This window comes from Drosophila ananassae, chromosome 3L (genome assembly GCF_017639315.1).
Source record: "Drosophila ananassae strain 14024-0371.13 chromosome 3L, ASM1763931v2, whole genome shotgun sequence".
Classification (NCBI taxonomy): Eukaryota; Metazoa; Arthropoda; class Insecta; order Diptera; family Drosophilidae; genus Drosophila; species Drosophila ananassae.
The window spans coordinates 15361568-15894544 of NC_057929.1; the positions used below are offsets into that span (position 1 = coordinate 15361568).

The window sequence follows — 532977 nt, forward strand, 5'->3', positions numbered from 1 at the left end:
ATGGCGGGAAACGGGGAACATGTGTCAATGAAATCGATTCCAGGACATCGTAGTTTGTACGATTGATGGCCTTTCAAATCGCACGCCTATTGATAGGCCTTCCAATCTGAGAGTCCTTGCTGGAAGAAGCTCTGGCAATAAATCTTTTAGTTTTTCAAACAGTTCTCTTCCCATTTCATAATTAGAATGATCCGAGGAGTCCTTTGAACGGATACTAGAATTTTTGGAGCACACGGCATACAGAAGCAACCCGGAGTCAGCTTGTGCCTGACGGTTTTAATGCTTAATGCCATTGCCGTACACTTTTGGGCCACATTCTGCTCCTTCTGATTCGACTAATGAGCTTTGGGTACCTTTTGGCTTTTGTCATGGCCCTTTGACATGTGCCCTGGTCCCCGGCGTGTCCTTTGTAAGCTGAATTTGCATTTGGCCTGAGACTCAGCCTCAGTTGGAATTTGCAATGAGAATGACTTTTGGTGGGCCAGTGGCACTAGCAATGGGGCAGGGGCAGTGGTAGGGGCAAGGCTTTAGCATATCTGGAAGGGGGTTTGGTGGGGAATTGGAACAACCTTAACTGCTTGGCATGTGAACATTGTAGCCCTACAACTACTGCTGCTGCAATTTATGAAGTTCAACTGTAATGCGCTTTTAACCTGCAGCAGGAGAGCATCCTGTGGCATTGTGGAGACGCCACTGCAGCGGCCACGGCTCGGATGCCGCTTATTATTATGCGGGGCACGTGGCCGAAAACTAAACACACGACCGCCACGAATCACCAGACGGTGTGCACTTCAAGAAAATCCTTTTATTTCATATACTATTTCATGGTAGATGATATGGGAAAGTATGGCTTAAAAGACTCTGGTTTGTGGCCAAGTTTTTCTCAAAAATGAGTATGTTTTCACCCCTTTATTTGTCCAGTGTAGTCAGTAGCATAAATAGCGTTAGTTGCATAGCTCACAGACACACTCACAACCACACACACTCCAACACATTCAACTCACACAAATAAGTCTGGGCAAACATAAAATGTAACATGCGAGCGCCGCATGTGCCATGCACAATAAATACGCGGAACGGTGGCCCAGAGGGGTGTCTGGGGTCTTAGGGGCGGATGGGGCTTAGGGGCGTGGCATGAGGTGGTTACTGTCAAATGGCATGGTCAAGTAGTATGGCTAAAAACTACAAACTGCTACTGGGGCGGACGGCCCCAATGCCAGATCATGTTTCTTGGCACGCACACCGATGCACATTAATAACAAACATGGCTTATGGCAGTGAAACGGGTGGGGGCAAGGGGAGTTGGCCAGGAGGGGGTCGCGGCGGGTGAGGTCAAAGTTTGACAGAGCTCAGAGCCACTGGAGTTGGAGCTTTGGAGATACTCTCATTGGCACAATTAAAACTAAACAACAAAAAATTGGCAACCCAACTGAGGCGTGAAAGTGTTTCCACTCTTAGCCTCGTTTTTTGGATTTTCCCCTCATTTTGCACAGCTTTTCCGGGCCCCCGAAAGTATGCACAAATATTTTGACAAAGCAAATATTTATCAGCTTTTGTGCCCTCTTGGCCTTTGGCTCTTCTGCATCCGAAAGCAAAGTGATATGACCTGACGGGCGGGGCTATGGCTATCCTACATAATGTATACGAGTACCACCTCCATGGTGTGAGGGTTATTTGCCAGTTCTGAGCAAGAAATTCAAAGTCAAAGTTGTTTGCCCAGCCATACTAGTGCGATATGTAGGAGAGCATATGGGAGCGGACAGGGCAGAGCAAAGGGGCTTGCAGGACGGGCCTCTGGCCCTGAGCCTGGCAAAGGTGAACTTTGAACTATAGTGTGTGTGGGTCTAGTTGGAAACTCTTAAAAGCTCAAACAAAATATAAATTTCAATGCCTTTTCACTTTTCTTCTACATTATTTTTTTCGAAAAAGTGATTGCAATTAAAAGGAGAGTTAGGTTCATGCAACTATGTTGCTTCTAGGGTGGAAGTTGATATTAAATTTTAAATGAATAATTTAATTTATAGTTTTTATTAAGTGCTTAAATATAATATATCTGAGTTTGGTTTCCTAGGGGACTTTGAGTTTATATTTGTTGCAAGAATAAATAAAACTTTTGTAAAAGAAACTTTAATAAATGTGTCTAAAAATAATATTAAATTATTCTTTAGGTACTAATAAAAGTGTAGTAATTTTCTGATATTTTTTCTATCATTGCTTATATTTATTTTCCCAACAATTGCAACTAGAAATCTCAGCCCTGCTGTCCCAAGTTGCAACCTTAAAGTCAGAGCGCCAATGGGGGCAAGCAGGGCTTACAGAAAGGCAAGAGGCAAGGACTAAAGAAGGAAGGTGGCGAGGCATGGGGGTGTACTTGCCACTCGTGGACACTCGACGTACAAAAACCCAATAACCCAAAGCTCAAGGTGACAATGATGCAGCAGATGAGGGCAAAGTCACCAATGACAGCATTTATGTCTCCTCTCCGACTCCCGTTGCTTGTGTTGCAGGTCGGTTTGTTTGTTTGTCCTTGTTGCTGTTTGCCACTGCTTTGCTGATGCTTTGCTGCCTTCGTCCTGTTGTTGTTGACTTATTATATTTTAAGGTAGAACAAAAGGCGAGTGCTGCCTGCTGCTCTTCTGTTTGTTGCAGTTACTGTGCTTTCATTGCTCAACAATGCAGGATGGGAGACTCTATAGGGGCTTGGGGCTGGGGAGGTCAAAGGTGATAGGAGCCGGGCTGAAAGGCAGTGAGCTACTCATTCCTCTATTTGCTGTCCTTGATGTGCCCGTTGTTGATACTCTTTTAGAGTCCAAGACTGCGTAAGTCCAAAGACAGTTACAGTGTCTTCTGTTTTTTAAGGACATGACAGTAATTTGACTATGAAGTGGCACACTTTTTTCAAAAGGGTAATATAGGTTTTAAGAGAATATTAACCATAAATGGATGATACTTTTTGATTCCTAATCATGCCTAAGTAAGGCTCTAGGAAGTCTATAACTTGATTTCCAGAGTATCGCCCAATCGAGTTAAGCTTCTCACATAATCCCCTATACTGTTTCGAGGTCACACATGCCACAGGGGGCAGACTTCTGGTTGCAGGTTGCAGCTGGCAGTTGAATAAATTTGTACAATGTCACGGCAATTATGTAAAACAGCGCCATTAGTGCAAAGATTTTCACCTCGAGCGGACTTGGCTCACTGGCTGAATGACGGAATGTCGGAGTGACAGACTGACTAACTGACTACTGGATGAGTGAGCGAGTGTGTGGATGTGACAGACGTTTGCTGGAATTTATGAGGCATGCTGTTGGCTGTTGCAAGGACAATGCAGCCTGCAACCAGCAACCTGTATGCGGAGGAGCGTGTGTATTTGTGCATGCTGATGATGTTGCCACAGGATGCAACGGTGAATTATTTATGCCAGCTTGACATTTACTTGGCCGGCAGTCTTCTCGAGCTGTGAGCCTTGTCCTTTGCCTTGCCCATTACTGATTTACTTTTTTTTTACTGCCTGTAAGGCAGGTGGAGGAAGGGCACACTCTCCTGCGAATTTTGTATTAATTGCTCGTGTTTTAGAAATTTCAAGCAGCTGCTTGCCGACAACTATGGAAAGTCGACTTTATGTCCCCGACTATATTGGATTTTCATGACGAGATGATGAGATGTTGCCCGCACACTGCTTAAACACATTTTAAATATTCATAATTCAATTTTGACTTGGCTTTCCGCTCAACTTTTTGTGGCCAGTAGTTGCTGTGTTGCTGTTGCTGTTTCCTGCCTCCTGCAACTTGTTTGCTATGGCTCGGCTGCCGAGTATCTTATTTTCTTTTTGGTACGTTATTAATGAGCAAAAGTAGAAATGCAGGCCACAGAAATATAGATAGTCGAGAAAGGGGGGGGGGGGGGGGGGGGGGGGAGCAGCAGGTTAGCAGGTAAATTATATCTTTCAAAGCTAGATTCAAAGAGGTTAAGCCCTCAGAGTCTGCAGGGCATTATGAACATTTTTTCATACCAGGGGCAGTCGACTGGTCGACTGGCAACAACAAAACAAAGCAAAGTAATAATTTCCAAAGTTTCTGACGCCGACCCATCCTCCCTGCCCGGCCAGGATGCACTTAAATATGTATATAGAATATTTTTAATATGGCCGCGTGGCCATTACTTTATAAATATATAAAAAATATAGAGTGAGAGAGCATTCAAATGAAAGGCGGAAAAGTAGAGGGTAAAAAATTAAATAATACCTTAGAAAAAATAAAGAGGAGTTAGCTATGGGTGGGGGGAGCGGAAGGATACAGGAGTGGTTAGCTCAGCAGGAGCAAAGCAGGAGTAAATTCAAAACTCATGATTTTGTCGTTTGACTTGGCACGGGGTGGGGCCATATCATATTTATCTGCTGGCTGAGCAAAAGCTATGGCATAAGCCTTTCAAAAAGCCACCCTCTCCCCCCCACCCTCGGCAGTCAGTCAGCAATAATAAGGATAATGCATGGCTCAGATTCCTCTACAGTAGCTCAAAGCTGCTCTCCCAGAAGATGCGATGCTCAAGATGTGAAGGTGGAAGTGGCCGCCCAAGCCCAAGCCCAAGTATCTAAATAAATAGCTCAGCAAACTAAAGTTTGTCTCGAGTTGTGAGTAGCATCTCGGTATATGGAGCGGTTAGGCTAGGGCTTCCCTAGGAAAGCCTCACCCGGAATACCTGAGCTGGCTTCTACAGGATTCTCCCGGGGATTTATGTTGTGAAAAGTGAAACATAAGCACGCCAGATTGCAGCGACTTTGGCAAGTCAGACAGACACATGGAATAAAAAGCGCCCGCACAAAAATAAATATAGTACATGGAACGACACGTGCCACATCATGAGGCAGTGGCATAAGCGTCGACCAGCACCAGAAACCCCTAGACTTTTACCTATCTCCACCCTATAGCTTTACCTGTCAATGGGTGTACTGGAAGAAATTAAAAGCTATAAAGAGTTGGGTGTCTATGTGTTTTTTTGAAAGGAATCTGAAATATCATATTAATATTATTATAAGCCCTATAGTTACTAGAGTCTAGTATAATCTAAATGAGACCTAATAGTACTAACCAATATTAGAGAAAGTCTTGTTGTTTCTTTTATAAAATATAAAATATTTTATATCTTCCATTTAGTTATTAAATATTTTTTTTCGAAGTGCAAATGAAATGAGTTCAGCGAGAAATGTTTATATCCGCTGCAATTGCCGGCTGGGAACGCACACTCTCGGATCATAAATCGCTAAAAACTCGACGGCTGCTGGTGATTCTGGTGCCCATTCTCTATGTATTCCTCTGGCAAATATTGCGGAAAAGTGTTTGGGGAAAGTGTGCGAAAAAGATACCGTTAGCTGGCAGTGGAAATCGACAATAAGCACAGGAAATAAGGCGAGCAAGTACAGCTGTATAATACATCAAAAATACAAGTGATAAAGTCAAAAAGAGGGTTGTGTTCCATGCAAGGATAGATGGCAGTAGCATGTATTTCAATTTAAACATTTCTGTGTGATTATAGATACAGGTAGAGCATTAGATAGATTTTTTTGTAAAATATATCTCTGATAAGCAGTGCGGAAATTATAATATCCAAAACCCCTTTTCAAAATACATCTCTTTGATCATGGCTACAAATTGAATTATCCTTTGGTTACATCTGCGAAACCATTGCCCTCAATTAGGTTTTGAAGATTTTTCCAGGACCTCGGGCTTACTGTGAAAAATGTAAAAACATTTCTAATTGACTTCAAAATTAGTTTTTGCCTTGTTTCACGGCAACAAATAAGCAACAGCAATGCAACACAAACAGATAGACGAGAATTAGGGAAAATCAGAGGGGATCCCCCCCTATCAGAGAGGTCCTTTGTAAAGGACGGGGCCAGGACCAGGGCGGGAATTCTGCACACTCAACTGAACAGCAAATAGCCGGACCAAGCTTAGCAAACAAATAAACAACTAAATAAACATTTAAACTTTTTCGCCATTTGCGAAATATCCAAGGGGCGAGATGAGTGCGTCCAAGTGGAAAAAGCAGCTCTTCGTCCTGGTCCAGGTCCAGGACATGCCTGATCCTGGGGTAACTTTTGTTTGTTCTGTAAGCGAATATCAAATGCACATAATTATGAACTAGAGGTGTGAAATGCTGGCCCCCCCTTTCGGTCCCTTTGAGTTTCATTTCGGATTTAATTGGAATTGTTTTCGGGCCAGAGTTCTGATGAAGATTTGATTTGGAGATAGGATTTGGACTGGCCGCGGCTTGCCAATTAAAGTGAGCCAACTGCCAACTGTGAGCATCAGCCACTAAGTCTATTTATTAACTTTCTTAGACGAATCCTTCAAGCGCCTTTCGCCTCAAATGGCCTTTTCGGCTGCCTTTATCGGAATCACGTATCGCTCACCTTAAAAATCAATTTCTCATTTATGAGGAACATTTTCATTAGTACGCTGGGGGCGATAAAAGCCATTCCCTTTCTCCACCGCCCTCCTGGCCGAATCCTTATCCCATTTTCGTTAATTTTTGCCAGCACATTTTTTAATTTCAGAGCATTTTTGGTAAGAGGAAGGCCACCTCTCCCGCCCTCTTCCTTCCTTCAAGTTGGCTTCCCCGCCAAACCCGCAGGATCTTTTCCCTTGGCCGTCGTATCCATTACCGATTTGGTGCCGGATAACTCTAAACACGGCAACGGTCCGAGGAATAGAACAGAAAAGAGTCAGACCCAGAGCCGGAGCAGTAGTAGGAACAGGAGCCGGAGTCGTGGCAACAAGAAATGCGGTTACAGTGTCCAAAGGCCGTCCTGGAATGCCATAAATTACGTTGTCGGCAGAGCGGCAAGCAGAGCGAGAGGAGGGGGGCGTGGTCGGGTCTGGGACCCATTTCGGAATCCTTTGGGTCCAGTGGAGAACTGCATCGGGGGATGCAATGGGGCGGCGGGGCGGCAGGACTGCGTTACGTTTTTGGCTCTAAATTAAATTTTTGCCAACGCCGAAAGAAGCTGCAAATTTTTGTGCTGCGCACTGCACTGATGCGGCATCGGAAGCGGAGAGCCATTAGTCCTGGCGAGTCCTGGGGAGATCTGGAGCCACCGTTAACCACTGCCACAGCCCCTGTTCTTGTTCCCATTCCTTGCCCCAAAACGTTGGCTCTGCTTTGTGGCCACTGCCTCATTATATGTACAAATGCGTGTGTCTGGGTGTGTGTATCTGTGTGTGTTGCAATTAGCAGGACTTGTTAGTGTTGGTGGCAGAATGGCAAAATGGCCGAGAGCCAAAACTGATATGAGCTATCATCGAAATTTACTTAATTCCCATCCATCTTGGCCACTTTTCATTTCCCTCCCTCCACCGTGAAATCCCTTTTCAAAGGACATTCTTTCAGTGCATTGTTTTTTTGCGAATTTCAGGGACAACCTGACACTCTCATCAACTGTTTGGACATGACAAGTTGGTGTGATATTTGCGACAACCTGTAGTCTCCCGACCCTCGCAGTATCCTGCGTCGTGCTGTCAGGCATCCAGCCTTTGGTCATTTGCTGTCCTGACAAAAAGCCGCACGTTATCCTTGCTAAGTGCAAAAGTGGATTGCAGTTTGGATGCGCTCCTCCACGCGCCAGTTGAGGCTCCATAAAAAAATCCACCAACTAATCCAGCAACTAAAGGACTCGGAGTGTACTCTGTAGCAAGTCATTTCAATAAAATTTAATAGAGTTCTCATACAAACTTGTCCCTAATTTATTTGTTAATATATAATATCAGTTATCAAATAAATTATTAATTTATAATGTCTTCAAGCCTCTGAGAACAGGGCATACCCCTCGAAGCCAAAGCAAACCATCCAGACACTTGCAAATGAACTTTGGCCTCGCCACGGGAAGCACAGTCGGGAAGTGGGCGTCCTTTTGTCCTTTTGTGAAAAGAGCGGGAATACCCCAGAAGGGTCACAGAGGTGTGCATAACGCCGTGCCCGACATTATTAAATAGTTCAACAGCAACAAACAAGTCTCGCCTGACAAGGCCATAAAAATGCCGAGAAGAATGTCTACAAATAGTGGCAAAGAAGCTGGCAAAGTGCAGCTTAGATGGAGAGCCCGGCTGGCTGAGTTATGATGGCCATAATTCGGCCCCATGGCGAGAGTGTCAGCATGGCTATAAAGAGCCCCCTTGCTCCGTGTAGTTGGGCCAAATCACCATTTCTCAATAGAAAGCCAGGCAACCTTTGACCGGCCCTAATTAAGCCAATACCATGATGATTCCCAGCCGTCGATTCGGCCAAGCAGGCTCAGCAGGCTCACGTAACTTGGCAACGGTGGGTGCATTACACTCCATCCTTGAGCCCATTCCTATTCCCTTCCCCCGTCCAAAATTTTCTAGCACAATGAAATTGAATTTAGTCTAAGGTACCCGTCACGTACTTTCTCCTGGATATGGTCGCCAAAAAACTTTCTTTTTTTCACAAATTATTTTCTGTTTTTCCTTTTTGAAGAAAACTTTGCGCCGCTGCCGAGAAAGTTTACTGCATAATAAAGAATAGAATAAAAGGAGGTATAAGTGGGGCCATGGGGATGGGTTTCCCAAGCAGAACAAACAGAAGCGGAAAACCCCAAACAAAACACAAAAGCCAACAAAATGATGGCCCCAACTTCAAATCAAAATTCCGAGTATGATACAATCGGGCGTGGGGTATAAGAGGATATATGGAGTGGCCTGGGCATGAATCCCGAAAACTTTAAGGCATCCTGCGACATCTAATTGGCTGCAATTGGTACCTCATTGCGTATGCGTAATGTGCGACAAATCAAGCATACGCCATGAAAGCCAAGAGCCCATTGATTTTCTCTGCATTTTCCGCTTTCATTTCAAAGGGGGTGGTGGGCCTTTGGACTTCGGATATGGGAAAAATAAAACTGAAAAAATGAAAAGCCACAGCATCCGCGGAACGAAACAAAAAGAATTGCATAAATTTTTCACTTATTTGGGCATTGGCATTGAATTTTCATTTTCGTTTTCATTTCAACTCGACTCGCACACTCACATATTTATCTTGAATTTGTGTATATTATTACTCATATAACAAACAATTCTCTTATGGATTCTGGAATTTTTTCCACGCCCCACACTCCACATCTTCCCTTTGCCTACCCTTCTGCCCCTCGCAAATGAATGAGTTTTAATTTAAGCATAATTGCTTTCTGTGGGTTTTTCTCTGTATTTTCGCGACTTCATAGCGCGCCCAGGTTCCATAAATTTTTGGGCATGAGCCGGAAAAAATTTGGCAAATTTTTTCAAGAATTTCTTTTTCCGCTGACCATGTAAACAAATGCTGGGAACAATAATAAATACATTAAAGGGGTTAAGAGCCATAAACGACTATCTGAGGCTTAAATGGTTAACGAGTCTTTAAAACGCTTAGTTGCAAAATCAATATACATAATAATTACCAGAGTTGAAGGGCCTTAACCCTTGAAGATGGCCGCAAATTGAAATAAATCCCGAGTCCTGGCCAGACGGAAGACATTTGTCAAGAAGCGCAACCGCAGACAGCACAATTCCCGCAGCTCCCCACGGACTAAGCCGGGTGTGAAGCTGAACTGGAAACTGGTAGTGGAGCTGGCGACCGAGGGCTTTTGGCCATAACCGAAACAATCATCATTTGGACACTTTTAATACTTTGCCAGCTATCCTCGCCGAGGGAACGGGGCCAAGTCCTGGGCAACTTCAGCTCTGTCACAGCTTAATTTCGAGTTGTGTTCTGCTGCCAAGTTTGCAGCTGCTGCGAGGCAGGAGGCGGGTGGCGAGTATCTCGCGGGATTGAAATTTATGCTCTCAAGAAGTTTTCAAATAAAAAAAGGCCAACTCGAACTCAAAACCCAAAACTGGAGACTCGACAGTGCGTGCTGATTAGTTTTCGGAGGCTGATCCATAAAGTTGTGTGAACATGAGAGCTCCTAATGAGACAAAACGGCACACAGGTCTTATAAATCAATTATCAAGGACCTTCTATATGATACCCGGTACTTCTTGATTCTGTTTTCTATAAACCCGAGTTTAAACTTCAATTTATTGTCCTAACTAAAGTCGAGCAATTACCAATTTGTGGCTCATTTGTCAGCAAACCAAGCAGGCATTGGGCCACCGCCACCACATGTTGCTTCTTGCCCGAGTCCTGGCTGCAACATGTTGCTGGCAAACTGCCAGCATCAGCAATATTTTGAGTGCGGCGGCGGCAACAGATGCGGCAAACGTCCGACCGCAATTTGTAAATGTTGTGACAGTTAATTTTGACAAATTTGTCTGGAGTTTATCACTTATTGATGACAACAGCGATAGTAACAGCCATGGTGCCAGTTTATGGATGGCCAATCGAATTTTTGGGTTGCATAACCAATTATGAGGTCGCCGGCCAAATTAGTTTTCAGTTTTTATCCTCCTCTCTCATGACACACTCCCTCTAAAATAACCTGTTAATCGCAAATGACTGAAATGGCCGCAAAAATTTAATTTGTAGTTTTTTTTTCTGGTACTATGTTGTTATTGTTTCTCCGCAACTCCTGCTGTTGCAGCTGTTTCTGCCCAAAATGCAACTGCACTCGGTTTTTGGTTTATTCCGCTGCTCTATTTGAGGTTTTATTTGCTACCAGAGTTACCATAAAGCCTGATTTTATTGGGTGCCGCATAGCATGTGTGAGTTTTCTATTCGAACGTACATATATACATATATATATTTTGGCTGGCTTCCCTCTGGCTTCCTTTGGTCAAAAGCGCAGATTAAAAACTTTTCCCATTACGTAAAAATTAACAACTTTTTGTTGTAGCTATTGCTCTATGCATTGGTATTAGTGCTGGTGTGTGTTGGCCACTTCTTGACCGTATCGTAGCCAAAGCGAAAACAATGCAGGAATTGTTGCACTCGTTGTAGTGGCTGCCACTAAATTGTCTAAAATAAAGCACTTTCCCACTGCTGGCTGCCCTTGGCTTTGTTTCTGGGGCCAGGGAGTATGTTGCAGTTGCAACTTCGTTCGGCACCATTTAACCATCAGGCTTTGTTGGCTGCTCGTTCTTCGCCTTTAAGGAGGCCACTTTAAGGCCAATGAATTCTTGAGACCTGCAAGGTATGTGGCAAGACCGGCGAGTGGTGTAGCAGGGTTGTTACTCAATTGGCCAAGAGGATCAAGTGAAATTTAGAAAGCTTATAAGCAGTAATTTGAATACAGGTCATCCAAATTCCCCTTTGTAGTTGACCCTTTAAATTTGGCCTCAACTGAGTGTATAGTTCGGGCCAAGGGTGAATAATGCCCGGAAATGCCAATTATTGAGCGCCAACCCGATGCATTTGAAAGTTCATATTAGTTGTGCAACAGCAACATCGTTGCCCTGAGTCCTCTGGAATTTCCGACATTCAAAGCTTCCGAGTCCTGGCTTCTGATATCCTGGCAATATCATGTTGCATACGATTTGCTCAGGCCCTGGATAGTGCTCGTGCTCGGGCGTCAGTCAATTTCACTTATGGCATGCCAACACCCCTGCAGCACTCCAATCGAGCAACTGCCACAGAATTTGCGCTCTAAGCCAAATCCCGAAATGGTAAACAATGTGGAAATGCCTTTGCATCTGGCCTGTGAGTAAAATTAAAACAATAAACGATTCAAATGCAGGTGGAAGGCGAACGGGCTGGGCTGACCACTTGGACCACTTCTCCGTCTGGGCCGTAAAAGTTTTGAATACCATATACCTCAATTTTGAAAAGTGTGTGTACTATAAAGGTTGGTGGTTGAAAAGAGGGGTGGCTACGCGGTGGCTGGTCAACTAACATTTTACCTTTTAGGCAGCTCTCATGCATGAAATTGAAAGAGTAGCAATTGATTGAAAATTTGCCGAGACTGGGTGGCAAAAAAAGACTGGCTGGCATATACAGAGCCCAGGACACACAGACAAAATAAGGATAATGGCTGTGGAAAGCAAAATTGCGGTTCACTTGATATTTTTGACGTAATTTGAATTTTTCGCATCAAATAAACAAAGTCGAAAATACCCCAAATTGAACGAGAAAAAATGGAAATTTCATTGAAACAACAGAAGCCAGAAAAGGAATATATCGTATTTCGGGGGGATAAATTGATAACGCAGCATTATTACGCATATGCTAAGTATACTTAGTATCCTGCTGATATCCGAAGGAGGAGGGGCGTGGCACATAGTAGGTGGAAGGGAGATAGAGAAGAGTCGGAAATAAGCGCTGCAGAGGTTCAACCCACTCGGAGTCGACTAATCCTCCGAAATGGCAGAGCAGCGCATTTTTGGCGCATTTCACTTTTCAGGATTATTTAGAATTTATGCATAAACAAGCAAAAGGACGTTACCCAAAGTCATTTGTTTAAGTCATGTGAGCGAGTGGGAAAGACTAAATGGGAGGATGGGATGGGCCATTTAGAGCCAACTCGTCTGCTGTCTCCCGGCTGTCACGGCTGCCTTTGTTCTGCCTTCATTTTTATTGCCACTAGCAAACAATTTCACATTTGCCACTTACATGGAGGCAGCTTCAGAGCCGTAGCCGGGGAAAGAGTCAACTTGCAAATTGCCGAAACGCCCAGCCAAATTCAAATCCCTGCCTCCCTCCTCTGGGCTCTGGGCCAGGGCCCACCGAACGTTGCACGTCCTCGTGCATAAAGGAAAGGGCCAAGCAACGCCTCGAAACTCGAGACTGTCCAAAGTCAAGAGTGGCAGCCACTTTGGTAGCAGCGTCCTTGTCGGCCGGTCGGTCCTTTTGGGCGAAACTGGTCATTAGCATTGGTAGAAAGTGGCGCTTGCAGTCCGACCAGGTGGCCCCTACAAGGTCACAGTTCAGAGCCACGTGGGAATCTTTATTAAATAATTTATTTACCAATTTGTGCTGAAATCATCAAGGTTGTCTCTGGGATTTGTTGCTGAGAACAAGGTGATAGTTGGGATTCCCTGGGTAATCTTTGAATGTGTATTTCCAGGATGCCGAATTCACCTTTTAGAAGTATCTACTTAGGCCACGCCCTTCTGACAAGCTGCACTAATTGATGAGAATCGCGCCGTATCAGGACATGGGAGCTGGCTTTTCTTTGTTACACATGGCGGATACGTCATATGGAAATTTTGTACCTCGACCGAGAACTATGAGTGCAATTGAAGTTACTTCTCGAGGATTGCAGCACTTGAATTGTCCTCTGGATGTTGACAAGCCAGATCGACGGGAGGAGTGAAAGGGGCCGAAAGGGAAGAGGTCACGAGAGCTCTCACTGACAGAAAGTTGTTGCAATTTTCGACTTGACTTGGCGGGGAGTCAGCAGGAACTCAAGTCATCCCGAGTCCGCTGTCCGCTATCCGCTATCCGCTATCCGCTCGCCGACAAGTTATTTTATTGATAAACTTTTTGCCGAACACTGGGAGTCCTGACTGGAGGAGACTTGCCTGGGAGTAGTTGTCCTGGCTGGCTGGAAGTTGGCTGGGGATGGCTGGGATGGAATCGCTGATTCGCCTGTTTCGCCGACTCTTTTGACGTTTTTGCTTTCCAACTGGCACTGCTACTTCTGTTACTTGGACGGCTTCTGCTGTCTTCACATTGTTTGGCTTAAATGGCATTAAATCCTTTTAATGCTGGGCTGCCAGAGGGGCCCGGAAGCGGGCACTTTGGGGAAATCAATTGTGCTGATTGTCCTGCAATTGAGCTGCCACCTCCCACCTACCAGCTCAGTCTCCCATCTTTACTTTTGTTTCGCCTTCTTGGCTCTGCCTGATTTTTTTCCACTTTTGGATTTTTCTCTCGTATTTATTTTTTTTGCGCCTGACACTTGGGGACATTATCCTTTCAGGCCAGCTGGAAGGCAAATTGAAAGATTTCTATGGCAAAACTGTTGCACGCACACACAGAGTGGCACGCCGAGTCGCTGAGTCACAGAGTCCTGGCAAATGCCAGGACATCTTCATTGCCATTTGATGGTTGCTGCCGCAATGTAGCTGGCCCCTGGAGCCTCCTGGCTCCTCTCCACCTGCTGCAATGTGTGTGCGTGATGGCATTCTCTGGCCGTCTTTATTGCCACTTTCGAGTTGCATGAAATTAAACTCTTTTTACGATCAGGAATGCCAGCATTCTCTCTCTGCCCTCTGCAATCTTAAATCTTTAAGACGCCGCAGCTACCAGTCTTTTAATTATGGAAATGTGCGGCTGAACTGAAAGAGCATCGAGTGTTATTAATTGCAAACAAAGCGCCTGGCTCTGGCTATGGCTCTGGCCGGGCTAGCTCTAGCCTTGTCAAGGACTTGCTGGCAAAACCAAACGAAACCTCCTGGCCGCACAGTTGCCCATTAGGCACCGCAGCCGAGGAGCATTTTTATGCGGGGAATGGCCAAAAGGCAAAGGCGACTTTGCAACAAAAGGCCGCAGCCGCTGCCGCTGCCACTGCCACTGCCACTGCCACTGCCACTGCCGCAGCCGAAATGCAGCAAATCTTTTAGTGGAAAATCTGGAAAAGCGTGCGGTCACGTGGCCGGAGCCGCTTCATTTCTCTCGACTCTTTCTGATAAGAAAACGCTTAGAAAAGCGTGACCACAGCAGGGGCTGCCACCTGAGCTACACTGGAAGAAAAGTGACTAAAGGTCAGAGGTCAACAGAAAGTATTCAAAAACTAGAGTTAGATGCTTTGCATTTTTAACATCAAACGAGCTTATCACTATCAGAGTTTGTTAAGTTTTTCTAGGAATCTCTTATAGATTTCTCTCAGTGCTGTGCTCCATTCAGGTGGATGCAGTGCGACCGTAGCCGCAAGATAAACTCCACAAAAGGCTGAAGGAAAAGGAGCAGGCGAAAAGCCAAACGGAAAAGCGCCACTCCCGAGCCCGTGCCAAGGAAAACGCAACTTTGGCGAATTTTGTGCTCTGGCCGTTTTTTGTTTGTGTTTCAATTTTTTTGTTTTTAAGATTTTCTTTTTTTCTTGCTCCTTTTACCGTTCGCGCTGAATAAATCATTTTCGTTTTTTTCTCTGTTTTTTGGGTTACCCAGTCCTTTTGTCTGACTTTGTTTTTCTTGCTACTGGTAGTCATAAAACAATTGACGTTAAATGTTGCTAAATGAAAACTCAGGCAGAAGGACGAGTCGAAGGATGACTGGGTTGCGGGATGGCTTACTTTGTCCATAAGCGATTTTCCAGCCGATTGAAAAGATTCTCAAACAGACTGCCAGTTGCTTCTAAGCAGATTATCTGCGAGTATCAGTGAGCGGGAGCAAGTGGAGTGAATTGTTTAAGCCTTTTGTGTTTATAGAGTGGCAGCAGGTAGTCTTTTATTGGAGTAACTTCCCAAGGATGGGGCAGTCATAAACACATGATTAACCAGGATTTTGAATTTAATTCCGTAAATAAGCTTTAAGGGATAAAATGTACTTCCTCTTGACTGTTTAGTCCTTAAATACTTTTCAATTTTCCGTCTATGCTTCCGTCTCTCAAGGCTTTGATGTTTCTGGCTTACAGAGAATATTCTACGACTAATTAAGAGCTCGACTGGCAAGCTTTTCCGGCCACTCGACCCGCTTTCATCCGCTCGGCCCGAATGCAAGATGCGCAAAAGAGTTGCCTACTTCTGGGATATCGCTGCACTTTAGTGCTCCTCCGCCTTGAACTTAAGCACACACCCCTCGAGCTCAGCTCGTTTTGATTTATGACAAAAAAAAAAAAAAAATTAGGTACATATATGTGGGTCATCATTGGCTCACCCGCCCACCGCCCACACTCGCACACTCACGTACGTGAATACAGACATCTTCAGCCTTTTAATTGACTTTAATTTCCAACACCCGAGACGAAACGGATCCAGGAGCACGTCGTCCTTCAATGGCTTCGCTCGGCCATTGTTTTGCCGCTTAAGGCCTTTTTGGGGAGCGAAGCTGTCAGGTCGGAGAGCGCTAAAATAAACATACGGTTGCCAAGTTAAACACACACCAAGTCCTGCACACACACACAGTCGGTGCTTACATGTATAGGAGCCGGGTCCTGGAGCACTCACACACGGACACTTAAGTTGCCAACAAGTCATCGCAGAAGCTGCACTGAGAGACGGGATTGGATGGGAAAGGAAGTCTTAGAAGAAAAGGACACTTCCTTGTTGCCTAATAATCTCACCAACTATCTCCAAAGATTCTTCGAGTGCATTCCGGCTCCTTGGGTTTCCCTACGTCTTTTTATCCTTTTCCGGAGAAGCGTTAAAGCTACCGTTGCTGTGCCGCTGCTCAAATATTTACATTCCATTTAGGCGCCGGCCTGTCTGGGATGTCCTTCTGGCGCTCCTCCTGTCTCCTTGCTCCGCTGGCGCTCTGCTTGGCTGCCTCTGTTGCTGTTGACTAAAGCACTTCATCTTCATTTCACAGTTATTTTCAACTTCATTTGCGTGGTAAATAGGTGAACAAATACGCTCACTCAGCCAAGGCCTCCCTTGGTCCTTCGCTCCACCCTGCCACGGCTCTGTCCTGCCAGGATTTCACCGACCTGCTCCTGACATCTCTGTTTGGCGGGCAGCACGCCGCCTTGGCATTAATATTGGTATGTGCCGTGTCCCCGTAACTGTGTCACGGTGTCGTTTAACTTATTAGCCTCCGTTGGAGCCACAGACGCGGTCTTAACCAGGTTCTGTGGCCTATTTGCGTTAGGGTAAGCATTTTTTTTTGGTCCATAACCTGGCAAAGGTAGTTCAGACTTTGTGGTTAAGGATTGGATACAGGTGATTGGATGATTAGGTTTGGATAATTTTTAAAAAAAAGTTGGTTATGAAGGTGATTTATGAATTGAAATTAGCGTATTATCCAGCATTTTTGTGTTGTATAGAAACTAGTAACTAAAAACCTTTTCCAAGTTAAGGGTATCTTAACTTCGCTCTCATAATTAACTTTTTACAAGTTTTTTTTAGAACTTGGCTATTTTTTTTTATTTGTTCACTGATGGGGTTGACAAGTCGTGCGCAAAAAATGTCGGTTAGCCACCGTCGGGCTACGTTTTGGCCAAGTGGCAGACGACGAGACGAGACGCGGCCAAAAGGAGGTGCCTAGGACGACGGGGGCAGACCGGGAGGTGCCACAGGGCAGCGGAGATGCAGGAGCGCAGATTAAATAATTCATTAAGGAAACTCGACTGTCGCCGCCTGCCTCGTCTTGGAGATGTTTTGATAAGCAAAGGGTAATTAAGCCCAGAGCTGCTAGCGCTGAGTGTTGGCCGTAAAATTTGTTGGCGGAAAGTTTGCTCGCGCATAGATGACATGAATTTAAATAGAAATTAAATTAAAATGAGAGTGGGCCGGCTAGCGGGACGGAGCCGAGCAATCACGGCTTAAATTGTGCAGCAAATTTGTTGATGAAGGGATCGGGTCAGGGGATCGGGTCAGGAATATATTTAATAGCAGCGCGAAATTGGCGCAGCTTGTAAACAGGAGGGCCGAAGCGGGTGGGGCAGTTGCAACTGTAACAGCAATTAAAAGCCGGCCAGACAACGCCCCACCGAGTGTGTGTGTGTGTGTGCATTTATGTTGTGCACACACTGGGCCAGATACAGGCATGCACTTCATATGCATGACAATGTCATGGCAACTTGTAAGGCAATACCACTTACCCCGGCTTCTCGCCCCGCCTTGCTGTTTGCAGATTTATTGCATCAGGAAAGAGGCTGCTTCGTTTTTCTTCCCTTTTTGTTTGCCCAACAGATTCGTCCTTTTTTCCCTGTGCACTCCAATATATTTCGGAGATGGCCCATTGTTGGCCTTGGACCCACAATCCGACCCGGTCGATGGCGGCCAAACCGCTGTAAGTAACTAAGTTGCAGTTGCAGTTGTAGTTGCATTGTTCCCTCGAATGTACAGGCACTTGCCACAGGAATATTTTATATGTTGCTGCAGCAGGCCCTGGGCTCATATTTGATTTTATTTAAATTTTATGCAAAAGGATTTGAGGTGAGACATATATGAGCCATTCAAGCCAAGAACGGGATTTATTGGAAATACAAGTGAGTATGCTTTAATGCCTTTTCATTTGAAAAATGCAGATTTTGCAAATCACTCCCCACAAAGTTTACAAAATGAAACCCATAGAACGGAAGCTAATTGAGAGCAGTACGACCGCACTTCCATGGTTTCTATTTGACATGGTTTTGTGACACCACCGCGACCGGGCAAATGCATTAAATTGCCCAACCTTAAAGAGTGTGTCCTGGCCTGGGAACAGGATGCATTGATTTATTGCCACACCGCCAGGGCTCCCCTGCCCACTTGGCCCTTGCGAACGGCCGGGACTCGTCCTCGCTCATCTGCCGGAGCGACGTTTTGCTCGCCGGTGCATGAATGTCACTGCCGAGCCAAATGGACAAACGAACAATCCAGCGAAATGCCAACCGAAAGGGTTAAATGGCATCGAACATTGGCTAAAAGGCAGCAAGGAGGAGGCAGCAACAAATAACACAGGGACACCAGGACTTCAGGACTTCGGGACTTCAGGACACCAGGATAGAAGGCAGGATGCCCAAACACCCGCACAAGCCCTAGAAACAGGAAGTAAAAAGTGTAGCAAAGAAATCAGCGCACGTTAGCAATTAATAATGGGGAAGCCCCAAGAATCCAGAGACCCTGGGGTCTCAGTCTAGAATTCGGCCAACATTTGGCGGCCTGCGTACAGGGACTTGCAACAAATTCAAAAAAACAGTGAAAAGGAGACAGTCACAGGAGTAAGGATACAACTGTGATGTGGGATGTGCCCGAAAAATAAAGGCAAGTTCGCAATACACAGATGTTTTCCATTTAAGTATTGTTAGCAGGACACAAATACCGGAAAATTTATGGTAAAAACAAGGTAGTTTTAGGGAATGTTTTATATCTTTAATTTATTTAACAAAAACTTTAACTTTTCACCCAAAATTTAACTTAATGCTGTTGTGATAGAACCATTTTTAATTGCCATTAAAGCCTCTAGTCGTGCTGTCGTCTGTTGCATAATACAAAAAATTAAAAGCCACGTACAACCAGCCACGCCCACTCCGCCCCACTCCCACCCACACACACTGTCGGCTGTCATATGTAATTATTAATTTCTAAAAAGCCATTCAAAAATAATATAATTTGAAAATGCCCGCGACGACGTGCCCGGCTGTAAATGTCTCTGATTGTCCGGATCCGGATCCGGGACTCCCGGGGCAGGGGACTAGCCCCGGGCCAATGACCAAACGGCTACTCGGTTACAAATGTTGTTAGGATATTAATTTATGTGTGTGAGTGTGTGTCTGTGGGGAGGTCCTCCCCCTTGGAATCAATATCCCCGCCGCGTCGCGACACCAAAAAAAAGACGGAATTTCGCCGAATGGCCGAAAAACGCTGCCCTCTTGCATATGTTTTGATTTAAATGTCCACGCACATACGGAACTAATCCTAATTTAAATGTTTTTCAACGAATCCTGCCCCATCCTTCCTCTCGGCCCCTGAAACTAAAGTGAGAAATTTAATTGTTTTGTTGTGTTGGGGCGTCAAATGGAAAAAAAAGGATATGCGGGCAAGAAAAGAGAACCACTTTGCATAACAAATTCAATTAAATGTCCTAGTGCATGAATTAAAAACATATTATACCTAATTGGAAAATGAAAATTTGGTTAAAATAATATATACAAAAGAGCAGTGAATGCAAAAAACTTGCTAAATATTTAATCGCCTGAATGTGGTCGCAGCCGAACAATAAATATGCGTTTTCTATGGACTCGAAAGGTCCTGTCAAATAACTCCATTATGTTAAAGTATTTTCAATCGTTTAATGATTCAACCGAGTTAATTGAACCCAACTTTCAGACCGACTTGACGCCATAAATTGCATCTTGTTGGCCATAATAATAATTCTACATTCTGCCACAAATCTCCGCAATTCCCAAAATAGTTTTCAAAGCGCGTCAACAAATTTATTTGTGCGCTCGGAAAAGTAAAAAGGCCAACAGAACTATTTTGTGCAAACAAGTTAAATCAAATATATTGCTTCGATTTTCCCTCTGGTCGCTCTGGTTGTTGTAATGGCTTTTTGTTTGCCTGCATTCTGTTGGAACGGGAACGGGAACGAGACCCGGCCAATTGCCAAACACCAAGTTCAACAGCAATTAAAATGGCCAAAAGGAGGAATACAGGGCGGGAATGCGCCGGAGAATCGAGAAGAATACGGGAAATAAATGCATTTGACCAGCGGCAAGAGAAACATTTCGGCTGCTTATCTTCTAGTTTCTGCTAGTTAACAAACAAGCCAGAAAACACCAGCAACTAAACAATTACAACAAGTCACAGCTCACAGCCAGCCATGGAAACTTTGGCCAAAAAAAAAAAGAACATTCGCCTTCCGAGCCATCCAAGAAGCCATAAAAATGTTGCTCACGCGGCGGGGTGTTGCTAACTGGACGGAGCCGGAAGTGGGGTACAGTGGAGATCTTCTATCAGGGATGAGTAGTGTCCTCCTCAATCAGATTCTACACTTTCCCCTGTAGGGAGTGACCACTGTCTGTCAGCGTCTGTGTGCACACGTAAATCGTTGTAATAGAAACATTGCATTTTATTGCAGTTGTCTTCGTTCTCCTGGCAGTCCTTCCCAGCTCCCTTTCTCCCTTTCTTTTTTGTCTTTTCGGCCAATAACATTCTGATAAATGGTCAGAACGGCTTTCGTGTCGATGTCCTTGAGGCTGCATCGGCATCAGCAGGAGCACGAGCAGGAGCTGGATCTGGAGCTGCAGCTGCCCCCTAGAAGCGGGCGAGACAACTTTTCAATTTGCACTAAAAGTATTTTCCTTTTCTGGCCAAGTAAGCCCCATGTCCCGGATCTTGATTTTGTCAGCCCGAATGTGGTGGTTGCCCTTGCCACAAATGGATGCAGCTCCAGGAGCTCCTGCTTCTGGCATCTTATAAATGGTGTCATGAGGGGACTCTTCATCACGGCTCGGTGGCATGGCTCTCTGCTTACCTGCCATTTGTCATTGGCTTTTTGTGGGCCGACCAAAAAATAAACTTTAATTAACTTAAGTACATGGCTGCAGGCCACATGATTGGCTTTATTTTCCACTAGACCAACTGGCATTAACATTGTTTAATTATACTTTGGGATGATGTGTCTTAAAAGTTTTTTCTTTTTATTTCAAACTGTTAAAAATAAAAGTAACTAGTGAGTTTTACATATTTTTTTCAGGGTATTTCAGCTTCGAGATTCAAAAAAGATTCTTTATTCCATTCTTTTTTCTGTTTGACTTGACCAGAATGAATAATGCAACTGTCCTACGGCTATTGTAGGAGACATTTGCATGTCCTGCCCAGGACACACTGAGTGCAGCCCCAGGATTGTGGTTTCTGCGAGGAAAACCAAACACACGACGTCGTTACAAGCTTAGGCTGACCATCAAAGTGGGTGTGATACACCTTCTCTTTGTTTTCATTAGGGGCTGTCCACCTTGTTACATTTTAATAACTCAATTAGGCTATGTTTCGAGTTTTAAGTGAAAGATTAAGTCAACTTTTTCTTAAAAGTATACTCTATCTATTTGGTTAAGGATAGTATTTATCTTGAGGTTAGGAGTTAGGAAATTTATAGATAAATATTTGGAAAGGAATCAGTATTCCCCGAAAATCAAAATAAATGTTACGTCTTTAATTGGAATCGACAGGTGGAGGTGGTTGAGGTTTCAATGTTGTAGAAGTTGTAGAACTAGGAGTTGTAGAATCTGTAGAAGTAGGAGTTGTAGAATCTGTAGAAGTAGGAGTTGTAGAATCTGTAGAAGTAGGATTTGTAGTAGGGGGAGTTGTAGGAGGAGTTGTAGGAGGAGGAGTTTTAGTAGGAGGAGTTTTAGTAGGAGGAGTTTTAGTAGGAGGAGTTTTTGTAGGAGGAGTTTTTGTTGGAGGAGTTTTTGTAGGAGGAGTTTTTGTTGGAGGAGTTTTTGTAGGAGGAGTTTTTGTTGGAGGAGTTTTAGTCGGAGGAGTTGCAGTTGGGGGAGTACTACTAGATATAGTGCTACTACTACTAGTGCTGCTAGTAGTACCTATACTCGTCGAAGAAGACCTGGTGCTGGCAGAAGACACGGTTGTGGGTTTCGGGGTTGTAGTATCGTCCTTGGTGTTGTCAGCGATCCAGCTCTTGAATCCCGCTACGTTGGCATAAACATCCGGGTAGGTGGTGCATCCACCCTCGGAGAGAATGCCCACCAGCTTGTCATCCTTCACCAGCGGCGCCCCGGTGTCGTAGGAGCAGGCTCCGACGCCGGAGTCCCAGGTGCAGAGAGTCCGTTCCGAGATGCCGTTGTCCCAGAGCCCGAACCAGACCTCCCGATCCGAGGCGCACGACTCCCGATCGTAGACAACGGTCGTGACGATCTGCAACTGACTCGGCCGGCTGCCGAAGCATCTGTCCCACCAGCTGCCCCACCAACAGGTGGATCCCCAGCCACTGACCTGCACCTGTTTATCGTTGTCCGGCACTTTGTCGGCAATCTTAATTGCCTTGATGGAGTCGGACAGCTTCAGAGGTTTGCAGAGCTTCAGGATCGCCAGATTGTTGTCGAATCGCCAGTAAGTGTAGGACGGGTGGCTGATCACGATGCAGACCTTGGCGGAGGCTCTCCCAGAGTCGGCGGAACTGGTCCCGACTCGCACTTTAATGGAGCCCTTCGAATATCCCGACACGCAGCTCGCCGCTGTCAGGACGTAGCTCTCCTTGAGAATCGCGCCACTGCAGGAATTGCTTCCATCCAAGATGATGGCTGCCTGGTAGGGCACCTTGCTGATCTTCACAGCGGAGCCTCCAATGATTCGGCTAAGATTGGCCAATGTCAGAGGACCTCCCCCCACCACAGTCCCCCAAGGCAGTGCCACTAGCAAGAAGGGTAGCCACATTTTGTGTCAACTGTTTAGGCTTTGAAGGGAAAAGCTCTTAAATAGGCCAACTGGTGTGAACTGGCACGCCTTATCGGCAAAGGTATTTGAGCCAATTACAAAGGTATTTTAGCTTACATTATCTAATAGGGAAGCTACTCATTGGTTTACCTTTAAAATATTCATTTTAATCATTTTATTAATATTTTAAAACGTGATCAGCTATTTTTTACTATTGTCCTCCAGCCACTTGATGTGGGTGGGCAACCTGGAGTAGATATCGGGGCGTTCGGAGCAGCTACACCGACTGAGGATGCCCACGAGCTGGTTCGAGAAGACGAGGGGGGCTCCCATGTCGAAGGAGCAGGCTCCCTTCCCGGCCTTCCCGGTGCACATGACTAGATCCTTGAAGCGATTGTTGTCGACCTTGTACCACCGCTTCCAGACCTCCGTACACTTATTGGTGTTGTAGACTCGCACCTCGGATTTATGCAGCTCGAGGGCGAGTTCCGGCAGACATGCTTCGCCTAGGAGCTTCATCCACCGTACGGATGCCCAACCGGAGGCGGTCACCACGGCCTGATCGGCGGGTACGTGCTTGGCCACCGGGATCTCCTTGATCTTGTCTGAGGTCTGGAGGGGATTGCAGAGCTTCAGCAGCGCCAGGTTGTTCTCGATGTGTTTTGGATGGAAGTCGGTGTGAATTATGACGTCACAGACGGAGACAACGGTTCCATTGGCGTTGCGACTGGTGGTGCCTACTTGGACCTTTATGGCCTCCACCTTGTACCCGTTGACGCACTTGGCTGCCGTAAGGATGTAGTTCATCGAGTAGATGGCACCAACGCACTTGTCCCGATCGCGCACAGTGATGGCAGCCTGCCAGGGCACGGCGGTGATGTCCGTCGGGGCGCCGCCAATGGTAGCATTGTCGCACTCCATCTTGACGTCCTGCGAGGGCTCTTTATTCTTCTCCTTTCCCTTTTTACGTTCTTGCGCCAAAATGGAGGGCAGGAGCAGGAGCTGCAGCACCAAGATCAGCAGACGAGGAGACATGGTGAGTAACTGGATTGGACACGAGCTGGTCTTGAGTTCTTATGAATGTTTAAGCGCGTCTGGGAATCCAATTAGATAACCGTGACAATCAATTTGTATGTGGTTTATGGAAAAAAAGGGCATTCTCTGTTTTAAAATCACCTTTTGCTTTTCACTTTCTGAAATCACTCGATTTTGACTTGATGGTCCTTATATTTTCTATGTTTTCTTTTAATGATTAGTATTTTATTTAAATGTTAAACTTTTAAATTAGATAAATTAGATTGGTGAGCATTAGTCCTTTGTGTTAAGATCCAGCCAACTCCTGTAATTCTCCAAATTGGTGTAGACCTCCGGCTTGTCGGAGCAATCGCTCTTGGAAAGGATGCCCACCAACCCGAAGCTGACCAAAGGTGATCCCATGTCGAAGGAGCAGAGCTTCTTCCTCTTGGTGGTGCAGATGTTGAGGTCCGTGATTTTCTTAGCAAACCATCCCTCCCGTTCGGCCGCGCATGCCTCCAGGTTGGGGATCGGCAAGATGGCCTTGCGAAGATCCACAGATTCCCTACAGCCACTCTTGAAGCTGCTCCAACCGCTGACTAAGACCTTTTTTGTTTTCGGCTGTTTGTCGAACACGGCGATCTCTATGATATTGTCGGAGATCGGAGCTGGTTCGCAGAGCTGCAGTCGGGCCAGGTTGTTGTCCAGGGCATCGGAGCTAAACTGCCCCTGAATGATGACATTGCAGACCTCGGACATGGTTCCTTCAGTGTTACGAACTGACGTGCCCAGGCGCACTTTGATCTGGTTCGTCTCGACGTTGTTAACACAGCTCGCCGCGGTGACAATGTATTTGGGCTTCAATAAGGCGCCACCGCACTTGGCTTTGCCGGAGACCTCCACCTAAGCGAGATAGTTTATAACCATGGTCTTGGTGGAAGATCCCATAATGTTACAGTCCTCAGACGACTTTCCTCAGAGGCAAAATTGCCAAAACAAATATCCAGGCTAAGGGCAGCATTTTCAATATTGGAGTTGAAACCCCATCATCGACCTCTATTTATGGCAACTCCGAGGGGTTTCTATTTTTTACTTTTAAAGGTGTTACAAATTTTCAATCGATTTGCAATTTTTAGGCATTGCAATTATGCCACTGGGGAATACCTTTATTATTAGTCTTGTTTTGCATTTAATTTAATAGCACTTTATTTTAATCCCATATAGATAGGTAATCTAAACCTGATAATAATAAATACATTAAGAGCTTAAAATGGTTTTCCGATTGATTTTATTTTTGTTTTGTTATTATATTTTAAGGTTTTGTATTCTGGATAGGAAGAAGCATTAGTTTCCAGATTGTGTTCCCTCTTCAATAGATGAGTAACTGGACCGGTACGTAACGAAGCGTCTGGTGTTACCGACTGGAATATCCAACATTCAGTTGGCCATTTAAAAAACATGACCCCTGGGCCTTGTTGATAACCAATTTCTAAAAACTCAAGGAAATCTGGATCATTTTGTAAGTGAATGCTTAGCGGTCAGTGCAAATTTGTGGATATATCTTAATACACAACTTAAAACAGGCATCTATTCTATTAGCAGAGGTTGATCCAGGAATAACTGGCATTGTGTCGAAAATCCCCTGACAGTAATATTAATGCAGTGGGTTATGTTCCTAGTTTATTTAACAGAGTAGTTTATTTATCTAGAATTTAAAAATGAATGTGTAGGATACCAAAAGCGAGGTGTAGAAATTATTTCAAAATTTTAAGCTTTGTGAATACTTCAAAAATCTGACAACTGAAACACTCTAATCTGTATTGGTCTCCAGCCAACTCTTGTACTCAACCAGATTCGTGTAGATATCTGGCTTTGAGGAGCAGCTTGGATAGGTGAGTATTCCAGCCAGGTGTCCTCCGGCAATCAAGGGCGCTCCTATGTCGATAACGCAGGCTCCTTGGCCCTTGGCTCGAGCACAAATCGTCTCAGTAGCAATGGCAGCTATCCAAGCATTATTATCAGAGGACTTGACTTCCTTTGAGCACTTTTGCTTGCTGATGACAGTCTCTTCAATGATTGAAGTATGATAAAGTACAAGAAATGAGTCCCAAATAGCCACCGTGGCCAGTGAATTATCCTTCGGCACAGCGTCGGCTAGCGGCAATTCCTGAATACTTTTGGATAATTCCAGAGGCTTGTCAAGCTTCAGCAGGGCCAGGTTGTCCGTATACTTTCCGGGAATATATTTCTCGTGGATGATCACTTTGGCGGTACTGATCAGAGTTGTCCAACAACGGTAATTGGATCCTGCTCGTACTTTGATTTTCGAAATGTGGTTCCCACTGACGCAGCTGGCAGCAGTCAGGATGTACAGAGGCGACAAGACGGCTCCAGAGCACTTGGGATTATCATCGATTCTAATGGAAACCTGCCAGGGAGCTTTCACATCCAAAAAGGCGCGGTTGGAGGGATTACCAACAACTACCAAAGGCAACAAAGCCAAGTGAATTATAAACAGATACTGGATCATATTTGCTGACTGAATGGTAGGGTAGAAGGTATTACCCTTTATATAGTCATTTTCCCTGCAAGCCTTATCACTGAATTCATGAGTTATTCATTTTCGAATTTTTCTGTGGGGCTAAAGGAATTTTAGGTTAATTTAAAAAGGCATATCTTTCACATTTGTTTGGTTCTGAAATTGTTAATCTATACTGCCAAATTAAACTGCATAATTCAAGCAACCACATACTATATAGGAGATACCTTCCGATTAGAGCCGTTTTCACCCTTCGCTGGAGAGCGTCATCGAAATGTTCACCAGCCATTACCCTAAGCCGCTTAAATCATTTGAATAATTCTCACGCAGCGAAAAAATGTGTGTGACTGAAATATAGTCGGACAGTTCCGTCATCCGATATTTGTATGCTGGTATTTATGAGATTTTACATGAATGGGAATTTAAATCTGGGCAATGTTTAGCAAAATGTTGAAATAAATACATGTATAGCTGGATGGCGGAGGACAAGCGAAATATTGGTAACAATTTTGAGGCTTGAATGCGATCGGGTCCAGCGGGGTTAGAGGGAAAACAAATAAACATTTCGACGGAGAAGGGCAGAGGCCATACTGGCGGATTAAAATAGATTACAACTGAATTATTTGATAATGCCCCAGCAGATGTAACACATCGCACTGGTTTGTCTCGTTCTGCGTTTAATTTCCATCAATGCGAAAATCATTTTTGGTTGTCTGGAATTTATTTTTAGCTGTAGCGTCCTGTGCCCGGGATCCTGTTTTCAATTTGCCACTGAAACTAGGTTTTTTACGCCAGACTGTGGTAAAAAAATCAACGCTAGGAAGCTTTTTGTAAATATTATTCTGGATTGATTTCTTTAGGCAATGCGCTTTAATTGATTTTATTTGCTGGAAATCAGGCAGCAGATTAACGTTAGATGGCATTTCGATGGTTTTCATGTAATGATTTCCGTTTTTGTTTTGGGAGCTGTCTGACAGGATTGTTGATGCCATAGACGGTCCATCGGATGGCCATTTGGAGCTCCCGCCAGCTGCTCCTTCATCTCAATCAGCCTTTGGCTCATACATAACCCAGCAAATCCTTTTCCAGCTCGTGCCACTCGCTGGCATCGTTGCCAGTTTTCACACCAACAACAATTACTCAAACCGTTTACTGTCCTTGTCCCTGCACCCTGACCTGCATTTTCACCATCACCGCTCCGCCCTCCCTCTGACCGTCACATATTGGGCCAAACAATCGTTGACAAAAATATTTGCATGCACTTTGGGTGCACTTGTCTGAATCTGAATCCGAATCTGAATCGCTGCTGGTGCCACTGGGTGTTGCCACTCTGCATTGTTGCCGCATTAAATATGCAACACCTATGACAGCAAGCCGCTTGACATTTGCCCATTTTGAGCATTTTAGCCATTTGGAAAAACGAATTCCCAAACTGGTGCTGCTCCTCTCCGCCAATTTGCTGCTAAATTTGTCAAAAAACCTTGCCCGAAACTTGGCCGGCACAAAAAAATTATGACTTCCGCAATTGTTCAAACAAAAGGCGACTAATGTAATGCAAAAGTGTGACCCCGGACAGTTCAAAAGGCAACTGTTGCTCTTGAACCCAACGAGAATCCGTCCTCACCCCGAAAGTTCCTCACACACGGCAAAGTTTTCAAATAGAAAATGTTTAATTTCCCCAAAGACAACGTCGATGCTCCGCTTCTGATGCTCCTGCTGCTCCTGCTACTGCTGCTCCAGCTTTTGGAAAACGCAGCGTTTTCCCAGCCAAGCCAAGGAAACTTTCTTACATATTTTACAATAGAAAGTGTGTGTTGGGTGTGTGGCAGTGTGTGCTGGCCATGTCTGTGTGGGTGCAACAGTGCAGCCGAAAAAGTTTCTCCTTTTCGGGACGAAAAGTTAGCTAAGACAAATTCCCACCCTCGTGGGTGTGTGGGTGGATGGATGTTTTGAAGCCCCAACCTTCTTGGCTTCCGAGTCGAACTTGTTAGTTTGCTATATAGCGTTGAAAATTATATTATTTTAAACTTTTCAAATGTCACCAGAGAGTCAGAAATTTCGCCGAACGTCAGTGACAAATTCTTGTTGTTGCCGTTCTTGTTTCCGCCGCCCTGGCCTAACTTCATTGTGTTCGTTATTTAAACATGCTGCCCCAATGAAACGCACAATAAATCGAACTCAGTGCCAGAAACGCTCGTTCTTGACTGAAAGACCAAATTGAAAATTAACTGCATTATCTGATCGAATACGATAATTAAATGTGGCAATCATCACATGAGCAGGTCAATCAAGCGCCATCCTCCCACATTATACAAAGGCACATAAACTTCTCTCATAATAATAATGGAATTTTATGTAATACATTAGTTGATAAAGGTCTAAAATAGAACAGATAAAAAAAATAAAATCTACATTCCCAGTTTTGTGAAATTTAATACTTGCTGCTACTTTAAATCAAACTCTTTTATGGGCTTCCCCTTTGCAATCTCAAGGATTTTAATCTATCATCTCCTCCGAAAGTTCCAAAGTTTTTCTTATAGGATTCAAGCAACCCCTGGTGACATTCAGGAATTCCCTATGTGGCCCTCTGCAATGCCTTTTTTTTCACTTTTCATCAAATTTTCCAGGGGATCCCCTTCGAGCTTTAAAAATGCAAGGGGAGCCTTGTATGGCCCACTGCCTTGGCTATATCTTTGTCAATACTTGTCCGATTCTTGAGCGGAATACCTTAAACGATTTGTAGATCGATTCTAGATCAATCTGCATCAAAATCTAGGAACGATTTTTTTTTAAACATTTTTCATCAAATTTTCCAGGGGATCCTCTTCGAATTTGGAAAAATGCTAGGGGAGCCACATATGGCCCATTGCGATGGCTATATCTTTGCCGAAACCCATCAGATTCTTGAGCGGAATACTTTAAACGAATACTTCTATCAATATGTTGCAAAACCAGGCGGCAAATTTTTGGGTCAATATTTTCCCCTATTTATCACTTCTTATCCATAGTTATCCATAGAATTTTCTTCAGGTTTTGAGTTATGTTATTCTACTGCCAACTTGCTGACAATCTGATCCAATTGAAAGCCGTTTTATTCCCGTTCCCTGGGAGCCCATTACAATCTAAAACTGTCGCAAAATGTTACAATGCGATCAAAGCAAAACTACAGCAAACGCCGGCAAAGAAGCGACACAATGGGGCGACATGGAAGCTGCCTCACAGTTATGGGGCACAATCAAAGCAGTTGCAACAGTAGCAACATCAGCAATTGCTGCTACTACTGCTGCTGGCGGTGTCGGCAATGCTTTTTGCCTTTTAGAGAGTTTTGATGGCGCCCCGCCCATTCGGTAGCCAGTCGCCAACTAGCTGGAAGGCAGGCAGCCATCCGGGCAGCCAACAAGTGTTTAGCGTTTTGTTTTCAGTGCAATTAAAAAGGCGCCTACACGCCTGACACGCCCCTCAAGTGTTTGGCTGCCGCTGCTGTTGACAAACAGCTAAAGGACACACAGGGTGCGATGGTGTCGTTGGAGGGGCAGGGGCGAGAGGGATGGCGTGGCATGGTGGCATGTGGTTTGCCGTCAACACTCGAGCTTTGTTTTTTAGCTGCCGCCAGAGCGCGAGAAAATTTGTGTCTCGTCTTTCTGTTTCATTTTTTTTTAGCTTCTGTCGCCTGGGGATATGCAGCACAAATGGCTGGCACCGTCAAGCACTGCGTATACGTAATCTACAGGGTAGGAGAACCACATTGCGTATACGTACCGTGGCCGGGTACCGAGAAGGGGGAACAAACTCAACGACAGTTGCACTGAATTATGCTAATTCAACTGGTTTAATGCACAATAATTGCAGTTTGCAACATTGTGCTGCATTTCATCACAGAATCAGCACTCTCAAATGCCGAAGACAAAAAAAGGAAAAATCGACCTGAAATGGTAGACTTTGGAAATAATTTAATAACTTTTAAGGCCAACAAAAGACGTCAGTTCAAAAGGAAGGCCTAAAATACGCTTGAATTATTCAAAGCATGTAACTGATGAAGCAGAAACGAGACGAGAACCAAAAACTAGAACTCCAATTTCAATGTTTGAGTATTTTTGAGTGCTACGTGTTATAGATATATGCATCCCAGGCAGGCTGGCAACATTCACCACAAGTGCGTTTGGAAGGACAGTAAGAAAAATTTTGCAAATAAATAATAATAATAATAATGTGGAAATCACAGTTAGAAATACTTAGTTTCTAGTATCTTGTAATATGTAATTTGTAAGTTAATTTTGTATTCAAATATTTATTATTTTATATTAATTTCTTTTCTTTTAGTGCATTTCTGTGTGTGCTGGCTAGTGCATTGCCTATTATGCTACCAAATGAAAGTGGTAATAAATTGGACAAGATGTTGCCATAAACCACACCACGACAAGCCACAGCAGGCTTAGCTAGACAGGCCCATCGACCATCGAGTATCCGGCATCCAACATCCAGCATCCAGCGTATAGCCATATTGCCATCCCATACAGCCAGGAATTGCAAATGCAACGCATGCAGTCGCCTCAACTGTAGTTGCAACCTGCAGCAACAACTTGCAGCAGGAGTAGCCATAGCAACCAACATGATTATCATGTACGGAATGCATTTGAAACCCCAGCCAGCTGGCCAACAGCTGACATAGCCACCCCACCGCCCTTTTAGCTGCTTTTTGGTAACCACCTATCAACCACAAGCGCATTTATGGCCATCAGCCCGGGCGGTCAGGGGCCGCACTGACCTGGCCAGAGAGGACCAGGTCGTGTACCCATTTAATCTCTCCAAGTGACTTGCAATTGAAATATAAGCGAAAATATCTCAAAGTGAATATGATGTGGGGTCTGCGCACTGGGGTCTGCAGCAGCAGCAACGACACGTAAATGCTTCTAAATGCTAAATGCATCGAAGCTCAAGCTCAAAGAGTGGATGCCTTCCAGTTATTAAATATGCTTAGTAGCTTACCAAGATGGCCAGAGCAGCAGCCAGCATCAAGGCTAATTGCGTGGCAGTGCTCAGACTTTCAGCCATGTTAATAGCTTTAATATGACCAGAACAATACAATGATTACTCGGATTTCAATGTTTAGTTTAATTATGCCTCATTAATATGCAGATTAGTAACGGATATTGTTTGACTTTGTTTGATATTGATGTGAATTCATATCGTGGTCCGTCGGGATGGCCTGGTTTATTGATAAGATACTGCACTGCATATTCGCAGTGTGGGCACTTGGATTTAAAACAGCATTTGTCCCGATAGCTGGATGGTGTGTCTGTTGTTGTTTAATGTTTGTGCTACGCGACAATCTCAGCCGGCAAAACAATCAAGCTTGGACAAAGTTGTTGAAAACTTTTCTCACTCACTTTGATGCTGGGTTTTGTTTGTGTTTTTCTACCGGATAGCATGGGATAGGATGCGATAGGATTTTTATGTAAAACATAATTGCAGATTAGTCGCTGCGGAAATGTGCAAATAAAAGCAAAAGCGAACGGCCACCGAAAGGATGCTGCTGGGATGCAGCTTCCAAACGGCAAAAAAAAAATATCAAAATGTAATCGTTCTGTTGCCGCTTAAAGAGGATTAAACATGGCAGGATTCTGACGGGGAGGAAGGACATGTGGGAAGCAAATGAATGAATGTCGGGACGCGGGACAAGAGGATGTAGAAGGGAAACGCTCTGAATGGCACTCGACACTTCCCCGACTAGATGCGGACTGTCAATTTGCATGCCGCACTCACGTCCCCACAAAAGATATTTTCAATTAATTAAGAACCAAAAAAGGGGTAGCCCTTGCATAGAAAAACTATTCCGAATCGTTTGCTCAAGATACAAAATATGACTTTGAATTATGTGACTTGCCCCTCGGGTTTCGGCCGGGGATGGCAGGGAGCAGTGCATTTCGCCTATTTGCACAACAAATGAAGTTGAAAATGACTCCGGGGAGAGATGCGAGCTGCCACTTCCTCTACTGCCCCCCACTCTAAATGGAAACGTAAATATTTGAACTGCAATCGAGATACCTGTGTCCCAATTGGAGGCCACCTCCCCTCCTGGCTCTGTTATTGATTTGTTAAGCACTTGCTTCCGAGCTCAAAAATGCCTCGCATCGTCTCTCCCATGAAATGCAATTCCAAAATGTGATTGCAAAGGATACTGAAAATGTCCAGCCAATATGTAGTTTTATTTTTCAATGACCAACAAAAAAAAACATATCTATCCCTGAGGAACATTTCAAAGGGAAATAAATCTTTGCGAAATTAAATTTTTAGAACTTTATGGTAGATTAGAACGAAAGCTCTTCGGGATTGTGATGAAAAATTAAAATGTCATCAAAGGCAACTCACGTAGCTTGGGCTTCTGTCTTGGGCTTGACAGAAAATAGTAATCCCGAAATGCCTCTTAGCAGGGAATGTAAATTAACTTATCCCGCTGACTGTGTGGTCATTATGGCATGAAGGAAATCAATTTCCGACCACCATTTCCAGAGCCAAATGCAAATCCAAAGCCCGCCGCTGGCTACCTATGATAACTGTAATTATTACACCCAACAGGCTGCGATTCCAGCTTCCGCTCACATGTCCTTGAGCCTGGCATCGACCTTATAAATTAGCTGCCAGGCGAGAAGTCAACTGTTGGCGAGGTCGTCGTCGTCCTCGTCCTCGTCCTCGTCCGCGTTTTCGTCCTCGTCGTCGCTGGTCTAATGAACGCACCACATAAACATAAATTATGGCCAGCCTCGGTGTGGCAGGACCTCTCCCCTCGCCTCCTTCCTCTCTTCCGCATCTGTCTTGGCCTCTTGCTGGATTCGGTGCTAACCCCTTCTGGTAGCCAGCACTGGCATATTTGCGCAGCATACTTTTGGGCGCCGGGTGGGGCGCGTTGCATGGCGCGTTTTTGGCTGCGCTCCGCTTTCCAGATCCTGCAGTAAAAAGCATTTTTTGGCACGGCACTCATTCGCTTTTTATACTCTTCAAATGGGTCTAAATTAATTTAAGAGACTGCCTTAAAAAAATGATTTTATCGGCATTTTTTATAAAGCAAAAATAAAACACGGAGTGCATTGTCCGCCAATAAATTCGTGGAATCTTAAAAGCCCTCCCCTCCAACTATTATTTATTTTCCACCAAATTTATGTAAAAATTGAAGGGTATCCTTTAGTTTGATATTTTTAAATTTCAACAACCCCTCTTGGCCATTTTCCCTTTTATTTCCCCGCCTTTCTTACGCTCCCCTTTTTGTTAATTTATTTTCTCGTTTTTTATTATTTTTTCTTTGCATATGCATTTGTGTGTTTTACTTAAAATAAATGTTACTCTTTAATCATAATATATATTCACAGTTTTTTGTAAGTTGGTGTGTGTGTGGGTGTGGGGGTGTGGGTGTAGGTGTGTGGCTGTGGGTGTGTATTTAAGTTAAACTAATATTTATTTATAAGTATACTTCCAAACGCTTCGCCGCGGCATTATCAATTTGAATATATATGTTGTATATATTATGTATTTTTAAAAGTATTTACAGAGTGTGAAATAAATATACGCTATCCACTAAATAATTTATAAAATTCCCGTTCATAGAAATGCACTTTCTTTTAAATGTAAAGTTATTGCCGATATGTGAGCCAATCCGCTGGGGATACTTCTTGTATTTCTATATCTTTTTGTGCGCATAGAAGTGGGGCTAAAAGGGGTGAGAGTTGGTGGGAGGGGGGCTGCACTTAACAATGATTTGCGGAACTTAGGGTATTACATCTAAAGGGGTTTACGCCTACACTTAAAGCCTGGACAACTTGCAACAAACTCAACGCAACGAAACTCTAGTATTGCACGAAAGAAGGGCCAACAACACGTATGTAACTCTGCCTGCCGCACACACTGATTCAACACTGATTCTAACTATCTAGCCTATATCCTCTATATAGTAACACACACATATCCGCACATATACTCCCAAGATCATCCGATCCGATCTCCTCTCCATACATGTGTCTATATGCATACTGGTATACATACTCGTAACATACTTAACATTTACTTTACCGTATAGCTTAAGTTTCTTGACTGCCTCGCCCCGACATCCTGGGGCATTAGCTGTTTCTGTATGGATTACTGGATTACTGGATTTATGGATTGTTGGATTATTGGTGTGGCCTAAACTGACTGCCAAAAGTATGCAACCGCAACAGCAACTGCGTGTGGAATTCCATCGGTGTGACGTGTGGGGGAAACCGTAACTATTATTCCATTATTTCTCCATTTTTCTCATCTATAGCATCGTTAATTTCCGTTTGGTAAGACTGGTTTGCGCCATGTTCCACTCAATTGATGGGTCGCCGTCTATCTGTTGCCTCTGCTGGCCAGCAGCGAGAGTATTGTGCCGGCCATCAAAAGGCCTAAACTGCTCTGCATCGAGCGATTAGAGCCGTTTCCCTCGCCGTCCCGACAGATGCCCGGGTTGCGGGTGAAGTCCTCGCAGTAGATCTATGTAGTCGGGGGGAGAGACTATAGATCCGGCATTCAGGAGGGGGCGCCCCTATGTACTCACCTTGGTCAGGCTGTTGGCGTATTTGTCGACCAGTTCCCGGGTGAATTTAGCGGCCTCATTGCCGCAGATTTTACGGGCCGCGTTTTCAGAGCAATCCACGAGTTCATTAATGGAGCTGCGGAACAAAACCAGGCAATGAAACAATATTAGAAATGCAAAATCTAATTAAAAGGCTTCTGTGGCTCTTTGTTGGATTATATTTCGAATTATTTATCACTCACCAACAAATGGTTTTGATATTCTCGTTGAGAGTGCCGTTCTCCTGATTCTCCTGGTTCTTGTTGGGCTTCAGGAAGACCATGGTCTCCTTGTAGCGATTGGCGCAGACCTCGAACTCCTTCTTGGCCATCTCGGAGCAGGGTATGTGCTTGAGGTACTCGTCCTGGAACTCGCCCTTATTGCACAGGTCCCGGATGAACTGGTTGGTGCCGTGGTAGAGCTTGTTGAACTGATTCCGCTGCTGCAGGTCCATGCACCGCCTGGTGTAGCTCTGGATGCAGCGCACCCCCTTCCGCAGTTCACTAAGCGGAGAAAAAAGATCTATGTGAAGTCCTTGCAAATAGTTGGCGACTGCTTGGGAGGATTGGGATTCGAGGAACGCCGACCAGATCGACTTTTGGGGGCCACTTACTGACAAAGTTTGTCCAGGTCCTCCTTCTTGGCAGGACCAATCGAAAACTCCGACGTTAAATGCAGCATATCAAGTGGTTCGGCGCACTTGCTGAACTCCTCCTGGCCGCATTCCTCCGAGCTGGCCACCGCCAGGAGCAGGGCTGCAACGGAAATTCGAGATAGGAGCTGAATACAGTGGGCGAGAGGAGACAAATAAACAAACAAACAAAAAGCAGAAACACTGAAATAGTGTGTGCTCTAGCTGAAAGCTAAAAGGCAATCTGAGACTCTTGGCCGTCCAGTGGCAGCAGCAGTAGCATCGAGTAGGAGTTGCAACAAAGTTGCAAATGTGCGTCAGGGGTAATAAAGTTAAACGTAAGTGAAATTGGCATTTCATAAATTTTTCGCCCAACTTTCTGCCAGTCTGTGTCTCTATCCGGTGTAATCTATAGCGGAATTGTCTTGCCAAGAGTTGACTGACGGATCGGGTCAGGTTTTCAAGGGCCAGATAACCCGCAACGCTCGGAAGTTGCAACGAAAATCAGGCCATATTTCTGATTTCATTTTTTGCTAATCTAGACCTCTGATAATCTAGGCTGTATTAGATATTTTTCGCAGTGCATCCACTCACCCGAAACAGCCAGCAGCGTCCAGCTCCAGTTCCAATGGCTCCAATGATGCATTTTAGCTTTTTCCGCTCCTCTCTCCCTCTCTGTGCCGCAGCTCACAGTGCAATTGTTTTCGCAAGTGCAGTTAAGTGCACTTACTCTCCGTCCGTGACGTCACAGTAACTGCTTTGGTTAGAACAATAAATCGATGCGAATAATTAATAACCAATAACGAGCAATGGTGTGCGCAAATATTTATAGAAAATTATAGGCTTCGGCGAGTTGCAGCGAGTGCAGAGGTCTGTTTATTTATTTATTGCACGATTGAGGCGCAGTAACAGATTCTTCTCTTCTCAGAATAAAATAAAATTTAAATTAAAAACAAAAAAATCACAAACCAAAACACAAACAACAAAAAAGGCCAAAGAAAAATTGATCTAAAAATACTCGAATGGTTCTGCCACAAAAAAATAAAACAACAACGGGAGGAAAGCGAAAGCAAAGCGTCAGAGGTTGTCGTGTTTTCTTCTTATTTTTTGTATAAATGGTTTAATTTGGACTTGGGACTCCTTCTAATATTTTCATGGTGGGTGCCCGTATGTTTGCTCTTCTTGCTGCCAATTATTGCTGCAAATGTGGCGTGGACAGGTCAAAGTATAATTCCGAACAGGTTGTGTGGGCTGCCCAAGTGGCTGCTTTTCGGGGCTGGGCATGTGATACAATCAGGTGTAATTACCTGGGACTAGTTTGCATTTTAAGCTACCAAAGCTCTTTGTTAGAGTGGAAAATATGGCAAAAAATCTATCAATCAAATGCACTTTTAATTAATGCACACCCTGCTTTTGTGACTCCAATTTCATGACTGCCTCCCCGTCTTTTTTGCTCTCAGTGCACCATTATGAAAGGTAAAAAACTATTGGCAGATTTCATTTATTTGATGAGGTAAACTTTTGTTGGCTTTGATTATGTTTTGTGGCCATTTTTGTTATTATTTGCAGTATGTAAATACAAATACCGACCCGACAGATGCATTTAAGGCCTATAAATAAACGATACACAAACAGCAGCCGAGCAAACACTTTTCAAACGCCTCGCAACAATTTCTCGGCTATTTGTTGACGTTCAAATAAATTGAAGCAAAACATGAGACGCAAACTGATTGGCACAGGTCAGGGTTTCGAGCCAGATGCGGCTGGCTGGCCAATAAAAAAAAAAGTAACCAGAAGGGAACTGTTTTCAGAGGTTCTCGTAGACCAGAAGACCAGCTATGTATATAAATACGGAAATTGCACCAAAGTCGGGGCTGGGTGACTTCGCATTCCAGCTGTGCAATGTGCATTGTTTTGCACTTTTAATTAGCGACACTATCGTGTCACCTGTTATGATAATTTCTTTTATCTTTGGCGGTGCATCGCGATGACTTCTCTGTGCATGGAAAGAAGCTCAGCTGTTAAAAGCCGCCTAATTGAGTAACGAAAACAAATCACTTAACCGTAATAAGTGCTCAGCACCGGGAAGAAAGACTCGACACTGCGAGAAATTGTACATACTGTAGCTTGGTTTATGTGCATTTAGTTCATTGAACTTCAGTATTTGTTTTGCTAAAGATTTGCTTCAACAAAGAGTGAGATTTTGTTTGGGAGACACTTTGTTTTAATTCTAAAATATTCAATGATCTAGAAAACGTTTTCCAAATATTATTTTTAGTTTTTCAAAAGTTTTTCTTTGACATATACAGGTCACTAAGTTTTTATGAATATAAATTAGCCAAGATCCAGTTTTTATAAGCAAATTGGGTCTGGGAAGAATCGAAAGAGGCCTGGCTGGATGGAGCCGGCTACCCGTGATGCAAGAATGCAGTCGGACGCGCCTCTCAGAGCCCGATCTTCGGCGGGATCGTCGCCCTGTGCGCAAAATCCCACAACCTGTGAAGCCGAGAGCCGGTTTTTTTGCTTTCTGTCCCGCCTATGTTTATTTTTATACATTTTCAAAGTGCTTTTGGGTATTGGCTTTAATTCGATTTGATTTGACTTGATTACTTGAGCAGCTGGAGCGAGACACTTTCGAATGACACTGCAGCCGGAGCAGATCGGTGTCGGATCTGATCGGATCGGATCGGTTTGGATCTCGACGCTGGGAAGGAGCAAGCGCGCCGTGCGTGTTGGGCGACCGGATGGCAAAATTTAACTGAACGGCGGACTTTCAGTGGCTTCCATTCGACCAGCAAATGGCAGCCAGCGCCGATTGAGTGCCGAGTGAGTGCCGAGGGCCCAAGCCGAACCCGACACGCGAGCAACATGTTGTCGGCGGCCAGCAACATGCAATGAATGTTGCTGGCAGGTAACTGCCAACTGCAACAACAGGTATTTTTCGGACCTTTCAAGTGTCTGTGATAAGCAGAGGCCATCAATTCGATAAATGATTATACTCTATTTGCCTTTTAAATTAATTTAATAAAGAGGAAACTGCTGCGATGGGCGATAAGATTATCCGCCTATTTTGGCTCTCGTGGGCTGGAGGAGCCTAGTTGGCCAATCATTTTTGTCGTTCGATCAAGTATTTGGCTGTTTGTATTTGCCCAATTCCTGTACACAAAAAAAGGAAACAATCAATTCACACAACTCCAGGTTCAAGAGTACTCGCTTTACACGTGTGTCCTTGTCTTTGTCTTCCTGCCACCGTGGGTGGCAACGTGCTTTGTTGCTTCGATTTGTGTTTGCTCTATGCCAATTTAGCGGTGTGTTTGCATATTTATTGTAAACACTGTCTAAATTAGGCGGAGATTTCCTTTCACCATCATTGTCATTGGATTATTTGCCCCGGGGGGGACTGCAGAATGGAGTTTCCCGCACAACAGGCAGACAGAAGCATAAATAGTTGATTTTCACTTGAATACAATAACTATCATTCTGCCGGAATTTGATTATTGAAATTCATAGGATATATGGCGCAAATCGAGTTAATTGTTTGAGGTTCTATTTTCTTTATGTTTCTAATATATTGCTCACGTTGTAGACTTGATTTAGAGCACTTGCTGATTAGATCAGATAGAGTCGTAATTCATTCGATTGCCACTCCAGATCTGAAGACACCTATCGCCTTGTAGATTAGACAATCAGAGTGTCAGTTATAACACCTGGGTGGGGGACTGCAACCGGAAGAGCTTATATATTATAACTCGACCGTATTATAACTCTAATTGGCCCGCCACATAATACTCATAATTACTCCTCAATCAATTTCATTCTCATCGTAAACAGCATACTGCGGTTTTCGGGCTCCATTTCAAACGATCTGTTCAGCCAATTAAATTTCAACTGCAAATAAGTGCTGTAAAAAAGGTAAACAACTTTAAGTGCGGCATGCCACACATTTACATCTATGTGTTTGTGTGTGGATTGTTTTGCACCATGAGTTTCATTTTTTGTGCTCCACTTTTGCATTCATAATTATCGGAACTTAACCCTCGGGCCAGTGCAACAAGCGTTTGTGTGTAATGCTGCCGTGTGGCTGTGTGGGTTGCTGTGGTGATAGGTCATTACCACTTGCAACATGCGTGGCAAGGATGCATGAGGGGCTAGGAACAGGAGCAGCACAGGACTTTAAGCCATTGCTTATACGACAAACGAAAACAAAACTCAAGCTTATTTTATTTTAGCTGCTTGTGTTAGGACCGGACCTACAGGAGGTTTCTCTATGCTAGTCCTAGTCCTAGTCCAGCCAGCAACACCTACAACTTATGGCATATACATATGTATACATATGTAGGATTACACTGAGAAAATATTAATTTAATATCCTGAGATATATTCATAAATAATAATAAAATAAGACTTTGATAGCCATTTGAAGAATATACAGTAGAAATGATTGGGTATAGATCTATAAGTATTATTAATATTTTATTCTCAGTGTACACACACACACTTTTGGCCATCGCGCATTAAGCACACTAACAGCAACAATAACCAGGGCCAGAATGGCAACAAAAACAACAGTGAAAGTGCCTGGCCAAAAGGAGAGTTTTGGGGCGAAAGAAAGTGGGGCTAAGGGAGTGTTGTGCTTGGGTGGTGGGCAGTGGGTGTGGCTTTTGTTCCAGCTTTGGCTGCTGCATTAGTTTGTGTTTGAACTTTGCAAGTTTTACCCATTGTTGTTGTTGTTGTTGTGTTGCTGGTGTTGTTGTTGCTCTTGCTGTTGCTGTTGCCCACGGAGCAGCACAACTGTTGATGTTTACATTTAGCGCTTGGATTTATGAACTCCGCATGCGGGGCACGTAGCTTTGGACAATTTAAAGTTTAGCACACACACTCACGCATAGAATAGGCCAGAATGGGGCCAGCCCGCCCGCCAGAAAGGTCAATAGTTCCCCGCCAGCGAAGCTAAGGACAAAGGCCAAACTCTTCTCCTCGCATTTATGCTCTTCCTAAGTATTTACGCTTAGTTTATTTTTATTTGTTTAACGGCAATGAGCTCACAAAAGGCTGCCCCGCCGGTAATGGGGGGCATTAATGGACAGTTTTGGGAGAAATGTAAAGAAACTGTTAGAAAGAGCTACTAATAGGCCTAGGATTTGATTTTAAAAAGTGCCTATGGGTTAAGTTCAGCTTGATCAACCTTTTGAAGAAGGATATTGACTTTTTTGGAGTAATAAGTAAAGAATAATCCTTAAAGCCAGAATCCTTAAAAAATGGTTCTTGGTTTTATTTTTATTCTAATTTTTTACTGTCAGCTATTGTCGCCCAACTGTTACATGACGTAGCATTTTACATGTAGACACATCTCAGAGTTCCAAATCCGGACGCAAAGCTTGCCAGCGGCGCCAATGGGGGAGCTTTATGAACAGGTGTATTATTTTTACCTCCAGATCACCAGAGTCCGGACCAACTTGGAGTCTAGTCCCATAGATGAGTTCTCGTTACTGTTGCTGCTTGTGTTGCTGTTCTGTTGCTGCTGCTGTTGCATCGAGGGATTTGAGTCGTTTTCCTCGCCGTCCTGGCAGATGCCCGGGTTGTGGGTGAAGTCCTCGCAGTAGATCTATGTAGTCGGGGGGAGAGACTATAGATCCGGCATTCAGGAGGAGGCGACCCTATGTACTCACCTTGGTCAGGCTGTTGGCGTATTTGTCGACCAGTTCATGGGTGAATTTGGCCGCCTCATTAGCGCAGATTCTACGGGCCGCGTTTCCAGAGCAATCCACGAGCTCATTAATGGAGCTGGAGAACAAAACCAGGCAGAGGAACAATATTAGAAATGCAAAATCTAATTAAAAGGCTTCTGTGGCTCTTTGTTGGATTATATTTCGAATTATTTATCACTCACCAACAAATGGTTTTGATATTCTCGTTGAGAGTGCCGTTCTCCTTCAGTAAGACCATGGTCTCCTTGTAGCGATTGGCGCAGACCTCAAACTCACTCCTGACCATCTCGAGGCAGGGTATGTGCCTGAGGAAGTCGTCCTGGAACTCGCCCTTATTGCACAGGTCTCGGATGAACTGGGTGGTGCCGTGGTAGAGCTTATTTAACTGTTTCCGCTGCTGCAGGTCCATGCACCGCCTGGTAAAGCTCTGGATGCAGCGCACCCCCTTCCGCAGTTTTCTAGGCGAAAAAAAGAGATCTTTGTGAAGTCCTTGCAAATACTTGGCGATTTGAAGGAAGATTGCCTTTTTAAGGGACACTTACTGACAATGTTTCATCAGGTCCTCCTTTTTGGCAGAGCCAACCGAAAGCTCAGACGTTAAATGCTGCATATCAAGTGGTTCGGTGCACTTGCTGAACTCCTCCAAGTCGCATTCCTCCGAGCTGGCCACCGCCAGGAGCAGGGCTGGAACAGAAATTCGAGAAAGGAGCTGAATGCAGTCGACGAGAGGATTTTCCATTTTTTTTAAGTTTGAAGTGTATCCACTCACCCGAAACAACCAGCAGCGCCCAGGTGCAGTTCCAATGGCTCCACTGCATTTTAGCTTTTTCCGCTTCTCTGTCCCTCTTCACTTTTCAGAATAAAATAAAGTTTAAATTAAAACATGAAAGGAAAGTTAACTTCGGGCGGAGTCGAAAATCAAACTCAAATCCACAGAAAGACCCAACCCTCTAACTTAAAAAGCACAAAAGTTATGGCATTTCCGATCAATCACTGATTGACAATCAGTTCTATACTGCGGGCCAGAGATAAAATTATGTGTGCAAATTTTGAAGTCGATAGATTTAAAACTGAGAGATTAGTTTGCGTAGAAAAAGACATCGACTCATCGATGCTGATCAAGAATATGTATACTTCATTGGGTATAAGATCCAGAAAATATACAAAACCAAAACACAAACAACAAGGGAACATTTGATCTAAAAATACTCGAATGGATCTGCGACAAAAAAAGCAAAGAGAGGTTGTCGTATAATTGGAACTCCGTATAATATTTTCATGATCCTTCCAATATTTTCAGCACTGCACTTTCTAGATCTAATTCCCTAAGACTCACCCAATCAGTGCTGGTGTATTAATTTAAAGAGAATTTTACATCAAAGTGATCCAAATAAACCGTGTTGTATAAGAATATAATATAGAATATAATATTTTGAATCAGTTCTTATATCGATATTCGGTATTATCGGTATGAATTATATTTTAATATACCTCCTCACGTTTCAGGATTATTTCCCTCTTCATTTTGTATTTATAAGAATCCTTTTTAACATGTAACACATACGTAAATGTTACACTGTGAAAAATATTTTATGGATTTTAGAAAATTTCAATTTTTTACTGGCGTCATTTATTTTACAAACTTTTTCAAGCTTCTACATAACGAAGCTTATTTTACATGTTGAGGGCGCTCAGAGTTTTGAATGCGGACGCAAAGCTTGCCGGCGGCGCCAATATTAGAGCTTTCCGAACAGGTGTATGATTTTTACCTGAGAAATTTCTTTCCTTTTTTAAGAAAATAATAATACAAAGTACAATATTCCCATACAATATTGTTTTGCTTTATTTCAAGTTTATATAAACACTTAATGTAAAGAGCTTTGAAGTATTTGCTGACTTAAAGCTTAACATTTATTGAAAACCGAAAACCACTCTTAAAACTGTTTTTTAATATTGACAAAAACTGTCGAAAAATACTGAAAATAATTAATGCTTCTGCATTATCTGCGAAATGCATTTTTCCATTAGGATTAATTAGTGCACAACTTGAAATCAATTTCGAGAGTTTCCTCAGCATCGTCGGACATATCAGCGGGTTGACACTTTCAATTGACTTGTTGGCTGTTTTGGGGCTGATTATCGGGCCGCTTAGCGGGCCAGCTAAGCGGTCCTTGCACCCACCCCCTCTGATCCTAACAAATTGGGGCGATTAGAACGTTAATTGCGGGGCGTAAATCTGGCAAAGTGCCGCCCCGGCCGCATCACAACATCCATCAGTTGGGGCAGCAAGGCGAACGCAACTAACCAGTCGGCCGGCAGGTTCGGGCCAGGATTTACGAGCCACATTAGACCAGGCAGGCACACACAGCAGAGACTTTTTGAGCCAGAGCCCGACTGGTTGTCGGAGCCGGACTGTTTTGGCCTGCTCATAAGCAAATTTGAGGCAACAAGTAGCCACCAAGAGTTCCAGTTTTGGCCAGAGACTCGGAGACTCTGAGACCCGTAGGCTCCTCGGGCCCCCCGCTTACTTAACTACTGACAATGTTTACGGCAGCGTTGACAGTTTAAATCGCTCTGTGCTCGTATATTTTGACGTTTTACAGCTCGTGTTTTTCGTTTGGCCGGCACTTGTTAGCCTGGGATCGGAATTGCTTTTTGGCCATTGCCTAGGCCCAGGCGCTAGCGCTAAACGTGAGAAAGAAGCTTTTCGGCCGGGCCATTTCGGCTGACGATTTCTGGATCATTATGCGATCCGTCTATGGGCTAACAATGAGCTGAAGAGCATTCGGCACTTGACTTGCCCACACAAAAGATACCCCAGAGGGGGTGAAGTGGTAAGGAGGTATACACAGAAAGAAAATGTGGATTTCTCTCAAGTGAAAGGGGAGTTTTTTAGGATTTGTTACTGGCTGTATCACTTTGGAGTTACTTGAGTACAAATTTATATTTATTTAATCAATATTAATTTCTTTATGTAATTTATTTTCACTGCATCCATCTTCGATGGCCTTCTTCGGGGCTGGACCGTGATTTAATCGCCACTGCCCAGCAAATACCCAAAAAACAAAAGGCAAAAAATCGAAAAATATGTAGAAGAGACAGGCCGCCGGGCCGAGAAACACTTTTCGTGAGCGGTAAAGTAGCATTTGGATCCAAAATACATATCTGTAGCAGTTCACAAACGGTGGTTGTCCGGCACTTGAGCTATTGGCCGGAAAGAGACAGGGCCAAGATGGTGGGAAAGAGAGAGTGAAGTGCGTAGCAAGCACTCGATCAACAAAAGGCATCACTTAAATGTCGCCTCGAGTGGTTGTGGAGCTGTGGGGCTGGAGCTCTAGCCGGAGAAGTGTTGAAATGAACCACAAATACCACAACAATTGGGTGTAAATATTTGCATTCTCTCTCACTCTGGCCGGGCCTCTTGCTGTCCCCCTCTAAATGGTAAATCAAATCAAATATCTGTCAGATTAGAGTGTGCTCGCCTCCAGGTGATGGCTATGGCGATGGCGGACTCTGTGGGTCAGTGTCAGAACAGAAGGGAATGTAAACTTTTTGGTTACAAAAAAAAATGTGGCAAGTTCAGAAGGCCGAAAAAAAAAGATAGTGAGAGTCATAAGAGGATCTTGAAAAGGGGCTCTTTCCAAAAAAAATGAGGAAAAGAAAGTAGTAGCCAAAAGAAACAAACAACATATGAATAATAGATCATATTTGGAAGAGATGGAAGAGCCGGACAGCATTTTTAGGAAAACCATTAACGATTATCTACACGCTAACCATTTCCATTTAATTAATTTAACAAGATTCACTACAAATTGTTTTCGTAAATAAATTCATTATACTTTTCATCATCTGCCCTGATTCATTAACAATTCAGTTATTAGTGCAGTGTATCCGCAGCAGCAGCAGCAGCAGCAACAAGAGCAACAGCAGCAGCAGCAACATGTTCGTGTTCAAGTTTTCACTGAATAATTAATTTATTTTAATTTGTTCTCGCGCCAAGTTATGGCATCTACAGTGTGTTTCCAATTATTGAATTGGTAGCTGAATATTCTCATATTTCCCTTCGGCCTCAGTAACCCGTAACCTTTTTGTATCCAAAGACCCATTACCAAAGAGCAACGTTGACAAGCGGCTGACAGCAGTTGCTGAACCCCAAACGCCCAAATGGTCATCGATACTCCGGACTTCGGACCAACTTGGAGTCTAGTCCCATTAATGAGTTCTTGTTGCTGCTGTGCTTGATGTTGCTGCTGCTGTTGCTGTTGCTGCTTGTGTTGCTGCTGCTGCTGCTGCTGCTGCTGGCTTCTACACAAAGTTCAAGCCAGCGACAACAACAAGTTCATTATTGCCAACTCATCACGTTTGTGTGTGTGATACTTGGTCACTACCCATGGTTTTTTTGTTGTTTTTAGTGCACTGTAAAAAATGTAGTAACTGATACATATTAAGAATAAAGCATATGTTAGTTTATCCCATAAAAAGATACTAAAAAGCAAGATATTAAGATGCAAACTAGCAGATACTAGTAGCTCCTTTACTAACCAATAATTTCTCTCCCTGTTGGTGTTAGCATGGCTATATGTTCTTGTTCCCAAGCCCAGAACCTACAACTAACCAAACGTCGACGGCAACGACGGCGGCTTTAACTGACAAGAAGCCGGATTATTAATCGACGTTTAATTAATTTATAACCAATTAAGCAGCAACATAATGCGGCAAGCGGCAAGCGACAACAACGAGAACAGAACAGAAGGAGAAAAAAACTGCGGCGGTGGTGGTGGTGGTGGCGGTGGCTACTGCAGCAGCCAGTGGCTGGGGGAAGGGTGGTGCTGCAAGTGGGGTGGGGAGGAGGGTGGTGGTGCTGCAGATCCCAGAGTGAGTGAGTCGTAAATGCCAAAACTCGTTCTAAGCTTTTTTGCCCCTGCTGCGGCCTGGACTACAAAAAAGAATTAGCCAGGCTTAAGTTTTTGCTCTTTGGCGGTCGTGTGTGTGGTTGTGTGTGTGTGTGCGAGGAGGGGGAGAGAGAGTTCGAGGGGAGGGGGAGACGGGAAGGCAAAAACCAATGTCACAATTTATGGCATTGTTGGGGCAACATGCACCTGCAGCAACAATGAAGCCGCTGCAGCAAACAGTTGCTACCTGGCGGCATGTTCACTGATCAGTTGTGATTTCTTTTTGCTGCTCGCGGGAAATCCTTATAAGCAAAATATGTTAACGAAGCATGAAAAGCACAAAAATTAAATTAAATCCAATACTCGCCGCAATAACAAACTGCCAGCAAAAAATTAGCCTACACCGGAGGCCTTTCTAAAAAGCAAAAACAATTGAGCAATCCCCCCCAGAGTCCCCTGGAGCAGTCGCTCTGGCCGGACGATTCCTATTAACACATTAGAAGACCACAAAGCCGGGCACCACAGGAGAGCACCACCGGGCCACTGCACCGCTGCTGCCACCACCACGCACCACCGCCACCAGCCAGCCACGTCAAGGTTTGCAGCTGTCACTACCAACTCCCGCCGTTTGATCAAGTGAACCAAATTATATTTTATATCCTTCAGAGAGACGGGGCAACTCACATCCAAGATCTGTCTGAAATTGTTTGATAGAGTAAGGAAATTCTTGGCGGAGATATGTTTCTATTACACTCTTGATAAGATTATAGAATTGTTTTTTAAATATGTCTTCTAGAAAGTAGAACTTAAATATCAAAGAACTAGTAGAATACAGATTTCCGGCTGGAATTCCGGATTAAGAACTTGCTTCTATCACTCCCTATAGAGTGTCAATGCCATTCTTAAATTCTAATAAACAATAAATCGATGAAAACCCTTTTTGTTAGAAACAAAACACCTTTTATATTAACCCATAAAAGTTAATCATCCCTTGGGCAGTTGCAGATGTAGAATGTGGCTTTGTTTTGACTTTCAGCCATAAACCAGAACCTTTACTTCCTGAAGATTGGGTTAATTATGTGTGCGTCTCAGTTATTAGGGTATATCAGCTTTTGGCCAATTGATCATGGGTTCTCCTCCTGCAACTTATGGCAGTTGCCGCGCGGTGGAAGTTGCTCCGTTTTACGGACGCTGCTGCTGCTGGCGCTGCAGTCGCCTCTGCCGTCTCAGTTAGCGCCAAGATTTATGTGATCCTTAAGATTTATTGGTATACGGCATTGTTGTTGCAATAAAAAACAACAACATTCATAAATTATCATTAAACGTTTAAATGTGACGCAGCAGCAGCAGCTCTGGGGGCACGCCGCATGTTGCACATTGCTAGTTGCTAGTTGCTAGCTGCTAGTTGCAAGCTCAGTTCTGGTCAGGGAGAAAGAGACTTTTGCTATCTTTATAATGAGCCAAATGACATATTTATATGTTGTTGTTGCTGTCAGCAGCGGAGGCAGCAGCAGCAGGAGCGGTAGAAGTTGCTGCCGCAATCAGCGCCCAAGCGGCAATCGCTCAGGTTGCATGCAATTTCTTTTGGCCCGGAGTCGCGTTTAGTCTGGCGTCTAGACTCTAGACACATGGCGCACCAAAGGTGACAGTTGATTGTCATTGTTGGCATATTAAAACAGGCTCACAGTCTGCACGCGCCGCCAACGATGGGCTGGGTTTTTGTGCCCAGGTTTCTTCGGCACTACTGCAATTCCGTACTTGTACTTGGCAGGCGCAGAAGGCCTCGACCCAGCCAAGACGGCTAAACGGCGACAGCCACTGACAATTGACACTCTTGGCCGAGTCCCGCGCCTAACCCAAGACTCCCTTCCTCGTCCCGACTTCTGGTTTTTACGCCACTCGCCACTTGCCAGTTGAACTCCAGCCACCAATTTCGTATGCAATGCGTGTGTTTTAATGGGCAGGGACATGTCGTAGGCCCTGATGGGTTAAGGAGGATCTACTAGAGAAACTAGACCTCAAATAGGAGACCTACAAGCACTGCTAAATTATCAAAACAAACACAATAAATGGAAGGGAGTCAGAGGCAGTCGCATCTCTTTCGAGGGGGGTTCCGAAAAGAACTTACTTTAGGGGGAATAGAAATCGAATTAATATTACTCATTGTTGGCTAATAAAATCTAATAAAAAGTATTCTGAAAATCTGCAATTCCTTTAAAATTCTAGCCTTTTTTGCTAAAACCAAAACACACCATAAATGTGTTTAATAATAACCACCATAAGAACATCATATGTATGTACGTGCCGCCTAATAAAAGTAGTTTGTGCCACCTCTATGCCACCCCCTCGCCACTGCCTCTGCCAGCAATCATCTTGTCCAGCCACGGATCTCAGCCAGGCCATGGCCAAAGTCGAAAGCCGAAAGCCCAATGGCTGCGGACAAAAGTGCGTTAATAGCCAAGACACACATGGCAAATGTGGCCCCCTCCCACTCCCACTCGGTGAGAGGAGTTGGGAGGCTGGAGTCCGGAGTCGGCCAGCTAACGCGCCTTTTACAAATTTTTATTGAAAAATATTAAATTCTCATTAAGGCAGAAGAGGCTGGAGCAGGTTCTCCGCCAGGCAACATCCACCATCCAGCATCCAGCATGGAGCATGTAGCATCATTTTCCACACACACACACACACACACTGTGTCTGGGAGTGTGGAGGTCTCTGTTGTTTTTCCTGAACCTGAACCAAAACCCAAACCCAAGCCAAAAGCAAAACCCAAACCCGAACGGAGTCGAACCGAAGTTGGCGCGCGCTCATGCGCCGATAGACTCGCTTAGATAAAAGATGATTTATGGGTTTTATGGTGTGATGGGAATTTTAATTTCCAGCATTTTTGCTTAACAAAATTAAACATGGGACTACGACAGAGACGACGGTCAGATAGTAGGATGGTAGCAGTTACAAGAGGGGAGTTGGAGTCGGAGTCGGAGTCGGGAAGAAAGCCAGGCGAAGACAGGCTCAAACGGTTATTTGCCTGTATTTGGGATCCGGGCAATTGTCAAATGAGGCGACCTCCACCAGACGATTCCATTTTTAATTGAGCCAAGGCGCACAGCATGTATGTATCAGCCAGCCAGGCAGTCAGCCAGTTAGCCAGTCAGCGAGGCAACTTGCAACCTGGCAACCTGGCAACCTGGCAACCTGGCAAGCTGCAACTTGCAACTCGGCGACGGGCAACTGTCCATTATGCTCACTCACCTGTAAAATAAATGGCAAAACTGCCAAACACTTTGGCCGACTGACAACTGCGGCAACCCCGGCATCATCGTTCCAATTTAATGCCGCAAACGGTGGCAGGGAGGCAGGAGGGCTTTCAGGGATTCATCGGTGAGGGGAGGCACCCACTGCTGAGATCCGAGGTCTCGCGGCCCGTCCGTTTACCGTTAGGTGTCAAAGATTTCATGCCCCATGTCGCAAACTAACGACACACAATCGATCACAAATCAAACGGACAGAAGCGGCAGTTGCCCGCAGTTGCCTGGCCAGCCTCATGTTGCCCCAAGTTGCCACAAGTTGCCGCCGTTGCGACAGTCATCCAAATGTGTCTCAAAAATCAGGCCGCGGCCAATGCAAAGCCGTTTCATAAATTGCACATGACCTGGCGACCAGCAGCTTCAAGCTGCAAGCTGCTAGCTCCCAAATGCAACTGCAACTGTAACTGCAACTGCAACAGCCACCAAAAGGCAGCAGAAAGGCATAACAATAAATTAAAAATGGATGTCTATGGTTAGCTGCAGAGAGAGAAACTATTCTATTGATTATTTATTAGTTTAATTGAAAAATCAACTAAACAAAGCCTCGCTTTGAAGCTAATAGCCACGAAAAGGTTGACTTTGACTTTGCAATATTAAATTATTCTCATAACTCGTAGCTAATCTTAACTATATTTCAACAACTTTTTTTCTCAGTGCATTTGGTGGATCTGGATGCGAAGCCTGAGACTCGAAAATATGCTTGAGATCCCGGCTTTGTGGCTTAGCGACTCCTTCAAGTCGATTTGGTTATTGGAGCGCTTTTTTGTCTGATGGACAGCTGCCGACAGTCACACACAGTTTCCGCTCTCCAGATCAGTTTTCGACCCAATCTCCTCCAGCCTTCAGCCTTCAGCCTCCAGCCTCCAGCTCCCACGAAGATCCATTGATGGACAGCACTGGCTGGTGGCATCGCCAGGCAACTTTATTGGTTTTTAATGAGCTGCTCTGTGATTTCAATGCTTATCTAAATGTATTCAGTGGATATTTGTCGACTGGGTGGCGTGGGGTATATGCGGTGTCTGAACGGGTCACATAAAGTATTCAGACGACTAATATATTTCAGAAGAATATATACCCTCCCTCAAAGTTACTTAGGTAAGTTACCCCAAAGAGTTCAAGCCCTTCTTTTTATGTCTTTATTCTTAAAAAAAAGAGATGTACATGTTATATATTGGATTTTATTAACTATTGTACATATATAATATGTATATATTTACTTGTAACTTATATATTTATACATTAATTATAAATTATACATATTTTAAATAACTAAACTTGTAAATCTTTATCGTCAGGACAAAGATTGTCCTTCTGATCTGCCTTGTCTTCAAGCTTTAGTAGAGGTGCTCCTGCGAAGCTCTTCCAGTCGTTCTTGTCGGGCTCCACAGCTGGTTCAATCATTGCTGAGGGAAATCCTTTTCCGTGACTTAGAAGTCCAGATCCTCGACGAAGAAGTGCCAGGGGTCTTCGATATCGGCCGATGGATGAACCAGGATGCAGGACTCCAGTAAATAGGCTGCATAAGTTCGTCCTTTCCAGGATAATGATCAACAGCATGTATTCGACCTAGGAATCAGTGGAAGGGCATCTGTGCACTCTCTCTATCCTAGGCAGCCCACTTTCCTACATCTTTGGGTCTAAGTTAGTAATATGTTTTTTATTAATTAGTTTCAGTCATCATTTTAGCCAAAAATGGGCTCAAAATTTTATTGTTTCATTTATCCCAACTTTTGATGCAGATCGATGGGGATTAGAGTCCTGATTCATAAATGGTATTTCGCTTTAGGATAGGTTTCGAAATTGCTAAAATATTTACTAAAAAGTGTATCAAAACCTTCGATTTTGGCCAACAAAAAAATATGACATTCGGTGATCCAATTTTTCACTTTTCGTAATGGAAAAACATGCATAACTTGGCTAATACTAGGCAGATCCAAAAATGTTATACCTTCCCGATCTTGTATCTTCGAGTATCATCGTTTTCAACCAAAACATGGCTATACAATTTTTGACCGATTTTTCGTAAATTTTCAAAGGGATAACATCATGAATTTGGCCAAAAATGGACCCAAAATTTGATTGTTTGATTTGCTTCATCTTTGGATGCAGATTGAAGGAGAAAAGAACCCTGATTCAAAAATGGTATCGGTTGCGAATTAGTTAAAATATTTGCAAAAAACTGTATCAAAAGTTTGGATTTTGGCCAAAAAAGGAATATCAGAAATATAGTTCCTATTATTAATTTTTATAAAAGAAATATGCATAACTCGGCTAATACTAGCCAGATCCAAAAATGTTATACCTTCCCGATCTTGGATCTTGGAGTAGTATCGTTCTCAATCAAAACCAGACAACACAAATTTTTACTCATTTTTCGAAATTTTTCAACTTCACGATTTTGGCCAAAAATGGGTCCAAAATTGAAGTGATCGATTTTAATAAAATCTTAATGCAGACCGACGAAGATTGAAGCTCTTAATTATAAATGGTATTCCGTTTTCGAATCGGCAGGAAAATGGGAAAGCTGTTCAATAAAAGGTGTTTCAAAACTCGCCGTATTGACTAATTGCAATTTTAAAGAATTTTAACGTATTAAGCTATCTATTTATGGCCATTTATGAAAAAATGAAAAGAAAATGTCCTCTGGTAATGCAGTCTCTGCTTCATTACCCTTATGGGTGTGTGGAAATTTCTTTTCTTTTTTGGCTTGGAATAATTAAAAATGATTAATTCGCCAAGTGTTTCATGTAATTCTTCCCATGGGTAAACCCCAGATTGGGGCTAAGACACAGTCTTTACAAAAATTACCCCACAGTAGCTGCAGGGCATTCGAAGCGTCGATCAGCGATAATTAAGGCAACTTCTCACTTTATTTACTTTTACTCATTTGCATATGCGTTTGGGTCATTAAACCTGACCTCCCCGTCTGCCCATCATCCATCGTCATCCTCCGGCGTCTTCTCCAGTCTCCAGTCTCCAGTCTACGGCCTCTGTTCTCCGATCTCCAGTTGCCACTTGCCTCGACGCAATATTGACCTGACCCAAGGCATATTAATTAACCCAAAAAACCGGTCGGTTATATTTGTCTAACCTTTATGCTAAACGCGGTGACGGCAGCCGGCGCAGCTTGGGAGCAACAGTAGCAGTTGGTTGCTGCGGCTGCGGTTGGGGTTGCGGTAGTAGCCGCCTGTATTCGGTTATTAATTTACCAATAAATTTCCATGGCGTATGCGTAATATTTCACAATTGTGCCTTAATGACCGAGAGCGTTATTCATGCACTGATTTCCGCTGCAGGTGTCATCCAATTCGTGCCCCTACTCTCGGGTGTAGCTCAGCCGGTAGCCAACCAGTTATGCGTATTAGCCCAGGTCTCAGGTCTCGGGTCCCTGGTAGTTGCCTTAAAGATCCAACTAGCTGCTAGCTAGCAAGCAAATGACGAGAAATTTGTCATCTTTATTATTGCAAACAACGCGCAATTGTATGTTGCCAAGTTGCTGAGAAAACGGCAACGCGACCGGCCAACAGCCAACAGGCAACGACAAACGATGGCCAAGTCGACGACGACGACGACAATGCTCCCCTGGACAATTGGACAATTTGGTGGGGAGTGCGTGCCTCTTGCCACAAAAGCGCCCGGCCGCCACTCGCTGACAACTTGCCACATTGCTGGTGCGGCGGGGGAGCTGGACTGCGACCAGGACCGGGAGCCGTTGTGGGTTAACCGCAGCCCCATTGTGCGCCAATTGATTTTTCATTCAAATGAAAATGCCCGACGGATTTGGCCAGGCCCCCTCCGTAATGAACACGGCCAAGGCTTCGTCGTTATGCTCGTATGGTACAAAAAAGTATCAGTTTCTTTTTATTTTTCCAAAAATAATACAATTTTTTTTTGTAGTTTTTCGTGTCTTTATGGGAGTGTGCTAAAATCTATGATGACAGTTGGTTTCGAGGCGATTTTTTGAAGGAAAAAAACTATGAAATTCAGTGCGTATTTTAAGAAACAGACTTGAATAGATCCAAGAAGAGAAATATGTGATCCAAGGGCTCTCGACCAACTGCCATTTGATATGCGTATAGTACAAAATGTTTATAGTATAGCCTACAAGATGAGTGAACTCCTAGTCGTATAAATATTGCTCCGCCTGGCTTCTGGTTATTGCCTCTTTTGTGTGCTTGATTTCGTATAAAATTTTCTACTTAACAACCAATAAAATTTTCATCTAAAATTAGTCAATTTCTCCTTACCGCACTAGGTTGTAAATGATTATCTAGGTATCTAGTCTATGTACACACAAGTTGCTAGCACCAATCAAAAACTATCCGTAAATATGTGTATCTCTTACTAATGCTAGAGTGTGGTAGGTAAAGATCCACATTGTTAACTTGGCTTCTGAAGGCAATTGTCTCTGGGCTTAAAATGCGAAAAATTTTACAAATCTTTCCAGCCTGGAACTACGGTTAAGCACTACGTCTAGAGTGGGCTTTGAGCCCGCCTATCATTAAATTGAGCTACTTAGGCGATATGGAATACGTCCGTTCTGGTCCTCAGCAAAACGATGGAATGAATTCAAGTGCAGATATAAATAATCAAGATCCCTGCCACCAGATGTGCGGCATCTCGCAGATGAGTATTCTCCGATATGTATGTGTGTGATGGGTGTGGTTATGGCCGGTGCGGCAGTCCCGATCCTCAGTGGCGGCGCATGTGCAGCGACAGGTGGTCCGAGCGGCTGAAGCTTCGGGTGCACAGCTGGCAGCGGAACGGCTTCACACCAGTATGCTTCCGGTAGTGGCGGGTCAGCTCGTCGGAGCGGGCGAAGCGCCAGATGCAGCCCTCCCACGTGCACACGTACGGCTTCTCGCCTGGGGATGAGAAACGAATGATTTGGTTCAAGGACTCTGACTTTAACTATTTTAGAATATTTAAACTCTTTAACTTTAAAGCTAAAAGATTAATAAATACCTGTATGCGTTCGCTTGTGCGCCTTCAGGTGCGAGCTCTTGGTGTAGACCTTGTCGCAGCCTTCGGTATCGCACTTGTGGACCTTGCGGTTCTTGGAGAGATCATTGTAGCCGCCGTTGGCCGTCGAGTCGGAGGAGGAGGAGGAGCGCCCGAAGGCGGAGGCACTGCCACCGAAGTTGATGCCGCTGAAGCTGCTGCTGTCCTTGCGTGTTGCCCCCAGAGCCATGCCCCCGAAGGCGGGGTTGAGGGCGGCGTGCGGCGACCCCGAGCCTGCGTAGCTCTTCCAACTGGGCGACGAGGAGCAGCCCGTGGTCAGGGACTTGCTGGAGCCGCCGGTGGGAGAGGTCTTCCTGGACGCCTGGGCGTCGCCGAACTTGTAGGGATTCTTGAAGAGGCTCAGCAGCGAGAACTTCCGGTCGTAGTCCTGCATGCTGTTGCCACCTGCCCCAGAGCCCGACCCCGATCCCGAGCTGCTGCTGGTCCCGTTGTTGTAGCTGCAGCTGTTGTTGTTGTCCTCCTGCTTGCCGCTGATCCGTCGATAGGTGAAGAAGAATGGCGAGGCCGCGAAGAACGGCGAGAATGGCAACTTGGACACGCCGGAGGCATAAAGTTGTTGTTGCGTAGGTTGCTGTTGCTGATGATGATGTTGCTGTTGCTGCTGCTGCTGCTGGTGATGGTGCTGTCGGGCGAAGGCCCCCAACGATGCGGCACCGGTCGAGGCCGCTCCAAAGCCCGAGGACGAGGATGAGCCAGATGATCCACTCTGCTTGCCATTGCTGTAGCCGATAGCCTTGTTACCAATCGCCAGAGAGGACTTGCAGCTGCCACTGCTGCTGCCATGCGAGGTGCTCGCTGCAAGAGAAGAGGCCGGAGGAGGGGTTGAAAAACCAATTGAGATTCGGTTAACAAAATGGCCAAAATGGCGGGGCACACTTTATGGCCGGCAATGCCTAATGAGACTCGTAAATGAACCGCAAGCCCGGCCAACTGAACTGAAAGCCAACGAGGAGGCTGAACGAGGAATACCTCGTAATTATGATGTTGCTTGAGTTTTATGAAAATTAAAAACATTTATGAATGGCTGTAAAGTGTAGCATTGTTAAGTTAAAGAGTTTTCAACAATAGTTCAGATCGTGTAGCCTCATCCCACTCCAGAAATAGACAACCCATCGCTTGTTGATTCTTTTGAGAGGTTCATAAATTCAATTCCTAAAATCCTTTATATCAAAGGATTAATTAAGCTGCCCGGGGGCAGGGAAACAGACGGCCTGCACCACTCTGTGGCTTGTCGGCCGAGAGTCTTTACACAATTTCCTAATTTCGTTGGCCGCCTCATTGCATCAAAAACGTTTGCATGTCGCGTATTTTATGGCCGGCAGACACCGCGCCGAGCGGACTGCGACTGGGACGGGACGGGAGTTTTATTTGGACTTGGAGTACGACTCGGATACAGATTCAGATTCAGACGGACAGCGAATCCGTGCAGTCGTGATCCATTTAACCTGTACTCTGCGCTCCAGACGACTGCGACGACGACGACTGCCACTTTCGGCTGCCAGTTGCAGTTGCAACTTGGGACAAGTGTGTCGATTTTGGCGCCCGCGACATCAACATCAATTGCCAGGCAAGCTGCAGCTGCCGTTGCAGTTGCTGCTGCAGCTTGTCCATCCCCCCCTCGGCTCCCAGCAGCCGCCCATGGAAGACAGAAGGGTGCTCCGCTGTGCAAACCGAATTGCCAAGCAGTTTGCTCACGTTAACCACTCTACCGGGCCACTTGACTTGGGCCGAGAATCTTGAGGCTGGATTATCGTTTATTTTGGGTGCTTGATTGTGTTTTTTGAATGGCTCGCCGGCGCCTAACTAGATGCTCCAAAAAAACTAAGCCAGAAATCCATCTGGGAACGGTATTAAACCCTTTTGCTTGTTTCTTTTCTTCTTGGCTGGTTAGCACATTCAATTTTCACTCTTCCTGGCTTTTTTGGCCCCCAACTCGTTTGTCAGTGGCCAGAAAGACAAAGGCCAGGAGGCAAGCGAAAGGGGGAGAGACGCGAGTCGTACAAGTGACCCGGGCTTAAGTGCTTTGTCAAGCCTGCAACTCCACATGACCGAGGGCCACAAGCCACCACCACTACCACCGCCATCGCCACAACAGCAACAAAAATAAAAACAAAGTCCAAACTGACCGACCAACCGACCAGGCGGAGAATGGGGTCCACTGGTCCGCTGGTTTCTTAGCCTCAAGTGCCTCAAGTGCGTTTGCGACTCCGACTGTCTACACATGTGTGCCCTGGCTTGATGCATTTGTAATTTCCATGCCAGAGTTGCGAGCGTTTTGTTTCCCCAGCACCAGGTTATAGTGCCCAAGGTAGCAGATAGAGGTTCCAGACGACCTACAGGTGTCAGTCCCTAACAAGAACGACCCTTAGTTTGGGGGAAACTCTTTCGAAAGTATCTTAAGAGCTAGTCCTAAAGCTCTGTTATGAAGTTCCCTTCATGGTGAGAGTCCTACCCTTTGGAGGCTCCACTGTACCTTCAGAGGGAGTCGGGTAAAGGCAGCCTCGGGTTGAGGTCCGTTAGCCCAGGCCGGCGCGTTATTAAAATTGATGGCATTTAATTGAACTGGCCATCAACGTCAGCCCACAGTGCTGTTTTCTGTTTTGTCCGTTTCTGTTGCCATTTTCTGTTAGCCTTTTCTGTTTCTGTTTCTGTTACTATTCCGCTTTTGAACCATTTGCAATTGCTGGGAAGGGAAGTGCCTAGCCGAGACCGGGAATGGATGCTACAGTGGCATATGCTAATGCGCATTATGTGCCAACTCGCCGGCTGTCATATATTTCTCGTCTCCCAAATGGCCATTCTCCTGCTAGCTCTGCTAGCTGTCCAGGCTCCTCTGTGTGTAGCTCTGTGTGTGTAATCACCGCTTTTACCAAAATGCACACGCTGACTTCATATTTCTGCCAATTTAGCTTTGGCAACAGGCTACAGAAGGCTACAGGCTACAGGCTGCAACCACCAAACAGCAAACACCAACCACCAACCACCGGGCGACCCAGAGATTTGAAATCACACTTGTGCCTATTGCCAAAGTGGTGCAATAAAAAAAGTGAATGTTGCCCCCAAGTGGCACCCGGCGATCCGATGCGATGCGATGCGATGCTATATGCCATAGACAGGCTCCTCCATCTCGGGCTCCTTTGGCGCGTCTTCAAATGGTCGTCGCTGTGGCCATAAACTGCTCATTTGACTTTGCTAGATTTACGTTGAAAACACACACACACTGGCCTATATATAAAGTGCATAGATGTGAGTGTGCGTAGTTGAACGTGCCGCCCCAGTCGCAGTCAGTGATAATTATGATGAGGCCAGATCGTCCCCAGACCAGGCCAAGAGAAGCAGTCAGCTACGGAACAGTGGTGGGAAGTGGCAGTCGCCGGCTTTCAAATTAGAATCTCGAGGCCCAAATTATCCCGCGGCTTTTTATGGCAAAGTAATGAAAAAATTCCACTTTATAATGTTTAAATTGGATCCATAAAATATAAATTATTTAAGCAATAAATAAATAAATCAAGAAAATCATTTACTGTGCTTTAAATTTTAATTTATCCCAATGGCTGAGACTGCCTTTGAATTGAATAGTTTTATGAAAATTGAGTACTAAACTTTTTGAAGAAAATGGATTTAGATTTAGTCACTAAATCAATAAAAGAAGTCAAGGGGTTGTAAGGAAGAGATGTCTTATGAACCCCATAGCTCCCAACTCGTATTCCTAATGGATAGTTCCCTTTTGTCAACACCTCTAACCCACTATGCACTGTACTGTCCCAGCGTGTGCACTGTGCAATGCGGATCTCGCACCAAATGCGACTGCAAAGCTTGCAACTTAAGAAATAAGAAGCGGCGGAGTGGGGTCTAGGCACCTGAGGAGCTGGGAGCTGGAGCTGAGAGCTGGGGAGACGAAGCCCAGGCGAACAATAAATTACAAAAACAGTTGATAGGGTTTAATGTGCACTTGGTGTGCGATTGGTTATAATTGACAGTTCGCTTGGCTGGCTTGGGCAGCACACATTTCAGAGCTCCGGCCCAAGTCCGATTCCGATTCCGAGCCAGACTGGGAGCCAAGTTAGCGACGTGCTTGGCCGAGCAGCGCAAAAACCGCCAGAAAGCCACACAGATACCGCCACCACCATCGCCACCGCACCACTGGCAGTCATCGTGTGTTACGTTTCTAGCCACTTAATTGCCAGGCAGGCACTCGCTTACGTTGATTTAGTAGTTGATTTTTATACGAAACTGTCGTATTTAAGTTATAATTATGAAACAACATGGCATATGAGCAATGCGAGCTGCGTATCCGTGTCCGTCTCCGTCTCCGACTCCGACTCCGTCAGTGACTCTGGGATTCTGCAATTTTCACACATGAACCGTTCGGGCTTTCTGGGCCACATCATTTGGCCAACTTTGACTCCGATGCGATACGTTTTGGGCCACCGACGAGTCAGATTGGGATTTATGGCATTGCGCATACGCCGTGGGGGCAACTCCACACCGCCAGTGGATATCGCCACTATATAACCCTCTATCTACCCTCCGTTTGGCCATATTTTCTTCGTTTTTGGTCGCTGTTTGGCTGTTTTGTTTTTAGCCATTTTTCACACTCTGCGGGCGTCTTTTGAACCTTGAAATAAAAGTTTTCCCACACTGCACACTGCAAACATTTCGATTTTCCTTTTGGCGTTTGCCAAGCCGCCTTTCTGCCTGCCAGGTTGCCAGGTTGCTAGCCTCCTAGCCTGCTAGCCTGCCGGCCTGGCTAATCCGGCGACCGATTCCCAGCCAGCCCAAAATGGTAACAGACGTAGACTCTGTGGCAGCAGGGAAAAAAACTAATGAGCAACAACACTACGACTGCGACTTCGACTGCGAATGCAAACTGCACCTGCCAAAGAGAGGCAGAGCCAAAGAGCCAAAAACGAAAAGCCCAGAAATAGTTAGCCAGGCTCTGGGATGGCGAACTGGAAATGCCCTTTTTCTAAGGATTATTAAAAGGATTAAAAAAGGCTCTTCATTGAAACACTATAGACTAGTTCCACAGCCTGTTTAGTTACCTTAACACTCTTAACTTTGAACACTTTTTGGCCAAAAATATCACTATTCTATACTAGTTTTAGCCACCAAAGTGTATTCTAAGCGAGGGCTGCCCACAGCCCACAAGAAATCAGCCAAGACGTTGGCGGCGCTTCGTTAGCGCTGCCGTTCGTTCCTCGCTCCACGTCCGTCCTCCTGGCCAAGATTATCCGGCAAACACCCCTCGCCCGTGTCCTCCCACTGGTTTCTGCTGATTTGTTTTTTATGAGCAAATTGTGCAAATATCTCTGAGCAGAAAAGAGGCAGAAAAAACTAAACGTTGACAACTAGATAAATTTAAATGAATTTCTGAGACTCATAAGCTGACAGCGAAATGGTCGATCAGAGTCGTGTGTTTAGGGGCATGCCTCGATCTGGGCATCTCTCGGCAGTTCTGATCAAAAGGCGGTAGCTCGGACAAAAAAGCAGACATTTAATTGTTTTTGCTACCAATTATGTATTTGTCAAGTTAATTGGTATGTCAACGCAACTAGTTTTTAGACCAAGACTGTCTAACTGAAAGCCTGGCTAACTGGAGCCTCGCCGGCCATCAAAGCCGACCACCGCCGGCGGAGCAACGCAAACGCCTGACGCATTGTCAATAAGCTGACGACGACACACGGACCTCGGACATCGGACACTGGACAGTGGACGTGGGACATCAGACAACGGACATCGACGAAGATACAAAAGCAATGCCAATCATGCAGGCATTTTACACCAAGCCCCCGGTTCGAGCCAAAAAGTCTAAGAGCCACAAGAGCTTAGAGCAGGGGTGCACCTGGAGAAAATAAGGGATGTCTTCTCAAAGATCTGACCTGGACAAGAGATACTAAGACTATGTTTCAAAGTAATCCATAACTTTCATTATAGTATTGCCTTGAATTACCAACAATTTCTCTCAGTGCTGGCCACTGCGAAGGTGTGAAATAGCTTGCCTGCCTCTGCAACCCAAAACCGGACCCGTTTCAGGCAGCTTCGCTTGTCGCCATTGATTGTCAGCGCGTGTTCTCTCTCCTGGCGTTGATGGATGGATGGATGGATGGGTGGATGGTTGGATGGCTGGCCTGGATGGATGGTCAAGTTGGGAGCCAGAGTCGGAGTAACAGCCATCGCTATAGCCATAGCAGAGCCCCCTGGCCTAGCCTTCTCCTTTGACTTATCGCCCGATCTCGGAGCGCTTAACAAATGCTTTACGCTAATGACAATTTTGTTATACATTTTATGCATGCACAGAGACAGCCACAGTAACAGACTCAGACACAGCCACAGACAGAAGCAGAGCGCTGGCTCACACGGCGTATACGCAATGTCCGTGTCGATGTCCATGTCCATGGCTCTGATGGCGATGGCGATCACGATCGCGATGATGAGGATTTGGCCAAGCTCGATAATGACGACGATGGCGTGGATGCGTGCGCGATAAGGCGACGGCAGCCGCGATGTCGATGGACAAGCCGATAAATAAATTTATGCACCGACCAGACGAGGCGTAAAATGCACAATTTGATTTAATGCCTATATACGCTATACTTGTGCGAGTGTGTGCTCTGGTCTCTGTGTGTGCAATGATAATCGATTTATGGTGTGTGAAGTTTGTTTCCTCTGCGTTTGCATTTTTTTTTTCATTCCTGCCGCCGTTGCTGCGATTCTGCTTCTGCTCCTGCCCCCAGCCCCACTCGCCTTTTTTCGTTTTTTGTGTCATTGCTAATTGTGTACAAATATGGACAAAAGCGTGGACACGGCTACGGCTCTGGCACTGGCTTTCTAAATGGCCAGTAAGTAGGCAGAGCCGCCGAGGCAGAGAAGCCGGCCAACGGGCATCGCCAGTCGGATGCTGGCAATCGAATCGACTCGCCTAACAGGCGCTTTAAAATGCCTGCGAGAAATAATTTATGCATTTCTTTGTCTGCCGGCTGAGATAAACAGCGGCAAGCAGTTTAAGTGGTTTCTGTTTCTATTTTTTTTCTGTTTTTGTATTTTTTTTGTCTAGTTTCTAGCCATGGTCCGAACCACTATATAATAAAAAACACTATGGCCGGAGAATTCTGATTGGGTTGGGTGCTGGTGTGGGGCATTAAATGATCGTTTTATGCAACAAATCTTTGATTTATTGATGCGCATGTGTAATCGATGGGTTGGCCAAGGAGGACCTAGTGCTATCATATCCAAAAACATCTTTATAAAATAGGTAAGATGTAAATTTTCAAAATATCCTGGCCTCTGATTGATCTCTGCCGGCTGGTAGCTGGCTAATCAGTTTTACGGCGAATAAACCGACTTTACGATATTAATTAATGTTATTTATCTAAAAATTAGCACCCCGCAATCACTGCCGCCATTATCGATCGTCCCATCGATTGTGGCCCGGCTAAGCACCGACTTTAACGGCCTCCTAAATTACCAAATGGCTCTAAGCCTCTAAGCCTGTAAGCCTTCGGCAGGCTCGGAGTAGCCGCTGGGATAATTGGATCGTCTGAGCTGCAGAGCCTGAGAGCCAAAAAGCCAAAAACTTTTTGGGCAGTTTCGGCAGGTTTTTCCTTCATTTTTTGGTGGCTGGTGGCTGTTGGCTGTTGGCTGGTGAGCGGTAATTGCCGCGTGTTAATTCAAACAAATGTCGGGGATTGCACATTTAATGTGAAAATGAAGAAACATTGCGCACACACTGCGGCCAAAGTCCCAGAAAAGTGCATGTCTTGGCCCCAAACGAGCGGCCACTAAACTTGGTCAGGAGTACACTGAGGAAAGTCATTTCAACTAAGAGACTCGCAAGCTTAAAAGGCTAAAAAACACAAGAAAGATTTCCTTTCTGTGCAACCTTCTGGTTAGGTGGAGCGAGTGAAATAAATGATCCCAGCTTCATGTTTAATTTATTTGAAAGTTAACACACATATAACAACAAAAACAACAAGCAATAGACTCTAAAGGGTATAGAAGAAGACGAGGCCAGGCCGGTGACTGTAAAACAGTAAAAAGCAACAACATCCACACACACAACACAACACAACACACAAAATACACGGTGGAGATGCCTGGACGTTTGTTGGCTGGAGAGCACGGCATTAATGCGTCGTAATCACACTAAGCAGACATTAAATGCGTTTTCGCTGTTTGAACACCACCACAGAGCCAGCACCACCATAGAGCCAGCACCACCAAAGCTCCCAAGACTAGCCAGCCAGGCGGAGAGGAGCCACAGCTCCAGCTACAACATCTTCCAGCGCCTAAATGATTGATAAAATAATTGCTTGCACGTGATGCTAGAAAGAGAGGCTATTAAAGCCAAAGAAAGAGAAAGAGAGAGGGTATTGGAAAGAGACAGGTATGGAGAAAAGAGAAAGGCCTAGCCGCACGCAGAATCCAAGGTTCCAAGTGTCACCTGAACCTGACCAGAAGACCAGGCCACTGCAGAAGAACCTTCGGAATAGATTGTCTAAAAAGCCAATCTTGACGTCCATAACCTCTATATTTTAAAGGCAAATTATAGAACCCTTCAATCACCGGAGGAACTGCCTCCCAACCGAAACCGAGGCAATCCAAATATAGCGAAAAAAAGCATCGCAAATCCAACGAATTATAACGTGGGAAACTAACTGCGGAGACACCCCAGGTGAGTGAGTAGGAAACAGAGGGACAGAGACGCCACAAATTGCCGCAGTTAACGGTTCCTGTTTCATCGCAAATTTGGCGGCCGAGCAGCCAGAAAAACAGAAATAGAAAAACGGAAAACCCCAAAAACCCCCCAGATACCCAACCACCTAGGCCCCACATCGATCCGAAAGAAAAACTACAGAAACAGAAACAGAAACCGAAAGACAAGCGCCTGAATGAGAAGCTTCCAAAAGGCAATGGGGCGACACTCACAGTGGGCCACAGTGGTTCAAGGACATGGGAAATCTGACCAAAAAGTGTCTAAAGGGAGTCCATATATTATATCTATAAAGTTAATTACTAAGAAACTATATAAAATACAAAGATATCTCAAGTTTCAGAGAGCTTCTCTTGGAAAGGATCTTCCGTACTATTCCCTGGAGCTATAACCCAAATTGATCTCAATCGGGGCTAGAGGACCACTGCACTTGGAGGCATTGGCAGCACCAAACGACTGCTCCACGACAAGTGGCCCCCCGCACGGCTCTGGCCGCCCACTCGTGCGCCACATTATTTCATGCAAAATCATGCCATGGGAACCACGACCAGGCGATGCTCCGCGAGCAGTCATCCTCCCAATCTCCCTACCCCATCCAACCCCATCCAACCGAGTGCTGTGAATAAGGCAGCAAGCAGTCTAGAACTATTACCCCAGTCCCTGGCCATGGGACAGCATCCGAGTGCAACTAATGCACAATCATCGCAGATTATTTCATTTAATGTCAATACAGAACCAGCAAGAAGCCATCGCAGCCAGAGCCCTCTTTCTGCTTTATTTTCCCCCAGATTTCTACACTGCTGCAAAAGAATTGAAGTGTATGGATGTATATTATTTAAATAATAAAGATTAGACTCTGAACTTCTCCTAGTGCTACTCCAAATCCATTTCTGCTGCACTCTCCCAGTATGGCCTGCCCCGGGACCGGGGTCCTGGCGTGCATCGAAAGCTGAAAGTTTGACACTCCAATTCTCAATGCCGCTGGGCAAACAAATTGGGTGTAGAAGCGCGGCGGGGGGCTGGGCGGTTGGGCGACTGGGCCGTTAGTGTTTTGCAAACGAGTTTAAACTGCTGTTGACTTTTGAAAAGTTTAAGGGCCCAGACCCGGGCCAGCTAGGAGCTGGGAGCTGCAAGCTGGGACCTGGGAGCTTCATGCCCAGACAATCCCATAGATCCAACATTTGACCTTGCAAAATCGATGTTCAATGTTCGAAATTCGGTTTCGTCGATTTTAGCCGGCTTTATAGCCGGGTTTATTTATGGCCCGGCCCGGCGATATTTATTTGTGGCTGTCTCCATGCCCGATCCGATCGCATCCGTCATGCGCCTTTTCAATGATACTTGAAGTGTGCAATCAATTTTGGTTTTGTGGTTCCAAACCGCATGCTTTGCATATTGCGATTGAGATTTATGGAACGCCACAAGATGGGGGAGCTTCGAATTGTTACTTGTTTGTTGTTTGTTGCTTGTTGCTTGTGGTATCAGTGAGTAAGACATCAATTGTTTCGGGCCTCTTAATAAAGTTATTATAAGCTATAAGCAACTCCCATCGCTTCCCACAGTTGCCCATAAAGTATCTATAAGATATCGCCCAGCTTCCACTTCCTAGCTCCCTGTTGCAACTATCTTCTCTGGGTTATCAATTAAGCCAACAACCACCCACCGCTCACAGAGCGACTAACAAGCCAAGTAAAATATAAACCGAGCCGATATCGGGCAATCTTTTAAATTAATTTGTTGTCACCAGTTTGTTGAAATAATCTGGCGAGCAAAACAAATGTTGGCTCCAATCGCAGCCAGGTGGGTGGGCACTTGCAGCAGCAGCAGCAGCAACAACAGCAGCAACTGTAGCAGCAACAACAGCGACACATGCCGGGGCTGCTGCAGCTTGCAGCTCGGACCCAAAACTGCCCAACCCCAAAATTGTTCACCTGTCAAATCAGCGAGCTGCGATCTTTTATTGGTGGCAAGAGGCGAGCGCCAATTGTTGCTGGCCACAGTTTAGTGTGCAACAGCAACAGCAACACTAACAACAGCAGCCACAGCAGCCAGAGCAGATTTATTTATTTAAGCGAGCCGAGGCTGAGGCTGAAGCTGTATCTGAGGTGCACCCAATTTCAAATAGTGCCTGGCTATTCCAGATGTGCACTTGGAGAAATGAAATGCAAGAGATTAATTAAAAGATCTATAAAGTATATATAGGAAGTACTTGCGATCTATAGAGTGTCTATAGTGTTCATACCCCTCACCCATTATTAAAAAAACAAAAAGCACTCTATACTTTTCTTTCAGTGCCCTGAGCCACTGCTGCCGCTGCCCGACTGGCTGGCCTCGCGAAGACTTAATTAAAGCACTGTGCCCAGTCTCGATCCCCGTCCAAGTCCAACTCCCAGCCCCGAATCGAATCCGCTCTTTGGCTCTGCCTCGGATTTGCTTTTGTTGGCCAAGTGGCCGTTGGCCGGGCGATAAATTCATGCCGCTAATTTGGCAGCGTTAACTCAATTTGTGACCACAAAATGCACAATTTGTCGCTGATTTTGATTGCCCATTGGCTTGGATTCGTATCGAATCGAGTGTGTCTGAGTGCGGTGTGGTGTGGTGTGGTGGCCACGCCCCGAAAGCTCACCCAATGCCTTTTGTCTGGGGTTTTGTTTATTGTCTAATTATAGAGTGTCGGTCCGGCCAGTTCGAGGGGACTCGAGCACCGCAAGCAGTCTGCGCCGCGGGGAAAACAACTCTCTCACCGACCCAGCTCCCATCTAGCAGCTCCACCTCCATTTCCATCCGGAGCTGCAGAGCAGAGGAGCTCACGAGTGCATCCAAGCTGCATTCGGCTTATCGCGCCTCGCGAATCTCCCGACTCCTCACACAATTGACTGTCGGCTCCTTTCTACCCGACTAACCCACCATCCGACCGGGGTCCACGGAGGTTGGTCTATAAAAAGATTTTCCCATCGCTTGCCGCTTCATATTTTAGGCAGATAACAGTGCAAAGTGGCTGGAAAATGTGGTTCAGCTTTATGCATATAAGCCAGTGGCGGAGCGCAGCAGCAGTAGCCTTATATGGGCTCTCAACTCTAAACTCCTAACGGACTGGGCACGCACTCCGACTCGGACTCCAGTTCCAAGCTGCAGATGGCAGCTCCAACTTGCAACGAAATGCTGCTCCCCTCGGTCTCTTCCACCGCGATTCGATCCACCACTAACTGGCTCATAAATCTCGGCAATTAATTTTTTTTAAGTGCAGCCCAGCTTCTGCTGGAGAGGATCGGAGGAGCAGGAGCCGGGGCAGACTCCGTGACAACTGTCACCAGCTACACACGTTAAGTAAATAAAAATTTGCACACATTTGTTGTTTTGTTGCGTAATTTGTGGAGGAATTCGTAGCCGAGCAGCTTCCTGCAGATTTGCGGGATGATTTAGGGCAGCAACTGGTTGTGCAACCGGAGGGGGCACCTGGCTGGAAGTGTGCCTAATGAGAGGAAACATAATCGAGGGGGGAAGTGGCAGCTTGAATTTTTATTCGATGGTCGAAAGGGGCATTAAGATTAGAGGCGTTATGGATGGGCTTTAAGTGGCGTTAAGCAGAATAAGGTAGGAGGCCCTGGGGATCACCTAAGTCCCATTTATTTGCGATTTTTTTTATAGGAATGGCTTCATTAGGGTTACTCCATAGCCTTAATTTCCTTGTAGAGCGCACACATTCAAATCGTTAGGCCACAATTTTATTTTAGCAATAATTTGCGAAAAAATATTTTCACGAACGTGGGAAAACCGCCAGCCTCTGCTGTCGGCTGTCTACTGCCTGCCGTCCTCCGTCCGCCGTCTTCTGTCTTCTGTCCGTGTTGTAATGGTCTTCTGCCCCCCAACCTCCTCCTCGGAGCTACTCCTCCTCCCCCTCGACAGCCCCCTCGATCGGGACCAGCCGATCAACAGCGGCAATCCATGTCAAGCTGAAAATTCAACAGAATTCGAGCGAACTCAGTCGCGAGCAACAGTCAACCAATTATTTTTATCGATTTGGTTGCTGCCACAGAGCACCGACGCAGCAAATGTTGCAGCAGTTGCAGCAGCAGCCGACGCAGGCTTTTCATAATCAAATGTGTGTGTTGCTCTCCTGTGGCATCTGAGCCACAACCGAGTCTGTGGCAGGCACATGTGGCAGGCGCAAATGTGCGACTTGTTGTACAATTTCAAATTGAATTAAATGATTGAATGCATGAATGACTGACGCTGGCAACTGCCAGCCAGTCGACAGAAGATTGAGAGGAAGGAGCCACTGTTAGGAGAGTCTTGCGCCCATTTCTTCCCCCAAACTCCGGGCTAAGCTGGAAGCCCAACTAGCAACCGATTTCTCTCAGTGGCGAAGTGGCCAAGTCGAGTGTTGAAAATCCTTTCAATAAATAGCTAAAGACAAGTAGCCGTTAAAACGCATTCAGTTGATTCTGGTTGTCGCTGCTAGTGGTTGTTGTTGCTGACGATGTTGCAGATGTTGTTGCCTCGATTGTTGTTGCTGGTGGCATGGCTTTTGGCTTTGATTCATGATGCTGCTGGTCCGTCTGCTGCTCAGGCTCCGTGTGGCATGTTTCGTTTGTTGCGTTTTTGATCGCAATTTGACAATGCGAACAAACACAACAACAGCAACAGCATCAGCATCAGCAACTGCAAGAGCAACACTAGCAACTGCAACAACTACAGACGGACAACGCTAAAATGAACATGCGCCCGCTTGTCATTTAACATTTTTATGATTTGCAACATGCAACAGGCAATAACATTGTGGCAACTGCAGCCCCGTGGGGCAGAAGAACTCTATTGGGCAGAGAGGGGGATTTGCCGAAGCAAAACAGCTCTTCGGCTCAGATTTGGCTTTTATGGCTTAATTGAAATGGCCAACTAATGAATGGGAATGGCCAAAAGGAAGGCATTTGCAATGCCAAATGGAAATGGCCAGCATTTACATACTTCTCCTCTGCGGCATGTTGGCCTGCAACTCGGACTGGTTGATGGCTGACAGGAAATTGATTTAGGCATTCTTTGTGCCCCTCCTTGTGGCAGCCAGTGATGGCCTATTAACATTAGCAGAACATCAATTTAATTGGATTATAATTGGTTTCTGGATGTGTGGCAAGAAGCGAACAGTGATATGTGGCAGACAACTACATTAGATAATCCCCAAGCGGGTCAGAATGATTGGGGTAGAGGCTCTACGCAATTGCGAAATAGTTTCCAAAAACAGTTTCTCAGAAACGAACTTCCGATGACAATCGTTAGGGGCTCCCTTGACAAGATCGATGCATGAAGTACCATTTTCTTGCTTTATATTCCATTGTCGGTCGTGAAAAAGTTCCCCCGAAATATCGAAGAGATCAAAATTGCTCTCGCCTCAGAGGGGCTGGGGGAAGATCGCCCGATCGAATTATAAAGTGAAGCATCGGGCCATGGGCTGTCTATTCTGTGGAGGCCCTGCACTGAGCCAATCTCTCAGTGCCAAGTCAGAAGAAAGACGATAAACCAAAACAAAAACCCCGCATCTCAGCGGCAAACAAAAAAATAGAACGTGAGAAATAATATTCGATGAAGCGCCAAAGTAAACGCTTCCAAAAGTTGTTAGTTTATTCCTCTGGTTATTGTTGTTGTTGTTACTGCCTTTATTGTAGCCCCTGTTATTGTTGTTTTTATTGTAGTTGTTACTGTCTGCAACCCATTTTGCGCCTGGTACACGCTACTCGTCGTTGTCGAAAAACCTTTCTGAAGGTTGATTGTGAAAGTCACGATTAAAGCAGAGTCACACTCCCCGAATCGAATGACGAGCCTCGTCTGGATTTTCCTTTCAGACTTTTTGGCTTTTTTTCTCCTACTTCTATACTATATAGTATCTCTAAGCACATTTATCCAGAATTTCGCAATGCTCTTTGGTGACAAATTGGCAAATTGGGCGGCCGGAGCGGATTGCGCGTGTCATTAAAAAAACTGACGTTTGAAATGCACCGACTGCAGTGAATGAATTGCAAACTGAGGGGCTCTCAGAGGGGCCTAGAGCTATACAAGGGGTTTTAGGGGGCAGAACACACCTTTTGACTGCAGAATTGCAAAATTGTCGCCGCTCGGAGACAGAGACACAGACACACCCCGCCAAATGGCAGGGAGAAGAGCCAAACCCGGAGCTGCTCTAAGCATTCATAATAATCCCATACCCTTCACTTGAAAAGTGAGCTTGCTAATCGGTATAGGGTTTAAAAATACATCAGTTTAGTAACTACTTAAGGGCATTGCTTAGTAGTACACTAATCTCAAAATATACAGAGATAGTTACGGTATAGTGTCATATCTTAGAGTATCTTCTGTATTGAGAGTATTGAAGACTATTGGTTTTTCCCATTTATTATTTCTTTCTAAATCACTTGAAGCTTCCCATTGCAGACTTGGAGTCTCTTTCTTGCCACATTCTACACCTACACCTCGGAAGGCTCGGAAAGCCAAACTGGATGCTCCCACATGCCTCCGACTGATGTTGCTCTTGTCGCATATCAGTTACAAAACGCAGTCGGGGCATCCACACCCAGAAAGCAACAGCAACCCAGATCCAGCAACAAAACTTCCGTAAGCAGTCGACAGTTTAATGACTTTGATGACGCAGCGTGTGCTTTCAATTTACAAATACAACGCGACTGCCAAGGCTCTTATTGTTGCAGTTGCTGTTGCTGCTGTTGCTGGGTGTGAGGGTGTTGCCGCCTGGCACTGAGGACTGAAGACTGAAGACTGGGAACTGAAGACTGTGTCCCCGTGGGCGTCTCTTAAATCTTTTTTATTATTTTTATTTCCAACCCATTTTGCCACTGAGCAGTATCGGCGTTTTGGCAGACGACTTGAGAGAAAGATTTGTGGCAAGAAGGCAGCCCAGCCTTGAAAGTGCCATTAAATGAAAACGCAATTTGGGTCATGCCTCCCTTAGTGCCTTAGTTTCTTTTGAAACCTCGGGCCAGAAACAATTGAACAATTATTTTCATGAAATACCAGTGAAAAAAACGCTCCAACCTTGCCATAGTTTTCCAATAGCCATTTTCTTATAAGGATCGCTCGAGACACGGACATCAGATGCCATTAAAAGCCATTCTTCTGGCTGACAGTCCGAGTCCGAAGACTGTCAGCCGAAAACCTACGGACATAACTCATACGCCACATGGGACTCGCGGGCAAATAGTTGATGTTTGTTGAAATTTATTTACATGTTTAATTGATGGCTGAGATGCGATTGCCGCGGAGCTCTACATTTTTTCAATAACTTTTAATTTACTTGCAATAAATTTTTGGCCCGGACTTCTGTTTTTTGTTTCTTGGCCAACTCGAACATGTGCCGCGAAAATGAGCCAATTAAAGAAAAGCCAGACAACAGCCCCGAGAACCGTAACAAAGTTGCGACCATAAAGCCGGGGCCGAAAATTGGCACACACACATAGCGAAGAAAGAGACGGCAGCAGAGAGATGGAAAGAGACAGAGATTTAGCGCGGAAGGAGAGGGCCTTCCTGTGGCAGTGGCTCTTGGCCAAAACCAAAGCGAAACCAATCAAGTGGCGCACAGTGTCACTATTACCACCTGACATTTACACAAATCTTGCTTTATGCCTCAAATGAAATGAAACAACAACACCAGAAGGCACTGCAGTGAGAGAAATTGTGTGTTCTTAGCTGGAAAGAGCAGTTCCTTATTCATCTCCTTAGCCTAAGTTTTAAGCCTTAAAAGTCGTGGGAAATTACCCATAAATTCCTCTCAGTGCAGGCAACAAACAAACAAACCAACGAACGACAACGACGACTTCCTAACAACCGCCGCCTGGTCCGTTCGGAGCTGGTCCGCTGCTCCGGCCTATCGCTTGGCAGCGATCAGAGTGCTCGGACCCGGGCTCAGGCCGGGCTAAGACCCAGGCCAGGCCATGGCAGGCTCAGGTTGAGGCTGCCGGAGAGCGTACAGCAGCCACCAGGCGGCTTATCTTAAGAGCCGACTAGCAGCCACAATAACAACGAAACAACCCAACAACCAAACAGCCAAACAGCCAGCGAGGAAAAACTCTTTTGTATGCTGAGCACATGCGATGGAGCCCCAGCCTCTGCCCCTGCCACAGCTCCTACTCCTGCCTCCCCCTGCTTGGCATTGCCTGCCTTAAACTGATCGCTAACAATCAATTTATTGATTGAGGTCTCAGGTGTAATCGATAAGAATGTTTTTTCCTCGTGTGCCAGTGCTGCTTTTTGTCTTTTGTCAGTTTTTTTCAGGCTTTTTGCTTGACTTAGTGCTCCAGTTTAGTGTTTTTTTTTTTGTCCGTTTTCCCGCTGCCTAACATATGACATGGCTACATGACATTATCCGATTTCGATCCGCATTTGTTTATCTTAATGCATCGATGCGGCCCGGGTCGCAGTCGCAGTCGCAGGCCGAGGCAGTTTGCTGATCGCTATGGATGACTTGGCGATGGACACTTGACACGGAATCTATGCCAGAACGTATTAAATTGAACCATACAGATCGTATCTGGAGAACAGAACCCCATCGATCTATAAGTTTATTTAAATGAGCAGATCTCAGGGGAGATATTCTTAGCAGAGTGGTTTCTGCATCAATCTCAATATTAAAAATATTTGTAAAGTTTCGGGTAATTAAGATTCAAGTGTGGTGAGTTTGGAACGATGGAAGTGGAATTTCGAATGAAATTTGAATATTCTAATGATCCTCCTCTGATTAGATCTGTCTTGGCCAATAATTTTGGAAAAACAATTTCTCTTAAGCACGTCAAGTATTTTAATCCCCTGCTTCCAGTAACCTTTCCCCCAAACTATTCGACGATAAAAGTCAAAGTTCCTTCGGCCGAAATGCAGATCCGTATCGCGGATCCATTACCATCTCTAATCTGAATCTGAGACTTAATTAGCCGCTGGGGTTCATTGAGGAATTAGCCGGATGCACATGGCCATGGACCAGGTCGGGTGGCTGGCTTGGCTTGGCTTGGATCGACTCGGCTTGGTGGGCGTGTGTAGGCCATGTGTGTGAGCCAAGTTGGCCAGCGTCGATGTTTATTGCCGCGGCCGGTACAGATTTGGTTAACAGTTAACAAGCTTATCGCTCGATACGGTAAACAAAGGTGACGCGGCGGTTGCGCAGCTGTTCCTCCTTATAACTTCTTATAAGCCACTCTGGACTGAACTGGACTGGATATATGTATGTGCATCCTGCACTTGGTCTATATGCAGATATTCGTATTTATTTTTTGCTTCTCCCTCAGCCCAGGCAGATAATTAAGGCAAGACGCTCGCCAGCTGCACTGGGGCCACCATAGCCGGACCAATTTGGGCCAAAAAGGAATCACAGTGTGGCTGGCAGTCGGCTTTTAGAGGCTTTTGTTGTTTGGTGCCCCTGCCGGCGGTGCTCGGGCCTTGTTAACCGCCGAAAATAGATAATGATCTGAGTTGGGGGCGGTCAATTTAATGGTTAACTATTAATAACGTGATACGAAATTGGCGTTAATTTGTAGAAACATTCCCCGCCGCATGCACGGACTAATTCGACCAGATCCGAGCCAAAAGTGTAGCGGGCCAGCGGCCAGGACCGGGCCAAAAAAGGATGTGAATGGTGCCTACATAGGTGGGTGGGTGGTTGGCTTCACTTTTCGGCTTTCGGCTTTTCGGCGGTTTTTGCAGTGCAACCGAGTCATGAGTCAAATTTTTTTGTCTTCGAACACGAAGAGCGAGCTGCTGCTGTGGCTGTTGCACGATTTGTAGACGCTACTAAAGAATTCTTTTTCACAGCTAAAAACAAGAGGGGCAAGGAGGCAGGTAAGTGAAAAACATACATGCGACACGGAGAGAAAAATAAAATAAATATCAGACATCCCAAAAACACAGGTTTCTCATACCAACTAAGGGTTACATCTTCCGGATAGGGAGTTGCTTAAAAAAAAATACTACAAAGTTTATAGAAAAAAATACAAATCTAACCCTTAGTGAGCACACTTTTCTCTCAGTGCAGCCATTGGAAAGGTAAACCAGTGCCAATGTTTTTATGTTTTTTTTTTTTTTCGGCAAACCAAGTGTGCTCTAGTAGACAATGCAAATTGCTAATATGCGATTGCTATGCAAGCCGAGTCGGAGACAAATTTTCAAATATTTTTTGGCCGTTGTGTTTCGGCAGTTTGTTTGTTTTGTTGCCGCACTTATGACCAATAAATATGCAGCCAGCTTGCCTCCGTTTTGACTTCTTTCCTGCTGCAACTAAGACTCACTTGAGGCAAGTCTCTGGGGCATTGTCTCTGGCTTGCGAAATTAGTTTGCCAGGCTAATGAGCTACACGAAAAAATCTTGGGAAACTCTGAGCCAGAGCTGGAGCTGGCCAAGATCCTTAGCCAGATGCAGATCCCCAGATCGGATTGCCGCTTATCGATCGGCTCGAAAACGACACAGTTTTGAGTTTGAGGAGCAGCCTCATTATGATTCGTGTAGGTTGACTTGGCTGTGATGACTAACACGAATCGATCGTCGCCGAGATCTCGGGGGTTTCTTCTCTGTTTTTTATTTTAGTTTCTTACTTTTTTATGATTCTTTTTTTTTTGTCGTGGTTGTTGGCAGCTTTCGAATTGTTTGCTCACGAAAGCGTGGATCTATTTTGGTGTGGTGTGTGTTGTTGTGTCTGAAACTGCAACTGCAACTGCGATTGCGACTGGGACTGGGACTGCGACTGCGCGACTGCGTGGTTTCAGCCTCCTTGTTTTGTTTCATTCTTTTTCGGATTCGGATCGGCCGGATCTCTTCGCATGATCCTCTTGCTGGGGAGCCCAGGAAGATGCGCACACGAGGGAACACTGTGCAACAGGTTTGGTGTCTCCACCGCCTCCACCTCCGCCTGGGCCAGCGCGGCAGTGATTTATGCGCGCTCAGATGCAGGGCACCAAGGGGTTAAAGAGAGACTTCTTGAGTGGCTTTTGATTAGCCCGAGGGTACTGGCCAGTCTTTCGTGGGGCACTTTCCAGGTGAAGCAGGTGCTCTCGCAAAGCCTGTGAATTTTTACCTGAAAGTACTTTCATTGCAAGAATTATAGTTTCTTTCTTCGTTCTTACGGGGGATTTCGTTTAGCTCCCTATAGTATCGTTAGCTCCTACAGCTCCTTTTGCATAAACTTTCAATTACCAACTTCCAAATCATCTTCTCGAGGCACTCCCCTCCCCTGACAGCGAATTCCTTTCAGCCGCACCCCATTAGCTGCCCTGTTGTCCAGTGTAATCTTTCCACAAAAGACAAAAATATAAAAAAACAAACTTCGTGTGGCATATGCTGTCTAGCATTTTGTTGCCAGCAGTGGTGGTGGTGGTGGTGGTGGTGCTGGGCTGGTGTGTCAGTTGCACGATTGCCAGAGACAACGTGTCTCCAGTGTCATCAGCATCTCCATTTTTCTCTGCTTGTTTCAATGTTTTTTCGGGTGAGTGCTGCCACCGAACATCCGAGAGCACCCCAAACTTAGTACCAAGAGAAATTACTTCCTTTCTTAATAATATTCACAAAAATTGAATAATTATCCTTTTGAAACAGGTCTTTAAATGATCAAAGAAATTACTGCCTGCCAAGGGTGCCATTTCAAGGAAGAGTATCCTAAGACCAGGGGACAACCCCCATCCTTTTCTCTCAGTGCTGGCAGAGGCGACGCTGCCCGTTGTTATAGTGCAGAAAAATTACTATGACAACGCTGGAAACAAGTAAACCACAGTTTACATTCACTCAATTCGGTTCCGGCGCGGGCGGCGGGAGATGTCAGCGGCACGGCCAGGTATCTCCGCCAGATGGGGCAGCGATGGGGATACGGAGTCCGACTCCGCGACAGGGGAAGGACTGGGACAGGGGCACAGAGACAGAGCCAGAGCCAGAGTCAGAGTCGGAGTCAGAGGGAATGGCAGAATCGTGGCGTGGTGGTGGCACGCTCATCTTCAATTTTTCTACGATGCGACGTCGCTTGGGTCGGCGGGTATTCCTTCCTCCGCTCGCCCCACTCCCCAGACTGCAGTCTTCTTTTCCATTTTTTTTCGGCAGCGGCGGCGGCGGCTCACACTCGTGTTCCTTGCACTCTACTCCCAGGTCTCAGTCTCAGTCTCAGTTGTAGTCTCAGTTTCGGGCTCAGTCGCTCAGCCACGGTCTGGGCCTGGTCTCTGGGCCCGATCTGCGCAGCGAGATGAGTGGTTGGCAAAAATGTTTGAATGCGATCACGAACTTGACCTTTCACATAACCTCAAAAGCCAGTCACAGTCACTCAGTCAAGTCAAGTCAAGTCAACTCGATGCGCTACATACGCGCCATGTTAACCAGGCCCAAAGACACGGCCACAACGGCGGGTCCTCTCGGCCCTCTTCGTCCATGATCGCCCCATGGAGGGGCTTGGATCTTCAATGGTCATCCCGCCCGGGTGTCAGCCTGAGCATAATTAAAAAACAATCACCCCAAAACAACACGCCCCCTCGCCAGTTGCATGTGCGTCTCTCCCATTTTTTTCAACAATTTTATGGGGCTTGGAATTGGGGGATCTGCTGGCATCTGGGATTGGGGAATCTCTGGAGGATCTTTCGATCTGGGCGAGGCCAGCCGGTGGAGCTGCGACTCTTAAAGCCGCCAGCGGTTATGATGCAGATGCAGATGCCAAATCAGCAGCTCAGCCAACAACCCGAATCGATGAAGTGCAGCAACGGTAACACGGCTTTGGAGAACTTCCCAGCCAAGACGAGAGGTTACCCTGTACTTCATTACACATAATCAGGTGTACTATAGATGGAGTAGAATCATGGGCTTAATAACAGACCTCCCTTTTCGAAAGTCTTCCTGTTAGGAGAATACCTCGGACATACCCACCAGAACCCCTTTTTAAGTATTTCCCGAAACCTTCATCTACCTGTTAGCACCTGCTCGTCACATTCTCACCTTCCCGCCAATATACCCGGGCCCTGGCTTGGTACTCGAACACTTCACTAAATGTTGCATATCATTCGATAGATGCTGTGGATGCTCCGACATCGTCGCCTCTCCGCCGGTCCCCTGCTCCGGGCTGGGATCTCCGTCTTAAGGTCGTTCGCTCGCGGATCGACCCGCGTGTCGCCGCATCTACTTAACCTGGAAAGCCTATGCCCCTGAGTGGCGAGAGGCGATCGTTCGGTTCGGTGGTTCGTTGGTTTGCTGAGCCTCTTCTCAGTGGTGTGGGATTGTACGATGTTGTGCAGTTTTTTCTCTAGGTTTTTGTTTTTTGGGTAAGGCACTGTGGATGTCTCAGGCTCTCCTTCGAGCTCCACCCTTCTGCCAGACTCTGCTCCCTTCGCCTCGATCGCCCCGATCCTCGTCTGGTGGCTAGTTCAACAGCTTTATTTATGGGCTGTTTGGGTAGCTTAAATAAATCAAGTTGTAGTTGCCGTTGCAGCTTCCCAGCTAGCGACTCTCACCTCTGGAGGATGGTGGGTGACGGGACGAGACCAGACCCCAGTACTGCAATTAGAGTTGGTGGGAATTTGGCACTGTCTCTTGCGTTCTGGAGCTGGGGCCCCTGGCTTTGCCCTCTATTCATTGGCAATTTGGGGCTATCTATCGCTCCGCCGGCTAATTGTATAATTATTTAAAGCCCATAATTTATGTGTGCCGAAAAAACTGGTCGTTTTCGGAGTTTTAGGAGCTCTCGGGTGGCATGGATTTGGGGCTTGGGATGACCGTTAAGGCTGGAAATTAAGCCGGACCATTATGTGCCGTTTGTTTTACAAATTTTAACGCTATTTAACACATTCGCCACGGATCTGGTGGTAGCACGCCATAAACCATTAGCATGAGAGATTGCTGTTACCGTCGCAGTCGCTGTCGCTGTCGCCTTCGCCTTCGAAGTAGACGTCGCCGTCGTCGCCGCCTCTCTATGCGCTTCTCAAATAGCTTTTGTGGTCGGTGAGCGCATTGACAAAATTAATGATGCCCTCACTAATATCATGCCTAATTGATTAATATGCGCGGCGAGACAACAATTTTTAAACTTTGGCTTTTGCTTTGGCTTCATCTAATGCTATAGCTATAGCTATGGCTATAGGTATAGCTCTGGAAATCTTTAATGAACGGAGCGCTCAGGTTTTAGCTGTTAATCTTACTGTATAGCCATTTAAGGTAAGCTCTCTGGCTTCTTAATTAAATTAGGTGTACCGCTGGGCACCCTACGGCTGCGAGTGGAGGAGCTGCGAGTGGATGGTCGTATAACTAACCATCTATTTATCTAGTCAAATTTTTGTGGCTTTTTTCGGTTTTTCGGGGCGTTGCTGTTAACTTCACACACACACACAGTCCTACTTGGGGCAAAGAGAAAGGCTGGCAAAGGTCAAATGGTCGAACAGTTGGTGGTTCGTCCATAGCCTCGTCGGTCAAGTGGGCAAAGCAAACACACTCCAATTCCAACTCCAACTCCAGCACTTGCTGAGGTCAGGTTCCTGGGCGTCGGATATAGAGCGGTGCTCGCCGCGGAATCAGCATGAACTTAATGGGCCGAACAACCGATCTGCTGATGATCACACGGTGAGCATTCACGTATGAATGGCTCCGCCTGATGAGCATTAGGCAATGACTAACGTTTTGTCTCCCCCCTTTGTCTGATCTTGTCGGCGAGATTGTCGGATAATCCCGGGCGGGGAGCTCCCGCTCTCAGGAATGCGCTGTGGGGGGAGTGTGATCATGGTCTGATATAAATGCTGATAAATAACATATCTTTACTATCGATCTGGGCATTGTTTTGAAGAGATATCTCTCCGAAATAGTTTGTCCCTCATTTGTTCCCCCAGACGTTTTCTGATACGAGATATCGAGCTCGGCTCCTGATCTTCTGAATTTATGCAAAACAAAAGAAATACTTTCTGTCCACCCACCAACTGTCTGTCTTCATTATTGGAGAAATGCAAATTGGTTGTGTACCCATTCCATTCTTTCCAGTCCAATCCATACTCTCCTCCTCGCTGTGACCTGCTTTTCTCAAGTGATCAACTTGTGGCGGCCACTCAGGTGATTAATTGTCTTCGGCCCAAAAACACTGACCGGCCTAGGTGGACCCGACTTAGATATAGTGTATAATTAGCAACTTACCGCGCGGCGAACGTAAGCTCAGATCAACTGGTTCGACCTGAACCGGAGGGCCCTCTGCCTGTGGAGAGAAGCAGAAATTAAAGTTTATCAGCGTCGTCATCAATATTGTTATCGGAGGAGTAGCTTATTAAGTATGCAGCCAAACAATAGAGTCATAAGCGATACCATGGCTAATCAAGTTTGACAAAATGTCCGAGTCGGAGTCTGGAAATGGGGGAAAGTGTTGGGATGCCTAAGCCCAGAAAAGAATACCATCCATGGGGGGTTCCAAGTGTTAGGAGGTGGAGAAACGTGTGCGTGTTTAAGAGCTGTTTGCTGATTGAATTCCCCGTACCTGGAACAACCGCAAATGACTTCCGTCGATATCTTTCTTATAAAAGCGCCTCTGCTCCACATGGGCCGTATGGACTGTATGGGCCACATATGAGATCGAGCCAGATAAGTGGGAAGAAACCGAAAAACCACAATTGTTGCGCATTTTATGCGCTTACGAAATCTTTAGCCAATAAACTAAAGGCAATAAAACCCAAAAAACTAAAAAACTAGAAAATATGAAAAAAAAAAAAAAATCATTGGCGCAAAAATAACAAAGAAACAGTTATGAGCTGCCCGCAGCGCCATAAAATGGATAAATTTTAATTTGGCACTGCATATGCATTTCGGCAGGGGGTGGTGTGGGGATAACTATTCGAGGCACAAGTTTAAGCGGGGCCTAATAATTAAACTGAAGGGTGTTTCGAACGGAGAGATACCTATAGGCTGTCTAAGCTTCGACTTGGAAGAGAGGCTTGCGTGTCTTTTGTTATTAAATGTCATTAAAGTAAGTAAGCGTTTAGAGAAGCCTCTAATCTTAATTCAATAAGCTTTAGCTAATACTAGACTAGTCTTAAAAGAGAGTCATATTGAAATAAATACTATATAAAGACCTCCTTAGCTTGACCTGCCAAGTCGGTTAACCCGACTGATACCATTTGCAGGGTAACCACTGGGCCTGCTGCCAACAACACGGCCGCGAACAACCTCAGCAACACCAACTACCAACTAGCAACAACTGACAGAAAAACAACCAAAACATCGAACACATCCATGGATGCTGAGTGTGTGCCCAGTGGGCAACAACGACAATTGTCAGGCTTGTAGCGCAAATTATGAAAAAATGTCAGTGGCGAGTGGGCGACTGCCAGACTGCCAGTCTGCCAGGGGGGGGAGACTGACATGCCACGGGGAGGAGGACTGGCAGAACCCAGAACTCAAGCCACGCGATCTGAGCCGAGGTTGTTTATTCAAACAAATGCTCATTGCCGGCATTAGATTAGATAGTTTGTCTTCGATTGTGTCGAACGGCAGCCGCGGGCTCTTCGACTGCGACGTCTCTGCGGCCTTTTGCCCAGTTTATGGCCCACAATGTTAGCAACAACTTCATTGGCCAGCGGCAGCAGATGAAAATCAAACATAATCTGAATCGGAATCAGGATCTAGATCTAGTTCCAGATCGATGCTGGAGACTTCAATTGATATGCGAGTGATGTTGGCCCCCGTTCTGAGGTATTTATATTTATATTTTTCCGCTCTTATTAGTAGTTTCTTCCAAGCTTACTTTTCCCTCTAATTGCCCGAGATCGCTGATTTATTGGCGAGATGCCCAGATCCCCAACCCACCGGCAGCCATGTCACAATACTTTATGATATTGTTATGGGGCGCTGCAGCCTCCACGCCGCTAATTTGTGTTGGGACGTGCTGAAATTTCTCATAGGCGCCGCAATTGATAGAATGATGGTTGGGACATTAGTTGGCTCTGATTCTCCTCCAGCCTCTCCTCTTGTTTATGGATTGTCTTATGCTTGGTATGTGGCTGCTGGCTGTTGACGGCTTCTGGGGCCTTTGAGGCGAATGGGCTTTACGAGGCAGCCAAACGAATTGGCCCAATGGGAATTCCTCCGCAATTGTCATTTCGAATGGCCCGAAGTGTATCGCTAACATGGAACTATTTCGCTCTGCTCGCGCTTAATTGATAAAGGTTTTTTAGGCCATAATCATGGCAAAAAGGTTGTAATTGAATTTAACAGATATGGAGGACAAATTGCGGCCAATAACAATTACTTAATGAGGGAGTGCAAAGAGGTGCTGCAATGGCTTCAATTCTAAGGAAAGGATACAACTTTTAGAAGAGGAAAATAAATTACTCATACGACCGATAGCCCCAGTTAAAGTCTTAAGGACTAAAGTCTTTATTTTACATTTATTTCTACTCTTAACCTCGAGCTTACCTCCTTTGCTGACAGAGGGTCGGATCCAAGTCCATTCTGCAAACAAACAAAAAGGAAACAAGGAATTAAACGCTGCCCCGGCAATTACAACAGGTTGGTGTTAACCCTGGCTCCCCTCTCGGTCTTAACCCATGACCCCGAGACCCCAAGAGTCACCAAAACAAACTTTCGGCTGAAGAGGAAGTCCAGGCTGCCGGACCGAAAAGGGGAGCACATGGCATATGGCGTTGGCGGCGTTGTACTTACCATGAAAACCATTAAATTGTAAAACGTCTTACAAAATAATAATTGCCCGGCAACGTTCTGGCCACGTTACAAAAGACAGGCAGCAGTTGAAGTTGAAAGGAGGGGGAAAGTGCAGCGAGGCAGGCGGTGGCAGGTGAGGCGGGGGCGAAGGCGGAGGTGGAGGTGGATGCTTGAAATAATCGGTGCAACTAGCGCTTGGTTTTGGCTCTGGGCCTGGCTTTGGCCAGTTGCCTCTTGCTGTTGCTTTTGCTTTTGCTTTTGCTTTTGCTTTTGCCTGTGCTGGGTGCTTTCGGCCCGGCTATTGTCGCAGCAGCTGTTGCGTCTTTTTGTTGCAACTGCAACTGCTGCATGCTATTTCGCATCCGCGGAATCAATGACAAAACGCGGCCAAAACGAGTGCAACGCACCTTGAGTTTTTATTTTTTACTTTTTTTTTCTTTTCTCGATTCGCGTGTCTCCCCTTTTGTTTTTTGTTCTTTCGCGACCTGTTGCCTGTTTTTTTTTTTAGCTTGCCTCTTGTTTGTGCTTTTTAGCTTTTGTTTGGGCTGCGGGGGGACTCCCTTTTGTTTTTATCAGCGGGGGAGGGGGGCCACCGAAGACGCAGCAACAGCCGCATGTTGCACAGGTGAGAGTAATAGAGCGGGAGGGAGCTGCGCTGGTCGCAGTGCGTGACGATGTTAGTTAGTTGCTTGGCTTAGTCAGTTACTTAGGCAAATATTTTATGAGTCGCCTGAGCATGACAGCAGCGGCACAAAAACAAAAATATGCACCAAAAACACAAACACAGTCCAGTGGAGCCCTCACAGATTTTTCCAATTGAACGAAACGACAGACACAGAACCGTAGAGACCTAAAATTGGCAATTACTAGTGCCCTGCATCCGGTCTTGTCTCTGGCTCACTTATTAGCACTTATTGCCGCCGCTTCCTGGGCGGGGGTGTTGCTACTACTACTACTACTATACACTTGTTGCTTGCATTTCCGGTCGGTGGGGCAGTCGGCGGCCGGCCAGTCAATTGCAGTTCCCGATTCCGATCCCGGTCCCGCGGGCGCTACAAACTCGCACTTAATTCGATCAACTAAGGCACATGCTACCACAAATACAACGCCCCATCGCCGAACCACCGTGTGTGTGTTGTTATTATTTATATATCTCTTGATTCTTGGACTTCTTGTTTGCCTATACTCTTTGTTGTTGTTGTTGTTGTTGTTGTAGCGTGAGTGTGCAAATTACAGCACATCCGTCATTTTAATTTCACTTAAAACGCCATTTAAAGCGTCGCACCAAGCACACGCACGCACACACAATGCACCCCGCACGCAATGCAACACAACGCAATGCAACGACGCGAGGCACGCATCCGCGCATGCGCTGAAAGACCGGCAAAAAGGCAGCGGAACGAAACGAAATGAAACGAAAAGGAAGCAACCAGCTTTGCGCTCGGCAGCGAAACACGTTTGAACGGACCGCGCGGCGACGAACGTTTGAGCTCCAAAGTGTCTGGCCCGCCAAGTTTGGCTCCCCCAGCCGTGGTGAGCTTTCCGCCGTCGCCCAACTCACCACAGCCCCCACACCACACGCAGGCCAGGTGTGTGTGTCTGTGTGTGTGTGTATGTAGACCACTTTGTTTGTTTGTTTAGTTAAGGTGGAGCTAGGCTAAAATGACAAGTTGGCGCTTATGTTATTGGGTGGCCACCGGGCCATAAGTGTGTGTGTGTGCCCCGGCCCCTGTGTCGGTGTGAGTGGCACGGTATTTCACCTGGCCTGGTCTGGTGTATGGGTGTGCTGTTAATTAACATGCCGCACACACGAGCGCTGACAAGCGCGAGGTGTAGGTGTTTGGCGCCAGCGATTTCATTGGCTGACGGCTGCCAGGTGGGCCGCCAGATGGGTGGTGGGGGAAAGTGGTGGGGCGCGATCATATGCTGAGGGCCAGTGGGCTGGGTGGCGGGATGGTGGAGCTGTGGCGATGTGGGGCTGTGGAGTGGGGGCAATTAACACAACCACAACAAATCTGTGGGGCACTCGCTGACAGCAGTTGTCGGTTTCATCAAGCGACTTTCGGCCTAATCTCGGAGGTTGCATCGCACACGATTTGGATTTTTGGTAACTACAGTGGATATTCTATATATATGGAATATATATAAGTGGGATTAAAAGAAAGTATTTATTGCTAAAAATAATACAACTTAAGTAACACTTATTTAAAAGTTATATCTTAGACTTGCAGTTCGAAATTCAAGTCTTTTGTCCTTAACACCACTTCCAGAAACTGGAGTTTATGGAAAATAATCAGATATAGCTTTTTTTTTAGATAGTTTATATTTAGTTCTTATAACACTAACTAGAAATTAAACAATTTCCTACCCAGAGATAGATATATCATCCTAGAATATCAACCATGTACATGCCACCAATCCAAGTCCCCCTGTGGATACAAAAGCTGTGGGAGTTTGTCGGCAAAAGCCCCCAACCACCCCCTGGCACTCGGCTGGCACTCTGAAAACCGTTAGACGTCGCCAGACTACCTGATCCACTTTTCCACGCGCTTTGACGACCATTTTTGGTAACAATAAATCGTGATACATCATCAAAAGTCAATTCGAATATGTAGACAACGTTGGCGCTCTCGGCAGGCAAAAAATATTTTAATTTTAATTGATTGTCGAGCGAGATTTACGTGCACCAAAAGTTTCTTCTCACGCTCCAGCACACATACTAGACAAGGAGAAACATAGCACTACTAGCACACATGGGCTTTTTGGCTTTTTGCGATGGCAGGATTAGAGCATTGTCAAAATGGAAAGTTGGCAGGCTTGCCTGAAATTCGTTTGGCGATCGCACCACGCAAAAACAGCACCGACCGACGACCCCCGGGATGAAAAACAGAAGCAGCATCGCTAAACAAAAAATTTAATACGCAAAATACCTTTTCCAGCTTCTCTCGCGATTGTTTTTTCGTTTGATTTGGGTTCGTAAGCGGACTTGAAATCAATAAACTACGTGACTGCAGTGTGTCCAATTGGAGCACTCAGATCGCCGTTGAATTATTTTATCTACATCTTTGAAAGGTTTTAGCAGCAACGCCATCTATCTATAAAAGAGGGAATAGCATCTTAAATAATAAATAAATAATAAGAGTTTCATTAAAATACTTAAGTTTTATTAAATATAAAGATAATTCCTATGCTTCCGCTTTTTATTAGGATCAGGAAATTCCTATTCTACACATGCACTTTTCAAGTAAAGTATAGCATACCTAATGGGGCAGCCGATCGATTTCCACCACAGCTCTTTATTTCTCACTTGAGCCAAAAAGTTTGCTTTCTTTTGGTTTTAGTTAAAGACATTTCACTGTATTTATTTATAAAAAAAACATTCTTCTTAAATAGATTATTATATTTAAATTGTATTTTGAATAACAATTGAAATTTCCTATACTTCTACTACCAGGTAGGTAAGAGACCGGGGCAAAACCCTGTTGGTGGTTTTTCTAAGGACCAATCGTCCTGGGATATTTGGCTATTACCTAATCCGGTAATATCGGAGATCGCGGTTTTTTCCAGCGGAAGTTCGCGCTCCGCATTAATCGGGTATTTTTGTTAGGCCGCGGCAGGCAGGCAGATAATTATATCCGGAAATTTGACTTTTCGCTCGTATTTTTGTGGATTTTGGATTTTTGGTGCGGAGATTTTCCCACTGCATGCGTGTATTTGTGCGTCAGCGTGTGTGCGTGTGCGGGAATTCACTAATTAGGCATAATGGAACCTTTCCGCGGAGTTCCCCTTGGTTAGGGTTGAGGATTTAGCGCTTTACGATGGTTGGAAACTGATGATTATATAATAGCGGAATGATTTTGATGGGCATAAACGAACAAACATTAAACTGGGTATCCTGGGGAATTCCACTACCAATTACTAAGCTGTCTTGGAAACTGGCCAGTTTTCCCAACCAGGAAAATCAAATTAGTCAAATTACTATTAAAACTCAGACTAATTCAAATGGAAGAATGTTTTATTTTAGAATTTAATTAACAGTATCTCCAACCAAAAATCTATACTTTCTTTATCTGAACTTCCCCTTCTTCCACACTGAAGTCTAGTGTAGTCTTTGCTTTCCTTTACGGAATCAACAAGTAAAAATATTTCAAGAATTGCCGGCAATTCTTCTCGCCTCGCCCTGCATCCATCGGATATTTTCCCAAATCGAGAGAAAACCCAAAGAATAACCCAAGAGAGGGCTGTCCAAAGTCAAGGCTCTCTTTCCCTTCCAGTGGAGAAAACGCAGAAATTTCGCAGCCGCATCCGAGCTCAAGAAAATCCAAAGATCCCGCGTTGCCTGACGTCACAGTACCTGCTGGTGTTGTTGTTGCTTTTCCAGTGGCTCGGCATCCAGCATCTCATTTCCGCCATTGGAAGCGAGCGCGCCATCCCTTTCGCGCGCAGCAGGTGCGAGCGGGACGGCAGCAGTGACGTCGGGGCGAGTGAGCAGCGAATGGCCGACGAGCAGCCGCAAAATGTCAATTTGAGAAATGGCCGGAAGGATCGTGCGTCAGTTGCGTTCCGTCATTGCGTGCCAGCAGATCGATCGATTGTACGCGGGCGTGAAGTAAATATCACAACTCCAGAACCTACAAGAAATATCTTAATATATCATAGTTTAAATATAAATAAGAAAACTTCTTACGAAAAGTGTGTTAAGGTTGAAAATATTCAAACAAAAAAGTATCTAAATGATGAGCGCTCGCTCTGTGTCGCCAAAAGTGCTGCTGGATATTAGCTACAAGCCCACGCTTCCCAACATCATGGAGTTGCAGCACAACGTCATCAAGCTGATCCAGGTGGAGCAGCAGGCCTACATGCAGTCGGGCTACCCGCAACACGCCATCATGCAACAGCATCAGCAGCAGCAGCAGCAACAGCAGCAGCCCCAGTACGCCCCACTGCCCTCGGAGTATGCGGCCTACGGGATCACCGAGCTGGAGGACACCGACTACAACATACCCAGCAACGAGGTCCTGAGCACCAGCAGCAATCAGAGTGCCCAAAGCGCCAGCCTGGAGCTGAACAACAACAACACGAGCAGCAACACCAGCTCCAACAACAACTTTGATCCCCAGAACGGAAATGGCAATGGTTCCGCCTGGAACGAGCACGGCAAGCGGACTAGGAGCAGCGGAGACTACGACTGCCAAACCGGAGGATCCCTGGTGATGCAGCCGGAGCACAAAAAGCTCATCCATCAGCAGCATCAGCAGCAACAGCAACACCAGCAGCAGCAACAACACATTTACGTGGATTATCTGCCCACCACCGTGGATGAAGTGGCATCGGCCCAAGCGTGTCCTGGAGTCCAGAGCACCTGCACCTCGCCCCACTCCCACTTCGACTTTCCCGACGAAGAACTGCCCGAGCACAAGACCCAAGTATTCCTGCCACTCTACACCAACCAGCAGCAGCAACAGCAGCAGCAGCAACCCCAGCACCAGCTTCACCAGCAATCTCAGGCTCAAATGCACTTCCAGGCGGCCTACCGACAGAGCTTCGAGGGCTACGAGCCCGCCAACTCCCTGAACGGCAGCGCCTACTCCAGCTCGGATCGCGACGAGATGGAGTACGCCCGCCACACGGCTCTCAGTTCCGTCAACGATCTGAACGGCGGCATGTCCCCGGCCTGCCTGGGGGACGACGGCAGTGCTGGGAGCCTGCTGGACGGCTCGGATGCCGGCGGAAAGGCCTTCCGTAAGCCAAGGCGGCGGCTGAAGCGGAAGCCCAGCAAGACGGAGGACACCGACGAGTTCAGCAACCAGCGGGTGATGGCCAATGTGAGGGAGCGCCAGCGAACCCAGAGCCTGAACGATGCATTCAAGGCGCTCCAGCAGATCATACCGACGCTGCCCAGCGACAAGCTCAGCAAGATCCAGACCCTCAAGCTGGCCACAAGGTAAGATACTCCATCTATTTTAATAGATATCAGATCCCAAAGCATCCCCTATATTTACTGACCACCAAACTAATCCGAATCTTTCTCGCCTTGCAGATACATCGACTTCCTGTGCCGCATGCTCAGCTCGAGCGATATCTCCCTGCTAAAGGCCTTGGAAGCCCAGGGATCGCCCTCGTCCTACGGCTCGGCCAGTTCCCTGCTGAGTGCCGCCGCCAACGGAGCCGAGGCCGATCTCAAGTGCCTGCGCAAGGCCAACGGCGCCCCTATCATCCCGCCCGAAAAGCTGAGCTACCTTTTCGGAGTGTGGCGCATGGAAGGCGACGCCCAGCACCAGAAGGCATAGCTACCCACCGGACCACCATAGCTATGGCCGATCCGGGACCCGGGGCTTCCAGCTGCAACTATCTTGTGAATTCCAGAGCACCAGTCGCTCTCACTCTTCAGTTCTCTGTCACTCTTTCCATTATGCGTGTCGACTAGTTGTCTAAGCCAACCTTATGATTAAAGCCTATTTAATTTTATATAATTTTATAGTTATGTTAAACTAAATTAATTGTAAAAACAAAACAAGCCAAGAAACAATGAACAAAAAAAAAAGCAAATCCAACAGAACCGCCATTTTGTGTTTAATTATCTTTCTCTCCCTTCTCGGGAATGGCTTTGGATCTTCGGATTTGTGAATCCCCTCGGATCCTCCCCTCCAGCAAATTGGGCGCGAAAATGTCTTCGTTGGGGGGGTCGGCCGAGCTCCCCCTGGCTTCTGGTCTTTTGTCTCACAGTCACCGTATATATGCTATATATTTTATATGCCGGAGACAATCGAGGCGGAGGAGACGTCGACATACTTAGAGCGTAACGTCATTCCGGCGAGCGACAGATGGACGGACTGGTGTATGCTGTATGTATCTGCGAGATACACATTGCATCTTATATATACACTTGCTCATGTTCATGGGAAGACAGCTCCCCGATGGAGCAACACATCCACATCCGGTTGATTTATGTTCAAAAACATAAAAACTGTTTACAAAGTATACCAGAAAACCAAATACTGAACAAAGTATTTATGTCGCCAAAATGCGTATTTAAAATGCTCATAATTAGCCCAGTCAGATAATTTAGTCGCTGCCTCGTCGCCTCGCCTTGGAGAACCTGGAACTGGCAACTGGACCGGTTCCTCATCAAAGGCATAAGCATTATATATCGCTCCGATCGCTCTCGTTCATAGTTGTTGACTTAATTGCTTTTTAAATGACAGCTCTCGGTGCGCGGACTCCTTTGCGAAAGTGCTCCTCTCCGCTCTATATACATTGTATACGTACGGAGCCTATTTTGGATCTTCTAAAGATCCGCACACCCATTTGGCTTAGACACAGATATAGCTACGCCTCTAAATGTGTATTTAGATGTGTTTAAATTGGCGTATCGCATGCATGTTGACAGGTTGTCGTTTGTGGAATTAAAGAATGTTTGTCTTTTGGGTGTTTAAAGTTTAAACACATTCAATGCATAGAATATAAATTAATTTAATTGGGAAAAATGCGAATGGCCACTTGGGAAATTGTGGGAGAGAATATAATATTCTTTAATCTCTTCACACCTCCGTGGTTGGTCTTAGGATTCATTGGATAGATATGTATGTATCTTTAACAGTGAACATTAATAATTGCATCTAGAAATCGTTTAAGGTATTCCACTCAAAAATCGAATGAAAATTGGCCAAGATATAGCCTCGCAGGGGGCCATATCGCCCTCCCCATGCACTTCCCCATTTTGAAGAGGTAGCCTAGAAAATTTAACAAAAATTTAAAAAAATATCTTGTTTTGATGCAGTTTTATGGGGAATCGATCTAGAAATAGTTTAAGGTACTTCGCTCAAGAATCGGATAGAAATTGGCAAAGATATGGCTGTCGCTGGGGGCCATATCGTCCTTCCCATGCACTTTCAGCATTTTGAAGGGGATAGCCCAGAAAATTTAACAAAAAATTTAACAAATATTTTGTTTTTAGATTTTGATGCAGAATCATGGAGAATCGATCATACATAAGTCGTTTAAAACAATCCGCTCAAGAATCGGATAGAAATTGACAAAGATATGGCTGTTACTGGGGCCATATAGTCCTTCCTATGGACATTTCAAAATTTCGAAAGAGACCACCCAGAAAATTTAACAAATTAAAAAATATTTTGATTTTAGATTTTGATGCAGATTGAAGTTGAATCAATGTAGAAATCGTTTAAGGTATTCCTCTCACGAATCGGATGAAAATTGTGCAAGATATAGACATCCCAAGAGGTGATATATGGAAATCCCGGATTTGGCAGGGGATGCCCCACAAATTGAAAAAAAATGGGTCCAAAAATTTGTATCCAGTTTTTGATGCAGATTGTTGGGCAGTCGATTTAGAAATCGTTTAAGGTATTCCGCTTAAGAATCGGATGAAAATTGGGGAAGATGTAGCAGTTTGACTTCTTCAATGAATGTGGCAGACAGCTACTAGCTCAATAAAATAATTTTTTTTCAATATTATACATAAAATGAGAAAATGGATGATTCTCAGTAAATAGCCCATTCCAATGGACAAGAATCACCATTTTGTGGTGTCTATTAAAAAAATTCTAAAGAATTTCGACATCTAATTAAGCAACCAAGGCGGCAAACTAAGCAGAAATGGCACCAGAAAGAAAAAAAATTTGGGAACAATTGATTTATAGAAGTATTGGTTGCAGGAACGCCCCTTTCGGAGGCCTGATGAATGAATCGGCTTAGGCCAAGATCACACATCCCAATGGTACTGGCGGCGCCTATTCCTTTGGACTCGCAAATGGGATAGGAAAACGCGGCAAGGACTCCGGCACATCCTGGCATTGTTTTCATTTCATTTATGAGTCGCCTAGCATCGCTCGCCCACACATATGTTGGGAAAAATGAAAAGGAATCGGTTTGTCCCCTGGCATGAGGTCCTTTTTGGCTCGCAGCAAGATTTGCAGAGTCCTTAGGCGCATAGCACATGCCATTGACTGCCATGTGTGGGAATTGGCCTTGCGAAAAAATTAGTTATTTAAAATCACACATAAAGAATCACAGAGGCCAGGACTCCTTCTCCGCGTCGTCCTGCGGCGAGCCCTCGGAAGGCATTCTAAATTTAGCAGCAGGATTTATGGCCGCTTGTCATTTGAGACGATCTTCCATTTCCAGAGTGCCCCTAGGATAATATTGGGAAGAAAAAACTGAAAGGAGGCAGACAGAAAATTATGGGAGAGGGGCGTTGACAGTTCTGAGCCTTCCATTTTTAGGTAGTCGTGATCGGTACTCTCCGAAAGGCCCCTCTTGGATCCTCTAGGTGGTTTCCCTGTCACATTCCTGTCCCTTTTTTCCACTGGGGGGCTGAACGAAAACAGTGTTCTGTGGAAACTCTATGCGGTAATTGCAGCCACTGAAACTAATATAGTTAGAACGCCGACTCTGGCATCCAATGTCATTGGAGAAAGCATTTTGTGCAGGTTCAAGTGCATTAGGAGCATAAATATTGACAGAGGATTGGGTTCAGCAAATGACTTATTAAGAAAATAAATCATTTATTTATAAATCTTCCTCATCGTGTACATGTTTTTCATTAAAAAACCTGAAAGAACTTCTGGGAAATGCCCATGTAACAATTATTTCCGAGATGAATAAATAAATTTCTCCCAAAATCCAACTGAGAAAAATTAAGTGTTCCCGCGAAATGTTGGCGAATATTGCGGGAATCTGAAATATGATCGAACCGCTAAGGAGCCCAGAATCCCCCTTCACAGACAGACTTCGTCTCAGCCATTCCCAGACTAGCAGATGACCGTATCCGTGTCCATGTTAAAGTCAAAACTGTGTGTCCAGAAATTATACGAAGCGTTTCCGATTTCAAAGTGAAGAGATTTGGACAGACGGAGGGGGTTTTGAGAACGAAACGGAAGCGTTTTTGAGATCCTGGTACTGCCGCATTGTTGTGACCCATTCGCAGACTCATTTGGACCCCGCTGATTGATGGCCAGTATAGGAAGCAAGCTGCTTCAATTGGGAGATCATGGACGTAGATCAGAAGGGATTGGCCATAGCACTGCATAGTAATAAATAGCACCTTCTATGTATTAAATATTTAGGTGTTTTATGGGTTTCCTCCAAAGTCTACCTCGCACTACGCCCATGGAGGTCCTCGTTCCCCCTCCCCCCCATCTCTGGTGGCAACAACATCTGGTTCACGCAACGCTGCCTCCGACAACCGAATATGCAAACTGCTCAACGGCTCAAGTAATTAAATCGCCGATATGTATGAAGGTGCTGCCTGCATTTTCGAGTGCATTTGGCCAATCAATCAGCGATCAAAGTTCATAGATGTTCTTGAGGAGATCTCATTCCGGGGGGTTGAGCAGGGCAGTGTGGGGGCCAGTGCTGACTAATGGCCACCGATGATGAAGTCGGCCGATCTGTCCATCAGCAACAATAACAAAAAGCCCGGCTAATGTACTGTGCATCTACGAGATACAAGCGAACATGTATCTGTTTGTTTATGATCTAGGGAGCAGTGTGTGTGAAAGTTCATAAAAAGACAAGTGAATAATGGTGTTTTTCTTAATTCGGATTAGACTAGGATGTACTCTATAAGAAGTATGCATTTTAGACGGATATTTAAGACTAGTATTAGACTAAAAAGAGATAAATCTCTTGTAGGAATATCTCTAAAATCCTCTGAATTCATGGTAGTCCTGTAACTGAAACTCCCCTACTTCTACCTCATTATTCCCAGGGTATCTGACTTGAAGTAATTGCTCGGAGGCGCGAAAAAAAGGGGCAGCAGCGATCGCTTCTGCTTCTGTTTCACTCCCACACCTCCATCGCTGCCGCCTCTCGCTCACTCATACGCCCCGTTGCCACACCACCCCTGTACGGATCCGATTCCGGGCGGAATACGGACGGCCCGGGCCTCACATCGGTCGCATAAATATTTTGCTTTTATATTTTTTCAGCCGAAGATGCGAGGCACATAAAAAGCAACTCGCTCGCACACAGAGCCAGCCGCTTGGGTGTAGTTGTCTATAAACAAAAAACAATCCATAAAAAAAGCCCAGCAGCGACGGCGGTCGGTCGGTCGACATCCAAAAAGGAACATCCCGGGCAAACAGCAAGAACAACAACAATGCCATCCCAGGAGGAGTAGGAGGTGGATGAGGAGGAGGCTGGAGGAAAACCAAACCAAACTTTTGTTTATTTACACAAAAACATTTTAGTGACTTGGTCCGCAGGCAAAAAATGTTGACTTCTCCCCCAGCCCGCCACCTGAGCTCCTTTTTCCAGGCCCCTTTTAGAAGCCAGGAAGTAAAACTAAAATGCCTTTTAAAATGGGCGAGATCGCCGATCAGATCGGGTAATTGTTTTCTATTTAAAGTCTATACATTTCCCAGGGAAGGGAATTTTCATTTAAAACTTGCAAATTAATTTTCTAAATGGTACATGATGATGAAAAATTACATGTTCTGGGAACCAAAAAAAATCTCTGTTGTAAACGCTTGACACTTTGCGCTCGGATCTCCTCGCCTCTGTCTCCGCCATGCGGCATGCCCCCGGGTTCCCCAGGCTTTTCCGTTGGCCAACCGCAGCCGGCAGCGGGCAACATCTGGCGAAAGGGAAAAGATTAATTTCTGACAGCGCGGGAGCGTCCCCAAAGGCCTCCATCCGTCCAACTACAAAGCGGATTGGATGGCGGCGAAATGGGTTTAACATCAAGAAGTCGAAGAGAGATATACCCTATACTATAGGTTAGTAAGGTTTCTACCCTATAGGCTAAGATAACAGAGGTTCCATAGATATATGTAGAAAGGATAGATATTTAACCATTCCTTGATTTTAAGGTCTTTATTTTTCTGTTAAAGATCCCAAGATCCAAAGATCCTATAGATCCTACATGAGATCTATATATTAGATCCTATAGTCATCTCCTTCTTTGAAACCTTCGTATATACCCCACAAGATGTGAAACATAGGCGAATAATTATTTATTCCACTGTTGATGGATACAAACATCACTGTCGATCTAGGAGCAAGAGTTTTCCACGCCGCGCTTTTCACGGTCGCATCCATCAATCCGCCGTAGCCGTAGGGCGTAACACAATATGCCATATAAAGTCGGATGGGAACAGAGCAGATACTGTGTCTGTGTGGCTCTCCCTGGATTTGGCTTAGTGCAGGCGACAATACGTCTCTAGAACTAATCATGAGACCCATAAAATATCGCCTTGAAATTGAATTCCTTCATTTCGGGACATAGTACCACTTTCGGGGCATTGCTGCTTGGGTTACTCTTTAGTACTTCATTATGGACGCACTAACGATGTTGTTTTAATGATCTCAGAACTCGACAAAGATCCACTTGACAAAATCCACAAGAAGCAGGCAATACTTGCCCTTTTGCCTCAAGTGCCGAGTGCCAAAAGGAGGGGAGCAGAGGGCAGCTCCGAAGGGTAACACATATTCCATATACAGCAGGGTCCTATATATTTATATACTGGCAGGCTATATATACACGGCATCCTCGATGTGTGCGCCTGCACTTTTTGCACAGACACTTTATGTCTGGGGCGGGATATGTGTGAAAAAGACCATTCGGGTGTCGGGCATATCTTTGGAGCCTTGTTATTCTCGGGATCCGAAGGGAAAGAGTCGAGCTGTTGATGGCCAGGGCCTATAAAAATTGTTAGAGCAGAAATTCAAGTAGCCATGAAATGCCATTGAGAGTTCCTGCTGACAGATATGAATTATGTCCAACAGGTAACTAAACATTCAAGTTATGGCTCTGCTGAAGGGGAAAATTTTGTTGTTTTTGAATCGAAACTAATGAAAACTTTCGACCCCTAGTTAACCCCTCTATAAGTGCACCTGATTATATAGTTGATAGTTCATAGAGATATCTCAGAGATAGAACGCCAAGTGAATACTTATCATGATTCACATATAAGTGGTTTCGGATTAAAGCTTAGCTAATAACCAAGTTTATAAAAGCTCATGGAATAAGTACTTCTACCCCCTTTAGAACCCGGTTAAGTTAGTTTTTTTTTTGTCAAAAAATAAAAGCTTAGACCTTTTAAAGTATCGGTTTTTTGTTCTTGGTTTTGAGTTTATAAGAAAGTGATATATTATTTGTATCTCAGAGAGCCCAAACCCAGATACTTTCAGACCTCGTTTAAAGGCAAAGCCCCACCGAGTTGCAACACCCAATTGACCCACTTCCGATGACTGAAACCCCCTGATTGAAAGCCCTGGGCTAACTTTTTAGCTATAGCTCTTTGTAGAGTCGTATATCCCCTGCTCAGACCCTCGGATTGTTTATAACAATTTAGCGGAGTCATGGCAAGTGATCTGAGCCAAAGAAATCAGCATGCAAAATGATATATAATAAACGGTTTGCGTTGCACTTGTTGTGGCGGAGTTATAAAAGGGGCGGGGGGAGCAGGGAAAGGGGGTTGGGGTAACGCATCAATGGCTTATGCAGGAGTGTGTGTGAGTGTACTGAAAGTAATACTCATTAACTAACTAAGTAAATAACATAAACATTAACTAATTCATGTTTAAAGTTTCAAAGTGAAAGGAACTTCTTCAACCCACTCTCCCACTTGATTTATTTTGTTAAATTAATCATCTCCTCAAATTGTTCTCAGTGCATTGGAAGAAAAGAATCCGCAGACAGTAGCCGAGGGCAACAGCCACAAAGAGAGTCCGAAAGTAAGACACGTGTTTTGAATTAAACGCCAGCTTGCCTCCTCGCCCTCTTGCGGCGATCCTCCCTGCAACACCACCTACCACCCAGCCCCCGGAGAGGAGAACCACCCCCTCCCCAAGATCTGAGCCACATTCTTGACACTGCGTGGTTGTTGACATGTTAATGGCCACAGAGGAAGCTCGTTTGGCGAGAAAGAGCCGAGCAACAACAATGCACATGTTGCATGTTGCATGTGCGGCATAATCACGTGCAAACACAGAAATCAGAATTGCAACCGACAATCTCGGCCCGACAACAATGCAAATACCTACACACTTAACTGGGCTCAGGTGCTGGATGTGCCCTGGCTGGTGGTGGTGGTGGTGGTGGTGGTGAGTATCTGTGTGAGCTGGCGACCTGTTGCTGCCGGCGCTGACGCTGACAGAGCTTGAGCGGCGGCAGCGGCCGAGGCAGAGGCAGTTAGCTTTTTGGGCGCAGTTGATGAACGAAGCTGTTGGCCGAAAGACGCGACCGGCTTAAACTCCGAACCCAGCTCATCCGCAACTCCTACTCAAGAAAGTCAAAAAGTGAGCACCTACCATTAGTATCTGAAAGATAAGATTTGTGTGGAATGTCTAATTGGAAAAATAATGGCTAAAGTTAACAGTCCAAATTAAGTTATAAGTGATTTATATTCTGGACAGTGCGTGCAACAGCCCATCAAGTTAATCAAGTGCGCTGCAATTTCAGCCACGATTTAAGCTCATCATTATCGCGGTTTCTTTATCCGAAATCTTAATCCCATGACAGATTCCGGCTTGGGATGTGTCGGAGACCCACAAAAGGCAAAGAAATTAAACAAAAGAAAGGAGGAGAAGATTTCAGTGAAAGTGATGAAGCGTCCCAAGCATCCGCATCTCTCGGCTCGGATGCGGCTCTTAATGATGTCTGCCGATCACATGTGCATATGTATATGTGTGCCACACAACAAAAAACAATAGCAATAACAATAACAATAACAAGAAACACAAGGCAGAAACAATAACAATAATAGTCATTTTAAATGCTTGCATGGGCAAAATGTTGTAAAAAATAATTTACAACCCGAGGACTGGAATTTAAGTTTTGAGTCAGCCTGGGGGCTGTTTGTGATGTTTATGCGTTGGCCAACTTAGCGAACAAGACGAACGGTTTTCCCCACTTTAAACCCAAAGAGCCGACAACAAGATTTCATTAAAATTCAATTTCAAAAACGCTTTTTTCTATCTAAACATTTCCTATTTAAATGCAGGAACCGTCCTTAATCTCCACCCAACTTCCTCATTAATAAACCTGGCTTAATTGTCTTTGGCATTAAATGAGTTTACCATACATTAGCGGGTTTATGGCCAGCAGTGACTACACTTAACTTTTGCCATTCGTCGCACATTAACGTTAACAAAACGAACCGCAGCAGACCCAAAAACTCACCTTGGGGCCTTACACGAAAACACCGACGATCTCGGCCAGCAGGTGAACTCAAAAGCAAAAGCGTTGCGGCGCAGCATCCATTCGAGTCAAGTCAAAAAAGGCAATTTTTCTTGTTCGTCTTGTGTCACCTGGGCTCTTCTGCGCCACAATTGCAAGTTCCCCATATCGTTAACTCTTGTTTTTCTCCAGCATTTCGCCTTTTCTCTGCTGGCAGTCGCCTAATTACCTATAATTTCGCTTCGAAAGTGCACACCGAAAAAAATATGCTTGAAAATATGCGAGTGACTTTTTGTTAAGGTTGATTGGAAAGTAATTGTTAATTCATGGCTCACATGAGATGAGAAACACTTAATTTCAAGATCTCTTATCGTATTTCATTAACTATCTTTTTAGCTGTGCCACCAACTGCGAGCCACGAACCACAGTAACAACCACCCGAAGCTACAACCGACTTAATTGCAGACCAAACCGAGCTAAGCTGCTAATCAAACTCCGCTTAGCAGGCACTGTAGATGCCCTATTAAATCAAAAATAAACAGTATGTGCACCGCCGGTGCTGCTACTTCGACGGATGGCGGGGCGGATGGTGGTGGTGCTGCCGCCCCAAGTTCGACGGCCTTGAACTCTGCACAGGTAAATACCACACTGACAGAGATGACTCGCTGGAAACATACATATTTTTGGTACGCGCTCGATTGGCTTTGTCAGTTGTTGTTGTCGTTGCTGGAGGGGATCTACTCCGCCCCAAGCTGCCCCCTTCATGGAGTTAAACCTTATCTGACAACAAATAATACTCACGTCGCCACACAAACAAAACATACAACTACAAGCCGCGAAAAATGCCCAAACCAGTTTACTTTTGGCCACTTGATTTTAACCGGGACTAGGTCTGGGTCTCGAGTATTATGCGATCGGTCATCTGGCCAGATCTCGCTTTTAATCGGTCTTAAAATGAAAGATTTATGCTCTTATCTTGTGCATTTTCGATGTAAAACATTTAAAGTAGCTTGAAAGTCAAGATCAGGGTGAAGTTATAAATGAAGTATAGAATGCCACCAAGATCAAGGCTGAAACTTTTGGCTAATGGGGTAATTATAATTTAAAATCTTCTAGAGGAATTATGGAGCAGAGTTACTCACTCAGTCTGAATTTTTTAGCTGACTAATGGAGTGCAAACAAAGTTGATATATATAGTTTCAAAAAATATCAGTTTAAGTCCTACTAAGTCTACCAAATTTTTGTTACAATACTTCCCCGAGCCAACTGTCAGTTAAATACGAAAAAAACATCAAACAAACAGAACCAACCAAGCGCAAAGGGTCAAAAGAGCTGAGCAAAGATTTGCGTAACATGATGACAGGCACCGACAGTGATCCGTTGGTGGAGGATGGCGGCCTGTTGCCCACCCAGCACCGACTGGCCCTCTGGCACAAGGTAGGCGGAAGGGACTTCCCCCTAATCCACATAATACATGTATACCCCCGATATCACCACGGCTAGATCGTGTTCTTTATGCTGGGACTGATCTCGGCTCTGATCATCTGCGTTCTGGTCCACTTGTCCAACCGGTTGTCAGCGGATGCCGAGCAGAAGGCGCTCCAGCACTTCCACGAGATCTCCTCCGGACGCACTGGCCGTCGCTTCGGTTACTAGTCCACATCTACCCCACATACTATATATATTTTTTTTGTGATGTTTGTTTTCTCTATTTTGGTTTGTGTTTGCAAATTGATTAAATAAAGTGCCAATTGATCAAATGCGGAATAGGTTATGCGGTTGTTGGCGGCGGAGTGAAAATTAAACAACAAGCAATTAGCGATTCACTTAGATCAGGAAAAGCTTTGAATCAACTTCACTGGGAGGGTTCAGGGAAAAAGGTTCATCTCGCTGTCAGTTGAATTGGCCGGGCACACGCGGCGTATGAGTGATGCAAGCGACTCTTGCTTTTCCTCAAATATTTGCTCTGCCAAGCCTCGCTTGGCTACTTTGCTACTTTATCTTAATACTTTTTAAACTCAAATATTTCCCTCTTAGGTAACGATCGCCATAGACTCATCGGAGGACCTGAAACCCCCGAAGCAGACCAATTGGCGACGAGTTCTTCAATGGATCCTGGCACCCGCCCTCACAGCAGCCACCGCCTTGGTGTTCTACTACCAGAGCCCTTGGTACGGGTTGGCCTCCATCTATGTCAGCCTGCTGGCCACTCTTCTGGTGCGGCCAGGATGGCGGTGGTTCTACATTGCGGCCGTAACCACTCCGCGGGATACAATGTAAGAGAAACTAGTCAACAGAAAGATATCGTTCTAAAAACTACTCCTTTCAGGGCCCTTATTTCCTATATTCGAGTCCTGGTGTTCGTGAAGCGGCAGGAGAGGAAGAACGTGAACATCGGAGACATCTTCGAGGCCAATGTGGCCCGGCAGCCGGACAAGCTGGCCATCGTCAGTGAGTCCCAGCAGTGGACCTTCCGGCAGGTGAATGAGCACGCCAACCGAGTCGCGAATGTGTTCCACAGCCACGGCTACAAGAAGGGGGATGTGGTGGGTCTGCTGATGGAGAACCGCGCCGAATTCGTGGCCACCTGGCTGGGTCTCTCCAAGATCGGCGTGATCACTCCGCTGATAAACACAAATCTCCGCGGGGCATCGCTGCAGCACAGCATCACGGTGGGTCAGTGCACAGCTCTGATTTATGGAGCCAACTTCAGGTCAGCGGTGATGGACATTGCCAAGGACCTGCCGGCCCACGTCGGCTTGTATCAATTCAACGACGAGGCCACCCAGGACATGGTGGCTTCCGAGGGCCTCAGCCAGGGACTGGCCCAGCAGCTGAATGGTCTCCTGGACACGGCTGCCAAGGACAAGGTGGCAGCTGGAGCTTCTCGAGCGGATCACCAGGACAAGCTGGTGTACATCTACACCTCGGGAACCACGGGATTGCCCAAGGCAGCCGTCATTACCCACGCACGGTAGGTGTCCCACTTTATATTACTTTTAAAATTTTAATGGAATTTCGTTCCTAGTTTCTTCTTCATTGCTGCTGGAATCCACTACGCTCTGCGATTTAAGGATGAGGATGTCTTCTATACTCCCTTGCCTCTGTACCACACTGCTGGCGGAGTGATGAGCATGGGTCAGGCCTTACTCTTTGGCTCCACGGTGGTGATCCGCAAAAAGTTCAGTGCCTCCGGATACTTTGCAGACTGCGCTCGCTTCCAGTGCACGGTAGGATAGTTTCTTATGTCTTTTATGAATCATCTATATTAGTTTCGAATTCCTCCCCAGATTTCCCAGTACATTGGCGAGATGGCCCGCTATATCCTGGCCACTCCGGCTGCTCCCCACGATAGGAAGCATCAGGTGCGAATGGTATTCGGGAATGGACTGCGTCCCCAGATATGGCCACAGTTCGTGGAACGCTTCGGCATCGCTAAGGTGGGCGAGTTCTACGGCGCCACCGAGGGCAACGCCAACATCATGAACAATGATAGCACCGTGGGTGCCATCGGCTTCATATCTCGGATCCTGCCGCAGATTTATCCCATATCAATCATCAAGGCAGATCCCCACACTGGCGAACCGCTGAGAAATAAAAAGGGACTCTGCGAGCGGTGCGGCGTCAACGAGCCCGGAGTCTTCATCGGGAAAATTGTGAAGGGCAACCCCTGCCGAGAGTTCCTGGGCTATGTCGACCAGAAGGCGTCCACCAAAAAGGTGGTGCGCGATGTCTTCTCGAAAGGCGACATGGCCTTTATCTCGGGTGATCTGCTGATAGCTGACGAGAGGGGCTACCTCTTCTTCCGGGATCGTACCGGAGACACCTTCCGATGGAAGGGCGAGAACGTGTCCACCAGTGAAGTGGAGGCGCAGCTCAGTAACTTGGCGGGCTACAAAGACGTTATCGTTTATGGCGTCAGCATTCCACACACCGAGGGAAGAGCCGGCATGGCGGCCATCTACGACCCCACTCGAGAGGTGGAAGTCAGCCATCTGGCCGAGGAGCTGGCCAAGGCCCTGCCCAGCTATGCGAGGCCACAGTTCCTGAGATTCCTACGGAAGATCGACCTTACCGGCACCTTCAAGCTCCGCAAGGTGGAACTTCAACAGCAGGGCTTCAACCCGGAGGTCATCGAGGATGAGCTCTTCTACGCTCAGCCGGATGGAACGTATCTACCGCTGACGTCCTCCATTTACGAAAGAATTCAGAGGAACGAGCTGCGATTTTAGGCAGGAGGAGAATGTGCCCACATTAGGAAATGGATTTCGGTTTCATCCAATCCGAATTTCAAGTAGATTTACATTCTGTAATATTGTTGCTAGAACAATTAATTGATAATTGTATAAAATAAAGACTAAGGATAATTTCTACGAATATTTTTTGAGTGTTTAATGTGCTAGTTTTAAATAATGTTTAATATTGGAACCTTACAATTGAAAGAGCAGCTTTTGGCCACTCTTTTTGATAGCAAATTGGTTAAAAAACTAATATTCCTATTGCCACATGACCAATGTGCAGTGAATGCTGGCAACAGGTCCGTAAAAATACTTTCAGCAGTCTGTTAGGCAGGAGAGGCTGCCTCTCAATCCTTGGCAGGCACATCCTTGTTGAGCTCGGCCTTCTTTTTTTGTTCCATACGCTGCTCCACCTGGTCCAGCCTTTCGCTCATGGACTCCAGGGAACTAAGCAATCCCGCTTGTATCTCGCCATACCGCTTCATGGCCAGCACCAGGCTCTCCTCGATGAGCTCGCTCTGCTGGGCGTACTCGCCATTGTTCTGAGTGATCTGCTTGAGCTGGTCCAAGCACTCGCTGGGAATGCTGCGGAAGTACTCGGCTCCCAGGGCAGGCTCCAGTTGCTTTATCCTGTCCAGCTGCTCGGCTTGCGTGTGGAGTTCGGGTGCCACGGCGTGCAGGTAGACCTCCTTGGAACGCACCTGCTGCTGTTCCTCCAGGAAGTTAGGATCCAGGTATTTCTCCAGTTCAGGAGCTCGCTTGACGCAATTTTGGAGTGGAACACTTCCTGTGGTGGCTTCGCCTAAAAGTGCGTGAGCCGAGCAAAGGGCGTCCACCACGCCCTCGCCAGCGTCGGAATCTGGGACGGGACCCAGGACCCTCGTGAGGGCATCAATACGCTTTTCCAGGATGTCTAGGGCCTCCATATTTTGTTTATTTTCCTAGTTTCTCTTTATTTTGATTTATGCAAGGGAATGATGTCAGTCTGGTAATGGTCCAAAAAATCCCAAAACGCGTTTTCCAACATTGTTTTCTAAAGAGTGGCCACATAATGGGAATTTTTAACCCTTGAGCGAAAGTGTATATATTTACGATCTACATTTTGAATTCCAGGATATAGATAAGAAAATCACAATAATTTAAAAAAAAATTTGGATAATAGTTTAGTGGCATAAAAGATTTAAAATGTGGTGGAATATTCCTTGAAAGTAAAACATTACCGCTAAAATTCGATATGATTTTCTATTTAAATAAATTTTAGTTTTATATTGAGTGCTAACTAAAAATTACAGCTTAAAGTTCTCCAGAGATAGTTGCTCTGCCTCTTTGTTGATCTGGGCCATACTGTCCTCGGAGATGATGCGCACATCGGCTTCAGGATCATCTCCCGTAGAGTCATCCAGGACACATAGAAGCCCATCGTTCTCGATGTAAGGGAAAAAGAACTCCGGCTTGTCCCAGCAAGCTCGGTCACCAATCCCACAGTGCAACTCCTGGGTCATGTGCTCCGTCAGTAAATCCAGTTCATCAAACTGGAGGTCACAGGACGCGCATCGGAGCATGCACAGTTGCCGGCGCAAGTAATTCACCACCTTGACGCGCTGATAAAAGTTTAGAGAGCTGGTCGCCTGGTCGAAATCCAAGCGATGTGCGTCGATCATGTGCTCTTTGAGGACGGAAAAAGTCTCTCCGAGATGCGGGCAAAACAAGCACTTGATGGAGCTGGGTTCGCCATCCGCCGCCCAATCAGACCAGTCCGAGTCCTGCTCGCCATCCGAGTCCGGCCTGGCAAAGTGTTTGTCGAAGTCCACGCTGCCAGTTTCCAAGTCTACAGAAGAGGATGGATGTCTTTGTTGTTGGCGGGGCTTCTGCTTTCGCAACGTTGGAGCTGCGGAACTGCGGTTGTAGTTGACCAGAAAGTACTTGTCGTACTCTCTTCGGTTTGGATTTATCCTTTTGTGTCCCTTTTTCCTCATGTGCTCCTTGAGCGTGGGCCGATCCTTGAAGATCTTTTCACAGTACAGGCACACCAAATTGTTCAGGTTCTCCTCTAAGTGGTCCAAGAGTTCGTCCACGTACACCAGCTTCTCCGGCTTTCCCACCAGCAGGAAGTGTTTGTCGAAAAGGTGGTCCAGGTAGTCTGCTCTCAGTCCTTTGATAACAGTTCTGCAGAACAGGCACTCCTTGGAAAAGGTCCTGTCTGTCAGCTCGAATTGGTGTCGCTCCAGAGCTTCACTCAAGCGTTTCTCCCTTAGGCGTCGTCGCAGCTCATAGTCCTGGGGCAGGATATCGCACAGTAAGTAGTATTTCTCGTTCTTGGAATACTTTCCATCTGGCAACTGGTCCAGGAACATTGTGGTGCAATATTGCTCGAATTCATGGTCTGTAAAAAGTGACTGCCGAGTTTAAGAAAATATTCTGTAACTGTTCCCACAAGGCCTACCTTGAAACTCTTTTCTCCAGTACTGCAGGTAATCCTCTACAAGGGCAATGTCCTCCACATCAGCTATCACCAGGCGGTGCTCCATATAAAGGTGGGCCAGGCAGTCGTCTTTGTCGGCCGGGAATATGTACACCTTGTCGCATTTCAAGCACTTGATGGCCGTGTTGGCCGAGGGTTTGAGCTTGGGACTGGCTTTGACTTCCACCGCGGGGAAATCCTCTCCAGCAACAGCCACCTCGTGCTCCATTTGTTGTTATTTATTTATTTACGATATTTATTCTTACAGCTGTGCTACAACCCTGGCACCCATATGTACATGCACGGCTATCGATAAGTTTATCGTCATCTTTGGTCACAGTTGTGGTTGGGGGCGGAATTGAATTTATTTTTCCAAACAAAGTAAACACGGGAGCACGTCGCCAGCGTAAGTTGCCCGCGATCGATTGTGTTCGTGTCCAGCCCCAAGCCCTATCATCAATATCCGCACCATATACCTCCTCCCGACACCCAAGCAACCCCGCACACACGCACTCTGCAAAGAAACGAATCTGAGCAGTCCGGAGGCACAAAATTTATCAATTTAACTCAAATTGAGACTCGTCTGCATCGCAGCGGGTGCAAAGTTCGATCCGTGTGCAGTGGCCAGTATTCGTACTGCGTATGTGTGCAATATACCCAGCCCACTGTGCGTGTGTGTGGGGCTGCAGAATTGGGAGCCCAAATGAATGTGAATGTGAATTTTTCAGTCTCTCTGTCCAACCGCTTTTGTGCCAGTTGCACTTCTGTTAAAAGTCGAGTCAAATATCGAATCGCATCAACCTACGATGGCTGCCCACTTCTTTCGCACGGCATTTTACGCAACGGCGGGGAGAAAATCGATGAGCCTGCCCTTCGCCGCCGGCCGGACAGCCGCAACTCTGGCCGTGGGCCTGTCCTTTGGTGGTAATTGTGCCTCTCTCATATGCAGTCTGCTTTCGTTTATTTATAATTGTCTCCGCTTACCGCATCCTCCAACCCTCAATCCCCAACTCTTGTAGCACAAAATAGCCGGGGCACCGTTCCGTACGAGAATGTCTACGCCGATAGCTTCTTCGGTGGCTGCCAGACCCAGGGACTGCTGCAACGCCCGCTGGCCGAGTATCGGGAGATCCAGCGTCCGCTGATCCGGAACTTTGCGAGCCTCCAAGCCGGCAACAATCAGCAGGAGCAGCCGGGTCAACATGTAAGCATAACAACTGACTCTCCTTAGTGATTTGAAGGGGGGAGCTTATCGCACAGCATCAGAAGTAAGCCGAAAAACCTTTGCACCAGTGCACCCAGTGCAAGGGCCTGAAAGTATCCCATTGAACACGTAAACTCACTTAAAAAGATGAAAGTAATAGTCGTATATTTCGACTAAATGATTGTAGAACTTGTTTCTTAATTGTTTTTGAATATGTCCCAACTTAATGGATTTTATCTGAACAAAGTCCAACCGACCCAATCTATTTACTCATACCCTTAGACTCATTTAAATAGCATGTCTCTTGACCTGTGATTGAACTTCCTAAAAGGTTTCTTGCTAGGCAGGTTTCATTTTGGCCTTCCTATTTATTTTGTGCACTTTTTGACTTTTTGCATGACTGAATAAATTGTATTGTCTGTACTTTGAACCCGGCAAATGTTTTCGGCTCCCTATCTCTTCTCCCTACCACCTCTCCCATCCCTCCAATAACTTGCCCAGATTAGCCTCCCTACTGTATACTTAATATAAGTATTTGAAAACATATTTACTTTTTTTTAATGACCTGCAATTAGTAGCGACCCATTAACCGCTTGAACTAACCAGAAAAATTTACGGCTGTTTGGTTTCTGATATCACTGATACCATATGTTATGGGAGTGCAGCTGGAGAGCTGAATATTTTCGAAACCACCCTCGCTCCGAGCTCGCTCAATTGAGCCTGCTATATTGCTTTCGCATGTTGAAATCATAATGGCTCCCAATGTCAAACTTTCGTCCGAGCCCCCAAAGCGCTCGGTTCTCTCTGGCTTCCAGACGTCAAGTGGATTGTGCCTGAACTAAAATTTTGGAAGGGTATATCAAGGTATCAGATTCTTGGTTATGTTTTTAAAATAATTTTCAAAACGTTTTAGAAGTCTGTGAAGTCTAGACAACCAAATAAGTTTATTTTAAAGACTAGAATGGAATATTTACCTGTGTGATTTAAATTTTTATCATAATCCATCTCATAATCAAGAGACTCTGTTGTCTTTACCCAGAAGGGGTATGAGGCTTCCAGTGCCGCAATGTAATTTAAACCATTGCCGCAAAATATGAATATGAACACACATCCCACTGCCCACCAGGCACACAAACACCACCACCAGCTGAAATAACTATTTCTCCGAGGGAATCTAAGCTCAGCCCAATTCCGCTCAACTATCCACGATCGTTCCACTGGATCCGTGGATATATAGTCCATACTGTGGATAAGTCAGTCTATCAGAGTAGTGCCACCTGGCTCTTTCATTTGTTCCAATATGGACTTCCTTATTGAGATTACGCTGCTGGTCGTATTGGCGGTTATATTGCTGAAAATTTATCATCGGGCGAAGCGTGTGAGTGGCCTTGAACCCCCCGCTCAAGTTCAAAGTGTCACGTCCCAGTGAAAGTATCTCTATTGTCTCTCTCTCGGGATCTAAATTAATTTATCTTTTTCTAAGCTGAGCTATTTTTGTTGAAGCAGTTAGGCAGAATGTGATTTGGCTTGTCTTCAGTAATCTAAATTGCAACTGCTTATCGTTCGATTTTGCGGGGCTATCTTCCGATCCCGGGTGCTATCAGGTGGCTTAGCCTCCCGACAATGTAGAAAAAAGAACCTAAAACCTTTGCACCACCTTCATTTAGTGCTGGGCCTTCTGACGAACCTGTCGCCGACCCGAAACAATTGTTGATTATTCGCCCGAGAGACCGATACAAATAAGCCGAACGGTATTTAGTCTAATTAAACACATTTATGACACATTATGATAAGTATTTGAGGCTCTTATAAGTGTAAAGTGATCGTGCAACCCAATATATGGTTCAGAAACCCATATGGTTTCCTTAAAATTACAAATCACACGCATACCTGCAGTAATCTTATCAGGAACTGCCGTTTATCAACACGTTTTCAGTGGCTCTCTCTCAAGGTCACCAGCTGTTCGGTGGATAAATCAGAGCCTTATCAAGTGTGCCCCACAATGTGCATGGATTTGCTTTTTTAACCCACCAATTGTGCCTGTCGCCAGACTCTAACCTATCAGGCGATACCAAGCACCCCCATATCTAATCACTGAGCGATTGATTTCGCGACTGGACCTATCCAAACCACACGAATTACTTTATAAAACTAAAGGTCTAGACGGTAGCCATTAAAAATGACTCTAACCTAAGTAATTTTAACTAGTGTACTTGCTTGTCGTTCGTTTTTTATTTCCTCTAACCCCACTGATCATGTCATCTCAAAAGCTTTCCGAGAACCCACGATAATGTTGTCATTTCAAACACAGAGCGCCATGGCCCCGTTGAAGAACCGCCGGCAAATATCCTCCCAGGATATCACCAAGAACATGACGTTGTACACCAACAACAAGACTCCTGTGGAAGTGGATCCCAAGACTCTGGCCTTCAAGAAGCCAACGGGCAACCCACTGGTTCTGATGATGGCCTGGCTGATGGCCAAGCAGAAGCACCTGAAGAAGTACGCCCAGATCTACACGGAGATGGGATTCGATGTGATGGTGGTGCACATCACTCCCTGGCAGCTGTTGTGGCCTGTTAAGGGTACTCAGGTTAGGTTTCCTTAATTAGTTACCAGCCACACTATAACTAACAGTTTCTCTTAAATCCCATCCAGGTGGTCGCCGCTGAGACGCTGCGCTTTCTGGAAAACAACAAGGCCTACGAGCCGATCGTAATGCATGGCTTTTCTGTGGGAGCCTACCAGCTGGGCGAGATCATGTTGCAGATGTCACGCGACATGGATAGATATGGTCCCATCTTGGACCGCTTCGTCTGCCAGGTGTGGGATAGTGCCGCCGACATCACCGAGATTCCGGTGGGCGTGCCCAAGTCCATTTTCCCCAAGAACGAGCGCATGCAGAGTGCCCTAAGGAACTATACGCTGTACCATCTGAAGACATTCCACAACCAGGCCACTATCCATTACATGCGCTCCAGTCAGATGTTCCACTCGACCCTGGTGAAGGCTCCGGCGCTGTTCTTTGTCTCGGACAACGATCCGATCGGTCCCCCATCCTCCAACCGGGCTGTCAGCGACAACTGGGAGCATGCCAACATCAAGGTGACGTTCAAGCAATGGGAGCGCTCCCAGCACGCTGCCCACTATATGCGGCACCGGGAAGAGTATCTGCAGATGCTATTCCAGCATTTGGAGAACTGCGGCGTCCTGGAGGCCATCGGCGTGCCCAAGCGCGCCAAGTTGTAGACTCCCCTTGGCGAGGAGCCGCTGAATTTGGTGATATAAATTTATTCAAGAATCAATGCGATTATGATTTTATCCTAGCTGCTAAGACCTAAAAGTTTAACGAAAAAATGTCCTCTATGTACGAATAAATGATTATGATCTGTGTGTCTTTTGCGAGGCAGAATCTTCAAGCGCCCGCTCTGGAAAATTCGTAGGCTAAGCTTGATGTCGAATTGTATCGAAACAGAGAAAAATGCTCTATGCTCTATATTGTTATATTATGAGATCGCTACAGAACGGCTAAATAAAGTAAATTAACAAGTCAACAAATAAAAAGTTGTGCAAAAAAATCCCTTTCGCTGCGGACAGGATTCGAACCTGTGCGGGTAGAACCCAATGGATTTCAAGTCCATCTCCTTAACCGCTCGGACACCGCAGCTTGAGAGAATTGTGTGTCAAATGATTATGTAATTCTAAGGGAGAGAACATTACAGTGGATGTGGCAAACTAAGAAAAGAATCATTTGCTTAATTAATTTTTAAATATATAATAGTTTTTATTTATTTATGTGTTAATATGTTCACATTTGCACTGTAGAAATGATCTACAAGACAAACAATGGTTTGTAAGAATTGTTCTATAAGTAATTTCATATTTCAGGGGAAAAATTCATGTATTTAAAAGTATGGAAAATTAGTTAAATATATTAGTATTACTTGTTTATTTAGCAAACCAGATAAATAGAACATTCAAGCCAGGTAACTAATGTTCTAGGGGTTGTGAGCATGGATAAAACTTTTACAAATGCTATTTAGCAGAGACACAACCCCTGAGTATTTCCGATTTTGAAGAAAAATGTCTATAACTCGTACAATTACTCTATTTAGCCCCTAGAAAATCATTTTAGGGGTTGATCTTCGACCCTTACTATCAGAATGTGATCAAAAGGGTTCAAAAGGTAGTTTCAACCCCTGACTTCTGTTAAGTAAGGCATTTGACAAGCTCGGTAATCAGCTGCGGTGTCCGAGCGGTTAAGGAGATGGACTTGAAATCCATTGGGTTCTACCCGCACAGGTTCGAATCCTGTCCGCAGCGAGAGTCTTTTTTTAATTTCTTTATTTTTACTTTTTTATTTTACTTTATTTTTATTTGAATTTTTCATCATATGCAGTTCATATATCCTTTAAACCCAAAGGCTTACAATTATATGTTTGGCTTGTGAAGGCTGTACACCACAGAAGTCTACTCTTTTCTTTCCGCTCTTGTGTATTTTTTACTTTTGCTACAAAAATAGTTTGCATTTTGATTTGTCTTTAAAACTATGGTTTTATATTTAAAAAGAAAACTTAATACAACACGACTGTATTGGTACAATAGCTTAAAACTAAACCAGGCATAGGACTGCGCTCCTACTGCTTGGGTGGTGGTCGGTAGACACCCACGACAACAGCGTGGTCTCGCTCGTACGGCTCCAGGGTGAGCTGTTCCTGCGGCTTCAGCTTGTCGGCTTGCATCTTCTTCACCTCAGCGGCGAACACAGCTTCGGGCTGCGCCGTCGAGTCAATGCAGGAGGCCTTGATCGAAATGACGAAGTGACCGCCGTTTTTCAGGAAGTGCTGGGCGTTTAGCGCCACAATGCGGCCCTGATCCGGCTGGGCGACATCGGCAAAGATTGTGTCTACCATGCCCACCAGCATCCGGTACTTGTGGGGATGACGAGCATCCTCAATGATGGGGATGATGTTGGTGCGTTTCTTGGCAACATTGATCAGATCACGACCCGATCGGTGTGAGAACTCCACGGCGTAGACGAGACCCTCGGGTCCCACCACATCCGAAACGTGGGATACTGTGGTGCCAGAGGCGCCACCTAAGTAGAGGACCTTGGAGCCGGGTGGCATGTGAATCTGTTCCACTCCGCCCAGAATGGCAGCTGCCAGCTTAGAGCGGAAGGGATTCCAAACTCGGTACTCAATCTTCTCGCCATTGGTCTGGAAAGAAATGAAAAAATGTTAAAAACTACTCTGCAAAGAAGAAAACGAGGTGCTTCGGGTTAGGAGCTCAGTTGTGCATTAGTCTAAGCACGCCCTGGAGCACCCGCAGCTGCTTCACGTGCACCTGAAGTGCACACAGCCACAGGTGGCCGCCAAGAGTGCTCATGGCCACATGATGCCATGTTCTGTACCCCTGCACAACCTCATCATCGACAGTCAAGAAATCGTTAATAAAGTGTAAGGGAAACAAACCTCAACAGAGATGCGTTTCTCGCCGTAGACTTCCGATCCGGGGACGAAGTTCCTGGTCACCAGCGCGTCTTCCTTTCCGCGTGCGATAAACACTCCCTCGTGACGATGAGGCTCAATGATGACGGTTTTTCCGCCCTTGAAGCCTCCGGCTCCACCGCCGCGTCCGCCTCCACGACCACCACCTCCGCGTCCGCCTCCACGTCCACCACCTCCGCGTCCTCCGAATCCGCCTCCACCACCTCGCCTATCGCCACCGCCACCGCGTCCTCCACCACCACCACGACCGCCTCCAAAACCTCCTCGTCCTCCACGATCTCCGCCGCCTCCACGACGATCTCCACGGAAGCCGCCACCACCACCTCCTCCACCGCCGCCGCCGCGACCACGGAAGCCTCCGCCTCCTCCTCCACCGCCGCCGCCGCCACCGCGTGGACTAAAACCTATAAAGAAATCACATTTTATCAGTATTCCATAGATCAAGAGGTTAGTTTCTAAGATCTATCGTCTTTCGATCGCCTGATTTGATCATTTTCGATCGATTATGGATTTGCGCACCTGGTTTGCCCATTTTCTGTTGCTGTAATTGAACTTTTTAATACAACTTTAAGGAAAATCCGAACTGTCCTCTAATAACACGCGGCAATCAAAACGCTGTACCGATGAAAAGAAAAACACGTGTGTGCGGGAGCCAGGGATAGAGGTGGTTAAGCATCGATAGCATCGATATTTTAAAAACATCGGAAATATCGATGTTTGACGGGCCGAATCGATGTTTTACCATCTCTACTGCGGTTTGGAGGAATTTTTAAAAATCATGTCAAGAAAATAACTATTATAAATACAATTTTTTAAAATTGTAATGTAAAATTTCAGCAATTTGTATTAAAATGTTATAAAATGGATCTATTAAGCATTTCGAAAAGCAATTTTATCAAACATATGAAGACATCAGAAGTTCTACCAAACTATTTAATTTTTTTGTTTTTAAGTATTATTGTTTCCAACTTCAACCCAACTTCAACCAATCTCAGTTTAACGAATATATGTATAATTTATACGAATTTCTGCAAAGCTTATCAAACAAACCAGTGCCAGTCGCCCCTGACAATGACCCAAACGCCTTGGAGATCTAGTGGTCTTTGACCAAACAAACATGGAAATCGATGCTCCGGAATGGGGGAAACACCCTCAGTCCAAGTTGAGAGTTTCAGTTGGGAGGACAAATTCAGTAAAGTTCTTAAAAGAAAATAAGTTTTTCGTAGTTTATAGTTTTGCACATCAACCACATAACAAATATCTGCTTCCACGATGGCATTCCGTTCGGTGACCACCATGGAGAAGCCCTTGCAGCACATCTCGCTGACGGACTGGTATGCCCGGCTGAATCAGATGCGAAATATAGCAGATGCCCGGAGATCAGATGCCTTCGCCATTCGCCACGCATCCAGATCCTTGAGGAACGAAACCAGAATTGAGAGCGTTTGGGCCAATTATGAAACCAACGAGGCACTGACGGATCGGTAAGTCCCCAAAGATTGTCCTCATGGTTGCAAGTTCACAGGTTGGGCCTTACTCTGCAGGATATCCGAGTTGAATCGTTGGAAGGATATCATTTCCAAGACCTTTGAGAGGATCGAGCGAGAGATTGATATGCTGCAGGAGGAGAAGAATGCCACAGAGCGGGAGTTAGAGACGTTGGCGGGTCCCATTTCGGTGATAGCTGAATGCCTGACCATGAGGGATGGACGACTTGGCTCCGAGATCACCTATGATGAAGCTGACACCGAAATCAAGAACGAACTGGCTATCTTGGAGAACAATCAGCGACTCCTCGCAGATCGTTGCCAGAAGGCCTGGGAAAAGCTGACGCGGCTGGAGGAGGTGCGATTCAAGATCGGCATGGAGATCGAGAACAAGGTGGAGGCAGTGGAGCTGGATAAGTCTCAGTTGGCCTTGGACCGCAACGCGGCCAATATCTCTTACAAACCGGATCCCACCAGGAATCCTAAAAAGTGAGTAGGTGCTTGAAACCTCACATCCATTTAACTTTTTTTGTTCAGCTCCTGCTCTTACGAGACCTGGCTGGAGCATGTGAAGAACGTGAAGCTCCTGGCGGAGAATGAGCTGGCGGACACCTATGCCATTCGGGAAGCTCTCTTCGTGTGCCGCGAGAAGGCGCGCAACATGCTGCAGTCTCAGATGGAACGGGCGGAGCATACGATCCGGAAGCGCATCTTCGAGACCCAGAGAGCCAGGAACGAGTTGGAGTGGCAGCAGACAAAGATGAAGGAGGAGATGGAGAGAGCGGTGTGCGAGATCCGCAACTCGGAGCAAGCCCTCCGTGACAAGGTTGACGCCCTCAAGTTGGCCGAGACGCGTCTAGAAAATCGCGCCCAGCGATCCGGCATGGAGCTGTGCATGGACCAGGCCCACGATATGCTCTGTCTCGAGGTTGAGAAACTGCGCGAGATCCGCCGCCGATTGATGGCCAAGATTGACGAGAGCAAGACCAACTTCAACTTGTTGGAGGAGCATGCCAAGCGTATCGATGTGGATCTGGAGAATAAGCAGCACGCCCTTATGACAGATATTCGGGCCCTGGATCTGCGTATGCGGCTCCGTGGCGGCGAGTTCGGCATCAAGGTGGCCAGTCCATCTGCGCAGACTGACCGCAACATTGTGCTTACCCGTATGGAGAAGGAGATACCCAAGGAATAGACTTCATTTTATCACTCGTTTTATATATTTCCCTGACGTTCATTGTGCGTTGCTGCGATTTTTCCAAATTTATGTGAATAAAAGTATGTAATCCCCCTCGGATTTCTACGGCTTCTTCTGACCGAAAGTGAAGGACAGCTGTCCCAGCAAGGGCTTAAAATCGGTGCTCCAGGCTAGCGAGCTAATGGTTTGGTTGGTCTTCTGAGGAAAGTGCACTCCCTGGCGGACGAACATGTCCCACTTTACAAACTCTCCTGGAGTGACTGCTTCACTTGGTCCCGTGCTTACAATGGACCTGGGACTACTGTCGTTGATTAGCTGCCAGTCCACCCACAGCGCAACGCCATTGCACGTTCCAGGGCTGTAAGAATGAGGTTTTAATTAATTTATTCAGCCATTCCTAGAATATATCTTACTGCTTTAGGTCTATAGTTCCTTTGAGGTGATGCTCTTCACTAAATTTATTGAAATCCACGTTGAGAATTTCTTGTGGTTCGGAAAGTGCTCGACAGGGATATTCCCACAAGGGCTGGGCTTCCACCAAAGTAACAGCCTGCTCAGCAGACCTCTGAAACAGGACAATATAAAGTAGGAACAGGAGGATTAAGTAATTCTGGTTTTCCCTACCTCCACCATTTCATCAAATAGCCTCAGATCGAATCCCTCGCAGCTTACTACAGGCGCCCGAATCTTGTGCAGGTCCAAAAACTCCACAGGAAGAGCGTAGATTCTGGCGGAGCAAGGCGATATCTTAACATCTTCAGGCAGCTTGTCCTTAATTTTGGCCAGCAGGGTGCCGAAGTAAAAGTTGTCCCATGGAAGGATTGCATTGAGGAAGTACGGCTCCGCAAAGACATGCGTAAGTCCAGCTAGCTGGGAATCCTCCACTTCCTCTACTTTATCCACAAACTCGACATTCTTTAGCTGGTTATGTTGCACAATGGACTCCAGCAACCTTCGCGAGAATCGGTGAGGTTCGTGGAGCTGAACTGATGTGGCTCCTAGAGCTGAACTCGCCAAACCCAAGAGGCAACCGTTGCCAAGTACCAAAACTTTAGACTTTTCCGCCTCAATGTTCTCCTCCAGGTAGCGCAGGTAGCGTTTGTTTCGCGTAGATTGGTTCATCTGGCCAATCCGGCTGCGCGAGTAAGTCATGTGCAGGTCACAGGTACAAGTATGTCGGCTCACACTTTTCGCAGGCGCTTCCTCGCGAGCATCAAACCATAGGGAATACTCATCATGATGACAGCTTAAGTGGAACGATTTTCCTGCCTCAAGCAGTTGAAGGGGCTTGGGTATGTAGTAGATGGCCTGCATCCAGTGATCCCGCCAGGGGACCACATTGGGCAACGGCAAATCCTTGCCCTTTTTGCCGGACAGCTCGTGGATTTCTGGATGTGCCCAGTAGGGAGCGCAACTGAGGAGAATTTCACCACCATCGTCCAGCTGGATATCCCACCAATAGAAGACGAGTTCAGCAGAGCCTGGCTGATTGGATTGCACTTTCAGGAGTTGATCCCGCTTCTTCTCCCTCTGCTTCTTGCGCTGGAAGTCAAACTGGAAGATTTCCACGGGATCGGTGAGTGGGCGAAAGGTGTGACTTGGCAGCTGTGACAGCTGGACATCATGCAGGCCCGCTTCGCCTTTACAACCTTTCAGTTGCGCGGGCGGTTGCAGCAGAGGTTCGCCATCGAGGTTGGCCAGCGACTTCAAGCTGTTCCACTGCGCCGCGAGTGGGGATTGGGCTACCTGGGCGTAGCACCTGGCACGTGCTGGTATGCACAGAGCATCCTCTGTGAGCAGCTCATCGTGGGCATGGTTATAGATGCCTATGGCGCCTTCGCCTATTAATTCTGTGTCCAGCAGCTCAGCTACCAGGAGATTGGCCTTTCGTGGCATATCCTCGCCTATTTGAATGTCCGTAGAACGTTTCCTAATGAGTCGCACCTTATCAGCAGCTCCATTTGCGGCCAAGATCTTCTCCGCGCAGTTCGCCATGGGCAGGAATGCCTCGCAGGCGGTCACAGAATCAGCACCGGCTTCCAGAGCCATCATCGAGAGGATTCCAGTGCCCGTGCCGATATCCAGGACGTGCACTTCCTTTCCCGCAGTACGCATCTCGGCTATAGTTTTCCTCAGGGCAGCAAAGTACTTCTGATTCCGCTCCCAGTCATGCAGCATGTCGCCGAATCCAGCATTGGCCACCTCCTGGTGGTAGTCGTAGTCATCCTCCCGCTCCTGCCACGAGTTCTCGCCTGTTATGGGGTTCAGTACTTGTGAAAAGCAGGACATTGTGCGGGGAAGGAGAAAATGTGGCTTAAATAAATTCCTCAACATTCAAAAAGGTTATCAAAAATATACCAAAATTAGGGTTTTGATAATATATCAAAACATTAATATATCGATATACTTTGTGTAAAAGCAGTATTTTCTTATCGTTTGAAATCACCCTGTGTGTTGTTGAAGATTATCGATTTTTTTTTTTAGAAATCTTTTTGAAAAAGCTTATAACTCCATTCTACGATATCCAATTTTATAGCCGAATACCATTCCAAAATCAGAGAATCGTTCTCTACTGATCTGAATCACCATCTTGCCGACGAATTTTCGATAGGTTTTGGTACATTTGCTAGATACGCGCGCTTTTTAAATTAAATTCCCACAAAATTTGAGTATTTATGTTAGTTTTATTTATTTTTCTTTGTTCAATAATTTGTTACTCATTCAATTTACATCACCACTTAAAAATTATATCTAACCTACAGTTGGTTGGGCAGGGCACATCTTTTGGTCTCAAGAACTTAACTAAACTAGTAGAATATACTCCGAAATAGAAATGTTATCATTCCGCAAAGAAACAGCGGTAGAGCATATAGAGGATGCCGAATATCCAGATTCCCTTGTAGACCTTGTCCACCACCCACATACTGCAAAGAGAACGATTGTATTAGAGATTTTGAACAGTTTTGAAGACACATCTAACTTACACTTTCATGTGCCTCCTGGCAGCCGGAATAGACTCATCCGACTCCTTCAGGATAAGCCGACGGGCGCAAAGCACACAATTGGTAAAGTAATCAACTAGGTCCAGCTCTATTTTCTCTATGACGTATGTCCGCCGCTCCTTGTTGTTCATACACTTTCGAAGCTTCACCGCCTCCGAGTTGTCAAAACTCCAAACATTATTGGCATAGTACTCGAACACCTCGAATCCCTTGTAAATTCTATTCTGGACCCGGCACAACACCGGAGGATACCGAAGGATCCACAGCAGAGCGTCTACAAAAAGTGCCGGCATCCACTGGAACAGAACCATGCAGATAAAGTGCACCCAGTAGTTGGATTTCATCGAACCACCGGGATACCAGGCCACACCGTTCAGGGGAACCTTGTTCTCAATCACCCAGCGACCCAGCTCAATAATCTCTGCCCAAGAAACCTTGATTTCGCTGGAGGAGGTCATGTGGGCCACCCGGTTGGTGGCGTCAGTTCCGGCGCTAATATTCCTCCAGCTAGCCACCAGAATACCATTCACGGCAACGTCCACCGGCAAGAAGTCACCATAACCGGAGGAGTTGCAGTACATCGTACGGATGACGCCCTTTCCGGCTCCGATCAGGAGTCCTGTGGGTCCGTTGATGTTATCCGTCCAACCGGGAATAGGCTCCTTCCAGATGGGAATCACAATCGAGGGCCGAAGGATTACAGCGGGCAGTTGGTCGAACTTCTCCACCACCAAGGCCTCGGCCAGGGATTTGGTGTAGGCGTATGTGTTGGGGATATCCCCCAGAACCTTTTTCTCGATAATGGACACCTCCTCATCCGTCAGCCACTCGCAGGCCTGCATCACCTTGTGTGGGTTTGCTGGCGGGTCGTAGGGCTTCTCGTAGAGGGTTTTCACATGGAGGTGGCAGTATGCCGTGGAACAGTAGGCGAAGAAGTCCAGATGCTTCAAGGTGAGGGCCAGGTCGAGCATGTATTTGGTGCCACGGGTGTTCATGAAGACGGCGTTGCGAAGAGGTTCGTCAAAGCTGTGTGTGAGATTAGAGAACAAATTTGGGGTTGGAAATCTGGGAAAAGAATATTTAGAAGTATTGTCTTACCGCACAGTGGCCGCACAATGATATACAATGGAGACTTCATTCCGCAGGGTTTCCAAGTCTTCCTCAGAGATGCCCAGGCCAGGGGACAGTACATCGCCGGCTATGGCCCTCACCTGCTGTTGGATTTTCTCCTCGCCACGCATCTGCTTCACCTGGTCGAAGAGCTAGGAGCGCGCACATGCCGCAAATTAATTTTGATTAACCAGGCATTTATTTGCAACACATTACCACATTCTGGAATATATCCTTGATACGCTCCTGCGGATCCTTGCCCTTCTTCGGACGAATGAGCAGATAAATGCGTTTTAGCCCACCGCAGGACCTGTAGGAAGTCATAATGATGCATATTAGCGAAAGCAACTTGGATTAATGGGGTCTACGTGCAGCGCAGATTACTTTCCCACACACCACCCATTTGTTATTAGTCGCCACACACTGACCTCAGCAGTTTCTCCACCAGGACTTTTCCAAGGAATCCTGTGCCTCCTGTGATAAACAGACTGCGTCCTTCGAAGCACTGAGCGATGCGGTCCACCTCGGAGTCGTCAACTTCTCCTATGGTGCCTAGGTCGTCCTTCTCGTACACGAACTTCGGTTTAGCTGTCATGACTGATGGCTTCTAAGAATGACACAGAGAAGTGGAAACTTCTTGTTAAGTTGCAGCTCTTAATTTTTTATCGAATGATATAGTTATAACAAAGTACAGAGGTATTTATATTTAGATGTGACTAATTTTTAAAAAGCATCTAATAAAAAACTGATTAAAAGCATTAAGAAGCTGTAGTTGACCCATTGATCTTTTCCAACTGATTTTTTATGGCTATTATAAGTGTGGACTTGGATCCCCTGGATGGCTAGACACCTATAATCTTTCAGTTGGCCCGCCCAGAGCGACAACTGAAACAGAAACTGAAACTGAAACCAGACTCCAGGGGCTGGCCATAAAAATGGCGCTAATTTGAGCTCCAGTTTTTTATGACATTGCTGTTATTCTTGGCCTAAAATTAAGAGCTCAAATAGCTTTAGCATTGGCCAAGACCAAAACAATTAGTTGTAGTTCATGGCGGTGGAAACGGCCTAGACAGACACCGAAGACTCCAGCAGCGAACGTGGTTTCTTCTAGAAAGTGAAATGTGTGTCGAAAAGGGCAGACTTGAAAGTGTTAACTTGGCGATAAGATTGCAACATGGGCTTGTAGACTGTTTAGCTTTAGGCCTTTAGGCCGTTAAACTTCGTTTAACGATTTTGTTCGATTTTTTTTAAGTTATCTCCATCACACATCTTCGTTAAACTGTCCCGCTGGTGATAGACAAGAAAAATGCATAGTACCCGATGGATGAGGGGATTGCATGCACGATGACAGCCCACCAATTTCCGCCAAAAGAAAATCAAGTGCCACCTGGACAATAGCCACTTAAACGGTAGTCAGTTTCTCTATTGGGAAATGGCCGAAAAATGGCTTGCATAATTTGGCTTTTCGGTTAGAAGCAACTAGTTTGGGGAGTCGAGAGATGTCAACAACGCGATTAGAAAATAAGGGAGCGGGTTTCACAAAATACACAGAAATATCCAAACTACCAACTAGTGAACTATTCAATTCACTTATAAAAATCACTTGAAATCCTTGCTTAGGCTTGCAGCTTCGGATGAAGATAGCTGCGGATGCTTGGCTCACCTGTGCTCACCAAATGCTAAACACAAACTGATCGGACCTGGCTGCGGAATTAACAAAAACAGTCTCGCATATGAAAACAAACCTAATAGAAAATAAAACGAAAACGACTTTAGGTTAAGACTATGGTATCGTATTGGCTAGTTTAGCACACTCACACATACTCGTTACAACAGATACTTTTGGATCTCGGAAACCAGCTAGGAGGCACCACAGATATCGGTCCCACACCGGAGAGCAGTGACACAGACCGGAGAGTATGCTCCCTCCCTGCCCCCCCGGCAAGCGCGCAGGGGTTAAACTTCTGTGCCATGCTTATTCACTTGGCTGGCTGACCTGTTTTACCAGCTCACTCGTGCCCCTGCTGGTGCCTAGCGGCTCGGCTATTCAATTGCAAATGAATCGAGCTGTAACATAGAATGTTATGCAACTGCAAGGTTACTGAATCTTGACGCGCTCCTCTTTCAATTTGCCACATTGCGCATACGCAGCGTACGCACACGTGAGTCTGGACCGTCTTCATTGTGGCACACATAAATCTCGGTAGCGCTGGTCATTAATTAAGGGGCTTCTCGTTTGTTACAGTTGCTGATCAAGAGCGTAGACCGGTGGTTACCAAGTCGCCAAAACCGAAAATTAATCGGCAGTGGCATTGACACCGAAGCATCGCTAAAACTTGGGGTATTTTTTAATTTAAAGTTAAGGTCGAGAGCGATCATAGAAGTGACAAAATCCGATTAAAGAAGAGGGCATAGCCGAATGGACTATTATCCCTGGTATCCCTCTGACACCATTTCAAGGATTTGTGGAGGAATCTCTAGTCGTACATGAAATGTATCTGGGGGAGTGGTACAAAAGCTGGTCAACAACCTTGAACTTGGTCTCCTTTTGTTTGACTTTGATTTCGTTTTCGTTATTCATAAACATTTATGCAAATGGAGCCATCGGTCTGGTGGTTATAAAATTTGTATATTGATTTCCGAAGATCGTAAAGAGCGCAGCTGAACAATAATCTTGACGGACACGAGACGACTTGGTCTTCTGAACTTCTGCCCAGTCATGTGTGCCATTGACGGGGAAACAACTGGAGCTTGTCTTCGACTGGTCTTTGTAACTTTGTTGGCCTTTAAGTTGGCCCCTAATTACAGGCTTCCGCATTTTGAACAGTTTTGCGGCCCCACCCAAGGGGCGAGGCTTAAAAACTGGGCGATTGGGCACTGAACATAGGGCTGGACTGGGTCTGGAGTGGGGTGGTGGGGGTGACTTGCCACAGGCGCCACAATGTATCCCGTTACAGAGCTGCGACAACGGCAAGGCAAGGGCAAATTATAACGCATACGGACACGTAGACGTCACTTGCCGGTGGCTAATTGGACGTGCCTGGCGGGGATTGCTTGGCTCGTCCAGCTCCTGCTACTCCTGAAGCTGGCAATCGCCTTAAAAATGGGCGTACCATAACAATTGTGGGCGATTTGCATACAATTTGGCTCTCAAGTGGCCAGAACACTGGCGACGAAATGTTGCCTCATGATTAATACGTCAACATCAGCGCGTATTCGGGACTAGGCTATTGTCCTTTTGAAAGCTCTGACAGCCAACAAACATATCAGTCGGCCAAACCCAGCACATTCCACTCGGACATTGTCAGGTTTTTGCATGTACATGTTTCTGCTAATCTGCCACCCTCGCATTCTTTTCAAGGGCAGCAAAAACTGCATTTCTTTCTAAAAAAAAAACCCAAATAGTAATAATCTTCCTTTTTTCGGCCTGCTAACCATGTTGCAGCAAAACTTGTTGCTCGCCACACACGGCGTTGCCGGAATTTTAGAACAATTGTTCCGGCGGGCAACATGTTGCAGCAACACTTGTTGCTCGCCCACACACAGCATCAGGAAGTTTGGCCTATGGTCCTGTTTGCCACAAAGGACAACATATAAAACAGGATGTTTCGCCAAACATTTGCACAGAACTGCTGAACATTCCACCGGGCAACAAGTGTTTGTGAGTGCCAGTGCCAGTGTCACATCTTTGCTGAATCCCAGTCCGCAGTTGAGGGAAAACCTTTCCAAAGGTGAGTTGCAAAGTAGATTTCTAAATCAGAAAATCAAAAGTTTGGACTATTTTTAGAATAGTTTTATACAGTTGTTATAGAGTAAAGTTGTTAATTCATTTCTTTGACTATTTTTTAGTTCGAAGTTTTTAAAAATTCAAAGCAACAGAGTTGAAACTTCTTTTAAAACATTACATAAAGTTTTAAAAGCATTTATTTTAACGTGAATGATTTTTTGAAAATAAATATTCCGAAGGGAATATAGGATGAAGATCTTATTACCAAATGTTGCATAATATTTAGATTAGAAAATGACCAAAATATTTTGTGGTAACGTGAAAATGATCTCTTGTATCCTATGTGGTTTCGTGTTTAAGAACGTCAAAGGGTCGATCGTGGAGCTTACTACAGAGGTTGGGAAACCTGAAAGCCTGAAGCCGAAGGAACTCTCCCACCAACTTTAATGGTTAATTAGAGCCCCTCCGTTTTGGGTACCATTTGGTTCCACTTTACCCCGCTCTGCAACTGCATATTGTCTAAAAACAAACAAATCTCAGATTCAGTTAAACCGTTCAATCCTCCATGAAAGCATTAGTTAGATCCTGGTAGTTGTGGTAATTTTAAATTGGCTCGGTTTTCCAGTCCAGTTGCTAACTTTTTGACACCTCATCCCACTCGGTCCAAAAATCAGTTAAATCTAAAAAGCAAAACGCAGGGAAAAGTTTTCTTCCAACCAAGAGAGACAAACAAAAAAACCAGGAAATAGTAAGCTTTCCGAACCACCGTGTCGGCTAATAAAGGAAAATTGAAATATTTATGAATACTTTGGGTGGGCTGGGAAATGGTTGCTGCACGGTGCTGACCCAAGCCGTGGCTAAATTTGTATTTGCATTATATGGAAATAAATGGAAAACACGGGGACACCCATGCATTCGTGTTGACAGGGAGGGGCTTAAGAACTTTTGAGTTGAGAGGGCACCGGTGTGTGCACAATTTTTGATTTATTGCTGACATGGGAGGTCCGACTAAAATGCCTCGCGACATCATTTGTCTCTGGAATTGTCTCCGGTCCCGTCCTCGGCTGACCCAACCTGGCACTTGATATTTAAATGCTACTCCTTCTACGGTGTAAGTGCTCCATCCAACACCTGTATCTCCTGTAATTCTTGTTGCCAGGGAGCTAACTTCAAACGTATTAAAAGAAATCGCATATACCATGCAAATAAGGTTACTCCCGGACCATGAGCATCGATATGGGGGTTCTTCGATGGCGAATTAACGAGTGTGTTATTGATACATCCAACCCTCCTTCCAGGAGCTGACGTACAGCCCCAAAAATACACAAGTCTCATTTATGAATATTAAATTCTGGCAAATGTTGCTGGCACTACCCACTTCAACTTCAACTCTGTTGACTTCTTGCCGCTGAGTACATGTCTGTCACTCCCCTCAATATTGCTACACCCCGTAGCAATGCCCCGAGCTCATAAATTAAACGTGGCCGACTAGTTTCCCCGTTTATGGGGGCCTTGAGATACCGCAACCTGTGTGCGTAGTGTTGCAACCATCATGTTGCACTTGCAGTGCCTACGCCGAGTTGCCGTCTTAGGCCGTTTATGCCGTTGCTTAAGCCGAGGTGTGAATAAACACGTTCCCTGCGATTTATTCAAATTAAGTGACTGCTCTCGCACTTTATGAATAAAGCTGTGATTGCCCATTGCCATTAAATTGGACGAGTACCTACTCCACTCCACCGAATGTATGTTAATGCTCGCGCGTTGCGAAGTCTCCTCATCATTAGTCGCTGCCGAATCCGAGTTTGGAGGTCAAGTTTTTATCGTGAATATGTAGTATGGGGTTTCTTTTATAATTTCTTGTCTGGCAGACTGAGAAACTCAAAGCAGCAGCAGACAGATGTTGATTTGCATTTGCACAAAAATGTTTAAACAGTTTACAATTTAGGTTGTAAGGCATAAGAAGTTTTTTTTTGAAATAGTGGCGTCTGCAAGCCCAGTATCACTTCATCCAAAAGCCATATCCATTCGCATCTGCGATGGTGCTGCTGTGCCGTCGTCCGGACATCATACATCAACTTCCCCTGTCATCAACCCACCCAAAGAATGGGACACCCACTCCTCCATGGGCAACTGTTAATGCCCCCATGAGTAAAGTGGGTCGTTGGTTGGGTTATGAGCCCATCCTGCCGTGTGCCAGTGGGTGGAGTGGGTCGTCGTGGCTGTGGTCGTCGGTCCTGTTTCCGTGCCCTTAATGTGGCTGGTTAACTTTTTACGCGACGCCCAAGTAGATCTGACCATAAATATCCTGATGGTTAATTAGCATGAATCTTTGTCCTCCGCGGAGGAACTAGGGGTGGGTCTCAGTTACTTATTGGTCTAAGTAAAACGAACGTCAGCCGGCGTTAATGTGATTAAAAGTTGCAATATTAGTTGCGGGCCATAATAATGACTCAAATTCATGCATTCTCCTGTGTCCTTCCTTGCAGATGGGAATCGCCTTAATGTTCCTGCTGGCCCTCTACCAGATGCAGTCGGCCATCCACAGCGAGATAATTGAGACTCCTTTTGCAGCCGGCGGGAACTCCCTGTTGGAGTCTCCGGATGTAACGTCTGAGATTTTGGAGCAGGTCCCTCCACAGGATAACGAACTATTGGAACCAGAGAAGGCCCAACTGGAGTTTAATCATCCCATTTCGGTGATTGGCGTGGACTACGGCAAAAATGCTGTTATCCTCAGATTCCAAAAACACGGTCGCAAGCCGCGCTACAAGTACGACCCGGAACTGGAGGCCAAACGGAGGACCCTGCAGGACAATTTCATGCACTTTGGCAAGCGGCAGGTTGAGGAACTTCCGCTTGAAGAACCGGAACCAGAATTGGATGCAGTAAAGCGTTCGGCCATCCCAGAGCAGGACCTCATGCGATATGGTCGAGACCCGAAGCAGGACTTTATGCGATTTGGTCGAGATCCCAAGCAGGATTTTATGAGGTTTGGAAGGACGCCCTCGGATTTTATGAGGTTTGGAAGAGCCCCGTCTGATTTCATGCGATTCGGAAGAACACCTCTTGAGAATTTCATGAGATTGGGTCGCTCCGACAACTTCATGAGGTTTGGACGCAGTCCTCACGAGGAGTTCCGCAGCCCTAAACAGGACTTTATGCGTTTTGGCCGTCCGGATAACTTCATGCGGTTTGGACGCTCTGCTCCACCGGAATTCGCCCGCAACGGAAAGATGGACTCGAACTTTATGCGTTTTGGCAAGAGCCTGATGCCCACTACTTTGGAACACAACCAAACGAAGCCGGCCAAACTTACCGAGAGTATTCTCAAAAAGAAGCAGCAGGATCAGACCAAGAGCAACGTGGACATAAACTCGGCGGACGACGAGCAAGAGCCATTCTTTTCGCAGTAAGGATGGGTCTCCTGCCACAGATTCCATCTTGTAAATATGTATTGAGAAAAACACTTATCGAATTGTCCTCCTCCGCACTCAAACACTCTTTATTAACGCCTAGATCATGGATTTTTAATGGGGCTGGATTAAAAATTCACCAAGCATTGACCTAAATATACTTATAATATACGCAAATTTTAACTAAGTGTAATCTTAAAGCATATTTTTGCCAACAAAATTCCAAAAATAAAGATTGCTCAATGGCAGGTGCTGTTTTATTTTCAAAATTGCCGCCAATCTGGCAGCCCAGCAAGGTAGCCATTCCTCTTATCAGTTAATACAGCGGTCTGGCAGCACGGACCGGTGGTAGCACCGGATCTCAGCTGGGGAAACCATTGCAGACGTATCTTTAACCGCTTTTAAAATAAGTTTTATCAACTTATTGTTGATTATTAGTTGCCCGTCTCGAGTAGAAGACGCTCAGCAGGCAACAGAAAACAAAACGCACGGACTTTGGCTGGCCATTACGTTGCTAATCGTTTAAGTCTAAAGTCCAACTTGTTGCACCGATCTTCACTGTTGTTGTTTGTTGTTGCTATCAACTGTTTGACAACACATCCAGCTTTCCAGTGCATCGCTAGCACTTTCCGGTTACTAGACCGTTCTTTGGAAGACTACAGGGATCAATATGTCGGCTTTATTGAAAATGCACAAAGGTAAGTCCATTAAAAACTGTAGATCTCACAACTGAAGAACACTTGCCGATTACATAACGCTCGGAAGACAATCATTAAAAAGAACTCTCGAAAGAAATTAAGATTAAGAGATATTTTCCAGTCCAACGGCTCTTTACCCCCGCTTTGGTGCGCAGTGTCTCGGAGGCGGCCAAGTATCCAAAGATTACCACCCACTACACGGTGCATCCTCGCGAAAAGGATGAGCGGTGGAAGGAGGTGGACATGGAGCGGTGCATCGAGGAGGTGGACCTCGTTATCGTGGGCGGTGGACCAGCAGGGATGTCGGCGGCCATTCGAGCCAAGCAGCTGGCAGCGGAGAAGGATCAGGTGAGTTAACGGATGACCTGTATATAATTTCCTGTGATTATCATTGTTACCATTAGGAAATCCGGGTCTGCGTTGTCGAAAAAGCCGCCGAGGTGGGCGGACACATACTCTCTGGAGCCGTTTTGGATCCCGTTTCCATAAACGAGTTAATCCCTGACTGGCAGGAACAGGGTGCTCCCCTTAACACACCCGTGACCAAGGATACCTTATCGTTTCTCACAGGCTCGGGACGTATTTCCATACCAATTTTCAAAGGCTGGCCGATGGACAACCATGGAAACTACGTGGTTCGCTTAGGCCATGTGGTTAAGTGGCTTGGCGATCAGGCGGAGGCTTTGGGAGTGGAGATCTATCCGGGTTGTGCTGCCTCCGAGGTGCTCTTCCATGAAGACGGTAGCGTCAAGGGCATCGCTACCAACGATGTGGGCATTGCCAAGAGTGGAGCTCCCAAGGAAACCTTCGCCCGAGGCATGGAGCTGCACGCCAAAACTACTATCTTTGCCGAAGGTTGTCGAGGACACCTCACAAAGCAAATAATGCAGAAGTTTGGACTGAATGAGGGCAGTGAGCCTCAGACCTATGGTATCGGCTTAAAAGAAGTCTGGGAGATTGACCCAGAGAAGCATCAGTAAGAACCTCTTCGTAAGCTTACAAAATATATTCCTGACTTGAGTATTTCACAGACCTGGCTTGGTGGAGCACACCATTGGATGGCCTTTAGATAATGCCACCTACGGAGGCTCTTTTTTGTATCATCTAAACGAGCCCACTCCTACAATTGCCGTTGGCTTTGTGGTAGGATTGAACTACAAGAATCCATGGCTAAGTCCCTTCCAGGAGTTCCAGCGCTATAAGACGCACCCAAAGGTGCGACATGTCTTTGAAGGCGCCACCCGCATCGCCTACGGAGCTCGAGCCATAAACGAGGGCGGCTTTCAGAGCCTGCCCAAGAAGCTGTCCTTCCCTGGAGGTTGCCTGGTAGGATGCAGTGCCGGATTCTTGAACGTGCCACGGATCAAGGGCTCCCACTATGCCATGAAAAGTGGCATGCTGGCGGCAGAGAGCGCCTTGGACGCCATTAATTCTGGAGCGCAGTCGACGGCAGGCGTGGAGCCGGTGGACTATGCCGAGAGGTAAGTGGAATAAACTACCAAGGGACCAGAACTTTAGTAACATCACTTTCTTTCTAGGATTAAGAACTCCTTTGTCTGGAAGGACCTATGGAAGGTAAGGAACGTTCATCCTTCCTTCCATAATCCGTTGGGTCTGTTTGGTGGACTTGCGCTCAGTGGCTTCTCCATTTTCATGGGCGGTCGTGAGCCATGGACCCTTAAGCATGGACCTCAGGACCACGAATCGCTGCAGCCTGCCAGTTCCTGCAAGCCGATCGTGTACCCGAAGCCAGATGGAAAGATTTCTTTCGACTTATTGTCATCGGTGGCCCTCACTGGCACCAACCACGAGGGTGACCAGCCTGCTCATCTGACGCTGAAGGACGACCGCGTTCCTGTGGAACACAACCTGGCCCTTTACGAAGGTCCGGAGCAACGATTCTGCCCCGCAGGAGTCTACGAATACGTCCCAAATGAAGAAGGTGGTAATCTGAAGCTACAGATTAATGCTCAGAACTGCATCCACTGCAAGACCTGTGATATCAAGGATCCGAAACAAAATATCAACTGGGTGGTGCCCGAGGGCGGTGGCGGCCCAGCCTATAATGGAATGTAAAAGGACATCTTCCTTTATATTTGTGTACCACAATTGCATTTTATTAGTCTGTAAAATTGTAAATTTGATTTGATAAACAATTTTGAAAAAATTTTGAAAATTCGTTTTGTAGAAAATAGATTAAAAATTTTAAACTTCAAAGTGTACCGAAAATATACGATTTTGTTGTGGGAAAAAACTTTAAGAAAGGCCGAAAACACAGTTGTATTTAAAATAATAAAGTATATATTTAAATAATAAGGTTTCGATCTGAGTACTAAGCTTGCGACAAAACTTTCAGGAACACTGCTAAACCGGGTCTGTTAGGAATGCAACTTTTTATACATTCAATAATGAATATCTCGGCTATTTTCTAACCGATTCAAGAACGGAATACCATTTATAAATCAGGTCCCCTTCGAATCCCAATCCCCTTCGAACTGCATCCAAAGATGGGGAAAATCAAACAATAAAATTTCGGGCCAATTTTTGGCCAAAATCATGATGGTACCCTTTCAAAAATTACGAAAAATGGGTCAAAAATTTTGTAGCCTGGTTTTGATTAAAATCGATGCTACTCGAAGATACAAGATCTAGAAGATATAACATTTGTTGATCTGCCTAGTATTAGCCAAGTTATGCATGTTTTTCCATTACGAAATGTGAAAAATTGGATCGCCGAATTTCATGTTTTTTTGTTGGCCAAAATCGAAGGTTTTGATACACTTTTTAGTTAATATTTTAGCTATTTTGAAACCTATCGTAAAACGGAATACCATATATAAATCAGGGATCCAATCCCCTTCGATCTGCATCAAAAGTTGGGATAAATGAAACAATAAAATTTCGGCCCAATTTTTGGCCAAAATCACGATGTTACCCCTTAGAAAAATTTAAAAAATGGGTCAAAAATTTTGTTCCCAGGTTTAGATTGAAAATGGTGGTGCTCTTGCAAAAATACAAGATCGGGAAGGTATAACATTTCTGGATCTGTCGAGTATTAGCTGAGTTATACATATTTTTCCGTTTTAAAAAGTGAAAAAATTAGAACATGATTTGGTTTTTTTTTGTTAAAAATCCGAACTTTTGTCACAGTTTATAGGGAATATTTTAACTAATTCGTATCCGATTTAAAAACGGAATACCATTTATGAATCAGGGTTCTAATGCCCATCGATCTGCATCCAAAGATGTGGAAAATCAAACAATAAAATGTCGCCCAATTTTTGGCCAAAATTATGATGGTACCCTTTGGAAAATTCCGAAAAATGGGTCAGATTTTTGCTGGCAGGTTTTATTGCAGAATGATAGTACTCGAAAATACAAGACCGGGAAGGGATAACATTCATAAATCTGATCAAAATTGGCCGAGCTATAGCTACGAGAAGCGGTCATAATAGACGGAATTTGGATTTCCAGGTCCTTCCCAAATGAAACACGCAAAACATACTCCAAATGAAACACTCCTTCGTCGATTATCTGCTACTCCGGAGGCTTGTAGCAGGATGTGGAGACCGACCGGAACGACTGGAATATCTTCCTAATAGGCAACAAACAAGGACACCCAATAGACAGGAACTACAGGAACATTTGGATTGAATAAAAAGATTGAGAAAGGAATAAAACTGCTGTTTTCAAATGGATTTTAAGGGGAAGACTAAGCCAACCCAACTGCTTTTGGCGCCAACTGAAAAGAGAAAGGAAGTTGTAATCAAATATTTTAAATTTATAAGAAAAAACTCAAAGCGTTCAGTTGCCAAAAGGGTTTTATTTAAAATTCTCTACCATCGTTTGTTCGTTCAGTTTTTGTTCTTGATTTTTTTTTAACACCAACTTAATAGGTAAACGTTGAATTCATATTCAAATTTGTGTCAATTTCCAAAAACCCCATATTCATATTCAGTGCACAGATAAAACTTATTCTCTTTATATATAGTTTCACATATATGTATGAATGTATAATGTTCCATCTTGTTTTTTACCAAAACGGTTGCCATTTCCATAGAGCTTACATCTACGATTTGCTTGTGTTGCAAGTTGAACAAACACATGGATAGATACACATATTAAAGTTAACCTTTCTGCCACCCACTCCCCATTTGGGGCTTAACAATTTTCGCTAAATTAATATTCCACAACACTGATGCTGCTTTAACATTTTTATCTAGATATTTTCGGGGGTAGAGGTAAACCAATTATAAACTCACACTGCCTGAACAACTGCCTCCTTCCAGAATACTGTGTTGCATGCGAGTGGTCCCTGTGACCGTAGGACGTCTTGTAGACTATACAGTGCGATCCCTATTAACATTTTTTATGCTCAGTAACTTCTAGTAAGCTTTCCTATACCCTCTATACCTTCTCAATATGGATTTGTGTTCAGCTTCAGCTTTAGCTCAACGCCTTTGTACATTATGTGCCGCTTAGTTGGAATATCATTTTGTAGGACTCGTTTAAGGGAGCGTTTAATATCAGTTATTAGATTTATCTACACTTATCCGAATAGCACAAATAACACCTGTATTTAAATTTTTCACCATCAAGTTTCCACTTATCATTATCATGTCCAATTTAGTGTTTTTATACAACAACTGGTTATGTTTCAATTTCATTAGTTTTCATTAAAAAGAGGCACTGTTTTTAAGGCAACACTACACAGTGAAGTTATATGCCAGGGTCATCGATATCAACGGAAAACTGATTGAAATCATAGTGAAAGATTGAAAAGGAAATGCTAGAATGTTTTTCGGCAAATAATACATAAACTTAACTAACAATTTACGAAGTATATATGTACACAAAACTTTGCAATAATCTCTTTCGTACAACATTCAGTTGGTGCAACAAATATAATATCTATCCCACATATACGTATACCCTAGAAGATGCTATTTATATATTAAAATACCTATGTGTCAGTTATAATTGTTTCTGTAAAGCTTCATTAACGGGGAAACCTGTAGAGTGTAAGTTACATCTTATTGTTTATTTAAACCGCCTAGCCATCTGCATCTGCATCTGCAAATGCAACTGCAGTGCAACTGCTGGGTCGCATCGCCAAATATATGCGCAGCTGAGGCGGCCACCTCGTATCAGATACAAACATGTATATGCATATAAATATTATTCTGCTCCTGCTGTTGTATAAAGTGCAACAGGTCATATAATGCCCAGTGCAAATATTTGCGGAGCTCGTTTACCTCTCTTAGTCAAATATCGTAAAATTCAGAAATTCGAAAATGGGGAAAATTGACATAGACACGCCCACATGCGCTGTGGCCCATCTGCCTGCCTGTTTAAATAAGTGGCCTTTTAAAAAAAAAATAAATAAAATAATAAGAACCAATAATATCTTGAATAATTTTATTTAAATTTTATTTTGTTGAGTTCTTGTTGCGATTGCGATTTCTATTGCGTTTGCAATAATTGTAGTTTTACAAACTCGGCTCATACAATTCACAAATTGTAAAAATACAAAAAACTTAGGCAACAAAATTAACAGAAATCCTCATTAAACGTAAATTACAAATTATGACTTCGTTTCGCTTAAAAAATGAAAGACAAAGTTGGCTTGTACTAAATTAGCTTAAATCGAAATTAAAACATAAGAATAAAGTTAGTCCGAGTCTAAACAAATAAAGGTTGGCCAAAATAAACCGTAAAATTGCACGAAATTTATAAAATTATAAACACTGCGACCATCTAGCAGCCAGCTAGCTAGTGTTTCAAATTTCTCGATTCCTCCAAAAGTTATTTTAAATGATTTGCTTGGTTTACGTATCTCTCGTAATTACAAACTAATTTTTAGTGCCTATAGAGCTAAAATCAGAATATTTACACAAACAGCTCAGCCGCGGGGCTGTTATTTTTTTCTTTTCCTTTTCTGAATCATCGTTTGTCCTTAGATTAGAATAAACATTAACTTTAACCATAGTATTTAACTCTGTAATTGTAGTTTGTAATGTGTAACTAAACTAACTCAGCTCAACGTTCTAAACAACTTAACTTGGCTCTCCGCGCACTAATCCTCCTCCTCCTGCTCGACGGCTCGAGGATCTGCATCCTTGCGTGTATAATTTAAAAATATAACTATTACCATACATGTGTAATTATTTTTATATAAATTACAATAACTATAGATATGACACTGTCACTGTTTTTTTTGCAATTTTGTTTTTTCTCTTTTCTGTTTTCTGTTTTCAGCTTCAACGAAAAGTGATTCGTTCTCCGCTTTTGAAACTTTTGCACTGGTCCGGTTACGGTTGTTATTGTTGGAACTCCTTCATCATCCGATCATCTAATTACGGATTATTCTGCGGCCCATAGCCCACAGCCAGCTGCTGGCCAAAACAGTCGTATCCCGCCAGGCTGTAGGACGAGCCACGGACCAGGATCTCCTTGCGCGGCGGTGGCGGCATCATCACTAGATCATCATCCTCCGACTTCGTGTTGCTGTTGTTGATGTTGCTCCTGCTGACGCTGTTGTAGATGCCAACACCACCGCCACCCCCTGGGTTGTTGTGATGTTGCTTGAAGTGGTTGCTGCCGGAGATACGAGCGGGCTATGTACCCCACCCGCCCGATATTCTGGGCCGTTTGTGATTGGGGGCATCGTAGTCGCCCAGTTGCTGTTGCTGCTGCTGCTGCTGCTGCTGCTGGTGTTGCTGCTGCTGGACGGCGGCGGCCGCCATTCGCACGTCCTGGTCGCTGCTGGGCGCCCCTGTGTTCAAAATAATGAAGTCTGTTAAAACATTAGTCAAGATTGCTCAATGGTCGAATGTGTATGACAAAGGCAGGCAGGCGGGCAGTTAACTGGGAGCGGCCAGAACCAGGGCATTCAGGTTCTGGCCAGTTAGTGATCGAGTGTCTGGGTAATGGAGTGTTGTGTGTGTGTTGCAGCTGCAATTTTAGCAATTTTGTACAATTTATTTATGGAACAATGTTAAAATAAGTATTCTACTCTTTAGTTATTTTTAATTGCAAACTTTAAATAGCATGAAGTAGTCTGAGTTAGTGGAAATAAATAAAAGAATTTCATAGCCCCAGGATAGGATACTCCCCAAAACTAAAACTGTAGCCAAATCGGTTCTCATTTTCGCGCTTTTTGGATAATTTTGAAATTGAAACTGAGTATAGAATGTATGCGTATTTATAGGTGTTTCTATGTATGTGATTCTGCGAGTGTTCATATGTGGGTGTGTGTGTGTATTTTTCATTTTGATTTGATTGATTTTTTCTGGCCAATTTACCGGCAAAATTCCATCTAGGATTATGTCCCATTAGCGCGCGGTACGGATATCCATCATACTTATCATGCCCTAAAAATTGTTGTTTGTCGGTTTGCCGGTTGTGGTTAATGCAAAAAAAGACAATTGTATTATATAGTAAAAATATAAGACTTGGAACAGATTTCATCACATTTAGTCAGACAAGTTAAAAAAGAGGACTGTTTCAACGGGGCCCATACTTAACTCTACAAATTAAGTATACGCCCGTTTGGTCTTTCGTCTTAAATAAATTAATTTCTGAACGAAGAAGCGTTAGAGAACAAGAAACATGCTGCTGCTGGAGACACTCTTCAGAGTTTCAAAAACAATTCGAAAACGTTCGCAAATTAGTATGTAAACGGCAGCAATTTCAAGCAGGAATCCTTCGGAAAACAATTCGAGAAATACAACAACATAAAGGAGGAAAGAAACGAGGGAGGCGAAGAGCGCAGGACATGACCCACCTGTTGTGGGCGTGATGTGGCCCGTCGACGAGGGTCGGGAGCTGGGCATGCCCAGGTGCTGCTGCTGCGAGTGGCTCAGCACACTCAGATTGGTGGCCTGCTCCACGCTGCCGTTGCTGGCGCCTCCTCCTCCACCGCTGCCGGATCCACCGCCGGAGGGACCGCCCCCGGCCAGGACACTGACGTTGTTCAAGTGCGTGATGACGTTGGCTGTGCTGGCGGCCGCCAGGCCACCGCCTCCTCCGCCCCCGTTCCCGGAGGTGTTGCTGCTGGTGGTGCTGCTGGAGCCGCCGCTACCCGTGGAGCCGTTGCTGTTCTGCTGATGGCCGCTCGCGGAGAGGTCGCGGGGCGGCGACTGGGGCTCGGCCTTGACTTTGATGGAAACGGGTGAGGTGGCAGGTGGCGGCGTGCTATTCGAGACAGCCAGGTGTGAGAGACTGAAAAAAAAGCAGATTTCTATTTAGAATATAATCGGACTTAGATCTGGAGTCCTGGTCCTACCTAGAGTGCGGCACCAGGCTCTGGTGCCAAGTATTTAGGCTCATGATGTCCGCACTGCCCATGACGCCGGAGGAAGAGAAGTCCTGCGCTCCAAAGGAGTAGCTCGTGAGGGCAGGGATCGGTGTCTGTAGCGTAACCACGGGCGTGTTCAGCGACGTCTGACTCTGTCGTTGCTAAAGAATATAAATTTAATTAATTATTTAAATATAAATGGTAAAAAAAACACGTACATCTCCGTAGCCAACGTCGTCGGGGGCGGACATGTTGGGCGGTAAGGGTGCTATGGTGGGCGGTATGACGACCCTTAGATTGGAAGCTCGTCCGTTCTGGCTGCCCGGCGACTGCTGCTTAATGGACAAGTGGTGAGCTGCAAGGGAGAGGCGATTAGTTTTGGGGGAATCCTCAGGGATCCGACTAGCAGTAGATGGTGTATTAGATGATATAGGAGTGGGGGGTTAGTCGTAGAGTAGAGTATGTTCTAATGCCCACCTATGCCTGGACTGGGACCTGGACTCGGTGATCCCACAAGCGGCGAGTGTGAATGCGGATAGCCGTTCGACATCTCCAGCATGGAACCCGATGGATATACTGATGGACCGAGAGAGAGAGAAATGCAAACATAAGACATAAGATCACCATGTACTCGATTGGCTCACAAAGACGCTCGGGTCAAAGGACACCGGCTTGTAAAAAGAACAAATGGCATTCGGTTAGATGTAGGTGAATGAGTTTTAAATAAAAGTCAGTAAAGGTAGCAGAGCAGGGGTTAGTGGTTTTAACAAAATTAAATTTCATCCAAACTTAGGTTTTAGAATAGAAACAAAATATATTAACAGAGAAAAGGAAGAAACAGGATCAAATACCAAACGATAATAGATAGAAATGAGTGTGCACCACCGCGAGAGCCACTTGTACTAACTTATCAAGGACATCCCACCTGAATCCGTCTCCGAACTCGATGGACGTGGGCTGATATTGGTGTGGGACATCTGGGGACTGGCCTGGAGCAGGTTCTCCCCGTACGACCCCGGCACCGGCACCGACACCGGCAGGGTGTAGCTGCTGTTGGGCAGCTGCCTGGGCGCTCCTGCCCCGCCGCCGATGGCCATCTGGTTGCGCTGCATCATGTTCTGGAACTCCTCGTCGATCTTGTTGTACTTGGCCTCCGTTCGCGGCGTCAGTGTGTAGTCTGTCTCCGCCTCGGGCGAGTCCGGCGACATAACACCGTTCTTGTTCTCCTTCTGTTTGGGGGGAAATAGGCGGAAACACAAACAGGCGTGAAAAGAGGGGAAAGCGACAGTGAGGTGGTAATTGCCGGGGGATTCTATTCTCCGCTTTGTTTTGCTAAATTATGTAAATCCGAAATCGTGGCGTACGTCGCAACATTTACATTACAAAACCACTTCGATGTGGCGGCAACCTCAACTACAGTGAAAAAAATACAGTAGGGCTTAGAAATGCTAAGCACTTTGTTGATATTTTATTTAACTTTTAATCCTCTTCACTTTATTGAGAAATATAAGTTTAAAAAATCTCTAAAAAAAAAAGTCTAATCCTTATAGTACCACCCCGTGCTACTCACCTCGATTATGTTCTTGTTGGTGAGGGACTCGTGGGGCTCGTTGTACTCCGTGTACTTGAGGAGGACGCGGTCCATGTCGGTGCTGGCATACTGGTACAGTTTGTTGCTCGACGAAAAGATGATCAGGGCGATCTCGCAGTCGCAGAGCACGGACAGCTCGTAGGCCTTCTTCATGACCCCGAACTTTCGCTTATTGAAGGTCACCTGTTAGAGAGGGGGAGGAGGTGGAGGAGACGGAAACGGAAGTAGAAACATTGCTCAATTACTGTCCGCACTGCTAAAATATTAATGCGGTTCGAAAATGTAATTAGACGCACAAGTGGCCTGCCTCCGAGTCGAGTCTGACCCGAGTGCGACCCCTCCAGTTGGTAATGAATCGATTATGACCGAGTCAAGGCCGCAGGAACCTGGCTAAGGCAATAAACAAGCTGTTACTGCTGCTCCTTCTATGGGGGGGGGGCTCAGTCTTTGTTGTTTTCGCGTTTTGGTTTCGGCTTCAGTGTGATGACGCGTTTACGGACCAAGGACTGGGACTAGGAACTTGCGTACCTTATGGTGAAAATAATACTAAGCCACAGTCAGTTAAATAATTCTCTTCTCGGTTTTAATGAGGAAATGCTATTCCCACAAGTGTTGGGTTTCAACTTAATAGCCGAAAATCGATTTAACATTGCGAATACCGACTACCAATTACCGATTCCCTAATTAACGGAGTCTTCACCCTCCATCGCCATGGAGATGCCATGGCCGAGCGGTCGAGCGGTCGAGAGGCAGGCCAGGTAACAGTCTAATTGTATTATTTCTGGACTCACCTGCCGATTGCGCTCATCGGTGATGCGTGATATTTGGATTTTTTTGCGACCCATCTCGGCTAGATTTCGTCTCTGGTTGTTATTGGTTTAAGTGACTTTTTTTGTTTCTGGGCTGGATTTTCCGGCTCAACTGGATCCGGACAACTCGGTTAGTGGCTCCTCGGTTTCCTCTTGGGTTGGCTGTAGCTTCGGGGCATAGTTATGCTATTTGGTATATAAATTTATTATCCTTTTTGTTGTAGAAGTTCTTTGTAAACGGACGGCTTCTCAAAACGACATACTATTTCACATATGTATATAAAGTGTCTTCAGGTAACTGGAAGTAGAGAGCAGGACACAAAGGATATGAGTGATGGACTGGCTGAAAGATACTTAATCGGAGTACAAATTAACCCAAAGCTTAACCCACTTAGCCACTGCTGGCGACTTCAAACGGTTTTCCACCTGGACGGTGGGGCAGGACTCGGCCAGTCGCTCCACTGGCGCTGAAAGTTCAATGCACCAGTGGGGCACGATTATCCCGCCACTCGCTACCCGGCAGGATGACCTATTTCATCGACTGGACCAAGTTAATTAATGTGGTTGCTTGCCCCGAGACCCTCACAAGAGGCACTCACAGATTCGCACTTTCCGAATGGCTTTGATGTCCTGGAAGAGCGCACAGAATCAATAAGGAAATCGCTCTTCAAACAGGTTCCTCTACAACTGTTTTTAAAGCGGAAACGGAAGTGCTGCTCGGGAGCAGCATCTAGCATCCAAAAGTGCCGGAAAAGCGGAAGTTGAGGCATCACTCTGCCCCGGATTCTGCCCCCACACTCTGCCACTTGAGTTTCCTCACATTTCTCGCTGCGGCGGCGGCACGTGGCTGGAAAACGCGAGTCAGGAAAGTATCTCAGATATTCAGACACTTTAAAAAATACTCAGATCTTACTGACTACAGAGTTCGTCATAAGAATTAATCTTTCCAAATATATTTTATTTCATTATGAGAGCTGAGATGCAGTCTCTATTTCAATAATGCTAATAAGATTTTATTTCAAGACTCATCTGGAATTTCTTTGCGTGTTCCGGAGATGGAAATCGAGGCGGATGAAACTCACTCGCCTGCTCGGCTCTGGGCGCTGTTGCTGTTTGTCCTCCGGCAGGACTCGTCCCAGACAACACCGAACGCTGCCTTGACAACGCCGGGAAAAGCTGGCTCGCTTTCCGTATCCCTGCAGCCCCACATTCTTCATCGACTTTTCATTTCGGCTCACGCAGCGACCTACGCAATATGCCTCAGTTTCTGGCGGGGGCAGGAGGCATGTGGGGGGGGCACGTGGGGGGTGGCTGAAATGGGTTGTGACAGGACATGGAAAAGGGCCCTTAGCCTTGACGAGAATGTGTGGCGGCCAGCGCGCACATACATATAAAAATCAGGGGGTAGCACACTCCACCAATTCGATACACTTTTTGTGGCTTTTCCTCCGATTCCCGTGCCCCATGCCCCAAGCCCCTTCTTGATTATGCGTGAGTTTTGTTGCTCAGTGTCTTTGGCATGCATTATTAATATGGAAAGGAACGGAACAGGACTAAGAAAGGAATCAATAATGATGACGCTACCATTTTAAGGGCAAAAAACAAGCCAGAACCAAAATAATAATTGAGTATACCATTTCAGATGCCAGTTAGATTGAGAAACACTTGCAGATTCAAGTCGGAAAATAATAGTTTCAAGGAAAATAATTCAGAACAATAGCTTGTAGCTTATAGACTTATAATCTCTTTTAGTTACTGCCCAAGGTCCAGCTTTGAGATGAATAATTAAGATGGAGAATCTGCCAGGCCATGACCATCAATTAGCCTCCAACCACATCCATCTGCATATCATTGGCCAGAAAATGGCCAAGTGACAAGGCCAGAGTGGACAATTAGCCATTTAGTTTTTGAAGAGAAAGAATTACTATTTTCTATAGCATACTTATCAGCTGGTGGACTTGAAACCGCAGACCTGGCTTATTGGTTGATGGAACTCTGAAGGCAGACCCACTAGCCGGAAATTCCCTTACCTTAGTTGGTTAGTTTTTAGACAGAAAGTGTTACCTGTTTCCCCACAAAAGCCCACAATTTGTAATAGCTGACTAATTGCAATGCTGAAAGAGGCAAGAAACAATCAGTTGGCTATCCGCCGAAAAGCCAACAAAAGAAACGGCCGGAGGCTGAAAGAACTTAACACGGTTTCCATCGCAACAATTAACCGTTTGTGGCTGCAGCTGCGTGGGATTGCCTATCTTGGCAGCATTGGACTGGGTCAAGACCCAGTGGAATTCAAGTGGCCACAAGGATATGTACGAAGAAAGGAAGGAAGGAAGCTAGCAAGATGTGAAGGAAGGATGTGTGTCAAGACATTTCTCTTCATGTGGCTGGAGCAATTAAAACGCAGCCGACTGCCGCCACACGTTCTTCCGTTTAATTGGCCCAAAGTCTGAGTCTGTGAGGCGACATCATTAGTCAAATGACCAAAAAGCTAACAATGCGTGGGTGTTTTTGGCTCTCTCTATAGAGTCCTGCCAACTCTGCCTGCTTCTAATTGTTCGTCTGAGCGACAAAGCCGATTATCGATCTGATTCAAATGATTCACATTCTGCGGTCGCCGAGAACTTGTTGCTGTTGCCCCTTGATTGCCAGCAATTAGCATTTGCCGCGGCTAAATTTATGCAAATTTGTTACTTTTCCGTATTTTGGATGAATGAACTGTGCGCTGATCTCGGAAACCAGTTCTGAGATGATCCCCAGATGAGGATGCGAGTGCAATCTCTCACAGCAGCTCCAATTAGGGGCGAGTAGAGAGGAATTCATAAATTCTGTCTTAATGGCAGAGCAGCTTGGAGTCTTGCCAAATAAAAACTTAAAAATTATTAACAGCCTATAACATTTAATCAGAAAACTATATCACATTTAAGTATATATTATAATATTTCATTACTCCTCTCTGGACAGAATACTTTCACTTTTGACTTGCAACAAATCTGTCAATGTCCCCCCCATCTGGTATCTGGTTTGGGTTGTTAATGTGCCGCATTTAACGCATTCTCAGATCTCTGGTTACAAGCTGGCTGATTTAATTAAAGCCACACGCGCACTCCCAGCCAGAAACGCGTCATTTGGAAATGCCGCTGAGCCGGAACCTTCGCATCGCTCCATTATCTTGAAGCTAGTGCACATATATCTCCAAACTCGAGTTTCTAATTTCGTGAATTTCTCCTGCAGCCCCCGCCCTTATCAGCCACTATGATTGCAAAAAAAAATAGAAAAAAAAAAATAGAACAAGAAAAAGCGAAATCCAAGGTTCTTTCTTCCAGAAACACGCGTCTCATGTTAAGGTAGTCGAAACAAGGTCTGGTTTTCGGGTGGCGGGGTGGGACTCCTACTATCTTATCGCCCCCAAAACTCCCACAGCCACAAACCACAAACACTACGAGCCAGCGGCCGGGGGAGAGAGTGCCAAACAAAACAACCACAAGAATGTTTAATAATAATAATAGAATAAATAATAATAATAATTATCTCAGGCGCGCAGGCAGGAAAAAGGCATAGGTATTTGCTTATTAATAACAATACACCTATACTCCACCCCGAAAGCCCACTTGAATTGGTTGTTTTCGGCACCTACACAACCGCACGTGTGATAAGAGGGACACTCTCGCTCTCGTTGGCAGATAGTGGAATGAAAGCAGCATTAGATTGCGAATATTTCTTATCACTGTCGAGCGGTTCAGCAAATTTTTGGTGACAAAATATTGCCAACAAGTTATTCCAACTGATAGAGTGAGTTTTTCCCAAAAGGGACATCTATTATTTACATTCTATATGCACTATTTTTTAATTATTTATTATCAAGATGACAAGCTAGAAAGTATTAAGGAAAGAACTTCAGTTGCAGAGCATTGAGGAGGTCCGAATTATCGCCAAGCTATCTCAAGCTATTTTTCGATAATCGCAGTGGCCAAGTCCAAAGCAAATCTATCCCGATTACGGCGATCTGAATTGCTTTGTTTGTTAGCTCCTGTGTAGGTGTCAAAGTGCATTGCACGCACTGGCTACAGGCTAGTCCAGCTGGCTAGTACGCCCGCTGCCACGGGGGACTGGGCACGGGCTCGGGCCCGGGGGCGATAACAGGCAGGCGATTTATAATTCCAACTGCCTTTTCTCAATTCACTTCTGAAACAAAGTGCAGACAATTATCAGCAGAATTCGCCAATCGGGCTGGCAGTCAGTCAAACAGTCACTCAGTCAGTTAGTCAGTCCGTTCGTCACTGGCAGTGCTAGTCCGGTCATAAAACTACATGCAAAAGAACTTGCTATCAAGGAGGGAAAATGGATTTGAACTTCGCTGGAAGCGTTCGTTCGCACTCCTTCTCTGTCGCACCCGGTGCCACTGATAGGAAAGGTTCTTATCACTCGACGGCCAGTCCACCACACATACTAGTACATATGTACATCACAATATACATATTCGTACGTGAGAGGTATGTGCGTACTGGAATTTATTATTCGCGAAAAGCTTTCCAGAAAAGAAGTTCGAAACATCGATTGGGAAAGGGTATCCATAAAGTGAGCCACGGGGCCAAAGAGGAGGGATATCTCTTCTCCGGAACCCTATCGGAGCGGTTCGGCCATCGATGACGTCAGTTCTCCACTATCTTGCCAGTTAACCCTTTGCCAGTTAGAGGGGGTAATGGTGGGCCATTCTTAATCGAAAACATTAAAAAGTTCTCGGGAAAATCGGATCTGTCAAAAGCCACAAACTAATTCAACAAATTAATGAGTAATTTCAGTAGTTCCAGTGATTCCTAACTAATCATTTGATTTTATTAGGTTTATACATCTTTTTTAGAAAAGATACGATAGGAGATCTGCTCTCCATAGGAACTATCTGCCTTCTTTTTGATAAAAAGTACGATAGGATCTCTACTCTCCCTAGGAACTATCTAGTAGAAGAGCCTCTTTTTTAAGAAATGTTTTAAAAAACACGATAGGATCTTCACTCTCCCTAGGAAGTAACTAGTTCTAGAGCCTCCTTTTGTAGAAATTTTATTAAAAAAAACGAAAGGATCTCTGCCTTTGATACAATCTTCCAACGATCTCTAATTTGCACAAAATATTCTAGCATACTTACGAGTTCTGGCGATTGCGGCTTTTGCTTACTTTTGTTTAATTTTTATTAAAATTTTCAAGAGTTTGTGTAACAAACATCACCGTGAAATGCAGTCAGTCATATTCAGTTGGCTCTTGTGTTTTGGTTAATCCAGATAAAATTGATATTTGTAAATAAATACAAAACACAGAGCGGTGGTGAGACGCGGGGGAGACAGGAGACAGGAGGCAGGCGGCACACGACTTGCAGCAAATAAAAGTTAAAAATAACAATTTATAATTGTCCGTCGGCTATGCTTATTTTTGCCTTTGTTAATTTATTTTTGGAAATAGATGGTTGATTTTGTTTATATTTGTTTGGAGTAAAAATAAATTATTGCGCGAAGAGGGGCGACAGCGGTGAGCTAACATAATTTCTCGTAGCGTTTCTTTGGCTCTCGAAGAGCAGATCGAAGATCGAGTATTACCCAGAAATCGGCCGGAATCTAATATATATATGTATATATATATATATGATGTATAAAATCAAACGCTAAACGCTAAAACGGTAAAACGGTAAAACGCTAAACGCGCACGGCAAACTGCAAGTTTCCCAAACCGAAAAACTGAAGAAGCGGCGCTGCGGACGCGTACAAACGTACTGACGGATACGTCGGCGTTGACGTCGTAACGCGAGGCACGAATCGCACGGATACCAATACACTCGCTCTTCGACTCACACACATTCGATACAGATACAGATACAGGCTCAGATACTCTGGCACAGGCACACACAGATACACGTTCGATGGCCTTTGTTTTTGCCTTTTTTTGTAACAAAATATCACACACACACATACAGACAAGGAGCGAGCGAGTGAAAGTGCGCAGGCGCCGACTTGAGTTCTGACTCGCAACGAAAGCAAGAGTACCAGCCTCATTTGGGTGGGAGCGAGAGTGCTGGCCAGAACTGAGAGAAATGAGAGCTGTTAGTGGGGGAGAGGTGAGTGAGTGCCTGGCGGCGTGTGGGGGTCAAACAAAAACATATGCTGCTCCCCACACGCACACACGCACACCAGATCAATCAGCCGTTCGGAGAGCCAACAGCAACAGTTACATTTCCCGGGCTCCTTCGATTTTTTCACCACGAGCTTCTTGTCCCGTTCTAGCGCCCACTCATAAATGTTAATTATTTCCCCACCTCGCCGCCCCATGCATCGGCCCCCCGTCCCCCTATGGCTGTGAATCGGTATCTGCTATCACCCTCCCTCCCATCGCCTCTTTGTGTGTGTATTTTATTTGTTTGCCTCTCGTGCCACAACACATTGTCCTTGCTCCTGCTCCTGGCTCTTAGTCCTGGCTCCTTGTACTCCCACCGCCCACTATTAGTTTGCTGCCCGACGCAGCTTAATAAAAACTTTGTTGACCTGCGTTTGCCAGCAGCAGCGCCAGAAAAAAGGAACAAAACAGTGGAATTATAAACCCGAACGAAACTGAAACGGAAGCGGAAGGAAGAGAGACAGAGGCGGAGGAAGAGTGGGGAGTGGGTGGCCTGGAGAAAAGGGCCTGGAAGAGTGGTCCTTGGATACTAGGCTCTGTGGTAACCATTCATTGTTTCTGCTCGACTGATGATTGCCTATTCAGAGCGAGGTAGTTACATGCCAGAAAGTTGAATTCAATTTGTGAGTGCCACTATCGGAGGAGGGAGGGGGTTCTGACTCGATGGGAATCCCAGGAGCTCCAAGCCTCGACGATTGTCCCGTTAAGTAGGATATTATTTGTGTTAAACACGCTTTATTGGGCCGGAATAAGCGACAAACTAAATGGTGGAACCACAAATCCCCAACCTACATAGCCTCAAAGGTCACAGGGGGGAAAGGTTGAGAGAATTCGGGTCAAAGTAGTACCGAATAACAGTTATTTAGGTTCTTCTATAACATCTCACTCTACTACTTAGATCTTTAAGGTCCCTGGGTGCGAATACCAGATGCCACAGATCCCATCTTGCCACCAGGAATTCTGTTAAAGTCACGCAGTACCCATGCCCGCGATCGCATTACCCGTTTAATGGCCTACTGCCTCTCGACTGCCTCTCAGGGGCGCCACAATGTTGCAAGCCCGCTGCCTGCATATGTATGTAGTTGCAGTCGCAGTTAGGATGTCCTTGTGACTTTTAACGTTCTGGATTGCTGGATAGCTGGATGCCTCGGGTGCGACAACTGCCAACTGCAAACAGTCGTCGACAGTCTTAATTCAATAAACGCCGCCCGGCGATTTGCGCATGCCCCTGGGATGCACGTTGCATATGGTACATGCAACACATGTGCAACATACGGCATCTGCAGTGGCTGGTCTGGCCCCGGCCCGGTCTGGCCTGTCGTTGCAGGGGTTTCGTCGCGGGATCTTCTTCCACCGACGACGAAGAAGAAGTCTGCTTGAGGCACCCCAAGCCAAGTTGCTACCACGTGGAACAGCACCCCCATTCTGCTCCCTTTCTCCCTTTTTTTTTTTGATTTTGAAACTCGGTGTAGGTAATTTCATAAATCTCTCATTCAAATTGCCTTTCCTGCGTTCTGCTCTTGGTCTTGGAAGCCTCAAGTAGGCACTCCCGGACTCTGGAGACTCCGGAGAGTTGTAAGCACTGGGTATTACACGGGAGAAGCACATCTTTTAATTGCTTGCCGAGATTTTGAAATTGAAAAATGCCCACGCCGAGATCAATTATGCAAATGCCCTTCCTCGATGAGACGAGCTCCCGAAAACAGAGCTCAAGTAATTAGGACTCTGCGGCGAAGGGTGGTAGAGTGTCGCCATTAGCATCGCCTAATTACATTGCGATTGCTAGACTTAGGCGGGCTTATGCTCGCATGTCCTTTGGCTTCAGAGCGGCAACTGAACAATTTAAATGTAATTAAACGCCAGCTCAAGGATTCCCCGAAAAAGGACAAGTAGCCGCACGTAATCAAATCAATTTCTGCGATTCCTCGATGGGGAAAAACGCCCACGCAGCCTGCCACGTCTCTGGCTTGCTTGTCAGTTTGAATAATTCCACCTTAACACGTGTGCCGGGGGAGAGAGGGTAGGGTAGTATTGGGAGGGGAGCAGGTGTAAGTGAAAGCATTTCTCTGTTTGCATGACTGATAAGTTCGCATTGATGCGTCAGCCTCAGCTTAACCCTCCAAAGGTTGTTTTTCTTTCTAACAATGTTGGTTAAAGCGACTTATCTGCAGGGTTTCTATAAAGGTATGATGAGATATACTATATCCATACTATACTTCATAAATAATACTATATTTTTGTTACTATATAAATAGGATATAGCGATATTCATAGATATCCATCATAATATATCTATATCTATTTTAGAACTTCCTTATAAAGGGAAATAATTATTAGGGTTTTTATAAAGGTATGATGGTCTATTGACTCTCTACTATACTTTATATATGAATAGTACTATATCATACTTTATTTTTCTTAGTGTACAAATGGGATAACAGGATATAAAGGTAATCATAGATATCCAACTTAATACAATATATCTATTGGATAGAACATCCTTATAAAGTTTTAAACTGCAAATAATCATTGGAGTTTCTATAAAAGTATGATTATCTATAGACTCTCTGCTATAATAATTATTATATTCTTACTGTATAAGTTCTATTATAGATATCTTCTGTTGGATCTATATATCTATATACACTATTTAATATATAGATATATATAGATATTAAACAGAATATAATAGATCCATTATAGAACTTCCTTGTTAAGGGTTAACTCGTTAAAAAGTCTCTCTAATTGGCTTTGACAGTCGGCTATAGTTACAATTAGCTTAAGCTTAAGCATCAAATAACTTTGCTGGCCAAATTTTGTCACTTTCAGGACTCAGGACGCAGGACTCAGGACCTGAGCTGCAATCCACAATACCTGTCACACTCAGCATTTTCCCTTGTTGCTGGAACAGTTTTCCTGCCGGATGGGCAGGAGTGGTTGGGGCCTTAAAACAGCACATATTTTATGCGAAAACTTTTTTGGGGCAAGGACACGCTCTAAAAGGGTTTATAATTGAAACGGACGGCAAATAGCTGGGAGGACACAGCAGCCAGTTCGAATTAGGCCTCAGCAGTTCATTCATAATATAGAAGGAGCCACTTCATTGATAGATAGGCTGCGAAAAAAAAGCATTTGGCATTCTAATGCTAAAATAACACATCCCCATTGGCGGCAGCGACATTGAGAAAGGTAATCACTTTGGAATCATGACGAATGCTGGATGTTGAATGTTGAATGCCACTCGCTGCGGTGCGTGGGTGTGGGCGTGGAGTGGGTGGGCTTATCAATCACCTTTATTTATGTATCCACCAGCAGAGGAAAAATACTACGAAATCATGTTTTTTGGGAGGGAAGAGTGGGATGGACGAGAGCCTCAATGAATTTTATTCTACTTGTTGGCTTCAAGTAGTTTGAATCCCACTAATTTGTAGTTTAAACAAAAGGATCTTCATATAACCATAAACACGATAGTTTTAAAGCTGAATCTGAGATAAATTTTAGGTTAAAGGACTGCTAAAAAGAGTAGTGAGGGAGGAACAGGACTCGAGACAAGGACGTCAAGCGGACACACGAAAACTGACAACTCGCAGAGCAATAAAGAAAAGTGTCCTGTATACACACGCTCCTGTATCCTCGCTGAAAAGAACCCCGGGAGGGCGCTTGGCTATGGGCTATGGGGGATGGGGGATGGGCGATGGGCGATGTTCGGTGGGCGTTGGGCGGTTGATAAGTTTAATACAATTTCCACCCACAGAACTTGAGTTAGGACCACACAACACAATATTTCCCTAATGTCTTTATTATGTTCCATCAAGTGTAAATATTTTCCTTCCACACAATCACAATCACACGCACACGCTCTCAACTAATACGAGGCACGTGCTTCGCGCTGAAAACAAAACAGGAGCCAGGACTCGGCCCGTAGGATGCTAAGTAGGACTCGCTTTGGGGACTCTGCTGCCACCCATCTCTTGGCAGAAATCGTATAAAGTGGAAAATGGCAATTAGAAATGGGGAGTATCTGAATATTATTTTTTTTTTTGGAAATCGATGGCTGTCTCCGGCGATGTATGGAGCTCAGTTCAGTGCACACGCGTTTAACTTTAACCTTTCGAGTGGTGGTGGAGTAGTGGAGCGGCCCCCCCAGACACCGAAGAAGGCGATGGCTTCGCACATGTGCGGCATACCCCCTGCAGAAGCGAAAAAACAACAAAACTGATGCTGCAAGAGAGGGTTTAGGTTGAAAGGATACCATAAATCTTGTAAGCTGATGCAAAGCGACACTTTCGGGCGGCAGGGCCCAGCCGGGAGGAGCAGATGGGGCTCAACAAGTGACATTCCAGCAAGCTCTGGGCCTGGGAGCTCAGAGGGAAGACGAGCTTCCAAGCGGAAGGCGATGATGTGTTGGATATATTCGACTCTCATATGGTCTTTTTTCCGAGGCACATGAAGGTCTTCTCCGCTCCACTATTTACATTTTATGAAGCACCCTGTCCGCCCGGATCTCCTCAGCACAGCTGTTCCGCATTCTCTCAACTAAGAAAGGGATTTGGTTTCGGGTCTCAATTGGCAGAGTCCTTCGGCTGCTGAGATACAGCTTCCGGGTTGGGCGGATAGCATTCCCCTTCAAAGCAGATCCTACGGTCGGAAATGTCTGGGACTGAAGCCACTTGAGGCCTCTACGGGGGAACCTTTATATCTCCATGGGTATGTGTGTATCTGAGAGGTGTTGTTCTGCTGCTCCTCGCTGGCCTGCAACCAAATTTTATTGTCTTTCCCACCTAAAGCGAGGCGAGGCAGCGGTGGCAGCCATAAGGCATGAGGCACATCCATGTGGATGCAGCACTTGGGTGCCGCAGACACGTGAAAAAACAATCTAGATGTTTGGGAATATCTCTCAGTGGTAGACCCTTTAGTATAGTCTCTAAGGAAGCTAGATTTTCTCTCAGTGCTCATGCACACATCCCTGTGTTTGGGCAAGTACTCGCACTGTTTCCTTTGATTTGTTTCTTATTGGGCCTCCGAAACTACAACAACACATCCCGCCCAGAGGCGTAACCCCAGGACGGGAAACTTCGGTCTCGGGTTTTTCGGGAAAGTACGGATGACTCCCTCTACGGGAGAGTCTACGCCACTGAACCAGCACTGACGCACACAGCCAGAGGCAGAGGCTCACCGACACGCATCTCTGCCGCACGTAAATGTTATTGACGTGGAAAGGCATCGCACTGGCGGACTGGCAGACAGGCGGACGAACCGTCAGACCGTCGCCCAGGAACACAGGGGGCGGGGGCATGGTGATGCCACTGATGTTACCGTTAAAAGAAATGCAATTAAAATGAGTCTCTAGACCTCTGAAAACTTCGGGCAGCCGTAGCCGTGGTCGTAGCCGTAGCCCCGCAGCATCGGCAAACGGAAGCAATTAGTAAACTGAACTGGCACAAGATATATCCGCGGAGAACTCAGCTCGAGGGTAATCCAAGGCAAATCTCTGGCAGCTCCATACGTGCCCTACGTGGTATTTATTTTCTTTTTCTCGGTTCTTCAGGGAGCTCGGCTGTCAGAAGGTATGGAAGTGATTCCGCCGTATACCTAGAGCCACCAACGGGAGGGACTGAGGCGACAGGCCGCCTGGGGGAAGGAGGCGAACTGACAATCCTTTAGTCGCGATCACAGCCCCTTCCTAGGGCCCTTCTATTTATATCTCCATTGTTGTTAGTGCCGTGCCTTTGGGGACATTATGGATTCATAATTTTTCAATAATTCTGTTCATCAGGGAGCAGGGGGAATGAATAGATGAATAATTGGTTGGAAAGTGGGGGATATTTAGTCGAATATCGTAGAGAAGATGGTCTAAGGTTCAGTTTCTTCTTAGTTCATAGGTGTTATTTAGATATGGTAGAGTACTTCAACCTATCTATCCAAGAAGATATGAATTTGGGATAGTATTTCGTCACTGTTCTTTCAAAATAGAAGCTGTTAAATTTTAAATCTGATGGTCTAGAGTTCAGTTTCTTCTTAGTTCTTAGATGTTATTTGAAATATTAACAAACTTAAAAGGTATGGTATAGTACTTTATCCTATCTATCCTAGAAGATATGAATTTGGGATAGTATTTCGTCACTGTCCTTTCAAAATAGAACTTTGAAATCTGCATTGTAGAAAAGAGTTCAGGTTCTTCTTAGTTTTTATTTTAATCTTAAAACATATGATATAGTACTTCATATTGGAAAGTAATTTGGAATAGTTTTTCATACCTTTTCCTATTAGATTAGTGTTTTAGAATAGTATTTTAATCTTAAAACATATGATATAGTACTTCATATTGGAAAGTAATTTGGAATAGTTTTTCATACCTTTTCCTATTAGATTAGTGTTTTAGAATAGTATTTCGTCACTGTCCTTTCAAAATAGAAGCTGTTAACTTTGAAATCTGCATTGTAGACAAAAAGGGTCTAGAGTTCAAATTTTTCTTAGTTCTTATTTTAATCTTTAAACATATGATATAGTACTTCATATTGGAAAGTAATTTTGAATAGTTTTTTAAACTTTTTCCTATTAGTCTGTTATTATGGGAAAGTATTTCGTCACTGTCCTTTCAAAATAGAAGCTGTTAGCTTTAAAATCTGCATCTCTGGACCACCCAGTCTAGCATTTTTGAATGCAAAACATCTGGGGGATAATCGAAGATATGGCAGTCGGGTGGGAGAAGCAAACAAACCAGAAACCATAAGAAAAAACACGGGAACCACCAGGCTGGCTGGCTGGCTGGCTGCCGGACGGATGGACTGGCTGTACGATCGTGATGATGCAAACGCCACAAAACTATATCTATATCATATATATCCCTGCCACCACAGTCATATATAAACAGACATGGATGTTCGGGGGGCTCTGGTGCGATTTTTGGCGCGGCACGTGCCCGCTCACAAGATCTGATGCGGTTTGTAAAAATAAAACCCGGGACGGGCCGGGCAAGATCGGGCCAATAACATTGTTAGCCCGAATCGATTGTTTACTTAGCACGCTCGCAGAAAATTGATAATAATTTTGGCCGTGGGGGTTGCCGCTACCTGTTGTCGGTCGGCCTGGCCGGGCCTGGCCTGGCCGGTTCATTCACGAGATAAATTTAACGCAGAAACCAAAACAAAATCTTAAATTTAGAAAAATCAAATCTATAAGAGCCGATTTCGAGATTTTAGACAAGATGCCGTTAGGTCGTTTCTGTTTCTCACTCGCTTTCCCCACTCTTCCATCCAAGATGGCGGTCGCGGTTGGATTCCTCGCATGCGCAGAATTCAGAAAACTCACCTCACCGCGGCGAGGAAACTATTCGTGCGCCTGTGTGCGTGTGTCTGCCTACGGACGCCATTTGCATTTTCGTCTAAATATAGACAATGCGCTCGCCTCGATCGGATCGCCTCGATCTCGAACACCTCTCTCTCTCTTTGTTGGGGAATGTTCCTGTACGTCGGTATGGGTGCTCACATAGCGCGGCGCTGCTTTGGTCCCTCTCCCGCCGCCGGTGTATCCCGCGGATACACACAGATACTCGTTCGTCGGATACGTTCGAGAGGGTATGCGAGTGTGCTGATTAAATTTCAATTCTCAGCCTCCCCAGCCGTGCTCTTTTGAAATGTTTCAATTTTTCTACACAAGATTTTGCAATGCCTGGGGAGTAGAGTGGGGAGGGGCGAGCAGGGGGGGGACAGACAGGTGCTGCCAAAATGCGTTACGAAAGCATCTCGTATCTGTAATTGCAAAAAGGAATACCAGAACATGTAGGAATGGCTGGCTGGCTGGCTGGCTGGCAGAATCCTGCCCCCCGCCTGGCTCACCAGTTGCTGTTCATGTCAGCTAACAGCGTCCGATGTCTGTCGTCGCCAATTGCGCAGCTGCAGATACAGATACATTTACAGAGACCGATTCAGATACAGATACACGCATGGATACTACACGAGATACATATACGGGAGCACACACCAAAGACCCCACAAAGGGAGAATGGCGAGCGAGCCGGAGGCCGGAGGCTGGCTGGCAATGCTTCCTATACGGACGGACATTCCGAATAAACAAATATCTGGTTGTTTATCGCCCCTGCGATCGGCCGATATCGTGGTATTGGCTGGCTGGATAATCCCCGGCATCGAAAATCACATGGAAATCGTTACACACATGCCTGGTGTGTGTGTGTGCTTCCCTGATTGATATATGATCCGGAGCTATACGATATTCCGGAATGGGTGGAACGAGAACAAATAATGGCACCCTACCGATGTACGAAATATGCACATTTTTTCAAAAGTGTGAAGGTCTAGCTTCTATATTCTTTTTAACTATTATGTTTTTTTATTCCTATACCCATATGTAAAAAATATAATTTTTAATCTCAAAATCTTACAAAATGATCATATATATCATGTTTTTGGACTATAACATACCCGATACTTCTCTTTCCTAACTACAAAAATTGTATAGCATACTTTTGGACACCAGTTTTCGGTAGTAGTCACAAAAATGGCTGTAACTTCTCTGAAAACCCTCCGATTTCGATAAACTTTATTTTAAAACAAGAAATATTTTATAGGGTATCAGTAACCTCTAGTCCCCAAATCCCTTGAATTTGCCCAGAACTCTCTCAAATTCTATATACCCCAGAACTCTCCAAGTACCGGGTATAGAAACTAGAAGTTGGCAAAAACTAGAATGTCTCTCGGGTCTTCTGCGGTTGCTGTACCTCATGGATGGATCTGATATTTTCACGCTTAATCACTAATCGTCCCGTATGCTCTGCGCTCTGCGCTCTGCCATCGCCGCCCGTCCGTCCCCGCTTCCGTGTTCGCCCCCAGATCCGATCCGGCCGTCTGAGTGTGCTGGTTGGCGACAAGACATGAAAAACAATTTGGAAGCGGGCCAAAATACTTAAAGCTGCAAATGAAATGACAGAGAACGGGACGACAACGACGACGTCAAGCCGAAACGGTAGGAGCGTCAAAGGGGCACCTCTTGTGGCGACAACAAGGGGGGCAGGCAGGCTGCCCTAAAAGGGAAACTCTAGTCTTATTTTATGGTGGCGTCGAGTGTAGCTCTCTTCAAAAAAAGAAAATTTAAATAATAATTTCATCTTCAGGTGAAATTTTCCCCAAACTGAATCTGTCAGATGTGCAGATACATATATCTATAGATACAATTTTGATATATGCTTTCTGAGACGACGCGTGCTTAAATGCCCGACACTCCCGTGAATACATCATGATGAGCGATGATGACGTTCGATGTTTATGAGAAGGAGGATTTTTGAACATAAGAATACGGCCTGAAAGCCACTGAGACTGGAATTTAAAACCATCAATATTTGCAGCAACTATGTAACGAGTGCCTCTGGAATTTCCCCATCGGTAGCCAAGGAAACATTCCTCTTGAATCGAAAGTTCGGCCGACAACAACGCCATTTGATGAATGTACGAGTGGGTCTGTGAGTAGCAGCAGGCAGCTGTTGTTGTCGGCCTTGTTAGGTTCGGTATTTGATTATTCATTAGACTTTTAACCAACTTATATGTGAAGAGATCGTGGCATCTCCTACTAGCCTCGTACTAGACCTACCTGATTTTGTAGCAAGCTGTTCCTTGGCTGCCTATCTCCAGGATAGCCTCCAGGAACCTTCAACCGCAATGCAACCGATGAGATACCCATGCATCAGTAGTCAGCTTACGCCGATTCCCGCCTTGTATCTGTGAAAGAAAAAACAGAGAGTAATGTTTGAATAAATTGTGTATTTCAGGACTGAGTGCAAGCCTACACAAAAGTGCAACAAGTCGGTGGGTTTTTGCAAGAGACTGTTGGGGGTTTTTGGGGTGGTTGTGGCTTAATATCCACTTGCAGGAGTCGCTGGCGCGCGTTTTGTGCTCAACAGAACGCCCACACCGCGATGGAGTATCTCATCCATGTGTATACATGTATCTGTAACCGAATGAGGCTGTATGGGTATGGTCTGTGAGTGTCAGAATGCGTGGGAGGCTAATGAAATGCTTCAGCGACAACGGCAACAGCAACAGCCACATTCAACCAAACAAAGGTGCTCCACCTACGTTGCCATAGAATTGATCAGCTTTCTGTATCTCTTGGGTTTCCTAGCATCTCAATATGTATCTGTGTGCCTGTATCTGTATCTGTATCTGTATCCGCTGTTGTTTGAGTATCTGTGCAACCGTGTTCTTGTGGGCTGCCGTGCCGTGCCGTGCCGTGGCTGCCTTTGTTGCTGCGTTGCCATGGCATTGCGAAGTGAATTGAAATGGCTACCGATGCGATGTGTGCTCGAGACTATGATTTGAGGCAGTTGAGGCAATCACCTCCTGTAGCTAACAAAGTACATACATAATCGTTCTAACCCTACAACAAATGAAAAGAATGCCACTGATTTGTAAAGGCGATTAAAAAGGGATTACTAAGATTGTATAATATTTTTAATAGCAGCTACCAAGTTATATGATTTCTTATAGGTTCCAAGTATTCCATAACCTTTAAAGACCTCAAAGGAAAAGTAAACATCAAGAGAAGGCAGCTGCCCTTTTCCTTCAGACATATTCCGCCTCAGCTCTGCCGATGACATATATTTCTATATAGATATATAGTATCTCATAGATTTCCCGCCGCCCACTCTCGCTGGGCTTATAAGGCTGAAATGCCAGCAAAAATGACATATTTATGTTCAAAATATTTCTAGTTTTGATTTTGGATTATTGGGAAATAAATTATTGATTTATTTTTGTGAGAAGAAACTTCTAATAAGTTTCAAAAACAAGAAAATCTTAAGCACATTTTCCTATTCTCTTTTTTAGCCGGAAAATCGGCTCTCGTTCGTGTTTTTCTTCGAGATTTTCCAATTGGGAATATATTCAATTCTTGGCCGCCGTCCAAAGTGTACAAAAATTTGCGTAAATAAACAACTTTTTGCTGCAGTTTTGAGTCAGTTTAGAAAATAAAGAAACAAAACTTGGAAATAAATAAGAAAGATACTCTAGCTGCTCTTTTTAAGTTATTTTTTGTTTTAAAAATACAAACTGCAGACTCTTCTCGTATTAGGATTCCCTTTCTATGTATGTGGCAGTCGGGAAAGGGGGGTTTTGGAAAGGGAAAAGTTGAGTTTGGGGTTTGGAGTGTGGAGTGTAGAGTGGGATGCTGAATATTAAATTTCGAAGCGGAAAAGCCTCACTTCCGAGTGATTGACAGCTTCAGCCTCTGGTGGCTTTCTAACCTCATCCCAAGTACTTTCAATGTTTTCATTATTCCGGGGATTAGCCTAAGGGCCTAAAGATGGTAAAGTTTTCAAGCCAAGTAGCTAAGATTGAAAAAACTTGAAGAAAAGATCAAAATTTCCTTACTTCTCGTGAAAGCACTGGCGCCATCTGTGGTAGGGTGGCTGAAGCAGCCGGCGATCGCGAGACTGGCGCCATCTGGTGGCTGCCTTTGTGGGCAGCGTCCTCTGCCGCCTAAAAGCCACAACACTCGTTGGCAACATGTTGCCGGGATTTCTCACTTCTTTTTGTATTTAAATATTTATTTTTTAGTATTTAACTGTAATATTTTAACATTTAACCATTATTTTCACTTAATTTGAAGTTTTCTTTGAAAGAAAATCTTATAATATCAGAATAAAACATTTGTTTATTTCGAAAACTGGCACTTTTATTCCGATTCCGATCGTTTCGATTAGCGACATCGCGAAGGAATAAAATCGAAAATTGGAAATGAAAACATTACGGATATACGGAAGAATATATATGTATTTTAGCAGGAGGTGTAGCTATAGACTTATGTATAATTCCTACACTTCACTTTACTGGCGCAGAAATCGCATATACACCGAGAATGTATAATTATAAATAAATGTTCTATAAAAATAACACTTTTCTTCTTCGGCGCTGGCCTGCTGTCTTGTTTCGCATCTCTCGGATACATATGTATCGGATCAGTGCGGTTCATCTGGCTCTGTTTATTTTAAAATTAAAGATGTAACCCGAAATAAGACAATAACAGTGTCGTGGCAAGGAAATAATCTTTTCCTTAGCTACTTTGGACGCCACAGCCTCCACGGCAGCCGCCACCAGCCGCCTCAGGGGATTCCCCGACCGCCAGGAATATCTTTTTGATGAGCTTTCGAGTTAAGCGTCGCCAAAGCGCTCTTCAAGTGTTTTAATGGCGTTTTCATGGATGAGATTCATGGGAGATGCTCTGGGAGTGTGTGTACAAAGGATTTCTTTTGGCTGTGGTAGCTTTTGGGGTAACCCACATGCCCTCCGCCTGCCAGCCTGCCTGGCAGCCACTTTGTTTGCCTTTCTCTTTGTTTGGAGAAGAAAAAGCTAATCTGATTACGGCCCAATCGCATTAGGCGGCAAATTATGCATTCAACAAGCGGGAAAGGCTATATCCTCTCTGCTTCCTATTCAAAATATTTATATCCTAGCCCATTGCCGCTAAAACGAAACGATATTCAGTCGATTTATTATTAAAGCTCTTTACTTCTTGACTTCCCGACCCGACCCGACCCGACCCGACCGATCACACACTGAGAACATTTGCTTTTCGAATAAAAGATATTTCGGTTTGTCGGTTCGGCTCGATCGGCGCTGTGTTGCTTGCCGTGATGATCTCCTTCAACTAAAAGAAAGGAAATTTCTGAGCATCTGTTTCTAGGTTGCTGCCGGTGGCGATCGCGATCACGATGGCGATGGCGATGGCGATGGCATGGCGGCTGCATTGGATTTGGAAGTGCCATGATTTTTAAATAAATATTCACTTATTTTTAAAACCCCGAGTCGAGAGAAGCCCCACAGCACCACCGCCCCCACCACTCCTGCACTCATTGGCGAAAATAAGCCCACTTGAATAGAGTATATAGGGCTGTAGCCCACTGATCCATAATCGATGGCGATTGGCTTTTGGTTGCTAATTTTTCAAAAGAGTGTATCCAGTTAAAAATAGACCGCTGAAAACATCAATATTTTTACATTTCCCCCGAATGTGCACGCCTTTTTCCCTGGAACCACAAGGAGTTATTTTTAAAACAGCAAACGGTGGAGGCCGGCCCAGTCACTTGGCTAGTGAGTTGGCGATTTCCAAACAAACCGAGTGCGGAATGTATTCAACTGATTTTACCATTAATAAAAATCCTTTGGCCATTTAGCTAAAAGCCAGATATAATATAAAAAGCTCTTAGTGACTTGCATTGAGATTCTCCAATGCTACTTCTGTTGTGGGTGTTTTGTGACATTTTTTGCGCTCTGCAGAAAGTTCAAAGTTAATTGCAAAGTAGCTCAGGTCGGTGGATATCGGAAAATTCAATGAATCCCTGGCGCAATAGCTGCGAGGGAGTATCTCTGGGCGGGTGTTACTGTGTCCACTGAAGCGACTCCTGGCCGCACTTTCGCACACACACACACACACGCCCACACCCAACACACTCCCTCCTCAATCACCTGCGTTAAGCGCCACGGAAAAATTTATATAAGCGTAAAATTTGATTGAAAGCGATGAATTAATGAGGCGTTAAATGATTAAATACGAAGAGAATATTCTCCTTGCGCCCTATTGAACTGGAAGCATTAACCCTATCGCAGGACTCAAAGGGCTGCCCACCTCCCGTCTCCAAAAAACCAGCCTGGCTGGCCCCAACTCCTTTCCCGGGGTGAGTACTTCAGGACACAACAGTTTCCGACTCGATTGATGAGGAGAGCTATGGGGATAATTCGTTCTGGGGACCCATTTGAATAAACTCACAATGGGCTTTTGTTTTCATCAAAGTTTCTGTTGACCTTACAACGCATTTCAACTCGAATATCGATTTTAGAATAAGTTCCAAACGGCCTGTCCAACTTTCGTTGGGGAACCTCTTTTGTGAAAACCAGAGTAGTCGCATATGGCACCTTGCGATGTCTATATCTCAGTCGATACTTATCTGATCCTGATCCGGAATACCTTAAAAGATTTCTGGAACAATTCCCCATCATTTTGCATCAAAATCTTAGAACAAAAATTTTGATCCATATTTTTCACATTTTTCTAATGGAATCCCTTCTGAAATCCAAGATTTCCATTTTGGCCCCAAACCAAGCCCATATCTTGACCAATTCCCATCCGATCCTTGAGCGGAATACCTTAAAAGATTTCTAAGAAGATTCCCCATAATTCTGTATCAAAACCCTGGATCGAAATTTTCGATCGATATTTTTCAAATTTTTTTGATTGGACAGGATTTCCATACATGTCCCTGTAAGATCTCTATAACTTTTCCATTTTTCATCAGATTCTTGAGCGGAATACCTTAAAAGATTTGCGAATCGATTCTTTATCTTTATGCATCATAATCTGAATACAACATTTTCGATCCATATTTTTCCATTTTTTTCTAGGGGACACCCTTTAAAAATCCAGGATTCCTATATATGGCTCTTTTCGATGTCTATATCTCAGCCATTACTTATCTGATCCCTAAGCGGAAAACCTTAAAAGATTTCTGGGACGATTCTCCATAATTCTGCTTCAAAACACTGGATCGAAATTTTTCATCGATATTTTTGAATTTTTTCTAAATCCTAAAACCCTTTTAAAATCCAGGATGTCCATATATGACACCTTCCGAAGATCATATCTCAGCTAATAGCCTTCCGATCCTTAAGCGCAATACCTTAAACGATTTCTGGATCAATTCGCCATAATTTTACAACAAATTCTACGCACAACATTTACAAACCATATGCTTATTTTGTTGTCAAAAAAAACACTTTGCAAAACTCATACCACATCCTTCAATCAGTCAGATTTTTGTAACATTTGGTAATGTGGCGCAGTTTAAAGCGAATCAAAGGGAAATAAAAGAATATTAAATGTGTTTTCCCGCGAGTACACAACTTCGCAGAGCACACACGGGGAGGAGTTGCTCCGCACGAGGGCCGCATTAAAAACCAATAACGTACCGGAGCTGTCAAGCCGCACCAGCCAGAAGCAGCAAGGCGGCGGATATTAGCATATATGTACACACATCGAGGCATGGAGATATATCCGATAACCCGGTTCTATGCTAGAGTACCAGAGGGTACCATGCACTCCTCTTCCAACTCCCCGCTTATGAAGATGGAGGCGCGAAAATTGAAACGTGAAAATCGCAAGTTTGGCCAGAAAATAACAAAAAAAATAATATCAGAATCGGTGTAATTGCAATTTGTTTTTATGGCTAAAACAAGAAAAGCATTTGTGTGCTTTATGGTTAGATAAACTTATTTATTTGACCGTTTCCAGGGCATCAGATATTCAAACTGCGTGCGGCGTCAATCAATTTAGAGGGCGGATAGGTGGAGTGTCGGAGGAGCAGAGCGGAGCGGTTGCATGTAAGTATTTCCGATGCGACAGTCAGTCCTCGGGTTGCAGGAACAAAAAAAAAATAAGAAGAATGGTTATGCAAATGCAGCTGGTTGCCAAACGGCGCTGACAAGGCTCCTTGTAGAGTCATAGGCCATGGCGAAAAGGTCGTGACAAGCCTTGGTTAGTATTCACACGTTGAGAGTTACGAGGGTCCTAGGCACTTAGGGAGTCCTTGACCATAAGCTAGGGACAGTTTTTAGCCTTAAATGGCAAGAAGGAGTTGTAGACAGAGACACAGACAGCTTGACAGATATTCCTATTACTATAAAGATACTCTTAATGGGATAGTGTTGATAGGAAATATCCTCACGATGAGAGTTAGGAGGGCCAGGCCACTTAGGGAGTCCTTGACCATAGACTAGCTCCTTCTAGAAACAGTTTTTAGACTTAAAGTCCAAGAAAGAGCAGTCACAAGCTTGACATCTATTCCCAATACCCTAAAGATACTCTTAATAGCATAGTCTTGATAGGAAATAACGAATAAGCCCCTCTCGTTGAGAGTTACGAGGGACCTTGACCATAAGTTAGCTCCTTCTAGGAACACTTTCTAGCCTTAAATGGCAAGAAAGAGCAGTCACAATACCCTAAAGATACTCTCAAGAGCACAGTCTTAATAGAAAATATCGAATAATCCCTTTATACCCCCCACAGTATGCAACGATTTGTTGCACAAACCTGCTCTTGAAAATTACCAAAATCCAAAAACAGCACCAGTTCTCCCCCGGAGCTCCGTTAAAAGGCCAAAAATAGCTCACGTCGAAAGTTGAAAGTTGAAACGCCCGCTGTGACGTCAGTGGCGCGGCTCAAAAAGTGCAATATTTGAATATTCAATTAATTTATGCATTACTTGAGCGGAAACAGACTCGGGGGGAGGCTCAGCTATGGTTGGAAAATTCCACTGCATACGCTAGCGGGTTGCGGGTCCTGGCCGACATGTTTTCCCTGAAAGTTCATAGCAGCCAAGTTCAATGCAATCTGCAATGTCCCCTCGATGGCCTTGCCACTGCGATACGAAGAAATAACAAAGAAAAAGACTGCACTGGAAATAAAAATGTTAAAAAAGGGTAGTTGGGCGTCAAAGTGAGTGACTAAGACCGGGCATTACGTCTTGGAAAGTATCAGAAAATGAAGGAAAAGCTGACTAGTTCGGTGACACAATAAACGGCGTTCTATTATCGCATTTCTGCCCCAACCGATTGTGCAACATCGGAAAGCCCTTTCAGGTTCAGGTTGCACTTGAATAGAATTTCTATACGAAATATTTCAGAAATCCCTGTAAACAGAAAGGAGATGAGATTATCTGAGAGATTGTACCACACGTCGTATGCGTAACTTGAAGAGCCTCCACAAACAAAGGGGCGGAGAACTCGGAGAAGCTCATTCCAGAGCAGCCAAATGGCGAATGCGGACAGTGTCACTCAACTATGGGTCACGTGTTGAGACTCAAACGCTGTAAATTAGCATCTACTTCCCGTGAGGCAAGCAAAATAGGCGGATAAAGTGATCCGGGCTACAGAGAAGCTTCTGATAGAACAGCCTAAATGGTTCTACCTATTAGAAGAGCATCTGTAGAGGCTCTACTGTACTTGTGTATCCGAGTGTAGGCGCAATAACAATAATTATTATTCCTAGTGTTAACCAGATACAATCCAATTAGAATAAAGGCAGAGCGCCAGAGAGCTTCAGAGATAAGAGAGAGCTCTGCATTCCTTCTAAGATAGTCTCTGGGGATATGATAACAGAACTGTTTCACTTAGATATGGTTTAATAATACAACCTATACCCACTTCTAACATTTTGTTCCAGTGCATAGAGCTGCGGCTGTACAATGACATCACATCCACGGAGGCAGAGGCAGAAGCAGAAAAGCTTCCGAGAGATAAAGCTGGACGGCAGCACCAGCGGCATATGACATCAGCGTGTGCACGATTTGTTAACAGTTACGAGCGGTGCGATCTCGTAGGGCGGTGATCTTACGGAGTGGGTCTTACGGCGGAGAAATGACAAGATGACGGGGGTACATGAGGCTGGGCTTCAGATTCCCCCCTAATTTCCTCCCCCCAATTATTGGGCTCAGATTTCAGATGGTCGCCTAATACAATAATTGACGTTTAACGACTCACGCGTGAAATCGCTTGAGAACCGGTTGTTCCTATTATCTGTTCTTTGCTTGGTTCTTGGTTTTATTTTATACCCTACCTGGAAGTATCTTTATTTTGGCAGAAATTAAAAGTATCTTGTAGCTGCTATAGGAGAGTATTCGGCTTCTCCCCAAAGATAGTTTGCTTTGTTGTGTTTCGGAACGCAGATAGCGCGAGTCACAAATCATAAAAAACGAAAACACTTTATAAACCTGTCGACTCTTATATTTCTATTATTGATTTATTTGCTTGGCTGTTTTATCGCGCCCTGCCCCTCTCCATTTGGCATATTTTCGGGACCTTTCGATTAAGATTTTCTTTCTGCCGAAGTCTGGTGTTTAGAAACACATTTCCTATGTGATTTGGTTGTCAGCTTAGCAGTGTTATCCGAACTTGTCTCTTTTTTTGTTTTTTTTGAGCCATTGACACCTTAATCTTGTGAAGAATCTGAGGATAGACTCTAGAAAACACCTGTAGTGACGTCAAAATCACGGTATTTATCCGCCAAATACGGCCATAAAGATCTGAGATGCAAAAAATATCTCTAGGAAGTCTAAAAATAGTCCCCTGTTATCTGGCAGACAGCGGCCCGTTAGCATAGCCCCGAGAAAGAGATCTCTCCTCCGCCAATTATAGTTATAGCCCAATGGAAACAATTAAGTCTCGTTTTCGCCACAGATTTCAGCCATGACGTGGCGGCAGTACAAGGCCCTCCTCCTCTGTCTTTCTTCTTTCTAAGCGAGCTGGCAGAGGCAGAGTCAGAGTCAGAGTCAGAGCCAATGGCACCTCGTCGAATCGCTAATGATCTCAAGGTAATAACACTTCAGCTTCAGCTGCTTCATTGTTATTTATTTTATTATTATTTTTTATCTAATATTTATTTCATTATAAATTCACAAAAACAACCATTCGATTGGTGCTGTCGATGAAAAAGAACATTTTGGCAAGACACAAATATTTGTTTATATAATTTTTGGCTAGCCAAGCTAGTCAAGTGTTCGGCGCGCACTAAAAATCATTATTAACAAAAGTGCCAAGTACGTGGATGAGTTGGGTTTTGTTCGTGATTTGATTGAGTGGCCACTGGACTCCTTAAAAGGCCCCAAGGAATGTGATGGAGATGAAAATGACGTAGTTTCTGAGCCACCAAAGAAAGAAATCAGAGTTATTAGATATCGAAGAAGCTCTACAGTAACTACAACTACTTAAAAGAAAGGTCAACTACCATGAGTCCTGACAAGTCCCATCTGGCAGGCTCTCAAGCCACCTATTTTCGGGCCACCTGTAATTTGGATAACTCATTAGCCGGCACGCCAGCCATCCTACTTTCTTGGCCCAGTTCATATGGATAACTATAGTTTCTGGTCGATTCGGGCCATGAACATGTTTGGAAGTTGACCATTCGGCCATTGTGGCTCTAATTGTTCCGCTATATTTATTCGGGCTATATTTAGATACGAAATGTCTATTTGAAGGCTGACAACTTGATGGTCAAAAGCGGACTTTCGGCTGGCTGGGAGGGAATCTGCTGCTTAATTTCTGGCTATTAACTAAACTGGGGCTCCTCGTTAGGGCCTGGAGATCAGTCGGATGGCCGTTTCTTAAATTCTGATGCTCTGTCTGGCCGAGCAAAATTGGCCAAAAACTGTACACCTCTGTCTATTTTTGGCGGGGTTTGTGAAGAAAACAACTCCATGGCAGCTGGTAGAGCGCATTTAAGCGGCTTAATGAACCATTTGAAAACTTTCACAGTCATCAAACATTATGATTTTGGTGATTTTTGGCACTCAGCGCTACAAGTGGAACAAATGAAGTATTTTTTTCAAGTTTGTGGTTGCGGCTTTTGGGTCTTTTTCTTTATTTTTTGTTGAGAGGGAGATTGCAGAGAAGCCTAGACGAATAGATGCCCTTACTCGTTAGTCATAAAATTAATATTATTTTACTTATTACTGGTAATTTAAATAATATAATTTATCAACTAATAATAAAGTACTAGATCCTTAAAATCTTTAAACCATGATACCCTTGCCAACCATGATACCCTTTCCCTTATAAACCCGTTCAGTCAACCATCAATGCCAACTACAGTCAACTACCAGAGCTGGCCGAAAACAGTTTCCTCCTTCTGCCAACTGCCCACCACTCTGGCCATAACGATCTCGGCCAGCAGGCCCAAGATCGGAGTCAGAGCACCTGGCCTAAAAATAGCAAGCGCTTATTAGAAGTGGCTAAAAATAGCCACGCATACCTCTCAGCCACTGAAGTGTCTTTGGATGGGGGCCCAACTCCAAATATAACGTATACGCAGTGTGGTGCAGTCTAGCTCAAGAGCGAAACGGGTTGCAAATTGCAATCCCAGCCAACTGGGAATAAGGAGAAACAGGTATTGGGCTAAGGAGCAGATTGAGGAATTCCAGAGAAACCCTACTGGAATATTGATCTTTGGAGGCTTATAGTTTGCTAATTTGATGCCAGAATCAATGGGTGATAATAATCCGTTTAAAACTTTTGTTTGTCGGGATAATTTTAAACATTTTAGTTAAGTTTCATGGGAATTTCAAGCTTTTTTATACAAATAGGGGGAGAGGGAGAGGGGATAAGGGCAGCAGGCGGAGCAGGGGGTGCTGAGAAATCCCAGGATAAAGGACACGCGCAAAGTAAACGTCAGGACAAGGTAAACGAAGTAAATTAAACAACAGAGCCGACAAATAAAAAGCCCAAAGTGGGCGTTTGAAGAGAGCGGGGATATTTGGAGGGGGAAAGGAAAAGTAAAGTGACCCATTAGGAGGTCATATACTAGAGAGAAAGTATGTCCTTATAAAATATAATGATATATTAGAAGATATATTTAAAAAATATGATATTATAGATGTGGAAAATGTCAAAAATAGTTTGATTTTTAACTTCAAAGGAAGTAGGATTATCTAAAGAGCTATTGAGATAGAGTTCCTAGATCTATAATATTAAAAAATATTATAATTAATTCCTTTTTTCTTCAAGTGCACTTCATGGACAAGCACAATAACTAATAACAAGGCAGAAGCATGCGAACAGCGAACGGCAAAAGGCAGCAGAAACCCAATAACATAAAAGCAAAAGAATTTTTTGCCAAAGGATGTTGGTTGGATGGTTGGTCGGTAAGCCTGCAGAGAACGTGTCCAGCCGGGGGGCGGGAGGAGGTGGTGGAGGACAAGTAGAAAAACCCGCTTGTAGCAGGAAAGCGAAAAAAGCGAAAAAAAAGAGGCGACGCCAAGCCAACCAACGACCTTGATAAGTTTTACAAAGCACCTAAGGAAGGGGGCGGCCAGCAGGCACTATAAGCAACAGAGAGCGAGAGAGGTCCCAGAACGGGAGCTCGCTCTTCCCCCATTAAGGGCTGAGAGAGACTTGTTGTTTGTTGTTTTCCTCTTTCCTGCCCACGACAATCGATTCCCCAAAAGCGTGGTGAGTTTCTGGCGCCGCTCCGAAGCTCTCATCAACAAGTGGGGCCCAGCTGAGCGAGTGGGCTGGACGCGGGGGGTGGTGGAGCACCGAATGGGTGGCAACAAAGAGTTGACCAGTTCCTAACTCAATTCGCTTCGGTGTGTCTGTGTGTCAGAAACACGCGCCAGCTCTCTCTCTCTCGCCCCGACCAGGCACGACCTCTCTTTGATAAAAGCCCGTGGTGAGTTGGGGCTTTCCTCTTTTTTAGCATGATTATCATATTTTGCGTTTTATTATTGAATTTCTTAAAAATCGTGTACTCTCTCTGTGAGTGTGTGGGTGTGACGCATGTGTAAACTGCGGCGCAGAAATTGATAGAACAAGTATGTATTTGCCCACCATCCCCCCATAACCCCCACAACCACCCCCACCGGTGGGGATAAATAAAATCCGCCAGTGAGTCTGTCAAATATGTTTGTTTGCTCACTCCGTGCGCCTCTCTCCGTCTCCCTCTCCCTCTTCCGCCCGCTCTCGGTCCGTCAGCCGACGAATCAGCTGTCTGATTTAAAGCAAATTCGCTTAATATTATTTAACAATTAAGCAAACAACCGATTGGGACGAGAAAGAGCGCCCAGGTGAGGCACGAAAACAGATGTATGGAAAATTTTGATCCCCACTTTGGCGCAAAAAGAAAAGGAGTAGAAACAAGTACAATGCAACCGCATAGCTGCCACCATTGTTGCTACCTGCAACGTGCTTGCAATTTTAAAAATGCAATATTCAATCCAAGGCGGAACCAGAAAGGATAGTCGAAGCTAGATCGACCTATCAGTACACTGCCACTGAAATTAAGTATCTGTGAGATACATATAGAGTAACCACCATGTCGTATGCGTAATACCCCATTATAGGGAAGGAAAAAAAAGCGCAGCGCTGCACTTGCAACTGCCAAACGGCCCCAAACCGGACTCGACTGGACGACACACACCAATAACGAGGCACACTCCCAAGCACACACACACACACATAGTAGACAACAACCGACCGAGTCTAGCTGAGCATTTTAAACGACAACGGAGCGACAAGCCATAATTAATCAGGCTTGGCCGGTAATATTTCACTAAAACGAAAATTCCTCAGCCGTAGAAGTGGGTTTTCAATCTGCAGGACTCATGCCGGCATCCGCAATCAGCGCGTCGCCATTTTACCAATTTGCTGTTATCGGAGGGAGTTCGAAAACAGTCTGCATTGTTTTCCAAACTCAAGTGCATTTCTTCTTTGCGAATAGCTGCGTTCCAACTGACTGAGTCAGTTCCTACCTCACAAGTCCGCAAATCCAAACAAAAAATCAATCAAATAGCTTAAAAACTTGTTTTCTTTTTCCACCGCAACATTAATTCACATATTTTTACAAATTATATTAAAGCTTACGGACATACACACACACAACAATTTCTAAATCTTTCGTTTTCTTCTAAAAACTTGTTTGTTTTCCATTTGTCTGTCTTTTGTTTGTTCTGCCGTGGCTTGTAAGCTTGTTAAACAATTCTATTACGGCATAGAACGTGACTACTTTCCTGGGGATGGTGGGGTGGCTGGGAGGATCACTTTTCAAAGGACACAGGGGGAACCCCAGATGATGCATGAACTTGATTTGTCATATTTAGTTAGAGTTACTTGAGTAATAATTAGTATGATTACATGCAAACAAACAATTACAATAAATTAAAATAAAAGTGAAGACTATTCGACGGGGTTTTTCTGGGGGGTTAACCCCTAAGTGGCATAGCTTACTTAACCAATAAGCGGTTCAATAAGCGGTTTTCCCTTGCAACAATCTAACCAAGAGTTGCATCAATCGATGTTGCAGCGAAGAGCTGGGGAAAGGAAAACAGAAAGGCTGAATCCAACTTACCGCGCACAAGTTCAAGGCCAAGTCTCCGAGAGCCTCTCTTGCTCGCTCTTGGCTGTGTGGCGCTCTGCGCACTTGTTGTTGTTGTTACTTTTAGGAAAGAACTTTCGTTTTCTGGCTCCAGAGTGCAAGCGGTGGGCGGTCGGTCGGATAGTGGGCGCCCCAAACTGGCCCATATGCAGTGCAGAATTTGGCGGTTATTTTCCCTCGAATATTTGCTCGAATTTTTTCGAATTCGAGTTGTTATTGTTCGCTAAACAGGAGCGACTTTTGTTAATTAATTAACAACACTCTCGCACACGCGGCACACACACTTTCATGACGCGAACGCGAACGCGCCCCGAGATAAGCAAAGGCAATTTATTTGCACTAAACTTTACTTTTGCGCGGGGAGCTCGTTGGGGGCTGGGGGGCCAGTGGGAGAAGAGAACTCACCACACACAATCACGCAACGACGTAAGCGCACGTTTTCGCCACATGTGGAAATCTTCAGCGATCTGCAGATTTTCCAATAATTCCCGATTCAGTCAGAGTCTGTGTTTCGAAATAAGTTATGTCTGATTGGAAGTCTGTTTGATGGGGGGACAACGAGACAAACGAACGGACACGGTCCAGTGTTGTCAACGTACTGATCATATCGATACATCGATAACTTCCCTGTTTATTGCCTGGATTTTACCACGTCTCACTTTTCTGGTCACACTGCCCGCCAAGAAAAACAATTGTTTAAAAACTATAATGCTTCATATTATTTAAACATTCTACAGAAGTGGAAGATTGGCTTTAAGAGCGTCGAACTCCTTTTGCTCAAGTGGCTTCAGGTGCGTGCCTGAGAAGGGTGCCTTGAACTCCAGGTCGCGGTGTTTGTTGACCAGGATTTTTTGGTCCGAGTAGATCATACTGATTTGCTGCTCAACCTGCTGTTGATCTGGAATAGAAGAAAGTTAGCTAACATCACTACAAAATAATCGTGCCTACCTTTTTTAAGGAGCTCTACTGCCTTTTCTTTTGGCATCTTGACCAACAAGGATCCAATTGTGATCCAGACCTTTTGTTGCTCTGACTTTTCCATTAGACGCAGGGCCTCCCTCGCCTCCTGGCGCCTTTTGTCCATGACCGTCAACTCATGCTTATTGGCCAATATCTTGTCAGCCAACTCCTCTGTTTTAATAATTACTTCGATGCTTTTATCAATATCTGTCTGCGACATGCTTTTAATTTGCGGACATGGGAAGTAAACAAAAATGTTTCGGCCAGACTCAAAAATGTACTAACGCCTGACGCTCAGCTGTGCAGCCAGAGGCGTAGACAAGGTCACAAAATATATCAAAACTCTAGAAATTAGTCTAGATTCTAAAACAAACCATAGAAATTATTTAAAAGACCCGTCCCTAAAAAGCACTTTTAAAAATAAATCAAACTGAAAGTTGTCTAACCCCCCAGAAAAATCGAACATCTATGACCCTGCGCACATATCATTCAACAGCCAGTCGTCGCGTCATAAATCGGAGCTCTTGGCCAGGCCGATATGTTTGTTTATTCAATTGCAGCCGAACAAGCATTCCATAGAGCTCGTACAACAATGTTTTCCACCAGGTCCAAGAGCATGGATCGCGCTTCCCTGGGAATCGCTTGGTGCTTGCTCCTTTTCGTCGTCCTCCTCCTGGAGGCCCAGCCAGCGGCGTCGCAGGTAAGACACCATCGTTGGCATCCATCTGGATACCTGAGAGATGTACTACGTGGAAGCTATTTGCATTAATAAACATATGTTTCCTGATATTCGAGGCGGAATGCAACATTTTATATTGATTTTGCAGTGAAGTGCTTTGTGCCTCTTGTGTGTGTGTTCGGTGCTCCGTGGCATTTTTTCCTGTATGCCTGGCTAATAAACTCTTGTTAATCTCTCTTCCAGACTCAAAGTTCGGTGCGTTATCTGCAGAATGGCAACGATAACGTAAATAGCAACAGCATGCAGCAGATGCTGAAGGGAGCGGGCGCCACCCCGGTCAATTGGCCCCAGCCGCCCAAGCAGGTCATTCCCGACGTTAAGACTGAACTAGCCAAACTAAATACAAGTGAGTAACTACTATAGGTCAAATGGGATCTAATATTAATCTATGCATTCCCAGCTTATGTGTACCAGAACGCCTGGCCGGCTAACAACGTGAAATTGGGAGCTGTGACGGCCGTGAGCTTCGACAAGGCAGGAAACGTGGTCATCTTCCACCGAGTGGACCGTGTCTGGGGACAAAACACGTTCGACAACAGAAACCAGTACACGGAGAAGTTCCGCGGTCCCATCAGGGAAAGCACCATCCTTGCTCTGGAGCCACAGACAGGAAAGGTTCAATACGATTGGGGCAAGAATTTGTAAGCTTTGTTTACTTGAGAATTTCAAAGTCCACAATAAGCAAATAAGGCGCAGTTGTGTTTATTTGTTTAGCGACATTTGACACGACTACTCTATTGGCTAATATTTATTCATAAGAAGGTTGCAATGTTTATTTTTGTGGTCTTTAAACTCCTAGTTTCTTTGCATTTACAATTTTTCTTTAAGAGCTATCGTGTATTCTCATTTTCTTTATGCCTTTCAGCTTCTACATGCCACACGGCCTGACGGTGGATCCTGAGGATAACGTTTGGGTGACGGACGTGGCTATGCATCAGGTGTTCAAGTTTGCTCCCCGCGGTGCAGGTGGTAAACCGCTGCTCACTCTTGGCGTAACTTTCCAGCCCGGCATTGGCAAAAAGTTCTGCAAGCCCACTTCCGTGGCGGTGCTGAACAATGGAGACTTCTTTGTAGCAGACGGATACTGCAATGCGCGCATCCTCAAGTACTCACAGGCAGGTGAGCTGATCCTCACCTGGGGCCAGAACTCGTTTGCTGGGGTTTCCTACGATGTTGCGCCGCAGAACTACTTCGCCATTCCACATGCCTTAACCCTGGTGCCGGATCAGCAGCTGCTGTGCGCCGCTGACCGAGAGAATGGTCGAGTACAGTGTTTCCACTCCAGCAACGGAACTTTCTACTCGCAGTATCACAACCAGTTAATTGGGGACCGCCTCTTTAGCATGGCATACACTCCAGCAGAGGGTAAGAACCCCCATTTGGCCTGACTATTCTTTAGTATTTGATTGGATACCCTTCTTCTTATAGGAGGCCAACTCGTCATCGTAAATGGACCCACCGCCGAACTAGGAATCCATCCTGAGCATTACAATGAGGTTCACGGATTCGTGCTTAGCATGGGCAGCAAACAGGTGCTGTCCAAGTTTGGACCAAACAACATGCAGTTTCATAATCCGCACGACGTCGCCGTCACTACCGATGGAAAAGAAATCTATGTGGCCGAGCTTAATCCCGCTCGCATTCATAAGTTCGTGCACAAGTCCCTGGCGAAGCCCATGTCTTTGTCGGCAACCAAGGACTCTAGCATAACAAGTGATCTCAGCGAATCTAGCGCCTTGGATGCATCAACCCAGCAGACGGTGCACCATCCCAGCGGCAAGGCCATTCTGGTGTCTTCGCTTATGCTGATTTTCGCCGGCTCCACCTTCGCACTGGCATTGTTCTTTGCCCAGCGGCGAAAACGAGGTAATCAGGCGCTCATCTCTGCGCCGCCCACCGATCTGGTCTACCGGCAGCTGACTGCATCCAACCAGAGCCTGTGCTAATCCTGAGATAACCATTCCTGATCACTCATTTCCTGTGTTGTGTTGCGTTCACATATTCATGTATTTTTTGCAGTAGCTTCTGTACGCATAATTATATTTTGTATGGTTTACTTTTAAGTTGACTTTGGAATCTCTTCCGTCCACATTCCATCTTTTTGTAAGTTGCATTCCGTGTACATACTTTATGATTTATATCCAAATTAAAACGTGATCTGTACTCAATTAAAATATGGTATCTTTAGATCATTTTCCGTTTGTCTTAAAATACTTTTAAAATATTCTGATTTTGTTTCCTGTTTTGTTCCAGATGCATGAACACTCTAAAGGACTTTTAAATGTCGTTGTGAATGTGTCTTTAAAACTAGAATCTCATAAAACATTTTCTAATCATAGCTTCATGTTGTACTCCTAGGTTGCATGCCCTTTGGCGGCAGGAGTCGACGCCACGCATGGGAAAAAAGTGATGGCTTTAAGCTTGGCGGGCTACTCGACCGGGATCGCAATGGATTCGAAAAGCTTGACACCCAGGCAAGCGACGAGGAACAGGAGACGACAACGTTGGCGAGCGCCCAGTTTGCCTAGAATGGGATTTGGACCAAGACTTGCGCAAGCTAATGAAGCATTCCTAGCTCAAACTACCCGTACCTCACTGAACTACTGACTAAGTTTAGTCCTGGTCTAGTCAGGATATTACTTTTATACTTTTACAATGTTTTGTAATGTGTACTCTCTCGACGATTGGGCAGAACAGTTGACTCCAACCTGTCCCTTCTTAATTGTGTGATGATTCTTGTGTATTATTTTAATTTAATACTACTTAACTTACTATTATGCCAAATATTTCTTGTCGAATGCGGGGATTGGGCCTTCAGATTGAAAACGGAATATAATCTTATGCATTTTTCACATCGATTGATTTTTTATTCAATGTCAGCTGGTTAAATCTAACTAAAATTCTTTATAATTAGGTGTATAGTCTGATATTGCAAGTGTTATTGACTAATAAGGCCCCGTTTTGGCGAATACATCTGACCCCTTCTTGCTTTCGATTATCAACATCGTTTCAAGATCTTTGAGATTCTGATTGGCTTTGAGAGTGTCACACTACCTCGGTGAGGAATCCTTCGTTTTCTTCCGTCACGATGGCATCGATGTTGTAAAAGATCGCGTGCATAAAGATGACAAAGCAGGAGGCTCCCAACGTCCAGAACAGCACCGAACCGGCACCCACCAGAAATAGAATTGGCGCCGTAGCCAGGTTAAGGGCTATGATCTGCTGGCTGGGCGTCAGCTGGTGGCCCATAATGGTGTAGTTGCTGTTGCGAACGCGCAGTTTATGGCAACCAAACGCGGCGGCGATAATAACCAGTAGAATAAGCGGCGCTGTGATGCTAAAATCGATTCAAAAGAAGGATTAGATGGCGACTGGGAAGGATTTAAGATGCTTACAGGCAGTAGATCATCAGCACAAAGAATATGAAGACGTAGTTTGACTGGAAGTAGGACAAATTTCGCAGGACCCGGTTATTCAGCCGTTGCATGCTGACGGCCGTCTTAAAGTTGTTAATGTTGAAGAAGACGCTCCAGGGCCGCAGCGAGTTGCGCACCATTTGGATCACTTCTAGGGGAGAAGGCAAGTTTGACAGGCTGGGCAAGCTGCAGGGAAATACGAATGGATTATACAGAGAAACTGTGGAATAAGTGTGCCACTTACTTTTGCAGATCCACAGAGAACCGGCCACCCGAAGAAGGAGGTTGTCCCTGCATGTTTCCGGCCATATTCAAGCCGTGTTGGGCCATTGTGCTCCGCTTCTTTTAGTCTCCAATCAACGACACGTATCCCCAACTCTTTGGATGAGCGTTCTGTTAGGTTTCGAATACTGTTTAGAAGCAGCAACGGCTTGTGCGAACGACGCGGGGTGGCCGATATGGTGCTGGGGCACACAACGATGTCGATGTGGCTTACAACAGTTCACTCTTAATTTCTATGACATTGTATACACATATTTTGTTTGAAATGAATTTGATGTGGCAAGTGGAGCAGAGTGTGCCTGCCGCCTTTTTCTCCTATGCCCAGTTTTTGTCAGCCTGGTCACACCGGCGAGACTTCCAGGGCTGGAAGTCATTGTAAAACCTCCATCCCTAGTCTAATGGAAATCTGCTCGTGTAGATTTTGATTTGGAAAATCACCAAATTGCGAGGAATAGCACAAATTGCTGGTCAAACTACAAAGCACAACACTAACAGATACAGATACCAACAAACTTGCAGCTATGGCCGATGATTGGGGTGAGTGTGGAGGACGATCCGATGCGTCATCAGTGGCGGACAATAAACGTGGTCGCCATGCCACCAACCTTGGTGGTATTTTTAGCCATTTCTAACCGTATCCGAAACCTTTATTTCATGACCATCTCGTGATGTGGCAGAATCCGCAGCGGACAGCGAAGTAGTTATAAGGCCGAATGCCACCAATAACATAAACAAGTGGGAGGGAGAGGACGATGACGAGGACGTCAAGGTGCGCCACCAACTCGTAACGATAACACGGATTCCAGCCACCCAAGAAACTTGTTTTCTGCTGGCTGCTTTCCCCTTTGTTTATACAATGTACACGTGTTCACTTTTACTTTTACTCTAATGGTGTTCTGTTTGGAATCTGCAGGAGAGCTGGGAGGACGAAGAGGAGAAGAAGGACGAGGAAAAGCCCACAAAAGCAGATGTGCCAGTCAAAACAAAGCCAAACAAGGCCCTGAAAGCCAAGTTAGAGGAACAAGCGGTAAGATGACAAGTCCTGCCCACAAGATTAGATAATTATTTCCATCCTTATGTAGAGACTTGAAGAGGAGGAAGAGGCGAATCGATTGGCCAACCTCACGCCCGAGGAGAAGCTGGCCGAGAAGCTGCGCCTCCAGAAAATACAGGAGGAGTCTGACCTAAAACACGCCCTGGACGCATTCGGCGTGACGAGTACAGGAGGTGGCGGCCTCGATGCCTTCAACCCGGAGAGCAAAGAGGAGTTCAAGGAGTTCGGAGCCTCCCTCAGTTGGAAGATCGCTCAGTACAAAGAGTCGCCACACTTCCCCCAGTTTGTCGAGGATCTGGTGCGAGGCCTCTGCGTGAATTGTGAGTGTTTAATCGCATCTGCATAACCGTTTCAAGCTAATCTGATTCGTGAATCTTCCTATCAAGTGAGTGCTACTGACATCAAGAAGGTCAAGATTAACGTGGAGACTCTTCACTCTGAAAAGCTCAAAATGGAAAAGGCGAATGCCAAGAAGCCCGCTGGCAAGGGCAAGGGCAAGGCGACACTGCGTACAGAAAACGATGTGAGTATTGAGAGCAGCTCTGTACTGAAAGCAATAAAATAATGACTTATAATCTTTGTTGCAGGACATTGATGGTTATAAAAAGTACGGCAATGATTTCACCGACGACTACGACGACTTTATGTGAATAAGATCCACGTTTTAGCCCCCGCATGTATCTAATTATTGAACACATAGTTGCTTGTTGAAGAGTTCTTGTTAGAGATGATGCTGAGCAGGAATTTGAGTCCTTTGTTGAATATAGTAGAAGAACTTATATTAATATGTATATTTAACTATATATGTATACATACCCCTTACTGAACACATCCAGAGTCAAGTCAGGCAATCAGGAAACCTCAACGAACAATTTCGAACACGCAAATCCAACCGGCAATGGAATATTTAGGTACATAACTATGAAAAAATTTAAATTATGGCTAACAATCTGGGTATTTGTATTCAGATTGGCTTCTTGTGAAATTCACTTTTTGTATAAAGGAATAAAACTACAATGCGATATTAAACAGTATATTTTGTGTGTATTTATTTTTAAAAATATTTTTTATATATATTTATATGGAAGGGTAATTGGTTCTCCCAAAAAACAGTTTTAAGATATTTTGGCTATAAAAATAGCCGCAAAACAGCTATCGTAAAAAATGCTAAAGTGCCATCTCTACCACACGTGCATCCACGGAGGGCCTAGGAATTGTGTATTCATTCATCTCTTCATTCGCAATGACTGATAGTTTCAACAAATACTGCGAAGGTGAGTAGAAAATATTGGAGAAGAATATAAACTGATCCTCGATTACTCCAGAGGCTGCGTCCACGAATCTACCCAGCTCGGAGGATGAGGAAGACATCGGGGACGACGACACCTGTAGCGCTCAACAGTTGGCCAAAGAATTTCGGAATTTCAGGCCCAAAGATGAATCGGGAGTCTCCCTGCAACGGGACTACGTCCTTTGCCTGGATGCAGACAGGGGGTTCAGCAGGATAGCGGCAGGCTTGTCCAGCTCCGCCGTGCACATATTCAACTTGGATGCGAACGGTGGCGGTAGGCTCGAAAAGTTTTGCTTCCTGCCGCCCTCGGACACGAAGACATCGAGCATATGCGGCGTGAGATTCCTCGACGAGGGACCGGACAACGTGCTTGTGGGCAGTACGAATGGTTATGTACTTCTCTACGACCTGCGGGTGAAAGGAGAGCAGGCCCGATTCCGCCACACGGAAAAAGACAAAGGCCAGTTGCCGGTTTCAAAGTCGATAACCTGCTTCGACCGGAATGCCAATGGACGGATTATTTGCAGCGGTACGGAGCAGTACATGAGTAACGTCCACCTACTTTTCTTCGATGTTCGCGAACGCAGTTTTATGGGCGTCTACAATGAGAGCCACGAGGACGACATTACCTCTGTACGGTTTCACGACCGCAACCCGGATCTTTTGGTCACCGGAAGCAGTGACGGATTGGTAAACCTATTCGACGTAAAGGAGTCCGAGGAAGACGAGGCTCTCCTGAACACCATCAACACGGAGAGCAGTGTGGGGCGACTCCAGTGGCACAGGAACGTCTACGAGAAGGACATGGTCTCCTGCATCACGCACCAGCATGAGTTCAAGATTTACGAGTGCCAGGAGGGCGATGAAGTGTCCTCGTTGGAGAGATCGGACATCACGGCAGCCATAAGAAGAAAGAATCCCGCCAATTGTACTCCGATCAATGCCCACAACCAGGAGGACGGAGGTCTATTCCTCTTGGCGGGTACAAATTTCAATCGCGGAGAGGTCCTGCGATCGTTCAATGTCGCCTCCAAAACCAAATTGGAGCCTCTGGCCAACTATCTGGGAAACAAGCAGATCGTAAGGGACAGTGTGTTTGATGCCAAGAGAGGACTGCTGGTGACAGGCGGCGAGAGTGGCATTGTCACCGTTTGGGCGGAACAGGATTCGTCAGAAGCCAGCGGAAGTGAAAAATTAAAGATTAAGTCAGGAAAGAAGAATCGTAAAAAGACGCCGTATTGAATAAGTTTTTATGTATTTTAAAATATAGAAAATAAATAAAAAAAATTGAACTACTGAAACATATTTATTTATTTTAGGTTTTTGGGCGTAGTCGTTAATCCTCTGCAGGTCCGATAAGTTTCGAAAAACCACTATTATCGGTTAAAACCCCACCAAACCGATTGGAAACCCTTATTACCGGTTCATATTGAGACGCCCTCTGTGGGAATAAATGTAAAACACTATAAAATGTAGATGGCGCCACGAATGGGAGGAATAATGGGAATCTTGAGAACATAGAAATAAAGATTGATTTTGAAAAATTGATGTTTCAATATTTATACCGAATATTTCCATATATTTTCTATAACGGTTTCTTAGTGGCTATGAGTAATCTATATTTTTTTCTTCATGCTTCATCTGTGTTCTGTCAGCTATTCTCCCTCTAGAAGTTTCGATGCTTAGAACATACTTAGATACAGAATTCCCGCAGGATATGAAAGTATCCAATACTTCTTATCCAGCAGGTGACCACTTAGGTCCTTATATTGTCAGAGTTCAACCTAACCCGTACCAGGCTCTTATTATTTTGTCCGCACTTTTATTGCCGTTGGTGATAATATAGCCGTCTCTATAAAGACCCCTCATCCTGGTCAATGGCCTGCACCTGGGGCAGAGAAGCAGGGGGAGGTGTAGAGAAATCTCTGATAAAAAACAGGAGCAGTGCTTCCATTCTCGATGGGATGTCCGTGTTCCATTCGAGCCGGAGGAGAGCAACCAATCAGCTCGCAGCTGGATGGAGTCTGCGCGGAGAAAGTGTGGGAGAGAGAACCAGTTTGCTGCCAAGAGAGAGTGGGCATGAAGCGGGGCACGGGGGCCGATGATAAAGATGGCCGCCGCTCGTTCGTCCGGAAAGGCAGCCGCCTCACAATTATGGAGCACTCATTTATTGCGGTGTTTGATGCAAACAGTTCGCTTACGGCCCACCTACCTCCTGCCACGCCTCAGCTTCTCAGATTCTCAGAGACCCTGTCCTCTGCCCTCTCATGTCTCTCATCTGAAAAAATGATTTTTTCCTAAAAAGCATTTAAATAAGTAGAGTTTAAAGTGTTATACATTCTTATTCCAGGTTTATATGAAATATAGATGAAATCTAGATATCCTTCAACACCACAGTGCTAAACACTCACTGAAAGGACGAAGGAAGAACAACCTATTTGACGAGTTAACAGCAATTAGACGGCGAGGCTTTATTGAAGGTTTATTGAGCGGAATCCGGGGCATCCCTCGTCCCAGCCCCTTACTGGTTGTAATTGTTTTTCGGGGTGACTGCTGGAGGTGGAGTTGGAGTTGGAGGTGGAGGGACGGAGCAAGGATACAGGCGAGTGAGTGTGAGGGTGTCAGCCTTCACCCGCTGACATTAATTGGTTTGTGTACGAGCCAATTTGGCGTAAAAGGCGCTAAATTGATTGCCCTGCGGTTTTAATCGATGCGCATTCATTCCAAATCACGCACATTTATCACTCGGCTTGAAGACTCCCCTCCTCCCAACCCCATCCGAGGCATCAGCACCCACCCACGCAACCCCAAAACTCCCTCGAATTGAGATACTGAGAGATAGAGAGATTCCAGGGGACCGGAACCATCTGCGCTGTTTTTATAATTGCCGGCAATGGCTTCTGCTTCTGCCTGGGCAATTAACTCGAGTTGGAAAAATCAAAATAGAAGAAATATCCTTACACGTTTTCCATTTTCCGGCTGCCGGCTCTCCGGGTTATATAAACCCGTTATATAACCATACCCCGATAGCCAGAAACTTGCAATCCTACCTGGATCTCTTGTTTTTTTTGCGCGGCAGTTACGCGGAAGTCCTTGCAGAAGTCGTTTTTTAGCCAACGGATAGAGGCAAGAGGTAAAAACGATAAGCGTAAGGATGCGCTTTCCAGCGAACTGCCATTGCCCAGCCGAGTAGGGTTATGAAATTTTACGCAAGATCCTGGCAACGCAACGCAATGGGCATAAAAAACCATCCAAGGCCTTCGGACACAAAGGGGTTCTTCTGTCTGGTTCTGATGCTGAAAGGATTTAGCGGGAAGGCTTTGGCATCCTTGCAGGATGTCGCATAATTGCACGCAACCAAGCCATAATCCTCGCATAATCTTTGCGATTTCCCAAAGAAAACCTACAAACAATGAATAAAGTTGTTTGGCAAAAAAAAAAAATAAAAAAAAAGGAGAAAACTGCTGGCGAAGCTGCTGTTGACCTTTCGAGTCCTGGAGGAATATCGGGGTATTCTGTATGAGGTGGACAGGTATGGCGAAAGGACATGGCTAAAGGATTTGTTGCGCCCCCGCCCCGTGTGTCATATCGGGGCAACTTAATTGCCAGAAATTCTCAAAACAAACGAAAACAAACAAACGTAAACAGAAGGGGCGTGGGGCAAGGATGGTGGGAGTTAGGAGTCAGTTGGCTTTAGGAGGACAATTAAGCCCAAAACCAGATTGACTTTCGGCGGATCATCTGGTGTAATCGCCTATTTGGAGTTAAGCCTATTTGTAGCTGTATCCCTTGACCCCTTTCGTCCTCCGAAGGGCAGGCAGCAAAAGGATTAGAGGCGGGTCCAGTCCAGAAGTCAGATTGCCAGCACGAAAGGATTAGACGGGCAGGGTCGGAGTAGGGTGTGCAGGTCAGATCCAAATACAGAGGCAAGTGGCCGCTGGCTCTGTGCCCTCGGGCGGCGGTTTCTGCTGCGGGTTACACCCAGCTAGCACGCCCTAATCCGTTTACGCCTCGAAATTAATGCAAACATTTTAAAGAATTACCGCCCTAAAGGGGTTGACTGCGACAGAGGTCCTGTAGGTTCCTCCTGAACCTGAACTAGAGGCCTCCGGGCAGAAGAGTTGGCCTGGCCATAAAAGCATGATAGGATTGCTAATTCGCGCGCTACTTGTTGCCCATTCTCTGGTATTGTTTGGCCCGAAGGATTTGCCAAATCTCGGCTGCCACTTGGCTGCGGTTCCCGTACCCGTTCCCGTACCCGTTCCCATCCCTTTCCCACCTCGCCTCTGGGAACCAGGATCGCATCTAGATCCTTGGCACAATTATGCGATTCAGGGAAGTGATTAGCCGAAGATTAGACTCAAAGAGTTGAAAATATTTGTGGATTAGCTTGGAACTTTCGCGGGGATCACTCCTTCGCAGGATCAGGCAGGTAGTGGGCAGGTCTTTCTGCTCCCGGGCATCCTGCATGTCCGTTACTTAATTGTGAAATCTGCTTCAGATCCTGATTGAGATTAGAAGGCCCTCTCAAGGACCAGGAAGTGGCAGGACTTCCGCAACTCGAGTGTGGATGCCCGAAAGGACTCGTCGCAATCTCAATTAGCAGGCGCCAGTAGCCCTCGAAGGGCCACCGGCGGTTTGCCGCAGTGACATAAAAAAGATACTCAAGATCGATGAGATGCATCTGAGAGATTCTCATGTGTATCTGCTGGCCGCTAAGTGCCTGAGAACTGTGAAGTGAAGCAGCAATTATGTTGTCGTCGCTTTGATCTGTCCCCCCCGCTCTTGTGGAAGCCACTTGGTGTGGCCTGTATCTGTATCTGTGTCTCTGGCGGCTTCTGCGGCCAGACCATATAGGAAACTATTTAAGCAGTTTTTAATTGTATGCTAATTGATGGCATCCATTGGATATTTTTGGAGCGCAGCAGTTCCGGCTGCTGTTGCTGCCACTTTCCCAGCTGCCAATGGGGATGAATGGAAATGGAAGTCGCCCCCCCCCACCCACTCTAGTCCTCGCCATCTTTCCGACTCTATTAAAAAAACTTACCAATACTCACGCAACAGCGCAGATGCAGAGATACAGATACATTTTGGAATGCAGTGCATTAGTCGAAGCGCTTAGTGTTTTATGGAGGATTGAGGGCGTGGGCCATAAACTGGCCTAATCCACTTCGATTCCGGCTAAGATCGCTAAGATTTTTTGCTATGCTAAAAAGGACAACGGGCAGGACGACGGACAGCAGCAGTGCGGCAATAGCCTGTGAAAAAAGATGGAAAAAATTGAGTAGTGAAGGTCACTCGCCCTCGGAATGGCAGTAGGCCGATTGTGGTGGTGCTGCCGTTGGCGGATGGGGGTGGGGAAGGTGCCAGAGCATCCTGCCACAAGGTCAGACCTTGCCGCAAATTAGGGCAGTTAATTTGCATGTCACCCGGCGGTCGGCTTCAAAGGAGGATCTCCCACGGGCGTGCGTGTTTTGGAGAAAATCCAATTTGGGCGGCAGGAGCTTTGAACTGCCACGGAGATGGAGTCCTGCGGATTTCGCCGTATCTCTATCAGAACTCTGCCGCATCCTTTAACGTCAGTCAGGGATCAATTTCCAGGATAACCTTGTGACTTTGTGACTTAGTTTTTTGGTCCTTTGGACCATAAAGATATCATTTGTCGTTTTGCTTTTTTACGATCAGATCAGTTCGCCGAGTCAGTTCTAAAAAATACATTCCGCGCACCGCAGCGAGTCAATTTTTTTACGGCCCTCCGGCCAGAGGGCAAGGTCATGCCTTTTTTATTTCGGTCAGGACAGGATCGGGATCTGTTCCGCTTCCGAATTCCGCGAAATGCGAAATTTTCGCCGGGCTGGAAACCTAAAAATCTGAAACTAGAACTAGAATTCCAATGCAGTTTTTTTATGCTGCCTAATTTTTATGGCCTAAAAAACGGAACGACCAAGTATCATCTTGGCCATAAACCACCGGCCTAGGTAACACTCTCGACGGCAAAAAAGGACTATTGCAAAAAAGGACAAGGGACGCTCGGCTAACAAAGAGTCCTGCTCGCAGGCGCGCCCAGAAATTCGAGAAAAAAATTATTCCATTTTTTAGAATCAGTGCGCGGATTGTGAACAGGACTCTCCGACCCTCTCCGTCGCACCAGCGGAGGCTTAAAGACACCAGAGCAGGATGCCGAGAAGGTACTGTGGACTGTCCTGACGATGGCCATTAAATGGCCCCGTAAAAAAATAACGCGAAAAAAAACAAGAATTATAAATCATGGGCGAAAAATGGGAATCGGAATGGTCGCAGGACTCAGGGGACTGCCCAGGGGATTCAGGACACAGCTTCGGGCTACAGAGCTGGAAAGTCAAACCGCAATAAAGTTGACACATCGTGCGCAGGATCTGAAAGACTGCGAAACCGAAACACCAGTTTCAGGAAGGCAAATGCGAGTGTCTCCACAAAAACACATAATGTACAGGCCCTGCTATGTATCCTGTAGGTATCTATAGCTAGGTGCTCCGCTTTAGGACATGTATCCAGGACATGCGCAGTCCCAGCCACACCAGTGATTGCCGCAATCATTCTAGTTTCATTATCTGGCCAGCAGATTTATGGCCCTGACCCCTCGTAGCTCCTCCGCCCATCTCCCTCGGACAGCCGCAGCATCCATCAGGGGCAATTGATTCGATTTTATTGTCCATTTACAGTGAAGCCTGAAGCCTGACCAATTGCCATTGATTCACCCACCCCCTTGTGGTATGGTTCTTGGCTGGTATGGCTGGTATGGAAATGTTGGCACAACATCGCCCTCATTTGATTGTCGCGATTATCAGTTTGTTAATATCCATGAAAATTATGAGGAATCGGTCTGTCCGCCGGCCGATCCGATCCGATAAATGGCGCATGGCCCGTTAATGGACAGCGTGCAAATTGGCCAATGTATCCCATGGATACATCGGCTACACATGTAGATACATTGCGAAAATAGCTAGCATGGCATATATATTTCGGGGAGCTGTGTGTGCGAGAAATGTGTGAAATTATTTCAGTGCTGGCATCATCATTTTACAAAGATGTTTATTCATCGAAGCTGCAAAGCCTCTCATTCCAGCAAAAAGTCAATCTCAGATCTTGCCGTAACTCTGGCTCTTAGCAGTAAACACTCCGGGAGTGGGCTCTGGCAAGTCCAACCTCCTCTCTGATGATCACTTTATATTCATTGACAGTTAGTGTGAAATTCGTAGCTCATAAATCGACGGAGAAGACGAAGGAGGCCAAATCTTGGCCACAAAAGCTGCCTTTTGTCGGCTCGCCAGATGGATCGGAGGAGCTGGGAAAGCAAAGAGCAAGAGGTTGGTGGCCATAAACGGCTCTGGTGGAAGACAGAGCCGAGGTGCTAATTCACTATTAAAGAAATCTGAGACCTAAACCGATCTGAGACTCTCAAACAGAAATCGCACCCATTCTCCACTCATCACGCCCCAATAAAACTTAATTTTGTTTGCACATCGGCGGAGTAGAGGCGTAGAGCCTTGGGCTGTGGTTGTTCAATAATCCATTGTATCTTGTTTTTTGTTTCGGGGAACGTGGGAGAACTTCCCATGAAGTGGTAGCCATTCATTGCTCTCCGTATCTATTGGATGGACCAGTGATTGCCTCCATAACCGCCATAAACAGAGCCTCTGAGAGTCAGAGACAATACCGAATTAGAAACGCACACCTAATTGATAATAATATCGAACTTATTCCGAAATCATCCCAATCCCAGCTGCCGCTGAATCATATTTTTGGGGGAGTTGTGCTCCCAGCTGCCGGCTGGAAGGATTTAATCCTCTTGTTGCCCATTTCGGCAGCTCGTCGCATAATTTTCCAATAAACAACTTGATGATGGCCGCATTTCAAACACGGCTAATCCCTAATCCCCACATGATTAATTATCAACCTGCCCCCGAGTCAGAGTCAGAGTCGGCCGCCCGACAAACCAATTGGCGCGTCCTGGCAGAGATTTTCCTGGTTTGCTACTTTTTAATTTACTATATCCTCCGTTCCGGGGCGTTCCCCTGGGTATCTGCGTATCTTTATTATCAAATCATAAAATGCTGCCACTTGTGTGCATCGCACATCCCCCGAAGGGAGCGAAGAAAGGGGTGTCCTGGTACTTCAAGGACCATTTTTTATGCCTCGCCTGGCAAGTGTCAAAACATGTTTTGATACCAGCTCTCGCTCAATTAGATATAGATACAGATACAGACGGAATTAGGGGTGGTTCGGTATCTATTTATCTCACAAGCACTGGGAGATAAAACACAAGGACTTTAAGGACTTTAAAGAAAGGATTCTAAAACTAAAACATACAACTTACACACATTTCATTATTTAGATTTTAAATTTATTTCACTCTTTTATTTTTATTTCTTTAATCCCTTAAATAAAGTTTAATGTAGCCTGTTTCTCTCAGTGTAGCTTCACAGGCGTATCCTTTTTGCTGAATCTCGTTTTTTATGTGCGGGATTATGAACAATTGACAGCCTTTTTAGCTGCCAGGAAGCCAGGAAGGCAGGCAATCGAAACACATGTTTTCTCTGGTAATTAAATAGGAATTTGACTTGTCGCTCCTGCGCTCCTGCACATATTATCCTTGCTGATTTCTCAATTATGACAATCGTTTTGAGCGAACATACGGCCAGGGACATGCTCGCAGGACCCGTTCCAACGCAACGGGTGAGGTGACAATTAATTGGTCGAGACCAATCCGAGGACACTGCAATTGAATTCGCCCAGGACGCGTGGCAGGGAGTGGGCCAAGGTCCTGCCTACCAGCAGGACACTCATCCTTCTATCACGGCAGTGCATTTCGATTTGCCCCGAATCGCATTAATAAGCCATTGGCTTGTGCCACACCCCGTGGATCCTGCTTTCCTGCCCCCGCTGGTGCATGCTGTGACCCTGGTTGTGGGTGGCCCGACTCCGAAGGACATTCTCCGAGTGTCCCTCTACAGGACTGAAAGACTATATAAAATGTCATGGCAGCACAGCTGTCGTTGTAGGTTTCTCCAGCGCTAATCCAAGCAGCCAGGTCTATAAAAGGCAGGTAGCTCCCTCCCCGCCCAGGACCCTACCAGGTAGTTGCAAGAATTGTAATTATTTTTTAAATTTTGTTTTTATTTTCGTAGTTTAGCTTAATTAACACTAAATGGTGCTACTTTACAATATTTTACAATTCGTAGGAATAAATAAGAGGAGGTTTCGACTAAGCCTAGTTTGTACAATCTTTGGGGAGTCGCGGGATCGGTAACAAGAATAGGATTTGGAGCAGGTCCTTACGCCTCAGTCTTGTAGGGCTTGAAGAGCTTCGGCTTGGGCTCCGCAATCACCGTGGTGGTCGGCGACGGGGGTGACATGTCGGAGGCGGGGCGCTTGGAGCTCGGCATCAGTAGACCGGGAGCGGGCAGCGGGCTGGTGGTGGTCAGGAGAGCGGGAGCAGGAACGGAAGAAGCGGCAGCTGGAGCGGGGCTGCGTTCAAACATCTTGGCGTGATCCGAGCCGACGGGCGACAGGGACAGCGTCGAGGAGTGTGGGGAGGAGGACGACTGCAGATCCAGGGGAGGTGTCTGGGTCTTAGGCACACTCAGTCCGGAGTAGATGGAGGCCGACGGCAGACCGGCTCCCAACAAGCCGCCGGAGTAGGACGAGGAACTGGCGACGGCTGCGGCGGCGGCGGCACTGGTACCCATCATGTGCGGATGCATATGAGGGCCAGCGGCGGGATGAGCGGGCACTGGGCGCTGGGCAGTCGGAATGTGGTACGGGGCATAGCGGTACTGGCCGTAGGGCGAGGGCGCATGGCCGGCGGCATGGTGTCCGGGCATCGGGGGCATCGCTGGCATGGCGGGCATGGCCGGCATCGACATGGGCAGCATCGGGTTGGTGGCAGCAGCAGCGGCGGCGGCGGCGGCAGCAGCAGCGGCTGGAGCATAGGGGGGGTAGGGCATTCCCACGCTATTGGCGGCCGCTTGCAGGATGGAAGCGGCGAAAGCGGGATCCGAGTAGACGGCGGCGTAGGGCCAGGCTACGGCGATTCTCTGGCGCTTGTCCTTCATGCGGCGGTTCTGGAACCAGACCTTGATGGTGCTCTCGGGGAGATTCAGCTGGGCGGCCAGTTCGCAGCGGCGGGGCCGGGAGACATAGTTCTCCTTGTAGAACTCCTTCTCGAGACGGGCCAACTGGTCGCGGGTGAAGGCGGTGCGGTAGCGGCGGACGGAGGGATCGGCTGGGATCTCCGAGCCGCGGCTGCCATTGAGGGAGTTGTCCGGACTGGAGAGGCATTCTGAATGAAGAGAAGAAGAGTTCAGTAAGTAAGCCATTCAATTAAAAATTTTTAATTTTTAAAACCTACCATTTGGGGAAGGCGGAGGAGTCTGGGGCTTTCCGTACTGGGTGGCCAGAAGGTCCACAACCAGGGGCTTCTGGTCGACGGGGCTGCTGTCGTGGTGTGCATGGTGGCTCTCCATGTTGTAGGTTCGGTATCCGTGCATCTTTAGGCGGTGGCGGCGGAAATTCAGAGATCGGTTCGGTTCGGTTCGGAAGAGTTCGAGTTGCTTTTGGAAAAGGCGGATGTGTTGACTGTGCGGCGGTCACAGTTCGAGTGTGCCTCTCCCAGCCACCCCCGCCCGCTTTTATACCTGCGAGAGGTCTGCAGGCCGACCTTAGCAATGGCTGCCGTGTCGGCAGGCAGCCAATCGACGGCCGGCAAGAGCGAGATGGCAGGCAGAGAGAGACGCTGGGATGCTGAGATGCTGTGGTGCTGAGAGGCAATTACGAGACTGGAACAAAGACGTCTGCGAGGAGCTGAGGCGAAGGCGCTCAGCATGGAGCTCTCCCTGACCCACACAGGAAAAGGAAGAGCCTCTGCTCAGCAGCAATTACGAGGCTGGAACAACGGTGGCCGGGGTGGGGGTGGGGTGGAGAGGCCAGCCTGGAGAAAGGAGCCAGGAGCTGGCGAAAAGAGAGAGTATTTTGGTATTCATAGCGGATGAGCGAATCTTTTGTCTCGCCTGTCCGCAGGCGGTGGACCCTCCACGAGTGAGCGGGACGGGCGGGCCCCCTTAATAATGGGATTTTATCGGCTTCATCAAGAATGATATGGCATAATGCTGCCGTACGGGCGGTGGCTGCTGGATGCTGGCTTCTGGCTGCTGCTCTACGGGAGCATCCTCAGTACATATCCGAGGCGGAGTACATATATTTATCGATCCGGAGTCGGCCAGCAAATTATTTGCGCTTTTATGAAGTCTTAATATTATGCCGCACGTTTAACAGTCCCACACTGGGAGCTGCAAAGTTTATTCATCCCGGGACCACCCTCGGGATGGACCTCGCCCCAAAACCATTTTGTTTTGTGGGATAATGGCAGCGCTGTTTCGGGGGAGAAATGAATGCTCTGGAACTAAATTTGAAAAGTTTTGGGTTTCGGTTTCGGCGAAGCATTTATTATGATGATATAATCACGACGAGCGGACCGGAGGAGCAACTGTACCAAAAAGATGCCATTTCTGGGGGCGAGTGGGGCGGCCAGTGGAGGAGTGGGTGGTTGATGGTAGCTACCTGCCGACGGAGCGGCTCAAAAAGGGCTGAGCTGGCAGATTAGGGTTAAGTCCGCGCAAAAAAATAACCCGGTCCGCCGTAGTCCGTTAATTGGCCTGCCTGGCCCGTAATCCTTCGACGTCATTATTATGTGTTTTTATAACTTTCTAATGAAATCAGCGAAGGCTTGGGACTCTGGATTGGAACCTGGGCCAGGACCAAGTCAAGCCTTAAGGCTAATCCGAGCAAACAAACAAACAAGCTAGCGGAAAGCCCTGACTCTGACTCTGCAACCCCGTTTCTGGTTTTCTGGTTTGTCTGGCCAAGGAATTCCATTTAATTCGGTTCAATTGAAAGTCAGAGAGAAGGGCACCCAGCGTGTTACCAAATACCAAACTTCGAGTCGATTGTTCAAGATGCTGCAATAAAATCTAACTCGAAACTGGTAACCTGGTAACATGGTAACCGGTAACTGGAACCAGGACACTGCAAAAGTGAAATCCGAAAGGGCAGGCTCAAACTGAAACTGAAAATGAAAATGAAACTGGGTCGCGCATATTGAAAATTGACTAATAATCTGGATGATGGAAAAGGGATTAACATGGCCTGGAACCCAGCAAGCAACCTTTCACCATTGTCCGGTTACGGCTAACTTGCATCCTTGCATATCCTTGCGAGTTGACATAGTTAAAATTATTGGGTTATATTGCGCCGCAATTTGCATTGGCATTAACTCGCTGAGGCAGAGTCCTGCCACTCACTACCTCACCTACCTACCACTGGGGCATATACAGTGACCTGGAAAAGGCCCAGCTACAAGCCTTCTTGACCAAGCCAGGCCCGAACCCAGAACCCTGAACCCTACCCTGGCCGCAACCAACAACCTTGCCTATTGTGCAGCACCTCCGGAGCCATTGTCTTTGACTCTCTCCGCGATGGGCTGCTGGGTTAAGCGACAGTAAATACCCTTTATGGGCGAAAGTGACGGGTATGGGTACGGGTACGGGTACCTGACCACCCTAGGTGTCTCTGGACCGATGCGATCCGCGAACACTTTCGCATTTTTCCCTTCGTCTTGGCCGAATACCCGGAATACTCGGTTTATTGCACATACTGCCTTTACAAAGCGCCGATCTCGCTGATTATCGTCCGTCATCGTCATCATGGGAAGTAAATGGCGATCGCACACTAATGGAATGGAATTGTCCGCGCAATAGAAGTGCCAAACGAAGCATAGGTCCTTCCGAAGGACTTGCTTGCCAAAAAGGGCCAAAGAGGCAGAGGCAGTGCAAAAATTGGCAATAAAAACGGAAAACGGCAAACGGAATTATGATTGATGATTGAGTAATTTGTGTAATAAAACGATTACGCCAAAAATGGCAACAATTTATGATGATTGTGAGGCATTAGAAGGGGTCTCTGTCATCCATGAGCCTCACAAATTGTTTAAATCAGTTAATTAATTTAAGTATTTTGGCCAAAAAACACAAATTGGTAGTAAAATCATTCCTAAAATAGGCCAACACTTAAAAATACATAAAAGTTTTATGATAAAATTTGTAAAAAAAGCATAAACTTCTATATGATTTCCTGGTAATAAAAACTAAATAAAATATATAGTTTTTATATTTATATAGTATAAATTTAGGTATAGTCTCTATCTAATAAATAAACAAAAATATATATATGTTGTTATCCAAAAGTTTCAGATTTTTATGACTCGAGTAAAATAATATTTTTCCTCGAGGAAGAGTACTATAATATTTTAAATATTTCGTTCAATAGTTCCATATAATACGAATGCCATTGAAGGTGATGCTAGATCCCTAAGATCCCTAAAGGTAGAACTCCCATAATTAACAGGTAAGTAGAACGCTAACCTTGTAAGATATATTTTTTTCAGGAGCACTCTACGAAAAGCCGTGAAGAATTAAAAAATTAGAGCAGTTCCCGGGGTTCTGGGAAAAAAACTAGCGCAGCGAAAAAATCAAACAATGAAAACAAAAAACTTGATCTACTTTCCTAATACCCAAAAATAGAGGACCACTCGCGGCAGGACATTGGTCGTTCCGCGAACTAGATCACCGTCCCGGGACATAAAAATCTGCATATAGACCATAATTTTGTACAACAATGGAACTGGGAAATGGAAAAGCGAGGACCATAAACCATAAAGCGAAGCAGAGCACAAAAATCGAGCAAATAGAACAAAAAACTGATCTAGTTTTCTAAAAGCAGCGCACTACATTTTCCAGCCACGACACGACGACCTTATAGATCCTTGTCCCCTGTGTGTGTGTGTTGTCCTGCGGTTCCGTCGAAGGTGCACCAATAAAAAGGCGCGTCCGGATCTTCCGGGCCTAGGAATTTTTTTTTTTTTGCCTCGGTCCAATTTTTAGTGGAAATGCGAGCGCGCAATAAACCCTCGCCCCTGTCCGTACGCATGTCCTGTGTGACCCGGGGCAAGGACCGGGGCAATTGCTGTAATTAGGAGGTTTGTAGCGTAGGCACTGCCCGGGATCGAGGGTCGTTCAAAAAATGACAATGGAAAAAACTCATAAAAAGAGCAACAAAGTGGCCCAGAAAGAAAAAAATTGGCTCGCTTTTTTTCAAAAACAAAAAGAGGCCACAAAAAGTCTACACGAGCCGTGAGTCCTGGGCAGCGACAATCAGGACGAATAATTAGGTGAGCGATTGTCCTGCCATTGTGAGGCTCAATGATTAGCGGTTTCTTTTTTACAAAAAAAAAAATGGTTTGTCGGGCGGCGAAGGATATTGGAGTGGGAACTAAGAAGAGCAAGGACTATTAATAAATTTGTTTTTCAAATAGTTTTATTATTAGCCTTAATTATGATAATTTAATTATTAAAACATATATAAATTATAATACACAAACACTAGCTAGAGGTTTCCCTTTGTATCTTATATATGCATCTCATAGATTCAATGTATCTCTTAGATGCTTGTGAGAGGTGGGGCAAGAGGTCCTGAGAGTGCCATTCGAGTAAAAGAAAATCAATCGGACACATTTACTATAAATACAGCGCATTGCGGTCTCCGAGGCAATTCAATCCAATCTATGACGAATCGGGGTTCATGTGAAGGAGCAGCAGGACCCTGGGACAGATTCGCCAACAAACGCTGCTGGAAAGCCGCAAACTGCACCGTCAAAGGACTTGGTAGGGGGCAGCTGTGTACAGCAGGATACGCTAGATACGGCAGGGGCAACAAGGAGAGGTCGTCGGTAGCCAGATTCCACCGCACTGACGAATCACATCAAAGTGGAACACAGAGGCCTAAGATCTCAGGACTCAGGGTCAGCGGGCATCCTGCTAACAGACATGTCAAATCACAGAAACCATCGACGACAGGACACTGAGAGCCGGGCCAAGAGTAGGAAAAAAGGACAAGAAAACAGCATCGACTCACCGCAGCAAATTCGCGCTGACGGTGCACGAACAGCGGGGCACACCATAATATTTTGGTTGCCCGGAATGTATCTGAAACGGAGAGACCGATCCAGGATGCGTAGGAAGCGTCTTGTTTCGAAAGAATTCCTTCTTCTCTCTTTATTGACCGGCAATTAGCTACGGTGAGTGGCGGTTTCGAGTGAGCTGCAGGACACTGGCTACTTCGACCCAGGACCTACATATCGGGATCCTCTGCTCCGCGTTGGACTCGCTCGGCAGGACCAGAACCCACAGCTTCAGTGGCGGCGGCGTTTTCGGTTCTTGTTCCTATTTCTGTTTCCATTTCCATTTCCATTCCCTTTTTTTGTAAATTTGTGAAAATTAAGTCGTTCCGCTTGGTTCTCGTTTTTAGGTGGTACTTCTGTAGCAATTTTATTTGTATCGTAGGTGTTGTATTTGTCAACATTTAGGCAGGATTCTCCGGCTGCCAGGCAGGCAGTGGCAGCGGATTAGACGATTTGTGGGCACGGATTCGAAATGCCTACTGCAGCACTAATTGGTCGACGGGACCGCCAGGGGGGGCAGGAAAGGAGGTGGTTCTAAGGATGCGTTTATCTGCATTGAGGACGTGCTAATTTTTGTTCCGGAATGAGCATATAGAAATTCATTTTTTTAATATTACAAATAAGTACTACTAATATAGTAAAATGAGGAATACAGTAATATATAAAATTAAATCCTAAAAACTTAATTAAAACAGGATATTAAAATAAGGAATGTAAGGCTTCTAAATTTGTTTGACGGCTTTTTGCTAAAAGTATTTTTTACAGCAGATTTTCCTTTTCCTGCGTTGGATATGTATATTTTTACTAAATTCGGAATAAATATAGAATCTTGAGTTTTTGAAAATAATTTATTTTTGTTTCAAAATCTTCCATCATTCCACCCACCGTGGCGCCACTTAAACAGAATTTAAAATTTTCACTCATACGCGGGACATGGTTTCAAACTTGTTCCCACAGAGGGCGCGTAAATTCAAACCGGTAATAGTGGGATTTCAACCGGTAATGGCGGAACTATCGATAACAGGAAAATACCAATCGCCAGATAAGCTAATCGATATAATACTGAAGTAGTAGTATTTTTCTCCAAGCGAAATCGATTTATCGATAGGCTGATATATTTTCGACATCCCTAGACCCGACATAAACACTAAAACAGTAAAAACGCGGAATAGAAGCAAAATAAACACAAATTAAATTCCGAAAACGGTCGAAATCCCATTAAAACTAAGCGCTACTCCGTGCCCGTGACATGTGCAGCCTGTGAAGCTCGTGCAGTTGTATTTCCGAAACTTCTGGTTTGTTTATTCCGTCTGAGGCTCCCCAACACACCCAAACGGGCGAAAAAGAGCATGCACACAGACTGCGCCCTACCGAAAAGACCTCAAAATTAAACAGACCTCCAATCAGACACGGTAGCATAATTTAACGCGCGATACAACAAATCGTATTGCACAAATTTAAGGCGGAAAAAAGTAGAAAATAACAATTATTTTTTTTAGCTTGCTAAAATTTTATAACTAAAAAAAATTTCCTCCTTTTTTCCCCTCATTCGGGTTGCCAGATCTTGAAGCCTCTGGAGAGGGCGCTTTTTGGCGTTGCCACATTTCGAGGGCTCTGCAGAAAAGAGAGAATTTTTTTTGAGAGAAAAAAATTTGAGAGATGAAAATTTTTGTTTTTTTTTTTATTCAGCTTGAAATTTTATTTGGCTCTTAGAAAAAAGAGAATTTTTTAAGAGAGATGAAAATTTTTGTTTTTTAAAAATCAAGTGCCGCCAAAAAAATCAAGCGCGCCTTCTCCATGCCACGCAATCCCTTCCGCTGGTCGCGCAAGTTCAAGACCTCGTCCGGGGCTGCCGCCTCCCTGTCCGGATCCGGATCTGGCCATGATAACGAGGAGCGACGTGGCAGCCATACGGCCATTTCGTCCTGCCGAGGCGGCCGAGGACCCCCCGCCCAGGACAGCAACAACAACAAGAGGGCACGAGTCCTGCGGCGCTCCTCGTTTAGGAAGTTTCTCAATCGAATCACTCAGCATCTGACAACGGTAAGGCTTCTAAGAGTGTGTTTTTTTTAAGAAAATAAATAAATAATAAAAATATTAGTTTTTAAGAAAGTTCCTTCAATAAATGAGTCTCAAAAGTGATTAATTATTCATTTTTCGTTTAGTAGTCATCCGAAGCAGAGTCCCCTATTTCTAAACTCTGGTCTACTACGTTATCGGTGCTCCACAAAAGCCCTCTTATCAGGAGTGGGGTGTCGCCCCACGATGACTATTTGTGGAAGGAATCGTGAGCGGTGCATCTGGCTCCGCTCTTTGTCCCTCCAATGCCGCACATATGGCACCGTTTCGCTGCTTTTGTTCGAAAGTTGTGGGACCTTAGACCCTCCCCGCCCTCCATAGGGCCACGTTGGGTTCGGGAGTTGTTGTTTTGCTTCCCTTTTGTTTTCCCGCCCGTGCTGAGTCACTTTCGCGGGTCCGAGTGATAAGAGGAGTGGACTCCAGTGGGAGTCCAGGGAGTTGGGAATGCTAATCCACGGGCATGATATGTGCGGATGTGCTGCCTGGCGGGCAGGCCTTCTTTGTTCGGAATATCTGCGCACAGTCGCATTCCTTGGATAAAAAGGCCTTTGTTTACCGAACTATAAATACACTGGCCTACACTTTCCCGAAGAGTAGCTGAAGCTGAAGCACTGGGCTCATGGAAATTAATTTTATTTTCAACAATTGCCGTCTCATTATCATCATAATTTTTGTTGTTTCGATTCGGCGTCGACCTGTAACTGGGGGGTGTAGGTGTGCGCCTTTTGTTTCGCAGACAGCAATTGTTCAAACAGTGTGTTCGCGCTACAATAAACAAACAAATACAAACAAAAACTAGAAGCAGCGGCGGTTTCGGTGGAGTGTTTTTCGGGTCGTGCGCTGCTGGAGCGAGACAGCGTCCGAGGACCTAGCCAGAGGGGCAGAGTTGGGCCTCCAACAAGGAGGCTGAAAAGTGTGCCATCCATTGCATTCTTCTATTAGCGATATGGTATTTGATTAATTGTAGAGATCGCAACCTTACAGCCAGTGCAGTTGACCTTTTGGCGCTTCGCATTCCAGAACGATAGCAGAAACTTAATTTCATTCAGACTCGGACTCGGACCCGGATTGGGGGAAGAACGGGGAAAGCTCAATGAAAACTAGCTATTGAGATATGGCCAGTAGTACTAATAGTATTTCTGGTATGAGATTGTGTGGTAATTGGAGGCTATTACTTCATTGTAAACAAGTGATTTTTTGGTTTGATTTGAAGACCAAATACCAGGTACTCCCTCTTCTATAGAGATCTATAAGTTCTAGAAGCCAGAAAGATGCCTATTCGCTGGTTGTTGCACTTGTTGATGGCCAGATTAGTACGTAAGCGGCCCTCTCCTTCCGCCTTTTCGCTTTTATTTGCTGATTTTCTATGATATTCAAGAGGGCCTAAGGCCTAGGTTCCTACTCTTTGCTTTTGTACGCCCGTGTTTCCGGCCCACACGGCCCATTCGGCTCACACGTAACTTTTCCCCTCGCTGTTGTACAACTGTGCGAATTATTGTCTAATGTGCCTTTTTTTCACAATTGTTTTCGCCGCTCGACCAGCCTCGCACGTTTCTCGCTTTCTTCCGCCCCCAGCCCCGGGCTGAATACGCTTTCAAGGTAAAATCAATTGAGATCAAACTAATTGAAAGAATGTTTTCTGAATTTTTAGCCAGCGTTTATTTCTGTGCTTCCATGCCGTGGCCCGCCCGCCTGCCTGGCACGTTCAAATACAATCTTTCTTTCCACTCGGCAAAGGGTGTTACTATTTTAGGGTATTACTATAGCTTTGGATACTTTTTGTTTCAGTTTTCTTGGGGGAACACCTTGTACAGTCCAGGACTTTCATATATGGCCTCTTCCCAAGTCTATAACTTGGCCAATATCCATCCGATCCTTAAAAGGAATACCTTATACAATTTTTGGATCAATTCTCCACAGATCTCTATCAAAACCTGAGAACAATATTTTTTAACAATTTTTTTCACATATTTTTAAAGGTACCCCTTGTTAAATGCATGATTTCTAGATATTGCCCCTTATGATGACTATATCTTAGCCATTCTACATCTGATTCTTGAAAGGAATAGCTTGAACGATTTGTGAATCAATTCCCCATCATTTTCCATTAAAATCCTGGAACAACATTTTCGCACCATATTTTTTTGAATTTTTTTTGGCAAAATCCAGAATGTCCATATGTGGCCCAGTAGAATGTCTATATCTTTGTCAGTTTTCAACCGATTCTTGAGAGGAATAGCTTAAAGTATTTGTGGATCCCCTACAGATCTCTGTCAAACCCAGAGAACATAATTTTTTAACAAATTTTTAAACAATTTTCCCAAAAAGCATTTTTTTTTTAGCACCTAGTCTGCCTAATTGGGCGTTACTCGCTGGCTCTGTTGTAGATCCGGTGTGGAGTGATACACATAAGTGTAGTGTAGAATGATGTAATGCTCATGATGTTAATAGAATGTCGCTGAATGAGGCTGAAAATATGAGCCGAATGTAAATTTATTCGCCGCTCTGCTGGAAAGTGCAAATTTTTCAACGGACTTCGGAAGTCAAGCGGTTCGACCCTGTCGGGAGGGAGCTACGTGTTCGTTCGATCCAAATGGTGGATATTAGATAAGGTTGACAGGAGTCATAGGGTATAGAGCTGACAGTGCGGGTCATGGGGATAACTATCACACTTTCAATTAGCAGACAAAGCCATGTGTCGCCCTACAGGCGAGTCGCGCACTGTACCTGTACGAGGGGCCTCCACGAGCACCTCCACCTCCATCCCTTACCTGATAAGCAATGTGTGCGCAGCGAGGTGGTCTGATTAGAGCGTAGGTTGTGGGTGCAACCTTGACAGAGGCTCTCTCCACAGTTCTTTCCACTTGATCGAGCCCCTCGGAGTGGCAACTGCCCGCTGTTATATAACCAGATCCCGGACCAGAATGATATCTAATTACGGGGATTCGGCCAGATAGCGTTACGTGTCTGGGAGGGGGGTATAAAGGCATAAACATGGTCCAATGTTTGCCAGTCTCGCAGCCGGTTCATAAATCTCCGACATCATGCCATGAACCTCATTGTTTATGGCTACGTCCGCGTCATGCTTTTCCAATCCCAGAGGTGTCACGTGTTGCGAGTGCTTGGAACTGAAGGTGATTTGGCGAAATAGTCTATAGCGATAGTGTTCTAAAAATAGTCTTTGGCTGGTCGAGATTCCATTAATAAATACGCTCCACTAGACAGGTCTTAGAGCCCAAGACCTCTCTAGATCTTAGAGAGATCTCTGAGGCCCATTCATGCCCCAGCCAAGATCTGAGATCATTAGCAATGCCATGACAGCGCCGCAATTATCTTCAATTATTTACAATTATTTAATAAAACGTAAACGTAACAGAAGTAGCCAGATACCATCCACCAGCTATCTCATGCACCTACTGCGATCTTACGTAAAAAGTTGAACAAATACTCGAGTGCGCTGCAATATTAATAAGTTATCTGGCGCGGGAGAATACCTCTTGGCTCTCTAGTCCCTCCCCCCACTGGCTTATCTCCAAAGAGCTCTGGCCGCATAAAAACACGGAGTGGAATTTTTGCTGGCCGGGATGGGACGGGACGGGACAAGAATTCGAGACGAGGGCACGATAAATTCGATCCATCGAGTTAAACAGAATAATGCGAGAAAGTAAACAAAGCGCCGGGCAGTAGGCAGGAGGCATTAGAGGGGGACCTTATGGGAGGAAGAAATGCGAGGCGCTGGCCACTGGAGACTGGACACTTGATATGAAAAGAAATAGCATTTGAAGCCACTGGGCCTGGCGACGAAAGGCCCACTAAATCCAGAGAAATGTTCTTAAATTTATAAATAATAATGACGACGACGCCGACGATGATGATGATGATGATGATGATTGTCGTCGCAAATTGAGACAAGTGGCTAGTGGCCAGTGGCCAGTGACCAGTTTCGTTCTATGCCGCGCCATTTCTGGCTCAATTAGCCAGCCCAGAAGCAATTCCAGGCAGGGGAAATGGAGGCTGTTGTGTCTCCAGCTCTGTGAGGGATTAGGTCAGCACTGAATAGCTCCCAACTCTAAAATCTTTCAACATCTATCTCTCTCTCTCTTGCCCCTAAATGCTGCATCTTCCAGTCGGCGGATAACTCGTACTCGGATCGCATCGCCTTCATAGAAATCGTGCCTTTCTATACCGGATGCTGGCGCAGAAAAGAGGTATCTACTCCACCTAATCAGGGGTCCTATACAACACTCACTCCACAATGTCATGATCACCACCCAAGCCCTAGTCCCAATCCCAGCTAATCCCACACAAAGATTTATTTCCTTTGGCCAATTCGGTCGGTATTGGTCTACCAGTTCGTGGGTTGCGTGGGTTTTCGCTTTCAAAAAACCGGCTTTAGTTCGCGCTTCTTTTTTTTATTTCCCCCACTTATTTGTCTCTATTGAACTCATTATACTCCGGCTCGTTGTTTCATATTTTTTGTCCGACACTGATTGCCGAACGATGACGTTACCCATTCGGATTACTCATCCGCTGTGGCTGTAGCTGTGACTGAATTTTGCATTTCCTCAACCCTCGAAGGGGTCAGCCTTCCCCTCGGAAATAGGCCCACTAGCTAGTGGCTACTGGTGGCTGCCCATTTCATCATCCACAAACCCACATTTTATGGACCAACTCAGTGCAACCAAAGCCATTAAAGGCACTTGCCGGAGCTGCACCATTACTGCTTTTATGTAATTTAATTTGGAAGTCTCTTCATGAGATCTCTCGGAAGAGCAGCCAGACACACCTCCAGAGTGCCCATTATGCCCTCCACTATTGTACCAACTCATTATCGACCTTAAACTCGCAAATTTTCCAGACGATTGGACCCCAATTAACACAATTCCTATCAATATTTGATTTAAAACCAACATGATGGTTGATATTATAGAACAAGATTGCCCATCTCTCCTCTCATTTTTGGCTTGCAATTCATACCTCTCTTCTATTTCCCCCAAAAGGCCAACAAGCCCTCATCCTCAAACACTGGAGGAGGCGGCAGCCTGGAGCGCGTGCCTCCCATCGGAGGCTACCAATGGCCGGCGGACCAGACGCCGGGAGTGATGGGCCTGAAGAACCATGGAAACACTTGCTTTATGAACGCGGTCCTGCAATGCCTCAGCCACACGGACATCCTTGCAGAGTACTTTGTCCTGGACCAATACAAGGTGAGGATACTTTACCCTATTCTCAGAAAACCCATCTAATATATTCTGATTACCAGGTCGACCTGAAGCGACGAAACAAAATCAATTCCCGAAAGTTTGGCACCAAGGGGGAACTCACCGAACAACTGGCCAATGTCCTGAAGGCACTGTGGACCTGCAAGAACGAGAGCGACCACAGCACCAGCTTCAAGGCCGTGGTGGACAGATATGGAACGCAGTTCCGCAGCTCCACGCAGCACGACGCCCAGGAGTTTCTGTTCTGGCTGCTGGACAAGGTGCATGAGGACCTGAACACGGCCAGCAAGAGGCGCTACAAGAGCTTGAAGAATTCCTACGGCCGCTCCGACGAGGTCATCGCCGCGGAGACCCTGGCCAACCACATACGGTGCAACAACAGCTTCGTCCAGGCCGTGTTCCAAGCCCAGTTCCGCTCCTCGTTGACCTGCCCGCGCTGCGACAAGCAATCGAACACCTTCGACCCCTTTCACTGCATCTCCGTGCAGCTCCCACAGCTCACCCAGCTGACCATCTTCGTCACGGTCGTCTACATAAAGAAGGTGCCGCGCCAGGTGAAGATGGGCCTGCGCGTCCCGGCCGGATCACCTATCGTGGCTCTGCGAGAGCAGCTGCAGACGGACACCGGCATCGAGGGGTCGTGCATGGTGCTGGTCGACCTGAACGCCGAGGGATTCACGCGCGTCTTCTTCGACTCCCAGCCCGTGGAGACTGTCGCCAGCAACGAGAACATCTACTGCATCGAAGTCCCCGAGGCGACCCCCGTGCCAAAGGCGGCTGGAAGCGGCGATAGTGCAGCGGCGGCTGCCCCTGCCCCAGCCCCAGCTTCAGTCCCAGCGCAGGCAGACCTGCTCCTCCTAGTGGCCAATGTGTACAGAGCGAAGGACGGCAAGGACGTGGCTCGTTTCGGAGCCCCCTTCAGTATGAAGGCGCCGCGCGACTGCTCCTACCAGGAGCTGCAGAAAAGAATGCTGCGCGAAATGACGCTCCTGTTGAAGCCAGAGGTGTTCTCCTACGCCACGCCGCCGTCCGAGATGTTCCGCATCCGGCTGCAGGACCCCTCCGCCGACCCGGACACCTACCTGGAGCAGGTGGAGCATCCGCTGCTCACGGAGATGATCGACTTGGCGCTGTCCGTGCTGTCCGCCGAGGCGGGGCCGCAGCACATCAAGCTTCTTCTGGAGTGGAGCTCGCCTGAGGAGTACTTCCTCGCCAGCAAGGAGCCGGACGATGTGGTGGAGCACGAAAGCGTGGCGCGGCTGAGTGCCAGCAAGTCAGGGGTTACGGCAGCGCTGACCCTGGAACAGTGCCTGGAGCACTACACCAAGGCGGAGACCCTGAGCGCCGAGGACGCCTGGCGGTGCCCCCACTGCCAGCAGTACTTGCCCGTGGTGAAGACGCTGGGTCTGTGGTCGCTGCCGGACATTCTGGTGGTGCACTTCAAGCGCTTCCGTCAGCACCAGTCAAAGGGACCGCAGGCCGCGAAGCTGACCACGATGGTCAAGTTTCCTCTCACCGCCTTCGACATGTCCCCTCACTTGGCGCGCGGCGTGCACGAAAGTGCCAGCAGCTCCAATGGGTTGGGACTCAGTCTGGGCTCGGCCAATCCGTGGAAGCGTGCCAAGACCGGGGAATCGCGCTCCTCCACCCTGAACTCTCGCAGCGAGTCAAAGGACACGCGCTATGACTTGTATGCCGTGTGCTACCACCAGGGGGACACTTTGGAGACCGGACACTACACGGCCGCGTGCAAGAACCCCTACGACCGGCAGTGGTACAAGTTTGATGACCAGCGCGTCAGCAAGGTGCCGGAGGACGCCATCGAGGAGGACATCATCAACAACGAGGCGTACATGCTCTTCTACCAGCGACGCAGCGTGGACGCCGGCGAGTGCTCCGGCTCTAGCTCCAACTCGGGAGATCACTGGGTGTCCCGCTTAGCACCCGCCAGTTCATCCTCGTCCGCGTCCTCGACGACGGGACGGGAGAAGGAGGCGGTCAAGCTGGAGGAAGCCAGCAAGGTGGCAGAGAAGGCGGTGGCACAGTCCAAACCAGTGGACATACCCAACATTTGCAACGAGAAGATGGAAGGTAAGTGGATTATCTTTTAGGTTGTGAAGTGTTACTAACTCTATTCTCTTTTGTAGTTACTGACGCACCAGAAGAGGTGGTTACGATAGAGAAGTCGCCCCCTCACGAGCTGCTTGGCGCGGAGGAACTAGCTTATGCCGACGCCGATGTGGATGGCAGTGGTCTCAGTGAGGAAAGCAATGGGTCTCTGCCGGTACCAGCCTCCACTACAACTGCCGATGATGAAGGCCTGACACTTGGCGAGGAGGCGACTCTCATTTTTGCCATGGACGAGAACTGCACGGAGCTAGCGGAAGAGGAACAGGAGGGCAAGTCTCCTTGCCCCCCGCAGGCAGAAGCCACAGACATGACCGTAGTCCCAGATGAGGGAATGCCCGCTGCTGAGACGGTTAAAACCAACGGGCACACCACCTCATCCTCCTCATCGTTGGAGAGCTCAGGTTCTTCGCGATCATCGCCAAGATCGCTGAGTACGTCGGTCACTGCGGCGTCCACGCTGCACAGGAAGTTCAACGGTCATATGACCGCCACCGCTTCGCTATTCAACGGAACTCCTCCGCTATCGGGCTCACAGATTTCGCGGCATGTTCAGCTGCACAACCACAACTGGAACGGGTCCAGGAGCAGTGTGTCGGCCGAGGAGAGTGCCACCCACCAACAGCAGCAGCATGCGGCGGCGGCTGCAAGCTTGAGTCTGCGCCACTCCTTCTCCACGAGCTCAAACTACACGGAGACATTGTCCTCCCTGCTCCGGAACTCGGCCAACACTTGCAGCAAGGACACTCTGCTGTTCATTGACCAACAGAATCACCACGCGTCGGACCTAATGGAGGACGACGATGACTCGTACATGGGCAGATCGCTCTGGGTAAGCTGGAGAGTGTTTATATTGTATTTCATGTTTATTAATAATCATATTTCTTTTACAGATATCGCCCTTAACGCCCCACAAACTCATCACCGTTTCTCCGAAGAATTAAATGAAGGAAAATTGAGATGCAGACGAAAACAGAAATCGGAAAACCCGAAACCAGAAACCAGAAGACACACAAACGCACTATAGCCATAAGCCTAAAGTTTACTTTATATGATATTTGTAAGCCGCGATTAAGATGTTATACAAATCTGTTTACTTTAAGATGTATACTCATATGTATGATATTTGCAATATGGCATTAAGTTTGACACTTGAGGCGGAAACTTGAGTAGAAGGAATAAGCCCAACTTTATTTATTTGATGATCGATGAAGCAAGTTAACTTTATTTTATTATTTGACACCATTCACCTGCGGAGTTACCAGCCGGTAAAGATTATTATTTATTTTTGTTTAACTTCTTGTATAGTCCTCAAAGCCAATTTCGACGAAACAATGAAGTGCTTGGCATGCCTATGTTTAGAATTTTTGTACACGAAACCAAGTTTCAAACTGCAATCTATTATGCTCTTTAACGACGGATTACTATAACGATTTGATTTCAACATTAACTTACTATTTTCCAATACATCTCTGCTATACGATTCTGGAAGCTTCAAGTTGATGAACTAACGAGTTTAAATAGAATGAAGAACTTTATTTAGGTGTGTGATGTTCATGAAATTCATAAATATACGTGAAGTTGTTGGATTCAAAACCGGGTTTTGTTTTTACAGGCGTACTTTTTACCGGGCTCTGCCTGAAAGTATGCCTTCTTTTGGGAATTGTCTTCATGTTCGACTCGCTCTTTCGGACAAGTTTACATGGCTTTCTTTTCTTCTACTTTCTTGGCACTATTCTTTGTCGCTCTTCTCCGCTGGCGGGGCTATAAAGCAGATCCAGCACTGGCCCCAGCGGAGGTTCAATGTCTGCAACGATCCACCGCCAGTCTCAGTTCAGTGTGTGCACCTGAAGAGTCTGGTTCAACTGCGGATCGCCAACGAGGAGGAACACCCCAAAACCCGATACCAAGAACCCAAGCCACGCCAAGCCAAGATAAGGAAGAGCAGAGGAGCGGAAATGGAAATGGATTATCGGCTTCTACTGGTATGTCATAATTACAGGTGTGCTAACTGCGAGTCAAGTTCGTTGCCCAAGTCTTTTGTTTTGCAATAATGCCTTAGAGTTTGCGTTTGCGTTTGCGGCGATTACTGTTACTGCGCTCCGATTCTGGAGCATGCTAATGAATTAAACTAACAGTGGAGCACCGTTTCGCTTGTGGACTCTGGGATCTGGGATTCTGGCCGGGTGCCGAGCAACTTTCCCGTTAGTTGCGTGTGGCACATTTATTTCCGAGCGATGAGGCACCACACCAAGTCTAAGCTGGAATCTGGTTCTAAGCCATACTTGGCACTGGGCAGGTTCTTTCGCTTTTGTTGCTAATCCGCAATTGGGCTATCAATATTTACCTATGCAAATTGGGCCCAGTTACCTCCTTCTTGGAGGTGTTTCTTCTTCCAAATACTCTCTCGCAGGGCAAACTGGTTTTTAGCCCATTAGAAGGGGAGAAAAAAAGAACAAAAGACCTCAGGCCGCTACCGTCACTGACCCAATTTCCCTTGCCGTCAACCGTCGCCATCGCCATCGCCATCACCGTATTCAAATTGCGCTGTGAACCATGTCGCCACCATCTCCGTCACCGTCTCCGGGGCAAGAGAAATTCCACAGCATCTGCCACTGCATCCGCCCACAAAAACAATGCCCACCAGCTTGACCTGAATTCCTCGCCACTGCGTACTTTTGATTTCGTTGGTCAGCTGCCCAGAATTTCAGGGAAAGTTCCCTCAAACAATTAATGGTCAAGTGAATACGGAGAAAGATGCAAAAGTTGTTGCGTTTGTTTATCTTCCAGTCCGCCAGTCGTCACGGCTTTCGCGCTTTCGCCAAACACAAAAAATACGTCTGTACGAAAAGTATCTTATTTCTTGGGACAAAGCCGGGCCATTCATGCCGCCTCTGGTCGGGGCAATTAATTTTACGGATATGCCCTGACAGATCTTGCTTTTTGTGTCTACATCTTAGAAAATTCTTAGCTTTCTGCTGCTGGCCCACTTGGGTTTCTCCCAGCCACAGCAGCAGTCTCACTCCGCATCGGAGTACGGAGAGGAGCAGCCGCCCGAAGGCTACTACGCCTTCGTCGAGTCCCCCAATGCCGTACCCCCCAAGGTGAGACCTCCGCCGTACACCTACGTGAATGCGGACTGCAAGGAGGTGGCTGCCGGCAAGAAGTCCGCCGTTTCCGTCCACAACATCTGCGGTGACCTGAACAAGGGTCAGATACCCAAGAACCCGCTGGGTCAGAACGTTCTCGGAGAGCCCTATCCCTTGTAAGTATTTTTTGATTTCTAGGTATCCTGGATTAAAGTCTGTGTTTCCCCAACAGCGAGCTCATTCGCAACCAAACCCTGAAGTTTCTCTCAAAGACCCTCCCGGTTCTGAAGGCCGATGACACTCTGCCGAAGGTCACCCAGATCATACGAGATGATCCCGTCGAGCAGTTGGACAGCAACAACATCGATCGCCCTTATCCTTCGGGAGGGTCCACGCGAGTCCGACGCAGTCTCCCCGATGGAGTGGAGTCCAATGAGTACAGCTACTTCGATCCTGCCCTGGATGAGGAGGACCAGTCTCACCACAAGCAGAGGGAACAACGTAGAGCTGCAGAGGAACGGAAGCCACGGAAGTTCTGTGATGGCGGAGGAGTGTAAGTTTAGGATTGGAAACAACCCCTTCTAAGACCATAACATGGCTTATTCCTCCGCAGATTCTGCACCCTGTACAGGGCCATCCAGGGAGACTCGTCGTCTGCGGCCGCTCCCACAGCTGAACGGCGAGAGGAGGTGGGACCCATCCGGTACGAGGGTCCGCCGACGCCCTGTCCCGCCAAGGTGGAGTACGCCACTCCAGTGTTCGCCAAGAACTACCAAGGAGCCTGGCGCTACGTGGTGCAGATTCCCTACGAAGGATACTTCACGCAGACCGTGGAGGTCACCCGCTGCATCCAAGCCCGATGCCATTACCTGGATGGTGGCTGTCTGTCCTCGCCGCGCTGGGTCAGTCTGCTAGTGGCGGAGATCTTCTACCCCAATGCAGAGGACACAGTGCCCTCCACCTCCACCACCACGCAGGCCCCCTCGGTACAGGACTTCCAGGCCTACCAGCAGTACCTTCAGAAGCGCGCCGGTGTGGCAACTGCCTCCGACGGCACCTCCTCCGGCGCATCTGCGCCACCCACGGATGCTCACTGCGACGGGCACGACGAGCTGGGCTGCTTCCAGGTGCGCCTGTACTACGACTGGTTCCTAATTCCCGGCTCCTGCAAGTGCTGGCGTCCGGACTACTTTGCCAAGTACGTGCGCCGCAAGTCGGTGGCCGATTTGTAAGCGGAGTATCTGCTCCAGAATCTGCCGGACATTAGCCTAAGTTTATTCTATAGTTTTATGAGGAAGCGCTCATTCTAGTGATCCTGGGATGGCCCGTGGATTGCGCAGAGTTTGTGGTTCAAATGCCGATACACAATACCAAATACTTTTAACGGATACATTATATAATCTAGGCAACAAGCCCCTTTTCTCGACTGACTAAGCCCAGCGCATTTTCTGCTAATTATATATTTTTATAGAAAATAAGCTCCCTCTCCAGGGTCTTTTTAATTTACTGGTGGATTTGTATGAAGCTGAAAGAGATTCTCCAAAAGCCACAGAAACCTGTCGTGCAAGTCGGGTTTGGGAGGTGATTTTAAGGCCCAAGAGACCAGTTCTACCGTTTTCGAACCGGGAACAGAATATAGCCTAGCTGTAACCGGCCTTAGTTCCAGATCGGTTGAGTAGGGAGTTAAAGGTCCCAGGAGAAGTCCTTTCAAAAGTAAGGTCTACAAGGACATTCACCAAAAAGGATAGTTAAAAATAACCCAAGGTCCTAACCAGGGCTATAAATATGTCAAAAATAAAAGGACCTTCAAGAAAAAGGAGATAAGACACATCTGATGTTTGAGTGTCGACGGGACGTCCTTATCGACCCAAAGTGCAAAGACCCGCAGTCTTTTTTTTAATCTCCAGTACCTGCACTCGGAATATGATTGCTGAAAAAACAGCCGTTTATTTTCCGTTTATTTTTCGTTTTCCAAAATCGGGGTTTTCAATCCCACCCCAGCACTTTAGCACTTAAGTTTGTTAAAATTTGTTTGTATCCAGAAATGTTCCGCTTATGGTTCTTATTTCACACGAAATCCAAACTGCTGAGTCCGTAAAAATGGTCTCAAGTAATTCCTCCACATTTTTATGGCCTTCTCGTTCTTCAGTCTTGGAAGAGTATTGAATTTCCTTAATATATTTTTAAATAACCGTAAAATTAATGTCCAGCTCGGCCGCCTTGCGTCTTGCTGCTTACACAACCCAGTGATTTTCCGTCGGAATATTGAATAGTCTTCTAGAGCGTACTTGGGACTCCCGCTCCTCCTCTAAGAGCACAGCTAAAGATCTAGCCAGAGATCGCTAAATGGAATATAGAAAAGTGAGAATAATGTAAGGCTGATAAGCGAGGCTTAACCTACGGATTGAAAAACGGCGATCGCATCGGGTAGATTCGCTTCGGCTGCGTCGCAGAAGTATCTCCGGAATCGGTTCTGGCTGGGTGCTGACGTGGCGCACTCAAGTACTTTGCCGCCGGCTCGCTGGCAGGCTGGTACTGTGCCGCCGCCACCGCGTTGTACAGTCTGGTGCTCCAGATCTCCTTGCGGCCAGGCTCGTGGGCTGGGGGCGAGGCGCTCTTTTCCGCGGCGGGTGGTGCTTCACAATCCACTGTGGAACTTTCCGGCTCCGCAGCCTCTTTGGGCGGGGTGATGATCCCGTGGCTGTACTTCAGGTGCAGCTTGAGGAAGGACTGCCGCTTGTAGCGCCGCTTGCAGACGGTGCATTTGTACAGCTTCTGCACGTTCCTGCCAATCCGGTCCGAGGGCAGGTCCTCTATCTGGTGGAACACTCTCGAATGGTACTTCAGAGCCTGGCGGGAGCTCAGTTTCTTCCCGCACAGCTCGCACCCGAACTGTTGCTTTGTGGCGCCAGGATCGGGAGCTGCCGGTTGATCAGAGCTCTTCTTCAGTAGGTCCTTTAGTATTTGGACGACTGGGGGCTTGGGTTTCTCCACAGCATCCGACAGCGCTTCCACATCGACGGAAATCTCCTCTTCCTGAAGCTCAACAGCTTGGGGTGTCAGGATTGGCGGGTGCTCTGGTGAATGACTTGGCTCTGCGTGCATGGGCGTTGGAATCGTGTACTCCATTGGAGGTGGCACTGGAGGGAAATAGGGCTGATTGGGGAGTGGTTGCCGCAGCCACGGCGGAGGGCAGGGATGGAGGTGGTGATGGTGTGGAATGGTTGGAGCTACTCTCTCAACCATCATGTCCATGGCTCGAAGGGGGACCTGGGTAAGTACCGGCATCGGGTGTTGCATCTGTTCCTGCTGAGACGGCATCGCACAGGGAGGCAAGGTCATCGGGCCCATTGGTGGTGAGGGAGTTGGTGGAAAGGCAACTGGCAAGTGATACGGGTGTGGGTTCCGCGGGACTGACTCGTAAGGTGGCATGTAAGGCTGCGTTTTTTGGACACTCCCCGTATTCCACGCGTGGATCTCCGCCGCATGCTGGGTGAGGTGGGCCTTGAAGCTCTCTATGTCGTTAAAGGGCTGCTTGCACAAGTAGCACGGAATGCAGAGCACGAAGCCCGGCGGTGCGTTCAAGTCCTGGGCATTGCGGGCCAGGAGGTCGGTGAGCAGCGGCATCGAGGCTTCATCGCCGGGTGTCAGCGGGGGGGAAGGTATGAGCAGGTCTTGTCTTATTCGCAACATCCTCGTCTCCCGCTAGGTACTCTCCCAAAATAATCTCAATATTCCGTATCTCAAGGAAACTCTGCCTGCGGAGTCAGAAAAGAATTATTGACGATCCATATGTATCTTTAGGGGGCCTTAACTCACCAGGAAGTCAAAAATTGTGAAATAAAATCCGAGTAGGTCGCACGAACCGCTTACGCCGACGACTTCCAGCGCAATGAAACTGAAAAGTATAAGTATTTTTCTTATATACTCCGGACGCTCGACGATCCTCAGTGACCCACCCCGGCGAGGGTGAAGTAGAGACACGTTCGTTTCAGTCTCTGCTCCCGATAAGGGATGGTTGTTTATTTCTCAAATACTACGTCGGAAATTCCCGAAGTACTGAATAGATCCTGCTGCCATTAATGGCACTCGGTTTGCTTGAATTTTATAGTTTCATTCGCTGGAAAATGAATCCCCGACTGCTTTTGAGAGAAGCTTAAATGTTTTTTTAATAGGGTTCAGATCCCAGCATTTATTTTATATAATATATGAATGAAAATATATTTAAATTAGAAGTACCTTATCAGCACACTTCTTATCATTAAATAAGTCCGAGTTCGCACTGTCAACTGCTAAGCAACGTCTTTAATTGCTGAATGATTAGAACATTTTAATTCATACATTTTCATTTATTTTCATCGCCCAATAATGATCAATTTGGCACAGATTCTTAACGACTAAATATAATTTAATTAATTTTAATTAATTTAATTAAATTTAAATTTAAATATAATTTAATAATTTAATGTTGCCTGGTTTTTATTGATAATTATTGTTTGCGAAAACATTAGATCTGCCATGAAAAATTTAAAATCGGTTACGAATTTCCTAAATTATTCGCTTAAAGGATGAAAAGATTAAGATTTTGGACAAATAAGGAATTTTGAATAACGCCTTTCCATTTTTTCAAGAGGATTGAATACTGGATTTATATATTAATGTGGGTTTTGGGGGTAGTATATTCCAAAATGGCACTTTTGAGTGCAAAAGGGTAGTGTGATTGACCTATTTATCATAAAAACCCATTAATTGTTGACAAAACAGGGGTGGAGGTGACCCAATTATGAAAAGAATGATGAAACAATCATTATCCTCACGTAATATAGCTGATAATCTCCCCCCAAAAATGGTACTCAGTGTTAGTCATGTGTAGGAATTAGAGTTAGAACATAGAGTTAGTGATTGTTTCTGGGAAAAGTTGAACCACCTTATGGAGAGTGGATGTAAGGGTTGTTTTTTATGCGTAGGAATTAGTAGAATGGTGTTGAGAAATGTTTTTTATTAGGGATTAGGGAGAAAGTTGATTCAATTAGGATTTCAGGTGACAAGGCACCTCCAATCAGGTAGAAGCTTGAAGGTGTGAATGTGACTGTGACTGTATTGACCTGCTAACCAGATAATCCGACCTGTCAAAGTGTCAGAGACCCACCATTAATGTGGGAATGTTGGTTAGCACCCTAAGTTATGCTACTCAAAAATGTTCCCACATAGTACCCACGAACGAGGGGAGGATCTCGATTTCACACATATTTAACACCCCAAATGTCTCAAAATAAAACACGTTTAAAATCGGCTTCGAAATAGTTCAAATATTGTATGAAAAGTACAAACAAATGTATGAAAAGTTGAGATTTTGGCCAAAAAAACGAATTTCAAAAACGTGGTTCCCATTTTTCAATTTTGAAGTGGAAAAATATGTATTACTTCGCTAATATCGGCAGATCCACAAAGGTTATACCTTCCCGATCTTGTATCTGTGAGTAGCATCGTTTACAATCAAAACCTGGCCACAACAATTTTGACCCATTTTTCGTAATTTTTCAAAGGGGTGAAAAAAAGGGGTTTCATCGTGTATTTGGTCAAAAATTGGGCCGAAATTTTATTGTTTCATTTATCCCGACTTTTGATGCATGTTGAAGGGGATTAAAGTCCTGATTCATAAATGGTATTTCGTTTTAGGATAGGTTTCGAAATAGCTAAAATATTAACTAAAAAGTGTATCAAAACCTTCGATTTTGTCCAACAAAAAATATGAAATTCGCTGATCCAATTTGTCACTTTTCGTAATGGAAAAACATGCATAACTTGGCTAATAATAGGCAGATCCACAATTGTTATACCTTCCCGATCTTGTATCTTCGAGTGGGATCATTTTTAATCAAAACCTGGCAAAAGAATTTTTTACCCATTTTTCGAAATTTTTCAAAGGGGTAACATCATGATTTTAGCCAAAAAATGGCCCAAAATTGGTTTGTTTGATTTTCCCAACTTTTGATGCAAATCAAAGGGAATTGATGCTCTGATTCAATGATGGTACTCCGTTTTAAAATCGGTTGCTTAATAAATGAATTATTCAAAAAAAAAGTCCCAGATATTCAAAATTTCCCAGATTAAACTCTAAAAAGTTTATAAAAACACAGATGAACAATTAATTTGTTTAGTTTCTTGTTTTATTGTATAATTAATCTTTAATATTCAGTAATTGTTGAGGGTGCGGGCATTTCTCCAATTTGTTACAGGTCTAACTAAGTAAAGCTACGATTAAAATATATAAAATTAGGGGAAACTACCGATACAAACTATGCACTTATCCAATGGCCCGGTGTTTTCTTAAATATATTTACAAGTCGTGTCATAATATACATAAAAGCAGTGAACAATATTAGCATAGTAGGCACTTCTAACACTCGGCATTCGAATGCCCATGATGATAAGATACATTATCAATTTCAAATGCACTGAAAGCGGCTGCTCCCTCCATAATTTTGATTTAGCCTAGAATACCAAAACTATTTTTAAATGTACGACTAATTCGGCATTACTTTCGGAATAATGCTATGACTCGGGTGCATGTGAGAGAGTGTCTTTGCATCTATCTACAAACGGAGAAGTAGTTCGTGCTTGGGTCTGCCACGACGACCATCCGTCCGTCCGTCCAATCCCATCGATATATCCCTCCTAATAGGAACATCACAAGGAGAATCCTAGAATCCAAATGCGATTCCCCGCCTTTATCTGAGATGGCATGGTGTACTGAGGTGTACTGCATGGTGAGCATGAGTTTAAATTAAAGATGGTTTTCAGTCAGAAAAAGTTCAGCCTGCAGCGCCTCGTTGGAGCTCCAAGTGCGCAGCATAACCTCAAGGATCGGCTGGTATTAGGCAACATTCTGCTCCCGTCGCGGCGGCTGCTCCTGCTGCTGGGACGCGTCTGAAAGATAAGAGTAGAACCTATTAACTCATGTTTAGATTGGAGTTCAAAACAGAAAAAGCAATAAAAGAAACAGGGAACGACACTTTGGACGTTAAACGTTAAAGCCAATCTGATATTTTTTAGTAGAACGCACGCATAACGAGAACAAAATTTGGAGCATTCCACCTACCGGAAACTGGGGCCAAAATATATTCATGTGATACATATGTGCCACACCTGACTACGCGCTGTTATCACGTGCGTTCGCGGAGAGCAATGTCAGTGCACAGGACCAAGTAGTCGGAGTTGAAGGACTCTACGTCCTTCGGACCACTGGCCATGGCGTGTGACGATCGCCTCGCCTCCGACGATCCACTTCCGCCTGCCAAGAGCGAACAATTTAGTTTATTTATGGATGCTATTCAGGATCAGGAGGCGATGAAGTTCCCAAATCTGTGTAATGCGGACGGATGGGGGATTGCCTTACCTTGAGTAGCCCTTAGCCTGTCCTTGATAATGAAACAGGCTGTGATCAGGAAGAATATGCCGCCCAGGACTTCCACGAAGCTGGTGGAGAAGAGGGCGTACTGCAATCCTTCGAACTGGACAACATCCGAGAACTGAAATGAATAAAAACCAATTAATTCGAGGAACTATACACCTCAAGGAGGAACACATACTTCTCCTGGTTTCTTTTCCGCGATCATGGCCATGGTATCTGCCATTTTAGCGACTGCACCTTCGACCAGGCCACTTACAGCCTCGGTGGTCTCTTCTACCACCTGCGACATGCTCTCCATTTCCGTAGACAAGCCAGAATCGCCGGGATTTTTCTGCAAGTGCTTCATGATGGCCTCCGACATCTGCGAAGAAAAAGGACATTTTTACTGACTGAGTCTCTAAGGCTCCAAGGTCTACTTACCGCTCCCACCAGGTACGGGCTGCCGGCATCCCCCAGGGCATGCGAGATGAGGATCTGGAAGGCCTCAGCCGTGGAGCGACGGGTGGGAACCACCACATACTACAGAAGAGAGTTCAAAGGTTAGCTAGGAGGTCAAGGAGGGGTTCAGAGTTCAAAAGCAAAGCCAAGCTGAAGTTAGCAGCAAAACCACAAACCAATAAGTGCCAAAATCTAAATACAAATAAATTAGTGTTTTAGTGTTAAATAATTAATACTAAGCCAATAAATATTAAGCTGTTAGTGTGCGAGAGTGCTCTATAAAAATTAAAATAATACTAATTTGAAAATTGCCAAAAGCTCGCCAAAGATGGAGCCACTCAAGAATGGGGGGAACAAAGAAAACGGTACCGCGGCCTAGTAACATTCTTGGGTTCGTGTCCCCAGCGGTGGGAACAGATTCGGTGGAGGTCTGGTGGCGGGCCTGGCTGGGAACAGTTTTAGCGCTACCTTTTCAGTTTTTTATTTTTTTTTTGAGTTACAAGGCGGTCCTATCTTTAATTCTAAATTGTGGCAATTCGTTGAGGTCTAAACTGTTGGAGGCATTAATTTTTTACTGTTATAAACAAAATACCATGTGAATCAGTGGGTGGTGAGGGGCAAAGCGGTGTGATGGTGGCGGCAAGGTGGGACTTCTATTAGATAATCGGTTTTGGCCCGATTGGCCTTCTTCTGTCTCGGAGTGGCGGCTAAAAAGCGACTACAAGTGCGTCGACAAGAGTTGACAAATACGGAAAATAGTGCATGTTGCGGTGTATACATATATATATCTAATGGCCCGCCGATCTGCCAAATATAGAACGCACCACACCGAGCAACCTGTATCTGTGCGTGAGAGTATTGCGTCTGTAGGTGGGACATGGCCTTGCAGCCATTATCTGACCCGTCACGGTGTTATCTTCCATTGCATCATCATCACCAGCACCTGACGGGCTATCTGGTATACTTTTTATGGCCCAAGTGGCACGCTTTAATCCGAATCCGAATCCGAGTTAAGAAACTCCATAGGCTACTAGTCACAATAATATCTATCACCGGATGAAGGACAACACTTATGGGGTTAGAGGATGTGAGTGGATGGCAGGCATTATGTGAGGATTTTGATTATAACAGTAAAAAGTTAATTAATCTCAGTGTGTAATTACAAACGATACAAACGATTGTTGTGGTGCAAATAGTTTACAAAGCATAGAGCGGGAAATAGAGATCTACCTGGAGGTAGGTGTCTCTTGGCTTACCAGCAGGATATCCGCAACGACTGCCCAATTTAAATTTAAAGCTAACTGCCCGAAAAAGATAAGGGCGTAGGTGCCCGCGGAATTGCTGTTCACCAGCAGGCAGGCCCCGGTCAGCAGGGGAGCGCTCAGGAGCAGGCCGAAGGCGCAGATGATCGGATCGGCGGTGGGATAGCGCTTTTTCAGGAACTGCGAGAGGAACGAGCCCAACGGCACACCGATCAGGCCCGCCACCATTGTGATGACTCCGAAGTTGAACGCAACGCTGGGTGATAGAGTTTTAGGGGGAAGTTCACTTTCGGTTAGTTTTTGCCAAAAAGGTTAGAGGTCAGAGGGCAGTAGAATAGATAGAACAGGGAGTAGGAGGATAACAGCTTCCAAACGGGGTTCTCATTAGTGCGAAGTTCGAGGCTTTCGAGCGGATTGGCTTTCGTTATGGCTTGGCTTGCTGATTACTTAACGCTTCAAGGCACCATCGGGATGCTTACCAGCAGGATGTCGGCAACTATCGACCAGCACAGGTTGAGGGCCACCTGAGCTACAAACACGAAGAAGTAGCACCAGGTCTCGCTCCTCTGGGGCATCACCAGAGCGGCGAACACCATCGGCGCCGATATGATCAGTCCCGCCGCACAGATGTACGGATCGCACTTTGGATACGGGGCCCGCAGTCGTTGGGCCAGTATGGAGCCCAGCGGCACTCCAATCAAGCCGGCCAGCATCGCCACAATCCCGAACATATACGAGATGCTTTAGGAACGAATGGAAATCCAGATTTGATTCAACGGCGCTCGCTTAGTCGTTTGGGAGTGTCAGGGGGTCGATAAGGTTCAGGGTTCAGTCCCCCACCTTCACGACAGACTTGATTCTCATTTGGGAATAGGCATCTGTTGCCGTGAAAATGGGGAATCTGTTTCGGGGACTCAAACACTTACTTGTCCTGGACGAGATCCTCGTTGCCGGGCTGCATCTTCATGCCTAGGTAGATGAAGGAAGGACCCCACCATGCCAGGGCGCCTGCCACAAAGGCCACGCAGGTGAAGCCCGCCGTGGAGAGCATGAACGAGCGATTCTTCAACAGCTCGCAGATGTCCTTCTTGTAGGTGGTGGCCTCCAGGTTCTGGGATCCCTCGCTGTGTCCCCGGGGCGGGTCCTTGATGAGCAGAATCAGCACCACGGCAATGACACCCAGGATGGGGGTGACCCGCAACGCCCAGCGCCAGTTGTTGGCCAGGTGGGCTGTCTTGGAGCCGACGATGTAACTGCGGGAAAAACAGGAGTAAGGCCATCAGTAATTGGTATTAGTTGACCCGTTGCATTGGACGCCAATTGGGCGGTGCGCAAGTGGCAATCAACCCCCCAGTTGACCCGGCACTCAAATTCAATTAGAGCCACCAATTGCCACCAGCGGCATTCCAAACGAAATCCAATATCAATTGCCAGCCGGAGTCTCGTGATGCTTCTCACGCTTCTGGTACTGATTTCGCGAAGAGTCTAGCCTTTGGCCCCATTAGCATCTGCCGCCTGATAAGCGGCCAGACCGGCGATAAGACCCCATCTGCCGGACTGATCTTTGGACACTCACCCCAGGCCGGATCCCACCGGAATGGCGAAGTAGAACAGCGCCAGCATCTTGGAGCGCATGTCCGAGACGAACAGGTCGGATATGATGGTTGGGGCTATGGTGCTGTAGGAGGCCTCTCCAATGCCCACCAGCGCCCGGAAGGTGATGAACCAGCCAAAGTCCTGCATGTAGGACCCCAGTAGGGTGGTTGTGCTCCACAGGCCCACGCCCACCGCCATGATCCAGGGGCGGGAGTAGCGGTCGCCGAGGTAGCCGAAGATCGGGGCGCAGACCATGTACGAGGTGACGAAGACGGTCTGGAGCAGTCCCGCCTTGTCGTTTCCGATGTTGAAGTCATCCCGGACGTCCGTGAGCACTCCTGCGAAAAGAAGATGGTTGGAGTATTTAGTTTTTAGTTGTTTATCATTGAGGTATCAGGTTGTTAATTGCAAAAATAAACAGATCGTTGAGGGGTTTACGTAAGTCTAGTCGGAAGATGAGTGCCTGGGGGCAGGGGAGTAGCTATTATTGGCACTCTAGTGGCGAATGAATTGCGGAATCTTATCAGATATATGGCTCATCCTAGCCATCCCCCCAAGTCCATTAATTAAACCATCAATATCTATTAGAGCGGAGCCCTGACAGGAGATAGGGATGATAGCGTCCTCGATGGCCCGTTATCGGCTTCTTGTGTTACAGTTACAAAAGCTCCACAAAGCTCTCTCTCTCTCCAAAAGAGATGGAGAGAAGCCTTGCAGTCACCTTCCTACTAAATATGATCACCTTAGCACCAAATCCTCACTACTTCCTAAACATTTAATAAGCCATTAACTGACGGATATGCAAGCCACCGATTAATGGCCAAAACGACCTCCGGCGGTAACTGTTTCTCTTCCGACAAACACACCGATTCTGTCTGCAGCTCAGACCAAGCTTCGAGCTATTCTTCGTGCATTGGCCCCTGGCGAGTGTTCCCAAAAAATAAAATAAAATTAAGAAACTTGACTATTTGGGTGCTCGAGCACCAGAAAGTAAACAGAAGCCCAGAATGGGGGCCTGGCATGGGGGCATGGGGGGTAGTGGAGCACGCGGAGAGAGTGATCGGAATGCTACGCCGGCAGCGGCAGCGGCGTGGTGAGGCAACAAAAGCTCAACAGTTGGCCATAAAAAACGGGGAAAAAAAGCAAAAGAGAAACAGAGCCCAAAGAGAGAGTCTCCACAGCCCCAACCCGCCTCACTCCCCGCCACAGTCCATACCAGACGAGGCTGGAGCTGCAGTGAATCAGCGTTTGCTTTTTAATTATTCCATTTTCTGGGTCTTTTTGCTCATTTCGCTTTGAGAAATTTATCGTACGATGTTTTCGACCAATCAGCGCGTTTGTTTGACTTGCCAAGTGACGTAACGGTTGGAGGACGCCACGCGATAATGGTGTGTGTATGCAGGGTGCAGTGGAGAGCGCTAAACGCCAGAGAGCGAGAGTGCCAGAGAGTGGGAGCGAGGCGTGGGGCACACCCCAATGGGGTGGTTGTGGTGGTGGTGTGTAATCTGGTTGTTCCCCGCAAGACATTCCGATTGTTTATGGCATTCTTGGCCACAAACAGAAACAGTGGCGAAAAGCGCATATCAGTGCTTAGTACGTAGGCATCCTCTACCCCCAAGGCCCCAAGGGGAGTTCCGGCAACGTAGGCAACACATACACACACACATATACACATACACGAGAACACGCCGGTAGTTGGAGACTCAGAACCAGTTTGGCTCTCTCTCGAGAGAGAGCGGGAAATTCTACTGAAGAGTTTTTGGCACTTTCTGGGGGACTTTAGTAAACTATAACTCATTTCTACGCTTAATTACCTTTTAATCAGCCAGCCTGGAGTCCCCCAGGCTCAACAACAGTTTTGTTTATCAACAGAACTGGGGACTAGTGGTAGACTACTGCCGCCAAAACCCGCCGTCGCCATGAATGAAAAAGTGACTTTCTGTTCTCAGTTAGCCCCCCCTGCCCTGTTCTGGCCCCATCCTCTGGTCGACGGCATCTGGTGACGTTAACCTTGAAAAGTCGCGCGATCTGCAGCGTAAGCTTTTTAAAATCGGACGATGATTAAACTGAATATCTGGCAGATACTTTTCGGCCCGAAAAAAAAGCGAGGCTGCGTGTGACTTTCGCTTGGAATGCATTTGAATGCTGAGCCCAAAGAGAAACTTTCTTTTCCGAGCAGGTGGAAATCAATTGTGAAAGCAGAGCCGACAGTGAAAGAGATTCCAGATTCAGTTCCTACCCCAATGTTTTCAACAAAAACCCTTCTTCTAGCCCGGCACTGCACTTGTGCGGAGGGCGTTGACACAAAAATGCAAAATAGAACCAGTGACGTCCACCGGATTCCACAAGCCCCCGTCGAAATATTTGATAAAGATATGCAAGGCGGCGGGCTAATCACTTGCATTATACAAAGTATATGTATTAGGAGCGGCTCAGTCACTTCCGAATGAATTAAATGGTATACTAGATAGCTTATATCACTTCTGGGGAAGGTGGATCCCCTAATAGAGCCAAATATTGAAAGTAAAAAGATGTTTTGAAACAATCGGCAGAGGAAATTGTTCAGATTCTGTTTCTTGCCTGGGTGGGAGCCAAGAAAATTACGTCGGAGGCAGTGTCTCTGATACATACATATATGCATTTAGCCCACATGAGTATATTTAGACTGGCAGATCTCTGTTCCGACCAAAGTTCGCCACCAGATTGTCAACAACTGAGGCAGAAGGAGCACTGTGATTGAACCGATCCAGAGACCCAACCAAGCAAAGGGTATTGCTAAAAAAAATAGCGAGCAATCGTATGCAACAGCCGACAACCGAATTCAGCAGAGTTTGGAGGTCGCCGCTGAGGCCAGACGCGCTTTAAATTATAATTATGTGTATAAGGCGGTCAGATGTCAAACCGAGTAGCAGTAAACGTGGGATTGTGTCGAAACTACTGGTTGGGCAAGTCGACAAGGTAATCTAATCACTGCACTTTGCCAAAGGCCCTGCCAGCTCGAGAGACACGTGTTCGCATCAGCACTGCAGCGGGTGCAGTTGGTTACATGGTGGGCGGCTGCTTGTAATTGTTATCAGAACTCATTCCAGTGACTAACCTGCCACTTCCTGCTCGGGTGATCGCATATTTTGCATTCCTCCTATCAGAGGCTTATAAAATCGATTTCTAATTGAAATCTTCCAATCCCTGCCAAGGCAATCAACTGATAAGTGGCTCAAGTTCTTGGTCACACGATTGCGAAATGTTTGGGGGTGGGCTAGCCCTTATGGAGGCTCACTGCAATGATTATGGAGATTATCCCAAGCAACCCAAGGGTGGGGTGACCGTTTTTAGTGATAACTTGTTGCTCCCTGTAATCGCGCAAGTAAACAAGTTTCCATTTAATCGGTTGGGTCTGGGGGCGTTGATGAAGTGGAATGTGATACGCGAGTCACGCCGACACTCCACTTGCAGACCAAATAGTAGACGCTATCCGGCCCTAACTACTCGCTAGCTATTCAATTGAAGGCGCCCGCATACGAGATGCCCAAGAAGCTAGACTCCAATTTCCCCCATAAACTAAATAAACAAGCGAGAAGTGGCAACTTGAGCTGTAGTTTATTTTTAAGACCGAAACATACGATAAGTCGCTAATTGTCACGCGGGTGGGTCCTCTGATCGGCTAATGATCAGCTATTACCCAGCCAAGATCACCCCACGTCAGGCGCCCTGATCTTTACTTTTTTTTTTAGTTTTTTTATCACACTCTGGTGCTAGGAACTGCCTGATTGATTGCCAGCCAGAGAGTGGAAATGTCCCGGGGAAGCAGTTCCCTTTATCAGTAAATTAGCAAGCGATAAACGGTCTCTGTCTGTGCGGGTTGAATATATTTTGATCGCGTGATTCAATTTGTAATGGTTAGTCATGCCCCCCTCCGTCAGAGGAGGCGTAAACTCGCGTACGCAATCTCCACGCTTAGTTTCGAAAACAACATCTGATGCGAACGGGAAACTCTCATTGGCAGATGACTAAGCCTACAGCAATCTACTCCTCAAATGTCAACAAACATAAAGCGCTAACCGATCCTCCCAGCTGCTGTCCGACAAAGGAGCATTCAACAGGATAGCCTCAAAGCCCATTCCAGTTGGAGCACTTACCGGCGATCGTGAAACGGTCCATGTAGTTGATGAGGTTGACGAAGCAGAGTACCGACACCGCGAACCACTCAGACGCCCGAACGGCGCCCAGGTGAAGGGGCACGGCCGGATGTATAGGTAAAATAGGATCCCCCGATGGGTTTGGACGTAGGTGATGCCGCTCTTCCATGCTGTCTGAGTCTGAATGCATCAGTTGCTGCGATGAGTGTGTGGCAGGCAGTCCCATGGGGGCCAGGTTGGCGATATCCTCGCGGCTGCCGCCCCTACTGCTGCCGCCGCTACTACTGCTCTGGCTCATCGCCGGATTATCCATGGCGGCCGCGGTGGGTAGCGGCTGGTAGGATTGCTTTTGATGTTTCTGAGACATTCACCCGTTCTCTCCTCGTCTCCGCCGGTTTTTAATTCAGATTCGCGGATCTGGATCTAATAAAATCGCGTTTCGCAAAAACAAAAGTTGCAACGCGGCACACGCACACTTTGCGAAAGAAGCTTCGTTGGCAGCGTTAGTTGAGTAGCTCGGAGCACCAACTTATCTTAACAACAAATAAACACCGCCAGCCGATGAGAGATGAAAGTCAACGGCACTAATTTCTACCGCAGCGGTGCTGTTGCTCTTCTGCTACTCGATTTTCCAATTGTTTTGGCAAAAGTAGTTTTTATGGAGCTTCGTCGGCGTTGAGTGTGACCACTTGTCCTTTCGATACCGATAACATTGGGATTGTTGATTAAATACCAAAGTACAAAAATACCAAAATATTTATATCGATAACGATAACAGATACTGGACACCGAGAAAGGGACAATTTTCAAAACATTTATATTTGGATAAATATTTTAATAATTAAAGACCTAAGTTTTAGGAATGCATAATTAATAAATGATTTATGAAAATTTCAAAGAAACCACATATCGATATTTTCCCACAAAAAGCTTTTTAGCGGGCTAATTTGAATTCCTTTATTGGGGCCAATTTTAAGTTTTGAGTAAAAATCATTAATCAATATCAATTTCATCCAAGCGACCTCTTACACGATTCTTGCGTTTATGTTTTTTAGTGGGCGGCGGCAGGAAGCTCTCAAGAAACTCGATCGTATTCATGATAGTCTCAGTGCTTACGTTTCCAATGTAGTTTTTGTCAAAGTATACCACAGGCACTGGGGCCTCCGTGGAGAGCAGTTTGTCGCAGTCACATCGCTGATTCTGGATCTTAGCATCCAGGGTCTCTACATCCGCCTCGGAGCTAGTGGTGTTGGATTTGTCTAAAGATCCCCAAGATATTATTGTTAATAACGGTCTATATATTGCAATACCCACCGAAAATGGGGCGAAAACACTCCTTCACCTGGATCCACTTTGTACAAAACTGTTTGATGAAGCTGTCGTTCTGGTGAAAGAAACTGCGAGCTGCATTATCCACTCGGTACTTCATGAATCCTGGGACATACGGCCACTTTCCCTTGGCAGCGTAAAAGCAGATGATATCTGCGAATTTTGAATTTGAAAATTTTTGGAAATAATAACTGATCAAAAGTCACTCACAGGGCACATGAAAGAGGTGCAAAAAGGTGCGCTGGTGCTCGATACTGGATATGAGGTGGATGCCGCTGGCTCGGCTACTGCTCCTGGCTACCTGTTGTCCCGCGAATGGAATCTCCTCCACGCGAACATTCTTCAGATACCCATCGCCCATGGAGAGCAAAAATCCCACCAGGACAACGGGAAAAATAGCCACTTTTGTACGCAATTCCATTAATGAACTTTTCTCTCAGCCTTGCAAATTTGAACTGACCGTGGCGTCCTGCAGGACCTCCAACAATGGCGCTTTCCCTGCGATTATTGATTTAAATTGCATGCGGCGTTGACATAAATATGTCCAGTTGACAAAGGACACTTGCATGCTTCAACCTAATTTACCAGCAAATAGTCACAACAAACCATCAGATGGTAGAGTTCATTGCACTTCCACATACCTTAAAATGGGCACAGGTGTCCTAGTCCGAGGAGTTCGTGAATGCATGGGTTTTTTGCCAAAAACCATCCGACCCTCTAGCGGAATTTTTTTAAAGGTACAATATAGGTTCTCGTGAAGGCTATATCTTGGCCAATTTCCATGCGATTCTTGAGCGGAATACCTTTAACGATTTGTGGATCAATTCTCCATCATTCTGCATCGAAATCGAAAAACAAAATATTTTTTAAATTTTTTTTTTAATTTTCTGTGTTATCCCCTTCAAAACGTAGAAAGTGCATGGGGAGGACGATATGGTCCCCAGCGATAGCTATATCTTGGCCAATTTCCACCCGATTCTTGAGCGGAGTACCTTAAACGATTTGTGGATCGATTCTCCATCATTCTGCATCAAAATCTAAAAACAAAATATTTTCTACATTTTTTGTGTCATTTTCTGGGCTATCCCCTTCAAAATGTGGAAAGTGCATGGGGAGAACGATATGGTCCCCAGCGATGGCTATATCTTGGCCAATTTCCATCCGATTCTTGAGTGATACACCTTAAACGATTTGTGGCTCGATTCTCCACCATTCTGCGTCAAAACCTGAGAAAAAAATATTTTTTTAAATTTTTTTTTGAATTTTTTGGGCTATTCCTTTCAAAATGTGGAAAGTTCATGGGGAGGACGATATAAATATAAATGAATATAAAAATTTACTGTATTATTAAAAAGTTATGTTTTTGTTTCCTTACATTACATAAATATAAAACATAAGAGACAGAACTTAATATAATAATATGTATACTGTTGATGATGACTAGGAACCACTGCTGTCCTCATTGAGTATACTGGCCCAGAGCTTAACCCTGCCGATCTGAAATTCTTTGGCCACCTGGATTTCAAAACCCTTGGGGGAGTTTACGAACTCTTGGTAATCGCAAATGCCAGTTGGACGGGATTGTAGCTGTTCCCGAGTGCACTGGGTCAGGGCCTCCGAATTCCTAGGTTTTCTGTTTAAAAAAGCCGGGATTAGTTGATTTATTAACTTCATTAGAGCTACGCTCACCCGAACTTTGCAAAGTAAACAAAGTAATCCACAAAAGACTTAATCACTTTGGCTTCTGTGGAGTCTCGTTCAAAATCAGGGAAGAGTAAAGGGCTCCGGAAGAGGTAGAGCAGATCATCGCAGTGAACCACTCCGTATTTTCCAGACACATCGGCGAGAGTATAGGCCGAGGCATAGCTGAGGGGACCGCGGTAGTTGAAGCTGTACAGGAAGACAGGATTCGAGCCACGGTGGACTTCCTGACGAATGGTATTGTAGAGGGGTTGCTTAAAGCCCCGATCCGTGATTAACTGGCGGGACATGGATAACAAATTACTAGATAAGGTTATCACTAGACTCCCAGGACATCCTTACATCCATGAATCCTTGGACAGTCTCATCGTTGACCTTGTGCTGGCCCTGGAAATACTCGCCCACCAGAAGCTTCATGCCCTGCTTGAGTCTCTCCTGGTCAAGGCCAGGAGGAAACTCCATTAGCTCTTGGAGCAGTTCGTCGAAGCGGGAATTGAAGCTTTCGCGAAGTGTCTGGTTCTCATTGATGTTCACCACCCGAACAGCTCCTTCCCCCGGCACCGTGCCAAGGAGCAGGGGCAGGGCCGGGAGCCTACCATTTTTCAGCATATCCTTCGGATGATCACCCAAGAAGATCTCTCCCTCGGAAATCCCTCTCTCCACTACTGGACGGAAGTTGGTCATGTGATCGACATCCCAGTACTTGAGGCCATCGCCCGCATTCAGCAAGTCTACGGCATTTAATCGACGGAGTGCCCGGGTGAGCTTTACAGTGCTCAGATTCCTGGCATCCTTCACCCGAGCCAGCTCGGCTAGGCGACGGGCCTGCCTAAGGGGCTCATCCGTAATGGCAAAAGGCACATTGGCAGTGCCGCTCATGCTGATTACGCGGTGGAAGAGTCCTCTGGAACGAGGACTCAATAGATGCATGTGGGCCGCCACGCCTCCGGCACTCTGTCCGAAGATAGTCACACTCGAGGGGTCACCACCGAAGTAGCGAATGTTTCGCTGCACCCAGCGCAGGGCCATGTTCTGGTCCTTCAGACCAAAGTTTCCGGGCATGGCAGCATCATGGGTGGACAGGAAACCTGGTGGAGCAGTATCTTTAGCAGTTTCCCTGTCGATGACATGACAAACTTACCAAACGGGCCCAGTCTATAGGCCACTGTTACCAGTATGACCTCTCCGGAGTCCATGAAATACTCGGGTCCTGAGACACCTGGTCCGGCAGAGCCGCCGAAGAAGCCACCGCCATGAATGTAGACCATCACAGGAAGGCTAGATGGTCGGAGTCTGATCGGCCGATAGACATTCAGATACAGACAGTCTTCTTCGCCGTAAACTATGGGGGTGGGTAGCAGGTAGTTCTTCTGGATGCAGTCCGTCCTGGCCTGACTGGCATTGTAAACTCCTCGCAGCTTCGGCATCGCCTTCGGGTTCTGAAAGCCCAAAAGCTGCTGTTAGCAATCGAGGATGTCTGGTTACCGAACCCACACTGAATCGCAGCTCTCCGACAGGCGGCAGGGCGTAGGGAATGCCCATGAAGGCCTCGAACCGTTCCACCTGGTAGCCGGCGCGGATTGTGCCCTTGAGACAGCCCACACTAGGCGGGCAGACGGTGAGGGCATCCAGTGACTGGGCCTCCGAGGCCGTGGTGACAGCCGTGGTGGTGGGTCCATCGCAGTAGCAGAGCAGCAGCATCACTACCGAAATCCATGGTTGACTCATGTTGGCGGTGACTGAAATGGAGCCAATTAATTACCGGGCTAATTAATTATCGGCCTATCAAGCTGTTATTTATGCTCGTATTTTGGGGACTTCCACAGATTTATTTTGACGGGCTGATGCGGATGATGTAAACTCTATTCGGAGTTGGGCCATCTGCAGTCAGAAATATCCGAGCACTTACGCTTGGATCTGGCAAGGGAAGAACGTCTCGAAGAACCTGCCTCTTCGAAGGTCCGAATCGATCTAGCCGCGTTCGAGGGTCAGCCATTCAATTTAATCGTAAACTCCGGCCGAGGAAAAACTTCCGCCGGCTTCTCTCTCTCGCGAACACTGAGAAAAAAATATATAAAATATTAACTGGCAACCACTCGGATGACCTTAACAAATGCCAAATATTCGCACAGAATTTTATAAACTAACCAACCTTTCCGCTAAATAGAGTTATTTTATAACGAATTCGTCAGGTAGGTGTTGAATCTACACTGTAGGCCCCCAACTCTCTTCTTACGACCAGAGATCTGAGAAACGAACTGATCTCGTTAGTGGAAAATTTATTCAGAGCAGGCACGAGCGGGGTCCACACGGCGTATGCTTGATCGCAGCGGATATCAATTGATCTGGAACTGCAACTAGCCTTTTCCGATCTTGATCTCTATCTCGATTTGGATGTTAGTGAGAATCTAAATCTGGTTCCGTGTAATTTGAAACACGCGCCTGAGCGCCAGAGCAAGTAGAAAGTGTTGCCCCTGGAGCAGGGCTTGGGGGCTGACTGGGCTTGGGTGGCGTAAGTCGCCGAAGGCCTATCTTATCTGTACTCTGTTATTCGCACTTAATCTCATTCTGCTCCCATTCTGCATATTTAAATTGACCTTCGAATGCCAGACAATTGCAAAAAGGGGAGCAGTCTTTAACAAAAAGGGAACAAAAGCCATCACAATGGCCCAGCTCCCCCAGGTTGGATTACAAGTTCCGTTCTACTTTATTTAACTGCTGAGAATTATTTTAATATGTATGCCTATAAGTAGGGTAGCTCCTCTTGTAGAGACCCTTTATTGCTTCGACATATACAGTTTTTTCCATAAGGCAAATCTTGTTAGATCTAGGCTATTCTGGACAGATTCCTGGAAGGTTCCTGTACTGGTATGACCATAAAAAAACAAGTAATTGCACATCTTTTGGTCCTTAAGATCCGAGGCCTGGCAGGTGGCATCCTCACGGAAAATTCTAGTGATAGAGTCATTAAAATACATCCTTAAATAGTATACACTTTACCTACCCCGTTTTCCCGAATTGGGTCACCAGTTCACTCATTCTTTGGGTCACTTTGGCATCCAGTGAGTCCTTCGGGTAGTCCTCTACAAAACCCTTTATGCGAATCGTATGAAGGCCGTCTTCCATATGTCCAGCTCCCACTCCGTAATTCAAATCATTTCCACTGACAAACACTGTAGCAGGACGTGATCCTTCGTAGTCAAAGATGTAAACAGATAAGGGATTCTTTTCGAGATCCGCATATCCTGCATATGAGACTATTGTCTGATACATCGGGTAGAAGAAATTAAAGTCCCCGCTGATCTCCGCCAGGTCCAGAAGGGTGTCGTTGTTCAGGCCTTTCCCATGAAACTGATACGCATCGAATATATCCTGCACCACCTCTGGATCAGTGCCCTCCGGCAGACTGAGGGCCAAGGCCATGTGTTCCAGGAAGTTCTCGTTGAACTCCTCTTGTCGCTTGGCATCAACAAAAGCATGTAAGAGGGTTAGTGTTCCCTCCCCAGTCCGCGAATTGTAGCTGATTACCCAAGGCACCTGGTGCATGTTTCCAGACAAGTGTGTGGTCAGTGGATCCTCGACCAGGAAGGCATCAGGACAGCCTACCGGCTCTATAACAGGCCGGGAGTGGAGCTGAGGCAGGGTGTCAAACACCTTAAGGCTGTCGATACTCTTTAAAAGCTTCGTGGCATCCACATCGCTTAGTTTCTGAGCAAGATCCTTGCTACTAAGGCTCTCGGCCTCCGCTATGCCGGCCAATTTGGCCAAGTATCGAGTTTGCGAAAGTGGATCCTTTAGAATAGTTATGGTCGGAGAGAACCACATGCCTGTCAAGGACATGGCGCGATGAAACAGACCTTGGAAAACAAAACATATTTAAGATTTCATTTTATAAAACTCCCCAGGAGCCGTAAAAATAACAACCTACCTTTCGAACCTGGACTCAGCATATGGAGGTGCGTGGAAACTCCTCCGGCGCTGTGCCCGAAAAGAGTAACCATGTCTGGGTCGCCACCAAAACTTCTTATATAACGCTGCACCCACTGCAGTGCTAGACGCTGATCCTTGAGTCCAAAATTACCTGGCATGTGCTCATCACCCGTGCTTAAAAAACCTGAAAGATTAGGGTTCAGAAAAGGGTGATATTAGGAGCTTTGCAAAGGCACTCGCCAAAAGGACCAACGCGATAGCTTATGGTCACCACAATAACGCCTCCTGCATCCATTAGGTACTCGGGGCCACTGCCTATGGGATGAGCGGAGCCGCTGAAGAAACCACCAGAGTGGACGTAGACCATAACGGGTAGGAGGGTGGAGGTTTCTTCCTTCGGCCTGTAGACGTTCAAATAAAGGCAGTCCTCCGATCCCAAAATCGGCCAGCCATCGATAAAATAGTTCCTTTGCAGGCAACTGTCCATGGCCGTGCCTGCGTCCCGAACGCCGTTCCAGGCAGTAGCTGGTTTAGGATTCTAAAGGGAAGCCATGAAATAATCCGTGTGGGCAGAAGTTATCTGGATGACAGCACCTTGAAGCGAAGCTCTCCCACTGGCGGCTGAGCAAAGGGTATGCCGAGAAAGGACTCGAAGCTGCCGGTCTGAAATCCTGGCATTTCTGTGCCCTTCAAACATCCCAGATCCTGCAGGCACACGTCCAGGGAATCACCACTGACAGCCGCCAACAAGAACAGTGCTCCTAGAGCTCTAACAAGCATTTTAAAAACTTAAATTGAACGAAAATGGTTCCACTCTTTATATTAACTCCGAGTGCACACCGTATCGGGTAACTCTATTAGCCACGTCCCAACCCATCAATTTAGTGGACAGATAATACCAGCACTTGTCAAAACGTAAAGGTTGTTAATTGTGTATTTAGAGTACAGAAGCGCCCACCAAAGCTTAACGTAATAGAGTGTCTTAGCCTACACACGCATTCATTTCAAGCTTATCCATTAAGAGGTATGGTTGCAATAATATACATATAAACACGAATCTAATATAATAATGGTGATCCAATGAACGATATAGATGGGGGGCGGGAAATTGCTCTAAATAATAGGCTTAGGAACCGGATACATCAAATTGCCGGCAGATTGCGGCGCTGATGAGAGCTCAGCTCCGGATGCCACATGTCCAAGATTAACACCAAACGGGGCAACGAGCCATTGTGCCAGACTTCGTGCTCGAAGCTATCGTCGAAGATGAAGAGCTCGCCCTCGCGCCAAGTCCTGCAGGAGGTGAAAGTGATTTTTAGAATATTGAAAGACTCTGCGGAAAGTTACGCTTACCTTTCCTGCTCTGCCACACGAAGCAAGGTTTTTTTCGGCTCTGGAGCAACAAGCGTGAGGTGAGCCCTAAGTCGGCAGTTGGTGGGTCCGCAATGTGGCCACACATGCGTGTTGGCCTTCATCACACTGAACTTCACCTGACCCCGCCGACATCCACTCGACTCGGGGAACTGCTGCACTAAGGCACAAGTTTTGGGAGTTTTCTGGCAATTGTCTCCCATGCGGCGGCCCTGGGAGAACAGTTCGAACTGCTGCCAGACGCCTTTGTGCCGCAGCTGTTCCGCTTCATCCTCGAAAAACCCAGTTTTGCCCAAGAGTTCCAATGCCTCATCCCTGATGGTGCGCCAATGGAACTGCAACTTCTCCAGGTGCCTCTGATAGCCCGTCTCGTGGGGCTCCCAGAAGGGTTGGGCCTTTAGGCCAGGCACGTTGTACAGGGATCTCTGATACTGGCTGGTATAGAACCCTTTGGCCACTCCTTTGGAGAAGACTTGCATTGCCTCCGGCTGTCGGGACAAGCGCTGCAAGGTCTCCCCGAGCGCCAAGTAAAAGAAGGGCTCCTGGGTGCCCTCCTCCTCGGATTCCACGGCGTACTTGAGAAATGGCAGTGCCTGGAGGTAGTCTCCATACAGTTGCTTGAGAACCAGACCATAGTGAAGCTGGGCCACTGCATCATCTGGCGCGAGTTTCAGGGTGTTGAAGGAGACCTGTTCCACCTGGCGGAGGCTGTGTAGAAAGAGTCGGTTGTATTTGCGATTCAGGAAGAATAAGGTCACCTGCCTCACCTACTTGTTGGCCATGAGATGGGTGAGCGACAGTTGGTTGCGCAGGTGGGGATTGCCGGGCGAGCGCTCTATAAGGAGCTCGTGGATGTTTACGGCCTGGTGGTGGTTACCTGGAGGAGTGTAAGTCAATGAATCATTTGCAAGTTCACCCTCTTATTCATAAGATAATGTCCTAATATACAGTCAACTACAACATAGAAACTATGACTTTCACCAGGACAGGACTAAGGGAAATACTCACCCAGAAATCTCAAGTGCTTTATGCAGCTCTCGCCAGCGGCTATGAACTCCGCGTCACTGGTAATCAGTTCCTCAAAGGCCAGGTACCGCTTGTAGGCATCGATGGCTTCCCACAGACGCTGGTTGCTTTGCTGGCGCTCGGCCAGGTGCGCCAGGACCTTGGCTCTGCCCAGGTGGGCCAGCGGCTCGTCGGTGTAGCGGAGGGTGAGCATGTTAAAGGAACGCAGGGCTTGGGCGTAGTTCTTGGGTGTGGTGCATATTAGTGAGCGGTTCATTAGCCAAAAACGAAAAAGGGTTACAGAATGACAGGTAACATGCAATTAGTATAAAAATTCCATTTTTGCAATCGAACCGAAGCCCAGTTGTAGGGGGATTGGGAGGCCCATCGACTCCCCCCAGTTTTGGGTGTGTCTTTGTTGGGGGAAATCGCTGGGAGCCAACTCCCGGACAAGTGGGTCTTCGCAAGTCTTATCACTAGAGTTACATCTTAGAGTCTACTAAAATCTTCCCGAAATCTTACGATGCTAAGCCATTGACATAACTTGAAAAAACAAGCAAACATAAACTAAAGCTATGAAATGAGTTGTGTTTTTGTGATTTCTTTAGTGATTGTTGAGCTGGAGATATATAGTGGCACATTAATCCCGATTTCGAACGCTCGGAAGACTAGAACTCACCTCTCGGACCATCTCCTGGTTGGCCTTGCGCAGTTCCTGCTCGAATAGTTCATTGTTCTCGGCAGGAGCGTCCTTGGGCTTGATCTCTGTTCGGGATTAAGTTTCAATTAGAATCTTTACGACTAACTCTGGAGAAATGGCGACGTGAAATTTTGAACGGCTAAACGGCCTAGAAGAACTCCATTTTACGGCTACTTGCTACGTCAACACTTACTGTATGGGGTCAGGTATTACGATCTGAGTGTACGTGTCTTAAAGTAGCTCTAACATAAGTGATCGAGAGTGTGTGTCGGATGAGGATGGAGGCGATGGCTGAGTTTAGAAATTACGTGTCCAGCTGGGATCGTCCGAGTCGGGATCGCTCTCGTACTCCTTTGAGGGCAGGCGCCCGTACTTGGCATCCAGCCGGTTCATCAGATCGCTGTCATCCACGTCGGAAATCTCGTCCTCCTCGTCAGTGATCTCGGCATCGTCGTCGTCGCTGTCGTCGTGTTCATAATTCTCTATTTCCCCATCCTCATACTCCACATATATGTCGCTCGACCCGGCTTGCTGAGGCTCTGCCACCGGCTTCACAGGCTCATCCTTGGGAGGCTCCTGCTTCCCCTTGTACATGGCGCTCAGTTGCTCGAAGGTCTCGGGCATGTAGCTGGCCATGGATGCCACATTATCGTCGCTTTCGTTCGCCGCCTCCTCGTTCTCCTCAATGTCGCTGATCTCCACCTCGATCTCCTCCTCGATTACGATTTCCTCCTCGGAATATTCTTCGGAAATACGACTTAAATTAAAATACTGAGCCCTTGGCCGAGACTCAAAGCTAAGGGGGCCAGTAGATCACTCGGAATCGCAAGTAATCTAAGGGCAACTTCGGCGGACCGAAGTTCGCTATGAGCTGTTACATTATGTCCAACCATCATCCAAGAGGGGCAGCTCCTCCACATCATCCGGTATGTGATCCTCAGCCGTGGCGATCGTCAGTCTCCGCCGCATTACGGCCTCCGGGGCGGGTGGGTCCTCGGCTAGCGTTCAGATCGAATATTATTCAGGGATATAGGAAATCACAAGTCGAGCAAGAACATTAAGCTCTTAGAACTAATTCCGTACACACATACATACATACATGGGTAAAAATATTTAAATAAAGCCGTGACTAAAATCAAGAATATACAAAAAATAAACAATCAAAATAAGCTAACTGAAGAAAGTGCAAAATAAAATGCCTGTTTTTGGTTTAGTTCTGTTAATACGAGACATTCAGATAGATCTCTTTTCAGATAGATCGGAGTTAGCTAGGAAAGCGGCGTTTAGTCGGAAGCCTGATTCATCCAAGTGCCCCGGATTTGACCCGGGTTTTAATCGTTAGCATTACAATGTGACGTGCTTTTGCTTGGAGATTGGAGATTGAAGAGCAGAGAGCGAAGAGTACAGAGCGTGGGGCGGAGAATTCTTTTAGCATTGAAGACTCACTTGTATTAGGACTCTTCCGTATCAATACAAGGCGTGAGACTAAGGCAAGTGCTACGCCAACGCCAAACTTGACGGCAACTGTAAATGAGTCAGTATTAAGTTTAATCAGAAAACAAACATATTTCGCTTGCACTTTCTTGTACAATTTTTCTCGAATAGTGTATTTTTTTCAGTGTAAATTGGATTTTGGTAAGATGGAGCCCTTCTGTCTGTCCGTTCTTAAATGTTATACTTCTATGATATCCGTTAACCGTTCAAATCTTATCGATCTCCGCCACCAACTTACGTGAAGCCAACCAGGAAGATCCCTCTTCTTGGGGATCCTTCTCCCCGTTGTTATCCTGATCGTCCTGATCATCTTGATCTGGTTTCTGGCTGCTTAGTTTCACGGGTTCGTCTTCAACGTCCTGATCCAGAGACTCAAAATCGTCATCATCGTCGTCCTTGTCTTCGTTCTATTGTAATATAATATTAAGTAAATTGATTTAAAGGACTATCTGAATCTTCTCACATTCTCAGCATCGTCGGCTGCTGCAGTGGGTTCTTGGGACTGCTCTACCTCCTCTTCTTCCTCAGGCTGGTCATCATCTTCTTCCTGAAAAATTCCATAATACTTAGCAATAGTTCCTATCTTATGACATCAACTTAAGCGAATTAAAATTACTTCAGGAGCTTCAGATGGAGGTGTTTCTTCAGATGGAGGAACTTCATCTTCATCATCAGCATCGCCTTCGTCCACGTTGTCTTCGTCCTCTTCATACTCGGCGGTGGCTTCAGTGGTGGCCTCCACAGTGGGTTCCACCTCCTCCTCCTCTTCGTCCTCCTCATCAGCTTCTTCATCCTCCACGTCATCTTCGGCTGTTATATTCTCGCCGGCATTATTTTCCTCCTCTCCCTCCTCTTCATCCTCCTCCTCTTCCGGCTCCTCGTCTTCCTGATCAGCCTCCTCCTCGTCTTCCTCAGGCGTGGCTTCACCCTCGTCTAACTCGGCAGAAAGAGGTTCTTCTAAATAAGAAATTAAAATTAAATAAGAAACAAAGATAGTAGAAAGACCTACCCTCTTCTTCATGGTCATCTTCTTCTTCTTCTTCGTGATCCTCAAGCTCATCGTGGTCGTCATGATCGTCTAGAGCTTCTCCGGAAGGCTCCTGAACATCGTGGCCTTCGTGTTCTACCCTGTGCTCGTCCACCCAGCCATCGAAATAATTGGAGAATCGCGATTCCGACAAGGGGGTATCCACTTTATAGAGATGGATAGTAGTTAGTACACATCGAGTATGGATATAGTTATACTTACGATCTTCTAGCCCTCGGTTCTCCATGATGATCAAGGCCACTACTCCCAAGAGCGCGGCCATCAATGAGAAGAATATGATTTTGGCACACCAGTGGCCGCCAGTGCCGTGATCGTGGTGCACGTGCAGATGCACATCGTCGTTCCCCATCTTTGTAATGTGAACGCCGTGGGACGATTCGTCGTCATCTGAGGTCGGATGGCCGGAGCGGAGTGAGCGATTGCATGAGAACGAAATAATAATGACATGTGAATGCGATGCCTTCTAATTGAATGCACCTTCAGGCAGTGATTTTAGTAACTGAGCGGGTATTTAAATTGAAATACAGTAGCAGGGGGGGTAGGCTCGGTAGACTGGATAGACTGGCAGGGGAGGAGGCTAATACATTTAAATTAGGCTACCTTGGAAACTGGACTGGCGCAGATCAGTCAGGTCGCCCTCGGACTTGCGATCATCTAAACAAAAAGTTAGTAACATAATGCATACAGTTTTATTCCGATCTTAGCATATCTTCCTTCATATTCTAGAACCTACTTATCTCTATTTTAACAAATACTCATTTAAAAATAGGGGTACATAAAACCCCATGAGTATAATGCCCTGGTGTACCGGCATTACAGACTGATAAGGAAGCGAGAAGATTTGTTTATGCCCAAATATGCGAGATTATAAACAAAGAACCCGACAGTCATGCTCTTGGGCAGCTGGCCAACTGAAAATAAATGGCCTCAGTTGTAGCCGCGACTGGTGGGTGTAATGGCCAGGAAGAGTCTTGGCCAGATGCAGTGGAATTATTATAGACAGATATAGATATAGATTCTAGAAGCATGGTGACTTTGTGGAGGTGAATTCCATCCGGCTCGCCCCCTGGGAGGTGGCAATATAACAGACCTTCAGCGCTCTGCTCAGTTTGCTCACACAGATGAGAAATCAGAGCTACTCTCCGATTTTAAGGATCATTCAACCCCCGAATTCCATGGCCCTTCTTATGCCTCAGACAGGCTCTTCTCTTCGACATCCGCACACACGTCATATATATATTTTCCCCATCTATAGATCGGCACACGCATAGCGACAGACCACGGCGAGATGTATAATTTTATATAATAGGGCAAAGTTATTTTTAAATGCACTCGCCAATAATATGCTAATAAAAGAAAACAAATGCTTGCTCGATTCTGGCGGCGGCCAAGAATAGCGGTAAGTCACACGGTCACTTAACCGATAACGGTTACTTTCACATTCGAAGGAAATTAGATAGGGGACTTACCACGTTTTCGGCGCTTATCCTTTCGCTTTCGCGGCTGCACATCCCCCGACATTTTGGCTCCTTGGCTCTAAATATATGGCTAACGAATGGACAGGAGGATGTTTGCCGCAGTTTTGGACCACGGACCGCGATCTTCGTTATTTTGTACTGTTCAGCACTCGCCCCCTAGGCCCGGGTGGCAATATCGGATCCCCAGCATTGCCAGATGAGTAGCGAAAAATGACTGAGGCCGGCAACGCTGACTTCAATACTATCGATACTATCGATCACAGTCGCAATGCAGCCGTGTCCAACCACCCCCAAAAGAAAAAGAAAATACACAAAAAACAAGAAATACACAAGAAACAAGAAGACGGTGGCGCAGCGGATTACAGAGTGGTCCCTGTCGCAGTGAACGGCAATTGAACGGCTTCGGCACTCTCCGCCGCACCTGGCGAGCACCTGCCTGGGTAGAAGGAGCACCTGGCAATGGCCGGAGACATGTCCATCGGATGCGCGGCTCTGAAGCGGTCCAGCAAGCATGTGCCCAGCGGAGAACTGGCGAAGGACAAGGAGAACGGTGACGGTGGCCTGACTAAGGTTCCTCCGGTGGCTCCACAAAATATGCGTGGTGGCCTAAGAGTCTACAAGATCGTCATCTTGGGTGACGGTGGTGTGGGCAAGTCAGGTGAGTCTGGGTCTGGGTCCGACTTTTTTTAATCAGAAATCAGTATATGAAGTCGGTCGGTCTATCACTGCGCACTTTGTATGTGTGGCTGCGAAAAATCAATAAATTATCTCAATTTCTTTTACGCTTTGTTTTGGCGGCCACCCCTCGACCCAAAACCATCTTCCACCCCGAAAATCCGAACGTTGCTCGTTTTTGCCGAACAGCTGTCACTTTGCAGTTCGTGAGCCACAGTTTCCTCGACTACCACGACCCCACGATTGGTGAGTTGCTCCCCTGGAAAAAAAACCACCCCCACCACCCCCCTCAATGACATGGCCTTAATTTTTTCCGGCAGAGGACTCGTACCAGCAACAGGCGGTCATTGACAATGAAGCGGCATTGCTGGATATACTCGACACCGCCGGCCAGGTTGAGTTCACGGCCATGCGGGACCAATACATGCGCTGCGGTGAAGGTTTCATTATTTGTTACTCGGTCACTGACCGCCACAGTTTCCAGGTAGGATTCGGAAAGAAAATCTCGAAAAAGAATACCATTATCCGCTTAATCTTTTCACAGGAAGCTTCCGAATACAGGAAACTAATAACCCGGGTGCGCCTCTCCGAGGACATCCCACTGGTGTTGATCGCCAATAAGGTGGACCTGGAATCCCAGCGCCGCGTCACCACCGAGGAGGGCAAAAACCTGGCCAACCAGTTTGGCTGTCCCTTTTTCGAGACCTCGGCAGCATTGCGGCACTACATCGACGAAGCGTTCTACACACTTGTCCGCGAAATCCGTCGCAAGGAGCTTCAAAAAGCCCTGGGCACAGACTCCAGCTCGGAGAAGATCCATACACGCCATCGCAGTCGCTGGTGGCGCATTCGCTCTATTTTTGCTTTGGTATTTAGGCGTAGGCGGAACCTCAACTAGGCTCGACCAACCTTGAGTGCAATATTAGCCACACAAACACACAAAAGAGTAACTTTTTTGCTGTATCTAAGATAGTTGTTATTGATCGTCAATCAGATATTTATTTATTATTTGTTATTACAAAACTATTTAACTTACTTGTTGGCCAGTAAAATGGGAATGTGTAGAGCAGATACGTTTAAGCACTGATCCAAAAGATACGTATTAACCATGCACGTACATATGTTTATGTAGTAAATATAAATAATAACGTTGATTCCTATTGAAAGGGCGATTGGCAGGCAGGAAGAGCGACAGCCGGACGACCAATAATGCGGGCAATTGCTGCAGAAATATTAGCCAAGTGGGGAGAATTTTAAACTTATGTATGAACGTATTACTAAAGATACACTTACAAAAAACATGACACACATTTAACTAATCGAATAAATGTTGAATTTAATGTAAACTAATATTATAAAGCGATCGATCGACCGATCGATGGAACACTAGTACCAATAACAATACCAGAGAGCTTTGTTCAAACCCCCAACCCAAATGAATTAATTAATGTAACGCGAAGTGTATGCGTAATTTAAGCCCAAAGCAGCCGATTGCATTTGTTGTTTAAGTTTGAGACATGTTTATTGTTTTAATTTTAAGGAACCATGTTTACACCTAAGTTTATTTATTATAGTTTAAAAATCTGTTAATTACTTTTACACGACACGTTCTATGACAAATACTTACCATGAGTTCCTTTCATCAATGTTAACTGCTGTATCAGAACTCATACCACCCGACATTTGCTGGATGACCCCGAGTCCTTGGGGACAGTTGGTCGGGCCTACCGCTATTATCACTCTCCTCTCCAAAAAAACAATATTCCGACCAACAGAATCCAAAACAGAATGTAAAGATGCTTATAAAGTGACATGGGAGATGATGTCGAAGGAACTATATTTTCAGGTCGTTTTGAAAACGGCAGACTGGTTCAGACAGCGATGCCAATAATGATTGTATCACATAATCGAAAGAAATTCAGTGTAACATTTTGATTCATAATGTTATGTACATTTTAAATGTAAAAAAAAAAATGGAATACTAAAGCACAAAATAAAAATAAAAAAAAAACATGAGTTATGATTTATTTTTGAATTTAAATCCCCCTCCCCCACATCCATAATAAAGTAATCTTTTAAACCAAGAGTAGATCAAATTTACTGTTTATTTATAAGTATATGTATAGTTTGGTTGTATCTGTTGCATCTTAGAGTTTTTCAACTTCTGCGTGAGAATTACACGATTGACGGTACAAAATACAAAAAAGAAATGTAGTATCTATCTTTTTTTTTCATGTTTTCCACTCGTTTTAATGCAAAGTACAAATATTAAAAATCCGCTTAATGCGCTCGAAATAGTTGGTTTCACTTTAATCAAAATCATCATCATCATCTTCATTCATTTGTTTTGTTTTTTTATTTTTTCATCCCACGCGAAAACTGAATGCATCTCATTTGTGGCTTACGTTTAGTTTTAAATAAACATTTATCGTTTTGTTTTTGTGTTTTTAGTTCGGTTCGTGTAATGTAGTTTCACTTGCTTGCTTAGCGCTGTCTCAGATAGATTTAAAGGGAACATTACTTTCGCATCTCATAGCTTTCTCGCCGCCTGCCACCTGCCGCCCTGCACAAGTCTAACTAGATCCACTGATAATAATACACCTGCCCACAGTTTACAATTTACTCATCCTGCTGGACTGGACCACTTAATCACAATGACACACCAAATGGAGCTGGACATAAACGGATACAACTTCTGAATATGTTTACATATATCGATATATATTTGCTTGCAGTGGCTGACTGATCGATCTGCTCTCTGCCCTAGGTTACAAATAATAATGCCATAGTTATTACTGTTTACTTTTTTTTCGGTTTATAACTACACTAGACTGTATATAAAATCAAATCCGCATTTGACATTCTGCCCGGGGTCCTCTTTCTCTACTGAATCCGCTTGACCTTGCCTTCCCTCCTTGCCTCCGATGATCATCATCCTCCTTTCTCAATGTTACTCGCTGTTGTTGTTCTTGATTTTTTCCAGCTTGATGTATCCAATGTTGTTTTGTTGGTTGCTTGTTGTTTGTTTGTTGTTGAGTGGTGGTTCAGCTCGTTATTGTTGTAAAAAGGTGTGTGTGTGTGTATTGTGTTGTGTTGTGTTGCTTGTATGTGTGAGTTTGTGTATGCTGTTGTTGTTGCTGTGTGGTAAAGATTTTCATGTTTGTTGATTTGCTCTTTTAGAGCAAAAGGCATCTGGTCTTCTTCCTCTTTTTGACTTGCAGCGCGGCCCGGGTTGCCGTCTCAAACACATCCCTCACACCCTCCTTAGACTTGGCCGAGCACTCCAAATAGGCAAAGGCATTAATCTTCTCGGCCATGGCGCGACCCTCTTGCGGTTTCACCGGCTCCTGTTTCATCTTTGCGAGGTCCTGCAAATGCCAATTCGTAATGTTAATATGAAAGGAGCAAAAGGACATGCTTAGTTATATGAATACACACCCGAATTGTGTTGGGATCATTTCGCAAATCTTTCTTATTTCCTACCAAAATGATTGGAACATTTGGACAAAAGTGCTTGACCTGCAAGGAATTATTTGTCAACTTTGTGAAAACTATTGAAACCTTTGTTCTACTCACCTCTGGGGTCCACTTTTCAGGAATATTTTCTAATGAATCAGGGGAATCCACTGAGAAACACATCAGTATAACATCAGTGTCTGGGTAGCTCAGCGGTCGTAGTCTGTCGTAGTCCTCCTGGCCGGCTGTATCCCACAGGGCCAGCTCCACCTGGAAAATATAAATAAATAGGGTTTCTTATCAAAAGTCTTTGAGGCATGGGGTATGGGGTATAAGGTGTGGGGCATGGGGCATGGATGGGAAGCTTGGGGAAGGCTAAACGCGAAACAAGTTAGAGTTGCAGATAGCAGTGCGAGAGTAGAGTGAGCAAGGAACTCGCCGGCGGAAATACCAAGCGAATTAATCACTTCGGGAACGGGTGAAGTAGAATGACGTGAACACCACCAGACATACACACCGCATTGTACATACATACATATGTGTGTAAGCGCTATCCAAACAGAAATATACAGAAACCAAACAGAAACCCCCATATTGCGCAGCAGAGGCAAACAATATTCGAGTTTCGCTGTTTATTTCAAAAATATTGAGAATCAAATCGACAGGCTATATAGTCATATAGTCAGTCGGGAAAAGGCAAAGGCAAATCATGACTTAATGCCCTCAGAAATCGCAAAAAGAAGAAGAAGAAAATAACACAAAATGCTCATTACACTTAAGAGAGAGAGGACGGGCGAGAGAGAGAGAGAGAGTGGGATCTTGGAAGAGAGATTGCGGCCTCAGGGAGAGTACAGGTAGGGAGAGTGCTGGAGGAGGAAGGAGGGAGGGAGGGAGGAGATGGGGCCAGGGCAACGCACAAAACTGTATCTGCGCAACGGACTCGCCCAGGGGCGTGCAGGATTTAATCTTTGAAGTTCAAAGGATTTAAAAAATCAAACTTGAAAAAGAAAAGATATACTATCTTAAAAATCATCTTATATCTTGAAGTCACTTGACTCTGATAACAGCTGACCCCCTTGACTGCGCCCCTGGATCTTGTATAAGACAAATTCATAATAAAAGAAACCGAGCGGAAGGAAGGGAGCCGAGCCGCTTTCAAAGGTATTGGCGCTGCTGCTAACTCTTAAGAACACGATTGGGGTCTACGAGTGTACAGATGTGTGTGTGTGTGTATGTGTGTTTGTGGAAATGTGGCGAAGTGTGACTTAATCACTGCTATCAAAAGTTGGGATTCCGTAGCCGCTCTAGGTTAAAACAACCGAAATGTAGGCACCCAGCGTGATCACTGCTGGGGGAAAATGATTGGGGGATTTTTCTCCAGCTTTCCCCTGTCTGCCATTCGATATTGTGAGTCAATTTTTTACAAGGGAAGTGGAAGTGGAAGTGGGAGTGGAATGGGAGATGGGCCGGGTTGAGGGTGGCACCAACAAGAGAACAATAAACAAAACATAAATAGGAAATGTGAAGAATAGGATATACGCAAACTGGAAACCAACAGAATAAGAATGAAAAAAAAAGGTCGGATGATTATCGGTAGCCGGCAAGGGTGGGGCTGGCTCCATGAAGGAAGGAGTGTGTAGTGTAGGGCTTGGGATTGGGATTGGGGAACTCACCTGTTTACCATCCACCTCGATGTCGGCCACATAGTTTTCGAAGACAGTGGGCACATAGACCTCGGGGAACTGATCTTTGCTGAAGACAATCAGAAGGCAAGTTTTACCGCAGGCACCGTCGCCGACAATTACCAATTTCTTGCGAATCGTCGTCATTGGAAATTCTGCAAAATTTGAGAAGATGCAGTAGTTGCAATTGCAGCCTTTATTCCCGCAACCCGCAGTTCGCTGTTCACAGTTCTCGCCCCACCGTTTGTTCAGTGCTGATTAATTTATTCGCGAAAACTGCGCGAGCTGTTCAAAATTATCAAAATTAAAAAGCCACACAAACACACATTCACGCATACAGTCGCACGCCCGCTCTCTTTCTCCCGCCCCACTGCCTTGGCCCCCTCCCGCTCCAACACACACACGCAAACTTAGTCATACTCGAGAGTCGCGACTGCGACTGCGACTGGACGGCGATCTAATAGTTAAAAGTGTGGGGGTTCTTTCTTTCTGGCCATTGTCCGTCGTTTGCTTTTCGCTTTCTGGGCTTTTCGCGTTTTCCTTGGACTCCAGGTCGCGTCATAGGCCGCTTCCCTCTCCAGAGAAAAACTCCTCGTCCCGCTTTATTCCAAAAACATCTCATCATCCACTCGCGCTCCGCTGCCTCTGTGTGTTTATATGTATGACATGTACGTATACAAAACGGCGGTGTGTGTGTCGATGGCTGGGCGTGCGTGTGTGCGTGCTGTGTGGAATTTTTTCACAGCTCTTTCAGTCTTCAGCACTTACAATAATGATGATTTCACAACACTCAGCACGAACTGGACACTTATTTGCTTACAAAATGGCACAGATTTGTTGATTCTTACGCGTCTATCGTTTAGCTATCTCGTTATAGTTAATGCAATTACAAAAATTCGAATTCAACTCGACGATTTTTTCCCATGCAAAATGACGATGAACCAACGCCTTCAGGGCTGCGTTTGCGGTCATCGAACAGTGTGCCCAGCTCTAGCGATAACAAAGTATCGTTATTGTTTTTAATACTTTTTTGTAACTTTTAAAGTTTGAAAAACGTTTTAAATGTGCTGCATCTAACATAGCATTGGAAGAAATAAATAAGAACTAAATTTCATTTATCATTAGGAAATCTTTTGAAACCACTTTCTATCTAAATGGTATATAGCGTTTGAATCTAATATGTAGTTTAGATATTTGAAAACCCCCCGTTAGTTGTGAAAAATGGTCATACTTTTTCTTCTTCTTCCCCGCCGTCGCATGGCCGGGAAACTCAGGGGCCATGTCCAAAAACAATTTAAAATATCACATGCTGAAAGAAATGGAGCACAGTTTCCACCTTACGGAGGCCCGCGAACTGGCCTCCGGTCGTAAAAAGCCGGGAAAATTTGGTCGTCCACTTCCGGCGGCTTCAAAGCCTCGTCCAGGCATGGTTCCGATTCCAAAGAGGAACACAGATCTTCAGGTGATCGTTCCGAAGGATGGTGCCAAGCAGCAGAACCAGCCTGTTAATAAAAAGAGGAAAAAACCAAAAAAGTCCCAGGGGGCTCCGGCCCAAGTAGCTGTTGAAATCAACAAGTCCAAGACGAAGGCGCAATCGCCCGGGATACTCCCCAAGGGTCCCACAAAACAGGAGAAGGAATCAAATCCCTCCAAAAAAAGGCCACTGGACACATCTAAAAATGACTCTGGTGGGCCAAAGAAAAAACAGAAAAAGAATGCGGATTCAAAGCCAAAACTTCCAATTGTTGGGCCGACGAAAGGTAACATCATCTTGTTTTTATTTAAACACACACCAACCGATCTTTCTCTTTTAGGTGCTGGTCCATTAAAGAAAAAAAATGCTGAAAAAAGGATCAATGGAAAAGGCGCAGTCCCTGACCCGGTTCGAGGAAATCCTGCGAAGGTTGTGTCTATATCTTTGGCAGACAAAGGATTCTATGAATCTGATGCAGACAGTCAGGACCAAGAGGCTGTGAAGGGGAACTGGCGCCTAGAAGGTGAGCGATGCTTTAATTTGTATTTTTTATCAATTAAAATTGTTCATTTTATGCAGACTCAATCCACGATGACTTTGGTGATGGAGTGAGTGATTTATTTAGAGCCCCGAGAATTTTTAAAGCACCCAAGAGTAATAAGGGGTTAGATATTAGCTTGCCGGCACCCTTCAACGATTTTGAAGTGGCCAACGCCCACCAACTGGAACCTAATTCTAAAGGAGTTGTGAGAAAGATTACTGTTTTCGAGGGGACTCCACATGCCAACAGTTGTAGTGAAGAATCGGATGGAGAAAATTGTTCGGAAGAGGAAAAGAAGATTTCTCTTTTCGAGGGGACCCCATTTGCTAATGGTTGTGGAGAAGAATCGGAGGACGAAGATTGGTCACCGGAAGATGGAAGCAGTTGTAGCGATGAGATTGACAGTGAAGACTTTGACACTGAAGAGTCTTATAGCGAAGAGTCTTTCGACAGCGAAACCTTTGACTTTTCTTTGTATAACAGCGATCTTGACTCTACGTTCGAGCCAGACTCTTCGAACGAAGGCTCTGACAGTGACGACAGCTACAGCATGGAGTTCCTTGACGGCGAAAACTCTGACGACTCCACTGACTCTTTACCACCCCATCTTAAACCAGAGCCTCTGATTATAGAGGAAATTTTTGATGATGAAGTGTCTGAAAAAAACACAAAAAGTAAAGAGCTTCAGAACAGTTCTCATTCATCTATGAAAGTTGTCGAGGATTCACTTCAAATGGCACTGGTTTTAAAGCAACATGATGACAAGTCAAAAAGCAAAAGAGAGGAGCCGAAAGATTCTGTAGAGGACCCGCCAAAAAGCAATGGAAAAGAGTCGGAAGATCCAGTAGAATCAGAAGATGATCATGATGAACCTGAAGCTGATAACCATTCTCAGTTTGCCTCTCAGGATGTTCCGTTTTATAGAAACCCTGAAGCCAGCCTTTCTGAGCTCAGCGTATTTGAAAATAGCCTGAAGAGCAACCACGTTTTGGCGGTGATTAAGGAAAGCTTGGAGTTCTATGGCACAGTGATACTCACCCTGTTAAGTGGCCAAGTCACGATCAATGGATACAGACCGCGTTACCAGGAGTCCCTGACCATTTACTCTCCAAAGGGCGTCAACTGGGTGTGCGTGTCACCGAAAAAATCAAAAAGACCGGGCAAGGACAAAGTCGACTGGGATGGGCTCAATAAGAACTTTACTCGCGCCCAGTTGGAAAGAATCCAGGCCAACTTTGAAAGTCAAACAGATGCTATTGTTCTCCTGCAAAGGAATACCGCCTCCCAAAGACTAGTTGAAGGCTTCGAAAAGCACATGGCCCAAAATGTGTTTCCACAAGTCAACACATCCAATCGCCCGCTCCACATCACCGAGTCCTTGCTGCACTGCCTCGTCCAGACCTCGGATGGTCAGCGCACCGTGCAGGTTCCTCAAGTGTGGAATAAATTGAGACTGCAAGCTGATAGTCGCATGATGTTCGTGGGAGGAAAGGGTGTTGGAAAGTCCAGCCTGCTGCGATACCTGGTCAACAGGAGTCTGGATCAGTTCCCGAAGCTACTGCTTATCGATTTAGATATAGGCCAACCAGAACTGTTTGTGTCACAAACAGTATCTTGTACCCTTCTTGAGGAGCCACTTCTTGGACCAGGATTTTTCCTAAACAAGCAGCCAGAGCGCGCCTATGTCGTCGGCCACGTTAACATCGTCATGTGTGCGGAACAGTACGCGAGAGCAGTTACTCAATTGGCCCTGCACGTCCAGAGAGAGCCCAAGTATAACAACCTGCCCTGGCTGATCAACACAATGGGTTACAACAAGGGATTCGGCACAGAGCTGGTGGCCCTTTTGGTGGACCGTTTTCGTCCCACTGATCTGGTGCAGATTGAAAGTTCGATGGCCATCAACAACTTTGATTCCCCTCTGGAGTGGAGCACGCTGAAGCAGAGCACACCCATCGTCTACACATCGGATGAGTTCGTAGTCAAGGAGATCCCAAAGTATACCCTGCACAAGTTGGCGAGTGCAGTTCCCCCCAAGGATAGAGGGGCATGGGGCATGAGCGCCAAGGACCTTCGATATTCCAATCTGTTGGCCCGCCTCAGCTCGTGCTTGAGGGGAAATGCCAAAACCCTAACAGATTCGACACCAGTTGCTGTTTCTCTGGAGCTTCTTAAAATTCAACACCTGACCAGTGAGGACTACACACGGGAGGAGCTGATCCAGGGAATGGACGCCAATGTGGTTTACCTTTGCCGCCAAGACGAAGGCCCTCCAGAGTGCCTGGGAATAGGTGAGTGTTTTTTGAACCTTTTAGCGAAAATAATTGACTCATTATGTGAATTCTTCCAGGAGTGGTCCGTGCCATTGATTATGAACATGGAAAGTTGTATCTAGTGCCCGCGATGCCTCTGGTGCGGCTGACCCTCGTGAATTGCTTGATCCTCGGCGGTGAATTGACCTTGCCTCAGGGATATTTTAAGAACCAGGGCACTGACGTGTCCAGCAGTGTCCCCTTTGTCTTCAACCTAGAAGACTCCAAGTCTTCCAAGAGTATACAGCAGATCTACCATCGCACACCTGCGTTTCTGGGGGTGCCCGGAAACCAGAAAAGGCGCAACTAAAAAGACAGACACCTCGTGCTAATAGTAACTTGTTAAGTTTAAATAAAAACAAATTTATTATCGAACAACTAGTGCGTTAGATCGTGGCGACCCTTGAGTATGCGGCGCATTATCACCCTGCGGCCCTCAGGCGTGGACATCCTCGCGTCCCATCCATGGACTTTTATCCTTTTAACTTCCTTCGGTTTTGGGAAGTGGCACCGCACCTTGGGCTTCAGCACAGCGCGGTCAAAAGCGTGTTTTTGGCGCACGAGCAGCGTCTCCGCGGTGGTCGCTACCAGCAGGCAGGTCCTATTCAAAGATAAACATTAGTGGTCCATTCAAGAATCCTTGTTTTTTATTAAATATAGCACCTTTGAATCAATCCTTGGAACATGTTAAGTAATTTGGGGATCAGTGTGGCTGCCTCTCCAAAAACACCGGTCTGGACATCTGGTATCGTCGCACCACCTGGTAACACTGCAACAGCTGAGTTGGTGGCTTCACCCCGTTCCACCGCTGGTCACACTGCAACAACACTTCGAGCGGCCCGACTGCGTTTTTTGTGCGAACGTAAACCGAACCGAAAATCCATCACAAAAGTGAAAAGCCACGCGACCAGGGGAAAATGAATCCTGGAGAACGGTAGTTGCCGCGAAAGGTGCCTAATAATTGGAACTGAGGTCCCAAGGTGCAGAGCTCCGCGCGGGCAGGTGCTGCAAGTGAGGAAGACTGCAAGTGAAGTGCAAGTTACAGTGAAAGGGCAGCGGGGAGTCGGAAAGTGCACCGAGGAGACGACTCTTCTTCGCTGATTGGTGCGTCCGGAATAGCATAGCGAAGAGGTGAGTGCCACTTCTGCCAGCTGCATGCCACGGAGTCCACCAGGACACCGAGCAACTCCCCCGAGAAGAGTCTGAAGTAGAAGAGGAACAGAAGAAAATCGATTTTCCTGAACTTACAAATTTCTCCGCCTCACTGGGCGCCACGAACGAACGGCTCCAGCGGCAGAGCGGCGGCGACAGGCCAGCTCGGGGAGCCGGCTGCGCTGGCTGCGGCATCATAAAGTATACATAAATTGAATTTCGAAACACGGAAGCGAGTGGGGCGCTGTGGGGCGGGGGTGGCCTGGTCTGGCCCGTCCTGGCCTGTCCGATGGGGAGGCTGCAATCTCCTGCTGTTGGATATTGTTTTGTTTGGCTGGTGTTGATGATAATGTCCGGTTGTTATGGTCACCGCACTTAACAAATGATTTTAGAGGCGACTTCTTCCGCAGGACGAGACGTACCTGAGATTTCAGGCTGTGGCAGCTGTCAGACTTCTATTTCCTCATCTGTCTGCCAATTTCTCCCCCATTAGCAGGACAGTAGACCTTCACTTTCTCTTGCAAACAATACTCTTTAGCCAACTGTCCTTTTTTGCCAGAGCCCACTGTACTAAATCCCCCGACTCGCCACTCTTTTTTTGGCACTCCTTTGCGGATGCTGCGTGCGCCAGAAGGGAGCAATACGGGCGGCTGTTTTTGGCTCGCAGAGCTCTAGAGTTTCCCTTTTCCATTTCACTTCCGCCTGCTGGCGGCACCCCTAATTCACAAGTGTGTGTAGGTATGTGTGTGTGCTCACGGGAAGTCCTGCGTGTGAGTGCGTCGGGCGAAAGAAATGAATTTTATTGGCGTTTAGTGCTGGTTGGCGCTTCCCCCTTTTGTGGGCCATGGCTTTTATGGACACCCATGCATGGCTTTCCACAGATTTTGGCAGATTTAATTGCGAGTACTTTTTCCGGTTGATGTCATGGCCAGAAAGAGTGTCAAGTTGGGCCAACTGGCCCGCTATCAGGTTGCCCAGTGCCTGTTATTAATATTTTGTGACCGATATCTACAAGAATGTCCCTCCAGAAGACCCACACTTCTTGCCATGGCCCGTTCAAGTACGAAAATACTCGGGCCTGGCCGGATACACGTACATACATACATCATGACGGCAGCTGTCCAGACCAGCCGCCAGCTCTCTGGATCGTTCTTTATTTTTGTTTCTGTTTGCAGTTGTCTTCATCATCGCTCCCTGCCTTCCAGCGAGCGAGAGTGAGAAGAAGGTTTTGTTTTCGACTTTACGACATTGCATTTTATTTTCTTTCGGAATTGGCTTGGGCTTGGGCTCGGGCGCCCAGCCAGGCAACAGACAGCATCATTATGCATGCAAGAGATCTGCTTGGAGTTCATTTGATCGCCAACCCGCCCGTGCAATGCTCTCTGCTGGCTGCTACCTTAACTCCAACGCCGCACACTTTTGGCCAACATGGCGGCAGTCCTGCCCTCCTCCTGCCCTTCCCTTCCCAGTATCCCTTCCCCAAGCATTAGTGCCTGACGTGGGCCCCACGCAAATACTTCTGCTTGCCTGCGGAGTCTTAGGCACAGTGCTCCGAAAGCACTTGATATTGGTTGGAAATCTTTTGCGCCTACACCGATTGTGCGTATCTCCGAGCGGCTCATCAGCATCGTCATCGATGAGGTCATACCCGGCCCCGTCATACCCCAATTACTCCCAATTGTCGCCGCCACAGCTGCAACTGCCATAGAAAAGAAGTCGGAGGCACTCCCTGGACTACATCTGGGCTACACCTCTTTGCCTCATTATGTAGCCCACTGAGCTTATCTTTGGACATATGACTGCGTTATCTAATATTATGTCTATGATTCTGGAAGTCATAGATAATACGGACGAAAGCCAACCTAATGCCAGTCATATGCTTCCAAAGCATGCTTTTTTCAGAAAGAAAATCAGCAAACCAGACTGCCTATAGCTTTCCAGCCTTTAGTCTCTCTACTCCATCACAAAGAGCCTCCAATGCACTTATTCCCTCGTCATTGCAACTCATTGGAGCCAATGGGCTGGCTGGCCCCCAAAAACTCTGTGATGATTGAGGAGAGCCGAGAGACTTTGGGGCTATTTTTGGTAATTACATGGCCTGCTTTTGGCAGCGAAGTCGAGAGACTCCCTCTCCGGGCATTCAGTTGCGGTTCCCGTTCATCGACTATGCCTGCAACAAAGAATATTTTCAATTTCAACCATTTCCCACCGACCGGCGACCAGCAACCAGCGACACAGCCCGATTATGGGTCAACCGTATGCCAACATAGCCATGTAGACACACTCCGTAGTTGTGGGGCGCTTGTGCGTGTGTGTCTGTGTCTGTTTCTGTTTCTGTGCCCAGTATGTATAACAATTTTTCGATGGGGCAGAGCAGTGCTGTGCTGTAAACAAAATCCCGCAGCAACAGTCAGTCCACTGCCAGCTGTAGTATCTCGGCATGGTGGGCCAATGCGGCGAATCAAATTAATTAAAGCCGGCCGAAGGGGTTCCCTCGCAGTTGGTGGATGAACTGCTGGAACTGCTCGAGTCGGCATGGAACAATTGTAGTTAGTTATTCCCAAAGAAAAGTGCCGGGCACTCGATTGAAAGCTAATTGATGAGGAAAGTTGTGGAAAGTTTGGACAGGGAGTGCCTGTTATATCATTTCACTCACTGTGGTGCCAACATCTTGGTCAGCAAGATCATGCAACATGCCAAGTCGTACTTCAGGTCCAAATACTAGGTCACCGAAGGTGAGAAAGACCTCTAAGAGCGGCTGAGTGTTGGGAGTTGAACTCCCAGCTTCCATTCTGTGGCGAAAGAATGCTTCGCAATTGCCGGCGTTGCAGAATCAACATCTTTTATGTCACGTAGTGGTGGCACCGACAATAAACAATATCATGCCACTCCTCTGCGGCTCTGGGGCTGTGCTAACCAAGGCTAATTGAGCTGGACCGAGTGGAGGCCACGCTATTTCATAATTAATTGCCCAGCAGAAGAGGAGAAAGAGTGTAGCAGGGGTTTGGAGATAGGAAACAAGACATTGAACCTCTAAGAACTCTTGAAAGAGGCTAACATGCGTGGGTGCATCAAGAATAGGTATCATCCTACCAATATTCATATACTGGTGCTTCTATTAGCTTGGCTTTGTCTCGACCCTACCGCCTCTACAGGCCATAAACTGGTAGGTCCGCACCCCCATGTCTCTGAGCCGGGGCGGGAGGCATTATAATAACGAGAGAAAAACTTGTTTTGGGCTGTGTCTCCTGAGTTATGTTCTCCGAGGAGCCTACTATGCCTCAGTTTTCTGCACTTTGCATCTCTAAGTTATGAGTCAGATGGTATTAGAACCCTTCTTCGATACAGAAATGGACACTATTTTAATAATATTTATTGTTGTTTGTTTCAGTGCAAGTAGACTCGGTGCAAGCCTCATTCCTATTCATGCCAAAGAGCCAGAAAGATGACGGGGGCGAGGTGCTCATCGGGTATAACGCATAACGACTGATGGCCCCTGCATGCTTGGCTGCATTTTAAGTTCACATACGCTGTGGCAGAGACGCAGTGCGAGGAGTGTGTGGTGTGGAGTGGAGGAGCAGTCTGTATCGGTGGCATATTGCCGCCCCGACACCGCTTGGCCACCGCCTTCTCCCCTGTCTCATTTGCTATTCCAGTCTGGGTCCCCGCGGGCGAGAAGCCGGGAGGAGCTGGTCTTCAATTAAATTTAACTGGAAAGCGGTGGTGGCGGCATCGGCACAAGAACTGGCGATAGAAAAACAAATGATGGTTTCGCCATCCCATGCATAGACAATCGTATTATATATTATTTATGGCATTCAATAACTCTCCTGGCATCTGCCTCTGTTCTTCCGCCTTAGAAAGGAATTCTTTGATATGGACTACAGACGACGGACTCTCATTCCCAGGCATAACACATGCCTTGACTGGGAGTCGCAGCCGTTAACCCCTTTTCCCCAATAGTCCCCAATAGTCACTGCAACTCTGCTCCAATTTCTGGCCAACACATGGTCGCCTCATTTAACTCGAAGAAAGGGGCCGTCGAATGGTCGCCCTCGTTGAATGGCTATTGAGTAGAATTTTGGGGAGTGGTTCGGAGCTATAAATAGAGGCCCATGGTGATAAGCGGGCAATCGCCGACTGGGGATGTGCGTGTTCAATGAGGGATTAACCAATTAATACAAATTATTTCGCTAAGCGGGTCGATAGATGAAAGGCAGGCATTGATTTAAAATTAAGGCAACTGCAGTACAAGCTCTGAAAAGTGGGGGCCATGAGGTTAAGTTCCAATTAATCTGCAATTGTGCCTCCAGTCCCCTGGCCAGCTCTCTCCCCTCCTTATCGCCGCTGCTTAATTAAATGCCCCTTTCGAGGCAAACTTTCCATTTTCACTCGGGTGTCTCTCCAATTACCGAAAAGATCATGTGCATCACGTTAATCAAGCGTTAATTTTTCCCCAAATACTGGAAAAACAACACCAGCGGTTGTTTATGTTAATTACCAATACCAAGCGAAGGAAAAGCTGCAGCTTTGGGTCAACAAACCCACAGCACACGAAACATGGCCAAACCAACCATATTTCCTAAAGACCTTGTCCCATAACTACATGCAAGTCTATAAGAAATCCCCCTCCACTCTTGCAGATGGTGAAGACGACGACGGAGGCGAGGAGACCCAACTAACGAATCAGATGATGTAAACGACCTGCGACCGCCCTCCTCTCTATTCTTTCTCTTCAATCGAAAGTGAAATCGAACCTCGAAGAAGTCGAGCACCAAGCCACAAGCCGAACCAGAAAGCCAAAACTGCCTCCGTAGCACTGCAAGCGAAATTACATTCTTTGGTTTCATTTTTAAACTCAAAAGCACATCGGAGGGATCGCCATGGACATGTCACGGAGCTTATCTGCCGGTGGAAACCTAATGCTCCTCCCGTTATGCCTTCTGCTGGCCACCTTCCATGGCGCCAGTGTGCTGGCGGAGCGCGATTTCAATGTAAACGACTCTCAGGTGATTGGATTTCCACCGATAACATTCCTTAGCTGATTAGATAAGAGCTTTAAATTACTAAGAGTGTCCCCTCGACAGGTGCCTGTCATTGAGCCCAAGGATGTGCCCGCCTACAAGCAGGATCCGTATGTCAAGGAGCTGATGGGCTGCTCCAACAGCCAGAGCGAGGTAGTCCTCTCCCTGGTCCTGAAGAAGCACGACTGGAGCGATCTGACTGCCACCAAGCGCGCCCATGTTCAGGCTAAGCTGGCCAAGTTCTTTGCCATACCCAAGGAATTCATCTCCCTGGACTCAGTGTCCAAGTTGGAGCTTAAGTCCATGCACAAGTTGGCCAACAAGAGGGGCGGAAAGGGCAATAAGAACGTAGAAACCCTGAATCGCCGCCTCGGACGCGCCAGTTTCATGGTTCGTAATGACTTTCTTGTCCCAATCTTATAAAAATATCCATTTCCTTCACCAGATCGGCTGCGATTCGCGGTATTTCGCAATGGGAGAGCCGATAGCCATGCAGATTGCTCATCAAGTGAAGGATGGCACCATTGGAGCCTTGACGGAGGAGAACTTTGGTCTTTGGTTCATCTGGCGAAAGGAGCTGAAAGCCAGGTAGGAATCGGAAGAAACCTCATGAGAAGCCTCCAGATGGAATAAACTAAGTTATCCTTCCAGATCGCATCGCAAAAAGCGCCAATCGGAGGGCTCTGGAAACGACGACGACGACTACGAGTACGAAGACGACCCCGAAGACACTTCGTAAGTCTTGAGAATAATTGGATGAGTCATGTGGCTAATCGGGGTACTGGCTTTCGCCAAAATTCGCTTTCAGGGAACCCAGCACGGAAGTGCCAGCTGTGACAACACACGCCCATCGACACCATCACGGAGCGGTGAGTGCCGAGTCCCAGTTGGTGGCATTTGTTTCAGTTGCTCTGGGTGTTTTCTTTATCTCTGACACACATGTATTTAAAGTTTAAGCGCGAAATGTGGTTCATACGATCGGTCCATGCGACTCACAGTACTCGCTGTCTGTATGGATCGCGTTGGATTATCGTTCATAGATTCCACATTGGTATCCGGAAGCTTTTGTTTCTATTTGTTTCTAATTATTGCACTCTGTTAATAACCAGACCATACACCATACACCATACACATGCATTGAAATGGAAAACACAGAAAGACACCCACATATCAACACACACTGCAAAAAAAAACATTAATCAAGAAAACGGTGTTTCGTTTTTTCTCTTCTCTTTTTGCTATCTTCCCTTCTCATTCCCACTCTCATTCTACACTCTACACTCTACACTCTACATTTGACATTCGACATTCTACCTCTGTGTGTATATCGATTGTTCAATCTCGTTGTGAAATGTTATCGAAAAAATCGAACAATTATCCTGCCATTCCTGCACCATTGACTAACCCAAGTCGGAGGTTCCCGATTCCGTTTCGGTCACATCGGTCGCATCGGAGGAGGAGATCCAGGAGAGTGTCTCCATGCTGGAGTCCGTCATCAGCAAGACCATTGAGAACACGAAGAACATCAAGGAGTTGCCCATTCTCGGGGCGGATGCTGAAGATGAGGAGGACGAGGAGTTCCTGCTCCCCAGGGGGACTGCCCCAAGCAGCAGTACGATGGCTACTTTGGTGACGGAGGCCGTTAAGCCTGTCCTGTTCCTGGAGGAGAACCAAGTGGATCAGGGAGCTGTCGATGTAGAGATCGAGACTTCCACGCCCACGCCCTCGCCGCCAGCCGCGCACAAGCCATACTCTCCCTACGATGCCACCTCCTCTGTGGGAGTTACCTCGCCCACACCCGTCCAGCCAGAGAATTCGGAACCTCCTCCGTCTGAGACCTCGCCATCGTCTGCGACTACTCCGACTCCCACTCCCACGCCCATGCTCACCGAGCTCGAAAGCAATGCCCCCACCACCTCCACCTCCATCTCCATAGCATCCCAGTCCCCGGCAAATCCCGCATTTCTGTCTCCATCTTCACAGGCCACTCAAGCATCCTTAAAAACAACAACTACAACAACATTAACAAGCACAACAGCAACAATCTCAACAACAACAGCAACAACAACATTGTCAGAATCGCCAAAGGTAATGATGTCGCTTCTGTGTTGGTATGTGCAAGCGCCCACGTCTCTTGCCACTTGTCTCTTGTATCCTGTCTCCTGTTCACTGTTTACTGTCTCCTGTCCACTGTCTCCTGTCCCCTTTTTATTTCTGTGTGTGTCTCTTGTCTCTCGTTGTCACATATTAAACATTCTCTTCAATCTTTCCACCCACCTCGCCACCTGCCACCTGACCACCTCGCCGCCTTGTGGCGTTTAGTGTCAGCAGTATCTTCCACTTTATGCCTCCTTCCCCGCCACTCTTAGTAGTAACTGGTGAAATAAAAACTCCTCCGACCAGGAAAACATTTATGATCCTGCCATAAAATAAGTTAGTCCTAGATAGCAACTAACCATAAGTGTATAAAGTACTTGGTTTTTTTCTTTAACAAATATTATGTATGATTTTTGGTGTAGAGCTTTGGGGCAAACGGGTTTTGGTTTTTGACGGTTAGAAGTACTAACATCTCAGCAAACAGAGTCCTTCTTTATTAGTTAGTTAGTCGGCAGAGGAGTTCTGACCCCAACCCCTTTCGAAAAACAGCAAAGAACAGCACTTAACTCTATCTATCAAAAATAAAAAATCGCAATGCAGCCAAACACTCTGCACACTGAATTCGAGCTGAGCACCCTGCTGCCCTTTGACGAAAGTGAAGCAACAGCACCTACTCCCAGCGCAGCCGGAACAGCAGCAGCGGAAACACCAACGCCAAGTGCAACGGCAGCCACTTCTGGCGAAAGCGAGAACGATTTTCATGTAGAATCCACCACACACCGTATTGTTAGCTCTAAGGTGAAAGTCTCGCAATCGCAATAGCAATCGCAACCCCGCAACTTAGATAATAAGCTATAGACTTGCACCACCCCCCATTCCAAACCTACTCTGTACTTTCTCTCGTTGTATCACCAACACCACCACCACCGATTATCCCGAATCCAATTAGGGAAAATTGCTTCCAGCCAAATGCACTCAGCATGTCATGGAAGGCAATTAGCGAATCCGTATCCGAATCCGAGCTCCTGCATGAGGTCCTTGGTAATTGCATGTCCACTTGTATCCGTACTCGTTCTCCAGTATCTGTTGAAACGAACACTAACACTCTAACCCTCACTCTGCCTGCCTACTTAGCCGATGACTTTTGCAGCATGACTCTTAGCCATATATCTGCTGGTGATTAGCCAGTTCTCTGCTAACGTTTTCCTTGTAATCCTCAGCAGGGAGAACCTGGTGACGGCCTCAACACCACTAGCAGTAACACTTTAACCCACAATGAGGTGACGGTAGTCTCATTTCATTGGTAGCTTCATAACTGATGCGATTTTCTTCCTCCGACAGCAGTCCACTCCAACAGTAGCCTCCGGCACCACTACAACCACCGCCTTGCCAGAGTCCAGCAGCTCGTTCGCCTCCACGGACTATGTGGAACCGCCGGCAGAGGAGAACAGTCCGCCGGTCATTGAGACGCGTCTACCGAAGTTCGCGGTGACATCGGGAAAGGCTTTCACGTTCGTTGTGCCGCGGGAGACTTTTGCGGATGCCGAGGACCAGGGTAACCTGAGGCTGGACTTTACGGACAAAGATGGCCACGAGCTGAAGTCAACCTCCTGGTTGCAGTTCAACGTCGATAAAAGGGAACTCTATGGACTGTAAGTCTCTGAGAAGCCTATGCCTTCAGTTAGTAATATCCTATCCCTTCTGTAGCCCGTTGGACGACACCGTGTCGCGATGGCAGTACCGCCTCACAGCAACAGACTCTGGCAATGCCAGTGTCACGGAAACCGTAGAGATTTCCGTCCAGCAGCACCGGGCGGTTAGGACCATCAACCACGAGATTAGTATTTCCGTGCGGATCAACGAAATACATGGCCATAACATCAACTGGCAGTTGAAGCTGATCAATGCCGTGGCTAGGACGTTGGACGATGCCACCAGCTCAGCTTTGGTGGTGCGGGAGATCAGGCAAACGGTCCAGGATCCCTACTCAGCTACTTTGGTCTATTTCAACGAGACTTTGCCAACAAACGAGTGTCCGGAAAAGGAACTCAACGACCTTGTAGCACGACTGGATGCCCAGCGGCTGAGTGACTTAGTTCAGCCGCTGCTGGCCATCAAGTCCATTACTGGACAGCTGATTGGCTCCTGCCAGAAGGAGCTGACGCGGGTGAAGCCCACCCAGCACATGGCCAAAAATGTCCCGCCGATGCCGCGCAACCAGGTCGATCGGGTGAATGCCAGTGTGGGACAGTTGCTAGTATACAAAGTGCCGACCGACACTTTCTACGATGCCAATGACCAGCAGTTGACTCTCACTCTCAAGACCAAGGACCACAAGGAGCTGAGCACCCGGCACTGGCTGCAGTTTGACTCCAAAAACGAAGAATTCTATGGTGTTCCCAAGAGTGGGGATATAGGCTCCGAGGAGTACCTGTTGGTGGCCGAGGACAGCGGCGGCTTAGTCGCCCATGATGCCCTGGTCGTGGTGGTCAGCCATGCGCCCAAGCGGGAGTTTGGAGCATTTTTCAAGGCATATCTGGCCATAAGGCATGAGAACTTCAACGCCGATCTGCAGCGGAAGTTTGTAGAGCGCGTAGCGAGACTGCACGGAGACCCCACCACCACCCAGATCCAGATCCGGTCCGTAACCACGCACCACGATTCGGACGGCACCATTGTCAACTTCTACAACACAACCCTGTACAAAATGAACAATCGCTGTCCCGAAAAGGAGCTGGCCGCCACCAGGAGTATCTACCTGAACAGCGATCTTAGCCTCAAGGATTCGGTGAAGCGAGCTCTGGGCCCGGAATTGAATCTCACCAACTTTTCGGTGGTCCCCTTCGGCAGTTGCCATCGTAAGGACTAATTGGTGCCTCAATGGATAAGGATAGTAACTCCCTTCTCTCTTGCAGATGCCGAAATCCCGGACATTCAACCCGACTACAACCCAAGGCCCGACGAGCCCAGCCTGAAGTCCACTTTCAGTGACGAGTACTTGGCGAACATCGTGCTGCCCGCCGTCATTATCGTGGTCATGATAATTTTGGCATCCCTCGTGGCCTGCTGCCTGCACAGGCGTCGTCACAAGAGCGGAAAAATGGAGCTTGGTAGGCCACCTTTGATCACAGAGACCACAAGAGATCACATCCTTAATCTATCATTTTTCAGGCGACGACGAGGAGCGCAAGTCCTTCCGAGCCAAGGGTATTCCCGTCATCTTCCAGGATGAGTACGAGGAGAAACCAGAGATTGGCAACAAGAGCCCTGTTATTCTTAAAGACGAGAAGCCTCCGCTACTGCCCCCGTCCTACAATACCTCGAATATGAATGGTGGGTTTTAGGCTCCTCTATCCTCTTTAGAAAGTAACCATTTCGATAATCCCATTCAGGTGACAACGACGTGGATGAGTATGTGCCACCGCCGGCCGTTGTTGTGGGCGGACGGGAGGTGCGAGGGAAGTCACCTGCCACACCCTCCTACCGCAAGCCTCCGCCATATGTGTCGCCATAAGTCAGCGACAGTTGGGAGCAGCGGAAAAAGTAACAATAATACCAATCGCATCGTATTAACCACACAATCTATACATATATACAAGCATACATACTTATGTGTATTTAACCGATTTCGGCACAAGTTATATGCAACTAAGCCAAACCTTTTGTATATATTCGAGTGCAAATTGGTTTCTTTCGAGTGGGTCAGCCAGTCCAACCGAAAAGTGTTGCCAGCCAAGTTGAGGGGATTTTTTGATGAAATTTTTTGTACGAGAAACAATCAATTAACTGGAGCCAGAAACTCACTTTTAAGCTTATATAGAGATCGACTAACATAGCATGATTTATACGAATACCATGGACACAAACACACACTTGGGACGCGAACACAAAATTAGTATTTGACTAGGCCAGGCTCGAAGGCTTGAAAATCAGAGCGAGGACACACACAAGCCCATTTAAACATAGCATTTAAACAACAAATATTCTTACTATCTAAGCTAAAATAATTAAGGCATGTCCTTGCGCCCTTTTTTTATTATCTGTACGAGACTCTCCGCTTGATTTACTTAAGCGGTGGTGTTTTGAGTATTTTTGTTCGGGCAAGGGGCGTGCCAGGAGCTTCTATTATGTTTAGTTCATAAGAAGGATTCAGAAACTGCAATAGAGCTGCCAATAGGTACGACATGGAGGTCGTATGCGAAAAATTTCCTAGTTGCCCACAAGTGCTTCCCACTCACCGACCACCACAGACCAGAGACGACTACCAACATACCATATCCGCCACACAAACAAATAATTATACGAAATTGATTACTTAAAGTAGGACTTAGTTTTTAATGAATCATTTTTATTTGCACTTGCTCCTCTGTATTAGTTTTAATGGCAGCTAGTTGGGTTATCCCAGAGTACTTACGACATCCCTCCCATCCCATCCATTTCAAATCGAACTAAAATACCTAGCCAGCTAAGATTAACAATGATTTTATAAACATGGATTATTTAGAGTAGTGAGTTCGGCAGTGATGCATGAAGAGAAATTGAAATTGAAAATGAAATACTTTGCACAGGTTTTGTGCCGCGTAAATTAAACTATTAAACTAAGTACGATTAACTAATTTATGTATTTTGCTGATTTAATTAAACTTTGTAAGCAGGACAGGAGACTGCAACAGCAACAGCAATAACAAGAAACAACCAACAATAACGGTATCAGTTTATTTTGAATAAAAAATGCCAAAGATACGGATTTTTGTTTTATTTTCAGTTTGTTTTTGAGATACAGATACGCAGGTAAACAATCCAATTAGTAATTGCACTAGCTCGGTATAAAAATATGCGAAAATTAAATAAATACACTAAATCAAACGCAATAACTGTGCAGACGAGATCCAATTGTTGTAAATTGCACATTTAATTAATGTATTCAGCAAATAAGACAGCAACCTAATGTATATTGAAATACAAGCATCCCTATATGTATGATGCGCCTATCGAGTACTGTAAAAATGCAATCTATCCGCCATTTGTTTGGCTTTAATTGGGCGAGTATAGAGTTCAACCCTCCAACAACACAACACACACACCACCACACACCATCTACACCTACAATAATTATAATAATTATTGGAAATAACTAAACATTAATTGATTAAAGCATATATGAATTGGATATATTCATGTACGGATCTAATAAACATTTATATATATTTTGATACAAAATACAAAACGAGGTGAAATGTTTCATTTTTAATTGGTCCTTCGAGTCAGCCAGAATCGGTGGCAGGGTGGCCTCCAGTTGGGATATAATTTGAGTAAAAATTCAATTTATGGAAATTCCTTAACAAATTATGGAATCAAAGCGAGCGGGAAATGCGGGGAGAGTGCGGGGTGGTCGACAAAAAAAGTCGAATCAAAAGCATTGCCTTAATGAAGTAATACAAATTTGTTTTTCTTGTTGCTCCTGCCGCCTAATAAAGACATCCTCCAACGTTTCCTGCCCCCGCCCCTATTCCAGGGCTATTGATTCCTGTTACTTTGGCAACGAATACACGCCGGATGCTGGCACACACATACACATTCCCACAAACACACAAACATTCAAAGGACATATTTGCTTGGCTTCTTTGACGCCGCGGCAGATTGTCTGTCATGTGTGTGATTGTGTGCGTACAGAGCAAGAAAGTATGCTACGAATTATGAAAGGACATGTGTTTAATCATTTAATACATTTAACACTTTTCTATTATTTATATTAATTAGTTATAATTAACATTAAGAAGTATATATATTATTATTAGTATATAATACTTCCATTTTTTTACTCCAAATTTTTAAGTGTAAGAACACATGGCGGAATACGGGAATGGCGACAGCCATTGTTGCTGCTGCTACGGTTATTGTTATTATTATGTAATGCAGTCATTTAATTGGTAACAAATTGTATTGTTTGGATTGGCTTTCTAGCCTGGCTGGGAACGACATTTCTTGCTTGTTTCGTTCGCTCTTTCGATGCTACGCTTTTATGACTTTCCTAGGAAACGTAAATAGCAACATCCGCCCCGTTGCCCAGCCCTCGACCCACCTCCTCTCCACGTGCGTCAGCTCCCAGGGTGTGATACCTATATGGTCTTAATGCCACCCCCAGGACACTCCCCCATCGCAAAAGCCCGCTGGAAAAATAGAAACTTTTGCCGTATGCCGTTTGCGACTGTTTTGGTTTTAAAACTTTGTCCGCCTGGTGCCTGGACTCTGGTTTCGGAAATGCAAATCATAATACGCTTATATGAGCTGTAATTAAAAAGTCAAACCGCCGAAACAACAATAGTTGCGCTTAAAAATAATGCCCGCTGCATAACTGGATTAGTTGTATTTTCCAAACATAAAAACGGATATGTTTTTGGTGCTGATGGGCGAAGGACTGAGGTCCTTCTTAATTACTTAAAAATATTTAAACAGCAATGGCTGCATGTTAAATGGCTGGTCTATTCGAATTTTCATTACATAACTGGGGAGTCGGGGTATTTATCTTTTCCAGAGCAGCTGCTTTCGTTTGGGCTCTTTTTCCATTTCTCTGGCTGTTGCCATAACGCTCATTATCGCCTCCGAGTGGGCCAATTGGGCCAAGTCACAGCGACCATAATCATTCGGTGGCCCCTTCGACGTCTCAGGTTACCGCCTCACAGACAAAAATCAACACAAAGCGTGTAATTAACTTATAATCTTACATAGATGCTTGTTGCGAAAAATAAGCCCGAGTAGTCAGCTGCAAAAGGCACAAAGGATAGAGTCCTTTTTACTGGAAGGACAGACACGCCAGGACAGACTACGTGTGACATTGCCATAGTTTTGTGGTCGGAGATGCTTTTGTCATGGGTAGTCCATAGGAGTTGTTGGTCAGGACCACGCCCTATTGTTTTACTTGCAATACATCCTGTAAGAGGTGTCCTAGATGTTAGTCAAGTTTTGAGTTGTTTGGAGCCAACCAGAGAGAGAGTCCTAAGTCCAATCCGGGCACTGAGACGTGGCATTCAGCAAATTCAGATTAATCACTGAACAAACCCGGGCCAAAAGCTCAAAAGGTGACAAATGCCGGAACACATACCATGCCGAACGTAACGAATCGACCGAAATGCCTCCGATGTTCAAGCAAACCAGATGATTTGTAAGTGTCAACATACGTGTGTACATTTCAATGGATATATTTAAGTTTTCCTGCATCTGAACAACTGCGGGGCGACTGCTGGGTACGTTCAGGACACAAATCAATTATGTTGGACACAGGACGCAGGACGCAGGACACAGGACACGGGACCCGGGCAGGACAAAGGCGAAAGCATCAAAAAAATAATGGCAATATAAAGTCGAGAGGAGAACAGAGCAGAAGGGAACACAATAGCCGGCATTGGCAACCTGCTGCGCTAATGCCGGTTTCAGACAAACAAGTCCCTCGCCCTTCCTTATCACTTGCTGGCAAACATACACTGCGAGGAACTACTACCGTCTTTGGTGATTAATCTTCCACCTAAGAGGAGCGGTTTCTTTCAGTGCAGTCGTTGAGGCACACGTATGGTGGACACGCAGGAGGCCAGCTCAAAAGAGCCGTGCAATTGAAGAGAGGTCCTGGGCCGCAAGAATGGGAATCGTATTCCGGATATTCTCCGGACACTCTATTGGGGGCTTTAGGTAAATTGCTTTTATTGCTCCCAGTTCGTGTCGCCGTTCGAATTGCACTTAATTTCAATCAGGCGCCCGCTGCTAAGCCACTTCGGCTAATTGTTTGGTTTTCTGCCGCTCTAGCATTCTCATGAGGCGCTCCTCCTCCTCCTCCTCCAAGCCTCCATTCTGAGGGTCATGCCAATCTGAAGCCTGGCATCTCCAGTCGCGGGTCTTGAGTGTGGCAGCGAGAGTGTGGAATCCAAGTTAATTTGCAAATGCTGTGCAAGCTGCTAGGTAACAACGTCCTCGAACAGGACTCTTTCCCGTTGCCCCCCATTCCTCTTCCCCTGCAGCCTGCTCAGCGCGACTTAAGCTGGCTTAAAAATCAACTAGAGTCTAGGACGAAGGATGCTGGGAGGGAGGATAGCGTGCCATCTTGCAATGCTACCCGAAATTAATTGTAGTGGCTTTGCTGCGCACTTTATAATTTTACTTTAGAGGAGGGAGCCGGAGCCGGAGCCGGAGCTGGAGCTGGAGCGGGCAGGGTAGCTGGAGTATATCATTAGCCAGCCAGGGAGCATAGCCTCTAATCCCGGGTTTCTACAAAGTCAATCTGTTGCGGCTAATGGAAGATTCTTGTTGCGCGAGTCCTTACGGCGGGCTGGAGTCCTCCCTCATAGTTGCGTGGCCTGGTAACGCATCAATAATGCGTATCCGTCCCGTATTCAGATTACGTTCTGGCTGAAATCCAAAACGCTTCAAAAAGTGTTGCCTACTCCAAGGCGCTGCTTCACGACTCCTGCCATTGCCATTGATCCCCCTCTGCCCCCTTCCCGCTTTCTGGCCTTCAAAGGCTGTTTCAGAAAAACAGGAAAACAATTCCCATATGGCAGTCGCCTGTGACCTCATTTTCAAATCGAAAACCCAGCCAGCGCAAAGCCCCAAAGGAAGCTCGATCAACTTGGATTTAATAAAGTTGGAGCCAACCCAATGGTGGTCCACCATACCACGGCATATGGAAGAGGGAGCTCCGAGTCCGGTCTGGCCAGAGTCCAGGACTTGAGGGTTTCACGTTCCTGGTCTCAGGTTTGGCCATTGAAACAGCAACAATAAGTAAATTAAAACTGGAGCTACACAGGGCTGGCTGCATGCCGCACGCGCTTTGAATACGTTTGGGGCAAGCAAATTAAAATGAAGCATGGCGAAATGATTTTTACACTTGCCACCCCCTTCGCCGGGCATGTCCTCGATGTGTCCTGGATGTCCTGGAGACTTGTCGTTCACGCATCCGCACGCACAGCTGGCAAGCGAGCAGACTGGCGCCAAAAATTGTGGCTGACTTCACAGATTTCTACCGATAAGTGACGGCTGTGGCTTTAGTTGTGCACTGCGAGAAATAGTTGGGTACTAGTACGTATAGATAGTCCTTAGAGGAACTAAAAAATCAAGGTAAATATGAATTTAATTCAATCTCTGTTACAAGACCTTTAAACAAAGTTAAAGGGTTTTCGGCTTGAAGGAGATTTTTTGAGTAAAAGGGCCTGGTCCCAGTCCTGGCTTACTGGACGTTTGGGGTCGTTAATGCTGGCTGAACGCCGCAGGCCAGTGGCATTCGTAGCATGCCGCTCAGCGTGGCAGCTCCAGCTCCAGCTCCAGCTCTGGCTCAAAAGCCGATTCCTACTCCCCGAGTCCTGCTCGCCCTGTTCCTGCTCACCTCCAAGTGACCCACTGTGCGGCATGAGGCGGATTGGCGTCTGCTCGTGTGGGTGACATGTTCCTGTCCCGAGCCGTAGCCGTCGCCGTCGCCGTCGTCCTCATCGTCGTCGTTGTCGTCCTCGTCGGCGCCAGCTCATCAACTAGTCCCCCGCCCCGTGCCACTTTGCCGGGGTCCTGCCATGACGACGCTGCTGATCCTTGGGGAGTCTCCTTGGGGAGAGGGTGGCTCCGTCCCAGCAAGAGTCATTTGGGGTGGCTTGGCAGTTTTGTTTTTATTTGTAGCCGCATTAAAAAATAGACAGAATCCAGCGGCAGCGGCAGTGGCGGCGAAGGAAACAGAACTCACCATATGGATGCTTGTCCTGGAGTGCCAGGACCCTTGTCAGGTCAGAAGGGTGTTCTGAGTTAGCCTCCAATTTTGATTTAGTTCGAACTTCGAGTAGAATACATAGAAAGCCCAGCAGGATATGTTATCCACTCCTTCTTATAATCGGGCGTTAATTGTACAACAATTTCACAATTTGGCTTATGAATATGAATTAAGGACGGGGGAGGACTCTCCCTCACTCCTTACAGTGGCAGGGTTGAACGAATGACTGAATGGGTGAATAAATGGGGGTAAGAATGGTACAAAGGACGAGGAGCTATGGAGATCATTATACAATATTGTGGACAATTGAGATTATTGCTTTGACAGCAGGCGGTCTATATCCTCACTTCATAAAGGACTCCCAGTGAAAGGAGGGATGAGCCAAATGACTTCATGTATCATACTAACAGGATGTGAAAAATGGGGAAAATACAAAAAGTTCAATTTAAATGTGTAGCGTATTTTTGGCGTTTGCTTCTTATAAAGTGATTAGCCCCAAGTCCTTGTTCTAAGCTTAATGGTTAATCCTGTTAGTCCTGACATTCAAATGCCCAGTGAGGCACACTCCCCGAATGTAATTGCATTCCGCCAACTGGTCCGATCTACCGGAGAAAGTCTGTAATGCAATTGTTGCACTGCCCAATTGCAGGACACCGTTCTCGGACTCGGCCAGCTCCTGTTTGGCCAAAAAGAAAATGGCGTGGAAATGGAAAAGTGCGGCAAGCCGATAGGGATTTGCATACGTAACTCGATTTGCGGTGTGAGCTCTTTCGGAGAGATGTCCTCCCCTCCGGCGTGCCAAATGGAGCCATCGGGTGGGTAGAGGTGGAGAAGGCCCTCCCTCCCACGCAGGACTCAGACAGATGTTGCCACAAAAAAAAAAAGGGAGGGTAGATGGTAGGGGTCGGCTATGGAATAAATCAAGAAAGCCAATTTATATTTGGTATATGGCCCATTAAATGAAATCTTATGAAGTTCGGATGACAATTACATGAATAATTACATGAAAGGGTAGCCGAGCCCACACATCATACCAGGATGTGTGTGCTTGTGTGTGAGGGGGAGGTCCTTAGATGTCGCAACACTAGCACAGACACTGGCTGGGACACAAGGACCAGGACTTAGACCTGGCCCTGGCGCTGGCTCTCGCCCTTGTATTATTTATGTCGCGCACACGCATACCGCAAAAGCCGAGTGCCAAGGATATACAATTGCACTTAAAGCCTGCTCCATATGTGGCAGCCCACAAGCGCCTTTGGTCCGGACACAAGCTGTAACCCAATCTGGGCGGGGGCAGCTCCAGCTCCAGCTCTGGCTTCAGTTCCAGCTACAACTCTGCTCTCTCCACCCTGCCACCCCATCCTGCCTTCGTCCTTGCCTTTGCCTAGTCCTGCAGCATTTCAAGTGCGTTTCATTTACAATTTCCTTCCTCGTGTTATGCGTCCGTTGTGGCGGCGACGACATCACAATGGGGCACACAAAGTGCAGCTTCGTCGTCCTGCTAGCACCGGGAAGCACTGGGATCCGTGCTCACTTTGGCTTTCATGTCATTGTTATATGCTTATTGTGCCCTTCGATGCCATTTTGCCTTTTTGTTGCCGCTTTTTTTCCCAGCCATTTTCCTTGTTATTTTTTGCAATCCAGTCTGGTTTCCCATTGCCGTTAAAACGGTTTGGTTGCTGCAATCGGAATCGAATCACGGCGGCCGTAAAAATATGCAAATGGTGGCTAACGAAACGGAATGCATCCAGCTAGACAGGAGTCACCGGACTCCAGTTTCGGATTTCGCTCCATCTGCATATCAGACGGTTCCCCTGACACGCCCCTCACTACACCTTGGGAAAATTCGTCACCTACTACATGACTAAGTGGACATCATTACTATTCCTTGCTGTCTATGTAGGTGACGAACGGAATACTAATACGATTTCATTAATTAAGGGTTAGGTGGAACATAATGCCATTATAGAATCTGATTTTTTCGAGTGCCAGCATATCAAAGCAACAGCTTAGGAGAGCACCAGAAAGAAGCAGCTGTTTCCAGATGGGCGTGTAAATGTGTTTAATGCCAGACAGGGGCTGCCAGGGGAATCCCCTCTGCCCTGACGCCCGAATCGCGTCATAAACAAGCTGCTGGCTGGCTCTGGGGGTGCTCTGGCTGTATTGGCTGTGAGGGAGTGGGCTCTCCTGGCGTCACACAAAAAGTAGGCCAAACACACAGACCCCACACACATGTATATGCCGCAGTCCGATTGTTGTTCTCCCTTGCTGGCTTTGTCTGAGCTTCCTCCAGCGCTTCCTCCAGCCACTGAACAAGTTTATTTAATTCTTCCAGAGGCTCTGACCGAGGATTTGATTTATGATTGTGCCGGAGATTATGATTGTGCCAAAAATCGCCTAGACCGAATCTCGTCAAGGGCCTTAGTATTAGTGTTGTGTTTAAATGAGAAGGTGATGGTCGTGATCAGAAGGATTCCATTTCTCGACCTGACCGACCCATCTCGACCCATTTCTTCTTTAATATAGCATACTTAGTAGATAAAGGTCTAGAGCTTCCGTGATTATGAGTCCTTTCAGCCTTTGAAGCATATGATAGAGTAGATCCCTGTATGATTATATTTTTATTTTATGATATTTTATAGTTCTATAGTTTTCATAAAAATAAGCTATCCTTTAGAACATCTTGTGCTTCTCAGCTATCCTTTAAAGTTGGAAATCATAGCTCCCGGTTCAAGGATGCCTAAGACGATCCTGCCTTTGGAAAAAACTATGATTTTTGGCTGAAACACTTCAATTTGGGAGTGTTGAGAGGAGGCATAGTTGTTTCGACGAGTTCTTCCTGTGAGGCGCATTGTTGTCGAACTTCAACGAACTTACCCAATGGACGGAAGAATGTTTAAATTAAAAATCTGTTAGCTTTCATTAAGCTTCATAAATTAGTTAATAAGGAGATGGATAGGCCAAGCTGGCAAGTCTAAGGGCCAAAAGCAGTACAGTTAGTAGCCAAATTGGTTTCAAATTGAGTACTTGAGTAATTTTCAGAGCCTTTATAGTTTCCATAAGTCTGTGAGTCCCTTATTGCATGAAATATGGATAACTACCTATAAGAACAACTCTCCAATAAGCCCCATAGATATAAAAAAAAGTTAAAGAACTCTTTCCATTCTCCTTTTCCAATCGAATCGCCGTGTAAAGTTGCAAATTGTTCAGCTTCAGCTCATAACGCTGGTAAAGGGATCGCCAAAGGTTAATCGATCAATGGTAATTAGCTTTTCGCAACTTTTCACATTTTTGCCACAGCGGCCGGACAGCCTCCTGGCTCCTAGCTGCTGCTAATTGCCTCAGCCACAATTTCTTCTTCACAGATCTGCTTGCAACACGACTTGCAGCCACAAGTTGTGGCAAATTAAAGTCGCTTCGCAAACTTCGATAACTTTGGCAGCAACAAGTTTCGAAAGGACTCCACTCCACGCCGCAAACTAAACTCATTGCTGGAGGTCGGAGGTTGTCGGGAAAGGGAGAGGGCGGATGGTGGAATGTATATGTGTGTTCGTGTATGTGAAGTCCTTCGAAAAGTTATGCAGACTCGCCTCCAGAGCAGGCACAAACAATTGACTTTTGAGCATCGACTCTGTCGCCGTCTGTCTCCATCTTCCGCACATCCCTGCCGAGGTCCTTGTAGTTGTCAGCATTGTTGCCTTTGGACCGTCTAAGTAAAAGGCGGAGAGCCGAACATATGAGACATACTTGTTACTTGCTTCACCTGAAAGTCCTGCCCCATACCATAAGGGGGCGGCACTGGGAAGGAGCTGGTAGTCGGAGCAGCCCCCTCTGTTTGAACTTTTTTGTTTTCTGTAGCTTTTTCAAAATAAAGAAATGCGGAAAAAATGAATAGCAACTTAAGGATTCCCAGTAATGCCTTAAAATCCTGACAGATCAATATGGATGGGATAAGTATCTCTTAGGGGGATGATTGTTTCCAAAGTGTGCCCTCTGATCATGGCTTAGCCCTTGCGGAAGCTAATGGAACATAGATTCCTCGATTTCAATGTCATATATTCCCCTTTATTTCCTTCAGGACCAAACTACCTTGGGCCAGGGTATAATTAAGCATAATAATAAGCTCCTAGGTGCTACACCGCTCCATGGCCAGGATCCACCAGCTCCGGCTCCAGCTCTGGCTCCAGCTCCGACTCCAGCACCGACTCTACAAGAAAAAGAACCTAGAAAGCAGAAAAACTGGCTACAAAAAAATAATAAAAATGCCGCCAGCTGCCCGTACGCCCGTACTCAGTATTCCGTATTATTATTACCAGGCTGAGGCTGTCTCTTTCGCCCCGGCAGCTCCCTCTCTTTCTGGCTGCCAGGTGCCGACTGTGCGCTTTTCTGTTCCTTTTCCTTCTGGCTTTGCTGCTTGTTGCTTCACTTGTTGGCAGCGCAGGATAGCGCCTGCGCCTTGGGGCCGCCATGGCGGCAATAACAGCCCCAAATAGAATCCACACCGGGACGGCAGGACATCCGACCACCATCCGACCCCACCAGACCAGAGTGTGGCAAGTGTGTTACAGGTGGGTGGCATGCAACAAATGCAGGCGCCTGGTTCCGCTCTGCCTTTGCGCCCTGCAGTAGGAGGTCAAGTGCCGCCCTGGCAACTGGTTGCTTTTGTGGATCCCATCCCCGACGGCGGCAGCGACAGCGGCAGCAGCAGCAGCAGAGAGGCCGCACCAGAGCAGTGACTGAGGCAGCGACAGCGGCAGCAGCAGAGGCAGAGGCAGCAGCCTCAACAGGCTGAATCAATTTTCATCCCTTTTAGCCAACCGTCACCGCGCCCAAGTTGCTATAGATACCACCGCTCCCCCCCCGGTCTGCCCCAGTGGCACCCACAACCACAACCACCCTCACCCCCCGAACCACCTTAGACGGGGGCTAGAAGCCGCCGCAGCAGCAGCGCCAGCAGCAGAATCGCCACCAGCGGCAGCGGCGGCCCCAACGCTACCTAGACTTGCTGCCCGATAAATTATCAAACTTCATAACAGTCACAGTCTGACTGGCAACGGTTCTGGTTCCGCTCCTGCGAAGTCCCAAAGAGTTTCGAAACAAAGACAGTGGTGGTGCAAGCACAAAGAACAACCTAGTGTGGTGGAGATCGAGTCTGCAGTCTAGGATCTCCAGGATCTCCAATCTACAGTTGGATCCCGCTGCTAGTTTGTCTGTCAGCGAGCTGTTCCAGCCGGAAACAGTGGATGGGAGCCAGGAGGGCCGAGATGGAGGCCACCATATGGCTGGGTAAGTAGATAGCGCACTCTCGTTATTAGCTCCCCTTTATCGCTTAAATATTTGATGTCAGCGGTGTGCTTATCGCACCTCCTCGCGAGTGCTGTCGGAGGGGGTGAGCCATGTAGAAGGCTAGCCATATGGTAGCCCAATTTATGGCCAAGATAGCGACTAAGCCGAACTAGAGTGGACCAAAGAGCCAAACAAATCAAGTTGCAATTGCAGGCTCATCTCGGGGCCAGTTACGGGGAAGGACATGCCGAAACCAGGCAGGTCCTGCTGCCAGGCCAGGTCCCTCGTGCATGTCTGTGTGCTTGTGTGATTGATCATTGTGATATATCGCCGGCTGGCAGTGCTAACACCTAAACGTCAACTTTAATTAATGTCCTTTGGGGCCGAGCCAAGTCGCCGAGTCGCTCGCTCGTTTGTCCCTGACATGGGTTATGGTCGAATTTAATTTCGGTTTAAATTAAAAACAGAGCCGGAGGACACTGAGCTAGAGTGGGTGGGGTGTGTCGGTTTGTCAGTTTGAGGTCTGAGGTCCGTGGTTGTGGGTGTGTGGAGCTGCTGACAGATAAGCCATAAACAAGGAATTGAAACCCAACACCTGTTGATAACCCGTGCGAGCCCAGAGCCCAGAGCCTCGTCGGCCTCATTAATTGCGCTAAACAAGCAGCGCAGCCGCCGGGCGAATAAGAAAGCCCGGAAAGGCAATAAATGTGCGAGAGGACAGGACTGGGTGCAGCCTGCCAGCCAGCCACCGGAATTTATTGCCAGCTCATATGCAGTCTAGCTGGAGCTGGAGCAGGAGCTCGTCGAGCTCAAGAAGGAAAACTGCACACCAGTTATTGACTTTTTATGCTGACTGCAGGGCAATAAAAAGGGGGAAATTATTTACCTCTCGGCTTATGATACAGAAAGGCAGACACACAGGACCCGAAAGGGAGCAGGAGCCTTGGATCCTAGATTGCAGGCAGTCAGGAGTCGGATCTAATCCCCAAATTGAGATTATCTTTAATGGTCTCAAATTTAAATATTTGTTTCTCAAGAAAGTCTAGGGCTGATAGACATCCTCATCCTTGACAGAGGGTAGCAGAGTACTTACCAGACTGTTGGCCTGACTAAGTTTAGTAGGAATGATTAAGAGAGTACTTGTATTAACTACTATGCTTCAATTTCTATATAACCAACATGCCACAACTAACCTTATTTCTCCATTCTTTCACAACTCATCTCCCAAAAGAGCCCTGCAGGAGCGACCGCTGACAACACTGCGTATGCTTAATATGCTCTAATCCCTCCCGAAAGCGAAGTAAGTAATCTGAGCTGGCAGCCGCGGGCGCGGACGCCGTTGCGGGTAAGTATCCAGTAAAGATGATGGCTTATAAATACAAATACATCCATAGCCGAGTACCAATATCTATAAAGTCATCGATAGTTACTTTTTTCAACTTTCAATGACATGTGAAAACATCAAAATTGTTTCAAAAAAGCCAGAGCCAAGCGAAGAAAATACATTGGCTTTCAGCCAGTCGAACATTAAATGCCTTTAAGTGCCAATTAATGTTTGTCCAACTCGAAGTGGGGTGGGCGGGGGCTAGGTGGGGCTATGCTGGCCGTAACATGAGCACTCGGGGTAGGTCCTTAGTCCTTACGCGCTTGGGTAATGTTCCAGCTGCCGGACTTATGACAAAAGTATGTGGCCCATCGCCTGCGGCTCTATATTGTTGGCACATACTTATCGTAACTTTGAGACTTTTTTAAAACATCAATTATATTTACGTACTGGAGCGTATGACTGTGGGGTGGGGTGTGGAGAGTCCTCTAAGGACATTCAGAGCCCGTGCTTGGGCCAGCCTCTCCAGCCAACGACTAACAAACTGAATCCTTTTTAAACACATTCACAGTCCCACAGTCTGCTTATGGTTGCAACTAATTAAACAAAGACGAGCTCCTTGCTCCGACTGGCAGGAGCTGGTTCATTTGCTGCACTTGTTTCCGGCCACTGCCGAGAAAGGATAAAAAATGAGTGGGTCCAAGCTGAAAAAACTCTTGATTGAGTGGGTGCAAAGTGTCAACAAATTATTCATTTACTCCCCACTGCTGTTGCTATTTATTCTGCCTTGTAGCCAAAAAAAAGGTCAGAACAAGATAGTAAGAAAAGCATTTCTGCCCTTCTGGTGGAAATGTATATCATATAACCGAAAGCTTACCTCAGCAAGGGTATCGGGAGCAGGAGGTCCTGGGAGCTGCCGTGAATGGAGTTTTAATTAACAACACCCCCAGACAGTGGCAGACAAAGCTTTAAACTTAATCCCCTTTAGTGTCTGTGGCTGTGATTGCAATTTGCCATTAAAATGTCGATTCCCGTTTCCATTCTCATTGCCCATATCCTTTATGTCCTGCCAGCTCCCAGCGACAACTCCTTTATTGGCAATCAAGGGGCGCAACTATCGACGCGAGTAAATATTTTAAGAAATGCTCAGAAATTCACTCCGACTCCTGGAGAACCTTGGCATGCCTCCTGTCCTGGACAGTACGGTCCTATACGGTCCGACCCGGATCCCAACCAAACAAATCAGAGTTCCTTTCTTTCCCTTTTTTGCATACTTTGTTTACTTTTGCAACATTTCCTATTGGCTCGCCTATTGGCCCGGGATGCCTTTTTGTGTTTTTCTGTTTTTGTTATGGGAGAGTTGGCGGCGCTGTTATTGTTGCGGCAGCATTTTTGTTTGCATAAATAAATTTTGAATGAAATCATGTGTCACATTAGCTGCGGGATATATGCGCTGCCAGATTCCAGCCCCCCCTCGGCTGCCAGGGAGGGAGGTCCTTGGATCGAACCTGATTACCCGGCCCGTGGACTCTGCATAGCTGATGGTGGTGGCGGGTCATCGGGGCTGTGGCATTCTAATGACATGCCCGGTTCATAATTTGATTTCAAATCAAATATGTTCGCTGCCCGGTGTCCTTCCGTTCGCCTTCCAAGTGTTGCTAATTGAGTTCTCCGAATGATTTTTCAATTAAAACAGCCAACCGGCCACGCAATAAAAATATTTTTATTTGCTCAGCCAGGGCAGCAGTCTCCGGGATACAGGATGCTGAATACTGGATACTGGATACAGGATACCGGAGGAGCCCGCTGCAGTGGTTGTGGGGCCAAGAGCGAGGCGGAAGTGGATGCTCCGCTGTCAATGTTGGCACAAATTGTTTGTCACGCAGAGCAAATACTTCGTGCTGTTGCTCTGCTATGCGGTATTATGCGCGATTTATTTTCCGTCTGTTGCTGTGGCTGTGTCTGAGTCCGTCTGTGAGTGGGCAGGAGTAGGAGCAGTAGCAGGAGCAGCAACAGGACAACAAGGAGCAACACGAAGACAGCAGCAGCAACACCACAGAACCAATTGCCCCGCGGCTGGGGCAGAAGAACAAATTTGATATTTGTTGATTTTTCTCGTTTTCCCGGAGCTCTTGCCGGAGCTCTCTCTTATTTTTTCAACTCGCAATTAATGCCGGAAAAAATGTGTAATATTAGACCTGAATACCATAGGCGAATACCACCTTTATTAGCTTTACTTTCCCAGCCACCTGCCAAAGTTTAGGGCCTTTATTTTATCAACATTTTGCATTTTTCGCTCTGAAGTTTCCAAAGTAGTTGATTGGCTTTGCTTTCCCCGCAAAACTGCAAAATAATTGCCCGAGGAAAGGGTGCTCGGTTGCCGACAAGAATGATTGCGAAACAAACTAATTTTATGGAAAGTGATGCCTTTTTGTGGCCTGGCGGAGCATGGAAAGAGGGCGCGGGACCAGAGGTTGCAACAGCCAACAGCCAACCACCTGCCACCCACCAACCAGCAACCACCGATGACAGCAAGTTTGTGTGTAATGTAATTAATTAATTACGGGGGAACAACGGTAGTTACATGTACAATTATGAAGGGGTATGGGTGGGCCCTACAGGACACTCTGGAGCGGGGAGCAGCAGACTCTGTCCTGGACGGCGGGCGAGCACCTTCGGTTTTATTAACCGGAGCCGGAGCCGGAGCCGGAGCCGGAACCCTTTCCTCGCCAACATTCCAGCGCGCGCATAGTTTCGTGTTAGCCCCGGTAACTTAATTACGAATTATAGTGCAATTAATTCTGCGGCTCGGCATTATTAGGCGCATCAAACGCGTAACACAAAACACCGAAGAGGACGGTGGAAGGACGACGGAAGGATGGGTGAGTAGATGAAAATTAAATGGAATCCGCACCGCAAAGTGACCAAGTGCGGCGACCGTAACGTCCTGGTATCCGATTACCTCCTCGCTTCGAAGGTGCGAGAACTTGGTTATGTGGCAAGTGGATTAAAGTGGCAACCTGGAATCTCCAATGGCCACGTGTATGCTCGTAGCTATAACGTGAAATGCGAAATGTTATTGCTTGAGAATACACGTAGTTCAGAGAGATTTGTTCAGCAATCGAAGTGGCTTTTACTTAAATATTATACTTTTTGGTAATTAAACAGAAACACAAATCTGCGCTTTCAGCTTTGATTTGTCAATTATAGGCAGTGGGGAAGAACTTAAATTACATATCCTTCTGGCCTTCCCCCAGGACGAAAATGTATATCCTGAGCATGTGTAGTTTCTGGATTAAGATGTTGCTTTTCCGGCGGCAATGTTTGGCGAGGGCACACATAAAGAGCCAATTAAAATGTTGTGCTTGTAATCACAGCCCAGCCAGCCGAGCCATCCCAGCCGCCCCAGAAAAGTAGGCAACACTTTGTTTGACTTTTGATTAACAGCATCCCCGCGGTGGGTGTCCGGAGATTCCGCCGCAGGGGCTGTTCCTTTTAAGTGAGGTGGTGTGGTGGTGCTATGGGGAGGGTTTTGTTCTTGACAAGCCTTTTAAAACACTCCCACACACACACACACACACTGACTGCGCGATCCAGGATCCCAGAATCCAGAACAGGACCCATCGCGTATATGGATGTGCGTGTGATTTGCATTAATGAGATGCAAATGATTTGTTTATTTTTTTGCTGTCAGTTGCCAGCTTCTTTGTGGGGCGGTCCTTCATTGAAAAGTTCTATCCTGCTGAAATGAAGAAATGAGCAAATAATAAGAAAATATTGATAAAGATGTTAATCAAAGGAAGCTCACGTTGCTCATATAGGCAGTCATGGCAGAGAACTTGCGACACAATAAATATGTATTCTCCACCTACACCCCTACTCCAGCCATTGGCATTGGCATGTTACTTGATGGCATGGATCCCAGGACTCCCTCTCCTGCTAAGCATCTCCAACTCCTGCAACTGCCTGACGCTATCCTTGTCGCGAATACTTCGACTGCTCTGGATCCGCCTGTTTATTATTGTTAGATACTTGGCTTGGTCACATCAACGAACTGGAAGCAATGCACAGTGACAGCACAAGTTGCCACGCCAGCTACATGGGGGAGGAGGAACATTGGAGCAAGTAACTCCAACTACTAAGTGAGGCCTTCGACGAAAATAAAACCTTATTGTCGAAAAGTGGAACGGAAGTGTTAATTGTAAAATCATCCCTGATCCGTCCCTTGTCTAATCAATTGATAAATGCCCCTGGAAGGACTCTCCCCATGACGGGATGGTCCTGGCCGGGTGGGTTCACTCGACTAGCAGGAATATGCAAATCAAGTGAACTCAACTTTTGATGGAGCATAATTTGTTTGCGTTTCATTTAAATAATATTGCCAGAGACGGCGGTCCGAAGCATTTATGCAAATGATAATCATTTTCAGATTCATTAAACCCGAAGCCCCACACAATTACAAGACAATGAGATACAATACAATGATATATGTTTAAGTTGCATTTATTTTTTACACATTTAGAAATAACATTTTAGCAGTAGTAGATAGTTCGTAGCCACTATGGTTTAGATTAGTGTGTAGTTTCGTAAAATACAAACCGTTCTCAGATGCATTGCTTATTGAAATAGACCTAGAAGTACAAAGTCACTCAATAGAATATGGTACACGGGTAGGGCAGGGAGGAGGGGCCTTAGATTAACAAAAAAGTAAAAAACAATTAACGCTAGCCGATGCCTTTCAGATATTTAATCATGCGTTGTGGCACTCTGTGCTCTGTGCTGTCAGTATCAGTATCAGTATCAGTGTCCGACAAACAAATATATTACAATTGAAAATCCTGTGGCATTTCATAAAGTTTTAAAATGTAAATAGTGGGGCGGCGGCATCCGGTAAAGCTCCGCTCCGGGCTGTTTAACTGTCCGGCTAACCGGTTAAGGGCTTCGTGGCCACTCGAAAGTTAATTAAAAATTTCCGACGCATTTTCCTCAATAGAAGGGGGGAGCTGCGGCAACCGAAAACAAAAAAAAAAAACAAACAACAAAAAATTCAAAGGGAGTACATTTTAAAAAGCGACTAGCTGTGGCTAGTATGTGTAGCGGCTTCTCACGTATTTGGCTAATTAAAAGGGCTAGGGAAACGCTATTAATATTTTTTTGCAGCCGGCCCCCAACTGCAGCCAAGAACACGTCCTCCGGAGCAGGACGCCGGCTAAGCCGCAGCGGAAAGGGGACTGATTTCCGGACATAAGTACACCAGGAAAATTATCTAAAAATTTACTAGCTGAGTTTATGTATAACATCTTGTTATGTGGTTATTTCTGCTCGGGATTTCTACTCGGGTGAGGTGTGTCGGGATGGGGCAGTGCCACTAATGCTCAGCTTATTCCGCCGCTGCTGTTGTCACTTGGCTTGATGTATGTTGTGAAGTTTTCATTAGCTCCTGTTGATGTTGCTCCTGTGGATGTTGATGTTGCTGCTCCTGCTGGTGTTGCTGTTGGTGTTCGTGTTCGTTCTGCGCCTTGTGGTTTGTGCCCGCATTGAGTTGGCAATTTGTTGCTGACGTTGGGCTGTCGCCTTCTATAAAATCAACTGCTGGCCTGTCATCCATCATTGGCCTGGTAGCTGCCTCGCCTCTAGCTCCACCTCCACCTCCTCCAGTTACAGAGGCTTGTTTTGACGTGGCAGATGCTGATGTTGTTGCTGCCGTCGTGGCTGTCGCGGCCTCGCCCGCCTTGTTTTTCTCTCGCCGCTCCTCCGGCTGGTCATTCATAATGCTGGGAGCTTGTAGTGAGCAGCTTTGCTTTTCACCTGGTGCTGCCAGAGCCTTCTCCGGCAAATTATTTTCTAATTGCTCTGCCTTTGGCCGGGACTCGTCCGGGCCCAGAACGTCAAAGTGGGCGTGGATTAGGGCCTCCGACTGCGATGCTGGCGTAGCAATAGTGCTACTTTTATCCGACATGCTTGTAATATTCGCCGCAACGGAATTTAGATTTTCCAGCGTCTCGGACATGGCAGGCTGCCGCCCCTCCTCCGGGTTCTCTGCGAGATTGTCTTGAGCTGCTTCCGCTCCGGCTTCTCCTCCAGCTGCTGCATCATTTATGCCCGTTGTTGCGCTCTGATTTGTTTCGACATCTGAAATATGCAGAGAATTCGAGATGGCAAAGTGAAAATAAAACAGGAAATGACAAGCGAAACATTTACGGAGAATACTTTTGAGCGAATTGAGAAATAATTTCATGCATATTGCGATTATAGTGCCCAGACAAGCCCGGGCGGGAGCAGACAGACGGCAGGACTTCGGGCTCCGGGCTCCGTGCTCCAAGCCTTGTTGCCCGGCCACTGAATATTATCAGAATCGGAATCAAAAATCGAGGGAGTGCCAGCCTTTCCACCTTTCCTCCTCAAGCAGCTCTCGTTGGCATTTATTACCCCTGAACCCGAATCTGATTCTGACTCTGAATCTATTATTTGTTTATTTGTGTTTCTTGTTTGGCTCGAGAGGAGGTGCTCAGGGAAGGGATTTCCCGTTTGTCGAGTGGAATTCAAATTTGAATTTATCTTCCGAGCGATTTCACGCACAGCCGAAAAGGACTCTTCCTAGCAACGCAGTCGGTTGCTCGAAAAAAAGTATGAGAGCGACGTGTGGATGCACTGAAGGTGGAAGGTGAAGGATCAAGCTCTATCCGGCTCTATTATGGAAGGTATACTAGCTAAGAATTTAAGCCCTCAATGATGTATGCCGCCTGTCCACTCAATTAAGGCCACGGGATGTCATCAAAGCTTACCTGCTGCAGGGGAGGGAGAAGCTGATGGCGCAACTCCACTGCCGAGTTCATCAGCCCGGCTACCCGACGCTGCTCCTCCGCCGGCAGCCCCCCTTTGGGCGGCTCCCACCGCGGCCATGGCAGCTGCCACCTGGTTGCGCAACTCAGGTATATCGGCCACATTAATCCGCTGCAAGCGGACCTGCATCAGGCGTCCGTTACCGCCCTCCCCCTGGCCGAGGAACACCCGACGCACGGTGAAGAACTGCTCGCGACCCTGCAGCCACTGCCCCACCACGGGCAGCCGCCTCAGATTGGCCAAGGCCATGCCCACAGCCGTTGTGGGTCCTGGACTAGGTCCTGTTTCGGGCTGTCTTTGGGGCGCCTGCTGCTGTTGCTGCTGCTGCTGCTGCCGCTGCGCAGCCAATTGACGGAAGAGTCGCGTCACGATGAGGCGGGCACGTTGCATAGACGCCTGCTGTCCCGGTGCTTCACCTCCTGCCGCTGCTCCAACTGCAGCTGGATCCCCTTCCGCTTGTGCTGCTCCTGCTCCGGCCCCAGCTCCAGCTCCTTCACCTCCAGCACCCGCTGCTGCTGCGGCGGCTGCAGCTCCTTCCCCCGCCCCCTGGTTGCGCGTGATGATGAAGACCTGGTGCTGGGCCATGATGGCTGGCAATTCGTAGCGATGGAAGAAGAACACCATCGAGTGCTGGAATGAAAAAGAGACAAATAGAGATACATGAAGCAGATGGGTGAGGTTATGCCACGGTCGCCAGGCACGTGAGCTGGTCGGGCTGCACGTGAGCCGCCGTCCAGAACGCTCAGGATGCCATGATGCCAGGCAGCCAGTATGCGAGGACACAGGAACGAAATGGAAAACAATGCCACGGGCTGAGCCAGGCAATTTGTCATGCACTTGACAGGCGTAAACATGGCCGGAGTTGTATTCGCACTCGCAGTAGCAGTAGCAGTCGCTTCCATCATTGTGGCAGCTCCGCAGTCGGGTTGCATAACGCATTTATTACTCGCCATGGTTACTCACCTGGGTGAAGAGGTAGGAGGAGAGCAGCGCCAGGGTCCTGTACTGGCCACTGAAGCGGTAGTGATACGCATAGAAGGCAAAGTGGTACATATAGAAGAACCTGCAAGCGGAAAACAAACGAATTTATTGGTGCTAGGTCGGGCCAGGAGGAGCAGGGGTCCGAGTGCGTGTCAGAATCACTTCAAAGTCAATTGTTGGGTTTCGGCCACGAGTCTCCATGACCGAAGCTTCCTATTGTTTTATCCTCCAACCGACGACTGAGATTTACTGATTTTGAGGTGTTTAGATGGACACCTCCTCAAACGATGGTCTCTTAGGATATCTATATCTTGGCCAACTATCATCCGATCCTAAAGAACCAAATCTCCATCAATCTTCTTCAGAATCAACCACCAAATTTTGTAGAATGTCAATTAGGTTTAAGTTTATTTAAGGAGCAGGACAACAAGGACGACTGTAATTCGGACAAAAGTGTATGAAGCTGCCAGAAATAAAAAGTGAAAACATATTGGTTTTAGTTTCAGTTTTCTGTTTTTTATCCAAACCCCACTCAGAGCTATTTTTCGGCGGAGCGACAATAAGCTACGGAGAAATGGGTCAGACGTGTGGTAGATGGCGGGCCTTTGGAGCGGGATGACATAAGGGTAACAAGTATCAATGGCCAGGGCGGACCACTGAGGGGCGGACAAATATCAAAAACTGGCAGGGCAACGGCGGATACGGAACGGAAACAACAATAGCCCAGGCGGATAGCGGAAGGCGGAAGGACGAAAGGAAGAAAAACACTCAAGAGGATTTAATAATATAAATAATTGCTGGCTCTGTTAGTTGAATTGTTGTTCGCCAAAGACAACAAATATAAAAACACAATAGATGGCCGCAGCCAGGACAGAAGCAACAATAATGACACCGAAGGCGACTCATTGATAAGCAATGGACAGGGGACAAGGAGCCGGACAGACATCTTGACAACCGGACTGAAGGACACCCGTTGGCCTGGCCAGCGGAATTCAACTTTAATTCATTTTTACAGCGACTAGGATGAGGGGCAGTGGCGGTGGCAGAGGCAGTGGCAGTGGCAGTGGGTATGGCCATGATTGAGTTATGTTATTGAATTTAATTCCAGTTGATTGTGTGCACACACACACACACAAAACACACATACACTCCAGCCCACAAGCAGAGCCGCACACAAAAGTATCGGACCATCAATATTAACAGCGACAAATGAAGACACACGACTCTTATTTAGCAAGCCTTTCCATTCCAGGGCATTGCGCAAGGCGGTAGCATTGAGTGCAGAGCATTACGGACACATCCTTGGCAAACGCTTGCCGGCAATTTCCTCAATTTCCCCCAGCACACACACACCCACCCACAGGAGCACACTCTAAGGACTAGCAGAGCGAACAGCAGACACGTAGACAACACTTATCGCCTGTTCGTTTCCGTTTCATTCGCTTTCTTAATGTAGCGTAGCGTTGACAAGCAGACAACGCCCTGCCCCTAATCCTCCCCCCCCCCCCCCCCCCCCCCCCGGCACATCCTTATTCCCCTCCTCACCCTTTACCCGTTCACCCGTACCCTTTACAGTGCATCCTCTCCGTGTATGACTAATTCGCATGGAATACACAAAATAGATTCAAAAAATGTCTAATTTTTGCTGATGGGAGAATCCTTTTCAGTGAAAGGACTCCCGAATTTTCGCATCCACTTGGTGGGCAACCAGTGTGCCGAGAAAGCGGATGTATGCCAGGCAAATACTGTTGGCTTTCATGTCCTTTGGCGCGAGAGGAAGTGGGTGGGCGGCAGGGCGGATGACAGTGTGGCAAATAAGACAACTGTTGCATGTGTCTGGGACGGAAGGAAAGGGAAATGGTGGCCCAGGCTATGTGGGAGTTGGGCTAAGGCAGTCTGGGAGGTGCGAAAGGCTTCTGTTTTGGTTCTCAGGCACCAATAAAGATCCGATCTGCGTCATAAGCGTTTATTTGTTGCAGGTAAACAAGTGTGTGGAGTGGTGAGTGGGGAGCGATGGATCCTAATAGTTGAAGAGCTCAATGAGCTTGTGAGCACTTTTGTTGTGAGCTCGCTTTTAATGGCATTTGCATATTGGACTGCATATCTTCTACAACCATAAATAGAAGTGCCATGGAAACTCTCCCCGAGCACATCGCTTCGGGATTAAAGGCTGTAATGTATCGTTTAGGAGGAAGACTTGTGCTAGCTGGCGCTTTCTGGGAATGCAATTGGAAACTTAATTGAAATATCAGACAACAAAAAAACGTAAAGTATTTGTCCTGCAAACATACAGTGTGCTGGAGCTGCCGTTGAATGCGTGAAAACGACCCATTTCCATGCATAAATTGGAACAGAGTTCTCGAATATGTAAACACGGGGCAATAGCACGTTGCGCATACGCCATGTTAACAAACAAAACACGCTGAAGCTGAAACTGAAACAAACAAACACCCAGGCGGCACCCGCTGCCAGCTCACACACATACATACATATAGCACAACAATGAAGCGATTTTGCCTCGTTATGAACACTCATCAACTGCACCTTTGAACCAACCTCCCCAGGACACGCTCCCCAGGTCCTACCCCCAAAACGGCCCGGCACTCGGTTGGACAAAAGTTATGGCAGAAAAACAAACTTGACGCAATTATACTTTGCGTAACATGATCTCAATCAACACGAAAACAGCCAAAGGAGTGCAAAGGAAAAGGAAAAGGCTGCCCTAACCCATCACTGCCCCCCAGTGGGCCACCAGAATGGAAACCATGGTTGCCAATGCCGTTGACGTTGAGGCTAACCCGTCGACACCGCGGCCACCTTTGATACAGAGCAGCGGCAACAATGCCACTACATAATATATATATATATATATATATATATATATATATTACACTCTGGCAGCGTAACAAGCGTGTAAACAACAGGAAGAAAGCGGAGACTCGGGGCAGGCTACTTGAGGCGCCTCGCCTCGCCTCCTGTTAACCCCTTTTCCACGCAGACACCCACTTTTCCACACTCGGAAAAGGCTTACTTACTTATCTAAGTAGCAGCTGGCAGACAGCATTGTGTATTTGGAGTTTCTTCTTTCAGTGTAGGAGTCTTTCCCCTTTTACTTTCCCGTAGAACTTTTGCTCTTTGATGCCAACCGAGGGCGTCTTGTCTTGCTCCTGCTCCCAGCACCCAGCTCCCAGCTCCGAGCTACAGCTTCCCCGACAGCTTTTTAGCGCGACAAAAAATCTGCGCAGGACTCGAGTTGGATACGTAGTCCGTAGGCGGGAGCTGGATGGGGCGTGGGGCGTGGGGGCCTGAGGAGTGGCAAGTGTTTCTTTCAGCTTTTGGCTCCCGTGCGTTTGCAGCTCATTTAATACGTGTCGTCTGCCCCGTGCCTGGCAACCAGATTTAAGCACAAAAGAAGCATTACGCGCCGCAAGAAGCCACAGGCCAGGAAAATAAGAGCCGGGAGAGAAAGGGCTGAGGCAGCTGGTCCTGGGACGGGGTGAGCCGGGTGTGAGCTGACAACAGGGGCTTATTATGCCCCTGCTCCTGCCCCAGCCCCGGCCTTTGGCACTCCCTGCTCGTTAAACGGCGATTAAGCGGAGCCGGGAAGAGTTCGAGACTGCCTTTGCTCCTTTGATAACTTTAATGTCTCTTAAAAGTCAATTATAATGAACGAGAGGCAATTGGCAGGAAGTTCGAAAGGTTAGGAGGCTTTGTTGCCCCGATCGACGTTCCGGGGAAGTGTTACCTGGCCACTTGACGGGATTAAGGTGCCATTCCCATTTCCAGGGCACATTAATTGCAACTTTAAGCCATAGTTTAGGATATAAATTAGTCCTTGCAATGGAATTAATATCGGTAGGGAGTAATGGGAAGTACTGTGTTGGTAAAAAGCGAAAAACGCCGACAGCGCTTGTTTATCTTGTATGCTAACTTTAATGCCAGCCAGCCTTCTACGGACCAAGTTAACCGCAAAAACAGGCGAGCAAATACGGAAGCAGAAGGGTCTGGAGCTGGAGCGGGAGCAGGAGCTGGAACACCACAGGCAGGAAGGAAGCAAGAGAACAAGCAATCCCGGCACTCTAACCCATAACCGCAGGACCTACAACAGCAGCGCTACTAACTTGTTTCTTGCAATTTATGAGTTGCGAAAGACGATGTCCTTAATACTCTTACCTGAGCTCCTAATTCGCCTTGGAAGTTGTTACATAATTTAAGAAAAAGTTTCCACCAGATTAAAGCGAAACTTTTAAAAGATTCTTGTTAATCAAATGGGATTGCCCAGTAAAGATAGCCTCTGGAAGAGTATGTCCTGGCACTGGACCCCTTCACCACTTGAGGCAGTCAATAACAGCAAAATTAAACCGAAGGAAAGCACACACGCATCCCCCGAAGAAAAAAGTCTCGCTGCCTAGCCTCCTTCCATCCTTCCGAGCACACACATGCAGTTATGGCCCAGGCGGAATATCCTGTGCAGGACCCTTTTGCTGAATTAATTTTACTGGCAGCCAGGACCAAACAGCTCCTTGCAGACTCACGCCACGTGACCCCAGCCAAGCCCATCTAGGCAAGAACATATTGGACATTGTTTGCTATTCAATTGCATAGAAAAGGATTCGCCCGGAACATTGCAATTGGATATACATATTTTGTATTGAAAACTTTTTCCGACGAGGAGCAGAAAGTTTGGCAATTCGACTGGCAAATTATGAGTTATGCGAAAGGACACAGCAGAAGATGTTGTATCTTGCTGTCCCCATGATGACTATAATGCCACCTCTTGGGCTTGCTCCCACAGCTTTTGGGAAAAAGATTTAAACCATTCGCGGCAATGAATATTTAATAAATACAAATACCGCAAGTGGTCGGGGCTTTTGTGGCCCAGTTCTCTAGACTTCCCCGCCCCACAGTCGGCCTCCGACAACTGATAGCCATTTAATTCGGCGTAAATTACGCAAAATCAACACCGCGAGCCCGCTACCGAGGCCAGTGATTGAGGACGGATGCATGCACATGAATATATAATAAGAAGCCCGGACCTTGCCCGAGCTCCGAGCGCTCTAAAAGGGAATTTTCGAGTGTCTTTTTGAATTATTGATGGTTTCTGTTTCCCGCCTGTCTGTCTACAACTGGCCCAAAAAAAAATTAAAAATAATTTCTTGCGGCAGTCGCCGTTCAATTATGCAAAGTGCGCGTAATAAACCGCAAAGTAGCTCCTTCCTCCAGCTCCCTGAGATGGGGTTGTCCGGTCTGCTCCCTCTGCCTGTGCCAGTGACGTGCGTGGTCATTAATGTTGATCGAACGGGAAGGAAATGAGGGCTCTAAATTTCCGCTGTTTTCCGTTCGCTTTTTTTCCTGCTGGACTTTCTGCCTCTTTTGTTAAGAAAAAGCGGCGAGTTTATTTAAATGTTTGCTAATGGCGCGGCTCAGTTGGTCGAGGAAGGGTGCTGCCACAGCTACATACAGCTACATGGTGCTTGGGTTACGCTTGTTGACTTAAGTGATGAAATTCTCTGTTTGCCGGTGTCTGTGTGTTACCAGTTTGGGTGTTCGGGCGTTTGGGTGGTAAGTGGCAAGTGGCATGAGGAGCACACTGCACACTGGTCGATTTGTTTCTGCCCCGGGGGAGGCTTGCGCAAGCCGAGTTAATTTTCAAATAACAACCGTACGGGGGTTCGGACGTCGAGCAAGGAGTGTAAAGTACTGGGGTAGTCGGTGCTCCGAAAGAGAAAGGAAAATATGCGAACCGATTCGAACGAAATGAACTGTTAAGTGCTGATGAGAGGTTTGAGAGGACGGCGATGGTCAAGGAGATGACTCGTAGCTATTATCAGTCCTCGCAAGGCAAGATGCTGGAAAGGATTCTCGACTTAATGTAATTGAATTTATCATTTGTTGGGACGACGGACGATTGCACGAAAAATAAAAGAAATACTCGGCCAAATGAAACTGCGTCAGGGAGCTGGAATGGTTTGCAAATCGCAGGTACGCACCTGAGCCAATGGCGCTTGGTGATGCTGGTGTGGCAACAGATGGCGTCGTATTGATCCGCAATCCACACAATTAGAATGATGTAGAAGGCCGTGGTGGTGTCGTTGAAGAACTCTGACATGATGGCTTCCATGCCTGTGCACAAAGAGACGAAATAGATTAATGGAAATGCAAATCTTTCCGGGATTGGGTGACTAGTTCCACACCTACGAGCGCCAGAATAACTGTCAGCAAAGGAGCGATTGGGAAACGGGCTGAGACATTGTACTCCAGCATTTGCAGCAGGTCAACTAGAATAAAGTATACAGATCTTTCACAGAAAGAGAATCGATGGAATTTTTGGGAAATAACTACCTATAAAGACAAAGATCTGGTGATGGGAATACCGCAGAAGCATGGACACCGAAAATGTCTGAAATATAGACCTTCATTAAGATGGCTTTGCGAAGAATATACACCTTGCAACTTACAAACAAAAGCATCACACAAAAGGCTGCCGGATAACTGCTCCAGGCTGCCCACCACATGGACACGAACCTGTAGTGCTCCCCGGTAATCACGTTGCGCAAGTAGCCCTTGTTCTCTTCCTGCTCTGCAATGGTTCTCACCGAGGCCATCAAGAGGTCGTCATAGCTGTGGGGAAAGGCGGTAGATTAACACAAAGGTGTTCCACTGATCTGGATAACCTACCCCAAGAGACGTTTCAGCAGGTAGCGTGTTAGCTTGTCTCCAAAACACTTGTTCGTATTCGGGTCCAGCTGTACAGTGAGCACGGGTATCTTCAGGCGCTTACGCGTCGCAGCCGAAAGCCGCAAATGGCCGTACTCCAATGAATACTCGACGATATACTGCTCGTCTAAGGAAGTGAGATGTGCATGAGCAATTAGAAGTAAACGCGCCACAGTAACCTACCATCGTCTTCTTCGTCCTTCAGCTGTATGGCATTAGGATGCTCATAGGTATCAAGGATGTTGATCGCATCAAAGTAGTAGTACAGGGATTCGTTGCTGTAAGCAAAGGTTGCGCGAACTGGCAAGCCAAGCCTGCCCAATATAGACTCGTAGCGTTTCAGTCTGTCGTGATTTTCCAGGGTCTGGGGTCCGATTCCATAGTAACTAAGCAATGTAGAGTTTTCCATAAATATTAGCCCATCTGGCGCAACTTTGGTGTCAAAAACTCACTAGGAATCCTTCAGAGATCGCACTATGTGCTTATCCCGCTTGATGCTTTGCCATATGGCCCGCTTCTCAGTCAGATGGGGGATTATCTCCACCCTGCAAAAGTTGGTATACGTTAGAGGCGTAAGGCTTGTGACCTCCTGGGCAAAACATACCTAATGACGCCCTCGCGGGGCCAGTTCTGGACTTCTTGCAGGCAAGTGCAAGGGTTCTTTATGAAAGCATTGTGCACATAGATCAGCGTGAAGAAGAAAATGATTGCCTTGGCCAGCAAAAGGTACTCGATGGTCAACTGCACCTTCCTGCGATTAAAGAGAGTAGAGATTGAGGAGCACCGACAGGTGAGACATTATCCGCAAGACTAACCGTGGCACAAGCTCCGCATAGGCGGCCGCCGCCCGAAAGTAAATGGCGTGGAAAAGCCGATCCCGCATGTTCATCATGTTGTTCTGCAATGTCAGACATCAGCAAAGATAAGGGTCTCAGGGTAATGCATGATATGGTTGAGTAAACCTACCTGGCCACCACCCCCCAGTCCTAAGACGCGGTTGCGCCCGTTCCCATTCCCGTTACCATTATTGATGTTATTGATTGCGTTGGCCACCGCGATCTCGGCCGCATTCTCGGGCACAGCGGCCATGGGTGCCGATTGGCTGCTGGAGGTTTACTTAGCCTTGTTACTTCCGCGTCCGCTCTTCCGCGGAAATATTTATTCCAATTTCCAGTCGCCAAATTTATTCGCGATGTTGTTGTTGGGGATTTTTGTTGTTTTTTTGGTTGTCGGAGGAGATGGAACTGACTAGGGTTGCCGATAACACGACAAAATGTCAATATATCGACACCCTTTGTATGAAAATTATAAATAAATATATCGATTTATGGTTTGTGTCTTCGCTTAAGGGTTATATTTATAGATTTCCAACACTGGCTGGCCAAAAAACTTGAATTTCAATAACGTGATAAAATTTACCATATATGATATTCTTTATGTGGCCAAAATCCAAGCTTTTGGTAGACATTTTTCCAAATATTTTAATTATTTTACAACCGATTCCGAAACGGAATACCATCTATGAATCAGGGATCTAATCCCCTTCAATCTGCATTAAAAGTTGGGGTCAATGAAACAACAAAATTTTGGGTCATATTTTGGCTAAAATCATGATGTTACCCCTTTGAAAAATTTCGAAAAATGGGTCAACAATTTTGTAGCCAGGTTTTGATTGAAAACGATGCTACTTGAAGAAACAAGATCGGGAAGGTATAACATTTGTAAATGTGCCAATTATTAGCCAAGTTATGTATATTTTTCCATAACTAAAAGTGAAAAATTGGATCACCGAATTTCATGTTTTTTTGTTGGCCAAAATCTAAGGTTTTGATACACTTTTTAGTTAATATTTTAGCTATTTCGAAACCTATCCTAAAACGGAGTACCATTTATGAATCAGGACTCTAATCCCCTTCGACCTGCATCAAAAGTCTGGATAAATGAAACAATAAAATTTTGAGCCCATTTTTGGCTAAAATCATGATGTTACCCCTTTATAAAATTTCGAAAAATGGGTCAAAAATTTTGTAGCCAGGTTTTGATTGAAAACAATGCTACTCGAAGAAACAAGATCGGGAAGGTATAACATTTGTGGATGCAATTATTAGCCAAGTTATGCATATTTTTCCATTATGAAAAGTGAAAAATGGGATCACCGAATTTCATATTTTTTTTTTTAGGCCAAAATCCAAACTTTTGAGACACTTTTTTGTGAGTTATTCGCAACCGATTCCAAATTCCAAAATCTTTTTATGAATCAGGGCTCCAATCCTTTTGGTTTTTGCTTAAAACTTGGCAGCAATTTTGGATTTTGGTCAAAAAAACGAATCCATAATGGTAGAAATATTTAAAAAACACATTCCCTGATAAATAGTAACATTGCACTCTTACATTCTTTTATCTTTATTTTCTGCAAACGAATGTACGAAACTAAATGTCCCAATGGCTTCCTCTGTTAATAGTTAGTCATATAAATAAGCTACATTGAATGTCGTTAAATTTAGTTTTACATTGATTGGTGGTTGTGATTTCTTTATTTAATTTTACGCTTCGTTTTTTCTATAGTTCCCGTTAGTCATATATATATGTAGTTACGCATATGTGTTTATAATGTATATATATAACTACATACGTGGTTGTTTATCTCATTAAGCTACAAAATTATATACTCATAAGACGAATACAAATGTGTCTCCTCCACCCGGTTGGGGAAGAGAACTTTTTCTTAGGTTGTCCTGCCAAACTGAAACTAAATGACGCAGCTTGTTCAAATTTTGACAGGACCGTTGACAGCAGCAGTGTTGCCATTTTGAATTAGGAAGCGGGAAATTAAAAAAGTCACCGACTTATTCACCCACCCTTGTATTACATTATGGATCTTATACCATTTTTTTCAACAGGCAAAACGGATTAGTTGCTTCTCTCGCTTGATTTAAAAATTTAGCTATGGGATTGTTTAATTGCTTCGCTTACGTTTCTGTTTTGGTTTCCATTAGCTAGTTGTTGTTGTAGTCGCTGTTTTTTGTTTTTTTTTTTGTTGTGTCATAGTAAAAATTGTTAAAAATCCTTGTGTGTGTCCTTTTGCTTGGTGTCCTTACGTATGTCTTAAGTTTCTTTGGTGTCATTATAGTATCTTACGATTTGTTAATGCTCCACGTCGATATAAAAGTAAATATAGGCAGGCGTGTGTTTGCGTTCGTTTTCAGTGTAGAGTGTGTGTTGTGTTGTGTGTGAGTGTGCCGACTTACGAGCTAGTACACGCTACACATTTATTAGCTTACAACCTAATAGCTTGTGTTTTTTTTGTCCATCTCCGACTGTCCATCTCACTTTCCCCAGCCTACCGCTTTCTTTGATTCATTCGATTTTTGGACTAGACCTTCCAAGAAGCGCCAAATAGTACAGGATGTACAGTTATACAGTTTAATAGTTCATAGTTTAAGGTACAGCGAAAAACGAAACAGTTGCCAATTTCTCCTCCAAGTTTTCAGTTTCTAGATTTCAGAATGTAGGTGTGTGGGTGTGTGGTACAAAAGGATAGCAGCTTTGCGAGTGTAAAGCGTAACGGTTCGTAACGGTTCAAAAAAGCCACCACACACTAAAGTATCGTTATCGCTATCGCTATCGGTATCGGTATCGCTAGTCGCGGCAAATGGACAGTTAATTTGGTTTTTCATATTCTATATGATTTACGCGCCCGATCTCGATCCTTTCGCTAAAGATATATGTATGCATGTATATAAACTATTCCATTCTGAAGTATTGACAGTCACAGGCTCTATGCGAAAGCGTGCCTTTGTTTTTGTTTTGGGAATTGGTTTCCTCTGCTTTAAATATATATATATATATCTATGTATGCTTTTTTTTTGTATATACTAAATATGCTTGTATATAATATGTAGTTTCTTCCCTTCTAGAATTAGTTCGGTTCGTTCTCAGCTCGTCTCATCCACATCCCTTGGTGTAAAAAAATGCTCCTAACCGTTCTCTGTTTTCTGTTTTCCGTTTTAAAAGCGTATTTGTACAAACACAAACCGACGAAGGACATTTGTGTGGTTAACATAAACAATTTAAACTATTCGATATATCAAAAGTCTTGAGGCGTGCGTGCACCGTTTCACAGGAGGCCCGTCTCCACATTGTGCTCCGTTCCCAGCGTGTTGGGGTCAAAGTTCAGCTTCATCTCGCCGGCCAGCACGATCTCTGAGATGCATCCGACAATGCCACTGAAGTATCGGTGATGCGTAAAGTATGCCACATCAGGCATGCCCCCTTCAAGGAAAAAGTCTCATTGAATTAAAGGCCAAAAGGAAGAAAAGGATCTGTGGTACTTACCCACATACAGCCCCGTGTCAGTGTTCAGCTGTCGTAGCTTTCCTGGCGCCTGTAAGACTGTTGTTTTCCGCCCATCCACCTCGAGGTAGCCCTCTTGGGAGTTTCTATAAAAGCCATGATATGTAGATTATATTTAAATGAAAGATATAAAAGATAATCCTCACCTTATAGCCCTCACTCGGTGCCACAGACCATCGCTGACCTTTGTGCCGTTGAAGCGGATGTCTACCTCGCCTGAGCCCAAATCGTAGCGGAAGTGCAAGTACCTAGGATTGAAAAGTAATGCCATTAGTTCATGTAATTCATATCCTTAATTATCCTTCTGAACTCACCCCTGCTCTATGCCCAAGGACAGGTAGTCGTCGTGCTGATCCGTTGTGCCCTGGCGTCCCGTCCACAGGATAACACCGTTCTCCGAGTGCGTTTTGATGCGAAGATTCAGGTCTATGCTGTAGCTAATCACCTGGCTCATGGTCTCTGCATCGTTGTAGTGGAAGTAGCTGTCGCTGCCGGCAAAACAGGCACCAAAGTTCTTGCGGACTCCCTGAATCTGCGACTGGTGCTCGGCGGATAAGTCGAACTTCTTCAGCAGGCTCCAGTCCGTGTTGGTTTGCGGCGAACTACTGGAGGACGCGTGCTGCTCCGGCTGGGCAACATCTTCACCCTGCAGAACGGGGGTCAGAAGCTCGTCGTCGGTGTAGTCACTGTACTGCACGGTGTCCTCGTTGGACAGTATGGGGGGGCTCGGGGTCTGGGCTTCCGCCTTCTTGTGGCTGGAGTGGTCGTTGGAATTGGACATGATGCGCCGCATGTCCTGGGCCAGCTGCTTGCGCTGGTACTCCTCCGTTCCATCCGATGCATCGAACAAGGACTCATCGAACACAAAGGTGTGGTCGTCCGGGACTGACTCCTGACTGTCATCCTTCTGCTTGAGAGGCTTGAGGTTGCTCTCCTCCTCCTCCACACCTTTGGCATCGGCGTACTCCTGCTGCTGCAGACTAGCCACCCAGTCGTTGCTGTCCGCGAAGGTGAGGATGTCGCTGTCCGGGTTTGTCTGGAAACTCTCATAGTGGGTGGGCAGTCTGCTGAGCTTCCGGGCGAAGGCAGCGTTCGGCTTCTGGTGGTGCTCGTGCTTGCTGGCATGGTGCTTTCCGCCAGAGTGTTTCGGCTTCGGTTTGGGTGAGGGGGCAGGAGTGCTGCTCAAAGGGGACTGCTGCTGCTCTCTGAGCTCCTTTTGCTGCTGCTGTTGCTGCACAAAGCGGAAGATAATATCGTCTTCGATTTCCTCGTTGCTCAGCGACCCCGCCGTGGCAGTCTCTGCGTGGGCCGTGGTGGTGGAGGTGGTAGTGGCTGGGGTTGTGCTCGTGCTTGTGCTGCTTCCAGGGGTTGGCTTATGCACGTTCTTGTGCTTCTTAAAATGCTTCTTGTGATGCTGGCCCGAATATACCTTCTCCATCGGGGGCTCCTCGCCATTGTGTTTGGCGTCAAGGACCCTGGACTTGTGGATACCCAGCAAGGACAGTTGTTCCGGCGGAACCTCGGCGGCCTTGTTGCAGCGCTCATTGTGGATGCTGCACCGGCACTCGTAGCTTTCCATTTGCGGCACGCACTCCGCCAGGGGGCCGCAAGGCCGCGCCACACAGGCGTGGGGGCAGTTGCCGATGTTGCTGCCTCCCAATGCCTCGGCCACGATTCCCAGCGAGTGCCCGTTTATGTCAATCTGGAAGGAGGAAAGGAAAGGATAAAAAAGGATTGGAAAATGTAAGAGCACTTTACTCACCTTCTGAATGCAGCCCACAAAAAAGGGTTTGTACTTGAGGTCCAGGGGAAGGCGATCCACGTGGTTCACTCCTCCCACAAAGAGGTTTTGGTCCAAAGACAAGTGCCAGAAGCCGTTGGAGGAGATGGTCATGACCTCCTGGTGCTGGTCCACCTAAAGGGACGAAGACAAAAATGTAATTTAAGACAGCTATGAAAGGATTAAGATACCTTGAGCACTGCCAACCGGGCGGTTCGGGAGATCCTAATGGTGTGCCACTGGCCCGGGCTGATGGAACGCTCACTCCTATGGATATGCAGGATCATTAATGAAACATCCACATTAGGCAAGACCCGATCCTAACTCACCTTACTAAAGCCGGACCGCTTCCCAGGTCAAAGGCAAACTCAACAAATCCGTCGTTCAAGTACAGAGCTATGAAGTCCCCGCGATGCTCTGGGCCGGAATACAGGATCAGTCCGTCCGGTTGTTCCGGCTTCAGGGTCACCTTCAACTCCAGCCAGATGAGAGCACTGTCACCCAGGGGCGCGTAACGGAGGAAGGAGGAACCATTAAAGGCTGGGACCTAAAAAAAAACACAATACTTCAAATACATGGAGATACAGATTTTAGATGATGTTTTAACCTGAAGGTCCATCCGTATTTCGCACAAATCTCCAACAAAGCCAATGGGACAGAGGCAGATGGCTCCTTTGTCGGAGGGAAGGCATTTCCCGCCGTGCTGACATGGATACCTCACACACTTGTCCATGGAGCAGTCCTCTGTGATTAGTAGAAGGAAATGTCAGAGCTTCTTGGCAATACAGGACAACCGAACTCACGTATATCGAATCCATTGATGACATCTCCCAAGGGGTGTTCCGTGAACTTATAGTCGTGTTCGTTGGCCACAAATCGGCGAATGCAGCCCGCAAAGCCCTCAGCCATTGGTAGTCTCTTGGCCAGTCCCGTAATATTGCCTATTCCGCCCAGAAAAACGGGCTCCCGGAACGTGATGCGCGAGAACAAACCCTGAAAAGATTATCGGCCCTCTAGAATATGGACTTCTAGGATATCTCTAAACAGTAACGTACATTTGATCTGCCCTGCACCTTTGTGCCGTGGTTGAGAACCAGCCATGCGTCCCACCTGTGACGGTATATGATGACCGAGTTCCATTCGTTCAGCAGGATGGTCTCCCGCGACCGGACACTGCCCACTCCGGAACCACAGTCGAACCAAAACTCCACGAAGCCCTTGTTCAGAAGCAGGGCCATAAAGTCGCCAGTCAGGTCGTCCCGCTCGCCGCTGAGCAGGATGATGCCATCGAAGGACTCGGGACGGAATTCGAGGCGCAGCTGGACATGTTTGTAGGCGCCATGGAGGGCAGGAAAGGCTAGCCAGGATCGCTTGGCGAAGCGCGGTACATTAGCCCGAATGTCTAAGGATGCAAGACGTCAAAGGATGCAAAATTTGATTTGGCTTCCGTTTATTTTCTCTCACCTTCTTGACATCCTGGCCCTGTCTTTCCAAAAGGACAAAGGCAGCGGGAACTCGCGGCAGTGGCCTCCAAGGCACAGATTCCCTCGGCGCCACAGTCCAAATTGCAGATGGGGCTGCTGGTTCTGATTCAAAGGATACGTAAGGATATGAATATTATGTTAAATAATATAAAATATCTTTCAAATAAAATTTAATAAAAGTTACGTCTGAAGACTTTCCCCAAACCTTGGCAAGGAATATGAAAAAGGGGGAATAAGGATTCCACCCCGGATTTGTATGAAAAATGGCGCAAGGCATTCTCGTCCTCCCACAGGAGCAGCTTCTAGTCACTCACCTGTCCGTTGCCATGGCTGCCCCCACATCCTGCTCCGTGGCCTCTGATATGTTTCCAAGAGTGGTGGACTCCCTCGTGATATGCATTTGAACCTTATTGCTGGTAATGTTTTTGTTCCGCTTCCTGCTCTTTGCGTTGCTCCTGTTTTCTGGATTAGTATTGCTTGTTTGCTGATATGTTTGCGATTCACTTATACTGCTGCTGCCCCTGCTACTGCTCGGGTGTCTTAAGTTTAATTGATTATTGTTGACGTCGTCGTAGACGGACATGTCCGACTTGTAGCCGTAGCTGTAGTCGTCCCCATTGCTGTAATCGGCCTCCAGATCCTTATTTCGATCCGGGTCATGGCCAGCACTGGCTGGCGGGGGTCTCAGCGTAGTGGTGCTGGTGGCTACCCGGATGGTGCTCCTGCCATTAGGAGTGGATGGAGTTGCGGCCGGGGGAGCTGTGCTGGCCGCCTTGAAGTTGTCCTCGGAATCCGAGTTGAAATTAATGCTCTCGGCTGATATGTAGTAATCGTTTGAATTGACTTTTTGTTTCTCTTCCTGCAACTGCTGCGCTTGCTGCAGTTGCTCCTGTGTCTCGAAATTTCTGTCATCTGCTTCCTCGTAATCGTAGCTCTCGCTCTCCGGGCCAGAGTCCTCGTCCTCATTGGCGACTCCATCTGGCGAGGAGGTTTGCGAAGCATATCCCGCCAGTGGCGACTTCCCCGCTGACTTCCCATCATCGTTGGCCAGCTTGGCGCTGAAAGAGGCTCCCTTCTGGTAGAGCACGTCCTCGTCGGACTTTCCACGCCCATCCAACCCATTGGCAGTGGAGTTGATAACTAGAAAGTAGATAAGGGGGAGTAGTATAATAGTTCTACTATAAGCGTTGCACGCAACGTAATCAAAGGCTAAGCCGAAGCTCTATAGTCTATTAGACTCTCCTGGGTTGTCTCCTGGGATCTCCTTTCTACGTACCTTGACAGCTGTAGCCGTTCTTGTTCAGCTCGTATCCCTCGATGCAGTCGCACTCGTACATTCCATCGTGGATCTCGTAGCAGAGCTGCTCACAGGGGCTGGTGTGTCCACAGTGTCCTGAGGAGACGGATAAGGGAGTTCATTAATCCCATGAACGTATACCTCCCCCAAATTACATCCATCCCCGATCTCTGGTCCTTCAAAGTCAGTTCCTGATAGTTTTCTGTTGGACTGTTTCATAAGTTTACTTCAGTTTCGTTTAGGGAAGTGTCCTGCGTGTCTAGCTACGTATAATTGTACATCCGAGTGTGTGTGTGTCCGCTTCTGGGTGTGACCGACGTGTCCGCAATAAATTCTAATAAGCTTTAAGGACTTTGGGCCTGGTCCCGGTACTCTCCGAACCGTTTCGTCCTGTTCTGCTGTGTCCTGGCCCAGTCGTTCTGGCTGTGGCATATGCTTCTGGTAATTTACTGCTGGTCCTGGCAGTTGAGCATTTCAAATGCACCGTCCTAGAGGCCCATCGCCCCGCCCACACCCCCGCAACCTGACCACAGGACTTCATAATGTCTACTAAAATAACTTAGCTGGGGCGGTAGCTCAGAATTCGGGGCTGAAGGGACCAGTTTTGTGCCCCCAATTCGATGGCAATTTAAATGTAAATTTCGGAGGCAGCCCACATTTAGTTTATGAAAAAAAATCAAGCCATTCGACAATGCACATTTTAAGAAGTCATTTGGGCGAAGGGGAAAAGTAAAACATTACATGCATTACGCATACGCCCGAGTGGCCGGAGGAATCTTACGTCATGCATTGTAATAAATGGGACGAACACTCGCAATGGGCCCGAGCCACTTTCAAAGCAGGCAGGATCTGGATAAGGAGATGGAGACGGAGACGGAGACCCAGGCACGAACACGTCAGCCACTCTGTTAAAGTGCCATCAACAAGGACATGGGTGGAGAGAGGCGGAGGCGCAGGCGGAGGCGGAGGACGTCGCAACATGCAGGCTTGCTAGTTGATTAAGCAACTGTGGGGACGATTAAAGTGCACTGGACATAGAGGAACATAACACACATTTGCATGCATACTACACACAACTATGCGCCACACACAAGCGCCGCACAAGCGTGTGTCGAATTCAGGACCTCCTCCATCCTTGTCGCCTGGCATCCGTGTTTGCCCGCTGGCTTGTGCATTGCGTATTCAAATTTAAATTGAAAAATCGCATTTTGTATGCAATTGAAATCGAAGTGTCAGCACCAGCACCAGCATCAGCACATCAGCCAGTGACAGATTCCCCCCAGAGAATGGTCGCAGAGGTCCTTGGGAAGAATTTGACAACGGGCATTGCATAACCTCCTCTTCTGGCTTTACACTGTTTCCTCCCTCCCACCACTCCACACCCCATGGTTGGAGTGGACAGAACACACCCGCTCTTCCGCATAATTAAGTCGCTCATTAACGTCAAAGGCCTGGTTTTGGGTTCACACAATAGGGCGTCGCCTCTTGATATGTTGAGGGGTCCGGGTCCGGGTCCGTGTCCAGCAACGGGCTGTTCAAATTTGAAATGCCAATACCAAATACCACATACCAGATACCAAATACCGAATTCCAAATACCCAAATTACTACAATGAGAGGGGAAATGTCATACGCACCTTGGAAGGCCGCCTCCTCCGGCTCGGCAATGGCACTCACGGCGGCACTGGCCGTCGACAGCAGAAGAAGCCAAACGAAGCCAGCGTGGTAGTGGTAGTGCCGATGTTGATGATGCTTTGAAGTTGACATCCTGCTGCTGCACTTTGCCCTCTCCTGTCTTCTCAATGCCCACAGGTGTGTTCAACGGGGCGTATGCTTGATGCGCCGTACTCTTCAGTTGGAGTACGAGTTGGAGGAGGAGTCGTCACTGAAGTCCCGGTTTCTGATTCGATTTCGATTCCAACTTTGGCCATCAGCCAGCGGCGAGCATGGAGCATGCATGCGTCTCGAGGTTGCCTTCGCTACTGTAGCTCCTGCTCCCACTGTTCACTGGGGCGCCACCTGAAATACACACACACAGGCACACACACACACACCTGAAAGAAAAACACAAGCGCGCAATTAGTAGGCGGCATTAGTGGAGGCAGAGCCAAGAGCTTGAGCCAGCGCAAACGCAAATCAAGTGGTCATTATAATATAACCGCAAATTGCTAAGCACGCAATGGCCAAATGGAACATGGCAGGTAAGAACACTGCCCCAAAAAGGTGCCACAAATAATAATAGAGATATATAGAAACTATAGCTATAAAAACAGCCTGTAACCTCTAGATTAGCAAAGATTTCTGACCCATCATTTCTCTATAATTTTAGTAATTTTTTCCCTTAGTGCAGCATGAGGCATAGGCTTGAGCTTTGGCATTATTCATGGCGTTTGGCAAAATCAATAGGAGCCGCCATGGCAACGCCGCCACAACAAATAGACAAAGGCACTCCCATTACCCCGCTTTCGGCCACCCACCCAAAGCCCACTCAAGCCCGCCCACACCGGCTGCGACCTCTGATGTCCTACCCTAAGCCAAATACTGCGTGGCAAAGTAATTAGAAATCAATATGAGCCCAACTTGCCACAGTCTCTGCCGTAGATACAATGCATCCAGAGAAACTAACTAAAATGATACACGAAAGTGTGTAGTTTGTAGGAAAAATTAATGGGCGGGGAGACCGAGTCTCCAGCCACTCGATATAAAAATAAATAGAGCCGCTGAGTCGCGAAAAACAAGACGTAGGTACTTTCGTTTCTGTGGCACGGCACTTAACCCGCTCTCGAAAAAAGTGTAGCACACTTACTGGGGCAAACATTGCAGCCTCCGTCCAGGCCGTGATTGCTCTTCTGTTTTCACTTTTCTCCTCACTCATTTGTTCAAATGCTGGGCAAGTTTTCTCTGAGTGTAGGCAAGGACTTGCTGGCGGAATCTCCTTTTCGCGTGCTACATATTTTTATGCCAATTTTCATATGGCTTTGCTTGATGTGGCGCTGACTGCCTACGGCCTCGAGTGGCGCCTCCACCCGAATCTGCCCCCCTCCTCCTCCTCCTAGCAGGCAAAGTGTGGGTGGAAAAGCCCGCGCTGGATGTGCGTACAAAACTTTCCGTTCCCGTTTTTTTTTTTTTACAAGTTTGACGTAAGGGCTAAAAACCCATTACCATTCTGCAGTGTCTCAAGTGGAGTCAGTTGGGGTTTTCTTTAAGAAGGGGCGACCAAATGTTGCCATATTCATTTATATCGATTTTTCCACCTTGGCTATTTACACACACACACACACTGAGGCATACAGGGACACCCACACATCAAAAGACTCGCAGACACACACACACACAGAGGCATGCAGAGTAGAGCAGTTGACATACTACCCACACACTTATTTTTTTTTTGCGCTTGTATGCGCACTCTTTACGGTACATTTTCGCATTTCTTTCATTCGGGATTTTGTGTTTCCGCTACCTCCTTCCACTCCTCCCCATAGCTCTACCCTTTTTGTTGTATTTTCTGCATTTTTATTGCGTTTTTAATGGCATTTCTTTCCGGTAGGACGCCTCCGAATGGCCAGCTATGTGGAATGTTGAAGCCTGTCGCCCATCCGTGCAGAGTTTGTTTTGGGAGACTTGCGCCCCACACGTAGTAGTGGGGCGTTCATCAGGAAAACTCATTATTCAGGTAAACGCAGAGGCTCAAAAACGAGTGCTCATTTGGGTGGAAAGTGTGTATGGCAGGACGACCTCAGAAACTAATTAGAACGCATCAGAATCGAGATTAATGGCCGATCCTTTTATCAACCAAATTAGCCGGCTAATGGACAGAAGCGGATGCTCAAGTGGCAGTGATTTAATTGCACAATTAGGAGCTCATCTGGAGGCAGCGGCTTTTCATAGTTGATTTGTGATTTCTGATAGTTTCCCGGACATTGGTCTGGAACTCTCCGCACGCCCATGTCCTTTGAGAAGTTTTTTTTTTGATAAAGTTTCGGAAACTACAGAAAAGTGAGCCGTATAACTGGTAACAGATGCATTTGCATCCATGTCCTTTGAAGGACTAGAGGCTAAGTAGTTTTGTATAGAGAAATATCCTTCCACAGGACCTCCGCTTGCTGGGGTTCGTTTCAATTATTTAAAAGATGCTCTCGATTCCATGGCTGTTTTATTGATTCAAAAGCCAAACAAGGCCAAGCCGAGCGGCAGGACTCCTATTCCTGCGGTTGATGTCACGCAAAAAACTTTTATACAGAAAGCCAATAAGGGGAAGTCCTCGGGCCAGAAAACAGAAACACGAAAAGCCGAATCAAAAAAATTAAGTTCGAATAAAACAAAACAAAGTGAAAAACTAAAGCAGAAACAAGAATAAAATAGCCAATGCAATAAAAGAAAAGAAAGTAGAAACAGAAGCTGAATCTGAGGCAGCAACACAAACACAAAGGAAACTGTTCTGAGGGCAGCAATAAATTGTGTTTTATAAGGCAGGTAAATAGAGCACAAAATCCGTAGAGAGCCAATTGGGTGGCCAGCAACCACAAAATACACACAAAAACAATGCGGGGCTGGCGGGGATATTTTTGGGGGTTGGCGAAGACCACAGGCTGGGGCAAGTGCTGTGGCAGGGGCAGGAGCGGATGGGGAATCAACTCGATTCACGCATGCCAGACTTTGGACTCCCGAACTGGGCCGGAATGACAGCCAAGAGACAACTGAGAGCCCACAGTGGGGCCGCCATCAGTCCACCAGAAATCAAAAGGCCACCAGTATTGGAATAGTTTGATTTTTTCAAAAGGATCTACAAACTAAAGGTGTTCGAACTTAAAGACTAAACTTCGATTTAGTATTATCCTTGCCAGCTGTGGTAGCCTTGAGATTTTGCGCTTTTTTGTTATCCTGCCAGGGCTTTGGGCGCTTAGACATCGCACTAAACACATATATCCTCCGACATGCGGGTCCGGGATCTAATTTATGGCAAATTCGCAGGTGCGTATTTCACTTGAAAGCTGCCAAAGACCGCGTTCTTTGCCAGGACAACAACAAAGGACAGGCAGGCGGGCTGGCAGGCGCTACAACACCAATGGCAAAGCAATTTTCTTAGCTCCCGAGGACTAAAACAAAGGTAAACACACACACATAAACACAGGAGCCCACACTCGCGTACACCCGCAACTGGAGGGGAGCCGACGAGCGTGACGTCTGTGTGCGTGTGCTTTTCGCGAAACTGGCAGGAGCTGATGGGAATGGGAAAGGAGAAAGGGGAAGGGGAAAAATTTCCGTTGAAAAGGGGGGAACTCCCCGAGACTTTTGAACTGCTCCCGATGTGAACGAACTGGTAATTACCAGCATCAGCACTGCAACTTTAGTTTGACCCAAAATCACAGGATATGAAAAGGAAGGGCGGACTTGTTTTTAATCCTTGTTTGTTTTTAAGATGAATATCTCATAACTGGAAGGACACACGACTGGCACTTAACCATTGATTAACCCCACCATATATATCCTTTATTAAATAAAACATAGAACCCTCTTTTCTCAACCAACTAATCGAATTATAATACACTTTACTAAAATAAAACAACAAATCCTTACGATTTCTGCTCCGGATTTTCTTCTTCTTCTGCCTCGGACTGCCTCCGGCCAAATAATGTAGCTCTGCGTATCCTTCGTTGATTTCTGCTTTCTTCGTCTCCCAGTGCCCCTGTTTCTGCTGCTTTATTTTTCGGCGTTCAGCGAGTTTCGTGGTATTTACTTTTGCACACTTTTAACGCACACATACACACACACACTCACTGGCAGGACACTCACGCATACAGACAGTGGCAGGACGTTCAGCTGTCGTATAAGCTGACTTTCACATTGCACTTGTAAATTTTTTTCAATCGGAGTACTCGTACTCGCACACAACTATTTGGGATTTGCACGTTTGGCTAGTTTTCTTCTTTATCGGATTCGTTGTCGGGCATCGTTGTGCGGCTGTGTGTATATATGCAATATTTTTGTTGTATCCTGCAAGCGGATATCTGACGGCGGCGACGGATACGGATTCCTTCTGGGGCTCAGGCGATTCCGTTTTCCGTTCGTTTTCATGGGGAGCGTAACGTTTTTACACTCTAATTGACGGTGGACTACTGAGCGTAGGAGAAAGGACATGAGCAGAGCGCATAACGGGACGGAGAAAGTAGCAGGGGCGCCAATTCAATTCTCGCCGTTAGCTTTCCGTCCAGGGTTGCCAGAGGTGGTATGACAAATTTTTAAAACTTTTTTACTTACAAGGAATAAATGTTTCTATCTCTAAGACAAGTGATATCTTTATTTTCTAGTATACTTTCCTAAGATGTTGTTTATCCAGAGAATCATTAAATAAATATAATCCGTTTTATTTGTAATTATTGAGCCCCGAACACTTGGCAATCCTGTAAGTCAACATTGTCGTCTCTCCCATTCACTATTTACAGGTGTTCTCTCTCATTTCCAACGCATGCGTCGGAGAAAGTAACCCCCTGAGATATGCAAGGACCTGGCTCCGGAGAGCGACTGTTAGACAACAGATTGTTGTTGTGCTGCCAGCCATTTAACAGCATAATAAACACCTACGGAGTGCCACCGACACTTTAAAGGACATAAGCCCATAATGAACTCGACGACACACGCGTGGAAAAAACAACACAAGTACGGAAGGACGGAGCTGGGAGGTGGGAGGGCTTTGTAACCAGCTAGTCAGCTGATCAAGTTGCAAGGGTTGCTGAAGGGTTGTTTGCCCGCCAGGTCTGAAAAAAAGGAAAAGAAAGCAGGAGCTGGACTGTCCAGGTCTGACCTCAACCCGCCCACTCCCCACGCAGGTAACCGACACTTGTAAGGGCTGTGGCATTGTTGTTGCATTGACAAGCCAACGTTACTAATGACCCAGCGCTATTCATGACCCCCGACAAAGGGGATGACATGCACACTGTAGGGGATGACACAAGTGTATGCCTTCGCTCCCACAACAACCTTTCAAAATATTTTGGCCAGGACACCTAAAAAACTCTTCTTTTTTATAATTTTTTTTTATATATAAAATAATTTTTAATAAGGAAAGTAAATATTTTCAGGAGTCTTTAAACCATTTTTAAGCTTAAAATAAAAAAACTCCCCCTTTTCTTTATGTGTTTCTTTTTCTGCTGGCTTAGCAAGTGCATTCCCTCCCATCGCAGTAGACACACATCCTCCCCATCGACTTGCATCAAATGAGGCATTAATATCCTGGCAAATATTAGTATTCCACTTCAGTGTGAGCATTTTGTAATGGAAAGTGTCGCCGGAGCTGTCGCTGTTGCTGTCGTCGTCCTGGCTGCATATCCATCAGTCGGGCAGCCAAGCGCAAGTAATATGTCACATTACAAATGTTTCCTTCCCCAAGCCCCACGCCCCCGACCAAGACCAAGACCAGTGCAGTTCAATAACAAAAGTGTGCTGGAATCGACGCTGGCGCAAAATAAAAGCAATAAGCGGATTTTATTAACTTATGAAGCGAAAGTGTGGTAGGGGATTCATAATTCAATGCAGTAGAAGTAAGGAGTTCACATAGAAGACCAGGGCAAGATCGCTTATGTGCTGAGTGTCAGCAATGGATTCCTCCTCCAGCCAGCTGCCTATTTCCATTACGTTGCGCCAATTGACAAACTCGTTAAAGCCAAACAGCCCGCAGACGGTGGCTGTGGAATGGTTCAGAAAGATAGAGGATAAGCCACACTGGTAGCCACATTCCACAGCAGCTCACCTTGCTCCAAATACAGATCACGATATGAGGAGGGCAGCCCCAGGCTTCGGATGGCATTCTGCTCGCGCTCTACCTCATCGCAGTGGCTTCTCGCCAACAGCTCATACACCTTGGGTGGACTGAGGTGGGGCGCACACACCTGATACTGCAGCACGTAGAGCAGTAGCACCCTAATCAGTCAATGTGATTCAGTTGGAGCCTTGTATGGAACTTAGTGTTACTCACTGGTGGGTCCTTTGGTAGCCATAGGCTGGGGCATCGCTGTTTAGCATTTCCAGGCAGCCCAGAGATATACCCTTACAGTTGGGGGGCTCCAGCATAACAATCTCCCGAAGACACGAATCTAAATCATGCTTTCTTTAATCTCTTAATGAACTCTTATCCTTCGAACGTCTTACCCGAGAGGGTTCCATTCAACTGCCCCTCGTTTACCACTTTCGGGTAAACCTCAGCAAGTTGCTCGTATTCCCCATTGGCCTGCAACTCACCCCACTTCAGAGTTGGAGGTAGTAGCAGCATATTCCGCCGGAAAACACTGCCGAGAACTGGACAAAAAATACATACTTGTAGTCTGCTCTATAATTTGGTGTAAATTACTGACTGTCTCCGTACACTCCACCCCAGTCAGATCGCTCCTTGATGAGCTCCATTCTGTGGAGTAGGTGGTAATACAGCTGCCGTTCGTATCGCGTCGGGGCCACATAGCGTAGTTTCTCTGAAACACAAATTAATATGCATATCCGTCATCCGTATCGCAGTTTACGGTTCATTAGGCTCACGTTTTATCAGGAACTCAGCCAGCAGTATGGCGAAGGAAGAACTGGCACTCAATTTGGGGACGCAGGAAAGTCCATCGAGTAGTCTGTCGATGCGATCGGGTACTTCCCGACCAGTTTTTTCCGCTGCCACAGGCTCAAGGACCAGCAAACCAGGACCTAGGGCGATAACCAGGGAGAACTTTAGGCCAAAAAGCAACATGTTGTCGCTTCCAGATACCAGAGGCTTCTACACTGTCGGTTTATCCTGTCCGCATCGAAGTGACATCGGACTGCGTCTTCGATTTCGCAGCTTCATGAAGATTAATTGAGTCACATTTGTTGTGGGCGCGTGGGAAAGTTTTCTTCTATTTATTTGTCTCCACGGGATGCAGAAAGGCAACTTTTTATAAATTAATCAACATTTGCAGCTGACTACATTACGCTGATTGAAAAACTCCACCACATTTATTCCTTTTTTATGAATTCAGAAAAAAACAGAAATTACTAACCAATGCTTTTCACGAAAATATTAAAGACAGATATGGAAAAGCTTTATTAGAAAGCCAAGGAAAGGAAGGAAGGAGTAGGTATTGAAGAAGGACTCCCCATAAATTAATCGAAAAGGTATTCCAGTCCATAAACAAAATGATTCTTGGAAATCATCCAAAATCTAGATTTCAAAGAAAATTTTGAAAGTTGGCGGGAAAAAGTATATCGGTCATATCGATGTTTTGCCATGACAGTTCATCGACACATTTTTTTTAAAGAGGAGCTGGACAAATAAAATGAACTAGCTTAATTAAGTAAGGCTTGCTTTCACATCTTTGTTTTTTAATTTGAAAAACCTAGTTAAGTGACTTGGCTAACATAATTCTGATTTAACAACTTTGGTATCTAGTCTGCCAAAATTAGTTGCGTATCAGGTCACAACATGCCTACCATGTGATAATTTGTCGTTAAACCTCGTCCAAATTTTAGTTGTAACATCGAAATAAAAAAAATAAGAAAACAATTTACGAAGCTGCTTTGAAAAACCAGTTAACAGGGTTCTGAACCGCAACAATAATTGCCTAGCCTTCTAGCCGCTTTCCAACACTGAACCTCTTGTAAGTCACATTAATGGGACCAGCTCGGTCGATTGGTTATTTTAACTTAAGTCGAATAACACCTTTTCTTTGTGTAATTTTGTAGTGAAAATCCATAGAGCTAAATACAGGTTTGTCGGTTTAATTCAGAAACACCAAACGTGTCCAATGTCGGAGAATAAGGAAGAAACACTCGCCAGTTTTCAGGTAAAGTAATGCATAAATGCCCTGCATAAACAGAGAACTCAGCCAGATTCGCTGCGCACATTGATGCGTATTTTTGGTGTATGGGTGACTTTAAGGGGATAAACTCTATTCGTACTAATATCAACATTATTTTGATTTAAACTATGTGTTTTTAGAACATCACAGGCATTGACGATGTCGGCGAAGCCTTCTCCCATCTGGAGGCCGTCAACTGGAATCTTATGGTCTGTTTCTTTGTTCTCAACACATGCGTCGTATTCTAACTTTCTTCCACTTTTCGATCCATTGTTTTCCTATTCCATGTATAGGATGCACTGAGCCGGGTGATGCCGCACGAGGATCCATCCCTGGCCAGCGCAATTCATCAGTCGCAGCCCGCACTGGCAGAGAGCACCAATGGTTTCAGGCCACCTGGCTACGACGAACTGCCTGGGCCTTCGAGTGGGGGATTCTTCGCCTCCGAGCGCCAGAACCTTAACATCCCGCAGAGATTTCCCAGTAAGCTTAACGAGATAGAGCATATTGCTTAAACCTTGATTTGAAACTGTATCCTACTATAGCGTCACAATTGCTAGCCCAGCTAACGTCGAGCATCAATCTTGATCCGGTAGCCAGTCAGAACAATAACCAGAACAATCAGGACTCGATTCTATTCAACATCCACTTTAACCAGCAGATCTGCCAGATTCGCTTGCCTTCGGAGGCTACCATAGGTGGGTCCTTACCTTAAAACTTACATACATCCGATACAAAATAATATCGAAAATCTATCTTCACAGAACAACTTAAGCGCTGCATTTTTGATAAAACTAGAGTTCCAGTCTGCCGTCAGGCCATTCAAGGCTGGCCTCCGTCCAAGGCGAGCGAAGCCCAGCAGCCTAGTTCGAGGATCTGCAACTTAGATCTCGGACAGGAAAACGAACTGTCTCTAGTGGATCTCACCGATGATGGATACATGGACACCGAGCAGTAAGAGTTAAGAAAAAATGTAGTCTGTTAAAGAGTAATGAGACAATTCTCTTAGGGATGAGGTGTCACAGCGTGCAGACAAGACTTTCTCCATCCATATCCAATTCGAGTCGGAAAGCCCTCTCGAACTCAATCTTCCTGGGAACACAACTATGCTGCAGCTGAAGATGCATGTGGATGATATTAAGAGCATACCCGTTCGTCACCAAGAGTGGACTGGCTGGCCCAGAGGCTGTGACAACGAAACCACCCTTGCGGTATGTTGAAAACTTGAAATCATCTCAAACTTCTTCAAATATTAAGCTCCTATTTGTGTATGCTATTTCTTCAGCGATCTGGAATAGATCTCACCCACAGCTTTGGAGTACGCACAATTGCGCCTACAACTGCCTCCCACAGCAATTCAAACCAGCAACAGAACAATAGCTACGATGTCGTCAACGTAGACAGCGAAAGTTCCGCAGATGAGTTCGAGGACGCGACTGACTTCAATTTTACAGACTCTCCCCCTGCTCAGCCACTAAACATACACTTAAGTAAGTTTACATAAGGGAATAAAAGTTGAATTAAGTTACAAGAATTTACAATTTTCAGTACCAAACAACACCGACGACGAGATGAGCGGTTCCTCACAGTTCGTAGAGAACTATCTGGCGCGATATGGAGAGCCGTGTCCCTACTTCTTTGTTGGAAGCCTGGAAAGTGCCCTGCAGCTGGCCTGCTACAAACCGGCAAAGGAAGTAAGTTCTCAAAATTTTATATACATATCATACATATACATATCTTTTAAACTTGTAGCGTAAACTCTTGGCCATTTACTTGCATCACGGCAAAAGCATTTTGACCAACGTTTTCTGTGATCAGCTGATGAAAAATGAGAACATTATTCAAACATTCATGGAGAAGTTTGTGCTGTACGGCTGGGACTTGACCTTCGAGAGCAACAAGGATATGTAAAATAAACCAAATAGTTTTTTGCTTCTTATTTATTCATATTTGTAATCCCCAGGTTTCTTTCCTCGCTGACTGCCTGCATCAGCAGCAATGCCTCGCTTATGGCTCGCAACATAGGGCTGGACAAGTTGCCAGCTATCATGCTAGTGGGTAAGAGCCGCGAACTGGGTAGTGGCTGCGGGGTGCTTTCTGTGATTCCTGGTAAGCCGAATCATGTCATTTAAAAATAAAAATAATTATGAGACTGTCTTCTGAAGGCAACATTGACTTAGACGATTTGCTGACGAGGCTGATTGGAACCTGCGATCGGTTCGAAGAGCAGCTGCAAGGAGAGATCCGACAGGACGACGAGCGGGCTGCTCGCGACCAAGTAAAGGCTGAACAGGACATGGCTTACGAAGCTACCCTGCAAGCAGACAGGGCTAAGGATGCAGCGAAGCGCCAAAGGGAAGCGGCGCAAGCGGCTGAACAAAAGCGCATTGATTTTGAACGTGCCGAGGAGGATGCCAGGCGCGAGTCCATAAGATTAGTCGTAAGTAGTGCGATTTAACCAAATCTAGTTTTTATCTAGCGGCTAATGGCTCCTTTGTCCTACAGGCTCAACAATCCCTACCTCAGGAGCCGGCAGAACAGACGACAGGCACTGCGAAGATTCGAGTGCGGAAGCCAACGGGAGAGTTTTTGGAACGCCGCTTTTTAACCAGCAACAGCCTCCAGGTAACTGAGTTAGTTGAACGAAAGTAATGTTTAATATTTCATAAAATATATTTTATGCAGGACCTACTGAACTTTGTGACCGCCAACGGATTCCTAATTGAAGAGTACAAACTGTTAAGCTGGCCACGCCGCGATCTCACAGCCATGGAGTCCGGCCAAACACTTGAGGCCCTGAAGCTGTATCCGCAGGAAACTGTGTTCTTGGAAGAGCGATGATTCCGTTCCATCCCGCCCATCACACCACTTTAATTTTAGGCAGTTTTCGTTTAATTGGTTTCAGTTCTTGTCGCATTATTTTGAAAAATTTTAGAGTTTTATTGAAGTACTATAATTTAAATTTTAAATAATTTAAAACGCAAACACAGAACTCCCAAGTACACTCTTATAGCAGCCACACCTAAACCCATTAATTCATATAAAGATAATGATATCATATAAAGATAATGATAAAGATGCAGATTGACGGCATGTAAGAGCTAAAAGGTTTTATAAAACTATATACATACATAAATATTGATTGGAGATTCAGCGCAATACGATAGAGCAGTAGCAGCAGGCCCCAGATTCTAGAGATAAACATATAGCAGAGGGGAGAAAGGATAAACAAAATTACTGCATTTATGTTGGCTTGTTTTACTTTATTAATAATAAATTATATAACATGTACTGAGCGCTCCGCTGTAGGTTACACTTTGCGCATAATTACACATAACAACACAACACGGGTTTTAAAGTCGCGGTGACTGAAGATGGGAAGAATTTGAACAAAAAGTGTTAAATGATAAAAACCCTAGACTGGTAATAGGAGTATTGGAGCGGGAGCGGACAGATTTTACAAAAATGTGTACGATAGCGATCAAACGGCGCCTAAGACTTTCCCAAGAACTGCTCGATCGGCGCCAGCACCACCAACAGAATCAGCACCACAACAAAGAGCGCCAGAACTACAGCATACACTCCCAATAGACCCTTCCGCATGGCTCCATACTGGAAGGAGAACAATCGATTAGAAGGAAGGCTTGGGTGAAAATAATCATTACTTACCGGAGCATCCATCTTGCGTTCCATGCTCATTCCATTCCGCATGGCATGCTGGTGGTGATGCGATATGTCGCCCATCTGGAACGTGTTGGCCCGCTGGCTCTGGTGACGTTCAGAGGCCATACCCGCCACCTGCCAATGATTCAAGCAAAGAGCAATCTACATGTTAAGGGACGTAGTCACAAGTTCTCGGGAGGATGATGAAAGGCGAATGAATTAGTAACGAACAATGATATTTTACGGTCATTGATGATACAGGCAGGCGAAGAGGGTCTACGCTTCATACTGTTTGGGGCTTTCATGAACAGGGATCATAGTGGAACCCCATACTCAATCACTTACGGAGAAAACAAGATGCACCAAAACGTGTACCACTACAAAGCTGACCAAGATCCAGTCCATCCATTCCGGCAGCTCAGCTTTGGGGAGTTTCACGGAGAAGAAAATGGTGACAACTGCAAAGAGAGTTCTCTTTTTATCTGACCAAAGCCTAGATGCAGGAAAAACTTACTGCCCAAGATGTGCGCAAGGTTTCCACCCAGCCAGTGACCCCAGTTAAAGTATGGCCGCTTCTTGTCGTTCGGTCCTGGCCTAAACAGGGCTCCAATGGGTTGAATGAAGCAAAGAATCACCGTGATTAGTCCAATTATGGAGTGGGCATGCCAAACGGCACGCTTCAACTCCACCCAGATGAGCACATAGGCGGCGATCGTCAGCGACCAGGTGGTCACCATGAGCAGACGGTGCCAGGCGAACCATTGGTCCTTGCCGCAGCTCTGGCTGCCCACCCATGTTTGCTTGAAGTAGCGGGCGAAGATAATTCCCAACGAGGTGGTACCGATCCAGGCGGCAATCATGAAGGCCCCGTGGAGCTGAACCAACAGTTTGCTGGATCCCTCCAGATCCTGAACTTCCGCCAGATTGATGGCCTTAGCCGAGGGCAGGCGGCCGATGTCGTGGTAGCCAACACTGTTCTCCTTTAAGCTGCTTCCTGAGGCCACCAACAGGTGGTATTTTCCATTGCGCAGGTCAAAGCTTCGTCCCTGTACGGTGGTCTGAGCATCGCGCTGGACCCGGCAGTATATGACGCCGTCCACCAGCGAGGCGTCCAGCAGGCGGGCTGAGTTTTGGCTCTAAAAAGAGGGATTCCTTGAGAACGTCTTGAATTAAAATTTCATATCCACAGAGACATACCACACTTGACCGGACAGCCGCATAGGGAGACGCAGAAGTCAGTGAGGAGTACAGGTTGACTCTTCCGTTTTCCGGCACACACTCGGTGGTCAGGTCGTCACCCATTCTCTCATCGTCGGACAGACCAACAGCCACATAGGCAGCATTGGTTCCTGAAAATGAAAGATATATTATTATTCATTGCATCTCTAATAACCAAGAAGGCTCACCCTTTCCAGACTGAATCTCGAATTCATACACATCGCCTCTCACAGTCACAGCTGCGATGGATGTGCACGTCTTGGAGGACACACATCCGTTGGGAAAGCCGAAGCAGTTCTTGCTCTGTCCACATCCATTGTAAATGGGATCCGCGCTGGCTGCTGCCACGTTGCTGGGAGCCACATAGTTTGGAGGTACGTAGGGAGGGCGGGTAGTCCCTGTCGAGGCCGGTGGAGCTGGGGTGGGCAGTGGCACCGCCGATACATCTCGACGAACTATTTGAACGGGCTGGGACGGGACTCCGACCCAGAACTCGCTATAAGACTGGGCCACCGTGGCGCTGAAACGGTATAGATTAGTTTTTGGTTATTTTAGAATCGGTTTCATGGAACCTACTTGAAGACCACCTCGCCCAGGAAGTCCACGGGCGATTGCCACTCCAGGAGCACCTGCGGCTTAGGTCCAGCATTGCTGTGAGTGGCGGAGTTGTTGACGGAGTTTTCGCAGTTCATCAGCTTGATGGTGCCATCGCGGGCAGGTCCAAACTGGCCGATGATTTGGTATGGCGGGTTACGGTTGCGCGCCTGGATCATGTAGCCGCCGAAGTTCAAGCCGGCTGGTACGCCGGTAAGATCCACTCGGAGGGTCTGTCCCTGGCCAACTGTCGAGGCGGATGTCTCAACTCTAAAGGGTGAGACGCTGCTCTGCGGCAGGACACTGCCACCGGAGTGAAAGGGTAGCATCGTGTCGCACACTGTTTCGGGAGCACCTTGCGGCAGACTTTGGCTGAGATGCGGCCATGTGGCCAGCGCTAGCAATAGCGCTGCTGGCAACGCCATCCAGCCCCGTATCGTCGGCGGCTGCGTCATCGTAGACAGGGAGTTGGAGCCAGATAGGGGGAGCACCTGTCGAGAGCAGACATTGCGGAATCATCAGCATTGGGTGATCAGAAGCGAACCGTGTCCCATGGCTTCCGCCCCCAGCCCTAGTTTTGCCCCGCATTTGACTCTGATTCGTAATTTCCATTTCCATCTTGTCTCCTCCGTCGGTGGCTTTTTAATTACCATGGCATAAATAATTGCTCCCCTGCTTATCAGAGTCGCGGTTCCAGCGAACCCGTGCAAACTGAGTGAATTGCGAATGTATCTGGGCATCTACATACTTCAGATACTTATCAGACTATCGATGGTTCTGAAGAGCGGGGTCACCAAACGGGTAGCTTAGACCCCTACTCCACATGGCAACAAGAGTCGATAAAATCTAAATAGTTTATAAATACTATATAATATTATGTTGGCTCATAAATTCCAACCAGGACAAACATATTAGGTTTATTAGAAACATATTAGTTTATAAATGCATTATAATAGGGATTCCCATTACGAGGCAATCGGCTTATAGCCCTATCGACAGCCCAACAACGTTTAGCTTTCAGTTCCCTGTCCACTCAGCGCTTATCACTGATCCGTAATATTCTCGTTATAATTGCAAAGTTAATTAAAACCATAATAAATCGTACTAATGGTAGGCGTTTAGTCCAATTACCCACGAGAGGTTCTATAAATTAAGCGGAAAATCGTTTAATTTGGTAGTTAGTTAGCCCGTTAACGGGAATCCCGCAGTTCTCATAACTTTTGAAATATATTTTGGTTTTTTGAAGGTGATTGCCACTTTAACGAGGTCAGTTCCCCGTGACTCAGAAGTGACTTTTGCTTTCCAGTTTCCAGCACAGTTCGGGACCAAGATCAATGAGGAAGTGAGTGGGCAGAATACATTATGTGTCTGGGATATTCCCATGTGCTGGCTAGGTGATTCATCAAGGTATCTGAGATTCAGTATATGTCGTGCTCAGAATGCGAATTGAACTTGAATTTGAAAGCGATTATGGCAAGCGCATGACCTTGCCTTATTTTATAGTCTTTTTTTTATTAATTTGCCTTTCTGTAAATGCCAAATAGTACACACAATTGTGTTTTTTGATTTGGCTTCAAGAACCGCACAATGGGCGTTCACATTTCCATTCGCCCCGGAGACCTTGAAAGCCAAATTTATTGGCTGTGAGTGATTTATCTTAAAAGCATTCACCTGCGATGTGGAGACCCGTGTCAAGGTACATCCATATCTCCACATCGAACACGGCTAACATGGTTCGCATTCTGCAGAAGGCAAAGTGAAAACCGAGCCGAAGACAGTGAAAAGTTTCCCGTTAAATGCTTTTCATTAAATTCTTGGCTCATTAGTAAATTTTTCGCGCACACTGCCACAGCAGTCATATAGCCATTGGCCTCCATATAGCAGCGGCTTCAAATCGGGCTTGGCTTTATTTTATATATATATATTTTTTTTTTTGTTGTTTTCGAACGTGAGACAAAACTGTTTAGCGACTTTTCCACCATAACACAATAAGCCATTATGTGGGCCCAAGCACTTGACTCTGCCAAGCTCGTGGCGAAGTCAACACACACCTCCATACTGGCATAATGTGTATATGGTACACCTGTATCCAGCATATACGTGTATATAGACGTTGTCATGCCCTTGTTAAAAAGCCAGTTTTGAAAACTCGTACAAAAAATAATCGCAATTTGAATTTGAATTGGAATGTGTCTACTCGAAATACCAATTTTTAGATGCACAGAAAACAATTTTGTATTGTATACTTATACAATTTTTAAGCTTTTTTGGCAGATATAGCCAAGTACAATCACTCTGTGCTTAAGCAATACTTTATTTTTGAGATCGCCTTTTTTGTGTGCCGCCTAATTGACAAGTCGGCTCTAATTGCTTCGATCAACGCATCCAGCTCTGCCAATTTTAAGGTAAGTGGTTCGCCGGAGGGTAACTGACACCCCGGCCGCCTAATTTGGCTAAGGTGACTCGACCAGTTAACAGGACAAGTTTGCCAAGTCACCCACTCGATGTGGCGGGTACGTTCTCAGGTGCAAACTATTCGGTTTGATGTTATGTGGCTTCGATTGATAAGATTTCTCTTGACTTTGGTGGTCGAAAACTACTATTAACCGCCCTCTCCTTTGTATCTTCTCCGCTTATCAGTCATTAAAAGCTCGCTAGTTTAGCCAGTTCTGTATAATTTTCTAGCCCACGCCGTTTTATTAACTTTTGACCTAAGCGAGTGCTGTGGGAGGGGTGTCTCCAAGGTGGGCACCCGAATCGATCCTTGCCATGGCAATTGCTGGTCATTGCAGGGCAATCTTGGCCGGACATCGCGTGCCACCACCTGTGTAAACTGGGTTAGAACCCCGCCTCCTCCGGTGCCTTTTCAGGCCATGTCGGATGGAGGTAAGGACTGTTTTTCCAGGGGGCATAGGGCATAGACCTCTCCTTGCTTGCTTTGCATACGGGAGGAGATTGATCGGAATTTACATAGTCGGGCCAAACTGGAGTGGCAGGTGTCAAAAGGGTTCTAATATTATCTTAAGAAAGAGTTCTCTATGAAGCTTTAGGACCCAATGTCCTAGAAGTCCTAGTCCGGGGAAAAACTTAAAAGTCTCTGAGAGACAAACAGGTGTACGAGGTGAGGAATCGGAAAATGCCTTAACGACTCGATTATTGATTCGTTGTATGTGTGCACATATAAACATAAAATTGCCATTAGCTTACATCATGGAAAACAGATCGGCGAAGCTATTCGAGGAAAGGCCAGTCGGAGGCCAAAACAAAAGCTATGACAATTGTCGCCGTCGACCATTATTAAGTTAATAGAGCAGGACGGACCGCAGTAGAAAGTGACTGTCAAGTTGATTTATCAGCAAATGCATTAATTGCGTAAGAAATGAACTTGTGGACGCGAGTGTCTCCATCCGACCTGGGACTACGACACGTCCCGAGATTATTTTATTATTATGAAGGCACGGAGAGTTACTGTTTTCTTGCAAAAATGAAAATGTCATTTCAAACTAGCACTTTTTGTCTGAAAAATACATTGTTGTGAGTCCACTTTACTTAGTTTTCACTGTCTTGTTTTTACGCCTTTTAACTCTTCTGCATATTGTTTACATCACTGCTTCGCGCAGGCGCGACTCTTGTCATCACTCGTTTATTTTTATTTTTATTATTATTAGATTTGAGTCCGCCGCCAAATTAATTACTTGTTTCCATTGTACTAGTCAGGTCTTGCTGACGACTTGCCATTGAAATTTTGTGCGAAAAAATAGTAAATCTATGCAACCTCTCAAAAAAAAAAAGGTGCGCCGCGGAAGGAGAGGGGTTTCTGTGATCTCACAGCATCGTTAAAATTACTGAAACCGGTTTCACTGTACTGCGACATATGTAGTTAAAGTGGAAAGAAACAAACAACTTCCATTTTTTGGTGAACAGAGATTAGTGGGTCGGAATTTTGGTGAACAGAGATTAGTGGGTCGGAGCTCCAAATCTATTCTCAAGAATGTTGTGTTTTACTTTCGGCGCTAGTTTTAGATTTTCAAAATGCACATTGCATGTGGCTTTCGATGGCCAGTTGGCACACCTGCGCCCTAGAACTCTAATAATTGCGAATAACTGAAAACCCGTTTGTCAAAAAGCACACGCACTAACCTAAAATCGCTGTTAACAAAACTCGAAAATCCGAGCTGCGTTAGAGCTGTACGCTCTCCGGAATTTGCCGCTGAAAACCGAACTTAAAATATACGTATCTGTCGGATCACCTGTTAAATAAAACGCGGGGATACGTTTGCTCGATTCGGCGGCTCAAATTGAATTACCTGGCTCTATCTGACGTTCGCGGCGCCAACGAGTAAAAAAGTTAAGGGGGGCATGCTATGCAACTTACAGAAAAATGTTTATTTTTAAAACTTTGTTCTGGCTTGGTAAAACAGTTAATCTAAAGGGTGTTGTCTTTTCTTAAAATGATTCAAAAGGCGAAAAAAGTCCCACAGTTCAGACTATTTTTATATTTTGTTCTGTTCTTTGCATCACAACCAAAAAAATTTAAGTTTTTTCAAAACTCTACTTGGGTTTCCCCCTTAAAAGCTCCGATTGGAAGTCTTAGTGTTGCCAACTTAAATTTTGATATTCACATAATATTTCAATATGTTTCAATGACGAAAACTGTGTAATCATGTTTGGAGACACCTATTTTATGGTTGTTTCCTTAAATTAGTTTCCATTAATCGGTCATATGATTATCTTTTGAATTTACCGCCCAACGTAAGCACCTCATTACGTTTCTAGGATTATTCATCATTTCCCACATGGTCACATTACTGCTAATGAAAAGAAAAAATTTCAATTGATCCAAAAATGTGCCTAAAGTTTATTGTTTTTGCGGCTCTTATTTATTCAGGGGCCGGCGAAGTGGTCATTGGCCAGGACGAGCTAGTGGACGAGGTCTCTGGGCTTTACACCATTGAAGGCCGGGTCGCTCCGCCAGAATCAATTTTTCCACCTGGGCAAGGTTCACCTGGGAGCAGGGGTGCTCCCATGAGCAAGGAGACTTCCAAGTGGCAAACAGAAGTATCCATTACTATTAACGACGGCGAATTCAAGGGATTCGTCCGTGAGGATGGCCAGTTCATCATCAGTGGAGTGCCTTCGGGCAGCTATATCCTGGATGTCCACCACCCTGACGTGTTCTATGAACCAGTGAGTAATAGGGACTCCCTCAAGAAGTTTCCATTAATTGTATTACTTTACAGGTCCGTGTGGAAATCAATCCCAAAGGAAAGTTCCGTGCCCGTAAAGTGAACTATGTCCAGCCGGCACAGATCATGCAAGTACCATATCCTCTGCGAATGAAGCCGCTGATGCCGTTCAAATATTTCCAAACCAGGGAACAATGGAAGGCAAGTACCTTGTTAATCAATAATCACTATTTCTTATTGTCTTCTCCGGCTTTTAGATCACTGACTTCCTCTTCAGCCCAATGGTTTTGATGATGGTGCTTCCTCTTGTGCTTATGCTGGTACTGCCCAAGATGATCAATGATCCTGAGACCAAGAAGGAGATTGACAACCTGCAGTTCCCCAAGGTAATCATTAGTAACGCTTATCATTTAAATGTTTTAATTTGGTTGTTTCGTTTTTCATAGATGGGCAACGACATGCCCGAGATTAGCGAAATGCTGACCTCCCTCTTGACCGGCAAGCAGCCAGAGCCCAAGGACAAAAAACCAGTACCCGCTGCCAGACAAACGAAGAAGCGCAAAGATCAGTAGCTAGCCAAGTCGCAAGCAGTTTTTGTTTAGCATTAAGCCCAAATAGAGCCATAAGCTCGGAAGTCAGTTAGTTTGAGTAAATAGTAAATTTTCATAGCATCCAATTAAGAATGTTTATTTAAGAAATCCAACCGTCTTGGGTCGCTTGGGCCCGACCCGGTCTTGTTCCTGCTTGAGCATTTTGGTTAGCAGCGTATTAAGTTGCTCGCCAATGGATAACCCTAGCTGCAGACAATTTTGCATGGTGTCTCGGTGCATAGAACCTCCGCCAGTCATATGTGTGCCCGACAAGTACGGTTCACCATTGCGCATTGAGACTGACACTACAATGCTTACCGTGCTGCAGCCCTCCTCTTCTGCTGTCGGATCTACAAGGCAGTAGTCCCCTATCTTGCAAACGGTCACCAGAAGAGGCGCCGTTTCTATTCCAATGCGGGTGCAGTCGTATGGATTATCAGATATGATGAGATCTGTGATGCCGGCATCTAGGAGGGTTGCTGTTACCCGTGGAAGCTTTGTGTTAAAGAGCGCAGCTTTGGCCGCCAGCGATACAGCATCATGCAAATTTCCTCCACATTCTAGTACCTTAAAAAAAACAACAAGCCATTAAGAAGGCCAAAGATAATCGCAAAGCTTCCTACCAAAATGTCAATGTATAGTTTCCAGCATTGCTGACCTGGGATAAGGCACAAGGAGCGATAATCGAAGGCCTGTGGTGACTCATACGCGTTCTGAAGTGACAGTATCAGTTCCTGGGCAAGATCTGATCCTCCTCGACCCTCAAAATCGGGAGTGGCATTCGCCGAGCTGGAAGAAATATTTAAGTCGTCAATTTACTCCATAACTTAAAAACAATCCTTTTCAATCCATTACCAGTCAACAAAAAACTCCAGCTTCCCATACTCCGGAGCTAGTGGGCTGGGAACATCGATCTCTGTTTTCACACCTACTAGGATGTCCGTGTTGGCCAAACGAAGACGCGCTGATCCGCTCGCATTACTGACGACGCCGGTCTCTAGTTCCATAGGTCTGTAATCACGCCGAGAGCGACCGTCGCATCGAAAATCCTCCTAAATAATTTTTAATTATTTATTATCTTACTTCAAAAGTTTCCTTTATTATTGTAGCAAGAATAGATTACCTCAACGCCATGTAAAATGAAGGTTTTCTCAGCTTCGCTCAATGCAACATAGGCCATTTTCAGTAAACTACAAATATTCCAAATAATAAAGTAATTTTAAATTGTATTTTATTTTATTTTTAAATGTGCAGCATGTGCACAGTCTTATTACAGTGTTGCCAGATGCCGATTTAGAGACACAAAGACCGATAGCCGAAAAAAACACTAAAAAATCCCCCTAAATTCAAAAATGAATTAAACTGAAAATTATGTTTAGGTCTATTTTTATCTATAATCAACCGATTCTTAAATGATTTCAAAATCGGATCGAATTTTTTAGATGTTTTGTCCCCTTCGAAATTTATAAAAATGCATGGGGAGGTCAATATGGCCCCCTCGATGGCTATATCTTCGCCAATAATCCCTCGATTCTCAAGCGAAATACCTTAAATGATTTGTAGAAATCATTCTGCATAAAAACCTAGGAACAAAATATTTTTTATATTTTTTTGTCATTTTTTCTGGAGGTTCCCCATTCAAATTTTTAAACATGTATGGGGAAATAAATGTGGCTTCCCTCAATACCTATTTGTTTGCCAAGAGTCAGAGGATTCTCGAGCTTTAAACGATTGGAGGGCCGATTCTTTATTGTTATATATAAAAAAAATATATGTAATATATAAAAATATTTATGCCGCAACCGTTAAATGGTTTGGATTTCCCCAAAGTTAACGTCAAAGCTTGAAGTGTGGCGCCAAATAAATATTTTGGGACATTTGGCTTCTTTTATCGTTATCGATAATTTTGCGGTCACATTGAAATACATCTAAAGGTCGTCAAAATAGTAGACAAAATATTGAAAAATATCATTAAAAAATCGTATTCTCGATATTTCGGCAAAACACACGACGTTATAAATATATTAATTTTATATGTACAAAGTACCAACAACTTCCACCCATCGTACCTTCATATGATATCTTCATTGCTGCGGCGGGGCATTCGTAAACCGCAGATCAGAATCTGTCTCCAACAAAATCTCATCTCCAGGGCTTCTTTACTCTTCTTACAAATTCGCGGAATGGAGGACATTGCTGTGGACGCTTCTAAAAAGAGGGCCGCGCGCACGGCGGTTGACGAGTGGGTCACTGAGGACACCAAGATCCTGGGCATCGGTAGCGGCTCCACCATCGTGTACGCTGTGCAGCGCATTGCAGAGCGCGTGTGGAAGGAAGGTGAACTGACTGACCTTATCTGCGTGCCCTCGTCCTACCAGGCCCATCACTTGATTCTGGACTACAATCTCAACTTGGGCGATCTGGACCGGAATCCCAACATCGATGTGGCCATCGATGGAGCCGATGAAGTGGATCGTCACATGGTTTTAATCAAAGGCGGCGGCGGCTGCTTGCTCCAGGAGAAGGTGGTGGCCTCTTGCGCCAAACACTTCATCGTGGTGGCCGACTACACCAAGAACTCGATCAGACTGGGCGAGCAGTGGTGCCGCGGTGTACCCATCGAGGTGGCCCCCATGGCCTACGTTCCCGTCAAGCTTCAGATCGAGGCCCTGTTCGGCGGCGAGGCATCTTTACGCATGGCCAAGGTCAAGGCGGGACCGATTGTCACGGACAATGGTAACTTTCTGCTGGACTGGAAGTTCATTGCCAACCGGGAGTACGATTGGGATGAGGTAAACAGGGCCATAACGTTGATTCCGGGCGTGCTGGAGACGGGGCTGTTCGTGAACATGGCCCATAAGTGCTACTTTGGTATGGCCGATGGCAATGTGAAGGTGCAGAACAAGTAGATATGTACAGTGGTTATCAGTTTGAAGTATGTTTTCATTAATAAATTTTGGAGCGCGGCTCTAGTGCATTCCCTTTGCAATTTATTATCATTATTACCCTTAAAAAACACCAGACATGCATTTTGAAATAAATCCATATTTACAGTTGTTATCAGTTTGAAGTATGTTTTCATTAAAAAATTTTGGATAACATCGATAACTTTTGATAGAGTGGCAACACTTATCAAAAATTAATAATCAAAACAAGCCGCGGCAATTTAAAATTTTGAATTATTAAACAATTCAAACGATTCCAGGCATATTTTAGGATTGGGTAGAAAAAAAAGAGGGTTCATTGTTTCAAAGGATTAGCCTAGATTTGATCGTTTATCAGTAAAACCAAATAGTTTGAAAATCAAATAGTTTTCTTGATATTTATGGGGAAATGACACTTAAATTAAAAAAAAAGGTTTTTTTTGCAATTTTTTTCAAACAAATAACGTATTTAATTGACGTCTTTTTTCCTGGCAAGAGTTGGTAAAAAGTAAAACCTCAACCATGGGCGAGTGTTGCTATCAAATGTTGCAGCAACTTTGCTGCTAGATACATGTTGCTGTCTGTTGAAATAGTAAAAATAATATATTTATCATCGTTCGTTGAGTTTATATGAATATAAGAAGGAAAGTTGCGGTTTATATATTTATTTTTGAGATATTTTATTTATTTTTACTGGAAAAAAGCAAATAAACTTAAGAAATTAATTTCAAATGATGTGTTCGCAACATGTTTACCATATGATAGTTTCAAACTACTGAATTATACAAAATTTTATTTAATAACAAATACAATATGTTTAAAACTTAATTTAACAAATACACTGATTCCATAAATTTGTAATTGTTAATGTCTTGAAGCCACCATGCTTTTGTGTTTATAAAGAAAATCAAAACTGCATTGTAATGCAATTTCAGAAAGTGGGATTCCCAGAAAATGCTTAGTATGTATTTGTTTGTTTGCAATTAATACTATAGTAATATAGTACTTTATTTTTGATTCAAGATACATAAGTTTCTATGTATGTGTATGCTAATTATGTCAGTGTGCAAGCATTCTTTGAGAAGTTCTTATATGTATAGTCTGTGATAATAATGATTGTAATGTGAGTCTTCAGAACGATCCAAGGCAGGCGTTGCAGTTGGGGCAGAACTGGCTGGTTTTGTAGCAGCAGTTGCAGCAGCAAGGAACACATACGCATGGCCAGCAACTGGAGAATGAGAAACAAAGTCAGTATTGTTTATTAAGCACGTTTTTCTCTTAGTCATCAGATTTTTGTAAACAATTTCGCAGGAAGTTTAAGCACAGATAAGCTTAAGGCTTTTATTTCCAACGAAATTTTATTTTTTACTTTTATTTCCTACTTACAGACACAGGCAGAGCAGGGCTGCCAAAAGGTAAGTCTTTCCAGTGGCATGATGCTCCGTGCGTACACGAATCCGGGCGTTGCATTTGGGGCAGATCATTCCCTGTCCGGGAGTGTCCACCAGCACAGTGGTGTGGTGGTGCACCACGTTCACTGGAACTGGAACTGGGGCTTGTGGCGGCGGCATTTGAGGCACCGGTTGATATGGTGTTACCTGTTGGTGCGGTGGAACCGGTGGATATAGGTGCTGTGCCGGCATAGAGTCCACTTCTGGCGGTGGAGCCGAAGGGGAAACTTCCGAATATGATGGAGGCGATGCCTCGCCCACTCGTTTGTAGTCCATTCTTATCTGGAAATTGATTTGAATTCAACCACGTAGCTACTGCATTGACGCGCACCCAACTTCCATCCTCGAATAGCTGCAAATGAATTACGAAAAGCTCACGAAGTGCATGTGCTTTTCTCTATTTTCGATTTTTCGATTGAATGAGACAGCAATACGATCGCCTGTGATGGGAGAAGTGAAACAATTGTATCGATTACCTGTATATGTAGTAAGTCGAAGGTTTATTAATGGATTCCAAAAAGGTATCTTTATATAAACAGTGACCAAAGTAATTTTCTATCGCTGTTATATTTTAAAATAGTATCGGTTAAGGTAACCTCATCTCTTACATGGGGCTCCCAATATTAACAATAAAAATGGTGAAAAGTGCCATCTCTTCAAAAGGGGATTCCCAGCAATGAGTTAAGATATACAAACAATAAAACTTTTTTGTGCATAGCTTTTGTATTAATATCAGTAAACGTAAATTTCGAGGGGCAATTTAATGAAAATCAAAAAGAATAACTTCCGATAAAGTGCCCACAATTGGGGCAGTAGTGTTGGACACTCTTGCAGTAATTTATGAAGTACGGTAAGCACACGAATGGCCAACAGCTAACAATGAATCAAAAAAAGTTAATTAGATTTATACAAACAAACCGGGTCTATCCACTCACCAACAAATGTACAAGGTCATGGCGCACAGATGGGTCTTGCGAGTGGGAGCGGTCAACAAGCTGGTCTCCACTTCACCCTTGCAGGATGGACACCGGACCCTCATCGACTGACAACCAACTGTCAGCGGAATTGCACCCGACCCGACGCCATTAAGGGTATAAATTGGTATCTGGGTCACCACCAAACCTCCCTCCAAAGGTGGCACGTTTTCTCCTGTGTCTGGAGCTGAGGTGTTCATGTTTACGGTGGGACATGCACTGAAACCCACGGCTACTAAATGACAAAGCTCTATCAAATATTGTTATCATTATCAACTAATCGACAGGTTAACTTTTTCCAGGTAAAAGCCTTTCAAATCTATTGGGCGATATGGCTGTATAAAATTTTTTTCTTTATAGACATTTGCCAGTAAATCCCTATAGTTGGGAAAAGCACAAGTAGATTTTCTTAGTCTTTAAACAGAGTATGGTTAATGGAATGTCAAATCATTTTAATACTATCTAAGGTTAAAAAAGAATTATGGCTTTAATGTTTTACGATCCGTCTGATTGATTAGACCTCATAAAATATAAATCTTGAAAAATATTGGTCTCGTCCTTCTCTTTTCCGGAATAAGTTCATGGTTATAGTGTGTATTAATTTTATTATTATATTATTATATTATATTAATTTTAATTTTCGTCAGTTTTCGTAGGTTCCAATATAGGCGCTACAGTTGGGACAGTAGTGGTTGGCATTCTGGCAGGAATCCATACAATACGGCAGACATACGCAAGGCCAGCAACTGTGGATTGAAAATATAGAGATTGGGGAGATTGATTAGATTTGGCCTCTGTGGAATTAACTCATTAGTTGAAAGGGTTCTAATTGCGGCACTAATTTGTATTGGCCACAGCCTATTACCTCTATTACCAGATCGAAATTCTCACTTTTCTGTTCGGCTACTTTTCAGTCCCACCACTGGTTTGTTATCTGACTCAACTCCAGTTCCAGTTGAGATAACAATGATTTCGAGTATTCAGACAATATTGTATGTACGTACATATAGAAACTTATTGTACTTTCTGGCGATAACCGGGCTTCCAACGGGGTGCAGCTATTTTTACATTGATTGCAGAGAGTCGACTTATTGTAAGAAACAACTTATATAGAGTATATATAAGTTTTAGATAATAAAGAAACTGTTTTTTCCTCTTGGGGCTTAAAGGTTAAGCCCTGATATCCTACAGAATAATTGTTATCTATGTAGTTTCTTTCCTTATCAGTATTTATGTACTTGCATTTCTGAGGAGTATTCATATCAGATATTCTAGACTGTAGACTCTCCAGATTATTATAAACTTTGCTAAAAATGCATTATCACATTTTCTCGCCATAATATTTTCCCCATAACTAATAATTATTATATATATAGTTATAACTAAAAATACCTCATACCGCCTACGTCTTTGTGCTTTTGTACAGTACCCCAGCCAAAAGCAAATAATGAGTCAGGTGGAGTCTGACTAGGCGATGAAAATACTCACATGAACAGGCACAGGATGAGGGCCCAGCAATGTGTCCGACCAGAGGGAGTGCTCTTTACGGTGGTCAAAACTTCGGCATGGCAGGAGGGACATCGGATGCGGGTTGGCCCGCTGCCAATGGGCACCAGGTTGGAGGTTGTCGTGGTCTGAATGATCACCGTAGAGGTCTGGGGCGGCTGGGGCATCGGTGGGTAGAGTGGCGGCTGGGTGGGGCCTCCCGGCTGATAGGTCTGGGCTGGAACAAATCCGGGCTGCTCGCTGTACGGCGGAGGCTGCTTGCTGTCCATGATTACGGAGTTACAGATTCGCGAAAATGAGACCAACTGAACCGATCGCTTTGCTGGCTGGCGTTTCACTGAATATCAAGTGGAAAGTAGAGCTGCGGCAATACCTTAACACCCAGCCACTATCTTATCGCTCCTACAACACTCACACAATGGGGGTTTTCAACCGCCTTCATAAACGGATATCGCTTTTATTGCACACTTGATTTAGTGAACTCCATTTCAACAATGCTCCTCCGACGAATATGTGGCAAATGATTCATTCATTTGATACCTTTTTCACTAACCGGGATAGCTGATGAGTAATACTTGTTATATTTGTTATGACACTTGACGACTTAAATGGCATAATCAATTATTAAATATTAACTTGTCGAACCAATTACAAGAGAATTTCTTTGGAGTAGATCTTTAATTTTATTATATGTGTATATTTTATGAAGACCCTCTTGAAAATGAATTTTATATTCAACCCATCTCTGAATATATTATCAAAACACTTGTTCTAAAGGGGCTTTTTATAGTAGCACCTGTTCTTAAAGTGCTTTTGAGTTGTTTTTTATTTCAAAATATATTATATAAAATATTGTCAAATCATTTTTGAACAATCGTTTTCTTAAATGACTGATTTTTGGATCAATGTACTATATTTTATTATTTAAAAAATGTGGCTTCACTGAAATTTATTTTCTTATTTTAGAAACATTACTTTAAGTACCGGTTTTAATTTTAATCACCTAGAACGAGCACACTCAAAAAAAATGTTCCTACCACTTTAGGGTTAAAGATTAATTTATTCAAGAACGGAATATTATATTTCTTTGCTATATTTCCCCAATAACTTTTATAGGAAAGCTATACCACCCACTCGAGGGTAGCTTTTGGAAAGCTTTTTCTAATGGCCTGGCGTTCAAGTGCAGCCGTTAACATCTTAGCCATGAAAATAGTGTTAGCCAAATAAATTACTCGGAGGCTTGACAAAACAGATGAACAACAGGTTTGGCTAATACCTCCCTCCGCTGCCAACAGACTCCCTCACCTGGCCAGACATAACTGTTTGTCTAATGTTTTTTATGCTTTGAATATTTCAATTGTAAAATAACCCAATTTATAGGCAAATAGAAAACCCGAGTCGAGTCAGTTCAACAACATGAGCCGGCAGCTGAAGTTCCACATCCAAGCTCCCGAGGAGGAGGTGTTTTCCCCGGACCTGGTGGAGATTAATCTGAATCCGAACTGCGGCCAGGCGAAGCAGCAGTCAGCCCAGGCCCTGGACACGTTACTCCTCTCCACGCCACCGCACCGGGGCTATCCGTACGGATATGCCGAGGACTCGGAGCCGGAGACCTACTTCTGCCGCAAGTCCAACTCCACGGGCCAGTTGGCGGAGAAGGTGTCCCCACCGCCACCGGCGGCCACCAACATCAGTTGCCTGCGTCAGATGTACTGCCCGGAGTGCCACGAGCGGTTGCACGAACAGGGAGTCAGGTTAGAGCGGTTGCTGACCATGTGGTAAGTGGATATGCCTATATTTTTGAATATTCTATCCGCCTACTGTGAAAAATAAATAATAATTATAATAAATTAAATAGAATTATTATTTATTTATAATTTACAGCTGTTTTTCGCTGCTGCCACTTTATCCCTGCTGTCCAAGGAAATCCAGAAACGATTGCAAGGTCATCTGCGGCAAATGTGGCTACCTCCTGGGGGCATGGAAGCGACAATGACAACGTGAGAGGGGGATGGGAAGCGGGGCACACGAAGTGGGTGCTCTGCATTTAATTGTTTATTTTGTTTAGTTTTTTAATCATTTTTTGTTGGCCTTGTGGCGAGTGATGAGCACCGAGACTGAAGAGCCAAAAATATTTTGCAAAATTTGTTATTTTTTGCATCACTCTCCCAATATTTCTCTTAAATAAAATCTTGTTTTGTTATTTTTTGGTGAAATATTTCTCTTTTTCGTGAGTTTAGCCTGTTGAGTTGACTCCCACAAAATTATTCTCAAACAGTCGCAATGTCTCGTGGGATCAACTTGGATGCGGATCTGGACGTGGTCCAAGGGGGGGACACCAATTCGGTGGCCACCACGGCCACTTTGGAGGAGAGGCCAGGAAAGCCCAAGGTTCGGTTCTTCAGCATTGGGCCGAATACCTCCCAAGTGCGGTGTCCTCTGTGCCACAAAAATGCCAAAATCGAAACCATTGATATGGGAGGATGTTTCAGTCAACTAACCTGCCTGCTCTCCACCCTGTCACTGTAAGCCCTATTTCAATTTCAAGCCAAATTGATCAAATTATTAATTGAGATTGTTCTTTTCAGTTGTTTCCCTATCTTTGCCCTGGCCTGTGTCTACTACAGCTGCCTGCAGGGACGCCTGAAAACCAAACGCGCTTTCTGCAGCAAATGCGGCGGACACTTGGGCTTCCACTGGCGTCCAGTCTAGTGGTTCGTCACCATACTCGCAAATTGATCTATAAATAAACTAGCAGCTGTTGTCAAATTTTTTAATAAGTTACTTGAAATTTATTCGATTATCGGTCAGGCGGTGTCTCCAAAATAAAAGATACTCCTCTCTCTGGCATGCTCTTAGATGTGATTGTTCTAAGGCTCATGCGCCCGAACGCATTATTCGTGCTCAGCTGAGTATGTTTGTAGATACAAATGCAGATACAGATACATTTGAGGGGATTTGTGGATGGTTTCGAGCAGTCAGTTGTGCGGACGCTTCGAAATGGCCAGCACGGAGAGCTTAGATGGCAGCGCCGATGACATCTCGGCGGTGCCGCAGGTGGGTCACCTGACCACCGAACCACAGGAGCTGGAGTGTCCTGCCTGCCAGCAGACACAAGTCACCCGAGTAGCTCGAGAGGCGGTAACCGTGACGCAGAAGATAGTGTGCTCCCTAAATGTGCTTCTATGCTGGTAGGTTAAATCACAGATACAGTCACAAAAATCCTCTAATCCCATAAATTTAAAACATATATTAGCAATCCCATTCGCTGGGAGGGTCGCCATGACACCAACCACTACTGTAGCTCATGCGGCTGCTTCATCGGACGACACATTACCCTTAGCTGGTACAAAAGGACATTCTTCCGGCTCCGAAGAGACGATGTGGAAGACAACATACAGTGGCGTCAGGAGAGTAAAGAAGATCATAATGATATTCAATAAATAAAATAAATAATATAAATCGAAAATGTTTGTTGATTTCTAAAGGGAGCAACAGGTGGTCTTCCTATCAGTACTCTTTATATTTGTATAATTCCTGGAGAGCCGAAAGCTTCTTCCAGACGCCAAGTAACGTTCTCAGCTGTAAGAGAACCCCACAAGGCATTCAAACAAAAACATAGAATGGAATGGAGCTTATCGGATCGGTCGGTATACAAAAATGCACACATATATATTGTTCGAAACACAGGCGGTGGGTTTCAGTTTCTATTTCATCGTAGGGTCTATTGCATCGCCAAGATTTCACCACTTAAAGTAATTTAAAATTTACAAAAAGGAAAAAATTAAAAATGTGGGTTATTCCTTTGCTGCTCCTGTGCCTGGTATTGCTTTACAAGTATGTGAGGCATCATTATACATCCTGGCAGAGATTGGGCGTGGACGAGGAGCCAGCCCAGATTCCCTTTGGCATTATGACGTCGGTGATGAAGCAGGAGAAGAGCTTGGGCGTGGTCTTGAGGGATATATACGACCGGCACACGGAAAAGATTGTGGGCATCTACATGATGAACAAAAGAAGTATCCTTATCCGTGATGCTGTCCTGGCGCGTCAGATCATGACCACCGACTTTCATAGCTTCCATGATCGCGGAGTTTATGTGGATGAGGAGAAGGACCCGTTGTCCGGTAATCTATTCAACTTGAGGGGAGCCTCTTGGCGGAATCTTCGCCAGAAGCTGACACCTTCATTCTCGTCGGGAAAAATCAAAGGGATGTTCGGAACCATAGACGATGTGGGTGACAAGTTGGTGCAGCATCTGGAGGGCACCCTGGAGCAAAACGAGGTGGTTGAGATTAAGGATGTGATGACCACCTATGCCGTGGACATAATAGGTTCCGTTATTTTTGGCCTGGAGATCGACAGTTTCAAGAATCCGCAAAATGAGTTTAGGGAAATAAGTAGTTCGACTGCAAAGGATAAATCGCTTTTGCTGAAGATCCACAACATGTCCATGTTCATCTGTCCGCCGTGAGTACTTATTCTTCAATATTATGATTTATCCTTTCATCAAACTTATTGTAGAATTGCCAAGCTTATGAATCGGCTGGGATATGAGAGCCGTATCCTTACATCCTTAAGGGACATGATGAAGCGAACAATCGAGTTCCGGGAGAAGAACAATGTCGTTCGCAAGGACCTGCTGCAATTGCTTATCCGTTTGCGAAATACGGGAAAAATTGGCGAGGATGACGATGAGGTGTGGGATGTGGAAACCGCCCAGGATCAGCTCAAATCGATGTCCATTGAAAAGATTGCAGCTCAGGCTTTTGTCTTCTATGTTGCTGGCTCGGAATCCACGGCTGCCGCTTCTGCCTTTACACTCTACGAACTATCCATGTATCCGGAGTTATTAAAACAAGCCCGGGAAGAGGTGGATGCCGTCCTTAAAAAACACAACCTCAAGCCAAAGGATAAGTTTACCTATGAAGCTGTTCAGGACATGAAGTTTTTGGAGCTCTGTATTATGGGTTTGTCTTGGTTTGTTGCTTTCTTTAGGGTTTCTACAGGATTTTTTAATTCCCAGAAACTATTCGCAAGTATCCTGGCTTGCCCTTCTTAAATCGCGAGTGTACGGAGGACTATCCTGTTCCTGGCACCAATCATGTAATAACCAAGGGCACACCCATCTTGATCTCGTTATTTGGTATAAACCGTGATCCGATTTACTTTCCCAATCCCAACGATTATGATCCTCATCGTTTCGATGCTGATATTATGAACTACAATCCAGCAGCTTATATGCCTTTTGGCGAAGGTCCTAGGCACTGTATTGGTAAGGATTACTTTTAACTTTAAAAATGGTTTACTTAAACGTTTATTTTAGCTCTTCGCATGGGCAAGATCAACTCCAAAGTGGCAGTAGCCAAGGTGTTGGCCAACTTTAATGTCATACAGTCTCCCAGAAAGGAAGTTGAGTTCGCCTTCGATGCTGCTCCGGTTCTAGTTACGAAAGAGGGCTTAAAACTTCACTTAACCAAGAGAAATTAATGAGTGTATATTTTAAAAAAGTATAATCATATACTCGAAGATTTATCACTCAATAAACAATGCGAAGCTTAAAGCTTTAAGACTGGTTTTCAAATCAAAACATAAACAGAGTCGGAGTTAGCAGCTGATTATACCGGCAAACGTGTTTGGGTTTTCAAAGTTTGAAGTTTCATTAAAAGTTTAAAATAAATATTTCCCGAACAATATATCCGAAAATAATAAATATATATATCTCTCATCACTTTTCCAATAACCTATAATGCGTTTTTATAACATATTCCATGTGGTCTCTCTATAATTTTATTGAAGAAACAAATATTCGCAGAATGTTTGGCTGTTGATCTGGTTCTGGTTGAGGGGCTTTCAAAATATTTGTATACGTAACCGCCGATGACATCATGGGTCCATGGCCAAACACAACCGCATGCCATTGTGTTCTCAATTGGCCACTCTCTTAGCTCTCTGTTCTGCCAGCTCTCTTGATTGGGGCTCCATCGGTTCTGGCGGAGATCACACAGATCAGACACCATGGAGCAGCAGGTAGAGAGACTGCGTGTGAGGTTGGTGCCCGCCAATACGGCGGAGGATCGCTCCAGGAACATCATTGCGAATGTGGTGCTGGAGGATGGCCCTGTGCCCTTCATCGATGACCATGTGGCGGAAAAGGTGACTCTACTGCCGCAGGAGGCATCCGGCCCTACTGCCACTGTCCAGCATCCACGTATCCGGTACTATTCCGTGGGACCTTCCACCTACAAGTTACTGTGTCCACTTTGTCGGGAGCGGAGTGAGGCGGCTGTGATGAGGGCTGCCAGCTGCAAAGATGCCACTTGCTGTCTAAGTTTGCTTTCTTGGTAAGGATGGGGTTTGGCAGATATCTTGACCCACTTCTCATACACCCATCTTGCAGCATCTTCCCTCTGTTCTGGATCTGCTGTGTGTGCACCTGGTGTGGGTGCAACCGGGAGTGGACCACCAAGGGTGTCTACTGCAGTTCGTGCGGCGGCAAAGTGGGAGTCCAGCGCAAGGCCAAATAGATTCTAATTAAAGCGATATTAATGCCAAAAAATGTATCTGATAACTAATTCTATTACGCATCTAATTCAATTAAAAACATACCGTAAATCAATTCCCTCTCCATTGTAAGGGGAGCTCTCTGACATATGGGTCATTCTCTCTTAGTATCTCTTTAGGGGGCTACACAAACCCATTTCTCCCAGTGCATGCTCTCTTCAAGTATCCAAACAGGTTGCCCATTTGCCATTCCGAGTTTCGCTTTCAGTTGGAACGGATCATGACGACGACGCCGGAACAGGAAAAGGAGCTGGAGAAGCAGGCCCAGGAGCGGGCTGCCAAAGCATTGGAGGCGAAAAAGGACCGCAAGATCTACAGCAACTTTGCCACGCCCCTGCCCGGCACTTTCCTCAACCTGCCCCATGAAGCGGTGGAGATCAAGTGCCCCGCCTGCGGGATCAAGGATAAGAGTGTTGTCCAGAACGATTTAAAGTGGTGGGCCTCAGAAATAAACCGGATTGTTGGCTGCCTTTTTGTGTAGGTTTTTTATCCTCAGAGTCTCTGGAAAATATTTCAAAATATCCTTTTTTGTAGGTCCTGTTGCTGTTGCTTCTGCTTCGACTATTATATGCCCTGCAAGCAAACTGACCGCAGCCATTATTGCGGCAATTGTGGATGTTACTTTGGACGTTCCATGAAGAGAAGGCAGCCACTCGAAATAAAGTAGAGAAATACTCATTTCATACACAATATATCTATATATTTCAAAAAGCCAAATACACCCACCAACTGAAAAAAAATCATAATAAAAATAAAACCTCAAATGATTGCATTCTCTCTTGGAAGTTCTCTCTGGTTGATACTCTTCTTTTGAATAAAAATATTTGGCGATCTTATAGCCGTCATTTCTCTTTGGTTGCCGTAGTCTTTGTTTGCCTCTGAATCGATCCACATCTCCTGCTCCAAAATGTCCCAGACTCCCCAAGCCCTGTACTTTGCCGTGGGTCCTGGCCAAAACGAAATAACCTGTCCCTACTGCACAGTGAAGGCCAAGACTAGATTGGTGCGATCATGGAAGAGTTTATGCACCAAACGGCACCACTGTGGAGCTTGCGGGGAGTACCTGGGCGTTTACCGCCGCCCACAGCTGTAGATCATCACTAGGGGCGCCGGAAAATCATAACAATCACATCACCACACGGAGGAAAAACTATGAAAATGGGTCAATAATTGGATACATATAATATATGGAAGAAGTTTAAAGTTGCCAAAAGTTAATATTTATTAAAAATAAAAAAGAGATTATTATTTCCAACTACCGGCTTTAATTTTAGGAGTTTGATTATTAATTTGTGAAAGAAAGTGTTTCTATAAAATCACTACCTTATTTTCTGTGCATCCAATGGAATTTCGTAATTAAATTCTTGTCCATTAGCTGGAGAGCCAGTCGGAGGCTCCCCTAGAGAAAAAGAGAATATGTCAGAGAGTGATCTATAATTTTTCCCACCCAAGATCTCTTGAATTAGTTTTCGCTTTCAGTCACTATTCAGAATTCACACCACAATGACCGTAGAAGAGCCGCAAATTGTGGCAATCAGTGTCTCTCACAAGCAGCAGATCGGCTATCTGAAAGATGAGTCCACCTGGATCCATTGTCCTTCCTGTGAAAAGTTTGGCATGAGTGTGATTAAACTGGAGACTGTAACCTGTCTTCAAAAGTTTCTAGAATTCACAAAACTTTGGTTTGTGTGTTTTTTTTTTTCAAAAACTTAGGAAAATGTTAAAATAATATTATAATACTGTGGTTTCAGCAAAAAATGGTCTGGTCGCCAGGACATTAATCACTATTGCTCACACTGCGGATGCTATATTGGGAGATTTGTTTCCATCAACTGCTCTGAAAGATGCATTTCAAAATCGGCACGTCGTCAGGCAGCCGTAGATGAAATGACACTGAAACAAAAACCAAAGGATTGTGCCGAGAGGGCCCAGAAATCCAGGGAGAAAATCCTGGCCGAACGGGAAAGAAAACGGGCTGAAAAGGCAGCCAAGGATTTGCAGAAAACTGAAACACAAATCGCAGTTCATCAATGAATTATTTCTAATTAAATCAAAAATTAAACTGGAAACTTTTTTAACCAAAAATTAGTTATTTTTTTTAATATCCATATTATTACAAAATACAAGTAACAAATGGTTTTTGCCTCGACTAGACCAAAGCTTTGGGAAAGCTCTCCTCATTGATTCACACATAGAATTTAAATATATAAGGTATAAAAAATCTCCTAACATTTCTTGGAGCCCTTATCGGAGGGAGGGGGCGTGGCCGTTTTTCCGCAGGATACAAACTCCCGACTTGGCTTAATGCAATTGTTTTCCCGATCGTAGATGCCAAGGAAAGTGCGACAGTTGGTGCAGTACAGGTACTCCCGGTTGTCCGGCGACAGCAGGCATGGAAGGAAGCACAGGGGCCAGCAGGATACGATGCAGTTAGCACAACACCCAGAGTTCCCGATCTCCGAGGACGCCTTCACCAGAGGCCGACGACTGCATCCGCATCCTGGACAGTAAATAAAGCCTTCCGTCGGTACCCATCGCTCTATGGAGGCCTTGTAGCGACTCTGGCGAACTTGCTCCGGAGGATAGACATTCGGTTCGGGGCACGAAGAGACATCTTTGTAGGATGTTTGGCTGGGATCATCAGACTTGATATCCCCACTTCCTGTTACACTATTCGTGCCAGAGGATGCCTTCTTTTTGGCCATATCTGAAATGACTCCATTATTACTCAAAAGAAACGAGAATTTATTAGAAGTACTCACATTTCTCGACTTGTTCCGCCATCTGGGTTTCGGATAACCCCGTCATCTTGCTAATCTGCGACAACCGCTCCTCGCTGACCCCATGCTCCGCCGCCAACTTGTGTAGATTCTTGATCTTCTCCCCGGCCACTGCAAATATTTCCGGATGATCCTCCTCGATGTGTCGGACCAGCCCGTTGGTGTCGTACCGTGAACAGCAGATCACCTTCATGCAGTGTAGACACCGCAGGCACTGCATATCAGGTTGTGGACATGACATGGACATGGCTATTACGGTTTCTACTCTTTGGGTTTGGATGTTTTTGATGTTGTTTCGATTGCCTAAAGTGTGTGTGACAGAGTGTGGCAGGAAATTCCAAGTTACCATGTAAGGAATTTCTAAGAAAGTGCCCAATATTTGAAAAATAGTTAATTTTGTAGGCAGTTCTAATGTAGAATTGATCTACAAATCGATTAAGGTATTCCTCGCAGGGATCGGGTAAGAATTGGCAAGATTTGGAAGAATTGGAAAGCTATGGACATGGTTTGGAGCCACATATGGATTTAACAAAGGGTACCCCCACAAAGATTTTAAAAACATGCTTAAAAAATTTTGTTGGCAGGTTTTGATTCAGAATAATGGAGAATCCACCCACAAATCGATTAAGGTATTCCTTGCAGGGATCGGGTGAGAATTGGCAAAGATATGGACATGGTTTGGAGCCATATATGGATTTCCTGGATTTCACAAGGGTTAGGCCATAAAAATTCATAAAATACGATGGGAAATGATCACAATTTAAATGCAGATTAACAATAAATTGAAGTGGAACTTCTTAAAGGGAATCCAGTTAAAAATCTTTTAAGATACAATCATCGCCAGATGCAATATATGGAAGTCCTGGGGTTTATAAAGGGTTCCCCCAAAACAAATTTAAAAAAAAAAAAAATCGATACAAAATGTTTTGCTTTCCAGCAGTTCAATTGCGATAATACCAATCGAAACCATGGCATAAATATTTATTCTTTCCGGTAAAGGATCTGCTCTTTAAGAGAGCCTGGTTTAATTTTTTTTCATTCCTAATGAAAATTTAGATTTTCTTTGTAAGAATATAAAAGAGCATATTAATATTTCATATTCTTCTTAAGATCTTCATCCTACAGACTCTTATTATTATCCGGTGGGTTCTCAGAATCTGCAGAAAATAATTTGAATTATAGAAAATAGTTATAAAATAGATTAATTAAATCAACGTACTTTTGTTAAGACCAGACTTTGAGTTAGCCAAGTCCTCGCTTTGATTTGCTATTGAGGCGCTGCTAGGATTGCAATTCACGTCAGTCATACCAACAATGTCGGGGTGAACCTTTTTCATGTGTTCCACAAGTTTGTCGACATCATTGCGGTTGCACTTTAAAACGCCTAAACATAACATGCATTGAAGACGTTGCAAGTCATTCAATTGATGGGACATATTTATACGTTTTTATTATTGCTTTCTGAATTGAAATCAAGCCAAGTCAAGTGCTGAACCGATTGTGAAAAGAAGCATTCGGGGTGCTACGTTCATACATATGTGTATGGTAGGCATAATAAATCATTCCCATACTTAAAAGGCACGCATTAACCAGCGAAGAATGATGAATGATAAATGGATTTCTTTTATTTGAATCCAACGATGGATTAATTACAAGTTCCAGCTTTTAGGAAGTTCCAAATCGCTGACATATTAATTGTCGAAATTGGTTTTTCCCACTTTCAATTTAAACTTTGAAGTGCGAATGGCTAAATATTTGCCTGGAAACCTACATGTTTGTGTTTTAAGAAAAAACTCAAATACAAAATAACCATTTTTGTACTCTATTTATTTATTAAATGTATTTATATGTAAAATATACAAACATTTCCGATACCAGAGCACTGTAAGGATTTATTTTATGCAGATGTGTGAACCGAAAAACCCTCGAAACATCAATCAGCTTAAGTTGAGTGAGAACTTCTGGCCTTAATAAAGCAAAGACCAGCAGGTACCCAGAATGTTATTGTGCCGCATTTTTTTGGGAGTAGGTATAGGTAGGTGGTATAGATGGAGTTGCCCCCAACCCTTGGACTTATCGACTTAATCCAATCGCCTTCGAGCACCCTGTATCCATAATGCTCTTTGGCTGCGTCAACATTTTATTGTCAGTCATTTTCCAGCACACCCCAGGCGGCTCAGTTCATGTGCCAGTGCCCCATCTCAGCCCCCCTGATTTCTTATTTTTTTCTTTGCTTTCGAAGGCCCCAAATATACCCCAACTTTTTTAAGGCTTTGGGTGTATTTTTCAACATTTTGTCAAAATTGATTTTTTACTGCACTTACGGCATGATGCGACCGTTTTGGGGTTCCGCATGGCTCCACATGTCTCCACCGACTTTGCGAGGCACACACACTCCTCATTCCCCTTCGTCCTTTGCCCCGGAGCACTGCTCTTAACACTTCTTCCTTCTATTTATTTACTTTTTGTTGTTGTACCTTTTTCAGCGCTGGCATTGCTCATACGCCCTGTTGTACGCACAAAGAGAGAGTCGCACCTAAAAAGCCAACGCGTGTCGCTGTCATTTTCCCCAATGCGTCTGCATTTATTGACTATGTTGCCAGTTTCTACTACATTGTGAAAAATATATTAAGTTAATGTTTATTAACATGAAAATAAGTAATATTTTAAAACTTTCTTTGCGTTAAAAAAAGGTATAAAATATTTAAAGAGTTACTTCATTTGGTTGGAGACATTTGCCTTTTTGTTGTGGTTATTTTCTGCTTGTCGACACCCTCGAAGATGTCATTAGAGACAGTAAAAAGAGTCCTGTAAAGAAATCCTTTGGTGAACGTGTGGCCGGAGGCTGTGGGCGATTTGCATTTATCCGTCAGAGTCTCTGTGCTCCGTCAGGGAGACACTCACGCCGGATTCGTTTACGTTGACATAAGTGCTCCGTATAATTTGACTCAATTCTCGTTTATTCTGCTTACACATATACAATACATGGTACATTCAATGTCTAGGACTAATATAAAAATACATTTCATTTGTTTTTCTTTCTTTGCTTTTTGTTTTTCTTGTGTGTGATTTTTTTTTTTTGTTTTACGTTTCGATTTTGTTTGTTTTTGCGTTGGTTTGGTAGCTTTGGAAGCTTGGTTTGTTAACATTTGCTTTCATTGAATTCGATTTGTTTGGTTTTTGGTGTGCATCATTTACATTTCTTAAATCTCCCCACTTATCCTCATTTAACTAAGTATTTCAGCAATGTCATCGTCGGTACTTGGTCAGTTATATTCTATTACTTATTAGTTTAGTTACTTTCATTTACTGTCTCGATCCGATTTTGTGCAATTAATTCATTGTTTGTTTTTTTAGTTTAGTTTGTTCCTTGGATGTGTAAAATCGTCCTAGCCTAGGCAAACATTTGCTGTTCATTTGTAAAATTGGACTATGCTTAGAATATGTACACTGGATCGTAGTGGGTTAACTCTTGATGGGCCTCTAGCTCCCAATTATTTGACCTTCCGGCTTCCGTTTCTCGCTCTCTTCATGTTCCTCCCTTAAAGTATCCCTTACACATACACACACACGCACACTTTTGAGGCACATTCAGTTTTGAATCATTTTACAAATTTATAAAGTTTGCTACAAACAGGCCCTCCTCTCACTTACCGCCGACCCCTTCGTCTGGCTCAACTACAAACTAATTGTAAAAATTAAAAATTGATTTAACTGGCCGCCCCGAAAAAACAGATTCATGTAAACTTGGCCCCGGGCCAAGGGGTTTCGTTATTACCACCCCCGCCCCCAAAACAACTCCTGCAAGTTTAATGCATTTATCACTATTTTCCGGCCTTGGCTGGGGCCTGGTGCCTGGGGTGGCGGAAGGGTGAAAGGACTTCTGTGGGACTTGGCTGGCCAGTGGCTTAGAGCGTGTTCTGCTTGGCAGCCTCGCCGCTTTTGGCAGTCGCGTCAGGTCGGGAACGTGGGCGCCTCTTTGGCTGCAGCGAGTACAGGCGGCCGCTGCGACCCCGCGTCTGCGGCTCACACTCCAATCGCCAAGTTCCAGGGCCGCCGCTACAATAAGGGGTTCAAGGGGTTATGGATCTAGAGCTTAGAGGTCTATGCGGTACTCACTTCATCTCCAGCTTGGCCAGTCGCTGCTTGATCTTGGCCTGGCTGGCGGTGTATTCCGCCAGAAGGCGCGCCAGTCGCATGTTCAGGTTCTCCACCGACAGTTCCAGCTTCTCGATTCCACCCTCGATGCTGTCATGAACTCGTTGGGAGTCTGAAAAAATACGAAAAACGGGTGACCTTAATTACCATGCTCATAATTTTTCATTCAAGCATAATTTTTCTTTCATTAACAGGACACTTATAAACCAATGGTATCAGCTGGCGATGTGAACACTGATTTATGAATTTAAATGCTTTGTGATTAGGATTATAGATGCATATATTAATTTTAATTGCCTTCAGTTGTTCATTTAAATAATCCTTTAATCTCACACAAGGACAACAGTAACTTTAAATTTTAAACAAATACTAGTTCTGTTTAATAGGCAACTAGTCGTATACGTAATTTTAGTTAGCTTTTACTTTTTAGAAAAAGAAACACTTACCGGAAAATATTTGCTCATCCAAAAGTCCATCCTTACGTAGAAGTTGACATCCTCGTTGGGTGAGCGTGGATCTGGCCTCAGGATAATCGGCCAGTGTCTCCCAAAGATCCCTTTTCGCCAGGCAGAACAGATCCGAGTAGCCCAGGGAGCGGACATTGGCTGTCCGGCGATTGCCCGTTCGATTTCCGGCTATCTCCAGGACGGAGACTTCGCCAAACACAGAACCGGCTCCTAAAGTGGCCAGCACGGTGATGCCATCATCTCCCACCACGGACAGCTTGCCCCTCTTGACGATATACATCTCCTTGCCCACGTCGCCCTTGCGACAAATGTAGTCTCCGGGGCTGAAGACCTGCAGCTTCAGTTTCAGCACCAGAGCCTCCAGGAGACCGGGTTCCGTGTCGTGGAATATTCGTACCTGCTTCAGGGTATCCATGTGCACCTGGATGGCAATCTCGGCCTTCAGCTTGTCTGGCAGTGCGGCCAGGACGCGCTCCTCATCGAGGGCTCCGCTTTGGGACCAGGTGTAGGCGAACCATCGGATCACCCGGGCTTCCAGTTCGTGGCCCACTCGCCGAAATGCCATGTACTGCTTGACACCGTCCATTCGGTTCTGGAACTCCACCCGGGCCACATTCATATTGGAGATCATGGAGCCGATGTTACCTGGATTTGGGGGATGAAACGAAACGGAATAGTGAGCAAGTTGGTTAATGAGTGAGGGGTGATGGCCATTCATCTTGGCCGCCTCATAACCGGTTCACCGCCCACTCGGGCGCAATGAAATTGAAGGAGCCAGTGTTCCATGCCACTTATGGATTCCGGCATGCGGATAGCGTGGCACAAAGGCGACTAATGGCGGCACTTCCGGTGCTAGCTCACAAACACAAACAGGCACTGGCACACACACACACACACACACATACAAGTGGGTGAAATAACGAAGACGCCTCAGGGCAGTTCAAAAAGAATTATTTATAATAAAAGTAATTTGTTTTGAAAATAATACTTATCAGAAATATATAACACTAGAATATATATAATTTTCCTCTTAACCGATTGATTAATAGCTATTTCCATATCATTTTTTCTTTATAGCTATTTCTCACAGTGTACCCGTCTTGTCCAAACGAACTCTGCATTCATCACAGTAAGTAAATTTGTTTGCACAGCGAGGTTGCAGGATGAGGATGCGAAATGTGAGGACTTGGCAGCTGCTGGGAATGCGGGAATGCGACCTGCGACTTGGAGGCTCTGGACAGGAGGCGAGAGACATGGGACTGGGAGACAGTATAGGAGACGGTAATGGCAGCGATAAGGAGGACGACAAAAATGATAAAAAGGCACGTTTGCCAAAAAAAAAATTGAAGATGTGTTGGCGGGGGGAAAGATGGGAGAGCGACGGCAACAAATCAACCCAGAAAAACAAAACACAGAACGAAACGGAGCATCATAGAACAGAACAAACTTGAACAGACTGAAAGCGTAATGAATAATGTGGGTCGATGGGGGTTGGCGAAAGGGGGTTTGACAAAATCGGTCCACAAGGGGCCAACGGGGGCCAGGATGGGACGACCCAAGGGCGGAGTACGTGCGGGCCGACCCTGACGTGCGTGGCTGTAAATTAATACCCATTGATGTCACAGATGTCACTCTGGAACCAATTAAACGATCAGACGAAATATTTGCGTAAACAAACGCAAACAAAGTCCCCCGAAAAAGGATTTTCCAGAATATCTCCCACTGACAGCCTGACCCACTGGCACTTACAAATGCGAGAGGAAAATTTCAGCAAAAAAACAAAGCAAGAATCACTGACATAAAAAAAAGGGGAAAATATAATTTTAATTGAATGGAGAGCCAAGCTACTTGGAAAGCAATTAATTGACATTAAAAAGGAGTACGCAAAATCCTTCTTAAAGCTTATATTTTTAGAGAATATCACACTTACCGACAATGGTGGCAAAAATGAGAACTCCGGCCAGAAAATCGGCCACCACGAACAGGTACTCCACATCGTTCTCCGGCGTGGGAGTCTCTCCAATTGTCGTCAGGGTCAAGGTGGACCAATAGAAACTGTAGATGTACTGCCGCTGGAGCGTGTTGTTTCTCGTTCCGTTCAGATTGTAGACCCACGAGTCGGAGCTGAAACCAATCTCATAGCTAATGGCAAAGTACATGCAGGCATTCCAGTGAATCAACACCAAGATGGCCAGCACCACTTTGCAGATCCGGAAGGCATTCGGGTATCCAGTGGCAGTTTCCGTTCGATCGAACCACTCCCAAAGGCGATTCACTCGCAGCAGACGATTCAGCCTCACGATCACGGGACATGGAAGATACAGGCTGGAACAGGTCTCCGGTGGCCACCAGATGTACGCCAGATCCGTGGGCACCATCGAGAGGACGTCCAGGTACCAGCCCTTGGTGTGGAAGTAGTGTCTGCGCAGCCGGAAAGCATCCCGCACTAGGAGACCCTGGTCTAGGAATCCTGCAGAGAATTTGAATATAACACAAAGGATTTTAGTTTGCGGCACGACCTAGACATATTTTCCGGGTGGTGGACTCTATGTTTTTGTTTCGGTTATGCCTTTAGTTTTGAGATCTTAAAGTATGATAGACGGAGCGACACCCTGGGATTTAATAAGAGCTTTAAAAGAGACTGTCTTTTGTCATCAAACTATACATATTTTTAAATAGATTCTTGATAATCTTAATGAAAAATACTGACACTCCTGAAACTCAAAACGCCTTGTAACAATAAACACTGAGAGGTACTAGAAAGTTTGTTGCTTTTGTACAAAATGTCAAGGTTGGCTTATCCCTGCATTTGGCAACTCAACCACACCCACAATCCAGAGCTCACAGGACTACCACGCACACCCACATACAAGCTAGCATATGTATATATACGAGCATATCCCACCCATTCAGCATCTGAAATGGGTTTCACATGCGTGGCAAATGGCTTTGCCGACAGCATCGCCATTGCCATTGTCTGAAGTCTGAAGGCGGCTTAGTGCGACTCTCATTTGCATAGGTAAATCTCAAACACGCAACCGAATTCAGGATAGCAGGATAGCAGGATGTCATGATGGCAGGATGGCAGGATAGCAGGACAGCTGGATGGTCGGATAGATGTGTCATTCGCTTACCCTCATGCATGTGGACGAGCGTATCCAGCAGATAGATGAAGTCGCAGAGGTAGTCCAAGGTGTACCACACCGCCGGAGCACTTTTGTTGATCTCCCAGAAGACCGCCCGACCGACCACAAAAATAATATTATAAAGCACCGCCAGTGAAACAATAGCCAGCCACTACATTCGAGAAAGAAATTTTATATTCATATTAATGAAAGAAAGTATTTGCATAATGTGGTTCAAGCTTTTAATTGTCCTTTTGTGAAATTATTACTGGAATTATTACTTTCATTATATATACAGGGAAAAAAAACAATCTCAAAAGAGCAATTTCTCAACTGAACTGAATAAGTGCTCAGGAAGTTTAATTTTCTTATGGTAATGGCATCTACATAGTTCGGATTTCAGACTCCTCAGCTTGAAATCCGAGCAGTTCACTCACCCTGTAGTGCGACTGCAATGTGGGATCCACGGAGAGTCTGTTGCACAGGACGCTGGTGCCGCGTATTTCGCTGGAAAGAGCCGCATCCTCCATGGCCGGACAACCCTTGCCAATTTTGTCCGTGTTGGTGGTATTGGAGAACTTCTCGAGAAACCAATCTGGCGGCTTGGGGCGATTTCTTTTGGTCAGACGCTGGCGGAGGGCTTGCAGGGTGCGTCTCAGAGCCGATGGCTTGCTTCGTTTACTAGGTTCCTGTACAGTCACAGAAAAATAAAGGATTTCAAGGATAAAGTTTTGAATTTTTCAAAGATAAAATCATTCGCTATACCATACTCTACGACAAGAATATAAATATTTGAAAGAAATCATAAATCAAAATTGAAAATTTGACATCGTCTTATCGGAGAACCCTTTCTCTCTCTGTAACTGACTTGGCGTTGCAGACATAAGTTCTGCAAAAAGTTTCAGCGAACGTCTACTAATTGAAGTGTTTTAGTGCTCGGGTTATGGGTATATCTTTTTTCTGGTTCTACCCCCTTTTAACCACATTAAAACTTGGTCAGCATCCAAGTTTTGGTGCTTAAATTTTGTTATGTCTGCCAGCTGGATGACGCAGCCCAATTGTGGGACAGCTTTTGGCGATACTATCTCCTTAAAGACCTTTGATAAACTAATAAAGTTCAGATTTAATGGGGCCAATGAAAGGATTGAAATTGGTTTCACTTTTAAGGAACTTAAATCGTGTAAATTATAAAAAAATTTAAAATTTTAAAGAGTTCTTAGAGCATGGGGATCTAAGCTTCAAGAACATTGCTGAAAAATCTTTTATTTTACTTATTCCTTCCTCCAGTTGCCATGACTCGCAGGATATTAGGGGCGTGTGTCTGACAGTCGAATAAACTCTTATCAGCCGGCGGCAGCGGTTAATCCATTAAGCCATCTTTAGCAGAAAAAAAAAAATAACAAAAACAACAAGCCAACAAATATGACGCATACGCCTCGTTGGGCGGCAAATGGCAAATGACAATGCAATGCCACGCCTCCCGCTGCGTGTAAGCGAGTAAGTGTGTGAAGGTCATGATGCTATACATATGTATATGTATATATACTTTGCATGTGTTGTAGTGTAAGTGGGTAGATTTACCGCATCTGTTTGCTGTCCCGTTATGGCGGATATATCCAAAGACTGCACCATGGCTTTGACTTTGAAATGTCGCATACAAATCGAATCCTCTTGCTATTTCTATTTCACTCTCACGCTGCCACTTCCACTTCCACTTCCACACTGCCACTTCCACTTTGATTGTTCTCCGAATTTAGCCTGCGGGCCAATACCAATAGCAATGGCAATAACAATAACAATAACAATAACAGCAGCAATAACGGTTAGTTTTTGGGCAGCAGCTGCGCGCATGCGCTCCTCATGCGTTGTGACGAGCTGGCTTTTCAAACTGTTAACACTGATAAAGCCGCCAAAACACTTGGCCCGCTGCCATTGAAGGCAAGGCAGCGACGCGGGCAGCGACGGTGGCAGAGGCAGAGCCACTGACCAGACCACGACTTCCATACACAATAATATACAGTCAAGACTCGATAAAAAATATCCTAAAGCATAAAAAATTAAAAATTCAAAATTTTTTTTTTTTATAAAATTAGTTTATATTTTTTATTTTTTTTTTTATATTTTATTTTTTCAAAGTCTCTATTCTTTGAGTCTTGACTGTATTGGCTTATTTGCTTGTCAATTCCGAATGCTGTTTTGCAATTTTCTTAATTTGCATTTGCCACTCATCGCTCTGCCGCGTTTTAATTAATTAAAGCTTGCAACAGGAACACCAGCAACAACAACAAAGAATAATGTCTCAAGTGTCTTTTGGTCCTTTAGCGTCCTGGCCACTAGGACCATCAAAGTTAGTAATACCACTAGCCACCGTTTCGACAAGATTGATGACACTGCCCCGGCATTTGGCGTTTTGTCTAAATGCTTTTTAATTGGCCGGGCCATCCGAGCCACCGTTTTCAATTAAGCTAAAAAGGCGGCATTCCCGATGACGGGGCAACCTGGGGTTAACGCCGCGCAACTTGTGCATAAATTAATTGCAATTTGACGGATAGCCGGTGTTTTAGATAGATTTTCCTGTTCCCCGATAATATTTACTGATTTCCAATGAGCTCATCATTATCATCGACAACTGGCCAGTAATTTTTGCCAACTGCAAGGTTACAAAAAAAACGCACAATTTTGAACGGTTTTTTGTGCTTTACTTTGACCTTACTTGAAACTGAAATCGGATTCGGAATACTGACCAACATTATCATCGGACCATCGGGCTGTTCCCTGATTGGCATTCACGGCACAAAGGCGGCGTGGAGACTCACAATAAATTTCCATAATTGCGAACGAGTACCACCATCACCCTCCACCTTTCACCCACCACCTGGCCAGGTGGGGGAACTCTGTGCCAACCAAATCAAGCGTTTTCATATCAGCGTTTATAGGCATACGTGGGCTTTTTATGCTTCCTCCATAAACACATGACTGAGCCAGTCGTAAAATCGACTAAGAAAATTCTATACAGCCTGACCCTTAATTGGGGAAAAGAGTTGTAAACTGAAGTGTTTTGGAAAGGGTTTCCAAATTGATTTTAATAGCAGGAGAGCAAAATGCTATAAATCAACTATTTTTTGCTTTAAAAATTCACTTCCAGGACTCGCATTTCATTACATCATGTCATGTTAAACGAACATCTGCTTTCTGATATCTTATCTCGTGATGGATTGAAAGGTTTAACCCCTTCGGTTAGGTCTTTGGACCTCGTGGCACTCTATCACTTGTGTGTTATTGATACAACCGATAGTTGGATATTTATTTGATTGTGATTTCATTGTAAACGTGGGAAATTATGCAAATTGTGGCGCAGATTGGATGACCATAAGCTTTAATGCTTATCGGATGGCCGGCAACAAGGTTCGTTTAATAAACTGACTAATGCCGGCATTTTCTAGGCTATGCCCGGCACCCCCATTCCATACGATCCTGCCTGTTGTGCTTTTCCCTCAAAAGTTACAAGGCTGGGAACCCAGAGACCCTCATCAACATGGAAATCCAGTTGTCGTTGCTGTTATTATATATATTTTTTGGCCGTTCTTCTTCTGTTATTGCTGCTTCAGTTTTTAAGCCTTGTTTTCGAATGTTTACCGAACGCATTAGTTGACGAGTTTGACATTGTTGTTGTTCTTATTGTTATTGTTATTGTTATCGTTACTTTATTTTGAGTTTTTGTTTAAGATTTTTTTTTTCAGTAATTTTATGTTATTTATTGGAAAGTTGCACTGGCTGAGAGCTAAGCTGCCGCCTGCGAACGCGTTTTTTTCGTAACTGTCGATGGGGCAAAAAAATTTGACTAAGCGGAATGTCCACAGACGGAGCGTACTTTCGCTGTTTGTTCTAGCTCCTTTCTCCGCCAGACCCCCGGCTTTCTCTATCACTTTCTCCTCTTATCGCACCATCTCGCTCTTACTCCAAGTGCCATCATCATCGTGTTGAGTGTCCTGCCGCCTTCTCAAATTGCACAGCAACAACACGATCATTGCAAAAGGCGGCAGGACAATCGAACCAACATCTACACGGAGAGAAATATATATTTCAAAAGTTAAACAAATTATTAACAACATTTTTAATGTGATTATTACTTTATCACTAAAATAGTATAGAAAAGAACTTTGTTCATAAAAAAAAACATTACCAAATATAGTTCATAATTGGACTTATAAGATTAATATTTTTTATTTAAATTTCAAAACCTTGAATTACATTTTTCTCTCAGTGCTTTTACGCAGGTACGGCCAGGCAAATAGAGTTCATTAATCGGTTTAATGGCTTGACTGGATGACTGTACGAAGACCAGCTGACAAGGATACACAGCGCTGTTGTCGAGGCTGTTCAACTCGATTTCGAGGACTAGTAACTATTTTAGATTGGCACGAGACTTTTCATATTTTCAATGCCAATTCTATAAAATGTATCCCCTATACCCAATCCTTTATAACCATGCCCCTTCCAGGGCCAATTTTGAGTAATGGACGTTTATATAACCACAATGACGGCAGTTTGGGGTTTCCTTGGCGTTGGCGACTCGCCCGTCGGTTGGCGATGTTCCTGCTTCTGCTTTGGCTTCTGGTGATGTTTCTGCTTTTGGACAAACACTCAGGACACACCTCAAAAGCATTAACAACAACCGAACCGCCAGTGAACCGACAGCCTGGTTGGACAAATGGACAGAAGGACAGACGGAGGCGGCCAAGCCAATATTTGGATGACAACCACAACGATATGCGGGTACAAAATTCAAGTGGAAAAGAGAGGGAGCCAGGACTCTGAGGGCTTTTCATTTGTATTTATTTCATTGCGTTTTTCTTTTCGGTATTGGCATGGCTGGCATGGCTGTGTTGCTCTGGCCATTTATGAAATGACATTGAAACAGTTTTGTGTTGCTGGTTTTTCAGCTCGCTCTTCCATTCACTTTGAGGCGAGCAAAAAAAAACAAATGTGAAAGGAAGAAAAACGAACTCGACTCTCTCTTATCTTTCAAATTGGTTGTCGCCCTTGGGTTCCCTATCCATTCTATATAGCCTCCTGAACCTCCGGCCCAATGAACCGTCCGGCAGCTGGCCAGCTCTGACCCACCTCCTTGACTTAACACCCAGGTCCCCAGACCGAAATACGCATTCACTTATTTATAGCCCTGGGGGTCGGAAGAAGTCTGGTTTCCTTCTCTTATTTTTATAAGGAAACCTAAGTAATGCAATTATCCTGGACAGGACATGAGATCTGAGCGAGAAGTCCACCGACTTTGCAGAGGAAATAGAAAATGCAGCAAAGATAAGCAAGTGGCTTCGGGTTTAAGATTAAAGATACAAACGTCACAGGACACCTGGAGGATTATTTGCTTTTTCAAATGAAACAGAGATCATATCGTATTATTTGAAATTCAAATTAGAGAAATGAATAAAATATATATGCTAATGTGGATTATGGAATGTGTGAGATTAAAGCTTAAAAATTGCTGGCCAAAGAAATCCTTCAACTCTGTTGTTTGGCCAAAAGACCTCTGTTAGAGTATTCTAAATGGCTTGATGCCCAAAAAGCTCTAAACGTCAATCCCAAAACACCTCTCACCCCTTGACTGCTTTTTTGTTTCTCTTTTTACAGTGTTTTAAGTCAATTGACACGTGCTAATAAAAATTTCTGCGGGTAACCAAAAATGGCATTCAGCTGGCGCTGTCGAGGAGCGACGAGGAGGAGGCGGCAGCTCGGGGCGATGCCTTCGCCTACGTGACAATAGAGGAAGTAATTAAAACGCGATTAACGGCAAGGTCAAGTTTATGAAGGTCTGCCCAGTTCATTTGCATTGGTCTGGAATGGCTGGATGACAGACTGGGGTGGACAAAAAGGGGCGATGGAAGTTATGCAGACAATGCGGAGTTGTGCGGTTGGGGCACCCGCACTTCCCAAAACTGGGCCAGTCGTCAATCAATTAGAACAATTACTTAATTACATTTCCACATAATTGAATTGTGGTCAGGGACTGAATGAAATTACAGCCACGACGGAGCGATGATATGTATCAGGCATGGTATGGCTGGTGGCTTATCAGACTTGGTCTATCTGCATCTCGTATCAAATTGCGCATACGCCACGTTGCCAATGCAATTTTATGCCGGATTTTAAACTCTTTAAAGACGTGCTTTTCTTCAAAAGCTGTTCGCGACAAGTTTTATGTAACTAGCTTATTATTTATAGATTTTTTTTAACCAATTATAAAATGTAATTTCCCCTACCTGTATCAGTTTTCTGCCATTTTCCACATAACCGCAATCACTGGCATCCGGTTGCTGGTGATGCTTTTGATGGTGATTCTGCTTCTGGTCAGCCCGGGCTATTGCCTCCTCCGGGTTGCCTTCGCCAACGGGTTCTGCCAACTCATCGTCCTCGTCGTCGGAGGAGGCATCCTCCTCGTCGTCTGTCTCCTCCGTTTGTCGGCGATTCCCACGGCTATATTTTCGATGCCAACTCCGGGGCGGATAGTGGAGGTGGTGCACCTCCAGGCCCTGTTCACCATTCACTGACATCGGTATCGAGGTGGCTGCCTGCTCAACCGTTATCGTCGCCGTGGGCGCAAAGGGGGCAAAGAGCCCACCGCTAATCTCCTCCAGAGGCGGAGGTGTAACGCCCACTGACGTCTGATGGGAGCCGCAGGGCAGCTGCAGTTGGGCCGGCGCCGAGGAGGCAGGACCCACAAATCGTGTGGTGCGGTACATGGGACGGGTGGAGAGGCTATTGATGGAATATAGGGATAAAAATAGTTCATTCATACCCGAGTTTTATTTTATAAATCCAGCAACAAATGCTTTCCATACAAAAATATAAAAACTACGTACTTATAACCGTATTTTGGGGACTCGGTTTCTGGTCTTCTACGGGTGGACATCATCGTGTTGACACGATCTCCGCGGGCGGCAGCCATCATATAGGTCCACATTTCTGGGTATCTGGATTACTGGATGGTTGGATGTCGGATGGAATGCAACTACGCAAGGCACGAACACATCGGCATCACCATTTTGAAAGAGACTGCAAAAAAAAAAGAAAGAAACTTTGCATTCATCTCTGGCTTAGAGTGTAAGTTGTTTGTGGCCCAAGTGCCCTGGTGGCCCAAACGCCCACTTGGCGGCAATTGTACTGAACAGTGGTCTGGCCACGCCCACCCACGCCCCCAAGTTGCACCTCCGAGATGGCAGGCAACCAGCGAGACCCGAGGCAGTCATAAATGTTCCTTTCTGCACGGCCATAAAACAGTTTGAGCGACGTAAACATAAATGGCAGCCGCTTAGTGGTAAGAAGTCGAAGGGGTCAGGAGGCTGATAGAGGAGGGTGATACCATGGGTTAAGGTGTGAGAATCATGGGGATTCGGGACTTTCTTCTGGCATGTCTGCTGTGCAGCAGTAATTAAGCAATTAAATGCAAAATGGTTGGCTTGCGAAAGAGTCTGTGTGGTTTCTTAAAGGACCCCATGATGTAGGCAACAGAAAATTTTCCAAGTGGAGCATCCTGCCTGCAGCTTGTGTGTAAAAGTTTCAAATAGGATAAGAGGCGAACCGTGCCAGCAGGTAATCAGGAAACCATTTAAAGCTGATAGTGTATGATTAAGTGGCATTAATTGGCTGGGTTTCCCGCCATTAATTTTATTCCGCCATCGTTGGGGAGCTCAGAGCACAGAGTCGAAGAAGAATGTCTTGGAAAATTCTGGACGAAATCCTTAAATTAAGCAAGCTGTTTCTGCACTTTAGCCAGGGTTAATTGAAGTGTGCCAGGATCCTGCAGTCGGCAGCAGCTGTCCAAGTTAGGAAAGTTCTCACTTGGCAAATGAAAAGCAAATAAATAATTCCGTTTCGACGCGGGGCTAATGATGCGCAAATGATAAATACAAGCTGCCAGATGAGCGAAAAATTCTAACCAGATATAAACCAACTGCAGCTATGACTCACAAAAAAAATAGAAAAAGGAGATATGGATATCTCATCGTTTGGGTTTGGGGAGTACGAATGCAAATGCAATGGCTGATAATCAAAACGAGCGCAAAAATGAAGCACCAATGCGAAAGTTTATTTTTTTTATGCAATTTCCACACAAAGAAGGTGGTTGGACAGCCCTCACAAATATACACAGAGACTGAACCGAAAAACACAAGTTGCAGCAGATCCTTTGTCCTTGTTGGTCCTCTTTGTCTGGCAATAAGCAGCATTTACTGTCGCGTGATTTTATGTCATAGATTATCTTTTGGTTGCACGCTCCTCCAGCCAAGCATTCAATTTTAAGTGCAATTTCGGTTTCTCGAATGGAATGGTAACCTTCGATGAGTCAGGAGCTAGAATCTTTCGTGTCTTTGACCGCCCTCTTGGTCCATTGTCTTTTCGGCTCTTCTCGGCGTGAGTGAAAGATTCAAAATTATCAGCCACCGCACTTCGTCTTGGAGCACTTCGCCCCGCCTGCCAGCATCGATTTTTAGCTATAGTAATCAAAGTAAATCCATTTATCAACTTCAGCTGCAAACATTTTTCGTCCAGATAAGAATTGACTTTGATAAAATGTGGCTCGGCTCTCCGGGCAAGCCACTTTAGATGTTTGCATCTTTTCCTCCTTTGGGCGTGGGAACCAATCAAAAATTGGTCTGGTCCCTTGCAGCGAGATAACTTGGCAATTAACCCATGAACCCATGATCGAAACCGCAACCGCAATGCCAGACAGAAACTTCAAAACTAGACAAACTTTATGGACCTGCCTTTGGCATAAAACCGCCGCCAGCTCCTCCAGCTCCAGCTCTTTCAATTGCTAACGAGCCATAAATGTTGCTCCTGTGTATTACACTGCAACAAAATATTTACATCTAGTATAGCCTAGTTCTAGTGCTTTTATTATCTTGATTCTGGATTTGAGGAATTTTCTTTTTGTGCACTTATGTGGCTTATTTGTAATGATTAAGTGGCACCGTGGGGGCGAATGAAACGGAAGGAATCTGGGGGAACGTGCGAAGTTTATGCCCCAAAGGAATCGTTTACACCCGCCTCACTTAGTGGGGATTACGAGTGTCCGAGTTGCGGATGGAGGTAAGCGGTAAGCGGAGAGTTGTGACTACAAAGAGCCCTAAATAAGTAAACACATGTCCATATTGAAAACAAATTTCGCATTTTGTGCGACCTTCTGTCCATTTCCGTTTGTCAGCTGGGGGGTATCAATTAGAACTTCCCACAGAGCCAACGCATAGAAATAAGAAATGTTTATTCAATATAAAGCATGGCTCGCACACACTCTCTTTCTCACAATTGTATTTTATTTCGAATTTTTTTTCAATTCTCAATCCAATTCTATTGCCAGCTATCATTGTTTAATCCTCACAGATGCATCACGTATACGCCATGTGGATGCGAAGCGAGACTTTCAAGTTCAATCAAAACAGGAGGGGGGAACAGAAAACGGAGTAGCAGGACCAAGTTGAAAGCTATTATAAAACAGGATATCCACACGCGCAGATACACTTTGAACGGGGATGCACAAAATATGCTAATGTCAATTATTTTGTGCGTAATTTGCTTTTCATGGTTCGACGGGAAATGTGTAACTGGCGCCCCATTATGAATATTCATTTCCCACACATATATGTATGTGGAGGTGTTTGGCAGGACCCACTCTCCCCAACGTTTTTTTTTTCCAGCACAGCACTTGCTCATTCTCCGCGTCCCCTTTTGTTCGCTAATCATGCCACAGCCACCAATCGCAATCGACTTATCTAATCTGTTTTGGTGGTTTCCCTCGGCATGATAAGTACCAATGGGGTGGTTCGGCGGCTGGGTGGCTAAGGGAATAGGTGGTGTATTCTGCCACTGTCCCGAAAAGGTGAGGTGACTTCAATTAACATTCGTGCACGTAAACGCAATAACGCAAATGGATTCGGGCTTTGTTTAATAAAATGTGATATTTATGGAGTTTACTGCTCCTCTTGAAGCTCCCCCATCCGCCCCTGATACCCCTTCAATTTTTACCTACCCCACAGATAGCGGTTGCCAATTAATGTGGCACCAAGTTTGTTATTAATTTGTTTCTGCGGGAAGGTGAGTGTGTGAGGGGGGGTCCTATGGCTGTGGATAACAATTAGACAGAGCGATATCCATATCGGAGGGGTGCGGACATGGAAATCACGCATACGCCGTGTGCTCTCGCCTGTTGCACTTTTCAAACCTAATTAGCAAAAAGGACAATAAGGAACTTTCCAACTATTTCATCAAATTTTTGAAAGCTTTATTTTAAAATAGTATCCGACTAAGTTAGCAACTCTAATATTACCCATACGCCCCGTGACCACAATGAAGAATGAGAGATTAAAGCCTGTTGCACTTGGAGGATGTACCTGAAAGTTTTGGTTTCCGTTGGATTCCCTGCTAATCCTTAAAACTGTCAACGGCGGAGGTGATGCGTAATCCTATTAGCAGACGCTTGGCGTCGCCTCTTGAGCCGAGTCTCCTTATTATTTGCACACTTGTGCTGGCATTGGATTATTTAGGAATGCGTGCAGTAATTCCAACATGAAATTTGAATATTTTTTACGCCTCGCGACTTACGCAAATCTTTGCATATTTTCACACACACACACACACCGCCGCACACACACTTTTAACACACACACCAGAAACACTGCGAAATGACAACCATTTACATTTGTTGCTGCCGAGGCGGGATATCCTTTTCGTTTCTTTCCCTTTCCTTTTTATTATTATTATTTTTCCTGATTATTCGCGTTTTGTGCACTTTTTTATTGAATTAAAATTCAAATGAAATGTGACGGCTGGCTGTAATTCGAATAGGACCGCGCCAGGGTTTTGAAACTCGTTTTAGAATCTCCGAATCCGGAATCTTGGGTATCCGCCCCGTGTACGTTCGCTTGCCCGGTTGGCGGCGCAATGAGAGCTCCGTCCGGAAACAGAAACAGAAGCTGAAGCTGAAGCAGAAACCGAAACTGAAACTGAACCCGAAACAGAAGCAGCACCAGCAGCAGCAGCAATGGCAGAAGCTGAGGCAGCCAGAATCCGAATCCGAAGTGAGCCGAGCTGGCGTTCCTGCTTTTCATTCATGACTGGCGGGCGAGCTTTCCCGCAAAAGCTTTTCCTTCTCGCACGGAAACAGACTCCCGACAACCTGTTGCGCGGCCAGGACCCTCACAGGGATCCCATTGGATGCGATGCTAGTCCAGAGTTACCAGAGAGTCGGCTGTTGCCAGGCCGTTGGGATAACATAAATTAATTAAATCAATGCTCGTTTCGGTTGATCATCTGACACATTGACAAATTGTCAATGGGTCCTGGGGTATGGGCTGGCTCCTTTCACCGGTTCGAGTTCAAGTTCGGATTCAGATTCGGGGGCTCGGGGTCATGGATTTGATTTTTGGCCTCGGGGCCAACTTGGTTCATTTGCTGAAGTTGATTAATGCATCTATCGCCTGTTTTTCTCGCTCTGCCTTGATTTAAACTTGTCTACCACATATGCTGTCCTTTGGACGCCAGGGATCGTAGACAGGAGGCGGGATGCTCTCATCCTGCGACAAGTTCTTTGTTGACAAAAGGTGCACTGACATCTGACCAAATCGAACACAACTAATTCGGCACGATTATTCACATACCGCACGAAATTAGATTAAACTTTTCCAGAACATTATTGTGGTTGTGCTTGGGCCATTGGTTGCTTCCACAGAAATGGGGGTAAAGTTTTCCTTGAACATCTGTGTCTGTCTACGTTTATTACTTTTGCTCTTATTACACTTGGGGAAAAATAGGAATTTCCTTTAAAAATGGTCTTAAAAATGCATAAAATTAGCTACTTTTACAAAGATGTATTTAGAAAACACCTAGTTTGTGTCCTAATATCCCTCTTAAACTTTGAAATCCTTGATTTTTTCTTCAAGTGTCTTCTAAGGAAACTAGAGAGTGAGCAAATAGTAAGAACAGTTCATTGTTTGAGCCCAAAGTTCAATAGTTCGAGCCACAAGTTCACTCACCAAACAAGATGGCAAAGGCCAACAAGTGGCAACAGGATTTCAAGCTTGTCAGGATGGAGACGTTTCCATCGAAATCCTGCCGCACTGACAGCTGCATACATATGTATATGTATTAAGCCCCCAATCCCCATTTACCACCAAAAATTCCAACATACACTAAGCATATTGTGTGTGTTGTTCATGTGTCTGAGATACAATGACTTTCGCATTCACAATTTCCAGTAATTTGTTATTCAAACACATTGCGAATCGATTATCCGCTTGGCATGCTCCCTCCAATCGAGCAAATATGCTGATTGACTTTTGTCAAGGCTTATGTGTGTAGCCCCACCCTCTGGCAGTCACCTCAATCCCACATCCCCCTCATACTCCAAGCCATGGAGCCTTTGTGTTGCATGGATGAAATGCCAAAGCAAATATAAACGAGGAAACGCGGGAGGATATGGGCTCTTGTTGGGCTTTCACTTTTATCCAGAGTCGGAGAACTTCGACCCAACACCAATCACTCGTTTTTACCCATATCCACTGAAAGAAATTTGGATTCAGAACAAAATTTAATGTTTCTAAGGATAAGGATATAATATCTATAAGAACACTCGTTTTTTTCATGTGCACACTTATACTTATGGGCGGGAATGCCTGACTGGTTCTACATGGGCGTGTTCACTGTTCGATAAGCCAGTCAGTTGTGGCATGAGAAGGTAAAGGTCCCATACATTCAACCGGGATCAGAGTTCCCATAAAGTTAGTATAGAAATGTCTGTCAAGGACTTCAGATAACCTTTGCTCGAGGTCTCAACCAGGCTTTAAATATTTGTCGAGTTCTGGAGAATTTATCTTGAGCAACAACTGGCCGAAGGTCCCGGAAGTAAGCCACAATTCCCACAGATTTTCTGCCCCAAGGCGCTGTCTCAATGTCACTTGTTGAATGGAATTGATTGCCGCGCAATAAAATGTAATTGCAATTGCTCAGCTTGAATTCAATGTTAAGGTGCAAGGACATTAATTAACAGCAAGCAGCAGCTGCTGTCCGGGAGTCCTGAAGTGGCTCTGATTGCTCGGCATGCCACCAAGCGGCCTGCATATTAATTAGAGTACCAAATGGAATGGAAGAAAGTGAGCTGGCTGCAGTGCACTATTCTTGGCAATGCAAATATGCAAATATTTTTGGGGGTGCACACGCTGCTCTTATCTGCGTTATATGGAAATAAACTGCTGACCTAGCAGTAGTGACAGGAATTCCATAAATACTCGAATATATGCGAGTGTGAAATATGAGAGGCGAAAGGGCCAAAGGTTAAAGTTGAGCTTGATAAATGTGCGCACTTGATCCGCTAGAGGAAAATCCTTGGGTTGACAGCATATAAAGATGGCATCTTAGATAATTGCACTATGATTATGAGTACACTATTTATTGATCGATTTCGCTAGGAGATTTTCGTATTAATTAAATTGTTAAACCGCCTGGGACTTGGTCCTGCTCTTAATTGACTTGAGCTGCTGCTGCATTTCCTCGCATCGCTGGCATTCACGTGTCAGCTGCTTCACAGCCAAAGCGTATTGCCTCTGGATCTCCAGCAGTGATTGCAGCTCCTCGTTCAGCTCGTCGCGTCGCATTCGTTCCTCGTTGTACTTGTGCCGCACCTTGTCTTGGGCGCTCTTTACCCCGTCCACAATGGACTCGAACTGGCGAATAAAGTCCTCCCGGCCGTGCGGACTCATCATTCCCTCGTTGTAGGCCTCACAAATGGAGTTTAGGAGTGTCAGCTCCTTCTCCATATAGCGCTTTTTGTCATTAAGTGTATTGTATAGAATATAATATTGCTTTGTTTCCAGGTGCTTGCCGCTCATCTCGTTGTGCAGCTCATGAAATCGACGCTGATACTGGGCCAGCTCTGTGCGATCGGGTATGGCGTCCAGCTTCCGCTCAATGGCTACTATTCCACGATTCCGTTTAGCCAGCTGTAAGCGCAGCTCCTTCAGACGCTGCTCCTCGGCAGCCAAGGCAACAGCCTGGGCCTCCGCATCTTGAGCGCTAAAAGCTTCCAGGTCACTGAAAAAAATAATTAAGTGAAATGTGTTTATGACTTCTGTAAGCTTAGCTTACTCAATTTGTTGTTGTAGATTGGCCAAATCCGTTCTGCAGGATTCTTTGAAGTCCGCTTCGCTTTTCTTTAGCTCTTCGTGCTGTTGGAGCAGCTTCTGTACCTTTTCCAACAGCCTGAAAGTATTCGTTAAGCAAAAATATTATAAAAATAAGAATAATTCTTCCAACTCACCTTGGATCTGATTGCTCTTCTATGTCTTTGTGTGATTTAAGCTCGGCGCTTACAGCACTTAATTGCTCTTCCATTTCCTTCGTCTTTTGAGCCTGCTCATCTTCTGCTTCCTTAAGCTGTTCGTTGTCCTTGCAGTAGCGCCTAACCTTGTGCTCGAATGCTATTTTGGCGGCTTCGAGACGCTTCTGCTGATTTTGTGCTTTTAATTCCTTAGCATCCGTTTCCATCTCTATCTTAAAATCAGCATAGTGCTGTTGGAGCTCATGACGGGCCTGTGGATCGAGATCTATGCGTTTCTGGGTGCTCGGGAAATCATCCTTTACAAGAGATAAACTCCGTAAATACTCCTCAAGATCGAGCTAAAACGAGCTACAGTTGGGCGTCTTTAATAGAGGTAATTTATAGCACTCACCTCAGCGGGATCTCCTGGGCTTTGAAGTGTCTTTTTATCAGCACTGCTTTTGCAACTTGGTCCTTGATATCCATACTCCAAAAGAGTTAAACGCACACGGGAAACATCATCGTCAGCAGGAGCTTCTTGACGTTCATATAACCTGCTGGGCGCATACAGATCCTGGATGACTTTTATGTTAGCGGAGGCCAGGCGTATCTTGGTCAAATTGTCCTTGTCGCTTTTATACTGATAGTGATTGTGGAACTGACCAATGGCAAATCTCTTTAAGCGCTGCGCTCGTTCCGCTCGATTTTCAACCTAAGAAAATAATGTCTTTAATTTATACATCATACATCATAATTTTGTCATCATAAAGAACCTACCGAAGTCTTCACCAGCCATTGGATGACAGGATGAATGGCAAGAAATTCCAGGCCTTGTACTTGATGAGGCTCCAAACTATGTGGACACTTCATGTCAATTAATACAGATACTATCTTCTCTACCAGAGCACTAAAAAAGCAAAATTATTCTTAAGTATAACCGAGGACTCATCATCCTATAACCTATCTCACATCTTTTGGCCAATAGAAAGGTTTTCGTGGAAGAGCAGGTCAACATCCACATCATAGTCGCAGCACTCGATGCACCATGTCATTCCCCCCACTACCTTATCAAAGGCAGATAAGCCCTTAATGCGAGCCCTGTAATATCCGGCTGCCACGAGAATGTCGAAGGTGTCTTGCTCCTTGGCTTTGGCATCCGTATCCTCGCGGCGCTCCACCTGAAAAGGAAAATTAGTTACATAAAAGGTAAACACCAATTAGTTTGGATACGCTCACCTGGACTTCACGCCCTTCGGCATCGATTCGAGTGGCCAATTTGACATTTGGCAAGATTTTGGAGAAAACATCGCGGTTAGCCATTTAATAGAATGGGTTACATTCCGAAAACCATCTAAAAACAAGGATAAATAAATGCAAGTATTTATTTATTTATCAATCAGCTGGTGTTAACCAACACTAATTCATCGTAGAGGTCGTGAAAGTAAGAAAAATTCCTAAGAACGGTCACACTGGAAACCGTCACCGCATTTTTTTGACAATTTAAAGCACCGGCTTTTGAAAACGTTTAAAATGAATTACTACGTCTGTTTGCACCAGGAGGGTGTCAGCAACATTCCCAAGTTGATTGAGAAGGCCTACGCAAACAACTACAATGTGGTGGCCATTTCGATCAACCCAAATACTGCACCCTTCGATCCACATGAATCAGACCCTACATACCCGGCGACGATTCTAAATGCCACAGACTGGAACTCCAAGGTTATATTCAAGCTGTCCGACGTTAATGTGGACTCGCCTAATGTCAAGCTGCGTGAGTACTCCAAAGAGATTCTGCTGCGCGACATTGCCTGGGCGGAGCACCTTCAAAATATTGGCAGCGTGATGGTACGGTTACGCGGCCCGGAAAACACGAATCTGGCGGAGATTGTCCGGTCCAAGACAAAGGGTAAGAATTGGAGGCAGAAGCGGAAACCCTAACGCCTAATACAAAGACACTTTCCCCCTAGGAAACTGGTTCATTCAGGTGCCAATCACCAATCCCGAGATAGCCACTTTCGAGCACCGCAAAGACGCCACCGAGGAGGATATTTCTAAGGCGGAAGCCAACGATCCCTGGACCTGGTGGAACAAGCTGCGCTTCGCCGTCAAGCAGAGCCCCAAGGTTAAGGTTGTTGTAGAGCTGAACGACTCGGATCGGCCCAACATGGAGACAATCCGACGCTGGCTGGGAGAGCCAATCGAAGCCATCATTATTCCATCCTCTCTGTTTGTGCGAAACCGCTCCAACTACTGTGTGCTCAAGAAGGAGTGGCAAGTGATCATCGGTCATTTTATATCGGTGCGGGCCAACATAATTATTTCCACCAATCCCAACGACAAAGCTTTGTCCCAGTATGCCGATTACCTGAAGAAGTTGATTAACGAGAACTGTGATACTCATGCACTCAACAGGTAAGGATAAGGAAACTCTATTCCAATCTATCATTACTTTACTTACGTGTTTTTCTGACAGTTATGAAAACATGCTGGAGATTCCTCTGCAGCCACTTTTCGATAATTTAGATAGTTATACCTATGAAGTTTTTGAAACGGATCCTGTGAAATACAAGCTATACCAAGATGCCGTACAGGCGGCTCTGTTAGATAGAGTTAGCGAAGAAGAGGCTAAGAAGAAGTTGGTAAGAAGTCAGCTGGAAATTATCTTAAAACTGTCATTATTATTCGTCTTATTCCTTAGACCGTAGTCATGTTGCTTGGTGCAGGACGTGGCCCCATTGCCAGGGCTATACTGAATGCCGCCCAGATTACAAACCGCCAAGTGCGGCTGTACATCATTGAGAAGAATCCCAATGCCATTCGCACGCTCTCCCATATGGTGAAGACGCTATGGACCAACAAGGGTAAGCTTTCTTGTTATCTCAAGATGGGCCTCTAATCCAATTCATAATCCCCGCAGATGTGCACATTTTCTCGAAGGACATGAGGGATTTCTCTCCTCCCGAACTGGCCGACATCCTGGTGTCTGAGCTACTGGGTTCCTTCGGCGACAATGAACTCTCCCCAGAGTGCCTTGACGGTGCCCTGAAGCTTCTGAAGCCGGATGGCATTAGTATACCTTACAAATCCACTTCCTACATCAATCCCTTGATGTCGGTGGCGCTGCATCAGAATGTGTGCCAGTTGGCAAGCACCGTACCTGCCTTCGATTACGGCTATGTGGTTCTGTTGAAGAATGTGTATCACATTGATGAGCCACAAGCGTTGTTTGAGTTTACACATCCCAATCGGGAGGATAAAATAGACAACACACGCTGCAAGGTGCTGACATTCCATGTGAAGAAGGACTGCGTCATGCACGGAGTGGGGGGCTACTTCGACACCCATCTGTACAAGGACATCTGTCTGAGTATCAACCCATTGACGCACACGGCAGGCATGTTTTCCTGGTTCCCTATGTTTTTCCCAACTGTAAGTGTCGCCTTTAAGGTCATTCTTTGCAGTCGTTAGTGAATAAATCCGAATTTCTTTTATTTTCCAGCATCCCAGAACTCTTAAAGAGGGCGACACCATTTCCATCAAGTTCTCGCGCTGCATCGACCCCGACAAAATTTGGTACGAGTGGCAGGTGGTGAACTCTCCCGAGGATTGGGAGCTGCACAACAAAGGCGGCACTGGCTATAACATGAGACTGTAGTCGAGGCAACAGGTCCTGCATTCCATGCAATACTGACATCCAAATGATCCTCAATATGTTTTTTTACTGCAAATAGAATCAAACCGAATAGACCTTACTTTGTCTGCGACTTTTATTTAGGTTTATGTTTGAAAATTTTATAAATACTCTTAACGTAATTAGATGTCCTTACTTATCTGTGGGTTTTTTTTATTTCGTTTTTCATTCCTTTGTAAAATTTAGTTATTTCTCTGGGGCGCCTCACATTTATTTAATTAAATTAATATTTATGTTTTATGTACTCGTATGTATATTTAAAGCGCGGCATATGATCGGGACTCGACATCTCTAAGCGAAGGCATTTATGTTAAGTATGTATAACGTAATCCATTTAGTTTAGTGTAAAGCGGAGCTGAACTGGGCGGCGATGGAGGTTGATTGGATCTACGAGTTGACAGCATTAGCCGGAGCCAGCGGCGCTGCTCCTGCACCTCCAACGGCACCACCACCTCGGATAGCGATCGCACCCTGGCCAGCGCGAATCGGCTTGGCGATTTGCGCTTGGGGTCCACGCCTGCCCAGGTGCTTCTGTCGCACAGCCTCCTTGATGCGGTCCACTTCGTACTGGTAGCGCTTGCGGTCCCGCATAGCACCCTCCTTTGCCTCCTTCAGCGCAGTCTCGAGCGCCTTCACGCGCTCCATGGTCGTGCGCAGACGCTTCTCCAGTTTCGGCAGCTCGCAGCGCAGGTCGGCGTTGTCCCGAACCAGCTGCTTATGCACCTTGGTGAGCTGGTCCAGATTGTTCTCCAAGAACGAAATCTTCTGCTTCTGGGCCAGGGAGCCGCCATCCTCCTCAGTCTCCTCATTGACCACGTTTTTCCGGATGCGTGCCTGGTGGGAGAACGTATTTTAGGTGGTAACCAGACATGAAAACTATTCTTTATGATATACATACCTGGAGATCTTGCACGAAGATCTTGCGCAGATTGTGCAGCGTCTGCAGCTCCTTGGCTACGGTGTCTTCGAGTCCCTTCAGGTCCTTGCGCGCCTGCTCCCGACGCTCGTTGGTGAGGATAATGTTCTGCAGTTCGTTGGACTTGACGGCCTCCTCCTGGCGCAACTTCTCGTAGTCGACAGTCATCTGCTGGTGGGCGAGGAGCAGCTTCTGGTGGATGTCCTTCATCTCGTCCATTTCGTGCTGCTTGGCAGCAATCTCATCGCGCAGCTCGGACACCTGGCGAGTGTGAGCCTCGCGCAGCTCGTCCATCTGTGAGTCGAACATGGAACGCAGCTCTTCCGCGCGTTGTTTCTCCTCAGCATTAACGGCGGAAACGTGCTCGGCGGCCTTGAGTTTGGCGCATTCCTCGCGCAGCGAGTCAATTTGCTCCTCAAGAGTGCGTTTCTTGTTCTCCGCCTCGCGCATAGACTCCTGCAGCGACTTCATGCGGGCCTCGTGCTGCGAGATGAGCAGTCGGTACTCGCCGAGGTCCTTCTCGTACTCGGAGATCTTCTTGTTGGAGTCGCTCTGCTGAGACTCCATGTTGGTGCAGCGCAGAGCCATGTTCTTGGCCTCGGTCTTCATCTTGCTGATATACAAGCGCGCCATGGTGAAGTCCTCCTCCACTTTGCTGGCGTCCGTTCCGGCTAGGGCACTCATCTTCAGGTCGATGGCTGAATCGCCGGGCGCGATGGCCTGACCCACTTCGCCAAGGTCCCGCAGTAGATTGGTCAGCATCTCGGTGATGCGTTTCTTTTGGTGCGACGACATGTCCTTCAACTGCTGCAGTTCCGTGGAAGTGGTGCTGAACAGGGTCTGCTTCTGCTGCAATTCCTCATTGAGGGAATCGATGTCTTTGTTCTTATTGTCGATTTCCTGAGATTTCTGGTCGTAGTTAACGGCCAACTCCTCGAGGGCCTGCAGCACCTCCTTCACCTCCTCCTTGGCAGACTCATTCTCCTGCTGGATGCGAGCCATTTCCGACTGCAAGGCCTCGTACTCCCGCCGAGCATTGGCAATCAGTTCTTCCTGCTCCATCACCTGCTCCTTGAGCTGCTCAGCATACTGGCTCTGCTGGTTGATCTCCTCGTCCTTGTCGTCCAGCTGCTGATAGAGCCTCTCGCACTCTGTGGCCAGGCGGGCGCGCTCGTCCGCAGCCACCGAGGCGGACATGTTGGCCAGAGCGGTGCGTTGGGCAGCGTTGGCAGCCTCCGCCGCCGCCTGCTGCTGGGCCTCCACATCCAGATTCGGCGTGCTGACGTCCATGAGATCATCCATGTTGATTTGCTCCTCAGCCTTGACCGTCTCTCCAGACCGCCAGCGCGCCAGTTCCAGCTCAAGCTTCTCCACCTTACCCTTGAGCCGGGCGTTCTTTTCCTTCTCCTTCTCGTAGCGACGCTTCCACTCCTCGGCGGTCAGCTCCTCATTCACACAGACCACGTTCTTGACGGTCTTGGCACGACGGCCAAAGTCCAGGGTGGATTTCGTTTCAGACTCGTTGAAGCTGGCCGGCGAGCAACAGATGACAATGGTTGTGCGTGCGTTGCCTCCCAACGACTCCTGCAGGATGCGCGTCAGCTTGGAGTCACGGTATGGGATGTGCGTTTTGTTGCCATCAGCCAGTGCCGAGATCACGTTTCCGAGGGCCGACAGAGACTTGTTGATGTTCTTGGCCTCATCGAGCACCGTACCCTCGGCTCCAGTCTTCGAAACCTTTTCGGAACCAGCCAAATCCACTAGATAGAGCTTGCCCGACAGCTTCTTCTGGTTCTCCAGATTCTCCTGCTTCACATTAATGAGGAATACTGAATGCGAACGTGAGGAGTGTTCGTTCATGTCTGAAAAAAGGATATTTTTTAAGTAAATGTTTTAAATAAAAGGGTATTTTATAGAGAAGGTCGGAAAAAGAGCATAGGTTTTTCAACTATTTCTTGGCTTCTAAGAAAATGAAATCGAAAACACCAATAACACAGATAGATAACCATAAGTATCTATAAATAGAACTAATTACAAAATAAACATTATAAAAGATAATAAAAAAAAATATTTAGGATGTGTTATAAAATATACTGATATCTTTTATAAACGAATAAACCCTTTATTATTTTTATGCTCTTTTTCAGACCCACCACCCCAAGAGATATGAACTCACTTGTCACAGCAATGTGACGATTGGATTTTCCCTCCTCGATCACTTCGAAGACATCCTCCGGGGATGAGACGAACCTCTCAGTGGCACCCTTGACATAGGGCACACGGTTCTTGTCCTCGTGAACACTGAGGTTCACCTTGGAGACATCAAGCAGGTCCCGGATCTTGTCCATGTAGATCTCGTAGTAGGAAACCTTGATGTGGAACTCGAGGTTCACCTCCATAGCGTAGATGTGATTGAAGATGTCGTTGACGATGCGAGGAATGATGCCCTGCTTCACCGAGTCCCCGATCACGCCCTCCATCGTGTGCGTCTTGCCGGACGAGGTCTGGCCGTAGGCGAAGATTGTGCCGTTGTATCCCGCCAGGACATCGGTGACGATGGACTTGGCTGCCTCATTGTAGACCTTCTCCTGGGATGCATTTGGCTTGAAGACCTTGTCGAACAGATAGACCTTGCCCTGTGAAGTGAAACGAAAGTGGATTAGAGTTTCTCCAAGTGTATGGGTTAGATGCGGTGAAATTTCTTTCAGAGATCTCCCCCCCACCGCCCTTCTAGCTGCTTTCAAATCATAATTTTCAACGCATGGCCGCGAAGCAGATTGTAATTATGAGCATCGGGAAGAAATGTGGGGAAGGGGGAAAAATAGTGAATAACGAGCGGCAAAAGAAAGAGAGATAGACGGAGGGAGAGAGACAGAGAGAGAGAGCAGTGCCAGTAATGATAATCTGTATGTATGAAGAAGACAGCGGCGCACGCTAGGGGGGATACAATTATTTCAACTTAAATTATACATTTTTTTCAACCTAAATGACTCGCAACGAAACCCAAAACCAATTAAAATAACGTTTTTCCTGTCAAATGACCACTGCTCTCCTAGGCAGATGCTTTTATTTTCAGACATTTTATTATTTAAATAATAGAACTACCCCCTGCCCGAAAAGAAACTCTACTGAGTAGAGTCTACTCCCAGCCCCCCCAGGTAAATAATGCTGACTTTTTTCGGTTCTCCCGGCCAGAACTGGTTCAATTGCTAAACTCTCTTCCAGGAAAATGATGGACTACACCTGTTCCCCATGAGGAGGAAAACCCAGCAGGGTTCAACGCTCAGTTATGAAATGGATTTCATGTCGAAAAGCGCCAAAAACTATACAAGCGAATTCCATTGCCTCCAGGCTAGTGTTGCTACTATTGTTTTCCTTTTTTATGGCCTGGCGTGCATGACTCACTGGTCGAATGGCGGAGGGGGGCTAGGGGGCGCTTCACGCTGGCGCGTGTGTATGTGCCGCGGTGTGCTCTCATGTGTGTGTGTGTGTGTGTGTGTGGGGAAGTGTAATGTAAGTGAGGTAAGCACTGGAGGCGGACTGGAACTCAAGAAATCGCTTGCTGCAAGAAGTCTAGCTGGTGCACCTACTCTCCTACTTATGCGGACCAAAACACCAGCTTTTGTGGGTGGTATTTCTTTATTTATTTTTTTTTTTCTTTTGTTTTTTGCCCCGCTTACACACCCTGTTTCGCCCTCTCGCCTGCTCTCTTTTTCGGAAAATCAATTTCATGCAAAACGCTATTGATTCAAAGTAGTTTTTTGGGTTGCCCAAGATATCTCCGGTATTTCATGGCGTTTTTGTCTCGGATTTCTTGGGCAATTAGTCAGTGCCACCAGCGGCGGCAGTGCCTCTCTCTTTCGGCAACCGCCGTTCCAATTGGTCGGCGAAATGGGAAGGGTAATGTACGCCAAGAGGCATGACGTCATGACGGAGCACGCAGAGATTAATGCATAACACAGACTGGGGATGTGGTGACTGATTCCGAACTCAGGTTAAGTCCGGGCTTGTGTCCAGGACATGTCATTAAAGAGGCCAACCAATACTTACAGCTATGGATATGCAGTTCTCCTCCACATTGTTGGGAAACTTGACCACGAACTTGGACCCGGCCTTCTCCTCGCTGTCGTTTAGCGGTCGGAAACGGCACACGACCTTGATGCTGTCCTCGGCGGGGATCTCGCGTTCCGCGGACATTTTGCGCGCTGTTTCTGGCGGAGATTAGCGCTGGAGCTCTAAACGCGGCAGCTGTTTACGTGGATTATCCCGGCGCGGGGCGCTCTATTCATTTAAAGAAAGATACCCTAAGTGCTAGACACACTCACAACACACGGTTCCGTTCCCGTACCTAGATGAATTGCAAATTCCGATTCCTGCGTCCCGATTTTTCCGATTCCCTCGTACTTGCGAAAATTTTTTTTGGTGCGGCTCAGCGGCTGAGAGATGCAGTGAAAATTTTGTGGTTATACCAGACACAAGTCTCGCTGCTTCTTCACACCTCCGATTCTATGGGCAATCGGCACCACCAATTTCTATTTTTTGCCGCTTACGTTTTCACAAGCCCGGAATGATAAAGTGCGGCTGATAAATGCACTTTTCATACGTTAGTAGGTCGGAATTTGTGGCACTCCAAATTTTACAGGGTTGTTCATAATAGAGGTGGAGAAACATCGATAGAAAAATCGATTATTTCAAAAATTTCTGGAAACATCGATGTTCGCTGGGGACTATCGATGTTGCAGGTGCATTATTTATGCCCAGATTTTTTTCATAATCTATTTAATCCATGTAGACCGGATGTGTACCATAGCTGAGCTTGTTTTCCATAAAAAATTTGAAAAATGTGGAGTATATTCGTCTGACTATCGTTGTTTTCATGAGGCAAGTGTGTCCCTACTTTTACACTAAAATACCAGAAATATACCAAAAAACGGTCATAAATTCAAAAGTTTATACAACTTCGTTAATTATTTAAATGAAGCTTTGAAAGTATCCCTTGAAAGTTGTATATCCTTTTAATTTGTAGGCTTACATAAGAATAATAGACAATAAGCTTTTGTTATTTTTCGTTTTCATTCTAGATTCTAGAGTTTATAAGACAGGGTTTTTTAACAAATAACTCATTCGTAAAATAAATCTGAATAGGTAAAATATCCATACAAAGAATGGGAATAATCTGTCAAACTGTTTTTCATTTGTTGTCAAAATTATAAAATTGATATTGGCAACAAAAAAAACAATTGCCAAGCCTACGTTTTAAGCTTTTTTATTCTTCACATTTGACACACATTCCAAATCCGTAAATTTTTCGGCAAAGACTACACTATGGTAGATTAAAAGCCGAGATTCTTGGAACGAGTGCGAGGGATTGAGAGCAAGATGGCCCCCAAGGATTACTCTACGTACCTGATGCTCGAGCGCATGAACGAAGAGAACAACACCCAGAAACTGATACGGCTGTACCGATCCAACGAGTGCCTCTGGAATCCCCAGTCATCAGGTTATCACAGTCCGTCCGTTAAGGATAATGCTTGGCGGCGGATAACTCGGCTGATGGACAGCGGACTAACTCCCGACCAGGTGAAGCTTCAGGTACTAGCTCTTCGCAATTACTACGACAAGGAGTGCACCGCCATACGGAAGAGCCAGCTGGAGGGCTATAGCTATCTCCCTCGTCATGCGTACTTCGAGGATCTACATTTCTTGAAAGGCCCGGAGGGACCAACTGATTTAAATGGGGTATGTCTATTTTATCCCTATATCCTGAAAACTACAATCTCTTTATAAACGCAGGGTAATGGGGTCCTGGAGGATGATTTTATGCTAGAGGACGAAAGGAAGATATGTAAAAATTCAGAGGAAACAATCTGCCAAGGAACAGGTGAGTCGAAGACCATATTCTTAGAAAGTTTTTCAAACAACTAATCACAGCGTCATTACACCCCTGCTTGAGCGACAACAATGATAATTTTACCTACTACAAGCTGGTCCTAGAGCCCGAGCAACCATCAATAGCAGTCCCAAACGAGGATGTTGTCGTGGGCCAGTTAGGACGATCGGCTTCCGGAAATGATCGCTGGTATCCCACCTCCTATTGCCTGAGATGTTGTGAGAATAAGGGGGGAAGAGTGAGTCTCTGCGAATCGTGCTGTGGACGAGGAAAAAGGTTTTGTCCGGCGAAAGAGAGCGGAAACTCTCTGGGCGAGGAAAGTAGTTATAACTCGGGTGGGAGGACCCAATCGAGAAATCAATATGACGATGACTCCTATTCATCTCCACGCACTAGTCAGCCGCGTCAGAATTTTCGGCCACAGTACCAAAAATCCCAATCACCAAGTCCGAGATATCAGTGTGATTCCAGATGCACAATCGCAAACTCACAATCGCAGAGTAATAGAAATCAGGAGAGCTCCCGTGACTGTGTATGCGGTGAAGGTGCCTATGTGGACATGGGAAATTTAGGTGCCAATGAGTCCGACGGCTCGGACAACTGGCCCAGTCCCCGTCTGTGTGGCCAACGGCGTCCCAAGTTCAAGCCTCGATATCGCTATGTGGTAACGGATCACGGCCTAAAGGAGTGTTGTGGTGGCTCCTGGAAGCGCAACAATGAAGCAATGTGCCGGCGACTGCAGGCTCAACTGGACAAGCAATCTAACAATCAATCAAATAATCAATCAAATAAATGTTGCTGCCCGAATCAGAATTCGGGCCGTGAAAGTAATCGAAATTTTCGCTACCAGTCGGGCGAGGATGAGTTGAATGTGATGTTGCTGAAGAATAACTGCCCAAGACGACGTCCCCAGGCCATCAATTGTCAGTGTCCAGTTCATTCAGAGCCCTATAACAATAATCCGCCTCCCCAGGATCCGGTACGATACCATGAAAATCAGCCAAACGGGCAGCCACGTAGTGAGAATCCACAAATGCAAGCTCCGGAGCGGTATAACAACGATCAGACGAACTTTATGGTCTATCCGTGCGGTTGCCAATATGACAGCTTCCGCCAACAAGCCGATGATCCGCCCAATGTGCCCAATTACTACCAACAGAACCAACAGTACGAACCGGGGCCAACGAGCTATCCGGTCCCAGCCTTGCCGAACACAACCGCACAAATGGATGAGTTCGGAGATATGTGTGTGCCCTGCCACTTACTGAACGATTTCGATCCCTCCACTCTTCCGCCACAAGCACGGGTGTACTGCTTCTCCACCGAGAACCCAGAAAGTTGGCGACAGGACATGAATTACGGACCACCGGGTCAAAATGTATGCGAGGAGTGCAAGAGACAAAATAAGTACTGTGCTGGAACCTGTCCTTTAAATCAACCGACTAGCGATGATCGATCAGAGTCGGTATATGATTCATATAATGCGCCTTGCTACTGCGATGGAAGAGGTCCTGGTAATGGAAGTGCTTATTCGCAAGACTCCCGTCAGGTAGCCAATCAAAACATTCCACCTAATTATCAAGAGGACGTACCTCAAATAAATAATATGCCGGAAGAGGAATATAGGTCACTGGATGGTCGTCAGAGAGCAGACTTTGGAGAATCCTCTGACGAAAGAGGCAAAGGTCGTCCATATCCTAGGAGGAAAGAAGACTTTGACGAAGAGCCTCCGGTGAGAACGCAGCGCTCCAATGACAACTCAGCGCGAATGGGTCCATTCCTTCGGGAAAGCTGTTGCAGCGAAGCCGCCTGTTGTAATCTCCGTAATGAAGATGCCCAACGCCCAAAAGCACCGCGCAATGATGAAGATTCCTTTACTCAATATGAGTCAGCAAATTCTGATTACTCGAATTCAAGGCGGAACAAAAGAAAGGAGGCGCCGGTTGATAATCCAGATCCAAACTTGAAATTATATTCTTTGGCTACGGACGATTCGCAATTTGGGACGTATTGTGAAGAATGTTCCAATTTCCGTCGTAATGAAGACTATCGAGATAATAGGAAGGCGAGACCTCCTCCATACGATCGTAACAACCAGGATGAGAGACGGGACAGCACAGGTTCAAGATCAAAGGGTCCCGATGATCGCAATTACCAGGACGGGAACCGAGCAAGCATGAGTTCCAGATCGAAAGATCAAGAAGATTCTCCTCCATCGGTCTGTGAATGTACAGATAAAAAACCACGATCCAAAGCTCGATCTCAAGAAGATCGGGACTATCAGGAAGAGAAAAGAGATAGCGTGAGTTCCAGATCAAAAGGTCAAGACGATCGAAGCTACCCGGACGGGAACCGAGCCAGCGTAAGCTCCAGATCAAAAGGTCCAGATGTTCCTTCTTCGCCAGACAATGAATCTGACAACAAAAAATCTCCACCCAAGGCACGGCCTCCAGAAGATCGTAATTACCAGGAAGAGAGAAGAGAAAGCACAGCTTCCAGATCAAAAGGTCCAGACGATCGGAGAGACCAGGATGGGAAACGAGGGAGCGCAAGTTCCAGATCCAATGCTGCGGAAAAGCCTCCGCCGCCTGACTATGAATCTGAGAATAGGTCTCCGGACGTTAAAAAGATGCCAAAGGAAGATTCCGATACAATGGATGAAAAACCAAAGCGGAGATCTAAAAACAATTATGAGGATCAGAAGGAGCAACCCGAGGACCAGTACGAAGACAACTGCATCGATGAAAACTGTCCAAAAATGGGAGCTAGGAACAGGCAACGAAATGAACAAAATATCAACAAAGGAGATGACTATTGCAATATTGAAATGTGTCCAAGACCACAACAATGTCCTTATTTGAAAGGAGGTAGTGGACGGAAATTTAACCAAGAGGCCTCTAATGAGGATGATCAAAGTAGGAGTTATGACTTTGAACGCCAGTCGCCTAGACAACAAAAGGATCGCAGGCGTCAAAATGATTGCAACAATTGCACCGACGATACATGTCCTTACGGAGAAGATGAAAATAGGAATTATTCGAATGAACGCAGCACCAGACAGCGGCAGACAGGATGCAACAATTGCACCAACGATACATGTCCTTACGAGGAGAATAAAAGAGCTCCAGATGAACGCAGCAACAGACGTAAGATGCAATGCAACAATTGCAACGACGATACATGTCCTTACGAGGAGAATAAAAGAGCTCCAGATGAACGCCGCAACAGACGTAAGATGCAATGCAACAATTGCAACGACGATACATGTCCTTACGGAAATGAAAATAAGGGAAAGGGACGGGATTATTCAGAAGAACGTAGCACCAGACGTCAGAAGGGATGCAACAATTGCACCAACGAGACATGTCCTTACGAAGAGGATGAAAATGGAGATTATTCAGACGAACGCCCCACCTCAAGACAGAAAAAGAATCGTAGAAATAATGGTCGGACGAATGATGAAAACGACACATATCCTTATAGAGATGAAGAGGAGAAGGGTTATTCCAATGGACGCCGCACATCACGATCGCAGAAGAATCGTAAAAATCGACCGGATGACACTACAGACACATATCCTGAAGATGATGATGAAAACAAAAACTATTCTCCAGAACGACGACAAAAAGGACGTTCTAATCGAGAGGTGGACTGCAATAAGGACACATGTAAATACAAAAATAAGGACTCATCAAAACAGAAAGATAGCTCGAGAAGAGATTCCGACAAGAGTCGAGGGGCGGATGAAGTCTTTTGCAATGACGAAACATGTAAGTACAAAAAGAATGATTCATCGAAGAGCACCAAGGGCGAAAGCACCAGGAGGGATTCCAGTGACTCCTACAAGGATGCTCCAACCGATGGCGACAAGAAAAGTTCCAGAAGATCCAGAAGTAATTCACCTTCAAAGAACCCACGCTGCCCACCCAGAAATAAGTCTGCCGAGAAAAGGAAGAAAGCGGCGAACTCTAAAAATTCCAAATATGACGATAGTTCTCGCGACTGGGATAGAAACCGGGAGGAAAGATCTGACAGATATCAGGTAGACTCTCGTAACAGTGCAGAACGATCCGGAAGATTTTTAAACTACCATATAGCGAGCAATGAGGATGACTACTACTCCGATGATTATGGAAGAAACAATTACAATGATAGGAACTTAGTCGATTGTAATTGCAGTGCAGAACGTATGGATACTTCGCCCAGAAGAAATGGAAATGGACGGTCGCAGAGATCGGCCCCACCCCGAAATGACAATAGAAGAAAGATGGACGACTATGACTACGATGACGATTATGATGACAATGATAGGACTTATAATAGAAATAAGAATTCGAAGCCAGCTCCACCAAAATCAACGAAGGCGAGGGGAACAGATCCATACCCATCTGAATACGAGTGTCGGTGCAGCGATAAGGAATTTTGCCAAAGAAAGACAAAGAACGGTAAGGGCCAAGGGCCAAAGGACGATCAAAGCCCGAAACCCATAGACACTGGGGAGCCGAAAGACACGCAACCGGCAGATAATGAAAATGATGATGATAAGCCCCAGAAAACTGAAGAAAATGAGAGAACTGTGTGTGAATGTCATTCCGATTCCGACGAAAAAATCAAAGCGGAAGAACCAGTAGCAGATGACTCTGTGAAGCGACCTTCGGCTGGAAATGTATTGATTACTTCGAAAAGTCCTTTCCTATCAAGTATCAAGAAGGCCCTTCCCCTTGGTCTGACCATACTCTCTCCGATTTGCATACAAAATAGGCAGTTTGAAGTGGTCGAGAACTTCCCCATTCAAGACCTGACCAGTCTCATGGAGCAAGTACAGGAATTTAGATCACCCTCCCAGGACTCGACTAGAAATTCCCTGCCTGTGAAGAAAAAGGCTACATATCACTATAATGGACCATCAACATCTTTTGCCAAATCTTCCAAAGCAAGCTCCAATCGTGGAGCACCGATAGCTCCAAAATCCCCGATGGGGGAGACGACCAAGCGACGAGGGGCTGGAAGTCCGCAGGGCAGACATATGACCCCTTTAGGCATCCGGCGCCCAACCTTCCGGAAGCAGGAATCTACCAAGGACTCTGCCAATAGCAAGTTTCTCTTTGACATAAACTCGGAACAATATTACATTTGCAAATTACAGGACGACGGTAGCGCCAAGCAGTACCTCATTCTCATGCCGAAGGAGGCGATTGGAGGACCCGACGGCCCCCGGGAGGTCCCAGGACAGAGTTCTGCCAAGGACCGGCACTACTGCCATCGGCAGAGTTCCGGCTTCCAGAGCGTGTCCTGGGCCCATCCGGGGTCCACGAACCAATCGCAAGAGTCCCAGCAATCTAAGAGATTAGAACCGGGCGAGTGCCATCCCATATTTCCAACAATTGAATGGATCAAGAACCACTTAGCCGCTGCGGTGATGGATCCCATTGTGGATACCAAAAAAGGCATTCCCACGCGAAAGTTGCGCCGCAAAGTTGTAACGAAGCTGCTGTCATCGAAGTCTCGAAAAGCCTCCCAAAAGGCCAATACCAAGGGGACTGACGATAACCGGGCCCTTCTGGTTGCCCACAAAGTCATCTGCCAAGGAGAAATGGAGAAGACCGACCAACAAGTAGTTGTCCTGCATCCTCCAGTGGCAGACTTCCGGCCATCGAGATACTCATTCGATAAGGACATGGCTCCCGACAGCGCAGCCTCTCCGGGACCAAAGCCCCTGGCCAAGAAGGCGCCCAAGCCACCCGCCAAGCCCAAGCGAACAGTCCTCCGGTGACAAATCCATAGCTGTTATGTCTTCACACTTACTTCCCTGGCCGCATGGCCAACGATTCATATAAAGTAACAGCCACCAACCGAAGCCTCTGGACTCAGCTGCCTTTTATTCAATTGCGAGAAGTTCTATTCCAGGACTCTGGGGACGTCACGCTCTGTAGCCTACGCAGTGGCGGTATTGGGGTGGTCTTGTGCTTTAGGGTCGGGGGTTTTCCCAATTTCCACATTCTGCTATCAATGAACTTTTTAGTAATTAATTTACGATCGTTTTCGGGACCATTGAAGCATGGCCAACTATGTTCAATTGAATCTATCTTTCAAATATTTAAAAAGAAGACCTAGAAGGTTATCTAGGTACATGATAGGACAGAGCTAGGACAGTCTATCATGAACTCTACTAATCTTCATAATAATGGGGACAAGATTGAAGATTTCCGATAATTCGGACAAAATATTTCCCCTTATATCTTGCAGAACTTTCATGTCATATCTTAAATCTTTCAGAACCTAAATCTTTAATTTAATAATGAAACTATATCTTTCTTAATTCTCTTTTTTTAAACTTTATTCATCGTTATCATTAAACTATTCTACAGTAAGATGAAAATCACAAAACTTAAATATACTCGAGCATCCAACTAAGTCAAGGCGCTTCCGTTTAATCCAAAACTTCCTTCGCCATCACCGAAAATCGTATAGGCGGCAGCATCCACCTCCACATCGCCGTTCTGGAGGAGATCGCACAGTGCCAGGATGTAGGACTGGGCCATTTGGAGAGTCTCGAACTTGGATAGCTTCTGGTCTATGGAGGGGGCGGGCACCACCTCCCTCAGGCGGTCGAATGCCTCGTTCAGGCCATTCATGCGCTTCCTCTCCCGGGCATTGGCAGCCTGACGTCTTCGCTTCTGCACGGTGGGACTGAGGACAGTCGTCTGTCCGGCTGGACTACTTTTCTGGGTGTCTGATCCTCCAGAGCTATCGCTACGGCGTTTGCGGTTGATAAGGATATTATTTTCACTTGGCGTCTGGATGTCCAGGGAAGCTACAGATGAGGAGGATGCGGGAGCTAGCTCCAAGCCATTTCCAACGGAAGCGTCCAGGAATGTCCAGTCCGGCGATAGAAAGGCCGATGGGCCGTAATCCTGTGAAGGTCCTGACATAGCAGCCAAATTGTAGTTGGGACTGCCCAAGTACTGGGAACTGCAGTCCTCCTCGGACGCCGATGAGTAGTAGTAGCTCATGGCGGCAATACCGTGCGGGTTAAAAGTTTAACTGCAACTGAAGCGATCCGAGTTGGAGGCGGCAGCAGCAGCAGCAGAGGCTACGGCTACGGCAATGGCAGAACGCAAAACGCAAAACGCTACAACCCCCGCGGGATGCGTTCTACAAATATTTTTACCGCCGCGCTGACCAAGTTTGTGTAAACGGGCCGCAAATGACCCCCGGGATCCTCGCAGTTATTACCATATCCCAACCGAAGGATCTTGAAAGTGGGAGCAGGGGTTACTTTTAGGGGTTAGAAGTGTGCTCGTCCTTCGGATCTCCCTCTCTCTGTCTGTCTTACGCCCACACGCTGGGGACTGTTCGCACGTCGCTTGCCGGCCTGCTCGCACTTCCGAGCACGCGTCATGATAGCTTGCCAAATTGGTGCTATCATGGCATGTGATCTTCTGCTCTCCACTCTTTTTTTTTTTTTTATAATTTGTGACTTTCACGCTCAAGAGCACACGAGGAAGAGAGAGAGGGAGAGGGGAAGGGAAGGGAGAGAAAGAAAGGGAGCGAGCTGGAGGGTAGGGACGATGAGCTACTGCACTGGACGGTCTGGGCCATCAATTAACTTGCTGCACTCTGGCTCGTGTCTAGTGACCATATGTTGCACCAAGCCGACTTGGGCCAGGAGTCAACATATGGTCAGGGTCCTTGGCTATAAGTGGTGGTCCTTTCGTCCCGAAAGGTAGAGGAATCCTTCGCAGACACACGACATTTGTCGTCTAGCCAGGAGGAAGAATCAGAAGGACATTCAGGTATTATATGTCTATAAAATTTTCTTTTATTTAATGGATTTTAATTGCCTTTATCTTTATGAAGTCTTTTATCCTTTTTGAGGTTAACTATCAAAAAAATATTATTATTTCTAGAGAGAGCATTCTTATTAATTTTTTTTTATATTTAAATTTTATAAATAAAATATTTTTTTACAAATAAAATATTAACTCAATCCTTAAATTATATATCAGTTCTAAAACTCTCTCTTTTAATAAAAAAAGAGCGCCAGCTATCACTTTTCTTTAGTTTGGCCCGTTATCCTTTGAGCGAGAGCTGTGCGAAAGGGAACCTGTTTGCGCATGTACCGTTACCACTGGCAGGCATCCCATCTCCTTCATCCCCAACCTGGCACCTATTATCGTCCCCCTTCCACTTTTATTAAATGGGTCTCGCTTGCACTTGTTGGGGCAATCGTTTCGTTTTGTAGAGAAAAGCGAGACGAGGACGAAAAGGACCTTCGTGCGAACAGCAACAGGATTGAATATAACAGGACGCCAACAAGCGGAGTGTTATCATTTGGAAAAGTGTTAAAGTCAAATAAACATTGTGCGCGAGAGATAGTCTCTTATCAGTAAAAAAAAAACAAAGCTTATCAGGAGTCTGAAGGAGCGATATAAATTATTAAATTTTGCCAGCAAAGAATATAAGGAACGAGAAACGCATGTGTCTGTACTTGGGAGTCGCGGAGCATCTGATGGATGTGGTGGCCTTCTGCATGTGCCGTGTCCTGGAGCTCTCGCTGCTCACCTGCATGATGGTCTGCGGATCCTTGAGGGCCAAACTGACCAACGGGCCCACCAACGAACTGGAGCAATGACCCAGGAACTACGAGTGCTAAGCGGGGGTGGGGGCCTCCCCAAAATGGCTCAGAATTTATTTATATGAACTTTAAGTTCAATAAAATCATTTAACTGAGTTAGTTGATTGAAACCACCCGCACTCCCAGCACCGCCCAACACCACCCGCCCCCCACAAAGAATAAATTCTGTATCCCCTCTTGCAATGAGAAGTGTGCTTGTGTGCGACTAAAATTTAATAAACGAAACTTTTCTAGTGGCAAATAAATTACGACGTATATGTGTAAACGCTCCTCAGTGTCTTGTTGTTGTCTTTCTCTCTGGTCGTTGTCCTGGGTCTGGTGCGGGTCCTGGTCCTGGTCCTGGAATTGAGCCATAACTCAAGATTTGCCCACGGCAAGGATTTGCGCTCGGGCTCTGTGTGTTTTGTTTACACAGAGCTTTGTGCTATTCGTTTATTTGTTTGTATTGCGGAGTCGTTTATCGTACTTATTAGCCAGGGACGAGGGAACAAAAAAAGGGTATGGAATGGGGGCCATTTGCATGATATAGTATCGACATGGGCTTACCGGCCCAGTACAGATACAAAACATGGCAATTGTGACCATGTTGTGGCTTTTGTTTCGGCGCCGGAAAATATGCTATGCTTCTGGCCAGACATTTTATTGCCTCCACCTCGAGTCCATCCATAGACACATCCTGTATTTATGTAGTTGTTTACAGCTGGCGGCGTGTTGCCCGAATTTATTCAAATCGTACGTGCAAATGGGGGGAAATCATTTTTATTACAATAGCCACAGCAGGCAATTCAAATCTGAATTCTCCCAAAAAACTCAGAAATAAACTTTTGATATTTTTGATAGGTCCACAAACAAAATCCCACTAAATTTTTCCCACCCACTCACCACCATGGATAACCTTAAAAAGCAGCGACCCAAGTCATTGAACCTTGAGAATAAGACTCTGGAGGAGACTCCAACGATTCCAGAAAAGGATGTATCCAATGGTGATGATGTGGCCGATGCTACGGTCGAGTCCATCGAATACGATTACATGAAGTATCCCAACCAGAAGAAAAAGTCTCTGGAGAAGAGATTGAAACCCCAGAAGAATGTGTCGTTCAAGATGATGGTGGAACTGGTGACTTACACGGACAACTGGAAGATGAAGATGATCGAGAGCAGGTTGCGTACGGAGGAGGAACAGGTGGGATTTAGGACAACACTGACTCTGTGAACCCGAAATTAAACCTTTTATATGCAGTACGTAACCTTGTTTTTCTGAAGGATTTATATTTTTTTTTAGTAAGGGGGAGTTTTTGCAGCCCCAAGATGATTTCTTCAGAAAAATATGGTTGTCTGATTTTTTATTTTAAATAATTTAAATTTCAACTCCTTAGCTCAAGAACTCTCTTAAACGTCGAAACTTCTGATCCAAATGTGTTTACCCGTAACCAGTTATTTAAAATTAGTTTAGTTATTTGTTAATTAATCGACGTATGTATATCTAAAATTGAATATGCCCGTGATGTCTGAAACTGAAACTGAAACTGATCGGGATGAAATGTTAAAGATGTTGTGACTCTTGAAGAAAAAGGATCTTCTCTCGAAATTATCTGTGATGCTCAGGATCAGTGATCGGAAGTAATCAGTTTCTTTACAACTTGTGAACTTTATGTTTTTTAGAGAATAGATTGTCCATTAAATCAGATCTTTAAATGTAAATTATTCTTTATTTATTATTATTTTAAGATAATAATGAAACTGAAATTAAGGAACTTGTCCAGCAAACTGTGTTTTAAGAAGGGTTCAAAACTTAAATTTAGTGGAACTAGTTGTTCTGGAATCCCCGACAGCGTAGCCTATTTATGATGTTGCAGATGACATACTCGCCAGAGTCCTCGCCACCAAAGTCCTTTGTTTTAATACCAGACTCCATGGTGCGAAGCATCTGCTCCCAAAGGGCGTCGCCACATTCGGTGTAACCCAGATGATCGAACAAATCCACAATGGTGTTGACAATCCCGTACGGACTAAGGATCGGATAGTTGGTCAGAGAAAGTTTCACCTGCAGGGGCTTGAACACGGCATGGAAGTCTCCAATTTCCACGGCGCTGAACAGATTGGCTCCGCCACAGATACCGCTGCACATTGTAGCTATCATTGTTGCATAGCGGTCACTGGAAAAGATACAATCGAATTCTTGTGGATGGGTTATGAGCCTTCCGATGCAATCCTCCACGTTCATCAGTTCCAGCTCCAAGCAATGCTCGTAATCCTTGTGAATCTCCTTTGCAGCAGACACCATGGCACCATCTGTTATCGGCCACTCTGTACTCTTGTGAATCAATGTCACTCGTTTTCGGTTTGCCTTGACGGCTGTGGCAAAGGCCTTTCTAAGGTACTTCTCGTTACCTTCCTGGGTGCTCACAGAAATGGCTTCCACCACCCCCTTTACGGGGGAATACTCCAAATCCGAGTAGACGCCCATGTTGTTCTGAGCGATTATTCGAATGTTAACGTCCGGGAAACGGCAATTGAAGCCGGGAAAGCTACGCACTCGACACTTGAACATGTAGAGATCCAGATCGTTACACAGTTTCATAGACTTCTTCTTGGCCTCGGCATCCACCACATTCTCGACGTGCACGGCCGATCTGTTCCTTAACACCGAATTGTAGAAGTCGTCGGTTTCAAGGGGATCAATCACCTGTACCTCAACTGGCACCCTGGAGCTCTGCAGCATTGCCTGGACATATTTGGAGCCTTGTTGGCCAATTAGAGTTGTACCCGTAAGCAGGGTCACCATGTCAACGCCGCCGTATTTGGACGCGGGCATCAGGCTAACGGGTTCGACCCGGACACTACCTTTCACGAAATTCGCATTTAAACTAAAACTGTTGATGTCCGAAAGGTGGCGGATCAGGCCTTGGGTCATCTTGACCAAAGGCAGCGGTTGTACTTTGAGACTACCCAGCATGGTTATATCTAAATGCTATGGATAGAAAAGTGCCAGAATTTGTAATTATATATAAATTTAGTGACAAGAAATGCTATTCACTTTAGATTTTGATTATCTGGTTAATGGAAAGTATCGGCTTTGTTCTTTCCAACCAATTCTATACATAGTCCTATTAATAAAGTAACAAAACAGAAGCTACCTAGGCCCAGATATAACCTTTAAAGTCATATATATCTATTCACGTATTTAATATCTAAAGTAAGAATACCAGCAATATAATAAAACATATATCTACGCACTGTTCACACACGGTATCATTTATTCTACCCAATTATTGAGCCAAGACTAAAGATCGTAACAGAGGGCCTTGTTCGTACAAGGACATCCATCGATTCCGTAGTGACCGATCGGAATGTCTGTCTGGGTCTCCTTGTGCTGCGGCCCAGGTATCGTGTAGGCATTTTTGCTGAAGTATCTGTCCGGCAGGTAGTATATGGGATACATTTCTCTCAGCCGTTCGTGATCCTCGCGTAGCTCCCTGGCCAGCTCCGGAGCAGCTCGACGGGCCTCAAGGCGGTACTGCTTCGGCTTGGCGTACCGGATCGGCACCTCAAGCTTAAAGCGCGAGGGTGGGAGGTAGGAGAGCAATGCTTGGTCCATCTTCTGGTTCTGCTCCGCCCGGATTCTGGCGCACTGGACGCACTTGCACTTGCCGCCATGGTAGCAGTACCTCTTGCGCCCGTCCTCGTCCACCATCAAGAGCGGGGTGCAGACGGGCAACGGATCTGGCTGCGCCTCCGTCTGGGTGGCCTTGGCATCTTGTGGCGGATCAGAGAACATTTTGCTGGAGCTGGAACTCAAACTACGCCGGATGACAGCCCCGTGTACGAATGAGATGAAATCCAAACTGAAAATGAGACTAGAACGGAAACGAAAACTACTACTATATAAAGGCAAAGGCTTGGCCTGCTAACGAAATACATTTTTTTACAAAAATAGTTTTAATTTTATTAGTTTAAGGAAAAGTTTTCGCCCGCTTATAAATACCATCTACTATTTTCCTTCTCTTTGAGTTTCTGTGACATAAATAAGGGAAGGGACCACTTGTCTTTGAAGCCACCACTGTCGTACGCACACTTCAATAATAAGTGTGGGTATGCGGCAGTGGAGCTCCATAGCCAAGTGGGATCCATGTCCTTATTCCTGTCACTTTCCCTCAGGCTTTGACGCATGCTTTCCGCTCCCGTGCAGTAAACATTTTGGGAGGGATCCTTTTTGGTGCGCTTTTGGAGACCACATTTAAGGCACATGCGACTATTCCTGGTACATTCCCTCAAAAATGGCTGCGGCATCTTCATTTGATGATAGTAGCACTTGAGCTGACGCTGACGAACCTCATCGAAGAACTCCCGCATCCGTTTCGAGTCCTCGACTGGAGTTTGGGTGTCCTTTTTTGAGTGAGAAGCTTCCGTCTTTGACGTCTTCTTCGAGCGTTTAGTGCGGGCTTTAAGGCACTTTCGATGGATAGTGCTGCTAGATGCCATTGATTCATTTAAGCTGGGCGTCGCTGTAAGACTCTCTGGAGGTTTGGGGACCTTGGGTACATTTTTTATGTTCAGTAGCACGCCGCTGCGCACCGAGTCCGCCGTGTACTTCCGGACGTACGTGTTTGCCCTGGTCGTTGACCCAGTCATGTGTAGCAAATTCCAATTTATCGGCCCTGACATAGTACAAAGTAAATCCGCAACGGTGAGCTACCATCTGAACTAAAACTCCAAATTTTGACAACAAATCCATGGCGATACTCGCAATAATATTATGTATAATGGCTTTGACGTTTCAATATATTATTAGGGGGGGCTGGAGACTAATTTAAACTGGCCTGAAATCTTAACCGTTTATTTTTGGCAATTCCCTGCTGATTATAGGCTATTTTATGATGTTTCCCAAACAATTCATTGAGATTTCTATGAGATTACCTTCTGTGTGGTCCCAAAAGATTATTCAAAGAAGCCTCCGCTGATTTGCAAAATTTAAGATAATTAAGTCTTATCGCGAAACGACGCGACTACAAGACGCTGTGCATCCACTGAGATTTTTCAGTTTTTCGCTGGAGTTCAGAAAGTGTGTTTCATTTTATCGCCTTTCAAAGATACCGAGAGACAATGTCACAGATCGAGAAGGAAACAAAGTGGTTGAGTTCTGAGATTTTACCCAAAATTCTGAGGAGTGGGCGACTCTTAGAGAACTATAATGAATCAAAGGCTAATACTTTCCATGTCGGAGATATAGATATCGATGTAATTGGCATTGATGAGGCTTATATGCAAACGTTCTGTTACCGAACCACCATCAATTTTGAGTACGATGGAAAGAAGTTTCAGAGGAAAATGGTAGTCAAGGTAGAGTGGATTTATTTCACCTTTTTATGAAAACATTTTTTACAGAGAGTGATTCTGAAGAGATCTGTTTTAATAAAAACAGTCTGGTCACGAAACAGATAAGCCCGCAAGTGCATACTGACATGTATCTTTGAGCTCGCAAAAAGTCGTAAAAAGATAATGGATGTTGTTTGGAGGCAGTTCTTAGAAGCGGATAATGGTTTCAGTGAATGAACCTACTTAACTGTTTTATACGTTTTTATTTTATAGAAAACCCATGCGATGTCCGTTGAAGATTATGATTCACTCCAGTTCGAGAATCTGTTCAGTAATGAGATCTATTTCTACACGGAAATCCTTTCGGAGTTCCAGAAGTTAGACGATGGAAGCTTTCCAGCATCAAAATATTTCTACAGTGAACTGAAGCCACTTTCGGCGGTGGCTATTTTCGAGAATTTCGCGGAACAAGGATGGCGTCTCACCAAGGACCGGGTGGGTCTGAGTCTGGAACATGCCACATTAGCCGCCGCATCCTTGGGTAAATTCCATGGATATTCATACGTTATAAAGCATCAAGATCCGGAAAAGTTTGCCAAGCTAACAAGTGGATTAAAGGAATCCCGCTACTCTGCCGACGAAATTCATCCCACTTGGGCTCTTGTTGCCCGTATGGGAATCCAGCGAGCTGCCACGGCGGTGGCCAAATACCAGCCCCAGGTCGACAAGGAGTTTGTGCAGAAGTTCCAGCTCCTATTGTCAGATTATTATCGTTATGGAAAGCAACTAGTGGTACCCAGGGAACCTCTAGCCACGCTCTGCCATGGAGATTACCTGAGAAACAATGTGGCCTACAAGTACAACGACCAGGAGGAGCCTCAGGATATAATGATGTTCGACTACCAAACTATGCGGGTCTCTTCACCCATGATAGATCTCAGCCTTTTTCTATCTTTGTCCCTTTATGCCAATGTGAGGTATCCCAACTTTGAAGCACTTTTTGACGAGTACTGCTCGGCTTTGCATAAGACATATAGGAACTTGACCAAAGATGAGGTTCCCGAGTTCTTAAGGTCAGCAAAACATGAACTCTATCGCTAATAAATGATAATTTTTCATTTTATATTTTAGCCGATCGGAACTCTTGAAAGAATATGTGCGATTCTTGCCATACAGCGTCGCTATTGTTTCGTATTTCCTTCTGGATATGGTTGAGCCATTGGTCCTTACTGGGGATGAGAAGACCTATTCCCGTCCAGAGAAAGATGTCATCAAGCGCTGTTTGAACGCCGGCGGTGAAATAGTGGATCGAGAAATAGCCCACCAGATGAAGGAGATGCTGGAGCTGAGCCAAAAGTGTGGGGTTTCCATTGATGATGGCATCAACGTAAATGAATATGCTAAGACTAAAGGTCAATAGGTTAAGTTCAAAGTTTCAATGTTTTTTCTTTCCTTTATTCAAGTTACACTTTTCCCATATTAAAATCTAATTAAAAACTTTTCATCATGCCCTTGATGAACGCGTCAGTTTTTATATCGCTCTTTTACGATCGGTTGCAATGAAATCTCTCACAGCTAGTTGGGGTCCAATCTCTTAAAGCTTGTTAAGGTCCAATCTCTTAAAGCTCATTGGGATCCACTATATGAAAGCTCTCTGGACTTATAAGTAGGTCGGTTCAGGGGAAGTATTGTTTATAGTTTTCGTAAACGAACGAAATCATTTCGTTTCTCCCACAGACAGTATGGCGCAAATAGAGGCGGAGGCCCAGTGGCTACGCGATGGGATTCTACAGAAGATTCTAAAAAGCGGAAGACTGCTGGATAACTACAGTGAAGCTAAGGTGGACACTTTCAAAGTGGGAGATATTGAAATCGATGTTATTGGACTCGCTGAAGCTTTTATGGTAACTTTTTGCTACCGGGCAATAGTTAACTTTGAGTACGATGGCGAAAAATATCAACGGAAATTCGTCGTTAAGGTATGGTAATTTTATACTATAAAACACAAAATTAATTGATCAGATAAAAAATATTTAGTAGTTGTGTATACTATTCAATTCAAAGCTCTTTGTAGAAAAAATCAGTAAGCTTTGGTGGATAATGAGCCGGTTTTTATTTGTTATCGTAACGAAAACAAAGATAATTTGGACGTGAGTGGGAGAATTGTTTCTCCTCCTTAATAGTACTATGAAAAACTCGAATTGATGATGAAATTGGGTCCTCGGTGGTAGTTGCTACCTTATCGACATTTTTTTTATTTGATAAGGATTAGCTTTTTTCAAAATCACTCCGATTACTATCGTGCAACTAACGATGAGGTCGAATATGTTTGTGGAGGCATATGACATTCAAAATAAAATAAATAGTTAAAAGTCTAATCATGAATCTTTGTTCTTCGACAGAAAACCCCTCCTATGCCGCCAGATGTTTATGAGTCCATTCAGTTCGAACAGCTCTTCACGAATGAAATTAACTTTTACACAAAAATTCTGCCAGAAATAAAGAAAGCAACCGGAGGAAAGTTTTCGGCACCGAGATATTTCTATAGTGAGCTTAACCAGTACTCGGCGGTAGTTATCCTCGAAAACTTTGCGGTGGACAGATGGAGAGTGACCAAGGATCGGGTGGGTCTCACCCTGGAACATGCCATGATCGCGGCAAGGCATTTGGGCAACTTCCATGGCTTTTCATATGCTCTGAAGCACAAGAATCCGGAAAAGTTTGCCAAGCTAACCGACGACTTAAAGGAATCTCGATACGCCAACGAGAATATGAATCCCGAGTGGGCTCTGACACTAAAGACGAGCCTCAAGCGTGTAGAAAAGGCTACAGAAACGTATCAGCCTCAAATCGAAAAAGAATTCGTCCACAAGTTCAACTCGCTAATCGCTGATTACTTTAATTATGGAAAGCAACGCGTAGCTCCGAGGGAACCACTTGCCACTCTCTGTCACGGTGACTATGTAAGGAATAACGTGGCCTACAGATACAACGATAAGGATGAACCGCTGGAGGTCATGATGTTTGACTACCAGACCCTTCGGGTATCCTCTCCCATGATAGATCTCTCCGTCTTCCTGGCCCTAGCTCTGTACGCCGATGTGAGGTATCCCAACTTGGATGACATCTTCGATGAATACGTTTCGGAGCTCCATGACAGCTACAGGCGTGAAGCCCACGATGATGTTCCAGACTCATTAAGGTAACAGACTTCATCATTTATTTTACTAATATAAAATTGATTAAAAAGATTACTTACTATACTATATTAACTCTTTAACCTTTTCATCTTCACAGCCGTTTAGAGCTCATAAAGGAATACGTTCGCTTCCTGCCATACAGCGTCTCCATCACTTCCAATTTCCTTGCCGCTTTAGTGGAACCAAGTGACATTTCAATAGAGGAAATGATCAAAAATCCTCCCTCGGAGAAGGAAATTATCGAACGCACTATGACCGCTGGCGGCGAACTTGTGGACCGCGAGATAGCCCACCAGATTAAGGAGATGCTGGAGCTGAGTCAGCTTTATGAAGTTCCCATAGACGATGGCATTGATGTTAATACATTAAAAAAGGAGTAACCTCATAAATAAACAAGAGATATTTTCACTTTCCAGAAATAGTACCTGTTTTATTAGAGTTCTAAAAACTTATAAATTTTTGGGAAATCCCCTTCCGAATATAGACTTTTTGTGATGTTAATTTTTCGATAATAAATTGGCTGATCTATGCATATCGAAAAAGCTAAAATATGGCTGAGATATATGAGATATGGCTACCGGAAGGGGACAAACCCGGAAACCATGGAAATCTCAGCATTTTATAGGGGAGCCCCTTGTAAAAATTGATAAAATTTGAAAACGACTTAAGACAATATTTTACATGAGAAATGGAGGTACTCGCTTCCCTGATTACAAAATAGCACACTTTTCCTTGATCTGATGTGAATTGGCTGAGATATGGCTACCGGAAGGGGACAAACCAGGAAACCATGGAAATCTCAGCATTTTATAGGGGAGCCCCTTGCAAAAATTGATAAAATTTGAAAACGACTTTAAGACAATATTTTAAATGAGAAATGGAGGTACTCGCTTCCCTGATTACAAAATAGCACACTTTTCCTTGATCGGATGTGAATTGGCTGAGATATGGCTACCGGAAGGAGACAAACCCGGAAACCATGGAAATCTCAGCATTTTATAGGGGAGCCCCTTGAAAAAATTGATAAAATTTGAAAACGACTTTAAGACAATATTTTAAATGGGAAATGGAGGTACTCGCTTCCCTGATTACAAAATGGCACACTTTTCCTTGATCGGATGTGAATTGGCTGAGATATGGCTACCGGAAGGGGACAAACCCGGAAACCATGGAAATCTCAGCATTTTATAGGGGAGCCCCTTGCAAAAATTGATAAAATTTGAAAACGACTTTAAGACAATATTTTAAATAGGAAATGGAGGTACTCGCTTTACAAATTACAAAATGGCACACTTTTCCTTGATCGGATGTGAATTGGCTGAGATATGGCTACCGGAAGGGGACAAACCCGGAAACCATGGAAATCTCAGCATTTTATAGGGGAGCCCCTTGTAAAAATTGATAAAATTTGAATACGACTTTAAGACAATATTTTAAATGGGAAATGGAGGTACTCGCTTCCCTGATTACAAAATGGCACACTTTTCCTTGATCGGATGTGAATTGGCTGAGATATGGCTACCGGAAGGAGACAAACCGGGAAGCCATGGAAATCTCAGCATTTTATAGGGGAGCCTCTTGCAAAAATTTATAAAATTTGAAAACGACTTTAAGACAATATTTTAAATGAGAAATGGAGGTACTCGCTTCCCTGATTACAAAATGGCACACTTTTCCTTGATCGGATGTGAATTGGCTGAGATATGGCTACCGGAAGGGGACAAACCGGGAAGCCATGGAAATCTCAGCATTTTATAGGGGAGCCCCTTGCAAAAATTGATAAAATTTGAAAACGACTTTAAGACAATATTTTAAATAGGAAATGGAGGTACTCGCTTTACAAATTACAAAATGGCACACTTTTCCTTGATCGGATGTGAATTGGCTGAGATATGGCTACCGGAAGGGGACAAACCCGGAAACCATGGAAATCTCAGCATTTTATAGGGGAGCCCCTTGTAAAAATTGATAAAATTTGAAAACGACTTTAAGACAATATTTTAAATGAGAAATGGAGGTACTCGCTTCCCTGATTACAAAATGGCACACTTTTCCTTGATCGGATGTGAATTGGCTGAGATATGGCTACCGGAAGGGGACAAACCGGGAAGCCATGGAAATCTCAGCATTTTATAGGGAAGCCCCTTGTAAAAATTGATAAAATTTGAAAACGACTTCAAGACAATATTTTAAATGGGAAATGGAGGTACTCGCTTCCCTGATTACAAAATGGCACACTTTTCCTTGATCGGATGTGAATTGGCTGAGATATGGCTACCGGAAAGGGACAAACCCGGAAACCATGGAAATCTCAGCATTTTATAGGGGAGCCCCTTGTAAAAATTGATAAAATTTGAAAACGACTTTAAGACAATATTTTAAATGAGAAATGGAGGTACTCGCTTCCCTGATTACAAAATGGCACACTTTTCCTTGATCGGATGTGAATTGGCTGAGATATGGCTACCGGAAGGGGACAAACCCGGAAACCATGGAAATCTCAGCATTTTATAGGGGAGCCCCTTGTAAAAATTGATAAAATTTGAAAACGACTTTAAGACAATATTTTAAATGAGAAATGGAGGTACTCGCTTCCCTGATTACAAAATGGCACACTTTTCCTTGATCGGATGTGAATTGGCTGAGATATGGCTACCGGAAAGGGACAAACCCGGAAACCATGGAAATCTCAGCATTTTATAGGGGAGCCCCTTGTAAAAATTGATAAAATTTGAAAACGACTTTAAGACAATATTTTAAATGAGAAATGGAGGTACTCGCTTCCCTGATTACAAAATGGCACACTTTTCCTTGATCGGATGTGAATTGGCTGAGATATGGCTACCGGAAGGAGACAAACCCGGAAACCATGGAAATCTCAGCATTTTATAGGGGAGCCCCTTGTAAAAATTGATAAAATTTGAAAACGACTTTAAGACAATATTTTAAATGAGAAATGGAGGTACTCGCTTCCCTGATTACAAAATGGTACACTTTTCCTTGATCGGATGTGAATTGGCTGAGATATGGCTACCGGAAGGAGACAAACCCGGAAACCATGGAAATCTCAGCATTTTATAGGGGAGCCCCTTGAAAAAATTGATAAAATTTGAAAACGACTTTAAGACAATATTTTAAATGGGAAATGGAGGTACTCGCTTCCCTGATTACAAAATGGCACACTTTTCCTTGATCGGATGTGAATTGGCTGAGATATGGCTACCGGAAGGAGACAAACCCGGAAACCATGGAAATCTCAGCATTTTATAGGGGAGCCCCTTGTAAAAATTGATAAAATTTGAAAACGACTTTAAGACAATATTTTAAATGAGAAATGGAGGTACTCGCTTCCCTGATTACAAAATGGCACACTTTTCCTTGATCGGATGTGAATTGGCTGAGATATGGCTACCGGAAGGAGACAAACCCGGAAACCATGGAAATCTCAGCATTTTATAGGGGAGCCCCTTGTAAAAATTGATAAAATTTGAAAACGACTTTAAGACAATATTTTAAATGAGAAATGGAGGTACTCGCTTCCCTGATTACAAAATGGCACACTTTTCCTTGATCGGATGCGAATTGGCTGAGATATGGCTACCGGAAGGGGACAAACCCGGAAACCATGGAAATCTCAGCATTTTATAGGGGAGCCCCTTGAAAAAATTGATAAAATTTGAAAACGACTTCAAGACAATATTTTAAATGGGAAATGGAGGTACTCGCTTCCCTGATTACAAAATGGCACACTTTTCCTTGATCGGATGTGAATTGGCTGAGATATGGCTACCGGAAGGGGACAAACCCGGAAACCATGGAAATCTCAGCATTTTATAGGGGAGCCCCCTGCAAAAATTGATAAAATTTGAAAACGACTTTAAGACAATATTTTAAATGAGAAATGGAGGTACTCGCTTCCCTGATTACGAAATGGCACACTTTTCCTTGATCGGATGTGAATTGGCTGAGATATGGCTACCGGAAGGGGACAAACCCGGAAACCATTTCCATGTGAAATTGAGGATTTCCCGCATGGTGATGGGAACCCCTTTGGGAAGAATTCAAAAATTTAAAAACGTCGGATTCCTGTTTTTGTTGGCGGCGGTGCTGCCACCTGGAGTGTATTAGTTTGTACATGTTTTCCAACACTAGTCACATATTTATTGGCTGCACTGACAGTCCACGAGCAAAACAAAAATTCGGAAAATGTTTCAACCTTCGCGGCAGCAAGTTCTGCGTTTATACAAGCATTTAATTCGTTACGGAAACCATCTAAAGCTTACAGACAAGAATTATTTCCTGGGCAGAGTGCGATACGAGTTCCGAGACAGTCGGGGCCTGACAAACCCGGCGGAGATTGAGTTTAATTATAAGGTGAAGTTGCTCCGTATTTCATAACAGCCTCAAAGAATATCTTAAATTTTTTATTTTAGCGTGGAGAGACTTTGTTGAAAAAGGGTCGCATTCTGTAGGAATGCTTCGAAATCTGGTGCGTCTTCTGGTGCTTCCACCACCTGGTCTTCGATGCAAATCCACTGCCCACCTTGACTACTCCCGGTATCCAACCCTCCAAGAGTCGGACATCGAAGAGACCTTCACACGGGGTAGTGGTCCCGGAGGCCAGGCGGTCAACAAGACGTCTAACTGTGTGTTTCTCCGCCACCTGCCCACCAACATAACCATCAAGTGTCACACCCATAGACTGGCATCTAAAAACCGTGTAGAGGCACGAAAACTACTCCTCGAGAAACTCGATGCCCATTTGAATGGAGAGAACTCTATAGCGGCACAAATCAAGGTCCAGGAGCAGAGGAAATCCACAGAGCGGCGACGTCGGCAAAACAAGCTGCAGGAATTAAAAAAGAACTGGCAGGAGAGAGAACGCACCGATGGGGATTAATCCCTGAGTAATAGACAATAAACATATGTTTTTAAAAAAGATTACATTCTTAAGATTTATATATTTTGTACAAGGTAGGCCTTACCAGCTGGAGAAATCTCCAAAGCCGCCGGCTAGTTTCTTTTTCTTAACTACTGGTGCTGTTGCTACCTGCGCCTCAGGTTTCTTAGCAGCGGTCTGCAGTTTCAGGTACTTTCCAACGCCTTCTCTGTAGACTTTCAACGGCTCCTTGAGGCGCTTCTGCTGTTCTGCTTTCTTGACTGTTTCCTCTTTGCTGGCCGCTTCCTCTTCCCGCTCTTTTGCCAGCTGCTCGGCTGCTTCGGCGAACGGATTGACAAACACTTGGGAGCTCTCTATAATTATATCCTCAATTGGTCTGTCCTTGTTGTCCACTTCTATGTTTTCCATCTTCTGCAAGGTGTCCAAACCACCAACCAGTTTGCCGAAAATAGTGTGTTTGCCGTCAAGGTGCTTGCAGGATCGATAAGTGATAAAGCTGAAAATTTAAAGGCTTTGTAAGGCTGCGTCTTTTCTAATAATAGTTGTATATTTAACTTACAACTGGGAGCCATTGGTGTTGGGTCCAGAGTTTGCCATGGACAGCACTCCGCGACCGGTGTGGGTTAGATTGGGCTTGAACTCGTCCTCGAACTTCTTGCCCCAAATGGATTCACCTCCGGAACCGCTACCAGTGGGATCACCTCCTTGAACCTGTAAACAGTGTAGTGGAATTATATGTTTCATAATTAAGTAAACTATATTACGATAAAATTCCTAATAGATCGGTGGAACATAACATTGTTGTAGTACCCGGTGGCGCAGTGTTTGATAAAATTGTCACATGCCCGCGGAGTCTGATCGCAATAAAGTTCCAGATTCAAGGGTCCCAAGTTTGTGTTCAGGCGTACGTAACCCTTTTTCTTGACCCTTTCGTATTTGACCAGATCGTCATCTATGATAGCAGCTTCTATCTGTGACACTGGAACCATGGCGGTAGATGTGAAACTAGCGGCCACAGCTCCAGTGGAGTAATGTGCTGCATTGAACTTATCGGCTGTGCGCTTGGAAGTGGAAGCCTCTTCCTCTGTTGGCTGGTAGTCCTTCTCCAGCTGCGCTAGAGTCTCCTTTGTTTCCAGGTTCATGGTCTTAATGCGACCACTGGCCGGGTCCTTTCGCTCCAGTTGCTCTTCTTCGGTAAGCACCCTTAGATTTTTGCGGATATGATGGAACGTGGAGATGTCGAACTTTTCTAGTCGCTGCGGATCCTGTATGGTGATAATGTCCTTGCGCTGAAAGGGTGTGTCGTCCACCAGATCCTTCCAGTTTTTGGTCTTGATGTTGAGCTGTTCAATGGCCTCCCAACAGTACACATTCCCCGTGGGGGCAACCGCCACAATATGAGAATTCTTGCTAAAAGGCTTAAACAGTGCTGGACAATGATACTCATCGTTGGCGTTCTTGTGAAAGTTCAACTTGACAAGAGCCTTGGAGTCCATCTTTTGGCCAGTAATGGGATTGATTTTAAAGGTCTTCAGGAAATTTAAAATGGCCTCGTATTCAAAGACATTTCCCTGGAGATCACAATAGGGCATCTCGTAAGGGGCCATGGTGATGCAGCAGTGCTCAAAGGGGAGCCGCTTGAACTTGACATGGTCATTCTCCAAGGATTCAACCTTTTTTCCCCCGTACAACTCGCTCCATTCGGTGTACGTGAGGTACCTAGAAATATAAGCATTTAATACAAGATTTCGTTGATCTAAGATGAGCCTCTTACATTTTATCCTTCTGATGTTGTCTTTTACCCATTTTGTTGCTTTATTTTATCTATTTAACAAATAAATTTAATTCTCTAGATGTTGTTTACAAATCGCGTTTTGGGACTAACCACTTTTTGCGGTAATAGGACTACCACCTGGCTGCAGGTCGATTGCAAGGTTATCGAATAGGCGCGAGTTGGCACCCCCGCGAAAACATCAGCTGATTGGTTCAGCAAAATCAAACAACAAAGGCAAGCGAATTTTCATAGTGAACTATATTATACGGTGATAAAAATAGGCAGAACGGACGATTGACCTTGGGCCTGGTGCGCAATGTCTAGTCCCAACATTAACTACCGCTCCCTGGCGGAGGAGGCGGCCAGTCCCTTCCTGGAGCACCCCTCATCCACAACAAAAACACAAGACGCAAAAGAACCCACAGCTGCTGCGCATTTAGACCCCCTCTGTGATCGAGCACGCGAGCTGGAGGAGCTCGATCATGAGCAAGATACGGAGCATGAGGGTGAGGACACGCCCCGTAACAGTGGCATAATGATCCACATGGTTCCAGAAACGGGGCGAGCGCGATGGAATCACATCGAGGACTTGGACTCGTTCTTTTCGCGCATGTACCAATACCAGCAAAAGCACGGCTTCCGAGTGATCGTACTGGATGAGGTGCTGCAGGTGCTTGAGTTTGGTTTTGTGGTATGGCTCCTCACATTTGTGTCGCACTGCATCCGCCATGACGTTCTCTTCGGAGATGTCCCTTTGAATCACACAAAAACCACCCTCGACGATGTCATCATACCTACGGGCGAGTGCGTGGAAAAAATGGGCTGGTTTACCTTTCTGGTCCTCTTCATAGCTGCCATATACCTGGGAATCCGGCTGCTGAAAATGGTGTACCACATCACACAGTATGCGGATATCAGGCGTTTCTACAACACTGCCCTGCACATCGACGACGCCGACTTGGACAACTTCACATGGCACGAAGTGCAGCAGCGCATTCGCCGTGTCCAGGCCGAGCAGCACATGTGCATTGATAAGGAATCGCTCACCGAGCTCGACATCTACCACAGGGTGCTGCGCTTTAAAAACTACCTGGTGGCGCTGATGAACAAACAGCTGCTGCCAGTCCGGTTTCATATTCCCCTGATCGGCGAGGTGGTGTCTCTCAGCCGGGGCATGCTTTTCAACATTGATTTGATCTTGTTCCGGGGACCGGGATCTCCGTTCCAAAATAACTGGCAGCTCAGGGACGAATTCGCCGTGAGGAGTAATCAGACGGAACTGGCTCAGCGCTTATCGAAGCTGATATTGGGTGTGGCGCTGTTGAATCTGGTCCTGGCACCTGTGATTTTCATCTGGCAGCTCATCTACTTTAGTTTCTCCTATGCTAATATCCTGAGGAAGGAACCCAGTGCCTTGGGACTGCGAACCTGGTCCAATTATGGACGTCTCTACTTGCGCCATTTCAACGAACTGGACCACGAATTAGACGCCAGGTTGAACAGAGCCTATGAGTACGCGGACCGCTACCTTAGCTCCTTCTCCTCGCCCCTGGCCGCTGTGATAGCCCGCAATCTTCTCTTCATCAGCGGCGGATTGCTGCTACTTATCCTCGGACTGGGGATATACGAGGAGCATGTCTTCCAGGTGGAGCACGTGCTCACAATCATAGCCGTTCTCACTGCCGTCGGAGTTGTGTCTCGCGCCCTCATTCCCGACGAGAACCTCATTTGGTGCCCAGAGCAGCTAATGACCGCCATCCTGGCCCACGTACACTACCTGCCCTCGGAATGGAGGCAGCAGGCGCACACGGCTCGAGTTCGCCAGGAGTTCAGCAATTTCTTCCAGTTCAAGGCCGGCTACCTGCTAAGCGAGATCTTCAGCCCGTTCGTGACGCCCTTCGTGCTCATCTTTGTGTTTCGGCCCAAAGCCATGGAGCTGGTGCGCTTCTTTAGGACGTTTACCGTCTCCGTGCGTGGTGTGGGAAATGTCTGCTCCTTCGCCCAGATGGATGTGCGCAAGCATGGCAATCCGGACTGGCAGCTGACCAGCGAACTGGAGGAGATGACACGCCCGGCAGGAGGTCAGCCGCCGCCACAGCAAATGCAGCAGAGCTTGGCTGGCGGCAAGACGGAAATGTCGTTGGTGCGCTTCACCCTCAACAATCCCGAGTGGCAGATGCCAAAGGAGGCTAAGCAGTTCCTCCGCGGAGTTCGGGAGCACGCCGTAGGAGAGCTGGTGGAGGCCAAGACCTCCGTCATTCAGGGCAACCCCCTGACCAACAGCCTTATTTCGTTCGGCACTATTGGCGAGGAGTACTGTTCCATTGCCAACTCGGTGCTGGGCGCCCAGCTGACGCCTCAGCAGCTGGAGATCTCACAGTCCCTGCGCCCGGGTTTGGGCCACGGTCCTGCCTCCGGAGGCTTCCCCGTCGCCGGCAGCGACTTCCGTCAGATGCTGCAGCAGAATCTATCCGCCAGCGTGGGACCGCTGGACAGCATGCGTCGCTTGCGTCTGAGTCGGGCGGAGGGACGCCTCGAGGGTCCGTCGGATACCCTGCTCTACGGACTCTGCGGCCTAGAGCAGCGTGTCGGCAGGACTCCACTCAATGTGGGAGTGGCCGACATGTGCCTGAGTGCCCTCTACCTGCACGAGCATAGTCAGCAGAAGCGACAGGCACGACAATCGCGCATCGTTGAAGCGGAGGACGAACGTTCTGGACCAAGTACGTGGCCACCAAAGCCACCGGGTGCTCCGTCGGCCGGTGCTTCAGGGGCATCCGGATCCCGCCATACCGTGATTACCTCAAAGGCTGCCGAGAGCACACCGCTGCTGGGGAGCATCCGCTCATAGCAGCGGCCCGTGTGGATCTAACCATCAACCTGTAGAGCTAAGGACCACCATTCTGCTATTAGTGATTAAAGTAAGTTTTAAAGTGTAACGATCGAGCGAACGACGTCGCCTAGTGCGTAGCTAAACTAATGTCTAACTAAGCTAAACAGAACGAAAAGCAATAAAATAAACTGCATTATCGAAGAGAGTGTCTTTGATTTCTGGATTCGGGATTTATTTTTAAAACCTAATCACTCTTCAGGCCAATTAATTTACGTTTTTTTTTGGGAATTATACTTAATGGGGGTTTTCACTTATCCGGATCTTGGCCATCCGACGGCTAAGAAAGATGAAACTCCACTAACGTGACACCTGGCCATCTCCAGGGGCTCTGATGGATGGCCCCCATTTGGAGGCATTGTTGGCACACCACATCCACTACCAGCACTACCAGGTCCCGAGATCCAGATACCAGCCGGCGAGGAGAACGCATCCAGCTGTGTTGCAGCGCCTCGTGTGTCACTTGCCACACACGAACGCCATTTGGCGAATGGTGTTGATGGCCAATGCAGCGATCCGAGGTTGGGGGGACGGCAAGGAGCCAAGTGCGTGCCTATGAATCTCCTAGAGAGACACCGCGGATACCGACACAAATGCAGATACCGCAGATCCCCGCCAGCTGCGGCAATGGCTGTGGCAACATTTATGAATTATGTGCGTGTTGCATGAAGCTAGAGCTAGAGCTGGAGCTGGAGCTGGAATTTTGAGAGTATATTGGAGCTCTTTCGGAGCACGTTGTCTCATTTTTCCGCTGCACGCCAATTTTGGGGGGATCATTGCCCAACGCTGCACGAATGTACGAACTGCTGGCTGGTCACTTGCCCGTTTTTGGATCCATCCTCCGATGGACGATGGAGATGCAGTTGCAGTTGCATGTAGTACTAATTGTAGAGCTTGTGTTATCCGATCCTGCACTGCAAGAATTAAAAGATGTTGCCTGTTGAATAGTTACACTACTAAGTTACTTAAGGATTTGTACTTTCTATAAATTATACGTTTAAAATATTAACTATTTTAATAATAAGAATATAAGTTTCGAGATAATCAATTATGAATTGCGAACTGTGTAGGTGAACGATGTGGAATGGAGCGACTTTCATGGCTCAAATGGAAACATTTCGCGAGCCTTGTCAAACAATCGAATTTAATTTATGATTTCCTGCGCCAATCGAGTAATGACACTGCATGTGGTAGACCTCGGTGGACCCCGAAACTCTGGATATCTTATGATCACTCGATACGCAATTTGGTCACAGCAGGGCCCGCAAATTGTGGATATGCGTTCGCATATTGGAATTGGAAAGGCCAGGAGGGAATGGATCACTTCAGAACACAACTGAGCCGAACATATATTTTTGGAATGGAGTTGTAGAGCTGTGGAGACGGGAGCCACTTGCATATGCGGCTGTCTGGGATTCTGATGGCCGTGGACCACCACGTTGCGATCAGGCAGCAGAACCAGTTCAAGATCAGGCGTCACTTTGCGGCGCTGAGTGCCGCTGACAGTTGGATAAGGTTCGAATCGGGCAGCTGGAGCTGAAGCTGGAGAACCGAACTCAAAACTCCAGGCACCGGACAGCGGACCGCGGAGCACCAGATCGCAGCTGCCATTCTGCAATTAGAGCCCGCTGGCTGCTGTTGTCGCCACTGCAATGGCAACTTCTTCTTCTGTCTGGCACGTCGGCCACTATCAAACGTGTCTGTATGTCTCCGGCATCGACTAATAATGATGGTCCAGTGTGTCACCCCAACCCCAAGCCCCCAGATCCTCCACACAGATCCGAGTGTGAAGCATCAGCGTCGCCTGTGATTGACAACTGATCAGCGTTTTGGAGCAGCTATTCCCACTTTTGGACACGCACGTTCTGCCCCCATCCCAATCCGAATCCCATTCCATCAGCTTTTCGTTCCTTCTGATAACCTATCGATTTTTTTCATAATTAAAAAACCAGTTTCCATTGGCTCCTTACAAATAGGATGGGATCGGTTAAGATTGGGCTCGGTTCAAAGAGTTTAGTCGCACCGCATACGGATACATTTGAATTGCAAATTAGACGCAACTTCTTTCGCTCCACAAGATCCCCCATTCCCACCCCCTCACTTCTGGAGGATAGCTGGTAATCGAGCCACGATTCAATAAAACATTTGAACATTAAACTGCTTTTATGCAAATTGCCGGCATGCGCTTAATTTTCGATCAGTCGAGGAGTCTGGTTTGGTCCGTTCATCCGCTTGAATTATCTCCCCATCGCATGCTTGCAACACCTTACGGTCCCCGGTCTGAGATTCCACAAATGTATCCCCTTCGGCGATAGTCGTCCTCCTCCAATCCAGAAGATGATAGCATCTAGAATGGATCTGCAGTCTGCAGCCTCCACCACTTAATGGCAGTGGCTAAAATGCTAATCAATAGTCTTATCGCTATTAATCTCGGCTTCGATTTACCTTTTTACCCGGTTCTCCGCTGTCGGCTACTTGTTTTCCGGATTGGAAATCTCCGGGCCGAGCTGGGCAGGGGAAGACTATAGACTGGGCTCTGCAATTCATTAAAAATCCAATTGCTGTTGCCTGTTTGTAAGTGTTTGTTGACTTAAATTGTAGAGCGTTTGTTTTCCTGCCATCATTACGTTAATTAACATTGAGCATACGCCGTGTGGGTCAGGATGAGGGATGAACCTCAATTAAGGATTCTACAACCAATTTAGAATGCAAATCACTCTGTCTAGAATCAGTCTGGTTCTCTTAGTCTTCAGGATGGTTCCACCAATTAGGAATGTAAATTCTATCTCTGAAAATCAATGATTTTCTGTACTAACTTTTTATAGTTTCTCTTAAAAGTGTTACTCTTAAAAGTCAAGAAATTAAAGTAAGTTACAACTCAAAATGTCAAGATATTAACAACATTGTAAGCAAACACGATAAGTGGAATGCCAGCCTCCTTGAAAAGCCAGAGCCATATCAGTAATCACCTCCGTTCCACCTCCGCACCACTTTGCGTGATCGCGAAAATTGCATTCTTCGAGCTCATTAATTTGGAATAAGCCCTCCAGGTGCAGGTCACCAAAACGATCGAAGAGAACGGGAGAAGGATCAATGGTTGGGGGCCAAGTCATTGGCATATTTATGAGCCAGCCGCTCCCCACAGACGCACTGAAGCATCGAACATGAGCCGGCCGGGCGGCAACGGCATCGCGGCTCGACTCCCATCTTGCATCTTACATCTTCCATCTCCTAGCTCCAATCTCCCATCAACCATTGCCCAACTCCTAGTTTCCCGGCTCAGCTCGCGGATTGGCTTCGGTTGGCGCGTGGGCTGGGTTGCTGCGACGCTGGGATGCTGTCGCCCGAAGTGGATTTTCTGTTCAACAAGTAGTTTATGATGTTTTTGTCAATTCATGGCAAAATTAATGACGCTGCAGAAAAGCACACGCACATGGAATCAACTACACAGGGAGAATATATTTAAATATTTTAATTTTTAACATTTTTATGTAGATATACTTTTTGAAGAGATATCTTAGCCTGTTCTCTCTCTGTTCTTGATCTTCCTGGCAAGGCGTTAAAAATTGTTTCCTATAAACTTAAAGAACTGCAAAGGAGTCAGCCAGCCTCCTCGCCCCTTCCTGTCCCGATCTCCAATATATCCTCTGGTTGAATCTGCATTCAGAAATGCCATTAGTCACATTTGTGGGCCACAGTCGCAGGCGCTTGTAGCCATGACTTGTAATTTTCTCCTCTTCCTCTTTGGAACCCGTTTCCACTGGATTCCGGAGGAAGGTGGCTATTTTTTTTATTTATTTTTTTTTGGAAGGGTCTGGGGGGCTCTTGGCCCGGCCTGCACAAATATTTCTATTGCCGTTAATGGCGTTAATAATTTTGCAGGCAGCTAACTCCAATGGTGTGGATGGTGGATGGTGGCTGGCGGCTAGTGGCTGGAGGATTAGGCCGCTTCTGTCATGTTACAGGATGACGTTACATGGGCTCCAACTGACAGCCGGCAGCAGCTGCCTCGGCAGCAGCAGAAATATGAATAAACACTCAACTTAACTCAACTTTGGGCGGTGGCTAATGCGAAGTTAATTGGAAAATGCCAGCCCAGAGTGGGCAGTGTGCATCGCGGTAGAATCGCGAAATCGGGATTAGTCCGAGCAGCAAATGGCGTATCAAATTTCCAGCTGCCCGCTGGTAGCCACCGCCTGTCACTCCGCCTGGACTAAAGCCACTGCCCCGAGATTCCGACTGCGATCTGAAGCTACCAAGCACTTGTACAACATGCAACATCCGTAACGGGAGTAGTTTCCAATAGATGTATATCGTATCCGATGGAGGAGCAGCAGCTCCAGCTGACGACTTGCTGGGCATCCGATTTCGGGATGAAAATCTTATCCAAGACTTCCACATTTTGCAGGTGCAGGTTTGAAGGTTTCAATTTCATAGAATTCTTAAGGCATTCCACTCTACTCCTATAAGAAACTTAGGATCATGAAGGATCATATGGCTCATGGATCTTCAACGAAGTACTTGTATCGATAATCTAATAAAAATTATTACACATTATTATTCTTTTAACCCCGTTTAAGGTTTAACAACCTCCTTTAGAATAAAGCTTATAAATTATTAACTCTCAATATTATTAATAAACATATAACTCTTTGTTCGAGCTCCTTTGAACCTGCTCTCTGATCTCACCGGGCAAATGTGAAAAATCGCCACCTGCGAATATAAAACGATATGTGTCACTTTCAAGATTGGCTTTCGGTTGCTCAATTTATAAAGTTTACATTTGTGCCAGCTCCGAGATATGGTCGCCATTTTGGTGCGTTTTAAGGCCAACTAATGAACACGCCTACTGCACTCACCTGAGCAGGTGTGCGTGTGCCAGTGTGTGCTGAGTGTGCTGTGTGCTGTGTGTCGCACCTGATCGCCGCTGGTATTTGTAATTTGCAATTATAAAACACGCATACGCCGCATAGGCCAAAGTCGAGCAGCCATTGCAAATGCCATTTTAGTGTTGGTGCGTAGTGAACGGCTCGGCTTAAAGCACTTGATTTCGGGCCTATTCAGATTGAGAGAGCGAGAAACTAGCTGACAAATTCGGCAAATGGCAAATAGCAAATAGTAAACTGGCAAAAAAGCAGCAGCCAAACCCCCAAAAAGTTCAGCTCACCAGCACAATTTATTTGCGAATAAAATATGCAGCGTGTAAACTCCAATTAGACGCTAATTTCAGCCATAAAATGCAAATGTGCGTGCAGGAGTCTGTATAGTTTTTTTCTGTATAGTTTTTTTTTTGCGTCACATTCACTTGGGGGCCTTAGGCTTTAAGCCACGACTGGAGGCAAAGTGAATGGAATTGCAATTAATAAATGGCCACCAACCGCACCTGACCATGCCCACCGATCAATAAACAATGAGCTCCCCTCCGCTCAATAATGCATATTAGTGCATAAATCCTGCCCCACACAAAAGGCTACCCGCAGGGATTGCGTGCTACCTCATTGAAAGAGATGGCTGACCGGGGATTAGATAGAGAGGGGTAGATGCGGAGGAGGTCGACTGCCATAGCCATAGCATATCCATCGCCCACGTATCGAGCTGGCCACGATAATTGCCAATTATGCGACGAATCAAAGTGGCCAAATTTGGCAGGGAAAAAGTCAAAATAAAGCCAAGTTTTTATTACAATTTTCCAGCCAGGCCTCGGGCTCTGGATCTGGCTCTGGCTCTCCTGTTGCTTTTATTTTTTGTGTTTAATGAAGTCATTATAAAATATTGCGTCTCCTGCACGCACTGCTGCTCTGGACCATGCTCCAGCTCGCCTGGCATTGGCCATAAATTCTCATTCGTGTCCGTTTCCCAAACTCCGAACTCCAATCTCGACTCCCAACCTGTCACGACAGCTGTGCTGTCTAATCTAATCCAATTGACTTTTTTTTACGATTTTTTTGCCTTCATTTTCTGCCTTTATTTCCTATATAGGCGATGTAGCTTTCTGGGCTAACATTATGGATGCAGGCTGATCATTAAAGTGACGCTGGGCAGGCCATAAATCCGTCCACCTCCGCCTCCGCACAGTGACCACCACGTACAAATCCAAATCCCAATCCCAATCCCATAACCAATTCACCGTTCGCCAGTGACTGATCGCGGTAGCTGACACGGCATCGGAATCGCCACCGTCGATCTGTGGGATCGTGGAGCTTTATGGCTCCACTTGACTGCAACTGACACACACTTTGTTCAGCTGTCGCCCGGGCGGTCTCCACATTTCAGCCAAATTCCCGCAGCTCCAGTGCATGGACTTGATCTGGCCACTCCCAAGGGCTTAATTTGGTGGACCAGAGTGACATGGACCCAATTTACGAAGAAAAAATCCAAGCAACTGGAGTACATTAAATTGATTAATGATTGCGGGCACGTGAATGGCAGGTCGGGGGTTATAAATCCTTCAAAAGCTAAACATAATATGCCTTTTAATTTAAATAAATATCAAAGTATTTTGACCCCACAATACATACAATAATGAAATCATAAAGTGAGAGCTCATCTACAATCACATGATTCAACTGAATTCCTTCAACCTTCGATAAGAAAAGGTAACAAAGAATATATGACGTGGGTGCTTGTGATTCCCACTTCTGTATCTTTTACAATAAAAAATAGCAATGGATTTTCCTTTTCATTTTGCAATCATTGAACCAAATCACACGTAAACAAAGTTTCACAAGCCACGATGATAAAATGTCAAGGCAATCTCTGTTCTCATTATCATATTATCACTCAGAGCCCGAGAACCGAAATCATATTTTTCCAGGCACCAGTGCGTATACGCAATATGCCGTAAGCTATAGCACTTTATGAGTCATAATCGAGAGGCCAATTTAAACGAAATCTGCACTCAGACTGGCCCATTATCCATTACCCATTACCACCAACAGATCAAAGTCAATCTTCTGCTCGATCAGTAAAAAACTCACGTATCTCATGAGCAACTTTTTTGTAGATCGCTGCCCGCTGCCCAGAGGGGGAGTTGTGGAGGCTGGTAGCTGGTTTTCTCGGCCTATGGGCGGTACTTAGGCTTACGCACACCAACACCACACTACCCTACACTACACTACACACACACATATACACAATGAGATATAGTTATATATAGAATGCACTTTTTGCGCGTCTTAAAAATTGTTATTGCACATTTAAAGGCGTCATTATTAGCGCTACATGGAGGCACCAACCATTGTCCATGAATTTCAAATTCAACCGCAGTCCATGCACTAATTGGACCCAGTTGGTATTGTTGGCTAGGGGGTAAGGGTACTATGGATCTATCCAAAAAGGATCGGGGGCGAAGGCGGTACCAAACACGCATTGCAATTGCATTTCTCTACGAAGTTGCTCCTTTTTTTATGGGTTATCACATAAATTGTGTGCACAAATCTTGATCTGCAAATCATTTTCGACAACTTTACGGCCCCAAAAAGCCAGGAGGGACCAGGGGACTGGCTAAGGGGCAGCCGGGGGACCCGGTCTATATGCATATGTATGATCGTAACTTTGGTCGCTATCTGTCGCTGCGATCTCGCATGCCACGATTCACGATCGCAGCCAACCATATTTTTTGTAACTCTGCGTTTAGTGTTTTTCTCGATTTTTGGCCACTATTTCCTGTGGCACTTTTAACCCATTGCATAACTAAATAATTGGGATTATATAGCTTATATAAAACTACTATATTCTATTCTACTCCAAAAGTTTTAAATTTAATATTGAAATTCAATTTCTTTAAAGATTTCTTTGGAAAGTCATTCTAAATCGTATAATTAATGTAGAATCTTAAGCGTTTTCGTTATAAAGTTACAGCCTTTTTAAAAAAGTGTCCTAAACTAAACCATTTAAATAAATTTTTTTTAATTATATAGTACATATTTTTCCTAATTTTATTTATTAACTTACAAGAACTCCCTTCTAAAAAAAGAAACCAAAAATGTTCCCATAAAATGGGTTAAGTACCTTGAACTAACAGCATTATTTAGTGGCCCCCACTAACTAGGTGGACTTCTAATTTAAGAGTCCAACACCACCGGGAAACATTCTGTCAGGGACTAATGAAATTTATGCATTTATGCCGGAATCCTCGCCAGCCACGATCCTCGACAGAACTCATGGAGGAGAACTCATGGACAACGGACGATGATCCATGTTAATGTCCATCAAATGTGCCAGGGGTAAAGCAGCTGTCAATTCGATTGTTGGACATGTCCACATGTCCATGTTGCAATTTGCAATTAGCCGCACTAGCAACGGATATGCTGGCTGGGATTGGATGGAGGAGGATAGTATATACTGACTGAGACTGAGGCTGAGAGGATGGAGCTGTATAGGATGCCCTACAAGTGTCGCGATGCGCGTTTCCCGTGAGAAATTTCAATTATTTTAATTAGCGTGGCGATCGCGGACGCTTTATTAGGCGAATCCGAGAGATGTAACCGCGTCTGCGGCTCTGCAGAGTCTGAATCTGAGCCGAAGTATCTGTATCTGGTCAATTTCCGCTGCACGCAACGCTCTGCCGTCGCTGGCTGCGCTGCTGGAGCTGGAGCTGAAGCTGGAATTCCAAGTTGATAGCGAAGACAGTCGCCGCAGAACAGGATTCTGGTGTATGGGCTTCTCTCGTTGCTCGCGGCCGCCTAATGACATGTTTTGGATAATGATGACGGAGAAGGAGACCGCAGATACTGGCTCTAGAGTGCAGTGGAGTGGAGTGGTTCGCCAAGTGGCGATAAAAAGCTGGAACTTAATTTAAATTGATGACACTGCTCTCGTCGCTTGGTCACTTGGAAAATTGGCCACAAGCGGCGAACGTTTGCCAAGCAAATCAATCTGCATGCCAGCAGTCGAGGATTCGTTTTCCAGATGGACCACCCGGCGTATGAGTTCCCCTTTCCCCATTCCCATTGCAATTCCTTTGCAGTCTAGCTGTATCTCAACTTGTAGATGTATCTGCTGAGCTTAATTGGCCGCAGCGGTGTCAATTGCAGCGCCATCACCAACATCACAATGAGGGACCAATGACCAGTCCCAGCCACTAAACACTAGCCTAACCACCGGCCAATGGCCAATTCCCTGGCCACCATCGGGCACTTGCTTGCCAGCCGAGAGTCGAGAGTGTCGCCCGCTGTGATTCGGAATGCCAATTTCAGCAATTAACAATGGCCATAAACGCCGAGCAGGCAGGTGAGCAAAGCACCGATGAACCTAACCGAAGTGAGCTAAGCCGGCCGGATGTGGAGATACCAAGATTCAGACACCAGATACTAGACACTGGATGCTGGGATGTTGGGATGTTGGCTACACGGAGCTTACACATGCAGCACTAGATTAGCGGAGTGTGAAACGGAGCCGGAAACGATCTGAATCTCAATCTGAATCCGATGCGGTATCTGTATCTCAATCCGTGATTCCGCAGAGGGGCACTAACCTGTAAACAAAAGCCAAAGGCCGCTGTCGAACATTAATCAGCAGATCGCACAGTTCAATACAGAGTGAGAAATATTCAAATTTATGGAAATAATAAGTGTGCCCGGGCAAGACGATAAATTAGTTTGGAAATAGAATATTTTGTTTTGAATATTGAACTATTTAACGACCTAAACATCCATAATACTCTGACATATCTTGACTCCTCAAATTCCCTTCAAATACTTCACAATCGAAGATATTTCTTCCTGTGCAGCATCAAAGTAGTTAAATTTAGAAAAACAAGACACCAGTCACTTCTGTTGCTCTACAAAGTATGTATCTACGCTATTTTTTTTTTGCCCTTTGGCGGAGACTTCACAGCTTCAGGTTAAGATTGGGCTTCAACTTCAATTTCGACTTCAGGGGCGTTCAAGGCGGTGCATATGTGGAGGGAGTATTGGCGGGTGCCAGTTCAACGATCCGATAACAATACATTGTTGAAAGTATCTGAGAGGTCCAGCGGGTGGGGAAGGTGTTGGGCCGACCTTGCCGCGGATTGAGCGCTTAGCGTCGAGAGCTCTCCAATTTGAATTGGCCAAAAAGTGGCTACGCCGCTCTAAGCACGAACCAAACACAACACACTTCCTGGCCAGCACCCTGACACTCACGCTGACCCATTGCCATTGTCCGGTCTCGAGGAGGAGGTTTAAGACCCAAAGCCCACAATTCCCAATCCGATTGCAGTTGGGAAAGCTAAAAATCGGCAGTATGTGCCGTGCACTCGGGGCACGGGAATTCGGAAATAGACACGTTCGTCGGCTCCGGCACATAAACAAGTTTGATTATTACGAAACACGGGCATTGAAATTAAAAAATGAAGACGTCGCCGCGATGTCAGTACACCTGAATTATTTGCAGCCCTTATCGAATAAGTACACACAAGCCTCGTATGAGTCGCAAAAACCAAATTAGAATATCAGAACGATAAATTCTCGCATTCACTTCGGAGGCAGCCATTTTATGAGCAGCCGGAGTATAGAACTCGGATGCAGATACTACCAGATACTGATACAGATAAATGCGTAAAATATGGAGATACTCGCAACATCAGTCAGATACATAGTTGCTGTTGCTCGGATATTGCATGTCCATTCTAAAAAGTAGCCAGAAATATTGAACCGATATTGGGCAAACGCGTTTTTCAAAGCGTTTTAGGTCGGTCGATCGGTCGACGAAGCCACTCAGTCCGATTCCGATTCCGATTCCCGCTCACCAACACACCTGAGCCATGGAGAGTATAGCGATCCGATCCGAGGCCCTCGGCTGGCATTCAGTTTCGCTTTCAGTTGCTGCTCGCCGCTTGCCGCCGATTGGTGTTGCTTCTAGTTGAAATCGCGTCGTGTTGCCATTGCCGTTGCATCGTGCCTCTCCAGCCGCCGACGCGAGGATAATTCCCAGCCATACAATAGCCATAATAAAGCCCTTGGGTATGCGGTCAAGTGCAGTGTATTGAGTGTTCAGTGTTTCCCCCCAATTGTGCGACATGGACCCCGAACAGGAGGCCAACAACCATCGAGGATCGGTCTCCTCCAGTCGATCCCTTGAGATACCCGCCACGCCGTCGCGTTCTCCCAAAAAAGTGTCCTTCTCGGACGACCTGCCCCAGTCGCAGACCCCCGTCGAGAAACCCATCCAGCCGCAGCAACAGGAAGCCGCAGGTGCCACAGGTGTGAGTCACGTGCTCCAGCAGGCGGCCCAGTATCTGGAGCGATTGCATGGCTCACGCGACGATCCCGTCGAGCCGGAAGTGCCCGTATCCGAGGCCGACAAAGTAAGCAATGCCAGTGAAGCTGCTGTCCTTCATTTGGATGCAGTGGATCCTCCAGCGGATGAGCCGGCGGCTCTGCTGGCCAGCTCGCCGAGCATTCTGGTTGCCAGCGTCGGCCAGCAGGAAGCAAACGGAAATCGAAATGGAAGCTCGACGGGAAATACAAATGGGAATCCAAATCAGCGGCAATCAAATTCGTACATGGAACGATACAACCTCAATTTAGATAAGAACTGCAGCTCCATGGAGCTGGAGGCGCGTCGGGAGAAGCAGCGCTGGCTCCTCATATCCGAGTGCAGTGCACTTTTCGACGAGGGCGAGGGCAAGCACACGAGGGAGGCTTTTCGCAAACTTTTCCTGGACGAGGTGAGAGAGTTTTCCCCCGGAAAATATAGTTCCCCAAAGTATAAGTGTTGTTTGGAAGAGTAAGTGTTCGTGTGCCCTTTAAAATATACTTTAAAAAAGTGATAAATCAAAGAGTTAATAAAATCATGAAAGTTATTTGAAAAATACTTTCTTTTAGAAAAAAAATATTTTCTCTTTGGAGTGAGTGGTTGAACATTAAAATGAAAAATGTGATACTAATTTAGTTTCCAATTATAAACAAAGCCAAATGATAAATTGATTTCATCAGTTTTGAAAATGAAAGTGCTTTCAATTAAACAAATGATTACTACCTGTGAGTGCTAATTACGTGATATTTTTCAAAAACGAAAGCTTAACCTTTCAAATTTGTTGCCAAAAAAAGTGACTTAAAAGGAGAATACTTAGCAAGTCGTGGTCTATACCACAAAACTATGTATATGAATCACGATGAGTGCTAACCTATTTAAATATATCTCTCTGGGTCTTGAATATCCAGAGACTTTTTGACCTTGTGCCACTTATTCTGTGGTCCTTTACCCGATGACCAAACCCGTTTTTTTGATGGGCTCACATTTTTTTATTCATGGTGTTTACTTACCGCAGTTTCGGTTTCGCCTTCGAGTTCGAGTATTTTGTTTTTATGGGCTCCCCGAAAGCCGTTTAACCAGTCAGGGCTCATCCGTTAAATATGCACATTTTTCATCATCGCCGGGGGATAAAATTGTGATCGAACTGTGACCGAATGCAAAGATGCTGCGCTTCGATTTGCAGACAATGCTGGGCGCTCATGATCGTGAGATCGAATGCCATTAAAATATTAATAAGCGACTAATTTATGCCAAGCATTCGTCTTCATCTCACTATCACTGCCGCATAGTTGTGCTCCTCATCATCTCCGTGGGACGAGAACACCTCTTAATTATGCTCATTACGTTGGGGTCTTCGATCTTCGATCTTCGATCGATCGCTGATCTCCGATGTTCACCTGGCTGGATAAACACCGTCATGTATATAAATCTTCAATTGTGGGATATAAACAAATGCTTCTCCAAACAATACGATCATAAATTAATTAACACTTTCAACGAAATCTTCGAGACACATAAATTCTGGTCTTTACAACTTGTATTTTTTTTTCGGACTCGCTTACAGGAATTCCAGCAGAAGCTCTTCCAGCTGTTCGATCTCGAGCGGAATGGCTATCTCCTGCAAGATCGTTGGATCGAGCACCTCAAGGGTCGTCTAACGTAAGTTTGGAATATGGGTTCGGGTTCCTCCAGCTCCTGTTTCTCTTCCTCCTTGAGATTGCTGCTGTGACGGTGCCAAAACAATTAGCTCGCCTTGGAAAGAAATAACTATCCCGTCCGATCCGATCCGATTCGAATCCGATGCGAACCGAGCCATACACACGCACCTGGATACCTGGATGGCGTGCTCCTGGCATTCCAGCTGCGCCGACCAGAAGCCACTGCGAATGCCTCTCGCCGCGATCCCAGATGCCAGCTCTCGTTCCCAGACGATGTCCGTTGCCTTTGGCGATGCTATCTGCGTTGTGTGTTAACATATACAACAGCTAACATAGTCCGCGTGCCTCGACAGCCTCTAAAGTTGGCTCTGGGACTCGGCTCGGAGTTGCAGCCACTGCAGTCCACAAACTGTCATTGCCTGCCTGTCGTAATGAAGTCATTCAAATACAAATATAGTGCGAGCAGCAGCAGTATCAATGGAGCGGGAGGCCAGACTACAGACTCTTCGCAAAAAAATATACATATTAAATGATAGTCGATCCAGATCGTAAAAACATTCTTTTTTTAATGCAATTTCCTTAAGAGATAGGGCTCTAGAATGAAGTCATCACATGGTGGCTATATAATTAGTATTTTCCATGATTCACGGCTTAAGTTTACAATTTTTTTGTATTGAACTTGAACTCTATTCTCAAAATTCGTCACACCAAAATGATTTTAGCTCTTCTAGTAGAGAAATAGAGTAGTTCCGTCCTACCGCACCTATTTTTTTAATGTTCCGAATAATAAACTTCCAAGTGGTTCAGTTTCTATAACCTATCCCTTTTTTTTAATTGGAAAAATCGTCTGAATAGTATCTGTTTAGTAACTATATTTCTATAGCATATATAATGGTGTTTATATTCCGAAAACTTCCAATAAAACTTGTACAATTGTTTATAGAAATAGAAAACATTATTTTACCAGATGGTCTCTGTAGTTTCTAAACTCAGAAACCAATTTGGGTGCAACCAGATAATAAAATTGGAAACAATATACAAAGGCCAAATATAATTTTTCTATGAAGCCATATCCGATTTTTAAGGAATTATAATGAAAAAATAAAATATATTTTGGGATATTACAGCGACGATCGTCAGATGGACTTTGCGGAGCAAATAGAGTCTGTCGCCTATGTGATCTGCGGCGAAAATAGTCGCGTGACCTTCAAGAATTTCCGTGATATTTGGCACACGAGAGGGGTGAGTGGGTCAACTCCTGTCAAGGCCACAACAAGGATACTAATTACAGACTCTTACTCTAGATCCTCGACAAATTGTACCGTCTGATAGAGATAGATGGAAGCAATTTGGTGTCCACCAACCAGGTGATGGAGTTCATCTCCCACTTGACCAACTCACGGCCAAGGACAGGCTTTGACAAGAGCTCGCTGGCCAGATTGGAGCAACTGTTCCGCACTACTGTGGGCAATGAGCAGGAAATCCGTAGAGAGGAGTTCCAGAAGATTGTCACTTCCAAAAATGTTGGTAGAAATATTATACGGTTTTTTATGTGATTTTTAATACGTATTTTATCCACAGCCTTTCTTCACTGAGCGGGTCTTTCAAATCTTCGACAAGGACAACTCAGGCTCCATATCCTTGCAGGAGTTCATTGATGCCATACATCAGTTTTCAGGCCAGTCGGCCGACGACAAGATTCGTTTTCTCTTCAAGGTCTACGATATAGATGGTAACTTATACACTTTAAAAAAGGGAAGTAGTATTATAGAGGATAATAAAATATTTCCAGGGGATGGACTCATCCAACACAAGGAGCTCCACGACGTGATAAGACACTGCATCAAGGAGAACGGCATGGAGTTTTCAGAGGATCAGATCGAAGACCTAACCAGCGCCATGTTCGAAGATGCCGATCCTCACAACAGTGGCGAGATCACCTACGAGGCGTTGAAAAACCAGCTCCACAAACACGGCGGCCTCCTGGAGAACCTCAGCATCACGTGAGCCAACCCGAGAATGTAGTCTGAGCGCACAATTAATCATTTTTTCCATAATAAAGCATCGATCGCTGGCTGGTGCCCATTGCCGAGGACCGACAGCCGGGTGGAGCGGCCAAGAGCGGAATATGGGGCTCCCTGCCCCACCAGTTTTCGTTGGCTTACATGAAGAACAACCAGGTCTTTGTCACGTATTTGTTCTTCTACATAGCCGTCAACCTCTGCCTCTTCATCTCCCGCGCTATTCAGTACCGTGCCAGCAATGGATTCGTCATCATAGCCAGAGCATGCGGTTAGTTTTAAGGATTTAATTTAATATTTTAATTTAATATTTAATATATCCTTTGAATATAAATAGGACAATGCCTTAACTTCAACTGCGCCTGGGTTCTGGTTCTGATGCTCCGGCACACCCTGACCTACCTGAGGGGACGTGGTCTGTCCACTTACTTGCCACTGGATCACCACGTTTACCTCCACAAGCTGACCGGCATTACGATATCCGTGCTGAGCCTGGTCCACACGGTGATGCACTTGTTCAACTTCTCCATCATTGTGATCAACGATCCGAACATAAACGCGGGACATTACACCATCGGCGAGTGGCTGCTCACAGATCGTCCGGGGCTCTTTGGCCTGATTCCAGGATGTGCTAATCCCACGGGAGTTGCCCTGCTGACGATTCTGATTATTATGTTTGTGTGCTCCCAGCCCTTTGTCCGGCGGAAGGGCAGCTTTGAGGTCTTCTATTGGACCCATTTGCTCTACGTGCCCTTTTGGATATTGTGCCTCTTCCATGGACCCAACTTCTGGAAGTGGTTCCTGCTCCCCGGATTGGTCTACATCGTGGAACGAGCTCTGCGCTATATTTGGATGAGGGGCGACCATGGGAAGACCTACATCAGTTCCGGATTGCTGCTGCCCTCCAAGGTGGTGCATCTGGTAATCAAGCGGCCGTATCATTTTCATTTTCGTCCGGGTGATTATGTGTTTGTAAATATCCCGGCGATTGCCAACTACGAGTGGCATCCGTTCACCATCAGCTCGGCCCCAGAGCAGGAGGACTACATGTGGTTGCACATACGTACAGTCGGGGAGTGGACGAATCGCCTGTATCGCTATTTTGAGCGGGAGCAGCAAAAGTTGCAACAGAGTGGCTCTCAGCCGGACGTGCCCCAGCACATGCACGCCATTCCCACGCCCAGCTTCATGCTCCTGAACGAGTCCCGTAATCCAGTCATGGCCGGAGATCGTTCTTCAACACCACAAACCGACTTCCTGGCGAAGAATCTAGCCGTTCAGGCTGTGCCACCAGTACGTCCCCCTCGTCAGAATCGCAAGGTTACGGCAAGCCCTGCTCCTGAAGGTCCAGCCAGTGGGGTTAACCGCATCCGCAGTATCAAGAAAACCCTACAACGAACATTCTCCCGGAAGGACCCACCGGAGCCCAAGAAGGGAATCGCCAATGGGGCTTTTGTGGGCGAAGGAGATCGGGAGGACTCTAACCTCAAGCAGAGGCCTCTGGAAAAGAGCATCTCTCTGCCGGACATCAGCGTGAAAACCAAAAAGCGGAGTCGTCTAAAGGCGTAAGTATAAAGGACTACATCTCTAGGTTTCCTCTAACATTTTATGTCCAGTCTTCGTGCTCTGGGTCGCTCCGAGTCCGAGTCCGCCTTCGATGACAAGAGGGTACGTCGTGGCCGGAACAACAGTGTGGGATTGGCCTACCTCAGTCCGCAGAACAAGTCGCTGGCCCAGAGCTTCCGCTACATGCGAACCAAGCCCACAATCATCGCCTTCAAGACACCGAGCATGGAGGAGCGGGAGAATCAGCTGCAACCGAGTGAAGCCAATGGCGCAAGTCCTGCCAGTAGAGCAGAACAGGGTCAGCTGGGCTCCAATATGGAGACGGGAGACAAGCTGCAAGTGGCCAGGCTGAGTCTCTCCGCCGAAGTGGCCTCCAAGCCGTTGGAGGTAAGTAGTGACATGTAGTTCAATCCCCAAAACTAACTCATCTAAACAAATTAAATTGAAATTCATCTGAAGGATCAGGTACAGGCAGGATCGGGCAGTAGAAAATCTATTCTGCGGCGACCCACTTTCCTGCGCTCTCTGTCCAGCAGAACAGGAGTGGGAGGAGGAGGAGGCGGTGGTGGCGGATCCACTGGTAGCTCCACAACTAACAGCGGTGGCAAGGTCACACTTGATGCGGGTGTCATGGAGGTGCGGGCTACACCAACACACAAACAGACACACACACTGGGCTAATCCACTAACCTCCCTATGTATTTAATCTTACGATCCTCCACAGATCTTCATCGATGGTCCGTATGGAGCTCCTTCGAGCCATATCTTCGGGGCCCAGCATGCTGTGCTCATTGGCACGGGCATTGGAGTCACTCCCTTCGCCTCCATTCTGCAGTCCATCATGCACCGCTACTGGAAGGCGCGGCATAGCTGCCCCAGGTGCCAGTTCGAGTGGGCCAGCGAGATTCCCAAGTCTGTGATGAACCTGCGCAAGGTGGACTTTTTTTGGATCAACCGCGATCAGCGCTCCTTCGAGTGGTTCGTTAATCTGTTGTCCCAATTGGAGATCGAGCAGGCGGAACTTGGCGGGGCCATGGAGCGGTGAGTTAGGGTTGAACCCAACTGAAGGACTAATGCTAACATCTACGACCTTTTAGCTTCCTGGACATGCACATGTACATTACGAGCGCCCTGCAAAGAACCGACATGAAGGCTGTGGGTCTACAGCTGGCACTGGATCTGCTCCATGAGAAGGTAATACCATATAACTTCTTCAAGATCCATGGACCTTGTAACTTTTTTGACTCTTCTCTCCCGTAGGGCAAACGGGATCTGATTACGGGTCTAAAAACCCGCACCAATGCCGGAAGACCCAACTGGGACAAGGTTTTCAAGCAACTGCAGGCCCAACAGAAGGGCAAGGTTACCGTCTTCTACTGCGGTCCTCCACAACTGGCCAAGACCCTGCGTTACAAGTGCGACCAGTACGGATTCGCCTTTCGTAAGGAGTGCTTCTGATCAAACTCCATCCCCACCAACTCAAACTCCCAATCCCCATCCATCCTACTCCACTCCAGCTCTTTGTCAGTCTCGTTCATCTTGTTCTCATTTGCATAAGCAACGGGTTTCTTTCGGGTTCGTTTCAATTCAGTCCGTTTCGGTTTAGCTTAGCTTATATGTATGGCTATTTATTCGTCACATGTCTTGTTTCCTCATTGTTGAGTGTGTCCCCACAGCTTGTAAATATCTCTATTTCTATATGTATAATCTATATGCAATAAAGTTTGTTACCCAATGTGCCGTCCGCATCCCGATTGCATCATGGTCCAGCGCGAGTACATTGTGAGCTTCTTTGCAGGCGGCTCCGAGTTCTACATTTGATGTTACGGTCTCAGCAAATCTCCACAAAATCAAATAAATAATCGGACTCTTGTTAATAATTGAAAGTAAAAACGAAAACAACACAACTAAAATCTATCTAATCCGATTCACTGCCTAATCCAAGTGCTGAAGTTTATGTCACTGGGCCTGGACTTCCGGGCAATGGTTATCTTCTCATCATCGATATTGTCCACATTATAGAACTCTCTTAGTTCGGCGATGGCCGTCTCCTCGATCTGTGTGTGCACCAAAGACTTGTTCCGCATGCGCTCGTAGGATTCCCGCTGCCGTCGCTCATCCGCTAAGATTTTGGAGAAGTTTTGACTCTGGTCCTTTGAAGTTGCTGAAGAAGAAGCCGCCTGACTCCTCATCATGTTTGCAAACGAAGTGGGATCTGAGCTGCTTCCAGTAGTCGGGGAAGTGTAAGAGTCATTGAATGAACTGGAAGGCGTAGTGGTCACACCCCAGGCATTGGGCACGGGCACCGGAGTGGTGGGTGACTCCAATAAAGCAGAACTATTGCCGCGCCAGCTTTTTGACTCGGACGAGAGACGCTTCCGTTGTTTCTGCGATAGTTTCTGCGACTGAGGTGTCAGCGAACTAAAGTCCAAGTTATAGCTCTTGTTTAGTGGAGTTGAAGGTTCCGTTTCAGGGGAAAGAGGCGGAGGTGTTTGCTCATTCACCGGTGTTCTTTCAATGGGCACCATTTCGGGCTCCGGCGACGTCTCTTGTTTGAGTGTTTTGTTCACCTTTAAGGCGGTTTCTGCTTGCTTGCGTTTCTGTTCCTTCTTGTCAATGACTCGAGACCAGTTGTTGGTCTCGCTGCGAGCACTTTCCTGGGGAGAAGTGGCCACCTCTGGGGCTGGATTGGATTCACTTATGCTTATAGATCTCATCATGCTGGATATAGCCCGCTGTTCGTACTGATGCCGTGCATTTAGCTTGCGAAGATCCTTCTGCTTAGTTTTAGCAGCCTGCTTCGCCTTCGATTCCTGGAAAATAAAAGAAGCTATCAGAAGTGTTCAAATGCTTGATATGTAAGAAACAAACCGCATCCATTCGATACTCCAGGTCCACCTCTAATCCATCAATAAAACTTAGCAGCAGTTCATCCTCTATAGCCTCCGAGAATGGTGTGATTTGACGGTAGTCGAACACTCTACTGAACATATTGCGATAGTGATCGTTAAGGCACTTCAGAGTTTCTCCATCGCACTGCTCGATGCTGCGGTAACAGAGGACTCTTGCCAGGTTTTGGCAAATGAAGTCCATGCAGCCCTTCAGCAACAACTTGCAGTTGTACATCGTGGCGAATTCCAACATCTCGCCACACTTGCGGATACTAATCTTGTCGAGGATGAGCAGCTCGCAGAGATTCTGCAGCGATTCAATGAAATACTGATCGCATATGGTGATCATGTTGTAGAGGAACGTCTCTAAATAGGCCTGCTTGCAGAAGGCTTCAGCCTCTAGGCTGTACAGATAGTCCAGAACTGGTTCCATATACTCCGCAGGCACTCCCTCCATGGTGACGCTAGAACGCTCTGCCCACGAGTGCATAAACATCATCTCGAAGTACTCCAGGCGGGCCACCAACATGCATTTGTGGGCTTGTAGGACTTGACCGTCCTCACATTTTATCTTCACATCATAAAGCTCCGGATAGTCGGAGCGGTGGAGACGGGGCAGACGCTGTCGAGCACTTGGAAGTGGAAACTGATGGTCCTGAACGTAGCTCTTCACATACTTGGCCAGTTCTGTCAGTTGGAACTTCTCAAGGTGCGGCAAGAACATTTGACAAGTCCGACTCCGATTTTGGGGGTTGGCTGGCCCTAAGCTCTGCTGAATGCAATCGATATCTATAAGGAAATTAAATGAAACACTCTGAGTGGATGGTAATTCAACAGTAACCCACCATCTTCCGTGGGCCAGTAGTTCGTGTAAATATGCTTCAGGACTAGTTCGAACATCTTCCCAGTTAGGTTTTCGAAATTTAAATATATGTCCTTGTCCAGATACATCCTAACGAGCTCCCTGAGTCCGGGAGCTCGACTGTAAATGATATACTTGTGGGCGGGGTATTTCTCGCCATCCACATGAAACACAACGTCGTGGACAGCATCACAGTCGCTGGTGTCGTGGAGGAGCTTCTTAAAGCTGTGCTCCTTGCGTGGCAGTGTGGGTTTGCGAAAGTATTTGCCCTGGGACTCTTGCAGTACAGCGAAGGAGGAAAAACCTTCGTCGCAGGATATGTCAACTGCACGATCAATGTTGGGAACCCGTTGCAGTTCAATGCGGATCACATGCTCCCGAGATATTTCTGTCCGATTCTGATCGTTATTCTGCCAAATGTCCAAGTTTGGCCGAGACTTCTCCTGGAGTTCCGAAGCGGGAAGAGCAATCTGATTGCATTTTCCACGATAAACACAGCCATCTTCGGATAGAACCATCACCTGATTGCACTTGTAGAGGATTTTTTTTATTTGTGGCAGTCTTATAGGAAGGAAATTGCATCTAAAAGAAAATGGAGTTATAGTTTCTTCAGAATGCTGAATTATTTTTGAAGTTACCTGTAAAATTGCTGGGTGTTCTCGTACCAGAGATACACCACATTGGTTTCGGTGAGCATCAGCAGCTTTAAAGCTGCCGCAGAACCTTTGGCTGAGTTCTTTATATGGCCACCCATCACGGAAATGCTTTTGAGGTCTTCATAGCTACGGACAAGAAGACTGTATTAAAGAATCTCTCATTTAAAGATAAGAGACTTACTTGGGCGTCTTAATTGCCCTTGTCTTTTCGGCATAGTAAAGGTATATCATTTTTTCTTCACTGTAAATTACCGTGGCTGCGTTATTGGCTTCCACAAATCGGATTGTCGTCCTCGCTGGCAATTTGATCTGTAAGAAAATGGTCTTTATTGTAAAAACTATCTGTAATTTAAAGTAATAACTCACCAATGTGGGCACTACGATGCTAGCTATATTGGCACTGATGCCAAACTGGCCCTGATTGGCCCCCCAAACGTAGACACACCTGCTGCCGTAGGCTATTGAATGCTGGTCGCAGGCGATGACACGCACCAAATCGCTGGCACCTTTGTCACGCAAGGCGACCACTTCCTTAAACTGGGCAAGGTGCTCAGGTGCGTCACGCACGCCGAGCTGGCAGTCGCTATTTAAGCCGCAGGCGAAGACAAGAGATCGGTGCGTGAGCACCAGCGAGTGCTGGCGGGAGACGCTGATGCAGCGGATGGAGTCCTCGCTTCCCAGTTTGGAAGAGACTTTAACACGCTTGGGGGCAGGCAGGGTGTTCTCGCCTCCGGTGCCCAGGCGACCTCCTTTACCATGACCTACGGCGTAAAGATGACCTTTCTTATCCAGGAACAGACTGTGGTAGGCACCTAGGGCAACCTGTTCGATCCAAATGTTGGACTTGCGAAAGAAATCCACACTCTGGGGAGCATTGGTGTTCTGCTCGCTGCCAACGCCCAGGTTGTAGTTTTTGTTGGAACCCCAGACCAAAACATCGTTCCTGTGGGACAATATATCTTGTATTGAGAAGACCTTGTGGACCTGCATGCCGACTCACTGTGAATCTGTGGCGAAGTCATCAACGTCACATTTCCGGCAGATGGCCTGTAGAGGACAACAAGTGTCCTCATCAAGCAGCTCCATACTGGCGCCATAGCGGAGTAACAGCACAGCGCAGTCTATCGAACCGTAGTACAGAGCCCGGTGAAGGGGACTACTGCCGGACTCGTAATCCTGGCCGTTGATGTAGGCTCCATGGTTCAGCAGCCACTCCAGGATCTCGTAGCGGCCGGTCGACGCAGACATGTGAACTGCAGATCGTCCCTAGAGTACCGGAAGGTTTATCATTAGATTTATTTATAGATAAACACATTTCACCACTTGCCAGGTCGTCCAGTATGTTGGCGAAATTCCCACAAGTTTTATAAACGAAGGCGGCCAGGTTTTGGCTGGAAATGGAGCGCTTTGTCAGCGCAGCAGTAATAGTGTTTCCATGCTGGCGTAGCCTGCACTTGGCAGTGCAGTCACAGTCCTGACTAGTCCTGGCAGCTGACATTCGAAATTGCAAATAAATTCGCCCGGCAATCGACTTTTTTACGTGGAATTTTGTTTTGCTTATTTTGCAGTGTTACCAGGTAGTACCACTTACTTCCCACCAAAAGTTTGTTTTGTGCTTTTTCATTTCGAAATTGAATGAAAACTAAAACATACAAGTTTACTCCTAAAAATTAAATATTTATATGTAATATTTAAGCTTTTATAAAATTATGTTGTTTATGCCATAAAAAGACGAAATGTTTACCACTATGGTATATTCTTGTTGTATAATTAATATACATAATTGTATAATTTACATTTTCGATGGATATTGAATTAAAGTACTATGAATTGAAAGTTTTTAATTTATACATACATATTTAAATTGATTTTATAATTAATTACAATATAAATCTAATAAGCTATGGTCAGGATAAGCCACCTTTCCGAGCGCCTTGTCGCATTATTCGTTTTCGAACTATTGTGATATTTTCGTTACATCCTCGCTGCGTCAATATGGACCGTCCCGTCAAGGCTATCGATCCGTTTTGCCGAATAATGGAGTAGACGCAGACCTCCTCCGGAGATGGCGCTGGAGGTGGTCGATCGAAGTTGCGCACTCGAGGCAGAGTGCTTACCCTGGCTCTTGGCTTTTCGAGGGGAGATGTATCTAATAATTGCACACCTCTCGGCTTAATGGGAGAACTGAAGTTTCGTATCCACACTTGTTTCTTGGGCTTTAGGATGGTGTTTTTTTCTGGCAATCGACTGGATTCTGGCAGAGAAGGTTCCGGAGGCGGACTAGCAGCAGGCACAGGTGGCAGCGATTCAAAATAAACTTCTGGCTCAAAAGCAGGAATTTTACCCTAAAATGGGAGTCATTGAAACTGGTAGGCTGACTTTCGGAACATACTTACCAAGCACACATGCATTTTTTTGGCTTTGGGCATATCTGCTATGAGTAGACCACATATGCACTCTGCATAGCCATGTAGCCTGTAAACAGGACCTAGTTTTCTTATGCTAAAACACTTTTTAATGTGGGCAAAGCGGTTTTTGAAGGATTTCATTGGTTTTCCGCAACTCGGACATTCCTTCTCCTCTACAGCGTTTTCTATGGAGTACCAAATGGTTTGCCTCGAACTCCTTTTGGGGAGCTCTTCGACCTAAAAGATAAGGTAATATGAATTTATACAAATAAACCAAATTTATCAATTAGTTACGGGGAGTTCCTCCGGCTCGGACATATTAATGGAAGCTGCAGATAACAAATTTGAGAACGTAAACAAAAGATTTGGGTGATTTAGAGAATTAGAGAAACGCTGGTGCTCGGCGATAAGGTTAAAATACCAAATTAGGGCTTGGTTCAGTGTTGGAAAACGCCAGCTGCGTGCCCCCATTGTGAATGGATTTTATAAACAGCTGGCTTCAGTTTGGAGTGCATTTTCGGCGTTTAATTGTAAAATATAAATAAGAATCTTAATTTTATTTCATAAAATACCGATGGCTATTACCTTTTAATAGCAAACGCACCACAATGGGTAAGCATGAAAACGTGTTAAAGTTTTGAGAGTCCAGCCAATAGAATTTCCATTTCCGAACCAAAGACGCTAATTTGTTTTTAATTTTTATCTGCAGATTCCTCGTCTTGCTGTTTACTCTGCATGTGCGAGTATCAGGAGATGATGGCCGACTACATAGATGTGCATTCCGCCAGGGGAACGCAACTGGAAATAGCCCGCATTGTGGGCCAGCACTTCCCGCTACAGATATGCCTAGCCAGTAACGAAAGGATCTGCGGACGCTGCTGGAAAACGGTCTCCGACTTCCATGCCCTCCACGAATTCGTCAGCGCTGCTCAAAACTCATTGCAGGAAACAAAGGTGCTGCTCATGGAGGATGATCCTTTAACCCAGGCCGCCCCCGTCTATACTGACGTTCCGAAATTGGCAGTCGAACAGGTAGAACAGGTGCAGGCTCCGTCAGAAGTCGCTGGACGAAGCTTCTTCTATCCGGAAGTGAAGATAGAGGAGCACGAACTGGACCACCTACCTAGGATAGAGATTCTTGAGGGCGCAAGCAGCACGCAAGGTAACCAAGATCAATTGGATGGAACGACCCGACGGCTAAGGAAACGCGTAAAAGCCGAAGAAGGATCAATTACAGAGCAAGAGAAGTATGAAGAGCCTCTAGAGAGCTTGGAGTTGGAGCCTTCGCCGCCCAAGAAAAAGCGAGGACGTCCCCGCAAGGCAGACACCGCTAGCGCTACGCTCACATCCACAGTGATTGCCATTCCGGACAAACCGAAAGAGGACACTGAAGTAACTCTCAAATCAGAGGAGATAGAGGAATTTATAGACGACGACCCAGATTTCTCTTGCAATTTGGACGATGGCCAGGCGCCAAGTGATAATTCCTCTGACGACAACTTTGGCAGTAATGATTTCGATACAGATTCGGACTTTGAGTTGGACAGCCATGCAAAACAGGAGTTTGCGGTGCTACCCAAGCGGACTGTGGTGCGACCCAAGAAGTACAAGAAGCGTACGAAACCGGCGGAGCCTAAGGTGCGCATGTCCCGTGAACTGTTGGAGCAGCGCAAGAAGCAGCAGGAGGAGTACGACGGCATTATTGCAAAGTTCTTTACCGACGTACTGCCGTGCTCGATCTGCAACTTGCTGGTGCACAACTTCACCGAGATGCAACGCCACCACCGACTGTCCCATCAGGTGGATCCTGGTTATATGATGTGTTGTGGCCGAAAGTTCACGCAGCGCAAAGTATTGGCCGAGCATGTCCTGGTCCACTGGAATCCGGATCACTTCAAGTGTACCGTGTGCGAGAAGTCGTTCCAGAACTCACGGCACCTAGAGTCTCACCAACAAGTCCACATGGATCCGGCCATTAAGTTGACCTTCAGTTGCGACATTTGCGAGAAAACCTTCCTCAGTAAAACGGCCATCGACTACCACAAGCTGAACAAGCATGTCCCCAAGTCGGAATTCAAATTCACGTGTTCAGAGTGCAATAAGAAGTAAGTGTTTCAGCAAATTCATGGGTTCTATAATTAATATTTCTTGTTTACGGACTAGATTCCTCACTGAGCGCAAGCTGAAGAACCACATGAGTTCGATGCACGACCCGGAAAGTACGATCATCTGCGACAAGTGCGGAAAACAGATGCGCACTAAAATCATTTTGAAAAAGCACCAGGAACTGATGCATTCTGACAAACCGCGCCCGGAGCCCGAGCTGAAGCAGTGCCAGATCTGCGGGGCCTGGCTTAAGGGCATGACAGGACTCAAGCAGCACATGAAGAGCATTCACGTGGAGAGCGCGGGCGAGCATCGCTGTCCCATTTGCAGTAAGGTGTCGCCGAATGCGCGGGCATTGAGGCGCCACATATACCACAACCATGAGTGCGAGCGAAAGTTCAAGTGTACCATGTGTGAGAAGGCCTTTAAGCGGCCGCAGGAACTGAAGGTAATATAAGGATGGTCTCAATAGGGGATACTCAAGTTTCTTTTGTTTTTTAACAGGAACACACGTCCACTCACACCGGTGAGGTGCTGTACACCTGCCCCAACTGTCCGATGACCTTCTTCTGCAGCGCCAATATGTACAAGCATCGCCAGCGACTGCATCGCGCACAATACGAGGCGGATAAGAACCAGCCGAAGCCGCCAAACATTCTGAAGATCTCGCGCATCGCTTCATCCCAGAACAAATCCAAACAGGACATTTAGCATCTTAAAGGACCCGATTAAGATCATCAATCATGTTCCGGTTTACATTTTCATCAAATTCGATGTCCACATTGCAATACCATTAGTTTTTAAATGATTTTCCGCTTCAAATAAAGCATTTATACCGACCGACCAACAATATACATTGATCGACCCAGAAAAATTGCTAAAATAGAAAACCAGAGCATGTTTAAACACATTATTTTTAAGCAGAAAGTATTGAGAAATAAATTCGTAAAGTGGAACACCAATCCATTAAAAATTGATAACAAAACAAAGTTGGGAATGTCTTTCTTTCTTTATAATTATTTACAAGGATGGCTTAATTGCACCTTATATAACGCAATGACATTTACATTGTTTCTTTAGTTTCATTTCGTTTTACACATATTATGCATATAACTTTAAAATATTTATATATAGATACTGTATCTCTCACGTTTCACTTAACTCGGTACAGGATTCTCAATTTAGCAAATAGGAAAACTGAAAAACTTTACATACGAATATTATTGTTCATTTCTCATCGCTGCTGCTGCTGGTGGATTAGTTTATCTTTTCAGTTTTTTTTTATTCAAGGGTTAACACACACGCGGGTTAAAGATTGCGTTCCATTTTGGAGACAAAACAACAAGCAGAATCTCTGCAAGATTCTCCTCAGCGATTAGTGGTAATGATTTTATATAAAATTTCGATATCTAGGCAACATTTATAAATACAATACTTGCGTTATTTAATTGTTTGTCTTTCGAAAACGTATAAGTTGCATCAACAATTAGTTATTGGATTTGCGACACCATTTTTGGGAGGCTTAAGTATATGTATTTTGGGCCTGGTTTGTTTGTTTTTTGTTAGTCACAGATACAGATACCAAGTAGAGCACAAGCACGAGACGAAACGGTTTTCAAAAATAATATGTAACTCATGTGTTTATTGTAAAGCTACCAAAAAAAACAAACGAGAACAAAAAAGATAAAGTAAGCTCTAGCGAAGCCTTAGCGACAATGTGTGTAAATTTGGCTAGACGGATTAAACATTCTGTTCATTTATCATTTCATAATCATAGTAAGGCATTAGAACAACGTAAAATACTGTTTAGCGAACTGAAGAGGGGACAAAGAACGATCGAATTCTTCTACAAGATCTTGGGGGGTGATTGCAAACGAGTTTGGTTTTTGTTGACGCGCATCTCGAACCGGAGCCGGGGAGTAGATGATTTCAAAACAGATTTCAGCAACGCGTAACATAAATAACAACAATAATTAGATAACAATGACTAAAATTATTTAAAGTAATCTATTAATTTTGTTTCTTTTCAAGACTGCGAATGGTTTAGCTGATTTTAAGTTGTAGGCTTTTTTTTTTGTTTTTTGTAGTAAAGTGTAGTTGTTTTGTGTGGTTGGATGTATGCAATGTTTGGAGAGGTGGGGGCGGTCGCTCCTTAGACCTTGGCCTGCTCCACCATGTCGATGTTGACCTTGTAGAACACATAGGGATAGTATTCCGACTGGCCAAAGCCCAGGCCGGGGATGTCCACGTTCTATAAAATACAAATAAATTTTTATTAAATAAAATTATTTAAAAGTGGTGTTTAAGTACTTACATCAGCACTGCTGACTGCACCGCCGGCGGAGGCACCATCCAGATGGCCGTACAGCTGGTTGAGGACGTCGCGCAGGCGCTTCACACTCTTCTTGTTGGGCTCGATCAAGATGGCTTGGAAGTTGACGGGCAGGCCGTACCTAAAACCAAGAAAATCAATTAGTTTTGGTTTAAACTTCAGCTAGGGGTTAGATATGTTACCTCAGGACAGATTCCACAAAGACGCGCAGAGCCTTGACGTGAATCAGGGCGCAGAAAGCCTCACTGAAGTTCACCTTCAGCCAACGCACCAGAGGTCCCTGAAATTCCAAACACATAGTTAGACAAAGTAGAGGGGTGACTTGTCTGAAGGACATACAAACTGCTTCTTCTTGTCCGTCATCAGCTTGGTCATCTCGTTCTTGCCGGCGGCCAACTCCTCCTCATTGTAAACGAAGTCACGGACAATGAACTTGCGTTCGCGGGCATGGAGCTTGAACTCCTCGGCCACCTTCTTGAACAGGGTCACGTTGAAGAGACAGTAGTCGTTGTCCTCCTGGATGAGCTGCGAGGATCGGGGGACAATCATGTCGGTGATCTTCTCGTAGTTGGTCAACCAGTCGTTGGCCATGGCTCTGAAAGGGTAAGTAAGGCTTAGTATCTCTCTATTTATTTTAAATGAATATTTTATGTTACTTACTTGGGCACAATGACCAGGAGAGTGGTCAGGTACTCAGAGTCCAAGATGAAGTGCTCCTTCTTGACTAAATCAGCCAGATTTCTGGTCAGCAAGCTGCCACTATAAATGGAATATTTTAATGTGAATAATAGTTAATAAAGAAAGTCTAATCCCAACTTACGTCTTCTTCTTTTCCAGGTTCTGGAGACTGCCCTTGAGGTTGTTGTAGGCCTGGGACTTGGTCTTCAGATCGCCATCAATCTGACCGATCTGCTTGGAGATGATGTCGGCAATGTTGCGGAGCGACTGCTTGATGGGGTACTTGGCCATGTCCCACTGGAAGCGGGTCAAGTACTGGGGCAGTTCAGCTATTTCGTAAAAAATACTTGTTAGTTAAACTATTTTTTTTTAATTATTATATTAAACTTAGTGGACTAGCTGAACAAACGGGTTGTTCCATTATTGTATAAGTACAGAACGAAATCGAAAAGAATACATAGTAATTCGTATAAAAAGTTGTACAGAATTAGTTGAAGGAAACTATAGGCTCGGAAGCTGTAAAAATAATAATTAAATAAGTACAAGTACTAGTAATTAAAAAATGCACAACAGTTAGTAGGATTCAGACTCACACACACACACACTTGCTGGTTAGACAATTAGAGATCGAGATTAAAAATAGAAATAGCAATAAAGATACAATTTAGGATGCAATTAGAGGAGCTACTGGGGGAGTACTGGGGGATATTAGTCGCTATTGGAAATACCTTTCGTGTCACACGGCACAACATGTTAGCTGGATTTCGAAAACATAATGCTGTGCGATAAGGACACTATATACTATACATATATAGACATTCAACTCAACGGACAAATTAAAATGCGAACAAAGCAATCACAGTGAACTCATTTGGATTTGGCGCTGGGCAAAGCTGCATTTTTCGGAAATACATAATATTATATATTTTTTTTTGTGGTTTTTTTGGGTGAGTTTTGGGTGAGATAGCTAGGGGCTGATAGCTTAATGGGTATTATCGGCGTTAATCGTGGGCTGTGGCTGTAATGATGTGGAGAGCGCAGAGACTGATTGGTGAGCGTACACTGAAAGAACAACACAATCGCTTTTACACTTTTTTTTTTACACAAATTGTACACTGTTACATCAACAGATCCGTGTAATTAAATATCTAAAAAAAGAATATATATAGAGATATATATAATATTCGCGGTAAATTATAATGGAAGCCACAGAGAGAGAGAAAGGCAAATCAAAAGTGGCGAAAGGATAACGATCATAGTGGCAGTGATTAAAAAAAAAATATATATATAGTAGTTGCCTCAACTAAAAGATAGAACAGAAACTCGTCATCTTGCAGATAAAATATATAGTTATTCTGAAGATTGCAAGACGGTGGAGAGAGAGAGAGACAGAGGTGTTGGAAGTGGGAAACATCAAGTTGCTCAAGAAAAACGATAAAACTCAAAGGAAAATTATATATTTTTTTTACGCAAACGGAAACGGAAATGGAAATTGAAACTGAAATTGAAAACGAATAAGAAACGGGAGAGCAACGGCAACATCAACATGTACACTTATAGTAGTAGTATATGTCAGTGCCGATCATGATGATGGCTTCTTAGAGGATTGGTGGTTTTGGGTTGAGATCGAAGGACGACCAACCCAGGCATGCTAACCTGGACTCAGCGGAAATTCGGGCGGCTCGGCGGGATCCGTGTCCGGACTGGATCGCCCCTGGCTACTACTGCCACAACAACTACTCACTGGAGACGATCTATGTGTTGGTGTTAAATTAAATCCATTGTTTATATTTAATTGACTCGGTGTAGAACGTTTGCTATAAATTTGATCGGCAAGAGAATTGAAGAAAGAGCGATAACTAGAGCGCGGTGTGGTCGATGCTTGATGCCAAAATGTCATTGCTTTGGATAGGTGAGGGTATTGGTATTGTTGGTTTTGATTCTGATTCTGATTCTGATTCTGATACTGATTCTGATTCTGATTCTGATTCTGTTGTTGTGTCTGTTGGGTGTTTTGTTGCGGTGTTGTTTCGTGTTGCTGTTGTGCACTGTCATTTAGTGATTGAATGATTGATGATTGATGAGTTGATTGGTGGTGGTTGATGTGCGATGATGGGATGGGAAGTGATTTAAAAAAGAAATACATTATTATTGCATTCGATTCGGTTCTCGATTCTTAAAATCAACTCAAACATATATGGGTCATTTTTTGGTTTCTGGACAGTCTGTTTCATAAATATTTTGTTTCTGGGATGAGAGCAGGCAAAGCGGGTGCTTGTTTTGTTCAGTGTAGTGTCTTGTGTGTTCTTACATCGTGTTTAGGTGGCATGTATAGTGTGTATTTTTTTGGGGAGGCAGCTTAGCGGGATGACTTGGCTTTGGTCTTTGTCTGAGGGGTGCTGGCGATTTTTTTTGGCAACGTTCTACAAGTAGGTAATGCGATGATAAGATACCTGCTCTTCTTAGAGTTACGCTTGGGCTTATTGAACCACCAGTCGAACGTTTCCGAGAGGTCGGACTGAACGCTATGTGGACTCTTCGGGTCCTCGTCCGTCTCCTGCCCGCCATCATCGGGTGCCTCGTCCTCCGACATGGACTTTTGTGTTGGCGACTGCAGTGGCGCCGGCACTGGCACTGGATGATGATGGGGCTGCTGGTGTTGGTGAGTGGTGGGCAGGTGCAGCTGGCTGACATGGCCGCTGCCGCTGCGGAAGCTGAGCTTGTTATTGTTGATGCTGCAAGTGTTGTTATTCAGCCGCTTGCTGTTAGAGCGCGACATGCTGCTATGCACCGAGCTGCTGGTGGTGGGCGCCGACGTGGAGAAGTAGGCCGAGGAACAGAGCGTCGAGCAGGAGCTGCGGGGAGCGGGATGCGTGGCTGCTCCGGCGGACGAGGCTGATGAGGCTGAGGCCGCCGCAGCAGCAGCGGCACTGGTGCTCGGACCGCCGCCTAGGCCGCTGCCCGTAGCGATGGCCGCCACCGTGGACAAGGCACACCGGGTGGCGCTCAGCATGGACGAAGCTGTCTGCGAGTAGCACTCATCCGCCAGGAGCGTACTGGCCGTGGCACTGGTGCTGGGCGGTGCACAAGCGAAACACTCGTCGCACGGACACGGTTCGAACTCCGGTTCGTTGCCCGTCGACAGGTTAGTTAGGCTGCCGCCGGATACGGATCCGGAACCGGTTGCTAGCGCCTCGTTGGCGGCGGGGGAGGAGGACGAAACACAGGCGCAGGCGGCAGCAGCAGCAGTGGCAGCAGAAGACGGCAGATTAGGGGGTGGGGGAGTGGCAGGTGAACAGGCAACAGGAGCAGTTGCAGTTGCAGTCGCAGTCGCAGTCGGCAGTTGGCTGGAACTGCATGTTGTGGATTTACCCTTGAGATCCTGGGGCAGCTGGTGATGGTGGTGGTGATGGTAGTGTTGGGGTTTGTTTTGGTGGTGCGTGTGCTGGTGTTTTCGCTGGTGTCGCAGGCTGAGATGCTTGATGCGCTGGTGGTGGCGACACGGCATGCTGTCGTCGGGTGGCCCAGGACCTGCATCGCAGTCGGATTCGGGTACACAGGATGGTCGGTCAGGATTCAATCAGGTCAGGCGATTTCAATTTCGGATATCGATTTTGGATGGAGTTGGTGTTTTTCGTTTTGATTTTTTTTTTTGGTTGGTTGGCGATTCAATTACAATAAGGATTTTTATTTAGATTCTGGGCGGTTGGCAGACTTAGTCTTAGTAGAAGGATAACGCTTTCATTTCAGCAGATTGCTTTTGCATTTCCGGTTAACGGTTCGCGACTCAAATAAATTAAAAGTAAAACTATATAGCATACATTTAGGGGCTAGTCTGCTCCTGACACTTTCCCTACCCGATCTAAGCCGATCGATCTTCTTCAGAACGAAACCAGCGATGAAACCAAAAGGTACTTATTTCGTTAAATACTTTGAAAAATCAAATAATGAAAATCATACGAGAAAAATGAGAAGAAATTTGAAACTCATGTGTGCTATAAGGCTATAAGGATATAGGGCTATAAGGATGTGATCTTGTGCAAAAAGGATTTCAGTACTGAATGGCATCCCATGAACAACAGTGGAACAAAATGTAACTCCATGGCTGATTAATGTTTGCGTCTCATTTTGTGCTTTCATTTGGATTTTCGTTTTTTGGTGCTTACAGTTTATAAATATTATTTTTTTTTCAGTGTAAAAGCGTTTGGTTGTTGTCCTCCACACGTGTCTCTTCCAATTGGCTCTAATTGCGATTGTATCTCCCAACTTTTCTTAATTTAGCGAATGCGGTGGATGTGAGAAGCGAATGAACAGGTGCACAAGCCCACACTGATCCCACCCCCACGATATACCCTCCCGACTCGCCCACACGAAGCTTGATGAGATAGTTCCAAGGAAAGTGCATCCTTCCAAGGATTCTCCATTTTAGATTCGTGTGGGAGGGCATGGGAGGCAAAAAATTGAACAAAAACAAGCGTTTTTCCAAGCGGATGAGACAATGAGACAACACAGATGCAGAGACACATATACACAGGCATTCCAGGACACAGACACACTCACACTGACACACACACACAGTTACAACAGTCTATATAAGGATACATATATGTACATTACACACTTACATTATTTTTTTTGTATACAAATAAATAGTACATTTAAAGTGGAAATAAAAACTAAAAAATAAAGCAAGTATGAGGAACGACACTCGCGCCAAAAAGTCAAGTACTATACATATTATATGCCATTATGCAATTATGGACCTACATATACACTCTTTACATAATTAATCCTTAAGGTTGGATATTTTTTAGTTGCTCTTTGGTCGGTGAATGATTTAAAAACTAATGGGCTTTCATTAATGACGGAAAACCACGATAATATCTCCAACTCAATTGTATCGAAAACCGAAAAAAAAACGTACAACAATATATGTAAAATATACAAAGTGTTCACTGTACTCCTCTGAGTGTGTGTGTCTGACTGTGTGTGTGTGTGTGGTGTGTGTTGTTTGGGAGGGCGACCTTAGACCGCCTTAGCTCCGAGTAATTGACCTGGGGATCGGAGGCGCCCTTGGACGGGGCCAAAAATACGCTAGTGTATGTATCTGTATCTGTATCTGGTATCTGGTGGATTGTATCTGTGAGTAAATTTATAGCGTGTGAGGTCGATGTGGCGGGGGGAGGGGGGGTGTGTGTGTGTGCGTATTAAAATGTACAACAAACGCAACACAAAATAAACAACGCAAATTCCCATTCGTCTAATTCCACAATATCATTATATTTTTCAACTCTTTATTTTTTTCCCCGTAAACTTTAATTCCATTGTTGTTGAAGCATTTAGGACCAAACTTGAACTATATCAGATGCCTAAGGAATATCCTTCATTACTGTGGTGATGATTGTGCGCATGAGTTTAACAAATAAATTAAAGGAAACTCAACCAAACATAAGGGAAATAAGGTAAATAATAAACAAAAAGTTAACCCAAAGAACGAAAGAGTCAAGTAAGTAAGGCCTGAGAGGGTTTCGGCTGAAAATCGATTAGTTTTTAAATCTGTTTCTCGCTTCGCAAAGTACCATTTTGAATATAATTCAACTACTTGATAAAAAAATAGATATATTAAAGAATGGTGATTGATAGAGACGGGCAATTTATGTTAGATAGGGACTCGGATAGACCAAACATTCCTTTCTAGAGTTCTAGATGTCTCACTGGTTGTTAGTTAGGAAGTAGGATAATAATAATAGATGTGGCATTACACACTGTACGATTATATCAGAGCATTCCAGTGTCTAAGAACTGCTTAGATCATAACTAAATAAGAACTCACTCCAACTAAAACTAAACTAAACTAAACGGCACTAAACTAAGCTAGTCTAAGGCTAAACTAATACAAATTCAAAGTTATGTGGCAGGCAGAGGACTTACTGTTGTTGGCCATCAGGTTCTCGAGCAGCTTGCCCCGCTGATCCTCCAGCACCTCGCCCAGGTAGTTGGCCACCTTGCGGGTGATCTGCTCCACGTAAGTGTCCAGCTTGCCCAAATCATCGGAGAGACCCACCAACTGATCCAGCGTGCCCACCTAATTGAACGTTAAAGATTAGTGGAGAGATCTTCCTACCATCCCAAGGCCAGATCTTACCTTCAAGTCTGGGATATGGAACTTGTAGTTGTTGCACAGATTGTGTTGCTTGCTGGTGAGGTTGTTCATGGTGTCGTACGTCTGCTGGCAAGTCTTGTCGCCGGGCGCCGATATAATCCAGTATTCGGACATCATCTTGATGGCTGCAAATGGATCGGAAGAAAGTGGAAGAGTTAGTGTGTGAGTGACCACTTGGTGACCTTGGCCATGGCCTCCTAAATTATGTAACTCTTCACTATTGATTGCAGTTGTTGAAAGTCAATGAAATTTTAATTGCCTGGCCTCGCTGCCCTTGAATCGGCCAATTCGACCAATTGAATTCAATATGTAATCGAACAGTGCACTTTTGAGTTCCAAAGCCTCGAACTCTGGCGCCAGACAGTCCAGCGCCAGTGTGTCTATGCTCCTATTATACGTATTTTGGGATAGGCGAGTCCTCGTTGCTTACACAAACACTTGATTCTAGCACTCCTTGCGTCTCAATAGAATGGTCAGGAACTTTTCCACCAGCTTTTTTGGCATTTTTTCCCCCCTCACACCACTTTTTCTCTCTCTCTCACTACTGTCTCTACTCCGTTTGTTTTTCCGGTTTTTCCCGATATATTATAGCCACATTTCCGTGCGTTTATGTCGAGGGCTGGTTGCCAAATGAACGCTGGCCAAACGACCAGATGCCACGAAAGTCGAGCCAGCCCGAAAGTCGATTCGGGCACCGAGTCCATGTTCAAAAATTTGATGACGAAGCGGCGAAAACAAAGGCACGAAAGGCACAAGGCGCCATGGTCGAAAAGCGGAGCGAGTGCCTCAATTTGGGTAAGTGTCGCTGACTCCTCGGTTCCCTCTTATTTGCTCCTCCTGCCCCTGCTAAGCCCCAAGCTCTGCCGTGGCACGGGGCGTATGAGTAATCATACAGCAAACGCCACGAGATATAAATCTAACTTTACCCAATTTCGGCCTATGGCGAGCACTATTATTACATAACTACTGTGATGGCCTTCAGAAAGAGACACGAAAACAAAACACGAGCCCAAGGAGTGACAACAAGCCAGCTCCATCTCTCGAGGCTCCATATCTCTCCCTCCCTTTCGAATCAAGGAGTCAAGGCAGTGCATTGTCCTCGCCCAGGAAGCGTCAAAAGGCAGGGTCCTATGATGGCAGAGGGGGCGGGAAAAACATCATACATGTTTCGTCATACAAAATCATAGTCCTGTAAGGATAATACTACTCATTTATATTTTATAAACAGAATGAGGCAGAGGAAGTGGATTAATTGCTCATCATCCAAAGTCCATCACGGCAAATGGCTCTGTAATATGTCAGGACATAACTGTGATGTTTTCTCATAAGGATATAGGACATACAAGGACATGGATATCCTTTTTCCGCTGTGTAGAACGCATGTTTATTTTTAGCAGCTGGAAGGGAATGGAAGAGATAGGGAGCCAGAGCCAGAGCCAGAGCTAGAGGAGTGAGAGAAGGTGGAGCTGTTATGCTCCGAACTGGTGACGTGGATCGGTTCTAGGTGGCAGGAGGAGAGCTGAGTGGAGCGGAGGGATCCAGCCATCCCGTCGCCACTCGATTGGAGACAGTCTGACTGGGCAACGGCTGGCGCTAATGGAGAGGGCTTGGGGTCCTGATTCCCAGTGCCAGGACTACAGTTGGGGTAGTCCGAACCAATACAGGAAATTGCAATGTTCGCGACTCATGATGACGAAAAAAAAAACAAGGATAACAAAGGAAGGAAAGGAAAAACAACAAGTTTTGACAATATCCTCGTCACAGTGGGTGTGCGCCCAAATTAATTAATAATAATGTGCTTTCCAGCGGGCGGGGGAGGTGGGTGACAAAACGGTGGGGAGTCAGCCGGATAGAGGAGAAGGAGCAGGAGGTGGAGAAGACCTTGTCACAAAACAAAAAAGATAAGCACGCGCTGGAATTCCAGCAGCTGTTTCCAAGTTCTTGGGCATTTCAATATATATTTTTTTTATTTATTTTTATTTTTTTTGGTTTTATTGGCCGGGCAAATGTGTATGACTTTCGCCTCGACTCTATATATCTGGTCAGTTTCCATCAAGGTCCTTGTTGCACGCAACACGACTATTTATTAGAGTCCTTGTGCGGTCGGGAGCGTGTGAATTCGCAAGCTAATAGTATTTGCTTGTTTTCGCATCGCCATCCAATTTATCCCCATCAGACGTGCCTCGCCTCCACTTTTATATAAATTCAGAAAAAAAAAATTGAAAAAATTAACTGAAAATTTGTAATTCATTTTCTATTTTGTTTACCAAGAGAACCAGAGAGAGAGAGATAGAGAGAGGGCAAGAAAGGGGAGCCAAGTGGAGCAAAGTCAGAGAGAAAGAGAGAGAGTGGCACAGCTTTTTCACCACACCGTGGTGAGTTTCCACTTGGCCTGTCAGCTGTCGTTGACAGTCACATGACAGTTTTCCGATCGATAATTTTCTGCTCACGGGTTTTCGCACAATAACCAAAACACCACTAACATATTTTTTAGCCAGGTCGCCCACGCGCCACCACCTGGATATATCCAGATTTAGCCAAATCCGGCCAAACATATGTCCCACCAGTTGCTCCTCTGCGGGCCAAACAAACTCTGGGCTGCCCTGGCAAGGGGGGAGGGCTCTATTTTCAGGGTCACACAGCATTAAAAGTCGTAGCCCCACTTGAAATCTTATTTTTCCACACTTTTCCGTTCTTCTCGCAGAAGAAATGCACTCTTGCCAGGTCACGAGACCCACTGCGATGTAGTAATGCGATTTTTTCTTCGCCACCAGTTATGCGGGATAGTTTCACAAACACACGACGATAAGGACGTGAAAAACACCGGAGTTTAGGTGTTGCACTTACTTTTTGCTCAAACTGCTTTGTTGGAAAGACACAGGTGTGCGTTTTTGTGCAAGGTATGAAATTGAGCAGTTTTTTTTCAGCCAAAAATCAGCGCAAATCGACCGCCGCCACCCACAAATGCGAACGAAAATCTGTGGTGAGAAGCGCTGGCGAAAAAGTGACAGTTCACAATGCCCACAAGATTCACGTGATGGAGCAGTGTGGTAAACTGCTCCCCCATAACAGCTGACTCCCCGAACAGCTGTTGCAGTGTGCGCTTACCAACACTGCCCGGCGAAGGGGCCGCAGTATAGCGTTTATTAATTTTTTTTGGAAATTAGTTTAGTTAAACCAAATCGCCCGCCCTGGACCACCATATCCTCAAGTGAGTGAGTGCCTACGGAGGCCACGTAACTGCAGAACTGATTCAAAAAGTCGCCCGGCACCGTCAGAACATAGAGAACGCTGATGTAACACGAAGTCGGCGTTGGCAATCGGATGATTGAGGGACCATAATGTGTGTCAGGAGTAATTGACTCCGGAAAAGTGACAGCCATTACTCACGGATTGTAGAGATCTTCGCTTAGTTTGCCTACAGCTCAAAAAAATAATAGTTTTCAGTCACGGCATCTGTTTTTCCCTGTTTCATAACCTTCCCCCCTAAAACTGTGCTTATCGCCCGGCTTGCTCCCCGATACACGTGTGCTCTTTTCTTTTTTTTTGAAGGGGGGCCCAGGCCCAACCTTTGACCCCCCCTCCCGATGCCCATCATCCTCCTGCACAATTCAGACGTACAGTCTGCTTCCCCGAAAACGAAAATGAGTCAAGAGCAGCGAGCTAACAATTAGCTAAGTGCGCAACAGTTCCAGTTTTGTTTACACAAAATTTCCCAATTTGAAAGCGCTAAAAATAAGCCAACAAAACCACAACATTTGCCTGGTGTTAACCTTCTCTTCCTGCTCCTGCTCCCACTTTTGTTTCTTCCACTCGCATAAGCAGTGCATCCATTTCCATACCTTAACCCCCAGTACAAGGGGGTGAGCTTAGCTTCTACTTCCACTGAGAACTATTTTTGGGTTTCTTTTAAAGCCTAATTTATGTACTACTTGTAAGCAAATAAGTGGAATAATAATTACTCTTGATTATAATATCTTTTGTATTTAAAATTGTAATATCCTATTTCTCACTGTGTACTTTCTTTAGAGCGGGATTCGATCATATCTATTATTCGGGAACAAATTGGAGGAAGCCGCTCATTGGCTTATCAGCTTTCTGGAAGCCTTTGATCGGACGACCGCCGCATCGCAACCCAGCTATCTGAACCTTCGTGCTTGATGGCCGTATCTGAGCGATAAATATTTCCCGTAATTATGCACGATCGCTGTTTGTTCGTCGGCCAAAGCGCTTTCAACAATTGGCATTGACTTACAGAAACCTACAGCGCCTATTCTCGCTACTGTTTGCTTCTCCACTCTTGAGTCCAATTTCCATTTCCATTCCGCCGTCATGGTCATATTCATATGCCAGTGCAGCGCCTTTTTGGCCGTCAGTTCGCGGAGAGATCCGATCGAGTGAGCTTCGCGCTTGGCATTACCCGAAACCTGAAATCCAAAACCCCCAATACCCGCACCACCACCACCACTATCATCATTTTAGCCAAAAAGTGAAAACCAAAAGCCAATAGGCCGTCGCAGGTGCTAACAGTAACGGTAAACATGTCAATCGGTTTTCGGTTTTCGGTTTTTAGGGTTTGGGCCATACTCGCACACTCTTATCAGTTATACAATATGGACGCGTGTTACCATCGCCACACGGGAACAGGGGGGATGAGGGGATCTGGGAGACAGTGGTCTGGTCTGTGGGCTTGACCCACTTATCAGTGAAGACGCTCCCAACCTGTCTCGCAGTGATGCAGGGAAAGAAATAACAATTCCAATTGTGTTTTTGAAATTATTTACCATTTTTTTGTGTTCCAACAAAAGAGTATATCCAATTAGCACCTCAAACTATTGATTAAATTGTGCAAAAAATATTTTAAAATAAGCACGATTCTTTCAGTCATGTTTGGGTAATTAATTCTCCCCCAAAATTAGAAGAACATTTGAAACAAAACACATGATTGTGCTCTAATTCATGCCAGAATAAAATAAACAAAAATCTTGGCAATAATTTATAGGGATTTCAAGAAAGAATTTGATGATATTGAAATCTCTTTGCTTTAAACATTTTTTCTCCACGTGTAACTACAGCATCCACACCCTTGTCCTCCAGTAGCTGAGATGAGTCTTTCTTGTGTTTTGGTTTACTTTACCTCGGTATGGTGTTCTCTTTTGTAAAGTTTTTGGCTGAGGAGGGAAACTTTCTCCACTATTACGCCGCTCTCTCTCCGCCTCTCAGGCCGCCTGCGAGGCCAGGGAAATCAGTTGGCCCCTTCCCAGTGCGAGTTCCCCCAAAGAGCGCTGCGCCTCTGCCGCTCTGGGACATTGATGACTTCTTCAGCCCAGCTCAGAGTCGTCGGCTTACACACGTCCAACGCAGCTCGAGCGTGCAACAGGTTGTCTCTGCCCTCGTCCAATTTGTAAGCATTAAAATACGATGTGATTGCGCGGGGAGAAAGTTTCCCAATGCCAATTGGCATTGGAATTCGGGCCAAATTAAGTTCTTGGTCTGCAGTGGGGAGGCCTTCCATAAACCTTAAAAGAAATCTGAAATATATCTAGAAAATGAAATTAATTTTGTATTTTCCTTTCAGAGCTCAGGATTAAATAGATAATCACAAAAAACAATCATGGCATCCCTTTGGCCCCAAAATGTCGGAATACGCGCTATCGAAGTGATCTTCCCATCGCAGTACGTGGACCAGACCGAGCTGGAGGCCTTCGATGGCGCCTCCACTGGCAAGTACACAATCGGTCTGGGCCAGGCCAAGATGGGCTTCTGCTCGGACCGGGAGGACGTCAACTCGCTGTGCCTGACGGTGGTCAGTCGCCTGCTGGAACGTCATCACGTCAAGCACTCGGAGATCGGCCGTCTGGAGGTCGGCACCGAGACCATCGTGGACAAGTCCAAGTCGGTGAAGTCCGTGCTGATGCAGCTCTTCGCCGAGAGCGGGAACACCGACATCGAAGGAATCGACACCACAAACGCGTGCTATGGTGGTACGGCGGCACTCTTCAATGCTGTGAATTGGGTGGAGTCCTCCAGCTGGGACGGCCGTTTGGCCCTCGCCGTGTGTGCTGACATCGCGGTGTATGCCAAAGGTGCAGCGCGTCCAACTGGCGGCGCTGGGGCAGTGGCTATGCTGGTGGGTCCAGATGCGCCGCTGGTCTTCGATCGCGGCCTGAGGGCTACGCATATGGAGCACGCCTACGACTTCTACAAGCCGGACCTCAGCTCCGAGTACCCCACTGTGGATGGCAAGCTTTCGATCCAGTGCTACCTCTCGGCTTTGGATACATGTTACAGGTTGTACCGCAAGAAGTTCGAGGCGCAGAAGAAGGACAGCGCGAAGTCGGGTCTGGACACCTTCGATGCGATTCTGTTCCACACACCCTTCTGCAAGCTGGTGCAGAAATCCGTCGGACGCCTGAGCTTCAACGACTTCCTGCTGAGCAGCGAGGCGGAGCGGGCGAAGCTGTTCCCCGGCCTGGAGAAGTTCAACGAAGCCACGCTGGAGAGCACCTACTTCGATCGCGATGTGGAGAAGGCCTTCCTCACGCAGTCGGCGGATATCTTCGCCAGCAAGACCAAGAAGTCGTTGCTGCTGGCCAACCAAGTGGGAAACATGTACACGCCATCGGTGTACTCCGGTCTGGTCTCCCTGCTGATCGGAGAGCCAGCCCAGGAGCTGGTGGGCAAGCGCATCGGCGTGTTCTCCTACGGCTCCGGACTGGCGGCTTCAATGTATTCAATAAGTGTGACTCAGGATGCGGCGGCCTTCGAGAAGTTTGTGTCGAAGCTGGACTACGTCCTACCGCTGCTTAACTCCCGGGAAAAGGTGGCTCCCGAGCAGTTCTCGTCGCTGATGGAGGTGCGCGAGAAGAACAACCATGCGGCGCCGTACACGCCCACGGGCAGCATCTCGGCCCTATTCCCCGGAACATACTACCTGAAGGATGTTGATGCGCTCCATAGGCGCACCTATGAACGCACACCGACCATCAGCAACGGGGTGCACTAACCCTGGGTTATGGGTTCGGTTTTGGTTCCGGTTTCGCCAACAACTTGACAATAACTCACTCGACGACCAAACCCATTTAAGATGTAGCTGTAGACGGTAAACTATTTATAAATGGTACGAGTATGATCCATGGGGATCGCTTTCCTTTCTTTCTCTTCTTATTCGGGTCCTAATCGCATATATAGTGCTACACATACATATATTATTTATACAATCCAAGCTTGCGAACTAATAATTTCATCAAGTCAGTCGTTATTTATACCATAAAGCCAGTCTTAACTAGTGTCGGTACTGCAATCTACGCCTATAATTGTACAATACTTATATATCTGTGTGTTTGAGGCACACAACCAATTGTTTTACGAACAATAAAAATCACCAATGTGAAAAGAATATGTATCAGTCATTTATGATTTATTATAAATGGTATTCTGTTCAGTAAGCAGCGTAAAAATAGTATTAAAGAGCGTATTCGAAGTGATGGCAGGGGCTGATTTGCATAATTTCGGTTTACAGCGCAGTAAACTTGTAGAAAGTTACGCCTAAGGTTGGGAAAAAGGTAAACAATTAAGAGCTGAACTACAACAGGTTTATAGGAGACATTACCATTGGGATTGACGCGTGTGACGAACTCGCTGCCGTTCTTGAAGACACCCAGATTCCTGCTAGAATCGTACAGATCCTGGACCGTGTAGCCATTGGGATTCTTCAAGCCGAGTTCCTTGATGGTGAAGGTGATTCTGTAGGGAGCTCCATCATCCCGCCGGCTCACAAAGGCCACGGCATAGGAGTGGTGTCCGTTTTTGGCCACGGGAGTGATGGGTCGCTGCCAGACTTCTATCTGATTACGGGTCGCAACCCGACGTCCCTGGATGCCCAATTCGTCCTGATCCACTGCAATCACAGCTCTGAATAGAGAATTACCATTAAAATGGAGTTCCTAGTATAGTTGGAAGCGACAAAACAAACCGATTCTGTAGAATAGCCTTGATCTCAGGACGAACTGCCTCCAAATCGTTGGACATGATAAGAGGCGCCGCCATGATCGCCCAAATGGCCATCTGCAGCTTGCTCTGGTCGTAGCTGAGTCCGTAGTTTCCCAGCAGAAGCATATCGGGGTCGTTCCAATGACCAGGTCCAGCTTGTGGTTGAATCCTGTCCTGGTTCTTGCCAAAGTAGTCCATTATCTGCATCAGGGATTCCAGTGAATCATCAATATCGTCCCAGTTGCGCCACAAATTGCAATGCTTCTTGAGAGACTCGTAGTCGGGCATCTCTCCAGCCGGCTCTTGGTAGGCTGGCCAGCTGCAGGAGTAGACCATTGGCCTGCCCGTTTCATTCAAAAGGCGTCCAAACTCCGGGTAGCCCACGGCCATGTCACTGATGTTGGCATAACAGCCATCCAGCTTGACGTAATCCACATCCCATTCGGCGAAGGTCTGGGCATCCAACTTCATGTGATTGATTACACCAGGATAGCCGGCACAGGTATTGGTTCCATAGTCCTGGTACAATCCAAACTTGAGACCTATCTCGTGGATCTGAAAGGGACATAGTTACTAAAAGGGGAAGAGGGATGTAAGGTTTCGAAATTACATGATCCGCTAGAGCATTTAGTCCACTTGGGAATCGCTTTTTGTCAGCCACTAGTTTCTGGGTCTTACTGTCCCGATTCTTCTCCAACCAGCAGTCATCAATAATCACATATTCGTAGCCAGCAGCGGCATAGCCCTCTGAGACCAGAAGGTCAGCATGGCGTGAGAACAGATTCTCACTAAAATAATTAAAGAAATCATTTAAAAAAACCTTGAATTTAAAGAAAATTGTGGGTATACCTGATGCACTCGTTGGGATAGAGCTTACAGTCGGTGATACAACGGAAGCTGAAAATAAAATTAATTAAAGAATAAATTATAATATAATCTTTAATTAATCTACTAGATCTTACCGCTCCCAGGACATCCAACCCATGGGTGGCCTGCAAAGAAAATGAATTATTACCCACCAGGACAATCAATAAAATATCCAACTTACGTTCGTGCTAGACCATTATCCAAAGCCTGCCCACTTCGGAGCAATTGCAGCAGGAGAATCCCACCCAGAAGGCATCTCCAAGTTCCGTACATCGCGAGCTGTGAGCACCGACTGAATCCTGGGCTGTGGGATGGTAGGGAATTTATATTTTCTGGCTGGTGCACTTCAGATAAGTGTGTTTGCCACCGTTGGAGTGGCCTGGATGGGGTGGGGAAAACCTCAAGAACCCGAAAAGAAGGTGGAGATGGAGGTGGTGCACAAGACCCGCTAGAAGGTTAGTGGCTAATTGCTATTGCAGTGGAGTACACCCATCGACTGATTTGGTGTTCGTCGAGTGGAACAAGCAGCAGGCTTTCGATTACAGGAGAGGAGGAGCCGCTTATCTCGCCAAGTTCACAGCGATCACCCAGGGAGCAAACGGCGAAGAGCGAAAGGCAACAGCGGCTTTCTGATATGCTTTTGTTGTTCAATTGTTGAGCTATTTGCCAGTCAAACTGGGCTACAAAATTCAGGAGCTTAGAGAAGGCTTAGTTTTGAGATTTCTCAATAAAAAATATGATTTGTTTAAAACCGTAAAACCCACCCTATAAAAGGACTCTTTATTAAAACCTTCTATATCTATATTATCTCTATCCCTTTAAAAAACTTTAAGTAAATCATTTTTTGTTTTTATTTTCCTGAATATTTGACATTCTCGACCTATTTGCTGAGCTTGCAAATGCAATTACCTGCACAGGTGTCGTTGCACTCCAGGTTTCTTGTAATTAAATTCTTGACCCAAATGTCTTCTTATCACTGTCTCCACTTACAGATAGCAAAAGGTTACAAATTAGAGCCGGTGTTGCGGTTGTTTTTGATTTAATTTATTTAGCAATTGGTGGTGTAAAATAATTGTTTTGAATCCGATTTATGCCGCTAATATTTAAGTTTTACGAATTACCTCTACGCTGTCAATCTTCGACTAAAAAATACCTCAAAAATAGTGTGAACATGGAAAGAAGCCTTTATAGAAGGGCAGAAAAACAGCTGTATCTTATTAAGAAAATCTGAGTCATTTGCAATTCTATTATAATTTAAAAAACTATAAGTACTGCCAAGTACTCTTTCAAGAACTCTTTCTCTTTTTCACAGTCGGGGTTCAAGTTTATAATTTGCATTCAAGGGGAGAGTGAATTAAATATATTTTTATTAGATACGTTTTAATAAATAATTTTAAAAGTGTCTACAACGTGTTAAATAAATATATATAATGAATATAGGCAGTGAAAAAGATTTTCGGTGCGACCTGTTGGTATAGAAAATTTCCACTGTTAGGGAACTTTCTAATAAAAGCATAAAAAAGAAGGAACAGAAAGCAGAACCAAATAATCGAACATTTTAATACGCTACCACATAATTAAATTGTCTTAAAACACCATTTTTTGTTTCCCATTGTAAGATAATATTTGAATTAACGTTATTGGAGTTGCCAACTGCTTGGAACTGCCAACCTGTATGATGTCACATATTTTCCAGCACTGTAGAGAGGTATTTTTCATTACTGTCACACTGGCTGATTTGGCGTGATTTTCGTTTGATTGCAATTTTATAGTTTTTGCCAGTTTTCTTTGTTTTAATCATGGCATTTCAATTGCCAACAACCACAAGCGCCCCGACAGCAGCGGCGCCCTCGTTTTCATTCGGCCTGAGCACCGGAGCAGCGCCAGCAGCTAGTGGTCTGGGAGCAGCCGGCGCTGTTCCCGCCACAAAACCCACATTCTCCTTCGCAGCCCCGGCGGCGACCCCGAATGTTGGAGGCGGAGATGCAGATTCCAAGAAAGCCCAAAATCCACCACCATTCAGTGGATTTGGTTTGGGCGCTGGTGCCACATCCACACCAGCTCTCACGTTGGGAGGCCAGCCAAAAAATCCTGTCGCAACGGCGTCTCCAGCAGTCGGGACTACAGCAGCTGCACCGGCCTTCGGAGGATTCCTTGCGCAACCCGCAGCAGCAGTTGTGCCAGCTGCATCGACTGCAGCGGCCCCAGCCGCTCCCACAACAGGACTGTTATCGGGATTGGGAGCGCCAAAGAGTACCGCTTCTGCCACTAGTTTGACGGCAGCTCCTACGGCTGTTGCTCCACAGACTGCGGCAGCCGCGGCAGTGCCCACTCTGAGCACTGGAGGTGCCTTTGCTAATCTAACCACCGAAACCAAGACCACAGATTCGTCGGCAGTGTCAACTGCCAATCAGCTGTCCTACAATCAACTGGAAGAGCACATAAACAAGTGGACTCTGGAGTTCGAGGAGCAGGAGAAGGTGTTTACCGAGCAGGCGACTCAGATCAATGCCTGGGACAAGCTGCTCATCAGCAACAACCAAAAGATCGTGGAGCTGAACGATGCTGTGAAAAAGGTGAAGACCGATCAGCAGGTTTTGGACCAGGAGCTGGAGTTCATAGCCACGCAGCACAAGGAGCTGGAGGAGAGCCTGGCGCCACTTGAGAAGGAATTCGTCAATCTGCCACGCGTCGACATGGAGCGCAGTCAGACGTATTTGATGGTGGAGAACCTGGACACGCAGCTGAAGCAAATGTCTGAGGATCTGAAGGAGATTATCGATAACCTGAACGAGGCCAACAAGGGCCAGGACACCACTGATCCGATTATCCAAATTGGCAAGATCCTAAATGCCCACATGAGTTCTCTTCAGTGGATCGAGGCCCAGTCGTCGAATATCTGCCGGAAATTGGACGACATTGGAAAGATCCAAGACAACCAGAAGCGGGAGGTGTTCAGGGCTCCGTATTAGCGATTTAGAATCTAAAACTGTTAACTTGTAACTATAATCGGTTGGAAATCCTCAAGAAACGAATAAAAAGTGATTAAAAAACGTATTCAATTACATTACTTTATTTATGTCCCTCCAGTGTTTATAAAATGTACAATCTAATAGTTCTTGAAGTATTTAAGCCTAAAGAGCGGCACAAACTTATGCTTTGTAGCAAAGGCCAGGAAGCTGCTGTGCGGCGAAAAGGACATCGAGGTGACATGTCCCACACTCTCGTTCTGGCTGGGGAAGTTGGAGTACACGGTGGCACTGGGGAAATGGGCTAACTTTACACAATTCGGCGCCTTGCTTGAGGCCATGGCCAGCAGCTCCGAGGTGTGATTGAACTGCAGATCCTTGATGCCTGTCCTTAGGTTCAAGAAGCTCTTCTCCGGCTGGGGTGCGCTGGAGGAGTAAACACTTTCATAATCATACACGTTTACGACGCCCTCGTCGCTGCCGGTTGCCAGAAGACGTTGGTTGGGCGACAGTCGGATGACTTGTCCGTGGATGCAGCCGTCGTCGAGGAAACTGTGTTCGATCACATTCTGCCGCAAGCTCAGCACATTCACATTCGTACTTGCGCCGACGACCAGCACTCTCTTGGAGTCTCCAGTCCAGCATAGTCCACGCACTCCGCCCTCCTGCTTGAAGCTGTGCAGCAATTCGTTCGTGTTGGAGGTCAGCAAGTGAATGGCTCCAAACTTTCCAGCAGCGACAATGAACTTTCCACACGGAGACACCTCAAAGTTGTGCATGGATTCCATGTCGCCTGGGAGTGTAAGCTGGGATTCCTTAGCTTCCAGAAGGTCATAGGCGTAGTAGAACTTGCGGACGGAGCCAAAGAACGCCTTGGTGCCACAGGGCGCAATCCGGGAGCAGATCAGTGGGAACTTCTTGAAGCGCATGCTGTGTAGCTTCTCGTTTTTCTGCCCGTCCACAGTGTAGATAGTAGCAACGCAGTTCGCGCCCGAAACCAGGGCAGCCGTGCTGGTTGGATGGAACTGGACGCTGCTGGGCACGCCTTCGGAGTAGGTTGAGCGGTTCAAGTCCTTCACACGTTTGAAGGCAAGCGTTTTGGGCAACAGGTCCAGCCGCTTAGCCTTGTGATCGATGAAGCCCACGGTTTGGAGGAGTTCTTCATCGGAGGAGGCGTATTCATCTTCGGAGTTCTTCTCTTTCTTTTCGGCCCATTTCGGCTGATTCAGAGTTCGCTGGAATCGCGCTGTCAGATACTCCTTGTAGGATCTATCCTTGCGCAAGTGGTTGAGAGGACCAGTGTGCTTGGTTTGCTTCTTGACGTCACCCACTTTGAGGTCTTCATCGTCAGAATCCGACCAGGCGGGCTTCCTTTTGTTGCCAGCTTTATCATAACCAACGGACTGTTCTTTTTCCCCATCGTCGTCACTGTGATTCCACTTAGCACCTACGGATTTGGCCAGGTTTGCGAGAAACCTCTGCTTGTCTCCGAGGATCACCTTTTCCATCGGCACCTCCACATAGTTCAGTTCCTTTGCCTGCGAGGCTTTCGGCACAAAGGGTTTCTTTCCGCTTTCCTTTTTCTCTTTTTCCTGGCCATATAGGGCCATTAGCTCTTTAAGCTCCTCCAAGCCATCGCTGGACTCGTCTGAACTCATTTTAGTTGGCTTAAAAAGATTTATTTACGAAGAAATTCGTAAATTGCACAAAACACTCACACGTGTAGTGTTAAGAAACCAATGAAAAAGATTGTGGGCAGAAAATATTTTTAGTGTTGGCTAACACTCATTTTAATGACCCTAACGCTATTTGGCTAAGGCGCCAAAATTTGAATTTTAACACAGTACTGTTAGTTCTTCTAACTATTCATAAAACAATATTCGTTCATTATTATGTCCATTATAATTAATAAGACATCCTATAACTAGTATAATCAATAAATTAATCTTGAATTTATCACATAATCAAAAATCACATAATTTCATATGGCAATCACTCGGCAAAAGGCTAGAACTCATGGACTTCAAACTGGCGGCTCTTCTTGGTCTTGCCTCCTTGACACTGCTCCATGTGTCTCAAAAGGAATCCTTCCAGCTTGTACATGCGCCCACAGCGATTGCATGTCCAGTCCAGCTTTCTCTTCACAGGAAGAGACTGCCTCCCATCCGCCTGCTTGACCTTCAGATTCTTGCCGCAATCGTCGCAGGCATAGCGACGGGACACCTGACCTAGTCGGAATGTAGCTTCGAAATCCTTTCGGCAGAATATGCAATCAAAAGACTTGGTAACGCTGCTCTCCATTTTTCGATCTCCCGGTCCGGAGCCGAGATGGCTTTGTAAGTGGGCCTGGTACTCCTGCTCGGATTCAAACTTGACGCTGCAGGATCCGCATCGCAGGTTCTTCAAGGAACTGCCGTGCATCATAATGTGGCAGTGGAGGTGCCGCATCGAAGTATAGCTCTGATCACACATTATGCACTGATATATGGCCCCCTCTTGCTTTTTCTGCTGGGCATCCTCCTCCTTATTCTTACAGTTTTCGCGACAGGCCTCCAAATGAGCCTTGAAGGCTCTAGCTGTGCGAATAGCAGAGGCACAATAGGGACAGTGGTACATCAGCTGGTTATCCTCCGGTAGAAATTCGGGCGGCGGCTCCAGAAGCTCCTCCCCAGATGCAGAACATGGTGCAACATAGATGGTGGTCACTACCCCATTTTCTTCGGTAACCGACAGAAGAGTAGCTGCTTCCAGTTCCGTGGAAATCATTTGCTCGGCACTGGTCATGATACGTGTTACCGGAGAGAAAGTTGGTGGAGAAGTGCCAGTCATTTCACTTGATGGATAGAAAGTGAGCCACTAGATCTGTCAGGGATGGCGAAAAAAGAAAGTAGTGTGTTAGTCTATCGGGAAAATTTATTTAAATTCGAATTCTAAACAAGGTTCCACTTATTTTAGGTTAAAATTTTAATGAACTCTTATTTTTCTTATAAAACTATAATAATAAATTACAGAGAGGTACCTTAAATATTGCTCTCAAAGGACCAGAACGCAACATTACTTTGGAAGCTATATATCATAAATTTTGTCCGAAAAGGAGTTTTGAAACTATAATTACCCCTTTGAGCTCATAAGTTAAATCAAGGAACCTGTTTTCTTTGTCCCATCATGCATATCCTTAATACTCTTCCATGCCCTATGAATTATAAAATCAAATGCTATTCTCTGGAAAGACATAAATTATGGCGGGTTTATTTGAACTTGAATGGCTAAGTTCGGGTTTCCGGTAATAGTTAATTTAAAATTGAAGCAGGACTTGAGAAATTCGTGAATAATATTTACTGTAGTCTACCCCCAATTTGTGCGGTAAGCTTCGCATCCGTGCTTTATGACACGCGTAATGCGAGTCAAAATATGCAATTAAACAAAAACTTCTTGACTGGAAAAATATTTGCATAACTTGGGCAAACAAATGTCGGAGCACGTCGTCCTCGTCACCAGTCGACAATGCCAAGTTGTTGTTGAACTTGTCATTACACACACAAAAACATGGGGAACCAACCAGCCACCACTCACACCCACCAACAACCCACCCACCCACTCACTATCTATCCTATTCAGACAAGTCAGCCACCCACCCACTGGGGCTCGGGTGCTTCCACTAAAGTGTGGATTAATAGCTGGGGTGGCACTGCTCAGCGCCAGAAATCAGCGCTCGTAAAATTTACGTAAAATTCATTAAGCGCAACAAAAGACGCTGGCTGCCAGGAGAGGAAACAGGTTGGCCCGAAAAAAAGGGGGCGGCTGCAATCGCTTAGAGACAAAGCCCTGCATAGTTGATAAGGCGCGTCCTCCGAGGATGAGGTGGGTAATGGGTGGTTGGCCAGGAAATGTACTGGGGATGTTACGGAGGTGGGTTAGCTTGTCTTGTGGTGCCCGCAAGTGTCTCCTGGCAAGTCAGGCGTCAAGCCCCACTGAAGGCAACAAATTTTTGTCATTTCAAAGGATCCAGGATGTTATTGTTGCACCGCCCCAGAGGCTACACTTGACAAGACTAGTTTATTATTATTTTTAATGAAAGTCAGGATCTTTTCTTTGAATTGTAATGGAAAGACTTTTTCAGACAAAAAGGTAGATTATATTATTAAATATTTATTTTGTCAAAATTATTATTCTTAGTGTTTAGTGTGTCTTTTGGCATTTAAAATCGTTATCCTTTAGCTCCTGGGCAGCCATGCGCGTCGGCATAGTGCTCCTTAAGTAGCCCCACATTGTGGCAGATCCTTTCCAATCTCCAATCCCAGATCCCATCTCCTCGCCGAGTGACAGATTAGCGTGTTGACATTAAGTTTGTCCTGTGGCATCCTGTGTGCAGCTCTGCAGGACCCCGTATATCGCCTGTTGACTTTAAGTATCGGCAGATACAGCATGCAAATGATGATGGGGCCACGCATCACAGCATGTTGCGGTCGCTCTACGTGGGGGCGTGGCTCCTGGCTCCTGGTTTCTGGCTCCTGGTTCCTGTGGCATGTAATGAGTTTTCCATTGCCTTCCATTACACGCTGCATCTGCGTCAGGTTACCCCGTTTTCCAATACCCCTGTTACCGCTGATTTGTGCGGCTGATAGTCGCGGCTTCGCGGTAATGCTGGTAATTAACGTCTTTTCTGTCCACGGATATCGCCCCCGATATATTGACGGCCATTGTCAAGTTCGTCCTCGATGCTAAATTCCTCTCCACCATAGCGGATGCACAATATTAAGCCGAATGGAAAATATGGTTTCAAAAAACACAATGCCTAATACCACAAAGGGGATTTCGAGCATTACAACAGTGTCCAAAAAAATATAAATCATTAAAATTGGGAAAAAATTAGAAGCAAACTTCATCGTTTTTCAACAAAATTAGTACAAATTACCATTTAACATCAATATCTATGGTTGTATTGTTTTGCATTAAGGACTCAATTGTCCTTAACAGGAGTGTGTGTCTAAAGCAAATGAAAATGTCCGTGAATAACTATTGAAAGCTGGACAAAAACGTTGAGGAAAATAAAACGCTTGCGGCCAACGCTTTCATGTTGGTCATAAAAATAGCAGACGCATAAAAAATTAATAAGCATTGGCCAGCGTTGCTCTTGTCTTTCCACAAAAGTAAAAAAAGTGAAAACCCTTCAGCCCCGACACTAGGTCCACCCACCATTGTCCACTGTGGTAGGTAGACATCATTAATGCATAATTCAAGCGTTTGGCAGTTTTGTGCTCGATGCTTTCAATATTCAATTTGAATGCCGCCCAAAGCGATTCGGTTCGAAACGGTTCTGTGTCTGCAGCATTGTTGCTGTTGCCTCTTTTATTTTTGTTATTTTCTGCCCCATTTTGTTTTCGTCTTTACCCGCCATGCTCGCTTATTTATTTGACCGCTCCCCCCCCCAGTATACTCCCACTATTCCACTCTTCCATCACCGTGTTCTATCCGTACCTGCTGCATTATTCAGACGCCTCGACTCGGAATCGAACAAAATGCATGATAAACAATTTCCACGGCGGAGGAGGGAAGGCCGTCGTCCACGGATGGCTGTCGGGGCGGAGGACGCAGACAATGGCCGCTTAGTCTCGTCATCTTGTTGTTGTTTTTCCGAGCTAGTCGCCACAACAGCAGACAGTATAATAGTTCATTGATGGTTATTTGTAGCTCCTAAAAAAATATATCCCTTTGAGAGCTATTATTTTGTGTATGGGTGTACTTACGCTGCATGCGTTAGTTGTTTATTAAATATAAATGATTGTCACTTGCGGCATGTTGCTGCCGTGTCCTGTACGAAATGTTGATGGTGATGATTGCTCGAAAATTTCATTGAGGCCAGCCATAGCTGCAGGACATCGCAGGACTGGGGGTCTACTTATTGCGATTCCTTGTTTGAACTGCAATTGCTTGCAATTTTATATCAGGAGTTATGGGGGAGAGAGTGCTGAGCGAACATGTGAAAGGCACTTTTCTTTTAGGCGGGCGACGCTCTGACAAGTCATGCAATTGACATCGATAGTGGCCATTTGGTCGCCCATAAATGCGAATTGTCACCGACCGGCATCCCATCCCCCGTCGTCAAAGTTGACGAGTCCTTTTCGCTTTACTGCACCGCGGCGCAATCATCGCCAATCGTACGATATATTGACCACAAAATGCCATTAAAAAATAATTACGAATTTTAATTGGCATTTAGTTGAGGCAAAAAATTAAGTGCATTCAACATAAAATGTGATTACACCCGTTTCACAGGGGATATAAAAAATAATACCGACAGGAATGTAATCATCGGCACTTTTTCCATCAATTAACTATACAATTTTCATACTTGATTATCAACAAAATGTGTTTTATTTGAATTATTGAAATTACTATATTATGATGGGTTAGATATTTAAGTGATATCCATCAAATATTGAACACTTTTTGCAGAGCATTTAATAGTCTTGGTTTGTTTTTAGAGAGCATATCATGCATCTCTGATTACCCATGTTAAGCATTTTTTTATTGGATCCTGGCTTACCATAATATAAGCCTGTGTGTCACCTGGTGCGTACCTGAGCACCTGATTGTAGTCGGCACTTAAAAATCAATTAACAGCAACTCCCCTCAGATATACTATGTAATGGCAAATGGCCAGACAACTGAAGAGGGCTCTTCAAAGCGAGAGTAATCAATAAAATGGAAAAGCGATTGGTAAATGGCATGATTTTCTGATTCAGTTATGATGCATTCCATTTTGTGTGATGTGAATGGGAACTGCCTCTGCGGTAGCTTTGGTGCACCTCAAATGGTGTGGCAACATGAGAGAACCCCTCCTAGCTCCCAGCTACCAGCTCCCCAGCTCCCACTTTCAACATTCTTTGCGTGTCCTCTAACCACGAACCTTTACTCTGCCCAGAAAACAACACTAATTGCGGTATTAAAATAAACTACAATTGCAAATGGCGCATTTTATTTTCACCAAGTCAAAGAGGGGTGGGGAGCAGGGAGCGGGGGTATAAAGGTCCTGCTGGCCGCAGTTAGTTATTATTTGTTGTTCCTACTGTTTTGTAATGTTGCAGTTGCTACTTTGCCATTTGCATTGTTGCCATTTCCGTTGGCTGGCTGGTGAATTTTTCTATGTAATTGTGGTTCCGTAATGTGTGACAATTAAATCAAGTTCGTGGAAATTTGTGGCCTCCACAGAGGACGATAGATTCCAGAGAAGATGGCCAAAAAATCCGAAGTCCCCCCTCATCACAGACACCGCCTCTGCAAAACTGCAACTCTATAGGCCTTTTGTATGCCATATTCATATTTAAGGGTTTCCTGGAATATTCGTGCGACTGCAACCTCAATTGCAATTGCAATTGCTGTTGACCAGTTGGTTAGCTCCTGGTGGTAGCTCCTCTTACCGCTTCCCAGCACTTTCCACTGTTCCGCCATCTGCCAGACCTCGTCCATCGCTGCTCGTTGTTCTGTTTGGTTGAAAACCACAAATTAAGCAGAGAAATCCTTGCCGTGCATGCGAACGATGGCGCCGGGCAAACAAAATAAAAATTTTAAAATTCCGGATGAGAATATGATATTGTACAGACATTTTTATATCCATTAAATACATACAATATAAACATTTTTTTAATTTCATGAAATTAGGAACTCATTTGTTCCTTATATCATTCCTTAAAGGGATATCATTTATTTTCTAGAATTTTAAATCATCAGAATTTATTTTCTTTTAAATTAAGGCTTGAAGTATAAAGTTTAAAAATCTTTTTCATACAAAAATTTAAAAAATATTTAATCTTTACACATTATACCCTTTAAAAAATTGAATTGTTGGGTATAAGCGAAAAAAATAAAAACGCAGCGAGCGCCCACAAACATGCAACATCCCAACCGCAATGTATTACAATTGGGCGTGGCAGGTCTGGGCAGCCAGATAAATGCCCGTTGCCGTTGCTGCTGCTGTTACTGTTGCTGCTCCTGCCATTGTCGTTGCCATGTTGCCACGTTGCATGCAAACAAGTGCAGCACTCATTCACACTCACACACACACACACACAAACAAAGCGGCAACACAAAGACAAGGACGCTGACACGCTGGTGCCCGCACGTCAGCGCTCGTGCGTTTATTTGCCGTTTCCGTTTCCGGCTGTCGTCGTCAGCGTCATCGCTTCCCCAGCTCCGGCTTCTGGCTCCTCTTGATTCTGGGCCAGCTCCCCAGAATCTGCAACACCGCGCCCTCCCAGCACCCCGCCTTTGCGGTCAATTGCAGAGCTCAGATTGCGCGTTAATAAGTTGCTGTTGCTGTTGCAAGGACTTGGCACATTTGCCGCATGTAATGCACTTGGAAATATCACGGATTTCGCAATTTCCATAGGTTCGCCGTTCGCACAAGGACCTCCCGTTACTGGAATGGCAACATAGTCGACTAGTCAACGACAACGGCATTATCAGCATCAGCAACATGTTGCTTCTGCCACTCTGTAACAGCAACAGCTCCACAGTAACTTAGATAGCATCAGCAAACCGGCGACACAATGTTGTTCTCTTTGTTGTTGGGCAACAGTGTCTCCCGGCTCCACTCGACACTGTAGCTGAAGTTTTTATGAGCCCGTCCTGAAACTAATAACCGTAATGCTCAACGTTTATTGAAAAAAGCTGGCCAGGTGGGTTGCGACACTCGCCCGACCTTCCGTGCTGGCAAGTACCGCCTCGCAGGCATTCGGACAGTTCATAAATACTCCCACCAGCTGTTCAGTTGCATGTTTTTTGGCCACTCGTTTAATGAAGCTGGAGCTGGCTTGACCAATTCCCAACTGCCAAGGACATTTGGAGTTTTTCAAATGTAAAAGTTTTTTCCTTCCAGTCTTGCATATTACCCCTTCCCATGTCTAGACATATCTTTGACAATAATTGTAGGATACTTCTAAAGAATATCTTAAAAGATTTGTAGGAAAATTCTTCACCTTAAAACTGCATTAAAACTTTTAAAATTTTTTTAAAGATCCCCTTTTTTTAAAGAAAATTTAATTAAAGATCCCCTTAAAAAATCATCCAAGTTGCACTTGCGAAGGCCATATCTTGGTCAATTTCCATCCGATTCTTGGGCCTAATACCTTAAACGATTTGTGGGTCGATTCTCCAAAGTTGTGCATAAAAATCTGAGAACAAAATATTTTTTAGATATTTTGTAAAATTTCCTGGTGTTTCCTTCGAAAAGAATGGAGGGACAATGCAGTCCCTCAGCGATGGCCATATCTTGGCTAATTTCTATCCGATTCTTAAGCGGAATACCTGAAACGATTTGTGGATCGATTCTTTATAGTTATGCAAAATCTGTGAATAAAATATTTTTTAGATATTTTGCGAAATTTCCTGGGGGATCCTCTTCAAAAAGGATGGAGGGACAATTTGGCCCCCAGCGATGGCCATATCTTGGCTAATTTCCATCCGATTCTTAAGCGGAATACCTTAAACGATGTGGATATCGATTCTCTATAGTTCTGCATCAAAATCTGAGAACAAAAAATTTTTAAAATATTTTCTGAAATTTCCTGTGGGATCTCCTCCAAAAAGCACAGAGGAAGAATATGGCCTCCTACGACTGCCAAATTTTCTAAAAATTTCTGCCAATTTGGAAAAAAAAATGCACGCCGAAAGTGATATTCACATATGCCCCAAAAACTATTTGTGGATTGGAGCCCTGCTGTCTCATATTGATGCAGGTAATTTATCTACCCAAGAGCACTTTTTGGAAAGAAATAAGATAAATTATGCATAGGCTGGAAGAGAAATGATCAACAAATGATTGACACCAGAACTGCCTCCGAGATACCCTCCATGGCCTGAATCATTCCCTTTCGTTATCAAAAAGTAAAAAGGAAGTTGCGTTTTCCGGCCGAACTTTGGCAAAGTGAAAAACTTGCTGTCAGCAGTAGATAAGCGCCACAAGTTAATAGACTTGTAAAACACACACATTTCTCTCCTCGACTGACCCCTCGAAGCCGGAATGAAAGCGGAGGGTGTTGTGTCTGCCGAAAGAGGAATTTTATTTATTTGTTTGTCGTTTGGCAAGTGACGCGTGTGCCCTGCCCCCGATACATAAAAAATAGTGAAATAAATAAAAATGTTATATACGCCCTTTTAGCCAGGAAGTGGGGTGGGGCCAATACCCAATAGCTACCAGTCATCGGGCGGCTTATCAGGCAACTAACAATTTAAGTTGTCAACTTGAAGGGCAGGCCAAGATGTTTATCGAGCGGGAAGGGCGAAAAACTTTTCTGTTTAACTAGACTTTTGCTTAATTTGAGCGTCTGCGGCTTGCCCTCTAGTTGTGTCCCGTTTTGTTTGATCTGACCCGGTCAAAGTTTAGCTCATCAACAAATGATTCAAGGAAGCTGCAGGTCGGTAGAGGGAGGACTGTGTGATTGACAGCCACACAGCTAGGCTGTGAGGCAGCCCCACATCCACTTCCATTTCCTCATCCGGCGTGCGTGTCCGTGTGCGCCAGCCTGCTTATCAACTTACTTTCCAAAGTCGATTTCAATTAATCAAATGTCAAGTATTTTGACAGCAGAATTTATAACTCATTTGGGGAGAACTCGGGCGACAGCTTGCACTGGAAGTTCGTCCTGGCTGTAGCTTAGTGTTGAATTCAAACACTAGACAACAAAGTGCGGAGACAAACAGAGGTGGCACAAAATCCACTGACAAGTGTAAAATGCAATCACAGAGGCGCGGCATCTTCATACATTGTTGAATAGCTGTTGGATGTTGCTAGTTGTTGCTGGTGTTGCTGCTGCTGCTGTTGGTGTTGCTGCTTTGCTGTTGCTGTTGACATTGCCATGTCATCACTCTCTCTCCCAGACAGTCAGTCAACTAGAGGAGGTCCCGCCGGGGTTTATGTTCTGTTATTTACAATAGCGCATTTTTACACATATTTTTTCAAAGTCAACAACATGATTTTCGCAGTCTACGCTGCGCGACGTGTGCATAAAACCCAAACACAGCAGCAAGGCACCAACACGACAACATCACCAGCAACAGGGAAACAACATTTACATTTTAAGTAGTTTTTAAATCGCTGCAGACAAACGTCAGCGTGTTGACAATTTATCATGCTCCTGCTCCAGCTTCGTGATGTGGCTAGTGGGGCGGGAGAGTGGCTTTTGGGTGGTGCGACGTGATATATCCGGCACCACCCGCCGCGCTAAGGCAAGTGCAATTTTTGATTGATTGCTGTCAGCTGGCGAAGTATGTATTTAAGCAGTGAATTTTCTACAAAAGACTGCTCTGGTTATCGCAAGCTCTTTACGAATTTTTCTTTTTAATTAATTTAAGACCAAAATGCAACTTATTGATTTATGTGCTGGATTGCAAATGAGGCTGAAAGACGCCAGAGGCGACAGTGTCCACTTGGTGGGGGAGAATACTCAATTAGCTGTGTCTGCAACTGCAAGCGACGATGACGAAATGCCATGACACTGAAAGAAAAGTCCCAGACTCAAATTAATTCCCAACAGAAGCTCTTCGGGGAAAGTTATGACCATTTTTGATCAGTGTCGTGCCTCTTACAGCTCGTTAAATTGATCACATTGCCGGAGGGTCAAGTGTCAGGACAAGTGTCGGCGCGCTTCCCTTCGCTTCCTTTGGCTGCATTTTTCACATATGCAAAATTAATTATTTGGCGGATGGATCCTTTTGAGCTTCTGCTGAAAGTTTAAGTTGCTGCATTTTTTGCAGGACGAAAAATTCAATTGAAACTTTGCAGACGACAGGGAATGCGAAGCGAATGCGACATGACTAATTTCCGTGTTTCTTCGATTCCTCTCGGAGAACTTTTCATAAAGACGCTCAAGCCCAAGCGGATACCAAAAAGTTGCATTAAAGTGGAGGCGGCGAAGGAATTTATGAAGTGCCGTGCCAGCGGCTGATTGCCGCATCCTCCCTACACTCCTGACACCACCACCCACCTAATTTCCAATTGATTGTCCAGAAATCGAAGAATTTTTACTTTACAGAAAGTATTTTGTCCGTCCGGCCGTCCATTGAAGCATCCATCCAGTCGATATGGTCAGGGCCATGGCCATGGCCACTTGAAGCGCATTTTCTGCGCCATTTCCATTCCGACTTGCGGCCCGAAGCCGCAGCTGCCTGCCCCTTTTCCTTATTCCCACCCTGGTTTGATAAATTGTCTGGAAATTACAAATGGACACAGAGGCCAATAGCTTTTAGGCAAAGTTCGCCCTGCTGCTCTGTTTTCGGTTTCGTTTTCTGGTCAGGGGGCATTTATGGTAATTTAAAATAAATGTGTGGCCCTCGAAGAAGGAGACGAAGATTCGCAGGCGCTTCCTGTCTATTTACGCTGATTTATGGCCGAGCATTGTTGACTCTTAATGGCAAATGTCGACAAATTTGCTTTAATGGTCAATATAACAGAGGTTTCTGTTGGTACTATGTTTTATTTTTGGTTTGATTTATTTGCCGTGGGAAACCCTAGTCGCCTATGAGTTATTTCTCTGTTAAATTCAGAGAACTTGGCCAGTCAGAACTTGGTTTGGATGTCAGTCAACCGGTTCTCTTTCTTGGCCTTTGGACAAAACACACAGACACTAACAGGTCCAAAAAAATATGGCGGCTAAGTGTAGCTGTGCCGGGCACAGCTTAGGCGGACAGAACAAGTAAGTCCTGGTGCCTTGTCATCCCACAACTTATTTCCTCAAGAACTTTAAAACTTTCTACATTTAATGCAGGGAAGTCTTCTGCACAGGCCCGTTGCTAGACACAGTTCAAAGGTCCAATCTGTTTCCCGATTGCAAACACTTTGTGGACATGAGTTGCATATACACTCCAGCCCAAACCATGGCCGATTTCAAATTGTTTAGTAATTGTCGAAAGAACGATGGTTCCCTCCATTTCTTGGGCATGTTTGTGGAGGTAAAACATACATACTTTTTATATTTTTAAATTTACCTTTCTTATTTTTAGAAACACTTTAATGAGCCTGGTAATGATCTGGTTCCCTGGACTCCAACAGATTGGAAAAGTAGTCCTCCGTTCCTCGCCAAAGTTCATGATCCGGAAATGAAGAAATTTGGATCCGATGTCAATACCATTTGGAAGGATCTAGGACGAAAAGTGCACGAGAACGTCAGAGAACATCCCGACCAATTCTCGATTATATACATACCCAAGCCATTTATTGTTCCCTCGGTTAACCACAGAGAGTACTGGTACTGGGACTCCTTTTGGATTGTTCGTGGCTTGCTGCACTGTGGCATGTATGAGACGGCAAAGGGCATGATTGACAACTTCCTGGTGTTGGTTCGTCAGTACGGATTTGTGCCTGGGTGTGGAAGGATATACTGCTCGGGTCGGTCGAATCCTCCAATGCTGATCATGATGATGAAGTCGTATGTGGAGGTAACAAAGGACGAAGCATATGCCATCAAAGCCCTGCCCCTACTTGAACTCGAGTACGAGACGTTTCTGCACTACCATGAGGTAAAGGTGAAGGGAAGGACAATGTATCAGTATCGGGATAGCTCCACAGGGCCACGACCTGAGGCATATAGGGAAGACCTTGAAACGGCAGAGCACATCGAGTCGCCGGAACTCAAACAGGCTCTATACACACAACTGAAGTCGGCCTGTGAATCCGGCCAGGATTTCAGTTCCCGCTGGTTTGTAGCAGCAGATGGATCTAACCGGGGCACCATCGCGGACACCAGAACCTCTGCCATTGTACCGGTAGAGTTGAATGCCATCATCTTCCGGAGCGGCAAGATCCTGGCCGAGTTCCATCGCAAAAGTGGCAACACCAAAAGGGCAGATCAATACCAGGAACGGGCTTGCATCCTGGTAAAGGCCATTCGCGACATTATGTGGAACGATGAGGCCGGAATTTGGTTGGACTACGATCTGGAAAACAAAAAACCGAGAAACTTCTTCTGTTGCACCAACTTTGCCCCGCTATGGGCCAGGGCTTTTCCTTTAGTCGACACGGACAAGGTGTCCAGCTCGGTGATGAAGTATATTGAGACGAACAATCTCGACAAGATGTACGGCGGAGTGCCTCATACGATGAACAAGTATTCGTACCAGAAGTGGGACTATCCCAACTCCTTTCCGCCCATGATGTTTATCGTTATCGAGGGTCTGGACAATCTGGGAACTCCAGAGTCAAAGGCCATATCCAAGAAATGGGCTCATCACTGGACCAAGTCCGTCTATGCCGCCTACAAATATGAGAATCGCATTTTTGAGAGGGTAAAGTACAATTTAACATATTTTTAGGTCCTAAATTCTTCAAAGTCATATTTGAGCTGCCTTCTGTTTAATGTCAAAAGATGTAAAAGTTCTCCTTTCAAACTCTCCTTTTAGTAATCATGAAAAACACCTGACTGTATTTTCCTCTCCTCCATTCCAGTACAACTGCAAGGAATTTGGCCAGCCTGGAGATCGGAGTGGGAACGCCCAGTTCACGGGATACGGCTGGACCATCGGAGTTGTGTTCGAGTTTTTGGCTAAGCACGGCAAAGATATGGTTATCGATCCCAGTCCAGGAGGGATGGAGGAAAGTACCCCTGCCAATGCGTCTATTGAAAAGAACGAATTCATAATCACAAGCGAGGCGAACATGGATTCTGGAATTGACGGCGGATCAGGGGTAGGAAACCAGTGCCAGTGTTCATGTGGATTACCACCCGAGTCAAAGGTTCCCAGTCATGCCACACATGCTACTGAACATTCCGCCCCATTAGGAGTGATGCAAAAGTTCCATACTCCGGCCACTGGAGGTGCTTCTCCCAAATGCATTTGCGAATTTCCCTCCGACGCTAGCTCTGGGACTTCGACTACAAAATCTGAAGCGAAATCTGTTCTGAACGGAACAGGTGGCACCTGTGGAATCTGTGGAAACTGTGTTCAAGATCAATCCCCGCCCCACCTTGAAGGTGGCCAATGTTCCTGCTCCAAAGATGATAAGAAAGAAAAAAGTTCGCAAAAAGGAAATTCGCGGCAACAAGGCCACCAAAGGCAGGGGGTTCTCTGTGCCTGTGGCGCCCTGCTAGGAAATAACTATGGTAATCGTAAAGATCGCTCTCAACCCAAGCAGTACGAAGCCCCAAAACCTTGCGTGGTTACCGCAGCTCAGCCAGAAGCCGGCGCCGGCGGCTGTGGCTGTGGGCAAGGTCCTGCGGCAGCACCAGCACCAGCTCCCCAGCCGCAATCTTGTTACTGTTCACCACTGCCGCAGTCCCCGCAATCTCCACCAGAACCGACGGAAGCCGGCGCTGGCGCGTGTGGCTGTGGGATAGGTGCCGCGGCAGCACCAGCTCCACCTCCCCAGCCGCAATCCTGTTACTGTTCACCACCGCCGCAATCCATGCAGCAATCCCCGCCACAATCCCCGCAGCATTCCCCGCAAATGCAGACTGTCCTCTCGGAACACGATCCAAGTTGTGCTTGCTACATTGCTAGGAAGCAGATGGAGGCCGAAAAGCAGGCGAACACGCATTCGCAAGCATCCCAAGCCGGTTGTTGTCCCATGTGCTCATCTCCATCTCAGTCTGCCAAAAGTTCACAGGGATCCGAGGGTTCAGCGGCTCCGGTACCCTCAAAACAGTTAGCGGCTCCGGTACCCACAAAACAGTCAGCGCCCACCTGTGGTTGTGTCGGATCTTCAATGCCACCTAAGGAGCAATCCGCACCAGCCGCTAAAAAAGTGGAGCCGACTCCATCGGCTCGGTCACTTCTAAACAAATCCGCAGGCTGTTGTTTTTGTGAGAATGATCAGGGACCCAATATGCGGGAGGAGGAGAAAAAGAAGTTCGAGGCCAAAATGCAGGAATGTTTAAAGGGCCAAATGTCAATGGTTCAGGAGCGCAATAACCAAATTAAAAATAAGGAGGCTGAAGACCAGGCCAAGAACTGTGACCCGGAAACAAAGCCGAAGCCGCAGGATTGCTCCAGCGCCCTGAAGACATCGAAGAGCGGCCAGCAGGGAGCCGTGTGCTCCTGTGCTGCTGAGGAGGAGGAGGATGATGAGGAAAAGTTGAAGCGGCAGCAGGAGCAACTGGTGGGCCACTATGCACCATTATCTGATGGATTGGCGGGCGAAGAATGTCCTGAAGGATTATTTGGAAAGAAAAAAGTGAAGAGAGGCTGCTGTACCTGCGATACGGAGGATTGTCCAGAACAAGAAGAATCTGGTCCAGTGGCATCAGCAAAAGCCATGTCATGCTCGTGTGGTGGAGGAACGGCTCCGCCTCCAACTACATTCCTCTGTCCACATTGTGGAGGCAATCAGAATGAACCTGGCACGAGATCAGTAGGCACCAATCGTCCTTCCATACCCACGCAGCCGAACCGAAGTTCACCCAAACTGGGTGGCAAAGACGCCGATTGTATGTGTTCGGCGAGTCCTGGAAGTCCTGGCAAATCGGGCTGCGATCGCTGTACTGCACATTTAACTTCCGACTATTCGCCCGATAACGGACGGACTCCCGTCTTCAACAAGCAGTTCCCACTAAAGGATCGCGATGGCGACGAGTGCGATGCTCTTCCAGACCCCAATGCAGGTAAGGATAAAAAGAAATGCTGCAACTGCGAAAAGGAAGAAGAACAGGAGTGAGAACTGGACTGAGAAAGAGACTGAACTCAAAATTATAGAAAGTTTTAGAAAAATAGCCATAGTTATTTTCCGGTAAAAATTCAAAGTCCTTCTATCTCTTCAATGCTTTCGACATTTTGTGTTGTAGAGTTATGCAAACTGCACTACTTTCTGAAACAAAGGATCCAATAAAGCAGAAGATAGTTAAATCTTATGAGTATTATTCAGTAGGCTTACTTTAAGTTTTAGTAATCGGGTTACCCCTTTTTGGGTATTATTATACCTCATACTGAATAATAAATACAGAAACCATCTCTTATTCCAGCTTGTAATTTGTTTATTCTTACACGATTGCCGTTTCGCAAGGGAAAGGGTATTCCAAAGAAAGAGAAAGTGGGTGTGAACTCCCACTGCGAGTGTGAGTGTGGGTCTGAGTGTGTGAACATAGCCTAATTTCTTCCCTGACATGCCATTCACAATCCACTACGGTTATCTTTATGGGGCTGTCAATATCTTTATGACGCACCCACACACCCGTGAACCTATACAATATGTATATGTATATGTATTTGTGGAAGGACACATTCTGGTGGAAAGCGAAAGTCTTCTTTGACACAATTTCCGGATGTGTCTGTCTCTGTCTAGTCCTGGGCATTTCTCTCCCTCTCGCCGCATACTATATCCATTGCGTGAGTATGTGTCTTGTAATATTTGTGACCGAACCATTGATGTTTTTGGCACACAGGCACACTCCCGCACTCACGAATTCATCTGCTCACTGACTCATAAGCTCACAGACCCGCAAAACCGAACCGAACCGAAATATGCGCGCTCCATTACAACCCCCCTGCCACCGCCCCCCATTATCCACAGTCGCAATCTCTACGCCCCTGACAGCAGCCCTCCTGCTGATGCGATTGTACGGCTCTGATATTATTGAAATGCCATTTTGATTGGCTTTGATGTGTGTGGATGGGCGGGTAACGATTTGATGTTGCTAAATGTTTTATGCAGATGCCCCGATATCGGGCCAGTCAGTGATGTGATTAAGCGATAAGTAGTCAGCCATGAAGCGCTTTGGCTAGGAATATTAGTTTGCCTCCATTCGAACTCCTGCGTCCGATGATTGCTCTCCGCGCTAATTTGATTGAATGGGCAGGCATCCCGCATCGCGTATGAAAGAGTTCGGAAAAGGATTAGGTGGGCGAGCAGGCACCTCCAGGCAGGCCATTCCAGTTCTTATCCAATTATACACTTATGGCCATTTGTCAGTCGAATGTGTCAACAGTGTCGAGGCATTGTGAGAGTGCTCCACCGTTTCTGCGCCATAAGAGCCGAATAAGAGCTCCCCGGCAAGGAATACCCAAGACTGACAGTCAGACTGTAAACAGGGACGAGTGTGGAAAAGGCGCAAGGATACGTAACCGCAACCGAATAACCGAGTCATATCACAGACGTGCAACTGAGCAGCACTTGATGATGAAGAATGTGCGCATCCTTGGCTGAGCCTGCACATGGCACTTAAACCACTGAGAAAAAATGCTAAGGGGTTTCTGGAATTAGTTTTTATGTAGGCATATCTGGCCATATTTAAGGGTGGCTTAGTTTTTATTTCCTATATAAAATAACAAAAATTCAAGTATATATTATTTAATCATATTTTCTCTCCCTGTATTCCCATTGTGTGCTTGCCACGTCCCTGTCCGAGAAGCGGTGATGAAATGCAGAAACGCTGTAGCTCATCAGTCTTCTAGTCTGTAGTCCCGCCCCCGCAGCCAGTCTGACGGTCTCCCCCAGCCCAGTCTCTTATAAGGCCTTCATCGGAAATCCCCTCTTGATTATAAGTTTGACGCACCGCAGCTTTTAATGCGGATGCCGCAGCGGAGCGGCGGAGAGAGTCGCAACTAGAAGAAAAGTTGCAGTCTGCCGTCGCAGACTTCGCAGACTGCTGACTTGCGTTTCCAATTAGACTCTGGGCGAATCATTTGCATGTTATTGACTAAATTAAGTGCCGAGGAGAAGTTGTAAAAATATGCGAAATTGGCCAGCAGACGAAATACAAAGCAAACTTGGGGAAATGAAATCAAATGAAATGAAATAAACCCCCATGAACAGAATGGTAGGGTTGGGGGGCTTGAAACAGATCAGATCGGATGACAACGGTTCAAATAATTTCAGTTTGGCCTGTCAAAATATGCTCTTCACCTGAATTGTCCTGCAGAGTTGAGCCTTTGTTTGGTTGCAAATTGAAATTGAAATTTGCATGTTTGCCACCAGAAATGTTTCAATTATTCGCATGCACAAATGAATATAAAATCGAAACAAAGCAGCTAGAGCAGATGAAACAAATCCAACAACAAGACCAAAAATAAAAATCCAACAAGAAATCTGTCATATGTCAAACTTTGCCATATTTAATTTCCTCTTTGCGAAATTAGTTTTTCCTCATCCAAAAATTTGTGTGCAGCACATATTCGTGTTTACTCTTTTTTCTTCTTGCTTCTCTCTATAAGTCTCCACTTTTTTTATTATCCTGTTCGCCCCTCGCACAGCTGCAATAATTCATGTTCAAAACTACAAATTGAGTCATAAACAACTTTTGATTTCGCATATGGCAGCCATGTCCTCCGGTTTAAGGGGCGGTTGTATGTCTGCTGCCGCCTCCCTCCATTTTGTTTTATTTTTCCTCTTTTCTTTTTGTGTTGCATACTTTTCGGGGTGCATTGGAGAAATGAAATTAGGGAGGGGAGTGTGACTCGTGAGGGTAACTACTATCGTAAAAAACTTTTAGTTCGACCCCAAATATTAAATACTATTAGCTGATTTTAATTAATATTTTAAGCAAATATAAAAACAATCTTCTGTTAGTCAGCTTAAGTTTATGAATTATTTGTTGAGCCAAAAAGGAAATTTTTTAGAAATTTTTAAATGTCGTGTTGTGGGTGTTGTTTTCGGTTACCTCTTGAACTTTTCAATTTTTTGCTTTCATTCCCCCAGAAATTCCGACCACCCACACCATCTCTATTTGAACTTTCCCGGAAGTTCTCATTGTGTCCTAGTTGACCTTTTTAAAAATTCAAGCCACTGCAATCGTACTCATTAAAAACAAAAGACTAAATCCAGAATGTGTGCCTGCTGGCTGTGTGCATATAGTTCGTACATAGAAGAGACGCATAAAACCGCTTAATTCATAATTTAACAGGGCGCACTTTTCTTTGTGGTTAACGAAAAAATAAAAAGGGAAAACTCGAAAGTTGAAAATCCATTTAAAAAGGTATGCTAACAATGTCCAACTGTCGGTCGTTTGGTCCTTGAAGTCCGTACGTCTGGCTTACTTATGTATTTCACTCTTTATGATTTATTTCGAAATACTCTGGCCACACTCAGACACCAGAGGACAACAGAGGCAGCCGAAACCCGAAAACCCAAAAAGCTTTGCCGCTTAATTTCATTAAAAATTTATGAAATAAAGGCACAGCCAGGATGGCGTATTAAAATTTGATAGTCTGCTCTGTATGCATGTGTGAGTGTCTGTCTGTCGTCCTCGCGCTTGTATGGGGTATCTGTGAGAGTATCTGTGTGAGTTTCCATGCGTCATTGTTAATATTGTGCTGCGGTTTTTACGCCGAAAGTCAGCGTTGGACAAAATGAAGAAAAAAAAAGAATTTGCCCCGTCTGTGTGCACTTTATTTGATGGACTTGTTTATGAGCAATTTCCATTCCCATCTGGAATCGCACAGTGCACCTTGATTCTTATTTTTATTAATGTTTATTGCGTTGCGAGCATTTAATTTGATGTTCATGTCCAAGTCGGCAATGATGAGACGTTAAATGAAATTGCAACTCCGGCTTCGAGCACCAACTGATGTCCTTGTTGTCCTTGTCCGCCTGGCAATGCAATTTGCAAATGCGTATTGCGGTGGGAGAGACGCACTTTTTTGTGCGTCCTCCTCCCTACTATCCTGTCCTCTTCCTGGTTCTTTTTTTGGGCCAGAAATTGCATTTTTAATATCCTTTTGGATCCAAGGATCACGAGCACTGGGAACGGAGTGAGCTGTCATGGGTAATGAATGCGCTGGCAAACAATTATTTTTATATGACGGCTGGATGGGACAGGCAAGCTCTTCTCCATCGCTTCTCCTTTTGGGTTGCTAACGGTAACGGTAACGGCAACGGTAACTGCACATAAAAGCCCCGTTACATACTTGAGAAGTTACAAGATGTCACTGGTATCCTGTAATATTCATAAATGCCACAAAATAAGAGAAGACCATGGAGAAGAGATAAGTTTTTCGAAATGGAGGTATTTTAAATGTTGAAATAAAATAAGAAAGGTAGTTGGTGAAGTATTAAAAGTGGTTATGATAATATTAATTTTATTCCATATTTTAAGATTTCTTTATTATAGAATATTATATTAATAGTTTCCTTATAAACTTATATAAACCTTAAAAAATTATGAACGAAAATTAATTTTAATTTTTACACTTTGTAATTTTTTCTTCAGTGACAAACGCATATCCTTTGGGAGTTGGGAAACACCTGCTGAACAACGGCGTATATTGTTCCAACTACACTTGCCACATGCAACACTGACACTCATTAGATTAGCGCTGATTGCGCCACCCCCGCCTCCACCTCCTCCTAAATGTCAAAGCCCTCCTGCAACCCCTTGCCAAATGCTGACAGCTGTGTGACAGAGCTTGGGGACTGCCTCAAAAAATGCCGCAGGGCCTCAAAAGTGGGCGGGGCAGAGGACAGAAGGCAGTGGGCGGTGGGTGGTTGTTGGCTGCTGCATTGATTGTTTTTGCCACTGGTAATTTTAAACTTTAAAATATTTATGATTTATGTTTAGTTTCCATCTGTGAGGGTGGCAGGATTCACGAAAATCGCAACACCCCCAAAGTGTCTGGCTCGTGCTGAGCCAGTGGGCGGTGGAGGCGTGGCCATGGCGAATGCTGGAAAATTTTTCATTACACAGTTATGCAGGAACTAGACGTAGCAGTAGAGTCCTCGAGGAGAGTGACATCTAATGGAGTCCTGTAATGTGTGGGTGTGGTTCGAACTCCCTACGTTGTTAGCCAACTTCTAACGTGGGGGTGTACGGGCTGTAGTTAAACAGAACCAAATTGCAAGATCTACTGCAAGGTCCAGAGGATATACCTTGGGGACGTATGGATGGGAGTGAAGGGCGTGCACTTCTTGTGGTCTTAGACTAAGCTCGACGGATGGGGGTGGTTCTTTTCACGTATCCATACTACACATCATCAAAATAAATTTAAGTGCACTAACTAGATGCAAATTAATAACGAAAACCCGGATGATTGTCTTACTGACTCAAATCCAAAAGAAAACTAAGGAAACAAATCACCTAAAAGGCAAACAGGCTCAGAAGAAAGAGAGAGAGAATGACTTTGATCAGTCGTAGGGTATTAGATGTTCATTATACCCTATTCTTAACCCACCCGACCTTGGCGAGATCTACGACGTTTGATTCGCCCCATATCACAATCCTATGTGATACCTATTGTGGTTCCAGCATGGCTATTTGAAGTTTCGGTGGCGGATCTGTAATGGCCTTAAGCCTTCATGGAGTTCCTAACACTCAAATTTAAATTGGAGCGAACTTGATTCATTTTTCCCAGTTGGGTATTTCTATTTCATTATAAAATTTCTCCTTAACAGCTACTTTATATAATTTCATTAGAATTCATATTAATATATATATATATAAATTTATATTTAGATATAAAGAAGAGATTTAAAAATATTGGGTTAACTTCAATAAATCAGTTTAACTACGTTTGGGATTAATGTAGTAATTAAATTAGGAATTATAAAATTTGCGATTTCATTAGTTAAAATTATTATCAATCCAAAATTATCCAATTCATGCCTTGCTAAAATTTACTGTTTGCTTCGCAAAACTATTAAAATTTAATTTAGGGATATTCACTCACCGATGTTCGCCGCCGTTGAGCTCAAGGACAGGAATAGCTAGAGATGTTTATAATTATTAATTTAAATAGAACAATAAATTAGCCTGGCCATGCTCGAATATTATCGCAAAGTTATCATTATTTAATTCAATCTAAATTCTTTCCTTATATTTTCATATCACTTATATATATATATTTACATAAATCTATATATTTATAATAAAATAACAACGGATATTAAGATATTAATTATTTAAAAAAACTGAAGGGTGTGCAAAATTCGAATTAAGATACAATATTCTTTCTTTCCGCAGAATAATTTCATAATTAACAAAAGGGATTTGAGCTTTGAATAAAATTCAGCAGGCCAATATTCACATAATTGCACTTCTTATAGTTACAAATTTATCAATAATTCGCTGGAGTTTTCTCTCCGTGTAGCGAAAAGGGGGCTTGTCGTCGAATCCAAAAATATTTATCAAAAGATTGCGATCCCGCGTCGAATCTCTGCACTAGTTAATTCCCATATTTCATCCATTTCGGCCTCCAGATAGCCGGTTGCATAATAGGGTGCTAGACGATTACATAATCCTGTACTAGCCGATTAAAAAAAACTGGTGCTAGCCGCTTACATAATTTGGTACTAGCCGCACTGGCACGTGGCACTGGGGGGTAATAAATTCATGAAAAAAAAAACTGCACTGCACTGAATTTATAACATACCTGGCATAAAATAACTAAACACTTATTAAATGAATCCCGATAATTCGTCTGGGATTTGATTTTATTTAATTTTCAGCACAATTTAAATATTTATTAAACTTGGCTTACAATTGCAGCCGTATTGCTTTCAAGCTCGTCAAAAAATGTCAAAGCTCTCCTATGCAAATCTAGCCCTAACTATGCTAGAGAAAAAGCTTTTACATAACGGCACTCTTATCTCGATATGCAAAAACATAGATAAGAATCGCGTGATGTTTCGTTCACTTATCCAAGGTGACCGCAGATCAATGATATTCGGTGATAAGCTTTTAAGCTTTTCTATGTCTATCTTATGACCGCTCTTCGCATGCGTGCCCTGTTGGAAATCCACACACTACAGTCCCCCGGATTTTGCATGGCGGGGATGTATCTCAGAGATTGGACAAAATATTTGGCACGTGCAAGGGATGGGGGCTCGAAAATGGGGGTATGATGGAATAAAACTGTATTCTGGGGGTTTTACGCTTCGAGTAATGCTGAATTGAGTTGTCAGTTGTGCGAAAAGTTGCCTTTTATGAGGGTTGATGTGCGGGGGGATTAGCGGAGGTGGAGAAAGTTTGCAAAACTCATATTAAATATTAATAAAAATGTTACCTCCGGGACATGCAGGTGCAAATGCAAAGGGGGAAACCAGGTGGGCTTAGAGGTGTCTCTTATTCGTGAACGTGCCTAATAAAAACGGCTGGCATTCGCATTCCAGTCGTGATTTGTCGGCCTGGTACTTTTCCAATTCCAAAAATGGCACTGAAAGGGATGACTCTCCCCCTCCCAGAACGCACACAATTCTTACCCCCACAGATGGTTTTCACATTTTTCACTAACAATTTATTATCAACCACTTAGGATCAAAATAAGCGATAGTCCATCGAGGCTTATTACATTTCAAAAAGCGAGAATAAAACGACCAAACCCCCCATTTACCCGAACCCCTAAGTGTTGCCTCCGCCCCCCACCCCCACTCCATTTCCACGGGGCATATCTATGACAAGTGCAACAGTGCGACGACAACTGAAATCAACCCTTGGATCGCAATGGCTCTGGTTTCCTTTCCTGGTTGGGTGTGGAAATTTTTATAGACCGTCAGAATGATATATGCATGCCAATATTATGACAGCAGCTACATAACTGGCAACTGTTGAAATATGCCCCCGGCTAAGAGCCCTGCTCCCCAGACCCCGAAAAACGAAATCGAACAAATTTAAAAAGGAAAAAATAAGTTCGGTAATAGCATATTAGAAATACTCTATGGCTTCTGGGAAAAATATATATATGTGCCAATTAATAGTAAAAAATTGGAAATATATTAAGATTTGTTAGAAGCTTACAAAGAAAGTCCTATTAGAAACTGCGTACAGTAGAAAATTTAAGATTATTCTTCTAACAATGCTATTGCCAAACATCCTTCTATTTAACAAGCCTTGAAATGCTTTAAATATTATAATAACTTTATTAAGAATGATATAAGTTTTCTAAAGTTTATCCTACCCTCTCGAATCAGGGTATCTGCAAAAAGGAGAGATGAAAAATACCAAATCAGCAGCAACAACTCATCGACGACGATGGGCGTAAAGTTACGCGCGCATATGTAAGTGTCTGACTTCCGTTTCCGCTTGACAAGCTACGATGCTGCTGCTAGACCCCTTTGCCCGACCCCTGAGGGGGTGGCTTTCACCCCGCTCGCCACTGCGTTGCGCTAAACTTGAAGTTGAAGTTGTTGTCATGTTTGTCAGTGGTTGGGGCTATTACATTTTACTTTTCATATTTGCCAGGAATAACCGTGAAATTGTTTTTTCTGTCTAGTTGCTTGCCTCCCACCACCACCCCCGCGTATGTGTGTATGTGTGAGTGTCTGTCAACTACCCCTTTTGTCAATTTCAGGTCTGAGTTGTGGCCAAAGTATGTGCAAAAAGTGCGACTGAGTGCGAGTTAGGGGGCAGTGGCAGTTGGAAAACTTTCATCTATGCCGCCTTGGGCCTCAACAAATTGCAAGGGATTCCAAAGGGGATTGGATAACAGGGGCTGTTTGTCTGAGAGAGGGGTTGGGATAGCGGTAAATGCTATTTAAATATATAAATTTTAATAAGCTCCTTTAGGTCCTTTGTTTGCCGCCCACAGACTGCAAAGTAAGCCTGTTATTTGGTATCGATTCGTTAGAAAATTAGAGTGACGGTCGCCAAGATCAAATATTTTTTCCAGCTTTATTTCGGACTGCTTAGTGCACACACAATTAAACTCAATTAAGTGGGCATATTTAAACAGCAAATTGCTGCATCGCAATTGGCAAATATGTACACGGATCGACGCCACCAACAAGGCTGAGAAGCTGAACCAGAAGAGGATTGAACTCCCAGAAGTGGCCGCATCACCGAGGGATAACAAGGGTAACGAGAGGATTCACGATTCACCCAGAACACAGCCAACGAACTTGAACCGCAATTTTTATTTGGCAATACATGCGAAGACATTTCCTTTTTAGCTTCTTTTCTTTCTTATTTTTTTTTTTGGCTACTTTGTTGCCGCAACCCTCATGAATATGTAAGTATTTTGGGGTGAAAGCCAGGTAGTAAGGTAAAAGTATAGTAAGACCCTGGGCCGAGGGGTGGCCCAGCCAAGCACAACCAACCTGCAGCAGAGATACACGGTGTATACGGTACAGTGAAGCAGACAGTGCGACAGCCACGCGGCCAGGGACTGGGCCAGGGACTAAGGTAGACACAGAGACAGGGACAGACAAACATCAATAAACAAGAACCGTCGCGTAAATAATGCATCACCCGGAGACGCTGCACAAATCGACTGACTTGCCACCAAAGCGGCAGTCACCGGGGCACGCACGGTTCGTCTCCGGAGTCCGCAACCCGGAACACGGAAAAGACTATAAAACACTGAAAGAAACTTTGGTGGAGAGTATTTGTTTCTACTTGTAATAGTTAAGTAAACTTCTCCCAGTGTCGCCCTGCTTAGTAGCTACGTGTGGTGCGCCAGACATTCAGACATTTCCCCAAAAGACTTTGACCTGCTCGCCATTGCAATTGTCTCTGGGTTCATGCATTTTACATTTTTAATAGATTGCCTGGGATTAATAACATACGCATTCTGGACAGGATCAGGGGCCAGCTGGGAGCAGGGGAGGGTGGAATACCGCAGGTATTGGTTTTAGTTTTTGGTTTCCTCGGTTGGCCCAAGGGATGCATAACACATTGCGTGGTTTACGCATCGACGCGTGCCCCACAAAATTGTTGGCTTTAGAGGCAAAGTGCGGGGGCGGAATGGGCCAAATCACTGACCAAGTTGGTGGCTGTGGCTATGCGTGCAATTAGCCAGGAGTGATGGAAGGGAATCTGGCTAATGGAGGATGAGTATTCGATACCCTGAGGAATCTCTGCTACTCTTACTCTTGCTCAAAATTAATTAATAATACCTCAGGTTATCTTTAACATTTTCTCTCTATTTTTCCCATTTTCCAATCCTTTGTATCAATTTCCCAAGAAAAGTCTTGTGGCAGTGTGAGTTATTGAGAGGCAAAAGAAAATGGTCTCAGTTTCCTGTGCTGATCCCAGCTTTGATTGGGGCCTTATTTTTTATATAAGGCCTTTTGTTTTGATTTTCTATAAAGGCTATTAAATGCACTTGAAAATATAAAAAGATAATAATATATTGATTAAAATAATTATAGAAATTATTTTAATGTTATATATTCTCTAAAATTATTTAGAAAGACTACCAGAACAAACTATACCCTCACTACCTTAGAGTATGCAAAGCTCTATGGAAATATTTCAATTTGAAGCGCATAAAACTTTCCGGGAAGAAGCAACCAGCCAGGAGGAGCCCGAAGCCCCGGCTTCGGCGTCAGAGCAGAGCTCACCCAAAAAACTTTCGAATATCCCAAAATGTGCGGACAGCAAGGAGTCGAGCAAAAAAACCTTGGAAGGAAAGCTGAATATAAAAAAAACGAGAAGAAAATAGCAAAAGGAAAAAAGTGGAAAAGTTCTGGGGCGAGTAGCCGTCGATTCCTTGCGGTCCTTGGATCCGTGGACCCGTGGTCCGAGTGGCAAAGTTTTTGGCTGTTGAAGACATTAATTTGAGCCTTGATGATATTCAATTTAGGCACTCCGCCGAGACTTGTGGCACTAACCCCCAAAAATACCCACACTCCAGCATACACACAATGGGATCACCGACTGTAAAATATGAGCTGGCCTAAGTACAGATACATAAAAACACTAGAGGATAACAAATTAATAGTAAAAAATTAATAATTCAAAGGTTAGATAGGGCTCTTCTTGTTTAAATATTTATAGATCAAGAGTCTTAAATATTTATATTTATTATCGGAATTATTGGGAAGTTCTTTGCTATTATTCGGCCCTCCATTGTTTACCTAATAATGTACTTTCCAAGGCAAGAAAAAACTTAGTGACAGCGAGAAAAATCATAAAAAAACAAAGACAAGGGGAAATGTATTTTTTGGTATAACTTTTTACATGCACTTGCCGTCCTTGTTGGGTGGTCCTCCAGTCTGGTCTTGGCCTGGTCAACTTTCCATGTTTGAGCTTCATTTTATTAAGTTGGCAACACTTGCTTACCGCCTGTGCCTACAATTTTTTGGGGTCACCAACGAGCTGTTGGAACTTTTCCTTAGCCCAATTTTTATTTCCCTTCTTTGTTTTTCTCTGTATAGTTATATTAAAGTTTTTCGTTTAATTTTCAATTTGCCGCCGGATGACATTATTTTTAAAATATTCACCGGATGGAATTTTCTCTCCTTAGGCTTTTCCAACAGCTGCAGCTGTGACCGCTTGTGTTTTAACTTGATTTTCTTGTCGCAAATGCGGAATTGTGCTGGCCTTATGTTATTGTTGGCATTATTGTTATTCCGTTGGGTTGGTTGACCATTTATGCTTATTTATTTTCATCCGCCCGCTGTTCCATAGCATACTTTTGCGGGCATATAATAATAATGGAATTTCTGTGCAACAAATTATTGATGATAGCCACTAACCCACCCACTCTACACACACACATATTCACAAACATATTCACACACACATATTTATTGATCTTGTCCAAACACTCGGTTGACAGTGTCCACCGGAACTGGATGGCTTGTTGATTGTTTGTCTTTGCTTTGTCTGCGGCTGAAGCCTAAGGACAATATCAAAATACCCACCATTTGCATCGGACCTAGACAATCTCATATAGGAGACCTCCCAGAGACCATAAATTGTCGGCTTTAGTGGGAGTCTGGAAGTCGATGCACTAAGCAAATAAACGATGTGAACTTTGGGATGAAAATAATTCAATCAAAACTTAATTAAAAGCGAAAAGGAAAGCTTATTTAGCAATAAGCTCATATTCAAATGATTTTAATAAACTTATTGAATGACCCTTTTTTTTTTCAGTGCCCTTTTGGTCGCAGCTGCTGCATTGTAAACTACTCGCTGCGATAAAGTAATGAATTACCTGCTTCTGTACAACAATAAATTGTATTTGGATTTTTATTACAACTCTGCTGATTACGCTGTCAATAGCCGGCGAAATATGATTTTTTTTCTTTGCAGGAGCAGCAGAAGCAGCAGCAACCTGGTCCGCTGTGTCCACAGCCATTGGCCATTTCTTTGGCCGGTTGGCTGTTTGGCTCTGGCTCGGTATGCTTTTGGCCCCTTTGTTGTTCTTGCGGACCCTGGCAACCGTTGCGTTGGCCTTGTTAAATTATGCTCGTCATGGCGGCACTTCCGGGCCCAAAGGCGTTCGTTCGTCCTGCCTGTCGCCTGCCATTGTTGTAGTTGGCTCGAATCTCGAAAACGAATCCACCGAGTCAAAAAGGAGGAGCTGGAGGAGCGTAGCTGTCAGGCTGTCTTCGTGTTTTTTAAGTTATTGCATTGGGAATCGGACGGCAGCTAAACACAGGAGCAGCATCAGAATCCGAATCAGGACCTGGAGCAGTAGCAGGAGCTTGAGCTGATGGTGAAGTTGGAGCACAATAACAAATGAATCCTAGTCGAGGAGCAGCTTTGTGGCTCTTGTTCCTTTTGGCGTGCGACAAGGCCGTGCCATCGAAAAATCCCCTGATCCCTTATGTAATTTTTAGATTTCATTGCTTGAAGTGGCTGTGGAAGATGGCCCTCCCAGCCATAAAGGAAGGAAAAAAGATAAATAAAAGGAAAGAAAAAAATTTGAACAGAAAATGAATTAAACCTGTTGCCAGTGACTATGACAATCTGTGAATACAAAACTCTAACTGGAACCGAGACCGAGACCGAGACTTTGCCAAATATGCAGAATCTTAATGAAAGTCAAGATGTCAGAGCTTGGCCAACTGGCGGTTGGCTACCTATCAGTTGTTGGCAAATTGCAACTTAAATAAAGCCAAACGAATTGGTCAGGATTGCGGAAGGCGAGCGGTAAAGGATTTCCGTCAAAACTGCCACAAAACTGCAACTGCCAGGGCCAATTGAACGAACCCACAACGAACTTTGGTTATCCTTTCGATGGTATTTGGGACTTAGTTTCACTCAAATGGAGAGCTTTCCGCATAGAGTCCTACTATAAATGGATGTGAAATATATAAATAGCGTGAGCTGAGCACTTGAGCACTTCAACCGAGTCCCTGAAGTGCGTTCTCGGCAAGGGCTTCCAAAAGGATGCGCGCAGGGAATCCCCGGGCGGGCGAGGCAAACGAAACGCAGCCGGGATTGGATTGGATAGCTACTCCTGTCAGAAGTCAAAAGCTGGCAAGGAGCAGCAGCCAACAGCTAGGAGCCGCCACAAGTTGCCTGTCGACGGACAAACTTATGGCTAAGACCGCAAACAAATTTCGTGCTGCAGTTATGTAGCTTTTACAGGCGATCCTCGCTAGAATGTACTTTGGAAGTCTAAGCCTTTTTAGTCAGTATCTCAAAATGAAACCCTCGTATACTGTATATGGATTCCAAGTTGTCCAAGCTTCACTGTAATTTAGCCGAATTTGCTGCAACCGAATTAGATGTTGGAGAAAATTGTCTTCCTGTATGAATTTCATAATTTCCCCAAGTTTTAGTTGGGAAAAGCAAGCAATTTCCTCCTCGTCTACATTTTGGCCAAAAAGGTGTGCGTGTGTGTGTGTGTGTGCCGGAGGTTTAAGCCACACCGTCTCTCCCTTCGCGCCCTTTTTGGAATATCCGCACAGAAGCTTAAAGTTTAAAGTCTTAACTTTGCTGGCGCATCGGTTGGCTGGTTTTGGCGCTGTCTTTTGGTTTTGGCCATCTTTTGTGGCTGCTGAGCAAGGGGGCTGAGTGTAAGTCTCATGTTAGAGTATGTATATGTGGCCAGCACGGATTGGTTTTTCAATTTCTTCGACTGTTTGCTGATGTCATCGACAGAAGTTCGGGTAGAAATGTCTCTGCCGCTGTTTTCCAGCCTTTGTTATTTATATTCCTCGGGCTGCTGACCCACTCAACGTCGGGGGATGAGGCCAAAGGACAACCCTTTTGTCACATTTTGCAATTTATGTTATTGTGTACACAGATATCTTCATCTATGTATCGTTCTCTGGAATCTCTACAGCTCTCTGTGTTTATGTTCTGTGATTTCTATCAACAACTTTTACTTTTGCGAGGGCCAGCAAATGCGAGGGCGGGACTTCTCAACCAGAAAGCAATAAAAATTGTTTACAAACATTATTTGCCTATATCCTTGATCCGGAAGCACCTTCCATGTCCAACACAAGGGCTCCGCAACTTTTTACCATTTAAATAGATTTCTCTTCTATTTTATTTTTAGTTTTAAACAAACAAACATGCATTTTCCTAGGAAACCTCATCTCTCTGTTTACCATATATCTCTTGTTTGGGTTTCGGGCATTAAAGCTTCTCACATCCTCTAATAAACTAATGTCTCTCCTTTGGGGCTACCTCTTTTTTTTGTTGGGATGTTGTTCCCTAGTTTTCCCAAATCCATTGTTGGCCCATAGTTTGCCTTGCGAAACATTTTATTTGTCCTTTCTGTCTCGGTCCTCCTCACTCGGATTACTCCAAAATGTTTGCATCAGATTTTGGGCTGCTGGTTCTTTTGGGGTTGACAGGGGCGTTGGGGTGAAAAGGGTGCCCAGGTGTCCATTTCGACCTTACTTTCTGGAGAATTTTTCTTTGGCAAATCGCTGGAAATTACTTAATTGAACTGGGAATATAGTAATGGTGCCAATGTGGCCCAAAAAACATTGGCAATTTGGGTTAGAAGTGTCACCTAGGACACTGATTGAATATTTAATTATTAATCGCTTTTAATTGGTACATTTTCCTTAAAGGGATTTTATGTATCCGGTTTTAGGAATCAATGCACTCAGAATTTAAGTAGTTGCCTCTTTGGGGTTGCATTGTGCCAAGTCCAAGCTTATAAAGACCTTTTCCCAATGGAAATTCTTGGCTGAAAAACAACTCTATTTAAGACGCATAAAGCTTAGGGCAACATGTGTGACTGGCAAGCCGGGGGAAATTCCTTATGCCAGACAAAGTGAAACTGTCACTGGCAAGGTTTTCCTTTGCACTGCTGTTTGCTACTTTTTTCTACTCTGCCGCTTTTCATTCCCCATTTTTGCTACTTTTTTTTTTTGGCAAAAGATGCTAAGTGCGAAGGGGCAGGAACTCTGGGTTGCATATTTAAATTTATGATTATGTCGTTATGCTGTCTGCCCGCATTGCTTAGGCGGCCGAAGAAAAAGTGACAGCGGGCCAAACTTAATACAAATTTATGTGCAACATATTTTTGCACTTTTTTTTCTGTTTGCCAGTTTGGTGCGCCCTTCTCTCATGGCCAGTCAGTGAGTGGTCAACATATGCTGCTCTTTTTCTGGACAATAACAAATACAAAAATAAAAACACTGGAATTGATGAGGAGCTGGGATGGTGGAGGGAAAGGTGACTCTCCAGAAGACATCAAGTTTGTTTTACTTGCCGGGCCGGGCGCTTTAATGTTTCCCCATTAAAAACGAGAACATTAAAATTCCTTTTCGCTATCCGGCAGCAGTTAAATTGCATTTCAGCCGGGCTCGTGCTTGAGGAAATGACAAATTCTTACATAATAAGAAAAGTCTCGGGCGGCGAAGAGAAATGGGATCCATTTGGCATTTGGCAGGTGCGGAGAAAGTGAGGAGCTGCGACTTGAGATGGCGTGAAATTGAGCCAAAGTTGCTGGTGGTAAGCTACGCTTCTAACTCATTTTTAAATACAAATTTATGTACATGGAAATAAAAAAAAAGAGAAAAAGAACGGAGGGACGTGAAACAGGAATACTTTTGATTAATTTGTCTCGCCTAATGGCTGGCCATAAATTTCGAGTTAATAAAACCAAAATTGTGGGATTGGAAGGCTGGGGACAGAAAGTCGGTGGGTTTCTTGCCATCGTCTAATAACCAAAATTTGTCACACGACATTCTGACAGTTGTGTGTCACAACCACTTTTCTCCTTCCAAGCTCACCAGGCTTACCACTTTCACCTCCAAGCCCCGCCCGCCTGGCAACCACAGAACTGTCAACTGGCAAGTGCCGCTGATGACATTGTGGCCAACTTTACTCAGGCAAATTATGCTGGCAGTTTTCTCCCAGGCCTAGAGGGTTGTTGTATGATTGATATTAGCACAATAAAAAATTTCGTAATATTTTTTAACAAATTGGATATCAAAAATACGCAGAGCATGACTACTTTTTTCAATCAAACACCTTAGTTCTAACTTTTCGCCTTTCATCATATCAGAAAAGTATGAATCCTTTTTTTTCTGTGTACTTGAGTAAACTGGTAGGGTTAATCAATAGCCAAGCCGCACGCACCAAACAGCTCCAAATTCGATTAGAGGCGATGTTAGCAAACCATTCGCCTCAAGTGTCAGTTGCAATTACCCCGAAGGTAGCTGGGCTGCATGGAGCTGGGCCAGTTGGGAGTTGAGGAAAAGTGGCAAAGTGCATTCAAATTGGCTTAAACTAAGAACGTTAAGTGTGCAGCTGTCTAATTGTATCTGCCACCGCCTCTGGGAAACCCTTTTTCGTCTAAAAGTAATGTGAAAGTGCCAGGGGAACTTCAAGATTTATTAGCATCAAGATTAAAGCATTAAAAATTTTCAGACTCTTTACCAAAAAAGGAGAGCTGGAGGGTTGGAGGCTGCCTGCCCACTTTGGTGGAAAGGGAAAGGTGATTTTGGGGGGAAAGTGAGTGCAATTTTCGTTCCGCTGGTCTACATCATCAATTTAGCGTCCTTTTGAGTTTTACTCTTCCCGGGATTGTTATTTATTCCTTGGCAGGGGATTCCAAGCATTTTTGCAAAATTAAATTTTTAAACGCAAATAGTTAGCTTTCCAAAAAGTATCATAGAACCGACATTACATACTCTTTAATTTTTAACTTCGGAGAATTATTAAATAGGGCATTTCCAAGTTCGTCGAAATAGAAAACAAATCCTTCATTCCTGGTCTGGATTGTTGCTGTTCGTCCTGTTGTTGCTGCGGTTGGTGTTGCTATTGCTTTGGATAAACCAAAACGGATGAGGACGAGGATGAGGTACAGTGCTTTTGCTTTTGCTGCTGCCGCTGGCTGTTTCCGCCACAAGAGTGGTGCAAAAATATCAGGCACAACAACTACAGCATTTCATGGCGCACTTTGTCGGTCAAAACTTTCGACATTAGCACTTAATTTACTGGCCCAACTTAATGAAGTCTACACTTGGCTAATTTACGCGAAATGCTTTAGCTACTTAAGACGAACATCCAGGGCCGCCACCCCTGGGCTAATATCCTCTACTTTCTTAAAGTTATCTTAAAAAAACAATTAAAGAGATACTGTAAGGTACCCTATTCCCAAACTCTAGGAATAGATAGGAACTTCTATGAGTATTTTGAGAACTATCTTCAATCAATAAATACATCTATTAAAAATGCCTAAAAGTTATTTATATATTAATGACGAATAATATGGGGAAAATCCTGTTTCAAAACCGATTCGTATGAACATTTATTTTTATCTGTTGACTATTGAGTAATACTTTTTTTCTTTATTTATATTTCAAGCTTATGAGCGATAAGAACTTGTGGCTACGGGTGGTCTGGGGCCCAAGTATTATTCAGTATGTTGTGAACTCTCCGTCGCGTTCTATGGGGGAAATAAAAATGATCCCATCGCTTAAACCAAAAATCGTGCGTACAGCCATCGCCGGGCTTGTTATTTTAATAGCAACATTAATTTATGCAATAGCTCCACTTTGGAAAGGACATTTTCAATATTCGGAAATTATATCTTGGCAACTTATATGCGTTTTGCAGATCATTGGAGGAATCTTTCTGTTGATCGGTTCTTTGATTGTAAGACTTGGATTATTGAACAAAGTTTAAAGTTTATTAGTTTTTGTGTTTCTTTTCTTTTTAAAGGATAATCATTGCCTTTTCTTGCCTTGGCTGGGATCTTCTGTGACATTTATTTATACGATTTTTTTTAGATCCTTTATGTATCTTAGGCAGGACCCGCCCAAGCCAGAATCATTTGTTCCTTATTTTCACATCATAGTAGGTAAGAATATCCGAATTCATGAACCTTTTCATAAAATAATTAAACTAACATTTTTTAAGGCGTGTTTTGGATTTACTTCGTGTACGATATCTTTGGGGACTTTCTTCAAATGTATTATGAATCTAAAGAAAGGAATTGGGATATTGAAGCATCAATTTTAAGACACGAGCTTCGGAGTAAATTTTTTCAAGCCCAGAATTGTTTAATTCATCTTTAAAACATATGCATATTTAAAAAAAGTATCGATGGCTGAAGTGTATAGTGTATAGTACATTCTCTAGAATGTTGCGTGAAGTATTCAATGTGATTTATTAAATTAATCGGATCTCCTTTAAGAGTGAAACCCATTTTTTTAATATGGATGTAAAATGCAATTGAGCTGAGTGTGAAGGCAAATAAGTGTGAACATTGCGGTGTGTGCGAACACTTGGGGGTGAACGCTTTTGTTAGTCAGTTCGTGGGTGTGTGGGTGTGCGTGGCCAAAAGTAAAATAAGCGTTAAAATGTCTGCTAACACAGTGGCAAGTCTGGATCTGGGGCTCTGTGGTCTCGTTGCATGCGTATTGCATTACCCGACATGCCCCCAACTCCCAAAAACTCCAACATAACCCATGGCCCATTCCAGTGTCTGTGCCACCCCCTGTGGCACAAAGTGGCATATGAATAGATACATGTTTTGTTGCCTGTTTTGTTAATCCCGTCCCCCTTTCAACTCACTCTTTGCCGGATGTCTGTGGGTTGGTTGTCGTAATCCAACAAGCAGACAGGTTAAATACACCGCAAGGACAGACTCACACACAGACCGAACCATTCAAGGGCTGCTGGAAAAAAAGTGTGACAAAGATATGGTGGAAGCACCGGGGAAACTGGGGCCAGCCAGGACCTGAGACTCGATCCGCGATTCTGTTGGGAACCAGACGCATCCAAACAAACAATAATCATGCAACAATAGTGAGAGCCGCAAACAAATTGCTTTTCTATGTCTACATGTGGGTCTAAAGGTATCTGTGAGCACGGCGGGAAAAAGTATCTATTGAATAGCGTATTGGATCTTTAAGGATTACTAATGGAAAGTGTGGTTGTTGGTGAGTTATTGCCAATAAAAAAATCTATAAATAGCTATTGCTTTTAATCTTTTTACTTTACGGATCTGAGAATTATTTTTAAAGAATGCATAAAGCCTACACATTTTTTAAACTTTACTTATATTTTTATAGATTTTTTTTCAAATTATTGTTTTAGAATATTTTTTTTGAAGTGAATGTGTCATGTTCGGGTTCACTTGCAGATTAGTTTCGTAGCGAGTGGGTCTGTGTTTTATTTTTTGTATTATTTAGTTGTTGTTTTTTTAGACGCACAACCACAGAGAATCAAAAGCCACATGGGCGTAGCCTGTGACACCTACGGAAGGGGTAGTGTACTGGTACTGGCAATTAGAATAGAGAGCGTAAAGTTGGTACTGCCCCCTAAGGTCTGCCGGCCCCCTTCCCAGAATCTTTTCCCCAGAATCGGCTCCTTCCTTCTCAGTCTGCGATGAGCTTTTGTTGTCTGCAAAGTTTGCCTTTGACACAGGGTGCTGGTACCGCCCCCCTTTGGAAACCCCCGCCTGTCCCGCCGCCCATCCTCTGTCACCTGGCTCGTCGGCAAAATGGAATCCATTCATTCAAATCTATGTGAGCTAGTCGAGGTATGGCAGTGTTAGTGTCTGTGCAGCTTGTTCAACAAAATTGAAAATTAACTATAAATTCTGTGTGGCAAAACATGCAAACATGTTTGCGGAAATACCTGACAGGCTCAGGAGCCCACGGGGGGACAGGAGGAAGGAGTAAGGGGCTTCCGGGTGGGGTGGAGGGATGCCCAGACGAGGTGTCAAGCGTGGCAAACACCTCGGTGACATTGAACACCCCTCGGCACAAAGCGATTCATTGTTGCGAAATTTAATGCGCAAAATTCATTAAAAAATAAAAGGCAGAGGCAAAAAAAAGGTAAACAAACTTTGAATCCACTGAGAGACCAAATTGAATTGCCCAAAAAGTAGGTTTTGTTTTTTTTTGGGAGAAGGTGGAAGTGAAGCCTTTCAAAGGTGCTAAGTACATGAGGGAGTCGAAAAAAAAGGAAAATTGTGTAAACCCTTGCGACAAGTTGGGGCTCAAGGGAGAAGTGCACTGATGGAAAATATATCACCAAAAAGATGTGCAAAATTATTTCAGAAATTGTTGTAGATATGGCAGATGTTTATGTTTCTAAAACACTTTTATAAAAAAATCTATATTAAAAATAAAATATTTAGAATATGAAAAAAAAGGTTTATATTTTTTGGAACTCATGCAACTTTTATTTTTGACTGTTTAACCTTAGCACTTGGGGTTAAAACAAAAGCCACGCCTATTTTCAAACCAAAAAAAGGTATTTCCCAAAAAAATAGGTGAAAAATCTGGTAAAACACACTTATTTCAACGAAAAAAACGAGAACAATCAGCCAGACTTAACTAATAAATTTTCTTGCATTCCGCACGCAGTCGAGCCGAAGCGGAAATCATTTAAGCTGCCAAATCAGCCGGCCAGATGGTCCGCCATGGTCCAAACAAAGGGCCAGAACAAGAAGGAGAAGGCAGGCCAGAAGGTAAAGGTGGCACACTAGAATGGCCATCTGGATGAAAAGCGGTAGAAAGAAAGCGATTAATATTCATTCAGTGTCGCGCGTATATCACTTTTTATTTGCACAGGGTTCAAGGGTCTTACAGTATAGGGGACAGGGGAGAAAGGTAAGGTATATGGTAAGGAAGGGATGCTTGGGGCAGGGGCAGTAGCTGACGGCAGGGGCAGGAATTCTGGAGCAGGCGCCGCCAAGTATGCAATGGAATTCGGCGCACGCAGCAGCAGGTGAGCTCGTGTGGCTGCTTCAGGTGTGTTAATGCGCCTGTATGGGTTTTTTCCATGTTTGTGTGTGTGTGTGTGAGTGGGTGTGTGTTTTGAGGCAACGCACAATTACATACAACAATTTGTGCTTTGTTTCGCCATATCAGTGTGTGGGTGTAGTGTGTGTTGGGGAATCCAAATCACCAAAGAGCAATCGTGCAACAGCAACATGGCCAACCGACCAAGGATGGAGGAACTCTCGTTGCACTTTGAGAAAAATAGGGTAAGTAATTATGGTTATTTCTTGTTTTTTTTTTAGATTAGGATCCAGAAAATATATTCCTTTTATTAGTTTCTTTAAAATTTTCATATCCAAAATATGTTGAAAATGATTTTCGATCGAAACTTTTTTCCTGTGGCCTGCCATCTAGAGTTGGCCTGCGGAAATCCAGTTGGCTTTGTGCCGCTGACACCTCTCATCGGTGACCCCCATCCTTCGGCATCTCTCCTGCACCCGCCAGCGACTCAAATTGGACGCCCAAACATCAAGAGAAAGGCTGAAGGCTCATTCGGTGCTGGGGCGCTTAGTTTTCAATGTGAAAATTGAGAAAAATTGCCAAACGAGTTGGTAAGCGATATTCTTGGTATCCGCCTGCCACTTGGTATGATGCCAGGTGATGCAGTTGGCCCATTGTTGGGCCCCGAGCCCCATTCGCTTTTCCACTCACTTATTGTTAGTTTCGCTCGCTTTGTTTTGACAACTTCTGGTGGAATGCTCTGGAGGAATGGGATCTGAGACGACGCAAAAGGCACACTGACACTCACAAGGCACACCCAGCATTTCGTCAAATAAAAAGAAGAATTTTTTGGCTTCAGTTTACTTCCGTTTGCTTTGACTGCCTGCTATTTTCCCCCAGCAATTGGAGAACCAAGAAGCTGCTGGCAGCCATAAAATTACGATCCAGCAGAGAGCAAATGACGCGAAACAGTCGCACGGACATGGCCGAGAGTCTCTGAGCCAAAAGGGGGCTGGCAAAAGTGGGGGCAACAACAACACGTATCCAGCATAAAAATCGTGCAGGCCATGCTAAAAACGTTTATCCCTTTTAGCCCCAAGTTTGGAGCTGGAGGAATCCGACTGGAGGAAACTCCCCCCAGAACAATGGTCCAGGAATAAGAGTACACTGAGCGAAAGTGGCTGAAAGCCTAAATCCATCTAGATATTTTCTTAAACTTTTCTTTTCAGTGTCAGGTAAGAACAATTCCTCTGTCTTTAGTTTCAATGGCCCCACGACGGCCCAAAACCATTTTAAATGGAACCTAAGCTAAGACTGATGGCCCGAAGAGGGAGAAAGCATGGCGGGAGCCAGAAAAGGCCAACAAAAAAATGATGGCCAGGAAGGTAGTCAGATAAATGCCGCATCATTGGTTATTTATATGCGTGGGGATCTCAGGTGGATGGCCGGGGCATCAAACGATATATTTATTTGATTTTATTGATATACAACTGGTCGTAAGTAGTGCATATCTATCTTGGCTAACGAGTGGCTTAAGTCCTGTCATTACAGTACACCCTGAGTGTGGCCCATTTCCAGGTGAAGTCATCGTCATCGTTGTCGGCAAGGAAAATTAATTAAATCGCATTCAAATGGTTGGCTACGTGCCATTATTAATTCGAGCATAAATTATTCCACCGTCCCTAATTCCCACTGATTTCGTTCGGCTTTCCCTCTCAGCACCGTCGGTCCAATCTGTGGTCAATCACATGATTGGCTGCCTTCCCGGAATTGATCTGAAATTTTAATGCAACACGTATCGGCACTTCTAATTTATGGCAATTAAACGAAAGTTCCATATTCGGCCCGCAAAGCATTTGGCTAAAAGACATTTGTGGTTTACATTTGTCCTGTCGTGTTTTGGGTCAAAGGCTTAAATGTTTTAATGACAAGCTCACATTACCTATAATTGTAGCTATAATCCTTTAATTAACCTTATTTTCCTTTTCAAAGACGTTTAATTTGATATCTTAGCAAGGTCTTTAAGTACTTAAAAAGTAGCTGAGAAGTATACATGTGTATATCTCTGAGGTAAGGCTGTTATTGTTAGAATTCTTTATAAAATTCATTTAAAATTAATTTTATCTTATATCTTATCCTTTCGCCTTAAAAATATTATTCTCAAATATCTTATCTTTTAGCCTTTTAGACCGCAATCTGTTAACTTAACATTTAAGCCACATTCTTTGGACGTAAACAAACTGTTAAAAATGCCGGCTAATCGCCAACTGTTCCTGGTAACAGTTCTCTCTCTTCAGGCATTGCCAGTTGGAAGCATAAACCCCAAACTCGTTTTGCACGAAGGCCTAAACGAATGAGAACGGGCCCGAACCAAGAACCCGAACGAAGTATCTGCGAAAAGTTCAGAACGCGACAGTTTCAGATTCAGATTCAATTTCAAGCGCGTCTCGAGCGGTTCTTTTTGCGGATGGTGAGCGGGAAAGTGGAAAAGTCGGAAAAGCTGGTCTGAAAAGCCACAACGAAAACTCGTGATTGCTGTGAGCAGTGTTCCAAAAGGGAGAATCCCAAACAAAATACTTAATAGAAACATAAAACATCGGCGGCTAATTAAAAGCGCATCCAAGTGACTCAGTGAGGTGAATATACAAAATCCCAGACTCCTTGCCAATGTGTGAGTGTTCCAATCAGATGCCCACCTGAGAGTTACCTGCCAAGCTTGTTTCACTTTGCATTACCCTCGCTGACCAGTTGATTCCAACTTGTTTGCAACTCGTTTCCTTCAGGCCTGGCTTCAACCAACATAAAAAAAAATTAAGAAAAAATGAAGTTATTTTTGGTCATCAGTTGCCATTTGCATTTGTGCAGCAGCATTCGTTCACATAAATTGCAACTGCAAACGGCCAAATAGTTATTGCCACTTAGAAGCGCTCTAAGCGGAATTCTTTCGCCGTTTTTTTATGCTCGGTTGGTAAGCAAAGTGTGCAATATCTTGGCCCACTGCATCGGCAATAGCCGTAACAGTAGCCACCTGGTCGCGACTCCAAAAATGCTAAATAAGAAAAAGTGCTACCAAGACACAAAAGCTGCTCGCGGAAAAAAGCGCTCGCGATTGCATCGCATGTCGAGGTTGTTCCGCATGCCCTTGCCTCCCCTTAACCCGTTTCATCCCGCCCCAAGCCCATCCCCTGGTCCTCACGCTTTTTGGGGCCAAAAGCAACAACAGAACGGAACAGAAAGAACTTCAAAAGCACTCCGACCCAGCGCAACTGCTTGGCCGTCTGTTTTTTTTCGGTGATTATGAGCGGAGAGCCACCGCACCACAGGGTTAAGGAAAATTACAGCAGGCCGACGGTTAAATGCCCTTATTAATAATTTATGAGCTTAATTTATTTAGTCTTGGAAGTAGGGGAAAATTTTTGTTTAGAAACTTTAAGGAATATTCACTTACAAATCAAAGTATGAAAAGGAAAACAGAATATATGCTTAAACTAATAAAGAAAATAATTTTTTTTCTATAATACTTGTCCAAAATTTTAAATTAGAGCTTGTATTTGGCTTGGTAATATTTTATTTATGAGAAAACCATAATGAATATGTTGGTAACTGATGAAAAAGGGTTGATTTTAAATATTTAATGATTAGCTTTCACTGAGAACTTACATTTTCAGTAATGATTTCTAAAGGTTTTCTAAAGACTACGTGCTTTTTCATAAATTCATAAAAGTCATAAAAATTTTTATCTTTTCCCGATATGATAGTTTATAAACAACCGTAGCATAGTTAGAGTATTAAATTGCAAAGAATGCAAAAAACATTCGGCTCCGCGTTGCTTCACAAAAGAAACTGACAAGATTGGCCAGAACCAAAAAAGGCAAAAAAGAAAGAAACTGGCTAAAAAAGAAAGAGGGCGGCGGGCTCAAAGCGTTTAAGCGCCTTTGACACTCAGCTGGTGGCAGAAGCGTAAGAGAAAGAGGCCCCGGGGCCCGGATTAGGGAGAGGGTCGGAGTGCCATGTGAGACAGCTGCCAATCAATGGCAGCCTAGGCCCATCACTTTGTGGCCATTCTGCTCAGTGGCATGTTGCATGTGTGTTATAGCACACAAAAAACCCGAAAAAAAACATCCAAAAAGAAAGAAAACGAAAAGAAAATGAACGAAAAATCGAGGAAAAATGTTTTCAGAAATTGTTCAGCTCCTAGTTGGCAGGACCCTTTTCCTTTGAGTCCTGTTGGACTGCTGAGGAAATTATGCGATAATAGGAGCCAAAGTTCATTTTCATAAATAGTTAAGTTCAAAGTTGGTAACATTTGCCGTTGGCCACTAAATTACCGTCTACCGTGTACCGTGTGTACACAATCAATTGAAGGCGAATGGCACTGGAGAGAGACATTTTCAGCTTATTAAATGGAATTAAGCAATTTCTCCATTATTACCATGAATATTTGAAATCGAGGGTAAATACCAATGCCAGGGGATTAGTAATTCTTAGTCGTGGCCTTTTCTTAGCGCATTTTTTATTCACTTATTGATTCTTGATTCTTGGGCGGCAAATTAATGTTTTCATTGCGTTTTCCGGCGCCTCGGCCTCAGCGGAAGTGTCGTGTGGCCCAATCAAACAAATATACAATAAAACATGGCCGAGAAGAAGTAGCCAGAAGCTACACAAAAAGTAACCAAATTACGCCTAATGGTTTTTTAATTGTAACAATAATTGCTGTCGCCATTGCATGGGCAGCGTGAACCGGCAGGAGCAACCAGCAGCAGCAATCAGAGCTGTTAAGAAGGGTAAAAAGAGGGTCTAACCCTCCTATTAATGAGAGCTCTTGGATAGCATTTAGATGCCTGCAAATTACCAGCTAGATTCCAGAGAAAAAAACTACCATTTTGGTTAAGTAGAAAAGGAATTAGGATAGTTACAAGCAACATTGCATAAAAGTCCTCTGCTCTATTAGGTATGTAATCATATTACAAAGGCTCTTAATATAAAAGCTCTCAAAACATCTAATTTATATTAAAAAATATAAACTACTCTCCGAGTAAAACTTTTTCTTTCTGTGCAGATTTGAATGAATTTGAAGTTCATGTTGCCGCTGCGCTTGAAGGTTGCTGCTGTTGTGCGAAAGCAACATAATTGTTCCTCTTCATGTTGGCTCGCACACTCCCTATGTGTGCGTGTCTATAATTAAGGCCGAAAAAAGAGCTGGCCTATGCCATTTTGACGAAACAAAAGCCAGCAATGAGACGCTAAACCTTGAACTTGCTTTTCCAGATGATGATGATGTTGATGTTGCTGCTGTGCTGTGCGGCGGTGTGCTTCTATTTTGGTTTTGTTTGATTCCATTCATTGTTCACTCGGCGGCAGTTGATTATGAGTGTTATATATTTTTTTTATTTTTGCTAGGGTTCTGGCTGTTAAACTGGCTGGCTTGTTGCTTTTTTGCTCTTTGGTCGTTTTGGGTTAGCCAACATAGCCATAGCATACTTTTGTGCGCCGAGGGTCTCTAATGTGCGCCATTTTGGTTTTATGCGGGCTGTGTGTGCGGTAGTCTTCTGTACGAGTGTGAGTGTGAGTGTGTGCGTGTTGGCCCATTTGCCCAGAGGTCATTATAGACGCTTGGCCCGCTTGGCACGTTGTGGCCGCCAACTTCCGCCGTTTCAGTAGCTCTTGTTGCTCTAGATGCTGCTACTGTTCTGCTCCTTGTGGAACCGCTGGTGTTGCTGATGTTGTTATTGCCACTGTTGCTGCTGTTCTGCCACTCCGGCACACTCTCGCCTTTTGGCTTTTGGCCCTGGACCATAGACCCTGGACCCTGGGCCCTCCTGGCTCTCTAAAGTGGCAATTTGTCTAGTTCTGTAAGCGCCTCTTTTAACGATAATGATGATTGCGCATTGTTGCGTTTTTATTTCACTGCACACGCACACACACATACAAGCGCGAAAAAAGACAAAAAAAAAAAACAAACACACACTCTCACATAGGAGTTATGTTTCTGGATTTTTTTTCTCCTGTTATTTTTTTTTTGCGGCTTTTCGCCTGTATGTTTGCTTAGCATTTTCCGATTTTCATTCATAGCCACACCATTTCCCACTCGTTCGTTTATTTTTTTGCTCTGCTCTCCTTTCATTCGGAACTTTTATTATTTTCATTGGCATTTCTTATTCCATTTGGCAGTCTGTCAGTTGTCTGTCTTTTGGTTTATGCTTTTCGCTCTCTTCCCGACTGGCTTTTACCTTTCCGGCCCGCTGCCGCCCTGCTGCCCGTTTTGGCCAAAAACGTGTCGTCGCTGTTGTTAATTTTTAGTGTAGAGCGACGAGTGCTATTCGCATTTGCTTTATTGGCCATGGCCGAAATGCAATCCTGTCTAGACACTGACCGTCCAAAGCCTTTTCGAGGGCATCCCCCTAAAATTCATCCTCATTTTATGTCCCTGTCTCTGTGTTTGTTTTTGGGCCGAACTATTTTGATTTTGTGTGTTGGCCAATTCGGCATGACTGAATGTGGTTTGATTTATTTTACAAATTATTTTCGTTTCTTTGGACTGTTCTATTTTTTGTGCTTTTGTGAGCTGCCCTGTTGTTTGTTTGGCAAATAAAACCGAAAAGTTTACATACAATTTTTGTCAATATTTAACCGCATAAAATGCATTTCATATCAATAAATTCTATCTGATTGTATCCTTAGTACATGTACCTATATATGTGTGTATATTTTGGTGTGTGTGTGTCGTAGTGTTTGCCTGGCAAAATCAATAAACATTTTGCGGTTAACGTTGGTCAGTGTCGTGGCCCTTAGTTGACATCCATCGATGGCTATCTCTCCATGGACTTTGTCCAACAGCATCAGCTGATTACTTTATCACAAAAGCGTAAAATGAGCCAGCAGCGGAAGGCAGAGGCAGGAAGGAAGGGGGAGGTTGAGGGGAGCACACAAATACATATACAAACACACGCACACATGCATAACTTAGCCGGCATTCACGTGCTGCACTGAATGACTTTATCGACTGCTAAACGTCGCTTGGCCATTTGATGCGGATGTCGATGTGCACACGTTTAACCCAGTGGCTAACAAACACACAGATACGACACTGAAAAAAAAATTAATGCTCAGAAATAGTTCAGCGATATCAAATTTCAGAGTTCCTATACTTGAAATTGCCACAAAAAGCATCAAGCCTTCTTAATATTTTCCTTCTTAATAATTCCTCAATTCATTTAAGAGTAACTTTCATATAGCAAGTATTTTTTGCAGTGTCCTTCTGGCCCTCACATACTCCGATAATTTTTCTGGTTTGTCGTGTGCTCTGGGCTGGGTCCTGGCTCGACTTTCCCGGGGTCCTGAGCCCTCTAAATGTTTATTGCTTCATTCTGTTGCGCAATTTAATCGATGTCTGGCTGCTGGAGTCCGCCTCGTCCTTCGACCCACCATATCCCGGCCATTATTCGCTGATTTTAAAGAGCGGCTAATGTAAATCGTTGAATTATGGCAATTTACGATTTAATGAAACTTTTCATTCTCCGCCGACAATCAAAAGTCCTCCCGTTCCGGGATGGTACGTATAATACATACGCTTCCTGTCCAGCAACCTCAGAGCCTTCCGATTCCTATCCCCCTTTTTGGAGTTGATCCTTTTAAGCAATTATCTTATAACACAATCCTGTGGGGGTCAATCCGTGCCTCATTTTGCGCTCGAATGCGCCGCACAAAGTATTTAAGTAACTCAAGCCGTTACCAACAAAACAGATTTGGCTGAAGGAGAACGGATAGTGGTCCTGGGATTGGGATTTGGTGGTGGTGGTCCTCGTTCTCGTCCTCGTCCTGGTTCTGGATGGTCCTGGAGCTTAACCCTTTTTGTGTGCTCTTCTGGATTATGTATTTGTGTTTATCTTCAGTTTTTGTCTGCTCCGCAGCGAGAGCTTACCGCAAAAAAAAAGTGGAAGCCGTAATGAAATGCAAAATCGCTTAAGTTCGCCGGCAAGGGAAAACAGCTTTCCCAGGACATAACCCCACCAGCCCATCCCCTTTGTTGACAGCGTGTTAGTGAAAACTAAATGAAATTTTCTTCATGCTCCAGCTTTTGTGGGTTTTTGTTTCTATGTTCTCTCTGGCTCTGTCTGTTAATGTGTTTCGGGGGTGTCTATTAAGGGTGCTACATGAACATCACCATCATCCACATCATCATCATCCTTTGCAATGGCATAGCCATCATCCTGATCATCATCATTATGATGCGGGGGACCGTAGTTGAACTGTGTTACCTTGGCCCCATTGTCCTGTGGATAATTGAATGCTCAGACGCTTTTCAAATTCCACTCCACGCCCGTGTGCATATGTCGGCAGTTGCCTTTTCAATGACTTCCGCATAAGTGTTTAATTTCCTGTGTATTAACATGCTTAGCAAAACACACACTCCGCCCTCCAATCCTCCAATAATCTGCGGGAGGTTGGGTTGGAGCTGGGCTGCACTCTCGATGAAAAGGGGTTGCAAAAATATACAAAAAACAGACCAGAAAAGGTGCGTTTTTTGAAGCGACACTCCCCTCCGGTACGGCATAACGATTTGTGCCAACAAATTTATTTAAAAAGGATTATCAGCAGCTAAGCGCCATGCTGGCACACTTCAAAGAGTGCCACGCTTTCACCATCACCCCGTGATGCCAACGTGCCACCACCCCTTTGTGGGGGGCAAACCATTTTCCAAAAACAAAAAGCAAACAAAACACGTAAGCACCGCTATGGCATATGCAAATTTCAATGTCAGACCCAGGCCGTGCAGTCTGAATTTGAATTTGAATTCGAGTATGAATTTGACATTCAATTTTGTTTTTCTTCTACCAGATGGAAAGGGGCAACGGTTAAGTGGCTTTATTTTCACGATTATGGCCGGGTACTCCTGGCCCGAGTTTAAATAATCAAAATTCCGGGCCATTTCAAGATTAAACAAAACGAAGTCCTGGTAATTCGATGCGCTTTGCGTTCTATGAGTTCTTGAATATCCAGCTCTTTATTTTGTTTTATGACATTCCTTGGATAACCTTTGCCCAAAAATAAACTTGATGACATTTATATGCTTCCTTTTTTTTTATTTACTAGATGGATGGTTGAGGGGTTCCTGGGTTCATATCGAGTTTAAAAATAATACCAAAATTGTAGCAACCGTTTCTGCTAAAGGCGTGAGAAATTCAATTTGTTGTCACGTCCATCAGGTTAGTTAAAAATGTGGATGGGGAGAGTTTGCTTTGTTGGAGCAGGGTTGGCATTTTCATGTTATTGAATACTTTAAAAGGTTTTCCATCTGTCTGCCCCACACACCCACACTCAGTCGCCGAATCTTGCTCAATTTTCACTCCCCAACCCGGCGCATTTTTCGAGGGATGGTTGAAAGCATTTTTAGTTGAAACATTTTATTTACTAATTGCTGGGATATATATATTTTTGGGAAATTTGTTTCTCCTTGAATGAGTGGGAATCTGGCGACTGATTTCCCCGAAAATGGTCGAATGTGTGTGTGTGCATGTGCGGAAGTTCACACACGCCTGAACACTCCCGGGCTGTCAAACGCACTCCCAGCCTCATTGTCGGACGGCATCCTTGCAGTTTTCCCTTTCGAACTTGCTTGAAAATTTTCAAATTTCCGGCGCAGCCCACAATCCTGTTCGCCCACTTTCCCGCTCTCCCCCCAGAGGAAATAGTCTACGCATGTTTCTGGCACTTTTAAGAGGATATATGTACCTACTTGTACCTATGGATGGCTGGGTGTCTATGTGTGTGTGCGAGTTGATGGGAAACTATTCCGAAGGCTGTTTCTTATCCATTATTAATACACGATTGGCAAGTGTGTTGAACACAAATTTGCAATTTGCTCAAGAATCGGGGGCGTGAATTAGCTGCAGCCAGATAAGCATTTTCCGCTGCCATTTCCATCGCTTTCCACCCCCTCTGGCCGGAGCTACTAAATGGCATATGGATTTCCGTTGTCCATTCGTGCCTTATCTCGTTGCCATTGGCAATGTCTGTCTGATGTGATAATCCGCAGGAATTAATAAATAAACCATTAACAAATAAACTAGAGTTAAGCCCGTGCACACAGCATTGCATTGTGAATGGCGGAAGGCGACGGAGATGGACGTTGCCCCTGGGCTCTCTGCCGGGTGATGGGAGGATGGCGGGCGGTCGTGTGTCCGTGCCACGGAGAAACCCTTATCAAGGACTCACCAACAACCAGCAGTCCGGTGGCAGGTTCAACCCCGACGACTTGACTTTCTGCAAACATCAGCAAACAAAAGCGGAAGGCTTACACCAAAAACCTCACTCTTGCATTTTTCTCAGGCACAGTGGGATGATAAAACAATATTTATAAAATATACTAGAATATTTTTAAATATTTTGAATTCATTAGCTTTTAATTGAATCTATTTCATCCTTAAAAAATATATTTGCTTTCCATTGTTTTATCTTTTAATTTTAAAATACGCCTTTTCTAATCTATAAATATTTTTTGAATTGGTTTTCCTATAAAAGGTCAATGCTTTGGCAATAAATTTCTTTCAAAGGCGTGGCCAAAAAAAAGGACGAAATTGAGGAAGAAATGCAAATGGGCTTTGTGCGTGTGTTTCAGACGAACATTTCAGTCAATTAAATGAAAATAAATGAATAATTGATAGTTTTCATGGCTCTTTTCCTTTTCCACCTTGAACTAAACCTTGGCCGAGGGTAATTAGAGGAAAGAGGGAATTCCAACCTGCGGAAGAATGTCATTTGAATAATTTAAATTGTTAGACGCGTTCGTTGTTCGATTGGCAGACACCAGGACTTTGGGGACATGAAGCTAGAGCTAGGACACAGATAGTGGGGGGTTGGGCAGGGGCGTGGTAGCGACTACTACTGCTCCTGACCGGAGCCACAATGACGTTAATGACAGTGACGAGCGGTTGTTTGCCTCAGTTCTCGACCAAACATTCGGAGCAAACAAACAAACAAACAAATGCACGCACGTACTCCAGGCGACACAGCACCACACACACTCGTACTCATAAAAAACAATCAAAATGCAAAACGGAACCAGGCAGACGACACTCCATGGGGATGTGCATACACAGAGAGAAATATTTGGGAGTTCAAATGGGAGTTAAAAATTAAATGGTGAGGGAGAAGTGGTTGGAAAGAGTCTTATCCACTTGCTCTTCCTACAAATTACAAATATCCACATCTATTTGGAATATATATTTCTATTATTTCTATATCTCTATTATATATTATATATATATTTCTCAGTGCCTGTGCGTGAGCCTTGCACCAGAAGGATCAACGACAAACACAAATGGCTCCTGATTGCAGGCAGGAAGCAACAGCTAAGGGGCTTGCTGAGGGGGTGGCTGGTGGTTAGGGAAGGTGGCAGGACGATTCCCCGGCTGTCTGGCTATGCGACTAGAATTCAACATTTCTGCCGCCATTAAAATCAAATTGCACTTTTGTGCAGCACTGCCTGCAGGATACTAAGCCAAATTCGGAAGGAGGCAAAAAATTGGCCCCGAAGCAGGGGTTGGGAAGGAAAGAGGACATGGGATGGGGTAGCGAGGTCACGAGCCGCGCCAACGTTTTTGGCAATTTCAGCAAAATATTCCTGTGCCATTCATCCTCATCCTCATCCTCGTCCTGGCCCAGGTCCTAGGTCTGGCTTCGCTCTGCTTTTTTTATGATTAATAAAAGCAAATGTAAATAGTCGCAAATAAAAGGCAGCTAAACGAAATGAAAGCAAGCGTTGCACAGTCGACCTTCATTTCGCACGACCAGGAGGGGGTGGTGCAGGTGGTTGCAGTGGATTTCTGTGGGTGGGAAAGCACTCTTCTCTGCCCTGTCTGCCCTGCACCTCCTTCCATCTCGGCCGATGTCAACTTTCGCTTAATTTCTATTAGCATTGCTGTCGCTTCGTTTTCATTGCTGCGGCACGCTCCGCAGGTTGCTGAGGTTACCCAGGGGGTGGAAGGGGGTTGGTTGGTTGGTGTGGCATAAAAAAAGTGGGAGGAGGGGGTGGGGCACCAAGGGTGGTTACCGGCTGAGGGAATGCAACTGTCTGCTGGGTTTGATTGTTTGTATTTCTCATGGCACTCGATGTCAGTCAAAATCGCTTCCTAACCAAGTTTATACAGTTGGACTTCCATAAATAGAACTATTATATAGTATTCCCATTCATAGTTGATCTATAAGATACTTACAAAATAGGGGATATATAGGGGATAGGGGAGTTTACTAAATTAAAATTGTATTCCTCTAGTTTCAATTTTATTGACATTTCTAAATTACACTTTATAGAGTTCCCCCTGTTGTTTCATTTTATTCGTAACCCCGAAAAAAGTGAAGCACCCATCCATTTACCATCGAACCCACCCACTCAGTGCTGTTGTTTGTTTTACAACGTTTTTAACTTGTTTGCAAGGATTAGGTAAGCAACTCAAATAGAGAGTCCTGGGACCCAGTACATACCATACCCGTCAGGATGCAATGCAAACTCATAAAAATAGACAAAGACCTGGTCTGCCAATTTCCAAGTTCCAACATTTTTGTCAAAACTGAAAGTTTTAAGGGGGGTTGTCGGATTGGTGGGTGGTGTCTGTTCGGTGGGAGGACCTAACCGGCTGGTTGCCATAGTCTGATTTCCATTCAGCAACCGTTGCCAACATTAAATGCATCGAATTACATTTTCTATTAACCAAAGAAGAGCTAAGTTTAAGGGGGGGCGCCATGGGCATGGGCAGGGGATGGGATTTTGTGCCAGTGGGGGAGCATTTTGGTTGGGATCGTGTGGCTACTTTGTGTGCTGTGCGCTGCAAGGACGGTGTGGCCGGGGGTATCCTGTGGCAGGCACCAGCAACCAGGCCCTGAGCAAATGTTGCTCGTTTGTTTGCTGCTTGTTTTACAATTCGCTTTTTTAACGCTTTCGCGCTGTGATTCCTTCGTCCTGCCAGCGGGTCCCTGACATTGTTGTGCGGCGCCTTGAACCTTTTTTGCAGTCAGTCTTAGTTCTAGTCCTGGTTCTGGTTCTGGTTGCTGCGTTCCAGACCATCCCACCACCAGGATCCCACTGCTAACCCGTCTTGATTGCACAAGTTTTTGTGCTGCGCTTTGGCTAAGAAGCCGCTGGCTGCACGCCGTTTAGACCTCCTGCCCTTTAGACCATGCTTTCTCCTTTTCTGGCTTTAAGTTATGAAAAGTTTTGTCGTTGTTTTTCCACCCAGTCCTCCCCATCTCCATCCCCAAACGCCATTCATTTCTTATGCTGCTCTTCTGCTGTTTTCTTCTGACGCGTTTTTGTTGAGGTTTTTTCCACGTATTTGGTTCCTCTTTAAGCGCACATTAATCAAAGTTTTTCGTTTGGCTTAGCCAAAGTTTGAGGGCATTTATAAGGCAATTGTGGAGCTCGTTTCGTTGGCCAGGACAGGTGTATGGGTTTTGGCTTTTTAGCCTGCTGCATTGGACATTCAAGCCATATGGCGTTTTTTGGGAATAAAAATAAAGCATCTTGGGAGGAAATTCTATTCAATGATTTCAGAAAAATGTAAAAGCGAAGAATACAGTTTGACGACTTTTTGTTTTATATTTAAAGCCTTATGTGACTTAAAGACTTGCTCCTTTTTTCCCTCAGTGCAAGCTGACCATTGACAGACACCAAAAATAATAGAAAACTTTTCTGGTTCCCTTGAACTGACCAGAACTTTGGATTCTTGATTCAGGGCTTTCCCTGTCAACTCCCAACTCCCATATTTTCTTAGCCTGGCCAGAGCTCTCAAGTCTGGTCTGGACGGGAAAAGTAAGCTGAAGACATTCACTCGACTGTCTGAAGGTTACCGCACATCCACACACTCACCCGCACACTCACACAATGCCTAATTGTCTTTGGGCCCGACTGTGTCTGGGCCGCCGAAGCCCCTAGACCCGGCCCCCACTCTTGGCGACCCCCTTTTTTTTTGCAGCCCCCGCAGGGCCTGTCTGAGTGACTTATGTCTGGCTTTAGAGAACTTTTTGCAGCATACAATGTTGCATTGCAAATTGAAACACGCGACGCTACGCGATGCAGAGAATTGGAAAAAAAGGAAAAGAGAGTTTCCCAGACATACACATGCACTCGGATACAACTACAGGCATATGCATAAATAATAATGCACGAGGATACTTTAAGTGCAAGCGTCTGCCTAGGCTCAAAGCCCCGATTCTCTGTTATATTCCCAACACCAAGCCCCATACCCTATACCGAAAAACCCTTCACTCGTCTAGCCGTCTGCTAACGCTCTGGGTTGTCCGGCTTTCCACCGGGAGGTGGAAAATGGTGGGTGGCTTGTATGCACTTCAGCTTGAATGTGTCTGCTGCATTTACCCTTGAAAATGTTGTAGCTGTTGCAGACTCCGTTGCAAGTTGGTCGGAGCTCGTTGCACGTTGCACATTACCCCGTTGCACAAAATGAGTTCAATACACTTGGCATAAACACAAACATTACTGGGAAATCCACTCATTGCGAGGGAATTTTTTTACAGCGCCTGCGCCATTTTCCCAACTAATAACGTTCTCACATTTTCCGCTCTTTCAGGTTTCACCCGAAGCGACACGAAGGACCCAAGACGAGTGTTTATTTAACACACATCCTCGTTCCGAAATCCTTCAGTTCGTGCCAGCCGCTCGCGAAGTGCGATAGTGCCAAGTGTGTGAGGAAGGGAAAGCGGAAACGGAAATCGGAAACGAAAACGGAAACAGAAACGATTCTTTCGTTGATCGGAAACGAAACCGGAAACAAAGACGAGCATGTGTGTGTGATGGAAAGATCACTGACTGATGTTGACATTCCAACAAATACCGCTCAATTTTGCTCAATCAGTGAACTGATAACCTTTTAAACATAAATATATAAACAGTGACAATAAGTGCTGTTAGAGCCCCCTAGAGGAACAAAAAACCGAATATAAACACTTCTAATTGGATTTTAGCCAGGCCAAAAGGCAGGCAGTAGGCAACATGTGTGCCACGGGGAACCACCGGCTCCTCAACCACCTAGGCAGCCTCGGCCGCCTCAGTGTCCTCCTGCTCGTCGTGGGCGCGCAATTAATTCACGTGGAATACGTCCGGGCGGATTATGAGAACACCTGGAATTTATACTACGAGCCGCCCTGCTGCACGGGCTCATCTCTCGGCCATCATCTGCGCCACCACAAAGGTAAGTCGCTGTATTTTCGGCCCTCCCCTTGGCTACATTATCCCCAGGTAGCCTGCATATTTCATCTCACCATTTCGACGAAGGTAAGTGAGTGACTGAGTCCCGACTAATTTGTGGCCGGATTAGGTGAGGGCTTAGGCGGAGTCCTTAAATTTAGTTTCACCCGAGAGCACTGAGGAGAAAAACTTGAATTAGTTAATGAAGTTATGAAGTTATGGGTTAAGATAAATAGGCTTAGTCTCATTTTAATTTTTGATTAATTAATAATCTTTTAATAACAAAACATCATTGTATACTTGGTCCTTAAATCTCCTTAAAAATATCCCTGAAACTTAATACTGTTTTTCTTAGTGCCTTTAAAGGCCCAAAAGCGAAATACCAATAAAAGGGCCTAAACGTTTTCCTCACTTTGTTCGGCCTCGCATTTTTGGCCAGCTAAGCCCCGGCATACAAAACTATTCACAACAATGGTCCAAGACGGAGGCTGAACCAGAGGGTTAGAATCGAACTTTGGGAAATAAGTCAACAGCTTACACAGCCGCGAATGCCAAGAAGCGAGTGTGTGTGTGTGGGTGTGTGTGTTAGAGTCTGGGTGTGTGAGGGTTTCCCTTTTTATGGCCAAAAGGAATAATTTTCACTTTAAGCGGATTTGGTGTTGTTGCCGCCCACGTCCATGTCTGATTCTGCCGTCTCCTTATCCTCCAGCCCCTGTTCTTGATTTGCCATTTCGCTCCACTTCCGTCGGCGACGTCTGTTATCCTTTTCTTCGCCCCCAAATGCCAGGATCCCAATCTCCCCTCCCGCAACCATTCCGGCTTCTCAGTTCTGCACTCTGGCCATTTGGCACCCAGAACTCGTTCGCATTGCTATTGTTTTGCCATTGTTTTATTTCATCGGCAAGACATTTCTCTTCCGCATTGTGTGAGGACCTCTCCTCCTTCTATATATATATATATATATTGTATATATTCAGAGGTAGGATGAAATCGGGGGCGGGCGGATCGGTCGCAACTTATAGACTCATTCGCGCGCAGCAGCCTGTGATTCCTTCTACTTTACTTTTCCGGCACTGCTCGAGTGAAATTAAAAACTTTTGCCCTTCTGTACGGTCTTCGTTTTGTTGTTTGTTCAATTGCAGGACCTTTCTGCCGCCCCCTCCCCCCTACAGACCCCTGCATAGTCCTTGGTCCTTAAGAACTACTAACACCCCCGTCTTGACCGTCACTTCCGCCACTTAAGATGTGTTTTATTTAACCAAGCTTTGTATTTTTTTCTTTTTGCCGCAACTATTAGCGTTTAATTAGTTTTCAAGTGGAGTTTTTATAGACTGAAATCCGAGCTAAGTCCCACACAGATTCCCATTTTGGTTCGCATCCTTTTTTTCTCGTTTTTTTTTCTGTCTGAATAATTAAAACTCATTTCGCATATCGGATGAGTGTGTATAAGTAATCCGCTTTAACCAACAAAGTGTAACAAAACTTTTCAATGCTCATGAGGAATTATGACAAAGTCATTCCGCCTGATGCTATTATGTGTGAAAATTCTCCTTTGTTTGCTATTTTTATTTACATAAACAATTTCGGTTTACGCAAAAGATTTTCCCTTTTACAATTACGGCTATCTGGGGAGGGATTCGCCAGCCGCAGAAATGTAAACAGAAACGAATTTTAAGCGTTCAAACTTTCCGGAGACCCCAACAAAAAAAAATCCACCCAAAAAAAAAGTGAAAAGAAAGAAATTTTCAACTTCATAAAGGTTTTTGCCGAGACGCCGCCAAAGTAAGCAACAAAAATCTGGGGGAAAGTAAAGGAAAGAGGCGAAAAGCGATGGGATAGCATATCAGATGTTTGCGTTGTTAATTAAAGAAAAACAAGCAAAAGTTTAATGGCGAATATTAGCGAGAGCCGGCGTCGGCCCCCCGCCTGAATGACCCGCCGCCTAAAAAGCAACCAAGCCCCGGACCCGAGAACCCCCAAAAAAACGACCTCAATATCCACCTGGCTTTGGACCAAAGTTGCGGACATTGCGTAAATAGAAACAGCAGCAGTTGGCTGGGAAAAGCGGGAAAAGGGGTGCCAAAATACACACACAAAAAACTTGGCTACACTTTAGCTCCTTATTTCCCTCACGCACGCAAAGCCCAAAAAAGCAAAAAAACCAAAAAAAAAAAGGAAAACAGGAAAATAGCTTGGGGAGCCGTAAAGCAGGAAAATGAAAACTGCTCACAAATGTTCATTCCTCTCGTAAACTTAAAGAATTTCGAGCATTTAGCGCTGCCAGCCAACAAAAGTTTGTTGTTTCTCCCTTTTAGGTTTTATTTTGTTGTGTTTTTTTTTGTTGTTCGTTGATGGTAGAAAACGAGGAAAGTTCGACCAGCAGGTAGAAACATCCTGTAAGCCGTGTGGGCAGCCAAAGTCGGCTAAATTAGCCAACCCAACTCAGCAATTAAGCAGCAATTTTCAGCTGTAAACGACCAGGAAGAGAACAGCGGGTGGCTAGAAACTTTAGCTGGATTTCTTTCCTCGGCATTTCATAAGTCCATCAGCCAATTTTCACAATTAAAATGCTTCGAAGTCGAGACTTCGACTAGTATGTACAATTTCCCGAAATTCCGTACCGAAGACACACACGCAAACACAATCAATGGGCGACTGACAGGGCGTATACGTAATGTGGGCGGAAATGGCTTACAGACGAATTTAAGAAAATCAATATGTGGTACGGGTCCGTGGCTATAAATAGCTATTCCGAACAGATTCACCTGTTTCTGTTTCTGTATCAGTCTCTGTTTCAGGGTGCGTGTAAGTGGATTTGGGCCAAATCCTAATCCGCATTCAGCTCAGCTAAGCCATAATTTACAATCCCATTGACCCGGTTTCGAGGCCCACACAGACTCATTAGCCCTTTGTAACTGAGCCTGTATCTGCATCTGCATCTTTGCAACTGAAACTGGGCCGCCAAGTGCCATAACTCAACTGGTTGGGCCGCAAGTACAAATGCTTGTTTGACACACCGAGTCTGTAATATATCTTAATGCAAAAGAAGGGCCGACCTTCACATCTGATGTGGTGCACCGCAGCGTGTGTAATTCATTTCAACCCACACTCACAGACCAAGATATCCTCGCAGATGCTCAAACGCAGAGTTAGATACAAGGATACAAGGATACACGGTAACGAATACAGATACAAATGCCGATGCCAAGCTGCGGTTTCTTGTTGCCTTAAACAAAAGTCAGTGTGTCTGTATGAGTGCGGGTGTGTATCGACACCTTCATGGAGCTAAGGCGGAGAGGAGAAGGAGAGCAAGGACGAGTGGAAACCGCAGACGAGAGAGCGGAGCCTGCAATGGCTCCTTGAGCACTTTTCCGGGCTCCTCCGGCCCACCAGGCGCCCGCCAGCATCTTAGCATCTCGTCACGTTTCAAAGCCACTCACATTTCGGCTCAAGTTAATGACGACAAATTAATTAAACCAGAAACCAGAAATGTCTGCGCCACTAAATTTGATTATAAAAGTTTACGTTTTCCATTCCAATTTTGGGCAGAGAGTGTGTGGCTTTTGCCATAAATTCGTTAACATAATGATGCTCTCTACTCATATACATTAACCCCCGAAAAAAAGCAGGCATTAAAACTTTGGTCTTTCAACTTTTCTTCGGGGACACTCTTTTTGGGGCACTGGGGGCGTGCCACCGAACAATGCGACAACAATGCCAACTTGTTTATAGTTTTGGCTTAACAACTTACGGCGAGCCTATTAAAATTAATTTAATTTTATGTTAATGCCCGAGTTTATTCAATTTATTTAAAACACATGTCGCTTGATTTAATTAACTTTACATGACCGCTGCGGATTGTGCTGCATGTTGCTTCCGTGGCTGATGTTGCTGATGCTGCTGTTGCTTCTGTTGCAACTGCTTCTGTTGCCGATGTTTCTGTCAGGACATGATGGGAAAAACCGGATGGCCATAGCAACAGACCTGACAATATTACGCCGCCATTGTTGTCAGGCGTGTGTTTTTAATTAAACACTTCAAATAATGAACCAAGAGCCAATGAAACTTAAACATTAAATAATTCAGTCGGCTTTAAGAAGGATAAGAGATTTCATGCAACTCCATTACTTCTGGGACATAAATAATATTTCCAACTAGCCGTAAATGGCATACCTCTCAGTGCACTTATTTACAGTCCATTTCAATTATCTGCTCATATTTAGACACACCAACCGCAGGAATAACAACAATATCCAAGAATATCCCAAATATGTTCATTCATTAACAGAAAAGGGGGTGTGTGAGTGTGGCAGTCAGAAATAATTCGAAATGAAATATATTAAAGTTATGGCCTGACCCTTCGCCCTCAACTCACATGTGTTGGGCTACGGTGGTTGGTTCGACTTCTTTCCCTTTCATGTTTTTTTTGTTTTTAGGGGAATTTCTATGCGGAACAGCGTGAAATTGGGGGAAATCCACCCACATCCCATACCCAACACCCCCACACCCACATCCGAACCGTGCTGAATTTTTGAGAGTGGACACCAAACTATTTTGACCGAAAGCATAAGGCCCAGAAAGTTGACCAGAATGAAAGGGGGTTGCTTCCCAGCCAGCATATTGCAAAAGTTAAATTGGTTTATTGTCCATTTTTATGGCGCAGAAAGAACTTTTTGCTCTGCCAAATGATTGCATTAAGTGCAGGCTTTCTCTATATGTCGTACTCTTGATGCATAGGAATGGTCTGATTTAAATGTATTCCGTTCCATAAAATATCATGCCAGTGGGGGGTGAAAAAATTAACACATCATTTAATCGACGCACAATAGAAAGCGATAACAAAGCAATCAGACGGATGAATTTCCATTTCGAAGGGAAAGAGTGGAAAACCTATTTCTAATTAAGGCACAGTCTGTCTGCCTGCCTGTGTGTGTATGTGTTTGTCTTTGGAAAATTGTGCAGACAATAAAACGCCTACCAAGTGCCAGAAGACAAAAAAAAAAAAGAATCGATTGACCCGTTTCCGCTGTCCGACAGCTACAGATACTTTGCAGTCCGGAATCGAAGTCGGATACGGAGCACTCAATAACAGTATTTAAGCAAGACACTGCCGTGTTCTTCGTGTGTGCAGTCATTTATAATAAATAATAAACCTGAAAACAAAAGGCTCACTCGCACAGACAAATAAACGCAGTAGCGGCTGCCAGTCGGCAGGCGGCAGACAAAGGAAAGTTATGGCCAAACAACTTCTTCATATCGATATTCAATATTTATTACGCATACGCCGTGTATACGACGTCCTACAGTCACGCCAACCGAAATCAATGCGAGAAAATATTCACTTCATTTGTACTCCCAAAAAAAGGACTCTACGCCTGCTGTGAAGTGAAAGAGAAGGGTAGACTAGGCGGGAGAGAGACGGGTAAAGGCAAAAGTATTATATTTATGATAAACAAATACTTTTCACTTTTCTTTTAACTTGGCTTGAAACGTAAATGGTAGCCGCAATGACAGCGAGTGGCAGTGGGCCTGAATGTGTCATATAGGCCATACCATATACATTTATGCAGATACAGTGCATGTCATGAATGTAAAAGCAATTAAAATAATTAAAAATGAATATGAAATTTGATAAGAAACATTTTTATTCTTAAACTTCCAAAGTCATTTATTAAAATTGCCATTTTCTTCCTTAATTTTCTTGAAAACCAACAATAAAAATATAAAGCCCAATAATGACTGACATTCAAAATGGGGCTTAATATGCCGTCACGCACTGTTCGCTTATAAGGGCCGACACATATAATCATATAAAGTCATTTTCATGAAAAATGAACTTTCCCTTTGCGGTGGTGAGAAGGTGAGGGAGAGGTAGAAAGTAGGGGGAGAAAGTATAGAGGGCGAGGTGACGCGCCTTGTTTGCCCAGGGAATATGTGGCTTAATAGCAAAATATAAATCTCAACTCAGACCGTGGATATTTTGCATTCGTATTGCGAGTATTTCAATTGTAACGCAAAAATTATGCGTAAAGCATAAAACCGCACACGGAGCGCATATGGCAAGGACTAGGGCGAGTAAGGGAGAAGCCACTGAGTGAGACAGAGCCAGGAGCCAGGAGCCAGTAGCCAGGAGAAGGGAGAGTGGGGCATATTAAATTGCAATAGCGCCCAAAAGTGTGCAATAAAATTTGGCTAATGCGTACAACAAGCAGACTGTCTGTGGCTGAGAGTGTATGCATGGCTCTGCTTCTATGTGTGTGTGTGGCTGCGTGTTTTTGTGGGTGTGTGCAAATATTAGTCATGCCAGAATACCCACACATCCCTGGAACAGCCCCTCACACACACACACACACATATATACTGCCATTTCGAATTGCACATAAAACCGCCAATTTAAAAATGAAAACTGCCGGCCAGGCTGTCATGAGATGAGGTAAATGCCACGGCATTCGAGGGGGTGTTGCCGCGAGGGGCGCTTGAAACTTCAGTCTGCCGCATAATTCACTTTTTTTTTTTTTTGGGTGGGTTTTTGTTGTTGCTGCTGCTGTTGTTGTAACCGCTCAATTGCTGCTTGCTACCTTTTTGGTGCAAAGCCCGAGCAAAAGTGAAATTTAGCGGCTACAATTACCGTGCAATTTTTGGGCCAAATTTCCTTCGGGGGGTTGTTCACCGACGCGGGGATGCGGGGGCAGTGGCGGTTTTCGTTGTGCAATTTGCCACACTTTCGAATTAGAAGCAGGGCGGTGGCGGCGGCGCGGGGCATGACGGGGCCTGTGTGCACCGAAGGTGGGCAGAATTTAAAATTTTCCTCCATAAATAAGTGCTGAGGTGTTGCCCGTTTTTCCTCCCAGGGGGTGGATTCCACCGGCTGTCTTGTTCTTCTTCATCGGCTTGTGCTTCTGGCCCGCCAGCTGTCTACGGTCAACTGCAACCTTGCCACTCTCAACGCCAGCCCATCCATCCCCCCTTCCCCAAAAAAAGAAACCATCCCCCCGTCTAGTCCTCTAATTTATGCACCCTTCGAAGAGCCCGACACAACCTGCTGCGTTGCATGTGCTCCCCCTGGAGTTGCCTTTATACGATTTTTTAGTGCTACACGAGTTTTATAGAAGAAGCTTTTATTTTTTCTGGTTTACCCAATTGAGGTGAAACGGAAATGAGCTGCCGGAAATGGCAAACACACAGACTCACATACAGAGACACATACATACTGTGTATATATGTACTGGGCATAGTTGCGGATTAGGGCAGCAAGGTGCTGTCCTGTAATTTGAAACAATTTAGGCCACGCGTCGTCAAAGCGATGCGTCCAACAATCCCACCATCCATCCAACATTTTTCTTTGGAAAAGGCAGAAAAGTCCCGGGAAGCTGTGTCCTTCGGCTTAAAGCTGGGTCTTAAAACTGACTTGGAGAAAATTGAAGAAATGTGTTTGGACTATTTTTGGTTTTAGGCAATAATAGGCTTTTGGTTGAAAGATATTAGAGCCTTAGCCCTTTAATAAAGGAAACCTTTGGAATTGCTTTCTGATTTCATTGATAACTTTTTTCTCTGTGTATACACACGCACAGTGGCAGTGTCTGTTCGAGGTGCAAAGTTATGCGCATATGAAACGCAAAAAGGCTCAAAGGACACCTTCACCCCCTTACACATACTCGATACTCTTCATAAGAAGGATATGTGCGTGCTGGAAAGCGTTAGCATACTTTTCGCCAGGTATAGGCAGCTTCTACTGCCTTGAAGTAAAGTTAAAGTTGCCTTTTGTCACGAAACCGAGAGATACTCCGATACTCCTTTGTCCTGCCTGTCCTGGCTGTCCTTAAGGCGTGCCGGGGCTGGCAGAAGAAATGCCCCAAGGCGGAGGCAAACGTGTTGAAAATTAAGAAAATAGCAGGCAACCAGCCGAGAAAAGCCCCAAACCAAAAGCCGCTGCCAATCAACGTCCAGGCCAGTTGCTGTTGCTTCCATTTTCGGCCCCCTGAACTTGGCAAGGACTTTTTCTGCTGACACAGAGCAGAGAGCAGTGTTGACACAAAAGGTGTATTCTGGAAATAAGCATATTATTATGTCCTTTGTGTTATGAAAGCGACAAAAACCCGGCCGGAGTGAGACACTGGGCGAACTGAATGGCCCAAATCTAATGAGTAAATGAAGAGAAGAGCTGGGCAGGGCAAACAAGTCAAATGATTTATGTGAAGACCCGGCAAAGGACACGACACCGAGAGCCGAAGAAAGGACATAAAAACTTAAATAATATCAGGGATAAAGGTGGCAGAGCCAGCTCACCTTGCGTGCTGCATGGCTCCTTGTTTGTCTTTTATGATGATTATTTTTCAACATTTTTACGATTTATATGATGGAGGAAAAGACCCAGAAGCACCAGTAGCAGCGCCAGAGCTACTAGTTGTAGTTTCGGAAATGAAATAAAATGGTAGCCGAGCTGAGGTGAGGTGAGTCGAATGCAATTATAGTGCACGCACGGACACCGAACACAATAAAATGATCGTAAAGGGGACAGCTCCTATATATTAACCCTGCGGAATGCCAACAACGGACGCAGGACTCAGGACGACAAGGCTGCCTAATTAGACGAGCTTCTCTCCTATGATGGTAGTTCCTCCTCCGCCACCCCAACCTATTTTCATGTCCCTGTTATGTGGGTAATTAAACTTACAACTTAGTGCTATTGTATGTATATTCTTAACTTTGTATTTGTCTTGCCAGCAACTCGAGAAGCTCATTCCTTTGAAATATCCTTGGTATCATTATGCCAGACACAAGCACTCTGACACACACACACACTTACAGGGTGAAAGTTTCGGGCGAGGAGCTCTGAGTTATGGCAGTTACCTACTGTAACAGTGGGCCCCGGTTACAGCCACCTTGCCACCTTGTCGTCCCTCCCCCAGAAACACCTGGTCCTGGAACATAATTCTTGCCGCATAATTGCAGCATTAACAGGGTTAATGGCGCCGCCACTGCCTTGGCATGTTTTTACGAAAATGTTGCTTATTATGATGAGCAAATGTGTTATAAACAATAACATGAAGTGGGCCAAGAGCCGACAATGTGACATGGAAGGAGTTGGCTGAAATGGATAGTAGCCGGCTGCAGTGAGTTGGGATTTTGTTGGGGAAAAAGTTGCAACTGCAATTGCATTCGTTCAACTAATTAGGGAAACTTTTGTGCTTCCTGGCAAAGGTCTGCTCCCATATCCTGCGTCTTAAGGAAGTTGTTTCTTTTTAAACCCTGCTGTCAGCTTGGGACAACTCTATTGGCCGACAACCCCATGCTGCCAATTCTGGCTGCCGTGTTGTTTTGTTTATTTTGGATTTTGGCACATGATTAACATGCAGACGGGCACACGACCATTTCGACACACCCCCTTACCAAAACCATTACCCCACCCATTTGAGGGCAACAATGTTGCAGTTATTAACCTAAGATGGGAAATAGTTGGCCGGGAAGGGCTGCAAGACCACTGCCACCCACTACCCACCACCCGATCGTGAAGCAACCCTCCCAACTGGACACATAATGGCCAATAAAATGCATGCTATTTCCTACTTTTCGAGCAACTTTTGACGCTGCATTAACATTTAAATGAGTTTATCTGTGCGTGAGCCGAGGAACTGAGGCACTGAGGGAGTACGGCAAGTGTAGAGTGTTGGTACAAGTACAAATATTTATGTTGGGTCCCGCAAGGGCACTAAAAAGCCATCTGGCCAACCCCAATGATTTCGACTGATTTATGTGTTTTTGAACTTTTTCCTTTCTGCGTAATTTAATTAATGGCACGGGGCAAGGGGTAGTTTAGTCTTTTCCTGAGCGTCTACTGATGGGGCGGTGTGAGCGGCAGTCACTTCATATCCTTCTGGCCTACCTGGGCCTAAGATTAATTAGCACTTGCAACGCACCGAAGCCGTCGAGGGAACTGGGGGGGAACTCTCTTGACTTGTTTAGCAGCTGAAAACAAATTGCGGCCAATTGCGCAGTGAGTTGGCAAGGTGAGTAAGTGACTGATGGGCGGGGCCAGGCTAGAAGGCGGGACGTGTGGTTGAGCTTTAGGGAAATCAAGGTAAAGTGCCGCCACTCTGGTTTTGTTTTCTGTATTTTTTTTTTCATTTCACGCAACACACACGTTAGTCGGTATGCAAACCGAAAAGAAGTAAACTTGGTTCCAATGTCACACGGCCGCAGGGAGTCTCTGAGCAGAATCGGAGGGAAAGTGCTCTGGCATCCACGGCCAGAGACAGAGATATTCCTTAACTCGGTGACACACAGCCCCGGGGATAAGCTGCAAAGAATTTAGTGTGCTCTTAAAAATTCAAATCACCTAAAAAATATGCAGGAGGTGTTGCCCGCCCAACGACCCACAGAAAAGTTCCAGCTTATCTAGTGCACCCGCAGATGCATGTAAAAATGGGAAACATATAAGGACACTGGGGAAAATTTCAAGAATCAGTATACCACTCTATCATTACTTTGTAATTCTTTTTTTCTGCAGTGCAGTGTAGATATGGGTCCTTTAACAGGATCCATTCAATGCAATCCACCCACTGTTGCCCTTGCTCGACTCTCACGTTTAGTTTTCATAAATTTTCGCCATAAATATTTATGCTGGCGCTTCGAAATATGTAAAATTGGTAATTGGAAAATTTTTATCATACTGCTAGAAAATTCAGCACACACACACTAGCTGGGAACCACAGACTATGGTTTCGGGGCAAGGTGGCTAGAGTTTTGGTGCTGTAATTTCAGGTGGTGACCCCGAACGCGGTTAGATATCGAATTCCAATTATACGTTGTAATTAAAATCGTTTCACAGTGCAAATCGCCTGATGAATTCTAGGGAAATGGTATTTCCCTTACCATGTACCTCACACATACATTTTGGATTTTCCACCTTTTTTTTTATTCTTCAAGCTCTTCAGGTCGAATTTCCTCTTGAGCTTTTGCCGCAAATACATGTGTCGTTACATCGAAATGGAAATATAAAACCCGGAAATGCATTCGATGTGGAAGGAAGGAAAAATTCGGGCAGCAGAAAGTCGAGACGCGTATTTTTCAGCATATTAAACAAGCCAAGAGGTTCAAATGTTCCTGTTTCAGCAGCTCCTTTTTGGCTCCTTCTGGTCCTTCAGGTCCTTTTTGGCTCTTCTCGGCTCTTTTGCTCCTTGCTCCAAAGAGTTCGCTGGCTGTCTGGCTGTCAGACCACGTCGACTTCATCGTCTGCTTGACGTCTCATTTTTTCCCAGTTTTCTGGCTCCTTTCGCCTCCTTCGCGAGCACATCCTTTTGGGTCCTGCACGTTTTTTTCGGCTTTTCCAGCTACTGCTACTGCTACTGGTACTGCTACTGTTGCTGACGCATGACGTAGGTGTCTAGACTTGCTAATGTTTCCTCTTGCTGTTGCAGTTGCAGCATGCAACTTCCGATGAAGTCGTAAAATCCATCCGCTGAGTTATGTTGCCTCAATTTTTGACCAGTTCCCTGGATCAGGCGTACTGTATCTCCCTGGGATTTGCCTTTAAAAATTCTGCTCGTTGAGTGCTTTAAGTTGAAGAGACTTTCCTTTACTTGTTTTTTTTTGTGTCTTTCCAGGCACTGACATACTTCTCTTGTAAACCAACTTGTAATATATTCCCACGCCATTTCATGTCGAGAGTGTGCAAGAAAACACATAAACCCATATGGGATGAGTGCCATATACGTGTACTATATATAGTGCACTGTCTATGTGTGTGTTACCACATTTACAGTGAGAAGAGAATTGCACGTTTGTGTTTCTAGATTACAGCATTGTCTAGGTTTTTTTTTTGCCTAGTAGGGACTCAAGGGCCGGTGGCAGCCATGTCTATGGCTTTATTTTTACTATACATTTCTGTGTCGCCTTTCTCCGCCTGCCCCCTACAATTTCTTTTTCGCTTTTTTACGGTACTACCATCATAAACTGGCATAAAGAAGAGCCAAGGGGAACCAAGAGAGCAGAGCACTGGGCGACACTCGGAATGAAACCAAAAGCGCAGCGCAGTAAAATGAAGTCTAAACTAAATCCCACATAAGGTACGAACGTGCTCAACACAAATGCCAGGTGCTTACAAAGACACAGAAACCTACACACAGATACCCACACACACACATACATGGGTGTATTACAGGCTGTTTGCAGTTAACCTTATTGGATTTTTACTGTGAGCACTGAGATAGAAAGGATCAGTTTTTAAATAGACAAAGGACACTATAATACTATCTTGAAAACAGATCTCAAATAAAATAAATAAGTTAGCTTATTGTTTTCCTATATTTTATTTGGAATTATGGTCAAAACTCCCCTCATATTTTCTCTCTGTGCATTTACTATTTGTACTTGGCCCATAAGCACACGCCCTGAGTAAACTTGCCCGAAAGCCAGAGCCAAATTTAAACCCGGCCAACATCAGCCGCAGCTCACTTTGCATACATATGTCCCGTCTGCAGCGAAATCTCCTCTTTCATCTCCAGTTCCTCCAGCTTCCAGCTCCTGCTTCAGGTCCTGGTCGAATCTCCATCACCAACTCCAAGCTGTCCTTTTGCCAGGCGCATTCGACTGGAAGCTGTTAAATATCGAACACATATTTATATGTAACGGGCATGCAGGTGGCCCAGGACATTGGCAAATGGCTTCGAGATTTGTGTGACAGTTACTGCTGCAGGACGGAGATAAGCTTGATGCATGGCCCCAACCCGGGCTTTAACATTTCCCGAGCCACAAAATCGCCTAATGCACAGAGAGATTTTTTTTTATAGGATAGGATAGGATTGTGATTTGAAGATTTTGGTAAAGGGGTTTTTTAAAGAAAGTCTCAGATTATTTATTGGCTTACTTAATAGTAAAATAATAAGGTTTTTAATTAAAATACATCAGAAATATATATAAATATATAATATAATATAAATGGATTTTATAGTCTTCTAAAACTGTAAAAACTTTTAAAGTGAAAATTCTTAAGCTAAAAATATGAGAAAAAAGCTTTAGAACTCTTACAATTTGTTCAAATTTTCAAGTCACAAGAAACCCTAAAAACTTTAAGAAAAAATGCTCATTACCGAACCGAAACTGAAGCCGGCTCTTTGCTTTTGAAGAGCCAATCATTGTTAAATTAACGCCATAAAAAATTACGCACTCTCCGGTGCTTTCCGGCTTCAGTCTCCAGCTACGGAAAAGTGGAGTGACGTGGAGTCAAGTCGGGCAACCACAACGCAACTGAGACAGAATCAAATAAAAATTAAGTGCTGACTCAGTTCGTCTGGAAAAAAAAGGAGCGTAGAAGGAAGAAAAACACTGTGCGGCATGCAAAGTGGAGATAAGAAAAAATTCTCCACCAAAACAACAACAACAATACTAACAATGGGTGGGGGCGGGGTGGTGTGTATGGGCGTGGGCGTGGCAAGGCATTTACATGACCGCAAACACACACAACAATGGAAGACGCAACTGGATGGAAAACAAAACTGTTGACTGTGCCGGAAAACACCATTCAGATCCCACATGTATACGGCCACGGCCAGAAGTGTGAAACAATAGTCGGACTTTTGTCCAAAAACTGTGACCATATGCGATGGAAGCCAGGTGCTTCTACTGCATGCTCTGTGGAGATATGGAATCGGGAGGAATACAGAATCCTACGAGAGAAAGAGATCCTTGGCCTGGCTAAGACAAATGATGCTAAATATATTTGGCCACCGTGCCACCAGGAAGAACGTTGGTGGGGCATATTTTTCATTTACCTGCCTGCCAGCCTCAGATTCTGTACCCTCCTCTTGGATTTTCCTCCTCTATGGAGTATTTTCCCCATCTGAAAGCCTCCGTTGCCATTGGAAGTTAAGTATACGTAACGTAAACGCAAATTTAATGCTTGAAAAATTCGCTTAAATGGATTTAAGTGCCGCTTTCTTCGTTTTGCTTTCTGCTTTATATATATATATACTTATTTTTTTCTTTTGGCCTTCTTGTCTGTTAGCCCGGGCTGCCTGACTGGCTGACTGCCTGTTTTATCTTGGCCAGCAGATAAATGAAAATCTTCAAAAAGATGAAGTAGCGGTCGGCGAAAAGCAACAGAGGCCAAAAGCTGAGTAGACTTTTGTGTTTATTGGGGCTACTTATCGACTGAGCACAGTCAAGTGAGCTTTGGCCCCCCAACTTTGACCCATTTGGGGGGCCAAGTCTCGGCCAAATGGATAAACAAAAAACAATTAGGAAGGAATTCTTTGACCTGCGGATGTGTATAACTAACACAAGTTAAGCGACTTTCCACTTAATTCTGTGCAAATAAAAATAAAAACTCAGCCCCACTCGCCAAATCCTGTTGAAACTGACTTTGTTTAGCTGCCTTTTATCTGGTTTATCTGGCCTATAATTTATATGCTGACGCATCATATAATCTTTATCCCGGAACAGAGGAGGATGATGAAAAAAAAAAACCCTTAACCTTTGGCGCTGCCATTTAAATTTAGAGCCTTATCGTGGGGCGTAAATCGATGCGGAAAGCTCCTTCCACTCCACTCTGGGGCCAAGAGGGAAATTTACGATTTACGGCTACAGCTTGCCACGTTCAACAAGCCGCATACATTTTTATGGCCAATTAAATTCCATAAGCCAGGCTAACCGTAACGAAAGCGGTCGCCTTGAGGCGCCACAAGATCTGTTTTAGCCATAATCCCAGCCCGTTTAAGTTTTGTCTATTTTTCTAAATCGATTGAGGACTATGGTCGGTCACCGGGAAGGAATGTCTCTGGTTGTATGTTAAGTGTGAAGTAATGAATATTAAAATGAAGTTTACAGAGGACAAGGACATTGGCAGCCACGCAACCATCGAAGGAGAGCAAATATTTTGACAGCTGTCAGTCGAGGGAAATGATTTCGCATTTCTGTTGCTTCCCATTTTTGCTGGGGCTTCTTTGGCGGGAAAATGCGAGGCGTGTAGGTGCCGGGTGCCGGGTGCCGGGTGCTGGGTTCTGGAGGCGTGGCAAGTTTGCTCCCAGGACCAAAGAGACTTTTCTCTTTTTTATTTTTCCCTCCAGGAGGGAGCACCAGGAGGAGTGGCACATGCCAATGCCAAACTGATAGACAGGCAGACAACGTGCGACTGCCGCCTGACTGCTCTTTTAACACCAATTGCTTTTTAATGCATGCACGTCCTCGTCCTCTCGCTTCCTTTTTTTTCGCTTTTCACAAAAAAAAGAACAAACAACAAAAAATGGGGCCAGAAGAGGAAAAGAAATTGATTGACATTTTTGGTGAGCAGATATTTCGTCCTATTTTATATGCAAATCAGCAGGATACACACACACACACACCCACACACAATCGCACGGGCATGTCAACTGGCTGGCTTCCCGTTGACAGGACAATAATAACGTTAAAATGTCGGGCATTTATCGTGTCCTTTCGTGTGTATGTGTCTGCATAAGCGCCAGTGTGTGTGTGGCTAGAACTAATTGCACAAAACCGAAATCAATGCTTTGTCACAGTTAATAAACGAAAATGTAGGTCCTGGATATCCTGGCACCAAGTTTACTTTTTCTTCTCCTTTTCCCGCTTTGGCGGAGTTGGTGGCTCTTCGGGATAGGGCCACATCGGTGGCAAGGCGTCCCGGTACTCCAAAATGTACTGCCGGTTCTTTACATACTCACAGATATTTTCGGGAATAACAGAGAGATGAGAAAGACCTAGGGAAAAACATGTTTATAGATTAGAAAGGATGTAAAGAATAGTATGAGTGACACTTCTCACCATTATTGAATAAGAATTCGGCCACAGCTACGCCGACTTTGAACGCCACAGTACTGGCGTCCTTTATGGTGGGATACAGAGCTCCTGCGTCCAGCCTCTTCTGGGATGTGTTTTGGGAAAGCTCATGAGCCACCACCGAGTAGACCTCATCCGGCAGGGTGCGGGCTTGGCTACAAATGGCCCCCAGGGCGATTCCCGGAAAGGTGAGACAGTTGTTTGCCTGGGCGGGCTCGAAGCGTTTGCCGTCAATGACCACCGGAGGGAATGGCGATCCGGAACAGAAAAGAACACGACCCTATTTGGGGGAATCAAAGTGAGACAGAGATCCTGAAGTTATTTAGAAAAGAGCTAAGCTCACCTCAGTATGTGTATAAGCCTGTTCGGCGGTACATTCCGATAGCAGTGTAGGATTGGAGAGAGCAAAGACCGCTGGTTGCTCGTTGTGCTTGGCCATATTCTTGAGGACGGCTTCGGTGAAAATGCCAGCCTTGCCCGTGGCACCCAACAGTATATTAGGCTTCGCTAAGTCCACTACGGCAGCCAAATCAGCTAGTGGCTTCACGGGCTTACGAAACTGCTGCACTACTTCTGGCACATTCTCCGTTTCACAGGTGATTAGGCCATAGGCTTCGAAAATGTAAATATTTTCGGAAATAACGTCATCGGAAACTCCTCGTCGCTTCAGTTCGCTGATCAGCATTAGGATAATACCGACGGCTGCACTGCCGGCTCCGACAAAGAGAAAGATGGTCTCATCCAGCTTCCTGCCAGTGATCCTTTCCACGTTGAGGAACCCAGCTAACCCCGTGCATCCAGTACCTTGGATATCATCGTTAAAGACACAGTACGAAGACCGATACTTATCCAAAAACTTAAAAGCATTCGGAGTGGCAAAGTCCTCGAAGTGAATGAGAGTTTTGAGGCCATAGCGATGGGTTACCGCCTTTACAAACTCATCAACCAATTCCTCATACTCAGCGCCCTTAACTCGTGGCATCCGAAGGCCCACATACAAGGGATCTTGGAGTAGCTCTTGATTGTCGGTGCCAACGTCTAAGCAGATCGGCATAAGAACTCTGGGCTGGATGCCGGCCAACGCAGTGTACAACATCATCTTGCCACAGCATATTCCCATCCCATGGGCGCCCATGTCCCCAAGACCCAATATCCTTCCGCCATCCGTGACACACACCGCCGACACGTCCTCCTCAATCCAGTTCTGCAAAACGTCATTCACGTGGCCACGATCCGTAATGTTGATGTACATACTCGTGGCAAACTGAAAGTTTAATCCGTAGGTGGCCACAATATCGCCCACAGTAGGAGTATAAATAATAGGCATCACATCGTCAATGTTATCCCTTAAGTATCGGTAGTAGAGCCTCCGGTGACGGTTGTGCAGGGCGTTCAAGTAATGGGCGCGACTTAGGTTGTTGAGTCGAGCATCAATATTGGCCTTGGCGGCGAACAGCTGGTCCTCCATGGTCCGCACGGAGCCAGGAAATAGTCCAAGGATGCCCAAGCGTTGCCGCTCTTCGATAGTGAAAGCTAGACCCTAATCAAAATGGATCAGAAGTCAATAAACTCAATCGGGAATCTGGTTAAACGGTTTACTATATTGCCAAGCAATCGAATACATGTCAGAAACAAACAATGCCAATGCGAGTATGGATAGTTGGCCTCAACGGGACATCCTCACCTTGTTAACCTCGCCGTCTGCGATGACGCGCCATTCCAGACGCGCCCTCTGTCTCGTCTCGTCGTCAAACCGGCTCAGATCTCGGAACAATGTGATTATCGGACGGGGCGCGACTCGCAGAAGGGACTGTAAATAGGGCTTCATTTTTCGCAATTGCATGGTCATCCAAGGAGCAGAAATTAACTAAAGACTCAGAATTTTGACGAATAAAATTTGGAACAATTCCACCGAAATTACTAAAACAAAAAATTGAATAAAACTGAAAGCCTACTTCTGTTTTTGTTCCTTGGTTGGATTGGGCTTGGGATTGGGTTTCATTTCCGGATAGTCCCACGTCTCGGTCGTTGAGCTGCTGAAGTCAAGCTGGTATTCATTCTTCAAAATGTACTCCCGAATGTCGTCCGGCACTGGAGTCAATTGGGCCAGGTCTGAGGATATTTCTACCTACACTTTCAGTTCAATTAATCAGACTATGCTCACCATTGTCGAACAGATATTGGCAAACATTTACGGCGATCTCCAGGGCCACATCCTTGGCGCAGGCTATATTCGGGTAGATCTTTCCGCTGGCCAGGTCCTCTTTGCTGGGAACATTGGACAGGGTGTGGGCAGTGACCAGGTAGACTTCATCGGGAACTGTCACTGCAAGGGCAGTCATCACGCCCAGAACTATGCCGGGAAAGGCGAAACAGTTGTTGGCCTGGCCAGGAGTCAGACGCTTCCCATTGAATTCGACTGGAGGAAAAGGTGATCCTGCCGAATAGATGGCTCGGCCCTAAAAAAAAATTTAAAATTAATTGACTTTATATGACTAATTTTTAGGGAAGTTACGTCTGTAAACTTATAGGCCTGTTCGGCTGTGCACTCGGCCTTGTTGGTGGGATTGGAAAAGGCAAATACCCCCGGACGCTCGTGACTCGCTGCCATAGTACGCAGAATCTTTTCGGTGAATAGCCCCGCTGCTGATGTGGCTCCCATTATAATAGAGGGCTTGATCTTCTCCACCACCTCCTCCAAAGACTTTATGGGAGGCATATCCTTGGCGAAGTCAGCGATATTACCTGGAATTTCCTGACTACTCTTGGTTATCAGGCCCTTTGCATCGTAGACGTAGAGGTTCTTGGTAAGCTCTTCATCGCTGAGACCTCTGGATTGTAATTCCTTCTTCAGGAGTGCCGTCAATCCCATCATGGCACTGCCCGCCCCACAAAAGAGTATAACATGGTCCTGTAGCTCTATTTTAGTTATCCTTTGAATGCCCAGCAGTCCGGCAAGGCCCACTGCTGCCGTTCCCTGGATATCGTCATTGAAGTAGCAACATTGATCCTGATACTTTTCCAGAAACTTAAAGGCGTTCGGTGTGGCAAAGTCCTCAAAATGGATGAGAGTTTGGCAACCGAACGCCTTCAGTGCAGATTGGATGAACTCCTCGACAAAGTCCTCGTACTCCTTGCCAGTAATTCGATCCTCCCGCAGGCCAATGTACATGGGGTCGTCGCGGAGATTTTTATTGGTAGTGCCGATGTCCAGGCACACCGGAAGACACTTGGCTGGTGAAATGCCTCCCAACGCCGTATACAGTTCCATTTTTCCCACACAAATACCCATGCCATTGGCGCCCAGATCACCCAGCCCCAAAATTCGCTGGCCGTCCGTCACGCAGACGGCCTTGACATTCTTACTGTCTGGCCAGTTCTTCAGGACATCCACCATATGGCCACGATCGTATTTGGTTATGTAGACCCCGCTCATGCCGCGGTACAACATCCCATAGACCATGCAGGCCATGCCCACGGTGGGTGTGTAAATGATGGGCAGTACCTCCGTCACGTGTTCCGAGACAAACTTGAAGTAGAGCCTCTCAAAACTCTGTCGCATAATCCTCAAATACTGATATTTACCTATATTTGTATTGATGGATCGGAAGTTCGACTCAAACACATACATTTGATCTTGCGGTGACCGGACACAGACGGGTAGCAGTCCGTGAATATTTAAGCGTTGCCGCTCCTCCAGCGTGAAGCCCATGAACTATTAAAAATTAAATGAAAGACTCTAATTCCTCTAGAGGAAGTGCATGCCAAAGTCTTACCTTGTTGTATTTGTTGCTGAAAACTATGCTAGTTGGGGTCTTAACTACGTCCTGAGTGCAGGACATCCGGTTTTGGGGTCGGCATGCTTTTGGGGTGTTGTTCTCGGACTTCATCCGCGTCAACCGAGGGTGAATTAAAATCCTCCAGTAGTTCATGTTTCTGTGCTCAAACTGACTACAATTTGGGTTTTTCAGTGAAACCGAAATTTGTTACAAATGTTTATCTGTTTTAAAATGATATCCGAATCATAGCCACTTGTGTCAGTACTGTGTGCCCCCTTTTAATGATGTAATAAGACAACAATTAGGAAAGTGTACCTACTCCTACTCTCTACTTAAAGAGAGTCAATAAAAAGATAAGCTCATCTAAATAAAAACGGGGAATTTCGGGCCTAATTTTGTTTTTTTTGTCCAAAAAGTCAAAGTAAGGGCTAATTTGCATAAGGTCAGAAACTGGTGTGTGTCTATCTGGGTATCACTCATTATGCATTATTATGGAAATCACTTTTCCAACTGCCATTGCCTCTATTGTTGCCATTCTAGGCCATTAGGGGTGGTGGTCCTGGACAAAAGAAGCCAGGAATGTCAACTGAAATGACTCTTAGCGCGGCCATCAAAGGATTTGTTCTGGCTTTGCTCCGAAAATAAAAAAGTTGTCCACTGTGTGTCCTTTCCTTTTGTCCTTTCCCAATTTATATATAGTGTGTGTGGAGCTACTTTGGGTTTGTTTGTGCACTTTTCTTTTTGGCCAGCGGTATTGCTGTTGTTGTTTCACTAATTGTGCCAAATTAGTTGACAACTTAATGTCGTAAAAATTTCAGCTAAATGCCTCAATCTTTTGTTAATGACATTGACAGCGGTGCAACTTTTTCGACTTGACTTTGGGTCGTAGGATTCGGGCTTTGGGCACGTGACATCGCTGCTGGAAATACGTGACACTGTCAGTGTCAAATGTGCAAGGACATGGTTTGAGATCCCTCAGTCCTTTGCCTGTTTTGTATTTACTTTTCGCCATAGACCCTAGCTCTGGCTCTCGCTCAGGCTCTGGCTCCCATCCCATAAATTAACTTTTTGTTTGTTGTCCCGAAATTATAATAGTTTAATTAGTTCATTTTCTTGGTTTATTTTCGGTCAGTTGGCCTGACTGCTGCTGACAGTTTCATTAGGCTTTAATTAACTGCCTAAACTTTCGTTAATCAATGTACACGCTGCGTATACTCGATATTTGATCTTTGTCCTTTTCTTCGCTTTTTTTTGCAGAGCATGTCAAGGACTTCAGTTGTGGCCCCCTGCACTACAAAACCTTCTATATGGACGAGCCCAACAATGCCCTATATGTGGGAGCAATGTAAGTACAATTTAAGAAACTCCCTTTAGGAGGAGAATTTCTCAAAGCAATCACCCAGTATTCGAGGTAAAAATCGTTTCTCTACCGGAAATTTTCTTTTCCGGGTGTGTGGAGCAATTAGAAAGTTCCGCTTGAGACAGCGGGTGGCGGATGGCTCCCTACTTGGCAAACCGAACGCATTTGGGGCTGCATATTTCATTTTTCCCCGGGTCCGCCGGCCACACTGTCGGCATACATAATTATGAATTAATGCCACCGGCGAGGGGCAGAGGCGTCGGACAGCCCCAAAAGCGGGAGGGAACTTTCGCAATTTGACAACCAGCGCACCCGTCTGCTCATTTGTCTGCGGCAAGTTGAACACGGCCGCATTTTAACAGTTTGCGTCTTGGAGCAGGAGTAGGAAGCCCATGACCAGGCACCAGGGGGAGCAAGAGGCGCCACCTAAGAGCGGGAAAACAAAGTAACCAAAATTACCACTTGACTCGTGGACTACCCGCCTCCGTCCGATCCGCGCAACCACAGCTGGCGGCTCTCGTCAGCGATTGCCGGTTGCCTAGAGCCGCCGGCAGGGAAATGAAGATTAATGGTCTTTCGGAGTTGTCGAGGGAAAGCTACCAAAAACTCTCTCTCAGTGCCACCAACTACATAAAACACACTTTAGGCGCCTCTGCCCCATTTGGGTTTTCCTTTTTGTTTTCCGTGGCGCCGCAAAAGTTTCGAGTGGCCGGAGCCGGAAAGTATTGAGAGAAATGATGGTGCGGCGCTTAAAGTTGTGTCTGGCTCGCAATATTCCCACATTCGACATATCAATCAATCAGGGCACACTGACTGCAATAAGTACGCCGCCCGGCATGACAGCTCCCCCACCCCATCCCCATCGATGCGGCACAGCAGGTGTGTGTGTGGGCGGGAGGGAGTCTGACAACAATTTTTCAAACATGAAAAGACAAAAAGAAGGAGATATTTCGAAATAATGTCAATGAGCTCAAGTTCGCCGAGGCCAGACAGCTGGCAACTGGTGTGGCATTAACTTATCGCATGATGTGGCACGAGTTGGGGATTACCTCGAGTGTCAGGGGTGACAAACTTTTCCTCTTTTCCATGCTAATTCATTGCTTTGTCTTCTCGCCTTTCCAGGGATCGCATATTCAAGCTCAATCTGCGCAACATCAGTCAATCGGTCTGTGAGGTAAGTAAATGGATGACAAAATTCAAATTCAAGTTCACAAACCCTGAAGACCGCTATAATATCCGCTGACTATGAAATGGCCATCTTTAAGGATCTGCCGGGGCATTGTGAGTGACCAACTAGTCACTGACAGCCAGCAATTGCACTTTAATGATTCCATCTTCAACTATCAATATCCGCCTCTGTCCGTTCAACCATTTTCCGCCACGTCCTTTTCGATTTTTTTTTTTCGCTGCTTCCCAGCGTCCTGGCCGGGTGTCCTGGCAACCCAGTGCACTATCGCCACCTCCTGAGACGTAGCAAATGCTTTTAACAGCAATTATTTGTGCTGACTTCTGAGCGGGCGGCGGCGACGGCCCAAAGGAAAGGGAATTCCATTTCAAGTCGAGTCTCCAGCACTTAGATTCGTCGCCAAAGGACTGACACTTTGGGCAAGTGGAAATAAAAGTGGAAAGTGCATCCACAGAGCCACCGGATATTGTGTCTATATGTCAGGCATAAAAATTGTCACTCGATGGCTTTTTCCGTACCCGTACCCCACCCGCCCATTGATTTGTGGCTTTCACTTAAGCAGAAGTATTTGCAAGACCAACTCCGCAAGGAGATACATCGACTATACAAGTGCCGCCAAAATAGCGCTTGGAAAAAAAAGAATCAAATTAAATAAACAAATGTCCAACGTGAGCCACATATTGAGTTCAAGAATTGAGAGGAAAAAAAAGATAGAAAATATAAACGCAAATACAGCGAGGACATGCGAGGATACCAAAAATGTTTGGCGCGTGCTTTCGGTTGAACGAACATCCCCCAGACACATTCCAGCACGCTTTCAATAAACTTGGCTAACATAAATTTAAACTCGATGCCATTTTTCATTCCCACAGCGCGATGTTCTCATATTGGAGCCAACCGGCTCGGATATCCTCAACTGTGTGTCCAAGGGAAAGCGCGAGGTGAGTTGCCCGAAATTTGTGTTCCATTATTTTGTCAGTATTGTCAACCTCGTCAAAGCATGTGCTAAATTTTATATGAAAAATCAATGAATTTGTGAAACCAAAACTCACACCATGCCATTTCCCATTTTCCAAATGCGTTTCGAAATCACAACCCACCACCAAAAACTATAAAAAACCACCACAACCATTTGATTTCCATTTTCCATATGATTTTCTAACATTTATTATCACACAAAATTAAACAAAAACACAACAAAACAAACTATTTGAATGCAAAATCGTTTATCGGCACTGGACAAGAAGGTGGAATGCCGGAACCATATACGGGTCATCCAGCCCATGAACTTCAATGGCCAGAAGCTGTATGTCTGCGGCACAAATGCCCACAACCCCAAGGACTTTGTAATAAATGTAAGTATTAAATAAATTAATTCATTGTTTAATTATACGTTTAGCCTGAAGTCCATTTATTTTTCCAATAAAAACAGTTATTAAATCTCTTTTTTCTGCAATTTATTTGATAAATATTTAATTTTGTGTTTAAACTTGACAGACTTCATCAATGCCCCTAATTGGGAATGTCAGTCAAGTTTTGGAAGTTAATTTGGGCCAGCGGGGGGTCGAAATTAAAGTCAACTAATGCGCTTTTCGTTCTTCTCTCTCTGTTTAACCCCCCGATGCCCCCAACTCCGATGAACCCTTAGGCAAACTTAACACATTTACCCAGATCCCAGTACGTGCCCGGCATCGGCCTGGGGATTGGCAAGTGTCCCTACGATCCCGCCGACAACTCAACCGCCGTCTATGTGGAGAACGGAAATCCCTTCGGTTTGCCCGCCCTGGTAAGTTCAACCCAAAAAGCGGAAGTGGAAGTGGAATAAGAGTAAGGAAAGGAAGGCCAAAAGGAAGGCACAAATAAAAAGAAAAATGTCAATTGTAATAAAATTACAAAAGTAAAGCGAGGCGATGAAGGAAGTTGGCAAAGTTGTATTTCGGGGGCACCCTAAGAAAAGGAAGCAAAATTTTTAAAGACAGAGGGCACAAAATAGGAATAAAAAAAATAGGAAAGAGAAAAGGCAGCAATAAAGCAGCTGAAATTAAATTAGAGCAACGAATACATGCAAGGACTAGCACACTCACAAACAAACACACAAAGGAATTCTGGGAGGGAGGCACGTGCGTACACTTTATGCGTAATTGTGTGCGTGCGTGCCTTGGCTTACGGGGCGTATGCGTGATGTTAGGGCCTTATCAACAGTTTTTGCGTTTTCGGGCATTCGGTCTTGCTAACAACAATTCTGTGTCCTTCTACTTGTTACCAAAAATGCAGTACGCCGGCACGAATGCAGAGTTCACCAAAGCTGATTCGGTTATATTCCGCTCGGACCTGTACAATCTGACTAATGGCCGCAAGGAGGCCAACTTCAAGCGAACAGTGAAATATGATTCGAAGCTACTGGACAGTAAGTTATCCTTAACATTCAACTCTATGAAACAACTACTAAAATATGTCTGAATATTTTGTCATTTATTTTTAGAACCCAACTTTGTAGGCTCCTTTGAGATTGGGGAGTTTGTTTACTTCTTTTTCCGCGAACATGCCGTGGAGTACATCAATTGCGGCAAAGCGGTCTACTCTCGTGTGGCAAGAGTGTGCAAAAACGATCGGGGTGGCAAGTACATGATCAGCCAGAATTGGGCCACCTACCTGAAGGCCAGGATGAACTGCAGCATCTCCAGCGAGTTCCCCTTCTACTTCAATGAGATCCAATCGGTGTACAAGATGCCCACCGATGACACCAAGTTCTATGCCACCTTTACGACGAATACGAACGGACTTATTGGCTCGGCAGTTTGCAGCTACGATATTCGGGATATTAATGCGGCCTTCGATGGTGAGTGTTCACTGTACAAGTGTGTGGTGTGTGTGTGTGGGGCAGAGGTATGTGCGAGTGTGCTGCTTTTGTGATTTATTGCACTGTCCATAATTCTTCGAGGGGATTTCTTTTCTCCACCGACGGCGGATGAAATTACGCGCACAGGTGGAGACTGTGTCCCTTTGGCTTCACGCTGGAATTTGAGCGTTAAATGGTGCGCATTGAATTGATGGTGGTGGTGGTGCCTTCCCACTCTTCCACCTGCTGCTGTGTATATATTGGAACAGACTTGAGGTCGGGTCATCCCGTTCAACATGAATTTCTTGCAGGAACTTTAACTGGTGGTCGCCTGGCAAAGTAATGAGAACTGAAAGCACTTTTTTAACCCAACTTGGCCTGAAAAGTTCATTAACACCATAAAGTTGCGACTCTGGAAGAGTGTTTCTCCATGAGAGAGTCTATGTGTGTGTGTGGAGCGGTGCCAAGACTGACAGGCAGACAATCAGGCAGACAACACTCACATACACTTACAGAGACATACACAGAGCCGCAGGACAGAATGGTGCAAAAAATCTGGCATACACTTAAAATTCATTACGAAAAGTTTGCGGGCATGTTGCACAGACAGCCGAGAGTGTGATAAAAAAAAATTTGTGGAAAGCCACAGCAATTAATTATGGCAAACAAACGATTATGTAACAGAACTCCAAGGCCAGGATATGATATGGAAATAATGAAATGGCTGGATTGCCAACGAAGCTGGAAATACTTAAGGTTATTATGCATTCAAAAGTGGCAGGCCTGCTTGGCCAGTAAATTTTCAAGTGAAATTCAAGCCGAGACACTTCATTTGAACGAAACATTAAGATCTTTAACGGTTGTGGCAAGTGCGAGTGCCACAAATCACCTCTCGCACAGTACTGACACACATAAATTAAATGCAGCATACTTCTCAGCACTCAACTGAACTCAACGTACTGATGCTTTTTCCCCTCCCCCGCCCCTCTCTCATCCTTTGCTTTTTTTTTTCACATCCAGGCAAATTCAAGGAGCAGGCCACCTCAAACAGTGCCTGGCTGCCAGTGCTGAACTCCAAAGTGCCGGAGCCACGTCCGGGAACTTGCCACAACGACACCGCCACACTGCCCGACTCCGTGTTGAATTTCATTCGCAAACATCCGCTAATGGACAAGGCGGTCGATCATGAATTTGGCAATCCGGTCTTCTTCAAGCGGGACGTCATCCTTACCAAGTTGGTGGTGGACAAGTAAGTGAGAACTGTATTCATTAGCGCTGCCAGGCAGTCGGTTTGTCCGGGTCGGTCTGCCGGCTCCCGGGTCTCGGTTTGGCCAGGAGCCAGTCGCATGGGAGTATCCTCGTTGACATTTGTTGAGTTTATATATGAAAGTACACTGAAGAAAAAGTAAATGATTTTTTTTATTTTATAAATATTTTTTTGGTTTTGTGTTTAAAAGTTTCTTTTATTTTCGATAAATTGAAAACATTAATCATTTTTAAGTTTTTAAAAACAAATTATAATAATTCCTCCAAGTGTCCTCAGACTCCTGGACAGACTTCTGTGCTGACAGTTGTTCTGGCAGCGAAAAATGTTTTGTCCTGGCCGGAACTTGCGAACAAAGTGCCGCAGGATATGTTTTCAACTAAGCGCTTGCCACTGACTCCGGCCTTCTTGGCTCTCTTTCCCGTGTTGTTTTTTTGTGTTCCCCCAGGATACGGATCGACAAGCTGAACCAGGAGTTCCTTGTATACTTTGTGGCCACGACGTCGGGCCACATCTACAAGATTGTGCAGTTCATGCACTACGGTCAGCGGCACTCGAATCTGGTTGACATTTTCGAGGCATCGCCACACAGCGAACCCATCCGCGAGATGACTCTGAGCCAGAAGACGGGATCCATCTACGTGGCCACCGATCACCAGGTGAAGCAGATCGACATTGCCATGTGTGCCAGGCGCTACGACAGCTGCTTCCGCTGCGTCTCGGATCCCTATTGCGGTTGGGATCAGGAGGTCAACGCCTGTCGGCCCTACCAACTGGGCCTGCTCCAGGATGTGGCCAATGAGACGTCCGGCATCTGCGATACGAGTGTCCTGCGCAAAAGGGTCACCTCCTCATATGGCCAGACTCTGCACCTGTCATGCTTCGTGAAGATGCCAGAGGTCCTGAGGAAAAAGCAGACACGCTGGTATCATCACTCCACCGAAAAGGGACGGTGAGTATTCGCGGTGAACCTTTTAAAAATCCATTAGAGTAACTGGTCTGCCAAGCCCGCCATGGCCATGGGAATTTTCTGATAAAAAATTTCATTAAATGTTGACACACATCAAGTTTCGAAAAAGATTCCGCCGCGACAGCTACAAGATATGTAAACCCGATTTTATCAGTTTTAACCAAGGGCGAAGTATTGATATAAAAGTGTCCTTGCTCCTTGGGTATAAAAGCCCTCATACCATTTTTATCTATCTGATTCGCGAATATCCTGATTCGGGAAAATTGAAAGCGAATGGTGGCGGGATGGGTGAAGTTGGGTAGAGAAGTAAACGAAACGCCGCTTCATCTCACTTAGCCGTGCCAATGCTGCGGTAAATTGACACTTTAAAATGTGCTCCAAGTCTGCTTTTTGGCGTTTACGCCACTGCTGTTGCCTGATGTTGATGCCACCGATGCTACTGCTGGTGGTGTTCAAGTAATGGAAAATGGAAAAACTTTCAACTTTTTGGCGGTGCTGGCGGTGCGACAATACCCGGGAAAAGTCTCTCCCAATGTTAGTGTCTGTGTGTGGGTGTGTTTGTCTCGCGCACACAGTTTATATTGATTTTTATTGTGCGTTTCCAATGCGAATAGAAAATGGAATGAAAATCCCTGGCGCTATCGCAGCAGCCATCTCTATGGCCAATATCTCTATCTCCATCTCATTGTCTCCTGCTCTCTCTCTTCCCTTTACTGTCTGGCAGCTATGAGGTGCGCTACACGCCCACCAAATACATCGAAACAAATGAGGGCGGACTGGTGTTGCTGGCGGTGAACGAGGGCGACGGCGGGCGCTACGACAGCTACTTGGATGGGTCCTTGCTCTGCAGCTACGGCGTGACGGTGGATGCCCACAGGTGAGTCAGCCCCAAAATTAGAACTAGCTGCCATCCGAAAATGGCGGAAAAAAAGCTGAGATGGCCATTAAAAATAAATGAGAATAAAAGAAAGTCTAGAGAAATGGAATAAAATTAGTTACAAAAATAATATTATTCTAGTTCTCTTATAACCGTATTACTTTCTTGAAAGAAAAATATAGAATCTATTAAGAATAGCCAACCCCTCAGCACTGTTATTTCATAACCCCACCCCAGTAGCATAATTTCCGTGAAAATGTCACTAACTTATTGTTAAAATTTCACTTCCTCCTAGATGCTCGCCACCGTCGCAGAAACAGGACTATCAGAAAATCTACTCGCATTGGTGCAATGAGTTCGAGAAGTACAAATCGGCCATGAAGCAATGGCAGGCCAAACAGGAGGTATGTATCCTTGGAAAATTATTAAATTTTCCAGATTGGGCGCCAGCTGCCGTTAATTGTTTTAATTAATTTTTCAAACGTCAGGTGTGGGGGTTGCTGTTTGAGTTTTAATTATTTTGTAATTTGCCTGGCAGAGATCTAAGTGTTTTGTGCCACCTCCCTGTTACATTTTTTATGTCTTCTATTATTAGCAATGCGGCCTCAAGGATAAAACAGGACCAACCGGCAGCAATGGCAAGCACGTGAACGACGTTTTCAGCAACGATGCCTTGGTCTGACCCAGAAGTGAGTATCCTTGACACGGTCTATATATAAAATTAAGGACTCATACCATCACACCCATACTATCACCCTTCATAATCAGTGCATTGAGAGAAAGTGTTATTCTGTCATTGGTTTTTTCTCAGTGCACTCCAATCATCATCACTGCCCCGCCATAACCACTAGTTTTAGTTTTTGGTAGTTTGTAGACCCTGAAGAAATCTAACCGAAAATGTCCTTTGTCCATCCCCCCTGCCCTGCCGCTGCCGATGTCCACAACACACACACACATGTACAGAGTACTTGTACAGCTTTGAGTTTTTGTCGTCGTCGTCGTCGTCGGAGGGCGTGGCCAGCGCCCACCGCAAATTGTACATTTTCGTGTTCGTGCTTACCATATTTGGCCGCTTCTAAAGTTTCTAGTTAAAATGTAAATGTAAGTTGAGTGCCCATGTAAGACAGCCCACACTCTGTCCCCCTCTGATTTCGTCCTCTGTATCTCCCATCCTTAACACTAACAAATGTCACACTCGGTCTATAAACATATTTGCTTTATTTTGGATTATTTTGTTTGCAGGCGCCGCCGAGAAGCAAAACTAAACAGAGTAAGCACCCAAGACATCACATTGTGGATAACATCTACGGAAATGCGACAAGGGCCAAGCTATGGAATGGAAAATATATAGAAAAAAAAGAAACAGAAAAAAGAAAAAACCACTACAAAGACTGAAATTTTTAAGCTTTTAAAAATCGACAATATTTCCAATTATTTCGATGCGTTTTTTGGTCATGCTTTTGTTTTCGTTTTGAGATGTTGTCAGCGTCAAACTGAATGAATGATTTTCGACATTAACTAACTGAATATACAAAGTAATCTAATGGAGTAAACGAGAAAAGTTACTAACAAAAGGATCCTGCCATAAGTCAAATGGAAATTACGGTTTTACACTCAAAGAAAACAAAATGAAACTCTCACACATACTCAAGCATAGAAGACACTATTTCTATTTCGAGCTAAGGTTAATGATAATCTAATACAGTTACAGATACACTTACAGATACAGATACGAAATACCGATACAGATACAGATGGAACTGCAACCACCTAAGTGAGAATCTGACCTAAGTATTAACCAGCAATTGTAGCTCACAGTTCATTGAAGGCAACGATTTTATTTCAATTTTAATTTCGATTTATTTAGTTTCCGAGAACTCGTAGATTGGCCACTTTGGGTTTAGGGTTGGGATGGTCTTAAACGAATTTGTATATTACTTAGCAATATTTGTTTAACTAAACTAGCATAAGCTATATAAATATATGGATATATACATGAATAGCAGCCCTTGTTTAGGTCATAGACGTGTACGTGTACGGAACCAACCTATTACGATAGCCAAACCCCGATCAGAACATACAATAGAGTTACGTATTAAACGACGCACACGAGGAACTTAAATATCGGCTATGGACTCAACATAGTCTAGGATTATTTGTATATAGTAGAGCATTAGGGTATAAGTTTTTAGGTTTTTACTCTGCTCCGATTTTGATTTGGAATTCTCTATTTGGCATTAACTCGCTCTTGTATAGATTGTGCGTTGGCCTAATGTTTACGATAAGCAATATATAGTTATATATGGATATGCATAAATGTAAAACAAATATATATATAATTATAGTTACTGCATTGAGACCAACATGCTCATGATTACACTTACCCGTACGTAGCGTAGGTAAGTCGGTGTGGCAAATAAATACAATGTTTTTAGTCGTATGCAGAAAAATTCCAATATAGACACGACACATCGTTGCATTTAGTGAATACCGAATATATGAAATAACCACGAAAATCGGCGCTCAAAATCCCATTAAGCTGCCGGAAAGCTGAAGAAAATCATGGAAAAACTAAACGCTTCACAAAACTTCAAAAACAAAAATAGGTATTTGCCGTAGAACAAAAGATTCAAAAAATTTATATAACACTGAAAATAAAAATGTGAAAATGTATCAGAATCTTCACCACAACTCTGCTGCAAACTCTGACACTTGAAATATTTTTCTAAAAGATTTTCTCGGCAAAATTTTTAATGTTTCCATCTTAGGACTTATCCAACAAAAAAAAACCATTTTAGCATTGCTAATTGTACATGAAATAAATAAACCAAAACCACAAATGAAGAAACTCTTAAAGAAAAAAAGGAAAAATAAGTAAAAAATATTAAAAAGCTACTCCTGCTCTGAGCTTCTAACTTTAATGAATGTTTTTGCGTTGCCTTTAGTAGAGTTTTTTGTTTATGAAAATTATTGTAAATAATTTAAAGATTATGTGAAATGTTTTGTATGACAATCACATGATGTTGAGTAAAAAATAAATAAAACCAAAACAAAAGAGGACAACAAAATGGAATCTCGGACAAAAAACACACGGAAAAAAGTGAATCAAATTGCCATTGCGGCAATTAAAGATGAGAATTAATATTAATTGAGTATTTAACGAACAATTCATTGTAAAAATATTAACAAAAGTGCATAAATATTCGCCGTAAATATATATATATATATATACATTAATAGATAAACGACTTTTACAAAGTAATCATACAATAACAAACAAACAAAATTTGCGCTTAAATTAAATCGAATAATCCCCATTTAAGGTTCTATTCGGACGATTTTGAACGCAGATTGGATCAAGAGCTATCTAAATATTTCTGAAAAAATCAACAAAATCATTAAAAACAGAAAACGGAAAAAAATTAAGAAAACAAATTAGGTGTAAACACATTAAAAGTAAAATGCAGTAAATAAATGTGATAAGATTCTTTAATAAGCAAAGTCAAGCGTGTTCTCTTTATTGGGTGGGCACTGTTTGGAGGGGAAAAGAACAAAGGAACAAACTATGGGGCTAATAAACTGTACTCAATGGAATTCGAACTCGAATGCTGAGAAGCTTCTCCTGCAGTTCGAGCTTGTTTATTTATTTTTCAAACAGAAAAATGTGCTTGAAATGAAACGCGAGCAGAAAAATAAGAGCGATAACAAGAGAGAGCTACTAGAATTTTTGTTATCAAAAAGCAACTTATAGATACTCTTTTCAAAGGAAAAGAAAGGCTGATTTATGGCTCAAGTGGTAAGTAAAAAATGTATTTTATTACTCAATCATATTATTTTGAAACATCATAGATTTCTTTAAAAATTATAGATCATCCTCTAGTTAATATACCTTTAGTTTTTAGAGAACAAAAACATAAACTGTTCTTCAAATGAAACCTTACCCCAGAACAAATGTGATTAGTACTTTCAAAGCCGCTGAGCAAAGAGCAGCTTACGAATTGATTCAAATTTCTATTATTGCTAAAAAAATGACACTTCAGTGGAAATTATTGCCATTTATTTTCTATGGCTTTGTGGTCGGTGAGGGTTATTTTCGATATCACCGGAGTGTAGGATATTCCCCGGAACTGATCAGTGATTTGCGAGAGTTTGGCAAGCTAATTCCCAGTGTCACCATCGATGAGCTCGTCGCCGAGCACATGATTACGGATTCCGGCTTTCGCAAGGCAATTAAATTTTTGCGCAGCTCAGATTTCAAGAGGTTCCAGCATCACACCGAGTCTCTGCCCGAGGTAGTGGATCTGATTAATTTTGTTCATCTCAATGACACGGTAGCCGGAGCTAGAAGAAACCACTGGCGCCACGCAGACCGATACCGCCGATGGGCAGAGGAGATTGTTGTGGTGCTTCTGGACGACAACACTTTGGGCTTGGAGAACTTGAGCTCTTTCACCAGCTTTGTGCAAGACGTGCTCGGCCACTTGCCCCGAGATCGATTTGTGGCATTAATAAAAGAGAAGCGTCAAAAGAGTGCAATTTTTGCCAAGTTTTATGAGGCCTTGAAAAGTCCAGAATTCAAAACAAAGGTGGAGGCTGCCTGGGTAAGCAAGGATGCATATTTCAAGGACAATAAATCTCTAAACTCTAATTGAAATGTGTCCTTAACTCCCTTTAACCCTTCGATTTCAGAACACAGTGAATGTGCAGGGCGTCATACGAGAGCTGTCTGGACATGGAATTAATTCCCAGGACTTGAAAACCATTGGCTTCGAAGTTCTCTCCTGGGGTCCAGCGTAGTGGGAGCCGTTTTTGTCATTGTAATCCAATAAACTCAGGTGTTTTCAGAGAGAGAGACTGCCAGAAGGAGCTCGGTATTCGAGTGTCGGAGTGGCTTTTTGGCCTTACTTGTAGGCAATGGCCCCTCAAAATATGTGGCTAATGAAAATTCCAGTTACGATCCATTCATGCCAAAATTCCAACCGATAAAAGATAGCCGGAAAATGCAATAAACAAAAAATGAAGAGCAAAATAAAACAACTAAGCAAATAATTCAATGTGACAAAGGGAGAACCGGCCGACGGGTTGCCGGGTTGCATTTCATTTGTCGCATTGATAAATGGAATGGAATATCATGTTTTCGCTCAGACGCACACCTGTCAAAGCCAGGCCCATACCAACACACCAACACACACATGTATATGTACGGTGGACACCCACGCACCCCATCTACACCCCCAAAACACTATCAAACACTCATGCAATTTAATTTGTCTGCATTTTTGTTGTGGCTGTTGTTCCTACCATTTTATGGTGGTTGTTTCAATTATTTTATTGTTGTATAGCTATAGTTTCGAATGCAGTCACAAGAGAGTTTCCAACCAGTCAAAAGTACACAGAAAAAAATGACATCCTTTTGTTTACTTCTTTTCTGACTAAAAGCTAAGAACTTGACAGGTACTTGACAGGGAAAAGCGCCATACAATCTCTATTTTAACTAATCTTTTACCTAGGAATTGTATTACTTTTTCTCACAGTGGTGAAGTGACTCACGAACACCCATACCTGCCACACACACACGCTCGCAACACAGCATGAGTTGACACATGAAAATTGCATGCAATTAATTGCCCGCTGGCGTACTTGTACTCCGACTTTGGTTCGAACCGAAATCAATATGCAGACCGGCCCAACAACTGTTATTAGACATGATATGCCATGCAATTTGCCCCCACCTCTGGACCCACTAATCATGCTCTTAGTCCTAGTTTAGTTGTAGTTTAATAACGGTTCCATGGTAGATAAGTACAGGTCCTAAATGTTAAGCTTGTAGTAATTCTGCGATTCCGAAGTCTCAATGTGTCGGTCCTGCATGCAGTAGACGTCGGCGATTTCCTGCCGATACTCAGTGTCGTAACGACTCTTTTTAATAAACTCCATAGGGTTCTCCGGCTGGGGCCACAACGTGGCCAATCCACGGCGGTAGGCGAAGCTGAACACGGCCTCAGCAATCTGAAGGCTGATGCATTCGATCTTCCTCATGGGCGGGAAGACATTCCGCATTTTTAGGTCGCAGGGCCATACCAGACTGGCCAGCCGGTCGGCGGCCACGCAGAACAGCTCGTCCGGAACGCTTGTTAGCCCAGCCAGGATGATGCCACTGCTTATCCCGGCCAGCAGATATTTGGTGGTGCAGAAGCCTGGCTGGTACCATTTGTTGGCGTACTTGAGACGCGGCAGCGGTGACCCGGCGATGAACGTGCATCGCCCCTTGGTGTACGCGAAGGCGTCCTCGGCGGAGCACTCCGACAGGCAGGTGGGTCGCGACATGGCGAAAATGATCGGGTGCTGGGTACTGCGCTCCATTGCCCTCAGAACATCGGGGGTGAAGCTCTTGGGCAGCCCGCTGCCACCCACCAGCACATTCGGCTTCAGGAAGTCAATAATCTCCACCAAGGAAGTCAGTTGAGGTCCGGGAAGGGAGAATTCCGCCAGTTCCTCCGGAATGTGCACCCTGTCGTCCACAATCAAGCCATCTGCATCGCAGAACCAGACTCTCGCATGAGCCTTCACATCATTGTAGCCCTCGCGCTTGAACAAGGCGATGCACAGACGAGCCATTCCAATATTGATGGCGTCTGTCCCGAAGAAGAGGAACACGTTTTTGAAGAAGGGTGCCCGAACCGATCGATTCGAGGCAATCACCCCGGAGACAGCACAAGCGGCCAGGCACTGCAAATCGGCATCCACGAGGCAGCAGCGATCGCGGAAGTGCTCCAGCTGCTTCAGGGCGCACTTGGATTCGAAGTCCTTGGTTAAAATCAAAGTTCGGGCTCCGTATTGGCCGAGAACCGCTATGGTGAACTCTTCGAACAATTGCTCACAGATTTCTGGGGGGTATCGGCGTTCCCTTAAACCAGCATAGGTTGTATTATTCAGCAGTTCCTCATTGTTGCAACCCATATCCAGGAACACACTCAAGCAGTGGGACGGACTTATCCCACCGAAGACCACGTTCTCGTGCATTTTGCAGAACAATATGGGCATTATATTAACTCCCAAGTCGCCGAGACTAAGAACCGATGCCCCATTGCTAACCATGATGCATCGAACCATTCTATACGGCCAATTGGCCACCATCTGGTGGACATGACCAAGGTCCTTTACGGTGATGAACAGACCCTGGCCATAGTTGAAGACGAGGCTGTGGAAGCTCACCAGGCGCTCACTGAGCGTGGAATCCACCATGGGAAGGTATTTGTCCGGATCACTTAGGAGGATCCTGTAGAAAAGTCGCCTATTGGTCCGCATCAAGTGGCTGAGAAACGAATATCTTTGAACTTCACTTATTAGAAAAGTATCCATGGCTATCTGGCATGCCTTGACCTGTTCATCAATGGTTCGTATGGCAACTGGCAGGAGTCCGTGGAGGCAGAGCGCTCGCCGCTCCTTCAGCGAAAAGGCCAGACCCTGGTTGCTCAGAGAACTGCCCAGCAGATGTCTACCCGAAATCCTACTGCGCGGCACCGACGTGTCCGTTCGCCAAAAGCTGTCCATGTGGCGTGGCATAGTGTCCAGGATACGATTCCTTTCCGAATCGCTCTCGCACTTTTGTTCGTCCTCCTCCTTTTTCTTTCTTTCGGCGGTGATCCTGCTCGTCCTGGCTAAATGCATGATGGTGTCCTTGTGGCTGCACTTCAACAATGTCGTGGATTTGGAAATGTGTGTTTATATGGATGTGTGTGTGTTGTTGCTGACTGCACCAGACCTGAACCTATATTGACAATGATAAGGACGCCTGCTTAGCATCCTGTTTTCATTTGCCTGCACTGTAAGGGGAAAACAATAACACCTGGGAAAGCCTCACATATTTGATTATAGAATTATACAACTTTTTCGTCAGTGTCTCCACCGCATTAGGTGTCCCTTTCATTGCCCCACCGCATACTCCGCCGCAACTATGGCACATCCATCCGTCCCACCGGGCATTATGCAAATTGGGTTGCGCACTTTGCGGCGACCTCAAACTCGCAGTGACATCCTAAAATGTCGCCACTTCCGCTACGAATCTAGCTACCACTCCCACTCCCGCTGCTCTGGAGCTGAACAAGTTTGTCAGAATTTTGATGCAAAATATCAACAATGACGAGGGGCGGAGAGCGGAAACATCAAAAGCCCAAGACCTCGCCCAAGACTTGGCCGCACCTTTTATGCTAAATACGCGGCGACAGACGACAGACGAGAACACAGCCATTTGTGGCAAGCACAAGTGCACTTGGCCAGCGGAATCTTAAGTGGAAATGGCAACCGAGTAATATTTTGGGCGAAAACCCGAAGGGGCAGGATGGCGGCATCCTCGATGAGCATTAAAAAACAAAAGGGAACGAATGGTCCGACCGTAAGCGGCTTAATTTCCTGGGTCCTCTCCAGTCTGTGGGAGTCTGCGTCTGGACTTTTCCCACTGCCACCCATCTCGTCTTACACATTCCGATAAGACTAACTGAGGGAAACAAAATTTAAATACAGCACAAAAATTCCATAACTAATTGGAACTGGAAGTGAACAATACACACTAGAGTACAAGACGGGATACCAGGGTCTCGAGTCCAGAGTTCCAACCTTTCGGAATCCAATTATCTACTGAGATGCACAAAACTAGTGGTGTGGTGGGTGGTGGGTGAGTGGGTGGATTGGTTTTGGTGTTGCTGGATATATTATGACCGGAGTCTCGGCCTGGTGGTTGAGTGCTGAATGTATCTCAAGTTCATAATGAAATCAATTTTCAATCAATCGTACGAAAAGCAAAGTATGACTCACAGGAAAAATATATCCATGAGGTCAAGAGTTAAATAAACAAAAATTTCATATATTAGAAAGGCAATAAAGTGGTTTAAAAAATAAATATTCGTGTTTGATATATCTGGGATTTATTGGATACTAGCAGTACCCTGCCACGTTTCGCTGTGGCCAATTGTTGTTGCACGCATAAAAAATAAGTCAAACAAAAAAGAATAATTTCTGCTTTGATGACAACTTTATAGTCATCATTTGGCATGCGCTCTAAAGCACTCTTAAACAACCTGACCAACGCATGATGTTCATGAAGCAGACACTGCAAGTCTTGAAGAATTGCTCGCTTCATTCCTGCATTGATCCCTAGGCGTCGATCAAGTTGTTCTTCCATGTTGCCCATGAAATATATTTGTAAAAATTTATTCTGTGTATCTTCGAAAGGTAGTAATGATCCAATTCGATGGTGAATCTGTCCTTGTATCTACAAAATAAAAACCAGATTCTTTAACTACATTCTATGTAAGTACAAAAATAAATACCTTAAATGTCGGATTAAAACCTCCTTCTTCGATAATGTCTGCCCCAAATGACGTCATTTGGAAACAACTATTGTATTTTCGAGTATTTGCAAGAAAGTGGCGTGATTCTTGTGTTTCGCCGCAAAGCAATGAATACAATGGCTCTTGTGGCGGAGTCAACACTGGCAATTTCACTTTACCATTAACGCAGCATAATCCAGGCGTTTCTCCGGAAAACTTTAATGCACCACAATACTCGCAAACAACGTCCATTTGCCCAATGCAAACGCTAGGATGCAAGCTGTAATCATTGCTGCAATCGTATCGAAACGCAGCTCGATTCAAATCAGCTAAATATCTGCGTCGCAAATTGAAATCTATTTGAGAAGCACGAAGTCGAGCCATACTATTGCGGCGCTGTTCACGTGCAATTTCTCGTTCTTCTTCAGTCCTTTCATATGCAATATTTTGTATTGTTCTTGCATTACGGCTTTGTCGGGAAAGATTCGACCGTCTTGGTCGCGGCATTATTAATTAAACTTCACTTCACTTCAATCCACTTGTTAATTATTTATTTAATAGAAATAGTTTTAATATTGATTTCAGCGCAACACAATCTTTTTGGTTCGTTGTTAAATTTGAGAGCCTGACTATGAATTTGACCTCGTTTGTAACTGACATTTTGACATTTTCTTCTTAGCTGTCTGCCTAAATAAAAAAGTATGGGCCAGGGAGGAAAGGGAGGAACGCTGTCGAACGGGACAAAAAGTATCCTATGTCCTTCTCCTGGCTCTAAGCTACCTCCCTACCAATTTTCACTCAAATCTGTTCTTCCGTTCTTGATTTATAAAATGTGTAACATAAAACACGATGTTCTTTTATATATATAGATGGTTTATAAAATATGGAAGCCTTTTTTTTTTAATTTTTCAGTGTAAATAGTATCAGGCTGGCTGTGTTTTTCTCATTTTCTCCAGGGAAGACTTTTTCTCTTGTTTTGTTTCACATCGATTCGCTTTGGTTTGGATCCTTGCTGGTCCCTCCTGCCGGCTGCTTGGTCCTAGCCTCTGGGTCCTTGGCCAGTTGGACATTTGCACTTTTTTCACATTTGCAGTTTACTCTGCTGACTCTCTTTTTTTTTACCTTCGCTTTCTGGCCACGGATGTGCTACAAATTGAATTTCTGCCGCGGGACACATTAAGCGATCGCCTGCCTATGGCCTTTGGCATTTGGAACATAAAAATTTATGCGCTTCGAAAAGGATCGAAATGGAACGGAGGTGCTGCAGGTGCCATCCTACCATCCTGCCGACCATACCACCTTTCCCCCCGTGATTTTCCCATGACCCTACTTGCCCCGTTTCTCCCCATTTTCCCAGCACAAAGAATGTTTATGCGTCGTTTATACAGAACAATTTGAATATTTTATGGACAAAATTCGATTTCGGCTCCCTCTCGTCCAGTACGTGCACTAAAAAAGTTTTGCATATGGAAATTGATTTCCTTTGACCAGAGGACACACATACCTACATACATACTACATGGACATGCGGTATGGGAAAAGTTTTTTGGAAAGTGTGTGAGCTGTCCGAGTGTTTTTGGCCATTCACACGCACGCTTAGGCAACGGCAATGGGCAATGGCCAGGAGTCTGGTCATTTCGATGCTTGACTATTCCGGCAGTTGTCAAACACAAAAAACTGACGGCGAGAGGGCAAACAAAAAAGAAGTAAAGTAATTTGCACCTCTCCGGTTAGACGTTTATGTTTTATTTTTTATAAAAAAAAAGCGAAAAACCTGGCCATTTATATGCGTCACGTGACACTCTGGCTGTCGTTCAAGCCCACAGGCCACATTACGCATACGCTACGTGGTCCAGGCATCTTATTATCAAATATAGCGCTAGGAAGGGCTTTTTTGGCCATGACCAGGCCACAAATCAAATGAAATAAACTCCATATGGATTTAGACACATTTCCAATAAAGGCTAAAATATTTGAATGGCTAATGCAGAGAGGCGTGTGACATAAAAAAGTGGTCGGCCCTTGGGAAATAGTTGCAGTTTATCAAATATTTTGCATCGCGTGTCGTGGCTCTGCTGCAGTTTGGAATTTTTATTGAAATTCTGTGCTCTTTGGACGTTTAATGAAATTGTCACACTATTTCACAATTTTTGGCATTAACTATTTGGATAATTTATAGCCCCAATGGGTTACGGGATGAAGTTGAAGTTGGAGTTGGGGCAGCATGGGGCGGGATTTGGAGTGGGACGGGAGTGTGTACATGAGAAATTGGAATGCTCCTGGCGGAACTCAAATAAATGTCACATGACTGTCGCTGGTGTTGCTGTTTGCTTTTGTGCCCGAGGCTTGCACAAAACGGCTCAAAGTGAAAAGTCTTAAATAAAAAATTTATAAGCTTAATAAAAGCGTTGCAGCAAACGCGATAGGGAAGCTGGCTAAGGCTCCACTGTCGATGCCTTGTTGTGCCACGTATTTATATATGTGTTTGTATATAGTGTACATATTGCGAGCACACACGACAAACTTTCAAATCGGGAGCTACGTGCGTCAAAGCCAAAAAGCCCCAACTTTATATCGCGCTCCCCTCCACTTTTACTTTGGCAACTTCAAAAGACTTTTAGCTTATTTTTTAAGTCGCCTTTTTCGTTGGTGTGTTTGATGCTTCTGCCATTCTGCTATTGCAGCTGCTTTTTCTATTTCATTTTATTTAATTTTATTTTTCTTTTGGCCAAGTTTTGTATTGCCTCTGGTGTCGTTGCCTATTTAACCGGAATGTGTGAGCTTGTGTGCTTTATTTAGTTTATTTGGCCGAATCGTTTTTGGCCCAAAGAGTCGGAAACATGGCATAAATATCTAAAAACCGAGTGCAGCCGTCCACAGGCGGACATTCTGAATTATGTAATTAACTTGTTGCACGCTTGCAAAATGGAAGAGCAAAAACTATTCGCAATCTGGACAAAACTAATCGCATGTATCCGGCAAATAATTCCGCCGCAAACGGACCCGTATTAGTGGCGAATTAAAGGAGCCATAAACACGAAATCAGCGCATGCGAAACGCTCCCAAGGAGCCAAGTCCGCATAAAAATTGTTAACGGAAGCGAAAATTAATTAAGCCACAGGCCAAGGGCAAAGCACGCACTGCCACGCGATATGACAAAAGGTGGAGGAGGCGGGTGGTGGTGGCCCAGTTTGGGTGGAAAATCGGGAAGAAAATCTGGACGGCTGGACGGCTATGGGAGGCTGTGCTCGTTCTGCAAAAATATTGAACTCCTGCGAGAGACCGTAACGCGCTTTTAGACGTGCTCAAATATTTGCCAAACGTGTCAAAAGCGCTGGAACACTCACCGTCAGGACGATGGATCCTTCTCCGCCCCTAAAACACCATCCCGCCACTTGACAGACCGCCTGCCACCAATTGATTGAAGGTTGAGCAGGCCGGAGCAGTCGGGGCCAGTCGGGAAAACGACCTGTGTGTAAGGACATAATTTCTGTTTTTGTTATGGTTTATTGACATCCTGCGAAATCAAAGCCAAAACCCAAAATTGATTGACAACTGACGGGGACAAGTCGGAGAGGTTAAAGTGCAAATCCATGGATCTGACCTTCTATAAATGGATCTTAGGTGGATAAAACAACAATACAGAAAGTCCAAGAAGAGATTGCTTTTTTACGTGGGCTGTTCTGTCTATTTAAATTATAAAAAGAAAAAAATATTTGGAGATGTTCTTAATCCTTGATCTCTTCAGGACTTGCTACTTGTTATTCAGTTAATTAAACAGGACTTGAAATTTATTTATCCTTGAAATGATTGCCTGAAAGAAGTCCCCTAATAAAATAAAGTCATTCGAAAATGCTTTAATTACCGAAATCAAAGTGGTAAAGGGAGAAAACATTAAGTGCGAAACAGATTACAAGCCCAAAGCAGCAAGGAGTGGGGTAAGCAGCTGAATCTGGCTAGAAGGAAGTTTTTGGGGACAGGCCCTGGCCTGGGCCGCCTGGCAAGGAATCGGGCCTAGACAAGTTAATTTATGGCAGTCAATGAACCATCCCAGATACTACAGGCACCGTCTGCTGATGCCACAACTCAAAGTGCTCCCTGCAGCCCCGCCCCATCAAGCCGTCCTGCAATCCCTGCAATCGGATTGGCTTCCCCCTTCAGAACTGCTCCCATTTCTTGGCGCGCTCGTTTTTTTGTTTTCCTGCGATGCGGCTGTTTGTGCGAAAACTTTTGCTAATTTGCGGTAATGTTAATGCTGAACTTTGCACAAAATTAGTCAAGTTCTTGGCGCGGCTCGAGTCGGCGCTGCGCTGCGGATTAAGCGCCATGTTACGCCAAAAGTGTTAAGTTGGAAATAAATGTTGACACTTGCGGTAAAATGGAGCTCTTATGCCGCAACATAAACAAAAGGCGCTTGGCCAAGTAAAATCACTTTAGGCCAGGAGTGGGGTTGTAGCGAGAAAGGGGTTATGGCCAGGCAGCATGAAATTAACCCGCGAGTTGTGTGTTCAAACTGAATCCTCTCGAAAGTATGCAGCCCGTCGTCTGGCTTCCCAGTTCCTCGGGTCCACCATCCAGGTTTCAGGCTTCAAGTCCCAGGTCCCAGGTGCGTGTGTACCGCTGACTTGGCCGGACTGCAGTTAATTAAGTCGCAAGGCAACTTTGGCGCCAACGCCACCTTTGTAGGAATACTCGTTCTATAGTACCTTTATGGCAGCTGAGGTATGCCAGGACCTCGCTGAAGTATTCTGCTGTGGCGAAATTAATTTATAAGTTCGGTCCGTTCTAAGGTCACTGGAAGAAAATGAAAAGATGTTAGAATAGTATGAGGTAAGACGGTTTTATTCTTTAGGAAGAGAGTGCTAAAGATTGCCATACAATAAAGCTGTCATTAGTTTCTCTATCAAATATAAACCCTTTAAATCCCCATTTTTCCTTAAAGTGTAGAATAACATTCCCGACCAATTGTTTACGGCTCAAAACCGACACCGGCAAAGTTTACACCCTCAAAACTTTACGCCCCAAATTTATAAAGTGTCATACGTTATAGCCCCAGCCATAACCTGAACCTGAAACCGAGGCTCTCCCTGGGTCGCCCTGGTCTAGGCCAAATTTTAATCAAGTTGGGGCTTAGTCAAATAATTTATGTAAAAAATTGGCCCGCAACTAAAGTTCTGTCGGCCTGCTGACGTTGACAACGATACAATTATTGGTTTGTAGGCAGAACAATTTACAAGCTATATGGGGATGTATGGGCTGTATGGTCTGTAGGCTGTGGGCTGTGGGCTTGTAATAAATCAAACCAAGTGAATAAATCATATCTGAACGGAGAACGGAGAGCACACGGGCACAAACATGCAGGGAATATAAGTACATATCACTGTGGAGAGTGTCACAGTTGACACATGCGAAAGTGAACGGCAAACGGCGAACGGCGACGACGACATGAAATAATGACATGAAAATTGACAATTTTATTCCTACTTAACTTGCTGAATGAGCAAATGAATATATCAACTGTGCGGGTATGAGTGCCTATTTGAGTGTGTATGTGTTTAAGTGTGCTGGTGTGAGTATGGAGACATGTATGCATGTACATATTTTATGCACAGTTTGACAAGCGAGCGAGCTGGAAACGAGAAATCAGACCTCAATGAACGCCTGAACGGCTGAGTGACTGAATGACACATACAGTGACTAACCGAGTGACATTCCAGCCAGCTGTCAAAGTGTGAATATCATACTCACACACACCCGGAACACACCCATGTCCACCCCTAGGGGGCGGTGTGGTGTTTTCTTTGATTTGAATTTGCATTTGGCGGAAATGCAGTTGGCCGGCAGGAAACCCGTCTCTATTCGAATAATTTACGAGGCAAGACCGCGGCTGTGGGCCAAAGTCATGTTTTATGGCTCAATCGAAGCTATTGATAAGCGATATAAATCATTATTTTATACACTAGGGCTCCCAGATCCACTAAGAGAAAAAATTTGATACAATTTCAAGGGAATATGGAGGTTTTCTGATATCTAATGAGAAAGGATTTTTCATAAAGCCTTAAAGGAGTATAAAACTATACCATTTGAAGCTCTAGGTTTTAAATATTTTATTTAAAATTATAATTAAATTCTAGTTATGACATATTCTTCCCTAAGTGTGCACCCACGAGTTCATACCCCACACCCACAGTTCAGTGTGTTTCTGTTGAATCAACGCGACTGATTAAATTAAATAATCGCCCGGAAAAAACGATTGCGAGAGTCTCCAAAGTAGTCTCCACAAGCCGCAGACAAAAAAGACCGTGAGATGTGTTAGCCAGAAGTCCGGAATCTGTAGAGGAGATCACATCGCCGCTGCCATGAACCACCTCCACCTCCTGGTTTTTGTGATTTTCTGTGCCGTTGGCATTGCTCCTTCAGTGGGTCGTCCCAAGAGCGAGGAAATAGTGATGGTAGAGGATATAATTCGAACGAATAGTGGCAAATCGGAGGATAGTAGCGTTGCCCTGGTCACTCTCAGTGAATCGGCCAGCGAGGAGAGCGACGAAAGCGGTCAGGCCAATGGTTCCGATGACCTGATCTTCCCTACACGAAAAAGTCCAAGTAAGAACGAGGACAAAGCCCACATAGACTTGTCGTCCGTCGGGGAGCCCAAAGTGGAGGAACTGCCAAAAGACCTGACTCCGGCGAATCAATCCATCGATCTGAGTGCCTTTGTGGCGCTAATTCCCGTGCAGGAGGTCCAGTCCATAGCGGCCCATTATTACCACCACGACGCGGAGGTTCAGAGGGCGTATGCGTTCCTCTCCAGCAGCTATTTTTCGGACATCAAACGGCAGATTTTGCAGCTGCCAGAGGTTGTGGCGTTTATGCGGTACCTCAATGCCACTGGTTTTGATGTCCTCAAGGTAGTCCAGTCTCTGGCGGATGCGGCGCAGCCAGGAGTACTGGATTTGGCAGCGTCCAACGGTGCGTATACGTGATTCCGTATATCTGGCCTCAATTTTTGGGGTGTAAATGGAAAGGCCGCCTTTTTTCGAGACTCTATGCTAGATTTTTGCCCTCCAGAAGCGACCACATCGAAAGCCAATGAAGATGGCAGCAGCACCACCACGCGGGAACCACTCAACGGCCTGCATGGCCTTGTGGACAGTATCCTAGACATCTTGCCGCAGGACCAACTTCTGGCCACCTTTTTCGACAAAACCGAGAGCGACAAACAATTCGCAGCATTTGTTGACAGCATAGGCAACCCGAAATTTGCCAAAATTCTGATCGGTCTTCAGGTGAGTTTGGAAAGCCAGCAACCATTCCCCCATGTGGTAATTGTATTTCAGTTTTGGGGACACGCTTTGTTTGCCACAAGTCCCCAATTCCCCAACTCTCTATCCCGATGTATACCAATGCGTATGTATGTTGGAAATTGTTTAAAAAATTCCATTTGAAATGGCCGTCTTTGAGACGCTGGCTGCGCCATAATAATTTCCCACCGAGACGTGAGAAAAATTTTCGATTGCTTTATTGAGTTTCTTTTTGGAGAAAAGGTTCAGGTTAAAAGTGGGCAACTTTTATATGCGATTCCGTATACAAATCAACTTCCGTTGATGCTTCAGAATTTTCAAGTGCCATGGCGTTTTTCTTTCTTTTTATATTTTTTTTCTGGGTGCTTTTTATTTTTCCTTGGCATCGGTCTTGGTCTCGGCCCCAGCACCGGCATCGGCCTTCTAATTGGCAATTGAGCTGGCCTACGTGAGGTACATATTTATGAAATCAAATCGCCAGCCAGCAGGCAATTTATATTTATTTTCTCCCAGTCCCGAACTCATATATATTTATCAGCAATTCGATGGAGTGTGTTTTTGTGATAATTGATTTCGCCGCACTGATTCCGTTCCAATCTTGCCATTTTCAGACGTCGCTGCCACTGCGAAATCTTCTATTTGTTCTGCACAACAATAGTATCTACGTGGAACGCATTGTGGAGTCACTGAAGTCCTACTTTTTCCTGTCTAATTTCTAGATTAGTTTCTAATAAAATGTGTTCTGTAATAACATATCTGTTGTTTTTCTTTATAATTAGTTTAATATTTTCCTCTGGCACGATTTAAAATTCCAACCCTATATGGGCTATAATATCTTTAAGATTCTTTTTATAACTTCCTATCAGTGGTGTCTGATTTAACCAGAAACAAAAAAATCAATGGAAAGAGGAATTATTTAGCAGGGGGGAGGACACTCCGGGGAATTGACATTGCCAAAAGAAACTTGGGCATATTAATAACATTTTCTACAGAACGCCGGCGAAAAAAGAGGGTTAAATGACGTCAAAAGTTTATCTACGAAAAAAGTTGCCACGGCTGTTGGTGCTGATTTATGCCGCCGAATGCCAGGAGACGCCGCCACTCCTGCCACCTCCCGGCGCAACGCAACAGTTGCAACTCTCTTAATGTCGGCGTTTATTTGAATAAACTCCAACTTTGATTTCACAGGCAGCGAGCACGGCAAAAAGTTGCAAACTTTTTCGGTTAACTGATTTCCACACAGACCTACACCTGCAGCCTCCCATTTGGCCCAAACGCAAAAACACACAAAAAAAAAATAATATAAGGCGGGAAACAAAAAAAAATTATTTTGCTCTCGCGCCCCCCAGGAGACTCATAATTTAGCGGGAGTATATCAATAAATTACGCACACTGCAGCAGGTGGAGAAATCCAGGGATCCGGGAATGTTACTCGGGGGGTTGTTTGCTGCCAGAGATAAAAGTATTGAAAAAGTATCCAATTAACTGCGTAGCTATGATGCAACTTTGACCATTTCATCTCCGTCCCGTGTGCCCCGAGGGGTGGGTGGCTTCAGCTCCGGGGTCTCAGGTTAAGTCACCCTGCTGCTGCAAACACGCTTCCTAACATAAGGTGAACGTCAGCCATCAAGAGGCAGACAGCAGAAAGCAGGCATCAGGCATTCGACATCAGGCTCCATTAATCAATTACAGACCAGCCCAGAGAATCCATCCAACCATAACCCATTCCAGGACCTCACTTGCCAACTGTTACTATGCATGCACTCGAAACAAAAATCAATTTATTGGCCAAGTCTTTTAAATCAGGGATCAGGGGTCAAGGGAATCCTGGCAATATTTTTACAATTATTTTCTTTTATGGAATGTCAGAGTTTGCTGTCACAAAATTTGTATTTTGCGTAAATCGCCGAAAATTCCCAAGGGCCGTACCTTAAGTAGTTACAAATTCTTTTCGTCGAGTGCGTGCCAGGACGAAATCCAATCTCCTGCAACCAGTTCCGGCCAATCATCCGGCCTGCCACCTGTGCGACACACTTCATTCGATTGCCGAAATTGTCGAAGGCTTAGATTGATGCCCGACGGCTTGCCGAAAATTCTGCAAAACCTTTTCAAAATTCAAGTCTCTAGAGGGATTTCAGATCCACGTCGCTTCAGATCCGCACTCACATCCCAAAATGACGCTGCTAACCTATCCGCCATCCTTGGGGTTAAGTCGTCCCAAAAGTAGTGCCCATTCGCGCACAAATCACTCCACGAAGCGGATCAGTTGGCGGCGATTGATGTCGGTGCTGCCCAGCTCGATTGTCCTGCCGCTGGGATGTGCCCCACTGGCGAAAGCACCACTCGACTTGAAGAGCCTCTATTTGGTCCAGAGACGCCTCCAAGAAGACCTGCTGGGCTGCGAGGCTCTCTGGATCATGTTTGTGGCTGCCGCTCTAAGCTATCGCTACAAGTCACGCCTGCGGCCGTTTCCGAGGAGTTGCCTGAGCATCGATCATCTCTGCCATGTCCTGGCTGATGTGCCCAGGCTGGAGATGCTTCACCAGCAGTTCCTGCTCTCCGACTACCAGTCCTGTACGCCGAATGTGGTGCGCCTGCTGTCGGATGTCTTGGTGGATCAGGCCGATCGGGTGTCCTTGACCTCACTGCGTCCCAGTGAATTCGAGGACTTGTATAATCACCTGGGAATGCCCCCACCGGACCGCACCCCCACCCAAATCTTCGAGGTGCGAAGCGGGCAAAAGAATCGACGGGCTGCCACCTATAACCTATTGAGCAAACAGAACAAGGACTCGGTCAGACTGGGGTTCTGTGGCTGCCAGCTGGAGAAGCTGTACGCCCTGCTGAACGGTGAGAGCCTCCCGGAGGGTAAGTACCTGGAGCTGACCAGCGATGTGAACGAGGCCCTGGCCCGGAGCAAACCCCAGGCCGGAGTGGGCGGCTCCAAGTGTGGTTCCATACTCCGGTGTGTGGCTGTTGTGGAGTTTGTGTTCCAAGGCAACGCCACAAGTCCGGACAAAAAACATGTCATTGTGAGTGATGCGGATACCATGCAGGTCTCCTACCTGATGATCTATGGCCAGACCTGTGAGGAGCACGAGGCCGAGATGGAACTGATGACCCAGCCGGGTCGAAAGCTAATCAATTGGATTGGCAGCTTCGAACAGGATGCCCTATCCCTGGGCGTCGGCCTGCTGATAGTCTCCTCGATGGCACATTTCGGCAGCAGTTTCTTTCGACTTTTTGCCCGCACTGGGTTTCACATCCTGAAGCGAGGATTGCTGTGACAACTATTATTTGCCGGCCATGTCCATGTCGGTGTCAGTGTCCGGAGTCCGTGCCCATGTCCTGTGACCTTCGACTGTCAAAAGGGATTTTTATTACCGACTTTAGTCTGTTGATATCACAAACTAAAGTCGACAAAAAAAAAATCCTTTTGCCAGTTACTGGCATACAGGCATCAAGTTATGTGCGAAATGAAATCGATCTGTGTTGAAAACATTTTACAAGGATTTGATCTTATTTCTAGGAAGGGCGAATGAGGGCGGTGGTGAAGAGGGGCGGTCCGACAGTGCCCACATAAATAACAACAATTTAGCATTCACAAGTGACGCAGTAAAAATTTATGCGCTCTCGCACATTTTCAATTTTCTGCAATTTTTCTAGCAATTGTGTGAAATTCCTTGCGGCCATTGGGCAACGGCAACAGCAGCACCAGCACCAGACGTTGCATGTGGCAAGGACACAGACAGATTTGTTTGATGGTGTGCGTAAGTGAGCTTTTACACTAAAGGTAAATGTTTTTAATACATTACGGAAATATATTATTTATTTGATAGAAGTTCTTAAAAGTCTTAAGCTTCACCTAAGTCTAGTTTGGCTTTTAACATATTTTTATTAAAATGAAATACTTTTTATCTCAGTGCATAGACTGTAAGCATTATGTGCCGCCGGACACTTTTAGGGCCACACAATTTAGAGACTTGGCCGGGCTAGATTTTCCATTCTTGGTTTTTTTTTCTGGAACGCTTCCTTTTTCAAGGATATTTTTTTTTTGTATGTCATGGAAACCCGCCAACCATGTGGGCTTGTGTGCACTTATGTGTCACTGGCTGGGCTGGATTCGCTTTTTACATATGCTCGTCTGCTCGTTGCTGCTACAAGTTATGCCCGGAATTTCAAAGCTAGCCGGACTCTTGCTGGCCAGCAGCACATTGCTGGCATTTTGAAGCGTTGCTTGTGCGAGGCATTTTTGCAAGCCATATTTCATTGAATTTACATGCCCGTTGCCGATGCCAATGCCAATGCTGACGCCGTTGCTGTTGCTGTTGCCGCCCCTGTTTGTGTTGCAATTACCGTAAACTCTCCGTAGCTCTATCAGCGCTGATTTAGTCCCCTCCAGCCCACCACTTAGCCCTCTGCTCTGCCCAGCCTTCAAACAGTTCGCAGCAACCATTAATAAACGCACACATCAAAGTTGGCATTTGCCACATAAAATTCAATTTAGTGGCAGCGACAGCCAGAAAAAGGACATCCCCCGAGTAAAAAGCTAAGCCGAAAGACACATTAGCATGAGTGCACAGCGAGAAAAAATATATAGTCTTTACATAGTCTTTAAGAGGTTAGGATAATCTAGCTAAGATCAAGGGCACTTTAAGTTCTGAATCGTAAATGTGAAATTTCCAAATCCAATGTGAAATAACTAAAATAATGTCTAATTTCTGTTTAAAAGTGTCTAAAAAGTTTCTATTGGCCTTATGGCAAAATGACGCTTTCTGACATTTCGATTTTATATGAATTTTGTGGAATATTATTTGGCGTAACTTGGCTAATTCTTGTCCTATTGCAAAATGGTATACCTCTCCGATCTTGTATCTTCGAGTAGTATTATTTTCAATGAAAACGTAATTTTACCCGTTTTTCGTAAATTTTTAAAGGGGTAACATCATAATTTTTGCAAAAAAAAATAGTACCAAATTTAATTTTTCCATCTTTTCTATATTTTAATGCAGATCAAAGGCGATTGAAGTTTTAATTCATTTACCATTTTTAAATAAGTTGATAAATTGCCGAGATGTCGGAAAAAAATTACTCCAAAAAGTACCATATTGACCAATTTCTATCTCATCATGTCCTTTTTTTCGTATATTATTTAAAGAAGTTAGGTTTTGATATCATAATTTTTCTCCATGTGCATCAAGGGGTTGGGGGATTGGTAAACAAGCTGGAGTGGAGTGGATAACAGACGAGGGGGAAATAGAAAGTTCACCCACTTAGATCCTGCACTCGAAACTGAAATCAAAATAAATGTCAACGTTGCTGTCACACAAAGCCGAAGCAATTTCTCCCTCTACTTTCTCCTTTCTCAATTTCTCGAAGCTTTTTGGAGCGCTGTTTTTTGTGGGGGAGGGATGAAGTTTTTGACTTCCTTAATGACAGAGTGCGGCGACGGTGGCTTCCCTGCATCAAGATGATGACGATGATAATGATGTTGTCGATCACAATGTGGCAAGGACGTTGATGATGCAATTTCGAGAAATCGGGCGGCTACAAGGAGGCGAGGTGGTGTGATGTACCATCCCATGCCAGGCCCACCACCCATTGTTCGTTTTGTTAATCTAGCAAAATTGATAAGGTGTGAAATTCTTGATTTTATTTTCTTCGTTGTGCGCACCAAAATGTTTTTCTTTCGTCGACCCACGTTTCAGGTTTTCCATTCGTTTTTTGATTTTCCGCCCCCTCCTGGTTATTGTTGGGGTTTTCCGGACCTCACCGTTTTTCTTTTACTTTTTTTCTTTGGACGCCCTTTGATGTTCTTTGATGAGGTGTTTGTTTAGTTTTTCCGACGTTGCGGGCCTTAGTTTTTTTATCCTCGTTTTTTTTTTGATGTTCTGTCAGACTAAACGCAATTTGGATATGATTCACAGGCCAAAACAAGAAGTCGTCGAGCCCAACCTGTCTATCACGCTTTTTTCCATTTACATTTTAAACGAAATTTAATCCAGTTTGCGGCAACAGAGCAACACCTTCTGCCATTGCACGGCTT

At 45.3% G+C, this 532977-nt stretch overlaps 94 protein-coding genes, 3 long non-coding RNA genes and 2 other non-coding genes across 196 annotated transcripts; 47 read left to right on the top strand and 52 right to left on the bottom strand.

The window, feature by feature from the left end:
- Window positions 1-21208: 21208 nt before the first annotated feature.
- Window positions 21209-22913, bottom strand: LOC6494178 (trypsin beta). Its single transcript, XM_044715664.1, has one exon. It carries the CDS (start codon window positions 22896-22898, stop codon window positions 21660-21662), a length of 1239 nt encoding a protein of 412 aa, XP_044571599.1. The 5' UTR covers window positions 22899-22913; the 3' UTR covers window positions 21209-21659.
- Window positions 22914-23099: 186 nt separating this feature from the next.
- LOC6494176 (trypsin delta) lies at window positions 23100-23933 on the bottom strand. Its single transcript, XM_001960788.1, has one exon. The coding sequence runs from the start codon at window positions 23931-23933 to the stop codon at window positions 23100-23102; it is 834 nt and encodes a 277-aa protein (XP_001960824.1).
- A 69-nt stretch (window positions 23934-24002) lies between these two features.
- On the bottom strand, window positions 24003-24950 carry LOC6494175 (serine protease ami). The gene has a single exon (XM_001960789.4). It carries the CDS (start codon window positions 24669-24671, stop codon window positions 24207-24209), a length of 465 nt encoding a protein of 154 aa, XP_001960825.2. The 5' UTR covers window positions 24672-24950; the 3' UTR covers window positions 24003-24206.
- Window positions 24951-33641: 8691 nt separating this feature from the next.
- LOC6494173 lies at window positions 33642-38717 on the bottom strand. Of its 2 annotated transcripts, none has more exons than XM_001960791.4 (6): window positions 38277-38717; window positions 36261-36420; window positions 35649-35790; window positions 35239-35538; window positions 35018-35132; window positions 33642-34953 (listed from the first exon to the last, which is right to left on the bottom strand). In XM_001960791.4, exons 2-6 carry the CDS (start codon window positions 36310-36312, stop codon window positions 34810-34812), a joined length of 753 nt encoding a protein of 250 aa, XP_001960827.1. In that variant the 5' UTR covers window positions 36313-36420; window positions 38277-38717; the 3' UTR covers window positions 33642-34809. The 2 variants fall into 2 exon arrangements, with proteins under 2 accessions (XP_001960827.1, XP_014762662.1); XM_014907176.3 differs by having other exon boundaries at window positions 36261-36423.
- Window positions 38718-40919: 2202 nt separating this feature from the next.
- On the bottom strand, window positions 40920-42782 carry LOC6494172. The gene is made up of 6 exons (XM_001960792.4): window positions 42711-42782; window positions 42144-42224; window positions 41917-42058; window positions 41557-41832; window positions 41336-41450; window positions 40920-41271 (listed from the first exon to the last, which is right to left on the bottom strand). The coding sequence occupies exons 2-6, from the start codon at window positions 42190-42192 to the stop codon at window positions 41092-41094; spliced, it is 762 nt and encodes a 253-aa protein (XP_001960828.1). The 5' UTR covers window positions 42193-42224; window positions 42711-42782; the 3' UTR covers window positions 40920-41091.
- Window positions 42783-52236: 9454 nt separating this feature from the next.
- Window positions 52237-82446, bottom strand: LOC6494171 (Krueppel-like factor luna). 3 transcript variants are annotated; one of them, XM_032450775.2, is made up of 5 exons: window positions 80947-82446; window positions 80701-80736; window positions 78433-78490; window positions 54540-55391; window positions 52237-54439 (listed from the first exon to the last, which is right to left on the bottom strand). In XM_032450775.2, the coding sequence occupies exons 1-5, from the start codon at window positions 80956-80958 to the stop codon at window positions 54267-54269; spliced, it is 1131 nt and encodes a 376-aa protein (XP_032306666.1). In that variant the 5' UTR covers window positions 80959-82446; the 3' UTR covers window positions 52237-54266. The 3 variants fall into 3 exon arrangements, 2 of the variants coding, with proteins under 2 accessions (XP_032306666.1, XP_032306665.1); XR_006507273.1 differs by lacking the exons at window positions 78433-78490; window positions 80701-80736; window positions 80947-82446 and adding an exon at window positions 56042-56497 and having other exon boundaries at window positions 52237-52610; window positions 52666-54439; XM_032450774.2 differs by lacking the exons at window positions 78433-78490; window positions 80701-80736; window positions 80947-82446 and adding an exon at window positions 56042-56497.
- On the top strand, window positions 71650-72999 carry LOC116654720. Its single transcript, XR_004309899.1, has 3 exons — window positions 71650-71980; window positions 72051-72523; window positions 72588-72999. It is a non-coding gene; the product is annotated as an uncharacterized LOC116654720 (long non-coding RNA).
- A 1398-nt stretch (window positions 82447-83844) lies between the features above and the next one.
- Window positions 83845-96176, bottom strand: LOC116654701. The gene is made up of 2 exons (XR_004309875.2): window positions 96095-96176; window positions 83845-84041 (listed from the first exon to the last, which is right to left on the bottom strand). It is a non-coding gene; the product is annotated as an uncharacterized LOC116654701 (long non-coding RNA).
- On the top strand, window positions 85425-87505 carry LOC6496398 (protein twist). Its single transcript, XM_001960794.4, has 2 exons — window positions 85425-86890; window positions 86987-87505. Exons 1-2 carry the CDS (start codon window positions 85680-85682, stop codon window positions 87234-87236), a joined length of 1461 nt encoding a protein of 486 aa, XP_001960830.1. The 5' UTR covers window positions 85425-85679; the 3' UTR covers window positions 87237-87505.
- LOC6496399 (long-chain fatty acid transport protein 1) lies at window positions 95115-100468 on the top strand. Of its 5 annotated transcripts, none has more exons than XM_014908317.3 (6): window positions 95115-95211; window positions 96488-96727; window positions 98129-98367; window positions 98421-99065; window positions 99120-99321; window positions 99382-100468. In XM_014908317.3, exons 2-6 carry the CDS (start codon window positions 96635-96637, stop codon window positions 100321-100323), a joined length of 2121 nt encoding a protein of 706 aa, XP_014763803.1. In that variant the 5' UTR covers window positions 95115-95211; window positions 96488-96634; the 3' UTR covers window positions 100324-100468. The 5 variants fall into 5 exon arrangements, with proteins under 5 accessions (XP_014763803.1, XP_014763802.1, XP_032306449.1 ...); XM_014908316.3 differs by lacking the exon at window positions 95115-95211 and adding an exon at window positions 96065-96136; XM_032450558.2 differs by lacking the exon at window positions 95115-95211 and adding an exon at window positions 96284-96403.
- On the bottom strand, window positions 100459-101341 carry LOC6494170. Its single transcript, XM_001960796.4, has one exon. The coding sequence runs from the start codon at window positions 101253-101255 to the stop codon at window positions 100677-100679; it is 579 nt and encodes a 192-aa protein (XP_001960832.1). The 5' UTR covers window positions 101256-101341; the 3' UTR covers window positions 100459-100676.
- Window positions 101342-101552: 211 nt separating this feature from the next.
- On the bottom strand, window positions 101553-103091 carry LOC6494169 (zinc finger protein 277). The gene is made up of 2 exons (XM_001960797.4): window positions 102773-103091; window positions 101553-102712 (listed from the first exon to the last, which is right to left on the bottom strand). The coding sequence occupies exons 1-2, from the start codon at window positions 103017-103019 to the stop codon at window positions 101616-101618; spliced, it is 1344 nt and encodes a 447-aa protein (XP_001960833.1). The 5' UTR covers window positions 103020-103091; the 3' UTR covers window positions 101553-101615.
- Window positions 103080-107413, top strand: LOC6496400 (transmembrane protein 53). Of its 3 annotated transcripts, XM_001960798.4 has the most exons (5): window positions 103080-103196; window positions 103519-103714; window positions 103810-103994; window positions 106306-106587; window positions 106653-107413. In XM_001960798.4, the coding sequence occupies exons 2-5, from the start codon at window positions 103597-103599 to the stop codon at window positions 107241-107243; spliced, it is 1176 nt and encodes a 391-aa protein (XP_001960834.2). In that variant the 5' UTR covers window positions 103080-103196; window positions 103519-103596; the 3' UTR covers window positions 107244-107413. The 3 variants fall into 3 exon arrangements, with proteins under 3 accessions (XP_001960834.2, XP_014763804.1, XP_032306450.1); XM_014908318.3 differs by lacking the exons at window positions 103080-103196; window positions 103519-103714; window positions 103810-103994 and adding an exon at window positions 105274-105372; XM_032450559.2 differs by lacking the exons at window positions 103080-103196; window positions 103519-103714; window positions 103810-103994 and adding an exon at window positions 105656-105745.
- Window positions 107414-107579: 166 nt separating this feature from the next.
- Trnas-uga lies at window positions 107580-107661 on the bottom strand. The gene has a single exon. It is a non-coding gene; the product is annotated as a tRNA-Ser (tRNA).
- Window positions 107662-108235: 574 nt separating this feature from the next.
- On the top strand, window positions 108236-108317 carry Trnas-uga. The gene has a single exon. It is a non-coding gene; the product is annotated as a tRNA-Ser (tRNA).
- Window positions 108318-108465: 148 nt separating this feature from the next.
- Window positions 108466-110181, bottom strand: LOC6494168 (rRNA 2'-O-methyltransferase fibrillarin). The gene is made up of 3 exons (XM_001960799.4): window positions 110024-110181; window positions 109469-109908; window positions 108466-109213 (listed from the first exon to the last, which is right to left on the bottom strand). The coding sequence occupies exons 1-3, from the start codon at window positions 110034-110036 to the stop codon at window positions 108632-108634; spliced, it is 1035 nt and encodes a 344-aa protein (XP_001960835.1). The 5' UTR covers window positions 110037-110181; the 3' UTR covers window positions 108466-108631.
- Window positions 110182-110644: 463 nt separating this feature from the next.
- LOC6496401 (tektin-2) lies at window positions 110645-112288 on the top strand. The gene is made up of 3 exons (XM_001960800.4): window positions 110645-110988; window positions 111049-111480; window positions 111529-112288. The coding sequence occupies exons 1-3, from the start codon at window positions 110777-110779 to the stop codon at window positions 112184-112186; spliced, it is 1302 nt and encodes a 433-aa protein (XP_001960836.1). The 5' UTR covers window positions 110645-110776; the 3' UTR covers window positions 112187-112288.
- A 621-nt stretch (window positions 112289-112909) lies between these two features.
- LOC6496402 (FMRFamide-related peptides) lies at window positions 112910-123687 on the top strand. Of its 2 annotated transcripts, none has more exons than XM_014908319.3 (2): window positions 112910-113045; window positions 122515-123687. In XM_014908319.3, the coding sequence occupies exon 2, from the start codon at window positions 122515-122517 to the stop codon at window positions 123439-123441; it is 927 nt and encodes a 308-aa protein (XP_014763805.1). In that variant the 5' UTR covers window positions 112910-113045; the 3' UTR covers window positions 123442-123687. The 2 variants fall into 2 exon arrangements, with proteins under 2 accessions (XP_014763805.1, XP_001960839.1); XM_001960803.4 differs by lacking the exon at window positions 112910-113045 and adding an exon at window positions 119922-120032.
- Window positions 114854-118040, bottom strand: LOC6494165 (putative fatty acyl-CoA reductase CG5065). Its single transcript, XM_001960802.3, has 6 exons — window positions 117965-118040; window positions 116730-116908; window positions 116518-116611; window positions 116290-116453; window positions 115174-116217; window positions 114854-115113 (listed from the first exon to the last, which is right to left on the bottom strand). Exons 2-6 carry the CDS (start codon window positions 116894-116896, stop codon window positions 115029-115031), a joined length of 1554 nt encoding a protein of 517 aa, XP_001960838.1. The 5' UTR covers window positions 116897-116908; window positions 117965-118040; the 3' UTR covers window positions 114854-115028.
- On the top strand, window positions 123682-126455 carry LOC6496403 (electron transfer flavoprotein-ubiquinone oxidoreductase, mitochondrial). Its single transcript, XM_001960804.4, has 5 exons — window positions 123682-124139; window positions 124261-124487; window positions 124544-125115; window positions 125171-125620; window positions 125678-126455. The coding sequence occupies exons 1-5, from the start codon at window positions 124112-124114 to the stop codon at window positions 126213-126215; spliced, it is 1815 nt and encodes a 604-aa protein (XP_001960840.1). The 5' UTR covers window positions 123682-124111; the 3' UTR covers window positions 126216-126455.
- A 3092-nt stretch (window positions 126456-129547) lies between these two features.
- LOC6494164 (myocyte-specific enhancer factor 2) lies at window positions 129548-164524 on the bottom strand. Of its 12 annotated transcripts, none has more exons than XM_032450885.2 (11): window positions 163891-164524; window positions 150598-150725; window positions 134821-135136; window positions 134009-134212; window positions 133346-133667; window positions 132916-133014; window positions 132657-132793; window positions 132427-132599; window positions 131926-132362; window positions 131444-131512; window positions 129548-130935 (listed from the first exon to the last, which is right to left on the bottom strand). In XM_032450885.2, the coding sequence occupies exons 3-11, from the start codon at window positions 134872-134874 to the stop codon at window positions 130757-130759; spliced, it is 1674 nt and encodes a 557-aa protein (XP_032306776.1). In that variant the 5' UTR covers window positions 134875-135136; window positions 150598-150725; window positions 163891-164524; the 3' UTR covers window positions 129548-130756. The 12 variants fall into 12 exon arrangements, with proteins under 12 accessions (XP_032306776.1, XP_044571601.1, XP_032306777.1 ...); XM_044715666.1 differs by having other exon boundaries at window positions 129548-130914; window positions 133364-133667; window positions 163891-164523; XM_032450886.2 differs by having other exon boundaries at window positions 129548-130914; window positions 163891-164523.
- Window positions 164525-164612: 88 nt separating this feature from the next.
- On the bottom strand, window positions 164613-165157 carry LOC6494163. Its single transcript, XM_001960806.4, has 2 exons — window positions 164866-165157; window positions 164613-164815 (listed from the first exon to the last, which is right to left on the bottom strand). Exons 1-2 carry the CDS (start codon window positions 165095-165097, stop codon window positions 164649-164651), a joined length of 399 nt encoding a protein of 132 aa, XP_001960842.1. The 5' UTR covers window positions 165098-165157; the 3' UTR covers window positions 164613-164648.
- Window positions 165158-165213: 56 nt separating this feature from the next.
- LOC6496404 (peptidyl-alpha-hydroxyglycine alpha-amidating lyase 1) lies at window positions 165214-168468 on the top strand. 3 transcript variants are annotated; one of them, XM_001960807.4, is made up of 6 exons: window positions 165214-165577; window positions 165800-165962; window positions 166017-166257; window positions 166482-166981; window positions 167045-167482; window positions 167975-168468. In XM_001960807.4, the coding sequence occupies exons 1-6, from the start codon at window positions 165416-165418 to the stop codon at window positions 168142-168144; spliced, it is 1674 nt and encodes a 557-aa protein (XP_001960843.2). In that variant the 5' UTR covers window positions 165214-165415; the 3' UTR covers window positions 168145-168468. The 3 variants fall into 3 exon arrangements, with proteins under 3 accessions (XP_001960843.2, XP_014763806.1, XP_014763807.1); XM_014908320.3 differs by having other exon boundaries at window positions 167045-167551; window positions 167975-168393; XM_014908321.3 differs by lacking the exon at window positions 167975-168468 and adding an exon at window positions 167870-167923.
- LOC6494162 (prenylated Rab acceptor protein 1) lies at window positions 168458-169616 on the bottom strand. Its single transcript, XM_001960808.4, has 3 exons — window positions 169277-169616; window positions 169012-169218; window positions 168458-168953 (listed from the first exon to the last, which is right to left on the bottom strand). Exons 1-3 carry the CDS (start codon window positions 169360-169362, stop codon window positions 168662-168664), a joined length of 585 nt encoding a protein of 194 aa, XP_001960844.1. The 5' UTR covers window positions 169363-169616; the 3' UTR covers window positions 168458-168661.
- Window positions 169617-169650: 34 nt separating this feature from the next.
- Window positions 169651-171402, top strand: LOC6496405 (eukaryotic translation initiation factor 3 subunit J). The gene is made up of 6 exons (XM_001960809.4): window positions 169651-169851; window positions 169992-170083; window positions 170228-170341; window positions 170397-170688; window positions 170755-170891; window positions 170956-171402. Exons 1-6 carry the CDS (start codon window positions 169836-169838, stop codon window positions 171016-171018), a joined length of 714 nt encoding a protein of 237 aa, XP_001960845.1. The 5' UTR covers window positions 169651-169835; the 3' UTR covers window positions 171019-171402.
- A 126-nt stretch (window positions 171403-171528) lies between these two features.
- Window positions 171529-172960, top strand: LOC6496406 (WD repeat-containing protein 89). The gene is made up of 2 exons (XM_001960810.4): window positions 171529-171642; window positions 171694-172960. The coding sequence occupies exons 1-2, from the start codon at window positions 171612-171614 to the stop codon at window positions 172899-172901; spliced, it is 1239 nt and encodes a 412-aa protein (XP_001960846.1). The 5' UTR covers window positions 171529-171611; the 3' UTR covers window positions 172902-172960.
- Window positions 172961-180809: 7849 nt separating this feature from the next.
- On the bottom strand, window positions 180810-182339 carry LOC6494161 (segmentation protein even-skipped). The gene is made up of 2 exons (XM_001960811.4): window positions 182050-182339; window positions 180810-181980 (listed from the first exon to the last, which is right to left on the bottom strand). Exons 1-2 carry the CDS (start codon window positions 182186-182188, stop codon window positions 180974-180976), a joined length of 1146 nt encoding a protein of 381 aa, XP_001960847.1. The 5' UTR covers window positions 182189-182339; the 3' UTR covers window positions 180810-180973.
- A 5464-nt stretch (window positions 182340-187803) lies between these two features.
- Window positions 187804-197735, top strand: LOC6496407 (ubiquitin carboxyl-terminal hydrolase 31). Of its 6 annotated transcripts, none has more exons than XM_044715670.1 (7): window positions 187804-188006; window positions 188273-188754; window positions 192918-192998; window positions 193791-193997; window positions 194054-196103; window positions 196160-196971; window positions 197033-197735. In XM_044715670.1, the coding sequence occupies exons 2-7, from the start codon at window positions 188509-188511 to the stop codon at window positions 197081-197083; spliced, it is 3447 nt and encodes a 1148-aa protein (XP_044571605.1). In that variant the 5' UTR covers window positions 187804-188006; window positions 188273-188508; the 3' UTR covers window positions 197084-197735. The 6 variants fall into 6 exon arrangements, with proteins under 6 accessions (XP_044571605.1, XP_032306230.1, XP_001960848.2 ...); XM_032450339.2 differs by having other exon boundaries at window positions 188401-188754; XM_001960812.4 differs by having other exon boundaries at window positions 188478-188754.
- A 171-nt stretch (window positions 197736-197906) lies between these two features.
- On the top strand, window positions 197907-200706 carry LOC6496408. The gene is made up of 4 exons (XM_001960813.4): window positions 197907-198124; window positions 199100-199404; window positions 199461-199781; window positions 199842-200706. Exons 1-4 carry the CDS (start codon window positions 198098-198100, stop codon window positions 200458-200460), a joined length of 1272 nt encoding a protein of 423 aa, XP_001960849.2. The 5' UTR covers window positions 197907-198097; the 3' UTR covers window positions 200461-200706.
- Window positions 200707-201150: 444 nt separating this feature from the next.
- On the bottom strand, window positions 201151-203358 carry LOC6494160 (WAS/WASL-interacting protein family member 3). 3 transcript variants are annotated; one of them, XR_006507274.1, is made up of 4 exons: window positions 203048-203358; window positions 201630-202986; window positions 201467-201570; window positions 201151-201399 (listed from the first exon to the last, which is right to left on the bottom strand). XR_006507274.1 is itself a non-coding variant. In XM_044715671.1 (3 exons), the coding sequence occupies exons 2-3, from the start codon at window positions 202919-202921 to the stop codon at window positions 201549-201551; spliced, it is 1314 nt and encodes a 437-aa protein (XP_044571606.1). In that variant the 5' UTR covers window positions 202922-202982; window positions 203048-203358; the 3' UTR covers window positions 201151-201548. The 3 variants fall into 3 exon arrangements, 2 of the variants coding, with proteins under 2 accessions (XP_044571606.1, XP_001960850.1); XM_044715671.1 differs by having other exon boundaries at window positions 201151-201570; window positions 201630-202982; XM_001960814.4 differs by having other exon boundaries at window positions 201151-201570.
- Window positions 203359-205376: 2018 nt separating this feature from the next.
- On the bottom strand, window positions 205377-214795 carry LOC6494159 (protein spinster). 5 transcript variants are annotated; one of them, XM_044715673.1, is made up of 8 exons: window positions 214075-214795; window positions 209919-210276; window positions 209269-209595; window positions 208337-208598; window positions 207063-207161; window positions 206821-207003; window positions 206628-206760; window positions 205377-206158 (listed from the first exon to the last, which is right to left on the bottom strand). In XM_044715673.1, exons 1-8 carry the CDS (start codon window positions 214439-214441, stop codon window positions 206106-206108), a joined length of 1782 nt encoding a protein of 593 aa, XP_044571608.1. In that variant the 5' UTR covers window positions 214442-214795; the 3' UTR covers window positions 205377-206105. The 5 variants fall into 5 exon arrangements, with proteins under 5 accessions (XP_044571608.1, XP_032306168.1, XP_032306167.1 ...); XM_032450277.2 differs by lacking the exon at window positions 208337-208598 and adding an exon at window positions 208822-209083; XM_032450276.2 differs by lacking the exon at window positions 205377-206158 and adding an exon at window positions 206334-206522.
- Window positions 214796-215007: 212 nt separating this feature from the next.
- LOC6494158 lies at window positions 215008-216023 on the bottom strand. The gene is made up of 3 exons (XM_001960816.3): window positions 215614-216023; window positions 215389-215556; window positions 215008-215333 (listed from the first exon to the last, which is right to left on the bottom strand). The coding sequence occupies exons 1-3, from the start codon at window positions 215822-215824 to the stop codon at window positions 215068-215070; spliced, it is 645 nt and encodes a 214-aa protein (XP_001960852.1). The 5' UTR covers window positions 215825-216023; the 3' UTR covers window positions 215008-215067.
- Window positions 216024-216726: 703 nt separating this feature from the next.
- Window positions 216727-219578, bottom strand: LOC6494157 (juvenile hormone esterase). Its single transcript, XM_001960817.4, has 7 exons — window positions 219257-219578; window positions 219014-219162; window positions 218599-218843; window positions 218246-218543; window positions 217447-218192; window positions 217093-217382; window positions 216727-217036 (listed from the first exon to the last, which is right to left on the bottom strand). Exons 3-7 carry the CDS (start codon window positions 218830-218832, stop codon window positions 216844-216846), a joined length of 1761 nt encoding a protein of 586 aa, XP_001960853.1. The 5' UTR covers window positions 218833-218843; window positions 219014-219162; window positions 219257-219578; the 3' UTR covers window positions 216727-216843.
- A 276-nt stretch (window positions 219579-219854) lies between these two features.
- Window positions 219855-221829, bottom strand: LOC6494156 (juvenile hormone esterase). Its single transcript, XM_001960818.4, has 5 exons — window positions 221629-221829; window positions 221275-221572; window positions 221033-221218; window positions 220109-220961; window positions 219855-220056 (listed from the first exon to the last, which is right to left on the bottom strand). Exons 1-5 carry the CDS (start codon window positions 221812-221814, stop codon window positions 219882-219884), a joined length of 1698 nt encoding a protein of 565 aa, XP_001960854.1. The 5' UTR covers window positions 221815-221829; the 3' UTR covers window positions 219855-219881.
- Window positions 221830-221939: 110 nt separating this feature from the next.
- LOC6494155 (aspartyl/asparaginyl beta-hydroxylase) lies at window positions 221940-228323 on the bottom strand. 9 transcript variants are annotated; one of them, XM_001960819.4, is made up of 15 exons: window positions 228122-228322; window positions 227253-227306; window positions 226854-227039; window positions 226614-226796; window positions 226221-226561; window positions 226068-226151; window positions 225843-226011; window positions 225557-225634; window positions 225001-225108; window positions 224419-224853; window positions 224090-224175; window positions 223414-223654; window positions 223177-223282; window positions 222388-223113; window positions 221940-222327 (listed from the first exon to the last, which is right to left on the bottom strand). In XM_001960819.4, exons 1-15 carry the CDS (start codon window positions 228171-228173, stop codon window positions 222177-222179), a joined length of 3000 nt encoding a protein of 999 aa, XP_001960855.1. In that variant the 5' UTR covers window positions 228174-228322; the 3' UTR covers window positions 221940-222176. The 9 variants fall into 9 exon arrangements, 7 of the variants coding, with proteins under 7 accessions (XP_001960855.1, XP_014762657.1, XP_014762658.1 ...); XM_014907171.3 differs by lacking the exon at window positions 227253-227306; XM_014907173.3 differs by lacking the exon at window positions 221940-222327 and having other exon boundaries at window positions 223036-223113; window positions 223173-223282; window positions 228122-228323.
- Window positions 228324-228371: 48 nt separating this feature from the next.
- Window positions 228372-231657, top strand: LOC6496409 (GTP-binding protein Rit2). Its single transcript, XM_001960820.4, has 4 exons — window positions 228372-228788; window positions 228995-229051; window positions 229126-229289; window positions 229350-231657. Exons 1-4 carry the CDS (start codon window positions 228590-228592, stop codon window positions 229701-229703), a joined length of 774 nt encoding a protein of 257 aa, XP_001960856.1. The 5' UTR covers window positions 228372-228589; the 3' UTR covers window positions 229704-231657.
- LOC6494154 (ras-like GTP-binding protein Rho1) lies at window positions 230893-234937 on the bottom strand. Of its 4 annotated transcripts, none has more exons than XM_014907167.2 (5): window positions 234792-234937; window positions 233935-234098; window positions 232382-232531; window positions 232244-232324; window positions 230893-232173 (listed from the first exon to the last, which is right to left on the bottom strand). In XM_014907167.2, exons 2-5 carry the CDS (start codon window positions 234088-234090, stop codon window positions 231982-231984), a joined length of 579 nt encoding a protein of 192 aa, XP_014762653.1. In that variant the 5' UTR covers window positions 234091-234098; window positions 234792-234937; the 3' UTR covers window positions 230893-231981. The 4 variants fall into 4 exon arrangements, with proteins under 4 accessions (XP_014762653.1, XP_014762651.1, XP_001960857.1 ...); XM_014907165.3 differs by having other exon boundaries at window positions 234764-234930; XM_001960821.4 differs by having other exon boundaries at window positions 234712-234930.
- Window positions 234938-235150: 213 nt separating this feature from the next.
- LOC6496410 (polynucleotide 5'-hydroxyl-kinase NOL9) lies at window positions 235151-238645 on the top strand. The gene is made up of 4 exons (XM_001960822.3): window positions 235151-235703; window positions 235758-235940; window positions 235997-238249; window positions 238309-238645. Exons 1-4 carry the CDS (start codon window positions 235223-235225, stop codon window positions 238578-238580), a joined length of 3189 nt encoding a protein of 1062 aa, XP_001960858.2. The 5' UTR covers window positions 235151-235222; the 3' UTR covers window positions 238581-238645.
- LOC6494153 (39S ribosomal protein L34, mitochondrial) lies at window positions 238613-239064 on the bottom strand. Its single transcript, XM_001960823.4, has 2 exons — window positions 238934-239064; window positions 238613-238871 (listed from the first exon to the last, which is right to left on the bottom strand). The coding sequence occupies exons 1-2, from the start codon at window positions 238954-238956 to the stop codon at window positions 238649-238651; spliced, it is 246 nt and encodes an 81-aa protein (XP_001960859.1). The 5' UTR covers window positions 238957-239064; the 3' UTR covers window positions 238613-238648.
- Window positions 239065-239265: 201 nt separating this feature from the next.
- LOC6496411 (dystroglycan) lies at window positions 239266-251286 on the top strand. Of its 17 annotated transcripts, none has more exons than XM_001960824.4 (14): window positions 239266-239401; window positions 244066-244431; window positions 244510-244836; window positions 244892-245034; window positions 245098-245181; window positions 245255-245315; window positions 245857-246534; window positions 247144-247341; window positions 247764-247823; window positions 247885-248195; window positions 248251-249401; window positions 249459-249653; window positions 249715-249876; window positions 249936-251286. In XM_001960824.4, the coding sequence occupies exons 2-14, from the start codon at window positions 244306-244308 to the stop codon at window positions 250055-250057; spliced, it is 3618 nt and encodes a 1205-aa protein (XP_001960860.1). In that variant the 5' UTR covers window positions 239266-239401; window positions 244066-244305; the 3' UTR covers window positions 250058-251286. The 17 variants fall into 17 exon arrangements, with proteins under 17 accessions (XP_001960860.1, XP_014763813.1, XP_014763815.1 ...); XM_014908327.3 differs by having other exon boundaries at window positions 247888-248195; XM_014908329.3 differs by having other exon boundaries at window positions 247767-247823.
- Window positions 251287-255818: 4532 nt separating this feature from the next.
- LOC116654676 lies at window positions 255819-263054 on the top strand. The gene is made up of 3 exons (XM_032450116.1): window positions 255819-255919; window positions 261365-261571; window positions 262803-263054. The coding sequence occupies exons 1-3, from the start codon at window positions 255819-255821 to the stop codon at window positions 262852-262854; spliced, it is 360 nt and encodes a 119-aa protein (XP_032306007.1). The 3' UTR covers window positions 262855-263054.
- Window positions 263055-267382: 4328 nt separating this feature from the next.
- LOC6494152 (membralin) lies at window positions 267383-278702 on the bottom strand. Its single transcript, XM_001960825.4, has 13 exons — window positions 278403-278702; window positions 278252-278334; window positions 278041-278187; window positions 277889-277981; window positions 277620-277822; window positions 277398-277563; window positions 277178-277340; window positions 277062-277119; window positions 276914-276997; window positions 276710-276842; window positions 270702-270801; window positions 269681-270368; window positions 267383-269027 (listed from the first exon to the last, which is right to left on the bottom strand). The coding sequence occupies exons 1-13, from the start codon at window positions 278523-278525 to the stop codon at window positions 268276-268278; spliced, it is 2793 nt and encodes a 930-aa protein (XP_001960861.2). The 5' UTR covers window positions 278526-278702; the 3' UTR covers window positions 267383-268275.
- Window positions 278703-279823: 1121 nt separating this feature from the next.
- Window positions 279824-292486, bottom strand: LOC6494151 (pikachurin). The gene is made up of 15 exons (XM_001960826.4): window positions 291927-292486; window positions 287987-288403; window positions 286330-286446; window positions 285368-286193; window positions 285034-285155; window positions 284625-284971; window positions 284373-284562; window positions 284177-284313; window positions 283899-284116; window positions 283761-283836; window positions 283552-283704; window positions 282104-283491; window positions 281936-282037; window positions 281772-281875; window positions 279824-281708 (listed from the first exon to the last, which is right to left on the bottom strand). Exons 2-15 carry the CDS (start codon window positions 288114-288116, stop codon window positions 281554-281556), a joined length of 4065 nt encoding a protein of 1354 aa, XP_001960862.1. The 5' UTR covers window positions 288117-288403; window positions 291927-292486; the 3' UTR covers window positions 279824-281553.
- Window positions 292487-293793: 1307 nt separating this feature from the next.
- Window positions 293794-295316, bottom strand: LOC6494150. Its single transcript, XM_001960827.4, has 6 exons — window positions 294876-295316; window positions 294698-294811; window positions 294495-294641; window positions 294322-294439; window positions 294097-294266; window positions 293794-294031 (listed from the first exon to the last, which is right to left on the bottom strand). The coding sequence occupies exons 1-6, from the start codon at window positions 295072-295074 to the stop codon at window positions 293874-293876; spliced, it is 906 nt and encodes a 301-aa protein (XP_001960863.1). The 5' UTR covers window positions 295075-295316; the 3' UTR covers window positions 293794-293873.
- A 470-nt stretch (window positions 295317-295786) lies between these two features.
- On the top strand, window positions 295787-299452 carry LOC6496412 (FAS-associated factor 1). 2 transcript variants are annotated; one of them, XM_001960828.4, is made up of 14 exons: window positions 295787-295960; window positions 296046-296146; window positions 296302-296370; window positions 296455-296644; window positions 296707-296859; window positions 296926-297115; window positions 297171-297372; window positions 297447-297651; window positions 297710-297855; window positions 297914-298068; window positions 298125-298270; window positions 298327-298601; window positions 298667-298786; window positions 298847-299452. In XM_001960828.4, exons 2-14 carry the CDS (start codon window positions 296108-296110, stop codon window positions 299000-299002), a joined length of 2046 nt encoding a protein of 681 aa, XP_001960864.1. In that variant the 5' UTR covers window positions 295787-295960; window positions 296046-296107; the 3' UTR covers window positions 299003-299452. The 2 variants fall into 2 exon arrangements, with proteins under 2 accessions (XP_001960864.1, XP_032306137.1); XM_032450246.2 differs by lacking the exon at window positions 295787-295960 and having other exon boundaries at window positions 295967-296146; window positions 296722-296859.
- LOC6494149 (putative ferric-chelate reductase 1 homolog) lies at window positions 299404-305963 on the bottom strand. 4 transcript variants are annotated; one of them, XM_032450248.2, is made up of 8 exons: window positions 305887-305963; window positions 301619-302127; window positions 301231-301562; window positions 301022-301173; window positions 300339-300960; window positions 300170-300282; window positions 299831-299986; window positions 299404-299773 (listed from the first exon to the last, which is right to left on the bottom strand). In XM_032450248.2, the coding sequence occupies exons 2-8, from the start codon at window positions 302089-302091 to the stop codon at window positions 299654-299656; spliced, it is 1968 nt and encodes a 655-aa protein (XP_032306139.1). In that variant the 5' UTR covers window positions 302092-302127; window positions 305887-305963; the 3' UTR covers window positions 299404-299653. The 4 variants fall into 4 exon arrangements, with proteins under 4 accessions (XP_032306139.1, XP_044571614.1, XP_032306138.1 ...); XM_044715679.1 differs by having other exon boundaries at window positions 299831-299959; window positions 305887-305962; XM_032450247.2 differs by having other exon boundaries at window positions 305777-305948.
- A 459-nt stretch (window positions 305964-306422) lies between these two features.
- On the top strand, window positions 306423-307498 carry LOC6496413 (ER membrane protein complex subunit 7 homolog). The gene is made up of 4 exons (XM_001960830.4): window positions 306423-306823; window positions 306877-307023; window positions 307080-307208; window positions 307269-307498. The coding sequence occupies exons 1-4, from the start codon at window positions 306482-306484 to the stop codon at window positions 307392-307394; spliced, it is 744 nt and encodes a 247-aa protein (XP_001960866.1). The 5' UTR covers window positions 306423-306481; the 3' UTR covers window positions 307395-307498.
- On the bottom strand, window positions 307466-308710 carry LOC6494148 (exosome complex exonuclease RRP42). Its single transcript, XM_001960831.4, has 5 exons — window positions 308687-308710; window positions 308536-308602; window positions 308268-308464; window positions 308036-308201; window positions 307466-307979 (listed from the first exon to the last, which is right to left on the bottom strand). Exons 2-5 carry the CDS (start codon window positions 308590-308592, stop codon window positions 307509-307511), a joined length of 891 nt encoding a protein of 296 aa, XP_001960867.1. The 5' UTR covers window positions 308593-308602; window positions 308687-308710; the 3' UTR covers window positions 307466-307508.
- Window positions 308711-309293: 583 nt separating this feature from the next.
- LOC6496414 (ribose-5-phosphate isomerase) lies at window positions 309294-310396 on the top strand. The gene has a single exon (XM_001960832.4). The coding sequence runs from the start codon at window positions 309488-309490 to the stop codon at window positions 310319-310321; it is 834 nt and encodes a 277-aa protein (XP_001960868.2). The 5' UTR covers window positions 309294-309487; the 3' UTR covers window positions 310322-310396.
- A 713-nt stretch (window positions 310397-311109) lies between these two features.
- LOC6494147 (lipopolysaccharide-induced tumor necrosis factor-alpha factor homolog) lies at window positions 311110-312231 on the bottom strand. The gene is made up of 2 exons (XM_001960833.4): window positions 311723-312231; window positions 311110-311564 (listed from the first exon to the last, which is right to left on the bottom strand). Exons 1-2 carry the CDS (start codon window positions 312061-312063, stop codon window positions 311468-311470), a joined length of 438 nt encoding a protein of 145 aa, XP_001960869.1. The 5' UTR covers window positions 312064-312231; the 3' UTR covers window positions 311110-311467.
- Window positions 312232-312335: 104 nt separating this feature from the next.
- Window positions 312336-312961, bottom strand: LOC6494146 (lipopolysaccharide-induced tumor necrosis factor-alpha factor homolog). The gene is made up of 2 exons (XM_001960834.4): window positions 312723-312961; window positions 312336-312660 (listed from the first exon to the last, which is right to left on the bottom strand). Exons 1-2 carry the CDS (start codon window positions 312959-312961, stop codon window positions 312558-312560), a joined length of 342 nt encoding a protein of 113 aa, XP_001960870.1. The 3' UTR covers window positions 312336-312557.
- Window positions 312962-313349: 388 nt separating this feature from the next.
- On the bottom strand, window positions 313350-314536 carry LOC6494145 (lipopolysaccharide-induced tumor necrosis factor-alpha factor homolog). Its single transcript, XM_001960835.4, has 2 exons — window positions 314250-314536; window positions 313350-313507 (listed from the first exon to the last, which is right to left on the bottom strand). The coding sequence occupies exons 1-2, from the start codon at window positions 314534-314536 to the stop codon at window positions 313405-313407; spliced, it is 390 nt and encodes a 129-aa protein (XP_001960871.1). The 3' UTR covers window positions 313350-313404.
- Window positions 314537-315086: 550 nt separating this feature from the next.
- On the top strand, window positions 315087-316483 carry LOC26515427. Its single transcript, XM_014908643.3, has 3 exons — window positions 315087-315588; window positions 315648-316045; window positions 316152-316483. The coding sequence occupies exons 2-3, from the start codon at window positions 315684-315686 to the stop codon at window positions 316261-316263; spliced, it is 474 nt and encodes a 157-aa protein (XP_014764129.1). The 5' UTR covers window positions 315087-315588; window positions 315648-315683; the 3' UTR covers window positions 316264-316483.
- A 34-nt stretch (window positions 316484-316517) lies between these two features.
- LOC6496415 lies at window positions 316518-317051 on the top strand. The gene is made up of 2 exons (XM_014908334.3): window positions 316518-316792; window positions 316856-317051. Exons 1-2 carry the CDS (start codon window positions 316551-316553, stop codon window positions 316977-316979), a joined length of 366 nt encoding a protein of 121 aa, XP_014763820.1. The 5' UTR covers window positions 316518-316550; the 3' UTR covers window positions 316980-317051.
- A 132-nt stretch (window positions 317052-317183) lies between these two features.
- LOC6496416 lies at window positions 317184-317736 on the top strand. The gene is made up of 2 exons (XM_001960837.4): window positions 317184-317458; window positions 317524-317736. The coding sequence occupies exons 1-2, from the start codon at window positions 317232-317234 to the stop codon at window positions 317708-317710; spliced, it is 414 nt and encodes a 137-aa protein (XP_001960873.2). The 5' UTR covers window positions 317184-317231; the 3' UTR covers window positions 317711-317736.
- A 234-nt stretch (window positions 317737-317970) lies between these two features.
- LOC6496417 (probable cytochrome P450 6d2) lies at window positions 317971-320010 on the top strand. The gene is made up of 4 exons (XM_001960838.4): window positions 317971-318737; window positions 318792-319237; window positions 319294-319542; window positions 319594-320010. The coding sequence occupies exons 1-4, from the start codon at window positions 318058-318060 to the stop codon at window positions 319755-319757; spliced, it is 1539 nt and encodes a 512-aa protein (XP_001960874.1). The 5' UTR covers window positions 317971-318057; the 3' UTR covers window positions 319758-320010.
- Window positions 320011-320228: 218 nt separating this feature from the next.
- LOC6496418 lies at window positions 320229-320886 on the top strand. Its single transcript, XM_001960839.4, has 2 exons — window positions 320229-320611; window positions 320668-320886. Exons 1-2 carry the CDS (start codon window positions 320286-320288, stop codon window positions 320792-320794), a joined length of 453 nt encoding a protein of 150 aa, XP_001960875.1. The 5' UTR covers window positions 320229-320285; the 3' UTR covers window positions 320795-320886.
- A 108-nt stretch (window positions 320887-320994) lies between these two features.
- LOC6496419 lies at window positions 320995-321596 on the top strand. Its single transcript, XM_001960840.4, has 2 exons — window positions 320995-321308; window positions 321366-321596. Exons 1-2 carry the CDS (start codon window positions 321052-321054, stop codon window positions 321496-321498), a joined length of 390 nt encoding a protein of 129 aa, XP_001960876.2. The 5' UTR covers window positions 320995-321051; the 3' UTR covers window positions 321499-321596.
- A 75-nt stretch (window positions 321597-321671) lies between these two features.
- Window positions 321672-322099, top strand: LOC116654711. The gene has a single exon (XM_032450711.2). The coding sequence runs from the start codon at window positions 321739-321741 to the stop codon at window positions 321922-321924; it is 186 nt and encodes a 61-aa protein (XP_032306602.1). The 5' UTR covers window positions 321672-321738; the 3' UTR covers window positions 321925-322099.
- Window positions 322100-322193: 94 nt separating this feature from the next.
- On the top strand, window positions 322194-322916 carry LOC6496420. The gene is made up of 2 exons (XM_001960841.4): window positions 322194-322513; window positions 322583-322916. The coding sequence occupies exons 1-2, from the start codon at window positions 322335-322337 to the stop codon at window positions 322863-322865; spliced, it is 462 nt and encodes a 153-aa protein (XP_001960877.1). The 5' UTR covers window positions 322194-322334; the 3' UTR covers window positions 322866-322916.
- On the bottom strand, window positions 322907-323954 carry LOC6494144. The gene is made up of 2 exons (XM_001960842.4): window positions 323594-323954; window positions 322907-323538 (listed from the first exon to the last, which is right to left on the bottom strand). The coding sequence occupies exons 1-2, from the start codon at window positions 323856-323858 to the stop codon at window positions 323057-323059; spliced, it is 747 nt and encodes a 248-aa protein (XP_001960878.3). The 5' UTR covers window positions 323859-323954; the 3' UTR covers window positions 322907-323056.
- A 581-nt stretch (window positions 323955-324535) lies between these two features.
- On the bottom strand, window positions 324536-342701 carry LOC6494143 (cyclic nucleotide-gated cation channel subunit A). Of its 2 annotated transcripts, XM_014907162.3 has the most exons (10): window positions 341765-342701; window positions 338240-338432; window positions 337640-338135; window positions 331799-332050; window positions 331371-331533; window positions 330167-330706; window positions 328216-328881; window positions 327731-327881; window positions 324831-327670; window positions 324536-324768 (listed from the first exon to the last, which is right to left on the bottom strand). In XM_014907162.3, exons 2-9 carry the CDS (start codon window positions 338338-338340, stop codon window positions 327520-327522), a joined length of 2520 nt encoding a protein of 839 aa, XP_014762648.1. In that variant the 5' UTR covers window positions 338341-338432; window positions 341765-342701; the 3' UTR covers window positions 324536-324768; window positions 324831-327519. The 2 variants fall into 2 exon arrangements, with proteins under 2 accessions (XP_014762648.1, XP_001960879.1); XM_001960843.4 differs by lacking the exons at window positions 337640-338135; window positions 338240-338432; window positions 341765-342701 and adding an exon at window positions 332943-333245.
- A 2081-nt stretch (window positions 342702-344782) lies between these two features.
- On the bottom strand, window positions 344783-347113 carry LOC6494141 (coiled-coil domain-containing protein 93). Its single transcript, XM_001960845.4, has 7 exons — window positions 346921-347113; window positions 346654-346862; window positions 346462-346591; window positions 346097-346396; window positions 345685-346043; window positions 345513-345626; window positions 344783-345458 (listed from the first exon to the last, which is right to left on the bottom strand). Exons 1-7 carry the CDS (start codon window positions 347002-347004, stop codon window positions 344861-344863), a joined length of 1794 nt encoding a protein of 597 aa, XP_001960881.1. The 5' UTR covers window positions 347005-347113; the 3' UTR covers window positions 344783-344860.
- Window positions 347114-347121: 8 nt separating this feature from the next.
- LOC6496421 (protein arginine N-methyltransferase 5) lies at window positions 347122-349436 on the top strand. 2 transcript variants are annotated; one of them, XM_032451319.2, is made up of 6 exons: window positions 347122-347590; window positions 347637-348096; window positions 348158-348323; window positions 348383-348545; window positions 348602-349113; window positions 349184-349436. In XM_032451319.2, the coding sequence occupies exons 1-6, from the start codon at window positions 347215-347217 to the stop codon at window positions 349337-349339; spliced, it is 1833 nt and encodes a 610-aa protein (XP_032307210.1). In that variant the 5' UTR covers window positions 347122-347214; the 3' UTR covers window positions 349340-349436. The 2 variants fall into 2 exon arrangements, with proteins under 2 accessions (XP_032307210.1, XP_001960882.1); XM_001960846.4 differs by having other exon boundaries at window positions 347123-347590; window positions 347652-348096.
- Window positions 349434-354965, bottom strand: LOC6494140 (kinesin heavy chain). 2 transcript variants are annotated; one of them, XM_014907161.3, is made up of 5 exons: window positions 354640-354965; window positions 354342-354572; window positions 352468-352927; window positions 350274-352153; window positions 349434-350209 (listed from the first exon to the last, which is right to left on the bottom strand). In XM_014907161.3, the coding sequence occupies exons 2-5, from the start codon at window positions 354486-354488 to the stop codon at window positions 349763-349765; spliced, it is 2934 nt and encodes a 977-aa protein (XP_014762647.1). In that variant the 5' UTR covers window positions 354489-354572; window positions 354640-354965; the 3' UTR covers window positions 349434-349762. The 2 variants fall into 2 exon arrangements, with proteins under 2 accessions (XP_014762647.1, XP_001960883.1); XM_001960847.4 differs by having other exon boundaries at window positions 354342-354965.
- A 540-nt stretch (window positions 354966-355505) lies between these two features.
- On the top strand, window positions 355506-362047 carry LOC6496422 (putative uncharacterized protein DDB_G0282133). Of its 2 annotated transcripts, XM_014908335.3 has the most exons (4): window positions 355506-356030; window positions 356085-356172; window positions 356223-361274; window positions 361328-362047. In XM_014908335.3, the coding sequence occupies exons 1-4, from the start codon at window positions 355671-355673 to the stop codon at window positions 361336-361338; spliced, it is 5511 nt and encodes a 1836-aa protein (XP_014763821.1). In that variant the 5' UTR covers window positions 355506-355670; the 3' UTR covers window positions 361339-362047. The 2 variants fall into 2 exon arrangements, with proteins under 2 accessions (XP_014763821.1, XP_001960884.2); XM_001960848.4 differs by having other exon boundaries at window positions 355507-356030; window positions 356223-362047.
- Window positions 362048-362505: 458 nt separating this feature from the next.
- Window positions 362506-363348, bottom strand: LOC6494139 (protein lin-32). Its single transcript, XM_001960849.4, has one exon. The coding sequence runs from the start codon at window positions 363192-363194 to the stop codon at window positions 362592-362594; it is 603 nt and encodes a 200-aa protein (XP_001960885.1). The 5' UTR covers window positions 363195-363348; the 3' UTR covers window positions 362506-362591.
- Window positions 363349-364296: 948 nt separating this feature from the next.
- On the top strand, window positions 364297-365467 carry LOC6496423. Its single transcript, XM_001960850.4, has one exon. It carries the CDS (start codon window positions 364661-364663, stop codon window positions 364814-364816), a length of 156 nt encoding a protein of 51 aa, XP_001960886.1. The 5' UTR covers window positions 364297-364660; the 3' UTR covers window positions 364817-365467.
- A 100-nt stretch (window positions 365468-365567) lies between these two features.
- On the top strand, window positions 365568-366520 carry LOC6496424. The gene is made up of 2 exons (XM_001960851.4): window positions 365568-366002; window positions 366196-366520. The coding sequence occupies exons 1-2, from the start codon at window positions 365706-365708 to the stop codon at window positions 366226-366228; spliced, it is 330 nt and encodes a 109-aa protein (XP_001960887.1). The 5' UTR covers window positions 365568-365705; the 3' UTR covers window positions 366229-366520.
- LOC6494138 (isocitrate dehydrogenase [NAD] subunit gamma, mitochondrial) lies at window positions 366519-367790 on the bottom strand. Its single transcript, XM_001960852.4, has one exon. The coding sequence runs from the start codon at window positions 367773-367775 to the stop codon at window positions 366627-366629; it is 1149 nt and encodes a 382-aa protein (XP_001960888.1). The 5' UTR covers window positions 367776-367790; the 3' UTR covers window positions 366519-366626.
- Window positions 367791-368053: 263 nt separating this feature from the next.
- LOC6494137 lies at window positions 368054-368683 on the bottom strand. The gene has a single exon (XM_001960853.4). It carries the CDS (start codon window positions 368595-368597, stop codon window positions 368103-368105), a length of 495 nt encoding a protein of 164 aa, XP_001960889.1. The 5' UTR covers window positions 368598-368683; the 3' UTR covers window positions 368054-368102.
- Window positions 368684-368735: 52 nt separating this feature from the next.
- On the bottom strand, window positions 368736-369518 carry LOC6502511. Its single transcript, XM_001960854.4, has one exon. It carries the CDS (start codon window positions 369482-369484, stop codon window positions 368795-368797), a length of 690 nt encoding a protein of 229 aa, XP_001960890.1. The 5' UTR covers window positions 369485-369518; the 3' UTR covers window positions 368736-368794.
- A 324-nt stretch (window positions 369519-369842) lies between these two features.
- LOC6496425 lies at window positions 369843-371651 on the top strand. The gene is made up of 3 exons (XM_001960855.4): window positions 369843-370159; window positions 370409-371208; window positions 371267-371651. Exons 1-3 carry the CDS (start codon window positions 369923-369925, stop codon window positions 371553-371555), a joined length of 1326 nt encoding a protein of 441 aa, XP_001960891.1. The 5' UTR covers window positions 369843-369922; the 3' UTR covers window positions 371556-371651.
- Window positions 371652-371792: 141 nt separating this feature from the next.
- On the top strand, window positions 371793-373754 carry LOC6496427. Its single transcript, XM_001960856.3, has 3 exons — window positions 371793-372114; window positions 372538-373337; window positions 373433-373754. The coding sequence occupies exons 1-3, from the start codon at window positions 371878-371880 to the stop codon at window positions 373713-373715; spliced, it is 1320 nt and encodes a 439-aa protein (XP_001960892.2). The 5' UTR covers window positions 371793-371877; the 3' UTR covers window positions 373716-373754.
- A 3711-nt stretch (window positions 373755-377465) lies between these two features.
- On the top strand, window positions 377466-378279 carry LOC26514899 (MIEF1 upstream open reading frame protein). Its single transcript, XM_014908574.3, has 2 exons — window positions 377466-377709; window positions 377769-378279. Exons 1-2 carry the CDS (start codon window positions 377542-377544, stop codon window positions 377805-377807), a joined length of 207 nt encoding a protein of 68 aa, XP_014764060.1. The 5' UTR covers window positions 377466-377541; the 3' UTR covers window positions 377808-378279.
- Window positions 377810-378279, top strand: LOC6496428 (mitochondrial translation release factor in rescue). Its single transcript, XM_001960857.4, has one exon. The coding sequence runs from the start codon at window positions 377810-377812 to the stop codon at window positions 378233-378235; it is 426 nt and encodes a 141-aa protein (XP_001960893.1). The 3' UTR covers window positions 378236-378279.
- Window positions 378260-380153, bottom strand: LOC6494136 (RING-type E3 ubiquitin-protein ligase PPIL2). The gene is made up of 4 exons (XM_001960858.4): window positions 380010-380153; window positions 379000-379954; window positions 378795-378946; window positions 378260-378731 (listed from the first exon to the last, which is right to left on the bottom strand). The coding sequence occupies exons 1-4, from the start codon at window positions 380039-380041 to the stop codon at window positions 378317-378319; spliced, it is 1554 nt and encodes a 517-aa protein (XP_001960894.1). The 5' UTR covers window positions 380042-380153; the 3' UTR covers window positions 378260-378316.
- Window positions 380154-380183: 30 nt separating this feature from the next.
- LOC6492914 (autophagy-related protein 9A) lies at window positions 380184-383043 on the top strand. The gene has a single exon (XM_001960859.3). It carries the CDS (start codon window positions 380326-380328, stop codon window positions 382858-382860), a length of 2535 nt encoding a protein of 844 aa, XP_001960895.3. The 5' UTR covers window positions 380184-380325; the 3' UTR covers window positions 382861-383043.
- On the bottom strand, window positions 383035-391448 carry LOC116654774. 10 transcript variants are annotated; one of them, XM_044715687.1, is made up of 3 exons: window positions 387681-387730; window positions 387589-387612; window positions 383035-383813 (listed from the first exon to the last, which is right to left on the bottom strand). In XM_044715687.1, exons 1-3 carry the CDS (start codon window positions 387709-387711, stop codon window positions 383464-383466), a joined length of 405 nt encoding a protein of 134 aa, XP_044571622.1. In that variant the 5' UTR covers window positions 387712-387730; the 3' UTR covers window positions 383035-383463. The 10 variants fall into 10 exon arrangements, 1 of the variants encoding a protein (XP_044571622.1); XR_006507279.1 differs by lacking the exons at window positions 387589-387612; window positions 387681-387730 and adding exons at window positions 385345-386342; window positions 386401-387575 and having other exon boundaries at window positions 383635-383813; XR_006507280.1 differs by lacking the exons at window positions 387589-387612; window positions 387681-387730 and adding exons at window positions 385345-385687; window positions 385869-387575 and having other exon boundaries at window positions 383635-383813.
- Window positions 391449-393682: 2234 nt separating this feature from the next.
- LOC6496429 (NADPH oxidase 5) lies at window positions 393683-401306 on the top strand. Of its 5 annotated transcripts, none has more exons than XM_044715681.1 (14): window positions 393683-394549; window positions 395702-395796; window positions 396923-397037; window positions 397100-397318; window positions 397377-397527; window positions 397588-397798; window positions 397858-398087; window positions 398154-399381; window positions 399433-399769; window positions 399848-400018; window positions 400107-400423; window positions 400480-400576; window positions 400643-400823; window positions 401181-401306. In XM_044715681.1, exons 1-14 carry the CDS (start codon window positions 393899-393901, stop codon window positions 401201-401203), a joined length of 4026 nt encoding a protein of 1341 aa, XP_044571616.1. In that variant the 5' UTR covers window positions 393683-393898; the 3' UTR covers window positions 401204-401306. The 5 variants fall into 5 exon arrangements, with proteins under 5 accessions (XP_044571616.1, XP_044571617.1, XP_044571615.1 ...); XM_044715680.1 differs by having other exon boundaries at window positions 393684-394549; window positions 399842-400018; XM_044715682.1 differs by lacking the exon at window positions 399848-400018.
- On the bottom strand, window positions 401233-405391 carry LOC6494134 (inhibitor of Bruton tyrosine kinase). Its single transcript, XM_032451252.2, has 8 exons — window positions 405119-405391; window positions 404792-405057; window positions 404158-404734; window positions 403973-404100; window positions 403774-403917; window positions 403119-403717; window positions 402254-403062; window positions 401233-402195 (listed from the first exon to the last, which is right to left on the bottom strand). The coding sequence occupies exons 1-8, from the start codon at window positions 405287-405289 to the stop codon at window positions 401311-401313; spliced, it is 3579 nt and encodes a 1192-aa protein (XP_032307143.1). The 5' UTR covers window positions 405290-405391; the 3' UTR covers window positions 401233-401310.
- A 210-nt stretch (window positions 405392-405601) lies between these two features.
- On the bottom strand, window positions 405602-406638 carry LOC6502510. Its single transcript, XM_001960863.4, has 3 exons — window positions 406494-406638; window positions 406188-406436; window positions 405602-406136 (listed from the first exon to the last, which is right to left on the bottom strand). The coding sequence occupies exons 1-3, from the start codon at window positions 406515-406517 to the stop codon at window positions 405699-405701; spliced, it is 711 nt and encodes a 236-aa protein (XP_001960899.2). The 5' UTR covers window positions 406518-406638; the 3' UTR covers window positions 405602-405698.
- A 20-nt stretch (window positions 406639-406658) lies between these two features.
- LOC6496430 (transcription factor grauzone) lies at window positions 406659-410272 on the top strand. Its single transcript, XM_001960864.4, has 4 exons — window positions 406659-406811; window positions 406909-408304; window positions 408363-408753; window positions 408810-410272. Exons 1-4 carry the CDS (start codon window positions 406808-406810, stop codon window positions 409014-409016), a joined length of 1998 nt encoding a protein of 665 aa, XP_001960900.1. The 5' UTR covers window positions 406659-406807; the 3' UTR covers window positions 409017-410272.
- LOC6494133 (V-type proton ATPase subunit C) lies at window positions 409296-420484 on the bottom strand. 4 transcript variants are annotated; one of them, XM_044715685.1, is made up of 11 exons: window positions 420326-420484; window positions 417461-417603; window positions 417247-417400; window positions 413769-414846; window positions 412972-413069; window positions 411458-411644; window positions 411298-411396; window positions 410977-411232; window positions 410820-410917; window positions 410620-410758; window positions 409296-410556 (listed from the first exon to the last, which is right to left on the bottom strand). In XM_044715685.1, exons 2-11 carry the CDS (start codon window positions 417593-417595, stop codon window positions 410458-410460), a joined length of 2343 nt encoding a protein of 780 aa, XP_044571620.1. In that variant the 5' UTR covers window positions 417596-417603; window positions 420326-420484; the 3' UTR covers window positions 409296-410457. The 4 variants fall into 4 exon arrangements, with proteins under 4 accessions (XP_044571620.1, XP_044571619.1, XP_032306606.1 ...); XM_044715684.1 differs by having other exon boundaries at window positions 412972-413132; XM_032450715.2 differs by having other exon boundaries at window positions 412972-413363.
- LOC6496431 (hydroxymethylglutaryl-CoA synthase 1) lies at window positions 419735-424877 on the top strand. 4 transcript variants are annotated; one of them, XM_014908339.3, is made up of 2 exons: window positions 419735-419853; window positions 423057-424877. In XM_014908339.3, the coding sequence occupies exon 2, from the start codon at window positions 423093-423095 to the stop codon at window positions 424482-424484; it is 1392 nt and encodes a 463-aa protein (XP_014763825.1). In that variant the 5' UTR covers window positions 419735-419853; window positions 423057-423092; the 3' UTR covers window positions 424485-424877. The 4 variants fall into 4 exon arrangements, with proteins under 4 accessions (XP_014763825.1, XP_014763824.1, XP_001960902.1 ...); XM_014908338.3 differs by lacking the exon at window positions 419735-419853 and adding an exon at window positions 420554-420689; XM_001960866.4 differs by lacking the exon at window positions 419735-419853 and adding an exon at window positions 420576-422013.
- A 4-nt stretch (window positions 424878-424881) lies between these two features.
- On the bottom strand, window positions 424882-427469 carry LOC6494132 (alpha-N-acetylgalactosaminidase). 3 transcript variants are annotated; one of them, XM_001960867.4, is made up of 8 exons: window positions 427247-427469; window positions 426519-426641; window positions 426433-426462; window positions 426320-426367; window positions 426081-426258; window positions 425454-426025; window positions 425091-425392; window positions 424882-425026 (listed from the first exon to the last, which is right to left on the bottom strand). In XM_001960867.4, the coding sequence occupies exons 2-8, from the start codon at window positions 426608-426610 to the stop codon at window positions 424995-424997; spliced, it is 1254 nt and encodes a 417-aa protein (XP_001960903.1). In that variant the 5' UTR covers window positions 426611-426641; window positions 427247-427469; the 3' UTR covers window positions 424882-424994. The 3 variants fall into 3 exon arrangements, with proteins under 3 accessions (XP_001960903.1, XP_044571621.1, XP_032306608.1); XM_044715686.1 differs by lacking the exon at window positions 427247-427469 and adding an exon at window positions 426705-426990; XM_032450717.2 differs by lacking the exon at window positions 427247-427469 and having other exon boundaries at window positions 426519-426845.
- Window positions 427470-428027: 558 nt separating this feature from the next.
- On the top strand, window positions 428028-429394 carry LOC6496432 (nuclear pore glycoprotein p62). Its single transcript, XM_001960868.4, has one exon. It carries the CDS (start codon window positions 428137-428139, stop codon window positions 429307-429309), a length of 1173 nt encoding a protein of 390 aa, XP_001960904.1. The 5' UTR covers window positions 428028-428136; the 3' UTR covers window positions 429310-429394.
- LOC6494131 (U3 small nucleolar RNA-associated protein 18 homolog) lies at window positions 429382-431058 on the bottom strand. The gene has a single exon (XM_001960869.4). The coding sequence runs from the start codon at window positions 430962-430964 to the stop codon at window positions 429447-429449; it is 1518 nt and encodes a 505-aa protein (XP_001960905.1). The 5' UTR covers window positions 430965-431058; the 3' UTR covers window positions 429382-429446.
- A 255-nt stretch (window positions 431059-431313) lies between these two features.
- Window positions 431314-432090, bottom strand: LOC6494130 (RB-associated KRAB zinc finger protein). The gene has a single exon (XM_001960870.3). It carries the CDS (start codon window positions 432088-432090, stop codon window positions 431314-431316), a length of 777 nt encoding a protein of 258 aa, XP_001960906.3.
- Window positions 432091-441839: 9749 nt separating this feature from the next.
- On the top strand, window positions 441840-446136 carry LOC6496433. The gene is made up of 4 exons (XM_001960871.4): window positions 441840-441998; window positions 442071-442254; window positions 442306-443586; window positions 443747-446136. Exons 1-4 carry the CDS (start codon window positions 441949-441951, stop codon window positions 445949-445951), a joined length of 3720 nt encoding a protein of 1239 aa, XP_001960907.1. The 5' UTR covers window positions 441840-441948; the 3' UTR covers window positions 445952-446136.
- Window positions 446137-451787: 5651 nt separating this feature from the next.
- On the bottom strand, window positions 451788-453125 carry LOC116654776. Of its 3 annotated transcripts, none has more exons than XR_004309993.2 (3): window positions 452593-452995; window positions 452271-452534; window positions 451788-451927 (listed from the first exon to the last, which is right to left on the bottom strand). It is a non-coding gene; the product is annotated as an uncharacterized LOC116654776 (long non-coding RNA). The 3 variants fall into 3 exon arrangements; XR_004309994.2 differs by lacking the exon at window positions 451788-451927 and having other exon boundaries at window positions 452267-452442; window positions 452502-452534; XR_004309992.2 differs by lacking the exon at window positions 451788-451927 and having other exon boundaries at window positions 452267-452534; window positions 452593-453125.
- Window positions 453126-463714: 10589 nt separating this feature from the next.
- Window positions 463715-464506, top strand: LOC26514958. Its single transcript, XM_032451272.2, has 3 exons — window positions 463715-463958; window positions 464025-464163; window positions 464223-464506. Exons 1-3 carry the CDS (start codon window positions 463752-463754, stop codon window positions 464378-464380), a joined length of 504 nt encoding a protein of 167 aa, XP_032307163.1. The 5' UTR covers window positions 463715-463751; the 3' UTR covers window positions 464381-464506.
- A 4930-nt stretch (window positions 464507-469436) lies between these two features.
- Window positions 469437-513802, top strand: LOC6496434 (semaphorin-2A). Of its 4 annotated transcripts, XR_004309962.2 has the most exons (16): window positions 469437-469674; window positions 481621-482241; window positions 503063-503150; window positions 504288-504339; window positions 505224-505292; window positions 505596-505706; window positions 506000-506137; window positions 506626-506758; window positions 506834-507190; window positions 508211-508439; window positions 508903-509406; window positions 510149-510301; window positions 510597-510705; window positions 510897-510990; window positions 511265-511402; window positions 511544-513802. XR_004309962.2 is itself a non-coding variant. In XM_044715688.1 (15 exons), the coding sequence occupies exons 2-14, from the start codon at window positions 482043-482045 to the stop codon at window positions 510981-510983; spliced, it is 2229 nt and encodes a 742-aa protein (XP_044571623.1). In that variant the 5' UTR covers window positions 469437-469709; window positions 481621-482042; the 3' UTR covers window positions 510984-510990; window positions 511544-513802. The 4 variants fall into 4 exon arrangements, 3 of the variants coding, with proteins under 3 accessions (XP_044571623.1, XP_001960908.1, XP_044571624.1); XM_044715688.1 differs by lacking the exon at window positions 511265-511402 and having other exon boundaries at window positions 469437-469709; XM_001960872.4 differs by lacking the exon at window positions 511265-511402.
- LOC6494129 (NADP-dependent malic enzyme) lies at window positions 497504-499875 on the bottom strand. The gene is made up of 4 exons (XM_001960873.4): window positions 499711-499875; window positions 498370-499566; window positions 498012-498306; window positions 497504-497947 (listed from the first exon to the last, which is right to left on the bottom strand). The coding sequence occupies exons 1-4, from the start codon at window positions 499873-499875 to the stop codon at window positions 497793-497795; spliced, it is 1812 nt and encodes a 603-aa protein (XP_001960909.2). The 3' UTR covers window positions 497504-497792.
- Window positions 499608-502090, bottom strand: LOC6494128 (NADP-dependent malic enzyme). Of its 3 annotated transcripts, none has more exons than XM_044715690.1 (4): window positions 501803-502090; window positions 500542-501741; window positions 500191-500485; window positions 499608-500150 (listed from the first exon to the last, which is right to left on the bottom strand). In XM_044715690.1, exons 1-4 carry the CDS (start codon window positions 501956-501958, stop codon window positions 499978-499980), a joined length of 1824 nt encoding a protein of 607 aa, XP_044571625.1. In that variant the 5' UTR covers window positions 501959-502090; the 3' UTR covers window positions 499608-499977. The 3 variants fall into 3 exon arrangements, with proteins under 3 accessions (XP_044571625.1, XP_001960910.1, XP_044571626.1); XM_001960874.4 differs by having other exon boundaries at window positions 499608-500138; window positions 501803-502088; XM_044715691.1 differs by lacking the exon at window positions 501803-502090 and having other exon boundaries at window positions 500542-501555; window positions 501612-501743.
- A 249-nt stretch (window positions 513803-514051) lies between the features above and the next one.
- LOC6496435 lies at window positions 514052-515350 on the top strand. The gene is made up of 3 exons (XM_001960875.4): window positions 514052-514097; window positions 514170-514902; window positions 514991-515350. Exons 2-3 carry the CDS (start codon window positions 514231-514233, stop codon window positions 515096-515098), a joined length of 780 nt encoding a protein of 259 aa, XP_001960911.2. The 5' UTR covers window positions 514052-514097; window positions 514170-514230; the 3' UTR covers window positions 515099-515350.
- Window positions 515351-516060: 710 nt separating this feature from the next.
- LOC6494127 (NADP-dependent malic enzyme) lies at window positions 516061-518103 on the bottom strand. The gene has a single exon (XM_001960876.4). It carries the CDS (start codon window positions 517970-517972, stop codon window positions 516113-516115), a length of 1860 nt encoding a protein of 619 aa, XP_001960912.1. The 5' UTR covers window positions 517973-518103; the 3' UTR covers window positions 516061-516112.
- A 7801-nt stretch (window positions 518104-525904) lies between these two features.
- Window positions 525905-527684, top strand: LOC6496437. Its single transcript, XM_001960877.4, has 3 exons — window positions 525905-526599; window positions 526699-526916; window positions 527543-527684. The coding sequence occupies exons 1-3, from the start codon at window positions 525990-525992 to the stop codon at window positions 527648-527650; spliced, it is 936 nt and encodes a 311-aa protein (XP_001960913.2). The 5' UTR covers window positions 525905-525989; the 3' UTR covers window positions 527651-527684.
- A 1079-nt stretch (window positions 527685-528763) lies between these two features.
- Window positions 528764-530437, top strand: LOC6496438 (protein mono-ADP-ribosyltransferase Parp16). The gene has a single exon (XM_001960878.4). It carries the CDS (start codon window positions 529106-529108, stop codon window positions 530216-530218), a length of 1113 nt encoding a protein of 370 aa, XP_001960914.1. The 5' UTR covers window positions 528764-529105; the 3' UTR covers window positions 530219-530437.
- The last annotated feature ends 2540 nt before the right edge of the window (window positions 530438-532977 follow it).

What these genes read in the sequence shown, in the direction of transcription:
- LOC6494161 (XM_001960811.4), bottom strand. Translation starts at nt 182,188, where the DNA reads ATGCACGGATACCGAACCTACAACATGGAGAGCCACCATGCACACCAC. An exon ending in TCCTCCGCCTTCCCCAAATG is followed by an intron (nt 181,981 to 182,049) that starts GTAGGTTTTAAA and finishes CTCTTCATTCAG; the next exon opens with AATGCCTCTCCAGTCCGGAC.
- LOC6496400 (XM_001960798.4), top strand. Translation starts at nt 103,597, where the DNA reads ATGGCTGCCCACTTCTTTCGCACGGCATTTTACGCAACGGCGGGGAGA. An exon ending in CGTGGGCCTGTCCTTTGGTG is followed by an intron (nt 103,715 to 103,809) that starts GTAATTGTGCCT and finishes CAACTCTTGTAG; the next exon opens with CACAAAATAGCCGGGGCACC. An exon ending in AGGAGCAGCCGGGTCAACAT is followed by an intron (nt 103,995 to 106,305) that starts GTAAGCATAACA and finishes TTTCAAACACAG; the next exon opens with AGCGCCATGGCCCCGTTGAA.
- LOC6494150 (XM_001960827.4), bottom strand. Translation starts at nt 295,074, where the DNA reads ATGTTGCTTTTTGGCCTAAAGTTCTCCCTGGTTATCGCCCTAGGTCCT. An exon ending in GGGTGGAGTGTACGGAGACA is followed by an intron (nt 294,642 to 294,697) that starts GTCAGTAATTTA and finishes TTTTTTGTCCAG; the next exon opens with TTCTCGGCAGTGTTTTCCGG. An exon ending in TGATCTGTATTTGGAGCAAG is followed by an intron (nt 294,032 to 294,096) that starts GTGAGCTGCTGT and finishes ACCATTCCACAG; the next exon opens with CCACCGTCTGCGGGCTGTTT.
- LOC6494136 (XM_001960858.4), bottom strand. Translation starts at nt 380,041, where the DNA reads ATGGGTAAAAGACAACATCAGAAGGATAAAAT. An exon ending in CAACATCAGAAGGATAAAAT is followed by an intron (nt 379,955 to 380,009) that starts GTAAGAGGCTCA and finishes TTATATTTCTAG; the next exon opens with GTACCTCACGTACACCGAAT. An exon ending in AACACCAATGGCTCCCAGTT is followed by an intron (nt 378,732 to 378,794) that starts GTAAGTTAAATA and finishes TTAAATTTTCAG; the next exon opens with CTTTATCACTTATCGATCCT.
- LOC6494143 (XM_014907162.3), bottom strand. Translation starts at nt 338,340, where the DNA reads ATGTGGACCTATATGATGGCTGCCGCCCGCGGAGATCGTGTCAACACG. An exon ending in GCTCGTCCACATGCATGAGG is followed by an intron (nt 330,707 to 331,370) that starts GTAAGCGAATGA and finishes AATTCTCTGCAG; the next exon opens with GATTCCTAGACCAGGGTCTC. An exon ending in GGATGAGCAAATATTTTCCG is followed by an intron (nt 327,882 to 328,215) that starts GTAAGTGTTTCT and finishes GTATTTTTTCAG; the next exon opens with ACTCCCAACGAGTTCATGAC.
- LOC6494158 (XM_001960816.3), bottom strand. Translation starts at nt 215,824, where the DNA reads ATGGAATTGCGTACAAAAGTGGCTATTTTTCCCGTTGTCCTGGTGGGA. An exon ending in GCACCTCTTTCATGTGCCCT is followed by an intron (nt 215,557 to 215,613) that starts GTGAGTGACTTT and finishes CAAAATTCGCAG; the next exon opens with ATATCATCTGCTTTTACGCT. An exon ending in GTGTTTTCGCCCCATTTTCG is followed by an intron (nt 215,334 to 215,388) that starts GTGGGTATTGCA and finishes GGGGATCTTTAG; the next exon opens with ACAAATCCAACACCACTAGC.
- LOC6494149 (XM_032450248.2), bottom strand. Translation starts at nt 302,091, where the DNA reads ATGACGCAGCCGCCGACGATACGGGGCTGGATGGCGTTGCCAGCAGCG. An exon ending in CGAGATTCAGTCTGGAAAGG is followed by an intron (nt 301,174 to 301,230) that starts GTGAGCCTTCTT and finishes TTTCATTTTCAG; the next exon opens with GAACCAATGCTGCCTATGTG. An exon ending in CCTTGCGCACATCTTGGGCA is followed by an intron (nt 300,283 to 300,338) that starts GTAAGTTTTTCC and finishes CTCTCTTTGCAG; the next exon opens with TTGTCACCATTTTCTTCTCC.
- LOC6494130 (XM_001960870.3), bottom strand. Translation starts at nt 432,090, where the DNA reads ATGACCAGTGCCGAGCAAATGATTTCCACGGAACTGGAAGCAGCTACT.
- LOC6494169 (XM_001960797.4), bottom strand. Translation starts at nt 103,019, where the DNA reads ATGGAGCACGAGGTGGCTGTTGCTGGAGAGGATTTCCCCGCGGTGGAA. An exon ending in CTGGAGAAAAGAGTTTCAAG is followed by an intron (nt 102,713 to 102,772) that starts GTAGGCCTTGTG and finishes CACTTTTTACAG; the next exon opens with ACCATGAATTCGAGCAATAT.
- LOC6496429 (XM_044715680.1), top strand. Translation starts at nt 393,899, where the DNA reads ATGGACCCCGAACAGGAGGCCAACAACCATCGAGGATCGGTCTCCTCC. An exon ending in CACCTCAAGGGTCGTCTAAC is followed by an intron (nt 395,797 to 396,922) that starts GTAAGTTTGGAA and finishes GGGATATTACAG; the next exon opens with CGACGATCGTCAGATGGACT. An exon ending in AAGCGGAGTCGTCTAAAGGC is followed by an intron (nt 399,382 to 399,432) that starts GTAAGTATAAAG and finishes TTTTATGTCCAG; the next exon opens with TCTTCGTGCTCTGGGTCGCT.
- LOC6496438 (XM_001960878.4), top strand. Translation starts at nt 529,106, where the DNA reads ATGACGCTGCTAACCTATCCGCCATCCTTGGGGTTAAGTCGTCCCAAA.
- LOC6494137 (XM_001960853.4), bottom strand. Translation starts at nt 368,597, where the DNA reads ATGTTCTCTGATCCGCCACAAGATGCCAAGGCCACCCAGACGGAGGCG.
- LOC6494162 (XM_001960808.4), bottom strand. Translation starts at nt 169,362, where the DNA reads ATGGCCCAACACGGCTTGAATATGGCCGGAAACATGCAGGGACAACCT. An exon ending in TTCTCTGTGGATCTGCAAAA is followed by an intron (nt 169,219 to 169,276) that starts GTAAGTGGCACA and finishes ATTTCCCTGCAG; the next exon opens with CTTGCCCAGCCTGTCAAACT. An exon ending in GTGCTGATGATCTACTGCCT is followed by an intron (nt 168,954 to 169,011) that starts GTAAGCATCTTA and finishes AATCGATTTTAG; the next exon opens with CATCACAGCGCCGCTTATTC.
- LOC6494157 (XM_001960817.4), bottom strand. Translation starts at nt 218,832, where the DNA reads ATGAGTCAACCATGGATTTCGGTAGTGATGCTGCTGCTCTGCTACTGC. An exon ending in TCGGAGAGCTGCGATTCAGT is followed by an intron (nt 218,544 to 218,598) that starts GTGGGTTCGGTA and finishes TTGGGCTTTCAG; the next exon opens with AACCCGAAGGCGATGCCGAA. An exon ending in CTATAGACTGGGCCCGTTTG is followed by an intron (nt 218,193 to 218,245) that starts GTAAGTTTGTCA and finishes CTGCTCCACCAG; the next exon opens with GTTTCCTGTCCACCCATGAT.
- LOC6496437 (XM_001960877.4), top strand. Translation starts at nt 525,990, where the DNA reads ATGAACCACCTCCACCTCCTGGTTTTTGTGATTTTCTGTGCCGTTGGC. An exon ending in GGATTTGGCAGCGTCCAACG is followed by an intron (nt 526,600 to 526,698) that starts GTGCGTATACGT and finishes TTTGCCCTCCAG; the next exon opens with AAGCGACCACATCGAAAGCC. An exon ending in AAATTCTGATCGGTCTTCAG is followed by an intron (nt 526,917 to 527,542) that starts GTGAGTTTGGAA and finishes TGCCATTTTCAG; the next exon opens with ACGTCGCTGCCACTGCGAAA.
- LOC6494164 (XM_032450885.2), bottom strand. Translation starts at nt 134,874, where the DNA reads ATGGGTCGCAAAAAAATCCAAATATCACGCATCACCGATGAGCGCAAT. An exon ending in AGGTCCCAGTCCAGGCATAG is followed by an intron (nt 132,794 to 132,915) that starts GTGGGCATTAGA and finishes TCTCCCTTGCAG; the next exon opens with CTCACCACTTGTCCATTAAG. An exon ending in TCCTAGATGGAATTTTGCCG is followed by an intron (nt 130,936 to 131,443) that starts GTAAATTGGCCA and finishes ATGTTTTAACAG; the next exon opens with ACTTCATTATTTTGAACACA.
- LOC6496407 (XM_044715669.1), top strand. Translation starts at nt 188,509, where the DNA reads ATGCCACGCAATCCCTTCCGCTGGTCGCGCAAGTTCAAGACCTCGTCC. An exon ending in GATGCTGGCGCAGAAAAGAG is followed by an intron (nt 192,999 to 193,790) that starts GTATCTACTCCA and finishes TTCCCCCAAAAG; the next exon opens with GCCAACAAGCCCTCATCCTC. An exon ending in TTGCAACGAGAAGATGGAAG is followed by an intron (nt 196,104 to 196,159) that starts GTAAGTGGATTA and finishes TCTCTTTTGTAG; the next exon opens with TTACTGACGCACCAGAAGAG.
- LOC116654711 (XM_032450711.2), top strand. Translation starts at nt 321,739, where the DNA reads ATGTCCCAGACTCCCCAAGCCCTGTACTTTGCCGTGGGTCCTGGCCAA.
- LOC6494140 (XM_014907161.3), bottom strand. Translation starts at nt 354,488, where the DNA reads ATGTCCGCGGAACGCGAGATCCCCGCCGAGGACAGCATCAAGGTCGTG. An exon ending in AGAACTGCATATCCATAGCT is followed by an intron (nt 352,928 to 354,341) that starts GTAAGTATTGGT and finishes TTCACTTCACAG; the next exon opens with GGCAAGGTCTATCTGTTCGA. An exon ending in TCGTCACATTGCTGTGACAA is followed by an intron (nt 352,154 to 352,467) that starts GTGAGTTCATAT and finishes TCCTTTTTTCAG; the next exon opens with ACATGAACGAACACTCCTCA.
- LOC6494173 (XM_001960791.4), bottom strand. Translation starts at nt 36,312, where the DNA reads ATGCATCATTGGAGCCATTGGAACTGGAGCTGGACGCTGCTGGCTGTT. An exon ending in GACGCTGCTGGCTGTTTCGG is followed by an intron (nt 35,791 to 36,260) that starts GTGAGTGGATGC and finishes TTTCCGTTGCAG; the next exon opens with CCCTGCTCCTGGCGGTGGCC. An exon ending in AATATCAAAACCATTTGTTG is followed by an intron (nt 35,133 to 35,238) that starts GTGAGTGATAAA and finishes TTTGTTCCGCAG; the next exon opens with CTCCATTAATGAACTCGTGG.
- LOC6494138 (XM_001960852.4), bottom strand. Translation starts at nt 367,775, where the DNA reads ATGCTGGGTAGTCTCAAAGTACAACCGCTGCCTTTGGTCAAGATGACC.
- LOC6494153 (XM_001960823.4), bottom strand. Translation starts at nt 238,956, where the DNA reads ATGTTCCAAGGATTGATTCAAAG. An exon ending in TTCCAAGGATTGATTCAAAG is followed by an intron (nt 238,872 to 238,933) that starts GTGCTATATTTA and finishes ATCTTTGAATAG; the next exon opens with GACCTGCCTGCTGGTAGCGA.
- LOC6496408 (XM_001960813.4), top strand. Translation starts at nt 198,098, where the DNA reads ATGGAAATGGATTATCGGCTTCTACTG. An exon ending in CTCGGAGAGCCCTATCCCTT is followed by an intron (nt 199,405 to 199,460) that starts GTAAGTATTTTT and finishes TTTCCCCAACAG; the next exon opens with CGAGCTCATTCGCAACCAAA. An exon ending in TTCTGTGATGGCGGAGGAGT is followed by an intron (nt 199,782 to 199,841) that starts GTAAGTTTAGGA and finishes ATTCCTCCGCAG; the next exon opens with ATTCTGCACCCTGTACAGGG.
- LOC6496410 (XM_001960822.3), top strand. Translation starts at nt 235,223, where the DNA reads ATGTCCAAAAACAATTTAAAATATCACATGCTGAAAGAAATGGAGCAC. An exon ending in GGGGAACTGGCGCCTAGAAG is followed by an intron (nt 235,941 to 235,996) that starts GTGAGCGATGCT and finishes CATTTTATGCAG; the next exon opens with ACTCAATCCACGATGACTTT. An exon ending in TCCAGAGTGCCTGGGAATAG is followed by an intron (nt 238,250 to 238,308) that starts GTGAGTGTTTTT and finishes GAATTCTTCCAG; the next exon opens with GAGTGGTCCGTGCCATTGAT.
- LOC6494156 (XM_001960818.4), bottom strand. Translation starts at nt 221,814, where the DNA reads ATGCTTGTTAGAGCTCTAGGAGCACTGTTCTTGTTGGCGGCTGTCAGT. An exon ending in TGGGAGAGCTTCGCTTCAAG is followed by an intron (nt 221,573 to 221,628) that starts GTGCTGTCATCC and finishes GCTTCCCTTTAG; the next exon opens with AATCCTAAACCAGCTACTGC. An exon ending in ACCCAATTCGGGAAAACGGG is followed by an intron (nt 220,057 to 220,108) that starts GTAGGTAAAGTG and finishes CTCTATCACTAG; the next exon opens with AATTTTCCGTGAGGATGCCA.
- LOC6496413 (XM_001960830.4), top strand. Translation starts at nt 306,482, where the DNA reads ATGTGCCTAAAGTTTATTGTTTTTGCGGCTCTTATTTATTCAGGGGCC. An exon ending in AAACCAGGGAACAATGGAAG is followed by an intron (nt 307,024 to 307,079) that starts GCAAGTACCTTG and finishes TCCGGCTTTTAG; the next exon opens with ATCACTGACTTCCTCTTCAG. An exon ending in ACAACCTGCAGTTCCCCAAG is followed by an intron (nt 307,209 to 307,268) that starts GTAATCATTAGT and finishes CGTTTTTCATAG; the next exon opens with ATGGGCAACGACATGCCCGA.
- LOC6496432 (XM_001960868.4), top strand. Translation starts at nt 428,137, where the DNA reads ATGGCATTTCAATTGCCAACAACCACAAGCGCCCCGACAGCAGCGGCG.
- LOC6502511 (XM_001960854.4), bottom strand. Translation starts at nt 369,484, where the DNA reads ATGTCAGGGCCGATAAATTGGAATTTGCTACACATGACTGGGTCAACG.
- LOC6496420 (XM_001960841.4), top strand. Translation starts at nt 322,335, where the DNA reads ATGACCGTAGAAGAGCCGCAAATTGTGGCAATCAGTGTCTCTCACAAG. An exon ending in CTAGAATTCACAAAACTTTG is followed by an intron (nt 322,514 to 322,582) that starts GTTTGTGTGTTT and finishes CTGTGGTTTCAG; the next exon opens with CAAAAAATGGTCTGGTCGCC.
- LOC6496421 (XM_032451319.2), top strand. Translation starts at nt 347,215, where the DNA reads ATGAATTACTACGTCTGTTTGCACCAGGAGGGTGTCAGCAACATTCCC. An exon ending in AAGAGGCTAAGAAGAAGTTG is followed by an intron (nt 348,324 to 348,382) that starts GTAAGAAGTCAG and finishes CTTATTCCTTAG; the next exon opens with ACCGTAGTCATGTTGCTTGG. An exon ending in GACGCTATGGACCAACAAGG is followed by an intron (nt 348,546 to 348,601) that starts GTAAGCTTTCTT and finishes TAATCCCCGCAG; the next exon opens with ATGTGCACATTTTCTCGAAG.
- LOC6494160 (XM_044715671.1), bottom strand. Translation starts at nt 202,921, where the DNA reads ATGTTGCGAATAAGACAAGACCTGCTCATACCTTCCCCCCCGCTGACA. An exon ending in CGATCGCCGTTTTTCAATCC is followed by an intron (nt 201,571 to 201,629) that starts GTAGGTTAAGCC and finishes TATTCCATTTAG; the next exon opens with CGATCTCTGGCTAGATCTTT.
- LOC6494148 (XM_001960831.4), bottom strand. Translation starts at nt 308,592, where the DNA reads ATGGCCTATGTTGCATTGAGCGAAGCTGAGAAAACCTTCATTTTACAT. An exon ending in TCATTTTACATGGCGTTGAG is followed by an intron (nt 308,465 to 308,535) that starts GTAATCTATTCT and finishes AAAATTATTTAG; the next exon opens with GAGGATTTTCGATGCGACGG. An exon ending in AACTATACATTGACATTTTG is followed by an intron (nt 307,980 to 308,035) that starts GTAGGAAGCTTT and finishes GTTTTTTTTAAG; the next exon opens with GTACTAGAATGTGGAGGAAA.
- LOC6494134 (XM_032451252.2), bottom strand. Translation starts at nt 405,289, where the DNA reads ATGTCAGCTGCCAGGACTAGTCAGGACTGTGACTGCACTGCCAAGTGC. An exon ending in GCATCGTAGTGCCCACATTG is followed by an intron (nt 404,101 to 404,157) that starts GTGAGTTATTAC and finishes ATTTTCTTACAG; the next exon opens with ATCAAATTGCCAGCGAGGAC. An exon ending in TGGAGTATCGAATGGATGCG is followed by an intron (nt 402,196 to 402,253) that starts GTTTGTTTCTTA and finishes TTTATTTTCCAG; the next exon opens with GAATCGAAGGCGAAGCAGGC.
- LOC6494139 (XM_001960849.4), bottom strand. Translation starts at nt 363,194, where the DNA reads ATGAGCTACTACTACTCATCGGCGTCCGAGGAGGACTGCAGTTCCCAG.
- LOC6494175 (XM_001960789.4), bottom strand. Translation starts at nt 24,671, where the DNA reads ATGTCCGAGGTCTGCAATGTCATCATTCAGGGGCAGTTTAGCTCCGAT.
- LOC6496418 (XM_001960839.4), top strand. Translation starts at nt 320,286, where the DNA reads ATGGAGCAGCAGGTAGAGAGACTGCGTGTGAGGTTGGTGCCCGCCAAT. An exon ending in TGTCTAAGTTTGCTTTCTTG is followed by an intron (nt 320,612 to 320,667) that starts GTAAGGATGGGG and finishes CCCATCTTGCAG; the next exon opens with CATCTTCCCTCTGTTCTGGA.
- LOC6496427 (XM_001960856.3), top strand. Translation starts at nt 371,878, where the DNA reads ATGGCGCAAATAGAGGCGGAGGCCCAGTGGCTACGCGATGGGATTCTA. An exon ending in AACGGAAATTCGTCGTTAAG is followed by an intron (nt 372,115 to 372,537) that starts GTATGGTAATTT and finishes GTTCTTCGACAG; the next exon opens with AAAACCCCTCCTATGCCGCC. An exon ending in GATGTTCCAGACTCATTAAG is followed by an intron (nt 373,338 to 373,432) that starts GTAACAGACTTC and finishes TCATCTTCACAG; the next exon opens with CCGTTTAGAGCTCATAAAGG.
- LOC6496406 (XM_001960810.4), top strand. Translation starts at nt 171,612, where the DNA reads ATGACTGATAGTTTCAACAAATACTGCGAAG. An exon ending in TTTCAACAAATACTGCGAAG is followed by an intron (nt 171,643 to 171,693) that starts GTGAGTAGAAAA and finishes CGATTACTCCAG; the next exon opens with AGGCTGCGTCCACGAATCTA.
- LOC6496405 (XM_001960809.4), top strand. An exon ending in GCGAGGCCTCTGCGTGAATT is followed by an intron (nt 170,689 to 170,754) that starts GTGAGTGTTTAA and finishes CTTCCTATCAAG; the next exon opens with TGAGTGCTACTGACATCAAG. An exon ending in CACTGCGTACAGAAAACGAT is followed by an intron (nt 170,892 to 170,955) that starts GTGAGTATTGAG and finishes TCTTTGTTGCAG; the next exon opens with GACATTGATGGTTATAAAAA.
- LOC6496428 (XM_001960857.4), top strand. Translation starts at nt 377,810, where the DNA reads ATGCTTCGAAATCTGGTGCGTCTTCTGGTGCTTCCACCACCTGGTCTT.
- LOC6502510 (XM_001960863.4), bottom strand. Translation starts at nt 406,517, where the DNA reads ATGTCCGAGCCGGAGGAACTCCCC. An exon ending in CCGAGCCGGAGGAACTCCCC is followed by an intron (nt 406,437 to 406,493) that starts GTAACTAATTGA and finishes CTTATCTTTTAG; the next exon opens with GTCGAAGAGCTCCCCAAAAG. An exon ending in AAAAAATGCATGTGTGCTTG is followed by an intron (nt 406,137 to 406,187) that starts GTAAGTATGTTC and finishes CTCCCATTTTAG; the next exon opens with GGTAAAATTCCTGCTTTTGA.
- LOC6494159 (XM_032450276.2), bottom strand. Translation starts at nt 214,441, where the DNA reads ATGTCTCAGAAACATCAAAAGCAATCCTACCAGCCGCTACCCACCGCG. An exon ending in TCGTTGCGGATATCCTGCTG is followed by an intron (nt 207,162 to 208,336) that starts GTAAGCCAAGAG and finishes TCTCTTCTGTAG; the next exon opens with TATGTGGTGGTTCCCACCCG. An exon ending in GCCCGTACCTGGTGGGAGCG is followed by an intron (nt 207,004 to 207,062) that starts GTAAGTAGACCT and finishes TTTTCTTCGCAG; the next exon opens with ATGTCGGAGGCCATCATGAA.
- LOC6496419 (XM_001960840.4), top strand. Translation starts at nt 321,052, where the DNA reads ATGACGACGACGCCGGAACAGGAAAAGGAGCTGGAGAAGCAGGCCCAG. An exon ending in ATTGTTGGCTGCCTTTTTGT is followed by an intron (nt 321,309 to 321,365) that starts GTAGGTTTTTTA and finishes CCTTTTTTGTAG; the next exon opens with GTCCTGTTGCTGTTGCTTCT.
- LOC6494145 (XM_001960835.4), bottom strand. Translation starts at nt 314,536, where the DNA reads ATGGACAGCAAGCAGCCTCCGCCGTACAGCGAGCAGCCCGGATTTGTT. An exon ending in CTCATCCTGTGCCTGTTCAT is followed by an intron (nt 313,508 to 314,249) that starts GTGAGTATTTTC and finishes TTCAATCCACAG; the next exon opens with TTGCTGGCCTTGCGTATGTC.
- LOC26515427 (XM_014908643.3), top strand. Translation starts at nt 315,684, where the DNA reads ATGAGCCGGCAGCTGAAGTTCCACATCCAAGCTCCCGAGGAGGAGGTG. An exon ending in GAGCGGTTGCTGACCATGTG is followed by an intron (nt 316,046 to 316,151) that starts GTAAGTGGATAT and finishes TATAATTTACAG; the next exon opens with CTGTTTTTCGCTGCTGCCAC.
- LOC6494141 (XM_001960845.4), bottom strand. Translation starts at nt 347,004, where the DNA reads ATGGCTAACCGCGATGTTTTCTCCAAAATCTTGCCAAATGTCAAATTG. An exon ending in GCCCAGGAGATCCCGCTGAG is followed by an intron (nt 346,044 to 346,096) that starts GTGAGTGCTATA and finishes AGCTCGTTTTAG; the next exon opens with CTCGATCTTGAGGAGTATTT. An exon ending in GAAGAGCAATCAGATCCAAG is followed by an intron (nt 345,627 to 345,684) that starts GTGAGTTGGAAG and finishes GAATACTTTCAG; the next exon opens with GCTGTTGGAAAAGGTACAGA.
- LOC6496402 (XM_014908319.3), top strand. Translation starts at nt 122,515, where the DNA reads ATGGGAATCGCCTTAATGTTCCTGCTGGCCCTCTACCAGATGCAGTCG.
- LOC6494176 (XM_001960788.1), bottom strand. Translation starts at nt 23,933, where the DNA reads ATGTCTCCTCGTCTGCTGATCTTGGTGCTGCAGCTCCTGCTCCTGCCC.
- LOC6494151 (XM_001960826.4), bottom strand. Translation starts at nt 288,116, where the DNA reads ATGTCAACTTCAAAGCATCATCAACATCGGCACTACCACTACCACGCT. An exon ending in AGGTGCAGGGCAGATCAAAT is followed by an intron (nt 284,563 to 284,624) that starts GTACGTTACTGT and finishes TAATCTTTTCAG; the next exon opens with GGTTTGTTCTCGCGCATCAC. An exon ending in AAATACGGATGGACCTTCAG is followed by an intron (nt 284,117 to 284,176) that starts GTTAAAACATCA and finishes GTTTTTTTTTAG; the next exon opens with GTCCCAGCCTTTAATGGTTC.
- LOC6494127 (XM_001960876.4), bottom strand. Translation starts at nt 517,972, where the DNA reads ATGCATTTAGCCAGGACGAGCAGGATCACCGCCGAAAGAAAGAAAAAG.
- LOC6494155 (XM_001960819.4), bottom strand. Translation starts at nt 228,173, where the DNA reads ATGTCGGGGGATGTGCAGCCGCGAAAGCGAAAGGATAAGCGCCGAAAA. An exon ending in GCGCCAGTCCAGTTTCCAAG is followed by an intron (nt 227,040 to 227,252) that starts GTAGCCTAATTT and finishes ATCCGACCTCAG; the next exon opens with ATGACGACGAATCGTCCCAC. An exon ending in ATCTTCCTGGTTGGCTTCAC is followed by an intron (nt 225,635 to 225,842) that starts GTAAGTTGGTGG and finishes ACTCATTTACAG; the next exon opens with TTGCCGTCAAGTTTGGCGTT.
- LOC6494163 (XM_001960806.4), bottom strand. Translation starts at nt 165,097, where the DNA reads ATGTCGCAGACAGATATTGATAAAAGCATCGAAGTAATTATTAAAACA. An exon ending in AGTAGAGCTCCTTAAAAAAG is followed by an intron (nt 164,816 to 164,865) that starts GTAGGCACGATT and finishes CTTCTATTCCAG; the next exon opens with ATCAACAGCAGGTTGAGCAG.
- LOC6494165 (XM_001960802.3), bottom strand. Translation starts at nt 116,896, where the DNA reads ATGACAGCTAAACCGAAGTTCGTGTACGAGAAGGACGACCTAGGCACC. An exon ending in CTGGTGGAGAAACTGCTGAG is followed by an intron (nt 116,612 to 116,729) that starts GTCAGTGTGTGG and finishes GACTTCCTACAG; the next exon opens with GTCCTGCGGTGGGCTAAAAC. An exon ending in GCCAGGAGGCACATGAAAGT is followed by an intron (nt 115,114 to 115,173) that starts GTAAGTTAGATG and finishes TTCTCTTTGCAG; the next exon opens with TATGTGGGTGGTGGACAAGG.
- LOC6494170 (XM_001960796.4), bottom strand. Translation starts at nt 101,255, where the DNA reads ATGGAGGCCCTAGACATCCTGGAAAAGCGTATTGATGCCCTCACGAGG.
- LOC6494154 (XM_014907167.2), bottom strand. Translation starts at nt 234,090, where the DNA reads ATGACGACGATTCGCAAGAAATTGGTAATTGTCGGCGACGGTGCCTGC. An exon ending in CTGAAAAGTGGACCCCAGAG is followed by an intron (nt 232,325 to 232,381) that starts GTGAGTAGAACA and finishes AATTCCTTGCAG; the next exon opens with GTCAAGCACTTTTGTCCAAA. An exon ending in ATGATCCCAACACAATTCGG is followed by an intron (nt 232,174 to 232,243) that starts GTGTGTATTCAT and finishes TGGCATTTGCAG; the next exon opens with GACCTCGCAAAGATGAAACA.
- LOC6492914 (XM_001960859.3), top strand. Translation starts at nt 380,326, where the DNA reads ATGTCTAGTCCCAACATTAACTACCGCTCCCTGGCGGAGGAGGCGGCC.
- LOC116654774 (XM_044715687.1), bottom strand. Translation starts at nt 387,711, where the DNA reads ATGGCGACCATATCTCGGAGCTGGCACAAAT. An exon ending in ATCTCGGAGCTGGCACAAAT is followed by an intron (nt 387,613 to 387,680) that starts GTAAACTTTATA and finishes TTATATTCGCAG; the next exon opens with GTGGCGATTTTTCACATTTG. An exon ending in CGATTTTTCACATTTGCCCG is followed by an intron (nt 383,814 to 387,588) that starts GTGAGATCAGAG and finishes TAATTCTTGCAG; the next exon opens with TGCAGGATCGGATAACACAA.
- LOC6496431 (XM_014908339.3), top strand. Translation starts at nt 423,093, where the DNA reads ATGGCATCCCTTTGGCCCCAAAATGTCGGAATACGCGCTATCGAAGTG.
- LOC6496399 (XM_014908317.3), top strand. Translation starts at nt 96,635, where the DNA reads ATGTGCACCGCCGGTGCTGCTACTTCGACGGATGGCGGGGCGGATGGT. An exon ending in ACCACTCCGCGGGATACAAT is followed by an intron (nt 98,368 to 98,420) that starts GTAAGAGAAACT and finishes TACTCCTTTCAG; the next exon opens with GGCCCTTATTTCCTATATTC. An exon ending in GCGCTCGCTTCCAGTGCACG is followed by an intron (nt 99,322 to 99,381) that starts GTAGGATAGTTT and finishes ATTCCTCCCCAG; the next exon opens with ATTTCCCAGTACATTGGCGA.
- LOC6496433 (XM_001960871.4), top strand. Translation starts at nt 441,949, where the DNA reads ATGGCGGCTAAGTGTAGCTGTGCCGGGCACAGCTTAGGCGGACAGAAC. An exon ending in AGCTTAGGCGGACAGAACAA is followed by an intron (nt 441,999 to 442,070) that starts GTAAGTCCTGGT and finishes CATTTAATGCAG; the next exon opens with GGAAGTCTTCTGCACAGGCC. An exon ending in AGAATCGCATTTTTGAGAGG is followed by an intron (nt 443,587 to 443,746) that starts GTAAAGTACAAT and finishes CCTCCATTCCAG; the next exon opens with TACAACTGCAAGGAATTTGG.
- LOC6496412 (XM_001960828.4), top strand. Translation starts at nt 296,108, where the DNA reads ATGTCGGAGAATAAGGAAGAAACACTCGCCAGTTTTCAG. An exon ending in AAACACTCGCCAGTTTTCAG is followed by an intron (nt 296,147 to 296,301) that starts GTAAAGTAATGC and finishes ATGTGTTTTTAG; the next exon opens with AACATCACAGGCATTGACGA. An exon ending in ACAACGAAACCACCCTTGCG is followed by an intron (nt 297,373 to 297,446) that starts GTATGTTGAAAA and finishes CTATTTCTTCAG; the next exon opens with CGATCTGGAATAGATCTCAC.
- LOC26514958 (XM_032451272.2), top strand. Translation starts at nt 463,752, where the DNA reads ATGGGGGAAATAAAAATGATCCCATCGCTTAAACCAAAAATCGTGCGT. An exon ending in TGTTGATCGGTTCTTTGATT is followed by an intron (nt 463,959 to 464,024) that starts GTAAGACTTGGA and finishes TTCTTTTTAAAG; the next exon opens with GATAATCATTGCCTTTTCTT. An exon ending in TTATTTTCACATCATAGTAG is followed by an intron (nt 464,164 to 464,222) that starts GTAAGAATATCC and finishes ACATTTTTTAAG; the next exon opens with GCGTGTTTTGGATTTACTTC.
- LOC6494168 (XM_001960799.4), bottom strand. An exon ending in AGAAACGCATCTCTGTTGAG is followed by an intron (nt 109,214 to 109,468) that starts GTTTGTTTCCCT and finishes ATTTCTTTCCAG; the next exon opens with ACCAATGGCGAGAAGATTGA.
- LOC6496434 (XM_044715688.1), top strand. Translation starts at nt 482,043, where the DNA reads ATGTGTGCCACGGGGAACCACCGGCTCCTCAACCACCTAGGCAGCCTC. An exon ending in GCCCTATATGTGGGAGCAAT is followed by an intron (nt 503,151 to 504,287) that starts GTAAGTACAATT and finishes TCGCCTTTCCAG; the next exon opens with GGATCGCATATTCAAGCTCA. An exon ending in CCAAGGACTTTGTAATAAAT is followed by an intron (nt 505,707 to 505,999) that starts GTAAGTATTAAA and finishes ATGAACCCTTAG; the next exon opens with GCAAACTTAACACATTTACC.
- LOC6496416 (XM_001960837.4), top strand. Translation starts at nt 317,232, where the DNA reads ATGGTTTCGAGCAGTCAGTTGTGCGGACGCTTCGAAATGGCCAGCACG. An exon ending in CTAAATGTGCTTCTATGCTG is followed by an intron (nt 317,459 to 317,523) that starts GTAGGTTAAATC and finishes AACATATATTAG; the next exon opens with CAATCCCATTCGCTGGGAGG.
- LOC116654676 (XM_032450116.1), top strand. Translation starts at nt 255,819, where the DNA reads ATGCCGCTCAGCGTGGCAGCTCCAGCTCCAGCTCCAGCTCTGGCTCAA. An exon ending in CTGTTCCTGCTCACCTCCAA is followed by an intron (nt 255,920 to 261,364) that starts GTGACCCACTGT and finishes GCTCCTGCGAAG; the next exon opens with TCCCAAAGAGTTTCGAAACA. An exon ending in GGAGGCCACCATATGGCTGG is followed by an intron (nt 261,572 to 262,802) that starts GTAAGTAGATAG and finishes ATCTCCCAAAAG; the next exon opens with AGCCCTGCAGGAGCGACCGC.
- LOC6494146 (XM_001960834.4), bottom strand. Translation starts at nt 312,961, where the DNA reads ATGAACACCTCAGCTCCAGACACAGGAGAAAACGTGCCACCTTTGGAG. An exon ending in ATGACCTTGTACATTTGTTG is followed by an intron (nt 312,661 to 312,722) that starts GTGAGTGGATAG and finishes ATTCATTGTTAG; the next exon opens with CTGTTGGCCATTCGTGTGCT.
- LOC6494178 (XM_044715664.1), bottom strand. Translation starts at nt 22,898, where the DNA reads ATGTGGCTACCCTTCTTGCTAGTGGCACTGCCTTGGGGGACTGTGGTG.
- LOC6494152 (XM_001960825.4), bottom strand. Translation starts at nt 278,525, where the DNA reads ATGGCCGCTGTGCCCGAGAATGCGGCCGAGATCGCGGTGGCCAACGCA. An exon ending in GACTGGGGGGTGGTGGCCAG is followed by an intron (nt 278,335 to 278,402) that starts GTAGGTTTACTC and finishes CTGACATTGCAG; the next exon opens with AACAACATGATGAACATGCG. An exon ending in CGATCTCTGAAGGATTCCTA is followed by an intron (nt 277,823 to 277,888) that starts GTGAGTTTTTGA and finishes TACATTGCTTAG; the next exon opens with TTACTATGGAATCGGACCCC.
- LOC6496435 (XM_001960875.4), top strand. Translation starts at nt 514,231, where the DNA reads ATGAAACCTTACCCCAGAACAAATGTGATTAGTACTTTCAAAGCCGCT. An exon ending in CAAAGGTGGAGGCTGCCTGG is followed by an intron (nt 514,903 to 514,990) that starts GTAAGCAAGGAT and finishes CTTCGATTTCAG; the next exon opens with AACACAGTGAATGTGCAGGG.
- LOC6496411 (XM_001960824.4), top strand. Translation starts at nt 244,306, where the DNA reads ATGGACATGTCACGGAGCTTATCTGCCGGTGGAAACCTAATGCTCCTC. An exon ending in TCAATGTAAACGACTCTCAG is followed by an intron (nt 244,432 to 244,509) that starts GTGATTGGATTT and finishes TCCCCTCGACAG; the next exon opens with GTGCCTGTCATTGAGCCCAA. An exon ending in ACCGTATTGTTAGCTCTAAG is followed by an intron (nt 247,342 to 247,763) that starts GTGAAAGTCTCG and finishes TGTAATCCTCAG; the next exon opens with CAGGGAGAACCTGGTGACGG.
- LOC6496424 (XM_001960851.4), top strand. Translation starts at nt 365,706, where the DNA reads ATGGATAACCTTAAAAAGCAGCGACCCAAGTCATTGAACCTTGAGAAT. An exon ending in TGCGTACGGAGGAGGAACAG is followed by an intron (nt 366,003 to 366,195) that starts GTGGGATTTAGG and finishes TCAACTCCTTAG; the next exon opens with CTCAAGAACTCTCTTAAACG.
- LOC6496403 (XM_001960804.4), top strand. Translation starts at nt 124,112, where the DNA reads ATGTCGGCTTTATTGAAAATGCACAAAG. An exon ending in TTTATTGAAAATGCACAAAG is followed by an intron (nt 124,140 to 124,260) that starts GTAAGTCCATTA and finishes GATATTTTCCAG; the next exon opens with TCCAACGGCTCTTTACCCCC. An exon ending in TGGCAGCGGAGAAGGATCAG is followed by an intron (nt 124,488 to 124,543) that starts GTGAGTTAACGG and finishes TGTTACCATTAG; the next exon opens with GAAATCCGGGTCTGCGTTGT.
- LOC6494147 (XM_001960833.4), bottom strand. Translation starts at nt 312,063, where the DNA reads ATGGACTACAAACGAGTGGGCGAGGCATCGCCTCCATCATATTCGGAA. An exon ending in GCCCTGCTCTGCCTGTGTCT is followed by an intron (nt 311,565 to 311,722) that starts GTAAGTAGGAAA and finishes CTCATTCTCCAG; the next exon opens with TTGCTGGCCATGCGTATGTG.
- LOC6496417 (XM_001960838.4), top strand. Translation starts at nt 318,058, where the DNA reads ATGTGGGTTATTCCTTTGCTGCTCCTGTGCCTGGTATTGCTTTACAAG. An exon ending in TTTGGAGCTCTGTATTATGG is followed by an intron (nt 319,238 to 319,293) that starts GTTTGTCTTGGT and finishes TTTAATTCCCAG; the next exon opens with AAACTATTCGCAAGTATCCT. An exon ending in AGGTCCTAGGCACTGTATTG is followed by an intron (nt 319,543 to 319,593) that starts GTAAGGATTACT and finishes CGTTTATTTTAG; the next exon opens with CTCTTCGCATGGGCAAGATC.
- LOC6494144 (XM_001960842.4), bottom strand. Translation starts at nt 323,858, where the DNA reads ATGTCCATGTCATGTCCACAACCTGATATGCAGTGCCTGCGGTGTCTA. An exon ending in GGCGGAACAAGTCGAGAAAT is followed by an intron (nt 323,539 to 323,593) that starts GTGAGTACTTCT and finishes GAGTCATTTCAG; the next exon opens with ATATGGCCAAAAAGAAGGCA.
- LOC6494129 (XM_001960873.4), bottom strand. Translation starts at nt 499,875, where the DNA reads ATGACCATGCAATTGCGAAAAATGAAGCCCTATTTACAGTCCCTTCTG. An exon ending in AGGCTTATACACATACTGAG is followed by an intron (nt 498,307 to 498,369) that starts GTGAGCTTAGCT and finishes TCCCCCAAATAG; the next exon opens with GGTCGTGTTCTTTTCTGTTC. An exon ending in CGAATTCTTATTCAATAATG is followed by an intron (nt 497,948 to 498,011) that starts GTGAGAAGTGTC and finishes GTTTTTCCCTAG; the next exon opens with GTCTTTCTCATCTCTCTGTT.
- LOC6496422 (XM_001960848.4), top strand. Translation starts at nt 355,671, where the DNA reads ATGGCCCCCAAGGATTACTCTACGTACCTGATGCTCGAGCGCATGAAC. An exon ending in GACCAACTGATTTAAATGGG is followed by an intron (nt 356,031 to 356,084) that starts GTATGTCTATTT and finishes TTATAAACGCAG; the next exon opens with GGTAATGGGGTCCTGGAGGA. An exon ending in AACAATCTGCCAAGGAACAG is followed by an intron (nt 356,173 to 356,222) that starts GTGAGTCGAAGA and finishes AACTAATCACAG; the next exon opens with CGTCATTACACCCCTGCTTG.
- LOC6496425 (XM_001960855.4), top strand. Translation starts at nt 369,923, where the DNA reads ATGTCACAGATCGAGAAGGAAACAAAGTGGTTGAGTTCTGAGATTTTA. An exon ending in AGAGGAAAATGGTAGTCAAG is followed by an intron (nt 370,160 to 370,408) that starts GTAGAGTGGATT and finishes TTTATTTTATAG; the next exon opens with AAAACCCATGCGATGTCCGT. An exon ending in GAGGTTCCCGAGTTCTTAAG is followed by an intron (nt 371,209 to 371,266) that starts GTCAGCAAAACA and finishes TTTATATTTTAG; the next exon opens with CCGATCGGAACTCTTGAAAG.
- LOC6496404 (XM_014908320.3), top strand. Translation starts at nt 165,416, where the DNA reads ATGTTTGTTTATTCAATTGCAGCCGAACAAGCATTCCATAGAGCTCGT. An exon ending in ACTAGCCAAACTAAATACAA is followed by an intron (nt 165,963 to 166,016) that starts GTGAGTAACTAC and finishes ATGCATTCCCAG; the next exon opens with CTTATGTGTACCAGAACGCC. An exon ending in GGCATACACTCCAGCAGAGG is followed by an intron (nt 166,982 to 167,044) that starts GTAAGAACCCCC and finishes TTCTTCTTATAG; the next exon opens with GAGGCCAACTCGTCATCGTA.
- LOC6494128 (XM_044715690.1), bottom strand. Translation starts at nt 501,958, where the DNA reads ATGAACTACTGGAGGATTTTAATTCACCCTCGGTTGACGCGGATGAAG. An exon ending in AGGCCTATAAGTTTACAGAC is followed by an intron (nt 500,486 to 500,541) that starts GTAACTTCCCTA and finishes ATTTTTTTTTAG; the next exon opens with GGCCGAGCCATCTATTCGGC. An exon ending in CCAATATCTGTTCGACAATG is followed by an intron (nt 500,151 to 500,190) that starts GTGAGCATAGTC and finishes AAGTGTAGGTAG; the next exon opens with AAATATCCTCAGACCTGGCC.
- LOC6494171 (XM_032450774.2), bottom strand. Translation starts at nt 56,207, where the DNA reads ATGGACAAGCTGCAGCAGCAACTGCAACGGCAGCTGCAGCTTGCCTGG. An exon ending in GTCTGGAGCGCAGAGTACAG is followed by an intron (nt 55,392 to 56,041) that starts GTTAAATGGATC and finishes CTTCTCTTGCAG; the next exon opens with CGAGCACCTCGCATGGCAGC. An exon ending in GCACAAGCGAACGCATACAG is followed by an intron (nt 54,440 to 54,539) that starts GTATTTATTAAT and finishes TCTCATCCCCAG; the next exon opens with GCGAGAAGCCGTACGTGTGC.
- LOC26514899 (XM_014908574.3), top strand. Translation starts at nt 377,542, where the DNA reads ATGTTTCAACCTTCGCGGCAGCAAGTTCTGCGTTTATACAAGCATTTA. An exon ending in AGATTGAGTTTAATTATAAG is followed by an intron (nt 377,710 to 377,768) that starts GTGAAGTTGCTC and finishes TTTTTATTTTAG; the next exon opens with CGTGGAGAGACTTTGTTGAA.
- LOC6496414 (XM_001960832.4), top strand. Translation starts at nt 309,488, where the DNA reads ATGATATCTTCATTGCTGCGGCGGGGCATTCGTAAACCGCAGATCAGA.
- LOC6496409 (XM_001960820.4), top strand. Translation starts at nt 228,590, where the DNA reads ATGGCCGGAGACATGTCCATCGGATGCGCGGCTCTGAAGCGGTCCAGC. An exon ending in CGGTGGTGTGGGCAAGTCAG is followed by an intron (nt 228,789 to 228,994) that starts GTGAGTCTGGGT and finishes TTTGCCGAACAG; the next exon opens with CTGTCACTTTGCAGTTCGTG. An exon ending in CTGACCGCCACAGTTTCCAG is followed by an intron (nt 229,290 to 229,349) that starts GTAGGATTCGGA and finishes ATCTTTTCACAG; the next exon opens with GAAGCTTCCGAATACAGGAA.
- LOC6494132 (XM_001960867.4), bottom strand. Translation starts at nt 426,610, where the DNA reads ATGTACGGAACTTGGAGATGCCTTCTGGGTGGGATTCTCCTGCTGCAA. An exon ending in GATAATGGTCTAGCACGAAC is followed by an intron (nt 426,463 to 426,518) that starts GTAAGTTGGATA and finishes TTTTCTTTGCAG; the next exon opens with GCCACCCATGGGTTGGATGT. An exon ending in CACACGCGTCAATCCCAATG is followed by an intron (nt 425,027 to 425,090) that starts GTAATGTCTCCT and finishes TCCCAACCTTAG; the next exon opens with GCGTAACTTTCTACAAGTTT.
- LOC6496398 (XM_001960794.4), top strand. Translation starts at nt 85,680, where the DNA reads ATGATGAGCGCTCGCTCTGTGTCGCCAAAAGTGCTGCTGGATATTAGC. An exon ending in ACCCTCAAGCTGGCCACAAG is followed by an intron (nt 86,891 to 86,986) that starts GTAAGATACTCC and finishes CTCGCCTTGCAG; the next exon opens with ATACATCGACTTCCTGTGCC.
- LOC6496401 (XM_001960800.4), top strand. Translation starts at nt 110,777, where the DNA reads ATGGCATTCCGTTCGGTGACCACCATGGAGAAGCCCTTGCAGCACATC. An exon ending in AACGAGGCACTGACGGATCG is followed by an intron (nt 110,989 to 111,048) that starts GTAAGTCCCCAA and finishes CTTACTCTGCAG; the next exon opens with GATATCCGAGTTGAATCGTT. An exon ending in CCCACCAGGAATCCTAAAAA is followed by an intron (nt 111,481 to 111,528) that starts GTGAGTAGGTGC and finishes TTTTTTGTTCAG; the next exon opens with CTCCTGCTCTTACGAGACCT.
- LOC6494133 (XM_032450715.2), bottom strand. Translation starts at nt 417,595, where the DNA reads ATGATGTCCGAATACTGGATTATATCGGCGCCCGGCGACAAGACTTGC. An exon ending in TCCATATCCCAGACTTGAAG is followed by an intron (nt 417,401 to 417,460) that starts GTAAGATCTGGC and finishes ACGTTCAATTAG; the next exon opens with GTGGGCACGCTGGATCAGTT. An exon ending in CTCCTGGTCATTGTGCCCAA is followed by an intron (nt 411,233 to 411,297) that starts GTAAGTAACATA and finishes TTACCCTTTCAG; the next exon opens with AGCCATGGCCAACGACTGGT.
- LOC6494172 (XM_001960792.4), bottom strand. Translation starts at nt 42,192, where the DNA reads ATGCAGTGGAGCCATTGGAACTGCACCTGGGCGCTGCTGGTTGTTTCG. An exon ending in GGCGCTGCTGGTTGTTTCGG is followed by an intron (nt 42,059 to 42,143) that starts GTGAGTGGATAC and finishes TTTCTGTTCCAG; the next exon opens with CCCTGCTCCTGGCGGTGGCC. An exon ending in GACCTGATGAAACATTGTCA is followed by an intron (nt 41,833 to 41,916) that starts GTAAGTGTCCCT and finishes TTTTTCGCCTAG; the next exon opens with AAAACTGCGGAAGGGGGTGC.
- LOC6496430 (XM_001960864.4), top strand. An exon ending in TGTTCAGAGTGCAATAAGAA is followed by an intron (nt 408,305 to 408,362) that starts GTAAGTGTTTCA and finishes TTTACGGACTAG; the next exon opens with ATTCCTCACTGAGCGCAAGC. An exon ending in AGCGGCCGCAGGAACTGAAG is followed by an intron (nt 408,754 to 408,809) that starts GTAATATAAGGA and finishes GTTTTTTAACAG; the next exon opens with GAACACACGTCCACTCACAC.
- LOC6496423 (XM_001960850.4), top strand. Translation starts at nt 364,661, where the DNA reads ATGTGTCTGTACTTGGGAGTCGCGGAGCATCTGATGGATGTGGTGGCC.
- LOC6496415 (XM_014908334.3), top strand. Translation starts at nt 316,551, where the DNA reads ATGTCTCGTGGGATCAACTTGGATGCGGATCTGGACGTGGTCCAAGGG. An exon ending in CTGCTCTCCACCCTGTCACT is followed by an intron (nt 316,793 to 316,855) that starts GTAAGCCCTATT and finishes TGTTCTTTTCAG; the next exon opens with TTGTTTCCCTATCTTTGCCC.
- LOC6494131 (XM_001960869.4), bottom strand. Translation starts at nt 430,964, where the DNA reads ATGAGTTCAGACGAGTCCAGCGATGGCTTGGAGGAGCTTAAAGAGCTA.